This window comes from Microtus oregoni, unplaced genomic scaffold (genome assembly GCF_018167655.1).
Source record: "Microtus oregoni isolate MIOR12 unplaced genomic scaffold, Mior012 000003F_ref0000135, whole genome shotgun sequence".
NCBI classification, from domain to species: domain Eukaryota; kingdom Metazoa; phylum Chordata; class Mammalia; order Rodentia; family Cricetidae; genus Microtus; species Microtus oregoni.
In genome coordinates this window covers 49,473,826-50,020,924 of record NW_024543062.1, presented here as the reverse complement: position 1 = coordinate 50,020,924, position 547,099 = coordinate 49,473,826, and the positions used below count along the sequence as shown (strand labels likewise).

General features: G+C 43.1%; 5 protein-coding genes, 1 non-coding gene and 3 pseudogenes across 15 annotated transcripts; 5 read left to right on the top strand and 4 right to left on the bottom strand.

Moving 5' to 3' along the window:
* Positions 1 to 80,872: 80,872 nt before the first annotated feature.
* On the top strand, positions 80,873 to 267,721 carry Ptpn4 (protein tyrosine phosphatase non-receptor type 4). 6 transcript variants are annotated; one of them, XM_041649234.1, is made up of 27 exons: positions 80,873 to 81,467; positions 119,800 to 119,954; positions 148,093 to 148,200; positions 161,601 to 161,643; positions 161,741 to 161,819; positions 165,974 to 166,018; positions 166,592 to 166,644; positions 166,966 to 167,086; positions 172,277 to 172,364; positions 176,295 to 176,383; positions 187,081 to 187,144; positions 192,671 to 192,843; positions 202,163 to 202,231; positions 208,094 to 208,219; positions 209,970 to 210,128; positions 216,453 to 216,612; positions 218,104 to 218,187; positions 218,273 to 218,329; positions 222,788 to 222,944; positions 225,696 to 225,862; positions 227,163 to 227,253; positions 227,439 to 227,500; positions 232,481 to 232,627; positions 234,191 to 234,319; positions 234,858 to 235,006; positions 241,864 to 241,999; positions 259,785 to 267,721. In XM_041649234.1, the coding sequence occupies exons 2-27, from the start codon at positions 119,817 to 119,819 to the stop codon at positions 259,869 to 259,871; spliced, it is 2,781 nt and encodes a 926-aa protein (XP_041505168.1). In that variant the 5' UTR covers positions 80,873 to 81,467; positions 119,800 to 119,816; the 3' UTR covers positions 259,872 to 267,721. The 6 variants fall into 6 exon arrangements, with proteins under 6 accessions (XP_041505168.1, XP_041505170.1, XP_041505169.1 ...); XM_041649236.1 differs by lacking the exon at positions 148,093 to 148,200; XM_041649235.1 differs by lacking the exon at positions 148,093 to 148,200 and having other exon boundaries at positions 161,720 to 161,819.
* On the bottom strand, positions 98,847 to 99,801 carry LOC121446198 (annotated as a pseudogene).
* On the bottom strand, positions 136,166 to 138,163 carry LOC121445867 (annotated as a pseudogene).
* Positions 267,722 to 272,517: 4,796 nt separating the features above from the next.
* On the top strand, positions 272,518 to 386,849 carry Epb41l5 (erythrocyte membrane protein band 4.1 like 5). 4 transcript variants are annotated; one of them, XM_041648397.1, is made up of 25 exons: positions 272,518 to 272,708; positions 279,652 to 279,839; positions 287,209 to 287,313; positions 294,582 to 294,624; positions 296,213 to 296,291; positions 297,786 to 297,830; positions 298,245 to 298,297; positions 302,774 to 302,894; positions 303,028 to 303,115; positions 304,001 to 304,089; positions 304,920 to 304,989; positions 308,839 to 309,008; positions 310,423 to 310,529; positions 311,891 to 311,918; positions 319,995 to 320,034; positions 320,406 to 320,521; positions 348,705 to 348,865; positions 356,896 to 356,993; positions 359,509 to 359,637; positions 362,069 to 362,130; positions 374,405 to 374,489; positions 376,840 to 376,914; positions 381,263 to 381,304; positions 381,850 to 381,977; positions 382,575 to 386,849. In XM_041648397.1, the coding sequence occupies exons 2-25, from the start codon at positions 279,660 to 279,662 to the stop codon at positions 382,636 to 382,638; spliced, it is 2,178 nt and encodes a 725-aa protein (XP_041504331.1). In that variant the 5' UTR covers positions 272,518 to 272,708; positions 279,652 to 279,659; the 3' UTR covers positions 382,639 to 386,849. The 4 variants fall into 4 exon arrangements, with proteins under 4 accessions (XP_041504331.1, XP_041504333.1, XP_041504334.1 ...); XM_041648398.1 differs by lacking the exon at positions 272,518 to 272,708 and adding an exon at positions 272,838 to 273,068; XM_041648399.1 differs by lacking the exon at positions 381,263 to 381,304.
* LOC121445866 lies at positions 293,603 to 293,843 on the top strand (annotated as a pseudogene).
* Positions 295,143 to 295,271, bottom strand: LOC121446680. The gene has a single exon (XR_005974111.1). It is a non-coding gene; the product is annotated as a small nucleolar RNA SNORA51 (small nucleolar RNA).
* Positions 386,850 to 409,760: 22,911 nt separating the features above from the next.
* Positions 409,761 to 411,866, bottom strand: Tmem185b (transmembrane protein 185B). The gene has a single exon (XM_041649021.1). The coding sequence runs from the start codon at positions 411,479 to 411,481 to the stop codon at positions 410,429 to 410,431; it is 1,053 nt and encodes a 350-aa protein (XP_041504955.1). The 5' UTR covers positions 411,482 to 411,866; the 3' UTR covers positions 409,761 to 410,428.
* Positions 411,867 to 440,976: 29,110 nt separating this feature from the next.
* Positions 440,977 to 482,873, top strand: Ralb (RAS like proto-oncogene B). 2 transcript variants are annotated; one of them, XM_041649271.1, is made up of 5 exons: positions 440,977 to 441,168; positions 467,593 to 467,754; positions 474,268 to 474,476; positions 476,973 to 477,150; positions 481,314 to 482,873. In XM_041649271.1, the coding sequence occupies exons 2-5, from the start codon at positions 467,641 to 467,643 to the stop codon at positions 481,431 to 481,433; spliced, it is 621 nt and encodes a 206-aa protein (XP_041505205.1). In that variant the 5' UTR covers positions 440,977 to 441,168; positions 467,593 to 467,640; the 3' UTR covers positions 481,434 to 482,873. The 2 variants fall into 2 exon arrangements, with proteins under 2 accessions (XP_041505205.1, XP_041505207.1); XM_041649273.1 differs by lacking the exon at positions 440,977 to 441,168 and adding an exon at positions 441,478 to 441,560.
* Positions 482,874 to 529,943: 47,070 nt separating this feature from the next.
* Inhbb (inhibin subunit beta B) lies at positions 529,944 to 536,317 on the top strand. The gene is made up of 2 exons (XM_041648515.1): positions 529,944 to 531,224; positions 533,717 to 536,317. Exons 1-2 carry the CDS (start codon positions 530,765 to 530,767, stop codon positions 534,490 to 534,492), a joined length of 1,236 nt encoding a protein of 411 aa, XP_041504449.1. The 5' UTR covers positions 529,944 to 530,764; the 3' UTR covers positions 534,493 to 536,317.
* Positions 536,318 to 547,099: the final 10,782 nt, after the last annotated feature.

Sequence of the window (547,099 nt, the reverse complement as noted above, 5' to 3'; positions counted from 1 at the left end):
ACTGGCCAACCACCCCAGCCTATTCATTGATTTCCAGGTTAATTGAAAGACAGTTTCTCAAAAAGCAAGATTAAAGACAAAGACAGAATAAGGCACTTGCCACCAAATCTGACCACCTGACACACATGGAGTCTCATTCACAGCATCTCCTAAACCAGGCATGATGCTGGATGCCTACAATCTCAGCACTCAAGAGGTGGATGCAGAAAGATCTCAAGTTCAAAGTCACCCTCAGCTACATAACAAGTATGAGGCTAACCTGAGCTATGTGGAACTCACTTGGAAGAAATCAAACCGCTTATAAAAGCACACAAATAGCGGCTGTAAGACGCAGGCTGTGCCTACCAGCAGTGCAGCCACTCTTCTTTGAAGAAGATATGCCCATGAGTCACTGGTGCTGAGATGTTACTGACTGTGATGCCAGCAGAACTTGCTGGAAGTTTGCACTCTGGGTTGACAAAGAAGCCATCTACAGTAAGAGCTCAGAACACCATACAAAGCCAGCCAAGAGCCAGCTATGATGGCTCATACTTGTGATCCTGGCACTCGGGAGGCTAAGGCCTGAGCTCAAAGCCAGCCTGGACTATATGCTGAGGCAGCTGTTCACAGGACAGGGAGGGGGCTCATCAAAGCTCACTGCTGAAAAGCCTCAACAGGACAGGAAGAAGCCAGGGCAGGACCCTGGACAACTGGCTCTTCATGGGTAGTTCACAGTTTGCCTGGCCAAGTGGTGGACACTGTCTACTCACGAACTTGACTTTCCAAGATACCTAGTGACTCTCGGTGAATTTTCCCTGTGTGCATCTGTGTGTCTGTATATGTATGCATGTACATGTATGTGTAAGATGTGAATGTACACATGTTCATAGGCCAGAAGACAACCTCACTGTTCTTCCTCATGGCTTTTTTGTTTTGTTGTTTTTAAGACATAGTCTGTCATTGGTCTGGCGCTCACCAAGTGAGCAAGGCTGGCAGGCCAGTGTTTGCTGAGGACCCTCCTATCCCCACCTCTCCAACCCCAGAATTGCACCATATGCCACCTTGTTCAGCTACTTCTTTTCTTAAACATGGGTTCCAAACGTTGTCTGCACAGGAAATGGTCAAGGTCCTTGCTCTCTTCCATAGCAGTAAGGGCTCCTTGTCTCTTTGTGCCCTGAGCTAAGCTCCTGAGCTGGTGCAGAGCAGGGGACACCGCCGATGATTCTGTCGCTTGTGAGAACCCTACAGGTCCAAACATTCATGTCTTTGTCAAATTGTTAAGGTAGAAAAGAATTGGAGCCAGGGTCCTGGCATGCCCTAAAGGAAAGATCTACAGGTACCTCTCTGGGCAGCCTGGCCTTGAAGCCAGACAGCCTGAGTTAAGATACAGGTTCTGGGGTCAGACAGATGACTCAGAAGTGAAGAATGCTTGCGGCTCTCCCACAGGATCTGAACTCAGTTCCCAGCATCCACACAAGGTGACTCACACTGCCTGTGATTCTCGCTATGGGAGATCTGACAATACCTTCTTCTGGCCTCCTTGGCTACCCCGACACATGTGACATGTGCACACATACATGTGCATGCACACACAGGGGTTGAGGAGAGCTTATGGCTCTAGGCAGATGGTTCTGTGGGTAACAGTACTGTAGGATCCCCAGAACCCATGTTAAAAAACAAATGTGGCTGCACCTGTAATAACCCCAGCAATGGGAAGGATGAAAGCAGGATGGTCACTGGGACTTGCTGGCCTGTAAGCTTCAGGTTCAGTGAGAAACTATATCTCAAGGGAACAAGGCAGGGAATGATAGAGCAAGACATTCAACATCATCCTCTGTCCTCCACGTGTGTGCATGGACAATTTTAACACACACACACACCACACCACACATACACACTAGCAAAAACATCTGCCTCTGCAACTTGATATTCTGGGCATGCTAACCTTTCCGTGCCTCAGTTTCCCCATATGAAAGGAGGAGGAAATGGTGGCAATGCCCACTTCCTTCCTATCACAAGCTTTAATTTGTAAAGCACCTTCAACTGTGCCCAGAGTTGAAGTCTGGGGCTGAGCATCATTTTTGTTCCTGTCATTGCTGAAGGCACAACTGTCAGGAAGTCACTGAATCAGAGCCAGCCTGATGTGGCACTTACATAGAATCATTACAGGTGGCTGTGATAATGCGTGTAGTGGCAGCCATGCCCAGCTACATTAGAGCATCTCGTTTATGTATGTGTGTGTCTGTGTGGTGTGTGTGTGCATGTAGTGTATTGTGGTACATTTGTTAGTATTGGTACATGCATATGAACATGTGGTATATGTGGACATGTGTACGGATGCGTGTGGAAGCCAGACATCAGTGTCAGTTGTCTTTCCCTAGTCTCTTCATCTTTATTTTTGAAACAGAACCTCTTACCGAACCTGAAAATTATCAGTTTTCAGCTAGGCTGGCTGGACAATGAGCTCCAGCGATTTGCCTAGGTCCATGGGCTTGCCATGCCAAGCCCACCGCCATGTTCAGCATTTTAAAACAAGTACATATACTTATTGTATATGAATATTTGTATACATGTATGTATGTTCACTATGTACATGTCTGGTACCTGTGGAGGCCAGAATAAGATGCTGGATCCCCTGGAACTAGAGTTATGGATGGCTATGAGCTGCCATGTGGGTGCTAGAGACTGGGCCAGAGTCAGCATTTGGGGCATCTTGATTCAGGCTCTCATGCATAGCAGGCACTTTCCTGACTGACCCATCTCCCTAATCCATTTGTGTATTTGGCTCCACCCTGGCCTGGTACCCTTGTAAAAGCAGCAGTGGGCACCAGTCAGTGGTGGTGCACATCTTTAATCCCAGCACTCGGGAGGCAGACACAGGCAGATCTTTGTGAATTTGAAGTCAGACTGGTCTATAGAGTGAGTTCCAAGCAAGGATTACACAGAGAAACCCTGTCTCCAAAAATAAAAAAAAAAAAGGGAAGGAAGGAAGGAAGGAAGGAAGGGGAAGGGAAGGGAAGGGAAGGGAAAGAAAAGAAAAGAAAAGAAAAGAAGCAATGGAAATCACTGACCTCCTATTTCTGGCCCCTGACATTCAGTGTTCAGGAAGATTTTGCTGAATGAATTGAAGTGAGATGACTGATGGATAGAAGTGACATAAGGAAGGAAGATTTATTGGGTGGTAGAGAACCTTGGTCCATGGCTCCAGCAGTGTCTGTGAAAGCTGTTCACTTCACTGTGTATGCGCTCGTTAGTTCTAACGATCCTAGAGTCACCTAGGATGAGGGTTTCAGCTGAGGAATTGTCTAGATCAGGTTGTCCTGAAAGCATGTCTGGAGGGCGGGTCTTGATTGCTAATTGCTATAGAAAGACCCAGCCTGCTGTGGCAGCACCTTTCCCTAGGCAGGTGGTCCTGAACCGTGTGTTAAGAAGGCTGGCTGAGAGCATGCAAGGAAACATTAGTTTCTCCCTGCTCTTGACTTGTGGCTGTGCTGTAACCAGATGTTTGGTGAATGAGATGATCCCCATATTCTCAGGCATTTGAATACTTGGTCCCTAGTTGGTGACACTGTTTGTGTAGATTTAGGAGGTGCAGCCTCACTGGAGGGAGGGAGTTGCTGGGGTGAGTGTTTAGTCAGAGTTCTCTAGAAGTTATAGAATGAGTCTCTGTATACTTCTATACAGCGAGGAAGGGATTTATTAGAATGACTTACAGGCTGCTGTCCCAATAACCCAACAATGGCTGGCTGTGAACAGTAAGGCCAAGAATCCAGCAGTTTCTCAGTCTAAGAAGCTGAATGTCTCGGCTTGTCTTCAGTAGACCCAGAATCCCAAGGAAGTAGTGATGGAATGGACTTGCTAGCAAGACAAGACCACGCAGGCAATGAGCAAACGATTCCTCCTTCCATATCCTTCTGTGCCACATTTCTCTTTTGGGACACCAACCAGCTCCCAAACCATGACACAGACACTTGACACTTGTTACTAGTTTTGAATGCTCGGCCTAGCTTATGCACGTTTCTGGCTAGCTCTTTTTAACTTAAATTTACCTCTTTCTTTTTATTTACCTTTTGACTCAGGGCTTATTACCTTCCTTCCTTCTGTATATCTTACTTTCAATGCTTCTTTTTGTCTGGCTGTCTGGCATCTGCCTGGCTCCTTGCCCCAGATATGTCCCTCGTTCTTTCTCTCATTCTTCCCTTTGAGCCTAGATTTCTCCTCCTATTTATTCTCTCTGCCTAACAGCCCCACCTGTCCCTCTCTTTGCCTAGCTATTGGCTGTTCAGCTCTTTATTAGGCCAATCAGGTGCCTTAGGCAGGCAAGGTGAAACAAATGCAGCATGAACAAGTGTAACACACTTTCACAGTTAAAGGGATATCCTGGAGCATAAACAATTGTAACACATCTTTGCCTAGTTAAAATAATTTTCTACAATATCCTTATGTAGACTCCAGCAGAAGGTGTGGCGCAGGTTCGAGCTGGATTAAAGGTACATCTTCCCACTTCAAGAGCTGGATCAAAGTCATGTCTTTTCCCAGCTCAAAAGGTCTGGATTAAAGTTGTGTCTTCCTACCTCAAAGATCTGGATTAGAAGTGACTCTTCCCGCTTCAAATTGGCCAAAAGAAAAAGAAAAAAAAAAAAACAAGGAAACAAAAAAAAAAAAACCTCCTCACAAGTGAGCCTTCCATTGTTGGGGTTTAGTTCTGAGTAGTCGTCCAATGGGCTTTTTGGGAGTTTAAAGGCCACATGCCATTTCCAGTTATCCTCTGCTTTGTGTTCGGGTTCACGATGTGAGCCCTCAGCTTCTGCTCCAGCTGGTGTACTTGTCCACCTGCTGCCATGTTTCCTTGCCGTGGGGGGATGGACTCTTAACCCTTGGGAACTGTAAGTCCATAGAACTCAGAGAACTTTCTTCTATCCTCTGCTTTGGTCATGGTGTTTGGTGTTTTATCAGAGTGACAGGAACGTCACTAATCCAAGCTGTCCCGGGTCCTCCTTCTGTGACTTCCCTGTGATGACAGACTGTAGCCCGGGACTCTAAGCCAAATAACCCCCCCCCCCAAGTTGCTTCTGGTCAGGACATTTTTTTACAGCAACAGAAATGAAACTGGAGCTGTGAGCCGGGAAATGGAGCCTAACAGGAAGCAGAGGCTAGGTGTCACCTTCTCAGCCCACTCTGAGTGACCAACTCCTGCCAGCTGGGCCTCAATGCCCAAGGCTGCTGTCACCCAAAATAGCCCCACCGGATAGGGGCAGCTAAGACACGGTTCCAGACCCAAGCCACAGCAGTCATCTGTGCATACCTTCCCAACGGGCCACACAGCTGGACATCTCAACCTCAGCCTTTCCCCCTGGTAATGCAATTCAAAGGGGAAGCACCATCTCCTGACCCTGCTACTAACTCCCATTAGAGTCCTCTCTCAACCGTTGTTCCTCAAGTCCAGGCCTACCTGGTTGGTGTCTGGCACACTGACTGACTGACTGTCCTGTCTGGTCCTTGAGGGAACGTGTCTCAGTAATGTCCTATAGGGGACATGTGTGCAAATGTCCTCAGGCAGCTCACAGGCTGAGAGAGTTCCCAGGAGTGGACCCAAACTACCTCACCCCACCTTTGGTGGCCACTCCTGCTCCACCTCCCAACCCCTGTTCAACCCTTTTGAAGGGCCCTTGAGGCTCTCTGCCAAGCACATGAATGTCAGCTGCCATTATTGCCTAAGCCTGTGACAGCTGTGGAGAACATGTTTGCATACATACTAGATGATTCTGGTTGGCCTCGTGATGAGGCCTTAGATGAGCAGGGGAAGGGTTTGCTAAGTTAGTCAGGTGTCACATTAACCTGAGGAAGGCAGAACTGACAACACAGAGCAAGCAGAGGAAGTTAGAGGTGGGGGAGGGGTGGATCTGAGACAACCAACAAGATCCAGTAAATTTGGCCTTGGATGGAAGCTTTGGCTGCAGCCTCGGACTTGCGTGCCTATGAGAAGAGGACAGGCCCATCTCTCTCTGAGAAGGCCAAAGGTGAGGTGGCCCTCAGCAGAGTTGGCTCTTGACATTCCATGAAGGTGACTTTACCTCACCTTATTCTGCCCAGCTCAACATTGGAACTTATTCCTGAGAGGACCAAGCAGACGCCATAACAGGCTACTTGGTCTTCTCTCAGAGGTCAGGCCTCAGTTTTGGTTTCCTGAGACTGAACAGGCAGTTTCTGAAAGAGCCACGAACAAAGGTCAATCCCCAACACCCCAACAACAAGGAGGAGCCCTGGTACGTGCAGTACCAGGTTAGGCCTGAGCCACAGTCAGCAGCTCAAGGACAGGGACTGGGACTTGTCCAGGCCTGCCCCAAAATAGAAAACTGTAGTCCTGACCAGACCCTGACTAGCCCTGGTCAATTAGAATGCAATAATATGATTGCCACTTGCTTAAGCCAATCATATCTAATATGACCTAACTAGTCTAGGAACGCCCCCTTTACTGTGCTTAAAAGGAGCCCTCTCATCCCTCTCGGGTCTTTCGTCATCTTGTTTTGGTGCATGGCGACACCCCAGAATGCTGGGATAATAAAAACGCTCTTGTTGATTGCATATGTGGATGGTGATCTTTTGTGGGGCTTCTTCAGGACCCTAATAATTCCAGGGAAGAGTACTCTCTACCAAACAGGGTCCAGGCTATTTCCTCGTCTAATTGCCCCAAAACTCAAGGAAAGGCAGACACCTGGACTGGGCAGTGACTCAGTGACTAAAGTAGGTGCTGTTCAAGTCTGAGGACCTGGGTTCGATTCTCAGCACCCACAGGGAAAAGTCAGGTGTGGTAGGCGGAGAGAAGTCATCTCTGGGGGCTTACTGTCGGGGAAGCTACCTAGCTGCGTGGAGGAGCACCAGGTCAGTGAGAGACAATACCTCAAGAACACAATATGCTAGGGCTGGAGGTGGCTCAGGGGTTAAGAGCTTGGCTGCTCTTCCAGAGGATCCAGGTTCAATTCCCAGCACCCATGTGGCAGCTCACAACTGTCTGTAACTTTATTTTCAGGGGATCTAATACTCTCAGACAGAGTATATACAGGCAAAACATCAAAGTACAATAAATAAATAAATCTTAGAGAAGAAAAAGATCAGAGGGGATGGAGAGATGGCTCAGTGGTCAAGAGCACTGGCTGCTCTTTCAGTCTTGAATTCAGTTCCTAACAACCACATGGTGGCTCAAAACCATCTCTAGTGGGATCTGATGCCCTCTTCCGGCATAAAGGTGTACATGCAGACAGAGCACTCATGTACATAAAATATATAAATAGATCTTTAAAAAATCAGACTCAAGATGTAACTTAAGCCAGGTGGTCATGGCACATGCCTTTAATCCCAGCACTCGAGGCGCATTGGCAGGTGGATCTCTGTGAGTTCGAGGCCAGCCTGGTCTACAATTCAAGTTCCAGGACAGTTTAGAGCTACACAGGGAAACCCTGTCTCAAAATAACAAAACAAAAAAACAGACAAAAAAACAATATAGAAGCTACTGAGGAACAACACCAGAAGTTGCCCTCTTTCCTCCACGTGCACACACATACATGTAAACGCATAGCTACACACATGAGCATGCACACACAAAAGAATGCAGGGTGTTTTCCCTTGGATGCAGTGGGAGGCAGCAGCTCAGAAAGGTAAAGTCACTCACCCATGTCACATTGCTGAGGGATGGCCAGGACAAGGACCCGTGAGCAGCATCATGCTGCCTCCCACGGAGGGATCCTGGCAGCACACTTTCACAGGCTGCAACTGCTCCTGGAGCCCGGGACTGCTCAGGACTTGAGGAGTAGCTAGGAAGTAGTAGCATGGGTGGGGGTTCCCAGGGGTCTTGAGGGAATTTCAGTCACCTTTTCGTCCCTAGGTCCAGTGTCTCAATCCTGAAATCCATCTGTGCAGAGGACAGTGGGGAGCAGGATTAGGTCAACTTTAGAGGAGGCTCTGACCCACCTGGGACCTGAGCCCAGACACCTAGGTCAGCCTGAGGATGTCCCGAGACCCAGGGCGCTGCTGTCCTCCCAGCTTCTCCCCGGGCGGGGCGGGGGGGGGTTGTGAGTACCCTGAAGTCTGAGAGAGCTGCTCTGAATAGTCCTGCATTGGGTTAACTGACTTGGGAAATAAACGAAGGGTCCCTTTGATGTGGAGACTCAAGAGCCATGCCTCTGACAGGACCCAGATACCGAATTCCCAAGCCAGAGTGATGGACACAGCCCACCATCTGAGGGACACATGGCAAGTGCCATGGCTGGAACTGTGGTCCCAAAGCACAGCATACTGGGGCACATGGTTCCTGTCAGCGGAGTGAGGTGGGGCCAAAGACAGCTCTGCACTGCCGACTTTGGAGAGCTTCTCAGAGGCAGCTTCTTGGTGAAACTGGGATTCTCGACTTCACCGAAGAAAGGATTTCGGGACAAGAAAGCGTGGAGCAAGCTGAAGTTCAGCAGGAAGAAAGTTGGGCACAGACGTAAGCACAAGGGTTAAAAGGAAGCGGCTGGGAAAAGGATGAGGTGAGATGACCAAGTGTAGGCGCGCAAGCTTCCCAAAGAAGACAAAGCTCAAAGAAGACGAGCTTAACCTTCTCGGCTCAACCTCAAACCGCTCTGGCAGCTCCACTTATATCTCGAAGGGTCGCAAAGAAACTTTTCCTCCTTTCACAGAGAACTATTTTGTTTGTTTGTTTGTTTGTTTGTTTGTGAATGTGTGGGCCCATGCATACCATGCCACATGCCTGCTGCACCATGTTAATGCCACAGTGTGTATGTGGAGGGCAGGGGATGTCTGTTGAGAGCCAGTTCTCTTCTTCCGCCATGTCTGTTCAGGGGCTTGAACTTGGGTAGCGGTGTGATGGCAAGTGCCTTTACCTGCTAGGCCATCTCGCAGCCCTTTCTCCTTCTGTTTTGATAAAGGGGGCCATAGGGTGGTTCCTGGGGTACCTTGTGAAGGACTGCAGTATGGTAAGGTCATAGGGTTGCACAAGAGGATTGTGACATGTCTTTTACTGTATTATTTCTGGTGAAATTCCTAGGAAAATGTAGGTTTACAGCTAGGGAAGGAGAAAAGTCTTAATAGCTAGGATGTAAGCATGGCTCCCTGCTGTTTTGGCAGCCTACTTGGAACCTCTCTATGAAGAAACGGCATTTCTGTCTCCATTACTCGTCTGTCAAGTGGTGGCGTGAGTCGGGGAGAGATGCCCTCCCTTACCACCACCACCCCGTCCCTTATTGCCTGCAACAGACAAGCAAGATGACCCTTGCCAGCTGCAGCATTCAGGAAAGCAGTCCCTGCTCCTTGCCTGGGCAGCACAGCAGAGGTGGCCTTGTTGTCCAAGGTATGAGTGGTCCAGCCCCATGTGAGCAAGGGAATGCTGTTCCCGTTACTTACCAGACATGTGGCATCATGGGTGGAGGAGAGATGCTCTCTTCCCCCACCCCTGCTCTGGAGGAGCGAGGTTCTCCTTCCCCACCCCTGCACTGGAGGAGAGATGTTCTTCTTCCCCACCCCTGCGCTGGAGGAGCGAGGTTCTCCTTCCCCACCCCTGCATGGAGGAGAAAGGTTCTCCTTCCCCACCCCTGCGCTGGAGGAGAAAGGTTCTCCTTCCCCACCCCTGAACTGGAGGAGTGAGGTTCTCCTTCCCCACCCCTGCACTGGAGGAGAGATGCTCTCCTTCCCCACCCCTGCACATCAACACCTGAGACAGGTGGAGGAGCTGGCCCTGGTCTCATAAGAGCAGGAGGGCTGTCCCTGCCCCTCACCAGCTGCAGCACTTGGGAGAGTGGCCTCTGTATCTCACCTGGGCAACACAATAGAACTGGCCCTGGTGGTGTAGGTGGGGGAGACCTGATCCTGAGGGCCTGAAAGCAGAACTACCCCAGGCCCCCATCATTGCTGCAAGGGTGAATTAGCGGGGGGGGGGGGGGGGGGCGCAATGCTGGAGAGCTCACCCTGGTGGCGAGGATGGGAGAGCTAACAAGCTGCCTAACCCAGCCACTGCCTACGCCCAGAACCAGGGTTACGAATCGCCTCGCCACAGCATCCGCCTCATTTGTGATCTGCTGGAGCCCATGAAGAGACCTGACTGACAGACCCAAAGCTGCAGGATCTCCACAGCACAAGGCAACAACAGGATATCCTGGAAGAGTCCCAGTGAGGGCCAAGCATCGATAGTAGAAACCAGAGGCCTCTAACCAGACCAATGACTCTCTGCAATCAACACTTGCAAGTAAAGATATATGGACAAAAGGGTTTACTGTGTGACTCACTATGTTAAACTACAGCTTCCTTTTCTTTCTCTCTTAAATTGTTTTATTGGGGGGGTGGGTTCTAGAAGCAGATGATGGATAAGAAGGGATGGGTAAATATGACTAAGATCAAGATGCATAATGTGAAAGACATATTGGATAAATAAAAAAGTGAAGGGATGAAGGAAAGAAGGATGGAAAGAAGGAAGGGAGGGAAGGAGGGAGAGAAGGAAGGAGGGGAGGAGGGAAGGAAGGAAGGAAGGAGAAAGGAGAAAAGAGCGTCTCTGTGTCACCAGCCTTCACGGCACAGGTTAGATGCACTAGAGATCTTGCCATCAGAGAGACTTTGACCAGACTCGAGAATGAGGCATTTCCCCCACTAACACATGGGGAAACTGAGGCATGGAGAGGGTAACATGCCCAGACTATCATGCTGCAGAACCAGATGTTTTGTTTGAGTTTATGTGCCTATACTTTCTCCTGTCCTTCTTTCCAGACTCATTACCAGCTCCATGTGCCTCCATGCGGCTCTGGGAAGGGCTGTGTTGGCAGCTCCTTAGAATTCTGCTCTGGGAGGGCAGCCTGCAGAGCCCTGGGCCTTCAGACCCTAGCGCTATCTGATGCCGTAGAGCCTTTCCAAACACCAAACATCAGGAACTCATCAGGAAGCACTGAGTTTCCTACCAAATATATACATATATATATATATATATATATATATACATACATGCATACATACATATCTCCTTGGGCTGGGGAGGTGGTTAAAGCACTTGACCCAAGTTCGAATTCTCCTTAACCTGGGTAAATTCTATGTGAACATAGAGGCTGCCTGTAGTTCTAACCTTGGAAGGAGGAGACAGAGATCACCAGAACAGGCTGCGTATTGAGACTAGTCAATCAGTGAGCTCTGGGTTTGTTCGAAAGACCCTGACTCCGTGATAATGTAGACGAGCGATGGAGGAAGAGAGCGATGGAGGAAGAGAGCGAGGGAGGAAGAGAGCGAGGGAGGAAGATTCCTGGCAGCAGCCTCAGGCCTCCACAGGCACACATATGCATTCAAATACACACGTGTCGTCATACACATGCAAATATGTACACAAGCACGCCATGCACACAGAAATGGAAAATGAATTTAAAACACCTCCTTTATGAGTATTCAAGAATGCCTTTGTAGCTTCCTGCACGGAATTTGGGCCTGGGGGGCTGGGAAAGCTTTTTCTGGCTCTCCCCCACCTTTCACACCCATGTCTTTGAGAAGCTGAAAGGCATGCGCAGATGTCAGGAGCTGCTCTCATCTGTGTGTTCATAGGCCCGCCCCTCGGTTCCCATGGCAGCCTGGCACATGCTGCCCACACTTTTTTTTCACTCTGCAGTCTGTCTGGCAACTTGTCTGGCTCTCCCAACTGTGCCGTGAATGGCTGGCGGGCTGGGCTGGGCCCTTTCTCCACACCTGGCTGGGCACCTGGCCCAACATAGGTGCTCAGAGACGGGTGAGTGGGTAGGCGCAGGTGGGGAAGATGGAGCGAGAGCAGAGAGATAGGAGAACACACTGTAAGGTGAGGACCATGGGCCAAGAGCATTTCTTAAGCACCTGCTGTATGCAAGCTGCAGAGCAGAGCTCTGAGGAGGGCAGCTTGTGATGTCGGTGCAGTTTCTAAACACTGAATGTATTGTTTTGTTTTTAAACTTCATGACTTATGGGTAAGGTAAGGTGCGTATAACTCTTGGGATAAAGAATGTGGGACTAGGGTAGCAAAAAGGGCAGTGGCCTTTGACATGAAGCTTGCTTTGAGCGTTGGCTCTACCCTGCCAGCTATGTGGCCCTGGTTTACACAGGAGAGTGGCTGTGCCCACACTTTGCAGCCCAGGACTGCTTCCTTTATTGAGTAAGAAGTATGTGGTACCCCCAGTCTACAGGTAGGCTCAGGCCCACAGATAAATTAGGCCCAGGAAAGGGACCAGAGGCTGTGACCACCTTATCTCAGTGTCCACAGAGTATCAAACAGGACTGGACCCTGGAGGCACATGTCAAAGAGAAGAATGGGCTACCTGCAGGAGGTCGGTGTCCAAAAAGCTCAGCTGGGAAATGCGGGGATGGCTTCACAGGTAAAAGCGGTTGCTGCACTAGGATGTAAACCTGGGGTCAAATCCTGAGCCCCCATGTAAAAATCTGGGAGTGACATCTGTAACTCCACTGCTGTGGAGGGTGGAGGCAGGAGCATTCCTCTGACTTGCTAGCTGCCAGTCTAGCTAATGGCTCAGTGAGACCCTGTCTCAGGGAATAAGGTGGATCGTGATAGAACAGGACATATGATGTCCTCTTCTGGGCACTGCATAGTACATGAGCACATACCCACAACATGGATATAACACACACACACACACACACACACACACACACACACACACACTCACACACGGTAAAAAATAAAGCAAGCCCGGCTGTGAAGGACATGTTGACAGGTCCTTGAGGATTACACATGAGTCACGGGTGTGGCTGGGTAGACAGCTGCTGGTCACTGTCCACGCACTGTGAGTTTTAAGAGGACTGGATCTGGGGAAAGAACCTCCCCTAATGTCGCTCTGTCCCTAAGTTCAGTGACCACAGAGCTCAGGCAGGGAGTGACACTTGGCACAACACTGCTGCATCAGTGACTTTTCTCACTCTGGGACTAAACGCCCCACAAGAGCCCACCTCCAGGAAGAACAGTGTCCCTGGGCCTGTAGTCTGAAGGGAAGGCTGGCATCAGGAGCACCAGACAACTGGTCACACTGCTTATGAAATCAGGAACTAGAGGGGGAACAGACCACAAAGCCACAAGGCCCGCTGCTATGACCCACTCCCTCCAGGGGGTCCCCAACCCACAGAGGTCCACAGCCTTCCCAAACAGCACCGCCAGATGGGGACCAATGAGCCCAGGTGGGACCATTTTACATTCAAATCGCAGTCCCTGCCGTGTCTCCTCTGCCAACACTGCACAGTGAGTGTCCAAGTTCGATCTCCGGAATCTAGGTGGTGGAAGGAGACATCCTCTGACTCCCACACACATGTATGGCATGCAGATTTGGAGTGGTCCTTGTATTAGCTACTTTTCCTGTGATTGTGGGAGGGGTGCATGAGGGGTGCGTGTATATATGGAGGCCAGAGGTGTCTTCCTTCTCCACCTGCCCCCCCCCCCCCCCCCCGCACAGGATCGCTCCCTGAGCTTTGGAGTTCACTGATTGACTGTACTGACTGACCAATGAGCTCAAGGGAGCTATCTGTCTCCTAAGATGTGGGCTGTAAAAGAGTTACTTTCTTTCTCTCTCCCCACCCCCCTTTCCCCTAGAACCTCATTCCACGGAAAGGCTGAGGAGAACCTGAAGTCATTGTAAGCAAGTTGCCACAACTTCTTGATAAAGTTGGTGCTCCAAATAAAAATGTAAAATTTAGAGCAAAATGAAACTACTTTTCTTTTCATTAGGGTCAGAGATGAAACAAAAACAGTACCATAGGGCTGGGGAAAGGGCCTGGGGGTATGGTGGTGGAGGCTTCCTGAAGCAGGAGATGCTGAACCAACAGGTTCTTGGTTCAGGGAAGGAGAGGTGGCCCAATCAGCAAAGTGTTTGCTGGACAAGCATAAAGAACCCCTCCCGAACACCCACTTATAAAGCCAGACACGGTGGCACTCACCTGTAGTCATAGCTTTGGGGGTGGGGAAGTGAGACAGAAGGGTCCCTGATGCTGGCTGGTCAGCCAGTCTAACCGTGTTGGTGATCTCTAGGTTCAGTGAAAGACCCTGTCTGTAAAAAAATAAGACAAAGGGACTGGGGAGATGGTTCAGAGGGTAAGAACACTTGTAAAACATGAGGGCCTGGGTTTGGAGCCCCCGCACTAATGTAAAAAGCAAGGCATGTGCCTGTAACCCCAGCACTGGGGGTGGGGACAGACAGATCTCAGGAGCACAAATCCACACACACGTGCATGTACACACATGCATGTACACACATGCACATACATGTGCCAGCAGCATGGGTCAAGATTTGTTGTCGGCCAATTAACACGCCAGAGTGCCAGCTGCCGTTACACCCCTGTTCCGTGCTGCAGGGAGCTAAATCCAAAGGTTCTCGGAGGCCAATGAGGACTTGGTGACAATTAGGGACTTCTCAAACCCCGAGTGTCCAGAATCCTGCCAATCAATCCCTGGAAGACAACTGGGCACAACTTAGTGCAGAGGCCCCTTTGGCCAGCAGGGAGTGCAAGCTCCCTGTGGCCAGGGGCCTGGCATGCTCCCAGGAGTCTGAGGATGGAGGACAGCAGGAAGCCCAGGCGACCGAGAGCTTCCAGCATTTATTAATAGCCCTGAAGAAGAGTGCACCTGTGATCACGGATATGCTTGCCCCACCCCCCACCACCAAGGTTTCCATCATCCCTTCCCTTAACCCTAGACCCAGCCCTGCAACTCCCTTCAGAGTCTTCCCTGTGCTACCCTGGCCTCCTCCTGATCTGTAACCAGGCAAAGTCAGGCAGGGTTTGATGGTCCTCGTGGTTTCTAGGGGCCTTTGGGATGGCCTGAGGAGAACTGGACCTCTGGTGTTACTTGGGTTCTCTAAGGCTGTAAGCTATGAAGAGATCTCAGTCAAGTAGGGCACAGGAAATGATAGATGTTGAGAAATAATTATGATCAGAGAGACCAATCCAAATGTCTTCTGATTTTACTAATCAAAATATAATAAACTGTAGACCCACTGTATTATACACTGCTCTTTAACTGGTAAGGGCTCTGCCCCGGGGTTGGGGATGCAGCGCAGTCTGCAGAGTGCTCGTATTAACATACATGAAGCTCGGGAGCCATCTCCAGCAACACAGCAACACCACGGTGTAGTTGTAGAATCCAGGGGGTAGAGACAGGAGGATCGGGTGTTCGAGGTCACGCTTGGCTTCTTCAGGAATTCAAGGCCAGCCTGGGCTACACGAAACCCCGTCTCGAAAGAGGACCTTGTCATCAAAGGCTATAATGTTCACAGGTAGTGTGCTGGTTTTCCTCATCTGATCTTCTGGAATCTGCTCTGCTCTGCACCCTGGAAGGCTGGACAGCCCCCAGCCACCACAATCACAATCTGCAGCTCCTTTGCTTCCTGCATGCTAGTTGGTTTCAGATCGTGGAAGACGCCAGTAGATGATGGAAAGGTGAGAGGAGAAGAAGGCAGAGACGTGTTCTCCCTGCCTCCTGCCTCAGGACCACATTCTGCACTGCACAAGCTCCTCTGGGCTCCGTCAGCGTGACTTCCCCCTTTCCCCTTCATCTGCTAATGCAGGTGCCTGGGTGCCTGCGCATCTCCTGATCTCCTGTTACTACTCCCCTTAACGTCAGCCCTCAGGAAGTCACCCCTCAGTGAACGAACCGCTCTGCATCTGAACTGCCTCCGGCCAGGTGTCCAACCTCTTCCCAGAACAGAGAGATGACAGGAATTTGCATAGGGAAGAACAGCCTGGGACTTCCTGGGCCTGCGCTGTCACGGCCACGTTGTGGGATGCAGCTATGAGAGAGAGGAGCATCAACGCCAGGTTCAAATTTAGAATATGCTTTGAAGGAATAGCCTGAGAACGCTTGCCTGGGGTGGGGAGTCTTCTGACCAAAGAAGACCAAGGAGGCACTGGACCCTTGCCCCACTACAAATCACCGTGCAGCAGAATGTGTTTACGATTCATAATACCATAAATCGGATGAGAATGTGTATCTTATAGGAAGAGGAGGTGGTGGAGGGCGGGAGAATGAGGACAGGCAGGAGAGGAAGGCAGCGAGATAAAGTAGGCCACATGAGCTCGGATGGCCTGGTTTTTCCTCAGCCAGGCTCTCACCCAGTTTAGAACAGAAGGAGATAGCATTTCTTAGAATCTGTGCTCGCTGCCTGGATTCCTCAGTTTATCTACCCATGGAGTGGGCTGATGGGCATATCCATTGTGCTCATTGTGATAACAGGTCGAGGTGTGTGTGTGTGTGTGTGTGTGTGTGTGTATGTGTGTGTGTGTGTGTGTGAAGTGACTGGCCCTGTGCTCAGGCCATTAAAGGGACTTCTCTTCTGGTCCCTTCAAGTCACATCACGGTGGAGAAGCGGCTGCTGTAGCTGAGTGCTAAGGAAGGAATGAAGGCTTTGAGACAAAAGCCTCTTATTGTGCCTGGTTTGCTCGTGAGCAGCTACCAAGCAGTGAATGGTCACGTAAATGTTCTACTCAGATCTGCCTTCCATGGGTCAGGGCCAGGGAGCCCCTTCCCATCGTCCTGTCTGTCACCAGGTGTGTCCAACCTGCAGCCCAGGGTCACATGTGGCGTGTTAGAGCTATGAGCACCACTCAACATAAAATCGCACTTAACAAAACACGGCGAGTGTTTGGGACCCCCCTCAGGAAGTGCACTCTGGGTCTCCTGCTCGCACCTCCCTGGCCACAGAGTGCCTCTCGCTCTACTCTAGTTGCCAGAGCTGGGCACATGTGCACGTCAGTGTGTGCATGTATATATGGCCTAACCTGATGTGGGGAGTGAGAGTTGGCCATCCCCATTGTCGTGTTCTAGGAGCAAGTACCAGTGTTACTCAGATAGCAGAGGTACAAGTTACCCTGGGTGTGATTCACCATGAGTCCCACTGGGGTGTGTCCCCTGGACCAGTCCCCCTCAGAGTCCCACTATTGGGTGATGAACAAACTCACCTGTGTTTCTCTTCCATGTTAGCCATTCCCATTTTTACCACGGCGCTCAGTGAGTAGTTGGTCTTTTTTTTAAATTAAGACTTATTGCATTCCATTTATTTATTTACTTAAGGATAAGCTTTTACTCTGTAGCTCTAACTGGAGTCTTGCTATGTAGACCAGGCTGGGCTCGAACTCACAGAGACGCACCTACTTTTGCCTCCCAAGTGCTGGGATTAAAGCCAGCCACTCCTAGCACATGCTTGCATGTGTATGTTGGGGCGACAGGCATATGCATGTGGGTGCATATACCTGTGAAGGCCAGCAGGGGGCGTCAAAACCCCAGAAGCTGGAGTTACAGGCAATTGTGAGCTGCCCATGAATTCAGAGAAGTAAGCTTGGGTTCTCTCCACTAGGAGAGAAAGCTCTTAACTACTGAGTCATCTCTTCAGCCCCAGAAAGTGGGTTTGTTTAGTGTTTGCTTGTTTGTTTTGTTTTTAACTGTAGGTCACTGTGATGACCCCAGGAAGCCTGTTAATATTTGTTGCTGGTTTCTTTAGGGACACAGAAAGGCTGTCTTAGAGCATCCCTCACACTCCTCCATGGTCTCTGCTCAGGCCACTCGCCAGGCCACATCCATTCTCTATGCATCTCTTCCCTCTGCTGCACCACAGAACGCACGCTGGGTCTGAGCTGCCAGCTTACTTATTTCTACCCTCTCTGCTTTTGTTGAGCAAAAACTCGACTGCATTTTTGTCTGGCCAGTTGTTTTGTTTGCTTGGAGCAACAATTTCGTACCCAGCTGAATGCAACCCATCCTGGGCTGGACTCTGGCCATAGTACCGTGGCTACAGAGGTACACCACCAAGCATGGCTGGCTTGTCTTTCTGTTCTAGAAGGATCACCTTGCCCAAGGACTTCCACCTTTCTCATAGGCCTAAGCTTGATGATAGGGTCACTGGTAACTTCAAGAGAACCCAGGAAGAAAGCCTTTTTTAGCTGCCGGTACAGGGTCAGCTTGAACAAAGTCTCGGTTTTATTCATAGGAAGACAGAAGAAACAATTTGGGGTAGGTCACCAGCAGGACCACTGTGGGAAAGGAGGCCAAATCTCCCCAGGTTCCCAGGGCTGATGGCTCTGGGCAACAGCAGTTGACTCACTTCGGGTCCTCACTGACAGGGCCATGTTGACACAGGACAGCCCTGGCTTTATTTGCCAGAGGGGACTTATCTGAAGGTGCTGTCAAACACTGCTGACCACAATGCCGCTGACCAAAAGCTGCACTGTCCAGGGCTCTCTGAAGGCCTCAAGGAGTCTCCATGGTGACCTCAGGCAGTGGGGTGCCATGGGTATAGCACTTTAGGGGTGAGGGCTTTAAGAGGCATGCGCAGGGCTGGTATGAGGTTTAGTTTGTGGAGAGCCTATGTAACATGCACAGAACCCTGGGTTTGATTCCCAGCACCACACAAATCGGGTATGCTCTCCACTGCGGACTAGACCTGATAGTTTTGCCGGTAGCTAGGGGGACCACCAGCAAGAATCAAGAGAATTGGGAGTGGAAGGAAGACAGACACCACAGGCAGTGTCCTCTTTGTCACTGAGGTGCTGCACATGACTGCAAAGCCTCCTGGGATTTCCACTTGGTCATATGACCCCTGGCTCCAGGGGTAGCATCTCCTGGTTCTGTCCCTCAGTCCCAGGTTGTCAGTGACTATCCCAACTCCAAGTTCGTTGTTTGCTTTCTGGTCTCCTCTACCGCATAACCAAATTCCGGCTTGGAGGCTCTATGCTTTAAATATCTGCCGGCGGTTTCTCCTCCTGGGTAGATCCTGACTCATCCCGACAGCACAGTGAACTCCCAGCACCCATCACTTAGATGCAGCAATGATTGCCACTCTCACTTGGTCTATTTTTATTTTTGTGGGGAAAAAATCCCAGCCACCCTGGCCCTGCTGAATGGTTTCAGCATGTGGCTCCAACACAAGGCTGCCTCCTTCCTTACATAACCCGCGTGTCAAGTCCCTCACACCTGTGCTCAAACTTAATTGGAGCTCCTTATGGGCGTCCGATGCCCAGTCACAGTCTCCCAAATGTTCCGAAGATGCCTACCCTGCTGTCAGTTGGTTGGAATCTCAGTTTAAACAAGATCCACCCAGTTTGGTGGGTGTGTCTTTTCTCCAGGCCAGGGAGGAACTCAGAGCTCTGTGAACACTAGTCTTCAGTGTCTTTAATCTTACATCCTCCACCAGCAGATGTTAAACATCATCTCATACAAGCCAATTCATATCCATAACCACACACACACACACACACACGCATACACACATGTCACATTCATATCCATAACCACACACACATATACATACACACATATACATACACACCACATTCATATCCATAACCACACACACATATACATACACACATATACATACACGCCACATTCATATCCATAACCACACACACATATACATACACACATATACATACATGCCACATTCATATCCATAACCACATACACACATACACACATATCCATACACACATATACCCATATGCCATACTCATATCCATAACCACACCACACCACACACACACAAATATATACACATGCCACATTCATTTCCATAACCACACACACATACACACATATATACACACATACACACATATCCTTAAACACACCACACACACATACATGCCACTTTCATGTCCATAACCACACCAAACATACACACATATACAAACAAACAAACAAATGAATAAACAAACAAATAAGATTTTAAAAACCACATCTGTAGACTTTGCTCTCTAAATGTCTGTGTGACAAGGGCCATCTAGAGATTGTCACTATTAGCTGATGACTGGTGGTTTCCAGCTAAAGCTCCCACCCTACACCCCAATCCCTATGAATTTTCAGGGACAGTTTGATCACTACAAGTACCAGAAGCCTCTGAGGATGACTGACAGGGACACCCAGATAACCTTAGGCGATGTCACTATGCACCACACTCATAATCCATCAAGACAGAAAGCAAATTGGTGCTCACTAGAGGTTGGAGGAGCAGGGAATGGGGAGCCTCTAATGGACGCAGAGGGTAGGGCGATGGAGTGATGAAAAGGCCTGGAATGAGACAGGGGAAGGGTTGTACCACACTGTTCTGTCCCAAATGCCACCAAATCGTTTGCTTTCAAGTGGTAAATTTCACATCACACAGATTTCATCCAGCAAAGATAAATACGTTCTACTTAAACAGTTTAAATGTTCCCAATTCAGCTCTGCTAGAATGAGCCACACCCTGGCCTTGCCTTGCCCCTTTTCAGACCACATGAGCAGAAGACACAGTTCCTGGGGGAGTTCACCAGAGCTGGGGATCTCAATACTGAGGAGTGTTTGGTGCTCTTCTCCTCAATTCAGGGGGCACTATGGGAGACTCACCCTCCCTGATGCATACCCATCAGAAGAAGCCTGGTCCTCTGCTGCCCACAGGAAGGAGCCTGCAAGCGAGCTATTCACATGCCAACATATATCTATAATTTTATCTCTTTTGCATTCCCCCACTATCAGCAGGACCAGAGGAAAGACAGAGGAAGGACCCCTGAAGCATTGTCCTCCAGAGATGGTGTTTGGATATCTGCCATCATAGAACAGAGGATACCTGCATAGAGGGACCCATAAAACCCATGGGAGAAGAGGCTTCAAGTGTTCCCAGAAGAGATTCACATCCTCCCTCCACCTCTCCTCCAAGTCCCCAAGTACAGGAAAAGAAGGGAGTCCAAAGAGTAGAGAGTGCGGGGGAGTGGGCTCAGCCAGTAAAGGGCTTGCCTGTGTTTGGTCCTGCAGAACCCACACAAAAAGTTGGGTGTGGTGGTGTGGGTGAATGGTCTGTATTTTGTCAATTAAATTTTAAATAAACGCTGATTGGCCAGTAGCCAGGCAGGAAGTATAAGTGTGACAACCAGACAGGAAGTAGAGGCGGGTCAATGAGAACAGAAGAATTCTGGGAAGAAGATGGAGTCCCAGCCCAGACACAGAAGAAGCAAGATGTGACTGCCTTGTTGAAAAAGGTACCAAGCCATTGGCTAACATATACTAGAATAACAGGCTAATGTAAGTTATAAGAGTTAATAAGAAGCTTGAGCTAATGGGCCAATCAGTTTATAGTTAATGTAGACCTCTGTGGGACTTAACAATTGTGGAAGCCGGGCAGGACAGAAAACTCAGTCAACAATGTGGTGGTGCAAATCCTTGTCCTAGACCTGGAGTAGCAGAAACAGGAGAACCCCTGGTGCTCACTGGCTGATAGTCTAGGCATGTCAGCAAGCTCCAGCCCAAATGAGAGACCCTGTCTCAAAAACACAAGATGAGGCTGACGAGATGTTCAGTGGGAGGTGGCTCTTGCCAGAAGCATAATATGAATTTGACCCCTGGAACTTACCAAGTGGGAGAAGAGAACCAAATCTATCGAGTTGTCCTCTGACCTCCACTCGTGGGCTGTGACACTCCTCCTTTCCCACACAATAAGCAAATAAATGAAACTTAGGGAAAAAATTAAAGTAACCACATAATAAACAAGTAAATGTAATTTAAGAAAAAAAGTAAAACAAGCTGGACAGCACCTGAGGAACAACATTTGAGGTAGATAACTGGTCTTCAGATATGACTGTGTGCGCATGCGTGCACACACACACGCACACATGCACACACACGCAGGCACATACACACACGCAGGCACATACAGGCATGCACGCACAGACGAAGAAAGACTGACAAGCAGCTCCATGCTCCTCCTCCCAAGCTCTTAGATAAAGGAAGGCTGGTGCTGAGCAGGCCATGGTGTTAGATGCCATCCAAGCTGCCAGCTCTGGACCATACTGCAGGAGATTTTTCGAATCTGAAAATGACCAGAGGCATCCACCAAAGACGTTGCTAAAGACTGTGAACAGGAGATGTGATATCAATCCTAAAAAAGATATGGAGACTTAGGGATCTGTTGAAGTGAGACGCAAGCGCTCCTGACAACACCAATCTATTCCTGAGAGAATGTTGAACACTGAAGACACTCCACTCAGAGTTTGTTTTCTTCTTGGCACAATTGGCCTTTGGGGAAGAAACTGCCCATGCCTCAATTACTGACAAAGTACATGGTGTCCAAACTGGATAAGCAGGACACAAGAAAAAAGACTGCCAAACCTCGCCAAGACAGGGTAAGACGGTTCTAAAAATTTTCCTGCCTCTGAAAATGGTCTATCAGTTACTCTAGGCCTTAGCGGAAGTTGGTTGCTTCAACGTTGCAAATGAGACTTCGGGTGATTGCTCAGGTAGCCAGTTGTCTCTGTCATATACTGCTTGCTTTGGAAGCTGCTTGATTGCACTTCCCACCTACTCAAGTAATATTATCTCCCTTCACAGGCCTTTGATGGGGTTGAAGATTAAATAGTTGTAGTTACCTTCCTCTTATGATTTAGCCAAGCCATTTCCAATGCATGGCTTAGACACCTTAGGATAAATGTTTATTAAAACATTTAGCATATGTTCCTTGCTTAATACTGTTTATGGTGGTTGTAATCCTAATCTTATACTTAATATCTATTCCTAGTGTATATAGTTTTATATTGGTTTTGGAACTCTCTTATTTAGACAAAAGCAGGAGGTGATGAGGAACCTCCTTCAGCCAATAACCTTTAAGAGGCTGGACCAGGTTAGAGCATGACCTTTTGGGTACCCAGAGAAAAAACACCGGCCTAGCCAGGGTTCGTTCTCTCTCTCTGGTTCCTGCATTACACACCTGAGGTTGGACTTGTAGCTCCTGTTCTGTGAGTTTGCCCTTTATAATAAAGAATTAGAACTGGAATCTTTTGGAGTTAGCTTGAGTTATTTGACTTGCGTCCTCACCCCCTTCTCCAGTAACAGCCCCGTTCATTTTTGTATGACTTAAATATCTTATTTTAGAATAAGTAGTAAAGGAGTCAGGGTTCCTCCCACACAGGCAGATCCACCACTAGACTCACCTTTTTTCAAACCTTTTTTTATTTTACATACCAATCCAAGTTCCCCCTCCCTCCCCTCCTCCTGCTCCCCCACCTTCTCCCTATCCCACCCCCATCCACTCCTCAGAGAGGGTAAGGTCTCCCATAGGGAGTCAACAAAATCTTGTTTCCTTCCTTTCTCCTTTTTTTCTTTCCTCCTCTTCTAGAAAGAGTCTCATGTAATCAGTCTTGCCTCCAACTCTCTAGTAATTGAAAATGATCTTCAATTTCTTTGTGTGTGTGAATATAGGCACGTGTAAGCCAAGTGTGTGGGGGTCAGAGTGCAACACAGGAGTAGGGTTTAGCCTTCTCCTTTGTTTGAGACAGGGTCTCCTTGCCTCTGTGTATGCCAAGCTAGCTGGCGAAGGAGCTTGCAAAGGCTTTCCTGTCTCTGCCTCCCATCTCGCTAGGGAGGGGGTTACAGACATGCCCTACTGCACCCAGCCTTTACACGGGTTCTGGGGACTTACACTCGGGTCCCCAAGTGTATGCTTTACCCACGGAGCCATCTTCCCAGTTAGCCTTGAACCAATCCTCCTGCCTCCATTTCTCCAGTTCAGAGATTATAGGAGGGCATCACTACGTCCAGTGCTGGGAGGGGAACTTCATCTGTACTACACAAGGAGTCCACCACCCGAGCTGCAGCGCCCGTCCATGGCTAATGTTAAGCAATATCGGAGAGTTCACGATATTGGAGCCCACGTGTGGTAAGGGACAAGGCCAGGAATGCGGCCAAGCAGGTGAGCAATGACAGAATGATGGCAACTTTGGGTACCATATTGGAGAACTCAGGCCTTGTGGAAAGAGAGGAGCAACCAGGCCAGAACAAAAGCTTGGCTATAAACAGACCAGGAGGCATTGCAAACACACAAGTGACAATGAGGGTGGGCTCTGCAGCTGCAGGAGAGAGCTACAGAGAAGATCTCATCAGGAGAAACAGGGGCAAGTCCAGCCTGGAGGGCTGTCAGTTGCAAAATGACATCCGATCCAGCCGGAGGTGGAACTGTCCTGGGTAAAAATGGAAGCAGCCAGCGACTGCTATTTATAAAAATAACTACAAAGGCTTGACAACCCAGAGAGAATGCTGAAAAAGTAAATTGAGGGCTGTTAGGGAAATGTTCAGTGATTCTCATCTTCAAAGCATTTCTGAGACATGAGCTCATGACTCCTCCTTCCAGAGAAGCACAGGGAAAAAGGACAGTAGAGGGAGGAGAGGCACAGCATGGGTAACCTCCCGACAGGAGCAGACTCCCCCAGAGATGCTGGTACCGGTGACTCCCAAATGGCCTTTTGTTCTTCACACCTTTCTGGTGAGGGGCTTGGATGTGTAATGACAATGCCAGCACCAGGAAATGTGCCAGGTCACCACCAGCCCCAGGACCTAAGATGCAGGTGACAGAGACCAGAAAACACAGACTAACTGGGCTGCTGATCAGGGTCACTCGGAAGAAAGGGACTTGGCATACTGAAAGAGTCCCCCTTCTCAGTGGATTCTGGAGTACAAACTCAGGTCCTCAAATGTGCCACTTACTCCTCAGTCCAACTTCTCACTTCTGATCCTCCTGCCTCCACTTCCCAAGGGCTGGAACCATCAGTGTATGTCATTATGACTGGTTCATGCAGAACTGGGGATGAAACTGAGGCCTCTGTGTTAGTCAGGCGCCAGGTCTATAACACAATCAGTCCTCTGGAGTGCTGGGGTGCAACCTGGGGCTTTGGGCATGCTGGGAAATATCACACCGACTGAGCTTCGCTCTCAGCTATGGCTTCATCTTTTAGGTGAGGGAGTAGCAGACAGCTCCCCAGGAGGAGGGCCTGTCCTCAGACAAGGTGACAGGGAAGGGATGGAGGACACCAGAGGGATCAGAAATATATACCACCCCGACAGTTGGAAAGAGCTAAGAACTGTCCATGTTCCCATGCTGTAAGTCCCACATGACTAAAGCCTAAAGCACAGAGTCAGTCTTTCACAGAGGAAGAAACCTCACTGTTGTAGAAGCCATCTCATATGTGAGCAATGATGAGATCGGAACCAAGCCCACATCGCTTTGATGCCCTTACCCCTGCTCCAACTCATCCCTCAAGTTTTAGTCCAAGTTCCTCTCCTCTTTAGGACTAGTTTAGTCCAAGTGCTCATGACTGTACCCATAAGGATGGAGCGTTTAGCTCTTCCTTGTCCCCAGCAACCCTGACCTGGCTTCATCAAGACCATCCATCACACTGAATTGTAGGTAATCCCAGTCCCTTCCCATCCTCTCAGCCAACACAGGAGCCAGCTCCACCCCCCACCCCCGCCCCTCAGAGAACACAAGAGCCAGCTCCTCACCCTCCAACCCCCTACCCGCCCTTCAGCCAACACAGGTGCCAGCTCCCCACCCCTGGCCCTTCAGCTAACACAGGAGCCAGCTTTCCTAACCCCAGCCCCTCAGAGAACACAGGAGCCAGCTCCCCTACCCCCAGCTCCTCGCCCCCCACCGTGTCCTTATAGTTTGTGCTCCCCAGCACCCAGGCCTCCTGCAAGGCAACCTCTAATTGGCCCTGGTCTTAGGTCAGCCTCCCAAGAGGACTAGAGAGGCAGAAAAGTAGGGGGTTAGATGGAGGATTAGGATGATGCTGCAAATTGAATGTGGCGGGTCCTCCATAGGGCACCTATGTCTGAACACTTGCTCCTCAGTTGGTGGTGCTGTTTGAGAAAGTTATAGAATTTTTGGGAGGAGCCCCTTGCTGGAGGAAGTGGGTCAATGGGGGCGGGCCTTCAGGCATGCAGACCACGCCCACTTCCTCTTCATTCTCGCTTTCTGTCTGTGAATACAGAGTGACCAGCCAGCCTTCTGCTCCTGCTATTATACATCCCCAGGAACACATCCTGTTGAACTGTAAACCAATATAAACCCTTCCTTCCTTCCTTAAATTGCTGCTGCCAGATATTTTTGTCACAGTAAGGAGATCACTATGTGTGGCCTAACCTGCAGGTATGTAGTAATAAGGGCGGCGGGGCTGCATCCCCAGCACCCCAGCCGCCCGCACGGCTAGCTTATGCCCGAAATAACAACACACAAACTGTATTCATTTAAACACTGCGTGGCCCATTCTCTTCTAGGCTAATTCTCACATATTAATTTAGCCCATTTCTAATCATCTGTGTATGGCACCCCAAGGTGCGCTTACCAGGAAGATTCTAGCCTATGTCCATCCTGGGTCGGAGCTTCATCCCGGGAGCGGGGCATGGCGTCTCTCTTAGGCGTCTGCTCCCGAGAGGAGAGCTGTCGAGACTGAGCTCACTTCCTCTTCCTCCCAGCGATCTGTTCTGTTTACTCTTCCCACCTATCCTCTAACCAATAAAATGGGCCAAGGCAGTTCTTCCATCACAGGTACAGTGACCAACGGGTCCAAGAGGATACTTCTAGGTGCTGGGGATCCATCCGTGGACAAAAAAGGCCATGGAGCTTACATTCCTATGAGAGAAGGATCGCACATACACAAATCAATCAGGTAACCCCAGCAAGGGAGGTAACTCCGTGACAGATAATCTGCCTAGCCTATGTAAGACCGTGGGTTCAATCCCCAACAAATGACTGTGTGCTCTTGCATACACACACATATTTACACACACGCATGCACGCAGGCACACATACATGCACAGACATCATACAAATGACATAATATGGAGAAGGGTCTGTGCTGTAAGAAAGGTAGGACCCTGTGGATCTTGAAACTTTCTAGAGTTTCCTGAGTCTGCTAAGGTCCTCTTTCTGTACTTTCTATATCTCATTTACTTTTTTTGTTTGTTTGTTCATTTGTTGGCTTTTTTTTGGAGACAGGTTCTCTCTATGTATTTAGGGTTTCATGGGATGAGACACCATGACCAAAGCAACTGGGGGAGGGGGGGTATTTGGCTTTCCCTTTCTTATCACTGTTCATCACTGAAGGAAGTCAGGTCAGGAACTCAAGCAGGGTAAGAACCTGGAGGCAGGAGCTGATGCAGAGGCCATGGACAGGTGCTGCTTCCTGGCTTACTCAGCCTGCTTTCTTATGGAATCCAGGCCCACCTGCCCAGGGATGGCACCACCCACAGTAGGCTGGGCCCTCTTCATCAATCACTAGTTAAGAAAATGCCCAACAGGCTTGCTACAGCTGGCTCTTAATGAGTCAGTCCTTTCAGACGACTCCAGATTATGTCACGTTGACATAAAACTAATCCGCACACCCTGGCTGTCCTGGAACTCTCTATAGACCAGGCTGATCCACCTGCCCCTGACTTCCCAGTGCTGGGATTAATGGTGTGTTCCTCCAGGCCGGGCTTCTTTTATGTCTATGTCTTCAGGAGGGACTATTTCAACCTGATTTGAGCTGAGGCTTAACAGTAACATCTTAACCATGGTGGACAAGCCTTTCCCAGAACACTGGACACTAAGTGTCCTGAGGCCATACAAATCTGTTGAATATTCAAATCCCACACTTGAAAGCCAGGTGACTTAGGTCACCAAGGTCTCTGTGCATAAAAACTGTGCTTACCCAAAGCCCAGCTTTGACTTCCTGGTCTCCTCCAGGCTCTGTGAAGGATTATTTCACTGCACTCAACAGAAGGCGTATTTGTATGTGTACATATGCTTGAGGGAAATTTACTGAAAAGATGTGGGTATGGGACCAGCTGGCAGCTCTTTCCATGCCAGGATTTTTCTCTTAGCAGTCTGCCCGAGGATGCTAGCTTGTAATGCTTGCCTCCCAGCCAGGGAGGAATGAGTATAAGGGAGGCACAGAGGCAAACTGGTGCTTAACACCCCCCAGCTCCTTCTCCAGGGGAAGGGAAGGACCAGTAGGGAAGGGATGCAAAGGCAAGGAAGTTCAAGGGCACGTGGTCTGGTCACAGCATGAGGGCTGCGTGGGTAAACTGGAGAGGGAAATACAACTAGATGCCATTTGAAGTCTTTTTTAGTCTCCTTCTAAAAGGTCTTTTCCTAGGGCTACAATTGTTCCTAACCTGCTCAAAGGGTAGAGTTACTAGTACTTTTTCATGAATAATTTGCTTTTTTGTTTTGAGACAGGATCACGTGTATCCTAGGCTGTATTCCAGAGTGCAGAACAGCTCACCAAAGCGGCACCTCAGGGTTCCTGCATGACTCCCAGGCAGCCCCACCCCTTCTCTCCTCAGATAACTTCGGGGAGGGGTGTTTGACCCACAGCTTTGAGGAGCTTCCCAAGTCTCTTTCCAGAAGGGAAGGTTTCAACCTGAAGGAACTAACAGCAGAGAACCCAGTCGCGCTGCCAGCAGTGACACACACCTACTAGTTCATATCCAGCAAGAAAGGGAAAGACCTTCCCACACGTGGGCCAGATGTTCTTCCTGGCTTGTCTCTGCAATCCCGGGGACTGGACTGGTGCCCCAGGTATACTAGGCAAACATTTGCAAAGGAGCACCATAGCCCTAGCCTAGCTGTACCTGAGGAGAACGTCACATGCTCTTTAGCCCTGGCCTGGCTGTACCTGAGGAGAATGTCACATGCTCTTTAGCCCTGGCCTAGCTGTACCTGAGGAGAATGTCACATGCTCTTTAGTTTTGATTCCAAAAGCTGGAAATCGGTCACTGCCCCTTGACTCTGCTACTTTAAGATAACAAAGCGGAGGACTGAGATGACTCAGTGGTTAAGAGCTCTGATCGCTCTTCCAGAGAACCTGGGTCTGGTTCCCAGCACACACACGGGGTAGCACACCACAGCCTGAAACTCCAGCTCCAGGGACTCTGATGGCCTCTGAGCACCTGAACACAGGTAGCATAGACATACACATAAATAAAAACAAAAACAAGTCGTGTAGTGGTGGCGCACACATTTAAATCCCAGCACTTGGGGACAGAGGCAGGTGGAGCTCTGTGAGTTCAAGGCCAGCCTGGTCTACAAGAGCTAGTTCCAGGACAGGCTCCAAAGGTACAGAGAAACCATGTCTCAAAAAACAAAAACAAAACAAAACAAAAAACAAAAACACCACCAATAACAAAAAACAAGAATAACAACAAAACAAAAAGATGAAATAGTTCTGACATTCTGTTAGCAAGGCAAGAGGGTCTTGATTGTGGAAACCAGGGCAGCTATCAATGGTATGGCACTACTTGAAACCTGATGACTTTGACTTGGACCCCAACTTCAGCTGAAGTCTACTTTTTTCTATTGGAGATAATAATGTCCATTTGACAGAAGTGTTTCTGAAAGTTAAAGAAAAAGTCATCATACCTCTCATATGGCAGGTATGCAATTAAACACCCAGTGTCTGACACATAGTAGGTGCAAAATTAAAAGCATGGGTGGTGAAAGATATTCGGCGGCGTGACCTTGGCAGGTTCCCCGGAGAGTGGGAGACCAGGTCAGGTGGGAGACAGACACAGAAGCCATGCAGAAAGAGCTTGGGTATAGAGTGTATTTAATGGGTATTGGGAACAGTATAAGAGTAGAGGGTTATGGAAGGGAGGGGAGAAGGGGAGAGAGAGAGAAGATTCCTTGGACAGAGAAAGTAGAAAGAGAGAGGGGAATGAAAAGAAAGAAGGGGGAAGGGGAGAAGGGTGAGAACAAACTCTGACAGGCTGTTCTCTGACCTACACACACACACACACACACACACACACATATGCACACGCATGCACACACCATGGCACAATAAATAAATAATCAAATAAACAAACACATAAATAATATGTGGTAAAATTTTAGATGAAACCTTTCAAAAGCTGGATTTCTTTGTGTGTGTGTGTGTTTGCTGCATGAGCTTATGTGTGCCACCTGCTTGCAGGTGCTAAAGGAGCCCAGAGGGTGTGAGACCCCTGCAAGTGGAGTTACAAGCTGCCTGGTGTGGGTGCTGGGAGCACACCTTGGCTCTTCTATAAGAGCAGCAAGCACTCTTGACTACTAAGTCACCACTCCAGGCCCTTAATTTTTTTTTAAAGATTAAAAATAAAAAGGGAGTTGGCACCTGAGGAACAACTGAGGTTGTCCTTTGGTGACCCTGTGCAGGTACATCTGCATTCATGCAAACATGCACATACATGCATATAAACATACACAAACACATGCATACAGAAGCACAGTGTCTGACATAACAGATGCACAGTTGAGGGTATATAGTATGTGCATACAATAGGCACATATTTAAATGCTCAGTGTTTACCACACAGTAGGCATGCAAGTATACTTCCTTCCCGCAGGCTCCCAGGCTCCCAGGCTCCCAGGCTCCCAGGCTCCCAGGCTCCCAGCTGAGCTTCAGTGGGTTGCGTGCAGCCTCTTCGTCTCTGATAGGCCTTAGCATGTGGTGAGCATTTAATAGATACTTACTGAATACATGGCCAGATGTGTACTTCTCTGGGTAATCAGACCCTTTTCTCCCTGATCTCCGTAATACTGAAAAGCATTTGAGGAATAGCGTAGCCGTTCTTGCTTTGACACTAGGAATGTTTTCGGTGGCTAACTTTGAATTTCAACTATCACAACCGTTTGGCCTTCATTGTCCACACAGCTGTGGTCCTCTTTGATCTGATCCTGATTTTCTCTTCTTATTTTCCTTGGGCCTGGTTCTCCTTTATCTCTTTTTGGTTTTGTTTTCTCAGTGTCCTGGTGGTAAGTGTCCACGGTCTAAGCTCCTCTTGTAGAGAGAGATGGAGGGAAAACAGACAGGGAGTCAAATCAGATCTCAGCTTAACTAAGACCCTGAGGACATGCTGAAGCCTTTCCCCTATTAGTGAAAGAGTTTCTTCCCATGCTGGTACAGTTAGTACCAGACTTCCCAGCAGGCTTTGTTCCAAGGGGCCATGAATGCCAATGGGGTTCTGCAGTCCACAAAAAAAGAAGGGCCTCTTTTAGAAGGCAGCCCACATTGCACAGTTGGCAAAAGCTAAGCCCAATGCTCCCCCAGTTTCCAGAGGGAAATGAAAGACACTTTCCCCACAGCTTCTCGTCCAAGCTCTTACAGCTGGAAGGGCAGGGGAGCCAAGTTCCGCCCTTTTCAATGTGGGTTGTCACTAGCATGCCAGGATTTTCTGATAGATTAGCCAAACACCCAACAAGGAAAAGGCCTATCCGTGCATCTTTATGCTTATCCATCATTAAATGCTTCATTTCACCCAAAAGAACCTGACTTTCCCTTTTTGCCTCCTGCCCTTGCTCAAACGTACTGATTTCTTATAAAGCTTACAGAGGGAAGTGGAAGAAAGTAGTAGGGTTTCCAAGCAGACCTCTCATTTGCAATTCTGCACCTGAGGAGCCCTGTAGTTCCTAGACAGGAGAGCTGAAGGAGAATACCAGAGTTTTCCAGAATCGTTCCTGTATCTTTCAGTTTGAGAAGCAGATGCCCAGAGGATTAAAGTGACCATCTAAGGTCATAAACCTGGCTGAGGGGAAGACTAAGGCTAGACCTGGCTTTTGCGTGTGAGTGTGTGTGTGTGTGTGTGTGTGTGGTGTACTGTGTGTGTGTGTGAGTATGTGCACATGTGAGAGAAAGAGCATGTAGAGCCAGAGGGAGGGAGGGGGCGAGTGGACCTCTGGCTCCTTCCTGTATCTTTCTCAGATGGTCTCCATCTTATTTTGTGAGACAGGGTGTTAGCATTGAGGCACACTGGGAACCTGGCACCGTGTGTCACACCCCGTGCCTGTGCCATGCCTGCGTGCATGGCAGATAGTAAGTACCCTGTCCCTTTAAGAGACAAGCTCTGCCCACTCCCACTTTCTTCCCCACTGCTCTTTCAAAGAGGAAAGCAAGTCTCCCCCCCTCCCCCGTCTCTGTCTCCTCTGTCTCTCTCTCTCCCTTCCTCCCTCCCTCCCTCCCTCTCTCTGTCTCTTTCCTCCCCTTTACCCTTTTCTCAGTAAACTCTGCATTCAAGCTCTGTCTGTATGGTGTATTTGTCTCCCACCCGCGGTCCTCACCCACCCTGGGACCCTCCAAGGTCTTACCACCATATTCATAACACAGGGTCTCTCACTAAATAATCACCAGTTGATTAGACTGGCTAACCAGTGAAATCCAGGGATCACCTGTCGCTGCCCCGAGTACTGGAGTGACTGATGTGTGCTGTGTCTGTTATGATATGGCATTAGAGGGGCCTCGGTGGACCGTGCAGATGGAGCTTATGTGGGAGGTTTTACCGAGAGAAAGGGAATGGAAGGGGGGCGGGCTCTGGGGACAGAAGCAGTGGAAGAGGAGAGAGACAGACAGACAAACACACAGAGAGATACAGAGAGAGAAAGAAGAGGAGGAAGAAGAGATGGAAATAGGCAGAGTTTTGCCTTTGAAGGGACGGGGTACTGCCTGTCCTACATGCAGGTGTGACAGGGGTGATAAACTCTGTCGGGTCCTCAAGGGGTGGGGCCAGGTGTACCTGGATGCTAACAGTGCCCACTTTTACATGGATGTTGGGGATCTGAATTTAGATATTTGTGCTTTTGCAAGCTGGTACTCTGTTGGTAAAACTGAGCCATTTCCCCAGGGCCAGACCATGCTCTTTATTATTTATTTTGCCATAGTGTACATATACTGGCTAGTTCTTTTGTCAACTTGACACAGCTGGTAAGGAAGCACCCCCATCAGATTGTTCTGCGGGTAAATCTACGATGCATCTGATGTTTGATGTGAGAGGACCAAACTCACTGTGGCGGTGAGTCCTCTGTGGCCTGTATATTGGTTCCTGCTTCCAGGTTCCCGCCTGAGTTCCTGCCCTGACTTTCCCGGATGATGGACTGCAATCTGTAAGATGAAATAAACCTTTTTCTTCCCACGTTGCTTATGGTCACGGTGTTCTCTGACCGCAGTAGAAACCCCAGCTGTGACAGCACACTAATTCACAGACTCCCTTGAGATACTTTTGTGTTTTGCTTGTTTTGGAGGCAGGGTATCATTAGCCCAGGGTGGCCTGAAAGCTCACTGTGGACCTGAAGGATGAGGTGCCATAATTCGAACCCAGGGCCTCAAACACGCAAGGCCTGTGGTCTACCTACTGGACTGCATCCCTAGGCCTCCTATGAGTTAATGCTTCCAAAGCTGATGCCTTCTCAAATGGACAAAGGGCAGCACAGCTTCACTTCGGTCATATTTTAAACAGACACCCCAAATAGCATAACAAAAGAGCCCAGTTTGTTTTTCCTTGTCATGCAAAATAAAACAGTTTACAGCAGACATTCCCGAGCCCACAAATAAGCCTGCATCCTAACAGTGTGTTTAGAATTTTGTTATTTAGAATTCAGGATGTGTTTTTTCTTCCCAGGAAATCGCGTGATTAAGTGTGGGTAGAACCCCAGGCAAGGTTATGAAGGTCAATTTAACTAAAAAGTAACCACACTGAACCCCAAGCAATTCTTTATCATATTATTTCTGTGAAGAGAACACACACATTCCCCCCTCCCCATGCCTATACACACATACTCCTACAAAGGCATAAAACATTGTAGTTATGGCCTGGGTAGAGTGGAAACAGGTACTCCAGTGTGAAGATGCCCAGTTACCAGGGGAACTGGCAGCTGGCCACATCAATTCAGGAAACTGGGTGAGGGACTGTTGAGTCTCCATCCCTTTCTGAGGAACTCAGGGCAGTTAATGGTGGCTGGGGAAGAATGAGCCATTTTCTTCAGTGGTGTAGCCACTGGCAAGTTGCCCATGCTACCATAAACAACCCCGACCCATGCCCATGTGAGCAACCCTAACTAACCTCAGTGGGTCATGCATACACAAAAAGGACATAAAAGTAGTAGGGAACTTGTTGGGAAGAAGAGAGGGTGTGTGGGAAGCAAGAGAAATTAATGTGGGGGCACATGATGGAAATACATTATATACACGTATGGAATTGTCGTTGAAGCTGGGGCTTGGGTATAGCTCAGGGAGAGGATGTGTTTAATGTAGACAAAGCCCTGCGGGGTGACAGTAACTGCTACAGATAAAGCTGGTTTCAAGTCATTCTTATTGTTTAAAAGCTAGACAAATTCTTTCTCCTCTCTGAGCCTCTGAAGCTTGAGGATGACACCTCATGGGTGACTTATAAGGACCAATGAAGATATGTATATAAAGGGCCTAACAGCATATTGCAGAGGCAGGCAAGCTATGGGCTTATATGGCTGCTTCATGAAGAGGCCTTGTTGTGCCAGTCAAGGGATATGGACTGTTGCCTTAGAGGAGGAGAGAGGCAAGAGGCAGCAAAAGGATCTTGAGGTTCTGAGCACCTAACCTTCCTCCTTAGCAAAGCAAGGCAGCTGGAGTTGTGGTCTTGCCTTGGATGAAAAAAGGGAAAGAGGCCTGGGTGGGACACACAGTGCTGCCCCATGTAACTGCCACAGGAAGGGCTACCTCAGCAGTGGACAGTCACCAGCAGCCTCAGGCTGCACACTGCCCTGTGCCAGCATTCCTTTCTGTCCCCCAGGGACTCTCTGGTGGCTCCCACGGTGCTTCTATGTCCTTTTAAGTCTCTTTGTAGTGACTTAAAATGTCCATGCTGGTATACAAGCAAACTGTAGCTGATAGAACATGAAACACACCAAGCTTTAGCCTCCCACAAGCTAAGCCCACTTCATGCCTTGACACTCCTGAGAGGGACTGCGTCTGACTGGCTAGCTTCTCTGACCATGCCCCAGCCCAGCCTTCATCCTCTCTAGCTGGGTTTTGGATCATCTTAGGTCAGGTCCGGATGGAGAAAGCAGTGGGAAAGGAGGGCACAGTAGTATGGCTGGCATGGGATCTCTGGGGGGTTTGGGACCCAGTGTTTAATGTTTTCTGGGGCCTATGACTTAAAAGTGAATGTTTGAGCCCTCCCCTAGCCACACACAAACACACACACACTGTCTTGGAGACAGCAGAAAACAGTAGAACCTTCTTTCAACATGAGCTGCTAGTCCTGAAGCTATGACAGTCCTCGGAAATCAGGAAAGTTGGTGGCCCAACCTAACGGGTATGATAGAGAACTTTTGTATTATGTGTGTGCATGCCTGCATGCCTCTGTGTGTGTGTGTGTGTGTGTGTGTGTGTGTGTGTGTGTGTGTGTCTAGGAACATGCATGAAACCGACGTCATGTGTCGGTCCTCACCTTCCGTCTTGTTTGAGGTTGGGCTTTAGTCATTTGGCTGCTGCACAGATCGCCACGTTGGCCTGCAAGCTTCCAGGTAGCCTCGTCTCCACCTCTGTTGCTGTAGGAACGCTGAGATTAAGGTTTCCTGCTCCTGTGTCCAGCTCTTACATGTGAGCTCTGCGGGTCTAATTCAGGTCCTCACATTGGTACAGCAAGGGCTTTTGCTCACTAAGTCACCTTGTCAGCCCCAGGTGGTGCAGGCTAGAGCTGAAAGGAATTCTATCCCCCCAGCAGACCTCCATCAGTGATGGAGTCCCTACAGGGTAGGATTCCTTGTGTCTATGAACATGTATGTCTGTGCTGTGTGTGGGTGAGCGTAGGTAGTGGGGGAGGAGCATAGGCATGTGGACAGGGCAGGATTCCTTATGTCTATGGACATGTATGTCTGTGCTGTGTGTGGGTGAGCACAGGTGGTGGGGGAGGAGCACAGGCCCGTGGAGGCCCGTGGACAATCCCAGCTGTGTGCTGTTTATCAAGTGCTGTCCACTTTTGTTGTTCTTACTGTGTTTTTGTTTGGGGGCAGTGCTGTTTGCTTGTTTGTTTGTTTGTTTGTTTGAGATGGGGTCTCTCACTGGCATGAATCTTAAGCTGTCTGGCCAGCAAGCCCTATAGACCTGCTAATCTCTACCCCGTCCAGGCTGGTATTACAGGTGCACACCATTACACCAGGCTTTTGTTGGTTTTGTTTTAAGACATGGTATTTTAGTTGGGGTTTCTATTGCTGTGATAAAACACCATGACCAAAGCAGCTTAGGGTTTATTTCATCTTAGAACTCTCCGCTCATATTTCATCACCGAGGAATTCAAGGGCAGGAGCCTGGAAGCAAGAACTAAAGCAGAGGCCACGGAGAAACACTGCCCTTCAACAGTGTCCAGCTCCTGAGCCTCTTTCAGTCTGCTTTCTTATATATACCAAGACCACCTACCCAGGCCCTGTCCACCACCATGGTCCACCCACATTAACCACGGAAACTGAGATTTGCCCCCCAAATGAACTAGAATAACTTTGGGCATGTGGTGGCTGGAACTCACCAATTTGACTAGAGTGATTGGAGCCAGTGGTCCCCAAGCAGTCCCTTCTCTCTACCTCCCAAGTGCTGGGATACAAGGGCATGTCTGACTTTATTACTCGGGTTCTTGGTGTTGAACTCAGGCCCTGTTGCCTATGAGAGGAACATTTTATCCCTTAAGCTATCTCCTCAGCTCAGTAATACAGATAGTCTGTTTGTTCCGTTCTTCTCTCTAGAGAGGAATATCTAACACAGGGGCCACCATGAATCTTAATCTGAATGGTCTCACTGAGTACATAACAACCTTCACAAAGACCCTCACAAAAGCAACTGTATCGTTTGAAGTAGGCTGTAGCCTGGGTGAGTAAAATCTACTGTGTCCCCCATTGTCTTAGACTCTGTTAGCTTTGTTGGTTCAGTCATTGTGTGGCTACAGTGGAATACCTAAGTCTGGATATTTTGTAAAGAAATGAGGTTTTTCTGTCTTATGGCTCTGAAGATTCAAAGAGGTGGGCATTCTTCATTGGCCTGACTTTGGAGATGACCTCCTGGTGGATATCATCACAGTGGTGGAAGGCCGTATGAGATGGAACGACCACATGGTGAGACAGGAAGCCAGAGAGAGAGTGGGCTCCTGTGAAAACGGCTTTACATTGTGGCCTCCTACCAGGCTCTCTCACTTAGGAGCAGGCTTTGGAAGGCACACTCCGATCACAGCTTCTTTTAGCATTTCTGTGCCTCACTTTCCTCAAATGTGATATGCATGGATAACAATACCTACCTTATGGGATTACCTGGGAGGTTAAAGGAATTGACTCCTGTCGAATGTTACCTGGGACATGGTGACTGCTTCAGGAATGTCACCTGGGACATGGTGACTGCATCATGAATGTCACCTTCCTTCAGCATCAAGCAAGCTAGGATTGCATAACAAAACATTTTAAAGTTCACCACCTGCTCTGGGCATATGTTCACGAGTGAGTTTCTTAATTCTGAAGCAAGTGGGTGAGCTCTGCTGTCCCAAGCCCTGGAGAAAGAGCACGTACTTCCATGTTGCTGAGGAGAGGGCAGCTTGATAGTCTCCTGGGAAGATCGTTTAGCAATAAATTTCAAAAGCTCTAAAATGCTTTTGAGCAACCAGTTTCACTTCTAGGAATTTGTCCTGAGGAAATAAGGGAAGAACTAATATTAACAAGAAAATTACTCTTTGAAGTATACTAGGAGTGGTAAATGACCAGAAGACATTTGAATATCTTCTTTTGGGGTTTTGTTGTTGTTGTTGTTTTTTTTGTTTTTGGAGACAGGGTTTCTCTGTGTAACAGCTCTGGCTGTCCTGGAACTCACTCTGTAGATCATAGGATATCAGTTACATTTGTTGTTCATATAAACCATGAGATATCATTCTAACAAGGACGTAATAGGGCTGGGAAGACAGCCCAGTGAGTAAAAATGCTTGCTACACAAGCATGAGGACCTGAGTTCCAATCCCCAGCATGCATGTAAAAAGTTGGGCAGGGGTACATCCATGTCTGTAAGCACAGTGCTGTGAGAGGCAGAGACAGAGGACGGATGAGGTTTACTCAGTACCAGCCTAGATCAGGGCTAGTAACAGATACTGTTACAATAAGGAAGAGAGTGATACAGCAGGGCCTGAAGCCTTCCTCTGACTTCACGTGTGCACAGATGCACACATATTAAACAACACAGAGAGAGGGACAGACAGACAGACAGAGACTTAGAAAGACAGACAATCAAATACTAACTCTATCCCATTGACATGAAGGGTAGTCATGACATATAGTATGTGTAGAAAATTAGCTTCTATTATATTTATTTGTATGGAGGTGGGAGGTGTGTCTGTCATGGCATGTGTGCAAGTCAGAATCAGTTCTCTTTTTTCCAACTTTGTATGTGTTGTGGTGCTGGAAACTGCCTCCAAGGCCTGGAGCATGCTGGGCCAACACTACCAGCCACGCCTCTAGCCTTAGACCCTCCCTTTTAAAATAGTCTATATTCTAAGATTTTCCAGAATGCTGAGATTTATTATAGTCTGAAATCAAAAATGCCTGTGCAATTTCATCTGTTGCTTTTGTTTTACTTAACACTGTGCAGGAGACGCTTTTAGTTTTCACATTTATGTGTTTGAGAATTTTGCCTGAGTGCAGAGGCCAGAAGAGGGCACCAGATCCCTTGGAACTAGAGTTACAGTTGGTTATGAGCCACCATGTGGATGCTGGGAATCCAACCCTGGTCCTTTAGAATAGCAGCCAACGTTCTTACCTGATGAATTACCTTTCAAGCCCTATGCAGGAATTATTTTGCCTAACAAACTTCCCACAAGTTTCAATGGCAATGATAACTATCAAAGTGTTGACTGATCTGGTCTCTTCCTGGTGCTGTAAGAAAATGCTCTGACAAAGGTAATTTGAGAGAGATAGGGTTTGTTCTGGCTTCAGTTCAATGTACAGTCTTTATGGGGGGGGGGGTGGCAGGGTGACAGTAGCTTGAAGCAGTTGGTCACATGACATCCATAGTCAAGAGCAGAGAAGGAGGAATGAATGCCATCCTGGGCTGTGTCCCTCCCTTACTCCACTGACAGTCTAGGATCTCAGGCCAGGGAGTGGTGTCATCCACAGTGGATGGGTCTTCCCACCTGAATTAATGCCAAGATAACCTCCCACAGGCCTGCCCAGCCGTCCATCTCCAGGTGGTGCTAGAGTCTGTCAAGTGGACAGCACTAACCATCGTGATAGTTTATTGTTAGAGAAACTTATTAGAAATATTTTATGGCTGGTCATGGTGACACATGCCTTTAATCCCAGCACCAGGAAGGCAGAGACAGTTGTATCTCCCAGTTCAAGGCCAGCCAAGGACAACATAGTGAGACCCTCTCCCAAAAGTATTGTGACATTTATTTCTTTTGTGGGGAGAACAGGACAATCTTCAGGAGTTGGTTTTTTCTTCCATCTTGTAAGCCCTCGGGATCAAATTCAGATGATCAGCCTTGGCAGCTTGCGCCTTTTCCCTCTGACACATCTTCCAGCCCTCCAAAAACATTTTTCAAATGACTATGTTGTTAATATCTTTCACATACTTTCTGGGCTTGTGTGTGCAGGTACAGGTTTATTGGCGCTGTCTCCATCTATCTTTTTGTTGTTGTTGTTTTTATTTTCCAAGACAGGGTTTCTCTGTGTAGTCTCGGCTATCCTGAAACTTGCCCTGTAGACCAGGCTGGCCTTGAACTCACAGAGATCTACCTGTCTCTGCCCCCCCAGGGATGGGATTAAAGTCCTGTGCTCCCACCTCCCCATTTGTCTCCATGTACCTTGAAGGGATTACAGCACCTGGCCTTTATGAATGTGATGGGGATCTAACTCAGGTCCACATTTATGCATTTCAAACACATCACCTGCCGAGCTATCTCCACAGCCCCCAAGACAACTTGTTTTGACCTTCTCCGTGCTCTTCTCTGCTCCTCCTTTTAGACAAGATCTCACTATGTAGCTCCAACTGGACTAGAGCACATGTTAAAGGGGAGCAACACCATGCCTGACTCCGCTTCTGCTTGGCAGCTTTGTTGGTGAAGATTCAGTTCCCCTTGGGGTAGATGTCATGAGGAAGGCTCTATCAGGCAGTGCCTTAACAAAGGATGGCGTATAGGTTCTCCTGGTCCCCAACAGTTGAAAGCAACATCGATGCTCAGAGATATGGGGGAAGAATGTTGCATATAGGCTTTGTGTCAACAGGTGGGAAGCCTAAAGTAATAGCATCTCTTAGTGTGTCTCTTCATTTGTCTCTCTGGCTTTTTGGCAGGGCAGAACGGAAGACTAAACACATCCTCCCAACAGGTCCTCATTACATCCCGTTATAGTGTGCAAAAATCAGTGATACTTGCCTTTTGATTTTCCCCAAGGGAAGAAACTGGGGCCAAAGAACTAAAAGCAACTTGCGGAAGTTTCTTCAGCTCAGCTGTGAGGCTTATGCTGACCCCGAAGCCCAGCATCCTTCCCACCACTCAGTCCTCTTTCCTTTCTTGGTACCTCCATTATTAGACCACCTGGATATTCTTAGCTAACAATGGACGACATAAATAAACGCACGGTCATTTCCCCACATTTCCGCACAGGTCCCCTGCAGATGGCCAAGCCCTTTCTCTGAACACAGCTTGAAAAAGCACGTTGCAGAATGGGAAGAGAGGATTGGCATTAATCAACCCAGAACAGCTAAAACCAGCTTTGCAGGGGAGACAGGGACTGCAGGCAGGATTGGCAGCTGGGGGCCTGCAATCACCGGGGGCCTGCAATCAGGAGACTCCTGGGTAGAGGTTCTGCTGGGTCAAGGAGCAGGTGTTTGGACTCAGTTCCCAAGGGTGAACACTGTCTGCTATTCTCCCCTGCAGACACAAGGCTGGAGTTTCAAGTTTATCAGTCCCAAGGCCAAAGTCCGGAAGATGGCAGGGGGAGGGGCTACCCTATAAGGCTGCTTGGGATTGTCCGTGTGTTTACTGAACCAAGGAAGAACCAAAATAAATCTTGTACTATAGTGTGAGCTTTGAATGTCCCATAAAGCTCATATGTCAAAAACTTGGCCACAAACATATGGAATTATTGAGAATTTGGGCCTAGTTATTGAAGGCATTGATAGACATATTGGGAGTCTAATCATTCTTTCTCTCACCCGCCTCCTTCCTGGTCACTGTGGGACAAACAGTATCCCTCTACCACACTGTCCTACCACGTTTTACTGTGTTGTTACAAAGAAACAGGGCCAAGTAACCATGCACCAAACTTCTGAAACCAAAATGCCTGAGATAATAACTTTTTTTTTTTTTTTTGGTTTTTTGGTTTTTTCGAGACAGGGTTTCTCTGTGGTTTTTTTGGAGCCTGTCCTAGAACTAGCTCTTGTAGACCAGGCTGGTCTTGAACTCACAGAGATCCGCCTGCCTCTGCCTCCCAAGTGCTGGGATTAAAGGCGTGCACCACCACCGCCCAGCCTGAGATAATAATTATTAAGAAAGAAAGAAAGAAAGAAAGAAAGAAAGAAAGAAAGAAAGAAAAGCTTGTTTTGCCCACATTTTGCCTAGTTTCAGATTCTAGGATAGCTGCAGTAGAGATGTCTCCCTTAGCTTTTCCTCCACAAGATGTGGGGACTGAGAGGGCTCAGTCAGTAAAGTACTTGCCACAGTAGCGTGAGGACCTGCCTTCAACCCCTACAGGCCGACTAAAGGGCCGCGGGCAGCGGTGCATGCTTGTGATCCCGGAGATGCAGAGACTGAGGTAGAGAGAGGTGGATACCTAGAAGTTTGGTGACCCCACTTAGTTGGTGGGGTTTCAGGTCAATGAGAGGCCTTGTCTCAAACAAAGGGTAGAAGGCTCCCAAGGAACACCTGAGATTGTTCTTATTGAGGGCTGCAGAACCCTGGCCCCTTGACTTTCTTTGCCTGCTGGAATGAACTGAGCAAAACAACTTGTTTTCCTGTGTTTGCAGCTGCTCTGAGCCCTGCTCACGAGTTCCTGATGGCAAGGGAGTGAGTTCTAGTGGGTTTTACGCTGGAAATCCCAAGAGCTGGTGTGTGGCTATCAGTTAAGGATCCCAATATAAACTTCCCTGGAGCACAATAAAGTTGGCATTCTTGTTTCAAGCATGATCCATTTCCCCGTGTCTCTGTCTGTGTGCTTGTGCTTTTAAATTCCAAGCCTAGTTCCCGGCTTGCATACTGTCCCGGAGTGCAGGTGCTATAGTCCTTGCCCGTACATTCCCCATAATCACATACACATAAAATCAAGATAAACAAGTTTAAAATAAAAGGGGGGTGCTGGAGAGGCGACTCAGTGGTTAAGAGCAGATGCTACTCTTGCAGAAGACCAGAATTCTGTTCTTGTCAGCCACTAACAGCCCTGTAACTCCAGCTCTAAGAGGGTGTAATGCCTCTGGCTTCTCCGTACACCTGCACTCATCTGTGCTCTCTCTTTCTCTCTCTCTCTCTCTCTCTCTCTCTCTCTCTCTTCTCTCTCTCTCTCTCTCTCTCTCTCTCACACACACACACACACACACACACACACATTCAAAGAAAGAGAGAATTTAAAAATAAAGTAAATATTAAAAAAAAAATTGGAATGTCTTTTTACATAAAACTGCAAAGTCCCAGGAGCCACCCCGGAGCCTGGGAGAAAGGACAGGACAAAGCACAGCAGGATCATTCCAGACAACCTGCAGCAACCTGTAGGGCAGACTGGGGCGGTTTGCAGAGTGGATTTCCCATTCGCTTCTCAGGCACACAGGCAGACCATTGTTCTCAGAAAATGGCAACAACTTTTGGCCAGTATTCAGGTCTGGGCGTGAAAACTTTGGGAAGCTGGTTTTCCACGGGAGGCACGAGGCCTTCTCTGAAAAGAACAGGGGAAGTTGTTCTGAGCAGCGTGTTTGCTTTCCAATGTTCCCCACAACTGAACACTACAGACTCGATGACTTCTCACAGCACAGTTTATTATTGCAGTTTTGTAGGCCAGTGGCCTCCTGGCCCAGCAGAGATGCAGGGACATAGCCACTTTCTTGTCAGCAAGCGGACGTCAGTGCAATGAGGCTGTGGCTCTTGGCCTGGGGACTGTCAGCAGCTGGGGAGGCTTGTTAGCTCCATCCTAGAGATACCTCTCGGGTCCTTCTGCTTCACAGAACCAGCATCAGGCCCCGTCTCATGCTGCTAAATCTGTACCTTCTGCCTCCTCTCTCCCCATGACTAGCTATGGTCCTTTAGCTCTCATTGGCTCTATTTGTGCGTGTGCACATGTGTGCGCACGGGGGTGGCCAGAGCTGTTGTCAGATGCCTTCCTAAGTTGTCCTCCACTTTTTTTAATTTTTGTGTTGTTTGTTTACGACTAAACTTGTTTTGCATTGCATTGCAGAAGCTTGGGAGAGCCCATTATTCAATTAAAATGCATGAAATTTAATGCCAGAGAAATGTATATAAACAAAATGAAGCTGACATATTGCTATAACATTATCAGACATCATTGCTTTCTGGCGAAAACCGCTTACTAGCCTTTGATAGGACAGGAAAAGGATTCATGTTTCACTCTACCTTATTTTTTTACACACACACACATATATTTTTCATGTATGTACATTGTGTGTGTGTCTGCACACTCAAGTTCACGCACATGCGGAGGTCAGAAGTCAACTCACAAGCATTATTTCCTGCCTTCTCTACCAAGTGGATTCTGGAAATCATACTCAGGTCACGGATCCTTCATGTTGCCTTATTTTTTGAGACAGGGTTTTTCATCGATCCCAGAGCTCAATGATCCAGCTAGACTGGCTGGCCACCGAGTCCAGCACTAGGATTATAGGCACATGCCATCATACTCAGTATTTTTTTGGGGGGGGGGTGTTGTGTGTGTTCATGTGCATACATGAGCATGTGTGTGGAGGCCATGTTAGGTATCTTCCTCCATCACTCTCCACCTTGTTTCACTGATCCAGTATCTCACCAGTTCGGCAAGACCAGCTGGCCAGCAAGCCTGCTGTCTCTCCAGCACTGGGGTTATAGGCACATACCACCTTGCCAAGGTTTTTATATGAGCGCTGGGATCAGACTCAGGTCCTCCTGTTGGCACAGAAAGCATTTTACCCACTGAGCTTCCTCCCCTGCCCCTGACTCTCTACTTTCAGGACCTGTGTGATTCAGTGGAACCAACATAGATAATCTCCTTGTGTAAAAACCCTTAATTTGATCACATCCACAAAGTCCCTTTTGCGGATTACAAATTCATATTACACAACATATTCTTTTTTGTTTTTATTTGTTTGCTGTTTTGTTCTTTTGACACAGGGTTTCTCTGTGTAGCTCTGGCTGCCCTGGCACTCTCTCTGTAGACCAAGCTGGCCTCGAACTCACAGAGATCCGCCTGCCTCTGCCTCCTGATTGCTGAGATTAAAGGCATGTGCCACCAGTGCCCAATTTTTAGTAACATAGTCTTAGGTTCTGGGGATTAGAAAACGGATATCCTTAGGGCCTTACTACTCTGTCTCTTTTAGTCAGACTAGGCTCTGAGATTTGCTCAGTTTTCACCAGATGTTAAAGTGAAGCAGTAAACTTTGATCAGACAATTATAGCATCAGTCTTATAATTTGCATGGCATTCTTTCCTTCCTCTTCCTTCCTTCTCTTCTTTCTAAAAGTGCTGGTTCAATATCCAGCACCCGCATAAAAGAACGGGGTTTGGCAGCACACACTTATAACCTCAGTGCTAAGGAAGCAAGACTGCCAGATTCCTGGAGCTTGCTGGGCAGCCAGTCTAGCCAACTGGTAAGAAGAGGAGGAGATGGAGGAGAGAAACTGAAAAGGAGAAAAAAGAAAGGAGGAAGAGGAGGTCTCTGTAAAGAGAGTAAATGTCAAGTCAGGCTCACATGGCCAGCCCTGGAGGCCCTACAAGTCCCTAGAGCCTGCCTTGTTGGCTCCATGTCCTTGGTCTCCCCACCACCAACCTAGGACTTGTAACCACAAGCAATTAAGATACTTGTTTTATTTGGAAGTTTCCAAATTACATTTAAAAATAATCATAGGTTTTGGGCTCAGTGTTAAGAGCAGTGACTACTCTTTCATAGGACCCAGGTTCAATTCCCAGCACCCTTGTGACAGCTCATGACAACCTGTAATTCCAGTTCCAGAGGACTCCCACCCATGGCAAAATACCAATGCACATAAATAAAAATAAATAAACTTAAAAAAAATCCTGGATTTCTTTACAAAGGCAGGCTGGAGAGGAGCATCTAGAATAAAAGAGAAAGAACCCTCCAGAGAGGTTTCTCAGGAGTGCCGGGAAAGGCATGGATGGAGGAAGGAGGGGGCAAAACAAACTTCTAAGTCATCTACGAGGGGGAGAAACCCACAGCATGGGTGGTTCAGAGTACTTTGTTTCCACATTCTGGAAAGAAAGAAGCTTCATTTCAGTAATTTTGGGTCTTTCTCAAAGCAGTAATTCTTATGTGTGCTTCTAAATTATACACTAGAGTTAAGTGAGGAACAGCATACGAAATTGGTACCTAAGCTTCCCCCTTTGCCAGCCAGGTTTGGAGTGTGCCTGTAGTACCTGCTGAAGTGACATCGTGGAGCCCAGAAACTCAAGAGCTGCCCAAGCAACAAAATAAGGTCCTTTCTCAAAAATACACAAAAAAGCCAGGCATGTTGGCACCCTCCTGTGACCTTAGCACTCAGAGGTGGAGTCAGGAGAAGTCCAAGGCCACCTGCAGCTGCAGAGCAAGTTCAAGACCTGGGTGCTACAAGGGACCCTGTCGTAAAGAAACAAGAAAGGTCCAGTTTTCTCCAATGGGGTGTCGCTGGGCACGTCAGCCACACCCCAGGACAGGCCCCATGCCCAGGAGCAGTTGAGCAACGCAAAATGTACTTTGTTTTTTAATGGACGTTTTTGTTTTATTTTGATATTTTTATGTATATTTAGTTTGCTTTGATTTTCACTTTTGTTTTGTTTGAGAGAGAGAGAGAGAGAGAGAGAGAGAGAGAGAAGGAACTTGAAGTTGAGTAGGTGGGGAGGATCCAGAAGATCTGGGAAGGCAGGGACAGAATACTGTCAAAATGTATCATATTGAAATTTTTTTCTTTGTATTTATTATTCTCTGATAAAAAATGAAAGAAATACACAAACAGGCTGGAGATGGTTCAGTCATTAAAGGCGAGGCTAACAACAACAAAAAAAATGTGAAATATATAAAAAATATATTATTCAATGATTTAATTATCTTTTTATCATCAATATGAATTCAAATAAAAATGTTTGACCATTTAAAAATGTATTCCTCTTTTCTACAAGAACTAACTAGACATCCTGGTCCTACTTTAAACTCATTAAATAACCAAGGATGACCTTGAATTTTGATTCTGCTTCCTGGGTACAGAATTTATAGGCAAATAACCCAGTTCATACCAGGGCTTCATGCTCACCAGACAAGTATATTATCAAGTATATTACAGCCGCTGCCCCACAATGCATTTCTGACAGACATGTTTCTCAGCAGTAGCTCTGGGGGCTGCTTGCTCAGAGTCTTGAATTTAAAGCACTAACATTTGCAAGAACTCTTTTCAAAGGGCTGAGGAAGCTCCCAGTGCAGCCACACAGTTCTCAGTGCGCACCGTTTATCTCAGGAAACCTATCTCCTGTGCCCACTAGCTGTGACAGAGGCATTTCTGAACACCCACCTGGTCCCGGGCTCCTCTCTTCACAGAGCAAGGGAGAAAAGCAAGAGAAACATCATAAAGTACTTAAAGGAACAGGACATTAATAAACGTTAGGGACCATACTGTTAAAAGTTAAACTGGTAAATAGCTTCTCCAGTAAAGGAATTCAGTGCTGAAATAAAGAGTCAAAGTTGGACTGGGAAGCTTTGGTAAAACATTTTCCCCACAAGCACATGGGCCTGAGTTTAATCCCTAGAACCTAAAGGTCCACTGTGATGACTCACGCTGGTGGGATTGGAGATGGGCCAGCTAAGTTCACCCTGTTTCAAACAAAAGATGGAAAGCACCTGAGGTCTGACACCATGAAATTGTTCCCTTACCTCCATAGGAGCATGGGCACACACACGCGCGCGCGCGCACACACACACACACACACACACACACACACAATTACAACATAAATCAGTTTTAAACCCATCTCCCAAGGTTCTAAGTAGATATAAAGCTCCTAGGATCCCTGCACACATCTCTGCACATTCCAAGTAATGGTTAATTTAATATTGGCTGTTATTATATTGATCCTCTAGACAGGATCTAGAACCACCTAGAGATAAGCCTCTAGGGCAGTGGTTCTCAACCTTCCTAGTGCTGTGACCCTTTAATACAGTTCCTTATGTTGTGGTCATTCCAACCATAAAATTATTTTTGTTTCTACTTCATAACTGTAATCTTGCTACATATCATATGTAGATATCTGATATGCAGGGTATCTGATATGTGACCCCTATGAAAGGGTCATTTAACCCCAAACACCACCCACAGTTTACAAACCACTATTCTAGGGCCTTTATTTTAGATTTAAAAATAAGTCTAGGCTCATTTGTGGGTGTTATCTGGCTTAGGTTAGACTCTGGGCATGCCCATGAGGGAGTTTCTAAATTGGGTTGAGTGGGGAAGACACACTAAATGTGGGTGGCACCATACCATGGGGCAGTGTCATGGGCTGGGTAAAATGGAGAAAGCCTCCTGAGCACGGGCACTCCACTCTCTACGTCCTGGTTACCCGGCATTCCACTCTCTACCTCCTGGTTATCCAGCACTCCACTCTCTACCTCCTGGTTACCCGGCATTCCACTCTCTACCTCCTGGTTATCCGGCACTCCACTCTCTACCTCCTGGTTATCCGGCACTCCACTCTCTGCCTCCTGGTTATCCAGCACTCCACTCTCTACCTTCTAGTTATGGATACACTACAAGCATTTGCCTCAGTCCCTGCTGCCTGCACTTCCCCACGATCATGGACTGTACTTTAAAAATGACAGAGAACTTACTTGGTTGGCTCCTAGAGCTACTCCTCAGGGTCCTCCATGGTCACTGAGGGTCATATTTGCCTTTTGCTGTTTAGCACAGGGCCTGCAAGGCTCCAGAAGATCTTGTGGGCTAAGAAATCTGTAGGAAGACAAGCCTACCTTGACCTGAGCAGCTAGGCTGTGGATTCCAGCGATTCTGTCCATGTCTGGAGATCTTCAGTTTAGATGAAAGGCAGTTTTGTCCAGTGGTCAGTGCTTGGCAGTTGAAGCAAATTGTGGATGAATGTTGTTCTGTGCCTATTAAGTTGGGAGCATAGACCCCAGCCCCTTGCATCCATCCCAGCCCCCAGGCCTGAGAGTTGTATTGGTCGGGACTCCAAATCCCACCCCCCCCAGGGACAGGTCAGGACCACTCCCACAGGGTATTTAAGTGAGTTCCCAAGAGAGAAACACGTTGGGAAGGGGGAGGAAGTGGGTGGGGCTTATCTCTTAAAGGGACAGAACAGACCATTATAACAGGGCTCTCTCATTTGCTGGATTGCCCTCCCTAGGGAAGATGAATTCCAAAACCTTCAGTGGATATCTGAAACCACACAGTACTCAACCCTGGGTTTATTGGCTTTTTCAGATGCCAATATATATGATAAAGTTTAGTTGATAAATTAGGGGAAGGGGACATTGCCATACAAATACGACTGGAGTTCCATCCCAAGAATACACATAAAAGAAACAAGGTGTGGCGGCATGTTCTTTCAATACCAGCACTGGGGAGGCAGAGCGGCATATCCCTGGGAATCAGTGACCCGCCAGCCTAGCCTATTGGTGATTCCAGGTTCCAGTGAGAGACGTCCTCTCAGAAGAAATCAGTGGACAGTGCCTAAAGACAAAACCTGAAGTTGAATTCTGGCCTCCACGTGCACACGCATGTGCACATGATCCCACACACAAAGACACGCCCTACATATACACTTGCATACAAATAAAAATAAAGAAGGCCCAGTATGAAATTAGTAACTAATAATAAAGTAGAACAACTATAACAATATATTATAATAACGGTCATGTGAATTGGTCTCTTTCTCAAAACATTGTATTATATGATCACCTTTCTCTTTTAAAAAAAAAATTTATGGTTTATTTAACTTTATTTTATGTGCATTGGTGTGAAGGTGTCAGATCCCCTGGAACCGGATCTTCAGACAGTTGTGAGCTGCCATGTGGGTGCTGGGAATTGAACCCGGATCCTCAGAAAGAGCAGTCAGTGCTCTTAACCGCTGAGCTATCTCTCCAGCCCCCAATCACCTTTTTCTTTAAAGAAGTCTGGTGAGGATTCTCTTTCACATATCTGCAGTGCCAATATCACTCCCTCTTATGTTTTGAGGCCATTATTAAGGACTATAAAGGTTAATTTAACGTCTGCACCATGATACAGTGTAACATGAGGGGGAGCAGGCTGCTTGTTTATTGTTGGGGTTTTTGTCCTCCCACCAGGTACCCCACAACTGTTTAGCCCCAAAGAAAATCACACATAGGTCTCCATAAATTATAAGCTGATTGGCCCATTAGCTCTAGCCCCTCACTGGCTAACTCTCACATCTTGATTAACCCATTTTTCTGATCTATGTTAGCCATATGGCTCAGTACCTTTTTTCAGTGGGGACAGATCACATCCTGCTGCTTCGGTGGTCTGGGCAGGAGTGGGAGGAATCAACTTCCTCCTTCCCAGAATTCTCCTGTTCTCATTACATCATTTCTACTTCCTGTCTGGTTTTCCCGCCCACATTTCCTGCCTGGCCAATCAGTGTTTATTTGAAACATGATTGACAGAATACAAACAATTCTCTGGCACCAATACAGCAACAGTCACTGTGATAACTGAGATGATTACTAAATGACTCACAGACAGGTAGCATACATAGCGTGGATACTCTGTCAAAGAGACTGTCTTAGGGTCTCCCAGGCTGGCTTTGAGCTCATGACATTTTTGCCTCCTTCTTCAGCAAATTCTGTCTCAAAAAAACCAAAAAAAAAAAAAAAAAAAAAAAAAAAGATGACCAAGCCAGGCAGTGGTAGATCACGCTGCCTTAAATCCCAGCATGCAGGAGGCAGAGGCAGGTGAATCTCTGTGAGCTTAAGATCTGCTGGGTCTACAGAATGAGTGCCGGGACAGCCAGGGCTACACAGAGAAATATTGTCTTGAAAAACCAAAAAGTAAAACAAAACAAAACAAAGCAAATACATCATGACCAAAAGTGACTTGTGGAGGAAAGAGTCTATTTCATCTTACTCCTCAAGTAACAGTGAAGTAAGTCAGGGCAGGATACTGGAAGCAGGAGCTGATGCAGAGACCATGGAGGGATGCTGCTGACTGGCTTGCTCCCCATGACTTGCTAAGTTTGCTTTCTTATAGAACTCTAGGATCACTGGCCCAGGAGCAGTGCTGCTCTCTGTGGGCTGGACCCACCTACATCAATCATTAACCAAGAAAACGATCTACAGACTTACCTATAGGCAATCCAGATGGAGTCTTTTTCTCAGTTGAGGTTCCTCTTCTCAGATAACTCTAGCTTTGTCAAGTAAAACAAAACAAAACAAAAAACCAAGGACAGAGACAATTCACATTTTAGGTGGGATGGCTCAAGATGGTACTTGATTATGCTACTCAGTATGGAATAGAACTTAAAGCTTATGAACCACAAGTTGGCTCAGTGGTTAAGAATGTCTGCTGTCAAGCCCAATGAGCTGAGTTTGATCCCCAGGACCCACATGGAGGACAGAGAGAATAGATCTCCAAGAGAGGAGATCTGACTGCAATACAAATGCCCTGCTCACACACATAGGCACACACATATACATGCATGCACATGTACACAAACATAAATACAAATAATTAAACGTAATAATAAACATTCTGAAAACATGAATTAGGGCTGGGATATGGCTCAGTCGGTAGAGTGTTTGCTTAGCATGCATGAGGCCCTTGGTTCCACCCCCAGCACTGTATAAACCTTGTGTGTCCTTCTTGCAATCCCAGCACTCAGGAAGTAGAAGAAGCAAGAGTATCAGAATTCAAGGTCATCTTTAGCTACATAATAAATTCAAGGCTAACTGGGTTATGAGATCCTGCCTCAAAAATAAACTCCCAAACGTATCTTCAGACCATGATGAGGAACTGAAATCACAGAAAGCAAACCAGAGAGAACATAAAGTTGGCTGTGGGAAGAACATTGTCACCTTTCTCCACACAACGTTCTTATGACCAGAGCTACAGTTTTTCTTGGTTCTCTTTTATGTCACCATTTATATGCAGACCCAAACACACAACTTGCTGGGCTATTACAAGGGTCTGGGACTGGCTGTGTAAGGGCCAAAGTTACCCTGTGAACCCCCTTGTCTAAGAAGAGATAACTTTCCGTAATGCTGGAGGCTGTTGTTTATGGGAGATAGCCAGATGTTTTTGCTCCCCTAAACAAATTTGTTTGACTCAACTACACTGGCTGTGCTCAATCACATGTAGATGGGAGGAATGCAGGCTGGTAGTCCCTTAGGATATATGCTTGCCCCTGCTTGGACTGGTGGGAAGAGGCCTTATGGTCTGACCTTTTTACACCTCTGCAAAATACAGCTATTGGGAACTAAGGTCCTGGCTAGACTTGGTCATCCTGGTCAGTGTCTAATCACAGTTTGCTTCAAATTTGGCTTAAAAATTGTGGAACTGGTCTTTCTCTCACTATTTTCAGGTTTAACAGCTCTTCTCCGCCATTGTTTCCCCAGCCACCCCCTCACCTGTAGTCCACCATAATCACAGTGGCACTTATAAAATAAGCAGATAATTGTGCTCCACCCCCCACGCCCCCAGGTCTCAAACCTGGGACAACTGGTTCCCTGAGGTGTCCATTAACATATCAAAGTGGAAGCTGGCCTCCAGGTTCTCCCAGCTTTCCTCAGTCTCTTTCTGCTACTGGGTCCTCCTGGCTGGCAATACCCAGCCCCCACCCTGAACTCTCCAGCCCAGGTATTGGTCTGGGCTTCTCTCCCCTAGTTCCTCTGGCCCCTATATTACTCAGCCATTTTGGCTATGCCATCTCTTGGTCCAGGCCACCCCTGTTGGTCAGCAGCTTCTCTTGCTTTCCTTCCCCTTCCCTCCTCACGTGGTCCAGCTCAGTCTGGCCATGTTCACGCTGGACTCTCCCAGTGTCTCTGCCTCTGCTTATGCTTTCCGTTTAATTTACAGTAAACATTCTCCTCCACCACACCTAGGCTCAGTCATATCTTTCCTTTTTTATTTCTTCTTTTCATTCACCCGCCTCCGATTCCCCGCCCCCACCACACTTTCTGAAAAACCTCTCATGGCTCTTCTCTGTGGCCAGCCTCATTCCCAGGCTTTCCCCTGCTGGTTTATGCTTTCTTCACCGTGACTGGAAACAGCACGACAGAGCCTCACGTTGTTAACTCTGATAACTGTTTACATCTGTACACCATTCTATGATTATTTCTTGTTGCAGTTAGACTGTGAAATGTCCCCCCACATTCCTGAATTTGAACCCTTGATGCCCAGTTAGAGACACTGCTACAAAAGATTTCGGAATCTTTAGGAAGTAGAGCCTCCTAGGGAGGAAGGGAATCACTGGGGGTGGGTCTTGAGGGTTGACAGTCCAGACCAACTTCCTGTCCATTCTCCACTTCCTGTCTGCAGACACAAAGAGATCAGCAGCCTCAGGCATCTTCCACCATGAGCTGTATGTATTATTTTTTAAACTGTGAACCAAAATAATCCCTTCCCCCTTAAATTACTTCTGGAAGGCATTTGGACACACAATCAAGAAAAGATATTTTTGTTTGCTTGCTTGTTTCTTTGCCGAGCTAGAGTAGTGTAGTAAGCTTTCTTGTCAGACTATCTTTGGACCACCAGCCCGCAAATAATGAGGGTGTTGGATCTGCTGAACCCTGAGAAAGCACTTTTTTTGGTATTTTGAGACAGAGTTTCTCTGTATAGTTTTGGAGCCTGTCCTGGCACTCACTTATACACCAGGCTGGCCTCAAAATCCACCTGCGTCTGCTCCCAAGTGTAACAACTGAAGGTGTGTGCCACGGCTGCCCAGCAAGATCACCCTCTTAAAATAAGTGACACTTAGTGGAGTTGATCCACCAGCCCATAATTTGTTTATTTGAACTTTTTTTTTAAACCTGCACTTGGATTACGGACATACGTGTAGCAGCTTCCAAGTTCCCCATCTGATACCTTTAGCATCTATCATTTTTCTTTTTCCACATGTATGCGTGTGTGATATACATGCAAATATTATCCATATTCATATGTTCGTGGGTATGTGCATGTATGTGGAGACCAGGGGTGTGCCAAGTGTCTTCCTCAGTCACTCTCCTCTTTATTTACAGAGGCGGGACCTCTTGATGAAGGTGGAAAACTAATCCCAGGTATTCTAGCTACCCAGGTTGTCCTGGGAATCTCCTGCCTCTGCCTCCCAAGTGTCGGGGATAGAGGCAGCTGCCACACCTACCCATTGTCTGTGAGAGTTCTAGAGTTCTGGACTGTTACCCTCTCTCCCTACTGAGTTATCTTCTCAGCGCCTTTGGCAAGGTCTCTTGTAGCTCAGACTGGCCCCTCAAAGTCTCAAGGTCAAGGGCATATCTTGAACTCCTAATCCTCCTGCTTCTACTACCTTAGTTCTGGGATTACAGGAGTGCACCACCATACCTGGCTTATGTAGTTCTGTCTGCTAGGCCAACACTCCACCAACTGAGTTATGCCCTCTGGCCTTCGACATCCAATGTCTTAAGGAAAAATGATGTGCTGACCTCCCACCCTGGCTTCTCTTAATGCTAATAACTCAGATCATATTCATTCCCATGTTTTATCACGCACAGGATTTCGACACATCTGTGGTGGAGACTTTGCTTACAGTAGAACAAGTCAGCAAGTCTTTCACATTTGGCTCACTGCCTTGTGGCTCTTTTCCCAACAGGTCTGTGAAACAGTCCAGTCTATAAAGCAAACCCAAGTTGTTGTATGATTTGTTCCCAGTGATGTGTGGCTTTGGAAACGGCCCACTGGGACAGGCCTCAGCTGACCTATTGAGGATGTGTGTGTGTGTGTGTGTGTGTGTGTGTGTGTATAGTACGTGTGTGCATGAGTGTGTAGGTATGTATGCCTGTGGGCGCACATACAGAGGCCAGAGTAGGACATTAGGTGTTTCCCTCTATTATTTCCAGAGTTATTTCCTTGAGACAAGATCTCTCACTGAACCAGAAGCTCACAGTTTTGACTAGACTGGCAAGCTAGCAAGCTCCCAGGATTCCCTTGTTTCCTCTCAATGCTGGGGCTATCAGCTTGTGAGCCATGCCTGGTTTTTTACCTGTGAGATGGAGATCCAAACTTGGGTTCTTATGTTTGTGTGGCAAACACTTTCCCAACAGAATAGTCTTTTCAGCCCTCATGAAACTGTATTCCTACTCACTGTGGGATGACTGGGCATCATTTGAATTTATGGATTTATTTATGTGCACCAGAAAATAGATGTGGAATTCCTAATAATTTTGTTACAAATTACTTGCTGGGAAGACATGCAATCTAAGGAATAGTTATAGAATTACCATGGTATATGTCTTTTCCAGTTGGAATGAAGCCAACAGGGTGTTCTCCAGTACAGAAGCCAAATTCTCCTCCTATGAAGGTGCTTTCCTCCACTGAATTGATCCAGTGCTTTAAGACACCAATAAATATAACGAATACCAAAGCTAAAATCCATCGTTCTGTAAGGAAGGAGCTTGGATATCACTTTAATGAGACTGACATTTTTGCTCTTACTCTGATTGCTCCACCTTCATTAACCACATTGTCTTAATTATTGCTGTGAAGAAACACTATGACCATGGCAACTCTCATAAAGGAAACATTTAATTGTGGTGTCTCATTTACACTTCAGTTAATCCATTATTATCATGGCAGGACATTGCGTCATGCAGGCAGACATAGTACTGGAGAAGGAGCTGAGAATTCTACATCTTGAAGGCAACAGGAAGTGAACTGAGACACTGGGTGGGGCTTGAGCATATATGAAACCTCAAAGCCCACCCCCACAGTGACATGCTTCCTCCAATAAGGCCACACCTACTCCACAAGGCATCACCTCCTAATAGTGCCACTTCCTATAAGCTTACTGGGGGGGGGCCAATTACATTCAAACTACCACACACACTTAAGTTTCAAAGGACAGAGATGTACACGTGCTTATAGGTTTTAGGTTTCCTGTGCAATGCAGAGAGGATCATCTCACTTCCCTGAACTCCCCCAATGCTAAGGATCCAACCCAGGGCCCACATGTGCTACATAGGAGCTATACAACTGAGTCACACCCAGCACCCCCCCCATAGCCTTTTCCATTGTGTTTCACTGCCTATGCATTGAGTCTCCTAGGAGCCCGACAACTCCTGGTCCGAGAAGATGGCAGAAGTTTGTCACTGAAGCTCAACTGTCACCTCTTGAGAGCCTCTGAGGACTTCTCTGGTCTGTTATTTATTAGTTGCTGCTTTTTAATGCTGGGTAAGCCATCCGAGCTCTGTTTTTATTGAACTTTAGAGGCTTATGGGTATAATAAAATAAAAACCTTGAAGAAAATATTAGGTTCTTTGGATCAAGTTGGGTTTTCAGACAGCCAATGTTCCCTTGTGAGTAATTCCAGGTAATTTTGCTAGTGATTGGTGGTTTTCCAGCAGTCATGCTGAACATTACAGTTAATCTCAGTGCCTGCTAACTGGGACAGGATGGCTGCAGGAATATGACAAGGACTCTGCAGCGAGACAGGGCTCTCCCAGCGAGACAAGGCTTTCCCAGTGAGACAGGGCTTTCCCAGTGAGACAGGGCTTTCCCAGCGAGACAGGGCTTTCCCAGCGAGACAAGGCTTTCCCAGCGAGACAAGGCTTTCCCAGCGAGACAGGGCTTTCCCAGCGAGACAGGGCTTTCCCAGTGAGACAAGGCTTTCCCAGTGAGACAGGGCTTTCCCAGTGAGACAGGGCTTTCCCAGTGAGACAGGGCTTTCCCAGTGAGACAGGGCTTTGTAGTAATAGGAGCGGCAGGGCTGCATCCCCAGCACCCCGGCCGCCTGGCTAGCTTATGCCCGAAGTAATTACACAGACACTGTATTCTTTTAAACACTGCTTGGCCCATTTCTATCTAGCCTCTTCTAGGCTAACTCTCGCACCTGGACTAGCCCATTTCTAATAATCTGCTGTAGCCCACGAGGTGGCTTACCAGGGAGATTCTAGCCTACGTCCATCCTGGGTCGGAGCTTCATCGTGTGTGTCTGCCTGGGAGCAGGGCATGGTGTCTGCTCCAGTGAGCAGAGCTGTCGAGTCTGAGCTCACTTCCTCTTCCTCCCAGCATTCTATTCTGTTTACTCCACCCACCTATGTTTTAACCTATAAGGGCCAAGCAGTTTCTTTATTGCTTAACCAATGAAATCAACAGATTGATATATGGCACTCCCACATCAGGGCTTTCCCAGTGAGACAGGGCTTTCCCAGCAAGACAGGGTTTTCCCAGTGAGACAGGGCTTTCCCAGCGAGACAGGCTTTCCCAGTGAAATGGAGCTTTTCTAGTGAGACAAGGCTTTCCTAGTGAGATAAGGCTTTCCCAGCAAGACAGGGCTTTCCCAGCGAGACAGGATTTTCCCAGCGAGGCAGGGCTTTCCCAGTGAGACAGGGCTTTCCCAGCTCTCTCTGGCTAAGTTCTACTTAGTGATGGAGATGAGTACATGATAGGGATCAGAGCTGGAGAACTGGCAGGCACATTCCCATTACAGTGGATAGGGAACCAAAGCACAAAAGTGATCAGATTTTCTAAGCAATAAGTAAAGTGAGAACAATTTGATTCGAGGTTGCATCCAGTTAAACAGCTTCTCACAGCAAAGGAAAGCATATCCAGAGTGAAGAGGTGTCAGGGTGGAGAGCCTCTTTGCTAGCTATTCTAACAGAGGATGGTCACTCAAGCTACAGAAGGCCCTCAAGAACCTTCACGGCAAAGGAAGAAATAACCCAATCGAAGTGGGCCAAATAATCCTCTCAGAAGGGCAAAGCCAGACCATTTACCTTATAGTTGTGCAGATCCAAATAGCATCATTTTGGCACACACCACATTCCCACTGCTGGCAATATGAGAGGTGGACATAGGTAAAGCCCTGGAAACTCTCTTGTCAGCTGGCCTGGCCTACATGGCAAAGTTCCAGGTCGATGAGAGCTGTCTAAGGTGAAGGACTCCTGGGGACCCATGCATGAAGATATCCTTGGGCCTCCATACACACACATGTTTATACTCATACAAAAATGCACATATATACACATATATACACAACAGGAGAAATCATCCAAATAATTATGAAATTTTCAAAGAATATATAAGCATATTATATTAAAAAAAGGAAAATTTAAGAGAAAGCACTCAAAATTTTTATGTAACCTCTCTTCCCACCCTTCTAGCCCTCAGCTTCCTGTTATTAACATCAACCACTGGTTTAGTTCATTTTTAATAACTGAGCTGATAATTGATTAATTAAGTCATGTCCACCTTAGGTCTCACTTTTGGTAGGGTATATTTTATGGATTTTGATCAAGATACAATGTGTCCGCACTCACAGAATCATACAGCCTGCTTCACCTCTCTCATGCCTGCCCTGCACCGCCTGCTCAATCTCCCTCTATATGTCATCATTTCTAAGCAAAACTAATTCTGCATATACTAATTTTCTGTGCTATTTTTTTCTGAGTGAGTATAATAAGTATCTTTGCATATCAGCAAAATGTATTTTCAGTCTCATTTTATTTGTGTGCATGTGGTGTATGTGAGGGGGTGTGTGCGTATTCATGTGTGTGTGCATATGTGTGTGTACAAGTGATACGTGTTTCTGTCTGTGGTGGCTAGATGTCAGTCTTAGAGGTTCATTCACTGGGACCTGTGGCTCAATGATTATATGCTATTCTGACTAGCCAAGGAGCTCCAGCAAACTGCCTGTCTTTGTTATCCTAGCACTGGGATTACAAGTGAATGCCATTCTCTGTCTCGCTGGCAAGTTCATCTCCTCTGCTACTGCAGCATTTCTTCAACTATATTAGAACCACCTTCTTTCGGCTTCCAATGAAGACTGAAGACCAGCAGCTCTCCAGGAATCCTCCAGGCCTTCAGAGCAAGATTGGAACTGCTGAGGCAGCCAGCCTCATGGACTGAGCAACGACTAGATCCTCAGCCTCTTCAGAGCGAGACAGCCATTGTTGGCCTGCACAGACCACAGCCAGAAAGTCAATCTACTAAATCCCCTTTAAAATATTATCTCATGTGAGTTCGAGGCCAGCCTGGTCTACAAGAGCTAGTTCCAGGACAGGTTCCAAAACCACAGAGAAACCCTGTCTCGAAAAAACAAAAAAACAAAAAACAAAAACAAAAACAAAAAAGCAAAATATTATCTCAGTCCTGTTCCCTTAGAGAACACTGACAAATACAATGTCTTTCTCAATATCTATTCACATTATTTTTTGAGACAGGGTTTCTCATTGAACTTGGAGCTCTCCAGTTTGCCTATACCAACAGTCCATGGAGCCTTAGTGAAATCCCTCTGTCTCTGCCTCCTCAGTACTGGGATCATGGGCAGATGTCACCAGGCCCAGCTTTTATGTGTGTTCTGGGGACTGAACTCAAGCCCTTAAACTTGCATGATAAACACTTTCCTGACTGCACTCCTCTTCCACCCCGATTTTTGTTATAATGTGTTCCCAGTGTTTGGACTGAAGAAAAGAAAGGCTTGTATAATTTATCAAATGTCTGAAGGTAGTTCAGATGGTATGGAATAGTTTTCCAATGAGTGTGATGGGGCAACAGTAACCTTCTATGTCAGTCTGTTGAATATTCAGTAAAGAACACAACAATATAATGAATAGGGAGCTAGTAGCCTCAGTAAGAATGAAAATAAACATTACCTAGGTGACTAGCAGTGTGCTTTGGTAATTGTTGTAATCCATTCGAAGCTTTCGTTACCTCCAGCAAAAGTTCAGAGATAAAGGTGGAGCCATATTTTAAGCTGGTGACATATGTCATGATAACACACCAGGTTTCCAGTATCTCACATCTAGGTGATTGCAACAGACTTCTGGATCTCCTTTCTCTGCACCTCAGGCCTAGAGAAGACTTTCCACCACTGATCCTGTGGCATGGGGAGGGTGTGGGTGATGATGCATCACAGTGGGTGGAGAAGGGAGGCTGAGAGGCAGGACTGAGATTCTAAGACACCCGCAGGTGAAGAGCCTGTTACTGCTGTAACTGGTCTACCAGGGTGAATCTCAGTGCAAATCTAATCTCTCCTTCCTCTACGTCATGAAAATTATTTTTCTTAAACATTGGCTTCACGGTCATTCTCCCTGTTTACACCCATTCACTTCTTCCCAGTTAACGCTCATACACTCCTGCTTAACTTTCAAGAAACCTTACAAAAATTAGCCCAGCTGCTAATGGCTTATAACAGATGGTTCCGGTGCCACACCGGTCTTTCATAGACTGGAAGCTAGCTATGTCTCTAGCTATGGCATCAGTCTTTGGAAACAGAGTTAGAGAATCATTTTATTTGGGGCTGATGAGATGGTTCAACGTGTAAAGACTCTTGCCACCAAGCTTGACAAGCGGAACTCCATCTCTGGGGCTCATCTGGCGGAAGGGGGTGAGCCAGTTCCCAGTCAAGACAAGTCAGTCCTCTTGTCTGCACGTGCGTGCCACACCGGCACACACACACTAGCACAAGGCAGATAAGTAAGTGTGAGACAAATCAGTTGATTTCGCTCTCTTTCCTTTCAGCTGTACTATGTGAGGGTCTGAGGAACCAACGATTATTCCGAGAAGCTTAAGAGCCAACTGGTCTATTGTGTTCTCCAGCTATGTGTTTGACTGAAGCAGAGCTGAGACTTGGGGATGGGGATCATGCAGAAGCCAAGGTGAGAGCTGGAATCTTAAAGAGGAACAGGAGTTTGGCAAAGGAAGGGAGTGTGGGTGTCATAGTTTAAAGGGCAAGACAGCACGTCTTGGTGAGTTGGCTCTGCAGGGAAAGAGGCACTTGTCCCCAAACCTGACAACCTGCGTTTGCCTGGCACACATATGGTAGAATTAATTTCTAAAAGTTGTCCACTGATCTCTATGCTTATACTATGCACACGAACACCCCCACACATAAATACACAGGCACATAAATAAATAAATACTTTTTTTTGAAAATAAATGATATATAATGAAGATGAGAAATCATATAGTTAGGATGATCGAGTTTATTTGTGGACCAAATCTGTGTGAGTATAATTGACAGATACATTGCAAATGAAAACTTTGAAGTTCACTTGCTAGTCAAGGTAACTTGAGATACTCTGTTTTTGTTTTGTTTTGTTTTGTTTGTCCCCCCTCCCCCAGACAGGGTTTCTCTGTAGCTTTGGGGCCTGTCCTGGAACTAGCTCTTGTAGACCAGGCTGGACTTGAACTCACAGAGATCTGCCTGCCTCTGCCTCCCGAGTGCTGGGATTAAAGGCGTGCGCCACCACCACCGCTGCCACCACTCTTGGTTTTTAAAGTCAGAGAAAAGGGGGTAGGAGATAGTTCAGTTGGTAAAGTGCTTAAGCAGGAGGGCCTGAACTAAATCTGACATTGATCTCCCACAATGCCTGGAGGGAAAATGCTGGGTATGCGGGTATGAACTGGAACCTCAGTGCTGGCCAGTCAGCCTGGCCCTCTTACCAATCTGTCAACCAGTAAATAAACGGTGGATGATACCTGAGAAAAGACACCTGAAGTTCTCCTTGATCCTTCACAGCCGTATTCACCCCCCACCAATAAAATAAAATAAACTTTGGGCCTGTTCAGTAAGTAGGAACCACTTGTAGCCAAGCATGAGAATCTGAGTTCAGTCTCCAGGTGGAAGGAGCAAAGGGATTCTTCCAGCTGCCCTCTGGTCTCCACACACAGATGGGAGCTACCTGATGTCTGACTAGAAACTGATCTCTAGTCCTCTGTAAGAGTATGTGCTCTTAACCAACTGGATCTGGGGATATAGTTCTGTTGATATATGCTTCACAGCAAGGAGAAGGCGCCGGCACGGGCCCTCAACAGCATATAAACCAGATGCGGTGGTATATGCCTGTAATCCCAGCAAAGGGAAGGTGGAGGTAGGGGATCAAGATTTCAAGATTAGCCTCAGTTCTATAGGAAGTTCCTGGCCATCCTGGGCTATGGGAGACTGTCTTCCAAAACAAAACAAAACAAAAAACAATCTTCAAAAGTTCAGAACATGGACAGATCTGAGTCTGTTCTGTTCAGTGTGGGTGTTGTTCTGATAAGATCAAGCTTTGGGCTCTTTAAACTTGGGCACTGTAACCCTTTAGCGGATGGGGATGCCCAGGTGAGGACTCAGCAGGCCTGACCCTCAGCGATGATTACTTTTAATTATGTACATTCATTGTATGTACATACAAATGCGGTTGCCCAGGGAAGCCAGAGGTGTTGGATCCCCTGGAGATGAAATTTGAAATTAGAGATGGTGCTGGAAACTCAATTCCAGTTCTCTCCCAGAACAGTCCCTGCTCTCCACTGAGCCGTCTCTCTAGCCCTAGACTTGCTCCTTAAAGGCAGCGAGAACCACCTTGTGTCCTACTAGCCTCATTATTTGTGTTTTACATCTCTCTGTCTCCTCCTTGGCCCATTTCCATAAAGAAAGTAACCCAGGGAAATCTGACTCAAAGTACAGAGCTGTAAAGGGCTGTCAGCAGTCCACAGATCTCTCCTTCTCTTCTCTTCTCTTCTCTTCTCTCTCTCTCTCTCTCTCTCTCTCTCTCTCTCTCTCTCTCTCTCTGTCTCTATGGGGAGGAAAGGGAGCGAGAGAGGAAGAATTGAGAATAAGTGGTACCTTTTAGAAGTTGTCAGTAATTAATTTCTGTTGAATCTAATAAAAAAAAAGGAGGATTGTATTTTACTAGATGTCATTGCCTTTTGAATTGATGGTAAGGTAATTTGTGGTTCGTTGGGGACATAGCTGCAGCTTGGCTGATGGAGTACTTGCCTCACCAGGTTTAGTCTCCAGCACATGAACTGATGTGGTGATGCACATCTGTAACTCAGCAAGTGGGAAGAAAGATGCTCCAGGGTGAGAGGTTCAAGGTCATGCTTTGCTCAACAGCAAGGTCTAGGTCAGCCTGGGCTAATAAGAGCCTAATCAATCCATCAAACAAAAACTATTGGTTCGTAAATGACTGGTCTAGGTAGTTTTAAAGGGACAATAGAGGGCAGTGATGCATTTTCCAGTGATGCTGTATGGCTTTATGCCTGTCCAAATGGAGACTCTGCTGCACAGTAGAAACCCATGAGAGCTAGGGGAAAATCTACATTGATATCTAGAGAAAGAAACTGAAAAGGTATGGTTAGCTAGCTCAGCAGTGAAGAATGCACACTGCTCTTTCAGTTCAATTCCCAGCACCCATGTTGAGCTGCTTACAGGTGCCTGTAACTCCAGCTCCAGGAAATCCAACACCCTCTCCTGGCCTCCAAGAGCACCGTACCTATGTACCATCCACATCCACACACACCTAAAAAATAAAAAATCTTTTTTAAAAAGTTAAAAAAAGAAACCTCATTAGTCCCACTTTGATCAATTAAAGGAGAGTGGGGTTGGTTGTTGTGGAGTGTCTAAGTTATTAAGAACCCCCTAGGTGTTGCTAACACGCAGTCAGGGGTAGGAATCTTCAGTGTGGGTGATACCCAACCCATGCCCATAAGCCGAATGTGCAACTAAAGCAGGCCAGACAGCCCTCAGCAAGTGCTTAGTATGATCTAGAAGCAAACCTGACAGTGCCACATAGATGCTGAGCCACATGCTACAAACATGGGTGGAGACTTTCCAACACATAAGGATCCCAGACTGTGAACCTCTGGTGTCGACTTACAAATAAAGTGGCTTTACATACTGTGGAGGGGAGGGGCTTGCCTTTCCTCACCTCTCTTCCAAAGAAACAGTATAACGACAAAACTTCGCCTAATAGGAAGGAGATTTCTCAAGCTGTTATCTTCTAAGTGGTTAAAGGATCCATGGATCACTCAAGGTCCCTAAGGTTACCTCTTCAAGGATCTAACCAACATTTTTTTTTTTGAGACAGGACCTCGTGCATCCCAGTCTGTAGTGGCATAAACGAATGCAGACAGATTGTAAAAATATATATAGTTTTAATGTAGAAATGGACTTACAGAACCACCGTTCCCGTGGAGACCAGGAAAGCAGAAGAGACAGCTCGGAGCACACTCGCCAAATTTATAGGCAGACATTAGCCCGAGGCGAACACGCCCCTTAAGGGGCGGGACTTATCCCTACATCTCCCCTTTTTGTCTAAATAAGACAGAACTAAACCAAATACAACTACATACAATAACAACAAATAATAAATATAACAAACAATATTGAGAACAAAAGCTTTGCTAAACATTCTATCTCAAGGAGTCCAAATAATGTAAAGAGTAACTACAATTATATAATCTTCAACTCAGTCAAAGATCTGAGAAGGGAATAAACACTACTCAACAAACGAGATATATCCAAAATGTGCAACAATTGACAGAGACAACTGACTACCTGGGGGCAATCACCCAAAGTCTCGTTTGCAATGTTGAGTCAACCAATTTTGGCTAAGGCCTAACATAACTGACATACCATTATTTTTTTTTTTTAGATTTATTTTTTTTTATTATGTATACAACATTCCTTCTGTGTATGCTTGCATGCCAGAAGAGGGCACCAGATCTCATTATAGATGGCTGTGAGCCACCATGTGGTTACTGGGAATTGAACTCAGGACCTCTGGAAGAACAGTCAGTGCTCTTAACCTCTGAGCCATCTCTCCAGCCCCCTGACATACCATTATTAAAGGCAAGGAACTTTTCAAAACTATCTTACCCTGTCTTGGCAGGATATGACAGTCCTGTTTTATCCATTGATGCATGCTCTGTATCTGTGTCAGTGGTTGCGGTATGGGCATTTCTTTGCCCAAAGGCCAGTTCTGCCAAGTAGAAAGGCTCCAGGTGGAGTGTCTTTGGTGCTCAACATTCTCTCGGGAATAGAGCGGTGTTGCCAGGAGCAATTGTGTCTCACTATCACGAAACTCTGAGTTAGATTAAAGGCCATTTTCTACAGCTCTTTGAAGAGGTTGAAGATTATCTATCTATACTGAGCATAATCTCTATATATCTAAAGAACCTGATTAGTCTGATTATAAATGACAAACTTAGATGACTATTTATCTATATAATTCTCAATATCTATCTAACTTAAAGACTAAGACAATAAACAACTGTTAACAATTGAGGATAATGACCTCCAAATATAAACACTGTACAAATATACATTGCAATATGGCAAATATATATCAATAAACAAACATTATATAAGTATCTTAATCAGAGGTAGAAATGTACATTGCAATATGGTAAATATATACAATATATATATATCAATACAATATATGTCAATACATAAAAATGTTTTAAACAGACATAGAAACATGCATGCATACAATAGTCAATATAATTTAACTTTGTATCAATATACAAGAATCTATACCAATATATTTGTCTAAAAGCAGTAACTCACAATTATAAATCTATTATCCCATCATTCCCTCTTTTTTTTTCTTTTTTTTTTTTTTCAAAATGATCCCGGAGCTTATAAAATTCCTCCCCCAACCTCCCAACCCCTAAATGATGTCCCTAAACCCAGGGGTAAATTTTACTGGGAGAGGGGACGTCGTCCTCTAGAATTACTTCCAGCTGTCATGGGGGCGACGTTCTTTCTGGGGGATCCTGTGAAAGTAAAATGATGGTTAAATTTCAAGATCAATGTCTTTTAAAATTGCAAATAGTCTCTGAGTATTTTGTGGAGGTCTGGCCAGAATGTTGTACAAGATGTGCACCATTTCAGCTAACCAAGTTGGGATCGTCTTGTGCAGCTGGTATCCAAAACAGGTCTTGTAGTAGCGCTATCAGTATCATGACGTCATATCAACCAGGTAGAGTTGTTGTTGTGGGGCCCCATCTTCTTCCTGGAAACTTCAAATGTCACTTCAGGAAAAACTCATTGTTCATTGTGAAAAACTTAAACATTAATCATATAGACATACATATATATATTCAATGAAAGGCATGATAGATATATTCAATGAAAAGTATGATAGATATGGAGAAAGCAAAGATGTTTTCTAAACTCATATTTCTTTCTGTCCCATATCATGGCTCTTGACATGAGACAGAAACTCCAGAAACTCTGGGTTTTTCTCTTACTAACAGGCTTGGAATTGGAGAGGGACTGAGCCAGAGTCCAACTTCAAAACCAGCTCTATATATTTATAAAGAAATGTTTAATAAGACATATATATAAAAATTAATACTTACAAAATATGTCCATCCATCAGTAATTAAATATTCAGGGTCCCTCAATTTCTTTGAAGATGAGTATTTTCCTGTGGAGATAAGAAAAGAACCCTGCCTCCAACCTATCTGTATTTCTTACCATCAGTATGTTCGCCATCCTTATGAAAGAATTGTTATTTATCTTTTCCAAGTGGCTTCTGTTCTTCAAACCGAACCTTTATTAATTTTGATGGTATCCACAATTTTTCCTCACCTGTGGAGATAAGAGCAAAACCCCTTCCCCAACGTAGCACATATCCTGGCTTCCATTGTGAGGTCAGCACATCCTTGAAATAAACTGGTTGATTTAGTTCAGTAGACTTTTCCATTATCCAATGTCTTTCTGCAGCCGTTGTTCCCTTCTCATTAGCGTTGAGAAAACTCAAGGTTAACAAAGCATTATGGAGCCTATTTGTGGGGGTGTTTTCCACCCCTTTCTGTTTGTTCAACATATCCTTTATAGTTCAATTTGATCTTTCTATGACTGCTTGACCTGTAGGATTGTATGGTATACCTGTAACATGCTTGATATTGTAATAATCAAAAAACCGTTTCATTTTCCTAGAAACATAAGCAGGACCATTGTCCGTTTTTATTTGTGTAGGTATACCCATGATAGCCATGACTTCTAATAAATGAGTGATTACTGAATCAGCTTTTTCTGAACTTAAAGCAGTTGCCCACTGAAAGCCTGAATAAGTGTCAATGGTGTGATGAACATATTTTAATTTGCCAAATTCTGCAAAGTGGAACACATCCATCTGCCAGATTTCATTCCTTTGGGTGCCCTTTGGATTAGCCCCTGCAGGCAGTGGCGTTTGGTTATAGAAAGAGCAAGTAGGGCATTTCTTTACAATCTCCTTAGCTTGTTGCCATGTAATTGAAAACTCTTTCTTCAAACCTTTGCTATTAACATGATGTTTTTTATGAAATTCAGATGCTTGTAGCACACTACCAATCAATAATTGATCAATTTCTGCATTACCTTGTGCTAGAGGACCTGGCAGACCCGTATGGGATCGGATGTGTGTTATGTACATAGGGCAAAGCCTGCTCCTGATCAAATCTTGAACCTGGAGGAACAATGAGGTTAGTTCAGTATTATCAGGTATAAATTTAGCAGTTTCAATATGTAAAATAACTCTGCGTATTGTGAATCTGTAACTATATTAATAGGTTCTTTAAAATCCCTTAGCACCATAAGAATGGCATATAATTCCACCTTCTGGACAGAATTATACGGACTTTGTTCCACCTTATCCAAGTCTTCTGATTTGTAACCTGCCTTCCCTGATTTATTGGCATCAGTATAGAATGTACGGGCTCCAGTTATTGGAGCACCACGGACGATTCGAGGAAGAATCCAAGAAGTTCTCTTTATGAAGTTAAGCCGCTTGCTTTTTGGATAGTTGTTATTAATGTCTCCCAAAAAATTAGCACAAGCTCTTTGCCATGGTTCATTATCTTCCCATAATTTCTTTAGTTCATCAGCAGTGAAAGGCACTATAATTTCTGCTGGGTCTATGCCTGCTAGTTGACGAAGTCTCAGCTTGCCTTTTATAATTAACTCAGAGACTTTTTCCACATAAGCTTTCGGTTTCTTACTTGGTTTATGTGGTAAAAAGATCCATTCCAAAATAATATCATCTCTCTGCATTAAAATTCCTGTAGGAGAAATTTTTGATGGTAGTATGACGAGAATACAATCATGCTCTGGATTCACCCTGTCCACATGTGCCTGTTGTAATTTTTCCTCAATCATTGTCAGTTCCTTTTCTGCTTCAGCTGTTAATTCTCTGGGACTGTTTAAATCTTTATCACCATCCAAGGTTTTGTTCAAATGAATTATTAGATCAGGTGTTATTCCAATAGCTGGTCGTAGACTGGAAATGTCTCCTAATAGTCTTTGAAAGTCATTAAGAGTCCGTAGGCGATCTCTCCTAATTTGTGCTTTTTGTGTCTTAATTTTTTGCAAACCTATTTTAAACCTAAATAATTAACAGAATCTCCCTTCTGAATCTTTTCAGGAGCGATTTGCAATCCCCATTTAGGTAAAAGTATCTTTATTTCTTCAAACAGTCTGTTCAAGGTATCCATGTTTGAATCGGATAACAAGATGTCGTCCATGTAATGGTATACTATAGATTTGGGAAATTTCTTGCGTATTATTTGCAGTGGTTGGTTCACAAAATATTGGCACAGGGAGGGGCTATTTAACATACCCTGGGGGAGAACGGTCCAGTGGTACCTCCTTGAAGGTTGAGAATTGTTATAAGTAGGCACTATGAAAGCAAATTTTTCTCTATCTTCTTTTTGCAAAGGTATAGTGAAAAAACAATCCTTTAAATCAATAACTATGAGAGGCCATACTTTTGGTAATAAAGAGGGCAAAGGAATTCCAGATTGCAGAGGGCCCATAGGTTGAATAATCTTGTTGATGGCCCTGAGATCTGTCACCATTCTCCATTTATCTGATTTTTTCTTAACCACAAATACAGGAGAATTCCAAGGGCTGGTAGATTCTTTTATATGTCCAGCATCTACTTGTTCTTGTACCAGCTGTTCTAAAGCCTGTAACTTTTCCTCAGCTAAAGGCCATTGCTTTGTCCATATTGGTTTCTCAGTCAACCATTTTAGAGGCAAGGCTGTTGGTATCTCTGAAGGGACATCAATTGCTTGTTCTTGTACAGCCCGAATGGCCGGTTTTCTAATATCTTTTTTTTTTTTTTTTGGAGACAGGGTTTCTCTGTGGCTTTGGAGCCTGTCCTGCAACTAGCTCTGTAGACCAGGCTGGTCTCGAACTCACAGAGATCCACCTGCCTCTGCCTCCCGAGTGCTGGGATTAAAGGCGTGCGCCACCACCGCCCGGCCTGTAATATCTTTTAATATTATTCTCAGAAATATAGGCTCTAGAAGTAGCAGGAATGTTAATTTCGGTATTCCATTGTTGTAATAGGTCACGACCCCATAAATTCATTGCGATATTGGCTACATATGGCTTTAATTTTCCTATTTGTCCCTCTGGCCCTATACATTCAACCCATCTCGTGCTCTGCCTTACTCGAGATAGGGTTCCAATTCCCAGGAGCTGAACATTTACATTCTGAAGAGGCCAATACGGATGCCAAGATTCTGGGGTAATGATACTTACATCAGCACCTGTGTCCAGCAGGCCAGTAATTAAAAATGCCATTTACACACACTCTCAGTTTAGGTCTTTGATCATTTATAGAAGTTTGCCAAAACACACGTAACTTATCTTTCTGATCATTATTGCTTGTAACAGTAGGCATGGGGCTTCCTAATTGTCCTGATGAGGCACGTTGTCTGCAGAAACTGGAAATGACTGAACCATGTTTGCCATGGGGGCCTGTGAGGCCCCCCTCTCACGTTTCCCGACTGTATCAGGTTGCCTTATCTATCTCTTGTAGACCTGCATTCATTCGTCCAATGTCTGCCTTTTCCACATCTTCTACATAAACCTGAAGGCTGAGTCCTCCTATTTCTGTTATTTCTAGAAGATGCATTATTATTATTATTTCTGAAAGATGCATTATTATTATTATTATTTCTGAAAATCCGTTGTCTACAATTCCTTTTCATATGACCCATTTTGCCACAATTAAAACATTTGGTATTCTGGTGTCTCCTTTTACCATTGGAAATTGCTTCTTCTACCCATGCTTCAGTATCAACATTGAGTGTATGCAATACCCATTCTTCCAAGGGTGCTGATCTGAGCTTTAAAGTCCCCAAAATCCTTTTGCATTCCACATTTGCATTTTCATAAGCCAAAGACTCAATCATTATACGTCTTGCTTCTGGGTCAGATATCCCTATTTGTACAGCCTTAGTTAGTCTTTGTAAAAAGTCACTAAAGGGTTCTCTCTGACCCTGTTTAACTCTGACAAATGATTCCATTCTCTGTCCTGGGTCTTGTACCCTGTCCCAAGCCCTTAAGGCTGCTGTAGTACACATGGAGAGTGTGTTTTCATCCAAATTAGCTTGTTCCTGAGGGTCGGAAAAGAGCCCTTCACCTAGAATTTTATCTAAGGAAATGTCAATTCCCTTCGCTTTTTCCTGCTGTTCTAAAAGTCTAGCCTCTTGCCTGAATAAGCATTTCCATTTCAATTGCGGTCCACTCTCAAGTACTGCAGAGCTCAGCTGGAGCCAGTCCGAGGGGGTTGCTCTGCTTGTCGTGGCCCAAGATTTTAGCATCTCTTTAACAAAAGAGGCGTGCATCCCAAAAGTCATGACAGCCTGTTTAATTCCTTTGAGATCATTCATACGGACAGGCTCCCATGTATCTTCCTCAAGTACTGCTTTCTCAAGTACCACAGGCGCCAATTCCTCAATCTTTTCAATTCTATTCACCATTGCCTTCTGTAATGTCTGAATCTCCTGTCCAGAATTATGTTCCAAAGCCTTCATTGAGGATTCTAAAGTATGAAGTTTGTCCATTAGAGATAACATCTCATCTTTGGACATAATTTTTATGGCATAAACCGTGCCTTCTTGTATTGACAATCTTTCTGTCAATCTGTCATAAGCTTTAGACAAAATCCGATTGTCACGTTCAGCAGTTTTGATTCTCTCAGTTAATGTTTCATTTCCTACAGAAAGGGACTGAATCTTATGGTCCAGATCAGCTGTTCCCTCTTCCATAGTAATGAATTTCTCCTTAATATCAGCCACTAATGTTTCAGTTCCTACAGAAAGGGACTGAAGCTTACAATCCAGATCAGCTGTTCCCTCTTCCATAGTAATGAATTTCTCCTTAACATCAGCCTGGAGAACTTCAAACTGATTCTTGAGAAGATTGTTATGAGTCTGGAGAACTTCAAACTGATTCTTGAGAAGATTGTTATCATTCTCAATTGTTTTTAAGCGTTCAATCTCTGCCTTAAGAATCCTGGATTCGTCTTGTAAAGACTTTATCATATTTCTATTATCAAACCATTTGGTACCAATGAAAACTACGAATCCCAAAAGGATCCATAGATGTGGGGTGATAGACACCTCTTGTAAAATCTCCCACATGGTACAATTAAAAAAACTGTTAAATTCTTGAACAGTAATGTGTTCAGACATTTTATTTATAAAAGAAAAATTTTTTACCTGCAATGATCGGTTCCTGCCAGTGGTGGTTTCTGTGTTTTTGGAGCCTGTCCTAGAACTAGCTCTTGTAGACCAGGCTGGCCTCGAACTCAGAGATCCGCCTGTCTCTGCCTCCCAAGTGCTGGGATTAAAGGCGTGCACTACCACGGCCTGGCAGGCCTCAAACTCACAGAGATCCGCCTGCCTCTGCTTCCCAAGTGCTGGGATTAAAGGCGTGCGCTACCACTGCCTGGCCGGCCTCAAACTCACAGAGATCCGCCTGCCTTTGCCTCCCAAGTGCTGGTATCAAAAGCGTGCACCACCACTGCCCGCCCAAGTCACTTTGTATCAGACCAAATCTGACGCTGTGGCTGCTTTTGTTGCAAAACCGCAGGTACTTGAGCTTCTGCTAATTCAGGCAGTGGGGTTCCGCTGCAAAACTTAGCCAAGGCAGGCAGAATGGGCCTGTGTGGCCGAGTATTTCTCGGACTCGGCACTGGGGCTGGAGTCACGAACTGAAAAACAGCACCCGGGAGGGTGCTGTGTTAGCTAGCGGGCTACCCGCTTGAGTCGGGGGCAAAATAGCCCGACGTTGGACGCCAAAATGTAGCGGCGTAAACGAATGCAGACAGATTGTAAAAATATATATAGTTTTAATGTAGAAATGGACTTACAGAACCACCGTTCGCGAGGAGACCAGGAAAGCAGAAGAGACAGCTCGGAGCACACTCGCCAAATTTATAGGCAGACATTAGCCCGAGGCGAACACGCCCCTTAAGGGGCGGGACTTATCCCTACACCAGTCTGTCCTTGAATTCACTTTGTAGCCAAAATGACTGTGAACTCATGACCATCATGATTCTATTTCTTGCACCACCATGGCTGGTTTATATGGTGCTGTGGATTCAACCCAGGGCTTCTTGCATGTTATACAAGCATTGTATCGATTGAGTTATGTCTCCAGACTCTCCAGCATGCATTTATATATAACATTTTTCTCCCTGAAATGTGTGTTTACAATCATTGACTACCCGTGGAAGCTATGCAAAGCAAAGGAACACTGGTTAGGGATACAACTAAGTAGTGAGGTAATTGACTCGTGTGTGAGACCCTGGGCACCATTCCCACCTCTGAAAACCAAATCAACAAATAAACAAATAATGCAGAATTCTATTAGTCATTTGCTCTCATCCTACTGCCTTCCCTACGCCCACCCCGTTCTTGAAAACAATTGAACGTGAATTTTTCTCTCCGACGTTGGTTTAGGGTGTGATGAACTAATGGCTTGTGAAATACCATGCCTTCAAGAAGTTTACAGAGAGCCGGGCGGTGGTGGCGCACGCCTGTAATCCCAGCACTCGGGAGGCAGAGACAGGCGGATCTCTGGGAGTTCGAGACCAGCCTGGTCTACAAGAGCTAGTTCCAGGACAGGCTCCAAAACCACAGAGAAACCCTGTCTCGAAAAACCAAAAAAAAAAAAAAAAGATTAATTTAAAAAAAAAAAGAAGTTTACAGAGTCATTTGTGAACAAACTTCTTACTCTAATTTGGGTTATGTGTCTGTGGGGGGTATATATGTGTGTACGTGTATGCATGTGTTTGTGCCCATATGGGCATGTGTGGAGGTCAGAGGTTGATTTTGGGATGTGTTCCTCTATTGTTCTCTACCTTATTGTTTGAAACTGGGTCTCTTACTGAATCTGAGCATTGCCATTTTAGCTAGCTGGCTGACTGGACAGCAAGGCCACAGGATCTTTCTGTCTCTACCCACTAGCACCAGGATTACCATGTCCAGCTTTTTATGTGGGTATTAAGGAACCAAACTCAGCTCCTCAGGCATATGTGTTGATTGCTTCACCTACTGTGCCATTTCCAAACCTCTGTCTATTTATTAATACTCCTTTCAAGGGAACATTCTCACATTCTTGACTGTCACACCCAAAGCAAGTAAGAAAGAAAGGAACAACAAAAGAAAGAAATTTTACATTGCAACCTACAAAGACAATGCTTATCATCTGTGTAATACACTCTAAGATGTTTTCAACTATTCTAGTTCATTTTGTTTTTTTTTTCTCCAAAATGCAGGTCATAATTCTCCAAATTGATTGCACTACCTACTAATAAGTCACAATCTTAAAAATGCAAAATATGCTGAGCCTGGTGACACACGCCTTTAATCCCAGCACTTGTGAGCAGAGGCAGGTCAACCTCTGTGAGTTTGAGGTTAGCCTGGTCTATATAGTGATTTCTAGGACAGCCAGAGATATACAGTGAGACCCTGTCTCACAAAACAAAAAACAAACAAGCCAAAAAGGAAAAGACTTGTGGGGATGAATAGGAATGACCCCCAAAGACTCACATATTTAAATATATGGTCATTCAGGAGTGGTACTACTTTAGAGGGATTATGAGGTGTGGCCTTGTTAGAGTAGGTGTTGCCTTGTTGGAGGAATTCTATCACTGGGGGTTGGCTTTGGAGTTTCAAAAAACGTAAGCCAGGCTCATATTTCTCTCTTGCTGCAGTCCAAGGCTCCAGTTGTAGAACTCTGCGACTTCTCCAGCATTATGTCTGTCTGCATGCTTCCATGATTCCCATATTATTAATAACAATGGCTAAATTTGTGAAACTGTAAGCAAGCCCCAATTAAAGGCTTTCCTGCATGGCCCTGAGTCATTTAATGAGGAAATATGAGGAACCTCAGCTAGCAGCTACTCAGTGCCACTGCGCAGGAATTCTATACCCAAGTGAATGGCAGCGTGGAGCCTCACTGTGGCTTTCCAGAGCCACCAGAAACTCTAGCCCCACACTGGATGCCAACTGTAGAAATTAGCTCAATTCAGGAAATAACCAGGCTATCTAAAGAATAAAACAATTATATTTTTATTTATTATAAGGGAAAAACTCACGGAACAGGAATAAGAAGTCCAAGCTCAGCTGTGCCCCATGGGAATCACAGAGAGAGAGAGAGCACCTGTGCCATGCACTCATTTTACTCCCGGTCCCAGAAAGCCACACTTTAACTTGGATCCACCTCTTAAAGATAATTGGCGAACAAGGTTTCCCTGTCAACAATGGCCCCAAACTGACTGATAGTAAAGACCCTGGCACACAAATTAATGGGACCAGGGTGCTTAGTCATCAGAACCTGTGATGCAGAAGAGCTATGCAGATGTAATTAAGTTGAATAATTAAGTAATTATTAATAATTACTTAATTATTCAGCTTATGGAATGGTGCCACATATTCTTAGGGTGGGTTTTAACAAGGTAGTTAATCCTGTATAGAAGCTTCCTCTCAAATAGGTGAGATGGCGCACGCCTTTAATCTCACCACTTGAGAGGCTGAGGCAGGTGGATCTCTGAGTCTGAGGTCAGCCTGATCTACAAAGCAAGTTCCAGGACAACCAAGGCTAGCCATGAAGAGAAATTCTGTCTCAACAAACAAACAAAAACAAAAGAAAGGGGGGGGGGAGAGAAAGACCTTTACAGATGTGGTTAAAGGATTCTCTTAGGTGTCACAGGGTCTTCCAATTGGACATGATGTTGGCTTATTTGGGCTAGTCTAGTTTGCCAGCTTGCTGAGATCCTGCCTCTGCTTTCCAGAGATGGAATTACAGAATTTACGTGGATGTTGGAAATCCAAAGTCTGGTTTTCATGCTGGCCTGGCAAGTGATTTATCTACTGAACTATCTCCTCATCCCTCCCACACATAGAAAGAAATGAAATACAACATATGCAGTATGACCCTTGTATTTGCAGGAAAGAGAAATATAATGTTTACCTTCCAGCAGCACAGACATTCTGGAAACGTGCACAAGAACTATTAATAATGCTTATTTTTAAGGAGTGGGCTGAGAGAGTGTACGAAAGGTATATATATGTATAATTCTATACAAAAAGTTAAACATATATATATATGTTTTTGTATAGAATTTTTTCCTGAACACAATATACAGACCAGAGTGGCCTTAGTATGCAGCAAAGGCTGGCTTTGAATTTTCTATCCTTCTACCTTGAGGTGCCCAGTGCTAAGATTCTAGGCATGCACCACCATACCTAGCTTTCTATACACTTCTTGATCTCAGGATTCCTAACTTGGGGCTTTTGTTGATCTTTAGAGAAAACCGGATAACATGCAAAGAGAGACCCTGCAGACAGAGTGACATATCTGGACCAGTGTATATCATCTGAGTTTAAAAAGCAGTTTCTTAAAAACAAATCACCCTTGATATAGTTCTGTAATCACAGGAAGACCAAGGTATATAATTCTGCATTTATTGAGGAAATGACGTGTGTGTGTGTGTGTGTGTGTGTGTGTGTGCATAGAAAGAGAGAGCGTTCACATGCATGTGTAGAATACGTGTGTAGAGTCCAGAGGCCAGCCTTTGGCTGTTTTTCTTACAGCAGCTGACAACTTCATTTGTGTGACAGGATCTCTCACTGGGACTTGAGGCTTGCCAAGTAGGCCAGGTTGGCCTGTCAGTGAGTCCAGAGATCCTGCTGTCTCCAGATCCCCAGAGCTGGGATTATAAGCACATACCACCAGCTTTTTATGTGGGTGCTGGGCATAGAACTCAGGTCCTCATGCTTGCACGACTTCACCAATCATTTCCCCAGTACCACCTGCCTCTTTTTATTTTTGGTTGTTTTTGAGACAGGGTCTCCCTCTGTAACCGACTGGCCTGGAACTCTCTATATAGACCAGACTGTGCTCAAACTCATAAAAACCTTCTTGCCTCTGTTTCCTAAGTGTTGAGATACCTGGACATCTGCTTCTTTTTTGGAACAAGGACATATGTATTCCAGACAGGCCTCAAATTCACTATAGAGCTGACTATGACCTTGACCATCTCATCCCCCTACGTCTGTCTCTCAAGTCTGGGGTTATAGGGACGCACATACCATGAGAATTTTATGCAGTGCTGCATATTGAACCTAGGGCTTTGTGGATGCTACGAAACCTTCTCTATCAACAACACTACACTTGGTTCAACCTCATTGTCAATCCAGCCTAACAATACCTTTTTAAAGCCTTAAGTTCTTTAAGTTTGCTTGGTTTGTTTTGCTTGAATTTAAATTAGGCATGAAGATTCCAGATAGGTAAAGAGTTCATCCCCCGCAGGGCAGTGGTGGCTTACACCTTTAATCCCAACACTTGGGAGGCAGAGGCAGGCAGAACTCTGTGAATTCAAGGCCAGCCTGGTCTACAGAGTGAGTGCCAGGACAGGTTCCAAAGTCTTGAACCCCGCCATCCCCCCACAAAGAGTTCATCCCCTTCATCCACAGTTACATGGCTAAGGCAGATGGACACCCAACTGAAGTTCCTTGCCATAGACTTGTGTGTGCTCATCATCATTTGAAAGTCTTTTATTTGTATTTTCATAAATAAAGCTTGCCTGAAGATCAGAACACCAAAACAGCCACACTAGTCAGCCATACAGGCCAGGCAGTGGTGGCACACACTTTCTAATCCCAGCAGCCATGCCAGTTAGCTAGAGGGGCTGGGCGGTGGTGGTGCATATGCCTTTAATTCCAGCACCAAAGAGGAATATAAGGCAGGATGAGACAGGAACTCGCTCTCTTTCGGTCTGAAGATTTCATAGAGGCAAGAGCTCTCTAGTGGCTTGGGTACTTTGCTTTTCTCGTCATCAGTATCTGTTTCTGGGTTTTTATTATTTGTGCTACAAAAGTCTGTTTGCTTTTTTTTTTTGGCATGGGGTGTGTGTGTGAGCATGTGTATGCACACACACACACACACACACACACACACACACGGGTACAGACGTGCATGCATGCACGTGACAACCTTCGATGCCATACTCAAGAAGGCCATGTGCCATAGTGTCGTTCAGTGGACTAAAATTTACCAATTATGCTAGGCTGGCTGGCCAGCAAACCTTAGGGACGCACCTGTCAATGCTAGCATTATAAACATAGGCCACTATACCTGGCATTTTTGTGTGGGTTCTGGAGATCAAACTCAGGCCTTCCCATTTGAGAGGCAATCACTTTACTGAGTGAGATAGCCTTCAAGCCCTGGAAACTCATGCCTTGCATGCTTCACCTCAGGAATTTAGGCAAAAATTAGGTCATTTTAGTTTTTTAATTTTTTAAATTTTTTAATTTTTATCTTTAAAAATATTTATTTATTTATTTATTTATTATGTATACAATATTCTGCCTCCATGTATGATGACATATGCCAGAAGAAGGCACAAGACCTCATTACAGATGGTTGTGAGTCACCATGTGGTTGCTGGGAATTGAACTCAGGACCTTTGAAAGCCATCTCTCCAGCCCAAATTAGGTCATTTTAGCACAAATATGTTTCAAAGTTAAAACTCAAACCACTTCGAGCTGCCCCTAGCAAATGGAGTCAAACTTTCCTTGAGGGTCAATCCTTGGATATCCACATTGACCCCAAGGTCTCTGTCTGTCTGCCTCTCTTGGTGCTGGAAATCAAATCTAGGACTTCGTTCATGCTAAGCAAACCCTTCATCACTGAGCTTTGTAAGTGCTTTTATTACATCTATTTTGTGTGGGGTGTAACTTTGTGCCACAGCATGGATGTCAAGGTAAGGGGGACAGGTTGTGGGTGTATGTTTTCTCCTTCTATCATGTGGGTTCTAGGATAGATCTAGCATCATCAGGCCTGTTGGCAAGCACTTTTACCCACAAAACCATATCAGCCCTCTTTTTTGTTTGTTTGTTTGTTATTTTGTTTTAATTCTGAGATATGGTTTCACTAAGTTTCTCAACCTGGCCATGGATTTACTTGAATCTGTAATCCAGAGTCAGGTTGCTCATTTATTTCAAGGGAGTCCTTCCCAGTCACTCACGGTAGGGGAGCTTATGAGTCAGCTGTAATCGGTCAAAGCCTCTCCTGCTTTCTATAGCATGGAGTCAAGGCCAAGGCCCAGGTGGTTGGGCTGGACTGTGCGGGATAGAGCAAATGCCTGTTCCCTAGCTACCAGGGTTAGAAGTCCTGCCATCAGCACCAAGTGTAAAAAGCCCAGTCATTCTTGCCTGCCAACCACCTTCAAGGGTGGACAGAGCCCTTGCTCTTAACCTCTCAAAGCACAGCCAAGGACAGACTGCAGACACAGGAAAATGTCACAGTCAGGAGCAGTGGCTGCCAATATCCAGGAATGTTTGCCAGTTCTGAGTTGAAAAGGAGAAGTCTGTTAACCCCCAACTGTTAACTTATTTAAGTTTCTTAGGTGTATTAGATTAGGTATAAAACTTTATTCACAAGGTTCCAACATCTGTAAATTGTAAGCAATATACAAATTGAAACAAAAATGTAAAAATCGATTAGTATTATGTATGTAACACGATAGATAATGTTTTCCTGAAATTATATTTTCTCATGGGATGAGAGTGTGAAGCTCACTGCCATGGTTATACCTAGGGTCAGATGTAAAGGCAAGTGCGGTGTTTGGTTGCAAGGTTAGCAGTAGATGGCTCAGAATAGGCATTGAAATATATTGTTTAAAGAATACGATTTAAATAAATTGTTTTAAAGGATATGACTTAAAGAAGAGCAAAATGTATTTTTTTTTGTTTTAAGAATTTGCAAGTATAGGAGCATTTTATCTGCCAAGTTCATAATACAGGACCCTGTAGTTTTTGATCCCACCCTGAAAACAGTGAATTAAAGCCTGCTTTTTACAAAGAATTTTTGTATTTTAGAATGTGTTGTGTGTGCATGTTTGTGCACATGTGCTGTGATTGGTCTGTGGATGTCAGGTGACAACATACAGGAGTCAGTTCTTTCCTTTCACCATGAGGGTTCCTGGGACTGGACTCAGGTCATTAAGTTTGGTAGCAAGTGTCTTTATCTGTTGAGGCATCTTGCCAGCCTAGAATATGCATTTTTAAGAAGATGTCCAAGTGATGGACATACAGATTAAAATTTGAGAAACATGAACTTATTTCCCAACTTATTCTTCATTGATTAAATATGAAGATGGAGGTATAGTTTAAAGATTTTTTTCTTTTTCTTTTTTTAATTTGAACAGGGTCTTGTGTATCCCTAGCCTCAAACACATTATGTAGCTGAGAATCACCTTGAGTTTCTGATCCTCCTGCTTCCATCTCTTGACTGTTGGAATTTCACACACGGATTGTTATGTGGGTTTTTCTTTGTTTGTTTGTTTGTTTTGGGCTCAAATCCAGAGTTTCACGAATGTAAGGCAAGCATTGCTGAGCTACACGGCCTGTAAAGACACTTTATCCTTCTCTTCTTTTACATCTCTTTGACAATCACTTGCTCCCTCTTTTTCAGGGATGCAGGAAGGTAGGTTTAAGATGAACTCGGAGTTCTCTAGGAATGATAGTAAGTATTGATAACTTCAAAGGGCCCATCTTGGTGACTTCCACTAGGGAGGCTCCATTCGGGAAGTTCCTCTGTTTATGGGAAATATCCAGAATAGGCAAGCATATCGAGACAGAGACTAGATTACAGCCCGGTAAAAGTTTGTGGAGGAGAAACTAGAGAATGAGCAGGAGGCGTGGGATATCTTGTGGGGGTTAGTGATAATTAGTAGTGATAGTTTTGAGGAAGAGTCAGTGGTGATGGTAGCACACCTGGGAATGGCTAACAAGCCTGCCTGTTTATGTGTGCTCTGGGGAATCGGAACGCAGGTCCTTCTGCTTCCACGGCAAGCATTTTACTCCCTGAATTATCTTTCCAGTCCCTATTTCAGGCATTTTCTTGAAACCCTGCCCACTAGTGATTCAAACCTTTTGTTTTTCGCACTGACTTTTATTTTTCCTGCCAGGTAGTGTCCTCAGGCATTCTGAGAGCTACAGAGATGACTAAGAGGCTTTTGCCTTGGGTGGTAGCCGTGAGCAGATCACTGAGGATCAGTGATACCCACACAGGGCTAAGGATTGTGCAGTAAAATGATCATTGTGAAAAGCGCCAAAGGGATGATTAACCTAGAGCTATCTGTGTCACAGAAGGAGAAATGATTTCTTCCAGTTAAATCTGTTGAGCTGTCTTTGATCTTCTGTAGAAGGCTGAATGGATTTCAAAACGGAGAGCCAGAGGAAAGAATATATACTTAGGGAAGAATGAACAAGCAAAGGCTGGGACTGATACATCTCTCTGTCCAACCTGAATTCTCAGACAAGGTCTTATATAACCCAGGCTGTCCCGGGACTTTCTGGGTAGCTAAGGATGCTCTTGAACTCCTGATCCTCTTGCCTCAGCCTCCCAAGTGTCCAAGTGTTCATCACCAGCTAGACAAGAAAAAGTTGGAGTGGATGAGAAGAAGTGATAGACATTGCTGGTTTTTGAAGTTTTGCATACATTTTCCTGAGTAGTAAAGTAATTTTGTTGGCATTGGAGAAAAGAAATTTTACAGCATGTGGATGTTGGGTACTGGGGATGGAACCCAGGACCTGTGACCTGTGTACATCCTGGGCAAGTGCTCTTCCCTCAACTCCCTAAAGAAACAACTTCTTCTTCTTCTTCTCCTCCTTCTCCTTCTTCCTCCTCCTCCTCTTCTTCCTCCTCTTCTTCTTCTTCATTATTATTATTATTTTATTTTGTTATTATTTTTCAAGATAGTCCTTCAGTGTGTAGCCTTGGCTGTCCTGGAACTTGCCTTGTAGATCAGGCTGGCCTCGAACTCACAGAGATCTGTCTGCCTCTGGCTTCCCAGTGTTGGGTTTAAGGCATGTACCACCACCGCCCAGAGGAACTTTTTTTTTTTTTAAATAAAGATACTTTCTGGTGGGGTACAAAGGTTAAAATCAAGAACTAACAAGAAGCCTGCTCACAGAAAAGGGCATTGACACCCCTCCCCTTCAAAAGAGGCAAGGTCCTTAGAGATGGGTCAAAGGGTAAAGGAAAGGAATTTGCTGCCAAGTCTGAAGTCTTGGGTTCAATCCCTGGGACCCACATGGGATTACCAACTCTCAAACCTTGTCCTCTGACCTACACACATAGACACATGCACATGTTTTAGGAATATACAAAATAAAGAAATGGAAGAAAGTTAAATAGAGGCAGAGGAAATACGGGGGTACTCCCAAACTCTCTTCTCCATCATTTCAGTTGAGGTCACCCAGGCCATAGGAATGTCCTATCTATCACCAGCAAATTTGTATTACCCAGAAAACACTAGAGTAACCCTGCTCAAAGCTCTGGCACGATAATACAAACTCTCATTCTTAAAACAAATGACAGGATTTGATTTTAAAAAGCAGTGTTCCTGGCACACAGAAAGCACCCATCCTTTGTTTCACCCGTGAACGCCTTTTGCTTAGGCATTGTTTTCGAGAGGAGGAAAAAATGATTGAAAACTGCACTTCAAAACCTGTACCCTCCGTTAGCACTAAGCTGGGACAACCTGGAGCCAAGAGATCGAGTTTCCCCACTTCGCGCTATCCCCGTCTTTTGTGTCCCTAGAGTTCGTTGGTACTCCCGGGAAGAGGGAGGGGCAGGGATGACAGTCAAGGAACCAATCCCGGCCGGGCTATGGGGTGTGGACACGGAGCCACGCCCTCCTCTCCCTGCCCGCTAAGTCCCGCCTCCCTCGCACCTGCGAGTGCCTACGCTCCTAGGCTCCTAGGCAGGCGCCCGCCCCTCGGAGCCGGGTGGAAGGCGGGAAGGGGGCGGAGCAGGGGCGTGGCTTCACCTCTCGCGAGACCGCCTCCTGTTGCTGAGGCCGCCGTTCCGGCACTCTGACTGGCCGGCGGCCGCGCAGCCGCCATGTTCGGTTGCTATGCTGCGGCCTAGGAGACGGGGTGTGCTTGGGGGAGGAGGAGGAGGAGGAGACGGAGGAGGCGGTGGCGGCGTGGGAGGAGGAGGAAGGAGAGGAGGAGAAGAGGGAGGAGGGTGACCGAGCTTCTCCTTTGCACTCTCACACAGAGCCGCCTCCCTGGAGTCACCCGCCGCCTCACGCCGCGCGCTTTCCTGCTCCGCGGACGTGACATTGTTCTTTAGGACTCCTGGGACCTGTCAGAAATCGGGGATCCGGGACTTGAAAGCGACGTGACTTCGGCCCGCGGGCCGCGTGTTGGGGGGACCGCGGCACTTTGGGGGCGCGTGCGAAGGGATTAGCTCATCTCCCCGCGAGGTGCGAGCGCGCGCCTCCCCGCGCACGCCGGCCCCGCCGCAGCCCCGCAGGATGACGGGGTGCTGGCGGCCCGCGGCCGTGGCGCGGCCGCTGTGGCGGCGTCTGTTCGCGGGGCGCTGAGGGGTGAGCACCCCGACGCCGACCACGCGCCTCTTTCCCCCGGCTGTGCGTCCGGGGCCTCCTGGCTTTTTGTCTGTGCGTTTTCTTTCTTTCTTTCTTTTTTTTTTCTTTTTCTCCAGCCGAGAAGACGCGGCTGTGATAACGAAGGTAAGAGGGGCGCGTGGGGACGTTCTTCGTTTGGCCTTCTTGGGTCCCCTTTGCAGGTCGTGGGCGCGCACCTGAAGCTTGCGGAATCAGGTAGCCGGAGCTACCCGATCGACTCCCCCTTACTGGGTCCGGGTACTCGGATCTTTCTGGGGCTTATAGTTGAAATCTCTGCTAGGGATGAGTGCAAGGTATAAGGGATGGGATAGATGCGAGATGGAACGTTGCAGTGTTCCTGTACTCAAGGTAAGGCTGGTTTAGAATCTTCAGTATTCCATTTGTAGTATCCTTCTTTTTTCTAATTATTATTGTTACGTTAATTGACTCATATAAGCATTTTTCTTTCTTTTTCTTTTCTTCCTTTCTTTTCTTCCTTTCTTTCTTTTCTTTTCTTTCTTTCTTTTTTTTTTTTTTTGCGTGCTGCATGAGCACAAGATCCCTCCCATTGAACTTGGAAGTCTCTTGTGACTCTGCTTGTACCTACTTGTTTTTAGGAATCTGTAGTTGGGCCCCCAAAAGTTGAGATGTAGAACAGATCTGAACTTAGATTTTCATGATGTTTTGGAATCTTCGCTGCCTTCATAACGCTCAGATTCAAAGCGAGTCTGTAGTAAAGGACAGTCCACTGTTTATGGCTTTTTGTAAACGTAAGCGCAGTGATCTTTGGCTTTCTGACTTTAAAATTGGTGCTTATGTGGCAATGTTTGTTAATAGTTACTTACAGAAAAATGGAGCGTATGGATTGTTTTTTATGGACGGGAACGATTCTTACGAAACCTTAGTTACGTGAATTGTCCCAAGACAGAGACAATTCAGAGATTAAAGAGAAGCTGGATTTTTAGAAATTATTATTTTTTTTTAAAGAAAGTTGAGATGTAGTTAAATGCACGTCTGGATGCATTTGCTGTGGTTTCTTCAAAAATGAACAGTTTACAGTTTCACTGATAATGCATGTGGATGTTTCCCTGAAACTTAGACTAGAGACTATGTTTGGCCTTGCATCACAGAGTGACATCAGTGTGTACAAGGACGATGTGTGGGGTTTAAAAACTGCTTGTTCCAGGAGGACCTGTCATATCTGCTAGCTACTTTTGGAATGAGCAATTCAAGAAATATTGAGTGTGTGACCAGATCTTGGGTCCAGATGAAATAACACAGTTCATTGGTCACATGTAAAACATGGCTGTGGAGGAAAAACAAAAACAAAAAGCCAATGTGTCTGACTTTTAAAGATAGTTGGGCTAGAAAGGAGACTGGGGCATTAATGCCACAACTTTTTGAAAATCCTGGGTTTGTGAATATCATTGTGTCAGAGGGAAAGCATGTTTTCCGAAAGGGGAGGGGGTTGCCTTAAACAGTTATTCAGTGTGCTTAAGACTAAACTAGACTTCTTATTTAAGTCTCAAATTTGAGGATCACAAATTCAGTGTTCTTTTAAGGAAAAAAGTTAATTTGAGAAGAAAAGCTTATGAGTTAATTTAGAACCATTTTTATTCCCACTCATAATCTGAGATTGATCATCTTGTGGACACCATCCTTTTTTTTTTTTTTTTTTGCTGTTGTTGTCAGAATACATTTCTGCTCCAATTACCACAAAAGCTACTTTTGTGTCTCTTCAAATTTTCTATGGTATTTTTATCTTTGTTCTTATTTTGTGTTGACACCATTGTGCATGGATGTCCCCATAATAATGTGATCTTGTCTGATTTTTAAGATCAACATAGTCTGTGTGTATGTGTGTGTGTGTGTGTGTATATGATAGTATTTTTTATTTACCTAATCTGCTTTAAACATATGCTAAAAAGACTTAAACACAAGGAAACATCACTGTTTTACAGTTTTTCTTAATATTGACTTGGTTAAAGTTTGTTAAGATAGAAAAATCACAGATTCCTCAAAAGTAGTAAGAGATGTGACTTATTTCAGCTTTCTGATATCTAACTTCTAGGTTATGGGGAAATTATGTTCTCTTGTTCTCTCCTCCTCCACTGTGTCCTAATTGAGTATCTTTAAAATATCCCTAGTAACATTGTTGCTTTAAATTTATGACACTAATTTCTAATTTAGGCTAGGCATAACACCAGCATCTATTGAACACATTTGCTAAAAATACTTTCTGGGTTGGATGTACTTAGAATGCAGCCTCAGGAAAATTCTCTTGAACTGTTCTACTGTGACCAGTATAGATGTTATTATTTTTTTAATAAGAACTTTAATAAAAATTACAGAATCCTACAAATTAGTTTTTATCAGTTTAGGCTTAGGTGCCACCTTTTGATGTATAAAGTGAAACAGTAGTAAAATATGTGATAGCAATAGAAACTTCAGTTTTTTTTTTTTTTTTTTTTTTTTTTTTTTTTGGTTTTTTCGAGACAGGGTTTCTCTGTAGCTTTGGAGCCTGTCCTAGAACTAGCTCTGTAGACCAGGCTGGTCTCGAACTCAGAGATCCGCCTGCCTCTGCCTCCCGAGTGCTGGGATTAGAAACTTCAGTTTTTAAGAAAACTTAATGTGAACTCTATTGACTCTATTGGTTTGTATACTTTGAAATGTTTTAATTTAATCCTTTGTACATAGAGTTGTAAATGATATACAGTTTGTATTGTTATTAACTAAGTACTTGTGGCTTTTTCTCGACTCTGAAAGGAAGATCCATTGCTACCTTTTTGAGTAAATTCTGTTTAAGGAACAAAATAGGAAATTGGGAATTTAAAGGTGACTCTTATTGAGAGTACTTCTTTCCTTCCCTGAGAGTTAGGTTGTTTAAAAAGTAAGAAATTCCTTTTGTTGTTTTGTTTTTTAAGACAGGGTTTTACTGTTGAAACAGCTCTGGCTGTCCTGGAACTCTCTTTTTAGACCAGACAGACCTCAAACTCAGATCTGCCTCTGCCTCCCAAGTGCTGGGACTAAAGGTGTGCACCAGCACTGCCTGGCAAAGAGCAAGAAATCTTAAAGAAAAAAATGTAGGAGTCTTGTTTGGTAGATGTTAAGGGCAAATGGTTTAAAGGTCTGTTTGAATTCTTCATATTAGGAATGTAAAATTGGTGAACTTGTTAGGAATGCAAGTTTATGTGACTTAATGTAGCTAAATATAAATTCTTGCTCATAAATGAAATTTGCTTATTGATAGAAATGTACTGGTTCACAACTGAGTTGAGTTTTGTTATTTTTCTGGGTTATTACATGTTACAAAGTTTTAAAATGATACAGTTCAGAGATGTTAAATTTGCTGGCTCAGTAGAAGTATTATGAAGCCTTAAAGATTGATTTAGCTTCCGGAAGTTGGGTTTTTGGGGGGTGGAGAGGGCAGTAAAATACTGCAGAGGAATATATTGTTGTATTTTCATAGAATGTTCAATCAGTGCAGATAGTGCAAAGAAGAAGTATATAACTATTCTTTCCCGGCATAGAACAGTTGTCTAGACATTACGATTTATTTTATATTCTTTTTTTTAAATATTTATTTATTATGTATACAATATTCTGTCTGTGTGTATGTCTGTAGGCCAGAAGAAGGCACCAGACCTCATTCCAGATGGTTGTGAGCCACCATGTGGTTGCCGGGAATTGAACTCAGGACCTTTGGAAGAGCAGGCAATGCTCTTAACCGCTGAGCCATCTCTCCAGCCCCCTATTTTATATTCTTTGAATGAGAACTCAGTATAGTCATATAAGATACAAGGGACACTTAATTATGTTCACAGTCATCTTTTATTTCATTATTCCCAAGTAGAAACATTGGAAGAGAGGTTACAAGTTTTTGAAGAAATTGGTATGAACAGAATGGGCAGTCTTCAGAGGAAGGCATTCATTAGGGAGGCACACTTACTTGTGTCTTCTAATAGGGTGTTCTGTAGAGTAGTAGAAAGAGGAGGATCCTCAGGGAAGAATGTTAATATTTATTACCTGTTAAGTTCCAAGCAGTGTACATATAAAGAAGCTATTTTACTCGATCATCAAGTATATTTTGTGAGGTGTATATAAGGTCAGTCTTGTGTCATCTGCTCCCCTCCACGTGGAATTCAAACCATACCTGGCTCTAAGCTTATTCTTTAGAGCAATGCAGTCCAATTACATTTTCTGTAGTGGTGGAAATACTTTCCCCTCTTTCACAGATTTATTGAAGTATAATTGACAAATATGAGGGAACTATTTTTTTCCCTACCCTGTTAGATATGGTAGCCATTAACTATGTATCGGTTATAGAGCACTTGTAAGTATGACTCTGGTATATGTGAGAAACTGAGTTTGAACTTGGATTTAGTTTTAATTATTTTAAATTTCTTGCCAAATGTGGTTGCTGGTTATGTACTCTTGAGTAGCACAGTTTTTAGATCTTGCTTCCTAGAAAATCCAAGGTCTGGCATTTAGTCTTCCCAGGTTTAGTCATGACATCAAGGCTGCTTACTTAGTTCTTGAGCTTCAGCTTAGCCTGTCGAGAAATGAAGGGATTACCACTGAAAGATTGTTTTCAAGACCCCACCTTGCTTTAAAGTTCAGTTACTTCTTATAATGTACAATGGCACTTAATATTCACAAACATTTCTGAAGGGGTTCTCCCTCTCCAGTTTGTTCATCGTTCATAAAGGAATTTATTTTTGAGAAGAATATAAAGTACACAGAGGATAAGGGGTTATTTTCTGCGCATACTCCCATACAAAGTTGTTTGGTGAGAGCATTGTGTGACCCAAAGCAGTACTTTATTTTTTTTATTTATTCCAGTGCAGATCCAAGACAACGCTAGGTAAGTTCTCTGCCACTGAACATTACATGTTGGAATAAAAAATGAATCTTTAAAGATCCAATTAATTTTTTTTAAGATTAGCAATTTTAAAAAATAGGTTGGCACTGGACTTATGAAGCCACAGGGAAGAAACAATCCTTGCCACCTTACCATGTAAGATATATAACTGTTCCTGGTACTTATCAAAGTAATTCTTAACCTGTTTGCTGGTCTTGAAGACTTTTCTCTCAATTTGATCTTGCTGACCCTGTTCCTTACTTAGTCTTGCTTAAAGTAACATTGTGTTTCCCTTCACCCTTATCACCTCAGTTTGTATGTTCTTGATTCTTCAGTTTATATGCCTGCTCTTAAGTCTTCTCAGAACTCATCTTCTTGTTAGAAGACTACTAGTCATAATGACCTAGATTTCAGATCTGGCAGTAAGTACCTATAGGCTTATATATGATTGTTTGGATAAAGCTTTGTATTAATTAAGAATAAAAAAGTTTGTATATGTGTGTGTTCACAGCTGTGTGCTGATCCATGCAGGCTCAGTTTTAGAGGCCAGAAGTCAACACTAGGATGTCTTCTTCAGTCCTTCCCCCCTTACTTTTACTTACTTTTTTAAAGACTGGGTTTCACTGGATCTGAATAGGAGTTTAGCAGTCTAAGCTGGCTACCCAGTTAGCTTATTTTCACTGCTTAGTACTTGGGTTACTAGTGCATGCCACCATTTTTAGCCTTAGCTGTTGGGAATTCAAATTCAGCACCTTACCCACTGAGCCATCGCCCCAGACCCACTTCTTACTTTTTTTTTTTTTTTTTGGTAAGCTTTTATCTAATGAGAACATTTAAAACAAGGGTTGTTTCTTTTGTATTGCTTCATGAGTTCATGCTAAGCCCTGTTTAGCAACTTGTTTTTTTTTTAAAGAAAGTTTTAATTTAAAAAATTATTAACATTTACCCCAGTCACTATCTGAATTGATAATTTTTGTTTCTTTCCAGGAAAGAACCCTCTCCACCATATGTGTCTGTTTAGTAAAGTTTTGTGATCAAGATACAATTTTGAAAAGAATATATTGGAAACATTGTATAGCGGAGGCCTTTCAATATAAGAAAAAGATTACAGACTTTGGAGTCAGACAATGAGTTTAAAATCTGATGTTATAATTTGCCAAGCTGCATTCTACAATATAATTGGCAAATTATATGACCTTTAAGCCAGTTGATTTTTTTTTTGTTTGTTTTTGAGACAAGGCCTCATAGTGTAACTCAGACCTGAAACTTTTTATGTAGTCCAGGCTAGCCTTGAGCAAAAGCAATCTTTTTGTCTCTGGCTCCTGAGTGGTAGTGTGGCCTTGAATTGTAGTTGAGTACTAAGAATGAATATATGTATATACATTTGAAGCATCTAGGACTATGCTTTAAGTGGCAGTTGGCATAGCAAGTTTTTGTTTTATATTTTCATGTTTGTGAACATAACTCAAATGATAAACATTCAGATGGCTTACTGTAACTAAATCATTTGCCTAATGTTAAACATTTTATTTATGTCCTCAGTCTAAAACTAGAGGGCTAGGATAATGGTTCAGGGTTATCTCACATATCTCTGTAAATGTAGACTGTAGATGTTCTTATTTTGGAAAAATAATTGTACCTTCTTTTAATTATTGCAGTTTTGAAAATTTGTCTTGTTGGGGAACGATGAAGCAAATGTTCCTTTATGTGTTGATCAAACATATGAACCTCTAATATAATGGGAGTGATGTTATGTATAAATGTAAATGCAGTTTGATACTTTTCTTTGAGCTCCAGTTCTAGGCTGATCATACCTGTCCACATACACAATTCAGAGTGACAGTGTGTTAAGATCTGGGGGAAATAGGATTGGCATTTGGATAAGGATGAAGTGGAACTGATGAGGGTAGAACAGCATGTATGAAAGTCAGAAATGTGAAAGGGTATGTAGTGTGTTTAAGGAAACACAAGTGTATGCCCATCTCTGAGTGGGCGTAGTTTTTCTTCCTATGTGGGCTCGTTCTGGTAGGAGAGGAAGCAAGGTCACATCACTTTCTTGTGCTTGGGCAAGTCAGTCATATCTGCCTGTAGAATGCAGCTTCCTGGTGACCATATTACAACCTTTAGGATGGTTTCTTTCGACTTTATATCATCTCCTCCTTGCGTGGTGGGGTGGGGGGGAAAATCATCTCATTGGTTTATCCCAGTGTGGTAAATGATTGCTTTATTTATTGATGTCAGACTGGGAAAAGTAAAGTTTTGAAAGTTCTAAATATTGAAACTTTTACTCACTTCTCCTTGGCATCCCTGACATGTCATAAAAAAAATAAAATAAACATGAGGCTCTAAAGTCAGTATAAATTAAAAGTCAAGTCAAAATCTTTTTTTCTTTTTGAGGCAGGTTCTCACTGTTTAGCTCAGTCTGATCTCAAACTCTTGGTAGTCCCCCTCCTGAGCCTTATGGAGTGCCAAGGTTATAGGTTTGAGCTGCTGTGCCTCGCTCAAAAATCTCCTACTCCCCCTTCTCCATTCTCAGTCCCCTTGGTACTTACTTTAGTCATTGTTTTCTTTGTGTGTGAATGTATAAATGTGGTGAAATATCTTTTCATCTTCCTGCCTTGTAAATTGACATTAGCAATAGGTGGCTGTTACAGATATTTGGATAAGCAAATAAAATTAAGTATAAGTTTTTAAAAAAGTATAGGTTCCTGATTTTAGAGTTAATGGTACAAAACTTTAGAAGGGTGTCAGGGAGACAAGACTGCTGTTACAGTGGTGCAGGTGAGGTATTATGATAGGAGCTAGAGATGGGGAAATAAAGAATGAGAATACAGTTAGACATGGAGGAAGTCAGTGCTAAGATTTATCCTTTGGCAACTCTCCTTTGGGAAGGGAGGGCCAAATACTTTTGAGTATATTTAGTGAACCAGCTATTTTGCTGGCACCATGATTATCATGAGTTCACAATGAACTTTTGAAAATTAACACTTAGAAGTAATTTCACACCTAATTAAAATTCTTAGGGTATATATAAAGAACTGAAAGCCCTTCATTCTAAAATCACATTTTAACATTGAACTAGCTATATACTATCTGTGTATACAATATTAGCTGGACATCTTGTTAGTCTTGACTTAATAAAGTGGACTTAGTGATTGATGTCCTTTCAGCTGTCCAGAGGCATTGGAATTGATACTTTTTCTCTTCTGCTGCATCTGTTTTGTTGTTTTTAGAGACAGGGTTTCATGTAGCTCAGGCTGATTTGAGCTCTCTCTGTATAGCCAAGGACAAACTTATGTCTGTACTTCCCAAATGTTGGGAGTGCAGCATGTGCCACCATGCCAGATTTATGTGATGCTATGGATGGATTGTAGGGCTTTGTGTATGCTAGGTAAACACTCTACTGATCTAGTCATGTCTTCATATCAGTCCTCGTACACTGCACCTAATTGGATTCTGAAGTTTTGGTGAAGCTACCAAACTCTTAGCTGACGCATTCTTATCATTAGTTCCACATTCTAATGAGTGCACCATTTGTAACCTAATCAGACTTTCTGAACTACTTGACAGCAAGTTGTGAACAAAATGCCTAAATATTCTAACTATAGTTACCAAAACATGAACAGTCTCCTACAAAACTGCCTGATCAGGAAATGAGCCTTCGAACAACACTAACTTCAGATCCATAAATGCCAGTCACATTTTCCCAATAATCCTAATGGTATTTCTATTTCCTTTCTAGTCCAGGAGCCTATTTAGGATCATACATTGCATTTAATTGTCATGTCTCTTCACTCTCTTGCTTAAACATTTTTTTGGCCTTTATTTTGTATTTAGTATGTACTAGGACAATTATAAGTAAGAGTGAAGACAACTTTTGGAAGTTGATCCTCTCTACCATGTGGGTTCTAAAGATTGTTAGGCTTGGTGGCAGGCATTTTTACCTACTAAGTGGTCTTGCTAGTCCCTCTTTACCCTTCTTGAGTTTAGAACAATCCTTCAGTCTTTAATCACCTTGACAGTTTCAAATAGTACAGTCCTTTTATTCTGTAACATGTCTCATTAGTCAAATGCTCCCAATGCCTGCTCACATGTACACTGAAGACATTGTTGGCAGGAGTGCCTACCACAGAAAGATGTGCTATTCTTAGTACACCAACCACCCAGAGACACGGTAGTGGCCCATCACTGGTAATGTTTGACCTTGAACACTGTAAGCTCATGCTTGCCTAGTGTCTCTACTATATACATCATGTAAAGTCATCATTTTCACCTTTTATTTTGTCTTTTTTTCCTCCCGGTTCTCATATGTTTGAGTTTTGACACAAAACTCAAAGTCTTGTGCTTCCTAGGCAGATGATTTATCATTGAGCTAAATCTCTAACCCCTCTTTTCTTTTGTGATGCTGAGGATCAAGCCTAGAGCCTTTATACACACTAAGCCCCACTGCTCTTAGGTAGAAAGACACCCCAGATTATACCGATACTTCTCATCAGAGCGTAAATGTTATCACTTAGGTTTACCCTATCAGGGTAGGTATTTTCTCATTCATTGCTACAGATACATACTCATGGTTCTGTTCCTGTTTGGTGGTTTTTATTAGTTACTGTAATTTGAAATTTTATTTTACTGCTCAAACTGTCCCAGATTTTGTAGTGGAACCCTTTGAAGTTGACTTCTTTGTCTTCTGGATATGTCCCCATCATTGGTGTACTTCTTAGTAAATTCTAAATTCATATATTTTTCTTTCTTTTTTTTTTAAAAAAAGATTTATTTATTTATTATGTATACAATGTTCTGCCTGCATGTATGCCTGCAGGCCAGAAGAGGGCACCAGATCTCATTATAGATGGTTGTGATTCACCATGTGATTGCTGGGGATTGAATCAGGAACTCTGGAAGAGCAGCCAGTCTTCTTAACCTCAGACCCATCTCTCCAGCTCTCATCTTTTATTTTTCTGTTCCAGCTGTGGGATTGTTCCTTTCTCCAAGAAATCCTGATTTCTTTCAATAGAGGAGGTGTTTAAAAAACAAAACAGATACTTGATGTGTTTGTTTAAACCAGTAAACCAGTAGTTTAGCACTCCAGAATTCTCTCCAGCCTTTTCCCTTTCCATGTTTATGTTATATTTTGTTAGTATGGGGGGAGGGGACATTAAACCCAAGGACTTAGGCATGTTAGGTAAGAACCACTGACCCATCTCCCATTCTGTATTTATGACTCTCTTCTCCAGGAGTAAAAAATTGGTTCTTACTGTGTTTTGGTGTAACTACTTATTTGCTCAGTCATCTTGTGTGTGCCACTCTTTCAACCCCAGACTAGTGTCTTTCCTGCTAGTTTCCCTTTCCTGCTACTTCTGAGGCTCATAGTTCATCAGGACATACTGTCAAAGTAGGGTAAAAACTTTCTATTTAATTATTTTTCTTTAATCATAACAAAAATTTGTAGAGAAGTGTTATACCCAGTTGTCAAGGAGAATGATAGTAAAATTCAGAAAAACATGTTGTTGACAGAGGTTTCTGTCCCACCTGGTCCTGCAGTCATTCAGTCCCAAAGAAATGTACAAAGGTTTACATTAATTATAAATTGGTTGGCCTAGTAGCTTAGGCTTCTTATTAACTCTTTCTTACATCTTACATTAACCCATAATTCTTGTCTGTGTTAGCCATGTGGCTTGGTACTTTTATCAGTGGGGCATTCTCATCTTGCTTCCTCTGTGGCTGGGTGACAACTATAAAGGGTGGACAGCTCTGAAAAATAACACCCAAAACTGACCTCTGACCTCTACATTAATGTGCGTACATCTGCACATCCTCTTGTGTACCAGGACACACACACTCCTCCCTAACAGACACATAAACAAACATATAAATTAATACATTTTAAAGACATATGCCTTTTGGTTTATAAGTATAAATAGCAAGACAGAATTTTCAGATTCATATTTGTTGCTACTGAAGCATCTTTGTACTCCTATGCTGCAATACCCTGGCTATCTACCTAAGTGTGATTTGGAAGCTAATGGAGTTAAAGTTGCTTAGGCTTTATAGCTCATTGATGAAAATTTTTGTCCATTTATTCATAAAGAAGGTGATCCTTGTGGTTCTAATCATGATCATTCACAGATTAAGTGTCCTTAGATGGGAAGAAGAGAACTGAATGAATATAAGAATATCTGTTTATAAGGTAAAAGGTAAAGTAGAGAATTTTGGGAAAGTATCAAATGCTGCTAAGTTAAAGATTAAGCAGGAAGTGCTGTGATTTTGACTATTGGAAAGTTATTGGTGACCTTAACTAATTGGTTTTCAGGTGTATTTTGGCAAGCCAACTGTTTGAAATATAGATTATTAAGTTCTTTGGGTTTCATCTCAGACTTTATAGATTTTTCAAAATAGGTGGGAATGTGGAGGTTGTACCATAGCAGAGGAAATCTTTTGAGATGCTGCTAAAGTTATTCTGCTTTATCCTTATTTGAGACCTCTATTGCTCTAGCAGAAGAGTCATAGAGCAGGGCTTTGTTAAGAAACACAATTGAGGAAAGTAGGCATCATAAATATAAATCAGACAGTCTTCAAGAATTTTGAGAACGACTGTTTGGATCAGAAGATTAAGAGATAGCACCAAGAAAAGAATCAGTTTTTAAGGTTGTAGATGTCTTAATATTTGTTAGTCTCAAGGGAAAGAAGGCAGGTGCAGAACCATACAACAATATCTACTACCTGAAACTGCTCTTGGGTTAATTTGGGTAGATAGGTCTCTGGTATTGTGGGAATTTTGATCTTACTGTGACACTCTGAAACTGTTAAATAAAGTTTACTGTAAATCAGGGAGCAGAGCCTAGCGACTAGCTGACCTTGCTTTTGACTGAAGACCTAGTAAGAAATGGTCCCTTCACTTGTTCCCAAACCAAAAAGTGCTAAACTCAAGTCCCCATCCTTTCCTTTCTGTGCCTCTTCTCTATCCAAAATGCTGGCTTCTCTATGGCCTATTTGGAGGTCTAGTCTCTAGCCCCGCCCCCTGATTCAAGGTAAACTTTATTTAAAAGTTTCAGGTATCACAGGATGATCAAATTTCCTGCAACAATCTGGGATGGCTCCCTGCTCCCATTTCAGATGATTGTCATCTTAGTGAGTCTTTAGAGTAATACAAACATAATTTGTTAACTTCCCTTTTCTTCTTCTCTTATTTTTGTATTTTGGGACAGCACTCTCCTGGAACTTGCTCTGTATACAGGCTGGCCTTAAGCTCAGAGTTCTGCCTGCCTCTGCCTCCTGAGCTCTGGAATTAAAGGTGTGTGCCACCATGCTTGGCACTTTTCATTCCTGTTCATTCTTAAGAAGCTTATATTGTCTTTCTTTAGATAAATTTGAAATCAGTTGTACAACTATAAGTGATATAGACCAGCTATTGTTAGTTATATGCAAATAGTATAGTCAAAATATGTAGTTAAGTCACAGTTTCTAACTATCAATATATATCATTTGAACCCTCTGACTTCTCAGTTTATTTTATTCATTATTTTCAGACAGATGTTTTATTTCTCAGGCTGGCCTGGAATTTTCTATATAGTCTAGCCTAACCCATGACTGCAATTGTCCTGCCTCATCTCCCTGCAACTAAGTTCTGGGATTATAGGCATGCCTTGCTTGATTATTTTCAGAATCTTGTTTCCTTTATTGAATCAGTAATGTGACTACTTGGTTCAGATTTCAAAATAATATAAAAAGGTCTATGTAGAGAAGTTTGAACACCTTTGCTGCCTTCTGTACTCTTTATAGGTAGCCTCCTTTCCTTTTTGAACAGTATTAATACAATTTACAAAAAGGATAGGTTATTGTTTATTTGTTTGTGCATGTAGAAACTAGCTTACCATTCTGATGATGTTTTGTATTATATTTTTTTTCTGCACAAAATACACCTTGAAGATTATGACTTTAATGTAGGAAGGAGGCTGCTAGTTTGTTCCCAGCTATTTAGTCCCGAAATAATCACACAGAAACTGTATTAATTAAATCACTGCTTGGCCCATTAGCTCTAGCTTCTTATTGGCTAACTCTTACATATTAATTTAACCCATTTCTATTAATCTGTGTATTGCCACGTGGCTGTGACTTATTGGCTAAAGTTCCTAGTGTCTGTCTCCAGCAGCTCCATGGCTTTTCTCTGACTCTGCCCTTCTTTCTCCCAGCATTCACTTTAGTTTTTCTTCCTAGTTCTGTTCTGCCCTTGCCGTAGGCTCAAAGCGGTTCTTTATTCATTAACCACTAAAAGCAACACACAGACACAAGGACTTCCCACACCACTTTAATGTGTAGAGACTTCCTTTCTCTGTCCTTTCCAACAGAGTGGCATTCTTTATTGTGTAAATATAAAATGAAGGTAACTAATTCTGATTAGTAAAACTTTTTAGGATTTTGGTTCTTTAACTTGAGTAACTGATTATTTTTATCCCCCTTTCTATATGAACTAGTGTTCCCATAAACATTCTGCACTAATGATTTAACTATATCTTTCTATACCTCAAATCCTCTAATGCTCACTTAAACTAGCCTTTCAGACTTTGTGGCCCAGCCAAAGGCTTCTTCCACATTTCCATAGCCACAGTGAAAATTGGGTGTGCATGTAGAGGTCAGAGGACAACCTGGTGTTGAGTTGATTCCCTTCTTCACAATGTGGATCCTGGGGGTTGAATTTAGGTGCTCAAGCTTTTTGGTAAGTGCCTCTATCTACTCAGCTATCTCATCAGCCCAGCTTGTAAGTGCATCTTTTGTTTATTTGTTTGTTTTCAATATATATAACACATTTCTCCTTACACTTTTTTGAGTTTTCATCAGTATATTTTGTCCAAGTTATGTAGTCATGAGTTGAGCATAGTGTGGTGACAGACTGTGATAGGTGAGGCAAGTCTGATTACCTATTTTTTTTATTAACTGTGTGAATTGTAAGAAAGAAGGCTTTAATAAGTTTTTAAACACCCCCCCCCCCTTTCCTTTGGAGATGGGATTTCTCTGTGTAGCCCAGCTGTCCTGGAACTATCTCTGTAGACTAGGCTTCTTCTGCCTCTTGAGTGCTGGGATTAAAAGTGTGCACCACCATCATCTGGCAAAATAACTTTAACTTCTAAATTTTCTTTGTTTTGTTGCAGCACTGGGGATTGAACTCAGGACGTTGCCTTTGCTAGGCAGGTGTTCTAGAGCTAAACTACTTCCTTAGCCTCTTTAATTCTTGAAAAAAATCAAAAGAGGAATAATATTTGATGACTTGTGAAAATTATATGAATTTCAAACTTAAATATCAGTAAAATTTTATGGAACACAACCAAGCTGATTTGTTTTTGTTATTTGTAGCTGATTTTATGTTATAATGTTGTTCCAATAGAGATCACCTTACCTTTAAAACCTCAGTTTTTAAAAATTTAAGATCATTTTTAAAATGATCTTAACCACTGAGCCATCTCTCCAGCCCCTTCCTTGCAGGAATGTTTTATCAGTTCTGGTCAGGAATATGCTTAACAGTTACTAGGATTGTTTTATCCCCTTTGCTGTGGTCGTATTACCAATTATGTGGTTAGATTTATTTACTTAGTCAATTTTAGATAGGTTAGAATTTTAAACAATTAGGAGTTAGAAATTATTTAATTTTAGAACTAGAAGGCTATGCAGAGATCTTGTAGTCTTGCAGTTAGTTCTTGTAGTCCTGTACTGTCCAGTGGATAAACATTAACCAGAAGTGACAACTTTAATTTAAAAAACATTTGAAGCTGAAGGTAATTGTTTCAGTGCTGGAGCCCTTCCTCAGTAATCATTAAAGCTAATTCTTAAGCCATATGAGCCACATTTTTAAGTGTTTAGTCATATATGGCATGGTTACATAGAGGACAATAAGATTACAGATCACAAAACATTCTATTCCTTTAACAGAGGAGGAAATCATAGTTCAGAAAAATGGGAATGGCTGCCTCTAGGAAGCTGTGGGTGTTAAAATTTAGGGTATTATCTCAGTGACTTTCCAAGCAGTCCAAGTGTTGGTGTTGTTACTAAAAAGTAGTGACCTTTACCTTTGCTTTGAAAACCTCTTCTTACATAGTAACTTCAGAATATTCATTTCCAGAGTTAATAATTAATGTAATGAAAACCCTGTTTTTGTTGCCTTGCTCATTCATTTGCATCTATTCATTTTTGTATCAAAAAACATTTTTCTGTTGTACAGTGACTTAGGAAGTCAATTTAGAAATTTTTTGTTCTTTTTATTGTTGTTTTTCTTTTGAGAGATCAAGTGGGGGAAAAGCTAAGTTATATAAAACAGCAAAACTCTATTCCTCTTCCTCTCCCCAACACATAGAAACAGTGAGTTCTTATCCTGGATCTTAGGGTTTTTTTGTTTTGTTTTTGTTTTTGTTTTTTTTTAAGACAGGTTCTCACTGTGAAGCCCTGGCTGAGCTACAGCACTCTAGGCTAGCCTTGAACTCAGAAGTCTACCTGCTTCTGCGCTCCAAGTGCTAGAATTAAAGTTGTGTGCTACCACGTTTAGACTAACTTCTTAATATGTGACTTCATTCTATTTTTAGTTTTCTAATATTGTTAAGGTAGATTATATAATGGATCAAACTGAAGTTTTGGAAACCAGTGCTGTCTCTTTTTCAATTGATTGATACTCTTCCATGGTGACAGAAAAACATAATAAGAATTATTTTAGTTTGAAGAAGAGAAGTCTTTAAGATATGGTGGAAAAGGTGTCTTTGTGATTAAGTAGCTCTGTTTTCAAGTGCTTTCTCCTAATTTTGCTTGTATAATCTTGGGCTAGTCACCTAATCTTTCTAGCCATCATGCAAAGTATATGCTTGAGAGCTGTGCACAAGTTAACACACACATTCGCTCTCACACACAGGCAAAACAACAATAACAACAGAAAAAAAACCCTCAGTGTTTTAACTAAGTTTATAGTTTTTGTTTTGTTTTTCACATTTGTGTGTGCAATTACTTTTTAAAAGAGCTCTCAGGAGAGCCGTGGTCTGGAGCAAACCGCTGCAGCCAAGGGGATGTTCTTTCTGAGACTTGCTGCCAGCCTAATGAACGCTAGCAAGAATAACACTTTAGACCACTGTGAGGTCCATAGTGGGTTGCAGGCCTTGGTAGCATAGTATGCATAGGGATTCCTAAGTAACCCTCAGGCCACATGAACCTACAGATCCATATGCTATCTGGATGATGTCTGTACCTTCATTCATAGCTACACTTGGACAGGTGTGTCTGTGGGCCGCAAGTTAGACATCTTTGCATCTTCAAACAGATTGAAACAGTGGACTATCACTGTTTTAAGAATGAAGTTATGGGAGGGGAGAGGCAGGGAAGGGAGCAGAGAAAAATGTAGAGCTCAATAAAAATCAATAAAAAATTGATAAATTAAAACAAACAAACAAAAAGAATGAAGTGATTGACATGAACTATTCTAGTTTTTATTGGTACCTAATAAGCTTTGCCAACACTTAGTGACATGAAGCAATCACCATTTTATTATTTATAGGTTCTATGTGTGAGAAATTCTAATGTAATAGGGCCTAGGAGTGATTTCTGTTTTCTACAATACAATATATGCTTACTGGGCTGGGAATGTCTGAGAGTCAGAATGTTTGAGGGCTGGAGAATCCTTTTCCAGACATTCTTCCTTTCTCATATGTCGAATGACTCAAGCATAGGCTCAGCCAAGGCTGTAGATTGGAGCCCTTATTTATAAACACCCCGTTGTGACTGAGGAGGGGGGGACATTCCAGCTGAGTTTCAAGAGAAGTGTTCTGAGAGTGAGTATTCTAAGAAAATCAGATAGAAGATAAAATTGCTGATTGTCCTAAAATTCATAAGGCATTTTTTTCAATATTAGCAATTAAATATCCTTCTACATACTAGGCAAGCTTTATCCTTAACCCCTCCAAATTGTTTTCTAAAGTACTTCCTACTGCCTTAGTTAATATATGAGCTATAGTAGATGCCATGCTTTGAATAATTCCTGGACCACAGAATGCTTAATTGATTAAACAAATTAATCTTTTGGGTCTGATAGATTGATTTCAGCCTCAAATGTCTAGCATGTTAGATTTTATATTTTCTAGCAATGTAACATTGCCAGAGTTATGCCTCCTCTGTTACCCTCTTTCTTCATCTTTAGAAATAAAGTTAATATCTCTATATGTACCATTTATAAAAATAGGTTGCCAGTATATGCATATCCATGATATTGTATATTTTCCACCTCTGGTTTTAAAGCTCAGTAGATGTAAGTAGAAGAAACTACTTGTGTTAAAGACTCGTATTTGATCTTAATTTAAATGTTTATTTATTTATTCGAGACAGTCTGTCATGTAGCTCAGGCTGGCCTTCAGCTGGCTTTGTAGTTCTAGATGACCCAGCATTTCTGATTCTCCTTCCTCTACCTCCAAACTATCATGCCCAGCTCATAGTTTAGGTGCTGAAGTTTTAAAGGTAGCATGCTGCCCCCTAGGGACAGTGTACTATTCAGTCAATTTCTGTTCTTTTGCCTGCAGCATAAACTTGTATTTGGAATTAGTGTGAGATGTTAAGCAACATTACATTTTATTTTGCTTGCTTTGATTTTCTTTCCCTCACTTTCTTTTTAAAGAGAAGTAAAACTATATGTTTCCATGTTTCTTAAATTGAGCTGGCCAAGTTGGTTGCTCTGAGCAGATTAGTTGGAGACCAAATCCTATATCTTCATCTAATTCCTCTGACTCTTGGCTTCAGCCTTGTCTGGTACTGCAGCAACAGCAGCAGCAGTAGTGGTAGTGGCAGGCAGCCACAGGAACAGCAGCTGTAAATGCAGATGGATCATCCAAGAAGGGCTTGACCTTTTCAGCAACTGGGAAGATGTATTCAGTCTTGACAGACAAAGTCAGGACCTGCTAGCACCCATTGATAATGGAGTGTGGCACTGAGGACACAGTCAGGTAACCTATCTGCAGACAAGTACTGGCAACATTTTGGACATCTTCTAGAAAGCAAGAGTGCAGAGTTTGTTTTCTGATGTCAAGCACTTCAGGGTATAAATGTTGCCATTGCCAAACACCGGTTGGATGATCAGCCCAAAGGAAAAGGGGGAGATCTGTTCAACTTGTTCAGGAGTATGACTTCACTGGCTCCTACTTTGTCTCCAGTGTTTTTCAGCTGTACATCATGCAGAATTTCAGTAGTGATTTTAGTGGTACCTAAAGCCTGGAAGGGAAGAAAGAGGTGTTCTCAGGTCCCAGACTAGTGTTCTGGGTTGGTACAGTTCCCTTACACAGTTAATGGCACCAGCATAGGTGGCAACCCTTCACCTTATTGGCCAGCAGCATATCCCTAATCTCAGTGACGTCCTCAAAGCCCACATTCTCCTATATATGAGGCAACAGTTTCTTCAGAGCTGGATTGTTTTCCAAATGCCCCTGAATGGCCTTGTGAATCATGGTGTTCTTGCTCATTAGCACCACAGCCTTCCCTCACAGAGACATGTGGATCTGCTGCCCAAATGAAGCATTTTAGGTAATCACCCAAAAGTTGAATGATTTTAAAAGTGGATTTCCAGTCTACCATCTCTTCTCTGGGCATCACAGTGGTGCATCAGGGATTGCCACATAGGGATGTCACCTTAAAGAGGACACCTGTTGAGTGTCCTCCCTCCCTTTTTAAAATTACTCTTCTACTGGAATGTTCTTGAGTAAATCTAGAGTTCCCTGCTCTCCAAATTAACTTTGTGGGTTTATATTTTTATTAACGTTCTTTTTGAAATTTTGCCAGTTTGGAAATTTCTTTTTTTTAAAAGAGTAAGAACTCCAACTAAGTATTCATTTAGAATAAAAGATTAGGTCATAAATAATGATAGCTAAATTCTATTAAAAATATTGTAACACTTTTAACTACAAAAACTTAGATCATTTCTTCATATTGTTGACATTTAAAAAGTTATTCTTCATTGTGCCAAAATACTGTCTAAATCATTTTTAAGGGCACAGTTTTGTGATAGCATGTGCTTGTTTTGTTGTGGAATCATCACTACCTCCCATCTCATTTTTTTATTTTTAAAGACGTAGCAGGTAATTTCTATTCCTCTTTTTGTTTTTGATTGTAGTACTTTATATAAATCAGTTCTCAACATGTGGTCATGACCCCTTTGGGAATCACGTATCAGATATCCTGCATATCAGATATTTACAGTTCATAACAGCAGCAAAATTACAGTTATGAAGTAGCAACAAAATTATTTTATGATTGGGGGTCACCACAACATGAGGAACTGTATTAAAGGGTTGAAGCTTCAGGAAGGTTGAGAACACTGATGGAAGTGGAAATGTACAATATTTATCATTTTTGGTGGGTGTGTTTTACTCAGTATAACGTTTCAAGGTTACTCTAAATTGTAGCTTGTGGCAGCATTTCCTTTCATTATGTAGATAGATACCATGTTTTACTTACCCTTTTAGTAAACCCTTAGGTTGCTTCTTTTACCTTCTACCTTGATTGTTGTATAGTGCTGCTATGAACATTGCTGTCTAAATATCTCTTTAAGAGATTTCAATTCTGTTAATATGTTTATTTTTCATTGTTTTTTTTGTTTGTTTGTTTGTTTGGTGTTAGTTGTTTTTCAATGTCGAAGCTCAATATTTGGGTATTTACTCTTGATAGGTAGGTAGTCTACCACTGAGCTACATACCTAGACCCCTGCCTCCTTTTTAAGTAGTAGCTTTCTGAATATGAATGAAGGAAGATCTTGTCATGATTGCAATTTGCATCTACCCAATGATTAGTCATAGTCATAAGGAACGTATTTTTAATGTGCTTATTGTCTACCTGTATACCTTTGAGAAATGTCCATTTGAATGTAGTATATTTTAAATTAGACTTTTGCTTGTTTTTTGATGTGTCAGGGTTTGAAACCAGGACCTCCTGCATGCTAAATATATTATCAGTGAACTACCCTTCCAGCCCTTCCTCCTTTAGTAGACATTCTTTATATGTTCTGCACATCAGACCTATAGGAGATACGATTTACTAATATTTTCTTAAAGTATGCTTTTTTAAAAATGATTTTCTCGATATTGTTATTTGATATACAAAAGGTTTGAATTTTGGTGAAATTCATTTTTTCTATTTTTTATTGTCTGTCATTTTGGTGCCATATCTAAGAAATTATTTCTCAGTCCATTGCCATGAAGCTTTCCCTATGTTTTCATTTCTTTTTTTTCTTAAAGATTTAATTTTATTTTATGTACATTGGTGTTTTGTCTGCCTTCATGTCTGTTTGAGGCTGTTAGATCCCCTGGAACTGTAGTTACAGACAGTTGTGAACTGCCATGCGGGTACTGGGAATTCCCAGGTCCTCTGGAAGAGCTGCCATTGCTCTTAACCACCGAGCCATCTCTCCAGCCCACTGTGTTTTCTTTTAAGAGTTTTATAGTTTTAGGTCTCATATTTAGGTCTGTTTAATTTTTGTTTGTGGTTTAGGGATGAATCTTTTTAAACAAGTGAATATTCAGGTTTTTCAGAACCATTTGTTGGAAAGATATATTTTCTTTTCTTTCTATTTTTTCAAAGCAAGGTTTCTCTGTGGCTTTGGAGCCTGTCCTGGAGCTAGCTCTTGTAGACCAGGCTGGCCTCAAACTCAACAGAGATCTACCTGCCTACGCCTCCCAAGTGCTGGGATTAAAGGTATGCACCACCACCTTTAATATATTTTCTTTATACCTTGTCACCTGCATAGTTTTGTTTCTGCTAAGGTCATGTGCTAGAAGCTTAGTCCTCTATGTATTGTTGGGAGGTATTTGGACCTTGAAGAGGTAAAGTCTGGTGGGAAGTAATTAGTCCATTGGGGCATCATGTTCATGAATGGACTAATGTCTTTTTGGGTTAGTTCTCTCAAGACTTAGGTCTTCAAGGAGTGAGTTAGACTTTTCAAGACTGAATTAGTTAAAATAAGAGAGGGTTACTCTAAAGTAGGCCAGGCTTCCTTCTGTATCTCTTTCGAATGAATGTTTTCTCTTTGCTACCTCTTCCACGTCACCATATGGTGACATAATATGAGGCCCAACAGAAAATAAATATATGCTGACACATGCTCTAGAACTTCAGAATTGTGAGCCAAAGTATTATAGAGCACTATCCCCTGAGCCTAATAGCTGTCATTGTTATCAGAGCAGCTGTGACTGCTTAGAAGGGACCACTGAGACTGGGTGTGCTGACTGTTAACATGTCCTCATAGAACAGTGGTGAGGAGAGTCTTTGAATCCTCACTTGATGCCAGCCTTCTGCCCAGTGGTGTGAAATTCTGCCCTAGTTGATGGCCTTGTGGTCTCAGAAGGGGTAGAGTATGTAGAGGATAGAAGGTTAGCTAAAAGGAGAAACTTGACCTATGCAGCTGGGGGGAAGTTGCCATCCATGCCAGGGTGAGACATTTCAGTGGTGCCACTGCTTTGGAGTCACTCACACTCCTGTAGGTAATTTGCCACCCACACTTTGTAAATAAGTGTAAACTCATTGGTTCTCCGAGTTGGGCTTTGGTAGAATTGTCATTTGGTTTGTCTTAGGAGGTCTATAGAGAAAAGGAAGAAGTTTATGTCTTCTGCAAAGCCAAGTAAACTGCTTGACAAAGTATCCAAACATAAGCAGGGCAGTAGTGGTGCATACCTTTAATCCAAGTACTCAGGAGGCAGAAGCAGGTAGATTTCTGTGAGTTTGAGCCCAGCCTGGTCTCAAAAACTAATAAACAAACAAACAAACAAAAAAGTATCCAAGTGTAATTTAGCAACACAAATAGACTGATACCTTTTCCTTATAGATAATGTGGGATTTATTTTGACCTTTATTCCTAAATCTTCATCCATGTACTGTTTAGGCTGTGATAGTCTTATAATAACTTTTGAAGTAAGAAAGTATACTTATTTTGTTCTTTTTCAAAATTTCTTAGTTCTTCAGAGTACCTTGAAGATTCTGTATAAATTTGGGATGGAAATTATTTTGTTTTTGTAAAATTTGTCATTGGGACCTCAATTGTGAAGGTTATATCAAGTCATCCATAGATCATTTTGGGTGGGTTTTTGAGTGCTGCTATGAACAGTTGTTAAAATTAATGTTAACAGTTCAGTACTCTTTTCTAATTCATCTGTGCCTTCATTTCTTATTTCTTAGTATTTTGTACTTTTCATGTATAGTTTTGCAGTTTTCTTCTTGGTTAAATTTATTCCTGTATACTCTTTTTGACACTTTTATAAACTGAATTGTTAATTTCCTTTTGGCATCATACATTGTTAATGCTTAACAACCCAGCTGATTTTATTGAGTTAAGTTTGTATCCTGCACCTTGCTAAATTTGTCTTTTTTGTGTGTGGATTGTTAGGCTTTTCTCTACGTAAGCTCATATTTTCTGCAAATGGAGATAGTTTTACCTCTTCCTCTCATATTTTTCTTGTATCTATGACTTTATACCTATGTGAAACTACCATCAATATGATGCTAATGGTGAGATTTTCATTTATGCCATTGTTTATATTGAATATAGAATATAATATATCATTTTATTCTTAATCTGCTGAGATGAACAAAGTTCTGCACCTGCTGTCATCTTTCTGCATTTCCGGGAGTATGTGGGTAGCTTTTCAATTTTTTATGGGGTATCTTCTCCTCCAGTTTACACTGTTTTTGTTTTGGTCATCTTCTTTTCCACCCTACTGGTTACTGATACTTCTGGATGCTATGTTATTAAGTAATTACTACTGGTAATTTTTCAAAAAGTGCTTTGGAAAAAAAATCTGTTTGTACCAGTCAGGTTCTCAGATAAAATAAACATGCTATGCAAGTAGGAATTTTTAGGTATCTATTAGAATGATTATAATATGTAATATATGTAATTGTAATATAATAATGGTTTCTCCAGAAAAAAGGACTTTGAGGGAGCTTCTAGACTTTACTTTTCTGACCCAGTGCTTGCAAGAATGTGAATGTACTTTTCATAGCTGATGCATGTTGGCCTGCCTGCCTCTGTTCCTCTGTTCTTCCCTCCTTCCTTTCCCATTTCCATTTTATCTCTTTGGTTGAAAATATTTTTTCCCTTACATAATATAACCTGATTACAGTTTCCCCTCTCTTTACTCTTCCAAGTTTCTCCCCACCTCCCCTGCTGTAGCCACTCCTTTTCTGTCTCTTATTAGAAAGCAAACTTTCTAAGGGATAAGACTAAAATAAGATAAAAACTAACACATTGGAGTTAGACAAGACAAACAAACAGAAGTAAAAGAGCCCAAGAGAAGGCACAGAAGTCAGAGATCCATTTGTTAGAACACTCAGGAATTCCATTTATTAAAAAAAAAAAAACAACAGAACTGGAATCCATAAGGCATATCCAGAGGGCATAGCACAGATCTGTGCAGTCCTTGTGCTGCCTTAGTCTCTGTGAGTTCATGTGAACCTTGACCACATTGATGTCCTCTGTTCCCCTGGCACTTAAACTCCACCTCCTCTTCTGTGGTATTCCCAGAGCCACGAAGGAAGAAATTTGATAGAGACATCCCATTTAGGGCTGAGTGTTCCAAAATCTCTTAACTTTGCATAATGTCTGTGTGTGAGTCTTTGTATTTGTTCCCATCTGCTGCAGGAGGAAGTTTTTCTGAAGATGCCTGAGCAAGGCAATGATCTATGAATATTGCAGAATGTCATCAGGAGTCATCTTATTGCTATGGATTTTTGTTTGTTTTACAACAGTAGTGTTTGGTTTTACCCTAGGTCTTGGGGCTATCTAGTCTCTAGTTCTTGATCACCCAAGCCATGTCAGGTATGGATCCCCCTTACAGAGCAGGTGTTAAGTCAAATAAGATATTGGTTGGTTTCCCACAAGCTTTGTGTCACTATTGCCCTGGCATGTCTTGCAGAGAGGACAGCATTGTAGATCACGGGGGTTGTGACTGGCTTGGTGTTTGTGTTTCTCTTTTGGTAGCATATTGGGTGCCTTCCTGTCCCAGAGACACTAGAATGTAGGGGTGAAGGCTCTATGTAGGCACCAGTTCGATTTCTCTATGTTTAAGAGTTGTAAGTGTTGTCTTCAGTAATGTCTTGTCAGTTTGTGGAGAGTAACCTTTAGTCTTGGCAAGAGCATGGATTGTATGGGTATTTCCATGGGACCAACCCCTTTGGGCAACACTTCAATTAGATGTAATCTAGCCCTGGTACTAGTAGCTTCATTTGGTGATAAGAGATGGTCAATTGGGACTCTGTCTTCCCCATTATTTGGTAGTTTCATTTTGATCACCTTCATATGTATATATATTTTAGGAAACTTCTACTGTGTTAGGTTTCTGTACTACCCCTCAGTGGCCCTTAATTTTAGCTGTCTTTCCCTGTGTTCCTTCCCCCAGCTTCTTATTCCCTTCCCCTCCCCTTTACCTCTTGATCCTCGCATTCCAGATCCCCCGTCCATCCATAATTATCTATTATTCTATTTCCCTTTTCTTTGTGTATTCCCTAGTCCATTACTCTCTATGTAAACTGTGTACTTCTGTGGATTGTAGCTTGCTTGTCATTGACTTAACAGCTAATATCCACATATAAGCAAATACATACTGTATTTATCTTTTAGGGTCTGGGATACCTCACTCAGGATGCTGTTTTTCAATTCCATCCATTACCTGCAAATTTCATGATTTTATTTTTCAATGTCCAAGTAATATGCTATTGTATAAATGTGTCACATTTTCTTTATCCATTCTTCTGTTGAGAAACTTCTAGATTGTTTCTAATTTCTGGCTATTATGAATAGAGCAGCAATAAACATGGTTGAGTAAAAAATGTCTGGGGTAGGATAAAGCATCTTTTGATTATGTGCCTAAGAGTGGTATAGCTGGATCTTGGGGTTGATTCCCATCTTTCTGAGGAACAGCCACACTGATTTTTGTAATGGCTGTACAAGTTTGCACTCCTACTAGTAGTGGATGAGTGTTCACCTTTTAGATCCTCGTCAGCATGAGATGTCATTTGTTTTATTGATTTTAGCCATTCTGATGGATATAAGATGAAATCTCAAAGTAGTTTTGATATGCATTTCCTAGATGACTAAGGATGTTGAACTTTTTTGTTTCTCAGATACTTGAGTTTCCTCTTTTGAGAATTTTCTGTTTATATCTCTACCCCATTTTTAAATTGGGTTATTTTCTTGATATCTAGTTTTTGAGTTCTTTATATATTTGGATATTAGCCCTTATCAGATGTGTAACTGGTAAGTCTTTTCCCATTCTGTAGGCTGCTGCTTTGTCTGAATGATGGTCTTTTGCCTTCCAGACACTTCTCAGTTTCATGAGGTCTTATGTATTAATTGTTTATCTTAGTTCCTGTGCTAATGGTGTTCTGTTGAGAAAGTCTTTTCCTGAGTTCGAGGCTATTCCCCAGTTCTCTTCTATCAGGTTTAGGTTTATGTTGAGGTCTTTGATAGATTTGGAGTTGAGTTTTGTGCAGGGTTATGAGTATGGATCTATTTGAATTCTTCTACATGCAAACATCAGTTTGACCAGCACCATTTGAAAATGCTTTCTGTTTTCCAGTGTGTGATTCTGGCTTCTTTATATTAAAAAATAAATCAGGTATTCATAGGCTTGTGGACTTATGTCTGGGTCTTCAGTTCGATTCCCATTGATCGGCATGTCTGTTTTTGTGCTTTGTAGTACTATTTGAAATCAGGGACAGTGATACCTCCTGCAGTTCTTTTATTATTCATGTTTGTTTTAGCTGTCCTGGGTTTATTGTGTTTCTATATGAATTTAAAATTGTCCTTTCAAAATCTGTGAAGTATTGTGTTGGGATTTTAATAGTACATTGAACTTGTAGATTGCTTTTGGTAGGATGGCCATTTTTATTAATCACACTGATCCATGAATGTGGGGGATTTTTCCATCTTCTGATATTTTCAGTTTCTTTCTTCAATGTCTTGAAGTTTTTATTCCAGATCTTTCACTTGCTTGCTTAGTTACCCCAACTTATATTATATATAATAATATTTGAGGCTATTGTGAAAGATGTTTCCCTGATTACTTTCTCAGACTGTTACTTATATACAGGTGGGCTATAATTTTTGTGAATTAATTCGTATCCAGCTACTTTGCTAAAAAATGTTCACTTTTCTAGTGGAACTTTTTGGGTCACTTATGTATACTGTTATATCAACTGGAAATAAAGATACTTAGATTTTTTTTCCTTTCCAATTTATATCCCTGTGATCTCCTTCAGTTATCTTATTGCTCTAGCTAAGACTTCAGAAAATACTATAATCAATAGTTATGGAGAGAGTGGACAGCCTTACCCTGTTCCTGATTTTAGTAAAATTACTTTAAATTTCTCTCCATTTCAATTGGTGCTGGCTATGGGCTTGCTGTAAACTGCCTTCATTATGTTGAAGCATGTCCCTTGTATCCCTAATCTTTCCAGGACTTTTATCATAAAGGGATGTTAGATTTAGTCAAAAGGCCTTTTCATCTTCTAATGAGATGATCATGTGTTTTTTTTGTCTTTCAGTTTGTTTCTGTAGTGGAGTATATTTATCAATTTATGTATGTTGAACAATCCCTGAATCTCTAGGATGAGGATCATGGTGGATGATCTTTTTGATGTGCTTTTGGATTTGCTTTGCAAGTATTTTATTGAGTATTTTTGCATCTATACTCATAGGAACATTGTTCTGTAATTCTTTTTGTTGGGTCTTTATGTGGTTTTGTTATCAGGGTAACTATGGTCTCATAAAATGAACTGGGCAATGTTTGTTCTGTTTCTATTTTGTGGAATAATTTGAGGAGTATTGGTATTAATGCTTCTTTGAAAGTCTGGTAGAATCCATGTTAAAACCATCTGTCTCTGGTTTTTTGTGTGTGTGTGGGGGGGGTCGTTTGTTTTGTTTTTGGTTGGGAAACTGTTAATAGCTGCTTCTATATCATTAGAGGTTATATGTTTACTTGCTTATGTGATCTTGTTTAATTAGTGCATGGTATATGAAAATTATCCCTTTCTTTTAGATTTTCTAGTTTGATGGAGTACAGGTTTAAAGTATGTCCTTATAATTCTCAGGATATCCTTTGTGTCTGTTGTTATGTCCTCCATTCTATTTCTAATGTTGTGAATTTGGATCTTCTCTATCTGCCTTTGTTTAATTTAGATAAAGGTTTGTCAACCTTACTGATTTTCTTAAAGTACCTATTCTTTGTTTCATTGATTCTTTCTAATTTTTTTTAGTTGTTGTGTTTTCATTTATTCAGTCTTCAGTTTATTTCCTTCCATCTTTTCTTTGGGTTGTGATTTCTTCTTTTTGTTCTAGTATTTTCAGGTATATTGTTAAGTATGAGATTTTGCCAGTTTTTTTTTTTAATGTAGGCACTTAGTGCTGTGAATTTGCCCCTTGTGTCCCATAAGTTTGAGTATACTGTGTATTCATAGTCATTAAATTCTATAAAGTTTTTATTTTAGTAATTTCTCTCTTGACTCATTTTTCATTCAGTAATGATTTTTTTTTTCAGTTTCCTTGAGTTTGTAAGCTTTCTGTTGTTTCTGTTGCTATCCAGCTTTAATCTGTGGTGGTCTGATGGGATTCAGGGGGTCATTTCAGTTTCCTTAAGTGTTTTCAGACTTGCTTTGTATCCAAGCATGTGGTCAGTTTTGGAGGAAGTACCCTGAGGTTCTGAGAAGAAGGTATAGTTTTTTGAGTGTGGGTGAAATGGTCTGTAAATATCTCTTAGGCTTATTTGGTTTATATGTCAGCTCCAGCATTTCTCTGTGTAGTTTTTGTCTGGGTGACTGGTCTATTGGTGAGAGTTGGGTATTGAAATTTCCCATTAGCACTGTGTAAGAATCAATACCTTATTTAAGCTGTACTAGATTTTTTTTTTTACTCACCACTATACAAACGAGGAGATTTTTTTTTTTTTATGTTTGACCTTATGTTTGACACCTAAATCTTAAGAATTTCAAGTCCTCTTAAAGTTTTTTCCCCTTTGAGTATGTAATGCTCTTCCCTATCTTTTCTGATTAGTTTGATTTGTAATCTGATTTGTCAGATATTAAAATGGCTACACCAGCTTGATTCTTAGGTTCCTTTGCTTGGAATACCTTTTTCTATCTTTTTATCCTGAGGTGATGTCTATCCTTGATTTCTTAATGTGTTTCTTGGGTACAGCAGAAGAATGGATCCTGTTTTTGCATTTCTTCTGTTAGTTTGTATCTTTTTTAAAATAGTGTTCTGCCTACACATGTATGTCTGTAGGCCAGAAGAGGGCATGCAGATAGTTGTTGCTGGGGCTTGAACTCAGGACCTTTGGAAGGGCAGGTAGTACTCTTAACCACTGAGCCATCTCTACAGCTCCCTAGTCTGTGTCTTTTTATTGGAGAGTTGTGACCATTGATGCTGAGAATTTCAATGAACAGTGTTTGTTGATTCTTGTTATTTTGGTATGGGTGTGCATGTGTGTATGTGTGTGTTTTGTGTGTTCGTGCTTTTGATTTGCTGCATGGAATTATTCCCTGTGTTTTCTTGAGTGTAGTTAATCTCTTTAGAGTTTCCTATCTAGTACCTTTTGTAGGGCTAGATTTATAGATAGATATCACTTAAATTTGGTTTTATCATGGCATGTCTTATTTTCTCCATCTACTGTAATTGAAAGTTTTGCTAGGTATTATAATCTGGGCTGGCATCTGTGGTTTCTTAGAGACTGTAGCAATCTGTGCAGTCCTTCTAGCCTTTTGAGTCTCTTTTGAGAAGTTAGGTGTAGATCTTATAGGGGAGTGAGAGAGGTTAGGAGGGGAAGATCTGAGTGATCCACAGGGGCGTGGGGGACTATAGCAGGTATTCTGCAGTGTTTCTGTTGAGATTAGGGAACTGGATTTGGAGGACGGGAGGGAGAGGTGAAGCTCTGCAGTCAGACTATTTGCTTCTCTGGCCAGAGTCGCTTTTCACTCAAAAGGACCTACATTATTAGGACAAGGAAATTGGGTAGAAATCCCATTAAAATGCTACAGTGTTTCTTCTTAGTGAGATTCAGTTGTTTATTTTAAAATAAAGCTCTTCAGGGTGTAACAGGCAACCTTTTTGTCAATTTCTATACCTTTGAAAATGTTTATTTTGATATTTTACCATGCTCTTTTACTTTAGTGGAGAACTGGATTTTCAGCAGACTTCCTCCATCTTTTCTTATTCTTTGTATATAAAGTTGGATGCACTAAACATGAGAGTTGCCTTTCAGATTACTACTTTTTGTATTTAAAATTTGGAAATTTTAAAGATTAGATTTCAACAAATGGTAGCTTAATTACTTTCAAGTTTTTTCCCTGTTCTAGTTATACTTATGCAGTAACAGTTATTCTTATCATTTTTTGCCCTTATTTATACTAGGATATTTAATTGTGTATGTGGAAAAAGTCCGTGGTGTCTCAAGTTCTTTATATAAGATAATGTAATATTTGCATAAAACCTGCCCATGTCTCTTTGTATACTTTTTTAAGTCTTCTGTATATTATTTATACCTAATACAATGTAAATGTTTTTAAAGATTTATTTTTAAATTATATCTACTTGTGTCTCTGTGTGAGTTTTGCAGTTTAGATTTTACATTTAAATCTGATTCAATCAGTACATTTGAATATAAAACAAAAATAATGATATTATTGGGTGTTGGATAGTTTAGTAGGTGAAAGTGCATGCTGCAAAGTTTGATCACTCACCAGATTCCACATGGTGGAAGGAGAGCATCTGGTGCTGCAGATTGTTCTCTGACACACACACACACACACACACACACACACACACACACACTCGATCCCCAAACAAATTGAAGAGGGGGCATTTCAACAATAATAGAGAGTGTGTATATGTATATATATATATGTACACACACACAAATGAGCCTCAGTCCACATTACCTCTTATTTTATATTCAAAAGAACTCTGAACCAAATTTAAACATAGAACCCAAACTGTGGAATTTTTTAGAAGAAAACGTTTAGTATTTAAGTTTGAGGAACTAGTCTTAGATGTGATACCAAATACATAGTTCATTAATGTTTCTGTGTGTATTGTGGGGAAAAGTGTGATGGTGCACACCTTCAGTACCAGAGCTCTATGGACAGAGGCAGACAGATCTCTGAGATTAATGCTGTCTTGGTCTACATAGAGAGTTCTAGGCCAACTAGGATTACAACAGTGAGAACCTGTCTCACAAGAAGGAAAAGAAAAAAAAAACAAACCAAATTCCTGGCATGTTACTTTCTGACATTCCAGGACAATAAATCAATATTCCCAGGTATTCCAAGAATTTTCAAAATTACATTTTAAACATACTTCCAACAATCTTCAGACTATATGATTTAAATGACTAAAATTCTTGTTTGAAGAGTAAAATACACTAAATTCAAGAGTACTTACAAGTACCTGCAGAAATATTCAATGGAAAACATAATTTAAGATTCATGTCTTCCAGTAATGCCATAATCCTTCAAATTGGCATGCTTCGTAGGACATCTCACCTCACTGAACTTGCCTTTTGTAGTTTTTTAGCATAATCTGTATATGTTTTGTTATATTTGTACATTTTATTTTTTTGTTTAGCTTTTATACATGGGGTTATATTTGAAACTTCATGTATTCTATGTGTACATCACATAATCTGCAGATATGGCTAGTTTTATTTCTTTCTTTATACACCCCACCATTCACCACTCACTCTTTCACTGAATTAATTGCTTTGTTCCTGATTTTTGGGTGAAAATGTTTAGACTGTAACTATTAAATTAATTAGGATGGGTATCCATATAGACTGCGTTTCTAGGTACCCTTAATCATGTTGAGGAAGTACCCTTTACTTTGTTTTTTTATTTTGTTTTGAGAATTTTTATCATAAAAATGTAGTACATTTCAATTAGTGCTTTTCTGCATTGTTTGAAAAGCTTATGTGATTTTTTCTTCCTTACTCATCTAATATGGTAATATGACTTTGATCAGTTGTTACTATAAGCCTGTCTGCACTTTAGGAATGAAACGCTTCTTCTACAGTTCTTTCAAGAATTGATGAATTCTTCTGTATGCCTTTCGTGTTTTGAGTAGAATGTTCATAAAATATGTGTTGCCCTCTGTGCTTCCTGTGAGATTGTGTAGAGACGGTGCTAGTTGTCCCTTAAATAGTAGCCCCTTAAAAAGGCCATAGGGCACAGTCTCATTCTGAGATTCTTGGAAGCAGGATCATCATTTCGTACTGAGGTAGAGGTTGGTGTCTGCATTCTGGATGTTAACATTTTCCAAAGCTGAGCTCTGAGTAATATTTTCCTCAGGGTATTAAAAGACAACAACAGAGATTCTCTATGACCAGGACAGCTGTAGTGATTTGTACAGTTGCTTTAAGAACAGTTCAGAATGGACTGAAGGAGTGAAATCAGTTCTAGTTTCCCACAGTCATCCGCCTGACCTCTGCTGGACCCAACAGGCATGGAAGGTCCACAGCACATTTGACCTCTGCCAGAGCCAACAGGCAAGGAAGACATCCCTCCAACCCCACCTCACCCCTGCCCAATCTCTGCGGGAGCCAGCACGAGCAGACCTGACTTCCCAGGTCACCAGGTGTGACCTGAACTCTGAACCCGAATTCACTATGAGGAGCAACCATCTGAGACTTGGATCCACTCGCATCTGGAGGAGTAACCACTGGAGACACAGACCCAACTACACCAATTGTAGGAAAAGATGTGTAGACAACAAGGTAAAAACACATTCAACCATACAAAGAGTACCACCAAAAACTAGTGGCTCTACAATAGCAAGTCTTCAACACCCCAACACAGGTGAAGCAGAAGAAAATGACCTAAAAAATAACTTTAGGAAAATGTTTGAGGCCCTTAAAGAGGAAATGAAAAATTCCCTAATAGAAGTGGAGGAAAAAAACAAAAACCAAGAAAAAGCAATCAGACAGGTGAAAGAAACGATTCAAGACTTGAAACCCGAAAGAGACAACAAAGAAAATAGAATAAAGAAAAAAAAATAGAGGAACTTCTGGAATGAAAATAAGAGTAAATGATCAGGAGCCACAAATACAATCATAAACAACAGAATACAAGAAATGGAAGTCTCAGGCATTGAAGATACGATAGAGGAAATAGATTTATCTGTCAAAGAAAATGTTAAGTCTAATAAAAGCTTAACAGAAACTATCCACAAATATGGAACACCATAAAAAAGACCTAAGAATAATAGGAATAGAAGAAGTCCAGTTCAGAGGCACAGAAAATATATTCAACAAAATCATAGAAGAAAACTTTCCCGACCTAAAGAAGGATATGCCTATAAAGGTACAAGAAGCTTACAGAACACCAAATAGACTGGACCAAAAAGAGTCCCCTTGCCACATAATAATCAAAACACTAAACATACAGAGTATAGAAATAATATTAAGAGCTACAAAGGAAAAAAGGCCAAGTAACAAATAAAGGCAGACCTATTAGAATTACACTCTACTTCTCAATGAAAGCCAGAAGATCCAGGTCAAGCATTATGCAGAAATTAAGAGACCATGGATGCCAGCCCAGACAACTATACCCAGCAAAATGTTTCAATCACCGTAGACAGAGAAAACAATATGTTCCATGATAGAACCAGATTTAACCAATACCTAGTCACAAATCCAGCCCTACATTACAAGGAAAGTACTAGAAGGAAAGCTCCAACCTAATGAAACCAACTACATCCATAAAAACTCAGATGATACATGATCTCACAGCAGCAAATTCCAAAGAAGGGAAAAGCACACATAATAACATCACCACCAACCAAAACTAAAGTGACATGAACTAGCAGTTACTGGTCATTAATATCCCCTAATATAAATGGACTCAACTCACCTATAAAAAGACACAGGCTAACAGATTGGATACAAAAACAGAATCCTTTTGCTGCATACAAGAAACACACCTCAACCTCAAAGACAGACATCACCTCAGAGAAAGGGTTGGAAAAATTTTTTTTTTCAACCAAATGGACCCAAGAAACAGCACCCTATGGAACCTTCTCAAAAATTGACCACATACTCGGTAACAGAGCAAACCTCAACAGATATAAAACAAATTGGAATAACCCTATGAATCTTATCGGATCACCATGGCTTAAAGTTAGAGTTCAACACCAACACTAATTTCAGAAAGCTCACAAACTCATGGAAATTGAACACTGCTCACCTAAACCACCAGAGGGTCAACGAAGAAATAAAGACTTCTGAAAATTCAACTGCAGTGACTACACAATATACCCAAATTTATGGGATACAATGAAAGCAGTGTTAACAGGAAAGTTCATAGCTCTAAAAATGCCTACATAAAGAAGCTGGAAAAACATCCCACACTAGCAAGTTAACAAAACACTTGAAAGCTCTAGAATTAAAAGAAGCTAACTCACCCAGGAGGACTAGACGACATGAAATAATCAAATTGAGAGCTGAAATCAACAGCATAGAAACAAAGCAATACAAGGAATCAATCAGACAAAGAGTTGGTTCTTCAAGAAAATCAACAAAATAGATAAACCATTATCCAAACTAACCAAAAGGCAAGGAGAGAATATTCAAATTAACAAAATCAGAAATGAAAAAGCAGATATAACAACAGACATGGAGGAAATCCAGAGAATCATTAGGTCATATTATGAAAGCCTGTACTCCACAGAATTGGAAAACTTAAAGGAAATGGTCAATTTTCTGGATAATAACCATTTACCAAAATTAAATCAAGACCAGATAGGCAAATTAAATAGACTTATAAACCGCTAAGGAAGTAGAAGCAATCATCAAAAGTTTCTCAACCAAAAATAAGTAAATAAAAAACAAAAAACAAGCAACAACAACCAGATGGTTTTAGTAAAGAATTCTAAAAGATTTTAAAAGAAAAACTAATACGAATAATCCTTAAATTGTTTCACACAATAGAAACAAAAGGAATATTGTCAAACTCCTTCTATGAGGCTACAGTTACCCTGATATCCAGACAACACAAAGACACTACTAAGAAAGACCAATTTCACTCATAAACATTGATGCAGAAATATTCAATAAAATACTGGCAAACCAATTTCAGGAACACATCAAAAAAATCATCCACCATGACTAAGTAGGCTTCATCCCTGAGATGCAGGGATGGTTCAGCATAGGAAAATCAGTCAAAGTAATCCACCATGTAAACAAACTGGAAAAAAAAACCACATGATCGTTTCATTAGATGCTGAAAAAGCCTTTGACAAAATACAACATCCCTTCATGATAAAGGTCTTGGAGAGAGTAGGAATACAAGGAACATACCTAAACATAATAAAGGCGATATACAGCAAGCCAACAGTCAACATCAAACTAAATGGAGAGAAACTCAAAGTGATCCCACTGAAATCAGGAACAAGACAAAGTTGTCCACTCTCTCCGTATCTATTCACTATAATTCTTGAGGTTCTATCTAGAGCAATAAGACAACAAAAGGATACCAAGAAAATACAAACTGGAAAAGAAGAAGTCAAACTCTCATTATTTGCTGATGATATGATAGTATATATAAATGACTACAAAATTTCTGCCATGGAACTTGTACAACTCATAAACACCTTCAGTAATGTGGCAGGATACAAGATTAACTCAAAAAGATCAGTAGCCCTCATTTATACAGCTGATAAATGGGCTGAGAACGAAATCAGATAATATAAAATATTATATTCACAAGAGCCACAGATAATTTATATCTTGGAAGTAACTCTAATCAAACAAATAAAAGACCTGTATAACAAGAACCTTAAATCTTTGAAGAATGAAATTGAAGAAGACACCAGAAAATGGAAAGATTTCCCATGCTCTTGGGTAGGTAGAATTAGCTTAGTGAGTTTGAGGCCAACCTGGTCTACATAAGCTAGTTCCAGGAAAGACTCCAAAGCTACAGAGAAACCCTGTCTCGAAAAACCAAAAAAGGGGGGTCAATTTTACCAAAAGCAATCTACATATTCATTGCAGTGCCCATCAAAATTCTTCACAGACCTCAAAAAAAAAATACTCAACTTCATATAAAAAAAAAAAATCCCAGGATAACCTAAACAATAAAGGAACTTCTGAAGGCATCACAATCCTTGACTTCAAACTCTAGTATGGAACTACAGTAATGAAAACAGCCTGGTATTGGCATAAAAACAGACAGGAGGACCAATGGAACCGAATTAAAGACCCTGATATCAATCCACACACCTATGTACATCTGATTTTTGACAAAGAGGCAAAAAATATAAAATGGAAAAAAGAAAGGGTATTCAACAAATTGTGCTGACTTAACTGGATATCAAATGTAGAAGAATGAAAATAGATCCATATTTATCGCTAGGTATAAAACTCAAGTCTGAATGAATCAATGACCTCAGCATCAAACCGACCACACTGAACCTCAAAGAATATAAAGTGGGAAGTACACTTGAATGTATTTGCACAGGAGACCACTTCCTAAATATAACCCCAGTAACATTTGACACTGAGAACAACAATTAATAAACGGGACCTCCTGAAACTGAGAAGCTCCTGTAAAGCAAAGACCACGGTCAACAAGAGAAAACGGTAGCCTACAGAATGGGAAAAGTCCTTCACCAACCCCATATCAGATACAGGACTGATCTCCAAAATATACAAAGAACTCAAGAAACTTGACATCAAAAGAACAAATAATCCAATAAAAAAAATGGGGTACAGACTTAAACAGAGAACTTTCAACAAATGGATGAAAGACACTTAAGGAAATGCTCAATGTCCTTAGCCATCAGAGAAATGCAAATCAAAACAACTCTGAGATTCCATCTTACATCAGCCAGAATGGCTAAGATCAAAACTACTGACGATAGCTTATGCTGAAGAGGATGTGGGATAAATACAACGTTTTTCCATTACTGGTGGGAGTCCAAGCTGGTGCAGCCACTTTGTAAGTCAGTATGGCAATTTCTCAGAAAATTAGAAAACAACCTTCCTCAAGACCCAGCCATACCACTGTTGGGTATATAGCCAAAGGATGCTCAATCATACCGTAACAAGGACATGTGCTCAACTATGTTCATAGCAGCCTTGTTCATCATAGCCAGAACCTGGAAACAACCTAAATGCCCCTTACCTGAAGAATGGATCAAAAAAATAATATGGTACATTTACACAATGGAATACTACAGAGATGGGGGGAGGGATGACATCTTGGAATTTGCATGCAAATAGATGGATCTAGGAAAAACTATATTGAGTAAGGTAACCCACACCCAAACGACAAATATAACATATACTCACTCATAAGTACCTTCTACACATAAAGCAAAGAAAAAAAAAACAACCTACTGTCCACAACACCAGACAACCTATATAACTAAGAGAACACTAAGAGAGACATACATGGATCTACAAAGAAAAGAGAAAAAAGCCAAGATCTCCTGAGTAAATTGGGAGTGTGGGGGTCACTGGAGAGGGTAGATAGGAATGGGGAGGGTGGGGAGCCGAGAAAAACAAAATAAAAAAAGACTAGAGGGCATCTTTGAATAAAAATTTAAAAATAGCTGCAGCGCGCCGGGCGGCGGTGGCGCACGCCTTTAATCCCAGCACTCGGGAGGCAGAGAAAAAAAACAATAGCTGCAGCGCTATTTCAATGGTCCCTTATTGATTAATTAAACTCTGATATTTTATACCTTTTGAAGACTAGAACCACTATATATGTCAAATTATTGCACTTATGTGTAAATTGTTTTCAGTATTATTTTGATGTCTACAAGGTTCAGGTTGGTGGCCTCCATTTTATTTCTCTCTCTCTCTCTCTTTGTTTTTTTTTTTTTTTTTTTTTTGTTAATCTTGGTTCATTGATCTTTTCAAAGAATCTACTTTGGGTCCTGTTGATTTTATTTTGGATGGCTGTATAGGAGTCTTTAAAAATTGTTCTCTTTCATTTTATTCCCCTGTTTGCTGTGGTTTCCTTAGGCTTTTCTCTGTCCAAGTTCTTAAGGAGATTAGATTATTGATTTAAGGCATGTCTAATTTTTTTGTTATATACATACAGTTTTATAAATTTCCCTTATTAGTGGTGCTATATTTGTAACCCACAAATTTTGATCTATTGTAGTTTCTGTTCTGCTTATTTCTCTGTATCTTTTGGGTTCCCTTAATATTTCTTTGTTAGTCCATGTGTACTTAGAAGTATGCTATTTACTTTCTTTGTGTTTGGAGATTTTTTTTTTTTGATTTTTTTTGAGACAGGATTTCTCTGTAGCTTTTGGTTCCTGTCCTGGAACTAGCTCTTGTAGACCAGGCTGGCCTCTGCCTCCCGAGTGCTGGGATTAAAGGCGTGCGCCACCACCGCCCGGTTTGGAGATTTTTCTATTGTTAATTTGTAGTTTAGGTCTCCTGTTTTCAGAGAACATATTTTGTATAATTTCAGATCATTAAGTATATTTTGTTTTGTGTTTCAAAGAGGCAGATAGATATCTGATTGTAAGGCCAGCCTGGTCTACAGAGAGAGTTCCAGAATAGCCATGACTGTATAGAGAAATCTCCATAATAATAACAACAATAACGACAACAGTACTATCATTCCAAATGTCTGTTTTTCCTTGCTCAATTTCCTATATTGGAATGTCTTTAAGGTGGAAATCGTATGGATTTTGAATCTTTTGAGTCATGGAATGCTTTGTTTTTGTTTTTTTTTTTTCTGTCTAATATGAATGTTAGTTTTTTTGCGCATAGAACCCAGTGTTCTGAATAAATTTCAGAACTTTGAAAGTACAATTTTATTGTCTTTTAATAGCTGTTATTGACAACAATATGGCGCTTGTTCTTTTATAGGGGATATATTTTTTTTACTCTACCTATGTAAAAATTGAAAAATCCCAGAGAGTAGGCACGTCTCACATGCCTGCAATTCCAGCAGTTTGTAATGTGGAGGCTGGAGTTCCAGGCCAACCTGGGTATATAGTAAGACCCTGACATCTCCCTTTCCCATTAAAAAAAAAAAAGTTGGAGTCATTGGTTGAAATTGAAATAGAACAACCTTCACTATTGTTATTCTATAGTTTTTTTTTAAATAAAAGAAAAAAATAATGACTGGAATGAAACAATCTTCTCCCTTGTTGTCCTTCTATAATATTTTTAGAAAGCACATTAGCTAGTAACATCCCACTGTTGAGCTCATATTTCTCTACCCTTTAAGTGTATATATTTTGGATTGGAATATGACTTTCTGAAATTTTTACCTATGAAATCTATATATATGTGTGTGTGTGTGTGTGTGTGTGTCCTAATTTTCTTAATCTTGATTAAGAAAACAATTTCTAAACTTGTAATTGTTTGCTGTCAGTGTTTTAATTTAAAATCCATATTAACTTTATTTTAAAGCTATACCATATCTTTCACTATTCCTTTTATTTAGTGTTTATTGTCTTTTAAACCTATATCTTGTATGGACAACTTATAATTGTTTTCTGTGAATGTCTTAAAATGTATATTAACTTTATTTTTTAAGCTATACTGTATCTCCCACAATTTGTTTTATTTATTGATTTTTGTTTTTTAAACCTAGATCTTGTGTGGACAGTAATGACCGCACGTTTCCGATTGCCTTCTGGCAGAACCTACAATGTCCGAGCATCAGAGTTGGCCCGAGACAGACAGCATACAGAGGTGGTTTGCAACATTCTTCTTCTGGATAACACTGTGCAGGCTTTCAGAGTTAACGTGAGTATTTATTTTACTTTATTTTCTCCTCCTTCTTGCCTTAGTGTCATCATCATCACCACCACTAGCTCTGGATATTAGTCTGAATTTAGATTTATTTGAAAACTAAAACCATTAAGTTATAGTAAGTTTGAACATTTTTATTTAAGAAAGTCTTATACAAGTTTTTGTCTGGTACACCTGCTCATTCAGACTAGATCTTTCAAAAAGTTCTGCACACTGATTGTTCAAAAACAGCATAGCATCCTAGTTCATGAACAAATCAGTAGTATGTGGGTGATTTTATAATGTGCACGAGGGTATCTGAATATAATTTCTTAAATACCTTCCTAATATGTTTCACTAAAATCTTGTTTGTACTGTCTATGAATACAACTTTTGTTAAACAAGTATAACTAATAAGACCGATATTACATAAGTATTGTTTGAAAAGCATTTGTCCAACAAGTATTTCTTCTTGTTATTAATATCTAGCTTCAGTTGTTCATTGTTACTTGAGTTTCACCTATGTGGTATGTTCGTATTAGTTTATTAATTTTCATTGTTGCTTGAGAGTCTTTGTATGAGCATACCATAGTGTATTCATTTTCCTATTTCTGTTTAGTTCTTCTATTTTTTTTCTTTGTGTTCGGATTATTTCCACTATGGGCTCTTAAGTTCTAATTCATGTCTTAGTAATATGTCCAAGGATACATATACCTTTTTTTTTATTTTAAAAGCTTCAAATCTGTAGTTGGAATGGAATGGAAGAAGAGCGTACTGAATACATAGCTCCCTTTGTCCAGACTGAACTGATGTTAACATTTACTTTCTCTTTTCTTTTTTAACTCCCTGAAAAGTGGTAGACACACCAATAAGTATTTACATCTTGAGAGTCTTCTAAATTTATACAATCCTATTGTGTAATTTAGTGTTCTATATATGATATTATTTAACAAATAGTCCTTGTTCCTAGCAAAGTCTTGGCAATGACAAGGGATCTGTTTTCTGATGTATTGTACCTCTCTATACTTTGAAATCTGTGATTTAAAATATTTATATTTACCAAATAAAAACAACCTTTATTTTACTTGTGTTCATGTATAATGTGTATGGGGGTTAAGGGGAACATATCTGCCACAGTATGAATGTGGAGGTCAGATTGTTATGATCTGGCCTAGTTTGTCACTTGGGTACACTGTCCCTTTAAGAGAACAGCCCCGCCCTCTTCCAACCCCTCCCCTTCTGCCTAGAGAAGTGCTTATCTTGCCTCCCCCAGCCTGTGATCTCTGTCTTTCCATCCCTCTCTGGAAGAGGTAACTTCTGCTGTCTCTTCCTCTCACCCCCTCCTCTTCTCTCTGTTTCTTTCCCCCTCCCTCTGCCCCTTTTAACTGAAGAAACTATATCCAAGCTCACTCTGAATGGCATGCCTATCTGTCTCTGTTTCTTACCTGCAGCAGCTCCTCCTGGGACCCAGCTGCCCCCTGGGGAATGGTGCCATTTTATCTCAACAGAATACAGAAGACAGTTTTTTTTTTCTATCACTTTAGCATGGGTTTTTGGGGTCAAACCCAGATTATTAGGCTTGCAAGGCAAGTGCCTTTGTCCACTGTATCATCTTTTCAGTCCTGTTTACTAGTTTTTTAAGCTTAAATTTTCCGTGTATTACTTAGTATTTAGCAGGATCACTAATTTGCCTTTCAAAAAATCCTAAATTCCATTTCACATTTGAAAACAAGTTGCAAAACAGCAAAAATCTCATTACTTATGAGATTATTTAACCTCATGCTTTCTCAAATTTTAAATTTTAAGTTTCTTGTTTTCTACTATTAATAGATGAAGAGTAGGTTTCAAAGCAGAAATAAAAAGTAAAGAGAATTTCCCTTCATAAAAAATTTTTGATTAATATAAATTATGTATCAGACAATTGACAAAAAATTTTTTGCCTGTTATGGACTCATGAAGATTATTTTGGAGGTATAAATTTAATAAGTTATTTTAAGTTAATATAAGAATTTTTTTAAATTACAGGGACTATTTACTTAGAACTATACTACAATCGTATTTTCATATTTGTTTATTTATGTTTTGTTGTGGATTGAACATGCAGTTCAAACATTCTGCCAATGGACTCTGTTCTCAGACTGTTTCTATTCTTCATTTGGGGTACACTTTCACAAAGTTGTGCTGGGTTGGCCTTGAACTTGCTTGCTCTGTAGTTCACCCAAGCCTTGAACTTGTCAGCCTTCCTGCCTCTACTTCCTGAGTTGGTAGTTGTCTTAAGATTTTTATTGCTGTGAAGAGACATGACAACTCTTACAAAGAAAAAACATTTAATTTGGGTGGCTGGCTTACAGTTCAGAGGTTTCGTCCATTATCATCCTGCGAGGACATGGTGATGTGCAGGCTGACTTGGTGCTGCTGAAGGAGCTGAGAGTCCTACATCTTGATCTCTAAGCAACAGGAAGTGAACTGTTTGTCAAACTGATCATAGCTTAAACAAATAATACATCAAAGCCCACCCCCACAGTGACACTTCCTCCAACAAGGCCACAACTACACTGACAAAGTCATACCTCCTCTTAGTGTTACTCCCTACGAGCTTATAAGGGCCAATTATATTCAGACTACTACAATGGTTTTACAGGTCTCTATCACCAGCCTGGTTAGCCATATTTTTTAAAGAGAAACTTGGGAATTTCTTTCTATTAGGTTATTTACAGAGACAAAATTCTCCCCCCCGCACCCTGTGTGCATTTTTTACAACACTTAATTTATTAAATATTAAATAGAATTTATTAAGTGATAACTCTTGCTCTTCTCAACTTACTACATGAATTCCCTTAAAAAGTTTTTTTTGTGTGTGTGAGCATGCAGGAGATCTCAGAAGGCTTTTAGCCTAAAATGGAGTCAGGCTGGTTCATCAGCTTATTTAAGAAAACATTTTTGTTTAGTCTCTCTCAAATTGATTTTTGACTGTGAGTGTCTTCCTTGAGAAATTTATTGAATACAAAACTTTTAAAAGTTTAAAATCAAGGTGGGTGTGGTGGTGAATGCCTTTAATCCCAGTTCTTGTGAGGCAGAGGCAAGGTGAATCTCTGTAAGTTCAAGGTCAGCCTGGTGTACAGAGCAAGTTCCAGGACAGCCAAACCCCATCTCAGCCCTCCCCCACAAAAATGTAAAATCAGGCGTTAAAATAGAAATGGTCATTTTACACAGACATTAAGGGCATCATTGAATAAATGGGACCTCCTGAGACTGAGAAGCTTCTGTAAAGCAAAGGACACTGTCACTAAGACAGAAAGGCAACCCACTGACTGGGAGAAGATCTTCACCAACCCCGCAACTGACAAAGGTCTGATCTCCAAAATATATAAAGAACTCAAGAAACTAGACTCTAAAAGGCTAATCAGCCCAATTATAAAATGGGGCACTGAGCTGAACAGAAAATTCTCAACAGAAGAAGTTCAAATGGCCAAAAGACACTTAAGGTCATGCTCAACTTCCTTAGCGATCAGGGAAATGCAAATCAAGACAACTTTAAGATACCATCTCACACCTGTCAGAATGGCTAAAATAAAAAACACCAAGGATAGCCTTTGCTGGAGAGGTTGTGGAGAAAGGGGTACACTCATCCATTGCTGGTGGGAATGCAAACTTGTGCAACCACTTTGGAAAGCAGTGTGGCTGTTTCTCAGGAAATTCAGGATCAACCTACTCCTGGACCCAGCAATATCACTCTTGGGAATATACCCAAGAGATGCCCTATCATACAACAAAAGTATATGCTCAACTATGTTCATAGCAGCATTGTTTGTAATAGCCAGAACCTGGAAACAACCTAGATGCCCTTCGGTGGAAGAATGGATGAAGAAAGTATGGAAAATATACATATTAGAGTACTACTCATCAGTAAAAAACAATGACTTCTTGAATTTTGCATACAAATGGACGGAAATAGAAAACACTATCCTGAGTGAGGTAAGCCAGACCCAAAAAGAGGAACATGGGATGTACTCACTCATATTTGGTTTCTAGCCATAAATAAAGGACATTGAGCCTATAATTCGTGATCCCAGAGAAGCTAAATAAGAAGGAGAACCCAAAGAAAGACATATAGTCATCCTCCTGGATATTAACCTTCATCAGGCGATGAAAGGAGACAGAGACAGAGTCCCACATTGGAGCACTGGACTACAACCCCAAGGTCCAATTCAGGAACAGAAGGAGAGAGAGCACGAGCAAGGAACTCAGGACTGCGAGGGGTGCATCCACACACTGAGACAATGGGGATGTTCTTTCGGGAACTCACCAAGGCCAGCTGGACTGGGTCTGAAAAAGCATGGGATAAAACCGGACTCGCTGAACATAGAGCAGACAATGAGGACTGCTGAGAAGTCAAGAACAATGGCACTGGGTTTTGATCCTACTGCACGTACTGGCTTTATAGGAGCCTAGGCAGTTTGGATGCTCACCTTACTAGACCTGGAAGGAGGTGGGAGGTCCTTGGACTTCCCACAAGGCAGGGAACCCGGTCTGCTCTTCAGGCTGATGAGAGAGGGGGAGTTGATTGGGGGAGGGGGAGGCATATGGGAGGCAGTGGCAGGAAAGAGACAGAAATCTTTAATAAATAAATAAAATAAATAAATAAATAAAAAGAAATGGTGATTTTAGTGTAAAAACACGTGATAAATGGGTGAATTTTGGAATTGACATGATATAACTTAGAGTTACATGATATATTGGTGAGTTTTTGAATATATGAGAAATTGAACTTTTTTTCCTTTTATTTTTTTCTTTTTCCCCTCCCTCCCTCCCTCCCTCCCTCCCTCCCTTTCTCCCTCCCTCCCTCCTTCCCTCCCTTGCTCCTTCCCTCCCTTTCTCCGTCCTTCCGTCCTTTCTCTCTCTCTCTCTTTTCTCTCTTCCCTTCCCTTCCCGTTCCTCTCCCCTTTCTCCTTCCCCTTCCCTTCCCTTCTTTTTCTTCTCCTTTTTCAGACAGTCATGTTATGTAGTGCTAGTTGGTTTGGTACTGACTATATAGCTCAGAATGGTCTTGAAGTAATTATAGTCCTTCCTCCTTCAAGACTCCTTTATGCTGTGAATATAGGAGTACACCATAACTTGTATTTGTGTGTGTGTGTGTGTGTGTGTGTGTGTGTGTGTTTGTGTGAGAGAGAGAGTGTGTGTGTGTGATGGGGGCTGTATGGGTGATTGTGCTTGCCTATGCATGTGCATATAGAGGCCAGTGTTCAACTTTGTATATTTTTTATCTGTAGTTCTCTATTATATTTTATTTACTTTTGAAATAAAGTCTTTCACTGGATTAGAACTTGGTATTTCAGTCTAACCTGGCTGACAGCAAGCCTCTGGGATCTGCTTACCTCCTTTCCCTACTCCAGTATGAGGATTACAGGGGCATGCCATAATACCAATCCTTGATGTGGTTGCTAGGGATTCAGACTCAGGTTCTTATGCTTGTGTAGCAAGTACTTTACTCTCTGATCATCTTCCCGGCTCCATCTGTCTGTCTGTCTATCTATCTATCTATCTATCTATCTATCTATCTATCTATCTTTTATTTATTTTTATGTGATAATGTAAGCTTCTTTGAGACTACACCACAATCCTCAGTCATGCCCATCTACTTTCTTTGGGTCTATTCCAACTTTATTCTTACTCTGAGCATAGGCTGTTTGGGTTCTCAACTTGTGCCTCAGATTTACATCAAAATCTCTTGCCTCTGATTGAATCTGTAGTCCTCTGTCTTCTGAGAATCGTGCAGCTTCCAACTCTCTTCTTCTAGAACACAGATGAGGACACTGCAGAATTGTTAAGTAGATATTTGTGGCTTTTTCTTCTTTGACTCTTTCTTGTCTAATAACCTACACAATTCAACTACTTTAATAGCCCCAATTATACTTTTCATATTATCATCCTAGCCAAGAGTGCTTGTTACTCTCTTTTTGGTCAGTATTTTCTTATACCATTGTTTAGAAAATACCCATGAGAACAAAGTCAATGTAGAACTTGGTTCATCTGTTTCTTTTTTCTCCAAGGATCATAGGTTGTCTGTTGTGTCTTTAAAAAAAAATAAACCACAAACACACAGAGACATATTACAGACCCCAAACATATATCTAGCTTTTGTAGGTATTTGTGGCAGGACAATATTTCAATACCAGCTATTCTGTCTAGCCAAAAATCAAAGTCTTGATCGTTTTAAAATATAAGATTATGTCACTTTATGATAATGAATTTTTACTTGAAACATTTAATTTATTCATGTGTTCACAGATACCGTCTTCATTTGATCAAGATAGATAATTGAGTGAAGTAACTTCTGTCTCACTGATATATACACATATCTTGTAAAATCAAAATGGTCTGAAATACACTGATCAAGGGAGTGAAATGATACTTGATTTTCAAAGATGGAACCCTGAGCATCTGGACCATTGATGAATTCGGTATTTTTGATTTCGACTTAAAGCAGTCATTTACAGGATTTCAGATACAACTTAACCTTAGTTGATCTAGGTTTAGCTTTTGTTAGAAAAACATCTTTCCGTGGCAGATAAGTTGTTAACACTGAATTAGTTAACATTTTTTGTGTTGTTTTGTTTATGAAGCCACCATCTTAAAACATTTCATAAGTATTTTATCCTATATTCTTTGTTTCTCTACTATAGTCACATTTTGTTTGAAAAACTTCATTGTTTAAGTGCAGTACCTTGTGACTTACTCTGTAGTCTTTGTGTCTATGAGTGGGTATGCATATATATGCATGTGTGTGTACATTTGTGTATATATGCATGTGGAGGCAAGAGATCATTCTTCAGTCCACCATGTTTAATACAGAATCTGTCACCGGGACCTGGTTATAGCTCTGAACTTTGAGTGTCAGCGGTGCTCATTTCTTAGGATTCACAGCTCTGATCTCTTAGGTAATGGCAGCTCTCAGCAGGTAGTGTTAAACAGCTTTCACAGCTTCTTTTGGCAAATCTTGCAGCTTTTCTAGCAACTCTTTGCTCTGGGCAGCTCAATGCAGCACTTCAGCTGCCCTCTGGCTGCTAGGCATTTTCTGTAATAGCAGCCCTGGTGTTAGCTGCCCATTTTTTTTTATTTATTTAAACTTTTTTTTTTATTGATTTTTATTGAACTTTACATTTTTCTCTGCTTTCCTCCCTGCCTCTCCTCTCCCCCCTTCAATCCTCTCCCAAGGTCCCCATGCTCCCAATTTACTCAGGAGATCTTGTCTTTTTCTACTTTCTATGTAGATTAGATCTATGTAAGTCTTAGTGTCCTCATTGTTGTTTAAGTTCTCTGTGATTATGGTTTGTAGGCTGGTTGTCTTTGCTTTATGTTTAAAAACCACCTATGGGTGAGTACATGTGATAATTGTCTTTCTGGGTTTTGGTTACCTCACTCAAAATAATGTTTTCTAGCTCCATCTATTTTCCTGCAAAATTCAAGATGCCATTATTTTTTTCTGCTTTGTAGTAAGTACTCCATTGTGTAAATGTACCACATTTTCCTTATCCATCCTTCAGTTGAGGGGCATTTAGGTTGTTTACAGGTTCTGGTTATGACAAACAATGCTGCTATGAACATAGTTGAGCACTTGTCCTTGTGGCCCGATTGAGCATCCTTTGGATATATACCAAAAAGTGGTATTACTGGGTCTTGAGGAAGGTTATTTCCTAATTTTCTGAGAAATCGCCACACTGATGTACCAGCTTGCATTCCCACCAGCAATGCAGAAGTGTTCCATCTTCCCCACAACCTCTCCAGCATAAGTTGTCATCAATGTTTTTGATTTTGACCATTCTTACAAGTGTAAGATGGAATCTCAGAGCTGTTTTGATTTGTATTTCTCTGATGACTAAGGATGTTGAGCATTTCCTTAAATGTCTTTCAGCCATTTTAAATTCCTCTGTTGAGAGTTCTCTGTTTAGGTCTATACTTTTTTTTTTTTATTGGATTATGTGTTCTTTGGGTGACCAATTTCTTGAGTTCTTTGTATATTTTGGAGATCAGTCCTCTGTCTGATGTGGGGTTAGCGAAGATCTTTTCCCATTCTGTAGGCTGTCGTTTTGTCTTGTTGACTGTGTCCTTTGCTTTACAGAAGCTTCTCATTTTCAGGAGGTCCCATTTATTGTTTCAGTGTCTGTGCTGCTGGGGTTATATTTAGGAAGTGGTTCCCTGTGCCAATGCATTCAACTGTATTTCCCACTTTCTGTTCTATAAGGTTCAGTGTGGTTGGCTTTATGTTGTGGTCTTTGATCCATTTGGACTTGTGTTTGTGCATGGTGATAGGTATGGGTCTATTTTCATTCTTCTACATGTTGAAATCCTGCTGTGCCAGCACCACTTGTTAAATATGCTTTCTTTTTTCCATTTGATATATTTTGCTTCTTTGTCAAAAATCAGGTGTTCGAAGATTGATATCTGGGTCTTCTGTTCAGTTCCATTGGTCCTCCTGTCTGTTCTTATGCCAATATTAGGCTGTTTTCAGTACTGCAGCTCTGTAGTAGAATTTGAAGTCAGGGATTGTGATGTCTCCGGAAGTTCTTTTATTGTACAGGATTGTTTTGGCTGTCCTGGGTTTTTTGCTTTTCCATATGAAGTTGAGTATTGTTCTTTTGAGGTCAATGAAGAATTTTGCTGGGATTTTGATGGGCATTGCATTGAATCTGTGTTAGTTGCTCTTACTGCAGCCAATTTAGTGTTTTCTGCCTGCAGTAGAAAACATGATAAGTATAAATTCATCTGAGTGAGGCTTTATCAGGGCCTATGCTAAAGTGCAGTTGGCAATGCTAGGATGGAGGTCTCCATATGACCCAATGAGAATAAGAGGTAGGCTGCATATATAGGAAAGGGGGGAACAGGCCCACAATTTTGCATTCCTCTTTCTGCTGTCTGCAGTTTCTACACTGTCATGCAGCTTGCAGGTATACTGTTGCTAGTTGCCATGGGTTGGAGAGATTCTCCTTCTGACCAGAGTGGGTATATCTGAAGTGGTGACTTCATGGCCCAGCCAAATCTTTTCTATACTGTTGGCAACTAGATTATGCAGCAGATAAAGAGAAGTCCTCTGGGATGGTTGTGGGACATTCAAAACTGTGGTAACAGATGTGAAGTCTCCTGGAGTTGTCATTGGGTATATCGTTTAGCAGGAGCTGTCAACAGCTTGGCCAAACCATTTAAAGTAATGACAGCTCCTTTGATTTCTGTGGAAGCTGTAGACTGAAATTATAACAGCTTACTTTCATGAGATTTCAGAAGTTGTGGCAGTGACTGTCATAGCCCCGCTTGGGTGGAGCTCCTAGGAGATGTAAGGAATGGCTATCAACTTACCCTATTTTTTTATACTACCTGCAGCAGTTGTATCCCAGGGTAGGATGTACTGGCTGTTTTTTTTGTGTCAGCTTGACACAGGGTAGAGTCATCAGAGAGGAAGGAGCCTCAGTTGAGGAAATGCCTTCATGAGATCCAGCTGTAAGGCATTTTCTCAATTAGTGATGAGTGGGGAAGGGCCCAGCCCATTGTAAGTGTTGCTGTCCCTGGGCTGGTGGTTCTGGGTTTGTAAGAAAGCAGGCTGAGAAAGCCAGGGGAAGCAAGCCAGTAAGCAACTCCCTTCCATCAGCTCCTGACTCCGGGATCCTGCCTTGAGTTCCTGTCCTGATTTCTTTCAGTGATGAACAGCAGTGCAAACAAACAAACCCTTTCCTCTCCAACTTGCCTTTTGGTTATGGTGTTTTGTTGCAGCAATAGAAACCCTAAGACAAGTTGGTACTTGCACAGAGGGGGTATTGCTGTGACAGACTTGACCAAGTTTTGGGGAGGTTTTTAGAAGGACTTTGGAAGTTTGGACTAGAAGAGTGTTAAGAGCTCTGTGGCATGTTCTGTGGGAACTTGGAGGATAAGAATGTTGAGGGCAGTGTAGAGGATAGATGCCTGGCTTGTGAAATTTCAGAGGGAAGTTTAAAGTTTAAAGACTCTATCAGGGCCATTTGCTATTTTGATTTAAGATCCTGTGGTTCTGGTTAGCTGGGGCTGAAGATTAACAAGATATCAGAACTACAGAAGTGAAACCTCTGTATTATGGGACAATTGATGCTGGCTGGCTGGAGCTAAGAAATTAGCAGTGATTAAGAAGAAACTGACTTAACTGAGGTGAAATCTGCCAAGTGTTTCCTGAGAGCACAGAGAAGCTATGTTCCACAGGTGGCCAAAGTTGTAGTTCATGCTGGCAATGTTTAAGAGTTAACCCAGGTGGTACTGGTTTTGAAGGTGTGAAGGGGTCATGGAGAGCAGATGAGATTTGGCTTTGTGAGAAAAATCTCACAAAGGAGGGTCCATTAGTGAAGGCAGTTGAAGGCCCAGGACTGAAGGGGTCATGCAAAAAAGTTGAGGCCTAACACCATGAAGAGAGCCTATGAAAGGCTATTTGTTAAAGTGCAGCCCAGTTGTGTAACGGCGTAAATGAATGCAGACAGATTGTAAAACTATATAGACAGCTTTAATGGCGAAATAGACTTACAGAACCACCATTCCCGAGGAGACCAGGAAAAGCAGAAGAAGGGACGGCTGGGAGCACGCTTGCCAAATTTATAGGCCAACATTAGCCCGAGGCGAACACGCCCCCTAAGGGGCGGGACTTATCCCTACACAGTTGCAGCAGAAGACCACAGTTTTGGAGTTGCCAGTACCATGGCATGACCACCAACCAACAGCAGCAGCAGTGGAGTGGAGCCAACTGGAGCTTAGAAGACAAACTGTGTGCAGAGGGCAGAACTGGAGAAGTGACCGAAGACCTTTGCAGGAGTTCAGAAGATTGTGAGTGAATCTCAGATTATTGGACATTGAGTTATTTATAATGTTGGCATTTGGTTTTGCTTGGTTCAGATTGTGACAGTGCCCTGGTTCTTCACTCTTGAAGAAAGTATGTAATTTAATATTGATTTTTAAAGGAACCCACAGATGAAAGACTTGAACTTCTTTTAAAAGAGATTGGATATTTTAAAGACTGAAATTTTGGTGTGTTTGAATTTGTAAAGACTGTGGGACTTTGAAAAGTATGACTTCTTTAATTTGAGATATTGGGGATGAACAAGAAAAGAAAGGCTGTGGCTTAGTAGTGATGTGTTTGTATGGGGGTAGCAGCCCAGTGGCCAAGTGTAAAGGAAGGACTCTATTCTTGTTAGCGGATGCCACTCTCCTCCCTCCTGCCAACCCCAATATAGCTTCAGCTTTTTAAATGAAGATAAGAACATTCTAAAAATAACAATGCAAAGAATTTACTTGAATGCAAAGAATTCTTTTGTATCACCCACAGAAAACAAAAACTGATTAGAGGACCAAGACTCAGTATTCTAAAGTTAGCTTTTCTTTCTAGTAAATGTAATTCGTCCAACATATATTCTCTAGCTAATCCCCCTATAAATGAAAAGTGCCTTATTGGGGAAGATCAGCTGCTCTTGATATAGTTCACTTCCAAATGTTGAAACAATGCTGGAATTTGTTTTGTATATTTATATGCGTTGTACGTACATATATTACTTTAAAAATATTTGTTCTCTCACACACAAATACACACACACACAAACAAATATATCCATGCAGAGTTCTTACCTTGTAACTCTTTTTTTCCTCCTCATTGGCAATTTGTTATAGTATTATACTGTCCTTTTAAATATTGTTCTTTGTACTGTTTTCTTACTTTGTTTTTCATTATTCTTTTGAAGTCTACATATAATTCAAAATTTTATTTTATGTGAGTGTTTTTATCTGCGTTTATATTTCTGTACCATATGCAAATCTGGTGCCTTTTGAGGCTAAAAGAGGGCATTGGATCCTCTAAGACCATATGGTTATGAGCTGCAGTGTGGGTACTGGGAACCAATGCAAGTCCTCTAGAAGAGCAGTCAGTGCTCTTAACTGTAGAGCTATCTTTCCCATCCCCTAAATTTTAACATATTAATTTACTTAATTTTCATAAAATAAGGCAACAGCTGCTATACATGAAGCGTTAGTAATAGTATTATGACATTTTTTCTCAGTGTGCAAGCATTTCCTTTTTATTTATGATAAACATCAGCTGATAACTTTTGACTGCTTCTTTTTGCAACTTAAAAAAATTCCCATATGTAAATAGAGATCTAGAAGTAGATAGACACTTTACATTGAATAACTTAATTTTAGAACCACATAAGCTTATATCTTAGATTCATTATGATTTTTCTTTTTATAGTACCAGGTATCAAACTGTTTCATTTATGCTAAGCAAGAATTATGTCACTAAGCAGTACCACCACCATACTATTACGTATTTTATATGTCACCTAAAACTGTTTTTAGATTTTTAAATTTTATTTCATGTATATGAGTATTTTGTTATGTATGTATATTTTCCAAACTTATGCGTGTTGCCTGTGGAGTTCAGAAGTGTTCATTGAATACCCTGTAAGTAGAGTTAGGGATGGTTGTTAGTCACCATGTGAATGCTAGGAACTGAGCCCAGATCCTCTGTAAGAGTAACAACTGTTCTTAATCACTAAGCTACTTTCTAGTTCCAATGTCACTTATTTTTATTATTGTATAATTTTTTTGTTTATTTCATTTTCTTTTGAGACACGGTCTTAGAGTATAGCCTTGACTCTCATGGAACTCACTTTATACCAGACTGGCATTGAATTTGTGGTGATCTGTGATGGTTACTTTTAACTTTGAACTTAATACAATCTAGGATCATCTGAAGATGGTTTTGAGATTGTCTAGATTAAGTTGATTTGTAGTTATGTTTGTGATGGGCTTTCTTAATTGAGTTAATTGAAGTGGGAAAACTTGTCTAGAATGTGAGTGACACTATTTCAGGACCTAGGCCCTGGACTGAACAAGAAGGGGGTTGGGGAGAGAGAGAGAGAGAGAGAGAGAGAGAGAGAGAGAGAGAGAGAGAGACTGACTGACTCATGATTGTGGGTATAATATGACTAGATGCTTCAAGTTCTTGCTGTCTTGCCTTCCCCACAAGGATGGACTATAACCAGGAATTGTAAGCTAAAATAAGTCCTTTCTCCCTTAAGTTGCTTTGGTCAGGGTGTTTTATTGTGGCCAAAAGAAAGACAACTAGGATACAGTCTTGCCTCTGCCTCTTGAGTGATAGGAGTACTGGCATCACCACCATGCCTAGATTATAATATTACTTGTAGTAATTGTGAGACAACTTAGGTTTTTCTTAATCAGTTATACTTTGTGTGAAAAGTCTACTTAGTTGCGCAAAAATTCTAGGATACTTACTTAGATCTGGTCTTGTGTTATTTGATATCTAGATATCAGACAATAGTTAAACATATACTGATGTCAAAATTTAAAGTTTTAGGTATTCTGAACAGTTGCTACAATAAGCAGTGTAGAGAGACAACATAGTGTGATAAAAATTTGGGGCTAAGAACATAGTCAGTAGAACATAGTGATAGAGTCAGTGCTTGAGGTTGTAGTTTTGTTCCCCAGCACTGGAAAAACATTCCTTTTTTTAATTTAATTTAATTTTATTTTATTGTCTGATGTGTTGGTATATACTCATTGTAATCCAGCACTTAGAGGCTAAAGAAGGGTTTTCAGTTCAAGTACTGCAAGGACTGTACAGAGTTCCTGTATAGCCTTGACTACTGTCTTAGTTAGGGTTTCTATTGCTGTAAAAGACACCATTGTAGCTGAGTGTTGTTTTAACTCTTTACTTTCTGGGGGCTCTCTACCCAGCTCCCAAATAAATTAAGTGGAGACTTATTCTTGCTTATGAATGCCCATCCTTAATTTGCTTGTTTCTAGCCAGCTTTTCTTAAATTATTCCACCTACCTTTTATCTCTGGGCATATCTTTCTCTATTCTGTATACCTTTCTTTACTTCTTACTCCTTAGCTAGCTGGGTGGCTGACCCCAGGCCTCCACCTCTCTTCCTCCTTTTGTTGCTCCACCCTATTCTCTCTTCTATTTATTCTCTCTACCTGGAGCCCTGCCTATCCCTCTCTTCTGCCTTCCTATTGGCTGTCCATCTCTTTATTAGACCAAGCAAAAGTTTTAGGCAGGCACAGTAACACAGCTTTACAGAGTTAAATTAAAAATAAATGCAACAGCCGGGCGGTGGTGGCGCACGCCTTTAATCCCAGCACTCGGGAGGCAGAGGCAGGCGGATCTCTGTGAGTTCGAGGCCAGCCTGGTCTACAAGAGCTAGTTCCAGGACAGGAACCAAAAAAGCTACGGAGAAACCCTGTCTCGAAAAATCAAAAAAAAAAAAAAATAAATGCAACATAAAAGAATTCAACACATTTTTGCATCATAAAAAATATTCCACAGCATAAATGAATGTAATACATCTTAAATTAATATTCCAACCACACACCATGACCACAGCAAATGTTTTCCAATGTAGGTAAACATTTAATTGGGTAACTTACAGTTTAGAGAATCAGTTCATTATCATCATGGTGGAACATGGTGGGACATGGTGGCATGCAGGCAGGCATGCTGTAAAGGTAGATGAAAGTTCTACATCTTTTACAAGCAACAGGGAATGAACTGTGGCACTGATTGTGGCATGAGCATATAAGAGTCTTCAGAGCCTACCTCCTCAGTGACATACTTCTTCCAACAAGGGCAGTTACATTCAAACTATACCAGCTACCCGAACAAACGAACCAGAACATAGGCTCTGCGATATGAAAGACTTGATTTATATCTTGATCTACTACAGCTTCATCTGTGTCATTGTTCCCAATACTTTTGGCCTTAATTTGCTTGCTGATGAAGTGGGAATAATATCATCTAATATGTTAGGGCTTTCAGAATTAAATGAATATATATTAAGTTTTTAATGAAGATTCTTTTATGTGTTCTAGATAGAGAACTTCTATTATTTTGTCCTTTTTCTTTTTAACCTCTTTCCTCTTTGATTACCAGATACATAGATTAGACAGAAATGACCACCCAACCACCCTCAACTTCTGACAGTTTCAGATTTAGGAGTTTCCTAAATTCACACTGAATTTTGATTATTTCACAGACTTAGTGAATGCCATTTTACTCAGTTTTATTACAATGGAAAGATACAGGGAAGAGTTGATTCCAGATTATAGGATAATAATTCTTCCCTATTTTGAGTCACTAGTTTAAAAGATGAGGCTACATATTTTTTCTTTCTAGTTTAAAAGACATTTATTTATTTATTGATTGATTGATTGATTGTGTGTGTGTGTGTGTGTAGATAGGTAGCTGTGGGAGGTGAAAATATGAGCACCCTCATGTAACGCGTAAATACAGAAACAGAGGACAAGCTTCAGGAATTGCTTCTTTGTCTCCAGCAAGTGTGTTCCAAAGATTGGACTAAGGTTGTCAGACTTCCTGACAAGTGCTAACTTTACCCTCTGAGCCATCTTGCCTTCCTTTCCATTTTTTTTAAAGATTCATTTTATTATTTATTATTATATGTGTATGGGTGTTTTACATTTGTGTTTGCCTGGGCACCACATGCATGGAGTCACAACTGAGGCCAAAAGAGGGCCTCTGATCTCCTGGAACTAGAGTCATAGATGGCTGTTAGCTGCTATGTGGGTGCTGGGAATCAAGCCTGGGTCCTTCACAAGAACAGTCAGCTCTCTTAGCCATTGAGCCCTCTTTCCAGTCCCCTTTTCAGTTTTGCTTTTGTTTTTCAAGACAGGGTTTCTCTGTGTATCTTAGGCTGTCCTGGAACTCACTCTGTAGACCAGGCCGGCCTCGAGTTCACAGAGATCTACATGCCTTTGGCTCCTGAGTGCTGGGAGCCCTCTCAGGTTTTACGTGGAGTTAGTTGACCATGTTGAAGGCGGCAAGTGTTGGGGGGGGGGCTTTATTTGTCCCAGCCACCCAGCTAGTTTATACCCGAAATAACCACACAGAAACTGTATTCATTAAAACACCACTTGACCCATTAGCTCTAGTTTCTTATTGGCTAATTCTTACATCCCAATTTAACCCATTTCTATTAATCTGTATATCGCCACGGGACTGTGGCTTACCGGCAAGATTCTATTCAGCATCCGTCTCTGGCAGAAGATCCATGGCATCTCTCACTCTGCCCTTCTTCCCAGCATTCAGTTCTGCCTTCTCCGCCTACCTAAGTACGGCCCTATTAGGCCTAAAGCAGTTTCTTTATTCATTAGCTAATGAAAGCAACACATGAACAGAAGAAGAACCTCCTACACCACATATACTGAAGTTAGAAGCATCCTAGGATGATAAAAAGTACATAAGCAAGTCACTGATGCCTCTGAAACCTTTCTTCTTCCTTTGTTAGGTATCTCCTTCAGCTTTTTAATAGGTCATCAAATGAGTGGTACCTCCCATCAAAGCACTGATGTTGCTGAGGTGTGTGAGGAAATGAAGCTGTGAACTCATAATGCTTGCTTTTGCTGTCCTTTTTCTCTTGCTTGCTAGCATTTAAATACACCTTTATGCTCTATCTTCACAGTTAATCCTTTGATGATCCTCTTAGCTCTGACAAGTAACATGAGGGTGCCAAGCATTTCTTCTGGGGTATCTGAGCACTGCTCCTTAAGCCCACAAATTACAGAGCTGCTCAATACCCATCTCCTGGCTTGTTCCAGATGCTTTTACTCCCACTCACCTCAAGTGTGGTGAGACATATTTAAACACACCTTTTACTGATTTCTTCTCTGAAGCCTCAGACAGAGCCTCCTTTGCTTCGTCTCTCTCTTCATCCTCATAGCTCAACCTACTTAGCATATTTCTGGAATAGGGTTTAAAAAGAAGTGGGTCACTCTCACTGAGGCTACCTGTCTCTGTGGTCTTGACTAGTTTGTCAATTAAAATACTTCAGTTTTTGGTTCAAGGGACAAAGTTTTTGTAAAGTTGTATAAAGCTCCTTGAGCATCAAAACTGCAGGATGTCCCTTCTGAGGCTTTGTGAGGATAAGGTAGCTCAAATCCATAAAGTACATGAAAAACAGCTTGTTTTTTACTTCTATTAACTGTAGACTCTTCTCTGTAGAATATGTCCGCTGTAGCCATTTTGTCAGTGTTTGTACTTACTCAGTTACAGTGCTCCTGAACTTGTTTTGAGAAAGGGTTTCTCTGTAGCTTTGGAGCCTGTCTTGGAACTCGCTCTGTAGTCCAGGCTGACCTGGAACTCACAGAGATCAGCCTGTCTCTGCTTTCCAAGTGCTGTGATTAAAGGGGTGTGCCACCACTGCCCAGCTTCCTGGAGAGTTTTCAAAAGTGTTACTAAATTTGACACATTGGACTCCAGCAAAGCCCCCCCTTTTCCTTTTTTTTTTTTTTTTAAAAAAAAAATTACGTTTATTTAGTTGTTTTGTAGTGGGAGCACACATATCTGTAGGTCAGAATATTAATGTCTACTTTAACCATGTGGGTCCTGGTGATTGAATTTAGACCATCAGGCTTGATAGTAACTGCCTTTTTTTTTTTTTTGCTTATTCATTGAGCCAGCCCCAATCTATTTCATTTCAAAATGTCCAGTAGCTTTCTTTGACTGTTTCCTGTCCTTTAACTTTTAATTATTTAATGAGTCTATTGCTGCTCTGTGTATGTTTGGAAAAATGCCTACTCACATAGCTTGCTCATTTTAACATCTTTTCTATTGTTAAATAGTAAGAATATACATAGTTTGGATGTGAGCCACTAGTTACTAGGTTAGGTATGTGATTTACAAATATCCTCCATTCTTTGTTTTTTGGGTTATCTTTTCATGGTTTTGGAGATATCTTTTAATAGAAAATTTTAACCTTTGGATTCCAGTTTATTATATCCTTTTTTTTTTTGTGATATTAGGTAGGGATCCACTTTATTGTTTTGTACGTGGATATCCATTTATCCTAGCATCATCTATTGAAAGGACAGTTCATTACTGTCTGGATGTTCTTGGCTCTTATAATAGCAAATGTAATAGTTGATTTCTGGACTCTGTGTTCTTTTCTACTTGAATGTCTGTTGTTATGAGAGTATCACATCATCTTGATATCTGTAGATTCATAGAACATTTCAAAATTGGGAAATGTGAGTTCTCCAGCATTTTTCTTTCCTGTTTTTTCTATATGTGTACATTTAAGATTGCTGACTTGGGACTGAGGAGATGGTTCAAGAGATTAAGAACATACTGTTCTTGCAGAGAACATCCATGTTGAGGGGCTTAAAGCCATCTGTAACTCTTTCCTCCATGATCACCTGCACTTAAATGCACACAAACACACCACACATGCAGTTCGAGATTGCTGATTGTTGGTGAGTTGGCCACTTTTGTTATTTATATTACCTCTTTTTTCTTAAAATCTATTGCTCTGGAGGTACAAGTGAGCCAGAGATCTCAATGGGTGTATTGATATCTGGGTCTTCTATTCAGTTCCATTGGTTCTCCTGTCTGCCTTATATGAAATAAGAAAAACTGAAGGGCTGACAGTACTTGCAGAGGGACTAAAAAACCACACATAAGCTTTAGAATTGTTTCGGTATACTATGTTCTCATTCACTGACTCATCTAATCAAATATTAATTAACTGGCTTTTTAAAGCAGCCTTCTGAGAATTGTTAGTTTATGGTGTGTTTCTCCTTCAGGTATTATCTTTTTATTCTCATCTGGGCAATTTCATCTGCTCTGTTTATCACCCTTTCAGTGGTAGCCTATAAGGAATATGACTTCTGCACATTGCCTGGCCTTTGAAATGCAGGCAAAAAAAACCTTTGTGACCTTGAAACTCTTATCTGTGTGCCAGCAAAAATATTATATGGATGTAGCCAAAGTTTTGCTGCTAGCCTGAATAGTAATTGGACTCTTTTGGACATGGTTGAAGTAGCCGTCTTGTACATGACACTACTGGGTTCAGGGAAAATGCTTCCCTAGGTGGTCTTGTGCAATCAAGGTGTCAGGTAGCACTCGACTTAATAGGAAATCTTCTCCAATGAGTGTATACTTTTATATTCTTGGCCTTGGTATGAGTGGTAGGTAATCTCACTGATATCTATAGGATCATCAAGGAATCTCCTATTTTTCTGGTACAAAACTTTGGTTTTCTTTAATGACTCCAGTGTTTTTTTGTTTGTTTGTTTGTTTGTTTTTTCCAACCACAACCTTATTGTTAGAAAGTTTAAGTGCCAGACCACATGATTTTCTGGCCAAACCACATAGTTTTCTAATCTTACTATTTTGTTCTTTGCTTCAAACTACAACAGCCTGACAGTGTCTCATGCCTTTAATCCCAGCACTCGGGAGGCAGAGGCAGGCGGATCTCTGTGAGTTCATAGCCAGCCTGGTCTACAAGCGTTAGTTCCAGAACAGGCCCGAAACTACAGAGAAACTATGTCTTGAAAAACCAAACCAAACAAAAAACAAATAACTAAACAGCTAGCAATGACTGTACCATAGCCTGAGTGCTGAATTTCCTACATCAGATTAATTAATGCATTGTCTTTAAATTCTAGTTTTCTGAAAATCTCAGTGCACAGACAAAATGCATGTTCTTTATCACCCTGTAACATGAATGGCCTTTAGTCCTTTTTCTTATAGAACTTTATTTTCACCTGAAACCTCATAAAGCTGATATTCTGTCTGTATTCCTGTTAGCCTTCTCACACCTTTAAGTACTCCTTGCTTTGACTTCTTCAGCTCTTATCACCAAATTTTCCCACATTTCTCCCTTAAATGAGTCCCACTTGCTTTAGAACTCTATGGTTAGTAATTTCCACATCTACTGCACTTTTCTGCTTCCAATTTTCTGTGTTAGCTTTTCACAGCTATTAACCCCCCCCCCCCAAAATAGAAAAAGGACTTATTTTGGTTCCATCATCTCTTGGCTGTTGTTAGGCAGAATATCATAATTGGATCTGTATTAGAACAAAGTTGTTTTCTTCATGGAAATCGCGAAGCAGAAAGTCAGGAAGGATTTAGGGCAAGATTCAGCTCCTAGTGACCTTATTTGTTTCACCTCCTAAAGTTTCCAGAACCTTCCCTGTAAGCAGAGACTGCTTGTTTGTTTTCTGGTCACCCAGATCTGAATAATCACAAAGAAACTATATTAATTACAACACTGTTTAGCCAGTAGCTTAGGTGTATTCCTTGATAGCGCTTACATCTTAAATTAGTCCATTTCTTTTTCTTTTTTTTTTTTTTTTGGTTTTTCGAGACAGGGTTTCTCTGTGGTTTTGGAGCCTGTCCTGGAATTAGCTCTTGTAGACCAGGCTGGTCTTGAACTCCCAGAGATCCGCCTGCCTCTGCTTCCCGAGTGCTGGGATTAAAGGCGTGTGCCACCACCGCCCGGCAAATTAGTCCATTTCTATTAATCTATGTATCACCACGAGTCTGTGGCCTGTTGGTAAGGTTCTGGCATCTTTCTCCTTTAGCAACTACATGGCATCTCCTGAATTCTGCTTTTATTCCCCCTGCGTTTAGTTTTCCCTCCTAGCTTTATTCTGCTCTGCCATAGGCCAAAGCTGCTTCTTTATTAACCAATGGTAATAAACATATTTACAGCTTACAGAAGGGAATCCCACATCACTCCCCAAATAGTACCCGCAGGCGAGGACCACCTCTTCAACATATGCGCCTCAGGATGGTGTTTCATATCTGAACCATAAAAATTACATATGTGATACCTACATGACCTCTACACACTACCTTCAAGAATGTTGTCATCATATGTGGTCCCTTTACTTAATACTTTCAGAACCATAAGTCAAAATAAAGGTCTTTTTGGTTAATCTTACCTGATCTGTTTTATTGTGGTGTTGACAACAGAAAGTTAATGAAACAAGGAATGAGCAGATTGTTTCTTTTTTTATTTGTTTTTATTTATTTATTAAAGATTTCTGTCTCCTTCCTGCCACCGCCTCCCATTTCTCTCCCCCTCCCCCAACCAACTCCCCCTCCTTCATCAGCCCCAAGAGCAGTCAGGGTTCCCTGCCCTGTGGGGAGTCCAAGGACCTCCCACTTCCTTCCAGGTCTAGTAAGGTGAACATCCAAACAGTCTAGGCTCCCACAAAGCCAGTACGTGCAGTAGGATCAAAACCCAGTGCCATTGTTCTTGACTTCTCAGCAGTCCTCATTGTACGCTATGTTCAGCGAGTCCGGTTTTATCCCATGCTTTTTCAGACCCAGTCCAGCTGGCCTTGAAATAAAGAACCCTCTTTTTTTTTTTTCCCAATATGGTCACATTACTAAGAGGGACAAAGAGATCCAGTGGAAACTGCGCCCCAGTCCAGGGTTCTCTTTCAAAGATTATTTTTATTTAATGTGTTTGACTGTTTGGTCTATATGTATTTATGTGCAACATTTACATTAGTATCCATGAAGGCCAGAATAGAGCATCAAATCCCCTAGAACGGGAGTTAGGAGGTGGTTGTTAACCATCATGTGGGTGTGGGGGACCGAATATAGGTCCTTTGCAAGAGCAGCCTGTGAGTGTTCTTAACTGCCGACTCATCTTACTAGCCCTAAGTTGTATTTGTTAGGTCTTCCTTCTATTCTTTCAAAGCTTATTTTTTGTGAAACTGAATTCTCTTATGGACTGCAGTGTTTTGTTGTTTCTTTTAAATCAGGAAATGGAAGTACCAGAAATCCGTTGGCTAATCAAGACACAAGCACTATAATTTTTTTTGAACTTCAGGTGAATTTTTAATTAAATCACAGTGCCATACATGTATACAGTTACTAAGGTTTTGGAAATTATTACAGTACATATATATATATATATGTATATATATACATACATCCACACAGATACATATAGAAACAACAGTCTTGGTGTGTCTTTTTTTTTTTTCTCATCCATAGCCAGTTATTGAAGGTGTTAAGTCACAAACAATCCCACACCAGTTTGGAATTATGATTAATAGAATGGTTATTTATTTAAAGGGGAAAAACTTACAGATCACCATCCCAGACAACAGCCCTCTGCACAAATCAGGAAGGGAGCCTAGTCGCTAGAAGCAGAGCCTGAAGCCAGAGAGCGAGCAGAGGGAAGTGGCCGCTTTTTTTTTTTATTAAAGATTTCTGCCTCCTCCCCTTCACGCCTCCCATATCCCTCCCCCTCCCCGAATCAAGTCCCCCTCCCTCATCAGCCCAAAGAGCAGTCCAGGTTCCCTGCCTTGTGGGAAGTCCAAGGACCTCCCACTTCCTTCCAGGTCTAGTAAGGTGAGCATCCAAACTGCCTAGGCTCCTACAAAGCCAGTACTTGCAGTAGGATCAAAAACCCATTGCCATTGTTCTTGAGTTCTAAGTAGTCTTCATTGTCCGCTATGTTCAGCGAGTCCGGTTTTATCCCAGGCTTTTTCATACCCAGTCCAGCTGGCCTTGGTGAGTTCCCGATAGATCATCCCCAATATCTCAGTATGTGGGCGCACCCCTCGCGGTCCTGAGTTCCTTGCTCGTGCTCTCTCTCCTTCTGTTCCTGAATTGGACCTTGGGGTTGTAGTCCAGTGCTCCAATGTGGGACTCTGTCTCTGTCTCCTTTCATCGCCTGATGAAGGTTAATATCCAGGAGGATGACTATATGTCTTTCTTTGGGTTCACCATCTTATTTAGCTTCTCTGGGATCACGAATTATAGGCTCAATGTCCTTTATTTATGGCTAGAAACCAAATATGAGTGAGTACATCCCATGTTCCTCTTTTTGGGTCTGGCTTACCTCACTCAGGATAGTGTTTTCTATTTCCGTCCATTTGTATGCAAAATTCAAGAAGTCATTGTTTTTTACTGCTGAGTAGTACTCTAATATGTATATATTCCATACTTTCTTCATCCATTCTTCCACCGAAGGGCATCTAGGTTGTTTCCAGGTTCTGGCTATTACAAACAATGCTGCTATGAACATAGTTGAGCATATACTTTTGTTGTATGATAGGGCATCTCTTGGGTATATTCCCAAGAGTGATATTGCTGGGTCCAGGAGTAGGTTGATCCTGAATTTCCTGAGAAACAGCCACACTGCTTTCCAAAGTGGTTGCACAAGTTTGCATTCCCACCAGCAATGGATGAGTGTACCCCTTTCTCCACAACCTCTCCAGCAAAGGCTATCCTTGGTGTTTTTTATTTTAGCCATTCTGACAGGTGTGAGATGGTATCTTAAAGTTGTCTTGATTTGCATTTCCCTGATCGCTAAGGAAGTTGAGCATGACCTTAAGTGTCTTTTGGCCATTTGAACTTCTTCTGTTGAGAATTTTCTGTTCAGCTCAGTGCCCCATTTTATAATTGGGTTGATTAGTTTTTTAAAGTCTAGTTTCTTGAGTTCTTTATATATTTTGGAAATCAGACCTTTGTCAGTTGCAGGGTTGAAGATCTTCTCCCAGTCAGTGGGTTGCCTTTTTGTCTTAGTGACAGTGTCCTTTGCTTTACAGAAGCTTCTCAGTTTCAGTAGGTCCCATTTATTCAATGTTGCCCTTAATGCCTGTGCTGCTGGGGTTATATGTAGGAAGCGATCTCCTGTGCCCATGTGTTGTAGAGTACTTCCCACTTTCTCTTCTATCTGGTTCAGTGTGCTCGGACTGATATTGAGGCCTTTAATTCATTTGGACTTGAGTTTTGTGCATGGTGATAAATATGGATCTATTTTCATTCTCATACAGATTGACATCCAGTTATGCCAGCACACTTTGTTGAAGATGCTCTCTTTTTTCCATTGTATATTTTTAGCTTCTTTATCGAAAATCAGGTGTTCATAGGTTTGTGGGTTAAAGTCAGGGTCTTCTATTCGATTTCATTGGTCGACTTCTCTGTTTTTATGCCAATATCAAGTTGTTTTCAGTACTGTAGCTCTTTAATAGATTTTGAAGTCAGGGATGGTAATGCCTCCAGACAATCCTTTATTGTACAGGATTGTTTTAGCTATCCTGGGTTTTTTGTTTTTCCATATGAGGTTGATTATTGTCTTCTCCAGGTCTGTGAAGAATTTTGATGGGATTTTGATGGGGATTGCATTGAATCTATAGATTGCTTTTGGTAGAATTGCCATTTTTACTATGTTGATCCTCCCAATCCAAGAGCAAGGGAGATCCTTCCATTTTCTGGTGTCGTCTTCAATTTCTTTCTTCAAAGACTTAAAGTTCTTGTCAAATAGATCTTTCGCTTCCTTGGTCAGAGTTACCCCAAGATATTTTATGCTATTTGTGGCTATCGTGAAAGGTGATGCTTCTCTGATTTGCCTCTCTGCTTCCTTGTCCTTAGTGTAAAGGAAGGCAACTGATTTTTTGGAGTTGATCTTAAGTGGCTGCTTTTTTAAAGGGAGAGAGGCCACACCCCAATGGGCTGGTTTCTCAGCGGCTATTAGCTGAAGGAGCGGAAGGAGTTCCTGCAACAAGTCATATTTGTATTGCATTGTTTTTACTCTTTTGGCTTTTTACTCTTTGGTCTTTGATCTTTTGGGGGAACCAGCACCTGATTCCCAGATAAATCACACATGGAGGCTTATTCTTAGTTAGGAATGTCCAGCCTTAGCTTGGCCTGTTCCTGCCAGCTTTTCTTAAATTATCCCCTCTTTATTGCCTCTGGGCCTTTATCTTTCCTAGTTTCTATATACCTTTTTTTACTACTTTTTCAGTGGCTTGTTGTGTAGCTGGGTGCTGGCTCCTGATGTCTTCCTCTCCTTCTTCTATCTTGCTCCCTCCTTTCCTCATTTTTCCCTCTTTTTATATTCTCTGACTGCCAGTCCTGCCTGTCCTTCTTCGTGCCTCGCTATTAGCCATTAAGCAATTAAACCATCAGGTGTTTTAGATGGTTTAAAGGCAAAGAATCACAGCTTCACAGAGTTAAATAAATGCAGAATAAACAAAAGCAACACATTTTACATCATTAAACATTTGTTCCATAGCATAAACAAAAGTAACACACCTTAAAATAATATTCCCGAACAACCTTTTTGCAAATGTGTTGTTTTGGAATAGGTCATTTCTCTTTGTCATCTTACATGCTCTAGTTTAGGTCATGTATTACTATTACTACAGTCATCTCCTAGTTGAACTTGTTGTCTTTATTCTTTATATTTTTAGATTTATTATTTACTTTTTGTTTTATATGTATTTGTTTTGCTGCATGTTCGTCTGTGTAGCATGTGTACACCTGGTGCCCATAGAGAGCAGAAGAGGGTTTCAGATTCCCTGGATCTAGATTTATGGATGGGTATGAGCTACCTACCATGTGAGTGTTAGAAACTGAACTCAGGTCCCCTACAAAAGCAACAAGTGCACTAAGCCATCTTTCCAGTCCCTTTTTGTTTTTATTCTTAGCATCTCCATTTCATTGCACAAAGCCTTATGATAGCTTTTGTTTCAAAATTTAAAAATTTTATGTTTTAATTAGTTCATTATTTACATTTCAGCTGGAGGTATAGCAAAGAAATGACACTACTTCATCTTGTTCAGAAGAGAAGAGTGTGTTAGATTCTCTGTAGTAGCTTTAAAAAGTAATGCTTAGTCTTTTCCCTAGACCAGCTAATCAGAATGGGAAGAGGGGAATGGATATTGCAGCAGTATTTTGTTGAAGGAGCTGCGGGTCTGCGTTCTGCCGCCCAGCTCCCGCACAGCTAGCTTATGCCCCTAATAATTACATGGAAACTGTATTCTTTTAAACACTGCCTGGCCCATTAGTTCCAGCCTCTTATTGGCTAGCTCTTACATATTGATCTAACCCATTTCTAATAATCTGTGTAGCCCACGAGGTGTGGCTTACCAGGGAAGATATTAACCTGTCTGTGTTGGGTGGGAGAATCATGGCGACTCCCTGACTCGGCTTCTTTCTCCCAGCATTCTGTTCTGTTTACACCGCCTATCTAAATTCTACCCTATCAGAGGGCCATGCAGTTTCTTTATTAATTAACCAATGAAAGCAACAGATAAGATACAAGACCCACCTCCATCAGTATTTAATTTTGTTTTAATACAAGTAACTAAATGGGCACCAATATTGAGTAGTGCCATTTGAAACACATACTTTCTTCCATTGGTTGTCAATATTGATGCAGTTTTGACCAGTAAAACATGATGTATAGTCTTTTTGTGCAGTAACTTTAGAAATACGTTTGTTATCTTGAATGCTGTCATGTATGGGTATGGATCTTGGAGTTGCTGATAAAGTTGTTAAAAAGCCCACGAATATAGCCAGCCCTGGAATGCAGGTGAGGCAAAAGGGAGGGAACTCAGTTCTTGATTGCCTCTCATTGGCTGATTTATTTAGCTCTGGAATCTGTTCTACCTTTATTCTTTATGTTATGAAAAAAAAAGTCCTTTCTGCTCTGTGATTGCTTCTAACTTTATTTAGAATCTTTCTGACTACTATAGCCAATGAGAAGAAATAATAGTAAAATATACCATGCTATGTTTTCTAGTGAACACACTGATGTGTTTAAGCTATTTCTTTCAATATTAGATTTTGTTTAGCTGTTCCGGTATACCTGAAATAGTTGATACAGTTACTGTTTTTACTTAATACTTAGAAATTTATCCTGGGGAGATGGCTCTTGGAAGTAAAGTGTGCATGTATGGAAAGTATGCAAGAGCCTGAAATTAGATCCTCAGTACTCAGATTAAAAGCTAGCATAACCTCACCTGTCTGTAACTCCATGCTGGGGTATGGAGACTGGAGGATCCTAGGGATCTAGGATTGTGGCCATCCAGGCCTGTCCTAAATAATGAACTCTGGGTTCTGTGATGGATTCTGACTCAAAAATTAGAGCGGGGCAAGCGAGATGGCTCAGCAGGTACAGGTTGACAGTTTTGACCACTTGAGTTTAGTCACTGCAACTCACATGGTGAAAGGAGAGAACTAACTCCTGAAATTTCAATTCTTACCCCCACATGTGTGCTTCTGCATGTACATGTGCACTTGTGTAGACACACATAGATAAGTGTAAAAATAATGTAAAATTATTAAAAAGATATTGAATACAACGGGAGATAGCTGACATCAACCTCTGATTTTCCATATGCACACACCCAGATGTATGATTCCATACACACACACCCAGATGGTTACTTCTGTATGCTCTCACACAAAAGGATGCTCCCACATGCGCGTGCACACACATACAGGTGGGTGATTCTGCATGCATACAACCAAATAGGTCCATCCACATGCACACGCGCGCGCGCACACACACACACACACACACACACAGATTGTTATTTCTGTATGCATACATGGATGTTTCCACATACACACTCAGATGGGTGCTTCCACATGCACACACAATTTTCTAATTTTTTCCCTACAAATTGTATCATTTCGTAGTTCTATAGGTAAATAAGTATTTTTATCTTATTCACTTTATTTTTTGTTATCTACTCATGGCATGTCATTGTGACTTCTCATTTTAATTTCTATTATTATTGATAAACTTGTTAATTTCTGTTTTTATCTATTTTTGCTTATTACTTAGTATAAATTATTCAATCATTTCTTCTGTACCATATTTAGTAGCTTTGCAACATGGGAATAATAATGTCTACATTACTGATTTGCTAAGGTTAAAGTTAGATATTTTCTAAAATTCTGTATGTAATTGTAATGTTTTGTTCTGTCAAATCAAAGGCCTTTCTCAAATTTCCTTCAAAGTTTTTCCATCTGCTGCTTTTGTGACTTCTATACAAAGCTGTATTTTAAACTGTAGTCACTTTTCTACTCATATAGTATAAAAATAAAAGGCATAGAGAGATAGCATAGACTTGTATGCATGTACACACACACACACACACATATATATATATACACACACACACATACATAAGTTATTGTAGTAGCTATATAATAGCAAAAATACCATGATAATAGCCTACAGGAGACATTTTCAATCAAAAGTTTCTTATCTTCATATTTATTATTTTCCTCTATAACCGGTTTTCCTTAAAAACTATTCACATGTCAAACTTTATTCTCCACAAAGTCATTAGTGAAAAAAAAATGGCCATTGTAGTAAAAAAAGGACAAAAAGTTATGCAAGGTTAAAAACATACAGTGCACACCTTTAATCCTAGTTCTTGGGAGGCAGAGGCAGGTGAATCTTTGTGAATTCAAGGCCAGCCAGGGCTACTTAGTGAGACTTGTCTCGAAAAGGGAGAAAAAAAAAGCATAAACACACTATAAAGATGGTTTTGTATTATTTTTCTTCCAGAAACATGATCAGGGGCAAGTTCTGTTGGATATAGTCTTCAAGCATCTTGATTTGACTGAGCGAGACTATTTTGGTTTACAGTTGGCTGATGATTCCACAGATAACCCAGTAAGTCAAGCAGTTGCCTTTTATTTCCTTGTAGTTTTTCTCTGTGTTCCTTATATAAAGCCCTTTCTGATTTAATGAGTTTAACATTTTTAATTGAAAAATTAGACTTAATTCCTTTTCCTATTTTGCTTTTCTTGTTGTTTAAAGGTATCTGAGTCTATTCCTTTTAGATATTTATAGTTATAAGTCAACGTGTAAAGTGTAGTACTGGTTTTAATGTGTCTCAGGCCTCTTGATCTAAAGCGAAAAATCTTTGAGATCAGCAGTTGTCAACCTGTGGGTCACAGCTCCTTTAACAAACCTCCAAAAGTATTTACATTAAGATTCATAACAATGGCAAAGTTACCGTTATGTAGTAGCAATGAAAATATTATAGTTGGGTTTCACTACATCATGTGGAACTGTATTAAAGGTTGCAACATTGGAAAGGTTGAGAACTACTACTTTAGGTGTATGTAAGTTTACTAAGATGTAATTGGGGTTGTTTTGTGATATTCATGGATATTCTAACAAAAGTCTTAGTTTGTTAGTGGAAAATTTTCAAAGTAAGAATATTTTATGAAGACCCTTCTTACATGAGATATTCCATTTCAGAACTGTGTAAATCCTCAGTCTTAAGCTCCTTAGGTTCTTACCTACTTTTTCTTTCTCCCAGTCCTGGTTCTTCTAGTTAGAAACATCAGGTCAGAGAAATACAGGATAAGATCTGGTGACTCATAGAGATGCTTACTTTGACAATTAAGTATTATAAACTGCACTAAAGAAATAAACGTATTATGGGCCTAGCTGCATTCTTTGTAATTTTATGTGACTAGACTATGAAAGACTTAACAAAAATATGCTGTTTTTTTTTTTTTTATCAATGTAATGGAGTTCTGGGTCTTTGTTTTGTTTTGTTTTGTTGGTTTGTTGTTTTTTCTTTCTCTGTTCAACGTGAAGCATTGGTTATGTAGCCCATGCTGGGCTTATACTCAAGTCCTCATCCTCCCAGTATTGAGATACAGGTGTATGCTATCATTTCTGGTCAAGAGAAATGTATTTTGAAAGAAATACTTTTACTATTTAGAAAATTTGTAGTTTGAAGACAGAGTTTTCTGAATAAGTGTTTTACTATTTTATTTATGGTTTCTGGAGAGATGACTCTGATAGCTTACGTCTCTTGTAGAGTGATGTGCGATTCCCCTCTGTATGCTATGAATACCATTTTTAATAAAGAAACTGCTTTGTGCATATAGCAGATCAGGGCAGAAGAGAGCTAGGTGGGGAAAAGTAAACTGAATGTTGGCAGAAAGAAGGTGGAGTCAGTGAGAAGACATGTAGCCCCTCCAGAGATAGACGCTGGAATTTTACCCTGTAAGCCACAGCCTTGGGGCGATACACGGATTAATGGAGATGGGTTAAATTAAGATATGAGTTAGCCAGGAATATGCTTAAGCTATTGGCCCAACAGTATTGCAAATGATATGGTTTCTGTATGATTATTTTGTGGCTGAGCAGCTGGGAACAAACTAGTGGCCTCCTACAACAAATTGGTGCACTAATGTGACCAACTAAAACCCACTTAAAATCTGAGAGAGTTTGGGAAGGAATTCTAGGTGCATGCACGCACACACACACACACACACACACACACACACACACACGCAGATTTAAGCACAGCTTAACACCGTGGCTCCTTCCTACAGATAGACAATTATCACATGTAGTCACTCATAGATAGTTTTTAAACATAAAGCAAAGAAAATCAGCCTACAAACCACAATCCCAGAGAACTTAGGTAACAATGAGAACACTAAGAGAGACTCACATAGATCTAATCTACATGAGAAATAGAAAGTAGAAAAAGACAGGATCTCCTGACAAATTGAAAAAAGGAGGGAAAAATAAAACATGTCAGTACTCAAAAAAAAAAAAAGGAGGTTTTCCTGATTCAGTGGTAGCAGAAAAAAAGCTTCATGGTTTTGAAACAGCGGCTTCCTTGCTGCTGTCAACATAACTCTGGCTCTTTTGAGAGGTATGGCTATGGAGCATTTAAATGGTGGGGGTGAGCAGACTGCTCCAACTTGCTTAATGGCAACATAGACCTGCTGTGTGCCTGAAAACTGGGGCTGTGAGCACTGCTCATGCTAAACAGACCTTGGCCCTGCCATATTGGACTGGGTGGCACCAAAAGGAAAAGCAGCCTTAGTCTTATTCAAGACACTTAGCATTTTAAGAAGCACTTTTAGTCAGAATATAATTACAGATATGCAATAAAGACAAATCCAGATGGGAAATACTTCTAAATGGGTCACGATGTTGGATAAATGTACGTAGGCTTGGGAGTGAGAAGTAAAAGAATACAGAGAGTTATAAAAAGTTATAAAAAGAAATAAATGGTTTTTAAAAAATAATGTGTTTATATACAGAGTTAACTTGTAGAAAAAGTAATAGGAATAAAGAAAAATAAGCCATGTAAAGATAGAATATACACTGAGAATCTGGATTATGTATATTATTGTGTTTTCTTTGAATTTTTTGATTGTAAATGAGCTAAGTAGAGAGACATTTCATTAGCTTATGGGCTGCTAAGGTAAACCAACATATATGGTCTAAAGGTTCCTTGACTTCCAAATTCGCGTCTAAGGATATGTTGCTTTGGAAAACAAGTTCTTTTATTTCCACAAAGGATGAGAACCTATGGAATCCTTCCAGACTAATGTGGTTTGATGGACCAAGACCCCTTGTAAGGTCATTGTAAACACCCCAAAAAATTACTTCGCCCAACAAAAAGCAGGAAGGAGTTTGGAGAGAACTATGCTTGTATTCCCATATATTGTTTATAAATGTTTGTTTACATTTAAAGGGGGATATTCTTTTTTTTTTTTTTTGACTTTTGAGACAGAGTTTCTCCATAGCTTTTTGGTTCCTGTCCTGGAACTAGCTCTTGTAGACCAGGCTGGCCTCGAACTTACAGAGATCCGCCTGCCTCTGCCTTCCGAGTGCTGGGATTAAAGGCGTGCGCCACCACTGCCTGGCTAAAGGGGGATATTCTATAGAGATGAATAATATGCATTGATGTGGATCTTGGTTTATTGATAGAAATTTAAGGTCAGTTGTGTTATATATGTATTTCTGCTCTTGATTAAAGCATTGTGTTTCTGCAACTCATTTAAATATGTAATGTGTAATTAAGAAATATAGGTTAATAGATAATCTTCTATATTAGTCAATCATGTTAGTTAGGTTTTCTAGATACATAGAAATATATTTCCGTCAGATAGTCTTCAAACCTTTCAGAGACTTTCAGAATATGACATTTAAAATGTTTTAAGAACTTAGGACTTTTCATGACAGTGAGACACATCTGCTCCTGGCAGTACCAGTTATATCAAGAGGAAGATGGGCATTGGTTTACTAGCCATTTGGGCAAGAAACTGCTCTTGCCTGGGCTGCTTTATGTTCTGCTGTATAAACTGGACATTCAAGGCCCACAGAGAAATAATTGCTGAACTTGCTTAAAGGTGAGACATTACTTCAGGGTTCTTGCTCTCTGAAAAAGACTGCCAGACATTCTGCAAGACACAGAAGAAAGTGACTGACAATCTGCCAATATAGGTACAACCGTCTTTGAAATGTCCTGCTTCATGGGAAAGTCTGTTGGATACTGTGGCCCTGTAGGCTGAAGATGGATGCCCCAATGATGCAGAAGAACTTTGGGTAACTGTCCTGGCAGCAAGATGTCTCTGTCAATTCTAGAGTTTTGGAAGCTGTTATCATGCATTTCCTGTTACTTAGGTAATATTATATCATTCTGGAGTCTTTAATGGAGTTGAAGAATATGTAGTTATAGTTTTCCTTAGCTATGATAAAAGATAAAGTAGATATAAATATTGTAAACATAATTCTTACTTGATACCTGCTTTGTTATATGTAATTTTACTATGTTAAGACCTTCCTTTTTATTTAAACAGAAAGGGAAGGTAATGTGGGATTCCTCTCTGTATGCTGTGAATACCTTTGGTTAATAAAGAAACTCCTTTGAGCCTATAGCAGAGCAGGGCAGAACAGAGTTAGGCGGGGGAAACTAAACTGAATACTGGCAGAAAGAAGGTGGAGTCAGTGAGAACACATGTAACCCCACCAAAGACAGAAGCTGGAATTTTACCCTTGTAAACCACAGCCTTGTAGTATACATGGATTAATGGAGATGGGTTAAATTAAGATGAGTTAGCCAGAGATTCACTTAAGCTATTGGTCAAACAGTATTCCAGTTAATATGGTTTCTGTTTGATTATTTTGCTGCTGAGCAGTTGGGAACAAACTAGTAGCCTCCTACAACAGCAAAGGGCCTGGATTTGGTTTCCAGGACCCATAGGACAGCTCCATAATCCCCTGTACCTCTAGTTCTAGGGGATCTGATACCCTTTTCTGGCCTCTATGGTTTCTTACATACATAGTACACAAACTCATGTGGGCAAACACAGAAATACATAAATTAAATAAATTCCAAATTCCATTATAAGGCTGTTTAAATAGAATGGTCATAGAATTTTAAATCTTAAAAGAGGCTTTGGAAACTAGGTGTTGGTGGCATATGCCTTTAATCCCAGCACTTGGGAGACAGAGGCAGGTAGATCTCTGCAAGTTTGAGGCCAGCCTGGACTACAAGAGCTTGTTCCAGCAGAGGCTCCAAAGCCACAGAGAAACCCTGTCTCTAAAAACCCAAAAAGAAAAGAAAAAGAAAAGATAAGAAGAGAGAGAGAGAGAGAGAGAGAGAGAGAGAGAGAGAGGGGGGGGGGGAGGGGCAGGCTTTGGAAAATTTCCAGGGCAGCACTCATATTTTTCAAAGCCACTACTTGAATCCACAGAGTTAAATCCTGAGCTACTTCTTACATTAATAAAACCAATGACTTGATTCTCCTAATTCCCTGTGCTCATTTTTCTTTTTTACACAGAACTGTTATTTCTACCACTGAGCTTTATATTTTAATATTCAGAAAGAGCTATCTGATTCCAGAATATTTCCAAGGCAGAGACTTAAGAGTTCAGTTCTTATTATTGGCCCACTATTAATTGGTGTGTGTGTGTGTGTGTGTGTGTGTGTGTGTGTGTTTGTTTGTTTGTGTTGCATGCTTATGTGTGGGTGTGCAGGACAGAACAGGAGATTTGTGATGTCTTTCTCTCTCATTCTCTGTGTTGTTTTAAGATAGGATCTCTCACTGAACTGGAATCTTTCTGTTTAGGCTAGGTTGGCTTACCAACAAGCTTTCAGGATCTACCTGTCTCCATGCTCTAATGCCTGGGGTTACAGGCAGAAACTGCTATGTCTAACTTTATGTGGGTGCTAAGAGTTTAAATTCAGGTATTCGTGCTTGCACAGTAAACATTTTTATCTACTGAGCCATCTCCCCAGCTCTACTAATTATCAATGTGAAGTCATCCTAAGGCTTTGAGGATAACTAATATATTAAAAAGATTCCATTCTTTAAAGAAAACAGAATAAGGAATAATATTTATGTAATATCTGTTGTAGTTAAGAAGCTGTCTTACATATATCTAATTTAGTTCTTACTATGATTATAAGCACCATTATATTTTTAAGTGAAAAATAATGCTTACAAGCCGGGCCTTGGTGGCACACACCTCTAATCCCAGGACTTGGGAGGCAGGCACAGGTGGGTCTCTGTGAGTTCAAGGCTACCCTGGTCTTCAGAGATAGCTCCAAGACAACCAGGGCTACAGAGAGAAACTCTGTCCCCAAAACTAAAATAAATAAATAAACATAAAACTGCCTTATTCTTTTGTATAAACCCCAGAGTACCCAATTAATTTTGTCATAATCTTGTATCTTTATAAATACCTAGTCTATTTATTATTTCATTATTCTTAGTATGCACTGGTAAATTATTACATCATATAGACACTTTTATTTTTTTCTGTTTACTCTTTATTCTTTTGTTTGTCCCTCATTATTTTTTGTTCATTATTACATGGCAAGGGATCACTAGGACAGTACTGAATAGCAGTGATAGGGAGGTAGCCTTGTCTTTTTCCCCATCGGAAGAAAGTGATCCCTAGGTGTTTCTTTAAAAATATTTATTTATTATGCATACAATATTCTGTCTTTGTGTATGCCTGGAGGCCAGAAGAGGGCACTAGAGACCCCATTACAGATGGTTGTGAGCCACCACGTGGTTGCTGGGAATTGAACTCAGGACCTTTGGAAGTACAGGCAATGCCCTTAACCTCTGAGCCATCTCTCCAGCCCCACCCTAGGTGGTTTTTAAACTAAATATGCAAAATTGAAATATCCTTTATATAGGATAAAATTTAATATCTATTCCTTTCACTATGAAAATAGTATTTGCTAAACACTGACTGATATGCATTAGGAAACTAAAAAGTTAGTATATATCCACCAGGATCACTTAATTAAGTTTTCCTAGTCAGCCTGTGGGCACAGATAAGAATTTCAAGGTGGTACACTCAGCTTTTTGAGAAACTAAGTTAGATAATAGCTTCAGGGACCTACAAGGATACTGAAAGAGTTCAAGGCAAGCCTTAATGAGACCCTACCTATTTCAAAAGTAAAAGTATAGAAAGGCTTGAGAATATATAGTTCAGTGATAATGTACTTGTCTATCACATATAAAGTCTTTGGTTTAGTCCCCATATCCCCATCAAAGACAGAGTGATTGTTATCAACTATTGGTAGTAGTATAGTACAAAAGATAATTTCTTTAAACAGAGGCTTACTTTTGTGGTTTTAGCATATAAGATCACAAGGAAGAAGAATTGTGAATACTTTTTTGTGTATATGTATGTGGGTACAAGTATGTCACAGCATACTGGTGGTGTTCTGTGCACAACATAGTATTAGTTCTCTCTTCCCAATATTTGGGTCCCAAGGATCTAACTTGGGTGGTGCCTTTATTACCGAGCCATTTTTCCTGTGCTGTACTCATTTTTTAAAGTTTCCAGCTGTTTGGTGGTGGTGGGGTACTCGTGGGTCTTTCTATACATATGTATTTCTTTTTTTTTTTTCATCTTTCAGCATGAATTGGGATGGCTTGTATGTCTGTGTTTTTGGGGACCTTAGTTTTTCCACTGATTTCTCCTGTCAGAACTCAACTTCATTTATCTAAGGTTCTGTCTTCTTAACTGTCTTCTGACATCTCAAGCATGTTGCTTATCTCATAAACAATCAGAGCTTGCCCTTGGGCTAAAAACTGGAAAACTATGAATCTTACACACTGTGGTTTTTCTCTTTTTCACCTTTTGTTTTTAACCCTATGATTGGTAGTATTTATCTTTACAGATTGCTCTTCCCAATATAAAATATGTTTTATGCACTTGGGTAAATCTATTTCATAGTGTCAACTTCCCTCAAATGTTTTCTGTTTTTCAACTGCTTTTTTCATTTTGGGTTACTTTTAACATCACATGGTACTCCTGTGCTGGTATATGCATACCACTATCTAAATTTTAAGGATTCCCTAGAAAATGGAATCTATGAAGACTTAGTAGAAAAATCAAACCTGAGGAATACCTCTAAAAAGTGGGGAGAAGGAAGGGGGTGAAGATATTATTGGAAGAAGTTAATAGCCAAAAGCTTCCAAATTTGAAGAAACATCTGAGTAATTAAAAACTATTGTCAAACAAAAAGAATCTTGAAAGAAGTGAGAGAAAACTGTCTCAACAGGTACAGAGGATCCTCAACATTGTAATGGATTCATTAAAAATGCTGCAGGACCCCGAGCGACAGCAGTGGGCCCTGTGGCAGCAGGCAGCAAACAGCAGTTCTCAAGTGTAATGACTGTTCTGTCTCTTTAAGAGACAAGCCACACCCACTCCCATTCCCATCTGTTGAGACAGGCTGATCTTCAGCTTCCAACCTGAGTTCCTTCTTTTTTCTGTCTCCCTCTCAGAGAGGCAGCTTCTGTCTCTCCCTTCTCTCCTTTCTCTCCTCTCTGTCTCTCTCATTCTCTCTCTGTCTCTCTGTTTCTTCCCTTCTTTGTTCCTCTCCCCTTTTCTTCTCCCTTCCATAACCAATAAATAAATAGCCAACCTCACTCTGCATAGAGTGCCTATCCATGTCTCTGTCTCTTGCCTGCTGCCACATGTCTCCCTGCCTTGAACCAGCCACTGCTCCGGGACCTGCAGTGGTCCCTGTCTGGGACTGGCTACTCTCAGGGCCTGCCGCCTGCCAGGGATCCTGCAGCATATTTTTAATAATCCATTTTCCTGAGAGCAGCCATTCCCAGGCAGGGAAGGCGCAGTTCCCTGAGTGGCTGCAGCAGGCCACAAGGAGAGACATACAGATGGGCACTCCACAAGACCACACTGCAGGTCTCTGAAGGCAGCTGGCCCCAGGCAGGAAACCACGTGGCAGGTGAGAGACAGAGACGTGGATAGGTACGCCATGCAGAGTGAGGTTAGATATTTATTTAGTGGGATATGAAGGGGAAAGGGAGAAGGGGAGAAAAGCAGAGAGGCAGACAGAGAGACAGAATTGGGGGATGGGGAAGTGGAAAGAGGCAGAAGCTGCCTCTTCAAAAGGGAGACAGAAAAGGAAGGAGCTCAGGCTGGAAGTTGAAGATCAGCCTGCCTCAGTGGATGGGGAGGGAGTGGGCGTGGCTTGTCTCTTAAAAAGACAGACCGTTACAAACATAGTAGGAGATTTCTTAATAGAAAACTTACAATCCAGAGGCAATGGAACAAATATAGTTAAAATACTGGAAAAAAACGGTAGTGATCTGACAGATTCTCTATCCAGCAAAATTACTTCAAATGTGAGGAAGTTCAAGTATGGCACTTGTCGTCTTTTTTTTTCTTTTTTTCATTTTTTTTTTTTTTGGCACTTGTCGTCTTAACACTGGAAGACTGAAACAGGAACACTGGGAGGTAAAGCCAGGCTGGCTACTTAGTGAGTATGATGGTTTGAATAGGAATGGCCCCCATAGACTCATGTTTAAATACTTGAGTGTTTACACTCATGTCCACAGGGAGTGACACTATTAGTTTGGCCTTATTGGAATAGGTGTGGCTTTGTGGGAGGAAGTTTGTCACTAGGGGGTGGGCTTTGAGGTCTTAGAAATTCAAACCAGTTGTCTGCCTTCTGCCAGCTGATCAAGGTATAGAACTCTTAACTCCTTCTCCATCACCATGTCTTATCTGCACACTGCCATACTTTCTGCCATGATGATAATGGACTAAACCTATAAGCTATAAGTGAGCCCCAATTAAATGTTTTCCTTTATAAGAGTTACCATGGCCATGGTGTCTCTTCACAACAATAAAACCCTAAGTCAGTGAGATTCAATCTCACAAAACAGAATAAGTTGCCAGAGGTAGAGGTTAAGTTATTACATTACCATTAGATGTATCTTAAATGTTTAAGGCAAATTCTTCAAGTTTAAATGGAAAGGTACTAGACAGTACAACATAGCTGTACTAAAAGTTTCCCCACTGATTACTTTTGTATTGCTGTGACAAATACCTAGTAGAAACACAGTTTACGAGGTGCTAGTTTATCATGACATGGAGGAGCTAGTGGAGCAGAGCAGTTCACATCATGGTGAACCAGAGACTAGATAAACATGGACACTAGCTGTTACAACCTACTAGCAGCTTATGAATCCCTCGCCAACTATTCAGAGTCAAACTATAAATTTTGTCTTTTCTCTGAAGATAGAAAGTATTTACAAATAATAAGTATTTAACAAGTAAACACCAGTATTTGAGGGAAGTCAACACTATAAAATAGATTTACCCAAGTGAATAAACCATAACTTATATTGGGAAGAGAAATCTGTAAGATACACAAATAGTACCAGTCTGGGGTTAAGGAGATGAATTGAATTTTTACCATTGCATTGCATACCGCAGGGCTTGTCACATTAGTATGTATACAATCAGTATTGAAATAAAACATCTTTTGGGCTGGAAGACTGTTTGAGTTGGCAAAATGCCTGCTGTGCATAATTAGGACTAGGTTTGATGTTACAGAAACCATATAAAAAACTAAGCACAACAGTACATTATAATTCCATCATCAAGGAAGCAGAAACAGGAAGAGCCCTTATGACTTACTGGCCTTGTTTCAAAAAATAAACTGGAGGATCTGCAAGATGGTTCAGTGGGTAAAGTCTCTTACTGTTGGACCTAATAACCCAAGTTTGATCCCTGGGTCCCATATGGTCCTGAAAGTAGTCCTTTGACCTCAATGTGCACACATGGTATATTTATGTGCCCCCAATAAAATATATTTTTAAAATAAGGTGTTGTGATTGAGGAAGACTTCCAACATTAATTTTTGCCCTCCATATGCAACCACATACAGATGCCAGTGTGGTGATTAGAGAAGTTATACCATTTATACAAGAAAAACAATGAAAAATGTTGGAAATTACACTTGCCATAGTTAAAAAAAAAGTAGCACTCACTAGCTAAGATACAGTAGGAATGCTGTGTGAAGCTAATCCTTTCAAAATATCAACAATAATATCAAGTATAATCAAACAATCACATAATCTAATTTCTACTGGAAGTTCTTCCAGAAAATGAGCAAATACTGGCCAAATTGGAGCACTCTACATCCCTGATTTCATGCCTCCTGAGGAACACCACCCAAGATTATTCTCTAGCCTTCACATGCATACATGCTTATGTGCACAGGTATACTCACATACACGTGAGCATGTTTATACGTTTGCATACACAGGTATGCACACAAAGTTGTCTGAGGTTTCTGTCCTGCCCAGTTCCCACAGTCATTAAGTCCCAAAGAACTCACACAGAGGTCTACATTAACTATAAACTGATTGGCCCATTAGCTCAGGCTTCTTATTAACTCTTATAACTTACATTAGCCCATTATTCTTGTCTGTGTTAGCTACATGGCTCGGTACCTTTTTTCAGCGAGACAGTCACATCTTGCTTCTTCTGTGTCTGGGCCGGGACTTCAGAGGAATGGGCTTCCTCCTTCCCAGAATTTTCCTGTTCTCCTTCACCCAACTATACTTCCTGCCTGCCTACTGGCCAATCAACGTTTATTTAAAATATAATTGACAGAATACAGACCATTCTCCCACACCACAAAGTAAAATAAAATTTATAATACTTGTTTTAAAAATCTATTCAAGATTTGAAAACATTTCTATATACACACAAAAACAATTATGCTTAGATGTTCATAGCACTATTATTCAAAGAGCAGAATAACCTAGCCATCCACAGTGACACATCTGTGGACTGGAGTAGTAATAGGCCGACAATAAAAGTAGTTTGTATTGGTTAGTTTTAGTTGTCAATGTGATAGAATCTAGAATTACCTTTGAAAGATTCCTAATAAGGAACTGTGTAAATTGCCCATGGGTATGTCTGTGTGAGATTTTCTTGAGTATGTTAGTTGATAGGGGAAGGAAGAGCCTAAAATTGGTGGAATCATTCCCTTGGTTTGGGTCCTGGACTGTACTAAAAGGAGAAAGTGAGCAAAGTGTCAGCATGTGTGCATTGTTTTATTACTCTTTGCTCCCGACCGTGGATATGATGTAGCTAGCTGCTTTTAGCTCCTGCAGCTGTGGCCTCCTTTCTAGAGTGAACTTCTGGAGTGGACCAGGTACTGTGAGCTAAAACAAACCCTTTCACCTTTAAGTAGCTTTTGTCAGGGTATTTTATCACAACAATTAGAAATGAAACAAAGACTTAATGACATACCAGTGTCGTTCATTAGAGTGACACTCATTTTAAAAAGCTTATGTTGTTGTGTATAGAGGTGTGGTGGCACATGTCTGTACTTGCACTGTGGAGGCTCTGGAGGGGTTTATAAGTTCAAAGCAACATTAGTTCTAATTACTGAAACCCTGTCTCAAAATCAGAGCCCAGCATAGCATTTATTTTGAATTTCTTTAATTGTGATCAAGATTGGCTATCTTTATATATTTAAATGCATTTTATTCCTTAGTTGTGAACTTACTGTTCATTGCCTATTTTTTTCTATTAATATTGGTCTTTCTTCTTTTTCTTTCTCCTCCTCCCCCCACAGGGTTTTGAACTCACTGGCCTTGAACTCACAGAGATCTGCATGCCTCTGACTCTCAGTGCCGGGATTAAAGGCACGTGCCACCACCACCTGGCTCACTTTTTTCTTCTTGATGTATAAGATTTCTTTGTGGGTTGACTTGTTTGTTGAATTTTTTGTCTTTTTGTTTTTTACATTTACTTATTGTGTGTATGTATGCGGTAGTATGCAACTCTGTGTGCCACAGAACATGTGTGGAGGCCAGAGTGCAAATTTTGAAAATCAAGTCCACCATCCTTAGGGGCTTAAATTTGGGTCATCAGGCTTAGCTGCAAATGCCAGTCTATGTAAGTGAGCCATCTCGCCAGCCCAAACCTAGTTTTTGTTTGTTTTCTTGATTAAATAATTCTTTAAAATGGATTCTGTCATTTAACAGCCCAATACTACATGTTATCAGTTTCCACCTTCACAGTTTTTTTAAGGATTTATTTATTATGTGTACAGTATTTACTGTAAGCTAGAAGAGGGCACCAGATCTCATTACAGATGTTTGTGAGCCCTAAATGGTTTCGAGCCAACATGTGGCTGCTGGGAATTGAACTCAGGACCTCTGAAAGAGCAGCCGGTCCTCTTAACCTCTGAGCTGTCTCTCCAGCCTCACCTTTACAGTTTTAATCAAAAACCTAAATCCTGTCTTACTGATGTCATTCATGTACATTGTTAAGTTTCTCAATGCTTATTATAATATTATTTCTAAGCTATGTCATCTTCACACATTTAATTAAATATTTGTGTTTCTTTTCTTTTTTTAAAGTTTCTTGAGACACGTTTTCTCTGTATAACCACCATTGCTATCCTGGAAGTCACTTTGTAGATCAGGCTAGCTTCAAACTCATGGAGATCTGCTTGCCTCTGCCTCCCAAGGGCTGGGATTAAAGGCGTGTGCCATCACACCCAGTGTATTTGTGTTTTTTATACCAGAGTATTTTAGTTTGAAGAAAAACTGATCAAGGAGATCCAGCTTTGGGTAGATTAATCTCACATTTAGATAATCATTAAGGTAAATGTAGTTTATGACTGTGCTAATTTGCTGTGATACAGCACTAAGCAAAAGTAACTTGGGGACAAAGGGTTTTATTTATTTATTTTGTCTTACTCAAGGGACATCAAGGCTGAAGGATCTTTGCTAACTTGCTCCCAGGCTCCTGCTGGACTCCCTTTCTAATGCAGTACAGGCTCACCTGCCATCACTAGCAATCATGAAGCAATATTGCTTCTAATTTGATTTTGTTTCTATCTAATCATTTTCCAAAATGAGGTCTTTAATTGGAACAGATATACAATAACCGATATGTTAGTTTCTCAAGGAAAAAAGAAATCTCTCTTTATTTTTCAGAGGTGGCTGGATCCAAACAAACCAATAAGGAAGCAGCTAAAAAGTGAGCATACTATTTACTTGATGTTTTGCAAATATGCCTTATAAAGATAATAGCCTAACATAATCTGATTAATTAGAGCTGTTTTTGTTAATTTTAGGAGGATCTCCTTACAGTTTGAACTTCAGAGTCAAATTCTTTGTAAGTGATCCCAACAAGTTACAAGAAGAATACACAAGGTGGGTTTATGGAACAGTTTCTTTTGAAAACATTGGCAAAGATCTAATATGAAAAAATGCAAATAAGTAGGCAAAAATAAATGTCCATGCTGAAAACTTAAACTTATAATTTATGCTGAAGAGTTTATAAATTGTCCTACGGTAACCCTTTCCTCCCTATCTAGATGACTGGGAGAGCTTTCAGGTGTTGAACACCCATAGCCACCTCTTCCAGCCACAAGCAGCACTGCTGAAACTGAATGAGTACATGAGATGGCACTGGCTTATATCCAAGGCATGCTGCATATTGAGAGTTTCTGGTATACATGGTTTTTTTTTTTTTTATCAAACACATATTACAGGTTTTTTCTTTCCTTTTGTTGAGGAGAGCATAAGATTTCATATATATATTAATACCATGTGAAGGATGCGTTTTTAACTTTTAATTCCAAAGAAAATGTTACAGGGATAAAGCACATTTGGGCCTCTCCATGCCCACCTGACTGCCCATTCTAAGTCTCAGCGTGTCACTTCTACTTGAGAATGATCTAAAGCAGCATTTCAGCAGTGTCCTTGAGAACTAGGTAAAATGTTTGGGGTAGAAATAAGAGAGGTAATGACAGTTATTGTTAAAGTAAGCTGAATAATAACCTTTTGTGTTTGGCAAAATGCAGAATTAGTAATTTAAATGAAAAGAATTAGAATCCTATACTTTCTGTACACTTCTCAGATTTAAGAATTTCGGTGAGTGCCTATCAGAATTACTTTACTGATGTGATAGAATAGAGCAGCAAAATAATAAATCTGTTGAATTAGTCCTTAGATTTCTGTGGAGTTCTCAATACTTATCCAAGCTTTAAAAAAAAAAAGTCATAGTTCTTGAGAGTCTTTTCTGTTTGCTGATGTTGCTTTTTTGATAATGAGAAGACACTAGAGTACAAGTGCCACATTAGACAGCTGGAACATTTGCAATAGTAATAGAATCTAGGCTAATTTGTCTTGAAACACAAAGTCGTGTTTAATTTACCATTATAGCTCTGTTTTTGTTGTTGCTTTTCCTTCCTTAAAACCATATTTTATGTATCACAATACAGTTTACATACTAAATTTAGCAAATATGTTGTTGATGTTAAGTGTTTAAAATAATCCTATCATTATAAATAATTCTCAGGATACTAAAAGTTTACCTAATTTTGCCTGAATTCCAAGTTATATTGTATTAGTTATTTTTCTTATTGCTATGATTAAATACGTGTCAAGAAGCAACTTAAGCTGGACGGTGGTGGCGCACGCCTTTAATCCCAGCACTTGTTGGGAGGCAGAGGCAGGCGGATCTATGGGAGTTCGAGACCAGCCTGGTCTACAAGAGCTAGTTCCAGGACAGGCTCCAAAACCACAGAGAAACCCTGTCTCGAAAACCAAAAAAAAAAAAAAAAAAAGAAGAAGCAACTTAAGGGAAGGGCTCATTTTGACTTGGAGTTTAGCATTCATTGGTTATAGCTCATCATGACAGGGTAGGTATGTCAGCAGGAGCATGAAGCAACTGGTGTTATTACATATATAACCCGAAAGCATAGAGAGGAACAGGAAGGAAACTGAGTTATCAAACCTCAAGGCCTGCTCCCAGTGACTAACTTCCTCTGGCAAGGCTCTTCCTCCTTAAGGCTCCACAACCTTCCACAACAGCACCACCAGCTAAGTGTTCAAACTCGAGCCTATGGGAACATTTCACATTCATCTAATAGCTGGGTTCAATATCTAATTCACACAGAAAACTGAATTTCCTATTAGAACCTATATGTGTGTTAATAGTATATAATGGAAACAATGAGGGTGCATTTCACTGTTAATTGAGTCAGAACCTGAAGAAGGGTAAAATTGTGTAAGCAGTTGGGAACTTGTGCTCAAGCTATCAGTGTAGAAGATTCTCTGTTTTTATTAGAAATAATGTTTAATTTCAGTGCTCTTTAATCTGTATAAGTATTGCTGTTGGTAAATTGTAGTACATGACTACATTTTATTTAATCATCATAACTATACAAAAGTGATTCTCTACCCTGATTAGTAATTTATAATTATTTGGGAGCACTTTAAACCACAGTAATTGTCTATACCCCTAGATATTCTGGTGTAATGTGACTCAGATAGCCCCTGAGTAAAGACATGTATAGTTCCTCAGGTAATTCTAGTATTATAACTAGGGAGCCAGGGCTAAGCAATACTTTAGTGTGGGGCTGATGGAGATGGCTCAGTGTTAAGAGCACATACTGTTCTTGCATAATACCCTACTTTGGTTCCCAGCACCATGTCAGGTGCCTCACAGCTTGCCTGTAACTCTACTTCCAGGGGATTAAGGGTACTATTCTGGCCTCTGTGGGAGCATGTATTCATGTACACATTCCCACACACTGATAACAGATACATATAGACAAAGGTTTTCAATTTTGTTTTTATTGATTTTCTGTGTGTAATGTGCTTGCCTCTGTGTCAGTATGTTTCTTACGCTTTTTTTTGGGAGGGGTCTGTTTGTTTGTCTGTTTTGTCCTATTCTGTTTTGTGTGTTTGTTTTATATTGATTATTATTGTTGCTATTTAGATGCCTATTTTATAATGAGAGAGAGAAAGGGTGTGTACTTGGGTTGGTGGGGAAGTGTAGAGGATCTTGGAGGATTTGGGGGAGGGAAATCATAATCAGAATAAATTATATGAAAACATCTATTTAAAAAAAAAAGAAAGAAAAAGAAATACTTTGCTGTGATGATCCTGATTAGTATCAAGTGTCCGTTGGCCACAGCTGCTCACTCTTTGGGAGTAGTTTAGGTCTCACAAAAAAGGGCGTTTCCTAGATCTCCTTGCTTGAGATAGCATTTTGAATTAGTGGGAAGAAAACCAATGGCATCGATGTCTTGCATCATGGTAAAATATACTTCATTTTTGGCAATTACCAGCATCATTAGAATTGATTTTTTTTTAAACTCCCAAAACTCCTGGCAAGTGATCTTATTTCCCTTACAAATGTAGAAATTAAGGTTTGTCCAAATTTTAGTAATTTGCCTGAAGTAATAGGCTGCTTTAGAACTTGAATTCTAGTTTTTATTGAGAATTCCTTTTTTGTTAAATAAATATATAAGTGATCTTTGATAAGTATAAGTATTATTTGTGAAGGATTTTAAAATTATATCAAGTGCATATATTACCTTTAAATCACAACTATAAAACTGTTTTTGTACCAAAGACCTTTTAATTTTTTCTTCTTTTTAGTGATATTAGGCCGTGTACATGCTAAGCATGTACTCTGCCATTGCCTTATACCACCAATCCCATCTTTAGCTTTTGATTATGAAACTAAGAATATCTGAGAAAATTGTACTGTATTGAATTAAGTAAATAATATCCAGTTTGTGTTTTGACTTTTTAAAAGTTGAATGAAGCCTATAAACTTCCTGTTTAATGTTTGAAATTATGAATTTTTTTTATACCGATTCAGCACAGGTGATTTTGTCCAGGTATTGACTAGCTTACCCACTGTCAGGGACAGAAGGACAGTGCCACTTTGTAGGCAACCTCAGCAGCGTGTCACAGTATACTATTGTTTGTGTTAAAAGAAGCTGATCGTGTAACCACTCCAATACTAGAGCAATAGCAGGAGAAGGAATTCAATTAATTTTCTGATGAAAGAGCTTTCTTAACTCCAGTGGAAGTAGGCAGTTGTTCTTCTACATTAATCATAATAACAAACTGATCTGCATATAGGCTTGTCCTTGTAATGGCTTCCTGTTTACACAGAAAGGATTGCTTCCTTTCACTGTTTCTGTGTGTGTTGTCTATTTCTATGTCATTGATGCTTAAGTTATCTATGCTTCCAGTTCTTCTTGCATGGACCAATCCTTAGTCTGTTGCTCCCAAGTCTCCTTCCTGGTAGCAGAAATCTTAGAAGTCTTGAGTAGTTTTATAATTGAAACAAGATATTCAAAATGAAAAATTTTATATATTAATGAATTTTAAAGACTTGAAGTCAAGCCTACTTCTGGTATTTTTTGCTAATGTGTGCATATGCTGAATTTATTTGCTAATGTGTAGACTACAAAAGGAAATATTTAGATATTTAGTTTCATTAATATAAGTGTATAATATATAAGAACTCAAATTGATTCTAATATCTTTTTTTAAAAAAGGTATCAGTATTTTTTGCAAATTAAGCAAGACATTCTTACTGGAAGGTGAGCTATTTTTAATTTTTATTTTTACAGTATAAAAATACTTTAAATTAGCCGGGCAGTTGTGGTACATGCATTTAATCCCAGCACTTGGGAGGCAGAGGCAGGTGGATCTCTGTGAGTTCGAAGCCAATCTGGTCTACAGAGAGAGTTCCCAGCCAAGTTCCAAAGCTACCCAGAGAAACCCTGTCTCAAAAAAACCAAAAAGAAAAAGAAAAACAATAAAAAACAAAAACAAAAACAACCTTTAAATTATGTATTAAGTAACTTATGATTGATTGCTGTAACACGTTTTAAAAATGGGTTTTTGTAGTATTAGTTCCTTTTATCAGACTTTTTTGGGAATTCTTTTGAGACATTATCTTATTATGTAGCCTAGGTTGGCCTCAGACTGGCAGTCATCTCAAATTCATAAGTGTTGAGATCGTAGATGTATGCCACAAATCCCAGCTTAACTAATTGTGGTTAAAATTAGTGCATATGGAAACTTCCAGAATCAGTAGTATAATGTAAACTACAGTGCATTTGAAATTGTATTCATCCTTGGGTTATGTATTTTCTTTTTTGTCTTACTAGATTGTCCTGTCCTTATAATACTGCTGCCCTTTTAGCTTCATTTGCTGTTCAGTGTAAGTATCAGCTTACTTTTAAGTCAAGTAGCATGTGGTTTTGTAGTCTCTATTGATAATACAACACCTTTAAATGTAGGAATGCAGTAGAGACTGCTGAGGGAATGCAGTGAAATGTCCAGCTGATTAGCAAGCAATACTTTGATTCTTGAAACATTTTCTATATTGAGACCCAGAAGAATACATGATTTATTGCAACTTATTTAATGTTATTATACTAGAAACATGCATTCCTTTCATAAATACATATATTAATGACATTGTTGATTTGAGTACAATTAAAATATTTATGAAAGAATGATGTTTTCTTTTTCTTATTAGCTGAACTTGGAGACTACAATCAGTCAGAAAATTTGCCAGGCTACCTCTCAGATTATTCTTTCATTCCCAATCAACCTCAAGATTTTGAAAAAGAAATTGCAAAGTTACATCAGCAGCATATGTAAGCATTTATTTAATATTCTGCTTATTTGGTAGAATTTATGGGTAATCTTTCTAGAAAGAGAATTGTTTCACATCATTCTTAATTTTATTGCTGTGTTTATATAGTATAGAAATTTATATTATATATTATAAAGAAATATATATATAATTTACACTAAAAGCATTTCATTGCTCATTTCACAAAATATATGAGCCTTGCTTTCATTTCTTTAACAGCTATAAATTATATATAAATTGTGTCTATCTGGTTTTATATAACATTGTCAGTTCTTTAAGAAAGAATTTTAGGTGGCTGGAGAAATAGCTCAATGGCTAAGAGTGCTTGTTGCCCTTACAAAGGTCCCAAGTTTAGTTCTGAGCACCCAGATCAGGTGACTCACAGCAGTGTGTTAACTCCTGCTCAAGGGATGTTAATGCCCTTTCTGGCCTCTACGGACATTCATACTCACATGCACATACCCAGCCATAAGTACACATACATGTAATTTAAAATAAAATAAAGCTTTAACTTTAAAAAATAAAATTTTAGAGTAATGCATTTATAATATGCAAAGCGATGGACTTGGTAATTTTCTTAGTTTTTAGATATTGGAAAGATTTTGACTCTGTTTGGTAATGACTGAGGCGATAAGTACCAACCCAGTGCAGTTCTTTTAATGCTCATTTAAAGGCAGTTGACTTGTTTCACTCACAGTAGTGTTCAACTTTGATTTTATTTTAGTCTAATCTTTTGTGACATTTGAAAAAGGGTTATTTATTTATGTGTATGAGTATTCTGCCTGCGTGTATGTCTATGGATCACGCACGTGCCTTCCTGGTACCCAAGGAGGTCAGAAGGGAGTGTCAGAACCTCTGGGACTGGCTGTGATGTATAGAATTGATTCTGGCTATTCTTTAAGAGCAACAAATACTCTTCTGAGCTCAAATGCTGAGCCAACTCTTCAGCTCCTTGTGACATTTTTTCAAGAAGGCATTTGTTTTGTTTTCAACACAGCGTCTTTGCAGTACCAGACTGTCCTGGAATTCACCGTGTATACCAGGCTGTCGTCAAACTCACAAAGAGATTGACCTGCCTCTGTCCCCTAAGTGTTGGGATTAAAGTTGTGTGCCACAACTACCTAGCCTTACGAATTGGTTTTGGGAGGAGGTGGTACATGCCTTTAATCCCAGCCCTTAGGAGGCAGGCAGAGACAGCCTGGATCTCTGTGAATTTGAGGCCAGCCTGGGCTACAGAGTGAGTTCCTAGACAGCTATGGTGACACAGAGAAACTAGGTCTCTAAAAACAAAAACAACAAACAAGCAAACAAAATGTTTGGTTTTTTTTGTTGTTGTTGACTCAAGTTTTGCTTTAACCTATGGTTCACAGTAGTGACAGAACAAAGATAGTGTAGCATATTGGCTAAAAGTCAAGAGTTAGACTCAGCCGGGCGGTGGTGGCACACGCCTTTAATCCCAGCACTCGGGAGGCAGAGGCAGGCGGATCTCTGGGAGTTCGAGACCAGCCTGGTCTACAAGAGCTAGTTCCAGGACAGGCTCCAAAACCACAGAGAAACCCTGTCTCGAAAAACCAAAAAAAAAAAAAAAAAAACAAAAAAAAAAACAAAAAAAACAAAAAGAGAGAGAGTTAGACTCATTAGCTTGAACTTCTAGTCAGATCACTCACTGTTTTATAACTTTGATCATAGTTGTTGCTCTGTTTTGTAGCGCAGTTTCTAATTGGTCTTAATAATAAAAATCTGGAGTCAGATATAGGGTGTGAAAGCTGAAAGATTAGAGAAGCAGAGAAGCCAGCCACTAGTTCTTAACTCTACAAAATCCTCAGAACCAAGGGGAGCAAAATCCTGTCTCTATAAATCCTCAGACTGAATGCTGAGCTCCTCTCTCCTCCCCTGTTATATTTCTCTCTCAACCCAGCCATATCCCTTCCTGTCTCCACTTTACTAGTGCTGGGATTAAAGGCATGTGACTCCCAAGTACTGGGATTAAAGATCAATTTCACCACCTGGCTCTGTTTCTCTTTGAGACTGGATCAATTTCAGGTAGCCCCTGGTGGCCTTGAACTCACAGAGATTTGTCTGCTTCTGCCTCCTGAGTGCTGGGATTAAAGGTGTCTGCCACCATTGCCTGATGGCTATGGCTAACTAGTGGCTTAACTCAGAACTCTGATCTTTAGGCAAGCTTTGTAGTGGCATTTCATTTTGTATTTTAATAAATAAAGCTTGCCTGAAGATCAGAATTAAAACAGCCACACTGGCCAGCCTTAAAAACCAGGCAGCAATGGCACACACCTTTAATCCCTGTAGCCACACTAGCTGGCCATAGAAAGCAGGTGGTAGTGGTGCACACCTTTAATCCCAGAACTAAAGAGGATTATAAAATGGGAGGAGACAGCTATCGGGCACAGTCTCATTCTGAGATTCTGGAGGCAGGATTGCCATTTCAGACTGAGGTAGTGGTAAGAGCCAGTGGCTGTTTTGCTTTTCTAACCTTCAGGCGGAACTCCAATTTCTGTCTGAGTTTTTTTTAATTGTGGTTCAAAGCTTTATTTCTCAAATTGTTTGAGATAATTAAAGTATCTTGAGGTAGAAATTTTGAGTCTTCTTGTTTGTTTGTTTGTTTGAGAAAGGATTTCTCTAAAGTGTATCCCTGGCTAGCCTGGAACTCAGAGATCTGCCTGGCTCTGCCTCCCAGTGTCGTGATTGTAGCCCACTCCTACTGGCCAGAATTTCTGAGTCTTAAGTGAGATTATATGTACAAAGTTCTCAAGATGGTACCTAGTACATCGTAGACACTAAAGAAATATTAACTCTCATTGCCATTTGGTAATAATTCAAGTGTCTCAAACTAGTAAGAAAACAACTGTTCAGTATCTAATTTTGAACAGCCAGTGGGCTAAGCATGACAAATACATGAGTTTTTTTTAAATGTAACACAATGTATATTTGTTTGTGTTGTAAATGTAATATATGTAAATATGTCACAGAATATTTGGAACAAACCTAGACCTTGCTTATGTTAGTATTCTACCATTGCTCAGTCTATTATTTTAAATTATTTTAAATGCTTGCGGGAGGAAAATATTTTATAGGACGAAAAGTTTCTGAAATCCATTGCTCATAAATGAGCACTCATGTGAACAGACATCGTCATCTTTTTCTGTGTTGGATGTGGCTTGTTACAAAGACAGTTTATCTAGAAGGCTTAAAAATACTATTTAATCCTTTCTAGTAAAACGATTTTTGACCTTGGATCTGCTCTAGACTATAATCACTTGAGAATTTAAACTGAGTGGTTTAATGTGGTGAGTGTGCTGCTTTCCTGTAAAAACCATCCCTTTATAGTGAAGGCTTTTCATATAGCCTATCTGAGTAAGTTGGAATTTTAAAATTTTTCTATTAAAAGTTCCTTAAATAAGGACAAGGCTTGTACTTTCCACAAGCTAATTTGAAAAGCTGATTTTTCAGCTCTGTAAACAAAAACAGTTAAGTTTAATTGAAAGGACTATTGTTGTTAAGGGGTCATTCATTTTGATCATGCATTGACCTTTTCAGTATCAGTGATGCAAAGGTTGATATCTTAGCTTTATTATTCTCTTCCATATTGCCTGCTAACACCATATAACTAAGTTCATTAGAACTAGATATTAAATAGAGTAGACCTTTTAAAAAGACTATATTTTAGAGTAATCCTGAAATTTTTGTTTTAAGAATCAGTAGAAATATTTTTAAAATATGAAACTTGGACCTCAGCCTCCCTGTGGAATTGAACTTCTAAGCATCTCAGATAAAAGACTTTTTCTTCAGTCATTATTATACTATCTATTATATATTTTGAAATATATAGTAAAAAGAAATGAATAGTTGAAAGGTTAAAGTAGAGAAATTGAAGACTACAGAAATTTAAAGACTACAGAAATTCAAGGCTACAAGGTTGCTCTAAAAACCTCTTGATACTTGTGTTTGTGTATCTGTGACAGTGTTGCATGTTGAAGTGCCCTGTAGGTTTTTCGTGTGGCTATGGTGATAAACTGTGTTGTGAGAAAGATTTGAGAATTATATCTGGAAGTTAAGTGACTTTGTTAACAGCTATAAGATCAGTCAGAAGTTTTAAGACTTGCCTATTGTTTTTCTTTTTTCTCTTCTGGCCTGTAATACTTTCCAATAGTTTCTTTCTAATTGCCACTGTCTCTAGAAATTATTTTTAATTAAAATATTTTATCACTTTCCTCCTTCCCTTTCCTCCCTCTATTCCCTTCATTGCTCCTCTGACTCACTCTCAAACTGATACCTTTTCTCTTTATTATAGTTATGTATATATAATACATAAATTTATTATACACACACATATATACATATGTACGCATAAATGTATGAGTACAACTTGCTTAGTGTGGCCTGTGTGTATGTGATCTCAGGACTGACAAACTATTTGGTATTCAATAACTAATTGGACGGTTCTTCCCTGGAAAAGACTAATTTTTCCCCTCTTAGCAGGCATTAATTGTTTTTTGTGGATAGGACCTCATGAAATTTCCCCTTTCTCTATTAGTATGTCTTTTGATATCACCATTGTTCAGGTCTTGTTTAAGCAGCCATATTCTTGAAGTATCATGGGCGAAGCTTTTCTATTATTTCTAGAAAACAGAATCTCACAGGAGACTTCCTGGTTTGCTGGCTCTTGTAGTCCTTTACCTCCTCTTCCTCAGTGTGCTCCAAGCCTTAGGTTCAGGAGTTGTGTTGTAGATGTATTTAGTGGGGCTAGCTCCCCTATGACCCATTGTTTTTTCTGTATTATGACCTGTTACAGGTTTTTCTGTAATGGGCTTTGTTTACTGTAAAGAGAAGTTTCTTTGATGAAAGAATGAGAATTATATTTAACTACAATAAAGAAAAAATTAAGGATGTAGTGAGGAATTACAGTAGTCTAGTGAAAGGATGGTAGTAGGTTCTCTATTAAGGTCGTGACCTCATAAACCCCAGAACTTACAGTATTCTTGTAGTTCTGGAAAATAAAGAAGTTAATATGATAAAAGTATGCTAGTGGAGTCAGTCAGATCTTACTACAGAAAACTAAAAGGAGTACTCCTACTTGGTGCTTAGTTAGATTCTCCATTTCTTCACATAATCATTTTGTCATTTGACAATTTTTACTGTGGATCTAGTTTTTGACCTGATGTTTTCTTTACAGTGGCTTATCTCCTGCAGAAGCAGAATTTAATTACCTAAACACAGCACGTACCTTAGAACTCTATGGAGTTGAATTCCACTATGCAAGGGTAAGTAAAGAAAAATTACTTAGATGTTGAGTTGGGCTTCATTTTTTAGTCTCAAAGATTTTAAAATCTTTTTATCTGTGTACAGGGCTGGGGTGATTGAACCAGGGCCTTATGTGTGTTGAGCAGGTACTCTTATTCTTAGCCATACAAACTCAACTCCTCAAAATTTTAATTCCCTGAGAGAACTAAGTAACAGGATAATTTGTGTTTGCTGTTGACGTAGTTGCAATAAAAATTTCTTCTCAATATAAATATTTTCACAGTAGCATAAGTGCAAAGTTGGTGGACATAGACTGTTCTTATTTTTTCCAGGTGGTTGTTTATGTTGTAGAAAGAATGTTTATAGACTGAAAGGGGACAGTAGTTTTAGAATATGTGTTTTATAAACATAAGGTTGCTTTAGGAAAGTACTTTTGTATAAATATTTGATAATCGTGATCATGCAAGATGCTGTCATATCACTGAAACTTTCATTCTTGTTCTTAAGGTTTCCAACACTGAACTGGTTATTTTTTACTTGTAAAGCCCCAAATAAAGAATATCAATGTGTCATGTTTGTATTTGTCTGACTCTCTTTATTAAAGTGGAATTTATAATTACTGGCTTTCCCAGTGTAATGTTTATCTTGTGTGAAACATTTTTCCTTTCAGAAGTTGTTACCCTCTTCCTGGTGTCTGTGAATGACTGTAGCTATATTCCTTTTTGTGACTTATCAAGATTTAAATTCCTTTCAAGTACCTAAAGTATAACCATTTTTCAGTAGAATTATAGTCATCAGTTGAGTCAACAGTGGAGTTTTTATTCTTGAGCCTAATTAGGCTAGTATTAGGTGGAATGAGGAGGAAAGGGAAAAGCCTTGATTTTCCTTAGATACATTATTGAATTTATCTTGATAAACAGGCACAGGGAGGTACAGAGTCCACTGCAGAAGTCCTTACTCATAGTTCTGTCCTCTAGTACTTTGTCCTTCAGGGCCTCCCCTGATCGGGTTTGGAGCAGTGAACTCTACTTCTTATGTTTCACAGATCGTATGTCTGTCTCACTTTTTAAAAGACCTGATGGTTTGATTTCCTCAAATGATTGATATCTTGTAATTCTTTAAGTGTCTCTTGAACTTCTTGCTGTTTTTAAAAAATAATCCTTCATTTTCCTTGGGGCTTATTATTTTAGAGATTAGGTTTATTACATACTCTCATTGTGTTTGTACAGCTAGGTTTTGCTTTTTATTACATGAAAGTTTACAACTGATGTAACTACATTTTTTTGGACTAGTTTATGCTTTAAACTGGTCAGAAAAGGGAGTTCTACTCATTTGCAGTTTTCTAAGTGATTTTTATTCTGTAGAGATTCTTGGCCATTAAATACAAAAATATTAAACCTTAAAAATTTAAATGCAAGGTTACTAAATCTCATATAACTGTGTTGTTATGTTGATTTAATTTGCAGTTTTCTCTTGTTTAAACCGTTAGATTGTAAAAAGTGTCTTAGACAGTCCTAAATATAGAGGGTCAGGTTAAAGGTATTTAAATTTTAAGTGGTTAGCTTTTTAGGAACATGTTTTGTCCAAACCAAACAAAAACTGTCCCACTTATCATATGTGCACTGTGAACTTGAGGTAAGATTCTTCATCCAGGCCAACATAAATATATAGTAATATGATGTTTTCAAAATATTTTTTTGTTTGTTTGTTTGCTTGCTTTTTCAAGACATGGTTTCTTTGTGAAACAGTCCTGACTGTCCTGGAACTGGCTTTGTAGACCAGGCTGGCCCCAGACTTACAGAGATCTGCCTGCCTCTACCTTCCAAGTGCTAGGACTCAAGGTGCACCACCACTGCCAGGCTCCAAAATATTTTTTAAAGGCCAAAGAAGGCATTATGTCTTAGATGTGCATACTAAGACCTCAAAAGATCATTTAGTAAATATAAAGGGAATTTTCCAAAAAGAGGAACACAGAAAGAAAACTTAAGTTTTAATTGGATATCAGGCAAAAGTGTATTTAAAATAACATATCTTTCAAAGACTGCAGAATATGGCATTTTAAATGTTTTAATAACTTAGGGCTTTTCATGACAATGAGACACGTCTGCTCCTGGCAGCATGAGCTACTTCAAGAGGACGATGGGCATCAAAGAGGCTACTTATGGAGTTTGATAGCCAATTAGGCAAGAAACTGCTCTTGCCTGGACTGTTGTATAAACTGGACACAGAGAACCCGCAGAGAAAGGACTGTTGAACTTGCCTAAAGGTGAGATGGTCTTTCAGGGTTCCTGATTCATGAAAGAGTCTGCAAGACATTCTGCAGGATACAGCAGAAAGTGAGTGACTGAACTGTCTTTGAAATTTCCTGCTTCTTGGAAAAGTCTGCTGGATACTATGGGCCTGAAGGCTGAAGATGGATGCCCCAATGGTACAAAAGAACTTTGGGTGACTGTCCAGGCAGCAAGATGTCTCTGTCATTTCTAGAGTTTTGGAAGTTGCTTACTTCTTGTTTACTTAGGTAATATTATATCCTTCTGGAGTCTTTGATGGAGTTGAAGAATGGTTAGTTTTAGTTTTCCTTTGTTATTATAAATGATAAAATAGATCTAAATATTGTTTTTTTTTCTGTCTTAAAACTCAAGGCAGTTTTTATTTCCTCCGTTGAATCCTGACAATGGTTACTTTTGTAACAAAAGTGATTGTAGGCAACAGACCCTCAAGATTCAGAATCTGAGATTGGATAATTGTAGATCTAAATATTGTAACTGTAATTCTTGATAACTGTTTTGTTATATGTAATTTTACTATGTAAAAGTTAAAGCCTTCTTTTTTGTTTAAACAGAAAAGGGGGCAATTATGTGGGAGTGTCATCTATCTGTTGCTTTCATCGGTTAATTAATAAAGAACTGCTTGGCCTTTGATAGGCCAGCCCTTAGGTGGGTGGAGTAGACAGAACAGGATTCTGGGAGAAAGAAAGCCGAGTCAGGCAGTCGCCATAGCTCTCCTCTCCGAGATGGATGCAGGTTAAGAATATTCCCGGTAAGACACCACCTCGTGGTGCTACACTCATTAGAAATGGGTTAATCAAGATGTGAGAGTTAGCCAGTAAGAGGCTAGAGCTAATGGGCCAAGCAGTGTTTAAAAGGGTATAGTTTCCATGTAATTATTTCGGGTAAAGCTAGCCGGGTGGCGGGACACAGTCCCGCCGCCCCTCACTACATAGGACAATGATTTTTTTCCTTTCCTCCCCTCTCCTTCCCTCCCCTCCCCTTCTCTATCTTTATCTCTCTCCTTTTTTCTTTCTTCTTTCTCTCTCCTCCTCTCTCTCTCTTTCTCTTCTTCCTCCTTTTTCTTTCTTCTTTTTCTTGTCTCCTCCCTCTCTCCTCTCTCTCTCTCTCTCTCTCTCTCTCTCTCTCTCTCTCCGGAGTCTCTTCTCTCTTCTCTCTTCTCTCTTTCTCTGTATGTGGTATACAGATCCTTACATATGTGTGGTGTACCTGAACATGTGTACATGTGCATATAGAGACTGAGTTTGAGGACAAGAATCATTCTTGATGGCTGTTCTTATTCAGTTAGGTAGAATTAAACCCAGAGTTCGCTGATATCGCTAGTCTTGCTAGACAGTTTATTCAGAGGATCACTTTTCTCCTCATTCCAAGACTGGAATTACAGATGGGCTGCCAAGGTCACATGGCATTCTAAGGATCAAACTCTGGTTCTCGTGCTTGTGCAGCAAGTACTTAACTGCTAAAGCATCTCTCCAGCTTCTAAATTAGTGAATTTTAATACTGCCACATTTAACCTTTTTGAAATTTGCCTTTTATGAGACAACAACAAACTGTTTGGGTTTGGGTTTAGTATAATTCAGTTTTGTTTAAAACACGATGTGTGTTTTAAAAAAATCTAGTCCTCTTTTAATTATTTTAGATTGTCATGTGTTTATTTTGAAGGATCAAAGTAACAATGAAATCATGATTGGAGTGATGTCAGGAGGAATTCTGATTTACAAGAACAGGATGCGGATGAATACTTTTCCATGGTAAGGATTTCTACAAATACTTTTGCTTTTATCATAATATTACCAAATATACTAATTCATACTAAATAACCTTTAACTGTTATAATCTAGTCAGCTTTCATGTGTGGTTCAATTTATACTTTATTTTGATCACTGAAAATGAATCAAAAGATACCAAGATAATTTGTTTCAATATTGCTTCTTAAAAGTATTATTATATTTTCTTCTTAGAGAATATACAAATATTATCATAAGAATTCTCACTTGGGGCTGATATAAGATTTGCACTTGCTGTTTTTATTTAAATGCATTCATTGAAATGCCAGTTTATAAGCTGGAAGATGCATGGCTACTGAACCAACGATCCAGTACTGTGGTTGTTTAAATTAGTACAAGCAAAGCATGTGGGTTCCACAAAGGTTTTACACTCATTCTTCCTTTGTCTTATCCTTCTGCCATCTTCTGTTTGTTGTCCTTGCTCTCATTGTTCAAGATGGGCTACCACTATGATTTATGATTTCTGTATCTCAAAGCAAGGAAAAAGAGAAAACATGTTTCTTTTTAAGGTGATAAATTAAGGTTTATAAAAATAACTTTGATCATTAATAACCTTAATGTACTCAAGGTTATTCAAAGGTTTAGCTCTTTTAAATAAAGTGAATTTAGGGGAAGAAGCAAATTCAAAATCAATACATTGTATCAGTAGGTTTCTTTTGTATATCTCCTAAAAGATTTGATCTTGTTTTTCCCCCAGTATTTATTATTTTTAATAAGCTTCCATAATTAGTTACTTTAATAATACATTGATAGAATAAAAATAGAAATATGATAGCTAATAGAAATAAATGTCTTTGGAAGCTCTCATAACTGTCTTTTCTTTTAAAAGCTCTAATCCCAGGATTTTTGTAATGTATCACCTTTGAAACATTGTATTACTGATGGAAATGCAATAAGATACACTAACTTTGCCAGGCGGTGGTGGCACACGCCTTTAATCCCAGCACTCGGGAGGCAGAGGCAGCCGGATCTCTGTGAGTTCTAGACCAGCCTGGTCTACAAGAGCTAGTTCCAGGACAGGCTCCAAAACCACAGAGAAACCCTGTCTCGAAAAACCGAAAAAAAAAAAAAGATACACTAACTTTGGAAACTGGCATTTTCTTTAAAATTAAAATCTATTAAGCAGTGCTCTGGAGGAACAAAGAAGAGGGTGGAAGGGAGGAGGGAGGAAGAAGAGAGAAAGAAATAATTTATTAGGTTATCTTACATGGTAGTCCTTACAGTGGTCATCTGTTTGTTGGAGTGGTTGGGAAGCCTAGAGTTCAGCCTGAGAAGTTCAGCTGTCTCAATCCAGTACTGAAAGCCTGGAAATTCCCTGGAAAGTTGTTGCTAATGAGTCAGTATCAGAAGACTGAAGTTCTAGAATGTAATGTCAAGAAAGAGTTAAGTAGCATCCGTAGATGAACTCGTTCAGAAAGAAGCAGCAGAGGCAGGAGTATATCCTAAACCTCTTTATATCTGGTTGCTGGGGATGGGTTTCAGCTAATCCTCTCCTGGAAACCCCTCACAGACACTCCTAAAGGTATGTCTCCTCTGTGACTCCAAAGCCAATTGTGATAATTAATCTTGTCAAGTTAATGGGAATAGAATTACTATGGAAACAAGCCTTTAGCCTGTACCACCATGCCTTCTCTGCCATGATGAACTGTAATTTCAAGCTGTGAGCCAAAATAATCCTTTCTTTTCTTAAGTTACTTTTGTCATAACAAAAAGAAAAATACTTAATACAGACAATTGTTGCCAGCAGTAAGGTTGTTGCTGTTTTGCTGTTTTAATACTTTGTGGTTCTTAAGCCTGTGGAACTAGTTTGTATGGGAAAGTGTAGAAGAATTTAGAGTTTTGGATTATAAAAACCCCAGAATTCTGTAAGCAGAACTTTATGAGTCATTGTGGAAGGCCAGGATTTAGAGAATACTGGATAGTGGAGGCCTGGCTTATGAGGTGTCCCCCCACCTTTTTCCCCAAGACAGGGTTTCTCTGTAGCTTTGGAGCCTGCCTTAGAACTAGCTCTTGTAGATCAGACTGGCCTCGAACTCACAGAGATCCACCTGCCTCTGCCTCATGAGTGCTGGGAGCAAAGGCATCAAAGGCATGTGCCACCACCGCCGGGGTTTTTTGGTTTTCTCCTTCCTTCCTTCCTTCCTTCCTTCCTTCCTTCCTTCCTTCCTTTATGCTCCTGAGGTCTTAAAGGGGAACAAGTCCTTTATGGGGATCTGGGCTTGAGGCCATTCATGTTACATTCTGGCAAGAAAAAAAGAAAATAAAGAAATCTAACTTTATTTGGCTCATGTCCTGAGAACTTAAATTGGACAAATTGAAAAGGAATGGGCTAATTTATTTGGTAGAGGAATTTCAAGGCAGTATTGTGTTGTTTGCTGTTTACAGCCTTCTCCAGCTTACAGTAACCAAGAGTAAAAAGTAGAGCAGAGAGATGAAAAGTGGAGGTCTGTGAAGAAGAGTATGAGCAAGTATGAAACTACGGAAAAGACAGGCTCAAAGAGCTGTGATCATTAGAGATTAGGCCCAGTGAAGAAAATCCTTCACACTGTTTTCATAGGAATGGTATCCCAAGAATACTGAAGGCTCCATCTTGTGAAAAATGGAAATTTATTTCAAAAGAGAAAACCTAAACTGAGAATATTGCTCAAGGGGTTCCTTGTTCAAAAGCAACTGTGGCTGGGTAGTGGTGGTGCACGCCTTTAATCCCAGCACTCTGGAGGCAGAGACAGCCAGATCTCTTGAGTTCGAGGCCAGCCTAGTCTACAGAGCTAGTTCCAGGGAAGCTAGTTCAGTTACACAGAAAAACCCTGTCTTGAAAAACCTAAACCAAACCAAAACAAAACTTGTTTCCCAGGGTCACCAAATAGGCTGCAACTGAGCTCCATTCTGAGTTGGCAACAGAAATTAGCACTTTTGTGCATCTGATACTGACATTGTAGACATTAAGATATAAGATTTAGGAGGCCCTGCAGTCTTGTGTAATGGTTTTAGAGATCTGCTCAAGTCAGTTAATATGTGGGAGGGTTAGAGTCCCATTAAAAAGAAGTGGCCAAGAGGCTACTGCATGAAGTTGTGAAAGTGAAGTCCCAGTTTCAATGGAGATTCTAAGATTTTGTTGATGGACCAAGGGATGTCCACTGTAGGAATGCTACAGGAGGAAATGGAATGGAACTGGTTTGAGTCTATGTATATATTGCAGGTATTGGAACTGGAGGGGTCTTACTGCCCAACCCTTTGAGCCCACATGATTCCATCATCTTACCCAAAAGCCTCACATTGAGCTACAGAAGTTCACATTTTCCTTGCAGGGTTTATTATCTTGCCTTAGTTTGATATTTTGGAATGAAACTATTGACTGTATCATTGAATGTATGTAACTCGCTTTACTCATTGTTCAAGGCTCATAGTTAAGGAACTGAGGCTTGAGAAAGTCTTTTGAGCAGTGTTGGAACTAGTAAAGACTATGATAACAGAAATAAATATCTGAAAAGTAGTTTCTACACTGGACTAATAAACAGTGGTTCTTAGCCTGTGGGTTGTGACCCCTTTGACAAACCTCAGTCTCCAAAAATATTTATATTATGATTCATAACAGTAGCAAAATTTCAGTTATAAAGTAGCACTGAAAATAGTTTTATGATTTGGGGGAGGGTGTCACGAAAGCATGAGAAATTGTATTAAAGGCCGGAGCATTAGGAAGGTTGAGAACCACTGGACTAATGAACTGGAAAGACCACCCTAAGTGTGGGCAGCATAATTTCATAACCTGGAATCTTGAACCAAATGAAAAACAGAACGCTGAATTCTAGCATTTGTTTTTCTCACTGCTTCTTGACTACGGACACAGCTACCTTTTGCTGTTGCTGTCATGTCTTCCCTTCCATAATGGACTGTGCCCTCAAAGTGTGAGTCAGAATAAACTCTCTTCCTTGTGTTATCTTTGTCAGGCGTTTTGTCACAGTAATAAGAGAAGTAACTAATAAATACATTGGTCAGATATCAATAGACCAAACATGGAGCCATGTAATCCTAGCATGAGAAACTTAGATCATATATGTAAAAATAAGATTTGTTCATAAAATTCATAGCTAAAGTGTTCATAACATAAAATGAAAATCAAAATGTGTATTAACTGAAAGAATAAACAAATTATGGTATAGTAACATGGTATAATTCTGCTTAGCATTAAAAAGAGATAGACTGTTGATACACTAAAAACATTATACCCAAAAGAATGTACTTTTCTCTATATGAAACCTTAATATATATATATATATATATATATATATATATATATATATATATATATGGGACAAGGCTATTAACTGTAAATGGGCACCAAGGAGACTTTGTTTTTTATTTGTTTGTTCGTTTTCGAGACAGGGTTTCTCTGTAGCTTTAGACCCTGTCCTGGAACTAGCTCTTGTAGACCAGGCTGGCCTCAAACTCACAGAGATCTGCCTGCCTCAGCCTCCCGAGTGCTGGGATTGCATGTGTCACCACTGCCTGGCACCAAGGAGACTTTGTAAGATGGCAGAAGTATTACATGATTGCTCTGTGGTGGTTATGCAGTTGAACAGATTTATTAAAATTCTTGAATTGCTCACTTAAAGTTGGTAAATTGTATTATAAATGCAAAAATACCTGGTGAAACTAAAGATTGTTTAGTGTTTCATCTTCTACCTTTGAAATATTTTCTGTGTAATTGTGGTATGTTCAAGGGCAAAATCAAATGAACAATAACAAAATTCTTGGTTGTAAGTATAGATAGGATGCACAAAAATTAATTTTTATACTATATGTAAATGTCAGAATCATAATTTATTTTCAGGAGATCGTAGTTAAAATGCAAATGATAATTAAACTGTATTTTCAAAGCTCTGTATTATATAATCTTTGTTTTTGTTTTATTTTACTGTTTCATTATTATAAAATGAGGACTCTGGCAAACTACTGATATTTTTGTGTGAACAGAAAAGAATATACTATGTAGAATATTTTATTGAATTTGAGGTGGCTTTTTAGGATGCAAAAAAGGGTTCTCAGTTGGAAGGAAACAGTGAATTTTGAGAAATCAGCTTATGTCAGATATTTGTGATGAAGACTTGATGCATCATTTAAATATTTGAAGCTGGCTTAAAATTGGGAAATAATACTCATATGCCCAAAGCCTTATGCAGGTTGGGTTTAAGAAAAATCAAACAATGCATGTTAACATTGAATTATTAATTAGAAAATATTTCTATGTGATATTTTATTTATGTTTTATAAATAAAGCTTGCCTGAAGACCAGAACGTAAAACTAAGCCACTAGAGAGCCCAGGCAGTGGTAGAACATACGTTTAATTCCAGGATTTGGGAGACAGAGGCAGATGGATCTCTGTAAATTCAAGGCTACCCTAGACTACACAAGATCAATGTAGAAACAGATCCAGGTGATGGTGGCTCCTACCTTTAATTTCAGTACTAGGGAGGAACACACACCTTTAATTCCAGCACTAGAGAGGAATATAAGGTAGGATGCCCAGGAACTCGTTCTTTTTCAGTCTACAGGTAAGAGCTCTCTAGTGGCTTGGCTGCTTTGCTTTTCTGATCTTCAGGTTGAACCCCAGTATCTGTCTCGGGGTTTTTATTATTTGTGCTACATATTTCATGATATGAATCTTAAATATTGCTTTCAATAATTAAATATATGGGATTTAAAGCTGCTAGAACTATCAAGCCCATATCACCATGGGCTATAATGGATAATTTCCAGCTATTCTCTACAATACACAGTACAAGAAAACAAAGACATTAGGATAATAAAAGAAGAACAGAGAGTTTATCTCCTCGATCTGTCATGTAAGGTGTTCACTGTCCTGCTGCCACAACAAAGAAAACCCAAAAGAAACTGAAAATTGACAACTTTCTTTAAGTTCTTCTCAGAGTAAACTCCTGCCTTGAGAGTTGGAGCCAAGTGACTAAAAGGGAATGGATGATTGGGAGTGCTTAAAAGGTGGCGGTGACTCGTTGCCAGGTGGCAGATGTAGAATGGATTAAAAAAAAAACTTAAGGTGTCCCGTCTTCTGAGAGTCTTCAAACTTTGTGAGTTCATGAACCACGTGCCTTTTCCTGTTTTCATGGTGAGAGCTAAGGGGATGGACTTCTTCGATGCCACTTAAATTTAATCATCGGATTAAACCGGATTCCCCACTCACATATTACAGGCTGTATCAACAAAGGTCCTGTCTAATAACTGGGGATTACAGGTAAAAAATTGCAAGAAAAGCAATTGAAAGAGACTAGTAGGAAACCAGGGACAGTGAGAGTGGCAGAATAAGGGCACTTGCGGAAGCTAAACCTGCACTTCAGGCTGCTCACAGTGCAGTAACCACAGCCTTCGTCCTGTCAGATGAACATGAAGTTTCGGCTGAGGAATGTTTACCTGATTCCTTTTAGTCGGTAAATCATATCTGGATTCAACTGCAAATTTCAAGACAATGAAAACACCAAAAACATCATTTTGCAGAGAAATAAGGGCAAGAATTACATGACACTTGTCTTTGGAGAGCCCACGAATGATGGAGTGAAATATTCACAAGTGTTAAAAGATGAAACTCATCAACTCAGTCTATAGTTGCAGAAGCAAGAGAATTAAAGAAATCCTGTCATGTGAGAAACATTAAACTAAGTTCTTCAGGAAAAATAGCACCCACCATTTCAGATTGAAAGAGGCAGATTATCAAAATTGATTTTTAAACTTTATAATTTATATACTTTATGTATTCCACTGGAAAATATACAGTGCTTGTAGTATATTTAAAGAACACAGCATCACCTAATATAATTGTGAACCATTTTCATTGTCCCGAAAAGATCATTTGTCATAAATCATTTTGTACCCCTTGTCTTGCCTCTTACTTCCAGCCCTAAGTATATTTCTATTTTGTTCTAAAATGAGATATTATACCATGTGTTTGAGTGACTCAGTTAGCATGTTCTTAACATTCATCTATCTTAGAGCATATATCAATCAGTGCCCCCTTTAAGGCTGAATAATGCCCTATCACTTACTTACATCACGTTTTGTTTCACAGTTCATCAGTTTATTTTTGGACTTTATTTATTTTTTTTGAAGGGTGCAATGAACTTCATTGATGGTATTCAAGAAAGTAGGGCTCCCTAAGCCCCCTCCTGCTATTCTGGGGGTCTGGGATGGAAACTGTGAGGGAGATGCTCAGTGTCAAGGGTTAGTTAGGACAGGGACTGCTCAGCAGCCGAGGGCCTCTCTCTTGCTGTGTCCTTGCTGGGATGGGTGGTCCAGGGCGGGCTTCTTACTCCTTGGAGGCCATGTAGGCCGTGAGGTCCACCACTCTGTTGCTGTAGCCGAATTCATTGTCGTATAGGAAATGAGCTTTACAAAGTTGTCATTGAGAGCAATGCCAGCCCCAGCATCGAAGGTGGAAGAGTGGGAGTCACTGTTAAAGTCATAGGAGACAACCTGGTCCTCAGTATAGCCCAGGATGCTCTTTAGTGGGCCCTCGGATGCCTGCTTCACCACCTTCTTGATGTCGTCATACTTGGCAGCTTTCTCCAGGCGGCATGTCAGATCGACAAGGGACACATTGGGGGTTGGAATGTGGAAGGCCATGCCCGTGAGCTTCCCGTTCAGCTCTGGGAGGACTTTGCCCACAACCTTGGCAGTGCCAGTGGATGCAGGGATTATGTTCTAGGCAGCGCCACGGCCATCTCGCCACAGCTTCCCAGAGAGGACCATCCACAGTCTTCTGAGTGGCCGTGATGGCATGGACTGTGGTCATGAGTCCTACCACGATGCCAAAGTTGTCATGGATGACCTTGGCCAAGGGGGCTAAGCAGTTGGTGGTGCAGAAAGCGTTGCTGACAATCTTGAGGGAATTGTCATACTTGTCATGGTTCACACCCATCACAAACATGGGGGCATCGGCAGAAGGGGCAGAGATGATGACCTTCTTGGCCCCACCCTTCAAGTGGACCCCAGCCTTCTCCATGGTTGTGAAGACACTGGTCTACTCCACAACATACTCAGCGCCGGCATCCTCCCCATTTGATGTTGGCGGGATCTCGCTCCTGAAAGATGGTGATGGCCTTCCCGTTGATGACAAGCTTCCCATTCTCAGCCTTAACTGTGCCTTTGAACTTGCCGGGGGTTGAGTCATACTGGAACATGTAGACCATGTAGTTGAGGTCGATGAAAGGGTCATTGATGGCAACAATGTCCACTTTGCCAGAAGTGAAAGCAGCCCTGGTAACCAGGCGTCCAATATGGCCAAATCTGTTCGCTCCGACCTTCGCTGTTGTGTCTCTGGAACGAGGCTGGCACTGCACGAAAAGAAGCGGCTGTCTCTAGAACAGGGAGGAACAGAGAGCCGTTTCTTTGGACTTTAAAGACTGGTGCTCCACTGCGTATTTGTATAAGTGTTGGTAGGGGGCATATACAAAGGATTAGAATTTCTAAGTTCACCAGGCTTTTTTCTCAAACTGTGGTATCTATCACCTTTCATCCCCAATGGGATATGTGCTAGGTTAATTTCACCATAGTCTCCCTACCATTTATTGTTAGTCTTTTGACTTAAAGGCATCCTGCTGGGTACTAAATGATATCTCATTTTAATTTTACTCTGTATTCTTTTATAGCTAATAATGTTGACCATCTTTTTATGTGCTATTGATGTTTCATCTATCCTCTTTGAAATACTCAGAAGGGATTGAAAGTTTTACGTATATTCTATTTACGAGAGGTATATACAAAACATAAAGAGACAGATTGGTAGAATTCACTATAGAAGATATATTAAGAACACGTAAATCAAAAGCCGGGCGGTGGTGGCTCACACCTTTAATCCCAGCACTTGGGAGGCAGAGGCAGGCGGATCTCTGTGAGTTTGAGACCAGCCTGGTCTACAAGAGCTAGTTCCAGGACAGGCTCCAAAACCACAGAGAAACCCTGTCTCGAAAAACCAAAAAAAAAAAAAAAAAAGAACACGTAAATCAAAGGAAGAAGTATTATATTATAGCTATATTATTATTATATAAAACAAGTGTTATTCATTGTTTGATAGAATATGTTTGTAAGAAACACAAGTCATACAAGTAGACTTTTGTTAAAGACCATCATCCAGTGTAAAATTTTGTATTGTTTGATGTTTTCTGGTGTTTTTTTCAAAATGAAGATGATTAGAATTAGATTGTATTTTCTCTCTCGTCCATTTAGAAATGAATAACATTTTTATTTGTTGCTTGCATGATGATTCTTAATATTAATGTATAAATTTAAAAGTATATGTAGTTCTGTATAGGTTTTTAAATTACTTTCTTTCCACAAATACAGGCTATTTTATACAGTCTTTTTACTTTCTGGAAATAATACCCTCTGTTATATGAGAAAATAATATATCCATGTTGTTATTTATTTATGAAGTAAGAGCACAAGATATAATAGAAAAATAATAAATTTCAACCCTGGGTCTGGGAATTTAGCACAGTATTATAGCACTTGACTGACATGTGTAAAGTCCTGGGTTTAGTCCCCCAGCAACACAAAGTTCAGACCTAAACTTGTATTTCCCCACTCTAAAAGGATCTGCCTAAGTATGACTGGTACATTTGTCTTCTCAAGTGACTGAGATTGGAGAACTTTATTCTTTGAGAGCTTCTTAATAGATACAGGTATGAGTCATGAAGATCAAAACTTAGAACCTCTGTCAAATCTTAGAAATACTAGAAAATTGGGTCCCAAATCACATTTTACTAAGATCCAGTCTCTTTGGCCTCATAGCCTTTAAGTGTTACAGCCAACAAAGATCTGAGTATTATGATTTTTATATGGTTATTATAAGAAGCCAAACCAGCTTGAGTCAAGAATTGTACTAATGGAACATTGAGAAATTAGTGTTATATGAATTGCATATATTTGGGCTGGGTGTTGTGGCCACAGTGAAGTCAGAGGCAAACCAGACTGGTTTCCAACAGTGAATTCCAGGCCAACCAAGGCTATGTAGTGAGAGACTGTCTCAAATAACAAACAAAAATAAGTTACATATATTTTAAAAGGTAATGTATACGTTTTTTAATGGTTTTTAAGATAAAGTTTTATAAAACCCCCAAATTTTATACTTTCGTTCATGCATGCTTTGTAATATTAAAAATTTTAAATGTTATTTATATTTGTTGAGATTTTAATTTTGGTGAATATTTCTGAAAATAGAAAATTGGGAAATATGTAATTCATAGAAGATAGAATTTGGTTAAAAATTTTCTCAGTTGAGCACCTAGATTTTTTTTTGTTTTCTAAGAAGCTCCATAAACTTTACATTATTGATATATGTATTAGAGATTATATGACAAAATGTGAAAATATTGGCACACATTAAACTTAAGATCATGGCCACTTACCTGTGTGCACATGGGCAGCAGTAGTTGAACTTGGGGTTATTAGTAACAAAAACAAAAATTAAAAAGAGGCTATGAAGCTAGGAAGGAGAAAGTGTAGTAGTATCAGAAAGAGTTGGAGGTATAAATGTATAAAACTTTCAAAAACCATAAAATATGAAAAAAAATCATACCTATAAATTTCCAAATCTTTTAATATTTTCATATTTAGCCAGTAATTTTGAACACTCTAATTCTCTTTTATGCAGGTTGAAGATTGTAAAAATTTCTTTTAAATGCAAACAATTTTTTATTCAACTTAGAAAAGAGTTGGTGAGTATTGATCTAATAATTATTGATACAAATGAAGTCTTTTAAGATTGCCTAGCCATAGGTGGGGAAAATGGCTCAATTTGTATAGGGTTTATACAAGTGCAAGAACAGCAGTTGGATGCCTTGAACCCAAATAAAAAAGCTGCATTTATAATCTATCTGTTTAATCTGAGAACTCAGAAGCATGCTGATCCATCCAGCTCCCTGACCTGCCAGTCTAGCTTAATGAGAGAGCTCCCAGCCTTTGAGAGACTGTCTCCAATATTCTGAGAAATACTCCCTGAGATTATCCTCTGGCATCCTAATTCATGTGCGCATGTGCACCTACATGCCTATCAACACACAGTGATAAAATAATTAAAACTTTCTGTCATTGTAGAAAAAAGTGCATACATGTAAATACTTGTAATTTTCTACCATATTAAATCCATAGGAGTTCCTTTGATAGGAAAGCTTATTTCATTTTGAGAATGCTGAATATTTGTTTCTAGTTCATGGACTTACATTTTGTATCAAAGTGATAGTATAGTGTTAAAACAACTTCATCTTAAAATTATTTTACCTGTTTTATCAAATTAACTAGCTTTGTGTGGTATGGTGACATAAACCTATAATCACAAGCATGCAGGAGGACTATCTATTTGAAGCTATCCTGAGTTATAAGGCAAGACTCTGGCACAAAACACGTACATATTTACAAATATTAATGTGCAAACAACCTAACCTGTTCTTGGTTTGTATTTTTTATAAATCTTTGCAAATTAATACATTATGGCCCTACGTTGGTTTCCAATTTGTTTTAGGAGGCTGTTTGTTCATTTCTCAGCCACCCAGACTCCTGAAATACTCTCATAGAAATCATATTATTTACATCACTGCTTCGCCCATTATCTCTAGCTTCTTATTGGCTTACTTTTACATCTTAATTTAACCCATCTCCATCTGTGTATTGCCCCAAGGCTGTGGCTTACCAGATAAAGTTCCGTTGTCTGTCTCTGGCAGAGCTACATGGTGTCTCACTCACTCTTCCTTCTTCCTCCCAGCATTCAGTTTAGTTTTCTCCACCTACCTATATTCTGCCCTGTGCAGGCCTAAGATAGTTTCTTTTTTAACCAGTGATATTCACAGCATTCAGACGAGAATCTCATATCAATGTTTTAAGATATGTATGTGTAAAATTTCCTTAAAATCTTAACACTGTATTTGAATTAGCTATAATATTCATCTGCTAGAAGAAAGTGTTCTATTTTGTGATTATGGTTTATCATTTATGTTTACCAAATATGGGAGAATATTAAAAATAGAATTTTTATCAAAATGAAATTTAGTATGGGAAAGTACTTAGACCTTAAGTATATACTTGATAAACTCATATTAATATATAGAACATGACCTAGTTCTGTGCTAATGGAGGAGATGTCCACTTCCAGCTATTAACTTTACCAACAGATAAGCAGCATTATTCTCATTAGTACTGTCATAAATTAGTTTACACTCATAGCTCAGAATGAAGCTATATAGCATGTTTATTTGTGTTTGCCTTCTTTCCCTTCACTATGTGCAATTCATATTGTTGTACTGACATCCATGATGTTGCATGGTTTGCTCCTTATTGTGTGATATTCCACTAAGTGCATATGCCATAAACTATCAGTTCATTCTCCTGTTAGTGGGGAATATTATGACTAATCCTGGTACAGAACAGTCACACTGTGTGTGTGTGAGTGTGTGTGTGTGTGTGTGTGTGTGTGTGTAAGTAAATATCCAGAGAAGAAAGTGTAATGAATCTTGTTATCCAGACACTAGAGAACAGATATTTTTTTATACATCTTTTTTTATTGAGAAAATGAGAAGAAAAAAAAACCAAGTTTCCACCTCCTCCCAGCCTCCCATTTCCCTCCCCCTCCTCCCATCCTTCTCCCCCTCCTCCCACCCTTCTCCCCCTCCCCCCACTCCTTTCCCCCTCCCTCTCCAGTCCAAAGAGCAGTCAGGGTTCCCTGCCCTGTGGTAAGTCCTAGGTCCTCCCCCCTCCGTCCATATCTAGGAAGGTGAATATCCAAACTGGCTATGCTCCCACAAAGCCAGCACATTACGTAGGATCAAAACCCCTTGCCATTGTCCTTGGCGTCTCATCAGCTCTCATTGTTTGCCATGTTCAGAGAGTCCAGTTTTATCCCATGCTTTTTCAGTCACAGTCCAGCTGGCCTTGGTGAGCTCCCAATAGATCAGCTCCACTGTCTCCGTGGGTGAGTGCACCCCTCGTGGTCCTGACTTCTTTGCTCATGTTCTCCCTCCTGCTCCTCATTAGGACCTTGGGAGCTCAATCCAGTGCTCCAGTGTGGGTCTCTGTCTCTATCTCCATCCATCACCAGATGAAGGTTCTATGATGATATGCAAGATATTCGTCAGTATTGCTATAGGATAGGGTCATTTCAGGTTCCCTATCCCCAGCTGCCCAAGGAATTAACTGGGGACCTCGGCTTGGGCACCTGGGAGCCACTCTAGGTTCAAGTCTCTTGCCAACCCTAAGGTGGCTCCCTTAACTAAGAATTGTGCTTCCGTGCTCCCCTATCCAACCTTCCTTTATCCCAATCCTCCTTTTTCCCCAAGTTCCCCCCTTCCTCCCCTTCTCCCGTTTCTCTCCCCATCTCCCCTTACCCCCATCCCACCCCACCCCCAAGCTCTCAATTTTCTCCCCGGCAACTTTGTCTACTTCCCGTAGCCAAGAGGATAACTATATGTTTTTCCTTTGGTTATGCTGCGGTAAAAAAAAAAAATGACTTCTCGAATTTTGCATGCAAATGGATGGAAATAGAAAACACTATCCTGAGTGAGGTAACCCAGACCCAAAAAGATGAATATGGGATGTACTCACTCATAATTGGTTTCTAGCCATAAATAAGGGACACGGAGCCTACAATTGGTGATCCTAGAGAACAGATATTTTACTTGGAGTAACTAGAGAGAATATTGTAGAAGGAACTTTTCTAGTTTACCTCATTGTGGTGAATGTGTTACCAGTAATAAGAATAATAATGATAACAATTGTGAAGTGTAACATTTATTGAAAACAATATGTGCCTGGTAATATATGAACCATTCTTACTATTTAGTTCTCATACTTGTTCTCTCAGAGATTATATCAGTTAGCATCAAAAGCCAAATAGGGAGTGACTAAAGACCACACACAGGAATACTCTGCAGGTCATGTTGCCAATGTTTCTCTGTAAAACCTTTGTTTGTAACTATCCAAACTTATAGTCAGGTGTAGTGATGCACACCTGCAATCTTTGTGCTCTGGAGGCAGACATTGTGGGGTAGCTGCTTGTTCAAGGCTAGCCCTGGTTTACATAGCAAGTTTCAGACATGTAGAGCTACAAAGCAAGACTTTGTGCCTAAACCACAGCAGCAAATCCAAACTTTAATTTGTTGCACTTACTCTTTTTTTTTTAATTAAATCACAGCTTGGCCTGTTGCACTTATTCTTAAGACACTTTATGTCCATTGTTTCATTGGAAAAAATTGTTATTGCACTTCAAATACAGTTAGTGTCCAAATTATATACAGACTGTTTGAAGCAACTGTTTAAAAGGGAGGCAATATATCTAAATTTTAGTGCACACACACTAAGAATGTTACTGTATTATGTTCTCCGTGAGACATTCTGTCATTTTTCATAATGTTCATTGTATAGTATATAACATGTAAACTGATAGTGCATGTACAAACAATTGTTAATGGTACATTTAATTTTCTAGTGATCAACAAGTTATGCTTAATCATTTTACTTTCTAATATGAAAATACATTCTTATATATGAACATTTTATTATGGTTTAATTATGGAAAATATTTGCATGATGAAAATTTTTCTTGGAGAAAGCATAGGAGTTCTTAACTTTAAAGATAATTAATTGATCTTTTGGACTGTTTCAAAACTGGTAACTTTTCATCAAGAAGTCTCATTAAGAGTGTAAAGTAGCACTGACTATATATGTAGTACACATGCCTGTACAAGTCCTTGCATATATATATATATGTATATATATATATCCTATCTAACAGAAAATATGCGAGTGACTTAAATACCAACTTCAGGAAAGACAGTATCCACATGGTAGCCAGATACTTAACAAGGTTAAAACAAGAAAGTTGTGAGTTCAAAATCAACCTTGGCTACATAATGTGAGAGCCTGCCTTAAAAACTAATACAAGGTAAACATGGCAACCCAAAGCTATAATCCCAGCATTTGAGAAACTAAGAGGGTTATTGCCACAAGTTCAAACCTGGCCTGGTCTACAGAAGAGGCCATGCTTTACCCAACCTTCCCCCCGCCCTCCGAAAATCCACATGGCCATTAACATGAAAGGATGTTGAATTTTATTAGTCATCTAGAATAGGTGTAGGTCACAACCAAAATGTTCCACTTCTGCCTGTCTATCAAGACAGTGAAGTAAGAAAGACTGAAATTAGGTGGTGTGGTACATGATTATAATGCAATACCCAAAAGATAAGGTAGGAGAACTGTCATAAGTTCTAGTCCAGCCTGAACCACATAGTGAGTTCCAGGCCAGCCTAAGTTACAGTGTGAAATGCTGTCTCAGTAAACAAATACAAAACCAAAACAGAAATTTGCAGAACTGGGTAGGATATAGATAGAACATACTCTGTTGTTGGAAGTATTAACCACTCAAGCTAAACATATATGTTATGATCCAGGAACAGAAATATATACATGTATATACAGATGATAGGAATATATATATACATATATATCTATGTGTGTGTATATATACACACATACATACACATACAACATTACTCTTCTATCCCAAATGGGAAATATCATATGTCTATGCACATTAGATAAACTGTTGTGGCTATATTACAATAGAATACCAAGAAAAATGAAAACAAGTTGACTAATTTATGATCATGACAAAAAAGTAATTATCATTAGAAGATAATCTAATGTAAGAAGGAGTGGAGAGTATTACCAGGGGGCATAGAACGATCTGTCATAGTCTGCATTGACTGGTCGCATTGTCTGGAGTCAGAACTCAGGAGATATGTGCTTTGCTGTAGTGTGGTTTATGCAAAAAAGAAAAACTAAAGTTATTCAGTTTTAGCGCTAGTCAGTTTATAATGCAATTTTGTAATAGTGCTTGGAGGTGCTGAAGATTCTTATTTTTCATCAAGGTGCAATGCAATTTGTGCGCCTATTTTAAATTTAATTTATGGTCCATGATTATATTTTGAAGCAGACTCATAGCTAATAAGATTTGAAAATGGTAAAAAATTTAAACTTTTTTCTAACTATGATAGAGAATAGAAGTCCCTCAAGGTTGTAAAATTACTAAAATGCATTTTACTTATCTTTTCACTTAGTTCACTGAGTCGTTGTTGAATAAACAAAACCATAAAGGAGGAGATTAATGTTTATAGGGCTTGCTTAATTTATCTGTCAAAAGTATTATCAGATCCTGATATTTTCCCATATTCTCTGAATTTTGTCCTTTAATACAGCATGAATCTAGAGAAACATTGCTGGGATTTAATATGGTGAATTACAGAGCATGTAAAAATTTGTGGAAAGCATGTGTAGAACATCATACATTCTTCCGCCTGGATAGACCACTTCCACCTCAAAAGAATTTTTTTGCACATTATTTTACCCTGGGTTCCAAATTCCGGTACTGGTAAGTACTACTTTTATACTAACACTTTATTTGGGGAGATTTTGTTTCCCCTTACCTTTAGATTAAAGGTCTAAGGCTAGAGAAAGGGCTCATAGATTTAGAGCACTAGCTTCTCTTCCAGAAGGACACAGGTTTAATTCCCAGCACCCACATGGCAGCTCACAGTATTTGAAACCCCAGTTTCAGGGCAGACATCATCCTCTTTTGGCCCCCACGAGCACCAGGCATGCATGGTACACAAATATATGACAGACAAACCACCCATATCATAAAATAGATTTTAAAAATAAATGAATTCATTAAAGATCTAAATACAAAGCAATAGAATCATTGTTAGTCACATAACCTACAGAGTCAAAATCCTTTCTATACGTCTGTATCAGTACATCATATGATGTTTTGTGATGCATGCTAAGCTTGAAGACCTGTGCTTGTGATTGTGCTGTAGATAATTATTTTATTTAGTAATTAGCTATATTTGTATAGTTACAATCTCAACAGATTTTATAGTTCCCAGTTTACTTATTATATATATGGAAACTTTTCTATAAGATATGTTCATTTCATTTGTAAAAGCTAATATATAGTCTACAGTTTAGCAGTTCTTGGAGTTATCCAGCCTGAAAGAATTCAAAACAACCATTAAGCAAGCAGACAAAAAAGATCCCCAGATCCTGACATTTTCCTGTATTCTTTGTCTATAATTCAGCATAAATTCAGAGAAATAACTTTTCCTAAAATTATGTCTTAAAATTTTTTCCTTTATTTTCATTTTCTGTGTATGGGTGTTTTGTCTGCATATATATCTATGCACCATATTTGAACAATGCCCAGAGAAGGTAGAAGAGAGTCCCTGATTTGGAATTATAGACAGGCGTGAGCTACTGTTCAGGTGCTAGTAATCAAACCTGACTTTTCTAGAAGAGCAATCAGTGCTCCTAACTACTGAGCCGTTTCTCCAGTCCCCCTAAATATATTTTACTTATTCTCTTTAAAGTAATTTTTTGATGGATTCATAATGAGGTGTAGTGTGGCCATTGCTGTGTATGCAGCATTTAATCACCAGCTATATCTACAGCCTCAGATGTGCATCATGCCCTTGTGTTGAAATATTCTAAACTCTGTCTTCTACCTAGTTTGAAATTTACAATTAATGCCAATCATAATGAATTTTCTGTGCTATATGAGAAGTAATTTTCCTATTCAACTGTGACTTTGGCATTTAATAACTTTTTAAAATTTTTTTTTTGGGAGAAAAAAAATTCTCCCAAAGGCAACAAAAAATAACTTTGAAGAAGCCCTGATTAGTCTTATCTGTAGAAGTCTAAAATAACACATAAAAGCTAGTTTTGAAGTGGAATCTAGTACGACTCATGCAGAAAAAGTTACTGGTGATTTAATAAAATAAATCATATTCATTTTTATCTATTTTTATTTTTGACTTTCAATCTCTAATATTTTATGATGGAAGAAATTGTTCTATGATAAAAAATGTTTAGATATACTTCCAAAAGATTACTAACATAAACCCGAATATCTATAAATGCTCAACGTGTAATATCAGTAAATATAATAACAACATTTGTGCATGATATATCACTTAAAATATATGCCTGTCACCCATGGAAAGAAATTTAAGTATAGGAATTCAGTATCAGCCATGAAGTAGAATTTTATTTTATCTTTTTTACCAAAAAAAAAAAAAAAAAAAAACAGAGCAGATTCTTAAGTAGCTTGACAACATGTTTTAGCAAAGCCTTTTTTTTTTTTTTTAACTTTTCTAAAAGCAGTATTCGGAAAGATACTATGCAGTACTTGCCATTTTAATGGTTAAGTATACTGAGGAAGAGAATGTCAGGTCAATGATGACAATCAAGAAAACACAGGTACTTGCTGATAGCTTCAGCAGGGACAGGAATGTCCCGTGCACTCTCTGAAAGGGAGAACATTGATAACCTTTAAAGATATTCCTAAAATGAGTTTAATTCCTAAGTGACCACCAGTGTCATTATGCAAGGATATACACACACGGTTTCATTTAGACTACAAAAAAATGAGTAGAGTGCAGGAACTAACTTCCAGTTCATTTCAAACAGGTCTTAGATAAAATAAGAAAAAAAAAGTCAAGTAGGTTACTCAGACCATACAACATCCAATAGAAAAGCTAGTCATGATGAATCCAAATTAGAAAAGACAATTGAAGAACTAGTTTGGGGGAAAACACACACACACACACTGAAATAGAAGGAACTCTCTAATATAGACAATTATTTAAAAACCAAGCTCAACAACTATCTATGTCTAGAAAGAGAAAGAAACTAAAACTGCAAGCTGGAGAGCTCAGTGGTTAAGAGCGAGTGCTGCTCTTCTAGAGTTCAATTATCAACACCCATGTCACCATTCACAGGTGCCTGTAACTTGAGCTCCAGTGGGATCAAGTGCCTCTTGTATGTAGATATGCATATATACGTGATTAAAAATCAATATAAATCTCTTTTTAAAGGAAAAGAAACTAAAATTGGCTAAGAGAATAGCAATAACCATTCAGGCAGTTACTCCCTTTGGTAACTGATGGGGAACTCAGCCAATCACATTCCATTTAGGGTGTGTCCCCCTGGGGCCACAGAAAAACAGATAAACCATCCAGGTGTGCTTGCCTCCTTCCTTTTGTTCCCTGTGCTCCTGGATCGCTGGAACCCTGGGTTTGTAAGTTCTTTTTCTTCTGTTTATTAAATGCTGAATCTATTATATTAAACTGGTCTGGTTAATTCTAAATACCGATCGACCACGCCCCATCAGGTAACAATGGCCTAGTATTAGCACATTTCATATATTTTTTAACAAAACTAAGATTATGAATGTTTTGAAATTGAATGTTTTAAAATAACTTTATTGAAGCATTCACATATAGTAAATAACTATATTCAAGTTTTACAGTTATTGAGTTAAATCTTCTTGAGTGACGATTCAGTCAAGGTAGCACACATGCTCATTATTCTCAAAAGACCCTTCATGTCTCTCTGTAACTCCTTTTGCCAATCATTTGTCATTAGGAAGTTGCTGGTCTGTTGTCTCTTTAAGCTGGTTTTCATTTTCTAGTTCCTCATATAAATTGCATTTTTATTATAATGTGACCACTTTTACTTAGCATAATTATGTTGTTTCATCCATGTTACTTATATTGCTAATTCTCTTATTGCAGAGTTCTACTCTAATGTACAAATATGGTTTGTTTACCATTCACTTAATAATGGATATCCATTTTCCAGATTTGGGCTATTATAAATAAAGCTTCTGTGAACATACATACATACATATACACACACATATATGCATATCTAAGGTTTTATGTGCACGTTTACTTTGTTTTCTTGGGTAAACAACTATGAATAGAATGGCGAGGTTATATGGCTGAAGGATGTTTAACCTAGTAAGGCACCTCCAAATATATCTTCAAAGTAATTAGGCCATTTATATACAATTCTGCAATGTGGAGGAGTTCTAGCTCAGGGCTGGTTGTGTAGCCTAATGGCAGAGAACTTGCTTAACATGTGACAGGCCCTGGGTTCAATCCTCAGCACTGCCCCCAAACAGTATGGAGTTCCAGTTTCTCCCATGGATTCATCAGTGTTTGCTATTTTCATTGTTTACTTGGGTCTTTTGAACAGCATGGGTCTTATTTTGTTGAAGTTCTCTTACCAGTTAGTCCTTTTATGAATCTTAGCTTTTTGTCATATCTGTGAAAACGTTGTCTAGTCCACCGTACTATAACCTATTTCTTTAGTTTCTTGTATAAGTTTCACAATTTTAGCTCTTACATGTAGGTCCGTGGATTATTTGGTATAAAATATACATTGAAATTTATTTCTTATCTGTGATGTTTAGTTGTTCCTTTTCACTTTTGTTGTTCATAAGTATTGTCTTGTTCATTTACTTTATTACTAAAATGTAGAAGTTTCACTCTTCCAATTTTGTTTTTTAAAAAGGTATTTTAGGTGTTCTAGGTTTTTTTTGTATTTTCATTTGAATTTGAGAATTATTAATAGTATCTCTATTCCTAGGTTTTAAAAAAAGCTTTCAGCTAGATTGTGACTGTATTGATAATAATAAATTTTGGAAGACTGATATCTTAAAAATACTGGTTCTTTCCTCTCATGAAGCTCAGTGTGTCGTTAAGTTTTAATTTGTATCTCCCAGCAATGTTTGTAGTTTTGGGCACCCATGTCTTTCAAGTCTCTATTAACCTTAATTATTTTTATACTTTTATTCTAAATTATATTTTAAAATTTCAATATTGGTTACTCCTGCCATTAAATAAAATAATTAAATTGTTAAATAGAATAAATTAAATCTCATCAGAGTGAATTATTTTTAAGCAATCTATGTGCCAACTAAATTTTTTCTTCAGACTTATGTAGCTCATTTCTAAAATGAAGTAGAGATAGAATTGCCTGAAAATGGTAAGCTCAGCCAGATTGCCATTCAAGAAGGTTTAAATACAACATAGTAGACATTATTCAATATGTAAAATCCCAGGCACCGTAAGATCTGTGAATCAGGAGCTGAGAGATGACACAGTGCTTAGGAACACTTGCTGCTCTTACAGAGTAACTAGGTTTGGTTCCCATCATCCACATGTTAGCCCAGAACTGTCTATTACTCCAATTCCAGAGGTTCTGATGTTGTAGAATTAATACTCTTCCATGGAGAATTCACTCTGTACATTTAGAGATTAATAAAAGAAAAAGCTCTTTAATTTAGTGCACATCTGGCTCTGGGTAATGCCCACAAAGAAGCTGACCTTGATTAGAATATCTTGCTAACTCATATAGTCATAGGTTAAGCATTTCCTATATGCTGTCATCCTTTACATTTCTTTTAGGCTCCAACCGCAGGCGGGTTACACTTTGAACAATTTAAGCAGAGACAGGAGACAAGAAGTCTCCTAAGGCACTTACTTAGGCAGATGAAAGATTTACACAGCAAAAATATTGCATATTGCCCAAATTATTTTAAGTACACCCGTGCATTCTTTTTCAAATAGATGTTATCCAAGGTCATCTTGCCCATCTAGTAGAATTATGCTTTTCCCAAGAATAGAACTTGGGACTTTATTATAACCCAGGACTTTTAATGTTGGTTGTGACTCTGCACTGCCCCCTCATTGACTGTTGGAGGCATGCTCTTTCATAGAGAAATGGGCATAACGGCTGGCTAGAAGTCAGGGTTATCTCCTTTGTTATTGGATTGGAACCCCATAGCTAGTCAGTCTTTCTGAACAACATTTATATCCTAGCATCCTAAATTTTGCTTATCTCTAACTAGCCTTCTTAACAGACTTCTTATTTGGGGGTATTTTGGAGGCAGTAGCTCCCTTTGTTAAAATCTACTTTGTGTAGCTTATTGTGTCCTAAGAAAATCTATTAGTAAGTCTTTTACAATATCAGTTCTACTCTTTTTCTTTATTATTTAAAACAATTTAAAATTTAAATGTATTTTGATGATATTCTTTCCCCCTCCAAGTCCTTCCAGATCCTCTCTCCCTCCCTACGTATACACCTTTAAGTTCTTTCTCAAAAAAAAAAAAAACCCCAATCCAAGAGCAAATACCCCCAGAATCAAGAAAACAAAATAACTCTTTCCCCACAAAAAACTCACCCAACTGTGTACACACACACACACACACACACACACACACACACACACACAATGTGGACTCCATTATGTTGCTCAACTACTCCTGAACATGAGGCCTGTCCAAGACTATGGTACACCTAATGTTACTCTATTGGAGAAAACTGATTTTCCTCATTTCAGCGGTTGTGACAGTTCATTTGTTATCTTTATCTAGTGGCTAAGTTTTCCTTCATTCATTCATCCATAAATCCATAACTATTCTATTTCCCTTTCCTTTTGAGAGCTATCTGGTCCCTCTAGACAAATGGTTATCAATGTGTGGGTCCTGACCCCTTTGGGGGTCGAATGACCCTTTCACAGGAGTCACATATCAGATATTCTATATATCAGATATTTATATTATGCTTCATATTATGTTAAGAAGTATCAACAAAAATAATTTTTTGGTTGGGGTCACCATAACATGAAGAACTCTGTTAAAGGCTTGTAGCATTAAGAAAGTTAAGGACCCTTACACTATACACTCTGGTTCTATGAATTGTAGCTTGGTTATCATTGACTTAACAGCTAATATAAGTGACATATACCATATCCATCTTTCTGCATCTGGAATACCTCATTCAGGATTTTTTCTAGTTCCATCTTTTTGCCTGCAAATTTCATGATAGCATTTTTAAATGACTGTATAAAACTATTGTATTAATATACCATATTTTACTTATTTATTCTCCTGTTGAGGAATATATAGGTTGTTTACAAATTCTGGCTATTATGAAACTTCAAGTTTCTTCTATGTCATTCATACCCTTTTCTGGCCTCTAAAGGCACTGCACATGCATGGTACACATACATATGTGTCAACAAAGCCCTCTTACACATAAAATAAAAATGAAAATATAACTTTGAGGTTTGTTTCTTCCTGCCTCCCTTCCTCCTTCTCTCCCTCCCTCCCTCTCTTTCTCCCTTCCTTCCTTTCTTTTAAAATAGTAAAATTAGGCCAGTTAAGTAACTCAAGAAAGTAACTCAAGAAAAGTCCTGGTCCAATAGCGTTAATCCTTAGCAACTGTCAGAATGATGAGAGAAAGGAGTTGAAATGATAAAAGCTTTTTAAAATTAAAAAGATAATTTTTAAAAAGAAAGATAGGTGAGAGGAAGTATTTGTGTCCATGGACAAAAATTAAAACATGTCATATTGTAAATGTGCATATCAACTTTGTAAGGTTTTTCTAAGCCTTCCCCACTTCCTTCCAACCAACAGCAATTCTTCCCTGAGCACATGCCTTGTAATCCCAGCATAAGACTATGTCTATATTTCTAGCCTTTCTAAGTCAGTATATACGAAGTTCCAGAATGGTTTTTTGTTTGTTCGTTTGGTTTTTGTTTGTTTTTCAAGACAGGGTTTTTCTGTAGCTTTGGAGCCTGTCCTGGAACTCGCTCTTGTAGACCAGGCTGGCCTCGAACTCTGCCTCCCGAGTGCTGGGATTAAAGGCATGCACCAACACTGCCCTTCCCCCAGAATGTTTTTTTATCTTTTTGTAATGATTATTTCAAACTGAAGACTAACTTATATTTTAGTTGTTCTTTTCATTATATATTTTATTACTCAAGTTTCTGTAATAAGCTTATGTATATGTATGTAACAGTTGGTAGTTCCTCATTCTTTAAATTCGTACTGTCACAATTTGGTATTCTAATATTGCTACAGGTTTTTATTTTATTCTAACTCTTTTAAAGAGTGTGTTATGGAAAATATGCAATATAAATCCCTTTGAACAATCAACTATTCCCGCTTGCCATGAACTTTGACTTGTTATTCCATCCTTTTGAGCAATAGAGTTGTATTTAAATCTACTTTACTGCTAACTCAGGATTGAGTTAGAGAAACTCAGATTTCTTTTTGATATTTTGTGTAAAAGAAAATCAATCCTTAGACTTGGTTACATAGACTTTTAAAAACAAAAAGCAAACAAAAATGGGAAAGTACGTTAAGGAAGGGTGATTTTTGAGAACCACGTATGCAAGAGGAGTAATACGCAAGGGTCACTTTTGGTTTGGATTCCCTGAGTCTACACCTGCTACTACATTTCAGATACTATCATGGCCAGTCCAGTTAGTCCTGAACCTGTCACAGAAGTAGTACTGCCTCAAGGTGTGTTGTGCTTCTCTGCCCTTTGTTCCCAGGTCTTCTGAAGCAGCTCCCAGCACTTGTAAGCACTACTTTGCATTTTTCCTACTCTTCTGATCTTCCTTCTTCTACACATTATGAAAGCAGAACCTAGCAGAACTTTAAGTGGGAAAGGAATCAAGAAAGTGGGAAAGTACAGCCCCATGATAAATGTAGCAAAGCACAGGGATACAGAATATTCGTGTTTAGACACAGGTCATATATATTTATAGTTTCAAAAGTTAAGTTCCGTGTTTGTAGTTCTTAACTTTAAAATGTATCTGAAGCACTTTTAAATTATTAAGTGTGAATTGTCTTGCAAGCGAAGTAGTAAAGTCAGCATGACCTGTATAGCTGCATACAATTCTTTCTTTAATAGACATGCCCAAAATAGACATTGATTAACCCCCTCCCCTCATGGTAAGCAATGACAAGGAATACTGATGCTATTGTTATATTTAAGATGTTGAAATATTATTGAAAATAGAAAGTGGAGCTGGAAAGATTAAGAAGGTTTATTGCTTTCTTAACCACTTCTGTTTACATATGTGTTTATTCCAATTCTATATATCCAAGGGATTAAATGCATTAAACTAGTAAACGTGAATATATGGTGGTCTTAGAGGCAATATAATTTTCTATGAAACATTAACCAACATTTTTTATAAAAGTTCCCCATTTTTACATTAAAATCAATCATGCCATGTAGTTCACAGCTATTTAAATTTGCCCTAGGAATGTAATCTGAAATTTGCTTGTGTGGCTTTGAGAATATATATTTGGCTACTTTTAAATACATTAAATATCTATAGTTATAAATGGTTCTACTTTCTGTACTAGAAATTTATGTTCATTCACAACTCAGTAACAGATTATCTTCATCAATTCTCTGAGAACTACTCTTTCAATACCATAGTTAACTGAACACAGTGATGTACCACAGAGAATGACCAGATAAGTATCTCCTCTGTGTACACAGTGTGCTTTCTAGGCAAATCAACTTCAAGGCAAACATGGTGCCCAGAAGCCCCAATATTTCTGATCTCATTTCTTTCCTACATTCAAAATCTGAAATTTTCTGTATTGGGACATGGAGGGAATTGATAGGATGTCTTCATATATGTAATAATTGGTAGCAGAAAAGGAAAGAAAAGTTATCCAAGATACCACAAAGTTTAGCTCATCAGTTAGACGCAATGGAGACATTAGCTAACTCAACCTGTAGGGTAAGTCAGGGCTGTGGAGCTTGTTTGATACAAGGCATCTCTAACTCTAGAGAGGTTCCTGTTATTAAATTCGTGTCTATTGGACACATCTTGTAAACTGCTAAATTAGCTTTGCCTATCCCAGTGGAACTGGAAAGTAATCCAGTCTTTCCTTCTTATTCTGCTGCTTTTATTGTTCTTCTTGTCATCATAAATGTCTTGTCTCTTATAAAATTGTAATATAATCATGCTGTATGTTGTCATTTTATCCTGTAGTCCCCTTTAAGATATTATGCATATTTATGTATTTCAGTGGGAGAACTGAAGTCCAGTCAGTTCAATATGGCAAAGAAAAGGCAAATAAAGACAGGGTATTTGCAAGGTAAGTCAATTCTGTTTTAGTTATCTGAGGGTTTTTGTTTGTTTGTTTGTTTGTTTGTTACATTTTATAATTTATTTTCTGATATATTACATACATACACATGCATGTGTGTGTGCAAAGATCAGAGGACAAACTTTGGGAATTGGTTCTCTCCTTCCATTATGTGGGTCCTGAGGTTGAACCCACATTGTCGGCTGGGCAACAAGCACTTTTATTTACCTACTAATCTGTCTCACCAGCCCAACAAATCTATGAGTTTTTAAAAGAATAAACATTATTAGAAATGGGGACTGGAGAGGTGGCTCAGTAGTTAGACGTACTAACTGCTCTTATAAAAGTTCCAGTTCATTTCTAACTGCTCTTATAAAAGTTCCAGTTCATTTCTTAGCACCACATAGTAGCTTAGAACTGCTTGCAACTCCAGGTCCAGGAATCTGATGCCCTCTTCTGGACCATGAACTCTTACATGCATGTAGTGCGTATGCATATACTCAGGTGCACACACATACACATAAATAAAAAAATTTTTAAATTATTAGCAATGTTTTCTAAATGATCTATTAAACAACATACTGTGTTTATGAAATGGAACTAGTTTATCTAATGTCCTGGTTTATTTTGTTACATATTTATGAATGTTAATCATACATTGAGTACAATAGGTTTGAATAGCTACATCAAGTATCACTAATACAACCTTTTGTTCCAAAGTCACTCTCCTGTTACATATTTTTGAGAAATGTACAGAGTCCTATTATCCAGCTTATTTTTATATTTATTTAAGTCATGCTATTAAAAGTTAAGATACCTTTGATTTACCTTTTGGATTTTTTTTTTGGTTTTTTTCGAGACAGGGTTTCTCTGTGGTTTTGGAGCCTGTCCTGGAACTAGCTCTTGTAGACCAGGCTGGTCTCGAACTCCCAGAGATCCGCCTGCCTCTGCCTCCCGAGTGCTGGGATTAAAGGCATGCGCCACCACCGCCCCGCTTGATTTACCTTTTTGAAAAATTTATCATCTTCCCTTCATTAAAATTTGTTAGGGCCAGTTTGCTTTTTAGTGACAGAAATGATACAATCAAATTTACATTTCAGAAAAGTGTGTTTGTAAAGTAGAGATTGGATACCTAGTGACTAATTAGGAGATAGTTACAGTTATACAAGTAAGAATAATAAAGAGCTTTACTAAACACTAGTGGAGGAAAGGGAACAAATTTGATGGAACTAGCATCAGCTTCTGACCAATGACAACAGGCATAGTGAAACAGGAGTTTGTTCCTAGTGGAAACTACTTCAAAAGTTTCAAACCCTGAAGAACTAGTTGTATGTCTGGCATCTACTGCTGTTAGAGACTTGAACGCTTTCATAAAGATAACAGAAGAATTTTACTTGGTCAAAATTTTATTCTAAACAGCTATTGAAATCCTTCCAGCTTTATGTTTCTGTAAGATATAGTTTCATGTTTGGTTTTGCCATTTCTCTTTTAGTTCCTTCCAAAGTAAAAATTGCTCCTTGTTTCTAACAATGAGTGACAATTCATTATATTCTAAAATCCAAACAGTATCAAATGACTTGAAAAATAAATCATCCAAGACGGCCCTACAAAGTTTGTGGTGTTACTCAAGCTGCTTCCTTGCATAAACTCAAGAGAGTGTATGTGTCTGTGTGTGGATGTTGTGTCTATCTTGATCCAGTGCTCCAATCAGAAAGTTGTATGGACCTGGAAAAAGAGATTTTGCTTAGAAAATTAAAGTGTTTTCTGTACAACTCTTCAAAAGAAAATATTTTACTTCTTATCAACATAATTCTAAGTTAGAAAGAATTTGTTGTGGCTTTTTGTACTGTCTCTTATTTGCAGTCTTCCCATATTTCTAAAAATCAAATTATTGTGTTGTTTTAATTGTTTTTATTAGATTTTAGAAATACGCAGATATTTATGCATCTTCATTGTTTTGTATATTCATTATTAAAATGCTATTAAGTTTGTATAGTACTGTCTTTGTTCGCTGGGGTGTAGGTGTTTCTTTTTTAAGGTACTAGGTTCCCAAGTTTAGGGCCTTACACATGCTAGGCAAATGTTCTGTTCTGGAGCTGTGTTCTTGTCCATGGGAGCAGTTTTAATATTGCTGGGGCATCTTAATGATTGCTCTGTCCCTGAAAGTTAAACTTCCTTGAGAGTATTTTATGTAAGACATTTACTTCATACATAGCTACTAAAATTCTCTAATGGTTTTATAAAGTGATAAGTCATTTGCAGATTTCTTGTCTCTCTGAATTTTAGGTGGCCATATAAATAGAAAGTTAACAAAGATCTTCAATTTTAATATGTAAAATTTTATCAATAATCCTTTTCTCCCTTATATATCAACTCTTTGAATTGCTTTCACACTTTTTATGATATCTTATAATAATATTCCAAGAAGAGAGGAGAACCAAGTTCTCATCAACAGAAAAATAAGGTGTCCTGGTCAGAAAATAAACTCACCACATTGTTAACAGTGTGGTATTTTTTTCTCTGAAATTTCCGCACAGAACAGGAAACATAGACAACAAACTTGAGTGGGTGGGTCTCTGAGGTTAAAACTGTTAATAAAGTAAAATGCCTGAAATTTAGTTTTAAACTCAAGACATTTACAAACATGTTTAGTTCGTTACCAAGAATAAAGTATTCAGACAGTTTGTACTAGGTAAGTATGCTGGATTTCCAATTGATCACTTTCCTTCTCTTCTAATTGATCTTGTTAGCTCTTGCAGCTTAGTTTAGTCTAACTTATAAGGAAAGAATAGTTTGTGACTATTAAAGATTAACACTAAAAGAACTAGAAATGGTAAATTATGGTAAGTTTAAGATTTTATTATTTTAATTGAAGACATATATTGTCATTTGTGTAACTAATTCAAATATGTGCCCTCCACTATGAGTAACTGAATCTATTGGTGTCCTGAGTTCAAGTCAAGAAGTCCTGTGATTTAAACTCAAAATGATAGGAAGAAGTATTTGTGGTTAAATTCCTTTGCCTTTTCATTTGGAAATGAAATTTGAGTCCATTTTTTGTTTATTTGTTTGCTTGCTTGCTTGTTGGTTTGTATTACCAGTAGCACCGCATCTCTTTTAGAAGATGCCCGTTGGTTTTATAGTAAAAGAGAGTAGACCAAATCAAGAGTGTTTGACTCTAAAATACCAAAATGATAGGACACTTGTATGATTTAGGTTTTAAGTATTTATTATTCATAACCTAACCTTTTAAGAGGCTAAAACGTTGCATTAAAAACTATAGTGTTTATGACTGTGAAGTCATAAAATTGAAGTGGTAAGGAAGGACAATGTAACACCCCTATTGCACTGGTGAATTTAGATATTGAGTATAGAAACTTAAATAATTTTTCTAGTATAGGCTAGAATTAGCATTCAGTGCCCCTAGTAGGCATGGTTATTTTAATGTTTCCTTCTGTGAACACAAAGCACTATGAAATACCATTCTCTCAAGCCATTCTGTTTGTGTAGTTAATATGTCACAAAGCAAATTGTAGGCTGCAACTGCAAACTTTGAAATTTGGCTACATACTGATTTTACTGTTTGAACATATCTGGATTACTTAAATTTACATTTATTTTGTGCCTTGACTGGTATTTTTCTTAATTTATGTAAAAGTATGTACATAATACATGATAAAAAGGGAAACTCATGACCAATTTTTAAGGTAATATTCTAAATCCAATAACCTTAAAACTATATATAGAAGTAAATAAATATTTTTATTGGAAAGTCTGAAAATAAAATTCATAGAATGAAGAATTTTTTGGTATTATGGTCCAACACTGAAAAGTTTGTTGCCTTTTAATATACGTTTTAAAAGTTCTTTTTAAATTTTGTATAATTTATTTTGATCATATTCACCTTCTCTCACCCAGCTCTTTCTATTCCATGCCTTACTTCTTTTTCCCTCCATCTTTGTGCTTGTCATGGTTTTTGTTTTGTTTTTTCCATCAAGACCAATTTGTGCTGCCTCAAACATTCTTTACTATGTAGCCTTTCACTAGAATACGGTAGACTTATCAGTGGGTACAGTGTTAGAGAAAATTGACCTTTCCTCTCTTGGCAGCTAAGAACTGTCAGTAGCTCCTCAGCTAGGGTGGGACTTGGTCTGGCTTGGACTTACACAGCTTTTGTGTATGCTGTCACAATCACTTTGAGTTCATATGTGTTGCTGCTCGGCTGTGTTATTTTATACAAATAAGTGTTTCTATTTAAATTTTTTATGATCTGGCTTTTTACATTAATATGACAGTATCTATTTGCTTTATTGTGGTGTAACAGAAAATAACATACATGATTTTTGTGAGTCTTGAGGAATTTATTACTGAGATTAAATGCCACATTGGGTGTTTTACTTTATGTTTATTTAAGTTACTTAATTCATTGAATTAACTTCCAGAATAATTCTAGATATCAAAGAAGTACACATTTATGTAGAAGAGTTTTGGGTAGTACTTGAACTTGCATATTAAAAACTTTGCTTATTAATATTCATTCCTAAAACTATAAGGGTTTATATCTCTGAATATAGTTAATACCATTTGCTCTGTGGAGATTAGCATTTTGTGGGGGGATCACTTAATTCTGTTTTTCTCCTATGATAGCTGATAATAGGTAATAAAACATATCCTTTTGTTCTGGGGAGGTTACTCAGTGGATGGGAGCCATTGTTACTAAAATTACTGGGCGCGAGTGAGAAGGAAACAGGGAACATACAACAACGTACTTAGGAGTTTATTAGAGGGGGATGTGTACAGGCCTGGGGAAGTTAGTGTGCAGACGGGGGGGGGGAGGGTTGGGGAGAAGAGAGAGGGCTTTTAAAAGCTGCTTAGTGCATGCGCACTGGGGTTTGTCGTGGCTACATCATATGCAGGCAGATGACGGGGCTCATGCATGCGTGCAAGGGCTTAACTGAATCATATGTAGATGATGTAATCCATGCTGCACATGGGTCATGTGGGGGCCCTTTAACATCCATTAAAGGGGCCAGTAGGCACTTCTGCCTGAGGACTGTTTGTACCCGCATGACTCCTAGAACCTGGAAGTATCAGACTTATGTTGCTAAAATCATTACAATGGTTACTTTGGCAGAGGACTTAAGTTCATTTCCCAGAATTCTTATCACTCAGCTTAACAGCAGTCTGTTATTCCAGCCCCAAGAGATCTGAAGCTTTCTTGCCTCTGCAGGCACCTACACTTACATACATACACACAAACACACACAAGAACCCATACATATAATTAAAAATAGAATAAGTCTTTAAAAAATATCCTTTTGTTACCCGCCACAAGATATTGTAGTTTTTAAAAAGTTTTTACAAAAAGAAGGGAAAAGAAACTTCACTGACCATACTCTATATAAAGGAGAAGTTATAGATGTAGTATGTACGATTATCTTTTTTGGTCTTCTCCTCATTGCAGTGAAGGTTCAGAATTAAAAGTCATTGAAAAGATAATGTAGTGAGTATTGTTCAGTACATCTCGTGATAAATACCACCCCGAGTACTCCAGAATAGACGTAAGCAAAGATCTGTAGCTTTGTAATTTGAGAAAATGTTTGGTAGCTAATTACTACCTTGCTTCTCTTTATTTCCTTTTTTAATTTCCTGTTTCCTATCTTATTCTTCATAGCCCCATCTTTCTTTTTTTTGTCATATAAAGCAAATATAGCTTTTTTGAAATTATTTGATAAATACTGTCAAAACAACTCATTTTTTATAAGCAAACTCATTGAATATAATCTATTAAAATGAATTTTAAGATTTGATTCATAGTTATCTGTTATATAAAAACATCACTTTTCAATGTATTATTCAAATTTTCTACAGATCTCCAAGTAAGCCGTTGGCTCGAAAATTAATGGATTGGGAAGTAGTCAGCAGAAATTCGTTGTCTGATGACAGGTTAGAAACACAAAGCCTCCCATCCCGGTCTCCACCTGGAACTCCCAATCAGTAAGTGGCAAGCCAGCATCGAGCTTGCGTTTTGCTACTTTCTAAGTTATTGGCTACGTATTTTATCGCCTAAACATCATAATACATAAAAATTTAAATCCTTTGATCAGATTTTCAAAAAATACTTTGATTTTATTTTACTTTTGTGTGTGTATGTTTGTTTATATGTGAGGGCATATGCATGTATGTAGTAGTTGGCATATGGAGATTAGAAGACAACTTGGGGGAATCAGTTCTTCCACTGTGTCAGTCCCCAGGATTGAAATCAGGTATTCAGATGCCTTTAATCGATTAGCTACCTTACCAGACCCAAACATGATTTTCGTTACTTCAAGCATTATTGCCCCTTTTTTGCTCCTCACTGTTAAAAAATTGCTGTAGGGAATGAATGAGAAGATTGAAGGACAACCTTCATTTTCCTCAGCAGTTGACTTTCACAAGAAGGGTAATTAAGTATCTAGTCACGACTTCAAAATTCCATAGAGCTGTTGCTTATATATATTTCCATGTAGATTTCCACCTCGATTTTTGTTTTGTTTTGTTTTTTTGAGACGGGTTTCTCTGTGTTAACTGCCCTTGGCTGTCCTGGAACTTTCTATGTCCTTGAACTCACAGAGATCCACCTTCTTCTGCCTCCCAAATGCTGGAATTAAAGGTGTCCCACCACCTCCTGGCAATTCCAGGATTTCTAAGAGGGTGTAAATTGTTGGAAAATGCTTTGTTTGAATAATTGTTATTCAGTGTGATCTAGCACTTCCTCTGGCCTAAAAAATGCTTTCTAACAGCAGTCCCATAAGCTCAGGTAGAGTTGAACCAAGAGCTGTGTGCTACAGCTCTAACCCTGTCTGAGCTGCAAAGGGAAGACTTCCTCAGATTTCCCACACTAGAAGGGAAGGCAAGGAAAGAGAAGTAAAGCTAGGAAAGGGGAGGAGAGGGAGAGGGGGGCAGGATGAGGTGAGGGGAAGGAAGGGAAGGTAGGAGTGTAACTGAGATGATCTAAATAACATTAGCTCTGATTAAGTTTTCTAGGAAATGAAATAATTTTAAGGATGATTTGGGGGAAAAGTACAGTATAGCAGTGGCCCTAGAGTCAATGTTTAAATCTTGAAGTTAATTTCCATCCTATTTACTCATCTGCTAAATCCTATTTGTAGATAGACACAATGGCACATGCCTTTATTCTCAGCATCCTTGTCATAGTAAGTGTCCTACAGTTTTAATGTGGTATTAAAATATATAACAAATAAAAAATAATTAGAAAAATGCCCCGTACATAGCAAGTGCTCAGTTATTAACTATTGCAATTATAATCATAAAGATGATAATTATGTAAATGCTGGTTAGGAATAGTGGGATTCTTCCTCATCATATAATCTTAGGAATTCAAATTGCACAAAATTAAAAACATTAAGAAGAAAACATAATTGAGACTAGACTCTATTTCTGAACATTTATTCTAGTCAGTTTCATAAATTTGAATAAGGCATAAGATTAGTAATGAGTGAAACCTAGTAATACTAGGTAGAGCAGAATGGGTAAAGTCCTTATGGTAGACGTAGATGGCAGTCATGTATTGACTTGCTATGTTGTGTTCTTTCTGTTTATATCACTGTTAGAGATTCTGCCTAGTCAGCGTAGTCTTTAAAACACACACAAACATATATACCCACTTTAAGATGAAACCAGATAATCAAAAAGCATGGAAAATTCAAAGTATACTTTTCTTCAGCCTTTGTTTCTCTTCATTTAGTCGGAGTTCTGCATTCACACAAGAGGGGACCCGGGTCCGGCCATCTTCTGTTGGTCATTTGGTAGACCATGTGGTTCACACATCCCCCAGTGATGGTTTTGTAAATCAGAGATCTCCATCATCAACGCAAGCTAATAGCATAGTTCTGGAATCATCACCGTAAGACCCCCTTTCCAATGTTTTCTTAATTCTTTAGTTTAAAGTAAATTTAATTTCTTCACTTGAAATAATCTTAGATATTAGAATACTTGAAACAAGGTGGTACTTAAGTAATTTTAAGAATATATTTGTAAATGTATTTATTTGTCCTTGAAATGTCTTGTTTTATTTGGTGGGTTTTTTGTTTGTTTGTTTGTTTTTGGTGTTGTTTTGTTTTTTGAGACAGGGTTTCTCTGTAGCTTTGGAGCCTGTCCTGAAATTGCTCTTGTAGACCAAGCTGACCTCAAACTCACAGAAATTCACCTGCCTCTACCTCCCGAGTGCTGGAATTAAAGAGTGTGCCACCACTGCCCGGTGAAATGTCTTATTGCCTCTTTTCTCTTTACCACTATGGTTACTGGCTATTCTTTGATTTTTAGTGTATGCTCTCAAGTGTTAGTTCAGGTAATATGATAGTGTAGTCAGGGAGTAGGAGAATGTAAGACAGCCTTCTTAAATTTTTTTAAAGGAAAGAAATCATAAACATAAACATAATATGTTATGAAAAGTATCAGGGGAAAAGTAATTGAGATGGTTATCACCCTCAGTTATAGAAAGCATGTCTATATCTTTCTTTTCTTTTTTCTTATTTCATGTATTGAGACAAGGTCTCCCTATGTAGTCCTGGCTATCCTTGATCTCAGTGATCTGGCTGTCTCTGCCCTCCAGGTATGTGATACCACTCCTGGCTATTCATATCATTTCTAAAGTATGTTCCTACTATAATTTTTTATTCTGATTGACAGATTCAGTTTCTTATTTCAGTACTGATAGTCATCAGTCTAATGCATATCTCACATTAATATGTAACATCTTGATTGATTAGCTTATTCAGTGGAAATACCTCATATGCTTTTGACATACCTACACAATAATAGATGAGTTAGAAATAAGGAGTATATGATACAGTGTATAAAGAATGTGATCAGTCTTTAAGAAAGAGTAACTCTTAGAGTAAGGGATAAAAGAGAGATGAAGAGGTCGGCAAAGTGGTATAGCTATTCTGGGAAAGCGTGACCACTTGTCCTTAGACCAAACAACACCATGCTGCCAAGACTTTTAAAAGTCTAGCCTTGGTAACTTATGTCTGCATTATAAGGAATGAAAGAATATAGCAGATATATCATGCACAATGAAACCTATAAAAACTGAGTTGACGAGATAGAATTGATGTTGATGAAAAACTTTAATATTTTATTACTTAAAAAATTTTAACTAACTCTGTTGGGTTTTAACAGTCATATTTTCTGACTTTGAAGCTTTAGAAGTATGAAGTAAATCTTAAGACCTAGCCAAACAGTTCTATTTTTGTATATTAATTGTATTCTTGAAAGGTTGCATGTGTTCTCTAAACTGCTTGTTTAACTTACTTTGAGCACCAGTTATTTTTGTGTATAACTGACCAAATATTTGAGAGAACCACTTGGAGGGGAGATAGATGTGTTTTAGTTCACAGTTTTATAGATTTCAATCTATAGTCCTTGGCTGTTGATTTTGGGCTCGTGGTAAAGGAGAAGATTATGGCAGCAAGGGTGTGCAACAGAGACTACTCATTCATAGTGGTCTGGAAAAGCAGAAGGGACCAGGGACTAGGTACTCGCCAAAGATATACTCCCTGTAACTACTTTGTGCAGGTACGTCCTATCTGCTTAAGTTTCCACAACTTCCCAATATAACTATCTCAAGGTAGGAACCAAATATTTAATACTTGAGCCTGCAAGGAGTACTTCAATGTCCAAACTATAAGTCATCTACCCAATACATTGCTTATTTTAAAAGTCCTCTTATCATCAGTATAAATGAGCCAAAGACAAGAAGCCTAAGTTTTAAGCCAAAATTATGTATTTTATTTGGACAGGATTTCTCTGTGTAACAGCCCTGACTATTTTCTAGAACTAGCTCTTATAGACCAGACTGACCTCAAACTCACAGAGATCCGCCTGCCTCTGCCTCCCAAGTGCTGGGATTAAAGGTGTGCGCCACCACAACCAAGCCAGGGCGATGATTTCAAATCAGAAGTATACTGTGTGGAGAGAGTACTATGGCTTTTTAACAATGTATATTTAAGCTGTTTTAGTTCATTGAAATGTTTATTTAGCAGTTTTTGCAAAATATCTCGTAACCACACTATCCTTCTCACATAGCTGAACACTGCTACTATTATGCCCATACCCATCAGCTTTAGCCAGTCAGATACTCCACAGCAGACCATGGTTCAGTTGATTCTGCTATGTATTTTGGCCAGAACAAGAATAAGAGAATTTTCTCTGACTCCATTGCCATCTAATTTTAGCCTCACATGCCCTTTTCTCCCAAGCCTTTGGTTTTGCGGCTAAATCCTTTCTCAGTAAACAGCTGAATTACAAGGCCAGAAAAATCTTAGATTTGGGGCCTTTTAATGCCCACTTTTTAGACATCCCTGAGGTCCTACCAAAGGACGTCTGTTTTAATTTGCCTTCGTACCATGCAGGCTCTGGTGCAGGCCTGTATTCAGGATCATAGAAATACTTCCCTGGACTAGCAGTGCTTTTGAATACTTTACCCTTAGAGGCTTGTCTTCTTGTCAGTTGAAAGGAACAGAATAGAAACAGAAAACAAAACAAAGGAACCTGTGATCCCTGACCATGGAGGCAGATCTTGAGGAAGCTTTTATTGAAGAGGAAAGGTAAATAAATACTCTGATGTAGTAATTAGTAGATCTACCAGAATTTAGAACATTTCTGGGTTACCAAAGAAAAATGGAGAAGAATGGTGGAGGGGTGTCTCTGGGACAAGGGTTGGGGAGTTAGGATGGAGATGAGCAAGTATGGATATGTATGAATGTATAAACTTGTCATAATCTGTAAAGGACATTCTTTTAAAAAATTTTTAGAATGTCTGATCTCTGAATTCTTTTACACAGGTACCTAGGTGGGCATTATTGTGGACTTACTTAACTTAGTTATATTTATGCCAGATTACAAAAATTTCATGCCTGTTTTCTTAGCAGAAACTTCTCTGGGTAGTCATTAAGTCACACTGTCCAGTTTTAATCCCCCACCTACCCACCCACACACAACTGCCAGGTTTCTAGCAGCCAACTTCTAAAGAGGTTCATGCTGCTACTGCCAAAGGGAGATAATATATCCAAGGTTGTTACTGCCATGGCCTTTCAGTTATCTTGAGGCAAATTGTTCCATAGCAATTGAGCCTCACTTCCGTAAAAGAAATGTTTGTTGCTGTCATTGTTATAAGTTTATTATTCATCAGTTGTAGCTCCGTACAACTTTGTACTCAGACTCTGAGTGACAAGTTTTTGTTTGGAATATGGCTAATCTCATGGCATGGAAGACTCTTTAAGAAGAAGAGTCATCACGAATCATGAAGTATTTCTTAAAGCTTCCTTTCGGAGACGACACAATCCATATTTTCACCACCAAAGCAAGTCATGGACAAGCCTGAGGTCATCCCTGCAGCAGGGTAAAGGGCAGTCTTTAAAATGATAACATCATTTAGGCATCTATTCTCAGTCCTACAAAGTGAGTAATGCGTGGTCAGTTCTATCCTTGAGTATATCAAGGACCATTTTCAGTGCTAGAGAGTTGATTCACTAAAGAGCAGTTGCTATTTTTGCGCAGGACCCAGATTCGGTTCCCAGTACTCACATGACAGCTCATAACTGTTTGTAACTCAGGTGCCAAGGAGTCCAGTGCCCTCTTCTGGCACTAGGAGTGCATTTGATATACGTACATATATGTAGATAAAATATTCATACGCATAATAAATTTAAGAAAGGATCAATTTTAATTAGATATAGTAGCATGCACCTTTAATCTCAGCACTCAAGAGATAGAAGCTACATATGATACATCTTTAGTAATCCTGGGAATCAGCATTATCATATACTAACGATAACTTCTTTCCTATGTTCACTGCGGGTATTCACAGTAGCTAAATTATGGCAACAGCCAGCGTGCCCATCAGAAGAATGGATGAATAAAATGTAAAATATAGATACAATGAAGTATTAATTATTCAGCCATAGAAAAAAATGAAATGTTTGTTGGGATTTAAGTAGAACTAGAAATCATCATGTTAAAGAAGCCAGACCCACAAAGAGAAATAAGTTTTCTGTCATAGAGTCTGAATTTAAACGGGGACTGTTGAAAAATACCAAAGGCCAGGAAGATAGTGGAGAACAAATGTGATAAAGATATATAATATACATTGTATATATAAAATATCATAATAAAGCTTTTGGTCTATTAAAATTTTTACAATTAATATATGCTTACTTTTAAGAGGAAAAAAGATTCCTATTTCTATTCTCTTTTTCCAACCTCACTTTCATGGATGCCATCTTTAATAGGATAGAAGTTGAACCATTGCTTCTTCCTTTTGGCCCTTGTGAAAAATCACAAGTAATATTCTATAGACTGTTTATTCTTAAAAGTTATAGTTTCTGCCAGGTGGTGGTGGCACATGCCTTTAATCGCAGCACTTGGAAGATAGAGGCAAATGGATCTCTGTGAGTTTCAAGGCCGGCCTTGCCTACAGAGTGGACAGGCTCCAAAGCTACTGAAAAACCCTGTCTCGAAAAATCAAAAAAAGAAAAAGATTTACAATTTCTACCTGAAATATCTCCTGAATATCTAGCCATCAGTTCCTACTTCCACAAATGAGAAAGTTATATATTGTTTTCTCACCTGACAAGATTCCATGCATTTTTGTCTCTTCTATGACGACCTTAAATACTCTGATCTCTGTCACATCGTTGCCTTTATTAACCTCATGAGCCATGGTAAAGGAGGACAACCATTTAAGATCATTAGACTATACCTACCAGGAGGTTTTTTCTATTCAACACCCAATTCTCAGGGTTTTTTTTTTTTTATTTTGAGGTTATAAGTCCATCTCTTCTCCTTCAAACCCTTCCCCCTTAAGCCCCCTTTTCTGTCTTTCAAATTCGTGACCTCTTTCACTAATTGTTACATACATGCTAGTGTTCATTCATATAATAAATTATATATGTAGTTTTATATATACTTATATATGCATATATATATAGTTATATGTAACATAAAACCTACACTGTCTGTTATTGGTCTGTATGTTTTCAGGACTGACTGACTGGTATCAGATAAATAATTGGTGTGTTCGTTCCGGGAAGAGTATTTCTCCTACTCTCAGCATTCCTTAGTTATCTATAGTTCTTTGTGTAGAGTTCAGGCCTTGTGAGTTTTCCCCGGCCCCTTTGGATGATCTGTTGTCATTGTCCTTGCTTAGTTCTTGTATAGGCAGCCATGTTCGTTTCACTTTTTGGGTGTGGCTTCTGATATTACCATGAAATACAGTCTCACAGAACCCCCAAATCCTCTGGCCATTCCCACCCCTTTTTCTGCAATGTTCTCAGAACCTTAGATGCAGAAGTTATGTAGATGTACCCATTGCAACTGGACTCCATGACTTTACATTTTGATTGGTTAGTTTTTCTCTAATGGTTTCCATCTGTTGCAAAGAGTTCCTTGATGAGAGGTGAGAACTATACCTATTTGTGTATATAAGGACAAATATTTAGAGTGTAGTTTGTGGTTATGCTAGTTTAGTAAAGCAGTGGCTATAAGTTCTTGTCCAAGATCTGTGAGCCTACTATCCCTGGGAAACTGGCTAGCTTTTCAGTACCAAGCACGATATCTCTCTTGTTGAGTAGATCTTAAGTCCAATTAGAAAGCTGTTGGTTACTACTAAGGTTTGTATGCCTGTATACCCTTAGGGTTATTGTACCTTGCTAATGACTGTGGTTCATAGGTGCTATCGTGGAGCCTTTTTGTACCATGAACGCTAGCCTTCAGTGAGGAGGCATGCTAGTCAGTCCCAGCTCAGGGAGCCTCTGGGCCATGTGTGTGAAGTACATGGTGTCCACGGCAATAAGACTTACTTTCCGCAGTTCTATTTTAACTTCTCATTGCTACAGTGCTCTCTGGCTACCCATGCCTCCATTAAAAAAAAAAATTAAAAATTAAGAAAAAATGTTTGGAAAGGTATGAATATTATTACAGCAAATTAATATATTATCTTCATGGGAATGAATACCTTTAATTTTGTGTTTATTGGTTTGATTAAAAACAGATTTACTAATTTAAAAATAATTTTTTTAATTAAAAGATAGCATTTCCATGGAAATATATTCAAAACCTCTCTACACTAGATATGGTTGGTATCTGGATTGTTTGATCTAATTTAGAATAAAATATTTCCATCAGATGATTACGAAAACTACTCATTTCTGGCCCTTTTCTTCTCTAGATCACAAGAAACTCCTGAAGATGGGCAGCCTCCAGCTTTACCACCCAAACAATCTAAGAAAAACAGTTGGAACCAAATTCATTTTTCTCACTCTCAGCAAGATCTACTCAACCATACTAATGAAACCTTTGATGTGCCCTGTTCTCCTGAAAAGTCCACTGTAGGTAGCCTCACTTTGTTTTGATCTTTTAAAATCTTGAATGCAGTTTATTTTGAGCCATACCGTGTTTTAGTTGTAAATGATAATACTTTGTCTTTTTTTTTTTTTTTGGTTCTTTGATCCTGATTTATACAATTATGGTGTTATCTTTTTCTCCATTTGAAAAGTGCCCATTGCTTTGAGTTACTGACTTAACAACTTAGTGGTAATTTCAGTGTGCAGCAGTGTATGTGCACTGTATATTTTAAAACAATTTATAAAGTCGGGCGTTGGTAGTACATGCATTTAATCCCAGCACTTGGAAGGCAGAGGCTGGTGAATCTTTGTGAGTTCAAGGCCAGCCTGGTCTACAAGAGCTAGTTCCACGACAGGCTCAGAAAACTACAGAGAAACCCTGTCTCAAAAAAAAAAAAAAATTAAAAAAAGAAATTTATAACTTTTGCTTCTCTAGAATATGCTTTTGTACAATAAAATGACGACCTGTTAGAATCCTAATGGTTTATTAATTTTATTACTTTCTCAAGAAGATTTAAATAAGCCATAAGTGATGTTACCAGTTTAAGAATATCATATGTATATATGTTTCAGGAAATTTAAAGAGATATTAGGAAGCTAAATAAGATACAAACTTGCGTTTTGATGATAGTGGGAATGCAATGACAATTAATACATGGTAGTTGTTATTTTATAACTTGCACTCTAGTTTGTTTTTCTCAAAAGTATTTAGAACAACTGAAAGATAGCTTAGTGGTTGAAGGATGGCTACACAGACACTCAGAATGTATAGACACTTGGATCTTTGGTGGCTTATTGATCAGCCAGCCAAGTCCCACATTGTAAGTCCCTGGTACTAGTGAGAGATAGTTTCAAATATTAAGAGGAATAGCATCTGAGGTCTGCTACCTAAGATTGCCCTCCAGCCTCCACCATTAGGCTCACACACCTATGCACATACTTGCAAATGCATGTGAACCTATACAAACAACTATGCACACACACACACATACATGAATAGAGAATCATCAAGAAATGTATGTAGTTATCTAAATAAAGGCTCTAGAAACTGAGCCTTCAGTCCACCAAGTCCTAAGAATAAGGAAGATGAAGGGGCACTGAGAATATGCAGGCAGAAAGGTAGAAAGAAAAGTAGGCAATAGGATGTAATAAAATTAAGACATAACAGTGGATTTAGCAATGGGAAAATATTTGTTGCCCTTAATTTAGTTATGGAATAATGAAGGTGAAAACCTGTATTACATAGATTTAAAGAATGGGAGATGGCTGATTCTTCCAATTTGCCGGCATTTCTTGCTAGTAAAATGGAAGGAAGAATGAGAGAATGTATTTTCAATTTATTAGGCAAAGAAATTTATTTTCTTCAACTAACATTTTTCTTAGAATTATAATTATTTACATACTATAGATAATACAAACAGATATAATATATACTTTATTTGTAATCTGAAAATTCTTTATTTTTGTCTTTTCAAGCCTAATGGTGGCATTCCACATGATAATCTTGTTCTAATCAAAATGAAACCTGATGAAAATGGAAGGTTTGGATTCAATGTAAAGGTAACCTGGAATTTGTCCATATTTAGTTTTTATATTAAGATGTTCTTAGTTTGGTAGTATTTAACTTTTTTTGTGTGTTTTCCAGGGAGGATTTGATCAGAAGATGCCTGTAATTGTGTCCCGAGTAGCACCAGGAACACCTGTAAGTTATCCAAAATTTTATGTAAATACTGCTTTTAAGAGCGCCTACCCACTGAGACAGTGGGGCTGATCTATTGGGAGCTCACCAAGGTCAGCTAGACTGTGACTGAAAAAGCATGGGATAAAACCGGACTCTCTGAACATGGCGAACAATGAGGGCTGATGAGAAGCCAAGGACAATGGCACGGGGTTTTGATCCTACTCAACGTTCTGGCTTTGTGGGAGCCTAGCCAGTTTGGATGTTCACCTTCCTAGATATGGACGGAGGGGGGAGGACCTTGGACTTTCCACAGGGCAGGGAACCCTGACTGCTCTTTGGACTGGAGAGGGAGGGGGAGAGGAGTAGGGGGAGGGGGAGAGGAGTGGGGGGAGTGGGAGGAGGGGGAGGGAAACGGGAGGCTGGGAGGAGGCAGAAACTTTTTGTTTCCTTTTCTCAATTAAAAAAAAAAAAAAGAATAGTATATACAGCCCGGCGCACGCCTTTAATCCCAGCACTCGGGAGGCAGAGGCCAGCCTAGTCTACAAGAGCTAGTTCCAGGACAGGAACCAAAAAGGCTACAGAGAAACCCTGTCTCGAAAATCCAAAAAAAAAAAAAAAAAAAAAAAAGAATAGTATATACTTTGGGGCCAGGGGTGATGGCACATACTTTAATCCTAGCACTCAGGAGGCTGAGGCAGGTGAATCTCTGTGAGTTTGAAACCACGAGACCAGCTTGGTTCATAGAGGGAGTTCCCAGAACAGCCAGGGCAACAAAGAGAAAGAAACCTTGTCTCGAATAACAACCACCAAAAAAGAATATATACTTGGGGCCAGATATGATCAGCACTCAGGAGGCAGAAGCAGGCAGATCTCTACTGAGTTTAAGCCTAGTGCAGAGTTCCAGACTAACCAGAGCTACAAACAAAAAAACAAACGTACTTTCTAAAATGTTTTTATGTGTATGAGTAATATGCTTGAATGTATGTTTGTGCACCTTTTGTGCATGTGGTGCCCTCAGAGATCAGAATGCAGTGTAGCATCCCCATGGAACTGGAGTTATGGCCAGTTGTAAGCTACAATATGAGTCTTAGGAATGGGTCCTCTACAAGAACAGCAAGTGCTCTTACCTGCTAAGCCATCTTTCCATCCCCATTGGTACTTTTAAAAAAGTTAGCTTTAGCATATGTGAGTGAGTGTTTTCCGTGTCTGTATGTATCTGTATCACATGCATGCCTGCTGCCTGTGGAGACCAAAAGAGGACATTGGATCTCTTAGAACTGGAGGAAGATCAGCAAGTGCTTTCATCCCCAGAATATGTACTTTAAAAAAAAAATCATTGGGATGGATTGGCTGTTAAGAACACTGGCTGCTCTTCCAGAGGACCCAGGCTCAAGTCCCTGAACCCACATGGTAGCTCACAGCTGCCTGTAACTCCAGTTCAACGTGATCCAGTGTTCTCCACAGCAATCAGATGTGGAGCACAGGCATACATGCGACTAAAACACCCATACACATTAAATAAAAATAAACCATTTATTTGCTTAAATAATAAGGAAGAAAGTTAATTATTACTTTTCGGGTGCCAAATGTTAAATCTAAAGACCATATTGTAAGTTGCAGGGAAGATAGGTTTTTCTTGACTCTGTGTCTTAGAAAGAAGCTATCACTGAGTGATGCTACAGTGCTAAAGGGTTCTGTCCAAACAGCCTCCTTATTCAACACATGCAGATGAAGGTGGAGTTTATTGCATTTTTGTTGTTGCTGTTTGCTTTTTTCTTTTCTGTTGCTGTTTGCTTTTTTCTTTTCATTTACCATAGTACATTATTTGCCTACTTTTTGTTTTAAAAATATTTTAAGTGGATCATTTTTAAGTCCTAATATGTACATTCTAAAAAGCATTGAATCTGAAACAGTAAGTCCCCTATTACTCAGCATTAAGCTTCCACAGTCATGAATTTTCTGTTCATCATTGAATAATTCTTATTGGTGTGTTATCTGGAAACATGCTAAAATATTAGCAGTGTTTCTCCTGGAAAATGGAATTACTGGTATTTTTCACTTTTTTTTGTCTTCCTATTTACTTATCTGAATCATGACCCCAAATGTGCTTTGCTCTTATGAGGTGTATGTATTGCTGGTGACTTACTCCCTTCTGCTGTGCAGAAAGACTGTGCTTTAGAAATTTTGGTTGAATTTAGAACATTTTGAAGCAATAGAACTTTATAATTTTTAAATTATTTCATTAATTTAGATACCACCACAGTCTTCCAATGTTGTGAACTTTAAAAAAAAAAAGTTTAAAGGAAACAGTTTCAAGTTGTTTTTTGTTTGTTTGTTTTGTTTTGTCAGGGCTTCTCTTTGTAACCCTGGTTGTCCTGGAACTCATTCTGTAGACCAGGCTGACCTTGAGCTCAGAAATCTGTCAGCCTCTACCACCAAGTGGTGAGATTAAAGGCATGTGCCACCACCACCCAACCTTATTTCAAGAATTGTAATATCAGTTTTGTTTTTTTTTAAAAAAAAATAGTGTATTCGGTACCTCAGAAATGAATAATTCACATTAATTGTTTTCTTCCTGTATGGAAACCTTTTTTTTTTTTTTTCTTTTCCGTTTTCCGAGACAGGGCTTCTCTGTAGCTTTGGTGCCTGCCTGTCCTGGAACTAGCTCTTGTAGTTCAGTCTGGCCTCTGCCTCCCGAGTGTTGGGATTAAAGAAGTGCACCATCACCGCCCGATGGAAATTTTATAATCAATGTCTGTTCCTCTTACAAAATGTATCTAATATGCAAGTGTCACTTTTCAGATCAGAAAAAAATGCAAATAAAAATAACAAAGGTGTGTTAAATAAGAGAAAATTCCCACCAGTGATAAATGGGTATAATAAAAGACTCATAGAAGACTTATGTCCTCTAATCCATAGACCACTTCCTCTTTTCTGCCAGAATATTACCCACACAGTAATGTGATAGGACAGCTTCTTCTGCTGAAGTAGCATTTCTCCCAGTACAATAGCAACCATTCTGCTTCATTTTGGGTATCCTAAACATACTTTTATAACAGCACATAATCAAACTGGTACATAGATGCATTTCCCTACATAAAGGAACATATAAATATGCATTTATTTCATTGAACAAATAACCACCAAAAGAAAACCTCACAAACAATAAAGGCTGACATTTTAATATTTGAGATTTTAAAACGTTTGATTGAGTTAGCCTCATTTTTATCTTCACAATGCTAGAACATAAATCAAGGTAAGTATCTTCTTGTTGCATTTTTCTGAGTGCTGGCCTCTAAGATCAGACATCTCCACAAGCAGTGGATAAGTTTAACCTTTGTAGTAGTATTCTTTCCAGTAGTCACACTATCTTACTGAGTGTTATGACATTGTCTGTAGGAAATTGAGTAGATTGGTCCATTTCTCCTTTCCTTTGTCACAGCATTTCTTCCACTGCCTAGCCAGTCATCTTTATGCTTGGTCTCATGTTTTTATAGAACATGTTATTCATATTTCTTTTTCTTTTATTTTCTTTATCTTTTTAATCATTTTTTTTATTTTATGTGCATTGGTATTTTGCCCTTACATAAGTCTGTGTGATGGTGTTAGATCCTGAAGTTACAGATTTAAGCTGCCATGTAGTGCTGGGAATTGAACCCAGTCCTCTAGAAAAGCAGTCACTGTTCTAGAACACTTAGCTATCTATCTCCCCTGCCCCAGTGCTTGGTTTTGAGATGATTTTTGGACCGAAGCACTAACAGCAAATGTATACTTTATGCAATAATTCTCAGTGTATCCTGAAACCTAAAATTTGAAGGATATCATTCAGGAATTACTGTTATTTAAGCTATGGGAACTAAAGCTGAATATATTTTAAATAGTACACAATTAAGGCTGCTTGTATATATGCACTTTGATATCTTTTCCGAATCTTTATGAACATGATATGCCATGAAGAATGAATTTGTTTAGTGAACCTGTGAAACAAAATAGAATATTTCTGCTTTTTAAATAGATGAAAGGGTGTGTGTGTGTGTGTGTGTGTGTGTGTGTGTGTACACACTAGACATTGTCATCTTTCTCAGTCACTTTCTACTTTGTTACATTAGTTTTTGAGATGATGTCTCTCTGGACCTGCAGCTCCTTGATTGGCTATGTTGACTAACCAGCAAGGTTCAGGGATTCTGTTCTGCCTTCCCATACTGGGATTACAGGTTCAGGTTCACACTATAGCATTTGATGTTCATGTGCTTTCTGGGGATTGGAAGTCAGGCCCTTATGGTTACTTAGCAAATACTTTATTGACTTAGCCATCTTCCTGGCCTTGCGTGGATGCTTTTCTGTATGCAGTTTTGGTTTTCCTGTGGATGCTTTTCTATATATAGTTTTGGTTCTCCTTTTATAGTCTATAAAAAGTAAATTTCTATATTTTCAGGATACCATAAACATATCTGAACACTTATCCGCATTATATTATAGGCTGACCTCTGTGTCCCTCGATTGAATGAAGGGGACCAAGTGGTACTGATTAATGGTCGGGACATTGCAGAACATACCCATGATCAAGTAGTCTTGTTTATTAAAGCCAGCTGTGAGAGACATTCTGGGGAACTCGTGCTTCTAGTTCGACCTAATGGTAAGTACTCTATTTAGCACTGAGTAGTTATAATTTGTTATGGTTTATTACTGGACTTGAGAGTAAGTAGACTTCTTTAAACACATCAACCTAGTTCTTACTCAAATGACAGTGACATCTGTCATTTTTGGAAACAAAAATCCCAAATCTTGGTTCTCTTATCTCCCATTCATCTCTGTTGATACAGTGGCTTTCCTACTGTTTCCCAAAAGCCCCAGCCTGTTACACTTTAGGGCCTGTGTACTTGTTATTTCCTCTGCTCAGCAAATAATTCTTGGTATTTATTCTACTGTACATACCTAAAGTGGCTCTCCTCTTCAACCACTTCAGTAGAAGTGTTATGTAGTCAGTGAGTGAGTGTTTAATGAATAAGTAAATCTCACCAGGTGGTGGTAACACACGCGTTTAATCCTAGCACACAGGAGGCAGAGGCAGGTAAATTTCTTGTGTGTTCAAGGTTTCAGGACAGCCAGGGCTATATAGAGAAACCCTGTCTTTCCTGTCTTGGGACGAGGGATGGGAGGTGGAGGAGAGGAAATTTCTGTTCTACTTCTAGAAAACTTCAGTAACAAGCCATAGTTAACAACAACAACAAAACCAATTTTAACTATATTTTCTTTAGGTGATGCCCTTTTGACTAATCATGTCAAATCTTCATCTGGACATACTAGCATTGTCTGCATTTATATTCATTGTAGCACTAGCACAATAGCCAAGTTATGCAGGAAGCTGTGTCCACCAGCAGAGACTTAATCAGCACTAGCCATATGTCCTTGTGCACAGACTTGTATTTTAAAAGGTGTGCATGTAGAAAAGCGTCTTCATTACAGCAGGGATACAGGAGGAGAGTGGTGATGTGATTGAAACTCATTGTATTCATGTGTGAGAATGTCACAGTGAGATAATTTTAAAGAAAAGAAAACTTCCCTTTTTATCTTTGGATAAAGCAGGCATCTTCTTTTGTCTTCTGTATTTTGTGTTCTTCTCCATGGCATTCACAGACTATTCATTTTGGTTCTGAGGAACTTGTTTAAGCTTCATACTATGTTTCCAAGCTCAATTTCTGAACAACAACAACAACAATCTCTCAGTTTTGCCCTTTTGTTCTCAATAACTCCTGTAGCACTCAATGACAACGGTTAGTAGCTATTGAGTTTTCTTTCCATCGAGGGTGTTATATATGTTCTCGCTTAATTCTCAGAGCCACCAAACATGATAGATCAATTACTATCAGAGTTGAAAATATTTTTAAACATTTTATTACCTACTTATAGGTTCATGATGGGTACAGAGCCAGAATATAAACAAAAGTCTCTGTGATGACAAATGCCTTATTACAATTTGGATTGTTTGTTTTATACTCCACATTCCAAGAGGAACGCAGCTAAAGCCTTGTAAAGGAGTCTAGACTGAAACCTCTGCTCATTTTCAGTGTGGATTTATCATCTTTTTTTCCTCCCAAGTATGTTACATGATGTTTCCTAATTGAACAAGATGGCTAAGAAGCAGTCATGTGCAGAGAATATTTATATACAGGTGAACCCTTTATGAGTATGTTAATAGATCCCATTTTAAAGAATGGAGTTAAAGATCTGGAGATGGCTCAACAGTTATGAGCATTTGCTGCTTTTACAAAGGACCAGCATTTAGTTTCCAGCATCCACATGGTGGCTCACCATGGCCTTTAACTCCAGTTCCAGGGGATCTGATGCCTTCTTCTGGCATCCATAGGCACCAGACATACACTCAGTAAGCATATACACATTCAAGCAAAACATCCATACATGTTAAAAAAAATAATAATAATAATAAACAATTTTCTTTAAAATGGAGCTGACAGGGAGAAGTGAGGATAAGCTGTAGGCCTGGCATTTACAGGCCCAACATCTGGGATTTGAACTTTTCTTATACTAACAGAGCATGAAGTATATTTATTGACTAATTCAAGAAGAAAGGGTCAAGCCAGGTGGTCACTAATCCCAGCACTCTGGAGGCAGAGTTCCAGGACAGGTTCCAAAGCTACAGAGAAACCTTTTCTCAGAAAAAGAAATAAATAAAGGAAGGAAGGAAGGAAGGAAGGAAGGAAGGAAGGAGAAAGAACAGAAACAAAAAAAATGAAGAAAGGGTCAAGCAGGCTTGTTTAGCTTTACATTCATTTTACATGCAGCTTATATGATAAAAGCCAACATATCCATACATATAATGGTGTACAGGCTTTTGTCTGTGCTATTGACTCATGTCCTAGAAATTAAGGGCAGGTCTATCAGATCTTCAACTCAATACTGCCTCATTTTCTTCATTTTTGTAAAGGTGTGTGTGTGTGTGTGTGTGTCTGTGTGTCTGTGTGTGTGTGTGTGGTGTGCACCACATGGGCACAGGATCCCAAGAATGTTCAAAAAGGATATCTGTTTCTCAGAATTTACTGATAGGAGGTTATAAGCTGCCATGTGGATACTGGGAACTAGACCCAGATCCTCTACAAGATCATCAAGTGCTCTTGACCACTGAACCACCTCTCTAATTCTGCCTCATTTTCTTAATGAGTCTTCAAATTTTAAGCATATGGCTAAAGAATCCTTTTCTCCAAAGGAATATGTAAAGCCTTTCAAACCCACCACCATTCTTGATTCTTATACAATGGCATCAGTTAAATCTAGTGAAATTATTAATATCTGAATCTGTAGAAAGTATCTGATAATTTCTTACTGAATTCTCCTAAGATTCTTATGTATGTTTTTTGTTTTATTTTAGCTGTATATGATGTAGTGGAAGAAAAATTAGAAAGTGAGCCAGACTTCCAGTATATTCCTGAGAAAGCCCCACTAGATAGTGTCCATCAAGATGACCATTCCCTGCGGGAGTCAATGATACAGCTAGCCGAGGGGCTTATTACTGGAACAGTACTGGCACAGTTTGATGTAAGTGAAATCATTATATTAAAACAGTATTTGCTAGTTAGTTTGAGAGTGGTAAGAACCTAGCCTTCTGTGCATTATGATTTATAAGGTATAATGATAGTCTTAGAACTGGTTGACATCAAGAGTTCTAAAATTTAGTTTTTAAATTTATTCCCATAGTACTTGTTATGACTATATAAATAAGTGTCATTTTGAAAAAAGGGTAAGAGCCAAGCAGAGTAGCTTATACCTATAATCTCATCACTTGCAAAACTGAGGCAGGAATATGTTCATAAGTTTAAGGTTACTCCAGAATAGTGAGTTCCAAGCCACCCTAAGCTGTAGAGTGAGGCCCCTCTCAAAATTTAAAAAAGTAGTAAAGATACCTTAAATGGTTTTTCCTGTAGTTACTACCTCTTTTTATGACAGGTAGAAGATGAGAATAGTGTATTGTAGACTTCAAGTTGTGCAGAACCGAATGTGACGGCACACCCCTTTGCTGTTCTCACTTCCATGGCAGTGCGATTTTCTGTGAACTTGAGGCCATCCCAGGCTACATAGAACAAAGACCTCATCTCAAAAAATAAGATAAAGATAAACAAAATGTCCAAGTTAAAGAAAATAACTTTGGTATTTCAAGTTCATATTTTGTCATAATTAGTCTTTCTTTAGTTTTGTCTCTACAGTTTTAAAATCCCTCAGATCATTATCACCAAAGAACAAGAATGTTCTTCATTGCTAATTTTTATTTTGATTAGTGAGTATATAATGAATTTTGAAAGTCTATATTTAAACCAGACATGTTCAGCCCATGGATCATATACATGCAGGATAGTTATTTTCCAAATCCAGTTCAACACATTTGTAGATGACTTAATTTGTTTACCTTTATTCAAACTGAGGATTTTCCCATGTGTTTAAACAGAAAAGGCCTTCAGTATTTGTTGTTTGTTGTATATAAAAGCTTGTAATAAAACATACAAGATATGCATCTTTTTTCTTTTAAAAAGCATCTTAGTTTTTATATTGTTAGTACTTCTAAACTAAAATAAAGTAAGGTGTTCTCTGTAGGTTTTCTATTAAATATTAGGTTCTTTGATAAACAAAATAGTTTTCAGATTTTTCAGAATATTACAAATACATAATGCATGTCAAAAGCTACAGAACTGACACAGTGCTGGGTCAGCACTCTACTCTTCTGGAGAGTATCATAGTGTGGGGGGTATGGGGTTGATGTTTCCTGTTAGAATAAAAACTAGTCTGCAACACAAAGCAGAATCATTTGTGATTTATTGGGCTGTTTGCTTGTTTGTTTTTAAAGCAATTGTATCGGAAAAAACCCGGAATGACAATGTCTTGCGCCAAATTACCTCAGAACATTTCCAAAAATAGATACAGAGATATTTCGCCTTGTAAGTATCTATTAAATCTTGCCACCATAAGCTTAATCTTTTAAATAAAACTTTATTAGAGATTTTTGTGACCAGAGTATGGATCAGTGGTAGAACATTGTGCTTAGCATGTGCCAGGCTTTAGTGATTTAATCTGAAATATCAAAACAAAAAAGAAATCCATTGTTTCTTTTAAAATTTTTTAGATGATGCTACACGGGTCCTTTTAAAAGGTAATGAAGACTACATCAATGCAAACTATATAAATGTAAGTTTTTTTTGTTATTCTTTTGTTATTTGAAATAACTGAAACTATTGAAAATTTTAAGGTTAATTCCTTTTTATTGAGGGTCTAACTTTAATTGAATATTATTTTATCAAATTAATGTTTTAAAGAATAACCAAGCGACTGTTGGTGGTGGCACATGCTTTTAATTCCGCCACTCAGGAGACAGAGATAGGCAGATCTCTATGAGTTCAATGTCAGCCTGGTCTACAGAGTGAGTTCCCAGACAACTATTGCTACATAGAGAGAAAAAGAAGAAGAAGAAGAAAATTAAGTCAGGCCAGGCAGTTGTGGTGCACGCTTTGGGAGGCAGAGGCAGGCAGATCTCTATGAGTTCTAGGATAGCCTGGTTTACAAAGCTACAGAGAAACCCTGTCTCGAAAAACCAAAAAAAAAAAAAAAAAAAGGTGGTGGCACACGCCTTTAATTCCAGCACTCAGGAGGCAGAGGCAGGCTGATTTCTGATTTTTGTGAGTTCGAGGCCAGCCTGTTCTACAAGAGCTAGTTCCAGGACAGACTCCAAAGCTACAGAGAAACCCTGTCTCAAAAGACAAAGACAAGAAAGGGAGGGGAGGGGAGAGGAGAGGAGAGGAGAGGAAGGAAAATTAAGCCAGTTTTGGTGGCACATACCTATAATCCCAGCATTCAGGAGACAGGCCTAGAGAATTTCTATGAGTTCAGGGCCAGCCAGGGCCTCATGGTGCGTCCTTGTCCACCCCACTCCAAAAGCTTTAATAATTTGGTGCTAGTATATTAATATGTAATTAGAAGAGTACAATAGAGTAATTCACTCCAGAAATAGCCTAAGTTATTATTACTAGAATACTAGAATAGGCTCAGGTTATGGCAGTGGCAGCCTTTTAAATCACTAGAGATAAGCATAACCTATCTAGTGAATTATTTGTGTCATGTGTTCAAAATGTATCATTGTGAGGAGGATTATTTCCCCACAACTAATGAAGGAAAAGATCACTTTTTCCTTAATTTTATAATATAGAAATTTTTAAATGTATAGGATTAGAGCAAAATGTGAAATAAAGGGACTGGAGAGATGGTGAGCAGTGAAGAGTATTGGCTACTTCTACAGAGGATTAGCATCCAGTTCCTAGCACCCACCCACACTGGGCCACTCACAACCATTTGTAACTCTAGCACCAAGAAATCTGGAGCCCTCTTCTAACCTCCATAGGCACGCACATGGGCTCTCTTTCTCTTTCTCTCTCTGTCTCCATCCGTGTCTGTCTGTCTGCTTCTCTCACACACAAATAAAAATGTATTTTTTTAACTGTAAAATCAGCTTTCACATATACATCACTTAGCTTTGGCCATTGTGGACTCATGGGCAATGTTATTTCCCTGTGTTCCCACATCCAAATTGTTATATAGGATAATTGTATACCACTTTCTCAATCTACAAGTACTTCACCTATTCAACTTTGATGCTGACATCTGTGAAAAATACATCAGTGTATAAATTTGAAAAATGGAATCATGAAAGAAATATGTGAGAATTATTAAATATTTCAGGTAGGAGAATTTTGTTAAGCTAGATGGATGGCTGCCTAAGCTACAAATAAATAGATCATTGGTGAATGTCTCTGCGTTTGGGAGACTGAGGATCCCTTGTTCAAGATTTCAAAATTAACCTGGGCAGCACAGCAAGACCTCATCTTAAAAGGGCAACCAAAGAGTCACATTTTGTCACATTTTATCTGCTAATCAATGTGTAACTTCACTCAAAACTTTAAAATAAGGATAATAATGGAAAATCTTTATATTTTGGTACACTAAGATCAAATGACAGTCTGAATTTTTAAAATGCTGTAAAGTCTTACATGTAGGCTGGCACTATTAGCACACACTTAAAACCAACACTTGAGAGTCTAGGGTAGAAGACTGCCAAGTTCATGACTACCAGGACTACAAAGGAAGACACTCTGTCTCAGTTGAAACAAAATGGATGTAAGGCAGGAAATGAAATGTAAGCAACATTGAACATCGTAAACTACATGGCTATTTTCAAATGCCTATAAAAGAGACAATAGTATGAAGCGGTTTCCAGCTTTAAAGTCTGCCAACAAGTGGCCATATTATTTCAGTGATACCCTGTAGATTATTTTTAAGTCAAAATATATCACTTTATATGTATGTACAGTTAATTCTCACTATTTGAGGTAGTCATAGATCCCTTTGTACAAATGACAAACTAGGGAATAGTGAGTCATCATTTCTAGGGTAAATAGAGAATTAACGATTTATAAGTGTATAGTCATACTTTCATCAGCTAATCAATACATAACTTCATTTAAAGATTTATTTAGTAGTAACATTGTTGATTTGTTAACTTTGAATGCATAGCCAACAGCATTGAAGTATAATTCATACTTGAAGAAAGCTAATCTATATCATATTCTTGCACCTCAGAACACTAGACAGCACTTCATCACTGTGATTGTAAATGATACAGTTACCCACAATAAACACAAATGTGAAGTACATGGCACTGCACAGTACTGGCGGCTGCTTGTGGGCAGTATAAGAGGGGAACAAAACAGTTTTATTTGGTATCAGCTGGACACATGCTTCTCCAGTGACTCATATTGTTTATTGGCCCCTAGTATGCCTACAAATGGCCAACAAATCTCTCCTGTTTTGAAGTTACATAGGAACTTTACATTATGGAGCCAGAGAGTCGGTAGAACAGTTAAACTTGTTGTCCAGTCTTGAAGACCCAGAGTTAAGAGTCTAACACCAACCCACATAACAAGATGTATGTAACCCTGCTTCTGAGGTGTCAGATTTAGAGGATCGTTGGGGCTTACTGGCTTTCATCAAAATTCGAGACTCAAGTTTCAGTTGAAAGGAGAGACCCTTCCACAAAGGAACAAGAAGAGAATGATACAAGATGACACACAGTTCCTCCTTCTGGCCTTAGATCATTACTTGTGAGATTTTTTTTTTGAAAGGAAAAGCAAAACTGGAACTGGAAAGATGGCCTTTTGGTTAAGAGCACCGACTGCTCTTCGAGAGGATTTGGGTTCTATTCCGAGTATCCACAAAGAGGCTACAACTGTCTGCAACAGTTCCAGGGAATCAGACACCCTCACACAGATAGACAGACAGACAGACATGCATGCAGGGAAAACACCAATGCACATTAAAATAATAAAATAACCAGCCTGGTGGTGGTGGCACACGCCTTTAATCCCAGCACTTGGGTGACAGAGGCAGGCGGATCTCTGTGAGCTTGAGGCAAGCCTGGTCTATAAGAGCTAGTTCCAGGCTACAAAGCTACACAGAAAAACCCTGTCTGGAAAAACAAAAACAAACAAACAAAAAAAAAAACAAGAAAGAAAGAAAGACCCTCGTAACTATTAATACTTAGAAAAATAATAACAACACAGTTAAATGAAAGTATAGTCAACTTTAAAACAAAGTACAAGTTTAAACTACATAGAAGTACTATTATTTACCTATTAAAGTGAAAGACCACAAATTTGATGATAATATATGCAAGTCCAGTTCTTTATCTGAAGCCTTAGGGTCAAATATGTTTTGGGATTCAAAATTTTTAGATTTTGTTTTTTTTTAAGTATATTTAGGCTATATACCAATGCTGTAGGAAGTAATGTCCCTAGCAGGTTATGGGATAAGGTCCCGTTAATTGTTTTATTGATAGTATATAAATATTCTGAGTCCGACTAATAAAGTATAAATACTTTTAGGTCAGTCCAAAGTCAAATTTTGCTGTCAAATGATTTTAAATGAAGTCATGTTTAAAATGCCTTCAAGTCAAGGACAAGTCTTAAAACACCAGAAGCAGTTTTGCATTTCATACAATTGGTATTTTCAGAACTATAGATAAGGGATTATAGATACATTAGCAATTATCATTGAAAATACAATCCTGTGTGTTGTTGGCTGAAGTGTAGGGTAAAACTTCTCTAGAGGAAGTATCATATTTTCAGAATTTAAAGTATGCATATGTACACTTTGATCCAACATTCTCATTTCTTCCTGTTGCTCTTATTTTCATCTTTGCTAAAAATGTCAAGTTTATAGAAGTTTTCAGTTTAACCTTGCTATTGCTAACAAACATATTAACAGTGCCATAAAGTAAATTACAGTTTTTTTTCTGAAGGGATATTAAAAAGAAAGAAATTTAGGTATTAATTTTGGCATTATCTTTCAAACAATAGGATCATATATTGTGTGCTATCATTTTAAAAACAGTTTTACAGAAAAATGGGAAAATAGTTGGGTACAGACTGTCTATGTGAAAGAGATACTAGAAACTAGATAACTGAAATTTGGTTTGAGAGGGAGATATCAAGGATACATCATTTGGTATACTCTGCATTGCTATGGGTAGATATCACCTTGTTAAAATCAACCTCAAATGTAGTTTAATTGTATTCCCCAATATTTTTCTTATTTCATTCTATACACAAGTTTAAACATCATCGTAATAGCTCTTCATGTTCTTTTATGAGATATTTCATATGAGAATTTTTTCCTCAGGAAATTTACTAATAAACTATTTATAGATACTTTTAAAATATTTTCTAGCAAATTCTCTGCCTCTAAAACAAGTTTCTCTGTAAAGCTGTCCTTTAAGTCATAGTCATGCCAGATATGGTCATATATATTCTTATAATGTTTGGGAGGCTGGACTACATAGTGAGACCTTGTCTCCAAGAAATAATGAAAAAGAAAAAAAAGTGTGGTATTTTGGAAAATATTTGTTTTTAAGTTCCTCTCTCCACAATTGAATGATAAATATGTTTGACTGGAAATTTGCCAGGAAATTTCCTTTACAGATGAAATTATTAATGAAGATTATTGTACTAATCAGTTTACTGAGATTAGTTGTGTTTAGTTTAATATTAATGGATGATTTTCATCTTCCCAATCATAGTAAAAAGTCAAAATGCAAAAAATGTAATGTCTTTTTCTTTTTAGATGGAAATTCCTTCTTCAAGTATTATAAATCAGTACATTGCTTGTCAAGGGCCATTACCACACACTTGCAAAGATTTTTGGCAAATGACTTGGGAACAAGGCTCCTCCATGGTTGTAATGTTGACCACACAAGTTGAACGTGGCAGAGTAAGCTGTAGTTGAATATTACCCATTACTTGGGCTCTTTTCAAATTACATTGTATTTATGTAATCAGAATATTCTTTTTGTAGCCTGTAATCTTTTCTTGTGGTTTCATGATTTGATATTATAACTAAATACTTCAACCCATACTTGTGTTAAAAAATGTTATCATTCTTATCTTTCTTTAAAATCATGTTTATCTAAGAGGCCTGTGTATGGAATATGTAAAGATTTCTTACAAGCTAAATGTTAAATGGCAAGATGATTTAAAAATTTGGCATATGGTCTAAATAGACAATTACCTATGATGGTACACCGTCCATTAAGCACATAAGAAGATATTGGATTTCCAAAAGTAAATGTAAATCAAAATCACAGTGAGACACTACTATGTATACAGTAGCCTGAGTAGAATAAAAGGTAGGCAAAGTGTTGATCATAGAGTGGAGAAAGTGCAGCACTGCACTGGAAAAGTGTGGCAGTTCTCAAAAGTTAAACATGGTATTTCTATAGGGCGTTAGTTTCAGTACTGTATATACTCAAGGAATTGAAGAGACGTCCATGCCTTCACAGAATTAGCCATGAAATGGAAATTCACATTTACCAAATAAAATGTAATATGTTTAAATTACTGAAGAATATTTCATAATAATAATAACTGAAGTACTGATACTAGAATTTGAATGAGCCTGGAGAACATTGTACTAAGTGAAATGTTCTTACAACAAAAATTATTGTATGATTCTACTTTTATGAAACATCCAGGATTGACTATTCCATAAGTATAAAATAGATTAATAGATGCCTAAGTTGAGAAAGAGAATGGAATGGAATAGAATGCACAGCAAATACTATTGAATATAGGGTTTTAGGGTATGGTGAAAATGTCCTGAGAGTATTTAGGGTGGTGGTTGTACAGTTCTATGAGCTATACTAGCAGCAATTGCACTTTAAATGAGCCAGCTATATGATAATAGGACTAGGATTAAATAGTACATATCACACATGTACATACACACCTGTGGTAAAACTAATTAGGATATAGGCAAACAGATTGCTTACTATTACAAAGGGTTGTAATGTGCATAATTACTGGGCGAGATAGCTAAGTCTGTAAAGTGCCTGCCATGCAAGCATGGGAACCTGAACTCAGGTCCCCAGCACCCATGTAAGAGGTATGGTAGCATATATCTATAGCCCTAAAACTGGAGGGCCAGGACAGGTGGATCCCTGAGCTCATTGTCCAACTAGCTTGCCTAGCCAAATTGGATGAGCTCCAAGTACAATGACGGACCCTATCTCAAGAAAAGTTAGTGATGGAAGACACCCAATATTGGCACACACATGTGTTACATGCACACTCATATATGTGCATATACGCATTCATACAATACATACATACACACATAAAAACATTATTAGTTGGAAGATTTAAGTGAAGGGTATATGAGAATTAATTATTTTCTGCAAAACTGAAAGTTCTTAAAAATTAAAGTACTTGAAAGTCAGAATTTAAATTCCTACACCTAAGTGTATAATTTTGTGTAATTGATCCTGTTGGTAATCAGGTTAAATGTCACCAGTATTGGCCAGAACCCCCAGGAAGTTCATCCTATGGATGCTATCAAGTCACCTGCCACTCTGAAGAAGGAAACTCTGCCTATATCTTCAGGAAGATGACACTATTCAACCAAGAGGTAAGGTGTCAAGAGTGTCTGTAAAGACTTTGAAAGCTAAAATTATTTTTAATATGAGTTAGTGTGAAATAAAAATTACTCGACTGTTAATTAGAAAGATGGTTTAGTAGTTAAGAAAACGTGCTGCACAGTCTTCAGCACTAGAGTTCAGATTCCAGCACTGATATAACAAGCCAGTCACAACTGCAAGTCCTATAAACCCAACTCTGAATATCAGAGACAGAATGATCCTTGGGGCTTTCTGGGTCCACCATAACTACGAGCAATGGCTGGGTTCAGAGAGAGACCCTGTTCTAAAGGAAAGACTCTTCATACATTCACATAGAAAATCAAAAAGTATAAGTAGCCCTTAAAAGGTCGCAACTATTTCTGTGAAATCCTTTCCTTCTGTTGAAATACTGGATTTTAGTGCATTTTTACAGTATGGCAAGAAGAAAAGGGAAGGTGCTTATGTTCTTGTAAAAGTAAAATGACATGAATGTTTACACTTTACAGGTAATTCCTATGTCAAAATGTGTAACTTTTCATTTTCATTTAGAAAAATGAGAGTCGTCAACTCACTCAAATTCAGTACACAGCCTGGCCTGACCATGGAGTACCTGATGATTCAAGTGACTTTCTGGATTTTGTTTGTCATGTACGAAACAAGAGGGCTGGAAAAGAAGAGCCAATTGTTGTTCATTGCAGGTATTTTATTTCCTGCCCTTAATAAATGAATAATTGGCTGCTAGGGGAATACATACTGTATTTTGGCCTTTTATTGTGATTAATACTGTGATATTTAGAGTGAAAGCTGTGCTCTAAGGGTGGAAGACAAAGGAAATATTCTAATATAACAGTGTCATAAACTATGGAAAGGGAAAAATAGCTATTTTTCTAGTTCTTTTCCTATTTTAATATCTCTGAAATTAGAATGTGTCTTACAACTGGTAACTTAGATCTGATGTAATACTACCTTTATCTTCATGTGTTTGTGTTGATATAACAAGATATTCAGAACGGTGTAATTTATAACAGCAGGAATGTAATTTTCAGTTTTAGAGTGCAAAACTAAGTGTGACCAGCAGAGGCCACTAGAACACAGACATGGGGATTTAATAAAGTGAAGCTAGCCCTGTGGGCCTCTGAAATTTAGCCAGTAAGGAAAGCTGAATCAGATCCAAATTGTTCCTTTGTTTGTTTGTTTCTTGTTTTTGTTGTTGTTGGGTTTTTTTTTTTGTTTTTTTTTTTGTTTTGCCCTTGTGTTTCCTCTGGATTTTTTGCCCTACTATACTTTTGTTGGTATTTTAACTTTATCTTACTGATTTTTTTTATTGCTTTAATATTTTTGAAATGAGGTCTAATATAACCTATACTGGTCTTATACCGTTTTTGTAATTTGAACAACCCTGAACTGCTGATCCTTGGTCCTCCACCTTCCCAATTCTACGGTTACATGTGTGTACTGCCATTCCTGTCTTAAAAAAATAAAACTTTTATGTCTTTATCTTTTCAATTCCCTTTTTATGTTTATCTGTGTTTTTCATTATTCAGCAAGCTTTCTTTTTCTCGTTTTAATCTCCTGTTTTTTCTCTTCCCTTTTATAACTTGTCTTTACTCTTCTTTTTCCTTTTATTTAACGTTTTTTTTGCATCTGTTTTCTCTCCTTTACTGATTTCTTCTTTTATTTTATTCATTACTATTTCCACATTTTCTCTAAATGATTGTCAACTTCACAGTTTACTTTCCATTACTTTTGCCACTTTCTCTTCTTTGGTCATTGATGGTATATTATGGGCTTTGATCTATTTGTTTATTTGTTTTTATTTTTCAAGACAAGGTTTCTCTGTGTATCTCTTGCTGTCCTGGAACTTGCTGTGTAGACCAGATTGGCCTTGAACTCAGAAATCTGCCTGCCTCTGTCTCTTAAGTACTGAAATAACGGTGTGATCTACTACTGCCCGGCTGGGCTTCGGCCAGTTTTAACTGCATGTCACGTTCAATATGGTGTTACTGTTGATGAGCCAATTTGTTTTCATCTCCCTTAGTGGTATTGTAGGAAGGCTTAGCCTGCAAGTGTCGGCTGCTCACTAAGCAGATCCCCAAAGAAAATCTGAATGGAAATCCACTCCAACAGAAGCACAAATTAGGACACAGACATAATCCTCAGTTACTAAATTCAAAGATACTAAGACAGATAAAATGTTGGGTAAATTCAAACATTTTCCTGTAAAAATTATCAATAACTTCAAGGAAGATACAAACAAACAGATGAGTGAACTAACATTGGGACTTGGAATTAATCAAAGAAATTGGGGTTAATAAAAACAAATAGAAATGTTGAAAATGAAAATCTCAGTAGAGCAAATTTTTTAATAAAATATAGAATGTAAAAAGCAGCACCAATAGGCTAGAGCAAACACAACAACAGTAAAAGAACATCAGGATTGTGGACCAGTCTGAAGAGTGCTATCCACACTTGAAGGCTTGAAAGCAAACAAACAGAGGCACAACCAGAGCTTTCAAAACTTGTAGGCCACAATCAAGAGACAGAACCTCAGAATCTGGGGTAGAAGGAGTCAACATGAAAGCTAATGGCCAGAAAATCCAGTCAATGAAATTAGAGCAGTTTTCCAAATATAGGGAAGAAATAAACATCTAAGCCCAAGAATTATTTAGAACCCAAAATTACATGACCAGGGGAAAACCTCTCCATGATACAATGTACTCAAAATGCCAAAAATATAAAACAAAAATCAGTATTAAAAGCTGTAAGAGAAGCCAGGCGGTGGTGGCGCATGCCTTTAATCCCAGCACTCGGGAGGCAGAGGCAGGCGGATCTCTGAGTTCGAGACCAGCCTGGTCTACAAGAGCTAGTTCCAGGACAGGCTCCAAAGCCACAGAGAAACCCTGTCTCGAAAGCCCCCCCCCCCAAAAAAAAAGCTGTAAGAGAGCCAGAGCCAGGCATAGTGGAACATACCTTGATACAAAGGCAGGAGGATCGTTGTGAGTTTAAGGCTATAGTGAGCCCCTTTCTGAAAAAAAAAAAAAATGTAGGTAAAAAAATAGCAACTCAGTTATAAAGCCATTGGCATAGGGACTTGAGAGATGGCTCAGCAGTTAAGAACACTGGCTGCTCTTGTGGAAGGCCTGGGTTTGATTCCCAGCACCCACAGAATGGCTCATAATTATCTATAAACCTAGTTCCAAAGGATTTGATACTTTCTTCTGACTTCTTGTGTCAGGAATGTATGTGATGTGCATACATAAATACGTATGTGTATATATCTCAAAATAAATAAATAATTCTGATAAACAAGGTTGAGATAGTAAATTGTTTGGCGAGGGGGCGAGCACATCAGAAATTGCAGTGCCAGAAAAGCGTGGAATAGTATATTTCAAGCCCTGACCGTGAATAACCAATACATCTGCTGTATCTAACAAAGCGACCTCTTATGCGAACAGAAATAAGGACATTTCAACACTAAAACAGTTCCTGGTCACCAAGTCTGCATTGCAAAAATATTTAAAGGGATCCTAAAAAAAAGAGTAGAAAAGATAGATTCAATCAAGAGAGCACAGGAGAGATTAAATTTCATGAGAGGACTAAATGAACAAAGGATACACATAGTAAGACAGTGCAATTGCTAATGCAGATAGTGAAAGTGAGAAGAACAGACTATTAGTCTAACCAACCACAACAACAACCTGTAAGATTATAGGAAGGAAGGAGGAGGGAATGAAAAGGAAAAACAGAAGAACCGTGCCTCTAACATAATAAAGACGAACTTCAACAAACCTGTAGCCAACTTTATTCTAAATGCAGGAAAAACTGAACACATTTCTTCAATAGTCAGGAACAATACAATTTGCATATTTAATATAGTGCAATATAATATACTTTATTCAGTATAATCTCAAATCTTAGCTAGAATAATGAGATAAGAGAATGAGATGATATAAGTCATAACGGAAAAAGTTAAATTAGCTCTAATTTCTAGGCTTGTGGTCCAAATTTGAAAGATCTTAAGGATTCCATGAAAAAACTTAGCTTTGAAAAACACTTTTAGCAAAATAATAGGATTAAAAAAAGAGAAAAAAAATACAAAATAGGTATCTTTCATATTTACAAGTAACAAATTTATCAACAAAGAATTCAGTTTATAATAGCTTTAATGAATAAAATACCTAAGACTAAACATAATGAAGGACATTAAAGACCTCTACAATAAAAAGTTTTAAATACTGAAAAAGTGATTGACTACACTGAAAGTCGAACAGACCTCCCATACTCTGGATTTCCAGAATAATTGTAAAAATATCTGTGTTACTAAAAGTAACTTACAGACTGAATATAAGCCTTGTCAAAATTCTAGTGACATTCTCTACAGAACTGGAACAGACAATCCTAAAACTCACATGAAAGCACAAAAGACCCCAAATAGTGCTCTGCCCATCATAAGCACTGAGTATCACAGTACCTGATCTCAAACTATACTACATCGCTATAGTGAGAAAACTACTGGCATCAAATGGACGTGGAGACCAGTGAACTAGAATAATGGGCCCAGAAGTAAATGCATACAGTTACTTCTACCATTTTACACGTGTTTAAAACATACTTTTTCTTTGGTAGCATTGGTCTCTTGTTAATAAAAAAAAAATATTCTTCAGCTCCAGCAGACAAGAAACAGTCTATTCCTAATTCAAAATATCATATGAACAGCTTTGGTAGACTATTTTGAGGGACTCTAACTTCCCTCTGAAACTTCACAAGTCAGGCCTCCATCATCTTCGTTGCTTTCAACATTTTTTTCTAAAAACTCATTGAGCTTCAAACACTTAATGACTTTTTCAGCTCAAAGCTTCAAATTCTCCACCTTTCTCCCATAAGGCATAAAAGCCACATAGTCAGGTCCACCACAGCAAGGCCTCACTCTTAGTACCAGCTTCTGCTCTAGTTTGGTTTTTCTCTTGCTATGATCAAAACACTACCCAAAGCAACTTGGGAAGGAAAGGATTTACTTTACCTTAGTAGCTTATTTTTAATCATGGAGGGAAGTCAGGGCAAGACTCACAGCAGGAACCTAGTTGCAGAAACTGAAGAATGACCACAGTGGTTACTCCTTTAGGGCTGTTGACTTGCTCACCTCCTTTTCTTATATAGCCTAGGTGCACCTGCCAAGGGCACTCCCACAGTAGTCTGGACCCTCCCATATCAATCAGCAATTAAGACAATGTGCCCACCAACACATCCCTACAGGCTCTCGGTGGAGGGTGTTCCTCAATTGGTTTCTTCTTAGGAGACTCTAGTTCATGTTGCGTTGATAAAAAGTGACCAACCATACATATATTGGAGAAAAGACAACCTACTCAATATATGGTGCTGGACAACCTGGATAGCCACTTTTAAAAGAATGAAACTAGATTCATATTTCTCACACTGCATAAATATCAGTTTAAAATGGATCAGAAACCTTAATATAAGACTTGAAAATCTGAAACTCCTAGAGTAAAACATGGGTCAAACACTCATAGCACAAGCAGAAACTTTCTTTTTTTTTTTAATTAACTTTATTTTATGTGCATTGATGCGAAGGTGTCATATAGGATACCCTGAAACTGGAGTTACAAGAAACTTTCTAAAAAAGAGTACTAGCAATACTAATTATAAAATAATGGCAAGAATCAACAAATGGAACTGAATCAAAGTTAAAGCTCCTGCATGACAAAGGAAATAACCAGTGGTGTGAAGAGACACTGTTTGCCAACTGGAGATCTGATCTATCAGGAATAATACCTAGAAAGAACAATAACAAAATATCCACTCAGTAAACTAATAGTTCTCAAAAGAAGAAATACAAATAGAGCTGGAGAGATGGCTCAGAGGTTAAGAGCACTGACTGATCTTTTGGAGGTCCTAAGTTCTTCTGGAGGTCCCGAGTTCAATTCCCAGCAACCACAAGGTGGCTCACAACCATCTGTAATAAAATCTGGTGCCCTCTTCTGGCCTGTAGGCATAAAAGGAGGCTGAATACTGTGTACACGATAAATGAATGAATAAATAAATAAATACAAATAGCCAATGAATGTGTGAAAAAATGTTCAACATCCTTTAGTTACCAGAGAGATGAAAATTAAAATTAGATGACATTCCATCTCATTCCACTCAGAATGGCCATCATCAAGAATATAAATGATGGTGAGCATGGGGAGGAAGATGAACCCTTATTCACTGCTACTGAGAGTATAAATTGCTCCAGCCTCTGTTGAAATCAGTATGTAGGTTCCCTGAATATGGAACTATCATATATATCACTGTTCAGTATATACTTGAAGCACTGATGCCAGGTCTACATACATCACAGAGATGCTTAAATGTTTGTACTTATTGCTACACTAATGACAATAGCCAAGGTATGGAACCAGCCTAGATGCCCAACAACAGGTGAATGAATGAGGAAATGTGCATATGGACAATGAATTCGGTGTAAAGAAGAATGAAAATGTCATTTATAACAAAGTTGATGGAACTACAGATTATTATATTAAAGTAAGCCAAGTGCAGAAAGACAAATTTTGAGTATTTTTGCTGATATTTACTGAAAAAAAAAGCATATGACAGGCAAGTAAGAAGAAGAAGACTACAAGATTTAAAGAAAAGAAGGGAAGTGGGAGAGTTCATGGGAAAGCTAGAATGTTCTATTTTTTGTCATAGAGTATCTAGATTTAAATATACACATGTACTTAAATGTATACATATGAGCTGAACGCAAAGAAGACTGATGGTGGAGGGAGAGATCTTTGTGGCGGGGAAAGGGGGGTAGTAGGAGGAAGTTAAATATGAGCAAAGTATCATATCATACATGAAAAATGTCATGAAATCCATCATTTTTTATTCTACCTAATAAAAAAATTTTAAGAGGCCAGTATCAGGGCTGGAGAGATGATGGCTCAGTGGTTAAAAGTACTTGTTTCCACAGAGGACCAGGGTTCGGTAACCAGCACTCACATGGTGACTGACAACCATCTGTAACTCCCATTGATGAGGATGTTACCTTCTTCTGACCTGCAGGCAACAGGCACATGCACATGGTGCACTTACATATATGTAGCCAAAACATTTACATTCATAAAAATAAAATATTTCTTTAAAAAACAAATGAGATTCAGTGTCAGAAATGGTGAGATATTTGTGGTTTCTTTATAGTAGAGAAATCTTCAATAGCTACTATAGTTATGCTTATAGATTATGTATCCAGGAGGGTTTTTTTAAATATCTCAGTGGTAAGTTCGATATAAATTAACTTTGTTTAAAATATTGACTTATATGTGATATAAAACATAATTGTCATTTATGTAATCGTTAATGTATTATTTTAGATCTACTTTGCATTTTAAAATGGTTTTAAAATATTTAACAGTTGACTTTCTTCCATGAAGTAAAACCTTAAAATGAAATTGTTTTTCTTTATTGTGATTTGGTACTTTGATATTTCTGCAGAAAAACTACAAGTTTAACAATTGTACCACTAAAACGTTGCACATCTCTCTCTCTTTTTTAGTGCTGGAATTGGAAGGACTGGGGTTCTTATTACTATGGAAACTGCCATGTGTCTCATTGAATGTAATCAGCCAATTTATCCTCTAGATATTGTAAGAACAATGAGAGATCAAAGAGCCATGATGATCCAGACACCTGTAAGCACTATATTTTATGTGTACATGTATCTCCTACACATGCTTGACCTACTTACCAATCTTCATTCTATATCTTTTCTTCTTACACACAGACAAACACACATATTTATGACAGAGTCCTACTATGTAACTCAGACCAACCTAAAACTCACTCTGTACCCAGGCTGGGCTCCAACTTCTAATCCTCCTGACAAGTATGTGCCTTAAAGCCTACCTCTAAATTATACTTTCATATTTTTAATTCTTACTCAGAAATTATTATTCCATATTTTAATGGTCACAATCACTTGGTACTGTAAATAAAAATGCAGTGGAAAGCTGCCATATCCATCCTGTCATATATTAGGATAGCAATGCCTGCTTGCTTCCTGGTTCCATTTAATTGAAATACTTTTTTTTTTTAACCTTTTACTTAAAGATGGTTGTCTTTAAAACTAAAGTGAGTTTTTTGTGGACAGTAAGGGATAGATTTTTGTGTCTTGATTGGAGAATTGTGGCCATAAAGCTGTTTTTGAAAGGTGTGTATTGATTGTAGTCATTGTATTTTATTTATTGATTTAGTTGTTTGTATTGTTAGTTGTACCAATAATTATAGCATCATAAGCTATACTTATTCCTTTCTTCAGAACTAAATATTGTTTCCAGTATTCTCTACAGGGCTAGTTTGTTGGACACAATTTTTTTTAAATATTTGTATCATGGAAAGTTTTTGTTTCTCTTTTAACTATATCTGATAGTTTTGCTGGGCACTTTAGTCTGAGCTAGCATTCATGGTCTTTTAGAACTTGAGTATATTGTTGTAGCTTCTTGTAGCATGAATAATAAAAATCCAGAGAAAGAAATTGGGGTTCAAGCTGAAGATCAGAAAAGCAAAGCAGCCAATCACTAGAGAGACCTTTTACCTTTACCAAATCTTCGAACGAAAGGGCAAGATCCTATCTCCACAGATCTTCAGACTCTACACTTCACTGAGTTCCTGTCTCTTCCCCTTTATATTCCTCTCTCTAGCCAGGCATATTGCTCCTGTCTCTACCTCCCTAGTGCTGGGATTAAAGGTGTGAACCACCACTACCAGGATCAGTCTTGTGTATCCCAGGATAGCCTTGAACTCAGAGAGATCTGCCTACCTCTGTCTGTTTGGGAATTAAAGGTGTGTGCCACCACTCTCTAGCCTGTATGGCTAGCTATTGTGGCTATCTTGAACTCTGATCTTTAGGCAAGCTTTATTTATTAAAACACAAAAAAGATACCGCTTTATTTCCCATCTTTTGTCTAAAATAAAGACGGTTATAACTAATATAAGAAAAACTGTATGCAATAACTATATACAATACAATATATAATAACAATAAAAATATATAATGTATACAGGCAATAACAGTATATAATGTATACAATAACAATATATAATGTATACAGGTAATAAATGCATCAGTGATGTCTAGTCCATTTACATTTGACAAAATCAGAGAAAATACTCCATTAGCTATCCTATCTTGGTGAATTCAAAGTCTTCTACCTAATTTATTTTCCATCATAAAACTTGCTTTCTGCATCTGGTAATCAAGGAAAACTATAACTATCTAGTCATCAACTCCCTCAGTGATTCAAAAAGGAAATAATATTAATTGAGTAAGCAGGAAGTGCAAGGAACAACTTCCAATAAATGTAAGAAATATAACAGAAACAACTGGCTGCCTGGACATTCACCCAAAGTTCCTATGCAATATTGGTGCATCCATCCTCAGACTACAGGCCTTGAATATTCAACAGACTATTCTGTGAAGCAGGATATTCTGAAGGGCTGTTTCACTTTGTCTTGACAATGTCTGGCAGTCACTCTTTTTTTGTCCTGCTTGTCCAATTAGGACAAATTACTGTTAGCAGTCAAGCCAAGGGCATTTTCTTGCCCACTGGCTTAGATTTGCCACAAAGAAAGTAAACTCCATGTGGAGTTTCTTCTATGTCCATTATCTTCTCTGAAGTAGATTGGTTCTGCCAGGAACAGACGTGGGTCATTGTCTTTAAAAAAAAAATAAACAAACAAAAAGAGCATATGTTATTAAAATTTCTTAAATGCCATATTCGGTAGATCTCTGAGATGTTTGAAGTTGACCTGTCTATCTAAAGTATATCTTTGTATGACCTTGAAAACATACCTAATCTGACTACAAAATCAGTTGTAATGGGTAATTATCTACTAACTTGTATTTCCTTATTATCCTAAACAGTTGGTAATAATAATTTTCAAGGAATAGAAATTTGTATTACATTGTTAAATGACTTGTGTAGGTATAATACCTTGAACAAGAAGTATATGTCAGTGCATTCTACCAAATTAATCTCAAATTTGTATCAATATACAAAATTTGTATACAACACACATAAGTCCACTCCAATGTAAAATATTTAAAAATTGTGGTTGCTTTTTAAAAGTAGACTCAATAGTCTATCTTTTTATCTTATTTCTTTTCAGAGTAGATTCAATAACCTACCCTTTTATCCTATTATATCTATATACCCCTTTTTCCTTTTCCAAACAAGAACCTTGAATGTAATTTTCTTTGTTTTTTTTTTAACCATTACAGATAACAACTTGTGACCAATCCCCCAAATAGTAACAAATATCCGTAACAAAATGAAAGAACAAAAGCCACCCACCCCACATCTTGGGAATATGGTTTTTGTCTTCTTAAATTTACTTTCTGCTGTCTGGGGAAGAAGGCTTCTTTAGGGGATCCTGAAAAGAAAAATTTGGGTTGTCAAGTCTTGGGAGAGGTAACTATACCATTCATTTGTTGTCCAGTCTCTGTGCACCTGGAAAGTGCAGGGTTACTCTCAAGTCCTGGCTAGAGTAATCTGTTAGGCTGGATCATCTCAGTTAGATACCTCGAAATTGTTCTAAGCAGTTTGTAGTCCAAAGCTGATCTTTACACGGTGTTTTTCAGCTTAGTGGTGTTATCATAGTCCTGGAGGAATCGTTGTGGTGGGGCCCCCATCCTCCTTTTGGAGACTTCAAAAGTCACTGTTAGACCTGCTCATGATTCATTGTAGAAAACTGATAGAGACTCAAACCCAAAATCATGTACAGGAAAGTAGATGAAACCTTTTTCTAGAATTAGTTAGTACTGTATATGACCATTAATATCATGACAAAAGTTTAAAATATATATTAATCTTATGAAATGTAAACCTTATAAAATGTATACCTTAAGAAAAACTGCTATAGAGTCATTATAAAACCAAAGAATTATGAGCTTAGTATCAATAAAGTTGTCCTTAAATATTTGTTTTTCTTCTGTCCCATATTATTTATGGCTCTACTGACATGACATGGAGATTTTGGATTTTACTTTAATAAACTTGCTTGGGTTTAGAGAAGGAGAGAGCCCACTTGAACTCCAAAGCCAGCTTCAATTATAATTAGACGGAGACCACAAAAAGACATATTTGCATTATATGTCTGTAGAGATCAGCAGAAACGCCAGGCAGTGGTAGCACACGCCTTTAATCCCAGCACTCGGGAGGCAGAGACAAGAGGATCTCTGTGAGTTCGGGGCCAGTCTGGTCTACAAGAGCTAGTTCCAGGACAGGCACCAAAGCTACAGAGAAGCCCTGTCTTGAAAAACAAGAAACAAACAAACACAAAAAAGAGAATAGCAGAAACAAACATTTAGGAAGATTTATAACGTTTTATCCTGTTGGAAATGGGATATCCCAATAGGCCAATTTACTCTTTTCTTTGACACATTTTTTTTTTCTGGATGATTTGTCTTTTTCCTTAGATGTCTCATTTGTCCAGTGGTCTTCAGATTCCTTAGCTGAATACCTTTATTCTCTTGAAAAGACAGAAACAAAACCCTTCCCCAACCCTAATTTTAAGGAGATTGTCTTTGGGCAAGTTATAGTGATCAAATGAAAAGCATTTGTTAGTTTTATATGTTAGTTTAGTTTAAATGGCCATGCTATTCAATGATCTATCAGCTCTCCTAATTGAGAGATGTCTCTTGTTCAAATTGAATTTTTATCAATTTTGATGGTATCCCTAACTTTTCTTCTCCTGTGGAAACAAAAGCAAAACTCCTTCCCCATGTTTTGTTTTCCATTCTGAAGTCAGTACATCTTTAAAATATATCAGCTGATTTAATTCTTTTGTTTTTTTCTATTATCCAGTGTTTCTCCACAGTTGTTGTTTCTTTCTCATTAACATTTAGAAAATTAATAAAGCATTATAAAATCTGTTTCTGGGGGTATACATCATCCCTTTCTGTTTATTTAACATAGCCTTTAGAGTTCAATTCGATTATTCTACAACTGCCTGTATGATTATGTGATATACCTGTAATATGTTTTATTTTATAAGCAAAAAACTGATTCATTTTCTTAGAGACATATGCTGGAGCATTGTCTGTTTTTATTTGTACAGATATACCCATGATGACCATAACTTCTAGCAAAAGTGTGATTACTGAATCAGCCTTTTCCGAGCTGAAAGCAGTTGCCCATTGAAAACCTAAATAGGTATCAGTGGTGTGCTATACATATTTTAGTTTTCCACATTCTACAAAATGGAACACATCCATCTGCCCAATTCCATTCCTTTGAGTACCCTTTGGGTTACTTTCTCAGGTAGTAGTGTTTGATTATATCAAAAACAAGTAGGATATTTTCTTATGATTTTCTTACCTTGGTACCATGTTCATGGAAAAGTCTTTTTTTTTTTAAACTTTTACTATTGACATGACATTCCTTATAAAATTCTCAGGCTATCAACATGTTTCCAATCTATCATTGTTATCTTATTGGTGTAGCCAGAACTTCAAGAACTATGTTGAATAGATTTGGAGAGAGAGGACAGCCTTGTCTTGTTCCTGATTTTAGTGGAATCGCTTTGAATTTATCTCCATTCAATTTGATGGTGACTGTCAGCATGCTGTATATTGCTTTTATTATGTTTATATATGATCCTTGTATCCCTGATCTCTCCAAGACCTTTATCATGAAAGGGGTGTTGGATTCTGTTAAATGCTTTTTCAGCATCTAATGAGGTTATCATAATTTTTCCAGTTTATTTATATGGTGGATTACATTGATAGATTTTCTTTTTTGTTTTGTTTTTCGAGACAGGGTTCTCTGTAGCTTTGGAGCCTGTCCTGGCACTAGCTCTTCTAGACCAGGCTGACCTAGAACTCACAGAGATCCTCTTGTCTCTGCCTCCCAAGTGCTGGGATTAAAGGGGTGCGCCACCACCGCCCGGCTACATTGATAGATTTTCATATGTTGAACCATCCTTACATCTTTGGGAGGGAGCTGACTTAATCATGGTGAATGTTTTGTTTTTGTTTTGTTTTGTTTTTTTTTGATGTGTTCTTGGATTTGGTTTGCCATTGTTTTATTGAATATTTTTGCATCCATGTCCATAAGGGAGATTGGTCTGTAATTCTCTTTCTTGGTTGAGTCTTTGTGTGGTTTAGTTATCAGGGTAACTCTAGCCTCATAAAAAGAGTTTGGCAATGTTCCTTCTCTTTCTATTATGTGGACTACTTTGAGGAGTAGTTGTTAGCACATTACCTCTTCTTTGAAGTTCTGGTAGATTTCTGCACTGAAACCATCCAGCCCGGTTTTTGTTTTTGTTTGTTTGTTTGTTTTGTTTTGTTTTAAATTTCCTTACAGGTTATAGGTCAATTTAAATTGTTCAGTGGCCTTGATTTAATTTTGGTATGTGGTACCTATCCAGAAAATTGTCCATTTCTTTTACTTTTTCCAATTTTGTGGAGTATAGATTTTTGTACTAATGACCTAATGATGCCCTGGATTTCCTTGGTGTCTGTTATGTCCCCCTTTTCATTTCTGATTTTGTTAGTTTTTGATGTTCTCTCTCTGCCTTTTGATTAGTTTGAATAAGGTTTTGTCTATCTTGTTGATTTTCTTAAAGAAACAGCTCTTTGTTTCATTGATTCTTTGTATTGTTTTCTTTGTTTCTTTTTATTGATTTCAGCCCTCAATTTGATTATTCCCTGTCATCTACTCCTGCATAGTGAGTCTGCTTCTTTTTCTAGAGCTTTCAGGTGTGCTGTTAAGTTGCTTGTGTGAGATTTCTCTACTTTCTTTATGTAGGCTCTTCATGCTATGAACTTTCTTCTAAGCACCGCTTTCATAGTGTCCCTTAGGTTTGGGTACATTGTGCTCTTCATTTTCATTGAATTCTAGGAAGTCTTTAATTTCTTTCTTTATTTCTCCCTTGACCCAGGAGTGGTTCAATTGAGCACTGTTCAATATCCATGAATATGTAGGCTTTCTGCAATTAGTGTTGTTAAATTCTAACTTTAAACCACAGTGATCCGATAAGAAGCAGGGGCTTATTCCAATTTTTTTTTTATATCTGTAGAGATTTGCTTTCTTACTAAGTATATGGTCAATTTTAGAGAAGGTTCCATGAAGTGTTGAGAAGAGCATATATTCTTTTGTGTTTGGGTGAAATGTTCTGAAGATGTCTGTTAAGTCCATTTGAGTCATTACATCTGTAAGTTCTCTTATTTCTCTGTTAAGTTTCTGTCTGGTTGACCTGTCCATTGGAAAGAATGGAGTGTTGAAGTCTCCTGCTATTAGTGTGAGGAGTTTGATGTGTGATTTAATCTTTAGTAATGTTCCCTTTACATATGTTGGTGCTCTTCTATTTGGGGCTTAGATGTTCAGGATTGAGACTTCATCTTGATGGCTTGTTCCTGTGGTGAGTATATTTTGATTGAATTAATTTGAAGTCTATTTTGTTAGATATTAGGATAGCTACACTTGCTTGTTTTTTAGGTCCATTTGATTGGACCTATTTTATAACCTACATAATTAATAGAATCTCATTTTTTCAGGAGCAATTTATAATCCCCAACAAGGCAAAATTTACTTCTTCAAACATTCTTTTTGAAGTATCTACATTTGAATCAGATAGTAAAATGTTGTCCTTGTAATAGTAAACTGTAGATTGAGGAAATTTCCTATATATCATTTCCAACAACTGCCTTATAAAATATTGACACAAGGTGGGGTTATTTAACATTCCCTGTCTCAGAGCCTTCCATTGATAACTCTTATCAAACTGAGAATTTTTTTAAGTAGGCACTGTGATGGCAAATTTTATAACGATAAGAGGCCATCCTTTATGCAGTAGAGAAAGAAAGAGAATGCCAGATGGTAGAGGGCCCACTGGCTGAATCACCTTATTAACAGCTCTTCGATCTGTTACCATTCTTCACTTTCCAGATTTTGTTTTGTTTTTCGAGACAGGGTTTCTCTGTAGGTTTGGAGCCTGTCCTGGAACTAGCTCTTGTAGTCGAGGCTGGCCTCGAACTCATAAAGATCCCCCTGCCTCTGCCTTCCAAGTGCTGGGATTAAAGGCGTGCGCCACCACCGCCCTTCCCCCAGGTTTCTTTTAAGAACAAATACAGTAGGATTCCAAGGGCTGATTGATTCTTCAACATGCTGAGCTCTTAGTTGCTCTTTTACCAACTGTTCTAAACCCTGAAGTTTCTCTGTTATAAAGGCCATTGTGCAACCATACATTTTTGCCTTTCAACTATTTTATTTTATTTTATTTTATTTTATTTTATTTTAGTCAGGGTTTCTTTATAGCTTTGGAGCCTGTCCTCGATCTAGCTCTTGTAGACCAGGCTGACCTCGAACTCAGAGAGATCCGCCTGCCTCTGCCTCCTGAGTGCTGGGATTATAGGCATATGTCACCACTGCCCGGCATAAACATGAATTTTTTGTTTGTTTTTTTGTTTTGGTTTTTCGATACAGGGTTTCACTGTAGTTTTACATCCTGTCCTGGAACTAGCTCTTGTAGACAAGGCTGGCCTCAAACTCACAGAGATTTGCCTGCTTCTGTGTCCCAAGTGCTGGGATTAAAGGTATGTACCACTGCCGCCCAGCTTTCAACCATTTTAAAGGTAGGGCTGTTAGTGTTTTTGAAATATATCAACAGCTGCTCTGCCTTGTTCTTGTTCAACTGAGTGGTCAGTGACTGTTCTTTATAATACCTTGTAATATTTTTCCCAGAAACATGTGTCAATTTATGGTTTATTTCTAAGATTGGGGGAATATTAATCTTAGTATTTCATTGCTGTAACAAATCACATCCCCACAAATTCATTGTTATGTTAGTCACATATGGTTTTAATATTCTTCTCTGTCCTTTTGGCCCTATACATTCAACCCATCTCATATTATGCTTTACCTATGATAAAGTTTCAATCTCTAAAAACTGAACATTTACATCCTGTAGGGGCCAATTTGGGTGCCAAGAATGAAATTATTGTTATATCCCTACCTGTGTCTACCAGACCTTTAGTGATGTCATTTATTTGTATTTTTAATTTTTGTCTTTGTTCATTTATAGAAGTTTGCCAAGATAATCACTTTATGGTTTCCCCTGAATTTTTTTGTTCTCTCTTCTATAACTATTCTCTTATCAAGAGCATTAGGTTCTTTAATTTCTTTGGAAAGGAGTTTCTTTTAAGATGGCAGGAAGCAACTGAACCATATTTGGCATAGGGGCCTCAAGGAGTTTCCCTAATGGTAAAGGATTTCCTTGAATATGCCTTGTTGACCTACATCCATTAGTCCAATGCCTTCCTTTGCCACACTTTCTGCATAATCCAGAAGGGAGGGACTTTTTGAATGGATTATGCTTAGAGAAAACACTGTTTCTAGGAACACCCTGTTTACAGTCCATTTTAAGATGACCTTGTTTGCTACAATTGAAACACTTGATATTTCAATTTTTCTTCAAATTGCTGGAAATCACCTCTCTTATCCAAGTACCATCATGGTCATGAGATTCAATATTAATTGTATATTGGATCCATTCCTCCAAAGGTGCTGACCTTGCCCTTGATGGCCTAATTATTCTTTTATATTGAGAATTAGCATTTTTCAAAAACCAGAGATTCCATTATTATTTCTTTAGTTTCTGAATTTGGTATCATTGTATCTGATATATATCATCTATCTGATGTCAGTCTTTGTAAGAAATCCGTGAAGATTTCTTTTGGCTTCTGTATTACTTTAGTAAATGATTCAATCTTCTTTCCTACTTCTTCAATTCTGTTGCAAGCATTCAAAGCTACTGCATGGTGTAAAGACAGGATGCAACAATCACATCCTTTCCACAATAGCATAATCTTCTTCTCCAGGAACTTGATCTGGGAGATTTTCATACCTTTAGCTTTATCCCCTTGTTCAGTAGTGTTTCCCTCTTCTCTGATCTAGGTACTCCATTGCAATTTTAGACCAGGCTCTAAAACAGCTTTAACCAACTCTATCCAGTCTTTAGGGATAATTCTATTACAAACTGACGACAAGTTTAACATTTGCTTCACAAAAGGTAAATATATGCTGTATGAGTCTATTGCTTCCTTGAATCTTCTTAAATCTAACATTGGCTCAGGAATTCATTCAGTTCTTACAGAGCCTCTAGCATTTGGAAATTCATGTAAGGTTACTGGATGCATTAAGATTGTTTGTTTTAAAACATTAGGTTGGGGGCTGAAGAGATTACTCAGTGGTTAAGAGCACTGGTTGCTCTTCCAGAGGACCCAGGTTCAATTCCCAGCACCCACATGACAGCTCACAACTGACTATAACTCCAGTTCCAGGGGATTTGACATCCTTACTCAGGCATACATCCAAGCAAAACACCAACACACATGAAATAAAAATAAATAATTTAAAAAAAGAAAACTTGAGGCTATTTTTCTCTATTCTTAATAATGCAGCATTGAAACTGATTCTCCATTAAATTCCTCTGTCTGGATTTGAATATCTCTATTAATCTATTTGATTAAGTTTTTCTAAAACTTATATCTTAGCACTCAGATTAACCACCTTTTTTAGTAATAAAAATGATAATGCTAATAATGTTTACAATTGATATTACATAGATCCCATCTAGATTAGTTATCCTCTCATTTAATCATTCCAGTTTTTTTTTTCTTTCTTTTTTTTCCCCCCTGAGACAAGGTTTCTCTTTGGTGCCTGTCCCGGAACTAGCTCTTGTAAACCAGGCTGGCCTCGAACTCACAGAGATCCACCTGCCTCTGCCTCCCGAGTGCTGGGATTAAAGGTGTGCGCCACCACCTCCCAACCTAATCATTTCATTTTCAAACTGTCCAACATATTATTATACAGAGACCCAAATCTATGTTAAGTAATTCCTCCTTTTTCGAAGTCATAATTTTGTTACCAAATCTGCTGATGATGTTGATGAAGATGTGAGGCTGAATGCTGCTGCATTGAGCAGTAAAAGCCTGACTGGATTTTAAGGCAGCTACCTAGTTTGGCAGCAGCCCTAATAGGAGATTCAGGGAGATCCTGCCAGGAGACAAAAAAGAAGAACCTAGCCTATGGTAGGGCAGTGACTCCAGCCACATTTAACTCCAGCCTACACAGTGGCTGTTTATTGAATGCGTACCTCAAATGTTGGGCATTAAAAGCATGAATAATAAAAATCCAGAGACAGAAATTGGTGTTCAAGCTGAAGATCAGAAAAGCAAAGCTACTAGAGAGACCTTTTGCTTCTACCAAGTCTTCAAACAGAAGGCACAAAATCCTTTCTCCATGAATCCTCAAACTCCACACCCCACTGAGTTCCTGTCTCTTCTTTATATTCTTCTCTCCACCCAGCCATATCACTCCTGTCTCCACCTCCCTTGTGCTGGGATTAAAAGACTATGATTTCCAAACATTGATATTAAAGGTGTGAACCACCACCACCTGAATGTGTTTCTGAATCAATCTTCTGTAGCCCAGGGTAATATTGAACCCACAGAGGTTGTCTGCCTCCATCTCCTGAGTCCGGGGATTAAAGGTGTGTGCTACCACTCTCTGGCCTGTAAGGCTAACTAGTATGTCTCCCTTGACCTCTGATCGTTAGGCAAGACTTATTTATTAAAACACAAATAATATACCACTGTAGGTTCTTCTGACTTTCAGAGTTTCCACTGAAAAATCAGCTACTATTCTGATGGATTTTTTCTTTATATGTGGCTTGTATTTTTTTTTCCTTGAAATTCTCTGTGCTTTTTCTTTATGCTTTCCATCCAGTCTATTTGTAAGATCTTCTGACTTTTTTAATTGGGTTACTAAGTTTTCCAATTCTGTCTTCATTCCAGTTTGAGTTTTCTTTAATATTTCCCTTTATTGAACCTTAGTTTTCAACCCTATATTCTCTTCAGTTCATTCATCCTTATTTGCATTTTTTGGGGCAGCACTCAGGAATTTATTCTCTTTAATCTTATTCTCTTTAAGTTTATTCTTTCCAAGTTCACTTGAGCTATTTCACCATATCATCTTTAAACTAGAATTTTTTTTTATGAAGTTTGTGATTGTTCATTTTTTGTTTTGGGGAGTTTTTTGGTTTTTGTTTTTTGAGATGGGATTTCTCTGTGTAGTCCCAGATCTTCTGGAACTCTCTTTATAGACTAGGCTGGACTCAAACTCAGAGATCCACCTCCTGCTTCCTCCCAAGTGTTGGGACTAAAGGCATGTGTCTTGGGGTTCATTTATGTGATTCTCATTATACATCATACAACTAATGTATAGAACTGATAGATTTTGACAGGAGCTGATGGGTTTTATCTTGGGTTTTCATTTTGCTTTCAACTTTTTGATAAGGCCTGCACACATGGAATTTCTGTTCATTCAATTCTAATATATGGGCACAGCAGACTGGGCCCAGACCATGGGATAGGTAGGTCAGACTGGGCCTCGAGTTAAATATGGTGAGGATGGGATGAAGTCAGATGGATATAGGGTGGACTGACATACAGGAGGCTGGAGAGTGGGGACATGGTAGTAGGGGCTCACCAGATTAGACAGCAGATGTAGGATCTGGGACTGGAAAGGGTACTGATGAGGTAGGACCTGGCTCATTGGATTGGTCTGGGCCTGGAGGTTGGGTGTGGCTCATGTTTGGTACAGTCAGGTGCACAAGGTTTTGTTTTTCCCCTTTTTAAATGTGATAAAATACACATAACAAAATTTAACATTTTAACCTTTTTATGTATTATTTCAGTAGTATTGAGTATTTAATAAAAATTATTCATATAAAAAATTATTCATACCCATTCTCCCAAGCCTCCAATAACCATGATTCTATTTCATATTTCTGAGTTTGATGTATTTTATAAGTAAGTAGTCATACTGTAGTGCTCCTCTATTTCTGACTGTCTAGGTTCAGATAGTTAATATTTTCCTTTCTCTTTCTTTCTCTTTCTTTCTTTTAGATTTTCTAAAACAGGGTTTCTCTGGAGCTTTGGAGCCTGTCCTGGAACTAGCTCTTATAAACCAGATTGGCCTCGAATTCACAGAGATCCACCTGCCTCTGCCTTCTGAGTGCTGGGATTAAAGGTGTGAGCCACCACCACCCGGTTAAATAGATAGTTAATATTTTCATAGTTCATTTTGTAGCCACGTCAGAATTTCCTTTCTTTTCAAGGCCGAACCATATCCCCTTGTTTCATATACTACATTTTGTTCAATCATTTCTCCATCGGTGGACTTGTGGCTTGTTTATAGCTTTTGACTATTATAAATAAAGCTGCCATGATGGAGGATATATAGAATATTTCTTTGAGACTACAGTTTGTTTTCTTTCAGATCTATACCCAGAAGTGAAGTTGCTGGGTTTTAACAATCACAATGGTTGTTTTTATAGTTTATTTGAAACTGGTGTTTAAATAATGGCCTTGTCTTAGCTAGGGTTTCCATTGCTGTGAAGAGACAACTTGATGACAACAACACTTATGAACAAACACATTTAATTTAGGTGAGATCTTGCATTTCAGAGGTTTAGTCCATTATCATCATGGTGGGGAGCATGGTAGCATGCATGCAGACATGCTGATGATTCTACATCTTGATCTGAAGGCATATATTATAGGATATGACTTGAACTTATGTAACATATATGGGACCTTAAAACTCACCTCCACAGTGACATACTTCCTCCAACAAGACCACACCTACCCCAGCAACCCACACTTCCTAATAGTGCCACTCCCTTTGGGGGCCGTTTTCTTTCAAACAACCACAAGCCTGCATGCTTGAATTAGCTTTTATGTTTTCTAAATCCTAAATTTCCTTTAATCAAAAACTTTCTTCTGTACCTCCTGTCTTTTTTGTTTTTTCATTTAATGAACAAACCAAGTTCCTTGGTCTATTATCATTCCCAGAGTCTCTATTGGTTTGGTTTATATTTCCTCAGATCAGTCCGTAGGCTCAAGCAGTTCAGGTTGGTAATTCTTTCCTTAGGAAGCACATGGTATTTGATCATCTTTCTTCTTGTAATATTAGCATCATTGGAAGAGCTATGCCTCTATCTGTTTTATTGGATTTTAAAGCAATGACATTCTATTTGTTTGCTTGGTATTGCTGGGTTGCTCCCAAATTCATATTCAACAACTATTGCTATTTAGACCAGGCCTAACTGCCTAGGAATAACATCATCCTCAGTGAAGTGGCTAGACCATTTCATCGGTTAACTAGAATGGTTTTCTAAAAAGATTTATTTATTTTTATTTTCTGTGTATAAGTATTTCACCTGCATATATGTATGTGTATTATGTGTATGCCTGGTACCCTTGGAGACCAGAAGGGAAAATAGATTCCCTGGAACTGACGTTAGAGATGGCTATGAGCCACTCATTGTGTGGGTGCTGGCGATTGCACCCAGGACCTCTGGAAAAGTAGATGGTGCTCTTAACTTCTCAGTCATTTCTCCAGCTCCTAGAATGATTCTTTTCCTTGATTTACAAGTGCTATTTTATTTTTTATTGTGTTTTACAGTGCTGGCGTGGAATCCAGTGCCTCACACATGCTGCACAAGTGCCCAAATTTTCAGTTTCCATTTACTAATCAGTGCCAGCAACTGACTTTTGCTTGTTTTGATACAATTTAAAAATTGTGAATCTGCTGTATGTAGTGATGTATGCCTTTAATCTCAGGACTCTGGAGGCAGAGGCAGGTAGATCTCTGTGAGTTCAAGGCCTGCCTGGTCTACAAAGTGAGCTCTAGGACAGCCAGGGCTGTTACACAGAGAAACCCTGCCTCATGGGGGGCGGTGGGTTACTCTTCTGTTTTATCTCACATTGCATGTTACAGTTACAAAATGACAGCCCCGAAATCACATACACAGAATGGTTATAACTGCTCTTGGTTTCCCACAGTTCTCTTTGAACTTGAATGTAACTACAAAACATAGTCAATTACTGTCTTCAAAGCCCTCTAAATAACTGATAAGTGTGTTATATCATCAGCTTGGTATGGACATGTTACCAATTTTATATTTTAAATCTATAAAAATAGAAAGGTAGGGACTAGAGAGTTAGCTCAGTGGTTAAGAGCACTGACTGCCCTTCCATAGGACCCAGGTTCAATTCCTAACACACACGGCACCTCAATTGTCTACAATTCTAGTTCCCAGGGGTCCAGTACCCTCATCCACATAGATACAAGAATGCACAGAAAAAAATAAATCATTAAAAACAAAAAAGGTTTATTTTATGGAGTCTGATCTCTGTTCCTCTCCTCCCTTTTTCCTCTATCCTTTCTTGAAAATATTTTAAGGATTTATTGAGTTATTCCTTTTAAAAAAGTTAAACTAACAGTGAAGTTTTAAATATATATTTATATTTCTCTTTTTTGTTTTTGTTTGTTTTTTTTTTTTTTAAGACAGGCTTTCTCTGTATAACAGTCTGGCTATCGTGGAACTTGCTTTATAGACCAGGCTTGCCTTGAATTCACAGAGATCCACCGACTTCTCCTTTTTCTAAATAATGTCCCTTGCCTTTTAATATTTCTTTATGTCACACACACACACACACACACACACACACAAACACGAGAGAGAGAGAGAGAGAGAGAGAGAGAGAGAGAGAGGAAGGGAGGGGGAGGGAGGGAGGGAGAGGGGGAGGGAGGGAGGGAGGGGGTGGGGGAGGGAGGGAGGGAAACAATGCAAGTCTGTGTGTGGAGGTCAGAGGAGGATATTAGGTATCCTTTGTCACTCTCTACTTGATTCTCATGAGTAAGGGTCTCACTGTCCTTGGAGCTCAACCGGCAGCCAGCAAATCTTAATGTTCTCCTATGTCTGCCCTGGCATCCGCATAAATGTCCAGCTTTTATCACGGGTGTTGGAGATAGGAATTCAAGTTCTCATACTTGTTCACATATTCTTACCTGCTGAGTCATCTCCCCAATCCCTCTTTGCCTTTTGCTGTTGTTTTGCTTTTTGTTTTTTGCCCTTCTTAAACAGGCCAGTGTGGTGTTCATTATGTATCCCATACTGGCCTAGAACTTATGGAACTCTTGGGTCAGTCTTCCAAAAATTAGTGTATGTGTAAGCCTCTTTGCCTGAACTATCTTGCTTGTTTTCACTTAAGAAGATATCCTGATACATAGCATAGTGCAAATGCCTTTAATCTCAGCACTCAGGGACAGAAGGATCTCTGTGAATTTAAGGTCAGCCTTCTCTACACAGCAAATTGATGGCGACTTAAATGGTTTCTATTTGTTTTAATTTTTTTATTTATTTATTAAAGATTTCTGTCTCTTCCCTGCCACAGCCTCCCATTTCCCTCCCCTTCCCCCAATCAAGTCCCCCTCCCTCATCAGCCCAAAGAGCAATCAGGGTTCCCTGCCCTGTGGGAAGTCCAAGGACCACCCACCTCTATCCAGGTCTAGTAAGGTGAGCATCCAAACTACCTAGGCTCCCACAAAGCCAGTACGTGCAGTAGGATCAAAAACCCATTGCCATTGTTCTTGAGTTCTCAGTAGTCCTCATTGTCCGCTTATGTTCAGCGAGTCCGGTTCTATCCCAGGCTTTTCAGACCCAGTCCAGCTGGCCTTGGTGAGTTCCTGATAGAACATCCCCAATGTCTCAGTGTGTGGGTGCACCCCTTGCGGTCCTGAGTTCCTTGCTCGTGCTCTCTCTCCTTCTGCTCCTGATTTGGACCTTGAGATTTCTGTCCGGTGCTCCAATGTGGGTCTCTGTCTCTGTCTCCTTTCATCGCCTGATGAAGGTTAATATTCAGGAGGATGCCTATATATTTTTATTTGGGTTCTCCTTCTTATTTAGCTTCTCTAGGATAACTAATTATAGGCTCAATGTCCTTTATTTATGGCTAGAAACCAAATATGAGTAAGTACATTCCATGTTCCTCTTTTTGGGTCTGGCTTACCTCTCTCAGGATAGTGTTTTCTATTTCCATCCATTTGCATGAAAAATTCAAGAAGTCATTGTTTTTTACTGCTGAGTAGTACTCTAATATGTATATATTCCATACTTTCTTCATCCATTCTTCCACTGAAGGGTATCTAGGTTGTTTCCATGTTCTGGCTATTACAAACAATGCTGCTATGAACATAGTAGAGCGTATACTTTTGTTGTATGATAGGGCCTCTCTTGGGTATATTCCCAAAAGTGGTATTGCTGGATCCAAGAGTAGGTTGATCTCGAATTTCCTGAGAAACAGCCACACTGCTTTCCAAAGTGGTTGCACAAGTTTGCATTCCCACCAGCAATGGATGAGTGTACCCCTTTCTCCACAACCTCTCCAGCAAAGGCTATCATTGGTGTTTTTTATTTTAGCCATTCTGACAGGTGTAAGATGGTATCTTAAAGTTGTCTTGATTTGCATTTCCCTGATCGCTAAGGAAGTTGAGCATGACGTTAAGTGTCTTTTGGCCATTTGAACTTCTTCTGTTGAGAATTCTCTGTTCAGCTCAGTGCCCCATTTTATGATTGGGTTGATTAGCCTTTTACAGTCTAGTTTCTTGAGTTCTTTATATATTTTGGAGATCAGACCTTTGTCAGTTGCGGGATTGCTGAAGATCTTCTCCCAGTCAGTGGGTTGCCTTTTTGTCTTAGTGACAGTGTCCTTTGCTTTACAGAAGCTTCTCAGTCTCAGGAGGTCCCATTTATTCAATGAGGCCCTTAATGTCTGTGCTGCTGGGGTTATACGTAGGAAGTGGCCTCCTGTGCCCATGTGTTGTAAAGTACTTCCCACTTTCTCTTCTATCAGGTTCAGTGTGTTCGGACTGATATTGAGGTCTTTAATCCATTTGGACTTGAGTTTTGTGGGTGGTGATAGATATGGGTCTATTTTCATTCTTCTACAGATTGACATCCAGTTTTGCCAGCACAATTTGATGAAGATGCTCTCTTTTTTCCATTGTATACTTTTAGCTCTTTTATCGAAAATCAGGTGCTCATAGGTTTAATCTCAGCACTCAGGGACAGAAGAATCTCTGTGAATTTAAGGTTAGCCTTCTCTACACAGCAAATTGATGGCAACTTAAATGGTGTCTATTTTTTTTATCTTCACAGAGTGGATATATATTTTTAGACACTTTTCTAGTTTTTTTTTTATTTTCTAAAAGTGGGAGTGCTTGATCCCAAATAAAATAATACCATCTTATTTGATGCTTTCAAATTTCTGTTTATAGTTTCAGTGTTTTAACATTCCTATCAGCAGTGTCTTGAGTTTTGTCAACAAAGTATAATATGAGGTGTTTTTTGTTTGTTTTGTTGTTGTTGTTGTTTTGGGTTTTTTTTTGTTTTTGCCCACCTTTGGTAAAAAATTGTGTCTCTGTACTTTTTGGCCTGCCCGCCCTCCCTTCCTTCTTTCCTTCCTTCCTTCCTTCCTTCCTTCCTTCCTTCCTTCATAAGAAATACAAGTGAGGTTTTAGGTTTTGGTTTTCTAATAATTCTGTTTTTTCTATTTATATTTTTCAGAGTCAATACAGATTTGTCTGTGAAGCTATTTTGAAAGTGTATGAAGAAGGCTTTGTTAAACCCTTAACAACATCATCAAATAAATAAGAAAACGAAAAGGTTGGGATAAGTATTGGGAAACTGATTTTTGTTACATTCACTGTGCCATAATACTGATTGCAGGAAATGGCATCTCTCACAAAAAAATGAAGAACTCAAACAAACTTTGAAAACTTCAGCACTATTGCACTTTATGTTTAAAAAAGTCACTCAAAACCTATAACTTCACATCTTTGACTATTTTGTGCTTTGCTCTGAACAAATAGTGGAAACTGAATATGTTCAGGGTAATTTGTGGAATTTTGAGGCGGTGCCATGCAGTCCCCTCTGGTAGAATTGCCCCAGCAAGGCTCAGAACTCATCTCTGTTACACACCTGTACCTTGTAAGCAAAAAGAAGTAAACATCAGGAGTCTGCTCTGGTCTTTCCAGTGGTTCATGTACTTACTCTACTGATTGCCAGATTTTATTTTTCAAACGTTAGCAATACCATTCTCAACATTAGCCAGTACACTGCCTGTGGATGCAGCACATCTTCCCTGACATCCCAGTAGGGACCTGCTGTTGAGAAGAAAAGTGGAACTTGGTTCCCAGGAAATGCTGCACAGTGTCCATTTACCAGCATCTTATAGAAATTATAACTATGAATCTATGGAATTTCTTGGATTTAATGATGTAACTTATATTTATCATAAGGTTGGCTTATTCCAAATCATGTGACTTCACACTTTTGATGTAAAGGAATGCATGCATCGTGTCTTAACCCCTTAAGTGCCTTGAGATATCTTTGTTTAATGAAAAGGCACTCATTTGACCCATAGGAGGTATGTATACTGTACATTACTATAGTTTTATGAATTTTTAATAGGTTCACAGTGTAAAAAAAAACAGCTTATGTTGAGAGTTATACAAGAAGTGTAAGGTGATTGTTTTTACTCAGTGCTTGCTTGTACTTTGCTGTAAAAGCCAGAATATCTGTGTTCTGCTGATAGTGCATTCTGCTGCTGTGGAATTGTTCACAATCTGTACATTCCTTTACTGAAGAACAGGGCTTAAAGTTCAGCAACTTGTCCTACAAAAAGGGTTTATTTTTCAAATTTCATATTTGCTTTATCCCTAACTTAAAAAGTGATCTTTAACATGTATATTAAAGATAAATATATTAACACTCTAAGCTACAATTAGAAAGTTAGTTAGTTGGGTTTGTTCCTGTCTATACCGAAGTGTTACCCTCCAGTACTCATTCCAGTTCATATCAGGCTGTCTTCACACTGGTCTTTCTTTTTATTTTTAGTTTTTGTTGGTTTTTGTGTTGTTATTTGGTTTGGTTTGGTCTTGATTTTTCAAAACAGCGTTTCTCTGTATAACAGTCCTAGAACTTGCTGTATAAAACCAGGTTGACCTTGAACTCACAGAGATCTGTCTCCCTCTGCCTCCTGAGTGCTGGGATTAAAGGTGTGCATCACCACCACCTGGCCACACTGGTCTTTTCATTGGAATTCTCCAGACAAAGAGTTAAATACTATTGACTTCTTCTAAATGTGACCCCCCCCAAAAAAAACAGTAAAATGCAGGTTTTCTTGTCATTTTTGTATACAGTTATATTACCTAGTTTATATTTATAGATGCTTATTAAATTATAAGCATGTTTAGTGAGGTGTTTGATTGTTCATCTTGACTGAAGATCCAGCTCCCATTACAGATGTGTATATTTTCCTTGTCAGCTTCATTTGTTTTTAAATCTATGGAAATAGATCTTTAAAATTGCCCAATTTAATATGAGAATTTGCTCACCTATTTGAATGTTATTTTATATGGATATAGTTAAAGTAGGCACATTTGCTAGTGGTTTCAGAATATTTCTGTAGTCTTGATAAAACATAGGTTCCAATAAATATTTTGGACTGCTATTTAGTTTGGAGGGGTAACATACTTTTAAGAATCTTTAATAAAATCTAAATTATCATATCTCATATTCAGAATTCATAATAGTAAAATTCAGAAAGAAGTTAAGCTCCTAAACAGTAATGGCCAGGGTACCATTGTCATTTACAAATACTATTTGTCTTATTTTTTTAAAGAGGCATAAACATAATCTTATGTCAAACAGAAGTCCACCTATTTTGATTTTATATGCAAGACAATATGAGCTAGTCAGTGAAAGATAGTTACACTCAAACATTCCATTCTCTACCAGAGGCAAATGTAATTTAGGCTAGTAGGATATCATTACAAGTTAAAAAGGGAAATCAAGTTGGAGATCTATACACTATAGAGCTACTTTATTTCATTGATAGATTTTAGTCTAAATTTTAAATGTCTGTCCTTGCCATATGGGTAGACTGTGAGAACCATAGGCAAAAAGAGAAAACTTGTGTAGAAGATAGAAGGCAATGGCATGATTCACTCGCTCTTTAATGGAAAGCTTTGTTCATACCTCTGCAGTTAACGCTGATGTTGGCAATGAGCATTGCTGCCATTTAAATCATTGATGCTTGTCGTTCAGTGACAAGTGCAGAATTAAATTTATATTTCTCATAAGGACTGTCCTCTATCATTATTTTACATGTAAAAACACCCCTTTTAGAACATTTGTTAGGATCTTAAGCTAAAATAACCCTTCACAAATTGTTAATATGGATATGCTAATTCAGCTTCCTTAGTTATCTAGCATAGAACACTGTCCTTTATACCTAAGCATTTAATCAGTTTACCAATCAAAATAGATTTCTAGAAATAATGCTAGTTTTCATACGTAAGTAGTGCTAGACTTCATACATACTGATGTAATATTGTGTGACAAAAAAAAAATCCTGAATTAAACTACTTTCCCTTTTCACTACCCACCCTTAAGACACACACACAGTGACAAAATCAAGAAAGAATGCATTTATTCTGACAAGTGGAAATCAATAATGATGGGTCAGGGGCTTCTGTACATGCTAAAAAGTAAATGTAAAACTTTTCCCTCTCTGAGTTCAGGTGATTTTTCTGTGCTTATTTAAAGTGTTTTATTGAATGTCTGGTTTTCGTCTGCACTGCCTAGATACCCTGTAATAATAATTTGGAGGAGACTAGCATTTGCAAAAAGAATAGGTTGTACTTGTTAAACTAATCTATCCATCCAAAAATGAGGCAGAATACAGCCCAAGAAAAACTTTTGTGTAGCCTTCTGGGTTAAGTAGTTGGGAAAGGGCAATGATTAGCCATTTTGACCTAAGAATAAGGGTAACATTGTATCAAAACTGACTAAAATGCACAAAGTTATGCTGAGCCATTAAGACAGTTACTTGAAGGTTTTAGGTACTACTGTACATGCCTTCATAGAAAAACACCAGTGCATTGGTTTGCATGTGTATTTCACAAAGACGTGTACACAGACGGAATGGACTTTTAACCATGGGGTTGTTTATATCGCTTGGCGGGTCTGATCAAGTCTACTTTGTTATTTGAGCAAAAAATCTCTTGTATCACTAGAAGTGGTACTACAACTTGAAAGCTATAAGAAGTTGAAAGACTTGTGTCTAGTCTCTACTTCCTTATGATAGGAAGAACTAGAGGCTCAGCAATTTATTTAACAGAATCTGGTCAACTTCAAGTTTTCTTTCTTTTTTTTTTTTTTTCGAGACAGGGTTTCACTATGGCTTTGAAGCCTGTCCTGGAACTAGCTCTGTAGACCAGGCTGGTCTCGAACTCACAGAGATCCACCTGCCTCTGCCTCCCGAGTGCTGGGATTAAAGGCGTGCGCCACCATCGCCCGGCCTAACTTCAAGTTTTCTAATTCTCAATCTAGTGTTTCTGTATTAGACTAGAAGTTCAATAAATTGCTTGTAAATTTTAGCTTTTTCTACCCGGGAAGCACGGTCAGTGTTGTCCCTTTGAATCTTTGACACCTTAGAAGTTTGATATTACGCTTCAAAAGTGATGCCAATTAGGGATTGGGCAGAATTTGCTAGGTGTGCGTCCCTAAGAGATGAATTTAAGCTGTTGTGAACTAGTGAGCTGACCTGCAAGTAGGAAGTCAGTCTTAAAGCATTTAGCACATAGAACTGAGATTTAGAACTTATATCTACTTACGAAATAATTTATATTCATAATGTGAACATGTGATAAAATTGAAGTATGGCTTATCAGGAAAAGAGAAGGAAACATGAATTTATAGCAGTATGCTATCTAGTGTCTGTGTTTTGAATATTAAAAATATTCTGATGGTAAAGTTGCCAAAGTAGTTTTGAATTCATGTAAGTTGTTTATACTACAACATTGTGGGATATGTTTACAGGCTCTTCATAGTACTTATTTTGTAGTTCTGATGAATTTGTATTTAAGTCATTAATAGTAAATATATGATGATAAATATTTGCTGGAATAAACATCTCAGTAATGTAGCAAATCATAAGTAATAGACCCCACAGTCTGCTTTCATACAAGGTGCTGCATCCACAAAGCGAGTACTTTGTGTTCACATTGCTCACCTCCCACATCTGCATCAACCCTCCACTGCCATTCCTGGAGCCATCTGTGGTGCTTCCTCCAAGTAAAACAGCTGTGTCATTACAATTCAGTGGATTGAATTTATTAAATATTAGAATTACTCATAAGTTGACAGATATTCACTTGTGTCTCAGTGTGATCACAAACTAGTGACTTTTATGAAATTCTTAGAGAATTATTATACACATAAAAGAAATTTGCATAATAAATCTTTTTGAGGGCTAATTGCTTATAGATAATTTCATCAACTTTAAGAGTATAAGAAATCAGTTCCAAAATTGTTTTGGGTTCTGCTTTTTACCATAATTCTTATTTTTCATGGATTTCATTTTCTCTTAGTAGCAGTAATTATAATAAACTTCTCTATGTTAACAGAAACAATAAACCATGTGTTCCAGCCCATACTGCTTTATTTTCATACCCTAAGTAAATTTGTTTTGAGTAGATACCATAAAGTTACTTTCTATTTTCATATATAAATGTGTTGCTGCTTACTTTCTGTTTTTGTGCTTCAATATACTGTTGATTTCTAAAGTCATTGTTTGGTTTTTAGTCCTTCAAAGCTAAGTGTGCAGTCATTACTCATAGCTGCTTGACAGCAATTTATCTATATGAACTAGGTATGGTTCAGTACATAATCAAGTAAGCCAGTAGTACTTTTTCTTTGCAGAAGGTTATTAGCAATATTGCAAGGTGAAAACTACACTGTTAAGGAAGAGTTCAAAAGTTTAGCTTCCTGGAGCCTTGCAAAATTTCCAGTATAAGGATGAAAAAGAAAACCTTGTTAAGGTCATAAAAGTTTCAAGTAAACATTGTAGAGTTTTCCTATTATTATGTAAATGATATACAGAAAATATTTTTCTATGAACAGAAGGTTAAAACTGTTAACTCTAATTTCATTGTTTAAAAGGGATAAAACGATGTTTGTATGTCTTTCATGCTGTAAAGAAAATGAATGTATCTTTCAAACATTAGCGTTATTACTTGGTTCTAAGTATATGTGTTTGTTTAAAAAGAGTGAGTGAGAAATCTGCAAAGGAGTAAGAATCGTGTCATAAGTCATTATGTAAAACGCAGTGTTGGAAGAAATGGAATTTCGTTGCGAATGGTCACTGTCAAAGCATATTTCACACGTAGTGTACGTTCATTCCACATTAATTTGTTTTTGGCTCTGCAAGTTTTCCTTAAAAATTGTATACACTATTTTGAGTGTAAAGTATTTTAGTTCTCCACTGGTGGGGTGTGGAAGAATGTGTGTTAGGCTCAGTGTGCTGCTGCATGTGTCTACCATGGAGGAAAGTTCCCAAGTTTGTCAATGTCGCAGCCACCAGTGGGGGCATCATATTAAGAATGTGAAGCTAGAAACCCATGCCTAAGAGCACTTCAGAAATTATGTGCAGAGGCCTCTGACCCTGATGATGAGTTTCCCTTTTTCTCTTCATTTACATGGATAGTAAGACCACGGGGCCCAACCCTTGTGACTTCTAACCGTGGTGGCTTATACAGCTTACAAGTTTATTCAGCTAAGTGAAAACTCTTCACTTTAAACCAGTGCCTGTAGGCATAATTAATTCGTTAAATAGCTCTTTTAAAATCTAGTAATTATCAATTATTAAACTTTATGAAATTGGGAATTCCTTGTTTTAATGTTTTCTAAACCTCCATAATGATTTTAACTCATCATGATGTACCCTGAACAATCTAAAAGTAATCCAAGGTTAGTGTCAGATTTCCTCAACCCCAGAGTTATAAAATTTGGCACTATTAATTCTGGTAACTTATAAGTTACATTGTTAAGTAAAGTTGCTATCAGGGATCATCAAGGAAATAGCTTTCTTCAAATAGTTGCTGCTTTGTGGTGTCCCTAGATTATATGTCATAGCATCCACGATTGTCATAACTGGGCCTGTTTTACCTTTTTTAAGTATTTGTTTTCTGTTCTTAAATTATAGTATTCCGTTTTTTTGCCTTCCTGGGCAAGGATGTTTCAACCCAGCTCTGTGATTTCCTAGATTCATCTTTCCCAATCTTTCAGTGAGTTAGCAAGACTCCTCATTCCTGAATCCTGTAGAGTAGGTAATATGTAAGTGCTAAAATTGATTTCAAATAGCACTTTATTTTATGCTTACTACTGACTTAATTTATACAGTAAAAATATCTATCCTAGGAGTTTTGTAAATACAGAAAAAATTGGTTAGTATTAGAGTTTATTAGATTGACCCCAAGTTTAAATGCTTTATAATGATCTCTTTATAGCTTCTTTGATATTTAAGAGGTAACATATGTGACTTTAGCTCTGTGATTTTTTTTTTCCTGCAATTTGTATAATACAATAGATGCTGCCTAGCTGACTGTGTTGCTGGACTCAGTTCTCTCAGCTAGCTTCAGCCAAGCTTGGTTTACTAAAATGGTTTCTGCTCTGCATTTTGTGAACATCACATGACTACTTGGAAATTCTTTGTTCTCAATGTAGTACCTAGATGTTAAGTAGACACTGCACTACAAGTATGTAGTTTACATAGAAGACAAAGGGCAGAATGTGTGATACTGTACAGTTTATATTAAGCTGTTTTCATATTCTGTCAAAACAGTATATCTGCTGTAAAAAAATAAAAGTTGTCTACCCCAGTGTTCTTCAGCATCAGAACATACCACTTATGAACTATGCTGTAATCTTTTCAGATAAGAAAGCTAGTCCTTGTTTTCTACAGTGTAGGTTTAACTTTAGGACTGATAGTTCATACTTATCAGTACTATTTCTAAACTGTAGTTTTAAAATTATTTCTATGTAGAGGGAATTTTGATTTGGGAACTTTCTTTTCTTGTTATAGGTGCTATATGTAAATATGGAGTGAGAAGTTTGCTTGGTTAAAAGTCTACTTTATTTCCTTATTAAAATATTTTTATTTGTTTCCATTTGTTTTGTGCTGAATGAATAGCAGAATGGAATTAGTCCCTTAATGTTGTCAAGTACCTTTTCTCCCAGTTGTACAAGAATATCTCCGTATGGTGTGGTCTCATTATCAAGAAGCAAAGAAGCTAAGAATCAAAACTTAAATGAATTTGATCAACACTGGGTTATTTGAAATGATCACTGTGCATTTGTTACTGCGGTTTACCATGTGTTTGAAAGGCCTTGTGTGTTTGTCTTAATTTCAGTGAAAATTAGAATCCTTTATGTTTTTAAACAATCTACACAAGCCAACAGTGAACAGGATAAAAATGCTGTTTTGCATTGAAACTGTTTTAGTCCTAACATCAATTTATGTTATGTGAAATGCTATTACACATATTTTGTTGGGCATATTTCATTTTGATTGAGTAGTTGTTCAGATACAAATGTGAAAAGGGGAAAACACCTCTAGCTGTTAATGTTCAATTGAAAAATAAAGGTGTGCTTTAGTAATCTAATGACTTGGTTTCAAGTTTATTGAATTGGAATTTATTGTTGGACTCCATTATCGATGATGTAGTCACTAATGAATGATCAGTTAGAAGGGATGTTTGAATGCTAAACATGATTTTGTTTCCAGAATTAGTAACACACATAGTGGCTCTTCTTGAGGGAACGGGGAATGGTATATATGTGTGGTGTGTGGGCATGTACATATGCTGAAACAGCCACCTATGCTCAGACTTTCAGAAGCCAGGGGAGGGCATCTGGTGGTGTCCTCTATCAGTCTTTACCTTATTCTCTCACGGAACCTAGAACTTAATGTCAGCTAGACTGGCTGGCCAGCAAGCTGTGCTTCCTGTCTCTAGCAACCACAGCATGGGGTTGCAAGCATACATACCTGTACTCAGATTTTTACATGGGTTCTGGGAATCCTAGCTCAGGTCCTCATACCGGAGCAGTAAGCATGTTTTTTGTTTTGTTTTGTTTTGTTTTGTTTTGTTTTGTTTTTCAGACAAGGTTTCTCTGTGTGACAGTCCTGGCTGTCCTGGAACTCACTTTTGTAGACCCGGCTGGCTTTGAACTCACAGAGATTCGCCTCCTGAGCACTGGGATTAAAGGGATGAGCCACTACTGCCCAACTGAGCAGTAAACATTCTTACCCATTGAGCCATCTCCCTACCTGCCCAAAGAATAAAAGTATCTGCAGTCTCCTTCATTGGGGCCACACCTCCTCCACTAACCCCAAGGCAGGACCTTGCCACTCAAAAGAATTGTCTTGAAATCAACCTAAATTATCATCTTCCCAGGTGCAGTCTGGTGTGCCATTTTGCATATTAGAGGAAGGTTAGGAGTAAAGCTTCAGTTTCGGTTTGGTTTTGATTGGGAGGGTTATTTGAGTGTTTTGTTTTTATAGGTAGCCTTGGCTTGCCTTGAACTTGATCAATTGCCTGCATCTGCCCTTAAAGTGCTGGTATCAAAGTGTTGTACCACCACTCTACAACCAATAACTGTTTCAGGTACCTATGTGTGTGATAAAGGACTCATTATGGCAAAAGCAGGTACAATGACATAGTGACTTGTGCCTGTAGTCCCAGCTACTTTTACGGCTGAAGTAGAGGATCACTTTAGGACAGCAGTTCAGGGCTAGCCTGAACTATAGAGACCCTGTGTCTCAAATAAGAGAAAAAAATTATGAGATACATTTTGAGGAAGACTGAAGATGATTTATGGCAATCTCATACCAACTCCCCATCTCTGAGAAAAGCCCCCTCAAATCTGGTGAAAAGTGCAGGCATGGAATCCTAGTACTCAGAAATTGAGGCAGGTGGATTCAAATTGTGTGCTCTCTAAGAATCAAAGTCAACAAGGTCCAGGTAATTCCTGGAATATTGGGAGTTATAGTTCTTGGAGAAATAAAATGGGAAATACAGTGGCCTTATGGTTTTGTCTTTAAAACACCCTACAACATTTGTCTCATAGCCACTCCCCAGGAACCAGATGTGGATCTGACCAGAGTCCCATCTTTCTGGTTGTAGTAAGAGGAGCAGTGGGCTAGCTTATACTCCGAAATAACAACACACAAATTGTATTCATTTAAACACTGCCTGGCCCATTAGTTCTAGCCTCTTATTGGCTAACTCTCACATCTTGATTCAACCCACTTCTAATAATCTGTTGGCCACTTGACTGTGGCTTACCTGGATGAGTCTAACCAGTGTCTGTCTAGGGCAGGAGAAGCATGGCATCTGCCACACTTCCATTCTTCCCAGTATTCTGTTCTGTCTACTCTGCCCACCTAAGGGCTGCCCTGTCAAAAGGCCAAGGCAGTTTTCTTTATTCAACCAATGAAAGCAACACATAGAAAGAAGACCCTCCTACACCATCTGGTCAATACTTAAAGCTGGCTTCAAATTTGGTTCAAAATTGTGTAACTGGTTTTCCTCACACAAGTTTCAGATTACCAGCAACTCTGAGCTATATGAACCCTTGTGGCAGTGGAAGCCCCATCATACCAATGATGACCTCTGTTCAATTATATTTTCTTCTGGGGAAAACATGTATTTGTTTATACATAAATATTTATGCTTGCAGTATTATATGATATAGCTTGCAACTTTTCATTTTTCATTGTGGAGTATTTCCATGTTAGCATATTCACATCTATCTCATTCTTTAAAACATTATTTATTTGGGGGGTGAGGGTCATGAGTGACCATGTATGTACTTGTACAGCACTCATATAGTGGTCAGAAGAAAACTTGCAGGAGTCAGTTCTCTCCAATGTGAGTCCTGAGGCTCATGTTTGGTGGTGCCTCTCTTGCAGAGCCATCTCACCAGCCCCATCTCATTCATTTTATTCTGTTGTCATGTGGATGTTGCATAATTATATTTTACAATTAGTATATTTCTGTGTGTATCTACTAGGTAAGCTAGATCCCTGACCTGCTCCCCCGTTTTGAGACTAATCTTACTTCAAACACTTATACCAGGTAGCAGAAATGACACTGATTTCTTGGTATTGTCCCTAATCAGTCGGGAACTTCAATTTTCACTCTTTCCACCCCAAAGCCCCTATCCCCCCTTGCTGTGGGTAGAGCTATGTGTAGTAACCAGCTGTTGCTCCATTGGCCCCAGCTAAGGTGCCTCACAGGTGACTGGCAATATCCTGGCAACACGTCTGGTGCAGAGAGAGCTGTTCTGCCAGGCTTAACCTGGTGCAGGTGTGGTCAGTGCCAAATCCCTGTAAATGGTGTCTTCTGGGTCCTCCCTCTACACACACTAATGTTCTGGCAAGATCCCATGAGACCCTCATTCCACACCCTTTCCCTTCACACACACCCCTTCTGCTCTTGTTCCTTTCCTTTCAGTTCAGCCCTTGAGCACATCCCCACAGGCCTTTTGCTCTTGCTGTTTCTTTGGCTCATCCAGGAGGTCTACTGGCTATCTCCTCACCTACTTTAGGTCTGAACTCAATGTCACTGTCTTTAAGAGGCCTGCCTCCTTGCTGAATTTGCAGCTCTTCATTTCCTGTCCCTACTCCCTGCTATTAATTTTCTCTTTAGTGTTTACTAACAGCTAACGAACCATGTGTATTGAATCCAGAACACTTCATGTACTCTAGTAATGGAGCTATATGCAGCTCTTTCTTCTTCTTCTTCTTCTTCTTCTTCTTCTTCTTCTTCTTCTTCTTCTTCTCCTTCTCCTTCTCTTCTCTTCTTTCTTCTTCCTTCTACTCTTTCTCCTCCTCTTTCTTCTCCTCCTCCTCCTTCCTTCTCCTTCTTCAGATGGTGTTAGGTATATTGGTCTCAAATTTCTGGGCTCAAGTGATCCTCCTGCCTCAACCTTAAGAGTACCAAGGACTACAGGTACACTCTGCTACCACACAGGCTTGATCATAAAATAAACTTGTTTAATTATGACAGAACCTCAAAATGTAATCTAAAGTGCCCTTGATCTCACTATTGAGCCTCCCACAGGACTAGAGTTTTTTGTCACCTTTGGTTGCCTTGAGGGACTTTTGTCTTTCTTCTTTATCTGTCCTATCTCCAGGGCCTACAGCACAGCAGGCCTTTTGATTATCTGAAGAATGAAGGAATGGAATGTTGCCTTTCCACTCAGGACCTCCCTGACCAAGGTACCTTAATCTTCAGCCTGTTATTTCTCTTTCCTAGCTTTGTTTTTCTCCAGGACACTTATCACCACTTGACACATTTATTTACTCTCTTTCTCCATTATAGACTGAAAGTTGCTTTAACAGTAAAGGCTTAAATCCACTTTAATCCCTAGGAATTGGGGGTAGGGAAGCAAGAAAACATTCAAATAAGTACTTACAAATGGATGAACAACTGGATAAGAGAGAAAAATATATACCAGACTACATTAAAAATAGAAACATCTTATTTATTTTTGCTGTGCTGGGGATTGGATCCAGGATTTTGTACTAGTCTAATATCCTACCACGGAACTGTATCCCAAACTCAACATTTGATTTTAAATTATATAATCAAGGAAGTGAACATTTGCTGGGTGGTGGTGATACCCACCTTTAATCCCAGCATTCAGGAGGGAGGGGCAATCGGATTGCTGAGTTGGAGGTCAGCCCAGTCTACAGAGTGACTTCCAGGATGGCTCTGAGGGCGCTGGGATGGGACAAAAAACAAAAACAGAATACGAGTGGGGGAGGAGAGAGAGAGAGAATGAATATGGGAATGAATATGGGAATTCGAAACATAAAACCAGAAGCTCAGTGGGTAAAAGTGCTTACACCCAAATGGGTCAGTTTGAGTTCATTCCCAGTACTCAAGTGATAGGAAAGAACTAACTTTTTATCCTCAGACCTCCCCACACTTGAACTGTGGCATACATACACCCTTCCTTACTCACTGCACACATAGACAATGTAATTTAAGACAAGCTTTTACTATGTAGTCCTGACTGTCTTAGAACTCACCAGGCTGCCCTTGACCTCATCAAAGATTCTCCTGCCTCTGCCTCCCAAATTCTGGGATTAAAGGTGTGCATCAACATGCCAGGTATTTTCCCCTCTTTGTTGTTTTATTTTTTGATTAGTGAACCAGTGTAGCAGCCAGGTTTCCAAACGCCTAATAGGGCCCTCTGAATAAGCCTAAGTTTTGTGTGCAAGTGCAACAGGTGACTCCTAAACTGTAGTTTCCTATTTCTCTTGGCTCCACCTGGCGTCGCCTGCTTAAATTCCTTCTCCGGAGGCTGATTTCCGGGGCGGCGCCATCGCCCCTTTAAGAGCCAAGCACCCTGTCCTTCGGGGCGGGGCTTGGGTAGGGCTTTAAGGGGCGTGCCCGCGGGCGGCCGGGGTCCTCCGGGGATTAGCTCAGGGTGGGCTCGCCCCTCGCGCCGCCATTTCTCTGCATTTTCGGAGACCCGTCCTCCCGTCGGGCTGGCTGGGCGTCTGTCCCCAAGGGTCGCGCGCGCCTGTCGTCGTGGTCTCGGTCGCTACACGGTCTTCACCCCCCAGGAAAGGTAAGTGTGGCCCCGGGTGTCCAGTTCGCTCCGCTCACGGAGCGTAGCCTGCGCCGCGCGGGGTACGCGGCCCGGCTCCCCGGGCGACGCCGCGGGCTGGGAGGGGAGTGGCGGCGGCGGCCAATGGGGCTGGGCGCTGAGTTTCGGGCGATACCGAGCGGCGGCCGCCGGGGGCCCTGCGCGTAGCTGGGGTCTTGGGCGTCGCGGGAGGAACTCTGTGCCCCCCTGACCTCCATGTACCCGTGCGGTTAGGCGAAGGTCTCCTCAAGTGTCAGCTCGTCAGGATCGTGGGTAGACGCACACCCGAGGGGACGTGCAAGCTTGCTCGACCGACTGAAACTCGGGAATCGCGTGAGGCAGGTGCGTTCCCGGGAACCGCCAAGGCCGAAGGCGCTTCCCGCCCCCACGCGTAGCGCGCGTCGGGTAATGATGGGTCCTCGGGTGGGTAGCAGATAATTGTGTCTGTGTCTGTGTGGTTACTGCAGTCTCTCGGGTTCTGCTTTAACAGCGAGAAGACCCCAGTCTCCGAAGTTGTTTGGCAATAGTTTAAAATTACTAGTAGTGTTTTCTTCGTAAGAGTTAGAGATTAGCCCACCAATAAATCCTTAACGTAACTCACAGCTACGCTAACCCCAGTTGCAGCATAAACTGAGGCTGAGCCTCACTTACTGCAGTGGGTTACTTGTATGTGTCTCCCTGGTCGCTTCAGAATCTTTTTAACACCCCCCCCCCCCTCCGCCGCCGCCTGTTCTTTCTTTTCTTTTCATACTGGGAACCTAATTCGCATTTTGGAGCTCACTAGGCTGACCTAAATCCTTAAACATGTTTTTTGTTTTGGGACTTTAACTTGTTTGGGAAAATCGATGTGCGGAATTTTCCTGAGTTTAGTTTCTCGGTTACGTTTTCTATTGCGGGAGATAACTGGGATGAAAGATACTGGTGCCTTTAGGACATTTTCTGTATGTTGGCAATATTACTGTGGAAAAAAAAAATCAGTGGCTCGCCCCAAGATACATGTGCTTTACCGCTCAGGAATGTCCTGTTGGATACCCACAGTTCGATCCCTAGCACTGCAAAAAGAAGAACCAAAAGGGGCGGAGGTGCAGTTGGCCTTCAGTGCTGTATGGTGTACGCAGACATGACAAACTTGAGGAGGAGGGTGGGTAATGCAGTGCTTGGTTAAGTAGGAAATTGATTGTTTCAGTTTTCGTTCTGTGATTGAAAAGGAAATTTATTTACTAGAAACTCCTGGCCCCAGATTTTCATTTTGTTGTATTTTACAGACAGTGTCTCTCTATGCAGCCCAGGCTCACTTGGACTGGGATTATTTTGTTAGTCACTTTTATTATCCTCTTTTAGGATTTGCTCTTCAAATAGTACCATGTTCTAATGTATTTTTACCCTATAACATTGGTTTTTTTTATTGATTGTCTAACATGTATATCATGGCAAACAGTTTGATCATCCCTTACAATAAACAAGTCAGCCGAGGTCCCTTCCCTTGTGCAGGGAGGGAGACTAGCCAGTAACAAAAGTCAATTAAATATTTAATTACAGTTTCTTTCCATGTTTTTTAGAAAAGCCCGTGTACTAACAGGGCCATCAATTCCAGCCTAGGGATCAGAGGGTGCTTTTCTGGGTGTAAATACAGAGTTAATTATCTAAAGAGGGGAAAGAATGGGAGATGAGTGGACAAAGATTATCCCAGAAAGATGAAGCCGCTAATGAAGAAAGTTCTGGAATTAGAAATACGCACTAGAGCAGCTACAGCAAATAGCTAGAAGGGCGCCTAGGTCCAGAAGGAGGAGCCAGAGCTGTCAAAGATTTCAAAGGGAATCCGATTTGTGGTGGTTGATAATCCACCCATCCACCAACTGGAGCACTGAAGACCTGGGGAGGGCAGGTGGGATGAGGAAACAGAAATGGGGGGGGTACTTTTTTTTTTCTTAACTCTCAATTTTTTTTTTTTTTTAAGATTTAGAAACTTAAGTCACACATCCCATATATTCTTATGACCTCTGGATTAACTCTCTACAGAGAACACCTTCCTTAAATCATCTGCATTTTGTAGTTTCTATGTATGTGTCTGAGGATGTATGTGGATTATATCTCAAAGTATTATAATATCCTTTTCAGTTTGCACTTAATTTGATTCTTCACTTATAAATTTAGTCTAAGACATGTTGACAGAGGTTTCTGTCCTTCCCTATCCCACAGCCATTCAGTCCCAAAGAAACACACAGAGGTCTACATTAATCATAAATATGTTGGCCTATTAGCTCAGACTTCTTATTAACTCTTACATCCTACATTAATCCATAATTCTTGTCGGTCAGCCATGTGGCTTGGTAGCTTTTATCAGTGAGGCAGTCGATTCCTCTGTGTCTGGGTGTAGACTGAGTCTTTCCTCTTCCCAGAATTCTCCTGTTCTTGTCTTCCCACCTCTACTTCTTACCTGGTCACCCCGCCTATACTTCCTGCCTGGCTGCTGGCCAATCAGCGCTTTATGAAAACAGTACAAGACCGTTGTCCCACAGCAAAGACAGGTTTGGTTTGTATCACTATGTCACCTTGACTGGCCTGGAAGTCTATGTAGATCAGTTTATACCATCACTCACTGAACTCTTTGCATTATGATAAATGTATGAATTTCTTAAGTCAGTTAGGCTAAGAGTAATTTTGTTCCTGTGACTTAGAAATAGAATTGCTGCATATAGCCTATACAATTTAAAAACTTGTTCAAATAGGATAGTGTGTGAAGATGTATAGAAGCATTCTGCCTCCTCTTCCCTGCTGCATGGACATCCCACCAGGGACCTCGCCTCCACTGATGTGTGTTAGTCCATACGTGTGAGTATGTCAGAGACAAGCCGTAGGAACTCTTCCACCATTCTGTACTAGGTGTACAGGGACAGACGTCTTTTTCTGGACTTTGCTTGTGCAGTGCTGGACATGTCAGGGGCAACCCACTCTACTTTTTTTTATTTATTTTTTATTTTTTGGTTTTTTGAGACAGGGTTTCTCTGTATCTTTGGAGCCTGTCCTGGAACTCCCTTTGTAGACCAGGCTGGCCTCAAACTCACAGAGATCCTCCTGCCTCTGCCTTCTGAGTGTACTTTTTTTTAAAAAATTCTTTTTATTGATCTATGTATTTTTCTCCACTCCCCTCTCTCCCTCTCCCCTCCCCTTCAACCCTCTCCCATGATCCCCATGCTCCCAATTTACTCAGGAGATCTTATCTTTTTCTACTTTCCATGTAGATTAGATCTATGTAAGTCTCTCTTAGGGTCCTCATTATTGTTTAGGTTCTCTGGGATTGTGAATTGTAGGTTGGTTTTTCTTTGCTTTGTTTCTAAAAGTCACTTATGAGTGAGTACATATGATATTTGTCTTTCTGAGTCTGGGTTACCTCACTCAATATGGTGTTTTCTAGATCCATCCATTTGCCCACAAATTTCAAGATGTTATTTTTTTTCTGCTATGTAGTGCTCCATTGTGTAGATAAACCACATTTTCTTTATCCATTCTTCAGTCGAGGGGCATTTAGGTTGTTTCCAGGTTCTGGCTATGACAAACAAAGCTGCTATGAACATAGTTGATTGAGCACATATCCTTGTGGCATGATTGAGCATCCTTTGGATATATACCCAAAAGTGGTATTACTGGATCTTGAGGAAGGTAGTTTGTAGTGATATGAGCGGTGGGTCTGCGTCCCCGGCACCCGGCCGCCCGCATGGCTGGCTTATGCCCCGAAATAATTACACGGAAATTGTATTCTTTTAAACACTGCTTGGCCCATTATATCTAGCCTCTTCTCGGCTAACTCTCGCAGCTGGACTAGCCCATTTCTAATAATGTGTGTAGCACCCCATGGTGCGCTTACTGGGAAAGATTCAGCATGTCTGACCTGGTGGCTTGCTTCATTGCATCTGGCTGGGAGAGGGGAGCATGGCCTCTGTCTGAGGTGTCTTACCTCACTTCCTCTTCCTCCCAGCATTCTGTTCTGTTTATTCCTCCCACCTATGTTTTAACCTATGAGGCCAAGCAGTTTCTTTATTACTTAACCAATGACCTTCCTCCATCAGTAGTTTCCTAATTTTCTGAGAAATCGCTACACTGACATCCGGAGGGGTTGTACCAGCTTGTATTCCCACCAGCAATGCAGAAGTGTTCCCTTTTCCCCACAACCTCTCCAGTATAAGTTGTCATCAGTGTTTTTGATCTTGGCCATTCTTACAGGTGTAAGATGGAATCTCAGAGCCGTGATTTGCATTTCTCTGATGGCTAAGGGTGTTGAGCATTTCCTTAAGTCTTTCAGCCATTTGAGATTCCTCTGTTGAGAGTTCTCTGTTTAGGTCTGTACCCCATTTTTTTTATTGGATTATTTGTCCTTTTGGTGACCAATTTCTTGAGTTCTTTGTTATTTTGGAGATCAGCCCTCTGTCCAATGTGCGGCTTTTACTTGTTTATTTTTTATTTGAGACAGAGTCCATGCTGCCTAGGTTGGCCTAGAACTTGCTATTGGCCAGGGATAATCTTGCCCCTTCTGCCTGCCCAGTACTGGGAATACAGGGTGTGCCACCGTGCCTGGCTTCTATCTGATTGTTTAGTCTCGATCTTTTACTATGTAGTGATGGGGGGTGGGCACACTTCATGCCAGTTGCAGATTTGGATCTCTCCTTCCAACTTACGTGGGTTCTGGGGATCCAGTTCAGAAGTCAGGGTTTGTGTCCAGGATCTTTACTAACTGAGCCATCTTACAAGCTGTCTTTTTTTTCTTCTTCAGTTTTTGTTTTTTTGGTACAGGACTTCCATATGTAGCTCAAGCTAGCCTGGAATTGGCATGTATATAGGCCATGTTAGCCTAAAACCCAGAACTTTCCTGTTTTAGCCTTCCAAGTGCTAGAATTATTTGAGGCTTTCTTATTCTCATTTGAGATGTCCTTTTTTATGTTACCCATTTTCTTCTATTGGGTTGTTTATCTAGTTAATTTGTTTGTTTTTGCTCTCTGGACTTCTAATCTAGGGCCTCGTATATGAAAGGTAAGCACCTGATCACCAAGCTGTATCTCTATAGAGATGATTTGTAATAAGGGATAAACTATACAATAATCCTTCGAAATACCTTTTTTCAGAAATTGTTTAAAAGTCCTTTATTATTCTATTTCTTCCTAGAACTTTCTCCTTTTTTGCTTGAAACGTATGTTATTTCACGCTGTCACACTTCTATGAAAGGAACTTGCTATTCTTCACAGTATTGGATTTATTGTTGAATGAAACAGCAATCGAAAAGAAAGGTGTTTTTCTTTAACTCGATAGACTGCAGGAGCAGTTGTTTGTCAGTGCCAGAAAGAAGGTGAGCGTTAGAAAGGCAGTTTATAGTTTCTTAGGAGATGCATTTATAATGCATTTGGAATCTTTTTCTTTTAAAAGTCTTCTGTGATAAAAAAAAATTAGGTATATAAATATCAAAAGAAAAATAATGATTATGCTCTCAAGTTTTTTTGCAATAAAGGGTAAAAGAATAGTTACCTGATTATAATAAAAGGTTCAGGAGAAGTGTGATTATAATGACTAACATAACTATCAGGGTGTTTTTCTGTGGGTATGAAGGAGCTGGGTTAAAGGAAGTAGTAAGGGTTCATTAAACAGAGCTTTAGAAGTCTAAGGCCCACAGGGAAAGGAGACTGGGGACCTATTAAAAACCACAGAGCGGGTAGATATAGCTGGTCAGCTCTTCCAAATTTTAGTTCTCTCCTTGGGTTAAAATCTAAAATACATGTAAAACATTATCATAAAATATATTTTTGGTAATCTTTAGTTCGTGGGTATTTAAATTTGAATGTAGTAGTATGGTTTTAAAGTTACCCTTTTAAAAACCAGATCAGTAGCCACATCTTTTCATTTGGAGGCTTTAAGGCTTTAATAAAGTAGCTCTGTCTGGAATTCTGCACCTCCTCTCCCCTCTCTGAGCTGTTAGGTGAGCTGAGAACAGCTCCCTCCATACTCACCCTCTCCTCTGGCAGCTCTTCCTCTGGTGGTAGTTACTGTAGAGTTATGGTAGAATGAGTGTCCCACAACATGGTGCTGTTTGCTGTGGATCCCTGTGTATGCTGAGGCTCTTTTTCCTTTCCTATAATTTTTTCCTGGAATTAGTAATTGTACATAGTTAACCTTTACTTTTTCAGAGTCTCTTAGATGTAAACTAAAGATACTAGGTTTACAGAGGAACTTAAAGGGTTTGCATTGTATGTGTTTCCATATGTGTATTTAATGTTTTCAGTTATAATGTGCAATCTTTTAAATATCTAGTAGCTAGTTTAACTATTTGTTTAATGTTCTTAGTAGAACATTAAGCATAATATTTGACAAAACAGGGGTTTAACTTTATTTGTACTTTGCTGAAATAGATAATTACTTGTGTTTTGAATGTACAGTTAAAAACAGCCACCGAGAGTCTGCCTCAGCAGTGTCTGGCACTGCTGTATAATGTCTGTGGGGCTATTATCTACCTTAGGTACCACTTACTGGCCCAAAACATTTGTTGAACGTCACGAATGATTGCTTTCTCCTGCTAGATCAGCTCCTTATAAAAACTAGACAGAAAGTTTCAAAAGTTGCAAGCATTGCTCTATCTTAATATTTCTTTCTTTCTTTTTTTTTGGGGGGGGGGTGTTCGAGACAGGGTTTCTTCGTAGCTTTTTTGGTTCCTGTCCTGGAACTAGCTCTTGTAGACCAGGCTGGCTTCGAACTCACTTTTATTTTAAAGTCTAGCTTTAAAAATTATTTTGACATGAAAATTGAATGTGTTATATGCAATACACTTTGAACTATGTATAAGAAGGTGATGTGTTTTAACTTTTTCCAGAGGGCTTTTTCTAAGTACCACCATTAAGTTGACTACAAGTCTCCCTCACTATCAATTTCACTGCTGGTTTTGTAGTGGCAGAAATGCTGAGCTTCCTGAGAAGAACGCTTGGCCGCCGGTCTATGCGTAAACATGCTGAGAGGGAGCGACTCCGAGAGGCACAGCGTGCTGCCACGCACATTCCTGCAGCTGGAGATGCCAAGTCCATCATCACGTGCAGGGTGTCCCTTCTGGATGGTACAGATGTTAGTGTGGACTTGCCGGTAAGTAGGGCTTTGTTAGCTGCCAGCTGTGTGTGAGATCACTGCTGTCCATGCTTCCTGGGGGTTAGGCAAGATAGGCTGAGTGGATCAGGCTCTGAGCTACTCAGGTACACCGACCTGTGGGCAAGAGGACCTGGGATTAGTGGCAGCTGCGAGAGACATTGAACGATAGGGCAGTTTGGGACTGTGCATGTACACACACTTGTGTGTTTATAGGCAGGATCTCACTGTGTAGCTCAGGTTGGCCTTGTCTCAGCCGCCAGGTGTGGCACAACAGGTACGTGCCATCAGGCTTGAGATTCAGAACTATTTACAGGTACCAAATCTCTTACATCTTTGTTCTGTTTCAAAGACTTCACAAAACACTATAAACTATGTGATTTTTGACACAAGCTTCATTGAATGTTTCTTGATGTCTGCCATCCTATAGACTCTTTCCTAAAATTCAGTTTGAAAAGTCTGTTTAGTAAACTGATAGCTCAGTGTGGCTGCGGTGCGAAATTGAATAAATTCTGAAAGACCTTAAATTCAGATGTTTAAACTGAAGCTTCAGGTTCAGACTTTCTTAGTTTTCATTGGTGGTAATGGTTTGTCTTGTTTGTTTGTCTTGTTTGTTTGTTTGAGGCAAGGTCTCAGTATGCATCCCAGGCCTTCATGAAACTTGGGGTCCTCCTGCCTCAGCCTTCTGAGTCCTGGATTGCAGGTGTGCTCGCCATGCCCAGCTCTCTAGAGGTGTCTGCAGGTCATCATCATGGTGTGGCTTTGTTATCTAATGTATGTTAGACGGCATGCTCTTAGAGTTCGTGATTCTGTACACTTTAAGGTATCTGAATTTTCTTCCTGGAAGGGCTGGTTGAGGGTTTTTGAGCTATTCCAGCATGAGATGCTTAGGAAGGATAGTTTTACTGTTTATTTTTTATTTGTTAAGAATCTTGAAGAGTTTGTGAGTCCATTTATTAGATACTTTGTGGAAAGCATGAGATTGCTATGTGAGCGCCCGGGAACAATTCATTACCTAATGTTTGAAGTATGAAGTCTTAGGGCTGTTGATGGGTAGGCTGATGCTAAGAATTTCTAGGAAAGAATTTGTAAAGGGCGGTGTGGTGCTCTTGAAGAGCAGCAAGCACTCTTAGCCCCTGGGCTGCCTTTACAGCCCCAGATTTGTTTATTTTTATATGTATGAGTGTTTTGCCTACATTTGTGGCCAGTTGAATCTTGATAAGGGTACCAAGACTATTCAGCAGAATATTTTTCCCCAACAAATGATATCTACGTGTAAAAGAATAAAGTTGAACTCTTTCCTCATACTGCATATAAAAATTAAGATAGCTCAAAAGATATAAACATAATAGACCTTTTGTTTGTTTGTTTTTGTTTTTCGAGACGGGGGTTTCTCTGTGCAGCCCTAGCTCTGCAGTCCAGGCTGACCTCAAACTCACAGACCTGCCTGGCTCTGCCTCCTGGGTGCTGGGGTTAAAGGCATGCATCACTACCAAGAGTCTAAGTAGACACTGTTTTGTTAGGATAGTCGGGTAGGTTATGATTTAGTGGCCAAGCGTGTGCTTACATGCGTGAGGCCCAGGCTTTAAACCTGAGCACCAAAAACCACAGTAAAAAACTACTTACACTCAAGTAAGAGGGCTCAAATGGCAGATAATAACAAGTACTGGAGAAACTGGAGAGATCAGAATCTTCTCCATTGAGACTGAGAGATGTAAAGCAGATGCTTTAGGAAACAGCCCACGGCTGTTCGAATGCTAGAACACTGCTCCCTTGTAACTAGGTGTTCCCACTTTCCAAGATACCCAGGAGAATTAAAGACATGCTTGCATGAAAATGTGTATTGTTTGTAATAGCAAAAAGGACATCAGGATGGATAGGTAACTTCAGATCGCTAGCCATAAAAGAAATGAAACTGATATTCTGTAACAACCTTGATGACTCTTGAAAATGCTGTGCTAGTGAAAGAATCAGCCACAAGAACCACACACTGTGATTCTGTTTTAGAACACGGAGAACTGTAGAAATGAAAAGGCAGATTAGTGGTTGCTTGGGAACTGGCAGACAAGTGTTGGAAACTAATAGCTATAGGATATGGAATATCTCTTAGGAGTAATGAGAATATCCTGAAGTCAGTTGTGATGCTTATACACACCTGCTGTGTGTACTAAAATCCGTTGAATTACTTATTTGGGTTGTTTTTGAGGCCATGTCTCTCTATATAGAACTAGCTGGCCTGAAACTCACTGTATAGAACAGCCTACCCTCATTCTCACAGACATTGCCTGGTCTGCCTCAAATGCTGAGCGTAAAGCTCTGTACCACCACAGCTAGCCGAAATCACATACTTAAATCATGGGTGAATAATAAACAAAAGGTCTACTATTTCAATTAAGCTTTTGTGTTTTTAACTTCTACCCATCACAAAATAGAGCATTTTTTGTGAATATATCTGTTTTACTGCATATTAGTTTTGGGTTGTTGTGTTTTTGTAGCCAGGGAATATATTTAAAGTAACATTTAGTTGTAATTATGATGATAGACTTGATTTGGAACAGGGAGAAGCTAGAAACCACTAAAGCAGTGTAGGTACAAGGGATTGTGAGATTGCAGAAAGGGGAATGTTTAGCACACGAGCCCGGTGAGGGAAGGAGCAAGGATGAGTAGTGAGCACACTGTCACTGGGTCGTGTTCATAGTGTGGACAGTTATGAGAGTGGTCACCTGTCACAGGGAGGGTGGAGAAAAGCCCTGCACAAGGCATGTGTTAGTAACTGGGTTTTAGAAACTAAAAGGAATTCTCAGTGGTAGTTCAGTTCTGAATTTTCTATAGTCCTTTGAACATAGCAACTGCTCTTAACGTTTTAGTTGTTTAACAAGTACATGAAGAAGAAGAAGGGAAGAAAAGCACAGCAGCTAGAAAATGGTTGAGCAGGGAAACCCTCAAAAGAGGTAGTGGGTGACTCCTAACAGGATCTTCAAGACACAGCAGGACTGATGTGGGATGCACTGAGAGGAGGAAGTGGAGTGAAGCCCCACTCCTAACCAAGACAGCTAACAAAGAGAACCTCATTTTTGTCAATGGATTATTATTGGACATATTAACTATACTCCAGAAGAAGCCCTGTGTCAAGGATAGTGGGCCAACACAAAACAAACTCCATTGTTTTCTTGTTTTTGTTTTGCTTTGTTTTTTGTTTTTACATTTTGGCATATTTTGTCTCACTTTTTTTGTTTTGTTTTGTTTTGCTTTCATTTTTGTAGTGTTTTTTGTTGTTGTTTGAGATAGATAACAAAACTGGGTGGGGAAGGTCTGGGAAGGAGTTGAAGGAGGGGAAACATGATCAAAATATAGTATATGAAAGTTAAAAATTATAAAATATAATTAAGAGATCTAAAAGAAAAGAAAGCCCTGCAGATTTGCACACAGGAGGCATTTTCTCTTCTCAAATGTCTAGGTTTGTATCAAGTTGATAAAAACCAACAACTAACACGAATGCATTGAACCAGAGTTGATGAGATTCAAACAAGACATTGTGGGAGAAAGTGTTCTCTCTGTGGCTCGGAGGATGACACCCGGGCCAAGTATAGCCGGCTCTGACAGACACAGTGGGAGAGTGAACAAGCTATGCTTCGGAGGATACTTTGTTCCAGTCTGTACTTTAATCTGTAAATAGTGACTAATAAGGGATTGTGAAGAACAGGATAATTCTATTTAATAATTCTACATCCCATGGGTAGTTTGTACCACTTGATCTTCTGACTCTTGCTTGTCTCCAGTCTTTTCTTTCCCCCATGCCACCAAAGACTGTCATGACCTCCCTCCTATCTTTATTTTGCTTTTACATAGGCTGACAGAGCTTCAAGTTTTCTTTTAGACTGAGGTTGAAACCTAAATCCTCTGAACCTATTGGTACTTTCAGGCAGAACTAACAAGATGCAGTCTTTCTTGTACCTCATTTGTCACATTTAAATTGGGGTTCTTAGCAAAGATGATTGCAGTTATTCTGACATAACTATTATGAGCCAGTTTGTTTTCTTGCAGACTGGATTTTGAATGAAAGTTTTTAGACTATCCATGCTATTCCAGCAGCCAGATTATTTAAAGAAATTCTTTTTTAGACCAGGCTGTGGTGGTACACGCCTTTAATCCCAGCTCTCAGGGGGCAGAGGCAGGCAGATCTGCATGAGTTCAAGGCAAGTCTGGTCTATAGAGCAAGTTCCAGGACAGCCATAGCGGTTACATAGAGAAACTGGAGAGAGAGGGAGGGAGGGAGGGGAAGAAGAGGAGAAGTTCTCTTTTAGAATTTTTTTTTTTAGATTGGGCATCACTAATTTGAGGAATTTGAAAATGCCATGTGTTCACTATTGGATGGCTTAGATCAACTTTCTATTAAAGAAGGTGGAATACATAACCTTGAAAAAAGGCTGTTGCTCTTTCTACCTTGTAGAAGCCCATTCTCTCCCTTAGAACACAAGTACTATATTTCACAAAGTTGGGACGATGCTTGGACAGAAGGAGGTGGAATGTCTTTTTAAAGGCCATATTCATTTGGTTTTGAAACAAATATGGAATGTTGATGGAATGTGAAATTAAATATAGAAGTATATCTTAGAATTAATGTTATAGAAGTTGGATACTTTGGTGCATTCGAAGGTAGGGAGGGGATCCGGAGTTCAAAAATGTTTTGTATTCCATTTTTGATGATGGTACTTAGCAAAATGATCATAATTGTTACTTTTTAAATTTGTTAACAGTGGGGCCAGAGAGAGATGGTGCATGGTTAAGAATGTGTACCGTTGTTGTAGAGGACCCAAGTTCAGTTCTCAGCACCCACATCAGAGCGCTCACAACAGCCTGTAAACTCCAGCACCAGAGAGACCCAATTTCTCCACACACACCTGCACCTACATGCACATACCTACCCCACAGTCAACTGAAAAATAGATGGGAAAACTTTTTCAAGTGTTATCTGTTCTGTTTTCTTTTTGTTGTGCCCAGTAACAACTGTTCCCTTCCTTCCCACCACCTCTGTCTGTAGACTATATTCAGATGGCCAGCTTAGTTTTTTTATTTGCCTCTGTACTTTAGGTTTTCATGATTTAAGAATCTGACACTTAAATACCGTTCTTCCTCTTGTTCCCTCTGCTCTTTATCAGTCCTGGATTTCTTCCTGATATTAAACCCCTTTCTCCACTGTAGAACTTTGCATTTCTGTAGATAATTGCTTTACTCATATTTTATTGAAATTTTCCTTGCTTTAAAGAATCTTCCTATTTGAATACTGTTTCCCATTTATTCTTCATCTTGTTATGCCCTTTAATACTATTACAACTATTTTCTTGTTAGAATATAAGCCTCTTGAAGACAAGTACCTTCTTTTGTTTTCTTTTGTAGTTGGCTAGAGCAGCACCTAGCATATTGTAAAGGCTCTATTAATATTTGTTAAATAAATCAAAGAAATTATGAACAATATTTGAAATGAATCTTTAATATAGACTAGATTTATACCTTGATGAAGTTAAAGTCATTCTCAACCCCAAATTCTTTAATGAGATTTTCAGGTCTTTGGGACAAGAAAGGCATTTCTGATTTCCTGCCTTAAGACTAGCCCATGAAACCTAGGAAATAAATGGAAAAATTAGCAAGAGTTCTGGTTCATACCCACATCTCTTCCTCCTCTTTTCTCTCTCCTTTATCTTTTCCCTCTCCCCTTGTGTCTTTTCCCCCCCTCACTCCCCCCCCCCCCGCCCCCGTAATGGATGTGGGGTTATCCTGGCTGCAGATTGAGGTGTAAATGGAATGAAGATAACTGAATACATGTCTTGTTTTCACCCCAGTGGTATAGCAACAGTAACTCTGACATTGGGTGTAAGTGTCTGTAAAAACCCTAGTTCCACTCCCTAAAATATACTGTCAGTTCCAAAAGAAACTTGGGACAAATGGCTGTCTGTGGTTCCTATTAACATACCAAAAGGCACGCTGGCCTCCAGGTTCCCTCTGTATCACCAGTACCTGTTACAGAGTATGTGCGGGCACCCTGGCCTTTCTCACCCCACCCCCTACCCTAAATTTCTCCAGCTCTTATAGGCTTCCCTTCCCCCAGCTTCTCATTCTTTTGTAACCTGCTATTTCAGCTGTAGGCTCTTTTGGCTTCTTTGCCTGCACTCTCTGTGTTTGTCCGCCCCCTTACACACACCTCTCTCATGGCCAAGTCCAGTCTGTGGGCCGTGTTCAGCCCATGCCCTCTCTGCTCCATGCTCTCACTCTGGCTTCACCCTCCCTTAGATGTTCTACATAGCCATACCTTGGAGCAGTCATATCATCAGCTTCATAATCTCTGTCTCCAAAATTCCCACTCCAAGAATCCCTTTACCTAGATAGAGTTCCTTCCCTCCTGAGCTGCAGTGGGTTATAGTTAAAGGGGTAACTCTTCTAGAAGTGGGCCTGAATTGCTTAGGAATTGTCTTTTTTGTTGTTGTGGGTTTTTTTTTTTTTTTTTTTTTTTTTGGTTTTGGTTTTTCGAGACAGGGTTTCTCTGTGGCTTTGGTTCCTGTCCTGGAACTAGCTCTTGTAGACCAGGCTGGTCTCGAACTCACAGAGATCTGCCTGCCTCTGCCTCCCGAGTGCTGGGATTAAAAGCGTGCGCCACCATCATCTGGCTAGGAATTATTTGTTGACAGTAAAGTCATTGACTGTGGCTTTGTGACTCTTGGGGCTCTCTTCTCAGGGTTCTCCCCACACCCATTGGAACTAAATTGGAATAGTCATAGACTTTAAGGTTAGATTGTTTTTTCTTGTTATATTTAATATGGAGAGGGTACGTTGCACAAATACACAGAAGTATCTTGGAAGTCAAAAACAGTAAAAAAAAATTACAGAGAATACTTAGGCAAACACAGATGAAATAAAAAAAGCCTTAATAAGTTTTCTAAGAGATCTTTAAAGGTTAACAATGTGAGATAAAGGTTGCTTGAAAAGGGTCCAGTGGAATCCCAGGTGGGAAAGTACAATTAAATAAAAAATACAGTTGGTGAAATTGGGATCAAGTAACATAAAAAAGAAATTGGTTTGGGGCATGGTGGTGTAATTCCAGCACTCCAGAGGCAGAGGCAGGCAGACCTCTGAGTTCTTGTGGTCTGCAGAGTGAATTCCAGGACAGCCAAGGCTACCTATTTCGGGGAAGAGGGGAAAGAAAAGAAAAAGAAGTTGGTGAGGTCATATTTGGGGATCTTCCCTTTGAGGAAAAGAAGCATTAAAAATTAAGAAATAAGTGGAAGACTAAAGAAGTACCTTTTTCTCCCTAAGATCAGAAATAGGGCAGTGACCCTGCTTAAGCCACTTGCTAATCATCTTCTTGCTGTTTCAGAAAAAAGCCAAAGGACAGGAGTTGTTCGATCAAATTATGTATCACCTGGACTTGATTGAAAGTGACTATTTTGGCCTGAGATTCATGGATTCGGCTCAAGTAGCTGTGAGTATCTTTTGGAGGTTCTGTCGTGACTACAGAAATGGCAGTTTTCAGATCTGCCACTTTAGCTTGTGTAATTTGCTTTTAGAATATTCAGAGTTATGCAGCTATCATTATTTCAGAACACAGTGTCACCCTTGAAAGCAGCCCTGGGTATTATTACCTCTCCATCCTTGTTAGCCTTCTCCAACACTGTACTACTTCTATTCATTTTCATTTGCCGATTTTGAAAATTTGATGTAAATGATCATCTAGTTACAACCTTTCTTGTCCAAATGTTTCCAAAGTTAATATTTGTTGTATGTAAATTTTTCAGTATTTGATTCCTTCCTGTGGCTGAATAATTTGTATCACATTTTGTTTATCCAGTAATTGATGGGCATTTTGTTTGGTTCTATTTGACTGTTACGGATGCTGCTCTGCACATCTTTGTTCTTCGGGGCATATTTCAGTTTTCAGGGTTATGCACCTAGGAAGGGATCGGAGTTATCTGATGAAATTTTGGAGTGCATGAGATTGCAGTGTTCCGTAGTGGCTACACTAGTTCACATTCCCACGGCAAAGTAGAAGGGTTTCTTTCTCTCCGCCCCACATCTTCCTCAGTATTTGTTACTTTTTGTTTCTTGATAGCCATTCTATCTAGGGTGAGACAGGATCTTGATAGTAGCTTTGATTCGTCTTTTTCTAATGTGCCTAAAGAGGTTGGATTTTCAGTTATTTATTGGCTAACTGTACTTCTTCATTTGAAAAGCGTGCGTTCAATTCATTTGCTCATTTATTGTGTATTCTGTATTTTCTTAGGTGTTCAGTTTTTTATGTTCTAGATATTGATCTTCTTTGAGATAGATTCCCTACCATTCTTCAAACTCTCTCTTGACTCCGGTGATTGTTTCTTTCACTTTATAGGACTTTTAGTTTTATGTATTTAGAGTGAGTGACTGTGTGTGTGTGTGTGTGTGTGTGTGTGTGTGAACTCCATACATGTATACGTTTATACTGGCATACACATGACATGGAGTATGTATGGAATTCAGAGGATAATTTGGGAGTTGGTTCTCAAATTCCACTTTGTTGAGGTGGCATTTCTTTTGTTTCTGCCACTACATGGCAGACATACTTTGAGCTAGTTGGCTTCTGAGTTTCCAGCCCATTTTCTTGTCTCTACCTCCCATTTTCCCATAGAAGTGCTAGTATTACAGGTATAGACCCCTGCAATGGGTTTTTAAATCTGGGTTCCAGGGTTCAGACTCGGGTCCTCAGGTTTGTAGAGCAAGCACTTTTATCCCCCGAGCCAGCTCCCTAGTTCCATGCATGCTTCCAAGTACTGAGAAGTTTGCATCCATGCTCGTTAAAGAGATTCTTCCTTTTTGTTTCCTCCTCCTCCTCCTCCTCCTCCTTCTCCTCCTTCTCCTCCTTCTACTTCTTCTTTTTTCTTCTTTTTTCTGTTGAGTCTTTACCTGGTTTTATTATCATGGTACTACTGGCTTTATAGCAGAGAGGTATAAGGCATTCCTTCCCTTTCTATTTTATGCAATACTTTAAAGAACGTTGCTGTTGCTATCTTTAGAGGTAGATCTGTGTCTGTGGCCGGGCAATGGTGGCACATGCCTTTAATCCCAGTACTCAGAGGTGGAGACAGCTGGATCTCTGTGAGTTTGAGACTAACCTGCTCTACAGAGGGAGTTCCAGGACAGAGTATGTCTGGACCTGGATTTTTCTCGTCAAGAATTTCTTTACTGTGCCTTCAATATTGTTTTTAAGATGTATTTTTATTTGATGTGTATGGGTGTTTTGCCTGAATGTAGGTCTGTGCACTGTGTTTACATTGCCTACAGTGGCCAAGGCATCAGATCCCCTGTAACTAGTTATAGATAGATGTTAGTCACCATGGGAGTGCTGGCAATTGAACCCCAGTCCTCTGGAAGAGCAGTTAGTGCTCTTAACCTTTGAGCCATCCCTCCAGCCGCTCAATATTATTCTTGTTTAGTCTCTTGGTTTAATTTTGGTAGATCATGTGTCTAGGAGTTATTTTGGGTTTTATTTTTTTTCCAACTTACAAGTTTTCAAATGATCCCTCATAATCATCTGGACATCAGTAGTATTGTAATTTCTTTGTCTCTAGTTTTATAAATATAAGTTTTATTGTTATTATTATTATTGCCTGTGGATCACCAATATTATTTATCCTTCCAAAGAGTTGTCTCTGTTATGTTGATATTTTATATATTTTTTGATTACTGTTTGATTAATTTTAACTCTATCTGTATTATGTATTTCTTCTGCGTTTAGTTTTGGACTTTTTGTACTTGCGTTTTTAAGACCTTGAGTTGTTCTATTAGTTCATTGATTTCTCTAATTTCTTAATATGAACACTGTTTTAAAGATTTATTTATCTTCATTTTATGTTGTGAGTGCCTGCATTTATGCACATGCACTGCATGTACGCCTGGGTCCAGAAGAGGATCCAGCTCCGTTGGAACTGGAGTTACCTTTATGGGTGCTGGGAACTGAAGCATAGTTGTCTGGCCGAGTAGGAGCTGATGTGGCAGCTGAACAGTCTCTCTGCTCCAGCACATGCGCACTCTATTATCAGTTCCTTGCCTGTTGCTGTGATAAAATACCTTAGGAGAGCACCTTACGGAAGCTCTGCCCTCTCTGCCCTCTGCAGTGCCAGGCATGCCCGTGCTGCACATACACATATACAAGACAGAAGTGCAGAGAGTAAGTTTGTAACTTAAGAGCTATTCACATGCTGAAGTCACTTACATTCAGTCATGATTTTAGCATTTTAAAAATTTTTAACAAAGGTACCTTGGAAAATATTTTGTGATGTCTGGTTTGGGTCTTCTTTTGCTATGACTTATGACAGACTGTTCACTCTAAGGAAAGCAGTCGCTCAGGAAGGGCTAGTCAGCGTCTAGACTAAACAGAAGTGATTTTTTTCAGTTACAAATCTGCTTTTCTTAGCATTTATGTTTTTAACTTTTCTAAAATAGTTTAAAATGTTAAAAATGCCTCTGCTGACATGTTTCATGTGGAGACTGTTCTGAGAGATGGTTAACATTTTTATGCTTCAGGCTCTTTGCCCTTTGAGCAGTAGTGGTGTGTTTCTTCAGTGAGCCTGGGACGAGGGTGTGTGTGTGTGTGTGTGTGTGTGTGTGTGTGTGTGTCTGTCTGTCTGTCGGGCCTAGGATGAGGATATGTTGGGGGGGGGGGTCTGGGACAAGGGTGTGTGTGTGTGTGTGTGTGTGTGTGTGTGTGTGTGTGGCTGGAGGACCTGGGATGACGGTGTGTATGTGTCTTGATGTTTCAGAAGCTTCCTTGCTGACTCTTTGGTTTAGTTATGTCTGGTATGTATGTGATTATATTATTGCCTTTTAAGATACATGAATTAATTGTTCTTCTATAGCCACCTGCTGAGGGTGAAATACAGCTTTCTGCATTTTTTTAATATCTTAAGTTTCGCAACTAAACTTTTTAAGGTGTGAACTATTTCAATTTTACATTAAGCACCCAAGCGTCTGCATCTGCATGCCTTCCATCTTTATCTTCTTAGCAGTTTGAACATGACTCTCAGAGACTCTGATTCTAGGAAGTGCATCAGCGCCTGTCTCTGAGCTCTGAATTTTCCAGTCACTGCTCTTGGAATGTGGAGGAGATGAAAGAAAACAGACTTGAGAATCCACAAACATGAACAAGAGCAGTGACTCAGGACTCCCCCAGCTCCTACATCGCACTTTAGAATATGTTTGTTTGCTTCTCTTACTGGCGTAAGACACTAGAATCGGTAGAGAAGACTGGGATTACTGCTTGCTGCAGCACCTTCTCTGCTGGGATAACTTTGTGTTTAATGGTAGGACATGGGTAAGAGTGGGAAAGTATATTCATGAAAATTGTCTTTGGGGTTTTGTTTGTTTTTACCCTTTATTATTTTTGTTCATGCGTGTGCCTACATGTGATATGCATGTGGAATTCAAGGACAACTTGGGGGAGTTTCTTCTCTCTTCCACTGTGGTCCCAGAGGTCTAAGTCATCAGATTTTGTGGCAAGTTCTCTTTCCTGCTGAGCCATCTTAATGGTCCTGAATAGATCCAACTAGGAAAAGATTTCTGAACAACTGGGAATGATTTTATTAAGTCCTCCTTTTCCTTCTTATTTTTCCTGAAAATTTATAATTAATTGACAAGAGTGATGGAGCACACCATTAATCCCAGCACTCAGGAGACAGTGGCAAGAGGCTCTCTATAAGATGTAGGCCAGCCTGGTCTACACAGCAAGTTCCAGACCAGCCAGGGCTGCATAGTGAGATCCTGTCACAAAGCAGGAGACCAGGATAATTATAATTAGCCTGTTGATTTTTCAGTGTATTTTTAACTGTCCTTCAAATACAAGAACATGAAAGAGGAATTATTCTAGTTTGAAGGAAGCTGAGACAGAATCAAGAGCAACGGTTCGTATCTTGAGGGAATGTGTACCGTTTATAGGGGATAGATCTTGGGGGTGGAGACTGATGCCTTTATAATTTTTTTTCATGTATTTGTGGGGTAGAATGCAGGTACCCTTGGAGGCCAGAAGAGGGCACTGGATCCCCTGGGGGCTGTTGGTAACAGGTGAGCTGCCTGGCATGGGTGCTGGGAACTGAACTCGGGTTCTCTGAAAAAGAAGCATGTGCTTATAACCTGGCATATCATTACTCTAGCCTCTGTTGTTTCACTGTTACTCCCCGAGTCCATATGATTATCTATATCAAATGTTACAATAAAGGAGCTATTATTCTTAGCAATGAATTGTGTTCATAACACATAATCTTTTAAATATCTTTTGCAGTTTTATTTATTTTTTTCTTTTCTGTATATGAGTGTTTGGGCTGCATGGATGTCTGTGTACCACATGTTACAGTACCCACAAAGACCAGAAGTCATCCTATCCTCTGAAACTGATGTGCCATATGGTTGTGAGCTGCCTTGTGGGTGCTGGGAATTGAACCCAGGTCCTCTGGAAGAGTAGCTGCCAGTGCTTTTAACCACTGAGCATCTCTCCAGCCCCTCACCAGTCATGTCAGTTACTATCTTATTATTGTTACCTCAGTCTAAAAGAATATACATTGTGTGTGTGTACCTATTTGTACATTTTGATGAAACAATTTATAATACTTCACAGTGAATCCTTTAACATATAGCAGTATTGCCAGACATGGTGGCACCTGTCTTTAATTTCAGCACTCAGAAGGAAGAGGCAGAAATTCAAGACCATCCTGGTCTACAGAGTTCCAGGATAGCTGGGGCTATAGAGAGGGGCCCTATCTCAACCACCCCCCACATTCCCCCAAAATAGCAGAATCCATTTCAGATCTTTAAGTGTTTGCTTTCATTTTTTAATTGCTTCATTGTGCTTTTGTCACTTTCAAATGTTTCAGCCAGTTCATCATTGGATGGTTGTCTTATGCTTAAGGAATTGCTTGTAGGAGTGTCATAACATTAGGCCACTTCATATTTGAATAGTGGTTTCTGGGCCAAGATGAAAGCATTATTTGTTGCCCCATGTTGAAGTCATCCTAATAAATCTGTTTTCTGCCTACTAGTAGGATTTGTACAACTGAGCATTTGCCTTCTGAAATATATTTAAAAGGGGCTGGCCCACAATGTATTAAATGAATTAGCCACGTAGCCTACCCAGCTTGGAATCCAGAGGAAACATACATAGGACTGGGATGTGACTCAGCTGCAGGACCCTTGCAGGACTCTTGTCTAGCATACTTGAGGCCCTGGGTTCAGTCTCCCCCACAGCCAGACTAAGAAAACTTTGCAGTCGCTGTCTGATGTGTTTACAGAACATCTTATTCAAGGGTAGAGGGCACCCTGCTGGCAGAGTAAGAGCTCTGTAAGTTTCACTTGAGGGCTCTGAAGAAGAAGAAAGGAAAGAAGAGGCTCAGCAAATAATAGGTGAGGAGAGCAAACAGCTCCAGTGCAGTGCAGCCTTAGCATTCTTGCCTAGCAGGGTGGTTGAAACTGAGTCCATGGCTCTGTGGACTAACACAGGAGCACCCCCTTCTTTTGGTGTTTGGAGTTGAAAGTGTGCTGAAGTGAGCTCACCTATGTGAATCGTAGCTGGACCAATGCCGCCTGTCGTTGTGAGGGCCTGAGATAAGGGGTTTGTAATGAGCTGGAGCTGCTTTGTCACTGGAAACATCAGGAGTCGTTTCAGGTTTGTTTGTGTTAGGAGCATTTCCCAGTGAAGAGGCTATAGAAATTAAAAGGCTGTTTATTACTGGCTCAGAACTGTCCTGAGGACCATGCCAGGTTCTTCTAGCATCGCCACCATGAAGAAGGTAGTTCAGCAACTGGGGCTCAACCATGTGAAGGTTTCCCAGGCAGCTGCAGACTTGAAACAGTCCAAGTTTCAGAGTGATCAGCATGACCCCACTGCTCACTGGAGTATCTTCAAGTACAAATTCTTTCAGACCCCAGAAAGTCTGCCCTTTTTTGAACTTATATATCTTGAGGATTCTCAAACCACTTTTTGTGAACCAGTGAATATTTTCAAGAGAACTAAAAAGTCTGTACAAAAGCTTCTATATAACACGTGCCGTAATATATAATCCTCTGCTTGTCAGCCCTGAACATCTGCCTCTCTGAATTTTCATGGATTTCTGTTTCACAAGATTCAACTAGTTCGTATATACTGACTGTAGCATACAATGAAACAGAATTTTTTTAAAAAGACTGTTACTGTTGAAAACAGAACTGCTTGTCAAGTGTAAACATTTTTATTTGTAAATCGGAAGGACAGTGACTACTTGTTGATAGACATTGTCATGATTTTGGAAAAAAAATCTTGCTTTTTAAAACCTTCAGGCCCTTTAATGAGTACTAAATAGTCATTGTTTTGCAAAATTCTAGTAACATTTTCTCTTCTCTGTGTTAGGGTCTGCCACTGAATCTTATAAAGGAATGGAATTTTTCTCCCAAAATGTTGTCTATGTACTATTTATAATGGTACTGTCGCGCACGCAGTAGCCATCTCTAGCTGCAGCCCTCTTCTCTCTAACTGAACAGTTTCAAGAGAGCCATTTATTTGGGAACTGGGGGAATTAAGTTTATAATTTAAGCCGTGAGAGCCACCTTGAAATAGAGAATTCAGCCTGTCCCTTTGGTTTTCCCTTTGTGAAATACTGCGTAGTGTTGTCCATGAAGCTGTAGTAAGCAGTAACTTGTTAAACATTAAAGATCTACCATTTGCATAAGTACTCAATTTTATTTTTCCATTTGCAGCATTGGTTGGATGGTACAAAAAGCATCAAAAAGCAAGTAAAAAGTAAGTATTGAGAAATTATTTGTGAAATTGTGCAAATAAAATATATCAGAAACACCTTTTTAATAGTAAGAACATTAGAAAATCATGTTTTCTATGAGTCTCTTTATCATCTGCCTTTGCAGGGTGGGCTGTAGTCAGATTGGTCTCAAGCGCAGAAGCCTTCCCGGCCTCCTCGGTGCTAGGAATATTGGTGTGTTTTAATGTGCCTGGCTAGCATGGCGGCCTTCTAAACTTCATGTCATTGTAATATACCAATTCAGTGCCCAGTAGTGTGGGTTGAATATTAATCTAGACTCTCAAGAGTCTTGTAACTTGAGCTTATAGGAGAAATATTTGCAGCTCACAAACTGACTTGAATTCTTACGAAATATTTAACTTCTCTTTAGGTAATTACTTGTGTTGCTATTTTGTTGGGCTTCCCCCCTCTGTTTTTGTGTGTCTGTTTTTGTTTTGGGAAGCTCTACCTGCCCCTAAGAAACGTTTTGAGACCTTAAAGCTGTAATAGTTTTTTTTTTCCTTTGTCTTTCCAGAAATTCATGATACAGGCTATGCACAGTGGCCTAGGCTGAGAAATACATGGTAGATTTACTCTGTCCCCTTTGTCTGTGCAGTCAGCTGACATAGCCGGTCACACGCACATGTAAACCGTGTGTCTAGTGCCATCATAGGTCAGAAAAGGGCACAGAATCCCCCGGAACTGGAATTGCAAGCAATTGTGAACCACATGGGTGCTGGGAATCAAAGTCAGGTCTTTTTCAAGAGCAACAACTGCTCTTGAGTGAGCCGTCTCTCCAGCTCTTCCTTACCTCTGTTCTTTTAGAAGAGTGATGGTTCAGTGCAAGAGAGGTGGCTCAGATCGGGAGCACATGCTGGTCTTGCAGGGGACCCACCTTCAGTTCCCAGCACCTGTATTGGTGGCTCACAACTGCTTGGAGCTCCAACTCCAGGGAATCTGACACTTTCTTCTGGACTCTGTGGGCACCTGCATTCACACATGCACATAACACCCCCATACACATAATTAAAAGTAAGACTTAAGACAATGAAGTGAAGCCATTCACATGAAATAGATTATTATTGACTTGGGGAAATACCAGTGTTCGGTCCCCGCGGCCTGCTTGTCCCTGTAGTGTCAGATTTCAGGGCAGCTTAACTTTTGTCTTTATAAAGTACTGGGAAAGGACTGATGAGAATTCAGCAGTCAGTGTGTGCACTGGACTGAGTTTGAAGTGCGGGATGCTTGGCCTTGCAGTTACTTACGTTGGCATTCCTCAGCCTTCACTAAAAGTGTAGCTCAGCAGGTTTTCCGGGCTGTTTGATTGTACCATTAAGATTATGCACTTGGCCCTGAGCTATTGGAGTTAATGTAGGGCTGGCTGTCCTGGGCTGACAGGTGGATGTGGTAATGCCGTGCTCTGGTTGGCACACTTTAAAACGCCTGTGTCAGGTTCCTGCCTGGCTCTGCTGTGGAATAACGCTACAAGGATCTGTTCTTTTCCATTATACGGTGGTAACTGTCAGCCAGTTCACCGGTGAAAATTGTTAGTAAGTCAATAACACTTAAAGCTCTTTTCTTTTTTAATGGCAGTTGGATCACCCTATTGTCTTCATCTTCGGGTTAAGTTTTATTCCTCGGAACCAAACAATCTTCGTGAGGAGCTAACCCGGTAAGGCCACTACTAAGGGTTATGTCAGGGGCATTCCTAGGATTTCTCAGCTTAGCAATAAGGTCTCAGGTGAGTTTTTATATTCGAACAAGATGTTTAAAATGTCGGATTCTAGTCAAGTCAAGTAAAATAGCTCAACCCTAAAATCTCAGCACTCAAGAAACCAAGGCAGGATTACTGAATTCAAGACCAGCCTGGGCTCCATAGTGACTTTCAAGCTAGCCTAAGCTACAATGTGAGACCTTGACTTAAAATATTAAAATAAAAGTATATGATTCTTATTTGTTGTTCAAAACAAAGAGAGTTGGCTTTCATGCACCCAGCAGAGGTGACTGGTGAGTCAGTTCATGGGTTTTTTTGTTTTGTTTTGTTTTTGTTTTTATTTTGGTTTTTTTTTTAATTATGGTTTATTTAACTTTATTTTTATGTGTGAAGGTGTCAGATAACCTGCAACTGGATCTTCAGACAGTTGTGAGCTACCATGTGGGTGCTGGGAATTGAACCCAGGTCCTCTGGAAGAGCAGTCAGTGCTCTTAACCACTGAGCCATATCTCCAGCCCCTTATTTTGTTTTTTTTTTTTTGTTTTTTGTTTTTTGTTTTTTTTTTTTTTGGTTTTTCGAGACAGGGTTTCTCTGTGGTTTTGGAGCCTGTCCTGGAACTAGCTCTTGTAGACCAGGCTGGCCTCGAACTCACAGCATTCCTCCTGCCTCTGCCTTACAAGTGCTAGGATTAAAGGCGTGCTCCACCATCTCCCGGCTTGGTTCATGGATTTTAAACAGAACTGACAATGTTTTGATAAATTACAATCTTATTGACATTCACTGTGATCTGACTTTTGTTACCACCTTCACATAGGTTGGTTCCTGACTTCTTTACTTAATAAATAATACCATCAGTTAACAACAATATTAGATGCCAATTTGAGTAATTCTGGATAAAGCTTCAGGTTGTATCCATTTCTTTCTTTTATCCTGCCTTCTTACTGCAAACTCATTGCTTCTCTACACAGTCCTTGCTAAGTAACAAGGGTGAGTTGTTAGAGTATTGGGAGGATTGCTGCTGTTATCCTTACACCTCTCGTGTAGGTGAGTGTGTTGTCAGAGTTAAGGCTGGTCATAGGGATCATTTAATAAATATCTGATATTTTCTCTGCAGTGCCTCTGCTCCTCTTCTCTTACCTTCAGGTGTGCACCTTCAGGTGCACTTTCTTCCTCCTCTCAGCGCCCTTTTTCATTCATTGTTTTTCCCTTACAATTATCTTGTGGTAAAATTCTATAATTAAAAAGTTCTCTCAGGGTATGGTTGTGCATGCCTTTAATCCCAGCACTTGGCAGGCGGAGGCATGTGGATCTCTGAGTTCTGGCCATCTAGGCTGCATGGGTGAAATCCTGTCTCAAAAAAAGGGGGGGGGGTGTTCTCAAGTTAAAATGATTGTATTTTTTTTCCATAGTAGATTTGTTCTATTTGGTTATTGTGTCTTTTATTTTCCTTAGGTATCTATTTGTTCTGCAGTTAAAACAAGATATTCTCAGTGGGAAGTGAGTATTAAATTATTTAGTACATAACTACAAAATTCCTGAGTAGTAGAAACCTAAGTTAGAAAATAAGTTCAGCCCAGAGCTGGCGAGATGATGGCTCAGCAAGTAAAGGACCTGAATTTGCGCCCCCAGCACCCATGTAAAACCCAGGGGCACTGTGGCATCTTAACCCCAGTGCTGGGGCTCACTGCCCAGTCACTGTAGCCAAAAAAGTAACGAGGAAAGGAACAGAGGAAGAGTCTTGACATGGCCCTCAGGCCTTCTCATGTGCACACGTAGGCAAGTGCACTTACACATGTGCACACAAATAAGTTCAGGGCTGTGTAAAGCAAATGCTCAAAATGTAATATATATTAATGTTGTTTATCTTAAAGATTATGAAATTGACTTAGCCAATTTGTCTTTTGATCTCAGATTAGAGTGTCCCTTTGATACAGCCGTTCAGTTGGCCGCTTATAATCTGCAAGGTAAGTGGTTCTTGTGCTGGATAAGACGGGAGCATAATTCTTTTGTGTGATGCATGTCTGAGGATAAAGAATAACTTCAGAGATGGCTCGGTGGTTAAGAGCACTAATTGCTCTTCCAGAGGACCAGGGTTCGACTCCTAGCACCCACATGGCAGCTCACAACTGTCTGTAACTCCAAGATCTGACTCCCTCACACAAACACATATAGGGGAAACAACAATGCACGTAAAATAAAAATAAATAAGTTATATTTAAAAAAATTTAAGCTGAGCAGTGGTGGCACACACCTTTAATCCCAGCAGAGGCAGGTAGATCTCTGTGAGTTCGAGGCCAGCCTGGTGTACAAGAGCTAGTTTCATGATAGGCTCCAAAGCTACAGAGAAACCCGGTCTCAGGAAACCAAAATTAATTAATTAATTAACTAATTAATTAAATTTAAAAAATTGTACCCATGTTCAATTCTTGACTTCTGCTTTGATTTGTTTTAAAATACTTTTTTTATTTTTATCTTTGGACAAGATAAAAATTTTTATTTACAAATATTCTGTTTCTCTAAATGTACACAGAGGGAAATATTTGGATTAAAATAGGTTAAAAATGCAAAAAATAGAGACATTCTGATTAAAAAAAAAATCAAGGGCACTTGTAGAAGCTGTTCAAAAGCTCAAAAGTAATATGAGTTAGCTACAGGACACCAGGACATGGGGAACAGCCTCAGGACACCAGGACATAGGAAACAGCCTCAGGACACCAGGACATAGGAAATAGCCTCAGGACACCAGGACATGGGAATAGCCACAGGACACCAGGACAAGGGGAACAGCCTCAGGACACCAGGACATGGGGAACAACCTCAGGAGACCAGGACATGGGGAACAGCCTCAGGAGACCAGGACATGGGGAACAGCCTCAGGAGACCAGGGCATGGGGAACAGCCTCAGGAGACCAGGACATGGGAACAGCCACAGAAGGGGCTAGAACACATGGGGAGCAGTACATCAAACTTACTGGGTCGTCCGCTAAAATACTTTTCATTTTTAAAAAGTTTGCCAGGCAGAGGTGGCGCATGCCTTTAATCCCGGCACTTGGGAGGCAGAGGCAGGTGAATCTCAGTGAGTTTGAGGCCAACTTGGTCTACAGAGTGATTCCAAGACTGTTACACAGAGAAAATCAAAAGAAAAATAATTATTATTTTTCATTGGCTTTTCCTCTCAATTCTTTGCTCTTTTAATTTTCTTTTTTTAAATGTTTAAAATTTTATATTTATCTTATATGCATTTTATTTTATATGCATTCATGTCTGTGTGGGAGTATCTGATCCCCTGGAACTAGAGTCACACACAGTTGCCTTGTGGGTGCTGGAATCAAACCCACATCCTTTGGAAGAGCAGTCAGTGCTCTTAACCACGAAGCCATCTCTCTTGCCCAGCCCATTCTTTTTTTTTTTTTTTTAAATTTACTTTAAGTATCTAGGTATTTTGTCTGTTGTTATGTCTGTGCACCGTGTGTGTGTGCCTGGTGCCCATGAGGGCAGAAGTAGACATTGATTCCCTGAAACTAGAGTTATAGTCAGTTGTAAACTGCCAAGTGGATGCTGGGAATCAAACCCAGGCCCCCTGGGAGAGCAGCTGGTGCTCCCAACTAATGAGCTCCTGCTCTCTTTCCATCTGTAGAACTTTGAGACAATTTGCAGCCCACCTGCTAACTGAATAAATGTTGAGACTGGACCCTAAGCTGATTCTTTTCCATAAAGAGAACACAGTGACATAAGAGTAAATTACCGTGGTTGTTCATGGCTGGCTTTCTTCATGCCTGAAAAATGATTTTGTGAGGAACCCAAACATAACGTAAACAAGATCAGTCCAGTGTACATTGAAAAGTGCCTGCTGGTCACGTTGAAGTATTTTTTAATAAATGAGATAAGTGGGAAACTTACCCAAATACTTCTGTTTAAGTATTTTCCCCAAAAGTGAACATTTTAAAGGAAATCTGTAATTTGAGTCTCCCTGTTCACCCATTAAAAGAAAACATTTTTCTGGAATATCTCACTGTATACTATAATTAGAGTTATATTTAATGATGCTCAGGACTTTAGATTTTTGCCCTCTTAGTGGTTGTACATCTATTCTAAGATCAGCCATCTTTGTCACTGTGTAGATAATAAAACAATATGCACATTTTGCAGTAAACCTAATAATTTTCCTTATTTTACTTATTCATTATTAAAAAAGCATATTTTTCTGGTGATAGGAATTTTTACCTGCTTGATTTTTTTTTTTCACTGTTGTGGTCTGTCTCCGGATTAAAACTTGTTTTCTGTCTATCTGCATAATGAAGGGGAGACATTAGTTTGGAAATGCTCTCTGTATTCTGTTTGTCCCTCGTGACAGCCAATGTGCTTAAAAGTGGGGTATGTATGGGACTGGGGATTTCGCCTGCTAGGTGAGAGTTCCTGATCTGCAGATAGAGAGATACTAATCCCTGGCACCCATATGGAGATCTGGCAATTTTGTAGCTAACACAGGCAGATCCAAGAACTTGATGGCCATCTAAAACGGTGAGACACCTGGACTTAAGACAGTAAGTCAGAAAACCATCAGGGGAGACACCTGCCATCCTCTTCTGACCTCTACATGCGCAGGCTTAGGTGTGTGTCCTCGGACACTCCAGTACATACCCGCCCCCCAAACATACACACACACACACAGGATTTATACTTGTTTTTATTTAGCACATTTGGCTTACTAGTGCTCGAAGCATTAGTCTAGAGGACATAGAAACTCCAAATGAGTGGTTACCATTGGTATACATTATGCTAAAAAAAATTTCTTCACGTATCTTTAAAAGTTTTTTTAGTATTAATACTTTTGCAGCCAGGTAATGGTGGCAAACACCTTTAATCCCAGCTCTCAAGAGGCAGAGACAGGTGGATCTCTGTGGGTTCGAGGCCAGCCTAGTCTACAAGCGCTATTCCAGGACAGGCTCCAAATCTACACAGAGAAACCCTGTCTCGAAGAAAAAAAAATACTTTTACATTCCAGACAAATACTGTATCTTACACTACGATGCTATATACTGTGCATCTTGAATAGTTTTTTTTATAGCTAACAGCTAAAACTGTCTTAAGAATTACAATGTCAAAGATGTTTTTTTCTCTGTGGAAATACAGAAATATATTTCCAAAAGCTAAGCATTAGTATATGAATAAATTAGGAGAAAGGTATAATTAAAAATAGACCACCAACAATTGTGATTTATGTTGTCTTCTCTATTATCATGACAGAATATCATTACCAAGGCAATTTATAAAGGAAGCATTTAATTTGGCACTCAGAGTTACAGAAGGTTAGAGTCCTTGACTGTCATGGCAGGGAGCATGGGAACAGGCAGGCAGACATGGTGCTGGAGCAGTAGCTGTGAGCCTGCATCTGATCCACAAGTATGACGCAGAGAGGATGACTGGAAATGGCATGAGAATTTTAGACCTCAAAGCCCAACCTTACTAACACACCTCTGAAAAGGCCACTACCTAATCCTTCCCTAAAACTTCAACTCACTTTGAACCAAGCATTTAGCTGTAAGTGTATGGGAGCCATTCTCAGTGAAACCACAACGTTTGTGTGTAGCTCAAATCCTAGATGGAAACTGGATTCTTGGGGGGAGTGGTCTAATCTTTATGAGTGGCTGGCTGGTAGCTTAAACAATTTTACTAATCCTCTTATTCTTTGTTTACAAAATGTGTTTTTGCCAGGCGGTGGTGGTGCACACCTTTAATCCCAGCACTTGGGAGGCAGAGGCAGGCGGATCTTTGTGAGTTCGAGACCAGCCTGATCTACAAGTGCTAGTTCCAGGACAGGCTCCAAAACCACAGAGAAACCCTGTCTCCAAAAACAAAAACAAAATGTGTTTTTTAAAAAGGATTTTCATACAGGTTTTTTCTATGTAGCTCTGGCTGTCCTGGAACTTGCTGTGTAGACCAGCTAGCCTTGAACTCACAGAGATCCATCTGCCTCTGTCTCCAGTTGTTGCGCCTGCACTACGGGACGGTACGTGAGCCAGGAGCTATGCTGGAGATTTAAAAACATACACACAGACAGAGACACGGGGACACAGGTCATCATTGGAACAAGAATGCCAACTTTATTGTGCTCCAGGGAAGTTTATATTGGGATCCTTAACTGATAGCCACATCCCAGCTCTTGGGATTTCCAGTGTAAAACCCATCAGAATTCACTCCCCTGCCATCAGGAACTCATGAGGGTCTAGGGCTCAGAGCAGTTGCAAACACAGGAAAACAAGTTGTTTTGCTCAGTTCACTCCAGCAGGCAAAGGGTCTGAGGCAGGCAAAGAAAGTCAAGGGGCCAAGGGTCTGCACCCCCATCATGCAGTGCTGGAATTAAAGGTGTGTTCCACCACTAGGATTTTCCCAGTATTTAGAATATTAACACAGCATAACTTTGTTAACTATATTTGTAGCTGAGCTTGGCGACTATGATCTCGCTGAACATAGTCCTGAACTTGTCTCCGAGTTCAGATTTGTGCCCATTCAGACCGAAGAGATGGAGCTGGCTATTTTTGAGAAATGGAAGGAATACAGGTAACTCATAATTTGATCATACTTTTTAAACATCACCACTGTCACTATTTTGTATTTATTTTCTTTTGTTTCTGTTTTTCACTAAAATCATTTTATGCTTATTGTGTTATAATTACTATATTTTAAATTTCAGAGGTCAGACACCAGCACAAGCTGAAACCAATTATCTGAATAAAGCCAAATGGCTAGAAATGTATGGAGTTGATATGCATGTGGTCAAGGTAAACTCTATTTTTCTTCCTGGGGCTGGAAGGATGGCTCCAGTTATGAGCGTGTGGTGTTCCTGTAGAGGTTCTGCTCTGGGTCCCAGCACCGTGTGGAGCAACACACAAATACCTGAGACTCCAGCTCCACAGGATCTGATGCCCCCTGCTTGACCCTGTGTGTCCATATACATGATTTTAAAATAATAAAGTAAATCCTTTTTTAAACATTAATTCCTTTGCAGTTTTAAATATAACTGTGAATTTTGTAGTGTGAGGGAAGGCATGAGTTTGTATAAAACACCTCTGAGAATTTTTTGATAAGTGGTAGGTAGGGAAAATATGGCTGAAATAAGATATTAAAAGACTAGAATCAGCTGAGAGTGGTGGTGTACAACTTTGATCTCAGCACTGGGAAGCAGAGGCAGGGGGATCTCTGTGAGTCTGAGGCCAGCCTTGTCTACAGAGTGAGTTCCAGGACAGCCAGGAATATGTAGAGAGACCCTGTCTCCAAACACAAAAACAAAAGACTAAAATCTATAGAAAGATACATTATAAAAGAAGAGAAAACTAAAATTCTAGAAATGTATATGGATGCTTGTAAGATGTTGATTTTTAAGTTGAGAAAATCTTTACTAGCTTTTAAGGTCATCATTATTATTTGATGCTGTTTTATATCGCTTAAGCTCACTATTGAGTAGACTTTGCTAAAATAAAATAGTTCAGTAAGCAAGGTTGATACTTTGTAGCTTGAAGAGGATTATTTTTTTACTGAAAACATCTTGAATATAAATATTAGCCTGTATATAATCTTTAATGAGAAAAATCACCAGTTGTGTGAAAACTTGAAACCTGTTTCTTGTGTACAAACAGAATACATTTTATATTCTCTCCTTAAATTAGGCTAGAGATGGGAATGACTATAGCTTGGGACTAACTCCAACAGGAGTCCTTGTTTTTGAAGGAGAAACCAAAATCGGCTTGTTTTTCTGGTAAGCAGTGTGGATATCAGAAGTCCTCTTGTTTTTAATGGGTCAGAACACTTATATCGTTAATAAAAACTGTGGCAATGGAATCCTCAGCAGTTTGCAGTGAAGTTGTGTTTGCTGTTCTGCTTACTTGTCTGCAGTCTCCCCAGAGCAGATCTCAGTTCTCTAGCTCTGTGCCCCAGTAGTGTCAGGGGGTCAGTGTGTGTCCTTATGAAGCGTTCTTCCCACGGTGGCTCTCCCCACGGTGGCTCTCACTGTTAGTGTTCTCCCCATTCCTGCTGTCAGGCTGGACTCCTGCTTCCTGGCCTGTTTCTGTACTCTGAGATGGCACGCAGATTTCACAGCCCTAGAGCACTGAACTGGGAAAGTGTCTGCGTTGTTGCTTTTTTGTCACAACTAATGCAGCATTTGGCATGTGATACAGACACAGCTAAAGGTGGCCCATGTTGCTGATTTTGTAACATGCCAAGGCTGTTGGCTTGAAGCCTTCTTACCCATATCAAATTCAAATCCAGTTTACTGGTAAAATACAGTAGAAGACCCTAAACATGTATTTTCTTAAGTTTTTACTTAGGGTTACAGAATTCATTGTGTCACATTAGGGGTGTACAAAATACATATATTTCTTATTTCCTTCATATTTTTAATGTTATATGGGCAACGTCAGTTTATTAGTTGGTTGCTTTTGAAGTATGTGTTTGCCTCCCTTTAAAGACTTTGATGGGCAGTGCTGGCTGCCTTAACCTTCTTATCAGTGTTCGGACATAAGGAGACATGTCTGATATAGAAAAGGATTGTCCCCTAATCTGGCTATTGCTCTTATATTATTACAGGCCCAAGATAACCAGATTAGATTTTAAGAAGAATAAATTAACTCTGGTGGTTGTGGAAGATGACGATCAGGTAGGAACTGTGCTGTGTTACTTACTTAACAGCATTTGTACGTTAACAAATGGGGATGGACCTCAGAACAGTAACTTACCATTGCTTATACTTTGAAGTAAATTTCTTATTCAGGTCAGACCATCCTAAAAATGTCCCTTTGTGCCATTACTCTTAAAGATTATGTAAAAGCTTATCATTTATTATTTCTTTGTTGGTAATGTATCTAAGTGTGCAAAGGTTACATTAGGTGACTCTCTTCCTTACTTCTTAATAAAAGAGCTAAAAGAACAAGCCAGCTGCCTTTTATTGGAACACTTTGGAGGCAGGGACAGATGGATCTCTAAGTTCAAAACCACCCTGGTCTATATAGTGCTGGCAGTGAGGCCTTGTCTCAAAGACACAAATAAAATAAAAAATCCACCTGGTGATATTTTTTACAATAAAATATGATTTGATATTTTTTGTTAATTTTATTTTTTATTTAATTTCAATGTCCCATTTAAAATGACTTTTATGTATTTCTCTTAGCTTTTTTATCATATTCGGGCATATTTTCATGTTCCCATTCCCCTTATAATTGACTTTTTGGTTGTGCTTATATAAAATGTGATAAGCAGCAGGCAGCAGTCAAGTTCTATCATCTTTTCTGGAGTTTTGCAGGTATTTTATAAGCTCTTCCTGTTTTAAGTTTGACTTCTTTTAGTTGTTGGAGGACAGGTAAGTAGTGTGCTGCATTGTGATAGTAACCTCCTTCCACTCCTCTGTAGTTCTTGAGGATATGGAGACCTGATTGAATATAGTGGCTAGCCAGAAGAGTGGACTGTAGCTTAAGGCGAGGCCCTTAGGTGGCTGCACTGTTTTTTCTTCAGTTTTTTAATATGAGCATTAGATAGGTCACTTTTATAAAACCATCTCTGAGTTTCCTGGTGTTAGATAAATGAAATGATACGTTACCAGAAAATGGGTTTATGGGAAGCACTGCTATTCAGTCAGTACACTTTGATATTCTTTTCTTGTTACAAGTAAACCTGTACATTTATTAAACAGAAAAGGAATTTTTGTTGCTGATATAGTATGTTGCTTTTTACTTCCCAGAATGAATAAGAAACATATTCTCAGGGGAATTCACGTGCAGTTGATTGTCCCATGGAGAAGTTATTTTAATAGTGTAGTGATTAGTGGGAATGTGGAAATATATGATCTTGGCCAGTCTGCAAACAGATAGACAGTTATGCTCGTGACATCGTTTTCATAATTAAAATGATGCATAACCAAGAAAAATGGAATTGATGTGAAAGAACTTAATAATACAGTAAGTGGGTGTTATGGTACTGGTTTTGAATTTTCAAAAAGAAATTTGTATTTGAGAATTTCTTATCTTCATATAAAGTGCTTCCACCAGCTTTACCCTCATTGCCTCCTCACTAGTTCCTCCCACCCCCCTTTTTCATTTGTTTTGACAGTATTTCATTCAAACTACTGTGTCTGTTGTGTGCGGTGGCTTTAATTTTGGAAGATTTTGATTTTTTTCTCCCTTGTTTATGTTTCCTGAGATGTATTTTATAAAACAAAAGTCCAGAAGATACAAAGGTTCCGAGTTCTAGTTTGTTTTGTTTTCAATGATATTTTAGATTTCTATTTTGCTTAGTTCCTAGGAATTTACCTACCTTTGTATCTTGCTGAAGTTTGATGATTTTCAAACTTTCTGACCAAAAATCCTACATTTTGGGCCAGTGAGATGGCTCAGTGGTTAAAGGCCTTGTTTGCAGACCTAATGACCTGAGTTTGATCTTTGGGACCCTTGTGATGGAAGGCAAAACTAACTCAAGTTATCCTCTGACCTCCATGTGTGTGCCATGGCACACAGGCTGGTACACACACACACACACACACACACACACACACACACAAGTTCAAGTTATCCTCTGACCTCCATGTGTGTGCCATGGCACATAGGCTGGTACACACACAAGTTTGTTTGTTGGGTTTTTGTTTGTTTGGTTGGTTGGTTGGTTGGTTTTGTTTTTTGTTTGGTTGTTTGTTTTTTTGCCCTGGAGCTCATTCTGAGACCAGGCTGGCCTCAAACTCAGAGATCCTCCTGCCTCTGCCTCCCAAGTGGAGGTTTAAAGACGTTCACCGCCATCACCCTTGCTAAGCTTTTTCCTCCCTTTTACATCACATGGAGTTTATACCTCTAATGTCAGACCTTTAGAAGTAGAGGTAAAAGGAACAGGAGTTCAATGACTGCTTCAACTACAATGAGACTCAGTTTCAGAAAACAAATGCAAACAAGAAAACAAGTTCTCTACTCTCTAAACTGGAGGTGGAAAGCAACAAGGTGGTGATAGTTACTTGGTTTTGAGGCCAGGCTTTAAGATCACATTCATCCCCCTTTCCTCATTTCCTCCCAGGTTGACCCCCTCCCTTTTTTCATAAGAAACTATCTCTCTGTTCAAATGTTCTGATCCTCTGGCTCTTACAGTACCTCCCCCTCCTGCAATGTTCCCTAAGCTCTAAACTGTAGGGGTTATAGTGTAAATATATTAATTGGGGACTAACAGCCCATGGCCAATTTGGTCTCTCTCTGCCTTTTGACCAGATGTGTTTTTCTGTAATGGTATCTGTCTGCCTCTGAAAGCAGCTTCTTTGATGAGGGGTGAGCATCACATTTAATTGTGGATCTAAAGAAATGTATTTAGGATACAGTTTGAAAGTACACTGGTTTAGGAGTGTGGCTATAATAGGTTCTCTAGATTCCATGGCCTCACCAGCCACAGGTAGTTGGCTGAGTTTACAATGCCAGATTCCTTTTAGTAAGCAGACCTCAAGTTCATCAGTTAAGTGACCATTGGTTGCTGCCCAGATCTGAGTGCCACTCATCATTGCACCTTTAGTAATGAATGTCTTGCTGTGACTTGTAGGCATTAGAGTCAGGGCTGCTACTCACTGCTTTTCTTCCTTAGCAAGCTTTTATGGCTCCTTCCAACACTATGAGAGTAGTTTGGTTGGGTTTTCTTTTGGGGGGGGAGTTGTTTGTTTTTACTTTTGATTTTCGAGACAGGGTTCCTTTGTGCAGCAGCTCTGGCTAATCCTGGAACTTGCTGTGTAGACCAGGCTGGCCTCAAACTCAGAGATTTGTCTGCCTCCTAAGTGCTGGGACTAAAGGTGTGCACTACCATACCCATCGTAGCACTTTTTTTTTTAATGGCCTCTGGACTTTTCATGAGTGTTGTATGTGACTGTCTATATGGAAGTGTACATGGAGGTGCACATGTGTGTACATGTTTATGGGACCAGATATTAGGTGTTGATTACTTTCCACCCTGTTTTGCAACAGGGTCTCTACTAAACCTGAAGCTCACCTATTTGACAAGACTGGTTGGCCAGCACCATAGTCGCCCATCCCCCAAAAGTTTCCGAGAACAAACTAGATGCTTTTTTATTTTTTTAAGGTTTATTTTATTTTTAATTATATGTAGTGGGTGGGTGGGTGGTTAGTGCAGATGAACTTGGAGACGTGAGCTCGCCTTGAGCTAGATTTAGAGACTGCTGTGAGCTGCCTGATGTAGGTGCTGGGAATCAAACAGATGTCCTGAAAAAGCAGTGCTCTTAACCACTGAACCATGTCTCCTGAAACTTTACTATTTACCTTTCTGCGTTGATTTATTTTGACACAAGGTCTCTTGTCTAGCTGGCCTGGCGCTTACTGTGTATGTAATGCTGGCCCTGACCTAGTGGCATTTTACCTGGTTACTAGGATTACGGGCATTCGCCACATGCTTAGCTGCCTTTTGGTATTGGTACAGTTGTATTTGTATTGCAGAAATAGGAGATGTGACTTAATAAACACCACTTTGTCTTTTTTAGGGTAAAGAACAAGAGCACACCTTTGTCTTTAGACTGGATCATCCAAAGGCCTGCAAACACTTATGGAAATGTGCAGTGGAGCACCACGCCTTCTTCCGTCTCCGAGGACCTGTCCAAAAGAGTTCTCATCGATCGGGATTCATTCGACTAGGATCACGATTTAGATATAGGTTAATTCCCCTAAGTTTTCACATTACCCTCTCTTGCATACAGACCAGAAAAGTTAAAACAACACTGATTTTACTGAGACAGAAACAAAGACAGAGAAATAAAGTATGTTGCCAAAGATACTTATTGGCTAAAATTTTTAAAGAAGTAATGTTACGGTTAATAATTTCTTGACTAGACAGGAAATCAATTATTGATTTTATATATACTATTCATGCCACAATTTACATTTATTTAACAAGGTGGATTCTCCATCTGACAGGTTGTGTTCATACAGAAAATTGTATGGGGAATTAATACGAATAATACTGTTCGTAGTGATGAGGCAAGCAGGCCTGCTTTTCATCCCACCTGGCTTCTGCACGGCTAGCTTTCCACCCGAAATGACAACACACAAAATGTATTCTTTTAAACACTGCTTGGCCCATTAGTTCCAGCCTCTTATTGGCTAATTCTCACATCTTGCTTTAACCCTTATTTAGTAATCTGTGTAACACCACAAGGTGGTGGCTTACCTAACCTGTGTCCATCTCAGGTCGGAGAATCATGGTATCTGCCTCACTTCCCTTCTTCCCAGCATTCTGTTCTGTCTACTCCACCCACCTATGCTCTGACCTATCAGGCCAAGCAGTTTCTTTATTAATTAACCAATGAAAGCAACACATAGAAAGAAGGCCCACCTACATCGACTGTAGGTCTCTAGAAACCCAAAAATCAATTGCTTTCACTGACTCCTTTGCCATGAATTTGAAACGCTTCAGTTCTTGTTACGTTCAAGTAGCTGCTCAGGTTGAGTCTTGAGTGTGCCATTGGAATCAACTAAAGAAGGGATGGCCAAGCCAGTAAGGTAGCAAGTCATGCACAGATTCTTAATATAATTTCTCTTCTACCATGTCAGAAATGCTTACGCATTTTCTTCTTAGCTGGAAACCAAAGAAGTACAAGAGTAGTTTTTAAAAGCATTTCTGGAAAAAAAATTTTTGTGGAAATAATAGAAAAAGTAACTGGAGCTAGGGCTGAGGACATAGCCCATTGGTAGAGTGCTTGAAAGCATGTATAAGCCTGTAGTTCAATCCGTAGGACCACAGAAGGAGAATTAACTGGAAATCTTGTTCTGGATTACACATTTACATTGATACATGTGGATAGGAAATTAGAGAATGCATGGACATTCTCTCCTGATTTAATATGTTTGTAGGTGATATACATGCTTAGGGAGAAATCCTGTATTATTACTGTTACATAATTTACCAAAACCTGGATGATTAAAAAAAATTTTGCTAAAGAGGAAAAGTCACAACTATTGGTAGTGGTTCCCTTTTGAATGCTTTACAGGATAATCTGAGTGCAAACATCTTACTCTTCTGCCTGATTGCCTTAGATTGTCTTACTGTTGACTTGCCTCATTTATTTTAGTGGGAAAACTGAATATCAGACCACAAAAACTAACAAAGCAAGAAGATCGACCTCCTTTGAAAGAAGGCCCAGCAAGCGATACTCCCGGCGGACCCTACAGATGAAAGGTAAGTCCAGTCCTGTTCAAATCTTGTCCTTCTTTTCCAGTCTTCATGTGCTAGCACTCCTTGTGTGCTGGAGAGGACGCTGCGTGAGTCTTCTTAAGTCTTTTTAATTATTAAAACTGTTCTGTATGAGCTTCATATGCTACATTATAATGACTTCTGTAATTAACTGAGACTAATTTTAATAGTAAGCACAGTTCAGTAGATGTTCTCAGCGGTATTTTTGTTTGCTTTAGAGCAGTATTTTCTCTCTTGTCTTTCAAATCTCATGATGAAATGCCACTCCAACCCCTTGAATTTTTTTTTTTAATTTTAGCATGTAAAGAATACATTAAATTTTTTATTTGGGGGCTTGTCCATGCATGTGTGCATGCATGCTGTTTTATGAACCATGTCAGTGCCCTGGAACTGGAGTTGCAGGCAGTTGTGAGCTGTCATGTAGATGCTGAGACTTGAACCAGGTCCTTTGGCAGAGCAGCAAGTACTCTTAACTTCTGAGTCATCTCTCTAGACTGGTGAGATAAAGGCACTTTATAAATGGTTTAGTGGATAAAGGAGCTTGCCGTCAAATCTGATTAACCTGTTTAGTCCCCAAGACCTACATAATGGGGAAAAAAAACAGACTCCACAAAGTTATCTGCTGACCTACACACACACACACACATACACACATTCTGCACAGAGACACACAGTAAAACAATATAAAAATGAGTGGATGATACTGTAATTACTGTTAAATTATCAATGTCTGTCATACATAGATATTTACAAATTCATAAATATCATTTGCCACTTAAGATACTTCAACTCTGTAATGTAGCGTAAATTCTAATTGGTCTTAATAAATAAGACCCAGGGTCAGATATTAGGGGGTGAAAGCTGAGAGATCAGAGAAGCAGTGCAGCCAGCCAATAGAGAGACCTTTTACCTCTACAGACTCCTCGGACTCAAAGGGCGATCCTGTCCTCAGACTGCATCCTAGAGAGGTGGCTCAACAGTTAGGAGAGTGTGCCTCTCTTGCAAAGGACCCAAATTTGGCTCCAGCACCCACATCAAGTGGCTCAAATGTACCCGTTACTTCAACGCAAAGGGTTCTGATGCTGTCTTCTGAGGACAGGGGACCTGTGCTCTTGTGCGCATAGCCAGCATAGCCACACTCTAGTCCACATAACAAAAGTGAAATCCTGGAGAAGAAAACATGTGCAGTGTTTTATTGAAAAATACAAGAGGCTGCTGCTGGCGATGCTGGTCTGCCCTGCAGCATGGCCTCTGTGTTTTCACAGTTAGTCATGGTTTTACTGTGAATAGTACAGCAATTTGTCACGCAGGGTGAACTAATAAGATGTTATCTTTTCTCTTGTCAGCAAGCACAACAAAACCTGAAGATCTTGGGTGAGTAATTCCTTGCAATGTAGGAACTGAGACAATTTACATATTTAGATAATTTATATAGTTGCTATCATTAATTAAACATATTTGTTGGAGACCTTGCCAATTAATCAGTTTCATAGGTATCGGGAGGATAATAGGGAACAAAGAAACATTAGAAAAAATTGACATTCAGAAAAATTTAGCTGCATATAGAAGTAGAATGTTGTTCATATTGATAACATCAAAGAAGAAAGGTGGGTTTGCAGGGAAGCAATATTATTCTAGATGGGATTGCACTTGATCATGGTATACAGTTCATGCTACCATGTTACTGGATCTGGCTTCCTAGTATTTGTTGATCTGTGTGTCTGTATTCATCAGAGGTATTGGTCTGTGCTTTACTTAGACTATCCAGTTTTGGTATGAGAGCAATTCATGACCTCACAGAATAAGTTGGTAAATAATCCTTCCTCTCCTATTTTTTGAGATTTTTGTAAGGAATTGATATGAATTTCTTAACACTGATAGTATTTATTAAAACCATCTAACTTGGATTTTCTCTAGGCCACTTTTTAAATTCTTAATTCAATCACCTTTTGTAGACATATTTTTTAACCTATCTTAATTCCTAGGAATGTAGTTTGTAGTTTTCCAGTCTTGTTTCTGTAACACAATTATGCTCTACCTGATTCTAACTGATTTCTCGCTTTTTTCTTGGTCAGTCCAGCTGAGTATTTGTTAGTTTGTTAGCCTTTCGTTAATTCTTGCTCTATTATTTGTTCCTTCTTACTTAAGATTTAGTTTGCTCTGGCTACTTCTTCCTCTTCTTCTTGCTTTCCTTCTTGTTTTTTGTTACCCAGGACCTTGTGGGTGCTAGCTCCACAAAGTGCTCTACGACAGAGCTACATCCCCAAATGCTTCTTGGTTTTCTTGTTTCCTGTTTGTTTTTGAGACAGAGTCTCATTTTACAGCCCTGGCTGACCTGGAACTCACTGCTTGCCTACCAGGCCTAGCCTGTTTCTTAGTTGTTTGAAACAAGCTCTTTAGATGCCCCACACTAGCCTTAAACTTGTGGTCTTTCTGCCTGACCTTCTAAGCCCAGGCCTTCAGAAGGCTGTACCACCACACCCAACTTCTTGTTCTCTCTGTATTATCTGAAGGTGTGGCTTGGTCATTTGAGACCTTTGTTTATTTTTCAAGTTTTGAGACAAGGTCTCATTAGATGCCAAGCTTGCTGTGTACCCTGACTAAATGTGAACCTCTGATCCCGGGGCTTCAGCCTTTCTATACTGCCTGATTGGCTTGAACTAACCTCGGCTGGCAGAAGCGTCCAACTGTCAACTTCCCCTTGAGCACTATTTAATTGCATTCTGTATCTCTTGGTATGTTTCGTTTGCACTGTTTTGCTTCATCCCACATTGGGGTTTTTGTTTTTTTTTTTTTTTTTTTTTTTTTTTTTGGTTTTGGTTTTTGTTTTTTCGAGACAGGGTTTCTCTGTGGCTTTGGAGCCTGTCCTGGAACTAGCTCTGTAGACCAGGCTGGTCTCAAACTCACAGAGATTCACCTGCCTCTGCCTCCCGAGTGCTGGGATTAAAGGCGTGCGCCACCACCGCCCTCCCAGCGCCCCACATTGTTTTCTAACCCATGATTTCTCCTTAGAACTATTACTTATTTAGGAAAATATTGTTTAATTTCCCCATATGTGTGAATATTGTAAATCTGTTTTTTGTTAGAAAGTGTATTGATGGGGGCTGGAGAGATGGCTCAGTGGTTAAGAGCATTGCCTGCTCTTCCAAAGGTCCTGAGTTCAATTCCCGACAACCACATGGTGGCTCACAACCACCTGTAATGAGGTCTGGTGCCCTCTTCTGGCCTGCAGACATATACACAGACAGAATATTGTATACATAACAAATAAATAAATATTTTAAAAAAAGAAAGTGTATTGATTATTATTTCAGTCACTTTAAATGTCCCTTTAAAAGACATAATTATAATGGCTCCATTAATTTCAGTAGTATGTGTTAAAATGTTTTTCAAAAACAACTTCGGGCGGTGGTGGCACATGCCTTTAATCCCAGCACTCGGGAGGCAGAGGCAGGTGGATCTCTGAGTTCGAGGCCAGCCTGGTCTACAAGAGCTGGTTCCAGGACAGGAACCAAAGCTACAGAGAAACCCTGTCTCCAGAAAAAAAAAAAAAAGCAACTGTATATTGATGTCTTCCAGAATGCTTATTAAGCAGTCAAATTCAAAGCATACACAGCTTTAATCCCAGCACTTGGGAGGCAGAGTCCTGGATCTGGATGAGTCTGAGGCTAGCTTGGTCTACTCTTGCAAGACCTTGTCTCAAAAAAGACACAAAATAATAATAACTATTATTTTCACTTTATAATTTATAAATAAATTGTAATTCTATGTGCTATAAGTTTTCATATATTATACAAATATAATAATTATTTTAATAAAACCAGCAAACAACCTTTCTGTGGGTTGTGGGTGGGTGTCAAATCTGTCTGAATTTGAAATTCTTCAAAGAGGCTTCTTATTTTCAGATACTGAGTAGTCAACCATACCTTAAAAGAAATTTCTATTACATTTATTTATCTGTTTATTTAGTGTGTTTAAGTTTGTAGCAATGCATGTTTAGTGTGTAGTTGTGCATTAACACAGTACCATGTGGAGGTGAGAGCTACACCGTGAGGGCTCTAGGGGTGGCACTCCTGCTGACCTCTGAGTTTTCCTCTACAGTTTTCTTCACTTAGAACTGTTGGAGCCAGGTTATGATTAGTGATCCATTACAGAAACACTTTGCTGTTGTGAACAGGGACTCTTGATGCTGTTAAGACTAAAATGAATATGGAGTTATGGGGAGCCATGGGTTTCTCTTGTAAAGCTTCAGATTAAAAAGGAAGTTTTATGCCTCTCTGGGCTATCTGCTTTGGGTTGTTTGTTTTTCTTTTGAATTATTTAGAAGCTGTACTTGCAAAGAAATTGGGAAGGAATATTAGCTCTTTGTGTTTTTTAATAGTGTTGTTGTCATTGATCATATCTTGCTTTCTTGAAACAGACTAGGACATGACATTTCACCCTAAAGGTATATCATGAAAGTAGTAGAAACAGAAAGAAAATATTTAAGCAGAGACATGATGGGGAACAATTAAGTTTTTATTTGTAAAGTTAAAGTCCCTTCTCTAAGGTGTTTTGAAATTCAGATTTTTAATCAGAACATAGTGAGTATAATAAACATGGTCTCTTTTCTAGAATTGGAGTTAATTTCACTTTAATGGATATATGTCACTGTCTCTTCATTAGTGATGCTTTTCACTTTAGAAGACCACAGAAATAGGCTACTTAAGAAATGATGGCCCCTTCAGGATCCATTGCTGATGCATGAGCTGGCTTTTTGTACCCCATTCCCTGTTGTGGGATGCTTTGCTCAGCCTTGATGCAGAGGGAGGGACTTGGTCTTGCCTCAACTTAATGTGCTAGACTCTGTTGACTCCCCATGGGAGGCCTTACCTTTTCAGAGGAGTGGTTGGGGGGTGGGTTGGGGGAGGTAGGGGAACAAGGAGGAGGAGAGGGAGGGGGAACTGTGGTTGTTATATAAAATGAATAAAAAAATTATTAAAAGAAAAGAAAGAAATGATGACCCTTTGGAGGGAGGAAAGAGAAGGGAGAAGTGATTATAATTATAATCCCAAAAGTTATAAAAGGCTCACAGCTCCAAATAATCTGAGTTAGCCTGCAAAGATATATACACTTAAATGTATTACTTACACACAGACACCTACACATAAATAAATCTTAATCTTAAAGTGTGTGTATGAATACATATATAGTAGTCTTTCAGAAGTTAAATGAAGAGACAGCTTGTTCCCACTGAAGGTTGTTAATAGCTAATCATCTATAATAGTCAAGTTTGTAGTCATGTTAGTTAGATTTTCTAGATGTGCATGGATATATTTTAGATAGGCATTCTTCATATCTTTCAAAGACTACGGAATATGCTATTTGATGTTTTAATAACTTAGGGTTTTTCATGACAATGAGACATGTCTGCTCCTGGAAACACCAATCTACTTCAAGAAGAAGATGGGCATCGAAGAGGATCCTTATGGAGTTTGATAGCCATTTGGGCAAGAAACTGCTCTTGCCTGGACTATTGCATAAAATGGACACAGAGAACCCACAGAGAGAGGACTACTGAATTTGCCTAAAGGTGAGATGATCTTTCGGGGTTCCCGATTCATGAAGGAGTCTGCAAGACATTCTGCAGGACACAACAGATAGTGACTGAACTGACTTTGAATTTTCCTGCTTCATGGAAATGTCTGCTGGATACCACGGGCCTGAAGGCTGAAGATGGATGCCCCAACGGTACAGAGGAACTTTGGGTGACTGTCCAGGCAGTGAGATGTCTCTGTCATTTCTAGAGTTTGAAAGTTGCTTATTTCTTGTTTGCTTAGGTAATATTGTATCTTTCTGGAGTCTTTGATGGAGTTGAAGAATAGTTAGTTATAGTTACAGTTTTCCTTAGTCATGATAAAAGATAAAATAGATATTAATATTGTAACTGTAATTCTTACTTGATAACTGTTTTGTTATATGTAATTTTACTATGTTAAAGTGAAAGCCTTTCCTTTTTAAACAGAAAAAGGGGAAATGATGTAGGAAGGTCATATTTCTATCTGTTGCTTTCATTGGTCAATTAAAGAAAACTGCTTGGCCCTGATAGGTAGAAAATTAGGTAGGCGGAGTAAACAGAACAGAATGCTGGGAGGAAGAGGAAGTAAGCTCAGAGGCCATGCTCCCCTCTCCCGGGCAGACGCGATGGCTCCGACCCAGGATGGACGTAGGCTAGAATCTTCCCGGTAAGCGCACCTTGGGGTGTTACACACATTATTAGAAATGGGCTAGTCCAGGTGTGAGAGTTAGCCGAGAAGAGGCTAGATATAATGGGCCAAGCAATGTTTAAAAGAATACAGTTTGTATGTTGTTATTTTGGGTAAAGCTAGCCGGTGGCGGGAGCTGGGTGGCGGAACACAGCCCGCAGCTCCTATTACAACAACTAGGCACCTTTCTTTCATACAGTCTCAGGACACCTGACTTTGGACTGGCATGCATGCCCTTCACTCTTGACCTTGCCGTTCTGTTTCATGAATTGTTTTGCTCCAGTGAGCCATGGAGAACAGTGCCTTTTTTATAGTCTAACTATTTGACCTGAAACATTTCTCGACCTTTCGCTTTGCTGCTTCATAAAATGTACCAGTTTGAATAGCATGTTTGTAAATTGCTGGTGTCGGTCTCTCCTGGTGAGTTTGTACTAAAAGTACAAACTTAGTACCCTTAAGAAAGGGTAGTATTTTCAAGGATAGTTGATGTTCATGGTTACTAATACTGTGTTCTTTTTCTAAATGAAGAGGCCTTGGTATGCTGCACAAGCTAGCCCCATGATCTGAACTCAAGAGACTCTCCTTGAGCTTCCTTCTCACTGAGCAGTGGGACTGTGGGCAGGTGCTGTTGTACCTGGATGGAGGGCGAAAGCGAGCTATATATGAGCAAAGGGGGCAGTTACTGCTTGTGGTCCTTTACAAAGCCCTTCTCTAAGATGCTCTGAATATATATTTCTGATCAAATTCACAAACCAGGTGAAATGAAGTCTAGCCAGCCAGAACATGGCAAACATGGCCTTGCCCTTCTCCCCAATTCCGTCTGCCTTGCTAAAAACCTTCTAGATCAATTCTTGAAGCTAGCCATAAGGTCTGTCCCCTATTTGGTGCCTTCCTCTTTCTTAGACTGACTACCAAGGTCCAGCTAAAAAAGTATTAAAATCCAGCAATCAGATGTCCCCTTTGGCTACACTAATTAACATGCCCAATTAAAACTGAACACATCATTCTATCACAGAGTTCCCCTTCTGGTTTATAAGCCACCATTTTCCTATGTGCCACGTCTGTCTCCCTGTATCTAGAGGCAGTCCTATGTCATTGTCGTTGTCCTTGTCATGTCTCCCCCTACCTGGGACAGATATCCCTTCCTCCTCTCCCTTGTTCCTTTTCCCTTTTCTGTCTCCTGTCTTTGTCTCTTATTCCCTGTCCTTTGTCCCTCTGGGGGTGGGAAGTGGGGCAAATAGGTCTCTTTAGTGCTGAGAACTTGGTCTTGGGATATCTTGTGCTGACATAGTTCCCTTCATCAAGTGTCTTGAATTAACCTCAGTTGTCTCTTCATTGATGATGCTTTGTTTCTGTTTTTGGTACTAAACATCAAACTCAGGACCTCCTGGGTGCTAGATAAGCTTTCTACCAGTGAACTACATCCCAATCCCTACTTTTTAATTATTAAGAAATTCTAAGAAAAATAATGGTTTTTACATTTCATATGATCTAAATAGGAAGTTTTGATTGACTTAATACGGTAGTTATGAGAGATGCTTTTCTCAAGTGTAAATTGTTTTTGTTGTTACTGAAGTTATTCCTAGCTGAAAGAAATGTTTGAAAGTAACAAAAGAATCATAGACTTATTGAGGCTAACTTATGCTCCAGGTAGGCTTGAAGGGATTTAATGTGTAGACCAGGAAGTCATTTTCACCAGGATCCTACAGTCTGGGAAGAGCAAACATGACTCCTTAGAAAAAAGGGAAGAGGGAGCTGGGAATCAAATCTGGGTCTCTTGGAAATCCAGGACCCTTAATAGTCAATAATAAAGTAAAGTAATAATTGAGATTCAGTGGTTAAGACTGCTTGGCTGTTTTTCAGAGGACCCAATTTTGATTCTCAGTTCTCACATTGAGCAGCCCACAACTGCCTATAACCTCAGCCCCATGGGATCCAAGCCTTCTTTTGGCATCTTCGGGTACCCTATCCAGGTGTACACATGGATACACATACATAAATAAAAATAGAATGAATTGTTTTCTTTGTTTTTAAATGGGAGAGGTAGAGATAAAGGCATCTGCCCCAGAGCCTGATGTCCTGGGTACAGTTCTCAGGACCCGTATGGTGAAAGGAGATAACCTCTGGCCGGTTTTCCTGACCTCCGAACATGTACAAAGTAAAGGTTTAAAAAAAGAAAAAACTTTTAAAATTCTTGTTATTTTAAATAAAGGGTGTTTTGCAAATGTGTAATGTTTCTGATGAAGCTTAAATCCCATTACCATATTATCCATACTAACTAGAACAATTCTGTGTAAATTATATAAAACTGAATACTTTGAGTACAGGTTGTAAGTGAAAAGAGAATATAGAATTATTAATTTGAAAAATTAAAAAAGCACATGCCTTTAATCCCAATACTTGGGAAGCAGAAGTAGGCAGATCTCTGTGAGTTCTAGGCCAGCCTGGTCTACAGACCAAGTTTCAGATCAGCCAGGACTATGTAATGAGACCTTGTCTCAAAAAAAAAAAAAAGGAAAGGAAAAAAATTGGAAAGAAATAATAACCTAGAATTATAGTTATACATATATACATTAAAAAATAAAAGAATGTAAAATTACAGGTAAACTTTATGTATGTGTGTATACCTATGTCAGACTTACCAAATGACTCCACAATTCTGCTCTTGGATTTCATTGTCTCAATCAAAGCATGGATTAATACCTTGAAGACATCTAAGATATGTATTTACATGGGTGGACTTATAAACACAAGATGTCACTGATGTAGGTTCCATGGAAAGATTTCAAACTATGCAAACTATTTCAAGCTTTAACATGCAAGTTAGATATGTATGACTTTGTTGAACTTATTTTACATACTTTTTAAATTTTTATTTTATGTGCATTGGTGTGATTGTGTTAGATCCACTGGTACTGGAGTTACAGGCTGTGAGCTGTCACGTGGGTACTGGGAATTGAACCCATGTCCTCTGGAAGAACAACCAGTGTTCCCAACCACTGAGTCATCTCTCCAGCCCCTTGACATACTTTTTAAGGAAACAGTTTTAATCAGTTCTGTTCTATTTGGGTCTTTATGTTTGTTTGTTTGTTTGGTTAGGTTTTTTAATTTATATTGCTTTAATTTTAATTACATTGCTCTCTCCCTTTCTTCCCTCAGTCCTTTTATACAGGGTTTTTAATAGGTTTTTTTTCTTTCATTATAGTGTTCATGATACTTCAACCCAGAATAATGACTCCCAACAGGTAAGACAGTAGTAAGTTTCTAAAACACCAGAGCACATATTAATTGGATATTTGTAGTGTGTGATATTTTACAACGTTTATGCGTTTCTCACCTCCAACACTTGTCCTTGTTTTACTAAGATACTGCGAGTAAAACAGATGATTTGTAAACATTTTCTGTCTATAAATATGGGGTATCAGTACATTGTGAATGTTCATTTGTTACCTAAAATTAGTGTATTAAAATTAAACATTTGATTATATTACATTTATGTACTATATAGATGGCACTCCATTTTAATGTTGTATTTCTTGGTGTTAATATTTCTATTTGTTAGATTTTGACCATACATATAGGCAAAACAAATGCATTTTATTATTTTTCCACCAAGGCTTGGGGTGTGAGGTCTCCTGTTCCTGTGATCCCTTCCTCAACCTCTGGTCCTGTGCTGGTGGAGATAGAGAATCTTCCGCAGAATTCTGCAGCAAACCAACGCGACAGGAAATGGTTTGTTAACTTCCTAAACCAAATATTGCTTGCACAATTGTATTCTAAACTTTTAAGCTATAATCTTGAAGCACTTTAAATATGATTGAAAACAAATTATTCATATTTGTGAGCTGAAAAGGAACAGACTGAGCAGTCAGAGGGCTGGTGAGCGTTAGGTCTTGGATGAAGAAGGGGGGATGGCTGTCTTAAAGGCAGAACATAAGACTGCTGACTTTGGCTGATGTGATCTGGGAATGGCTGGTTAAAGTCTAAAAAAGAAGAAAGAAAAATATACCAGTTTGGGGAGCTCGAGAAATAATTCAGTGAAGGTAAAGCTATTTTTATAAAATGTAAACACACAGATATGAATACTTTGTGGCTTGTTGGATTTTACCAGGTGGGTTTGTGCTTTCCTAGAAAGCTGTGGCTTGGGGAGGGCTCTCTGGAAATCATTTGGGCTGAGTGGTACTATGGATATATCGTCTGTTCAAGCTTTGTGCCTATTTATTGAATGCACTAGATGATTCATGAGATTTTTCTCTTTTTCTCTTGCTCTTAGTTTGTTAATACCTGAAACCTAATGAGTTTCTGTGGTGATCTCAAGGTTTGGGTCGGCTTTCTGTGCAGCCAGCTCTTCCTTCATGGTGGTGGGTCAGCAGTGGTTGGTAGCTCTCTCTGTCTGTGCTATGTACTCTTTCCGCTGGTATCGTTGGCTTAACTAACCACAGGACGCTTTGCCTGTGATGGTTGGATATGTTTTATTTCAGTTCCAGATAATTTGCAGTTAAAATTAAGGAGGATATATTCTCCCTTGTTTTGTCCATATATGTAGGGTATGATATAGGGAATATGATATAGGGTATTTAGGTATGTATTCATATGTGCATACCAAAAGAGTAACAAATGAGGGCTACATATGAACAATTTTATTCTTTAAGATATAAGTTTTGGGGGGCTGGAGAGATGGCTCAGTGGTTAAGAGCACTGACTGCTCTTCCAAAGGACCTGGGTTCAATTCCCAGCACCCACATTGCAGCTCACAACTGTCTGAAGATCCAGTTGCAGGGGATCTGACACCTTCACACCAATGCACATAAAATAAACTATAAAAAAAATTAACAAAAAAAAGATATAAGTTTTGGGTTCTTGCTAAAGATAGCAGCCCAGCAGGCAGTTAAAATACATCTCTTTAATGTGCCACTGAGGCCGATGTCACACACAGTGAGTAACCAGACTTCAACTGTCTTAATATATGCATGTCTTTCTTTAATACCAAGCAAAAATCTGATTAGTTTTCTTCCTGTGCTATGACGCTAGGTCTTTATTGAATTCCATTTTAATGAGTACATATTTAAGTCTGCTTAATTTGATTTGTTAGACATTACCAGTTCCTTTGGTGTAGCCTTTAGAGAGAATATTGGATTTCAGTTTCAAGAAAAATGAAAAAAATTGGAGCCATGTGCCCTCTTCCTTTCTCTGGTTGTGCTGACAGCTCCTTTGCTGAAATGGAGATGACCCTGAAAACCTGATGAGCTTCAGAGTACGTCAGCAGGGCCCGGAACTGACACCCACTGGCGTGTCTTATAGCTAGTGACTCTCCAGGCTTCTGTAAAGTGCGTCCTGCCTCCCATTCTTTGTGTCTGCATGCTTAGATTTCAGAGGCCATAAAGCAGTCCTCCTTTAGAAAGTGGTCACAAAGTCTGGAAACTGACTGGGTGCCAGGACAGCCTGTGGAACATCTTACTTCTAGCAGATGGTTCGGGGCCAGTTTAAGCCTATTTCCTGTTCAGGTCTTCAAATTTTTCCCCCTTGTATCTTAAATGAAACCATTAACTAGGTGAATGATTTAATGTCAGTAACTTAGGATTTGTTAAGATATTTCATATCACTTGAATACATGAATTGTTTATTAACAAAAAGCCCGATGACACTGCTTGCAAGGCTGAGACTAGAGAGAGGCTTTGTTGAGTCCTGGGATTTGAGTCCATCCTAGCAGCAAAGTAACCTTATCTCAAAACAAATAAAGCATGCCCATAATCCCGGTGTTTGAGAAGAGGGTGCAGGTACATCATGATTCCAGGCCAGCCTGGGCAGTGTGATAACCCAACCCTATGAAAAAACAAAAATGTATAGAACTTAGGAAATCTGGTGTCTGTAAACCAGAACACAAGTCAAATTTAATTTCTATATCAAGGGGTCATGAAGTTTGCTTATGAAGTCTGATGAGCAAGTTGAATTTCAGTGAAGGAAATAAAATGATACTAATAGTTAAAAGTACACCTTCCATGTTTATTTTGAAAATTTCCTTTTTAGTTTTCCCAAGGAAAAATATTAAAAATTAAGTTAATATTTTATAGAATTTGAAAAATAATACTACTTTTTAAAAAAAATCTAGATTTTAGTTGCCTTTTGTATTTGAAACACTCATTTTCTGGTGTTGGTCATGTGAAGGATGTGCTCCCGTTGCACATCTCAAGAGTGTGGCAGGTGTTTTCTCTCTACTGGAGGACTGACTCGTGTGACTCCCTAGGCTGCACACGCCCATGCCTGTGAACTTCTGCATCTAAATCCCTGTGCTTGTGGCACTTCTGCGCTCTATCTGTGCCTGCTGCTTTCAGCTTGTGCTCCTATGAACTTTGATTACAGAAAGGACAATCATTATTGTTAATTTGGAGCACTGATATAAACTTGGTCAATGCCTAAGGGAAGGGCTTTTATTTTTAATGCTCCTGAATTTTATTTCCTGGATTATACTTTTTTAAAATCATGTAAATTTGGAGATCATTTTTATAATTGCCCTTTCCATATATGTCCTTGCCTTTCTGTAGAATTCTTTCTAATATTTGAATAAAGCTCACTTAGAATTTTTGTGCCACAAGAATTCCAAACATTTCTATGTTGGGAGTGTCCCAGCAACAGCAGGGACAGATAACAGAATGTTTTGCCCTCTTTGACTTTCCTTTACTAATTAATTCACTTAACTGATTCTAGTTATGTGTCTTTTCGTATTGGTGCTTTCCGTTACATGATCCATGTAACTGTGTGGATTTCCCCTTCTGCTATTCTTGAATATTAGCGTTGCATGGTAACTTCTCACCTTAGTGGTGCATGCTGGTCACATGGCCTTTCTCCATTACACATCCGTGTTCTCTGTTCCTGTTGACTAACTGTACTCCCACTCCTCAACCATCTAGGCTCTCTGCTACCAGTGACTGCTGTCAGCGTGGTGGAAACCAGTGGAGCACAAGGGCCTTGCCCCCACCCCAGACTGCACATAGAAACTACACTGACTTTGTTCATGAGCACAATGTGAAGAATGCAGGAGCCCACCATGATGCTCATTTTTCTGGCCGTGCAGCCATGACCGAGATATGAGCTGTTACACCTTTTAGGCCATGGGACTCTGCCATCCAGGTTGATAATGTGTTTTGTGATGTTTATAGAGGATTGATTCCATTGGGAGCATTAGAGAGAATTTATTTCATACCGAGTCACTAGTTATACAGTGCTGTAATTGACTTCTGTGGAAGGGTAGGGGATCGGAAAGAGCTGTAAGCTGTCACTGGTGATGGCAGGCATTACTACTGTGTTGAAAGGGGATGCGTACCACTGTGGCCTTGGAAAGGGTGTTCAGAATTTTAACATTTAACGCGTCACTCAGAGAATCTCTTAGGATGTTGTGTTTATGGTAAACTGTCGGTTATCATCCTCCCACATGTCATCTGAGTAGACAGAATTTAGAAAATAAGACGCAAGAAAGCACACCCAAAAGGAGCCATGATCAGTCATAGTGTCCCAGCCTTTTGTGGTGCCATAGTAATACCGTTCTCACATACTGCATTCTAAAGTGACCCATGCCTTAGTTTCCCTAAGGACCTGTGGTTGTAATAAAAATTTACTATACTTTATTTTTAATAAACATATTTTGTTACCACAGGCCTAGAAACTGCAAAAACAATATGATTCACGTAGAGATAGGACTGAATGGTTACATTACTAGCTAGTGGTTATACCAAATACAAACGGAAAGCTTTCTTTGCCTGTAACTTTTTTCTTTCTCATTGAAAATCCTTGACAAATCACCCAGGTATGTAACACCTTCCTAATCTGGCCTTATATAGCCTTAAAATAAAGTTCTGAAGTCAAAAGGGTACCATTTTGAGAGGAGTTGCATATATTTCATACTTTTAGTCTTTTTTTGAACCTTGCAATGTAGTTAATTCAAGCTTTTTGGTTTAATTCATTGGAGGCAAACCAGGTGGTAGAGTACATTTCTGATGATGGAGACACTACTGTAAAGAAGCAGTATTTCTTCTTACAGATATTTTAAATTTTGGAAAAGTTTCTGAAGTTTATGTAAGGAGAAATTTGAAAGTTTATTTTGAGAACTGTTGATACTTTTGAACTAAAAAGCTTTTTAATAAACAACCTATTGTTTACTGATCCTGCTTACCTCAGAGGTTGGCTTCGTCCTACTGGTTCTCCCTGCTGGGCAAGGAAGACAACTTCAGTAGGATTTGATAGTAGGTTCCTGATACAGATATAATGGGGCTTGTTGGTAGAAGACAAATGTGTAAACCAAAACATTTAGAGCATGAAATCTGGGCAAGTCTTGATCTGCTTTATCATCATATAAGGGGATCATTGCCTAAATTTGTTATAAATAGATATGGGATGGATGTTCAAAATATTAACAATCCTGAGTAAGAGTTAGATAGCCCAACTTTTAAGACAATCATTACAGAGGGTGCTTTAAATAGGCACTAATTGTATGACCCTTTGAGGTTTCTTTTGCTTTGTTTTGTTTGTTTGTTTCTTTTTTGCTTAGGTTATAGTTACTAAATATTCTCTATGGTGTTTGTTTTTTCTTTTTCTTTTTAAGACTTGTTTATTCTTGTTTATTTTCTGTGAATGGGTGTTTCACCTGCATGTATGTCTGTGTATCTCTGTACAACATTAGTGTGGTGCCTCTGGAGGTCAGAGGAAGTATTGGTTTGTAACGGCGTAAACGAATGCAGACAGATTGTAAAAAATGTATATATATATAGCTTTAATGTAGAAATAGACTTACAGAACCACCGTTCCTGCGGAGACCAGGAAAGCAGAAGCAGCGGCTAGGAGCACGCTCGCCAAATTTATAGGCAAACATTAGCCCGAGGCGAACACGCCCCCTTAGGGGCGGGACTTATCCCTACATCTCCCCTTTTCGTCTAAATAAGACAGAACTAAACCAAATACAACTATATACAATAATAACAATAAATATAACAAACAATATTGAGAACAAAAGTTTTGCTAAACATTCTATCTCAAGGAGTCTAAATAATGAAGAGAGTAACTACAATTATATAATCTTCAACTCCGTCAAAGATCTGAGAAGGGAAAATATTACTTAACAAACGAGATATATCCAAAATGTGCAACAATTGACAGAGACAACTGACTACCTGGGCAATCACCCAAAGTCTCGTTTGCAACGTTGAGTCAAGTCGTGTCTCCTAAGGGTCCCATGTGCGTTCAGCTCTCATATCAATAAGCTGATCATCTCTGCTCTAAAATCCTAAGTCCCCAGATAACTGATATGGTAACAGTTTCCTGCCTGTCATAGGTTACAGTTTAAAGGCAGCAGCAGCAAGCAGAGCAAAAGTATTCCATCTGTTAACTGTCAGGCCACGTCTGTGAAACATAGATGACTCAGGTGTGTGTGCGTGCGTGCGTGTACATGTTCGTGTGTGCACATGCAAATATTTGAAAATCTAAACTGAACTGGAAAACATTTCTGGTTCCAAGAATTTTGGATATGGGCTATTGAACCTGCACTGTAAATACCTGCTCTCGACTGATGGCCTCAAGATGGCCATACACGTTTCTGTGGCAGCGAGGTTTACCAGTGGTTCAACCTGGATAAATAAATGTCTGTACCATATTTCTACTCTCATTGTACTATCTGTTCAGTGACCAGAGTCTTAGACTTGAAGTGGAGAGTGAGTGATTCAGAAGGTAAGGCCACGTGTCCTTAACTCTGATGCCCTGCATTTGACCCTGGAGCCCACGTGTAGAAGGAGACAAGGGGCTACTCCAAGTTGCTCTTTGACAACTATGTGTGCACACATACAAATAAAAGTAACTATGAAAAATCAGATTTTGAAGCTAACCTGCACATATAATTCCATCTGTTTTGAAGACTGAAGTAGAAGGTTCCTTCACGCCTGGGAGTTTGAAACAAACCTGAGCAACATAGTGAGACCACTATCTCAATGTCACAAAATAAATAGTCTAGACTAGAGAACCCTTCCAGAAGCACATGCTATGGTGTTGTCCTTCTGATGAAAGGGAATCGTCAGCACAGAGCCCTGTGTTTGTGTATGGAGCAGTGTTTGGCTGGTTCTAGTGAATATAGCTGACATTTCTGTGGTGTTTTTATAGATGGTGTAGTTGAAAAAGAAAAGCTAGTGATCTTCATAAATGAGCTGGTGATCATTCTTTTATGGTTAAAACTATTCTGCTGGGTATGGTAGTTCATCCATGAAAGAGGGTGAGGCAGGAGGATTGCCATGAGTATTAGACCCTCAAGAAAAATCAAAATTCTTAGGTTTTTAACCTGTCTATAAGTATGATCTCATTTTTCCAATCTTGAAATGCTAATCACATAGACATTTTAAATGAAGTTACAGAAGTCTTTGTCTGTGCCTGTTTTTTTATTTTTTTAATTTGAAGATTGTAAAAAAAATTATTTATTGTACAAGAAATTCAAGAACAACCAGTTAAATTCTTATCTGCATGCTACCCATTGCAGCCAGATGTTGTAAAAGGGGCTGCGTTCCCTGCGCCCAGCCTCCTGGTTAGTTTACACCCGAAATAATTACACAGAAACTGTATTCATTTAAACACTGCCGAGCCCATTAGTTCTAGCCTCTTCTTGGCTAACTCTCACATATTAGTTTAACCCATCTCTATTATTGTGTATTGCCACTTGACTGTGGTTGACCAGCATGAGTCTAACCAGCGTCCATCTCAGAGAGGAGAGCCATGGCGTCTGCCTGACTCTGCTTTCTTTCTCCCAGCATTCTGTTCAGTCTACTCCACCTATCTAAATTCTGCACTATCAAAAAGCCAAGGCAGTTTCTTTATTTGACCAATGAAAGCAACATGTAGAAAGAAGACCCTCCTACACCAGCCAGAAAGCATTAACCGCTTATGTCCTGAAGAAGGCCGCTAGAAAGAGCGCACTAAGAGGAAGGGTTCTCCGGTCTCCTATAGTCAGCACAAAGGGCTCAATAAGATCCAAGTGTTGTCAGTCACCAGGGCTGTTAGACGTTGAGGATAAACTAATACACCTGGTATTTAAAGCAGCTAATATACAAACATTTTAATATTGTACCAGCTTAATTCAAATAATAAATTGAGAGTCCTAGCACATGCCTGTAATCCCAGTACTTAGTGAGGAACAGGAGTTCAAGGTCAGCTCAGTTACGTAGCAAGTTCCAGGCCAGACAAAATACACAAAAGTAAAAACATCTTTTTTACGGAGAAGTGACCTACAAACATGCACCCCAGTGTGCACACTTACAGACAAGTGTTAGGTCAGCTGTAAAAGGTTAAACTCTTGAGTGGAAATTATTAATTGCTAACATTACCTGACATGTAAAAGTTACTATGTAAATATATCAGGATATAAAAACATATATAGAACATATATATGACTTAAAAATTTTACTAAGTGTACTTTGAGCGATGCCATCTGTTTAAAGATGATGAAAATTATACTGAGTGTTTGTAGTATTTAAACAGTGAGGCAGCTTGTTTTTAGGGTAATACAGTTAATTTGCATGCCCTCCTCCCAGTGCTGGGGATTGAAGCCAGGGCCTTGCACATGGTAAGTGTTCCATCCACAGCTTATTATTTCTCTGCTTTACTACAGAGGTATTTACTAGAAATTTGATTGATGTAATGATTTTGATTTGTTAACATTGCTAGGTGACTTTTATATGGTCCTGTGACAATTTTGTCTTTCCATTTTGCCAAATCAGTAGCTAGGGGAGGTTGCTAGGACAGTCCTGAGTCTTGATTTTCAAGAGAAATAAGGGTACTTCTGTGCAGGGACCTGGCTTCACTCCTGCCCGTTTGTAGTCACAAACATGAACCACAGCGGCTGGGAAATGATTGTTCTGATGGTGGAAGCGTGGATAGGCTCAAACATTGGTGCTCTAGCCTTTCTGTCAACAAGCTCTTCTTTCCTAACCTAGATTTCCAATTCCTCTGATTTTAAGTTTGTTAGGCATTAGATTTGAAAATAATACCACATTGCATACATTTATTTTATTCTTAATATTAGCGCTTATACAGATTTATAAAAATAAAGCATTGGTGCCAGTAATACTTAATGTTTCTCTTAGGTTTTAGTTTTATTTTTCATTGTTACTGTGTGTACATTCCATGGTACATGTGCAGGTCAGAGAACAACTTTGTGGAGTCACTTCCTCCCACCTCATATGGTTCCTAGAACCTGAGCTCAGCTTACCAGGCTTGCAAGGCGAGTTCTTCTACCTGCTGAGCTGTCTTGCCAATCCTTCTTTTATTTTAACATAAATTATACCACAACATTAATTATGTCTTTCTTTCAGAATTGTTATGAGCACTCACATGTAAAATGCTTTGACATAAAGGCTTGACTTTGGAATATAATCTTGGTGGTATAGAAATTATGATGTCATAATTTAACCAAAAAGACAGGTTAAAGGTTCTTGCCACCAACCTAGTGACCTAAGTTTGATCCCTGGGACTAATTATTACAGGTTATCCTCTGATCTCCACATGGTGGCATGGAACACACACATGTACACAAATTAATTTTAAGAAAAATGAACACGCACATGAATCACACCACTTCCCACATACAATATGTTAAATATCATTTCATTGATTCCTGCCTGTAGCTGGTTAGTACTTGTACTTTGAGCAGTGCATCTGTTTAAAGATGTTGAAAAGCAGTCTGTGACCTTGTTACTGGTTGAGAACACATTCTTGTTCTCACGATTTTTTTTCACTAATTAATTGGCTAAGGTTGTGTTCCCAAGAAGCAGCTAGCTGTGGCCTCAGTTGGAGGTGGCAGAACTTGAGTGAGCTTTTTACAATGTGTTCCTGACAGCTGGCAAGCATTGTGTTTATACTGGCAGGAAAAAGATAACCTGACCTGGAGAGCAACATTCTCTGAGGATTGGGACTGAAGACTTCTTGAGTATCATAATCTTCCACCTCCTTTTTAAAAATAGATTCAACAGCAGTAATTTTATTTGTTGCTGTTGTTGGGCAAAAAAGTTTTGGTTTAGCTAATTTTAATAAAGAAGAATGTAGGTGCCTTCAGTTTGTGGCTAGGATTTGCAACAAATTGAATATTTAGTAAATACCTTGCTACAGGTGCTAGTCATTGCTTCTAAACTAAGGGCTAATAGTGGGAAGGCGGTTGCTAGCTTGCCTGTCTGTAGAGCTAGTGTAGCTGCGCTGAGAGGGTATGCGGAGCACCTCAGAGTGGGCCATTTCACATAGCATAGGTTTGCCTGTAGTCCAGCCATGGAGCTTTAGTCTCTAGGAGTTTGAAAAGCTAGATTTAATAAATTACATTAATTCTTCCTTGGGGAGAATTAGCATTAGCAATACCTTGGGGAGTGTTTGGAAAGAAGGGAAGATTTGGATAATTATGTGTATCCAGGTTATCAGTCAGATTTCACAATCCTCTTTAAGCAGTAATGTGGTGAATTGGAAATATGGTGATCTAGCACCTGGGAGATGGAAACAGAAAGATCCAGAATTTCGGGTTATCCTGTGCTACATAGTGAGTTAGTTTAGAGCTAGTCTGAGCTGCATGAGACTTGCCTCAAAAGACAAGCAAATAAACAAAAGTATTTGATGAATTGGAAAGGTGGTGACTATTGATCCCCCCCCCAAAAAAATGAATTGATTGACTAAGGAGGTCTTGGGAATTCATTTTTAAGTTTTTAAGTGAAAAGTATTTAAAAATCATAATCTTTTTTTTTTTAGGTGGGGGTCTCTGTATGTAGTCCTGGCTTTCCTGGAGCATAATGTAGAGCAGTGGTTCTCAACCTGTGGACTATGACTCCTTTGGGCATCAAACCTTTTCACCAGGGTCACACATAAGATGTCCTGCATATCAGATATTTACATTATAATTCATAACAGTAGCAGAATTACAGTTATGAAGTAGCAGTGAAGTAATATTATGGCTGGGGTCATCACAAGATGAGGAATTGTTGTGAAGGTCGAGAACCGCTGGTATGGAGCAAGCTGGCCTCGATCTCAGAAACCCACCTGCCTCTGCCTCCCCAAGCACTGGGATACATTTTAATAAACATTCTTGTCTGCAAGTTTAGGAATGCCTTCCATCACACACATGTGGAGGTCAGAGGACAGCTTTTGGGAGTTAGCCTTGGAAACTCGGGCCATCAGGCTTGCAGGACAAGTGCTTTCCCTGAGGCGAGCCCTCTCTGTCCTTACTTAACTGTCAATCAAAATCCCTCTTTGATTATCCCTTCTATATATATACTCACTGTTTTTGTATGTCCTAAAGTTTCTTGGCCTTTCTCTGTTCACTTTTGGTTAAATCTAGCTGCGCCTCTAAATGGTGAATATGAAATACACATGACATTTTTATTGGAGTCACATAAGTGTGGCCACAGAGTTCACTGCTCTCTGTTACCCTAATCACATTCCCTAAAGTGATTCTTCACTCTACTGGGGCAGTATTTCTCCTCCTTCAAGCTATAATGGCCTCCTCATTTTAAAGTCTGAATTCTGTTCTGTTCTGTTCTGTTCTGTTCTGTTCTGTTCTGTTCTGTGAGAAACTAAGCAGTCAGCTCTTCTGTGCACTCACTCTGATCAGTGGATGTGTCTGTCTGAGCATCTCTCCTGTCAGTGCCCCGGTGAGTCCTCTGTTCTGTATTCTACCTTCTCTTCTGTGCTAGCAGATTTTTCCCAACTGGCATATTCTTATCAGCACAAAAATACCCTGTTAGAGTATTTAAAAAGAAAGTTCCCTTAATTCTTGTCTATTGCCTCATTTCTTTGTTCTACTGGTAATGAGAAACCTTTGCCTCCAGAGAGTTGTCTGCTCAGTACATTCTCTTGTCTTTTAAGCCAAGTTGGACTTGTCTTGAACACAAAAGGACTTAATAGGATCATGCAGGGTGCATACTGCACAAAGAGTACAACACTGCAGAAGAAATTCACATATGTTAACAGTGGCTTTCCAGTAAACAGTGCTGTCTCGATCACTGTATTGTATGTTTTATAAGAGATAGGAACTTAGGAGCTGGAGAGATGGCTCAGTGGTTAAGAGCATTGCCTGCTCTTCCAAAGGTCCTGAGTTCAATTCCCAGCAACCACATGGTGGCTCAAAACCATCTATAAAGAGGTCTGGCGCCCTCTTCTGGCCTTCAGGCATATACACAGACAGAATATTGTATTCATAATAAATAAATAAATGTTTAAAAAAAAGAGATAGGAACTTAGTTTTAGGAAGTGCATATTAATACCTCTGCCGAATTGCTTTGCTTGGTTCACAGGTGACCTCTACATTTCTCTACCCATAATCAATTTACAGTGAAATTTATTAGCGTTCATACCAATTGCTTTCTTCCCCCATGAAATACCTTCTTCACTTAAGAACATCACTCTCTTGTCTCCTAACCTCCCTAATATTTGTAGTTTTCTTTGCCAGTCCTCCTCTGCCTAGCCCTATAAACTGTTTAGGACCCTTTTTGTATGGATTCACTGTAGGTAATTTCATCCAGTGTTATCATATTAAAGGCTATCTGTGGGGCTAAGGAAATGGTTCGGCAGGTAAAGTGCTGATGTCCAAACAAGAGAACCTGAGTTTGGATCCTCAGCATCCACATAAAATCAGGACACAGTGGTATATATCTAAAACCCAGTGCTAGAGAAATGGAGGAAGAGACAGGAGGGCCCCAGGACTTGCTGAGATAACCTAGTCAGGGTTAGTGAGAAACCTTGTTGCAGAGGCTATAAGTGAACAGTGACTGAGGAAAACACCCGATGTTTTCCTCTGGTTTCCACATGTGCACACACGGTACATGCATACACCACACAAAAAAACTGAAAAGGTTATGTATATACTTATAGTTTCTCACTTGCCTCATGAGTCTGCTTCTTTATTTCCAGATATACATATTATACTGCCTGTTTGACATTTTTATTTACATATTATAGGTATCTCATTTTTAAGAAAGTATTTGAAAATAATGTTGGGCTTACTGAGAGTTGCAAAGATGCTGATGAGAACTCCCACACAGCCCTCATTTTTTCTTTTTCCTAATGGGTTGGGGGAATCAGTTGGTAGTGTTTCATGCATTAGATCAGTTCCAAGAAGCCATGTTTTTAAAAATCCAGGTGTAGTGGTTTTCAGTTGTAATCTCAGTGCTGGAGAAGTGAAGTCAAGAAGATTGCTGGTGCCCATCACCAGCTAGTTGAGGTTGTTCATTGACCTCTACACAAGCATGTGTGCACACGTAACAGAAAACCCCTAAAGTTACCATTGCTGCTTTCTAAGATGGAGAAGTTCCAGGATCTAATGCAAGGTCCCATGTTGCATCAAGTCACCTTTAATCAGAATGCCCTCAGATTGGATTTGTGTGTTTTTTGCATATGATTAGATTGAAGCCATGGATTTAGGGGGAAATTGTGGTACTGTGGCATCCCAGATTTAAGAGTTCCAAATTAAGCAACTGGTCTTTTGACCTCATTAGCTTTTCCATCTCTACAGATTTTCCTAACTTGACCGATCACGGTTCTTACTCTCCTATTGTCAGTATGCCTTAGTTCTGGCTAGAGCTTTTGAATCAGAACCCTTGGAGTGCAGAGGGCTCTGCAGATTCCATGCATACTAAACATCACCTTTGCTCCTGTTTGTCTCACACCTATCAACTGGGAAATCCTATGAGTTAACAAAATGTGTCCAGAATCCAACACTGGCTGCCATCTCTACTCCGCTACCCCTTTCAGTTTTCTGTCCTGGTATCTACCTCTTACCTGACTCCAGCCCTTATTCTTTGATTATTTGATTTTTCCCTTCAGTAGCCATTGCAGCCATAACTTAGATCATACTACCCTCTGCTCAACCCTTCTACTATTTCCCTCAACAGCTAAAACAAATCCTCACATTGGTAAACATTCTCCCACTTCTGATTTCCTGCCAGTCTTGATCTCGCTCATTTGGCTCCAGTGACTCACCTCTATCCCTTGCTGTTTGTATCGCACTGCTAGATGCCACTCTGACCTAAAAGTTCATATAATTCATTTCAACATTTTCAGGGTTTTTTTTAATACAATTTTTATTCTTTGAAATTTTCTTACATATAATGTCTTTTTATTCCACTCCATTTATCTCCCACTCCTGGAATCCCTCTTCCCAATGAGTTTCTCTTTTTTAAAATAATAACCTGCTGTGTTTAATTAGGTTTGCTTACATGGGTGTGTGTGGTTATTTACTGAATGACAAGAAAATTAGCCAGAATCTACGTCCCTGAAGAACGGTGACTCCTCCTCCAGTAGCCACTTACTACCAGTAGCTCCACAGATAGAGACTATTCATGGTGGAATGCTTATGAGTAGCCGTAGCTCCAGCGAGTTCCCGAGTTCAACAGCTGCGTGGTGTCTGGAAAAGAGCATTTTACAGCACTCTTCTCCATCCTCTGGTTCCCTGGATTCATATAGATGTTTTGTTACAGTCACTTAATCTTAGCATTTTGATCAATTATCTCTATTTTAACCACCACCCACTGCAAAAATAAGTCACACTGACCAAAGTTGAAAGCAGCACTAATCTATGGGTAGACTTGAACACAAATATTTAGAAGGCAGTTTGGCAATATGTCCATCTAACAAGCTAACGGTAAGTTGGTTCTCCGGGTCTGTGATATGGCAGCTATTGTATTGGCTTCTCAGTAGGTTTGCAGTAGCAGTCATGGAATTCTTCTGTGGAGCAGCCCTCAAATTGAATCAGAAAGAGGTTGGTTACCCCCAAAACATTCATATCACTAATGCACTAGTGGTCATAAATTGTGTAGTGGGTCAATATTATAGCATACAGGGTCTACTGCTGGGTAAAACTGTAGGTGACTTTTCTCCCCTCGTGTCCTACATAGCACTTCTGGCACTATACAAGCTAGCCAGCAGACAGCAGAAGATCCCAGGTCATTGCCAGCTTGATTTCTCAAGACACTGCCACCTGAGTGTATGGTGTCTACAGCAATGGGATCTTACCATCTGGTTCTGCTGAGTGACAGTCTCAGCATTTCTATTGCTGTGAAGGGACACCGTGTCCACAGCAACTCTTAAAAAGGAAAATACTTAATTGGGGGTGACTTACAGCTTCAGAAGTTTAGTCCATTATCATCATGGCAGCATGCAGGCAGACCTGGTGCAGGAGAAGGAACTGAGGGTTCTATGTCTTGACCCTCAGGCAACAGGAAGTGAGCTATGACACTTACCTTAATCATAGGAAACCTCAAATCCCACTCACACAGTGACACACTTCCTCCAAGAAGGCCACACCTCATAATAGTGCTACTTCTTTTGGGGGCCATTTTTTTCAAGCTATCCTTTTCCACTCCCCAGCCCCCAAAGGCTTATAGACATATCATGATGCAGAAATGCATTCAGCCCAACTTCAAAATTCCCCATAGTATATAACAGTCTTAAACTTGTTTCAAAGTCCAAAGTTTCTTCACTGTAATCCCCCTGTAAGGTCAAAATCAAATAGCAGATCGTATACTTCCAACATAGAGATGGGACCATTCCAAAACATAGGAAAGGGGGCATAGTAAGGACTGAAAACCAGCTGGGCAAACTCCAGCTTGAATCTCCATGTCTGACGTTAAAATATTCTTCAGATTGCCAGCTCCATTCAACTTTGTTAGCTGAAGCACACTTCTTTCTTCTGGGCTGGTTCCACCCCCTCAGCAGCTCTCCCCAGCAGATAGCCCACAGCTCTATCTCCAGCATCCGGGGTCTCCAAGGCAATCCAGGCTGCAGATTCACAGCTCCACACAGTGGCCTCTCTGGGCCTCCTTGTGGGGACACTGCTGACACATGCCTGGCCTCAGCGGCTTTCCTTAGTCACGGAGGGAAATTCCATAATGCCTTTCTCCTTGACTCTCCTATCCTTGACTCTAAAGCCATAACTATGTGGCTGAAGCTGCCAAGTTCTGCTGCTTGCTGGGGCTGGAACATGGCTCCCTTGTTCAGTTTCATCTTCACCAGCTTTCTGGTTTCCATGGTTTCCTTCACTGCCTAAACTTGCCTATTCTGGAACTTGCTCTGTAGACCAGGCTGACCTCAAACTCAGAGATCCACCAGCCTCTGCCTTCTGAGTGCTGGGATTAAAGGCCCACACCATCACAGCTGGCTCTAAGCTTTTTATTTCCTTTCACAAATTGAGAAGTTAGCTGGGTGGGATCTTGCTCTGAGGTCACCACTCCCTTTATTCTATTTCTTAATCTGTTTATCACCTTGAGCGCAGGGTTTAGCTTCATTCCAGTTCCTGGTGTTCCTTTTTCTCAAATTGTACATTTTTTTTTATTTTTCCTTGCTCAGATTGCTCCTCTTTATTATAAATCTTCATTAGAGTTAACATTAGTAACCACACAACAGAGTCTACACTTGGCTGTTTTGAGATTTCCTTTGCCAACGGAATTAATCCACAGCTCATCACTTTAGCCTCAGGCAAGACTTCAGAAAGAAACAAAAAGTATCCACATTCTTCACCAAAATATCACAAGGAGAATTGCTAAGTAATGTACTAAAATTCTCTGAAACTCTTGAGCCAGGCCCCCAGGTCCCCACAGTTCATCAGGTCACACTCAGCACCACAGTCTCCCGTGCTCCTACTGGAATGATCCTTTAAACGGCACTTCAGTGTTGAGTTGCTTTTCTGATCCACAATCTCTGTCTGTATTCCTTCAAACAAAACGTGGTCCAGCCTAACAGCAATACCCCAGGCCCTGGTACCGGCTTCTGTCTTACTTAGGGTTTCTGTTGCTGTGAAGAGACACCATGACCATGGCAACTCTTAAAAAGAAAACATTTTAATTGGGTTGGCTTACAGTTTCAGAGGTTTAGTCCATTATCATGATGAGGACATGGTGGTGTGCAGGTAAGCATAGGGCTAGGGAAGCACTGAGAGCTCTACACATGACCTGCCAGCAACCAGAAGTGAACTGTGACACTGGGCTTAGTTTGAGCACAGGAAACCTCAAAACCCACCCCACAGCAACACAATTCCAGCAAGGCCACACCTATTAGTAGTGCCACTCCCTTTGGGAACCACTTCGTTTCAAATCACCACAGTGGCCAAGAGCAAGAGCAAATGCCTTTGTTGTCTGGGGGAGTCTCTGGGGCCTACCTGACTAATAACTCAGTCAGGAGGTAGCCCACACCAAGAACAAGTCATGTCATCTTTAAGTTTCTTATCTGTAGTGTATCCTAACGACTCTGAAATAGTTGTGTGTACCCTTAATCATAACGTTCTCTAGTCATGGCACCTTTATTTTTTTCTCCTCACTTCATCTTTTATAGTACTGATTATGGATTTGTTATCTGTATTCAGTAGCTTGACAGTTCCATTAAAGGAAAACATTTGCTTATCATGAGAACATAAACTTTGTACATATTATTTGAATAAGTGAATGCCATGTGAAATACACTCGAACCATTGTCCTTTATTTCAAGAAATTGGCAAGCTGGGAACAGGCAGTTTTCCAAATGCCAGATATGGGCATGCCATTCGGAAATCTAAGCCTTCGGAAAGGGAGCTTGAGGTGAAGAAGCTCTGGGTAATTACAGACTGAGGTCCATAGCAGCAGAAGTAGCTTCTTACAACTGGACTTCCCTGGCAAAAGAAATTTTAAAGTAGCAAAATACATGGTGTATGTAATTGAGGAATGTCTAATCACAGTTGAGTAAAGTCTAAGTCTAAATGGTGATGATGCTTCTGGGCCTGGCATTATTCTAGAAGGACAGCACAAATATTTACTCCAAACATTTCCTTCTTAGAGCGCTGTAAGGTACTTAGGTAGGTGAAGAAATACATATGTCATTCATCCAAAAGACAACTTTGAGAGTTCTAATTTGGGTAGTCTGAGAACCTAGACAGGTAGGTAGGTAGGTAGGTAGGTAGAGAGAGAGAGAGACAGAGACAGAGACAGAGAGAGACAGAGACAGAGAGAGCATGCACACGCCAGCCTTGGCAGGGCCTAGGGTAAAAAGGTGGAAGGAATGCACTAGCCATTCTGCTTTGAAGATGGCCCTGGAAAGACCGATGGTAATATATGCTGCATCCGGGCCGGGCGGTGGTGGCGCACGCCTGTAATCCCAGCACTTGGGAGGCAGAGACAGGCGGATCTCTGTGAGTTCGAGGCCAGCCTGGTCTACCAAGGGAGTTCCAGGACAGGCCCCAAAGCTACAGAGAAACCCTGTCTCGAAAAACCAAAAAAAAAAATATATATATATGCTGCATCCATGTTGTATGTGGCAAGTAAAACAAGTACAAAGTGGAGGAGATGGCTCCATCATACAGGTGCCAGTACACAAGCCTGACAGCCTGAGCTCTGTTCCTGGAACCCCACGCAAAGCCAGCAGTAATCTCAGCACCTTCACTGTGAGATGGGAGGCAGACATAGGAGAATCCTAGTACAGCAGCAGAAGCAAGGGACACTCTCACTCCCTCCCACCTCTCCCCCCGCTCTCCCACTCTCTCTAACACACACTGCTCTGAACCATTTAGAAGCCAAATTTGTTGGCTTATGCTTGCAATCCCAGAATTTGGGAGAATGAGGCAGGAAGAAGTTGTATCTGAGATATGGGCCTAGCTTTTCAAAAAGGTAATCAAGCCATGTATATTTTGTACACATATTCCTTAAAAATAAAATTGTCACTAACCTAGAACCTGCCAGGTAGACTAGGCTAAACAATGAGCCCCTGGATTGTCAGTTCCTGAAGATGGTGAAATGTCACCCACATCCTGTATACCAATAACCAAGACAATAGAATGTAGTGGCATTTCAATTGTATTTTAGTAAATAAAGACTGCCTGAAGATCTAAGAATAAAACAGTCCTACTGGTCAGCCTTACAGACCAGGTTATGATAGCATGCACCTTTAATCCCAGTAGCCATACTAATTGCCATAGAAATGGGGTAGTGCATGCCTTAATCCCTGCCCTAGAGAGGATTATAAAACTGTCAGGGGGTAGGGGGGAGCTCTCAGAGACAGTCTCATTCTGAGATTCCTGGAGGCAGGATTACCATTTCAGACTGAGGTTGAGGTAAGAGCCAGTGGTTGGCTGTTTTGCTTTTTGGATCTTCAGGTTGAACCCCAATTTCTGACCATGAGTTTTTATTAATCATGCTTTGTTGCAAGAAGAGGGCCTGCTTGTTCATCCTGGCCGCCCAGCTGGCTTAACCCCGAAATAACCACACAGAAATTTTATTAATTAAATCACTGTTTGGCCCATTAACCCTAGTTTCTTATTGGCTAAGTCTTACATCTTAATTTAACCCATTTTTATTAATCTGTGTATCGTCATGTGGCAGTAACTTACCGGATAAAATTCCCAATGTCTGTCTACAGTGGATCCAGGCGAATCCATGGCGTCTCTCTCTCTGACTCTACCTTTCTTCCTCTCAGCATTCAGTTCTGTCTTCTCCACCTACCTAAGTTCTGCCCTATCATGTAACAGGGGGGCTTGTTGTTGGGGTTTCTGTCCTGCCCGGTTCCTGAAGCCATTTAGTCCCAAAGAAAATCACACAGAGAGTCTACATTAGTTATAAACTGATTGGCCCATTAGCTCAGGCTTCTTATTAACTTTTATAACTTATATTAGCCCATTATTCTTATCTGTGTTAGCCACATGACTCAGTACCTTTTTCAGCAGGGCAGGTCACATCTTCCTTCTTCAGTGTCTGGACAGGACTGGGGAGGAAAAGGCTTCTCCTTCCCAGAATTCTCCTGTTCTCATTGACCCAGCGTCTACTTCCTGTCTGGTTGTCCTGCCTATACTTCCTGCCTGGCTACTGGCCAATCAGCATTTATTTAAAACATAATTGACAGAATGTAGACAATTGTTCTGCACCACTATCAGTCCAAAGTAGTTTCTTTATTCATTAACCAATACAAGCAACACATAGAAGGACCTCCTACACTAATGCTTCAATAGAAAACATATTTATACATATAAAAGCCTGTTATTGAAGTGTCATAGCAGCATTCTACGTCAGGAGTGGTACCTCAAGCCATAGTCCCAGAATTTTTCCTCTTCCCCAACACTAAGCCTTAAGTGTACCATCTCCAGTAGGCCTGAGACGAGCGTTTGAGATCTCACAAGGGTTTTTCTTACGCCTAAGTGGTATTTCCACTTAATTATATGTCAAAATTAGTAGCTCATAACTGAATCTGGTGGCTTGATCTTTTATTCTGAGCTGTTTGGGAGGCTGAGACAGGAGGATGTAAATTCATGGCCTGCTGAGTAAAATCCTGTCTTAAAAAGTAAAAAGAGGACTAGGAATATAGCTTAATGGTAGAGTATTTTGCCTAGCATGCATGGAATATAGGGGGATACAGTGGCTTCTTAAGTACATTTTTTGTATGTGTACCGTCCTAGACTCTTAGACTAGAGCAGTGACTTGACAGTTCCTCCCATAATGAATGGCACACGCTTGCGGAAGGCTGCCAGTGTACACGCAGACAAATATGCAGTGATTGTAAGTAAAAGTATGAGAGGTAGAATTGGAAAAGATGATCCAGTTGAGATAAGGAATGAGCCACAGAAAATAGGTTTCCACTAGTTCAGAGGCATCGGGAGAAAGGAACATGGTGAAGGATAGAATAAAAACTGGCAGGAAGAGCTTCTTCAAGGAAGAGTTCTGAAGGAGCTAAACAAGGAACCCTGCACCCGAGGCACAGGAGAAGAGTCTGCTTTGTTCGGAGCCTATAGTAAATTTTATAGAAGAGAATAACATGCCAATTCCTCCTTTAAAAGATGTCCTTTTTCAGGGGCAAAAGTGGATTTCCCTCCCTGAATTCATTGACAGTAATTTGCAGATAATGAGTTTTAACCTTCAGATTCTTCAGTGCGTATATTTTAGGAGAAAAACACAATAATTTTTTCCATATCTATGAGGCAGTTACTGCATAGATTCAGAAAATGAAGGAGCTAAAGAGATGGCTCAGTGGTTAAAAGTGAGTACCAGTCCTGCAGAGGGCATGAGCTTGGTCCCAAGCACCCAGATCAGGTGAGTCACAATTGCTTGTGTCTCTGCTCTAGCCTCAGAGGGCACCTACCTGCACATATCCACACACAGAAATAATATACAGAATTTAAATCAAAAAATTATGATAAAAAGAGAAAAAAACCACTGTTATAGTTCCTTCCACATTCCAACCTCTCGTTTTCCCTAATGCTTTCATTTGTATCAATATCTTTGACCCATGCCAGATTATATTTAGTAGTTTATTGTGTTTCTTGGGTCTATTAATCTACTAATGCTTCTATTAACTTAGTAATGCTTCCTTAGCCATGCCTATTTTTTTTAAATTTGTGTTCTTTTTTTTTTTTTTTTTTTTGGTTTTTCGAGACAGGGTTTCTCTGTGTGGTTTTGGAGCCTGTCCTGGAACTAGCTCTTGTAGACCAGGCTGGTCTCGAACTCACAGAGATCCGCCTGCCTCTGCCTCCCAAGTGCTGGGATTAAAGGCGTGCGCCACCACCGCCCGGCTAAAATTTGTGTTCTTAAATAGTATGTTTCAGACAGTTTAGATTAACCTGAATGTTCCTCATGGTTGAGTCCAGGTTATACGTTATTGACAAGGACTATGATATGTTTATAATTCATCAGACAAGAGAACACTTGATGTCTGTTTGTCCCATTACCAGTATTTGGTTATTTGATTGTAATACTTAAAAGTAATATATATCAAATTTTTAAAAATATATTTGGCATTCTTTTTTAAGATTTTATATGTATGAGTGTTCTGTTTGCATGTATGTATGTATAAATTGTACCATGTGCATGCCCGGTCCCTAAAGACTCAAAAGAGAGCCTCACAGTCTGCCCCTGGAACTAGAGTTACTGATGGTCATGAGCCACCATGCACTTGCTGGGAATTGAACCCAGATCCTTTGCAAGAGCAACAAGTGCTCTTAACCACTGAGCCATCTCTCCAGCCCATATATCTATCAAGTTTTATGTTCTCAAGCTACTTATGTTTATAATTATTTTACTCTCCCTCAAAAACATAACCCAGGGCCAGGGAGATCACGCAGGCAAGGCACGTGCTGCCAAGGTCAACCACATGGGTTCAGTCCCCAGGACCCAAATGGTGGAAGAAGGGAACTGATTCCCACACAAGTTCTCTGACCTCCACATCTGCTCTGTGGCATACACAATAAATAAATTAAAATGTAATTTTTAAAAGATAACATTTTTTATGTAACCTGATTGTAAAAATTAGGTATCATTTGTGATGGTTGCCAAATATCATTCTGATCTGGTAAGTTGGTATTCTGCAGTAAGAGCCTGCAGCTCTGTCTGCTTGCACATGACTTCATAAACTCTTGTATTCAGCCTGCAGCTCTGTCTGCTTGCACGTGACTTCATAAACTTGTATTCTGCAGTAAGAGCCTGCAGCTCTGTCTGCTTGCACATGACTTCATAAACTCTTGTATTCTGCAGTAAGAGCCTGCAGCTCTGTCTGCTTGCACGTGACTTCATAAACTCTTGTATTCTGCAGTAAGAGCCTGCAGCTCTGTCTGCTTGCACATGACTTCATAAACTCTTGTATTCAGCCTGCAGCTCTGTCTGCTTGCACATGACTTCATAAACTTGTATTCTGCAGTAAGAGCCTGCAGCTCTGTCTGCTTGCACATGACTTCATAAACTCTTGTTTTCTGCAGTAAGAGCCTGCAGCTCTGTCTGCTTGCACATGACTTCATAAACTCTTGTATTCAGCCTGCAGCTCTGTCTGCTTGCACGTGACTTCATAAACTTGTATTCTGCAGTAAGAGCCTGCAGTTCTGTCTGCTTGCACGTGACTTCATAAACTCTTGTATTCTGCAGTAAGAGCCTGCAGCTCTGTCTGCTTGCACATGACTTCATAAACTCTTGTATTCAGCCTGCAACTCTGTCTGCTTGCACGTGACTTCATAAACTCTTGTATTCTGCAGTAAGAGCCTGCAGCACATGACTTCATAAACTCTTGTATTCAGCCTGCTTGCTGGTCCACTGATGCTCCAGGTTTAGCTTGTGGGACCCTATCACACTGCACCTGGACACTCTCACCTGCCCCCTTCTTACCAGAGCTTCTGCACTTAGCTGTGACATCAGCTATTCTTTTTTTATTTGTTTTGTTTTGTTTTGTTTTTGTGTTTTCAAGACAAGGGTTTCTATGGGTAGCCCTGACTGTACTGGAACTAATTCTGTAGACCAGGCTGGCCTTGAACTCACAAAGATCCTCCTGCCTCTGCTTCCCAAGTGCTGGGATTAAAGGCTTGCTCACCACCTCCGGTGACATCAGCCATTCTTTAAGGCACCAATTTTGGTGTAGTCTTTAAACTCACAGTCTGACCAGTGGGTCTCTTCCTACTGCTGCAGACAGCACTGCGTCTGGACTCAGTCAACAGGCTGATAAAGCTGGAGCCGGTACTTGTGCTTCTTGGCTTTCTTGGATTTCTTCTTCCAGGTTTCCTTCAGTCCTAGCTCCCAAAGTCTTGGGGTTTCCAGATTTCCCCACGTGGACAGTATATATTAGTTTCAGAATTGCACCCGCATACCACTTTGCACAGCACAGCCCCATTCAGGTTCCATCCAGTACTCCTTTTGTAGGCAGACAATAACCAAACACTGTGTTTCATTTATCCTTCCGTTGTCTCTGGGTTTTTCTAACTGTGAGTATACTATTGCATTTTAATTAGTCTAGATCAAAGGTATCCAACTTTTCAGCTGAATGAACTCAGCCATTATATCAGCCGTGAAATTACCACCGCAGTGAAGATGCGGGGTGGGTGTCTTCAGTGTAGTTTATGTTTACGTTTCCTTCACGAGCCACCTGCGTTTCCCTCTAAACTGCCCTTTCTTATTTATAATTTTATCCCTTTTTAAAAACCAGCCTGCTAGCCTTTTTAAGTGGTTTATTTTTTCTGTATATGATATAATTTACTAATATAATTTTGGTTCATTTCACTATTTTACTTTGGTTGTGTTTTTTTTCTAATACAAAATTTTTATTTTCATATTAAGATGCTGACTTGCCTTTTTCTTTAATAATTTCTGCTCCTTTAGTTCTTTTGTTACTGTTGTTTAATTGTGGAAGGACACGCACCTCTGACTGGCACCAGTTCCCAGTCCTTCTGTCCCCAACTCTCAATCGCTAGGATTACAGGCGTGCACCATCAGTCTGCTTGTGACAGTCTCTCTGTATGTAGCCTGAGCTGGCCTCTCACCATAGTGATCGTCCAGCCTTGGCCTCCTGAGTACTCGGATTGCAGGTGTATGTCGTCACTCTCACGTGACTTCCCATGGAACTCATGGTGTTGAGTCAGCCAGGCATCCACATAGACTGAATTGGGGCTGGGGGCTGGCTCAGTGAGTAAAGAGTCTGTGAGGTCAGTCCTCGGAACTCGGGAAAGCTGAGTGTGTTGGTGGGCATCTGCTCCCTGAGCGCTGGGGTGGGTGAGTACAGGCCTGTGAGGGGCTGTGCCGGAGGAACTGGTGCATCCTTCTTAGAGCTAGCCAGACTCGCCAGGTTGGTGAGGTCCTGGTTTAGTGAGAGACCGTGTCTCAGAAAACTAGGTAAAAAGATGAATATTAACCTCCAGCCTCAAGCCAGGTGGTGGTGGTGCACGTCTTTAATCCCAGCACTCAGGAGGCAGAGGCAGGTGGATCAGAGTTCAAGGCCAGCTTAGTCTACAGTACAAGTGCCAGGACAGGTTCTAAAGCTACACAGAGAAGTCCTGATTTGAAAAACCAAATAAATAAAAACAAACAAACTGGGGGAAAAAACAATCTGGCCTCTACACAAACATGTGTTTACATTTATGCCTATACACATAGTGAAATTAGACTGTTCTTTTAAATAATATCAAAAATTAGTTCCAAATTAATAACAGACCTAAGTTTAATATAACTAGAAAATAGATACAATATTTGTGACCGTGGATGGAGAAAAGATCTATCTGTTAGACACAACATTTAAAAGGGCATGTGATAGAAGATGGGTAAGTGGAAGAGTTGGTCCGCTCGGCTCTGTGTTTCAGTGGGGACCCTGAGCAGTGAAAAGGCCAAGTACCAGTGATCTTGTGCAGAAAGATCAATGACTGTGAGACCAGTCTGGCCTCTGATTGTTTCGTATTGTTTTTGAGATGGAGCGCTCACTTTGTAGCCCTGACTAGTTTCAGATATACAGGGTAGACCAAGCTGGTCTCAAACTCAGAGACCTGCCTGCCTCTGCCTCATGAGTGCTGGAACTAAAAGTGTGGGCTACCATACCCAGCTAGATTTTAGAATTGTGTAGTCTTTCTAGTCAGTAGTCCCTTAGTTAGTAGTTACCTGTTTCACACTTTCAAACGTTTTATGATTTTCTCCTTTTGTTCCTTGTATGTTGTGATTTTGTGTGGCGCCTGCACCGCCTGGAACCATGGTTGGGCAAGGGTCTGGAGAGAAAGAACACATAGAGACCGTGGGCCACTCTTGAAGCAAAAATGCCAATTTTATTGTGTTCCAGGGCAGCTTATATAGTGGCCACGCCCTAGCTCTCAGGATTTTCCACTGCAAGCCCACCGGAAACCACTTCCTTGTTATCAGGAACTCATGAGGGTTTTGTGCTCAGAGCAGCTGCAAGCATAGGAAAACAAGTTGTTTACTCCGGCAGGCAAGAGGTCATAGAAAGTTCAGGGTCTGAGGGTCTGCAGTCCCTCACAGCTCCCCTTTTCTATATAATTAGACCAGGCCTGTCTTAGACTGCAGAAGCACAAATTCACATCTTACCTGTCATCAAGACACGCAAGATCTTAGGTTGATTGTGACAGGCTCCTGTCTTACCTGTCTCTGGCTCACTGGCCATGTGACCCATACTGCGCTTGGAGGAAGCCCGCTTACTTGGGCAAGCATTAGCTGCTTAGCAACAATATTAAAGCACTTACTGTTGTTGCTGCTGGTGCCTGTTGTAAAGGCAGAGCAATAAAAACTCTCCCGCTATTAGAGTTCCTAGAGTGACGACAGTCCCAGACCAGCTTTTCAGCAAGCCTAGGCCATAAAGAATGCCCTTAGTTAGAGAATCTATGGAAATAGGAAGAACACTAGTCTCATTAACCTCAAGGAATGCAGTAAAAGGAAGAAATTGCATGTTTCATGGTCCCTTATGAATTCAAAGGGCTGACAGTAGCACTAAGGTTCTTGACTGGCCCCTGCGTGCCACAACTATGATTTAAGGAAGGGGAGCAACTAACCATATGCAAATCCCTTAGAAATCTAACTGCCCTTGTAAAGGGGCAGTCTGTAGGTTAAGTTGGAAAATGCCTTGGCGAATATGCTCATTAAGGGAATTTTGGGTCTCTAAAGCAGTGGCAATCTGTCTGGCTAGGGAATCAACAGTGCTAGCCACAGCCACCGTGTAGCTGATGGCAATTCTGGCTGCTGCAGTGAAGGCCACAGCAGTGACAATAGCGACCATTATAGCTGTGGTATCTCAGCGAGGATGGCTCAGGACCAGCTGATTCACTGGGTTAGGTACCAAGCCTGGAACCCGGACCACAGCGGCAGTCATCTCATTCACCCAACAGCTGCTTCAATGATATGAAACTTGTGAACAATAAAGGGCAGAATCATTCGAGGTATGGTTAGTTAAAAGAAAGAAAAATGGCCTGATATACAGACAGCTACACAAAAAGTCTTATTTTGGCTCTGGTCTCCGTGACTCTTCTACTTCCCTCCCACTAACAGGAGGGGCAGTTGCTCTGTAAAAGGGTTCTTTCTCCTGGGGCGGGGCAAAAGAATAGACATTTTCGAGATGACTCAGAATCACTACGATCTAAGATCCGAGCCTCCTCAGGCTCCGCCAGCTCCCTGGATCTCCCCTGCATGATGCCAAGGACTCTCTGTCCCGAACATCCTCCAGCATCCCAAAGGCTTCCCCAAGCTGCCCCCCGACCCCACAACCTTCAATAAGCATAGACTAGCCTCCATATGGAAAACGTAGCGATTGGAACAATCGTTTAGGGAATTTGGGCATAGTTCTCTCCAAATGCTTACTGCATTTTTTGGGTCAAAGTAATTTTGGGAGGTGCTCATGGTGACCTTTCTGGGGGTCTTGGTCCATCAAACCACATTAGTCTGGAAGAAATCCTTATGTTCTCATCTTCTGTGGAAACAAAAGCAGAACCTCTTTTCTAAAGCAACAAATCCTTCAAGATACCTTTAAAGTAAATATGCTGGTCCAGCTTAGCAGTTCATACAATGAAATGTCTCTCTGTACTTAGCTCCTTCACAGCCAAAAGATTCAAATAAAGAGTCCAGATTCTCTATATGCCATCTTTACGTGGCTTATTTTTCTTTATTCCTCTTACTTTTTCTACAAGTTTACTCTGTCTCTTTAAAGACTTCATTTTAAGAATCCGCCTCCATCCTTACAATTCACCTTCTCTTTGTTACTCACCTGCTGAGACTTCTCAAGCACTGGTCCCTTTTCTCATTCAAATCGAGTTTCTCAAGGCAAACTTAACTTTCGTCCCCAGCTTCAACTCTAACCAAAGGGACAACAAAGACCATGAAATGAAGTCAGAGGATGCTGAGGTGATGGAATACCAAGTTTTTAAGTGTGGCTTACCTGGTAGTAGTTTGAGCCTTTCAGATCTCATTTCTATGATTCGCTAGGTGAGTCTGTCACACAGAGTGCTTCTGTTGGCTAGTGTTCTTCACTACAAAAGCATGTGCTCTGAATACTGAGTACTCTGTGAATTCTGTTTTCACTGTGTCAGTAGAAAGTGTGAGTACCACAACTTCCCTTCAAGTAGTTCTTTCCCAGGCCTTGCAGGAGGTTTCTAGTAAATGCCAGCAGGATTAGCATTTATGCATCTGCTCATCTCCAGGACCCTGTCCTGTTTGCTCCCCTGGCACTCGCCCTTTGACCTTGTATCAGCTACTTTTCCCTTTTTGTGACAGAAGCAAATTAAGGGGAAGGGATTTGTTTAGACTTCCAGTTCAGAGGAATGCAGTTCATCCTCTCAGGAAAATATGATGACAGGAGCAGCTTGGGCCATGGTGCTAACCAGGAAACATAAGGTGCTCACCAGTGCTCGGCTGGCTGTCTCCTTCTTCCCTTTTATGTGATATGTTTTAATCTGTCTGTACATTTGTATATGAGTGTGGTCAAAGGACAACTTCTGATGCTGGTCCTTCCCATGCTGTTGGTTAGAGTCTTTTGTCCATCATTGAGATGTTTCTGTCTCTGTTTTGCATCTCCTTGTAGAAGCATTGGGATACAGATTTTTTTGCCTGTTGCATCTTTCCTCCCGTGGGTTCTGGAGCTCTAAACTCATGCCCTTATGCCTGCAAGGGAAATGCTTTCTCTGCTAAACCATCTCTCCAAACCCCCTTTTTCCTTCCTTGTTCAGTCTGGGCCCCCAGCCCATAATCTGGTGCTGCTCACATTCCAGGTGCCCCTCTTCTGTTAAATTGGCCTGCAAACACCCTCAAGGACACAACCGGTGGTGTCCTCATTAGTAGCCCAGGTGTTTGTTCCCAGATCTCATCCTATTCTGTCACCTAAGGTAGTCCCCTGCTCCCCCGTCCCTGCCTCTGCACTGTGGCCTAAACGTGTTCTCCGTGCTCTTCAGGCTCTCAGGGCGTTCATCTCCTGTTTCTTGGCTCTCAGAATGATTCTCTTTTGTTACCCCTTGTTGTCGTCGGAGAATAGTTTATTTTCTGCCTTCAGGTTATTTCAGTCAGGAAGCCAATTCATTCCCTTTTGCTCCATCTTGACTGGAAAAAAATATATCCAAAGATTGTAAAAAGTAAATAAAGCCAGTTCAATAAATCTTGTCAATTAATTTTTCCAACATTTTTTTGTTTGTATTTTAATGATAAATTTACTGATTTAAGTAAATTTTCTGTTACTTTTACAGCTTGCCTCTGAATGTCGAATTGCTAAATAGCCCAGACTTACTAGAAACAACCATTGGTGATGTAACAAGGACATCAAATACAAGGACATCCCTAGCACCAGATGACATTAATGTAGCCACCAGGTCAAATGAATTAGAGGAGCCCAAAGTGGAATCTGAGAGTAAGTACCTGTTCTGTAACGTCTCAGGGACATTTACAACATTTTTGTTTCACGTATTTATTTGGTGGGGTATACCATGTTGTGCACGTGAAGATTGGAGGCCACTTTGCAGGTTGCATCTCTCCTTCTACCATGAGAGTTCCAGCGATCAAATGTAGGTCCACATCCTCAGGTGTCGAATCAAGCACCTTTACCTGATGAGCTGTCTCCAATCCCAACACCTTTTGATTACATCCTTTTTTTGCTGTTTAATTTTTATCCTGACTAGTTTTCCCTCCCTCCTCTCCTCCCAGCCCCTCCCTCATCTCCGCTCTGCCCTGCCCCAATCCACTCCTCTGTTTCTGTTAAGAAAAAGACAGCCCTCCCCTGAATATCAACAAAACATGGCATATCAAATTGCAGTAAGACTAAGCACCTCCCCTTGTATTAAGTAAGGCTGGGCAAGGTGGCCCAGTGTAAGGACTAGAGTCCCAAAAGCCTGTAGAAGAGTCGGAGATAACCCTGTTCCTGCTGTCAGGATTCCCACAAGAGGACCAAGCTACACAACTGTCGCATATATGCCACATATATATAGTCTCCCTGGTTGTCAGTTCAATCTCTATAAGCTCCTGTGAGCCCAGGTTAGTTGACTCTGTGGGTTTTCTTGTAATGTCCTTGATCCCTATGGTTCCTACAATCCTTTCCCTTTCTTTAGCAGGATTCCCCAAGCTCAGCCTACTGTTTGGCTGTGGGCCTCTGCATCTGTTTCCATCAGCTGCTAGGTGAAGCTGCTCTGGTAATTTAACTAAGGCACCAATCTTTGAATGTAGCAGACTATCATTAGGCATCATTACATTGACATTTTTCTTTCCCTCCAGTCATGTCTGGTTCTATCCTAGGTCTCTGGGTCTTCCAGCCTGTGGGTCCTGGCGCTCCAGGCAGTGTCAGGGGTGGGCTCCCTCTCATGGCATGGGCCTGAGACTGGACCAGTTGGTTGGCCACTCCCACAATGCCTGTGCCTCCCTTACCCCAGCAGATCCATAGGCAGAGGCAGACTGTAGGTTGAAGGTTATATAAATGAGTTGGTGTTCCATTCCCTCTACTGGAAGTCTTATCTGGTCACTGGAGATGGCCAGGCAACTCTTCTGGCTGTGAGTCTTAGCTGTGGTCATCCTCGTAGATTCCTGGGAGTTTCCCTTTCACTGGGTTTCGATCTCACCCTAAAATACCCCCACTTTCCAATCATCTTTTTTAGTACTTCCCCCACACACACACACACACCTCCCCACCTGCCCCCAGTCGGTCCATGAAATCTTTTCTATTTCTCCTCCCCATGGGGATCGGACCGTCCCCCTTGAGTCCTCCTTGATAGCTAGCCTCTTGGGTCTGTGGATTGTAGCATGGTTATCCTTTACATTACAGCTAATATCCGTATATAAAGGGAGTACCTGCCGTGTTTGTCTTTCTCGGTCTGGGTTACCTCACTCAGCATGATTCATTTTCTAGTTCCATTCATTTGCCTGCAGATTTCATGTTGTCATTGTTTTTCTAAAGACAATAAGTCATTAGACATTCTTCACAAAGTTGGAGAGAGATGGCTCAGAAGTGACAGATGCTCTTGCAGAGGACCTGAGTGTGGTTCCCAGCACCCACATTGCATGGCTCACAGTAACCTGTAACTCCAGCTCTAGGGGCCTACTCAACACATATACACCTACCCACACACAAATACTCCTATACATGTAATTAAAAATAAACCTTAAAAAAAATTTCCATCCGGGCGGTGGTGGCACACGCCTTTAATCCCAGCACTCGGGAGGCAGAGGCAGGCGGATCTCTGTGAGTTCGAGACCAGCCTGGTCTACAAGAGCTAGTTCCAGGACAGGAACCAAAAGCTACGGAGAAACCCTGTCTTGAAAATCAAAAAAAAAAAAAAAAAAAAAATTCTCCATTTTTGTTTTAATATCTGTCAGATATTAGTGTTTCCTTTGTCATAATTTCTTTTAGATAGTTAAATTCTTGCCCTGGGCTCTACCTTCTTTAGAAATGGTTGCTCTTCCTCAAAGTGAGAAAAATAAACGATAATAAACCAAAGCCTTCACATCTGGATCCTGCCAGAGGCAAAACTACCTTAAAGCAAAGTACTTCTAGGATCAGAATTAAAATAGCCTGCTGTTAGGAGAATTCCTTCTTGGGGGAGATGTGAACAGAATCTGAATCCTCCTCATAAGGTCCCCAGGACAAACCAAAGTCTGATTCCACCAGAGGCAACAGTGAGTTGATTGTGCTTACTTCCAGAGTGTGAGTGAGAAGTTAGAGGTGAGTGTTGGTGTCCCTAAAGCAGCTACACTGGAAAGTCTGCACCCAGCAAGGCTGAGAGCTCCCCAATAGCTGTGTAAATGGATCCCTGTTAGTCCGTCTTCCCCAGCCTGTATACTCTAGCCCCTCCCAGACACTTTCTCTTCAGCTATGTGCAGCTAGGATGGAATTGTATCCACATGGCTAGGGGGAGTGCTAGTCACTCAGGTGAGGGTCCAGTGACCCAACTCCCCTTCCATCAGGGAATGTCAACAGTCTCCAGACCAAGCATGGTGGACTCACACAAGTGCATTTGATCTCATGAGTATGATGGCTGCCTGTGTTCTACATCTTATTTATGGAGATGGAAATATTGATTTTATTTACATTCTGTTTGATATCATATAAATTTTAAAAGTTTAGTTGTTCCTTCAGTGCCATAATAACTTGTATTACCAAAGAATTATGAAGTATATAGTTGTTAGCTAATTGAAGTAGGTGAGGATGACATGGTATAATGGAGTAGGGTTCCCCATAAATTATCGAGTGAGAGTCTAGAAAGATGGCTCAGCCAGGACGGTGCTTGTTGCACAAGTCTGATGATAGAAGTTTGATCTACACATAAAGGTAGAAGAAGGAAATGACTCAACACAGTTGTCCCCTGACCTCCACACACCCACGGTGGCATGCACATCCTCCCTCCTACACACTCATCATGTACATACAGTAATAAAAATATGTAAATTTTTAAGAGATCAAGATAATTTTCTGTATCCTTTGAAGTCATTTGTGAAATTATTTATAGTGATTTACTGGTGAGTCTTAGGAGCAGTTTACAAGTGTAGCAAAGCAAATTTTGTATCCATATAAGGAAAATATTTTAAGTTCCTTCTGCTATACCCTAGATATAGACATCTAAGGGTATGTTTTCATTATAGAAGGTATTCAAGAAAGGCTTGAATGCTATTGAAGTAGTGACGGAAGAAATTCTTCCCAAGAAGGGTATCTTGTTAATGGAACTGAGTTCATAGTTATACCATTTCCCTAAAGCCAATCAATGAGACTAGTTAGAGCATTCTTATAATATATTCTTATATAATACTCTTATATAATATATTATATGTATTCTTATATTAATAAAGAGCAGAAGTTCTGCAGTTAGGGAGATGGCTCCACTGGTAAAGTGGTTGCCACAAAATCATAAGAACCTAAAGTTCAGGGCTGGAGAAATGGCTCAGTGGTTAAGAGCACTGCCTGCTGTTCCAAAGGTCCTGAGTTCAATTTCCAGCAACCACATGGTGGCTCACAACCATCTGTAAGGAGATCTGGTGCCCTCTTCTGGCCTGCAGGCACACATGCAAACAGAATACTGACAATACTGTATACATAATAAATAAATAAAGCTTTAAAAAAAAGAAAGAACCTAAAGTTCAGATCCTCGGCACCCACGTAAAATCCAGGCATGGCAGCACCTGTCTATGACCACAGCAGGGCAGGGAGGAAGGGCAGAGACAATAGGATTTCTTCGCTACCCATCACCCAGCTCACCCTAGCTAAATTGATGAGCTCCAGGTTCACAGAGAAACCCTGCCTTAAAAAAAAAAAAAAAAGTGTTAGTAGAAGAAGACTTCTGGTCTCTGTGCTACACATATTTTCTCACACAGACACACACATGCACATACAACATTCAAAATTGTTTAGAGAGTGAAAGTCTATTTGGTCTTGTTTTGTTTTGGCACAAGGTCTCAGTATGTAGCCCAGGCTCACCTACAACATGCTGTGTAGTTTAGGCTGGCCTTGGGATCACTTGCAGTGATTCACTTGCCCCAGCCTTCAAAGCCTTGGGAATGCAAGCATATATTCTCATGCCCAACTTCATCTTCTCTGTCTTCCTGTCCAATGTACTCTGTATTTTATAATGGTTACAGTGTGAAAATGAAAAACGATGTTAAGTAATTTGAAAAAGAATACACCTGGCATCACACATAGAGGCACATGAACAAGGCGAAAGTAGCTCAGCCACAGGGCTTTTGCACAGGGTGCACAAGCAAGCAGATCAAGCAAGCCAGCGCTCCAGGGTGGGAAGGTCTCTAGTTTTGATCCTGTCACAGTGTAGTCCCTGTGTCACCCCATTGGTGAAAGCTCACCTTTATAGACTGATGTGATTGGCTAATTCTTAAATGCCATTAAAGGAAGAGTTGCGGTAGAGTCGAGTCTCAGGAATGTTTGGCATCCAGGGCTCTGTAAACAGGCCTGTATGCAAGAGTTTCACAAGGTGGAGGAGGTTTGCAAAATACTGGCTCTGGGTGGTTACCTATCTTTGAAAGAAAAGACTTTGCAACACACACCCTATGGTCCATTTTTTTTTTTTCAAACTCAGCCAGCATACACTGACCTTCTGAAATCTCTAGTAACAAATTATTGTTAAAAGTTGCTAGGAAATGTTGGCTGAGAGTGGTTTGATGGACACCAAGACAAGGCCCCTAAGGGATTTGTTAGCACGGCTTAAGGTGAGCCACCTTCAAGGAGTGGCCCTTGGACGTGAATCTGACCAGAACCAGCTTTAATGTTAGGTCTTTTAGTGAGCCTTTACATTTTCCTCTTGGAAGAGGTAACCCTGACTTATTTAGAAGCAGGTCAGAAGCCAGACGTCTCTGGAAAGCATGAAGCTACCATGAGAGACAAGAATATTTCTGGCTTTCAGCCAAGAAACCGGTTCCTTCCAGGGAGGGAGCATATTCTTACCCTAAACTGTCCGGCCAGTTTGTGCCCCTGTCCTCATCACTCATCACCTCCAGACAGAACCCTGGCTGCCACTGTAGAATCGGGGCAGTGGCAAGTGGCATTGGGAAGTTTTAGTGGGCAAACATTTTGATCTATTTCATGTGGTTGCAGTATCCAAGATGGTAGTAAAGTCACATGACCTTCCTAGTCTTAAGGATGTCACATTCCTTCCATCTTGATGGTGATAAATCCACATGCTTCCTTTCTACTGTGGTGAGTTCAGTCTGTGATAAAATGAGCCCACCTCACATTGGGATCAGTCTCTTCCTGAGCAGTGAGATTCTTGTTGCCAACATGTTCGGTTAGGAGTTAGTAGACCAGACCCAGTTCTCATGGAATCCTTGAATTTGGTCCAGAAGACCAAAGGCTTACAGGTGGTCCTTGGGTCCACATGGAACAACAGTTCTTTATCATCTGTGGGTTTGGTTTTATTTTTTGTTTTTAGTTTTCTCGTTACCCTTCTAGTTGTTAAGCACAAGTCCCAATGAACTATCAGAGAAAGTTTATTCTTACTTTCATTTTTTCTAGAGCTTTGTTTATTTTTGCGATTTCCTATCCTGACTTCCAAATCTGAGTTCCTTAGAAACTGAATCCCCACTTCCCTGGACTAGAGGCTTCTTTTACTCCTAGACAGCTACTTTGCCACGTCTTGTCAGGTTGATACAAATCCCTTAACTGGATCTGAGAAACGCTCTGTGCAGTCACCTGAGCACCGGTGGAATTGTGGACTGAGCTCCACATTCCCTTCATGCTCAGAGCACATCTCATCACTTGAGCGCAGTATTCAGGGCATCCCAGAGCCACGTGAATCTCATCACTTGAGCACAGTATCCAGGGCATCCCAGAGCCACGTGAATCTCATCACTTGAGCGCAGTATTCAGGGCATCCCAGAGCCACGTGAATCTCATCACTTGAGCGCAGTATTTAGGGCATCCCAGAGCCACGTGAATCTCATCACTTGAGCGCAGTATTCAGGGCATCCCAGAGCCACGTGAATCTCATCACTTGAGCGCAGTATTCAGGGCATCCCAGAGCCACGTGAATCTCATCACTTGAGCGCAGTATTTAGGGCATCCCAGAGCCACGTGAATCTCATCACTTGAGCGCAGTATTCAGGGCATCCCAGAGCCACGTGAATCTCATCACTTGAGCGCAGTATTCAGGGCATCCCAGAGCCACGTGAATCTCATCACTTGAGCGTAGTATCCAGGGTATCCCAATGTCAAGTGAATCTCATCACTTGAGCGCAGTATCCAAGGCATCCCAGTGCCAAGCACATACTTTGCCACTCATCATCAATCTTCTTCCTTGTTCTGTGCATGGAGTTTCCCCAGAACTGCGGAGCTCTACTGGGCCCTTACCCGTATTGCTGAGGAATTTTACATTCTGGGATGGGACTGATCCAAGGAACGTCACTCACTGGGAACCTGGGGACCATTACAACAAAGCTGTGGAACATGATCTCCCCAAGGGAGGGGGATCTGACTACTCCAGATAGATTTGAAATCCAGGATATCCCCAAATTGTAAAGGAATATTCCTGCAGTCACACAAAGAGAAGCACAGAAGTAACTCAGCAAGGCAGTTACAAAAGGGTGCTTACCCCCAAACCAAGCAAGCACACAAGGTGGGAAGTTTACTGTGTCACCTGATGGTGGGAGCTCTGCCTTACAGTCTAACATGATGGGCTAATCCCTACTTGGTGCAAAGGGAAGGGGTGTGATAGTCAAGTCTTGGGTCTGGCATCCAGAGATTGTCTGAACAGGAATGGACCCAGAGTTTCACGACAGAATGCTGGCCCTTGGTGGACTACTCACCTCAGAAAGAAAAGTTCTTCTCATGGTAAGAGTGGATGCAAAAAAGTAGCTGGATTTTTGCATGGTGTTGGTTTTGCTCATTTGTTCTGTATCCCAGAAGGTTTGTCAGCCAAGCAGTTTTAGTTCAAAACAAGAAAATATTAATTTATCAGTGCAAGCTAAAACATTTGTGGTGTCAGCATTCATGCTAAGTTTGGTCAATAATTTAAAACTTAACACAGCCAGAAATAGGAATTAAGTAAATGGATAAGAAGGATTTAGTAAAGACCAGCACTGAGTTGGTGACTTTTAGCTCTGAGCATAAGATCCCTGGAGAGTTTAAGAAATGTGCAGTATCTAGAACAGAGGTTCTCAGCCTGTGGGTCATGACCCCTTTGGGGATCAAATGACCCTTTTGTATATCCTACATATCATATTTATATTACCGTTCATAACAGTAGCAAAATTACAGTTAGGAAGTAGCAGCAAAAAGAATTTTATGGCTGAGGATCACCACAGCATGAGGAGCTGTGTTAAAGGGTCAGCCCAACTCTGGGAAGGTTGAGAACCACTGCTCTAGAGAGTCTGTTAAATTATTCTTGACCAGTGCGATGGTTCAGTGGGTAAAAGTGCTTGCTAAGTAAGCCTGGCGGCCTGAGTTCATCTGCAGACCCCGTGGTGGCAAGAAAGAATGAAAAGGATGCAAACAGCCTCTCAGCTGTCCTCCCACCTACAAATGCACACACATTCCAGAACAGAGATTTTAAAGATTACTAGGACAAGTCTGGGAATTGGGAATTCCTTGAAGGCCCTAGATATGGTTCTAATGTGCAGCCACAAGAAGCCCCTGGATTTATTGACAGGCATTTTCAGAAGGTCCCTTCAACGCAACAACCCTCTTTCCTCTAATTTTTTTTTTGGGGGGGGGGGTGGGTGAAGGGACAAGGTTTCTCTCTAGCCTTGGCTGTCCCAGAACTCACATTTTAGTGGCTGGCCTTGAGCTCAGACCTGCCTGCCTCTGCCTCCCAAGCGCTGGAGTTAAAGGTGTGCACCACCACCACCCAGCTTATTCCACTCTTAATGAAGAAAGCACAGAACTTCAGTGCGCACCCTCCTGTAACTGTCAGAGCCAGGCAGACTAATGAAACAGATTGTTGTTTTTTTTTCTTCTAGCATTAAAAGATGACACAGAGAAGCTTAAAGAGCTCGAAATGGAGCAGAATATCTTGCCATCTCCTCGACCTCCCATTGACATTAATGTCAACAGCCAGGTACTGGGATCTTTTCTGTGTCTCCTTGTTATACAGCATCATCATACTTCCCAGAAAGACATTTGCAGCTGGAGAGGGGTGGGTTGGTTTCATCTTACAGCTTACTGTCCTCCATGAAGGGAAGTGAGAGCAGGAACCTAGGGCAGGAAGTAAAGCAAAAGCCATAGCGGGTGCTGCTCACTGGCTTACTCTCCATGACTTGCTTAGTGTGCTGTCTTCTACAACCCATGACCACCTACCCACAGTGGGCTCCGCCACATCAGTCATTAACCAGCTGCTCACAGTTTGCCAGCACGCCAGTCTGATGGGAGCGGTTTCTCAGGTGAGATCTCCTGTTGTGGTGGGAAGTCTGTCTGTTGAGCTCTCATAGACCTGTGTTCCCATTTTAAAAGGTGAAATGTGTGACTGTGTAGATGGGGAGGAGGAAAGTTGCATGACAACATTAAGAATTTTAATGAGAAGCTGGGCGGTGGTGGCACATGTCTTTAATCCCAGCACTCGGACAGCAGAGGCGGGCAGATCTTTAAGTTCGAGGCCAACCTGGTCTACAAGAGCTAGTTCCAGGACAAGCTCCAAAGCTGCAGAGAAACCCTGTCTCAAAAAACTAAATAAATAAATAAATAAATAAACAAACAAACAAATAAATCTTGCTGCACAAAGAAACACTTTCTCAAAACACACACACTCGTGAATTAAAAATAAATGCAGAAAAAATAATTTTAAGATCAGAAGCAGGCATAGCTCAGTGAGTTCAACACTATCATAAAAATAAATAAAATTTAAGGTTTTTCATGATGGATGTTTGTTTGTTTTTGAGACAGGATTTCTCTGTTCAGTCCTGATTGTCGTGTAATTCATTCTGCAGCCCAGTCTAGCCTCAAACTCAGATCTGCCTGCCTCACCTCCTAAGTCTCGGGACTGCCGAACTCATGGTGGTTTTTTAAAAGACACACTGAGGGGCTAGAGAGATAGTCAGTGGTTTAGAGCACTGGGTTTGATTCCCAGCACCACATGGAGGCTCACCCATATATTAGCTCACAGTCCTGTCACTGAAGTCTCAGGGTATGTGATGCCCTCTTCTGACCGCTATGGGCACTGCACTTACCATGCACATACAGTCACATTCGTGCACATAGTTTAAAAACTACATAAGCACAGTGAAAAAGCACTATTGGGCAGACTGAAAGTTATAGGTTAAGTAGTTTGTATATTTTTTATCTTAATGCCTGTGTTTTGAGGTTTGAAGTGAGAATGGTTGTAATGTGCCAATGATTAAGAAGTACTCAACTCTGCAACATCTTCGGAAAGTGGGAAATGTCAGGACATTTGAGTGAGCCCTGATTGTAAAAGGACATAGAGGATTACTGTGAGCTGAGCTTGGTCCCAGAAGGTTGGGAAGCTAAAGCAGAAAAATCGTAAATCCAAGATCTACCAAGGGTATGGTCATTTCAGCATCAACCTGAACAGCTCAGTGAGAGCCTGTCTCTGAATTCACCAAGAGAAAGGGGTGCATGAGGTCTGTTCAGCCCACAGTAACAGAGAGACAGAGGTGGGGGGACAGGGAGAGGGAGAGACTTTGCTAATAGGAGCTAGGGGTTTGCAGGCAAGATCAAATCTTAAAAAGTGGTTCTCAGACTTTTTTTCTATCAGAATTATATATGAAAGCTTGTTAAAAATTCAAATTTAGAGGCAGGCCCGCTGGTCTTTGGGATGCTGAGCCAAAGGATTACTAGCTCAAGGCCAGTCTGAGCTATATAAGGAGAATCTCTCAAAAAACAAAATTTTTAAATTCAGATTTTTGGGTGCTTCCTAGAGGCTGAAATAAACTCCATTGAGAAACATCAAAATTGGAATAAGTACATCAAATTTGTTCAGACCTGGAAAGTGGTATCTAAGCTAGGCAGTCCTAGGCCCGGCAGCTATTCTGTCATAAATTACTGTTTAAGTTAAGCAAAATATTAAATATAATACGGATTGTTTATATTTCTTTTAAATGTATTAGTATACCTCCATTTATTTCTGCTAGCTAATTTGTCACTATTAAGTGGGTCTATTATTTGTGGTTTTCATCAGTATGTTTGAGAATGTTTACATATTTTAATGTTTTCAATATATTAATTGTTACATATACTTTGTTACAAAATGTCAACTCCTTCCATGGTGACAACTCCAGAGTTATAAACATGAAATATGAATGCTCAGGACCTTTTTATATCATAGGACCTAATTCCTATCTTTAAGCAGCTAAGGTACTGAAATGATTGAATTAAGACATTCATGGAGGATATGACTCTTGCTGACGTTTACCCCAGGAAGACTCTAGATTGGACCCCCTAGGGGCAGGTTCTTTGGTTCTGGAGCTCCTTCTCTGCAGTAGATGGCTGCAGGAGTGAGTAGCTCGAACAGGAGATGCCTGAAGTGTATTATTTCCTGGTTGTCTGAATACAAACGTTCAACATTCCTGTTTCCACATAACTATGGCCTCTCAAGAGTGATTTTATTTTTTAATATTCAGGAAGAAGTGGTAAAGTTGACTGAGAAATGTCTTAATAATGCCATTGAGAGCCCAGGATTGAATGCAGTAAGGGTTCCTCCTGACTTCAAGAGCAATATTTTGAAGGCTCAAGTAGAAGCAGTGCATAAGGTAAGCTTTCTCCAGTAGCTATGGTCCTGATGTGTGCTGGCCAGTTTTATGTCATCTTGACACAGTTATAGTAATGAGAGAGCAGAAACTGAGAAAAGGCCTCTAAAGGTTGGGTTGCAGGTAGGCCTGCTGGGCATTTTCTTAATTAGAGATTGGTGGGGTGGACCCAGCTCATTGTGGGTGCTGTCACCTCTGAGCTGGTAGTCCTTTGTCCTATAAGAAGGCAGACTGAGCAGCCATGAAGGACAAGCCAGGAAGCAGCACTCCTCCATGGCCCCTGCATCAGCTCCTGCCTCTGGATTTCTGCCCTGCTTGAGTTCCTCTCGTGAATTCCTTCGGTCTTGAGCATCCCTGTGGAAGTGTAAGCCAAATAAACCCTTTCCTTCTCAAGTTGCTTTGGTCATGGTGTTTCATCGCAGCAATAGTGACTCTTAGCTAGGACATGATACCAGACAAACACTAAAGCATACATAACAGTTTAGATGATAAATGTAAGATATGAAAGTCTAGGCTTTAGAATCTCATTTCTAGTCTGTACCCTTCCAACTTTGTGTTTTGGGGCAAATTAGTTTATTTTTCACACTTTGTTTTCTCTTTTAAATAAGATAATGATAATGCCTTCCTTAAGATGCTTTGTAAGAATGAAATAAAGTAATAAATGCAAAGTAGAAACATAACAAACACTAAAAAGTATGGCCCAGTTGAGCATGGTAGATACACAGTACTCAGGAAGCAAAGACAGGTATATCTCTTGAGTCCCAGGCCAGCCAGGGTTATAGTGATACCATGTCTAAAATAAAATAAAATAAAAGGCCCTGATAGTAACAGTCATTGTAACAGCTGATGTGATTAACATATAATCTGAATTTCTTTAATGTTCTTAGGAAAGGGCCAAGGAACTGGTTTGTCCCCTGAGACTGGTTTCTTGACCTTGGACTTCCCAGCCTCTAGCAGAGTGGTGTGAATGCTTATTTGTATGCTCTCTGGCTCACGGCTTCTTACAGCAGACTAAATGGACAAAGACAACCTGATCTTACATTTCAGTTGTTCGTTTCTGATTGAATAAAATGAGAAATAATTTTAATACCTTTAAATTACAAGGACCTTATTTTATAGTGACAACCACTTTATAAAGAAAATTCTAGGAGCAGATGCCTTCATGGTAAATATCTACCCAATTTTTTATTTTTTATTTATATATTTTGAGAAATGATCTCTCGATTGTGTAGCTCTGGCTGTCCTGGAACTCACTGTGTAGACAAGGCTGGCCTTAAACTCAGAGTTCTGTCTGCCTCCCAAATGCTGTGGTTAAAGATATGCACCACCATACCTGGCTTTATACTATATTTTTAAAAGAAGCAATAACAATAATATACAGATTCTTTCAGGACAGAAAGAAGAGTTTCCTGATTTACACTGTAAGTGTCTTTCTCATACCAAAACATACAGTTATACTTTATGATCAACAAGGTGTGTGTCAGCCGGGCGGTGGTGGCGCGTGCCTTTAATCCCAGCACTCGGAAGGCAGAGGCAGGCGGATCTCTGTGAGTTCGAGACCAGCCTGGTCTACAAGAGCTAGTTCCAGGACAGGCTCCAAAGCTGTAGAGAAACCCTGTCTTGAAAAACCAAAAAACAAAAACAAAAAAACAAAACAAGGTGTGTGTCGGGAGAAAATTTGGTTTATCATTCAAAACCCATACAATTTACATATTTACAAATATGTACAGTTAGGCCAGGGGTGGTGACACAAGCCTTTAATCCCAGCTCTTGGGAGGCAGAAGCATGTGGATCTCTGATTTTATAGGGGCTACCCCATGACCTTTAAATCCAGTACAAACTTAAACATTACCTAGTTTGGCTGCCAGCATAGGAAACAGCCTTAGCCCACTCTGAACCACAGTTCTGTGTGTTCTAACCCTGAAGAAATACTTCTCAGAAGATTTAACCTCAGCGATGCTGGTCTCTTCTTAATCACGGTGGATTTTTCAGTCTCAGTAATGTTGGGTAAAACTGAGCTCTTCAGAAAAACTTCTGGATTTCTTACTTAAAATATTCCTCACATTTGAGAAACCAAATATATAGCTATACATATTCTTTTTATCATGTAAATTTGAAAAAATGCTGGTGTTGAATCTTTGTGAATTTTGTTTGCATTGGGTAAAAAAATCTGTAATGTCTTGAGTAGTTAATGACTGTGTGGTAAGAAAATGTGCCAAGCATATTCAACATTCTGAACTTTATTATTATTATTATTGTCTACTGACCTGGTTGTTGGATAGAATTATATTAGGTATGGTACTGGTAAGATATAATTACCTCTTATTTGAACTGAAGCAAGTTAATTTTTCTGCTTTTACAGGAAAGAAAGATAAATTTGTTACTTGAGTATTTTTTCAACGATTCAGTGTTTATTATTATTTTATTTTCTTAGGCTTCAAGAGAAGATAGTTTAACTCAAAAAAATGCCAGCATTCAGGATGCTGCCACAAACAGGTACAATCCTGGCGAAAGTGAATTAAGTTGATTTTCTTATTTGTTTTTCCTGCTGCCTCTTCTTTGTCTATCATATTTATTTGAAGGACAGCTTGAATTCACTCTTCACTGTCCAGCAGAGAGCCAGCTAGTGTCTAGTTTAGATTATCTGAAGATATATATATATATATATTGTTGTTTTTTGTTTTTCGAGACAGGGTTTCTCTGTAGCTTTGGGGCCTGTCCTGGAACTAGCTCTTGTAGACCAGGCTGGCCTCGAACTCACAGAGATCCGCCTGCCTCCGCCTCCCAAGTGCTGGGATTAAAGGCGTGCGCTACCGTTCTTCCCTCTTTGATTTTTTGTTCATCCCTGTATCCTATGAGCTGGTCTTTTGCTGCTGTCTGTTTTCTTTATCAGTTTCAAGTTAATGGGTAGTGAACCTACTCCCCTTAGCCTTTCTATTGGACACAGTTACTTTTTTAACAGACCCACTCAGCCCTTGTTTGTCTGAGAGTATCTTCATTTCTCCCTCGTTCTTGAAGGATGTAGGATGAGATGATATTTCTTCCTTTCCTAGTAACACTTCTAAATATGTCACACAATGCTGTCTCATCTTGGATTTTTCCATTTGTGCTATTTTGTTTTGGGTGTGTTGTTGATGATGATTTGGCAATTTTATTTTTAATTGAAAAAGAGTTGTTTCATACCCTATCTTCTGATCGTGCTTTTTCCCTCCCACAACTCATCCCAGATCCTCCCTACTTTGCTACTCCACAACCTTTCTTTCTCTTTAAAAAACAAAATCCGGGCTGGAGAGATGGCTCAGTGGTTAAGAGCATTGCCTGTTCTTCCAAAGGTCCTGAGTTCAATTCCCAGCAACCACATGGTGGCTCACAACCATCTGTAAAGAGGTCTGGTGCCCTCTTCTGGCCTGCAGACATGCACACAGACAGAATATTGTCTACATAATAAATAAATAAATAAATAAATAAATAAATAAATAAATAAATAAATATTTAAAAAAAAATCCCCAAACCAAATGGAAAAAAGTAATCTTTCTCTCTCTTGCATGCACACACACACACCACAGACACACAAAGTCAGAAACAAAATATATAAGCAAAATCTAATAACACAAAAAGATGCCCAAACAAAGCAATTTGAAACAAAAAGATGGCACAAATAATGTCCATTTTACGCTGGCCATCTCCTGCTGAGACCTCCCCTGAAGTATGGCTTATATACTTAGTGAGATTCTCGTGGAGAAGACTAAATTTCATTTGCAAGAAGGTGTCAGCTGCAGATAGCTTCTTAACTAGAGATGGGAGCCTGTGCCGTGGCCACTTCCCCCTTTCAATAATGAGACCCTGTCTGGCTTAGACCTGTATAGGCCCTGTGTTTGTTGCCAAAGTCTCTGAATTCATATGCCATCAGTCCTGTTGTGTCTGGGGTCATCTCACTGTTTGATGGAAGTCATCCATACTCTCTGGCTCTTACAATCTCTTCCTGCTTTTTCAACATAGCTATCTGAGCCCTAAGAAGAGGGTTTGAAGACATCCAATTTAGGATAGAGTGCTCCAAAATCTCTGACTCTGTACATTGCACAGTTGTAGGCCTCTGTGTTAATTCCCATCCACTGCAAGAAGCTTCTCTGAGGATGGCTGAGCAGAATGTCACGAGGAGTCATTTTATAGCAGGACTATAGTGTTTGGTCTTCTCCTAGGCACATGGCCCATCCAGGCTTAGGTTCCTGGCCACCCGAGCAGTCAGGTATGGGTTCTAGCTCCTGGAGTGGGCCTTAAGTCCAATCAGAGGCTTATCCCCACAACATCTGTGCTACTATTGCACCAGCATATTTTGCAGGCAAGATCACAGGACTGACCTGATGGTTACCTTCTCCTCTAGTAGTATGCAGAGCACCTTCCAGTACCATGGACGCCAGCTGGAGGAGTAAAGCCTCTATCACAGAGCAGCTTGACTTCTCCATGATTAATGAGATTGTGTCAGTGTTGTCTTCAGCGATCGGTTGTGAAGACCAACAATGACCTAGGCCTGAGGTGTTTGGGGTTTTCTTAGTGCTCCTTTGATTAGATATAACACATTCCTGCATTGAAGGTTGGTTTCATTTGGCAAAAGATGTCTAGGTCTAGATGTCCTCCCTTGTTGACTCCATTTGGATTTCTTTCATGTATGTATATGTTTTAGGAAGCTTCTTGTCGGAAACCAGCTTCATAAGAGAACCACTTACCACGGTAGGGACATGGGGATTAGAAAAATTAGTAAAGAAAATGAAGACATGAGTGAAAATAGCAAACAGAAACATAGGGTAGTATCGGGAGGGAGTTCCAGAGAAAATTGAGAATTCACCCACCTTTAATTTCCGTTTGCTTAAATACCCCGACCCCAAAAGGTAGATTTAAAACAAAACAAAACAAAAAACTGCATTAACAGACTAATTGAAAGGTTACGGACTACATTCTTAGTTAAATATTCTGTTGCTAAAACAAAACAAGTAATGCTCACACCCTAGACCAAAACATTCTGTAGGCAAACCACTCTCTGGGTGGAATCCATTGTTATCTCGCTAAGGGAATAGGAACCTAGTTGGATCTTTAGACTTTTGTTTGGGGTAGAAACATCTACTTCTTAATACCTGAAATATCAGGTCTGGTTATTAGCCACACCTGTTGTCTGAACTGTTGACAACTTTGAGAGAACAGAAGTTCCAGCTCTCTGACCATTAGTCAAGGTAGAATGGACCCATACCTATGGACCCTGTCGGCTTCTACAGTAGTAGGTTTCTTAGTTGTCCTTCCCCATATCCTACCTTATCCTTCTTTTCCATCCTTCTCCCCATTTAATATCCCTCACACACCAAGGTCCCCCCCGCCATGTCTTCATAACAATGTATTCTATTTACCTTTCCTTAGGAGGTGCTCTCCTCCCCTGTCCCCCAGTCCCTTCCTAGGTACCTAGCCTCTATGTTTATACAGATCATAGCATACATATCAGAGGCTTAAAAACCAGCATTCATGAAACTGGAAAGGAGGCTCAGTGGTTAGGAGCAGTGACTGCTCTTCCAGAGGACCATGTTCAATTTTTAACACCCACATGGCAGCTCACAACTGTCTGTAACTCCTTTACACAGACATGTGTGCAAGCAAAACACCAATGCACATAAAATAAAAATAAATAAATCATTAAAAAAAACCAACATCCCCATATGTAAGAGAAAACATACAATGTTTGTATAATTCATTTAGGGTGGTTTTTTTCCTAACTCCATCCATTTACCTATGAAATTCATAATTTTGTAACAGATAAATAATACTCCATTGTATAAATGTACCACATTTTCATTATCTGCTCATCAGTTGATAAACTTAGACTGTTTACAATTTCTGGCTATTATGAATAGAGCAGCAATGAATGTGGTTGAGCAAGTGTCTCTGTAGTAGGTTTAGTGTCCTTTGGGTATATACCCAAGAGTGATATGGGTAAAGGTTGAGGTAGATTTATTCCAAGCTTCCTGAGGAACCAACACACTGGTTTCCGTAGTGACTATATGAATTTGTACTCCCACCAGTAATGAACAAGGGCTGTCCTTCCTCCACATCCTCATCATCATCAGCTATCATTTGTTTTATTGACCTTGGCCATTCTGACCAGTGTAAGATGAAATCTCAAAGTAGTTTTTATTTGCATTCCCTGTTGACTAAGGATGATGAACATTCTGTTAAGTGTTTCTCAACCACTTGCGTTTTATCTTTTTGAAAACTCTGCTTAGTTCTATCTCATTTTTTAATTGGGTCATTTGTTTTTTTGATGTCCAGTTGTGTGTGTGTGTGTTTTTAGTTCTTTATGTATTTTAGACAGTAACCCTCTAACAGATGTATAATTGGTAGAAATCTTTTCCCATTGTGTGGCCTGCCACTTTGTCCAAATGGCAATGTCTCCATTGCCATGGGGAGGCTTTCAGGTTGTTGGTCTTAGGCCTGGGTTACTGGTGTCCTGTTCAGAAAGTCTTTTTCTGTGTCTGAGCTCAAGACTATTCCCCCACGTGCTCTTCGCTCAGATTCGGGCATCTTTCGTTGAGGTCCTTGATCCCCTCGGAAGTGAGTTGTGTGCAGGGTGATGAATGTGCATCTATTCGCGTTCTTTCATGCAGCCATCCAGTTAGGTCAGCGCCGTTTGTTGAAGATGTTGTCTTTTTTCCAGTGTGTATTTCTGGCTTCTTTATCAAAAAGCAGGTACCCATAGGTGTGTGGACTTAGTCTGGGTCTTCATTTTGATTTCATTGATCGATGTGTTTGTTTTTAAGCCAATATCATGCTGTTTTTATTACTATAGCTCTGCAGTCCATCTTAAAATCTAGGATGATGATACCTTCATCAGCTCTTTCATTATTCAGGATTGTTTTAGCTTTTTTAGAGTATTTCCATATGAAGTTGAAAATTAGGTTTGGAAAGTTCTGTGGAGAATTGTGTTGGAATTTTAATGGGAATTGCATTGAGTCTATAGATTGCTTTTGATAGGATGACCATTTTCACTATATGAATCCTACCAATTCATGAGCATGGGAGATCTTACATCTTCTAATGTCCTCTTCAATTTTCTCAGTATCTTGAAGTTTTGTTTTGTTTTGTTTTTGAATACAGTGTTCTGTCTGCATACATGTCTGCATTCCAGAAGAGGGCATCAGATCTCATTATAGATGGTTGTAAGCCTCCATGTGATTGCTGAGAATTGAACTCAGGACCTCTGGAAGAAACAGTCAGTGCTCTCATATTTGGAGCCATCCCTCCAGCCCTTAAAGTTTTTAGTATACAAGTCTTTCACTTGCCTTTTTGGTTTTGTGTGTGTGTGTGTGTGTGTGTGTGTGTGTTGTCTTACTGCTCTAGCTAAGAATTCAAGTACTATATTGAATAGGTATGGAGAAAGTGAACAACCTTTTCTTATTCTTCTTGATTTTAGTAGAAATGCTTTGAGTTTCTCTCCATTTATGTTGGCTATGGGCTTGCTGTAAATTGCCTTTATTATATTTAAATATGTTCCTTGTATCCCTAGTCTCCTAGTTTCCTTGGTGTCTGTTGTAATGTCCCCTTTCATCTCTAATTTTATTAATTTGGATCTTTTCTGTGTATCTTTGGTTTATTGGGCTAACGGTTGGTTAAGTCTCTCTGATTTTGTCAAAGAACCAACTCATTTCATTATTCTTTGTAAATTTTTTGGCTGTTTGTTTTCTATTTCACTGATTTCGGCCCTGGGTTTGATTATTTCTTGCCCACTGTGTCTACTCTTTGGGGGTGTTATTTGTTCTTTTTGTTCTAGAACTTTCAGGTATGCCATTAAGTTATTATGTAAGATCTCACCAGTTTTTGTATGTAGGCACTTAATGCTGTGAACATGCCTTAAAACTCCCTTTATTGTATCCGATCGGTTTGGGTATGTTATGTTTTCATTTTCAGTCCATTCTATAAGTTGATTTCTGTCTTAACCTGTTTTTCATTCAATCGTGAGTTCAGTTTCCATGAGTTTACACACTTCCTGTTTTCTGTTGTTGATACCCAACTGTAATCTGTGGTTGTAAGATAGGAAGCAAAGGGTTTCAGTTTTCTTCTGCTTGTTAAGACTTGCTTTTTGTCCAAGTATGTGGTCAGTTCTGGAGAAAGGTCCATGAGCTGTTGAGAAGAAGGTGTATTCTTTTGTTTGTGTGAAATGTTCTGTAAATATCTGCAAGGTCCATTTGAATTCCGTTGTTATTTAACTCCAGCATTTCTCTGTTTAGTCATATATGTATATATTTATACATTTTATTTATTATGTATACAATATTTTGTCTACATGTATTCCTGCAGGCCAAAAGAGGGCACCAGACCCCATTACAGATGGTTGTGAGCCACCATGTGGTTGCTGGGAATTGAACTCAGGACCTTTGGAAGAACAGGCAATGCTCTTAACTGCTGAGCCATCTCTCCAGCCCCCTCTGTTTAGTCTTTTGTCTGTTTGACCTGTCTATTGATAAGAATGGGGGATTGAAGTCACCCACTGTCACTGTATGGGTGTCAGTGTGTAGTAGTGTTTCTTTTATGAACTTGGGTGTCGCTCTGTTTGGTATACCAGTGTTTAGAGCAGCAATATCCTCTTTCTTGGTGAATTTTTCCTTTGATGGCTATGTAGTGTCCTTCTCTATCTCTTCTGGTTGGTTTTGGTATGAAGTCTATTTTGTCAGATACTAAAATGACTACACCTACTTACTTCTTAGGCCATTTTCTTGGAATGCCTTTTTTCATCCTTTTACCTTCAGGTGCTATCTATACTTGATGGTATGTGTATTTCTTTGATCCTATTTTCTAGTCCAATCTGTTAGTGTCATTTTACTTGGGAATTGAGACTATTAATATTGAGAGTTATAAGCCGGGCGATGGTAGTGCACACCTTTAATCCCAGCACTCGGGAGGCAGAGGCAGGTGGATCTCTGTGAGTTCGAGACCAGCCTGGTCTACAGAGCTAGTTCTAGGACAGGCTCCAAAGCCACAGAGAAACCCTGTCTCGAAAAACAAAGAAAAAAAAATTGAGAGTTATAAATGAGCAATGTTTATTAATTCCTGTTATTTTGTTCATGGTGTAGATTTCCCACTTATTTTGATGTATTATTCTGGGATTATTTATTCCTTGTGTCTTCTTGGGTGAGGTTAACCTCTTCAGACTGAATGTTTCCTTCTAGTGCCTTCCATAGAGCTTGATTTTTAGCTAAATATTGCTTAAATTTGCTTTTATTGTGGAATGTTTTTCTTTCCCAGTCACTCGCAATTGATAGTTTTGCTGGATATAATAGTCTGAAATGGCATGTGTGGTCTCTTAGAGTTTGTAGAATGTTCATCTAGGCCCTCTGGCTTTCAAATTCTCCATTGAGAAGTCACGTGTTATTCTAATGGGTCTGGCTTTATATGTTACTTGATCTTTTTCCCTGCAGCTTTTTATATACTTTCTTTGTTCTATGTGTTTAATATTCTGGCAAATTTGTACCATTGGAATTTCCTTCCTGGCCTTGTTTATTTGGTGTTCTTTATGTCTCATATACCTTGATAGGCACTGTCTTCCTTAGGTTGGGGACATTTTCTTCTATGATTTTGTTGGAAATGTTCACTGTGACTTGGACCTGGGTTTCTTCTCCCCGCCCCCCCCGCCTACCCCTATCCCTCTTATTTGTAGATTTTCATACTGTCTCAGTTTTCCTGGATGTTTTGTGCCTGGGTTTTGTTTTTGTTTTTAACTTTTTCTTTTATTAAGTTATTCATTTCTTCTACCTTGCCTTCAACACCTGAGATTCTCCTTTCCATGTCTTATACTTCGTTAGTAAGGCTTGTCTCTGAAGTTTTTGTTTGCCATCCTAAATTTTTCATTTCCAACTCTTTTTCAGTTTGGTTTTTCTTTAGTGATTCTGTTTCTACTTTCATGTCTTGAACTGTTTTCTTCATTTTGTTACTCTGTTTCTTTGTGTTTTCATGGACTTAATAGATTTATTCACATTTTCTTTAAGGTCCTTGAACATAGTCATACTTGCTATTATGAAGTCCTTGTCTGTGCTTCAGCTATATTGCATTTTTCAGGGGGTACTTAGTAAAGTCACTAGGTTTTTGGGGAGGCTTATTGTCTTGGCTGTTCATGTTTTTTTTGCATTGAGGTCTAGGCATCTGAATTATGACGATTGTGATGTTCATAGTTTTGATATCTGGTCTTGTCTTTGGGTAGGTGATCCATTCTTTGTTTGCTGTTGCCCTCTGTGGTACCTCTGAGTTCCCTGGTAGAAAGTTCTGCCTGTCAGTGATTGGTGGAGAGAAATAGAGATTAGCTAGGAGAAATGGCTGAGAGGGGCTGTGGGAGGTAGGGGTGTCGCTGGACCCTAATGTCTTCCTGGGGGGAGGGGGTGAGAAGGCACACTGTTAATGTCTCAAACATCAGGAGGCAGGTAGAAGGCATAGAGTAGAGTCATTTATTTAACAATGGGGAAAAACTTGTATATATTCTCCCTGCTCCCAGGCACTCTAATCCATTGACTTCATGTAGTTGCCCCTCATTGGTTAGGCACAATCAGGACCTCTGAGAGCTCCAGGTTGGCCCCTCTCAGCCCGGTAGGCCTTAACTTCCTACATTTCCACCCTTTTATTTGTTACATGGGTGTTCAGTGGGAGCCAGAGTTCTTTGCTCAGGCCTTGTTGACCCCACCTGAGGAGGGCTCAGCAACTGGACTGTGCCTGTCTTAGGTGGGCCTGCTGACCAAGTTCTTACCTGTCATTGACTGCCAACCCTCAAAGAGCATTCATTCCTGGAGACCTGCCAGGGTGGGGGGACTAGGCAGTAGCTTTTTGAATTACAGATAACCTGGCATTTATAACCTCCTGCAGAGGACTACAAAAAGGATGCCCAAGAGCCATTAACACCTGAAGAGTCACCTTAGTTGCTGTCCGCTGATGTCGGATCTGCTACAGGAGATATTTAAAGAGAATAAGGATTAACAATACCACCCTGTTAGTTAATGCATATGTGAACATCCAGCAGGGATCAAATAGCCTTTTTATATTATGCTAAACCTTTTCAAAAAATGAATAGTCAAAGGCTATAACTTCTTCCCTAAATAAATCATCTTGTTGGGGGGGGGCAATGAGAGCAAGAATGGGGAGTATATACATTACCCATCCTGGGTTATTCTCTGTGATGGAAGCAGGCTGATCCATGGTCAGGTGCACATCTCTTACCAGAACCCATATTGGCGTCATGGCAATCTGAGGAAAAATACAAGCCTATTCTCTCCCAAGGGTTAGCAGGAGGGCTGGTGGCTGCTGTTGGAGGGACATAGGATCTCTCCATCTCACCAGGGGCAAGAGTGTGTTCCTTCGCAGAGATGTCAAATGCTTGTAAGCTGGGCTGAGCCCTTTGTCATCAAAACTGAGAAAGTTCATGTAGAAAAGGACCTCTGTAAGGCCAGATGAGGATCTCTCCTAGCCTCTGGCGAGATAGTCCTGGCCGACAGCTCCTTAAGATCTCTTTAAACTCACTGATTCTTCTGCGAACCTTACTACATCTGCTGTTGAAATCCTGTGGCAGATTTTTCGTTAAAAAGTCCTACTTTCTAGCTGTAAATCATCCATAGAGCCCTTCCTCTGCCTGTTGTTGGTGTCCTAATCTCCTGTAGTTCTTGCTTTCTGAGGGATTTGACCCAGTTGCACCCTTTGCCCAGTAAGTGCAGTTGTCTCTGCTTTCTGGGGGAAGCGTCTGCTCCTGTCTTCCTTGTGGATGAGCCACACTCTGGTGAATTTGGAACGTGGACATTTTGATCTTGATGATGTAATTCTCGGCAGCAGAGTCTTCTCTCCCTTAGGCTTTCTTGGTTGTTTTTGCTGTGTGATTATATGATAGCTGGAGCCTGTTCAAAGTGACATTTGGAGACTCCTTTATGAGCTGCAGCCTCTGATGCCTGCTGCCCTAGTATAGAACTCAGTAGTGATTTGACAGAGATGTCATATGACCAGAACCAAAAACTGTACTTTCAAGAGACCCAGCACTCTCTTCTGGCCTGTGTGAGCATCAGACACATATATGATGTTTGTACATAGATACAGGCAAAATACTAATACACATAAAATAAAAATTAGTAAATCTTTAGGGGCCAGGGAGATGACACAGTGGGCAGAAGGCTCTTGTTGCCAAGCCTGACAACCTGAGTTTAATCTCTGGGCCCATGTGGTAGGAGGAGAGAGCTGACTCCCACACGTTGTCCTCTACCACAGTGCCTACACAGATATATAGGTTCAAAATGTAAACTAATAGAATAAAATGTTTCAGGGTTTGTTTTGTTTCTTTGTTTTTCAAGACAGGGTTTCTCTGTGTGACAGCCCTGGCTGTCCTGGAACTAACTCTTGTAGACCAGGCTGGCCTTGAACTCACAGAGATCCACCTATCTTTTCCTCCCAAGTGCTGGGATTAAAGACGCGTACCACCAACACCTGGCAATAATAAAATTTTTTAATAGAGGAAAATGCTCTCGAAAAGTCTTTCTGCTTGGCAGTGTGTTAGGATGGTTTGCAGAGTGTAGATGACTGCAGGCCAGGCTTGGTGGTGCTGCTGCCTCACCTGCTCAGGACCCGAGTTCCAGTCTGCTCTTAGCAGGAGACCCATGTCCTCCCTTGGCGCATGCATCGTTTTCTAAATGCCTCCATTTCGTGTGGGCTCCCAACGGTTTGGGGGGTTTTTTCCATCCCAGAATTTCTTGCTCTGTGACTTTGTCTCTCAACCCTTGTGTTTCCATTGTACTGGTTTTGTTGATGTTTGGGTGGTGGCTTATTTGTTTGTTTGTTTGTTTTTGTTAGTTTTTTGGTTGTTTTGTTGGGTTTTTATTTGTTTGTTTGCCCTGAACAGCAGGTGGCTTACAGCATTTCCTAGGGACATCTTTTTGTTCAACTCAGTGTTCTGTGAGTTCTGAGTTAGACAAAGTGCACTTGTTCCTTGCATCATTTTCTAGGAATTCATGGGCAGACTAAAGCAGAATGAGAGCAAGCCTGTAATTCCGCCTGCAAGAGGCTGTGGTGCAGTGTCCTGCTCTAGCACTTTCTGCTCCCTGGGAGACAGGATGTCAGAGTCTGGTGCTGTACTAACACCATCAAACCCAAGTGATCCTCCTGTCTCTGCCACCTACAGTGTTAGAGGTACGTACAGGAACTTGTATGACCACACCCATCACTTTACATGGGTTCTGTAGTACCTCTATTATGTACAGGTTATTACCAACCGTATATTGGTGTGCATGGTTTTTAGGCTTTGCACCAGTAAGATAAAATACATGTGTCATCCAGTTTTGTGTTTCTCTATTTCTGAACTTTTGTTTCTTCACTTACTGCCATCCTGCAAGTCTACCATGGCTGTCCATTCTTACTTTGCATTGGTCTTCCCCACACAGCAGTTATAAGGACTGCTTAGCTGGAGGGCTAGGCTGGCGCATGTGCTGGTGGCTGGGAGACCTCTCCTCTGCTTCCCAGTGGGCAGCACTGCGAGCTCCGCAGGTTGCCTTCCTGGAGAGTCTGAGAAGCACTGCTTCTCTGATCTCTCAGTTTTCACCCACTGATATCTGAGAGATCAGAGAAGCAGTGCAGCCAGCCACTAGGATGACCCTTTAGACCAAAAGGGCGATCTGTCCTCAGTGCACTTCAGCCTGCATCCCCAGACTGTGTCCTCCGGCTGCACTGAGCTCCTGCTTTCTCCTACTTTATATCACCCATCTCCCCCTCCCTAGTGCTGGGACAAAGGCGCGTCATCCCACGTGTTGGGATCACCTTTGTGTGAGCTGTTTCTCTTTTAGACTGGATCAATTTTGCTTAGCCCAGGGTGGCCTTGAAGTAACGAGATCTGTCTGCCTCTTTTTTTCCAAGTTCCGATTAAAGGTGTGTGCCACCACTGCCTGGCCTCTAGTAGCTCTGCGCTCTAATCTTCAGGCAAGCTATATTTGCTAAAACACAAACAAAATATCACCACTGCTAGGTCTGCAGAGTATAGATATTCCACATCCTCTCGTCTGTTAGAGTATCTGGAGCATCCTGGATGTTGCTTCTCCCTTATGCGACAGCTCTCCAGCCTGTACCCTCACCATGGTTCCCCTGGTTCCTCACTCTGCTCCTCTGTCTTGGCTATGTATCAGATTTGGGATCAACTTAGCTTTTTCATTCATGTATTTTACATCTTTAGTCCCAGCACTTGGGAGGCAAAAACTGTTAGTTCAACGCTAGCTGGTCTTCATAGTGAGTTCCAGACAGCCAGAGAAAGTGATGAGACCCTGTCTGAAAAAAGATAACAGAAAAAGAAGGGGAATAAAGTCAGTCTGTAGAACTTCCTCACTTCCCATTTTTTTACATAGTTTCTCTGGATTTGAAGCTATAACTATCCTTTTCTAAAGTGTATCATTCTGAATTTTCTGAAGGTTTTAAACTACACTGACAACCCTTAGTAGTTTGAGATACTATGAATTGGTGTGCGTGTGTGTGCACGCATGCGTGCCGTGCGTGCGTGTTTGTGTACTAAAGACAAATGTTTCCTCATTTAGTGTGGTTTGGGGAAGGAAGCAAGCTAGTGAGCTGTTTAGATCTAGCAGCAAAGGACTCTGACTCAGATAACAAATCTGAAGGTTTTCCTCCGACTGCCCTGTCTTACTCCTCTCCATGGCCTTATTAACCCTCCCGAAGGGTTCTCCAGCAGTGCCAGCTGTGTGCACGTCCTCCCTGATCTGATTCTGTTTCCTCCCAGCACTATAAATGAGGATGTGCCCCCGAGCAGAGACTCTCCCACTCCAGCGCACGCCACAGCTGCAGACAGTGGGTCTGCACTCAAGGTAAGAAGATTGCTTTTCATTTTCAAGAGACAGTAGTGAGTTTAACCTCTCATGTGACCAGGGACATCTGGCCATTTCTCAGTGGCCCTTGGGCTTGAGGTGGGAGGAGCAGCTGAGCTTTCTCCCTAGGGAAGACCCTAGGGCTGCCCTGCCTGCCTATTCCCGAAGAGTTACTAGACGCTTCTCTCCAGTGTGCTGCTGGGGGCTTTATTTTGAGACAGTCTTGGGTGCTGGCCTTGCCTTCACTTTTTTCGTCTCCAAGACACACTGTTCTCTTCAAGTGGACACGTTAGATGCTGTCCAGCACACCTGTGATTTTGCTGAAATTCACTGTATGATTTTCCTAGGAAAACATAAGCTGTGTGAGTGGGCTGATTCCTGTTTTGTTTTGTTGAATCACAACCTTGCTGTGTAGGCCAGGTTGGCCTTGGTGCTCAGTCCTCTGCTTCCCTTTGCCCAGGCTAGGATCATAGCAGTGCACCAACATTCCTGGGTAACCTGTTCTGTTCATTGCTGTATTCCTAATGTCTCAAACAGCAGATGGCAAGTAATAGGAACTTTTATGATTTTAAAATATCCTGGCGTGCCTCCGGCGGACTCGCAGAGCACCCGCTAGCTCCGGCAGATCCCCAGCAGGGCGGGCGGGTGCCGGGCCTTGGCTCCAGAGCCCAGCAGCCAAGTGGCGGCGAGTTCCAACGGCGGCGAGCAGGCACGTGGGTAGGGGCATATGACAGACACATAGTATGAATCAGAACTGAACCTTTATTGCTTAGAGGAGAGTGGGAGAAGGAGAGAGAGAGACGGACAGACACGTGTGAGCATGCCAAAAGGGGAGGGAGGGAGGGAGGGAGGGAGGGAGGGAGGGAGGGGAGGGGAGGAGAGGAGAGGAGAGGAGAGGAGAGGAGAAGGGGGGCAGGGGGCAGAGGTTGCTGGGAGTGGGCGTGACTTGTCCCTTAAAGGAACCAGAGACCAAAAGAATAACAGGAACTGATTATAAAATGTGGCTAACAACAGGCGCGTCTCACTGGTTGTATTACAGGACCACCAGCTCAGTCCAGTTCCACTCTTATGTGTCTGCACCCTAACCAGTGCAGAACTCACAGAAACCCAGACTTTCTAATTTAACACAAGCAATTTCGCCATTTTTGTTGCATAATGTATATTAGTTGTAGAAATTTACCAGATACTTCACAAAAGGGAAAACTATAAATCACCCTTAATCCTAGTATGCAAAGATAGTACATAGTTAATATTTATGTATAGTATATTTCAGTTAGGGCTTATTTTAGTCTGGGTTTATATTGCTGTGATAAAACAGTATGATCAAAAGCACCTTGGGGAGGATTTAGCTTACATTTCCACATCATAATCCATCACTGAGGGCAGTTGGGGCAGGAACTGATGCAGAAGCCATGGAGGAGTGCTGCTTTCTACAGAACCCAGGACCACCAGCCAGGGTTGGCACCACCCACAGTGAGCTGGGCCTTCCAGTTTGGCCATATCTGTTAAGATTTTTTAATATGCCGGGCGGTGGTGGCACACGCCTTTAATCCCAGCACTCGGGAGGCAGAGGCAGGCGGATCTCTGTGAGTTCGAGACCAGCCTGGTCTACAGAGCTAGTTCCAGGACAGGCTCCAAAAACCACAGAGAAACCCTGTCTCGAAAAACAACAACAAAAAAATTTTTTTTAATCTTTTTTAAACCAAAACCAAATACATATATTTATACTTTTTATCAACTTAAAAAATAATTGTTTCATTTATGCAAAGATTGTGCAATTATAGCCAATAGCTTCATCTAGAATTGAACAAATAGCACTTTGGTGTAAACACCAGTTTGTTTAGTAGATGCCCCAAACCATACCAAAAATATAGCTTCCCTTGAGCTCTCTCTTGCCAACCAGTCCTGCCGTTGGAACACTTAACCTTCCTTCATGATCACATTCTTCTACTGCCTGGGCATTGGCTCTCTGCCCTTCCATATTGAACACCGCCACCACTCGAATGTTCTTTCCCTTCTCATCGTCGAAGAATTCAGCTGGGACACCATGACTGTCCTATCCAAACCTGTTAGCCAGCCACAAACCAGTCGCTGACTTAACTCTTTCAGGTTTTTCTATGTAAATGGAGTAGCTACGTGAGTATTTACAGAGCACTTCTTTTCCTGGGTCTGATTATAGTATAGATTCTCCTCCTCAAAGTGGAATCGTTGGTAGCTCATTTCCAAATGTCCTTTTCTGTTTAGAAGGTCCACACTAGCTGGGCCCAAGTCACTGTTAGAAATTCAGAGACTGTGGGAAAGTGCGGTGCAATGCCAGATTGTTCATGGATTCTTGCCTTGTCTTCTGCAGGATGCAACAGATGAATTGGATGCCTTACTTCTTTCTCTAACTGAGAATTTGATGGACCACACAGTCACACCTCAGGTAAATATGCCTCAAAACAGCAAGGCAGACTTGTTTTGAAAATGTTCCTGTAGGTTCCATTTCTTTTCTAATTTAATAATTTAGTAAAACTTTTCATTTAATAAGAGTTATGGGACTGAGAAAATGGCTCACTGGGTAAGACACTTGCTGCATAATCATGAGGACCTCAATTGGGATCCCCAATACTCAGATAAAGCTGGACACAGTAGTGCATATGAAACAAGGCAGAAATAGAATTTCCAGAAACTCTCAGACCTGGTAGCCAGATGTTCACAGCAAAGCACAGGAAACCCTCAGACAGACAGACTAGCACCTAAGACCAGCACGTGTGCAGTGGGGTGTGTGCACACCCATACAAGCACAAAGAGCTTGGATTTGCCCCTTTAGCTTTGCCTTGCTTTCCTCAGGTTCTGCTTTGAATAGCATTTCACCCTGTGGAAAGCACATGTCACCATGAGCCCATTCATAATTCAATGCCTCATTAAATAACATGAGAGAAAACCTGGGTCCTGCACCAGCTTGCAGAGTTAAGACAAGGAGCTCTGTGGTCGAGAGCTCTTACTGCTCTTGCAGAGGACCTGGGTTCTGTTCCTAGCACCCATGGAGTGGCTCACAACACCAGTTAACTCAGGTTCCCGAGGATCCATTGCCCTTTTCTGATCTCAGCATTCACTAAACACTTGTAATGCCCTCATATGCATATAGGCAAAGCACTCAGACACATAAAATAAAAATAAAAAAAAATTCAAGAGTGAAGATAATAATCTGGGCTTGGTGGTTTATGCTTATAACCCCAGCATTGAGGAAAGTTGCTGCAAACCCAAGGCCAGCTGATCCACAGAGCAAGTTCCAGGCTAGCCAGGGCTATAGCAAAAGCCTGTCTAAAACATATGTTAAAACTATAAGGACATGTTTATTTATTTTATTTTATATTTTTACAAAAAAGTAGGGGCACAATTAATGAGTAGTATTGAAAATCTCAGCCCTGTCTACCTGGAAGGCAGCGTCCTCAGTACCATTGCCATGAGCAGATAAGACACAGTTCATTTCCTCAGCTGGACTGAAGTGTAAAGACACACAGAACTATTTCAGTGCTAGTTACTGTAAGCAAGAGCTGCTTGTGGGGATCAGATGCCTCTCAGGAGTCAGGGGGCACAGATGGCACTTTCTGTTGGTTGTGTAAATCATTAGTGGACAAACTTGAGTGTGTGTGTGTCAGAATTAGCCAGAAGGTGTACTGAACAGATTGTTGGGCCTCATTTCAATTTCAAATTATATATAGATATATCTTGGGAAGACCCCAGAATTTGCATTTCTAAACATGCTCCCATGTGATATTTGGTGACATAGACTACCAGCTTATATCAATAAATAAGACGTTACCAAAGGAGAAGAAATAATCCCAAATCTGATCTTGAACCATAATAAATCTTGAAAGAGACAAGACATAGCCTCCAAAATTAATGTCAAAAATAACCTGAAGCCCAGAGAGACATAATTCCTTAGAGCATAATTGACAACACTTACAGTATGTTTGTTCTTTGTCTAGTGGGTAGGTGAGCTACCCAAAACCACAACCGTAGTGTGACAGAGTGGCCCACACAGAGGCAGGAGGATCTACTACTTCCTCCTAGACTCCAGGCTTCTGCACACATGAATACAAAAAGTCACTGGGACACGCACATAAATAAATTAATTAAACAGACCAAAATAGATGCTGACTAAGTCAGCAATACACTCAAGCTTGCCTTGAGAGTAAGGTTCTTATTTGACGTTTTGTCTAGATTACAGCTCCTGCTCTTAGGCCTTTCCAGGGATCAGGATAGAGTCGATGCAGTGTTTGCCCTGGGTTCAATCCCTGTAGCCTAGGCTGACCTAGGAGTAACCTAGGAACTAGAAAGTTCCTGCTTTCACCTCCTAGTGTTGCGATTACAGGTGTGAGTCTCCACCACGCCTGAATTGTCTGACTTTGACATTTTTGGCACTTGTTTATGTATCGTGTGTTCGTGTGCTGTGGGTGCACGTGCAGCACCACTGTGAGGTGAGGTCAGAGAACAACTTGTTGGAGTTATCATGTGTGTCCCAGGTAGGTATCTACCGCAGGTGGTCAGGCCCATGCCAGAGTGCCTTTATGCCGTGAGCTATCTCACTTACCCTTGTCTGACTTTCTAATTTTGTCTAATGAGTTTGTCTCAGTTTCAATTAGATGAGTTAAATTGGCTATCACCCCCAATATTGTGATACCATTTAGGGTTCCTCTTGTGTAAAGAACCTCTAGTAGTGTTTTGTAGAGATGAGCGGCGGGCTCCGTTCCTGCCGCCCGGCTCCCGGCCGCCTGGCTAGCTTATGCCCCGAAATAGTAACATAGAAACTGTATTCTTTTGAACACTGCTTGGCCCATTAGCTCTAGCCTCTTACTGGCTAACTCTCACATGTTGATTAACCCATTTCTATTAATGTGTGTAGCACTACAAGGTGGTGGCTTACCGGGAAAGATTCAGCATATCTGACCTGGCGGCTGATTCCATGGCATCTGACCTCACTTCCCTTCTTCCCAGCATTCTGTTCTGTCTACTCCACCCACCTAATTTTCTGCCCTATCAAAAACCAAGGCAGTTTCTTTATTAACCAAATAGACAAAAGACCCATCTACATCAGTGTTTTCCCGTTTTAGCTGGTTCTCTTCCATACTCATTTCAAGTGCTGTAGTTTAGACATCAGTTTGAATTTGTCCACCCCACTGGGTAGACTATTCATTCTACACAGAGGAGAAATAGCCTCCATGCTTCTAAGCAAAGCCAGTCTAGCAAGGCCCTTGCTCCTGTCTTTCCGTAATTTACAGACCAGTTTACTATTTTACTCTCAGATCTTCAGGCAGTCTTTATTTATTAAAATACAATTGAAATGCCACTTCCTCCTCCCAAAGCCCGTAACCTTTGAGGACCAGAACCTCAACTGACCTTAACAGGTTTGTTTGTTTGTTTGTTTAAAAAACATAGTGATTAGATTTGGTCACTGCATGGTCTTAAGCACCAGTGTGAAAATATAACCAAAATTAAAATATTGATAATATAAAACAAACAAACAATGGGCTCACTCTCCATATGAATGACTGACATGCTAAGTGGAGCAGTCACAGCTGTTCCAAATGTAATCAAACTTAAAGGATTGTCATCCTCTCCCTGCTGCTCTTTGTATATTCCTGATTATTCTACTCCTGTCTCCACTTACAAAGTCAGTAAAATCAGACTAAGCCCACAGCAAAAATCACCATCCCCTTGGTGAACATTTGTGCACCTAGATCTCTGGACCTGGGTAAGCGTAGGTTAGAACTGTTAGGGTCTTGATAGTGATGCTACTAATCTCTGGACCTTGTGCCTCCAGCACTGTTTTGTTTGTTTCCCGGCCACCCAGACCTGAAATAACCACTTAGAAACTATATTAATTACAACACTGCTTGGCCTATTAGCTTTGGCTTCTTATTGGCTAGCTCTTACACCTTAAATTAACCCATTTCCATTATTTTATATTTTACCATGAGGCTCATCACCTACAGGCAAGGTTCTGGCTGGCAGCTCCTGTCTTTCTCCTCTGGTGGCTACATGGTGTCTCTCTGATTCTGCCTTCTTTCTCCCAGCATATTCAGTTTAGTTTTCCTGCCTAGCTCTATTCTGCCCTATCATAGGCCAAAGCAGCTTCTTTATTCATTAACCAATAAAAGCAACACATATACAGAAGGACTTCCCACACCACAACTCCGTCTTAATCCTCCACTCATTTACACTTGAGCCATGTTCAGGTGCTCCTGTGCTAACTTAACTCCAGTACCTGGAAGTCAGCAAGAGTGGAGACCATACATCCTTCTAATGCCCCCGTGTCTGCTGGCAGCTACTATTCTATGTGTGTGTGTTTGTGTTTATGTGTGCACACTCTCACACACACACAAATAAATAAATATAATTTAAAAGATTTTTAAGAATAATAAATGAGCCAGGTTAGTGGCAGTGCACACCTTTAATCCCAGCACTCAGGAGGCAGAGACAGGCGGATCTCTGAGTTCAGTGCCAGCCTGGTCTACAGAGCCCATTCCAAGACAACTAAGACTACACAAAGAAACCCTGTCTTTTAAAAAAAAAATGTGATAAATGAATTAACAGTAGCAGTAGTGTTCTTAACTTATAATCTTTCCTATTATGGAGATTCTCAAAGATTCTCAAAGTCCTAAGCCTGGCGCTAAAAGTTATGTCAGCTCAGGAGTCTCCATGGAAACTGCGCCCTGCGGTCATTTCACATTAGGAAATACAAGTCAGTCTTCCCTAAAAGTAAGTGGCTATGAAATTTGTTTTAGGTGTCTTCGTCATCCATGATCACACCCCGGTGGATTATTCCAGTAAGTCCATACTATTCAGTTCTTTTGGTTACAGTCTCAGAAGCTTAAAGGAATCTCACTTTCTTGTTTTTCCTACAAATGTTGGGGTCATTATCAAAGCTCTGTTAATTTAACAGCTTCAGATTTGTGGCTCAACTTTTCTGTAAATGCTAAATGATTCAGACAGATAAATAAAAATCTGAGGTGAAAGGGGCTGGAGAGATGACTCAGTGGTTAAGAGTGCTTACTTTTTTTGCAGAGGGCCTAGGTTCGGTTCCCAGCACCCTGATGGCAGCTAGCTCATAACTATCTGTAACTCCAGTTCCAGGGGATCTGACTCCACAGACACCAGGCACATGTGTGGTACACAGACATGCATGCAAGTAAAGCATCCGTACACATATTAAAATAAATAAGCAGCTTGGGGGCTGGCAAGATGACTCAGTGGGTAAACAGCCGGGAGCATCAGGCCCTCCTCTTTGCTGCCCGGTCAGTGAGGCTAATGGGAGGCTGCTGGGGAGTGAGTGCTGTTGCCTCAGTGCTGACCCGTGCGTCTCCTACTGCAGAGTGCTGCCGTCTCCAACAGGCTCACAGGGTGTGGACCGTCTGTGGCTGGGACCGAAGGGTGTGGTACTAAAGACGGATTCTCACTCATCTCCCCCCCAGCACCGTTCTTGGTAGATGCTGTGACCAGGTGAGGAAATTACTACTCATCTGCAGCTTTTTCTGATAGGAGAGAAATAAGAAATGTTGATTATATTTAAAATAACAATGTTAGTTTTTGTAAGGTCCTAATTGAATTTGATTGAAAGTATATAGGTCTTTGAATATTGTTTAACATAGTATTTTTTCTTGCATATTGATAATTTTCAAAAAAAATTTACTGGGATTTCTTTGTGAAGAAAATGTTAGTAGACTTGAGATCTCTGTTTTAAAAAACAGGTTGTTCTTTATCCTTTCTTCTTTACTCTTACGACTGTGGCCTGCTCTCCTTACTACATATGACACAGTGCAGTATGAAGTAGGGGTAGGGCGTCCCCAAGGTGAGAACCCTCACAGCTTTTACTAGACAAGCATGTGAACATGGGTCCCGGGGGCTAAGGAACGTCCCCTCTCTGCAGAGGATAAGCTAAGCCAAGTTCAGACAGAAGCAAAATGTGCTGCTCTTGTGCTCAGCACAGCACTGTTCGTACTATCCATGATAAGCTTGGCCGGTGAAGAAAGGGTTAAATATATTTTAGCCTGTAGTCAGGAGCCAGGAGTCTTCACTATGTCTCTCCCTTCCTTGCAGCTCGGCTCCTCTGGCTGAAGACCCAGCCTTGAAGCAGAAGTGCTTGCTGACCACTGAGCTCTGAGGGCTGCTGCTCCCGCTGGATCTGGAATGCCCCCACGCTACCCCGTCAGCCCTGGATCCAGCCCAGTGAGTCCTTTACTTGGAGAAAACCTTCTACCTGGATTTGACTTCAGCTCCATGAAGAAAGTAGCTACATTTTCCGTCCGACTGGAAGTCTACCCCACATAACTGAAGATAACCTCCTCTTCCAATCCCCCATCATCGAAATTCATTAGTTCCCGCCAAACTCGTGGCTCCACCTAGCGGTCCCAACTGTTTATAGCAGCCTTTGGCAAGGCTTGCTGTCCAGAGCCCTTTCACTGCCATTTCCTGTGATGTCAGGGTGAGCACACCTGACCCGAAAGCCTGCTGGAGAAACGAGTGGCGTTTCCCTGCACCGTCCCTGAAGTGGGAACTTAGGAAGAGATGGAAACACTGTAGGTGGATCCCAGGCCAGCTCTCACAGTCGCAGGACTCTAGGGACGCTGAGAGATGGAGGTTTTATGTCAGCCACACTCTGTGGCCTGAGCAGTTACTGTCTTACTGCTCTTAGGAACTATGGAGTGATCGTCTCCAGCCTTGTGCTCCCCAGACCCCTTTCCTAGAGGAAGGATCCGCATCACTCCTGTCTGTAACTTTGCAGCGGGGCAGGGAGCAGGTGTCTGGTCAGAGACCTGAGTCCTCTGCCTGCTGCCTGTGCTGTCCATGCTGAGCCAGTGGGAATGCAACCCTAATTGGCTTACAGCTGTGAAGGTCCGCGCAGCAGCGCTCCAAACCAGGACCTGTTTAGACGCAGCCTCCGGTTCCTTCCCGCGACCGGGCAGACATGGGGAATGGTGGCGAGAGGGACCTGGTTCTTGAAGAATCCACTAGGAAGCTGTGAACAGTGTGGTGAATGAAGGCAGCCCACATTAGGGTTTTGTATCTGCTTTAAAGTTCTCTCGAATTCCATACTCTCTGTACCCAAAGAAGTTCTGGTGTTGAAGTGGTACGTGCTCACCGTGGAAAAGTGTATGGATATGGACCTGAGCCAGCACAGAAAATGACACTAAAGTAGCTCAGATGTGTGGGCTGGAAGATGAGCACCTCAGCTGCCATGGGGACTGGGGAAGCCACTGGTGTTGCCCTCTCACCAAGCACCGATGTTATCTGGTTTCTGCCTGTCATGTGACGTGTGTATGGTTGAGCACTCATTCTTCTCAGCTAAGAGAACATCCAGCTCTGTGGTTCAGATGCTGTGATCTGGACTACCCTGGCTTCCCCATTGCATATTGTGTGTTCAGGGAGCTTGGGGATTCGGCCTTACAGTTTTGAGGGGAGCTGGGCAGTTAGAAAGCACTTTTGCGAAAGGAGACAGAACTGCCCTTCTTGCTGGCTGGCTCCCCTTAGCCAGTAGGCGGCTCGTGCATTTCCCTGGCAGTGTTTTGCCAGTCCTCAGTATTAAGACATTCTTCACAGTGTGGGACCTAGAACCCGGGGCTTGCTCCAGGACACTGGGCTGGGTCCTGGGCGGCCTACATAGTCTGCTGTGCTGCTAACCACACAATGGCTAAGGCATGGTGGCTTAGAAGTCCTACGTGTCTCATCCTGTGTGGGATCAAGCACTGTCCTTTCAAGACAGAGTAGCTGAAAGTACCCCGTAACATCTGTGTCTCCAGGTACCTGAATTCTTGCAGAGTATTGCTAGGGACTTTGTTAGGGGTCACTTGGATCTCCAGTGAAAAGAAATCCTCTGTCCTAGTGTCGAGTCTTAAGTTAGAACTAACGCTTGAGTGATGCATTTGCCCTGACGTCAGACGCACGTCAGACTTTTCAGAGGGTGTTCTGCCCCTCTGAAAGGGCAGCGGTCTATCGTGACAGACCCGGGGGCACCTGGAAGTGGTAGGTGGGAGTATGTGAAGCTGTCAAGAATGGGTAGAGTGAGGCGGAGGTGACAGCTGGGTAGGAAGGGGCAGTTGCCAGTGCTGTACCTTTATGTCACACTGGAGCTAGTGCCCAGAGTTGCCCTTCCGTGCCCAGGGAGCAGCCAGACAAAGTGCCTGGGGTCAGTAAGATGTGAAATTAGAGTTAGCAGTCCTAGACTCCACCTCAGCTCTGGAAAGGAGTCTGTCTGTCCATGTGAATATGTAAATGATCTGGAGACCAGCAGCCCTCTCCACACGGGCGGCACTCCCGGCTGTCTCTCCTGATCCTCAGGAGGCTGCTGGACAGAGCCAGGAGCAGACTCCTTAGCATCTTACATTGCTTTGAGAAAAATTCTTGTGGAAACATTCTTTCTGTGTCCTGCTGTGGTGGGTACTTCCTTTGCACAGGCTCAGGCGCCCTGGGTGTGTCTGCGGATGAGACCTCTGAGCTGTTTCTAGGATCTACTTACTGCTTGCTCTTCCTCCCATTTCTGGCTAAAACTTGGACCTCTCTTCTCTTAACTGAGTCCCAGGAAGTCTTGTCGTTTGCAAGATTGTATAGTCGCTCAACTGGTGAAAAACTTGGAGTTTTTTGTTTGTTTTATGCTTTGGGTGTTTTTTGTTTTATTTTTTTTTTTCAGACAGGGTTTCTCTGTGTAGCTCTGGCTGTCTGAACCCCCTCCATAGACCAGGCTTGTCTGGAACTCAGAGATCTGCCTGCCTCAGCCTCCCAAATGCTGGGATTAAGGGCAAGCTCCACTGCCACCCAGCAACTTGGCTGTTTTCTAAGCAAGGGTTTTAAGGAACAAAATCCTTGTCTTCTCATTTAGCAAGTATCATTTACTCATTTGTTGTTTTACTTTGTTCTGCTGTTTTGAGACAGAGTCTCGGTGTGTAGCCCAGGGTGGTCTTGAACTCACAGGAGTTCTCCTGTCTCACTTTCCAAGTACAGGAATTTCAGTCATGAACCGCCAGACCTAGCGTATGTTGTACTGACAAGGTTTTGGTTGGTTGGTTTTGGGTTTTGAGTTGCTAGGGACCAAAACCAGGACCTTGGACTGAGAGTGGCAGCACCTGCCTATAACCCCAGCACTCAGCAGGCAGAGGCGGGTGGATCTCTGTGAGCTGCAGGCAGACCAAGGCCTGAGGCCCTTGTCTCACTCCGCCCCTGATCCAGAGCTGGAGACCACAAACCGTTCACCACTGTGCTGCTGCTGCTGCTGCTGCTGCTGCCCAGCACCACCAGGGCCAGTGCCCGGGAGCATAGCTGTGCCCACTAAAGCTTGTTTATAACCAAGCTCCAAGCCAGTGCTTCTCAACCTGTGGGTCACCACCCCTTTGGGGGCCACATATCCGATATCCTACATATCAGATACTGACATTGTGATTCATAACAGTAGCAAACTTACAGTTATGAAGTAGCAACTAAATAATTTTGTAGCTGGGGTCACTGTAACAGGAAGGGTCACAGCATTAGGAAGGTTGGGAACCGCCGCAAGTGCTGCTCCCCGGCTCTGAGAGCAGTGGAGTACTGCTTGTCCGTGAAGCTGCAAGGTGAGACCAGGTCTCAGCCGCGAGAGTCTCGGTGCGTTCCTGTTAATCCATCTCTTGGCCATGGAGTTGACTGAACTCGGATACACGTGTGTAATAAAGAATGCATGTTTATAGATCATTTGTACCTTTTACTGGAAAAAAATACCTGAGTTTGTGGGCAGTCAGGATGGACTCTTTGGAAACACCCCTGTGCTGCCAGGATGGGGGAGCTCGGTTTGCGCTGGGGGAACTTGTCCTGAGCTGAGTTCTGCTGTGGTTCAGAGTTCTTGCTGGAGACTTGCTGGTGGGGCTGCAGTCCTTCCTCTCATTGCATTGTGGGGGGTGATACCCGCTAATTCTCAGGATTTCTTCTTATCAGAGGAGTGTGTGTGTGAGAGAGAGTCTGTGTTATGTTGTGAGTGTGTATGTATGTGTGTATGTGTTTGAGAGAGAGAGTCTGTGTTGTTTGTGTGTGAGAGTCTGTGTGTGAGAGAGTGTATGCGTGTGTATGCGTGTGTGTATGTGTGTGTGTGTGTCTTTTCATGGAGCCCTTTGCTCTCCTGGTTTTCACATCTGGATACAGTAGATGGTTATGAGAACTCTCACCAACTATTTTGTGTTTACTTTTCTACATGGTAAGCTCTGCAGTAGCTTTGAAACTGTAATTTATTTTTGTATGAGGTACACTATATTCAGTGAATCCCCATTGTATATGGCTTGTGTTAGAAGCACTACCCTGAACTGTGAGTAGTCTGTACACTGAACACGATCTATAGACATGACCCATTCAAATAAAACGATGAGAACATTCATGTTTTATGAGCTGTTTTTTGAGCATGCATGGTCCTGGCTGGATCGTTGAGTCAGAGTCACTGTTAATAGTAACCAGATGGAGTGAATCGGAGCACTGGTACTGTTTTGGGGATTTGTGTCAGTGTGGGTGCGGGAGGTTGGGAGTGGAGATGTTGCTAAAGCCCAGACTCCCGCTGGTGGCTGGGAGGTAGCTCCGTGGGCAGTGCCTCCCAAGCATGGGCAGAGCCCACAAAACCAGCCATGGGCACACGTCTGTGATCCCAGCACTCATGCAGTATCTCCTGAGGCTCACAGCCCCACCCACCTGGCATGTCTCGAGGTGGGTGGCCAGGATCTACATGTGAGGTTGTCCTCTGACCTGCACGTGTGCTCCTGCACTCCTACACATGAGTGCAGAGAGACAACGCACGAAGCTTTCTTAAAAGGTATTGGTCGTAATGGGACATCCCTGTAACCCCAGCCTCAGTGTTCAAAGCCATCACAGGCTGTAGAGCAACACTGTCTCTAAATAAAAATAATAAAGCCCTCATTGGTTCTACCTAGTCCTCCCTGGAAGGCCACAGTGTCACTCCAGGGATTTTATAACATCTTGGGACTTGAATCTCCACTGCTTACTGCCCACAGGCATAGGGTCAATCATCCCGACAGAGTCCAGTACTGTCGTCTGAAAGGCCACATGCGTGCCTCAGCCTCCTGCTGACAGTAGGCCTCATCCTGCTGTCCCCAGCCCTCTTAGGTGCGGTGTTCTGCGAACAGCGTGGCTGTCCAGATCATTTGGCAGGCTTCTGCTGGGCCAAGACACCACACCACATGTCGCGGCCACCCTCGTCCCGCAAGGATGACGCGACCACCAGAGCTCTTCTCACTGCAGTTTATTTCAGGACCTTTATTCACTTTCTCACTTTTCCTCTCTCTCTAACCTCTCTCTCCTCCTCGACCTCTCTCCTCGGGCAAACCTCTCCCAGCCCTTAAGTAGGCATGGGCTGCCAACCCCAAACTGCCAGGTGGGCACTGCCCATAGGTTCACGCATATGCAAGCAGCTGGTGATCATTGCATGATCATAGCATAGGTCAGGCCTTTAGCCATAGGAGATGATTATACATCTCCATCAGGTGTGACACCACGCAGCTCGCTACAACCATACAAGGTAGCAAGGCTTCTGGGAAAGTGGGGACATTTTCCAGCTCCCTCACTCCTTTGCCTAGAGAAAGGACCTTTTCTAGGCCCTTCAGTTGTGCCTGGAGGGCAGAACATGGGCTCACCCACCTGTGCTGGACACTAAAGAAAACGCCAGACATAAGCGACAAAAGCAAGACAAGCCACGGGAAAAGTGAATGCCTTCCACATCCACAGGAGGCTAGGTCATGGACAGAACAAAGGGGGTGTTGGTGTGGACAGGTACCCAGCAGCTGTTCCGCCCAGGCTGCGCTACCCTGAAAAAGGGGGCAGATGCTGAGCTATGAAACACCCAGATAAACCCAGGCAGAACAGATCCTGAGTCAGTTATGGTCAGGGGCCCTGATGGGTCCTGACTTCCTAGCTCAGTGTGGTCCATTCAGCGAGTATTCATCTCCCTAAACTGAGGTTCCACAACTCCATGCTGAGGTTGAGCAGAGAGGGAAGGAGGGCATCTCACCCAGGGAGGACATATGTCCTAGGCCAGGTTGACAGCTGTCTGACTCAGGCTCCCAGGATAGCAAGATGTTAGGGAGAAACACTGTGAGGACCAGCTGCCCTGGCTCCTCAAGGCTGGGCATCAAGTGAGTGCTACCACAAAGCCCAGGATCCCACCCCCAGCACCACATAAACCCAGGCATGGTGGTCAGGTACCTTCAATCCAGCACATGGGAGGTGCGGCAGAAAGATCAGGAGTTCAGGTCATCCTTTGCTACATAAGGCCAGCCTGGGCTACAGGAGAGCCCCCACACACACACACACAAAAGAAAACAGATGACCTGGCCTGGACCCTCACTGTACAGAGAGGAACCAGCTTGTCCCAAGCTTCCGGCTCAGCTCACGACACTCCAGGGCATCGACTCTGCTCTCTGCTTGTTGCCCTGAAGCAGAGCTGCCTGCAGCAGAGTCGAAGCCCCACAGGAGCTTATCTGTGAGAGCAGACACTTCCCAGAGCAAGGGACGCGTCCACACACAGACCTGGGGGCTGTGTTTGTGTGCCTCCACGCTTCCTCTCCCTGGAGTGCAGCCTGCACTCCCACCGTTCCTGTCATCTGCTCCCAAACCCCCATGTACTGGTTTGTAGGAGCCCTGGGTAGTCAGGCCTGGGCAGCCTCCTTTCATTCCAGCAGACAGAGGCAAGTGGGTCTCTGAGTTGGAGCCCAGCCTGGTCTACATAGCAAGTACCAGGACAGTCAGGACTACATAGAGACACCCTGTGCTGAAAAACCAAGAGTGTGTGTGTTAGTTCTGGGCACCATACAGCTTACTAGAAAAGGCCACCCTCTCCTTAGAACTCTTCCTTGAGTTGAGTCTGGCTATTTTGTTCTGTTTGTTTTGGACATGGGGGTCTCATGTTCAGTGCCAGCCAGGAACTCACTGTGTAGCTTGTGAGTTGCTCACTGTGATGATCCTGAATTCCTGCTTGTTCTGTCTCCATCCCTCAGATACTGGGATTACAGGCACCCACCACCTCATCCAGTTTTTGCAGTGTCGGGGATCTAACCCTCATGCATTCTAGGCAAGCAGTCTGCCAAGTGAGCTGCATCCCCAGCTGCCCCTGGCTGAGACTTGTTTCAGGTTACAGACCTACGGAGCTGGACACTCAGGAATCTACACTGGTCTCAGGTTGGCAGCTGATTGCTGGGCTGAACTGTGTGTCAGGCAGGCTCGAGGAGCAGCTGACAGAGGGGTCTGTTCAGGGAATCCGGTATAAAAGAACTGGTCTCCACTGGTAGGAAGCGCTGAGAGGCTGAAGAAAAGCAGATAGATCCAGGATAGCAGGGTGTGATTTTATCTGGACTTGTGGAAGCCTGGTCCAGAGCAGCAGCTGGGCCAGTGGATCTTTTAGGGGGATCCTCAAGTCAGTGGGTGAAGCTGGAATGTACCTCATTTTTCTCAAGCTGCTATCAAGGGTGCCAGGCACATTCCTGATGCCCACGGACTAGAGTCTGATTATGAAGTTCCACACCACTTTAGAGGTTTGCCACAGTAGTATGCTGGGTGACTTCGAGGGAGGGGGACCACCAGGGTTACTAGAAGCCAGATTGACAACTCAGCGTGGCTGCAGGTCACGTTTGGATCCCCACGCCATCTTCGGAGTAAAAGTTCATGGCCTAGGATATGAAGTCCTGTGACACTGGCAATCTGCCCATGTAGAGCAGTACAGAATTTCAGAACACAAATGGACCTTGTTGTAACCTTGTTCACCAAACTTCTGCCTGGGCCTTGTAAAATGGGAGTGCTTTAAATGCTACTTTGTTGTAGGAGATCGCTTGCTCATCTTCCAGCCGCCCAGACTCCCGAAATAATCATACAGAAACCATTATTTGAATCATTGCTAGCTAGCTCTTCTTCTAGAATTAACCCATTTCCAGTATTTTATATTTTACCACGAGGCTCATGGCCTACCAGCAAGGTTACAGCACATCTATCTCTGGTGGTGGCTCCATGGCTTCTCTTGACTCCATCGTCTTCCTCCCAGCATTCAGTTTGGTTTTCTCTTTTTTTGGTTTTTCGAGACAGGGTTTCTCTGTGGTTTTGGAGCCTGTCCTGGAACTAGCTCTTGTAGACCAGGCTGGTCTCGAACTCACAGAGATCCGCCTGCCTCTGCCTCCCGAGTGCTGGGATTAAAGGCGTGCGCCACCACCGGTTTTCTCCACCTAGTTCTACTCTGCCCTATCAACAGGCCAAGCCAGTTTCTTTATTAACCAGCAGTATTCACAGCATACAGAGGGGCATCCCACATCATTACCTTGTACTGTGGTGAGGATTAAGAAAGCACAGGCCGCACACAAAGCGGGGAGGTGGCTCAGTGGGAAAAGTGCTTGCTGCCCAAATCACCAGCAACCACTCGGCTGGGTGTAGTGGTGTAGGCATGTGACCCCAACACTGGGGAGGGATAAATAAGGAGATCCCTAAGGCTTGCTGCCCCGCCAGTCTAGCTGAGTGGCAAACTGTGGATCAGGGACAGACCCTCTGTCAACAGATAAGGAATGAGGACTCTGACCTCCACACACACAGCAAGTGGATACACATGACAGTGCACTGTGGTGGCTTGAATGGTATGGCTCCATAGTCTCAAGCATTTAGTAAATACTTGGTCCCCGCTGGAGGCATTGTTTAGGAGATGTGGCCTCATTGGAACAGGCATGCTACTAGGGGCAGGTTTTGAGGATTTAAAGACTTGGTGATTTTGAGTTTCTCCACTTGCTGATTGGGATTTGAGATGTGAACCTTCAGCTGTTCCTGTCACCGTGCTGCCAGATTCCTGCTACGATGGAATCTTAACCCTCTGGAACTGTAGGCCAAATACCCCCTTCCTTCTGGAAGTCACCTTGGTCCTGGTGTCTTATCACAGCCTGGGACAAGAGCGTGAGAATGAGCTATTGCTGTGACAGACCCGACCATGCTGGGGTTGGCTTGTTTGTCTGTTTGATAAATGTGGAAGGCTTTGGCCCTTGGAACTGAAAAGTGGCTGAACCTTGTAGGTGGTGCTCAATGGGCCATCCTGATAGCTGTTTGGAAGACAGTGCGCGGGCAGCATGAACTCTGGAAGCCCAGCTCAAGGAGCAAACTGGGCTTGTCATAGCTCGGGTTTCTAGCACTGGGATAGAAGACCACGACCAAGGGCAGCTTGAGGAAGGCTTAGAAGGTGTGGTCTCGCAGGAGGGAGGTACGTACCTGGGCGGGGCTTTGGGAGGAGGTACGTTACTGGGCGGGGCTTTGAGAATTGGCAGTCTTTTACGCTTTCCGGGGTGCTTTCTGTTTCTGGCCTGTCTGAAGACGTGAACTGTCCATTGTTCCTGCTGCCGTGCCTGCCAGCTGCTGCCAGGATTCCGTCACAGTGGACTCTTAACTTTCTGGAACCATAAACTAAAATAACCCCTTCCTTCTGTAAGTGCTGGGATTAAAGGGGCGCCACCACTGCCCGGCGTTAGTTACATTCTTTATAGGAGGTGGAGGCCTGTCCCATGGTATTCGTATGTCAGCTCTCTCCATCCATCCCGTGTATCCCAGAGCTCAAACTCAGGTGGGGCATGGTGGCCAGTTCCTTTGCCTGCTGAGCCATCTCTGCCCTGAATGCTGATGGTGATGGTGGTGTGTTCCGAGCCTGCCCTCATCGCCCCACTGCGTTCCCACCCACGGGTGACTCCCACAGTACTGAGTGGACCCAGCCACTGTTTATGGGGCCTGACCTCACCTGCAGAGAGCTGCCTGAGACACTGCACCTTCATTTCTGACTCTCCCCTCGGGGTTTGCTGAGCGCCTCAGGAGTGTTCTCGGCAGTCCTTCCTTGATCCATACCCGCCTTTCCTTCCTGTTGAAACGGAAGTGAGTTCCAACCGGCCCGTCCCACAATCCTCCCCTCCTGGATTTCTCTCGGTACTGCTTCACTTTGGCACGGAAAGCTTCCCGCCTATTTCTGATGTGACACGAGCAGGCCAAGCTCTCCCTGTCACACCTCCTAGCTTTTCCTCAGACACAGCTCCTGAGGGAATTGCTCTCTGTGTCCTGACCCCAGGAGCCCCGCCCAGCCTTGCCTGGCCTCGTGGTGGCCTTTGCTGATCTCAGCAATGCTTGGGCTTGTCCCATTTCTGCCTGAAAGCGACACTCGTCCCTGTTGTTGGGCAGGACAAACGACAAAGGTATGCCTGTGCTCGGAGAGGTGGGGCGAGGGGAGAGCACCAGCTGACTGCACGGTGTACCTCACGGGCCTCGCCGCATTCTCCTGCCCGCCTGATGCTGTGTGGCTTCCTTTGTTAGCGCTGTCCTCCTAATCCCCAAGCTTGGCAGGCAGCCCGCATGACTCCAAAGCCTCTCTCTACCTCTGGGTGTTCAGTCTGCATCACCCCCCCTCACCCCTCCTCTGGTGCCCCGTTTGGGTTTTACGTGAACAGCTCAGTGTGGAGAGGAGCAGTTTTTGTGTTGAAGGCTGTCAGCCAGACAAGGGCCCATGTTCCCTGAACCTCCCTAGTCCCCTTTGTGCAGATTACCAGTCGCATTAGATTGGGACATCGGTTTCCCACCCATGAGGTGAGACCCGGTCACCACCTACATAGGAATAAATGAAAGAAGCCATTTGGTGAGTGTATTTTCAAGATGATTCTTCCACCAGTGTCTAAAGCAAATCCCCATGATTGTAGGAGTTGGCCGGCCTACCTAAGCTTAAATCGCCTGGCCCAAACCAGCCTGCATGAGCATGCATGGCAGGTACTTCCTCCCTGAGCCTAAGGCCTGCCGCTACACCCAGAGGCTGCTGATGCAGAGGCACCTGACCAGAGATGCCCATGAGAGAAGGAAAACAGCAGAGTCCATGCCTGAGCCAATGGGGCTTCGGGAGGGGGTGTACAGGCAAGCCTGATTTCCACAATAAATGGAATAGTACTCTTTCGATTCCCAGTTGTTGACTCCCCGCCTTCTCGTCCCCTCCTCCAAGGGGTGTCTCTGCAGGTTCCCCCAACACATAATGACCCCAAAACATTCTCACTTCTGTGAATAAATGTCCCCCAGAAGGAGCCACGGCTTCCACTGGCCCTTCCGAAGGGCTGTCAGCGTCCTTCATGGCGGAAGGTTTGCAGTGATGTGCACCTGGAAACCAAAGACAATGGATCTGGGCTATATTTTAATCACCTAAATAGCCGTTCCTGCCTCATCTCTTTTTAGGATCTAAAGTCTTGTAAGAGATTGAAAACCTTTGGCCTGGGCATGGTGGTGGCATGAGCCTCTGGAAAGGCTCTGTGGAGGCAGAGGCAAGGGGATTTCTGTCAACATCAGCTTCCCCTCCACTACAAACTCCAGGCTGGCTAGGGCCACACTGAGACGCTGTTTCAAAAAAAAAAAAAAAAGGAAGTGGGTGGGGGTGGGGAGGATTTAGTTCAGGATAGAGTGGAAAGGGGGAAACAAAACAAAATCTCCAAAACGTATTAACAAAACCATAATTTTCACTAACCAAAAGATGAAGTCGTCAAATGCCATCTGGGCCGAGAGCTGAGGCTTCTCCGCTGCCCACTTAATGCTCCCACCAGCGTATTTGAAAAGTGCCTTCATATACGACTGTCTTTGTTCTGTTGCTTAAAAAAAAGCTTTATAATCTGATTCTACACTAGAACATGGAATTTGGGCTGACCTTAATCTGTATTCCTGGTCAGGGTCACTCATATTTGACTCTAGAATTAACTGTCCCTTTGCGGTAAGAGCTCCGGTTTATAGCAATGCTTCAAAGAGAAGGACGTATGCTATTGTGAAATGTGAGAGACTGTGGCTGTGAGCAGTCATGAAAACCCACATGCCATCTTCCAGGGGGGTGATGTAAGGAGATTTCATAGTAACAGAACAAAGAAAGGTACACAAGGCATTTTTGAAAGTCATTTCCACCAGGTACACAGGTCACAGCGAAGCAGAGAGACCCCTGCTCTGGCCTCATCAGGTGACTTCTTAACCGTGGGTTGACGAAAGCGAGGAGTCTGTGTGTGCATTCCAAAGACCTTACCTAACAGTCACAAGGATGTTAGATCACACACAGAGGTCGACAGTGAATGGCTATGGGGCTGATGCTAACACCACAGAATGACTCCCAGCCTGGTACAGCCCAGCTCTCTGCAAACAACCATTCAGCCGTGCGGAACATCAGACACAGGTGTGCCCTTTTCCCTGGAACTCGATCTCACACTCCAACTCAGCAACACTGCTGCCTCTTGGAGACCCAGACATTGTTGATTTGATTTTATTGTGTGGTATTTGTTAGGAATATTTTCCTAACATGAGCTTTCCACTGACGCAAAATCCCAATCAAACCAAATCAAAACAAGCCAAATTAAGAGATATCCAGGTTTAATGGGGGTCCCCTGAAGGGCCACAAACACAACCACTGGGAGGAAGGAAAAGAGACCATGTGTTCCTCTTTTAGGAGTTCTTTTAAATACTCTTGGGACATAGTCCTGAAGGCCCACCCCCCGGGAGGGTTCAGGACCTGGCCTGCTGGGATTTGGAGTCCAGAATGCTAACTCTCAGGGTCAGGGGGCTAGGATAGATGCAAGGGGCTGGGGCCCAAGCTCCCAACTTAACAGTATTCACCAGAGAAGACTGCTGGGTCATGGTTTAAGCCAATAGAAAATCTTTATTAGCCGACCAGCCATTACACTATGTATTCAGGAGCCCAGTGTAGCCCTGAGCCTTTCTCGGGATGAACTTTTAAGCTCAAAGAACATTTCCTAGAACAGTTAGCTAGAAGAGGAACAACAGAAGCCCGAAAGCAAGGCTAGGACATATAGAGACTTTCCCAGGCTTTGATGGATTAGGCCTTTGTTTGAGTTTTGTCGGGTGCTGTCTACATGCTGAGGTTTACAGCCTGAGTAGCGCTTTTATTATGGAGTCAGTTGCGTTAAGGTCTAGGGCCTGTTACACATCCATCATAGTTCCCTCCTCTCCTCTGCTGAGCAGTCGGCAGTGCCTGCTGCACCTCTCCAGGTCTTTTCAGTTATTAGTATGCCACGTTCACATGTGTGGTGGTTGAGGTGCATGCCCCAGCACACATGAAGGTCAGAGGACAACTCACTGGAGGTGTGTGGGTCATCTGGCTTAGTGGCAGGTGCCTTTGTCCTCTGAGCCATCTCGTTAGCCCTCTGAAGTCCACTTTACTGCAGACGGGCACCAATGACAGACTGAAATACGGCTTTTACCCATCTGCCTCGATGAGACCAGTGAGGACATTGGACTTGCTCCCTGAGCACGGTGACACAAGAATTAGCTCCATCATCACAATCCCACCTCACTCCAGGTGTGCCTCATTGTGGAAGCGTTCTTTTTCTGTGCTCACATTTTCTTTTATTTGAGGATTTCATGCATGAGTGCACTGCATAATTTCACCACATGGAATGAAATATTTGTTTAATTATTCTTTATCAATAAACACTCAGGAGTCAGCTATCAGAGTAAGAACCTGAATGATCGGAGAAGTGGAGAAGCCACCATTGACCTCCTCTCTCCTCCCTTGGTCCATAAAAGGGGCAAGAATCTTTCTCAGCCCCTCCCTACTACTTCCCGTGTCTCTCTATATGTCCTCGGTCCTCCAAAATCTTTATGGCTAATTTTGGTCAGCTAGTAGCTAGTTCCACCCACTGATTAAAAGTAAACTTTATTGACAGTCTCGGGAGTGTAGAGTATGATCAAAATAACCCAAAACATTTCCCCCTTATTGTCTAAATAAAAAGGAAGGTTTTGATTGTAACACATTAAAACTATATACAATAAGAACAATTATCAGGTAATTGCATCCACAATGTCCAGTCCATTTGTATTTGGCAGTTCTGGAGAAAGCACTGTAATTATCTTCCTGTCTTAGTTCAAAGTGTTGTACCTAATTTACTTTCTATCCCAACTTGTATTACCAACCCAAAACTATCTTTTTAGACCTCAAACATTTTCTTAGATAAACAATTTAAGCTTTTAAGTCTCTCAAACTTACATACTTTATTCCTCTTTTGTGAGTTTCTTCTATGAATTTGGTAACAAGGAAGACTGTAACTATCACTCTCTCATCTTCAACTCCACCAGAGACCTGAGAAGGACAGAATATGACCTGAGTAAACAGGGAGTGCAGGGCAAACAACTTCCACAACTATAGAAACAGCTGCTGCCTGGACAGTCATCCATGGTTCCTCTGCAACACTGGGGCATCCATCTTGGCCTATAATATCTGACAGACTTTCCTATTAAGCATGAATTTTGAAGAGCTGTCCTACCTTGTCTTAGTTGCTTTCTTCTATGTCCTGCCTGTCCAATTTGGACAGCATAGTGTCAAAGGTTGAGGCAAGGGCAGTTTCTTGCCCAGTGACTAACTTTGCCACATTGAAAGCAAACTCCGTATGTAGGTTTTTTGATGCCCATCATCCTTTTTTTAAGTAAATTGGTGCTACCAGGAGCAGATGTGTCTCACTGTCATGAAAAGCTTTATGTTATTAAAACATCTTAAGTGCCATATTCTGTAGGTCCCTGAAATGTCTGGAGACCATCTGTTTAGAACACAAATTGATTGTTATACATGACTATTAGTATAACACAAATTCTACCTTTAAGGACTAGAACTTTACATTACATTTTGAAACGAACTGCATAGGTACAATACCTTAAACAAGAGAAGAAATACATACACAATATAACAAAAAAAACCCTTACATTTGTATCAATGTGCAAAAATCCATACCAACATAAAATAGTTAAGACTAGTAGTTAGTAGTTGCTTTTTTAGTTTAAAGGTAGATCCAGTAATCTACCCTTTTATTCTATCATTCCTATAGCCCCCTTTTCTTTTCTGACTAAGATCCCTGCATCTAATCTCCTTCACTGACTATGACCAATAATAAATTGCAACAACCCCCCCCCATGATGATAAATGTTCATAATCCATAGAATGACTGAAAACTGCCCACCCCACCTCTTAGGAATGTGGCTTTTGTATTCTTAAAATTAGTTCCTGTTGTCTGAGGGTGACGGCATCTTTAGAGGACCCTGAGAAAATTGAGATAATGACCAAGTCCTGGGAGAGCTGTTGATCCGGTCTCAGTGTGCTGGGGAACTGCAGGGCTTATCTGAAGTCCTGACCGGAGCAGTCTGTGAGGCTGGGCCGTCTCCGCTAATCACCGTGAAATTATCCCGAGCAGTTTGTAGTCCAAAGCTGGTATTTGGATGGTGTTTGTCAGTTTAGGGGCATTACCACAATCAAGGTGGAATCACCATTGTGGGTCCCTGTCATCCTTTTGGAGACTTCAAAGGCTATTGTTAGGAATGGTCACGGTTCACTGCAGAAAACTTAAACATTCCAAATGTCATACGCAGCAGGTCTCAGAGAGATTAAATACACCTGGGGTTTACAAGCTTACTTCCTAGTTACCTGCTTCAGACTCAATCTGGAAATCACATACAGGAAGTTAAATGGACCTATTTCCAGAATTAGTTAGTACACTATATTACTATTAATATCATGACAGAAAATTTAAATATATACATTAATCTTATAAATTTTGAGATATATTTACACCTTGAGAAAAATTTTAAAGATTCAAAATAAAACAGAAGAATTATGTGATTAGTGCCAATAGAATAGTTCCTTAAGTGGTTTTGTTTCTGTCCCATACCTTGTGGCTTGTCTACCATGAGACAGAGATTATGGTTTTTTCTTTAACAACTATGTTTGGGTTTAGAGAAGGAGAGAGCCACACTCCAACTCCAAAGCCATCTGTAATCTGAGAACTACAAAAGACCATTTGCATTATATGTCTGTAAAAAAAAAAAAGCAGAAACAAATATTTGGGAAGTTTTATGAAATTTCATCCTGTTGGCAATTACTCTTTTTCTCTGGATGATTCGTCCTTTTTCTTCAGGTGTCTCATTTGCCCAGTGGTCTTCAGATTCCTTAGTTGGATACTTGTATTCTCCTGGAAAGATAAATGCAAAACCCTGTCCCAACCCTAACTTTGGGGAGTTTCCCTCTTTGGAAAGATATATCTGGTCAAATGAAAGGCATGTGTTAGTCTTACAAGTTAGCTTAGATTGAATGGCCACGTCATCTCATCAGCTATCTATTGCCTCTCCTCATAAAGAGGTCTCTCTTGTTTGAATCTCATCTTTATCAGTGTTGATGATATCCACAGCTTTTCTTCTCCTGTGGAACCAAAATCAAAACCTCTTCCCCAACATAACACATATCCTGCTTTCCATTCTGAGGTTAACAAATCTTTAAAGTGTACAGGCTGATTTAATTCAGCAGTTTCTTTTCTATTATCCTATGTCTCTCTGCAGCTGTTGTTCCTTTATTGTTAGAGTTTAAAAATTTAAAGTTAATAGAGAATTGTGTAATCTATCTCTGAGGGTCTTTATTACCCCTTTCTGTTTATTAAACATATCTTCTAAAGTGTGATTAGATCTTTTTTAACTGCTTGTAGGATTGTGTTGTATAGCTGCAATATGCTTTATATTGTAATATGCAAAAAAACTTTCATTTTACTAGAGATACATGCTGACATGCTGAATCATTACCAGTCTTAATTTGTACAGGTTTTTTATAATGGCCATAACATCTAACAAATGTGTAATTATAGAATTTGCCTTTTCAGAACTTGAAGCAGTTGTCCACTGAAATCCTGAATATGTATCTATGGTATTGTGCATATATTTTAATTTTCCAAACTCTACAAAATGAAACACATCTATTTGCCAATTTTCATTTCCTTGAGTACCCTTTGGATTACTTCCTGCAGGTAGTGGAGTTTGGTTATATAAAGAACTATAGTACATTTCCTTATAATTTTCTTGGCTTGATGCCAAGTGATAGAAAAACCTTTCTTCAAACTTTTGCTATTAACATGGTGTTTCTTATGAAGTTCTGAGACTTTGACACATTTTCTACAATAGCTGATCAATTTCATCATCACCTTGTACTAGAGGGTCTGGTAGATTCGCAAGGGATCTGATATGTGTTATATACAAGGAATGATTTCTAATTCTGATTATTTCTTGTCATCAAATAAGTAAAAAAGTTAATTCTGAGTCATCTGGAATAAATTCAGCAGTTTCAATAAAACAACTCTTTCTGCATATTGAAAGTCAGTAACTATATTAAGAAATTTGGGAAAATCTAGTAAAACCATGAGAATAGCATATAATTCTGACTTTTGAACAGAATAATAAGGGCTTTGAGCCATTTTAACTAAATTTCCTGATTTATAACCTGCCTTCCCTGATTTGGTTACATCAGTATATGATGTAGAGGCTCCAGAAATTGGTGTTCCTTGTACAGTGTGAGGAAGAATTAAATTAGTTCTTTTTATAAACTTGAGTCTCTTGCTTTTGGGATATGTGTTGTTAATCTCTCCTAGTAATTTCCCAAAAAAATTGAAAGCTCTTTGTCATTGTTCATTTTCTGCCCACAATGAGCCAATTTAAACATTAGTCTAAAAGTATCACAATTTCTGTTGGGTCTATTTCTGATAATTGACAAAGTCTCAATTTTTCTTTCAGAATCAATACTTTCTAATCTGCTTGTGTAGTAAAAATCTCCATTCTAGGATAGTATCTTCTCTCTGCCTGAAAATTCCTATAGGAGAATGCATAGAAGGTAAAATAACCAGATTACAATGAAGCTCCCGATCCAACTGATCCACATGCGCATCCTACCAACGCCAATTCTCTTTCAGCCTCAACTGCTAACTTTCTTGGACTATTTAAGTCTTTATCGCCTTGTAAGGTTTGAAATAAATTGCTTAGTTCTTGAGTTGTCAGTATTAACTGTAGCCAGTTAATATCCCCTGCAATGTTTGAAAATCATTAAGAGTTCATAATTGATCTCTCATGTTTTGTACTTTCTGTTGTTGAATTTTGTAAACTTATCTTATATCCTAAGTAATTAATAGAATCTCCTCTTAATAGAATCTTCTCTTTGTATTTTTTTCAGGAGCAATTTGTAATCCTTAAAAGGCAAAATTTTCTTTACTTCAAATGTTTTTCCTAGGGTATGTGCATCTGAGTCAGCTAGTGAGATATCATACATAGAAAGGTAAATTATAGACTGAGGAAACAATTTACAGTTCATTTCCAGTGCTGTTGTATAAAACACTGATAAAGGTTGGAGCTGTCTAACACCCTTGTGGAATAATTTTCCACTGACATCTTTTATCAGTCTGGGAATGATTATAAGTAGACACTGTGACGCCACATTTTTCTCTATCCTGTTCTTATAAAGGTATAATTTTTAAAAGCAGTCTTTTAATCAATAACTATAATTGGTCATCCTTTAAATAATAAAGAAGACTAGGGAATTGAGTCAATATAGAGCCCATTGACTGAATCATCTTATTAATAGATCAAGTAGCAGGAATAGACCCAGCCCATCAGAAATTGTAGTACCTTCTAGTAATGATGAAATTGATACATTATGGGCAGAAAGTGAACCCAGGCAAAAAGGTTGCAGAAATTTTGGGGAGAGATTAACAACTATCTAAAAGCAAGAGAATTCAACTTATAAGGAGAACTAACTGGATCCTTCCTCACATTGTATGGGAAATACCAATATCTGGAGCCCTAAATTCTATACTGATGCAAATAAATCAGGAAAGGCAGGTTACAAATCAGAAAATTTAAGTAAAGTGGATCAAAGTACTTATGATTCTGTCCAAAAGTCAGAATTACATGCTATTCTCATGGTACTAATGGAGTTTATGGAATTTCCCAACATAGTTACTGATTTGAAATATGTGGAAAGAGTTGTTTTGCATATTGAAACTGGTGATTTTATACCAGATGATACAGAATTGACTTTTACTATTTATTCAGTTACAAGAAATAATCAGGAATAGGAATTATCACATTTACAATATAACACACATCTGATCCCATACGGGTCTTCCAGATCCTCTAGCATGAGATAATGAAGAAAATGATCATCTATTGATTGGAAATGCACTGGAAGCCTCATAATTTTATTAAAAATATCATGACAATAGCAAAGGTTAAAAGAGAGACTTTTCCATCATATGACAACAAACCAAGGAAATTATAAGGAAATATCCTACTTGTTCTTTATAGAACAAAACACCACTACCTACAGGAAGTAATATAAAGGGTACTCAAAAGAATGAAGTATAGTAGGTGCATGTGTTCCATTTTGTAAAATTTGGAAAACTTAAATATGATGTGGGAAGCCCTTCTGTATATGTGTTGCTTTTATTGGTTAATGAATAAAGAAACTGCTTTGAACCTATAGGAGGGCAGAACAGAGCTACGTGGGGAAAACTAATCTGAATGCTGGGAAAAAGAAGGCGGAGTCAGAGAGACACCATGTAGCTCTGCCAGAGACAGACAACAGACAGAACCTTGCCAGTAAGCAACAGCCATATGGAGAAACACAGATTAATAGAAATGAATTAAATTAAGATGTAAGAGCTAAAAAAAAAATACTCAATTTAAAAAAAAAAGATGAAAGAGCTAGCCAGTAAGAAGCTAGAGGTAAAAGGCCAAGCCATGATTTAATTAACACAGTTTCTGTGTGGTTATTTTGGGAGTCTGCGCATCCAGAAACAAACAGGCAGCCTCCTACTACAAAAATACATACACCACACCATTGATATCGATTCAGGTTTTCAGTGGAAAATGCTTTGTGTTTGGAAAAGGCTGTTTTGGTAATCACACATTTGCTAGAAGTCATGGCCATCATGGGTATACCTGCACAAATAAAGACAGACAATGCTCCAGCACATGTCTCTATGAAAATGAAACAGTTTTTTACTTATTATAATAAAAGCATATTACAGGTATACCACACAATCCTACAGGCCAGGCAGTTATAGAAAGATCAAATTGAACTCTAAAGGATATGATAGATAAACAGAAAGGGATAATAAAGACCCCCATAAATAGATTGCATAATGCTTTATTAACCTGTGTTTTCTAAATGAGAAAAGAAGAACATCTATGGAGAGGCACTGGATAGTTGAAAAACTGGAATTAATTAAATCAGCAGGTATACTTTAAGGATGTGTTGATCTCAGAGTGGAAAACAGGACATGTGTTATGTTGGGGAAGGGGTTTTGCTTTTGTTTCTACAGGAGAAGAGAATCTATGTATACCATCAAAATTGATAAAGATTCAATTTGAACAAGAGGTACCTCTTAATTAGAAGAGATAAGAGTTCATCAAGCAGTGTGACTATTTAATCTGACAAAATTAATCTATAAAACTAATAAACTTATAGTCTCAGTCTAGTTGAAGATTAAAACTAGCTTTGGAGTTGGAGAGTGGCTCTCTCCTTCTCTAAACCCAAGCATGCCTATTAAAATAAAGTCCACAATCCATGTATCATGTCAGAAGGGCCACCTGGCATAACAGAAGAAATCTCATAATCCTTTGGTTTTCATTGACTCTTTAACAGCTTTTCTTAAGGTATAAATATTATCTCAAAATTCATACAATTATTATATTTTTTAACTTTTTGTCATGATAATGGTCATATAGAGTAATAACTAATTCTAGAAAAAAGGTTTCTTCTACCTTCCTGTTCATGATTTAAGGTTGGTCCTCTATCAGTTTTCTGCAGTGAACCATGACCATGCCTAACAGTGACCTTCTGAAGTCTCCAGAAGGAGGATGGGGGTCCCAAAATGATGATTCCTCCAGGACTATGATAACACCACTAAGCTGAAAAACACCACCTAAAAATCAGCTTTGAACTACAAACTGCTTAGAATAATTTTGAGATGGCTAGCCAGTGCTCTTAACAGCTGAGCCATCTCTCCAGCCTCCCCCTCCCCAACCCACAACCTTGCCATAATTTAAAGCTCTTACAACCAGCCAGCTAGTTGCGATGTTTGGAGGCGTGGACCAGGGTTTATATTTTGTTTGTTGTGCTTTGAAGCGGACTCTCATGAAGCCCAGGTTTACCTCAAACTCACTAAGAAGTAGAAGATGGTCCTCCTGTCTCCCCTCCCTAATTCTAGGATTGCAGGTGTGTGCCGCCACGCCTGGTTTAGGCAGTGCTGGGGATGGAAGGCAAGACTTTGAGCACACTAGGCAAGCACTCTGTCAATTGAGCTACATCCCAAGACTGGGTGTGGGACTTCTAACTCAGCTGGTATTTTCATTAAGCCTTATTTTATTCTGGGGCAGTGAGGATAGGAGACAAAAACAAAAGCCTGATGCCAGAGGTTAACTCCCCTGGAGAGAGACACACCATTGTCTAAGCTCAGCCAGATTGAGACAAGACACTCAAAGAGGGAGGAGTGATGCCGAGAAGATGGCAGAGGAAGCCTCAACATTCCTCACACACAGCAAGAAAAGCAAAGAGAGACTCGGTGGATTGTCTCAGCCTTTAGAGTGCTTGCCTCATGTGCACAAGGCCCTGGGTTCTAGCCCCAGCTCTCCATAAACTGAGTGTGCTGTGCACAGCTGTACTCCTAGCACTCTGGAGCTGGGTGCAAAAGGATCGGAAGTTCAAGGTTACCCTCAGCTACGTGGCCAGCCCAAGCCCAGCCTGGGCTATGTGAGGCCTCTTCTCAAAAGGGAGGGATGTAATGACCAAGGGACAGAAGGAAAGCCAGCAGAGGTGTCAGGCTAGGGCAGTGGTAGGTCCTGCTCCTGTGGCCATGACAAAATGTCTGAGAAGAAGCAACTTATGGGAGAAAGGGGTGGTTCCAGCTTACATTTCCATATCGGTCATCACAGGAAAGCCATGGGGGCAGGAGTGGGAAACGGTTGGAAACACACACCTCTGCTGTCAGGAGGGAGAGACACACGCGTGGGAGTGCTCAGCTGGCTCCTTTTCAGTCAGTCAGGGACTCCGGCCCAGGGAAGGGTGCTAGTCCTTCCCACGTCAGTAACCTAACCAAGGTGGTCCTTCTCAAGTGTGTCCCCTAGTTGTTCTAGGTCCTGCTAAGATCACATTAAGCTTCACGGGCTCTAAGTAATGACTTGTCCCACAGTGTGAACACGTGCTTTCCCCAGTGCGGTCACTCAGCCCTCACCTGGGACTGACATGCCCTCCCTGGAAGGGAAGGTGAATCCAGCTCAGGCCCTTTGGTCTCAGATAGCAGAGTGAGTCGGCCCTCAGGCCTTCCTGTTCACTAGGGCACACATTGTCTTTACTAAGTGCCCGTCGACTGCTCTCTGTGCCTTTGACCCGTGAGTCTCACCTGGGCATGTAACTACCCACCAAAGTGCGTATGTCCCTGAAGCACAGAGAGGAGGGGGAGGAGAAGGGAGGAGGAAGGGTAGGTGGGTGCGTGCCAGACAGCTCAGGATTGGGACATGTGGCACTGTCTGGTTATGTAGTGAGTCTGTTCCACTAGACTCTAGTGAGGAGAGGTAAGGAAGCCACATGACCTCGTTTCTCCAGCTCTAAAGGCTGCAGAGAGAACCTCCACCAAGGCCAGCCCAATCCTATCCTCCTCCTGCCTTCCTAGTAAGTAGTTGTGAGACAAACTTTTCCTGGGGAGACGCAACACTCATGTCTGCTCACCCCAGGTAGAGAGCCCACACTGACCAGAGTCCAGATACCACCAAAGTCCAACATGGAGAACCAATGTGTTTTACTTACAGGAGAATAGATGAGGGTTTACTTAGAGATGCAAAAAGGATTCCAAAACAGTTACATCACCAAGGTTCACCCCAGCATGGGTGAAGGTCACAAAGCTGGGAACCTGGAACACCCTGCACAGCCTACAGGCAGATCAACGTTGGAGAATCCTTTCCAGGTGACTCAGTTGGTCTGTTGGCCTAAACCTTTTCCAGACACGGGAGCTGGCTTCTGCTTCTTCCAGGAATCTGGTCTGGTCTGAGTCTTATTTGAAGCTAGGCTTTTCTGAGTCTTCTTGGCAACTCTGTTCCAATTGTCTGTTTACTCGGGTAGGGAGGGGCCTAGTGAATTCTGTGGGCTTCAGAGACTTCCTGAAGTTATTTTGAGTTGTTTACTTTCCAGCTTGAGGAGCTTCCCTGCAGGATGGAGTATTTCAGTCTCAGGAAGGCCGTCACACAGGATCAGGTGAGGTATTTCCATGGCAGCAGGAGTAGCCCTAGTGTCTGTTTGTGATCAGAATCATGTAGCCTATGGCAGTGGCTCCAGCGGCAGCCTCTCCAGCACAAGCTTCTCTGACTAGGTTTCCAACTGGGGCTTCCAGTGTCCCAGCATATACTTCCTGCTGCCTGCTTCCTGTGAGCTCCCTGTATCCCAAAAGCTTCCTGTCCTAACCCTGAGCCCTGGAGATTGTGGGGTGGTGACTGCTGACCAGGCCACCATCCTCTCTGGCTTCCACATTTCCCAATACCCTCTACCTGTATGGCTCCCCTATACCATCCTGTCCCTTCTAAAGTAACCCTCCATGGAAACCCCTGGAATTCAGCTTTTTGTTTGTCTATTTAATGAGTGTGTGCATGAATGTGTGCAATGGTGGGGGGGGGGAGGATGCTGTGTCATCCTCAAGAACACAGGCCACATCCTTTGAGACAGGGTTTTAAATTGCTTTGGAGTTTGCCAATTAGGCCAGGCTGTTAGCAGCAATCCCCAGGGACCACCTCCTTCCCTACTGCTGGAATTACTAGGATACTCCACGGTGCTCAGCGTTTTTACATGGTTTCTGGGCTAGATCTCAGATCCTCGTTAAAGGCTAGTGCATTACAATGGCACAACTCCAGCGCTTCTTCCGCCGTTTTTATTTTGATCTGCTTTCTCTTTCTGAGACAAGATCTCATTCCAGGCTGGCCTTACACTGAGCTTGTTCCCACCTGAGGAGCGCTGAAACGGGCACCTTCACAACACTGTCCTGCACAGCTGCTGTGGTCTTCCTGCTGTTCACAAACGGATCTGAACACAGCGCTTCCCATCTCACGCCAGAGCCCAGCAGGTTCCTTCCAACAGCAACAACTTTTGAAAACTACAGAACGTTTGTAAGGGAAGAACATCATTCATGATCACACATTTTGATTCCTTCAGAACCTTCCTGTAACACTATCAGTTCATGGAGTGACAGCTGCCCGTGTAGGTTGAGTTATTGTCCCTTGGATACATACTCCCTCACCTGACTTGACTATGGGCTTGACTATGGGCGTGGACCACTGCAGTTGAGTGCACTAAACACCTGTCACGTGTGAGCAGGAGCTGTCTATGCTTGCAGGCTTTGACTTGGCCTCCTTGCTTCGGCCATAAAGGGCAAAGTCCAAGATCGCTGCTCTTTCAACCTGGCATCCTAAGCAGGACACATCAAGACGGCCTGGACCAGACCCCAGACTTGAGTGTAACCCACAGTCAGCTTGCGGCTCCAGGGAGGGGTCTGTGGTAACAACTCACTGAGATTTTGTGTGTGCAAGTACATCTGTACAACAAATTACTACTGTTCGTGTGTGTACACGTGTGCATGCGTGCTACAGCAATCTGGTGGAAGGCAGAGGATTTTCAGGGCTCTACTCTCTCTTTCCAACACTGGGCGTCGGGCTTATGTAGCAAATACCCTTTCCTGCTGAGCCACCTTGCTAGGCCTTAAATTTTTTTTGACTTTAGGTTTGTGTTTTTTAAGAGTCTCTCATTGGCATAGAGTTCAACAATTTGGCTAGGCTAGCCTGCAAGCCTGGGGGATACAAGCTCACGCCACCACATCTGGTTTTTGTGGAGGTTCTGAGGACCAAAGTCGGGTCCTCACGATTAACAGCAGCGAGTTCACTGAGCCAGTTATCCAGCCCAGCCATTGAGGTCTGGAGTTACGGTGCTGTGTGGCCGTCACACCAAGGCACAGCCCTGTCATACACCTAACTGGAGTACGGTCACTGACCGACCTACCTGTCTTTGAGGTGAGTGGCCTGACTGGACAGCTGATCTGGCGGGATGTTTGCAGCGCTCTCCTGACACTGGCTGTCCAGCACTATACACATAGCTTGGAAGATGACAGGCTGTTGACATGGGTTTGTACTGAGTACCACAAACCTAATCATCCTTCAGACACCTGCTCGTCCATCACTACAAATTATTGATTTTGAAAATTATTTTATGTGTATAAGTATTTTGTCTGAAAATATGTCTTTGTACCGCATGTGCCTGGTGCCCGCAGAGCCCAAAACAGGAAGCCGGATCGGACCATCTAGAACCGGAGTTACCAACACCACCTGTGTGCTGAGAATTGAACCCAGGAACTCTGGAAGTGCAACCAGTGAGCTGGCTCTGCCCTGAGTCGCCTCTCCAGCCCCCAGCTTTATGCCTCACAGGGCCCAGGCTGGTGCTTTCCAGCTATTTTGGGGAATGGAGTAGAAAAAGGGTGGAAAGAATAGTGGGTGCCTGAAGCTCAGCGCAAGTTCACCCAGGAGCCAGCAGCATTCTTTCATGCTTTTGTATCTGACTTCTCAGCTTCCTTCCTGCCTCCCACAAGCATCTTGCTCCACAGGCACCTGCTATGTGCTTCCCATCAGTGTCACAAGGAGCCCTGAGGCTTTGTTCCAAAAGCGACTCAAGGATTCCGTGTAGGACGCGCTCAACCATTGCTGCTCCTAGCTGCCTCTCACATCTGCCGCTGGTTCAGACCAACTCTGAGGCAGATATGCAGAACCCCAGGTAGCTTTTCATGTGTTAGCTAACATGTATGCAGATGTTAACATGGTTTTGAATGGCGCTAAAACAGTGGATTCATCCTGTTTGTGTGCATGTGTAAACCCGAAGTGAACATCAGGTGTCTTCCTCTATTGCTCTTTATCTTTTAAAAATTTATTTTATGTGTACAGGTGTTTCTCTTGCACCTGTGTCTGTTGCCTGCACAGACCAGAAGAGGGCACTGGATCCTCTCAAACTGCAGCCATAGTTAGGAGCCGCTGTGTGAGTGCCGGGAATCAAGCTGTGGTCCGCGACCAGAACAGCCAGTGCCCCAGTGCTGGGCTCCTCCAGTGCCCCAGTGCTGAGCTCCTCCAGTGCCCCAGTGCTGAGCTCCTCCAGTGCCCCAGTGCTGAGCTCCTCCAGTGCCCCAGTGCTGAGCTCCTCCAGTGCCCCAGTGCTGAGCTCCTCCAGTGCCCCAGTGCTGAGCTCCTCCAGTGCCCCAGTGCTGAGCTCCTCCAGTGCCCCAGTGCTGAGCTCCTCCAGTGCCCCAGTGCTGAGCTCCTCCAGTGCCCCAGTGCTGAGCTCCTCCAGTGCCCCAGTGCTGAGCTCCTCCAGTGCCCCAGTGCTGAGCTCCTCCAGAGCCCCAGTGCTGAGCTCCTCCAGTGCCCCAGTGCTGAGCTCCTCCAGTGCCCCAGTGCTGAGCTCCTCCAGTGCCCCAGCCCCCCACTCCATCGTAAACTCTGTTTTATGTGAGTGACAGCCAGAGCAGAGTTGGTCTCTTTTCATCATGTGGATCCCGGAGATCAAACTTAGTGGCAAGCACCTTTACTTCCTGGGCCATCTCCTGGACACTCCACCAGGACCCGGAACTCAGTGTTTTAGAACAGCTAGCCAAAACGCTGCCGGGACCCACCCAGCTCCACTGCTCCCATGCTGACGTCACACACATCCTGAAGAGTTAGCCTGCAAAGCACTTTCCCTACCACACTGTCTCCCCAGTGCTAGATTCGCCTTTTTCTTCAAATGGGACATTTATGTAATGGATCCCGATTTAAGTAATTCTCAGTAAGCTACTAATAAAAAGACACACCTCCATTCTTCTCGGTGATATGAGCACTCCAGTTTAACTTCCAAGTATTTATTTCTTCCCTATGAGAACCTTATTCTGAGAAGGTCTGGCTTTTGTCCCGTTTTTAATTTCCTGGGGGTGACTCCAGCACCTCAAGAAACACTGTACTCATCTTTAACAACACCCTAAACATTTGTTCCTTTGTTACTGATAGACCAGAAAGACTGGACCTTACAGAAGACCGCCCCCTGCTGGCCACTCTCCCAGCACTCCAACAGTAATGCTTTACATTAGGACAGATCTCAGAATGGCCAAACCACAAGCTGCTTAACTTGGTAGCTCCTTAAGAGATGATGCCACCTGTGAGGAAAAGCCAAGGAGGAAAATGACTGTCATATGGCCTGGCACCACACTGGCGCATGCCATCTACTCTCAGGGGGCACCATGACAACTCTAAGGTAACTCTTGTTATCTACCACTGACTGCTGACACACCGGACCTTCATTCCCGGTACCGACAGCATCCCACGTCAGGAACAACCTCTCATGCAGTCTTTAAGGACAGTCGCAATAAACATGTATCTTCACACAGAAGCTTTAAAAAAATACTTTTAACACAATACAATGGTATTGCCAAGAGCTACAATTCAACAGAGAACACTGCTAAAACATTCATATAAATACTAACATGTGCAGATTCACTCATTAGAAAATTCACCTATTAGAATACTAAAGACCTGTGCCAGCAAAGTCCAAAGAAAACAACTATCTGAACAGGAGGAACACTAGAAATACCAATTATGAGGGCTACGGAACAGTGGGGGTGAGGATTTGGGACATGTGCCATTATGTCACAATGGACACAGTCTAGAGTACAATTTTAGACTAGCAGTGTATAAAAATACTTCTTAAACAATACTTTTGGTAGGCATAAGTAGCGCTTAAAAACAAACAGCTATGTAGTTTTCAGGTCTTCTGAAGGCCTAGAAACAATTTACCGCCTTTGGCTAGCTCTTAAGACACGGACCTGGACAGCAAGCTCTCTCGCACATATACGTACACACACACTGAGACTAACACAGCCTCCTTCCTTGTCTACGGTACACACTGACAACGGCAAGAGGCTTCCATCTTACGAAGGGTGTAAAATGAGGAGGGCCCATCCCCAATTCCAGGGCTGGATGATCACAGAAAAAAAAAAAAAACCAAAGTGGAGCTCATGGGCACATGGTTTGTCTTTCCCCTAAAGGCCCAGCCTGTGAGTTTAGTCTGGCATATCAATGTTTAGCTTGGGAGGTGGCGGAATGTACTTCCCAGGACTCTGCGTTATAACTACCCTGGCCTTCTTTCCGAACATTGGTGCAATTTTCGGAGCTTCTGGAACCGATGCGTCTTCTGCATCTTCACTGTCTTCATGATGGAGATCGTAAGAGATATTCCCATATTCTCTTAAGAACGGGAAGACTTCAAGTAGAAACTGGCAGAAATCCCTGCGAATACCAAACCACCAATGATTGCCCCCTTTCCGCCTAAACGTCGTGGCCATCAAAGTCAGTAATGAGAGCCAAAGGGGGATGAATATGGAAATGTACGAGAACGTATTGTGATCATCCAGTCTGTGAACTAGCAGGACCTCAAAGGTGAGCAGGGGTACAACAATCGTGATCCAGCTGATGGCCATGGTCACATGTGTTCTTCGCTGCTCAGCAACCACATCCAGGGACCGCAGAAACAGGAGGGACCACACGATGTAATAGAGAACCACCAGGCAGAGAAACGACATGAGGATCCACAGGGGCACGAACACCACCAGCCAAGGCCAGTGGATAATCCTGTCCAGCCTCAGGGCGATGAAGATGAACTGCAGGATATTGACAGAGCACAGGATCTCCAGCTCCAAGGACCTGTCATGGCGGAAGCCCCAGACGCAGGCAGCCACGGACACCGGGGAAACGAAGAACAGGGGCATGAAGACCAGCAGCCAGAAGTGCGTGCCCCTCTCCACCCTGTCGCAGACTAGGATCTCAAACATCAGGAGCAGCAGGTGGATGCCCACGGCAATCAGCATGGCTTTGAACTCCACGCAGGCTTCCCCCTCCGTACGGTAACGAGGGTTGCGGGCCCACACGCCCGCACCCACCGAGGCGCCCACGATGACAAGGAGCTTCCACAGCCAGATGGGCGCGAAGACCGCCCAGTAGCTCCACTGGATGATGCCGTCCAGGCGCAGGGGCAGCAGCACGGAGAAGAGCAGCAAACAGGCATAGATGAGGAACTTACTGGGATTGAAGTCCTGGAACAGGCCCCTGGGGTTCATGGCGAAGGTTGCACCGCCTCTAGATGGACATCCGCCCGCTGAGCGGAGGGAGGGGGCTGCAGACCGCCGCTCCGAGAGGCCGGAACACGTGCGCGCAGTCACGTGGCCCGGCCGGAAGCGAGCCGAGGACACAGCGTGAGCTGGCGGGGAACGGTGCGGTGCCTACGCCGGAGGCGCTACCCGGGCCCGGGAACCCAGGCTTGGGTGGGTGCCCACGCCGCCCGCCTTCATTCCGCACCTACGTGGCCGACGCCTCGCTGCGTGCGATGTCAGGTGGGACCTGGCGCACCACGGACTCCGCGACCCCCGGGTCGCTGACTGTGAGCGGCCGAAACCTCCGGAAGACGCTTCCTGGAGGAGGCCGGAACACGGAGGAGGGAATGAGCTCACATCCTCCCGGCAGGCTTGGGGGCGGGGCCCAGAGCGGGGCGGGGTCGGGAACCGAGGGGGCGGGGCTGGGCGCAGGGCAAGGCGGGGCTGTCACCGCAGGGCCGGGGCGCGGGGTTTGGGGGACCTCCCTCCCGACCCCCGGGGGGGCGCGCGGCAGGCGCTGGGACTCCTGCGGCGCGAGTGTGCGGACGCCTGGGTGTGCAAAGCAAAGGCGGGTGGCTGGCGGGCGTGGGAGTCAGAGCGCTAGCAACTGTGCAACTGCCCAGCACGGATGGACTTGCGCGCGTGGAGCAGAGGCTTTGCCCCTGGGCCCCGTGCGAAGGTCCGGTGTGCAGGCAGTACACCGATTAGGGTAGTGCCCGGGGCTGAACTCCACTTTGGCAGAGCGATTATCGATTCTCAGGCTGCCCCCAAAAGGTTGTGCGGAGTCACCAGAGAAGTGGAGGGGTGGGTACCCGGGAGGATATCAGACACCACCAGGCCGGGAGCAGGTGAAGAAACTGGACACGGAGAAGGCTTGGTTAGCCGCAGAATTAGGACTTGGATTCAGTACTCCCAACCTTGAGTTCCGTTTTCTTTTATTTGGCCCTGTTGAGTCTGATTATTTTAGAACTATGTTAGGAAAGGACCAAGGCTCAAGAAATTTAGTTTGTAAAGCGGGGCCTGCCACCCACCGGCTGAGAACGGAAGCAAATCCAACCCTCTCTGTCTGATTAGCTGCGGTGGCTCTGTGGTTTGGAGCACCATTTTCTCTGACCTGCTGGGCAGAACTAGACGATTCCCCCCTCCCTTCTCCCCCCGCTCCTGCTTAGCGGAGTCCTGGTTGTTCGTCCTTTTTGCTTTTCAGCCCTGGGCTTAGCCTTCAGGTTCCCTGACACGAAAGTCGTAGGTGGTTAGAGGAAAACGGGGGGTGTAGTGGGGTGGGGTAGGGGTTGCTGTTCTCTGTGGAGGAAGGGCTGCCCAGGGAGAAGCAGAGACCTCTACTGCCCCTGCTCCCAGCCCTCCCAGAGAAGAGTGGGAACCACCATTTAGTCCCAGGCTTTCCTCAAGCTTGGTGAGCATCAAGAAGTTGCATACGGGCTGGAGGAGGCCAGTGCCAGGCAGCAGAGAGGGCTCCCCAGCTCAGGAGCCACCACCAGTGCCCAGGGCCAACTCTGAACAGACAGAAATGTCTGCAAGGCCCCATAGCAGTGATAACCTGTGCTTGGGGGTGGATGTTACAGTCTGTTTTCCAGTGCTGGCCTGTGCTTGGGGGTGTTACAGTCTGTTTTCCTTAGCGGGCTCTTTAGTACTCCCACATTTCAGAAAGAATGTTACCATAGGAAACCGGTTTTTCTAAGTGTGTGGTGTGCGTGTGTTTGCACATTCAAATACGCTTGCGAGTTGGGAGTGGGGTGGGGAGGTACATGTGGGGGCCTGAAATTCACATCGGGTGTCAACCTTGATAGCCCACTGTATTCATTGAGGCAGAATCTCTTGCTGAACCCAGATCTTCTCCCAGATTCTAGCCCAGAGGACCCCTTGTCCCTGCTTCCCAAGGACTGGATTGTAGGGCACTGTCACCCAACTTTCTGTCTGTTCCACCAATGCAGGGCAAGTACTTTATCCACAGGCACAGCTACCCTGAGGCGCACACAAACTGAAGCTTAAAATGACCCATTTCCCGGAGTGTGTGGGGTGCATTGCTCTAGACCACCAACATGGGCCTATGTTTTCTGAGGGTGCATGACTTTGGGGAGACTGAGAGCCCAGAGGACAGGAACCAGTGTATTCTAAAGGGTGGGAAGGCCCTGAAATGTGCCCCCCCCCCCTGTGTCTCTCCTGAACTCACCAGGTCACCTGCTGACACCTGTGTGGGGGAGAGGATGTGTATGTGCAGAGGACAGTGATGTCTGTTTGTCATTCTTCACCTTATTCCCTCGACACAAGATCTCTCTTTGAACCTGGGGGTAGGTTGGCCAACAAGGCCCAGCATTCCTGTCTCCCCAGCCTCTGAGCTCCAGTGCTGGAGTTAGAGACCTAGGAAGCCACGCCCAGCTTCTTTCTTACAGACCTCTTGAGATTTGCCCTCAGGTAAGTACAAAGCGCTCTTCCCAGCCCCCACCCCCTAGGTGACACCTGGCCGAGTTTTCTGTCAGCCCCTGTCCCCAAACAGAACACGTTTCCACCAATGCCTACAATAGCAGGGCCAGCTCCCTGTACCTCCTCTTCACGTTGTGGAGGTGGAGGAGGCCCATGCTGTGGCAGGCTACCAAGCCTCCCCCTGCCCTATCTGTGACAGAAAGATAAGCTCCCCAAAGTGAGGACAAAGGAAACAGTGTATGAAATCATGCTGTCAGGTTCCCAGCACTGGTGGCTGTTGTCGCTTGCTGTCTCTGCATTAAATCAGATGTCCCCTCTCCCAAGGACAGGAGCCACATCCTCGAGCTTCCATAGCAGTCCTGCTGCGTGACCTTGCCATCCAGTCCTCGTGCCCACACAGGCCTGTGTGAGGAAAGTACTGTGGGGCTGGGATGGCTGACCACACACACACACGCACATACACACAGACTGACCAGCAGAGCGTGACTACAGACACACACACACACTGTTGGGGCTGAGGTGGCTGACCACACACACACACACACACACACACACACACACACACTGTTGGGGCTGAGGTGGCTGACCACACATACGCACACACACACGCACACTGTTGGGGCTGAGTGGCTGATCACACATACGCACACACACGCACGCACACACTCACACTGTTGGGGCTGAGTGGCTGATCACACATACGCACACACACGCACACACACGCACGCACACACGTACACACACACGCACACTGTTGGGGCTGAGGTGGCTGACCACACACACGCGCGCGCACGTGCACACACACACACACCCAGGCTGACCAGCAGATTATGATGTCACCTGGAGCCGATTTACAAGGTTCTGCTCCACCCAGGGCCTGGACCTTCCGCAGCTCCTTGCTGGTGTTCTCCTAGCATCTGAGTCCTGTCCCCAGGCACAGACTCATTACTTCCCCAAGGGAGCCAAGGTTCACTGGGACCTTTGAAACTTGGTCTTGGGACCCTAGTAGCTTTTCCTGTATGCAGCATTCATTCCTTAGCTTGTATATTAACTAGACAATCACAATCCAAGCATCTGCCCTGTGACCTGCCCTGTCCTAGGCACAGGTGCATCATCGAGCTTCTCCCATGACTCTGTGCTGGCCCCTTCCCAGTTCTAGTGTGTGCCGCCTCCTCCAAGAAGCCCTCCATGACCACGCCACCTAAATTGTCACCTCCCTGCATACCGCACCCTGATTGTTCTTCCTGTTTCTTCTGTGCATGTGTGTGAATGCCACAGCATGTGTGTGGAGGTCAGGGGATGACGTCAGTGTCTGTCCTCACCCTCCACCTTGTTTGAGGCGAGGTCTCTTGATGGCGGCAGCATACACCAGGGTAGGCAGCGCTAGAGCTTCTGGGGTCTCCTATCTCCGCCTTCTCTCACTTGAGGGAGAACTGGGATTCCAAATGGTGCTATTGTCCAACTCGGCCTGGGTTCTGAGGATCCACACTCAGGTCACCAGGCTTACATTGTTAAGTCCTGTACACTGAGATATTTCTCCAGTTCTCTTTCTCCTTTTTTTTTTTAATCTTTTTTATCTGATCTCATTTTACATACCTATCCAGTCCTACCCCCTCCCCTCCTCCCACTCTCACCCTCCTCCACCCACTCTGTCACCTCCGCTCTTCCAGGTGAAGCGGCAGACTTTGTTGACTCCGCATGGGAAGCCTTGCCCTCTCCATTTCTTATATGCTCACTAATTGATAATCACTTCAGAAAACTGTGGGGTGTACTGAGTGCTGGAAGAAGGACGTGAAGGTTTCCAGCCTTGCCACTTACAGAAACCACTGGGTATTGATGGTGCTGTTCCTTCCATTTGTCCTAAACAGGGAGGCTACTATCCGTTTGCCTCTCCTGTTGTCATAGTGTTAACAGGACAGCTCACTTGTTTTCTCTTTGGCATCTCAGTATCTTGTAACAGTGGAGGGAGAACAGGTATGTTTGCTTTGACTGTTGCCTAGGTACCATAGCAACTGAAGCTATTTTTTTTTTGTTATTGTTTGTTTGTTTGTGACAGGGTTTCTCTGGGTAGCCCTAGCTGCCCTGGAACTAGCTCTTGTAGACCAAGCTGGCCTCAAACTCACAGAGATCCTCCTGCCGCCACCTCCCAAGTGCTGGAATTAAAGGTGTGCACCACCACTGCCTGGCTGAAGCTAATTTTTTTTTTAAAGACAGGATCCCAGGTTGGCCTAGAACTAAGCGCAATAGCCCAGGATGACCTTGAACCTCAGACCCTCACGTCTCTGGGATTAGGTGTGCTCCACTCCACTCCACAGTTTATACAGAGCCTGGGGTAGAACCCAGGGTGTGTGCGCGCGCATGCGAGCACTAGGTCAGCAGTCTCCCACAGAGGTACAGCCAGCCCGCTTGAGGCAGCATTTAGTTAACTACCTGGCAGAGTTTGCTTGAGGTGTTTCCAGTAATTCTGACGTAGACGGAGACAAGCTGTGTGCACTGACTCAGGGCTACTGTCAGGCAATTGTGTCCTCACCCTGCAGAGCCATAGTCCAGACCGCATTTCCTGCCTTTCTGTCTCCTTGACGAGCCTGTGTACACTTCCCCGTACCCCAAAGATGCCGTCTTTGAACCCTGCTTCTCTTAGAGGCTGAAATGCTCCAGCCTGGGCATCCAGTCTCTCATTCACAGTATGTGACACAGTGGAATCCCCCACCCCCAGAAGCAAGAGCCACACCTGTTCAGGATCCCAAGAGGCCAAAGGCCTGGGTTTGCTGATTAGAAAGGTGAGAGCCAAGTGACCCGGGGCTAACTTCTGCTCTTTAAAGGCACTCATGGCATAGTCCAGTGTGTGACCTGACTTCCTGTGATTATCAACACTTTCTCAGTGTGTTCCTGGCAGGCCACTGGCTTCCACCAATCCAAAAGCTAAGACTGTCCCCAGAGAGCACCTAAAGTCTGCTGTCCCCACCCACCTGTGGTTCTGTAACTAATAGGGTCTCATGTGACCACCTCCGTGGTGGATCTCTGCTTTTGGAGCAGCCTGAGTCTATGTTGCAGGGCCACGGACATTCATTCGGCTCAGCAGTCAACTGTCTCCTTTTCCGCATCAGCATGGTGGTGAGGTCCTAGGAAAACCTACTTGGCCTCACAGACTCCATCTTAAGACATCTGGTGATCAGGGGTTGAACTCAGTTCCAGAAAAAAACCATGGAGTGTGCTGTGGCAGCAAAATTGGAGCAAACACCACAGTCAGAGCAAACACAGCCAATCAGAAGACAGGGCGATAAACGTTACAGTCCAGGTGTTCCTCAGACAGCCTGTCAGCAGTCTGTGGTTCACACCAATCGCCTGAGCGATGATTTTAAAGATCACCTTGTCCCATACCCCCTGACCCAATCCTGAAACGCCAAGACATGGAACTCCCTGCTTGCTGTTTCTCCTTTAAAAACTCCCGCTCCCCTGAAAGCCGCATTCCCTCCATTGGCTGTGTGGAAGTGTTGGACTCTGGACCAGCTCGAGCTTGTCAATAAAGGCCTTCATGTGCATCGGAAACTGGGTCCTCAGGGGTCTCACTGACTCTGTTCCCTCAGCTGTGGAATCCAGGGCTAGCCCACTGAGCTGTCCCTCTAAAATATCTTCATTTCCAACCATACTTTGTCCTGGGATTCTCCTCAGTGAAGACATGGATGCTAGTCTTACCTGACTGGAGGGCCCCAAGGGTAAGTGCACTGATGCAGGGATGTTCTGGAGCTGTGTCTCTGTCCCTCGCAGTGACAACAGGATCCCTAAGCTCTCTGCTTTTTTAAACTGTGGCCCTTGACCCCATGTGTGCTCACGTCACTGAATGCGGGGGTTGCTAAAATAATTTGGTAGTAGCAAGAGGGTTTTGAGCTTGAAATCAAACAGGTCCTCAGTCACAGCTGTTGCTGATAATGTTTCTCCCCCCTGTGTTGTGGCCTGTGACTTCACAGCCATCTCAACATGCAACACACGCACTTCCCACTGCGCATGCGTCAAGCCACTAGCACCAACTAGCGCTGCCCGAAACCCTGTACTCAGATTTGAGATCGCTGTATGTTATGAACTGTAGGGTTTTACTGTCTTGCATACAAAGTTTTCTGCTCTTCGAGAGCCGTGCTTGTTTAATGTGGAGAGCAGGCTGATTTCCCCACGCCAGCACATCGCCAAGCTGCGCTGTGTTAGCTGTTTGAGTTGCTGACCTAAGTTTCAGAAAGCATCCCTCTGTGAGTCTGGGCTTAGGGGGAGGACAGAATTTCTCAGTGTCTGAAATGGCCCTGCACATGCTGTTTCTCAACACTTAGGTTAAAAAATTTAAGTCGCTGTCAACTCTGAAAAATGATTTATGAGGGCTGGAGAGATGGCTCAGTGGTAAAGAGCATGGATTGCTCTTCCAGAGAACCTGGGTTCAATTCCCAGCACCTACATGGCAGCTCACAACTCTCTGGGATCTGACACTTCACACCAATGCACATAAAATAAAAGTTAAATAAACCATAAAAATATTTAAGAAAAAAGAAAAAAAAGATTTTTGAAGGCATTCTGCGTTATCAAGTATTCGGGCAGGATTTAGCCTGAATTCAGCCCTTTCTGGCGCACTGCTATGTAAATTTGCTTTCATCCTTAAATTGTGTTGCCAAAAAATTGTTTTAAAATAAATTTCTTTATGATTCATCAGTGAATGTTTGATTTGTGTGCCTATTGTATATGCCGGGAACCTGTAAAAGTACCCGGTGAGGTGGGATGGGAAGTGGGGAAGTTGTGAGGCCGGGACAGCGGTGTGGTGAAATGTTCCCCGAACCTCCTCTCAGGCTGCAGAGCTTGGAGCTGGGGTGCAGGCGCATCCCCGGGGTGTGTGGAGCACAGTGCAGACGTGGGAGGTTTGCCCGTGCTGTGGTTAGAGTGTGAAATGCCTCCCACAGGCTCGTGGGCTTGAAAACTTGGTATGGGAAGAGAGGCGCTGTTCCAGGGATCTTGTGGAACCAAGGGGTGGAGCATGGCTAGAGGAAGTGGGTCCTTGGGGTGGCCTCTGCTTCTCCATCTTACACAAACGAATCCCACCATACCGTCTCTGCCGCAATGCACTATAGCTCCTCAAACTTTGAGTCCAAATCAACCTCCCTTGAGGGTTCCCTGCCAGGCATTAGGTTGCATCAGTGAGAAAAGCGGCTGTAGTGGTTTGCCTGAGAAGGTCTCTAGTAGGGCTACTGTGTTTAACTGCTTGATCCCACAGGACTGGTTGGGAAGGGTTAGGAGGTGTGTGACCCTATTGGAGGAGGTGTGCCATATGGTGGGCTTTGAGGTTAGTGTGTACTTGTGCCCACCCCCCTTGGAGATCAGGCGCAAGGTCTCAGCTACTGATCCGGTGCCAGGACTGCCTGCCTGCTCCCACCATGGACTAGCCCTTTGGATCTGTGAGGCCCAAACACTTCTTTTTTAAGTTGTCTTGGTCCTGGTGTTTTGTCATAGCAATAAAAAAGTAACTAAGCCGGGCAGTGGTGGCGCACACCTTTAATCCCAGCACTCCGGAGGCAGAGGCAGGCAGATCTCTGTGAGTTTGAGGCCAGCCTGGTCTACAAGAGCTAGTTCCAGGACAGACTCCAAAGCTACACAGAAACCTGTCTCAGAAAAAAACAAAAACAAACAAACAAACAAAAAAGTAACTAAGACAGAAGTTGGTCCCAGGAGTAAAATATATATAAGAGGTTGCTACCAGGAGTGAAGGCTGCTGTGATAGACCTGAGCATGGTTTTGTTTTTTTTTTTTTTTTTGTTTGTTTTTTTTTTTTTTGAGGAATGTGGAAGACTTTGGGACTCTGGACTAGAAAAGCAATTGAATGCTGTCATAGTCGGGATACTATTGCTATGATGAAACACCACGGCCAGAATCAAGTTGGGGAAGAAAGGGTTTATGTGGCTTAACATTTTCATATTGTAGTCTGTCACTGAAGACAGTCAAGACAAGACAGGACTGGAATCTGGCTGGAAGCAGGAGCTGATGCAGAGGCCATGACGGGTGCTGCTTAGTGACTTACGTCCTAGGGCTTGCTCAGCCTGCTTTCTTATAGAACCCAGGACAACCTGCTTAGGGGTGGCACCACCCAAAATGGCCTGGGTCTTCCCCCATCAACCACTAACTAAGAAAATGCCCTACAGGCTTGCTACAACAGGGTCATACAGAGACATTTTCTCAGTAGAGGCTCCCTCCTCTCCCATAACTCATATGTGTCAGGCTGACATAAAACCAGCCAACATAAATGCTGTCAGTGGAATTTAATGGACAGTCCTACTAGGAACTGGAAAGATAATGGTGCTAAAAACCAATAAGGACTATGGAGGCCCAGCTCAAGAGATTTCAGAGGAAATACTATGAACTAAAGATCATTTTTATAATATTTTGGCAAGGAATATGGCTACTCTTGTCCTAAGACTCTATCCAAGGTTCCACGGAAGAGTTTGGGGCTCATTTCATCGACTGAGGAGATTTTAAACAAGCTGATATCGACTCTGTCCTGCGTTCTTAATGAGCACTCTTATGCATGTTGATCATAAGGAAGATCAAACAGGGCAAAAAGAAACACAAAACGTACAGTTTGTGGAGAGAAAGGGCACTGGGAAACTTAATGTTGGAACAGTCTTCTACTCCAAGAGAAAAGGCCTGTTGTGAACTAAAGAGTGGCATCCTCAGGGCAAGACCCCACCCACCTAAGCTTCCAACCTGTGAGAAGGACATGCCTGTGGGATCTACTGCTCTGCCAGCAAAGGAAAGCATCAGTAAATCAAACAGGTACAGATGTAATTCTGAGAGGGACCCAGGTTCCAGACCAAGCAGGCAGCAGAATGCCACAGCTGCAGCCACCTGGTTCTGGCCTCAGAGTCAAGGACACAGGAGTCGGGGGACTGTGGAGTCTTCCGCCAGCTCAGGTGTGAGGCCGGGGAGTTCCTGAATAGAGGCCGGGAGGCCCTTACATAAAGCTGTTAAAAACAGAAGCCTGGATTGCCTTGAAGACCCTAGGGGACTGGAGCTGCCAGTGCTGTGGGATGTCTGCCAGGGAGAGCTGCAGACAGGGAGTGGAGACAGCCCAAGAGAGAGAAGTGTGTTGCAGTCAGACAAGCTGGAAGGAAACAGACATGGCGATGGCTAACGTCATGCTTTACTACGGCTCCAGCACCATACCTGACTGCCCGCTGTCCTGCTCCCGCCATAACACTCATGGGCCAGCCCCTGGAACTGTGAGCCCCAAGTTAAATGTTATCTAAGTTGCCTTGGTCCTGGTGTTATGTCATAGCAACGGGAAAGTAGCTAAGACAATATCTAAAACATCCGTGTTAGAGCGGAGGAGCCGAGGAGCCTGGCTCAGGGTCCCAGGCAGCCTTCTGCCTCTCCATAGCAGTGTGTGTGTGTGGCGGGGGAGTAGGTGGGTGCTGACACTAACAAGTATGCCCTCAGGAGAAGAGCCTGGGGTCTTTGAAACTCTTGGCTAGCAGTTGTTTTTAAAGAATTATTGCCTAAGGAGATCCCAAAGCTCAAAGTGAAAAATGAAAGAAATTTTGCCTATGAGGGTCATTTCCCTCGAAAGCACTGCAATGCCTGAGGATATATGTGCATCGTGTGTGTGTGTGTGTGTGTGTGTGTGTGTGTGTGTACTATGTTTAGTTGGGGGGCTTCTCCCCAGCCCCCTGGCATCCATCTTAAAATGTTGGGCAAGAAAACTCCATTCCAAGTCCCCTGCCCTGGGAGTGGCAGTAGGCCAGACTCTGCCTCCAAGAAAGCCCACCAAACAGTGAGATCTTCCTGTGTGTGTGTGGGGGGGGGGGTGGTGTCAAGAAAGTCCTCCAAAGGGTGACCCCTCCCCAGGGAAGGTCAAGACCACTCCCACAGGCTATTTATACTACCCCCCCAGAGAATGAACACGTGGTCTCCCAGCTTTCCCTGGTCTCTCAGGTTCTCCTGGGGGCCACCCCAGAGCGCTGTAAACCTGGGCGTCTTCTAATTTGGTATGATTGGGATTACTTCATCAGCGGAGAGGTTTGTTGGCAAAAAAAAAAAAAATACTTAACATGCTGGAGCCCACGAAGATCAGAAGTCACCAGATTCCCTGGAAGTGGAGTTACCAGAGGCTATGGGACTGAACCTGGTCCTTTGCAAGAGCAGTAGGTGCTCTTAACCACTTAGCCACCTCTCTGCAGCCCCACCCTGATTTTTTTTTTTTTTTGGATTGAGATCAGAGCATTGAGATTAGCATTTCTGCTCCTGAAGTCGCTCCTCCACTCCTCCTGACAACGGGCTGTGCAGACTCCAGTGATCAGTTCTAATGTGTATTGCAGTCCAGAAGTCTGGGTGGACTCAGTTCTCTTCCTTCTACCAAACTTGGGGACTGAAGGAGATGCCTGAGTCAGGCCCAGGCCGGGTGAACTCCTGGCAGTGTTCCGATGTCTGACTCCAAACACCACAGCAGGTGGGCCTTACCCAGAGTAAACTCCTCAGGCAGGGCTTGCCATGGCTGCTTCTAGATGCTTCTTCCTCCTCATTCTGTTCTGCCATCTGTCCCCTGGCAGGGTTGTACCTTTGCTTCTTGCCCTCAAGGGTGTCTTCTTGCTTCCGTTTGGAGTGCAGAACCATGGTGTAAAGCTTGAACTTCTCCAGAACAGCCTGTTCCTCCCATCTCTGCCACTGCGTCACTTAGCTTATGGTGGACTCTGTGCGTCTTGGGTAAACATCCTGTCATTGTGCCTATTTGAGTCTGCGCCCAACACTCACACCAGAACACTCACACCAGAACGCTCACACTGAAACGCTCACACCAAAACGTTCACACCATAACACTCACACCAGAACACTCACACCAGAACGCTCGCTCACACTGAAACGCTCACACCAAAACGTTCACACCATAACACTCACACCAGAACGCTCACACTGAAACGCTCACACCAAAACGTTCACACCAGAACACTCACACCAGAACACTCACACTAGAACACTCACACCAGAACACTCATGTTGTAATAGGAGCGACAGGGCTGCATCCCCAGCACCCGGCCGCCCACATGGCTAGCTCTAGCTTATGCCCCGAAATAATTACACGGAAAACTGTATTCTTTTAAACACCGCTTGGCCCATTATATCTAGCCTTTTCTTGGCTAACTCTCGCACCTGGACTAGCCTATTTCTTATAATCTGTGTAGCCCATGAGCTGGCTTACCAGGAATGATCTTAACCTGTGTCTGCCTGGAGTGGGAGAATCATGGCGACTCCCTGACTCAGCTTCTTTCTCCCAGCCTTCTGTTCTGTTTACTCCTCCCACCTATGTTTTAACCTATGAGGGCCAAGCAGTTCCTTTATTGCTTAATCAATGAAATCAACAGATAGAAAGATGACCCTCCTCCATCATTTCCCCTTTTTCTGTTTAAACAAAAAAGAAAGGCTTTAACTTTAACATAGTAAAATTACATATAGCAAAACAGTTATTAAGGAAGAATCACAGTTACAATATTTATATCTATTTTATCTTTTATCATAACAGTGGAAAACTATAACTACCTATCCATTCTTCAACTCCATCAAAGACTCCAGAAGGATATAATATTACCTAAGTAAATAAGAAATCCAAAGCTCTAGAAATGACAGAGACATCTCGCTGCCTGTACAGTCACCCAAAGTTCCTCTGTACCGTTGGGGCATCCATCTTCAGCCTTCAGGCCCATAGTATCCAGCAGACATTTCCATGAAGCAGGAAATTTCAGAGACAGTTCAGTCACTATCTGCTGTGTCCTGCAGAATGTCTCGCAGACTCTTTCATGAGTCATGAACCCCAAGTGCAGCAGTCCTCTCTCTGCAGGTCCTCTGTGTCCATTTTATGCAACAGTCCAGGCAAGAGCAGTTTCTTGCCTAAATGGCTATCAAACTCCGTAAGGATCCTCTTTGATGCCCATCTTCCTCTCGAAGTAGATTGGTGCTCCCAGGAGCAGACATGTCTCATTGTCATGAAAAGTCCTAAGTTATTAAAATATTTTAAATGCCATATTCTGCAGCCTTTGAGAGATATGAAGAATGCCTATCTGAAATATATCTCTATATATCTAGAAAATCTAAGTAACATGACTACAAACATGACTATTATTTATGATTATCCATCAACAACCTATATTTCCTAATTATACATTACATTTTAAAAATGAACTACACAATCACAACACCTTATTCAAGATCAGAAATACATACACATACAACAAAATTGACCTTAAAATCCATACCAATGCAAATTATTCATACCTATATCATTTCCCCCTTTAAATGTAAAAGAACATTTATGAACAATATTTTGGGAACATGGGCGCAGTTTTTTCTCTCCAAACTGCTTCCTGCTGAATGGGGGCATCGTTAATTAGGTCTTTCATGGTATAACCTGTGTGCCAGGGTCATCTCAGTTGGCAGTTGAGTGAAGTAATTTGTTGAGGGTGTTCACATCAACCTTTCAGGAGGGCGTGGTCTATCATACCAAACTGGGATAGAAGAAATCCATAGAGTCTCATCCTCTGTGAAAACAAAAGAAGACTCTCTCCAAAGCATCATATCCTTAGACCCAAATTCTGAAGTCATACCCTCACGATATCCGTTCTGGTTACACTGGCAGTCCATATAATGAAATGTCTCTCTGTACTTAGCTCCTTCACAGTCAAAATTTTTTAAAAAAACACAATGTACATAATCCAGACTCTCTGTTAATTTTCCATTTTTACATGGCTTATTTTTCTTTATTTCTTTTAAGCTCTTAACTATCTGTACTCTGTCTCTTTAAAGACTTTACCTTTTTTTTTAACCATGAACTTTATCTCTATATTCTTTTTCTTCTCTCTCTCAAGCCTACATACTTTCATCCAACAGTGTGGTCTTTTATGTTTAAATCTGTTTTATTGTGAATCTGTAACATTTTTTCTATCCAGGAGCACTTTTGATTTGCGCCTTTAAATCACTAGGCGCTTAAGAATCTAAGCTGTGACATTCCTAGGTCAAAAACAGGTACTGCCTGCTGGCCCCGCCCAGTCCAACATGGCGGAGCCGCTCCTGCCTCTGATCCTTGCACATTGCACCACTAGCATGGCGGAGCTGCTTGTGCCTCTGAGCTGCGGCACGCAATGTCCCCCTTTTAGGCACACAGCAGTCTTGTTCCCATCAAACAAATCATAGCACTTTACTCCAAATGCTCCATTCAAAAGCTCTGTCTCCCGCAGGAGCCAGGCAGAGATTGCAATGGCGGCCAGCCCAGAAAGCCAGCATTTTAAAACAGCCAGTTTTTTCCTGCTGCTGAGTCAGGAAAATTTCAAAATGGAGGACGTACCATTTTGTGCTAGCTCTGGGGCCACCAGGTAGGAGCAGCACTCAGCACTTTAATTTTGAGACTGAGCATGCAGCACAGAAATTCTTTTCATCCAAGTTACAGCCAAATCTGACAGGCAGAGCACTGCACAGTCTGAAAACACCTATGGCGGCGGGAATCTGCCGTGCTCTTCCACCTGCCTAAGCCTGATTTGGGCGTCTGCCCAGGTGCAGGTGGGGAGTGCTGAGCCATCAGCACAGTCTCAGAGCACTCTCCTTCCGATCCCAAGCGGGAACACAAACATCCAGTTCCATAAAAGCTATTGAAATGCTTTAAAGCCAGAGTTCACGCTGGCAGCACAGCCCCAAGAAGCTGCGCTTTAAAATGATGCAGCGTTTTTTCTGCTGCTGATGCCGAATCAGGAAATCTCTCTACAGCACGCCACCAACAAACAGCAAAAATCTGTGTTAAACTCTCTCTCCCTTATTTTTAAGCCTTCTCAGGTTTTTTAAGTGGGGTTAGTCCATCACATCGGGCGCCACTCTGTAACAGACCCAGAAGCTAGACGAATACTTCTTGAATCTCTAGTTTTTGAGAATGCAAACATAGAATGTAAAAAGATAATTGGGCCTTTAAAGTCTAGACCAGCACCTATGGATGAATGGATTCAGCATACGATGAATGTTGAGACGTTTAGCTATAATGATGAATCTTGGGTAGGAGAAACGATTTCCAAAGCAATGAGGAGACATCAAACTGCCAGGTGTTTTAATTGTGGTAAATTAGGACATTTGCAAAGGGATTGCAGGCAAATAATTTCTAGGAATAATATCTCTTCTGGGAATGACAAAAATAGGAGACCTTGGCCTTCAGGTATATGTAGGAGATGCGGTAAAGGCCGGCATTGGTCCAACGAATGTAGGTCAACAACAGACAGACAGGGCAATCCGATATCATCGGGAAACTCTTTGGGGGGCCTCTCACAGGCCCCCAAGCCAACAGTGGCCCAGTCATTCCCAGTCACAGTGGAGAACGTGCCTCACCAAGAAAATTAAAAGCTCCAATTTCTGCTGTAAAAAGTAATACTGGTCTAAATGATGAATTACGTGTGGAGGATGAGTCAAAAAACCCAGTAGGACAGAGTAAACGTATGTTTTGGCAGACTTCTATTAATGATCAAAGACCAAAGCTAAGAGTCTGTATAAATGGCACTTTTATTGAAGGCTTATTAGACACAGGTGTGGATGTAAGTATCATTACCCCCGAATCTTGGCATCCGAATTGGCCTCTTCAAGAGGTAGATGTTCAGTTCCTGGGAATTGGAACCCTATCTCGTGTAAAACAAAGCACAAGATGGGTTGAATGCATAGGGCCTGAAGGGCAAATAGGAAGACTAAGGCCATATATAGCCAATATTGCCATAAATTTATGGGGCCGTGACCTGCTACAGCAATGGAATACCCAGATTAACATTCCTGTAGTTCCAGGAACTCATAATTCTGGGAAAGATATGATGAGGTATTATGGAAAAAGGTCACCAGCCATTCAGGCTGTACAAGAACATACAGCAAATACCAAACCTTTAGAGGTACCAACAGCCCTACCTTTAAAATGGCTAACTGAGAAGCCAATATGGATCAAACAGTGGCCTCTAGCTGAAGATAAATTACAGGCATTGGAACAGCTGGTGCAAGAACAACTAGATGCTCACCATATTGAAGAATCAACCAGCCCTTGGAAATCTCTTGTGTTTGTTGTAAAAAAGAAATCTGGTAAATGGAGAATGGTGACAGATCTAAGAGCTGTCAACAAAGTAATTCAACCTATGGGCCCACTACAATCTGGAATTCCTTTGCCTTCTCTGTTACCAAAAGGATGGCCTCTTATAGTTATTGATTTGAAAGATTGTTTTTTTTCACTATACCGTTACAAGAAAAGGATAGAGAAAAATTTGCCATCACAGTGCCTACTTATAATAATTCTCAGCCTAATAGGAGATATCAATGGACTATCCTCCCACAGGGTATGCTCAATAGTCCTACATTGTGCCAATATTTTGTAAGTAAGCCATTGGAAATAATTCGTAAACAATTCCCCAAGTCCATAATTTATCATTACATGGATGACATCTTGTTATCTGATTCAAATAAAGATACTTTAGAAAGGATCTTTGAAGAAGTAAAGAAAGTCTTGCCTAGGTGGGGATTACAATTGCCCCTGAAAAGATTCAAAGAGGAAATTCTATTAATTACCTAGGTTACAGAATAGGGTTAGAGAAAATTAAAACGCAAAAGGCACAAATTAGGAGAGACCGGTTAAAGACTCTCAATGACTTCCAAAGAGACATTTCCAGTCTACGACCAGCTGTTGGGATAACACCTGATCTAACAGTTCATTTAAACAAAACTTTAGATGGTGATAAAGATTTGAATAGTTCAAGAAAACTGACAGCTGAAGCAGAAAAGGAACTGACAATGATTGAGGAAAAATTACAGGAGGCACATGTGGATAGGGTGAACCCAAATCTTAGCTGCATCCTAGTCATATTGCATTCCAGAATTTCTCCTACAGGGATTCTAATGCAGAGGGAAGATATTATTTTAGAGTGGATATTTATACCTAATAAACCAAGTAAAAAATTAAAAACTTATGTGGAAAAAGTCTCTGAATTAATTATAAAAGGTAAGCTGAGACTTCGTCATCTAGCAGGTATAGACCCAGCAGAAATTATAGTGCCTTTTACTACTGAAGAAATAAAAAAGTTATGGGAAGACAATGAACCGTGGCAAAGAGTTTGTGCTAATTTTTTTGGGAGAAATTAATAGCAACTATCCCAAAAGTGGTAGATTAACCTCATAAAAAGAACTTCTTGGATTCTTCCTAGAATTGTACGTGATGCTCCAATAACTGGAGCCCGTACGTTCTATACTGATGCAAATAAATCAGGAAAAGCAGGTTACAAGTCAGATGAACTGAGTAAGGTGGAACAAAGCCCTTTTAATTCTGTCCAGAAGGCAGAATTATATGCCATTCTTATGGTGCTAAGGGATTTTAAAGAACCTCTTAAAATAGTTACAGATTCACAATATGCAGAAAGAGTTATCTTGCATATTGAAACCAATGAATTTATACCAGATGACACAGAGTTGACTTCATTGTTTATCCAGGTACAAGACATAATCAGGAACAGGCTTTGTCCGATGTACACAACACACATCCGGTCCCATACAGGTCTGCCTGGTCCTCTAGCCCAAGGCAACGCTGAGATTGATCAATTATTGATTGGAAGTGTGTTGCAGGCCTCAGAATTTTATAAGAAGCATCATGTCAATAGTAAAGGCCTAAAGAAAGAATTTTCCATTACTTGGCAACAAGCTAAGGACATTATAAAGAGATGTCCTACTTGTTCTTTCTATAATCAAACACCGTTGCCTGCAGGGAGTAACCCAAAGGATACTAAGAGAAATGAAATCTGGCAGATGGATATGTTCCACTTTATGAAATTTGGTAAATTATAATATGTACACCACACCATAGACACGTATTCAGGTTTTCAATGGGCTACTGCCCTGAGCTCAGAAAGGCTGATTCAGTAATCACACATTTGTTGGAAGTTATGGCCATCATGGGTATACCTGTACAAATAAAGACAGATAATGGTCCAGCATCTGTATCTAAGAAAATGAAACGCTTTTTTGATTATTATAATATAAAACACATTACAGGTATACCAAATAATTCTATAGGTCAGGCAGTTATAGAAAGATCAAATTGTACTATAAAGGATATGCTGAACAAACAGAAAGGGACCGAAAACACCCCCAGAAATAGATTACATAATACTTTATTAACCTTGAATTTTCTTAACGCTAATGAGAAAGGAACGACAGCAGCAGAAAGACATTGGATAATGGAAAAGTCTGCTGAACTTAATCAACCGATTTATTTAAAAGATGTGCTGACCTCTCAATGGAAGCCAGGAGATGTGCTACGTTGGGGAAGGGGTTTTGCTCTTGTTTCCACAGGAGAAGAAAAATTGTGGATACCATCAAAATTAATAAAGTTTCAATTTGAAGAGGAGAAACCTCTTGGAAAGGAGAAATGACAACTCATCCACAATGATGATATTCATACAGGTGGTAAGAAAAACATATAGAATGGGGGCAGGGTTCTGTTCTTATCTCCACAGGAAAACACTCATCTTTGAGAAATTCAAGGGACCCTGGTTGTTTGGATACTGACAGATGGAAAAATTCCTGCCCAATAGGAAATATCAAGAAAACTGAATAGGTTGTGTAAGTAATATTAAACCATATTTCTAAATTTATAAAGCTGGTTTTGAAGTTGGACTCTGGCTCAGTCCCTCTCCAATTCCAAGCCTGTTAGCAAGAGAAAAACCCGGAGTTTCTGGAGTTTCTGTCTCATGTCAAGAGCCATGATATGGGACAGAAAAAAATACGAGTTTAGAAAACATCTTTGCTTTTCTTCATATCTATCATACTTTTCATTGAATATATCTATCATGCCTTTCAGTGAATATATATATATATATATATATATATATATATATATATATATGTGTGTGTGTGTGTGTGTCTATATGATTAATGTTTAAGTTTTTCACAATGAACAATGAGTTTTTCCTGAAGTGACATTTGAAGTTTCCAGGAAGAAGATGGGGCCCCATAACAACAACTCCACCTGGTTGATATGACGTCATGATAGTGATAGCGCTACTACAAGACCTGCTTTGGGTACCAGCTGCACAAGACAGTTCCAACTTGGTTAGCTGAAATGGTGCACATCTTATACAACATTTTGGCCAGACCTACACAAAATACTCAGAGACTATTGGCAATTTTAAAAGACATTGATCTTGAAATTTAACCATCATTTTACTTTCACAGGATCCCCCAGAAAGAAAGTCACCCCCATGACAGCTGGAAGTAATTCTAGAGGACGACCTCCCCTCTCCCAGTAAAGTTTGCCCTTGGGTTTAGGGACATCATTTAGGGGTTGATTATAATTAGTATACGATTGAGGGTTGGGGGAAGAATTTTATAAGCTCAGGGATCATTTAAAAAAAAGGGACGATGGGATAATAGATTTGTAATTTTGAGTTACTGTTTTTAGACAAATATATTGGTATAGATTCTTGTATATTGATACAAAGTTAAATTATATTGACTATTGTATACATGCATGTTTCTACCTCTGTTTAAAACATTTTTTATGTATTGACATATATTGTATTGATATATATATTTACCTACTGCAATGTATATTTGTACATTGTTTATATTTGGAGGTCATTGTCCTCATTTGTTTCACAGTCATTTATTTTCTTAGTCTTTAAGTTAGATAGATATTGAGAATTATATAGATTAATAGTCATCTAAGTTTGTCATTTATAATTAGACTAATCAGGTTCTTTAGATATATAGAGATTATACTCAGTATAGATAGATAATCTTCAACTTCTTCAAAGAGCTGTAGAAAATGGCCTTCAATCTAACTCAGAGTTTTGTGGTAGTGAGACACAATTGCTCCTGGCAACACCACTCTATTCCCAAGAGAATGTTGAGCACCAAAGACACTCCATCTGGAGCCTTTCGAATTTTTTGGCAGAACTGGCCTTGGGGCAAAGAAATGCCCATACCTCAACCACTGACAAAGATACAGAGCGTGCATCAATGGATAAAACAGGACTGTCATATCCTGCCAAGACAGGGGAAGATAGTTTTGAAAAGTTGCTTGCCTTTGAAAATGGTATGTCAGTTATGTTAGGCCTTAGCCAAAGTTGGTTGCTTCAACGCTGCTAACGTGACTTTGGGTGATTGCCCAGATAGCTAGTTGTCTCTGTGATTTGTTGCATGTTTTGGAAGTTGTTTTACTGAACTTCCTAATTACCCAGGTAACATTATTTCCCTTCTCAGATCTTCGATGGGGTTGAAGACTATATAGATGTAGTTACTTTTCTCTCATGACTTGGCCAAGTTATTTATTATACAAACCTAAGCTAGTTAGAATAGGATATTTGTACTTATTGTATATAATTTCATAGTAGGTTTAGAACTCTCTTATTTAAACAAAAGGGGGAGGTGTTGTGGGAGGTCCTCCCACTCCTCCAGCCTATAGCCGCTGAGATACCAGCCCATTGGGGCGTGGTCTCTCTCCATTTAAAAAAGCGGCCACTTCCCTCTGCTCTCTCTCTTCACTTCCTGCTCCACCAGCGACTAGACTCCCTTCCTGCTTGCGCAGAGGGCTGTGATCTGTAAGTTTTTCCCCTTTAAATAAATACCACCCTATAAATCATAATTCCAAACTGGTGTGGCATTGTTTGTGACTTATGCCTTTACACTCACACCAGAACACTCACACTAGAACACTCACACCACAACACTCACACCAGAACACTCACACTAGAACGCTCACACCAGAACGCTCACACCAGAACACTCACACCAGAACGCTCACACCAGGTCAATTTGTGCAGTATTTCATGGGGAAACCCAGAAACCTGTGTCCCTAAACTGGATTTGATCTTTTTTTTGTCCCAATCCATCACTCACTTGATCAACACTGTTCTCTTAAGCTTTTTTTAAAAAATTAACAGAAGCAGGGCAGTGATGGTGCACGCCTTTAATCCCAGTACTTGGGAGGCAGAGGCTGGCGGATCTCTGTGAGTTCAAGGCCAGCCTGGTCTACAAGAGCTAGTTCCAGGACAGGCACCAAAGCTACAGAGAAACCCTGTCTCGGAAAACCACACACACACACACACACACACACACACACACACACAAACCAACAACAAAAAAACCCCCCAAAGGAACAGAATTATAGAATCACTGTTGTAGGAGAAACATGGCTCTAAAGCAGGGATGTGTAACTATACACACACATGTTACTACACACACAGGTCACCGCACACACGTCACTGTACATGCATGTCAATATACACACATAACTATACACATGCCGTTGTGCACACACGTCATTGCAGACACACATCACTTCATACACACGTCACTGCACACCCATGTCACTGTTCATACATGTCATTGCACACACACGTCACTGAATATACATGTCACTGACACACAGTCCCCTGGGTGGGATTCAGATGTCTAGGGTGGCCTCGAATTCACAGAGATCTGCTTGCCTCTGCCTCCCAAGTGCTGGGATTAAAGATGTGTACCATCAATGTCTGGCTCTATTTCTTTTTTTCTTTCTTTTTTTTTTTAAAGATTTATTTATTAATTATGTATACAGTATTCTCAGTATTCTGTCTGCATGTATGTCTGCAAGCCAGAAGAGGGCACCAGATCTTATTACAGATGGTTGTGAGCCACCATGTGGTTGCTGGGAATTGAACTCAGGACCTTTGGAAGAGCAAGCAGTGCTCTTAACCACTGAGCCACCTCTCCAGCCCATCTGGCTCTATTTCTAACCATGTGTTTCTGATATAATTCTTTGTCCTGGGACACAAGAACCCGGAAATCCCGGTGAGTCTCCTAGGACTCAGATCTGTACCTATGACAAGGTAAAGAGACAGGTAAGCCCCACCTTTAGTTTGCTGTGGCACACACACATACCATTGAGACACACACATACACACACATATCATTGAGACACACTCGCTCACTACACATACACACATATACACATGCACACACGGGCGCAGACACCTCTGAGACACACACACTCTGGTTGTGGAAAGTGAAAGCTGCAGGCAGCTGTGCAAGGGAACACTAAGCCCGGAGAGAAGAACTGAGCAGTGGGCTCTGTCTCAGAACTGCTCTGAACTCTGAGGTCACAGGACCTTGCCCTGCAGAGGAAACTGTCCCGAAGCTTCCTGTCTGCAAGGTAGGTGGGGAGGGGGATGTTTTCTGTTATTCCAGGGTTTCTGCTGGTGGTGTAGTTCTTAAAATCCGCCCTCTGCTCAGCCCCTCTGAGGCCAGCTGATGTGGCCCAGTCACCCTGGCTCCCTGACTGTGTGTGTCTCAGAACCCAGCCTTGGCCTGCCTTCCCCTGCTCCCTTCAGTTCTCAGACTCGAGTAGGTGAGCCTCATCCCCACTCTCCCAGAAGTCTCCTGCTGCCTGCTTATCACTTCCAGGAGGACCACATGCACCCAAGCCTGTGAAATCTCCTCTTCTGAATGTCATGGTGTGACTCAGCTCCTGTCAGGCACAGGAAGACAGTGGTTAGACAGTCTTCTTGGAGCAAGCAGGGCTGGGGGTTATGAGGGGATGCAGAGAGGCCTCTTGGAGAGTCCATTTCTGTTACTGGAGTTGTTTGGGTCAGAGCCTGGGCCTTGCAGCCCCACCCAAACCCCCAGCCTCCCGCCCTCCACACAGCCCAGGCCTGAATGGAGAGGCAGGAATGTGCATAGCCAAGCAGTCCTGGCCCAGGTGTGGGCCTGTCCATCACTGACTGACCCATCATTTCCTCGGTTCCACTCTTGCCTACAGGATGGGCTGACTGATTGTCACAACTGTGAAATCTCCTCCTCGGAGACAAGATCCCCTTGATTGGTGCCAGGTAGGGTCTTTTTTTCTCCCACCAGTAGACTCCTGTGGAAATTCCAGCTCCTTTGGGTCCATTGTTTCAATTCTCAGCCAAAGAGCGGCACGGGTGACCCTTCGTAATGTCTCCATTGCTGCCTGGACAGGAACTTTACCTGCACTAGGACAGGAATGACAGCCAGGAGCAACAGAAGGGGGTGGGCATAGGACAGGATGAGGAGCGGCCACAGTGGAGGGTATCAGTGGGTCCAGGGTCCAGCCATCATGTACTGAACCTTAGGATGAGGGACCAGGTGAGGCTAAGGGACTCGGTGTTATCAGGGACTGAGGGAGGCGCTGAGAAAGGGGTGGCACCCTGCACACTGGCTCCTTGGCAGGGCAGGGAGGGTAGAAGGGCTGGGAGATGTTAGCCCTGACTCAGAATGAGTCACTGTCTGTGTCCTGGCCCTGTCACTGCAGCCCTCCCTTCCTGGAATGTAAGGTGGGAAGTATGGGCTTGTTCTTGGGGTTGCCTTGTGTGTCTCCAGTTCTGGATCCCACAGTGGGAATCCAATTTCCTTGAGTCTCTCTCCCTCTGGTACTTGCTCTCGATAGAACTCTGGGCCCGAGGAGAGCAACACAGGCACCCTTCTGCTGAGCTCACCCCCACCCCCAGTCCAGTTCCCGCCCTCATCCCCAAATCCCCCATTCCCACCTTGGGTGCAGGTAAGTCTGGTGTGAGGAGCCTTTGAACTCAGCAAAGATGGAGGAGGGCCCTCAGGTAGTGAGCTCTTCCCATTCCCCTCCCGGGCTGCAGGAGGGTGGGTGTGACTCCCTGTCTGGGTTTATTGCCCAACAAGGCCAAGGAGAGAAAGACCTGCCTCCTAGATGCCCGTCAGGTGCCAGATCCTATCTCTAGGTGCCTCCACTTTCCCCTCTGGCTGAGGTCTTGAACTTCTGACCCTCCTGCCCACACCTCACAAGCATGGGCATTGTATGTGGGTTCCACATGCTCAGCTAATGCCATGCTGAGGGGAACCCAGCCTGGTCAAGGGGCCTCAATGCCAAAAGCATCCTTAACATGGGTGGCCATTGAGCCCTCCTCTGAATGACTGCTCTGGGTCTCCCTTACTCCTCCCGTGTCCCCAGGAGTCACGTGCTGACTCAGGGGAGGGAGGGCCTGTGGCCCAGGTGAACACAGGGGCAGTAGCTCTAAACTGTCTCTTTGTGTCAAAGCTTGGCAGCAGATAGGGGATTTCTGGAAGGTGGGTGGGGGAGCCAGGAAGGAAAGCACCATGGACCTGGTGTTTCCCTGGAAACTGGAAAACAAAGAAAGGATGGGGGGTGTTCTACCCACAGGCTTGTTTTTTCCCTTTAGAAGGAACCAGCCTGGATCCGAAAGGGGAGGCCAACGTCCTTCAACTTCAAGGGTTCCCCTCTAGTCCATAATCTGTGTGTGTGTCCCAATGTGGGGCCCAGTTCACCCTTTTTTGGGATCGATTCACCAGCCACGTGGCACACTGGGCACTGACTCTCCCTCCCATGGCCCTACAGCACGCTGCTGCTGAGTGCTTCCAGGCTCATGACCCACACGCTGCTGCCTGCAATCCCCACGGTGCACACAGTCTGCAACTCATACTGACAGAAAACTTTGGGTTTTCTCTTTTTCCTGGTCCCCGACTCTCAGAATTGTTTGATCGCCTTAATAACTGCTATTAGTTTGTTAAACAAAGCATATTTTTGTAGTACCTAAGTGCTGTTCACTGCTGCTAGCGTCTCTCGGCCATGTGGCTGCAACTGTGCCACCATTGCTTGGCTGCAGAACCAGGAGGGACAGAAACCTCTGTCAACAAATGGTGCCAACGCGGACAACTACATCCACATAAAACCTGAGAGAGCCTGGGAAGTAATTCTAGAAACAAAGGAACAGAGTTAAGCATGGCTTCTCGGTAGCAGCATTTTCTCAGGTGGGCTCTCTTTGCTAGAAGCAAGTGTGTCTCATTGAAGAGAGGCCTCCTAACTCAAAAACCTTGCAGCTCTTTTAAGAGCCCCCCCCCCCATAACACTTAAATGGTGTTGATGAATAACTGACAGCATACTTCTTGGTGGTGGCGGCATGGACCTTAAAACTCCATAGAATTGTGGCAATGAGCATGCCTCTGGCCAGTACCTTTGTCAGAAGCTAGAATCTCAGCAAGCTAAGGAATGGGGTGAATTCAGTCATCAAAGTCATGGCTTTAATCCTAGCCATATTGCTTAGCAAATTAAAGATTCATGTAGTCAGAAAAAGAAAGATACACAGTAAAGATAGATTCAGACCGAAAAAAAAACCTTTAAATGGTTTACAGTGTGTTTAAAAAAATATATGTAGGCTTGGGAGAGAAAAGAAAAAGGATAAAATCCTTTATAAAAAGTTGTGTGTGGTGGCACACATCTTTAAACCCAGCATTTGGGAGGCAGAGGCAGGCGGATCTCTGTGAGTTCCAGGACAGCCAAATATACATAGAGAAATCCTATTTCAAAAAGACAAAAAATAAAAATAAAATAAAATAGAGTTTAAAATAAAGCCACGTAATGATGAAAATACACAGAGAATCTAGATACTGTTTGTTATTGTCTTGTCTTTGAATTGTTTGATGGCTGAGGAAGGAACAACAGCTGCCAAAAGACATCTGATTACAAATGCTGCTGGATTAATCCAACACATATATTTTGAAAATGCCTTGACTTTAAAATATAAGCCAAAAGATATGTTACTTTGGAGAAAGGTTTTGCTTTTGTTTCCACAGGAAATGAGAGGCTAGAGATTCATTCTGGATTAAGAAAACTCAGGTTTGGTCAGGGACGACCACCTGAGAAATCTCCGATAGGAGTGGATGGCCCAGATGTCTGAGTTCTGCATCCAGAACAGCCTCAAGACTGCTGGCTGAGATATTCAAGCCTCATAGGATATCCCAGTCAGGACTTGATCATTATTCTAAATTTTCTTTAGGTCCTCATAAGATTATCAGTGCCCCCAATCAGCAGGAAGTAGCCTAGAAAACTACACCCACATTCCCAAAAATGGATTATAGATGTTTGTCTTTGTTTAGAATGTTGGTTACAAGTTGTTATGGATAATGGTCAAGAAAAAGGCTAAACAAAGGAGATTAGATTCAGAGTTCTTGTTTTGAAAAAAAAGGGGGGGGGAATGTTGTGGGACAATGGTCTTGTACCCTGTCACTTGTACTGTTTTAATAAAATGCTGATTGGCCAGTAGCCAGGCAGGAAGTATAAGCAGAGTGACCAGAACAGGAGAATTCTGGGAAGAGAAAAGGCTCAGTCTGCAGTCGTCACCCAGATACAGAGGGTACCTCACTGATGAGAACACCTCACTGATAAAAGGTACCAAGCCACGTGGCTAACACAGACAAGAATTATGGGCTAATGTAAGATATAAGAGTTAATAAGAAACTGGGCGGTGGTGGCGCACGCTTTTAATCCCAGCACTCGGGAGGCAGAGACAGGCGGATCTCTGGGAGTTCGAGGCCAGCCTGGTCTACAAGAGCTAGTTCCGGGATGGGCACCAAAGCTACAGAGAAACCCTGTCTTGAAAAACCAAAAAAAAAAAAAAAAAAAGAGTTAATAAGAAGCCCGAGCTAATAGGCCAACCAGTTAATAATTAATGTAGACCTCTGTGTGTTTCTTTGTGACTGAATGGCTGCGGGACAGAAACCTCTGCCAACAAATGTGTGTGTATTTCAATGTATATATGTGCACCATGTGTGCACAGGATCCTGAATAGTCAGAAGAGGACATCGGGTCCCCTAGAAGTGGAGTTACAGGCAGCTGTTAATCACCATGTGGGTGCTGGGAACGGAACCAGGTCCTCTGCAAGAGCAGAGTGTGCTCTTAACTGAGCCACCTCTCTCGCCCCAGTTCACCTTGGTGTTGAGGCACCAACACCTAGAACTTACCTACTACACTAGGATGATTGGGTAGGGAGCCCCGTGGATCTTCCTGTCTCTGTCCCCAGCACAGGAATCACAAATGTGTGCCACCACACCAAGCTTTAAAAACAAAACACAGTTTCAGAGGGTTGAACTTAGGTCCCCCTGCTTGTAAGGCAGAATGTCACTCTTCCCATCGCCACCAGGCCCGAGAGCTGCCACTGCAAACCAGGTCTGTGGGGCTCCAAAGTTACAGTAGGTAAACCACCCTTCAACAGGAGAAACAGCAGGCCTACCCAGTCTTGTTCTAGATCATTCCAAGCCCTCCTCCACCAGAATGTATTCTTGGTCCCTCAGTCACGCATTCCCTACTTGAACTGTTGAGTCGTGGGGAAGTTCGACTTCTAGGCACCACACTCAGGAGTGGGGACTTCAGAAAGGGCCCTTGCAAGCATTGCATGCAGCTACCTCCTCGGACTTTGGGCAAGGCAGAGAGCTGAGTTCCCAGGAAAGAGGGAAGCCTTGGTCAGAACCAGAACTGGAGGATCAACAGTGCCAGTACGCTTGGCTGGGAAGAAAGTGGTGGCCCAAAGGTCCTGTACCCATCACTACTACAGTCCTGTTAGAGAAGACACGTGTGTGTGTGTGTGTGTGTGTGTGTGTGTGTGTGAACTCTCTGACTACCATTTCCCAGCAGGGAATGCCCCAGGGATGGGATTGCCAGAGGGAAGAGCCCTTACCACTGGGTCAGTTCCCTTCCTCCCCCCTGGAGGGAGCTATTCCTGGTCCTGCCCTAGAGGTGGCGCTATACCAACTGACACACAGCTTTGGTTCTAGAAGTGACAGGTGTGCCATTTTTGCTCAGTATTCATGAGTCAGCCCCAGCCAACCACAGATGGCCAAGAAGTTCAGTGCTAGGTACTGTCCTGATGAGAGGAGAACATTTATCAAACAGCACAGACGATGCTCCCAGTGCGCAGGAAATGCATCTGGAGGAGGGAGTGTGCATAATCTTCTCACCATCAGTAGATCAGAGGGACAGTACAGGTCTGCCTGGGCGTCATGTATTCTTGCTGCTGCCAAGAGTCAGAGTTCCTGAAGAAGCGGCATGGAGGACAAAGGCCCACCTGAGACCCACGATGAGATACCACAGTACCCTTTCCGTAGCAGGGCACACGTCCTCTCTGAGAGCCCCTGCACCCGAGTTCTGCTTCTTCCTGCCTGTCACTCTGGGGTGGGGGTGGGGGCTTGCATGTCTAGACCTCGAACATGACTCTGCTGATGGGGTCCCACTGCGTTCTAGGCTGGGAGCATGAGTCAGCCTTTCACATAGCCCACGCATCCTGTTTGTAAGGGACGGGAACACACTCCAGGAAAGGTGGGTCAGGGCCTGTGAGGCTGCATGGGGGGGGGGGGTTGGGTGGGACACGGGACACAGCACAGGGGAATTCTGGCCTGTCCGTAACCCAGCTCCTGACTCTGTTTCCTGAACTACTTTCTCTTGTGGGTAGAATTGAGCTAGCGTCTGATCAAAGGGGCCTGCCAGGGAAGAATTCCATACATGCGGGGGGGGGGGGGGGGGCTCCGAGGTAGCTTTTGTTGCCCCTCACTGTTTAAGCCCACATTTGTGTTTGTGTTGCCAACTCCATGTGTAACCTTACTCAGCCCTGTGTACCTACGGCTCAGAGGTGCTGCTCCGATTGGCTAGCTGGGGAACAGATGCAGGGCCAGAGGTTTAGTGACTCTAATACAACGTCTGCTGGTTACATGGAGGCTTTCTCCTTTAGCCAACACTTCCTGCTGGAGAGCAGGCTTCAGTGTGACTCTCAGGCCATGATCTCTGCCTGCTGTTTTAAGATGCCTCGTGTCGGGTCTGGAGAGATGACTGGGGCTAGGAGCCCTTGGTGCTTTTGCTGATGACCCTAGGTTCCCTTCCCAGCACCCACGCGATGGCTCACAACCACCTGCAACTGCAGTCCAGAGGATCCATACCCTCTTCTGCCCTACGCAGGCACCAGGCACCCACATGGTATACATACATGCAATGCAGGTAAAACACCATGCACATGAAATAAATCTTTTTTAAAAAGCAGCTTCCTAGTTCCTCTCCCCTAGGGCACCAGCTGTTTTTTTTTGTATCTTTCTTTTAAAGCAATCTTTTAAATTTAAATCTATCTATCTATCTATCTATCTATCTATCTATCTGTACAAAAGAGACAGAGACACACAGAGACAGAAAAGGTCAGAGGGCATCTTGGAGTTCGTTTTCCCTTCCCATTATGTGGACCCCAGAGTTCCAACTTAGGTTGAGGGTAGCTGGCGTCTCTGCAGGTGTTTTATTCTCTTGGAGCCATCTGGCTTGCCCCAAGACTCCGCTTCTTCCCGTGCTGTTAGTGGGAGGACTGGGTCTGTTACTTGTTGGCATGGAACCATTTAAACAAAGCACAAAGCCTCAGATATAATATACATGTATCCTAATTTAGAATTATCAACAAGAGTAATTACATAGTGCGGGCTACTGTTATCACTGTTCCCCTCCTTAAAGATTAGAGACAAGCATTGAATTATTTATTAATTGCCATACAGTGAAATGCTCTGTGGAGTTTGTATGGGGCGGTGGGAGGTGGCTAGTGTTCAGCTAAGGAAAATCGACCCTAGTCGAAATCCTATTAGATAGAAAATTACAAGCTCCTGGGTTTAAGAGGGTGATAGCAGGGCAGCTTGTTTGTAGTCTTGCCGCAGGCTATGGCTTGGGTTAGGGCTCTGGCCCTTGCATGTGACCTAGGTCAAGTTAACAGCTTTAATTTCTTTACTACTGGCACGTCAGAGGCTAAACTAGAGGCGGCGCCACCAGGAGTTTCCAGCTTCAGGCCAAGGGTCTCCAAAACTGCTTGTCCGCTTCCACACCAGGGCGCAGGCCACACTTAGCCATCTCGTCCTCCCCACTGCCTTCTATCAGCTCTGTCCTTGTTTTTTTTTTTTTTTTTTCTACTACTCTGGCCTCACTTTGGCTTCCCCGGGAGTGCACCCGCCCACGCCCGGCGTCCCCAGACAAGTTCCCAAGCTCCGCCACTGCAGCAGCGGTCACGTGCGCCAGTCCCTCAGAGGAGGCGAAAGGAAGGAGGGGTGGGCGGGGCCGTCCCTCAGCGCCACGCCCTTACACTCAAGACGCTTCCTCATTGGCGAAAGTTTGGAGGTACCGCTTCGGATTGGTCGGTAGGCGTGGCCTCGGGGAGCGGAAGGGAGGGCCGGCTCTGGAGAGGCCAGGGTAGCCGGGTGGACGGCAGGAACGCGCTCCGGGGGGTGGGGACGCGGGCTCACGACTGCTCAATGACAAATCGGCTGGGTACAGCTGGGGTCCGGCCCCAGGACGGGGCGGAGCGCGCGTGAGAGCGGCGAGTCTGGTTGTGCGTGCGGCCGGAGCAGCGGTGGGACGGGTTCCCCAGGTAAGGATGCTGCGACCCGCAGGGGACCCTAGGCACGGAGTGCGCTCTGGGATAGGGAAGTGGATGCGCTCCCCGCGCAATCGCGGGCCTCCTTGTTCCACGTTGGGAGGGAGGGAGGGAGGGACATGTCCCCTGAAGAAAGACAACGACCCGGGCCGCGCCCCGCTTGGCTTGGGGAGGTGTCCCCTGGGAAAGCCGGAGGGCCTCCCAGCGAGATCTGGGGGTGCTGAGGGCATGGGGGAGGTGCCCCAGTTTCTCTTTCCTTTGCTGCTTGTCCTTCCCTTTTCCCACAAATGACCACTTCCTGCCTTTTCGGGCCTCCCGCCGGAGTTGGTCCACTTCCTCAGTTCCTTTCAGAGCGATAAAATATTGCCCAAACTTCTTTCTTAAAGGTAGGAACTTGTTCTTTGGGTGACCTGGGGCTTGGATTCTTGAAGTTTGGAAGGGACTTGGTTGGTTGTGAATTACTTTTTGATCCGGTCTTCCAAATGCCTTTCGGAGTGTGACTAGCATTAAAGGTGGCTTCTAGAAGCACGGTGGCTTGAAGGATTTTCCTGGCCTGGGCGTCTTGACTCCAGGTGCTTGGCTCCGATGTGGAGCCTCAGAGTGCGCCACACCCACAGCGGCGTCCTTCCTCCCACCGCGTTCATTTCCAAGTGAATACTAGAACCTTGGAACTTTGACGTTAAAAGGCTGTCCTTCTGGGGAGCGGGCCTGGAGTCTCCAGTGGACAGATTATTCTTTGATTTAACTTCAGCCCTTGTAGACAGAGAACCCCTTGCTCCGCCTTGATTTCCTAATCACTTTTCTTCAATTTGGGGGATAGTGAATGATCAAAGCTTATCATAGAGGAAGGACTTGGGTTAGCTGTGCCAATTGCTTTAAAAGAGCAATATTCTTGGATGTCAAGTCTGAGAACACATTAAAGTGGTGATGAAGTTGTAAGGATTAGGGAACCAGGAAAGGAGGTCCTGAATATTGGGAAGAACAGGGACTTGAGCCAAGGTTAGACGCAGGTGAGCTCCTCGTGTGTTAGACTTGGTCCTTTGTAGCCCAGGCTGACCTGGAACTTGATTGTAATGAGAATGACCTTGAACTTCTGATGTTCCTGCCTGGAGTCTGCGTGTTCTACCACGCAGTGCTGAGGATGAAACGGATGGAACCCGGGGCTTCTTGTATGCTCAAGAACTCTACAGTGGCTCAGGAACTTTCTTAGTGCTGTGGTCTAGAGGAGGTCCCTTCTCTGAACGCCAGCATCAATACAGCTGTGAAAAGGTTGGTCAACCACCCCCACGGTCAGGACTCTGTGAGTCTGAGTCCGGGAGGCAGCGTTTAAGATACTCTCTGTGGGAGGGGCGTGAATCTGGGATTTGATGGAATGCTGGCCAAGAGTCGCACGTGGTGAAACATTGATCAGCAGCCTGTGAAGATGCTGGGAGTTGGTGGGACTCTCTGGGTCCTCCCAGGGAGTGTGGAGATACTGTGTCTTCTTGACTTTCTTTCTCATCCACCAAGAGGTAAATAGCTTCTGCTATCAGGTGCTCCCTCCATGATGCACCGCTTTGCAACAACCCCCAAAGCAACAAGCCAATAAGCCACGGGTGAAGCTGTGATGTATGTGTGTGTATGTATGTATGTATGTGTGTTTCCATATGTGTGTGTATATATGTATTTTAGATTTTTATTTATATGTTGTGTGCATATGTTTATATGTGCATATATATGTATTTTAGATTTATTTTTACTTGTATGTTGTGTGTATATATGTATATTTATGCATTTTTTAGATTTATTTTTATTTGTGTGGTATGTGTGTGCATGTGTGCACATGAGCACCCATGTGTGCTTATATCTTTGGAAGTCAAAAGAGGACATGGATGGGATTGATCCCTGGAGCTAGGGTGACAAACGATTGTTCGCTGCTCCACATGGGGGCTGGGAACCAAACTTGGGTCCTCTGCAAGAGAGGCAAGTGCTCCTAACTGCTGAGCCATCTCTCCAGCCCCTGCCGCTTTGTTTATTATTATGTTTATTATTATTATTATTATTATTATTATTATTATTATTATTATTTTGGTTTTTTCGAGACAGGGTTTCTCTGGTTTTGGAGTCTGTCCTGGAACTAGCTCTTGTAGACCAGGCTGGTCTCGAACTCACAGAGATCTGCCTGCCTCTGCCTCCCGAGTGCTCGGATTAAAGGCATGCGCCACCACCGCCCGGCTCGCTTTGTTTATTATTGCGTGTATACAGCATACGTGTGGAGGTCAGGGGTCCACTTTGTGCAGTTTGTTCTTCCCTTCCACTTTTACTTGGGTTTTCAGGATCAAACGCAGGCTGTCAGGCTTGTGTGGCGAGCACCTTACTAAGGCATCTCGATGGCCCTGGAGGCTTCTTTTTAGAATTATGTATACAATATTCTGTCTGCGTGTATGCCTACAGGCCAGAAGAGGGCACCAGACCTCATTACAGATGGTTGTGAGCCACCATGTAGTTGCTGGGAATTGAACTCAGGACCTTTGGAAGATGAGGCAATGCTCTTAACCTCTGAGCCATCTCTCCAGCCCTTTAAGTGGAGTCTTAAGTCTGTGACATAAGTGGGAAGAAACTGAGGTATAGTCCCCTGTAGGTGCTCTCTTGATTCTGCCCACTCCAGAGCCTTTACTGTGTGTGTTAGGAGTTGGACGAGGGTCTTGTGCACGGCAAGGCACACATTCAGCCCGTGTGGCATCCCAGCTTCTCCTCTTCCTTTCCAGTTCCACCTGGGAACAGTGACTGCTCTTTTTGTTTGTTTGTCTTTGTTTTATGAGACAGGGTTTCTCCGAGTAGCCTTGGCTGTCCTCAAACTCACTCAGTAGACCAGGCTGTCCTTGAACACACAGAGATCCACCTGCCTCTGCCTCCCAAGTGCAGGGATTAAAGGCGTGCACCACCGCTGCCTGGCAAAAATAACTGCTCTTATCTGAGATTCAGCAAGGTTTTACTGTGCCTGAGACCGTGTTTTTCCAGGATTCTCTGTAGAAAAATTGTGGGTGTAAGTTACTATATAGCCTTTGGAAAATAGGACCTAGACACTAAAGATAGGAAAATGGGAATTGGAACCTTATATGGAATCTGGAAAGTTCTTGGTAGACGGTGGAAATAGAGATGTTGTCTGTTCTTTGTGTTTTGTCTGTTTGATTTGGTACTACGGGTGGAGCCTCAGAATTTTTAATTCCTAGGCTAGGATGATGGCTCATGGGTTGCCTTGCAGGGGTAAGGACTAGAGTTTGGGTCCCCAGAACCCAAATAAATGCCCAGTGGGCACAGCAGCCTGCCTGAAATTCCAGCATGGGAAGGAGACAGGATCCCTGGAGAAAGTGGGCCAACACGTGAGATTACCCGTATCAGCGAGCTCTAGGCTAGACTGGGTGATTTGTGACGTGAGCTTCAACCTCAACATGCATGTGCACATGTGTGCAAAGCACCTACAACACAAGCAGATAGTGCACACCTATGTATACACACACACACACACACACACACACACACGGAAGAAAAAAGATCTTTTTTTTTAATCCCCTAAGATAGGGTTTCTCTGTAGCTTAGGACCCCGTCCTGGAACTAGCTCTGTAGACCAGGCTGGCCTTGAGCTCAGTTGCCCGCCTGTCTCTGCCTCCCGTGTGCCGGGATTAAAGATGTGTACCACCACCACCTGGCAAGATCTTCACTCCATTCTTGCCTTGAAGTTCTTCAAGGTTCCTGCCTTGGGGATGATGGCTTAAGGCTCCGGGAGAAGTTTGAAGGCTGGGAGTTTGTGCTGTAGCATTCCGTCGTGGTGAGTCTCTCTGGACTCCCCCGCCCTGCTCATCTCATTTCTGAATGTGGGGGTCATCCTTGGAGACTTTGAATCCAGAGACACTGTCATAACAACCAGAGCTGTTAGCATGGAATTCTGTGAGCTGTCTGTCTGCAGGAAGACAGAATACTAGAACCCCACTCCCTGAGCTGCTGAGGACTGAACCCAGGACCTTGTGTATGCTAGGCAACTACTCTACCACTGAGCTAATCCCTACAGCACAGGAGAGAGGTGTGTGTGTGTGTATGCATATGTGCATGTATATGTATGTATACGTATGTATACGTATGTGTACGCATGCACACACGCATTTGGAGGTCACAGGACAGACCACAGGGTCTGTCATTCATCTGAACTTTGCCCTGTAGGTCAGGCTAACTGGTCTGTGACTTCCCAGAATCCTTTTAGCTCTGCATTCTGCTGAGACTGGGGTTTCAGGAATATACCAGGCCAGGCTTCCTACCATGGGATTGAACGCAAGTCCTTTCACTTGCAAGGCAAATACTTGACCTGCTGAGCCATCTCCTTAGCCCTGAGCCCCACTATTTTTTATTGATTTTATTTTTTCTTTCTTAATTTTTTAGTTCCCTATGCTAAGAATTGAATGCAGGACCTTGTATGTGAGGGGCATTTTCTCTCTCACCGAGCTAAATCTCCGTCCTGGCTCCAATTACTTCTGAGCAGCACCTGTTTAGAATGCTGTTAGATGAGCCAGAAAAGGTCAAAATGGGTCTTCAATCTTCAAGGGATCTGAGTCGCCATGTGGGTCCTGGGAACTGAAGCCAAGTCTTCTGGAAGAGCAACCCAGTTCTCCTAACCACTGAGTCCTCTCTCCAGTCCCAACTGTGAACTTCTGATCCTCCTGTCTCCACCTTCTCAGTGCTGAGCTAACAAAGGTGCACCTCATACATGGTCCACACAGTGCTAGGGATGGAGCCCAGAATGTTACGTATGCTGGGCTCACACTCCACAACTGAGTTGCCTCCAGACCGCCACTGGCCTTCTTGAAGACTCGCCTCTACATTTTTTTTTCTTTTGTTGTTTTCATTTTTGACACAGGCTCTCTCTTGTAGTCCTGGCTGTCCTGGGAACTCACTCTGTAGACCAGACTTGCTGAGTCTCAGAGAGCCCAGACTTGCTGAGTCTCAGAGAGCCCCCTGCCTCTGCCTCTCGAGTGCTGGAGCTAAGGCATGTGCTGCCACCGCCCGGCTTCTCTTTTGAAAAAGTTTTAGACTAGACACTATCGAGATGATTTTTGTTATGGTGCTTCTCAAAGCATGAGGACGCTGTAGGAGATAAAGATACCTCTTGGGTGCCTGCTGTTCTAGAAACTTCCATATCATACCCGAACCCTCAGGTTCTTTCTTCTGGTTCTTCATTGTCAGCTCCTAAAATTAATTGGTCAAATATGCAGTAGTTTTAGAAATTAGAAATTTAAAACTTGCGGGTCCCCAAACTAGATGGAATGCAGAGATTCTTTTAAATCAACTCCAAAACAAGTGGATGAAAAAAAATTGTTGACAAAGTGATCTCCTTGGCAAACAGCTTAAAGTGGTTATTGGTCTGTGTAGGGTTTTTGTAGACAGTTATTTTTGTGTGTAGAGGTTGGATTCTCTCTCTCCAACCCTGTGAATCCTAGAGAGAGAACTCAGGTCGTCAGACTTGGTGACAAGTGACCTTCATCTGCTGGACAGCTCACCAATTCATCTACTCACTACGTCCCCGCCTCTCTTCTTTTTGAGACAGTCTCACTGTGGAATTCTGGCTGGCCTGGAAGTCGTCATCTAGACCAGGATGGCCTGGAACTCACAGCTTCACCTGCCTCTGTCTCCCAGTGCTGGATTAAAGGCGTTCAGCTCTATGCCCAGCCACCTTCCTTTCTGAGATACGGTCTCTTGTTGAACCTGCAGCTTACCCATTTTGCTAGACTGGCCAGCCAGTGAGCCTCAAGGATCGTCTTGACTCTGCCTCCTGTTGGGATTACAGACCCGTCCCAGCAGGCATGGGTTCCAGGCATCTGAATGCAGACCCTCGTGCTTGCAGCCAGCGCTTTACCCACAGAGGCATTTCCCCAGCCCCATGCTCTGGTCTTTTGTCACACAGGCTGGTCCTCTCTCTACTGCAGGTCTGTCTCCTACTTCTGTTTTTTTGAGACAGGCTCTCAGGTAACTAAGACTGTCCTTGGACTCCCTGTGTAGCTGAAGAGAGCCTGAACCTCTTGTCTCCACCTGCCAAGAGCTGAGATTACAGAGGCACACCACGCACCAGCTTTGTGTGCTTCTGGAAATGGAACCCAGGGCTTCAAGCCCATGAATGAGCGCTCTGCTAACTTGAGCCAGTTCATTGTAGGAAGGAAGCTCTAAGTGTAGTGGTTGGAGAGGAGGAGCTGGTGGGGCAAGGTTTGTGGACCCTATTTAGAAGAGGGTTTAGATTTTACCAATCAATGGTGACCCTTTGGAGTGCTAAACACATTACTGTTCGCTGCTTTAGAAAATTCACATGGGCTAGGGAGTCAGTTGATTTGCTTAGGTGCTTGGCATGCAAGCACAGGGCCCTGAGCTTGATCCCCAGGACCCATGTTAAAACAAAACAAGGCTAGTAAGAGCTGGCATGGCAGCCTGAGTTTGTAATCCCAGTGGAAGTGGAAACAGGAACTTTCTGGGATGTGACCAGCTGGCCTGGCTTATTAGTGGACTCCGGGCCAATGCCGGACCCTGTCTCAGAAATCAGGTGTAGAGGTGGGGATGTGGCTCCGCTAGGAGAGTGCTGCCTGGAGTGAGGGAAGCCCTGGGTTCCATCCCAGCATCACATAGAAGCAGGTATGAAGACGCACACTCACTCCGAGCGCTGAAGTAGCATCAGGAGTTGACAGTTGTCCTTGACAGCACAGAGAGTTCCAGGATACCCAGTCTATAAAGGACAGGAACAGACTGAAGAATATACCTGATGTTGACCTCTGACCTCCTATGTGTACATGCGTGAGTGCACGCGCACACACACACACACACACGCACGCACACACACACACACATTTCAGGGGCCTGTGTGGACACGGTTTGAAGAGGGGCTGAGGTGGCACAAGGAGTCTGGCAGCTGTGGCCGGTTGCTGCAGCCTGGTAGGGGCAGAGAAGGTGGAAGAGTAGGGTGGGTGGGAAAGGTCCTGTGGAGCCCGAGTCAGGAGAGCTAGTGAATAGAACTGGGGAGAAACAAGGGGATGCAGAATGATTCCCAGGTCTGGCTTGACTGATGTCTGATGTCCCCGCTCCTAGGGGCTTGAGTTGTTGTGGGGGTGGGGTGGGTGGAGAGGGAGTGTGTGTGTCCTAGTGTGCGGAGGAGTGCGTGTGTCCTAGTGTGCGGAGAGGGGTGTGTGTGTCCTAGTGTGTGGAGAGGGAGTGCGTGTGTCCTAGTGTGTGGAGAGGGAGTGTGTGTGTCCTAGTGTGTGGAAGGGAGTGTGTGTGTCCTAGTGTGTGGAGAGGGAGTGTGTGTGTCCTAGTGTGTGGAGAGGGAGTGTGTGTGTCCTAGTGTGTGGAGAGGGAGTGCGTGTGTCCTAGTGTGTGGAGAGGGAGTGTGTGTGTCCTAGTGTGTGGAAGGGAGTGTGTGTGTCCTAGTGTGTGGAGAGGGAGTGTGTGTGTCCTAGTGTGTGGAGAGGGAGTGCGTGTGTCCTAGTGTGTGGAGGAGTGTGTGTGTCCTAGTGTGTAGAGAAGGGTGCTTGTGTCCTAGTGGGCGGAGGAGTCTCTATTCTAGTTTCCCTCCCTTGTGAGAATCACCCTGGCTGCAGGAGTTTAGGGAAGACAGGACTTATTTGGCTTACCTCACTGAGGGTTATCAGGGCAGGAACTCAGGAAGGAACCTGAAAGCAGGCCCGCTTGCTCGTCCATCTTTAAGCAAGGAATTTACTCACAGCTGAGGAAGTACAACAGAAACCATGGCGGATACTGCTTGGTGACTCGCAGGCTCATGATTGCCTTGTATCGTCCAGGTCCTCCTACATGGATTAACAATGTAACAGTCCTCTACAGAGTTCACAGGCCAGTCTCCTCTGAACAGTCAGTCTCTCAACTCAAACTCCCTTCTCCGGTGGATCTAGGCTGTGTTGGCAGTTAAAGCTGACTAGGACACTATTTATGTATTTGTTTATTTAATTCACGTGTGTTGGCGAGTACACACTTTTGCACACTCACAGGCCACCTTTCAGGAGTAAGTCCTCCCCTTCCATCATGTGGTTCCCAGGAATCGAACTCAAGTTGTCAGGCTTGGCAGCAGGCGCCTTTACCAAGATACCTTGCCAGCCTGCAGAGCAGATTTCAAGGGTGCGATTAGCCCAGGGGGAGTGTGGAGGGTGAGGCAAAGGTCAGTCTGAGCCTGAACCACAGGGAAAAATCTGGGGAAAAGCCTTGGAGCAAGGCTAAGCCCTGGGGAAAGGAAGTCTGATGTCTAGAAGGACGGGCACTGCCAAGCGGGCACAGGGGCAGCAGTAGAGCCTCAGTGGGGAGGGAGTGCCGTCCTGGATTGGGATTTAAAACCACATTCAATGTGAAGTTACATGAGGCTGGTGACGTGATTTTTTTTTTTTCTCTTGAATTCCTTCCCTGGCCAGCTTGCTAGTACAGGTACCAGGGGGAATGGTGATGGAGGTGAGAGCCAGGAGGACCTGATAAGGTGTCACCTAAGCCTGGGGCGGCAGTGGAACCCAGGAGGAATGTGCTGGGGTCAGCATTTGTAGGTGCTGAGATGGCAGGTGGAATTTGAGCTAGCGACTGGAAAGATTGCAGGTTTGGGGCTCTGGTGTTTGGATGTGATGTCCCCCAACAGAATTATTTGAACGCCTGGTCCCTAGCTGGTGGTGCTGTTTGGAGTGATTCGGGGGTGTAGTCTTGTTGGAGGAGCCTTTGAGAGCCTTTTGAGTTAAAGCCTCACAGTTTCCAGTTTGCTCTCCTAGCTTTGTGCTTGTAGTTCAAGGTGTGAGCGCTCGGTGGCTGCTCCAGTCACCATGCCTGCGGTTACTGCCTTGCTTATCCACTGCCGTGGACCCAAACATCCGGAACCAAAGCATAAGATGCCTTGGCTGTGCTGTTTGTCACAGCAGCAGAAACATAACTAATACAGGGCTCAGAGGGGACGCTGAGACAGAATGCCCCCCTTTTTAAAATAAGAGACTTACTAAAAGAGTTACTTAATGCTGTGGGTGGACAGACAGACAGCAGCATATTAGGGCGTCCGAGGTGAGATCAGGTTTACATGGCAGAGTGAGGGAAGGGGAAGGCTCTGTGCTCCGTGGTTGGTGGGCATAGTGCATGGTTGGTGGACATAATGCATGGTTGGTGGGCATAGTGTGAGGTTGGTGGGCATAGTGTGAGGTTGGTGGGCATAGTGCGAGGTTGGTGGGCATAATGCATAGTTGGTGGGCATCGTGCGAGGTTGGTGGGCATAGTGAGTGGTTGGTGGGCATAGTGAGTGGTTGGTGGGCATCGTGCGAGGTTGGTGGGTATAGTGCGAGGTTGGTGGGCATCATGTGAGGTTGGTGGGCATAGTGAGTGGATGGTGGGCATAGTGTGTGGATGGTGGGCATCGTGCATGCTTGCTGCCAGGCTGCCATGGATTCCTGCTAACCTGGGGCTTGAGTGCAGTCAGCTGTGAGAGTGGGAGGTGAGAGAGCAAGATTCCCGGAAGCGAGCCAGTGGGAGAGCTTCACAGCATGGTGTGGCCCCGGCTAACTTGAAGGATGGAGGTGGCGTGGAGGACCAGAGGAAAACCCAGATCAGTGAGGGTCATGGTAGGGTGATGTTGGGTTGAGTGAAGGAAAGGGATTCTGGAGAAGAGGCCTGGAACTTAGTACTTCTGAAGCCGTGAGAGTCAGAGCCTGGCTCAGCAGCCTGTGCGCGGTATGCCAACTAAACAGATGAGTTACAGTGAGAAACAGATAAAGGAGACTTAGTCAGCATGGCCACATTGGGAAGAACAAACAAAGTGACCCCCTATAAGTCCATCTTCAGGGTCCTGACATGAAGTTCAGGTTTAATCAGAGATCTAGAGGTGTGCAGAGCCAAAGCGGCCTGGTCCAGGTGTGGTTCTGCCCAGCGCTGACCCCTCATTGTCTGGGCTCCGGTCTCTGCAGCAAGGTGGGCTGACCGGCTGTCAGCACTGTGTGAAATGGACCCAACCCCCCACCCCAGCCTGGCACCAAGGCCCCGGGTCTACTTCTCTCAGCACGATATTCCTGGGGAAATGCCAATTTCATGGGGTCATTGTCCGGATATTCTCAGAGCCACATGTCCCTCTTGGAATATTCTGGTTCCTCCCTGCACCTGCATGAGCAGGCGGTTCCTGAGGACGATGCTCCCAGAAGCAGAATTAGGATTAGTGTCCTCCATCCCTGCGGAAAGTGTGCAGGAAGGAGGTCTGGCAGTGACTGGCATGGCTCGGGGCTTTATGGTGGGCGGCGAGACCTTAGCCATATGGGCATTTGGAGCAAGAGGGAGACTAAGGAGAGCGAACAGGAAGTGGTTGGGGGTGGGGGTGGGGATAAAGACATTAATCTGCTGGGCACCACGGAAGAATGTTCTTATGAGCCTCGCTGGTAGTGCCACGGTTAGTTTCCACCGTGGCAGCGGCCGGCCTCTGCCGTCCGTCATCACTGTCGCCAGGCGCCTTTCCACCGTCAGCCACGCCACTTGTGCGCCCCTTCAGTGTGCCCGCCAGGCACAGCTCACTCCTGCCTCCTGCTCCGTTGTTGCTTCTCTTCTTTCTCTTCTCTTCCATGTTTCTCTGTCTGTCTGTCTGTCTGTCTGCCTCTCTCACATCCTCACTCCGACACGGCCTTTTACTTCACTCTTTCACATACACACCCCCCAAAAAAAGCCTCTTGCACTAACTCTGTTGGGCATGGTGTGTTTGCTTGGTGGCATACCCATTCACCTTTTATAATCCTTTCACCAAGCGCTTGGGAACAGGTGGATGACGAGGTGAGGTGCGGGCCATCCTCATTCCCGTCCCAGAGCTGTGTTCAGGGTGTGCTGGCCCAGCAGAGTGAATCCCATTCTAGCACCACCCCTCCCCCAGCCGTGGCTGGGGAGGCAGCTGCCTCCTCCTGCTGTACAGGTCGCCTGGGCAGGAAGAGGAAAGACATTAACATTAGAGCAGCCAGAGCCGAGGGTGCAGCCAGGACAGACAACTGTTGTGGACATCAGTTGAAGATGTGTTACATTCGTTTATGCTGTGGAACATTTGTTTAAGGATGCAAAGGCGTGCTGCATTCTTTTGTGTTGTATTTGTTTAACTCTGTGAAGCTGTGTTACTCTGCCTGTCTAAACTCCTGATTGATCTAATAAAGAGTTCAACAGCCAAGAGCAAGGCCGTAGAGAGGGACAGGCCGGGGCTGTCAGCAGAGAGAATAATAAATAGGAGAAATCTAGGCTGGGGGAGTGAGAAAAGGAGAAGAGAAGACACCAGGGGTCAGCCACACAGCCACACAGCCACACAGTCACCCACACAGCCACACAGCCACACAGTCACCCACACAGCCACACAGTCACCCACACAGTCACACAGTCACCCACACAGTCACCCACACAGTCACCCACACAGTCACCCACACAGCCACACAGCCACACACACAGTCACACAGTCACCCACACAGTCACACAGTCACCCACACAGCCACACACACAGTCACACAGTCACCCACACAGTCACACAGTCACCCACACAGCCACAGTCACCCACACAGCCACACAGTCACCCACACAGTCACCCACACAGCCACACAGTCACCCACACAGCCACACAGTCACACAGTCACCCACACAGTCACACAGTCACCCACACAGCCACACAGTCACCCACACAGTCACACAGTCACCCACACAGTCACCCACACAGTCACCCACACAGCCACACAGTCACCCACACAGCCACACAGTCACCCACACAGCCACACAGCCACACACACAGTCACACAGTCACCCACACAGTCACACAGTCACCCACACAGCCACACACACAGTCACACAGTCACCCACACAGTCACACAGTCACCCACACAGCCACACAGTCACCCACACAGCCACACAGTCACCCACACAGTCACCCACACAGCCACACAGTCACCCACACAGCCACACAGTCACCCACACAGCCACACAGTCACCCACACAGTCACCCACACAGTCACCCACACAGCCACACAGTCACCCACACAGTCACACAGTCACCCACACAGCCACACAGTCACCCACACAGCCACACAGTCACCCACACAGCCACACAGTCACCCACACAGTCACCCACACAGTCTCCCACACAGCCACACAGTCACCCACACAGCCACACACACAGCCACACAGCCACACAGTCTCCCACACAGCCACACAGTCACACACACAGTCTCCCACACAGCCACACACACAGCCACACAGCCACACACACAGCCACACAGTCTCCCACACAGCCACACAGTCACCCACACAGTCTCCCACACAGCCACACACACAGCCACACAGTCACCCACACAGTCACACAGCCACCCACACAGTCACACACACAGCCACACACACAGCCACACACACAGCCACACACACAGCCACCCACACAGCCACACACACAGCCACACACACAGCCACACAGTCACCCACACAGCCACACAGTCACCCACACAGTCACACACACAGCCACACAGTCACCCACACAGCCACACAGTCACCCACACAGCCACACAGTCACCCACACAGTCACCCACACAGTCACCCACACAGCCACACAGTCACCCACACAGCCACACAGTCACCCACACAGCCACACAGTCACCCACACAGTCACCCACACAGTCACCCACACAGCCACACAGTCACCCACACAGTCACACAGTCACCCACACAGCCACACAGTCACCCACACAGCCACACAGTCACCCACACAGCCACACAGTCACCCACACAGTCACCCACACAGTCTCCCACACAGCCACACAGTCACCCACACAGCCACACACACAGCCACACAGCCACACAGTCTCCCACACAGCCACACAGTCACACACACAGTCTCCCACACAGCCACACACACAGCCACACAGCCACACACACAGCCACACAGTCTCCCACACAGCCACACAGTCACCCACACAGTCTCCCACACAGCCACACACACAGCCACACAGTCACCCACACAGTCACACAGCCACCCACACAGTCACACACACAGCCACACACACAGCCACACACACAGCCACACACACAGCCACCCACACAGCCACACACACAGCCACACACACAGCCACACAGTCACCCACACAGCCACACAGTCACCCACACAGCCACACAGTCACCCACACAGTCACACACACAGCCACACAGTCACCCACACAGTCACACACACAGCCACCCACACAGCCACACACACAGTCACACAGTCACCCACACAGCCACACAGTCACCCACACAGCCACACAGTCACCCACACAGCCACACAGTCACCCACACAGCCACACACACAGTCACCCACACAGCCACACAGCCAACCATGGAAAAAAGAGAAAGAAAAGAATAGAGAATAGAGAAAGGTAGAGGCCCAGAGGCGAAAGGTAGATGGGATAATTTAAGAAAAGCTGGCTAGAAATAAGCCAGGCTAAGCCTGGGCATTTATAAATAAGTCTCCACGTGTTTACTTGGGAGCTGAGTGGAGGGCCCCCAAAGAGTAAAAATAAACACGAAAACCAAAGAAACTAACCACAGACAACCCAAAACGCCCGTGGAGCTGTTTGGAAAGAAATATTCTCGGTATTAAAAAAGAAACACAAAATGAAAGTGACCCCGCAGGGAATTTCTTCCTTTTTTTCATTTTATTTATTTTATGTTTATGGTTGTTTTGCCTGCATGTATGGCTGTATACCACATGACTACAGTACCTGCAGAGGCTAGAAGAGGACATGGCTCCTCTGGGACCAGACTGACAGGCAGGCGTGAGCTACCTGTGGAATCAAACCTAGGTCCTCTGAAAGAGCAGTCAGTGCTCTTTATTTTATTTATTTTTGGTTTTTTGAGACAGGGTTTCTCAGTGGCTTTGGAGCCTGTCTGGAACTAGCTCTTGTAGACCAGGCTGGCCTCGAACTCACAGAGTTCTGCCTGTCTCTGCTTCCAGAGTGCTGGGACTAAAGATGTGTGTGCCCCCCACTGCCCGGCCGCAGACAGTGCTCTTCACCACAGAGCCTAAGGCGATTCCTTCTTTACTAAAAGTTGTGCCGCCACCACCCAAACCAGGATAGCAAGCAGCAGACGTGGCCATGACAGCCCCTGTCTTTTACCCCTATAGCAAAGGGAGGTTGTCTGTTCTCGTTGACTGTGGTTCAGCCTCACAGTCTGCTCCCAGGTGGCTGACATCGAAGGCAAGGGGCTCCGGGCCACCAACTTCTGGGAATGAAGAAGGCAGTGGGGCGGGTAGACAAAGTTTTACAAGGTAGGGGAGATGAAGAGATTCTAATTCCTCTACATAAAAGTTACAGGAGGTAGGGAAATTTATTTAATATTGATCCTTGGTAGCTAGCCACGTTTGATAGGAAAAATTAATCCCGTTTTCTCACAAGCTGGATGCAGAGGCGTTGGTACTCTGGGGACTAAGACAGGAGACTCTTGTAAGCCTAAGAAGTAGAAGCCAGCTTAGGCAATATGATGAGAATTTATCTCAAAAATAAATGCAGGAGGTGGCTGGAGAGATGGCTCAGAGGTTGAATGTTTACTGCCTCTACAGAAGGCCTGGGTTTCAGTCTCAGCACCCACATGGCAGCTCACACCCTCATGTAACTCTGGTTCCAAGGGATCTGATTCCCTCTTCTGGCCTCTGCAGGCACTGCATGCATTTGCTATACCGTAAGTACATTCAGGCATTTAACATCAAGAAATAAGGGTTGAGGGTATGGTTCATTCAGTGAATTGCTTTCTATGCAAACATGAGGGTCTGAATTTGATTCCCAGCACACATGTAAAGTAGTTAGGTGTTGTGGGGTTAGAAGTAGAGACAGATGGAGCCTTAGGACATACTTGCTGATATATCTTCTCTGTTGAGTTCTAGGCTAGTGAAAGACCTTGTTTAAAAATATAGGGCTGTCTCTGAGGAGCAACATCGGCTTTGTTCCCTCATGGGCACACATGCTTACACACACATACATGCACACATATACACATATACACACATACATACACGTGTATGCGTGCACATACCACATACACACACAAATATCACACATATGTACAGAGACACATATATGTGTGTACACACACACACACGCCAAACCATGAAGAGCCACTTACAGAGGCTTCTGAAGGCCAATGAGTTTATCTTTCCAGAAGGAAGGGCATGAGTGAACCCTGCTGATGGAGACACAAGTGTTCTTGGTTCTGTCCCAAGAATGCCCTTCTATTTCTCCAGGTGATGACTGAGCTTGGTGGAATGGGCTGCTTGACCACACAGCAGTGTAGGGAGTGCGGATGCCATGCTCAAGCAGACCACTGGCTTCTGGTGAGCTGCTGCACACAGGGCCAGCCTCGGAGGGAGAAATCCTCCTGCCCCGCTTCTTCCTTAAGAACCAGACCCTCATTTGTCTTCACACAGCCTTGGCCTGGAGGCTGGAGCCTTTCTCAGCACTTTATAAAACTCTAGTGACATTTGAACCTGTGTGTAAAAGATGTTAGTAATGTGGTGTTTGAGGGCTGGAGCCGTGGCTCAGCGGTTCAGAGCATGGACGCTGACAGAGGCCCTGCATTCAGTTCCCAGCACCCCATGGAGCTGTATCTACATCTAGGGCGCTCACGCTTGCTCCCTTCTGATCCTATGGGCACCTGCACTCCCCTGTTCACCCCTTCTCCACATATACACAGAGTTAACAGTAAAAATCTTTAAAAATGAATGTTTTGAAAACACTGAACAGTGCGTTTCCAGATTTTACAGACTGGCAGCTGTAGTTCACCAGTGATGCCAAGAGGCAAGTCCACACCTTGAGGGGAACACAGGCGGAGGCAAGGCCCTGGCTGCAGTTGCTGGAGAGGCAGTGTCCTTTCCTGCCTCCTGTGGGTGGTGCTCATTTATGTCCTGTGTCAATGGCCTGTGAGTGTTTCCTGTGAATTCCCCTGGGTGGCCCAAAACACATCCATTTTGTTTCCTTCCTTTAAAACAAAAAGGGTTATTTTTAGTTGTGTGTGTGTATGGGTATGTGGATGTGAGTACCATTGTCAGCAGAGTCCAAAGAATGGTTTTGGATCTTCTGGAGCTGGAGCTAAGGTGACCCGACATGCATACATGTGTTCCTGATGCCCCTCCTCACCGCTCGGCCACCCTGCTTTTCTTCACCCTCCCCTTCCCTTCTCTCCCTTCCCTCTCTCTCCCCCTTCCTTCTTGTCTTCCTTTCTGTGTGGGACACAGGACCTCATTATGTTTCCAAGGCTGGCCCGGATCTCCTGATCCTTTGCCACCTGAGTTTTTAAAATGCAGAGTTGTTTCCTCCGGGGTGATGAATGGAGTGCTTTTTAGCTATGAAGTTTTTCCATTGATTTCTTGTGTGCATGTTTATGGTTTATGTCTGTGGACGTGCATACCTGTGCATGTCCATGAGGGAGGCCAGAAGTCAAAGTCGGCTGCTTCCTGTCACTTTCCCTCTAAGTCAGGGTGTCCCAGTGAAACTAGAGCGCTCCAGTTTGGCTCTGTTGGCTCCGGTGGGGGGGCTGCCTGTCTGCACCCTCCTGTGCTGGGGTTACTGAAGTGTGTTTGTTGTTGGAGTGGAGTTGAATGACAAACACTTGACCAACAGACCCTTCTCCCCAGCCCTGAACTTGACCTTGAGTTATGCAGTCTTTACAGGCCGGGATCCAAGTGCTATTTCATTCATGCTGGAGTCGGCTGTTTGAGGAGAGGAGACCCATTCCAGTTGAGACGTTCATAATTTTGGTTGTGCAAGAAGTGGCCCAGAAATTGAAAAATGTCATAGTTTGAGTTACTGTTGCTGTGCTGAACCACCACCACCAGAAGCAGCCTGGGGAGGAAAGGATGGTATGCCCTGAGCCACCGTTCATTGAGGGAAGCTGCGGCAGGAGCTGACGCAGAGGCCATGAAGGGTCCTGCTTACTGGCTTGCTTCCCCTTGCTTGCTCAGACTGCTTTCTTACAGAACCCAGGACCGCCAGCCCCAGGATGGCATTGCCCACCTTGGGCCAGCCTCTCCCTTTTTGATCACTAATTTAGAAAATACCCTGTAGGCTTTCTCTACAGTCTGATCCCATGGAGACATTTTCTCAGTTGAGGCTCCCTCCTCTCAGATGACTCCAGCTTGTGTCGAGTTGACATAAAACCAGCCAGCACAAACGTGGAATTTGCCTTGGCGTTCACTTACCATTGGGTGGCTTCAAATTTAGTACTGTGTGTTTTGTGTGAACACAGCACCGTGTGGAAGAAATCAGAGGACAGCCATGGGTGCAGGCCCTCCCTCACCTTCCACATTTTTTTTTGAGGCAGGGTCTCCATTGCTTATTCCACTGCGTACTCAAGTTCGCTGTCCCTGGAGCTTTTGGGGATTTTTCTCTTTGTCCTCCATCTCTCCATAGTCAGCTAGGATTAGAGGCTCATGCTATACACCCAGCTTTCTATATGGCATCTGGGGATTCGAACTCAGGTCGTGCACACTTGTGCAAACTTTTCTGTGTGTGGGTGCACTTGTGTGTGCAAGAGCATAAGTGTGTGGAAGCCAGAGGACAATCTCTGGTGTTCCTCAGAAGCCACCCACCTTGTGTTTTGAGAGGTCTGTCATTGAGACCAAGGGCTTGCTGAGTAGGTAGACTGGGGCCAGGGAACATCAGAGTCCTTCTCTTGTACCCCACCCAGTGCTGGGATTACAGGTACACACCACCAAGCTCGATGTTTTCTCATAGGTGCTGGGAACCAGACTCAGGCCCTCATGTTTACATGCATGGTTCTCATTGTGTTGACAGAGTCATCTCTCCAGCCCCCACAGACAGACTTTTAAAAATAGGTTTATTTTTAATTTTGCATATGTGTGTGTGTGTCTAGGTGCCCAAGGAGGCCAGAAGAGAGACTGTGAGATTCCCCTGGAACTAGCGTTGTAAGTGGTTGTGAGCAGCCCCAGGTGGGTTCCGGGAACTGAACTCCAGTGAGCAAGAGCAGCAGCACTCTTAACTGCGGAGCTCTCTCTTCAGCCCCCAGCTTTGTTCAAACAAATAACATCACAGCTTCTATTTCCTACAGCTTGGTTCCTGCCCTCACTTCTCACTTCAGGGTACATCCTGCACATTTCCCAGGACAGTAGGTAGGGATGTTCCTTTCTCTGTAATAGTCGTGCATGCCAAACATGGGCTCTTCCGTAATTTATACAAGTATTTCCAGTTAGTGGATTTTTCCAGATTATTGCATTATATGTGAACAGCCCCCAAATCACTTTCTTGTACACTTACATTTCAGCACATGGGATTTATATCTTTGCCAGTAGTGTTCCTTTCCCCATATATGTGTGTGTGTGTGTGGGGGGTTTGCATGAATGCCAGCACACATTTGTATAGAGGTTTACATGCCTGCATGTGTGTTATCCCTGCATGCAGATGCCCTGGGTTCACTTCTGGTGTCTTCCTCAGTCATCTCCCACCCTATTCATTGAAACAAGGACTCTCAGTTGAACCAGGGCCCACTGATTGGGTTAATCTAGCTTGCTCTGGGGGACCCCCATCTCTGACTTTGATCACTAGGACTTCAGACAGGTTGCGTGACATATACATGGACTCTGGGGATCTGAACTCCTGCCCTCACATCTGTAAGGCAAATGTGATGTCCCCTGAGCCATCTCCCCAGCCCTTCCCACACTCTTGACAATCCTTTTAACTTTAGACAGGCTAATGTTTTGCTTGCATTTTCTTAAGTAACAGCTAAGGATGTGGCTTCGTGTATTTATTAATGATATTTGCCTTTCCCCCAGTGAGTTACTTCATATTCTTCCTATTTAAGAAAGTTAGGTGTGGTGCTGCACACCTGCAATCCTAGCACTTGGAGGTGGAGGCAGGAGGATCGGGAGTTCATTGCTCATAACCAACCTGAAGTATTGGAAATCCTGTCTCAAAAAACCTCAAATGAAAAAACAATAAGAAAATAAATAGAGTTAAGAATTGGGCTGTTGGCCTCCCGGGCAGGACTCTGCATATCGCTGATGTCGCTGGCAGAACGTTGCACTTTTTCAGTGTTAGCTTCTGTCTTCCCGCTTCCTCTCGCTCTGCGTTTGGCCTCCATCCACTCCTGCAGCTGGGGAATTTCTTGGCTCTTCCCATCTTTGCTTTCTGTTGGGAACTCTGGTCTGGATTAGTCTGGAAGTTAAGTGATCATCTCCCTCTCGGAGCTCCGGCTTTGTAGTGAGGCTGGGTTTTCCTCTCTGACCCTTCCCTCAATGGCCGAGTTCACAGTCTGCTATCGTTGTCATCCAAACTGCACACGCAAGGTGGTGCTGAACCAAGTAACTGGACGTTCATTTGTTCCTCCTCTCCCCTCCCTCTTCTTTCACTCCCCCACTCTGTGTGAGTGTGTGTGTGTGTGGTGGTATGGGAAGTCATTGACTCCTTGGGGGTCAGTTTCCACCTTCCACCTCGTTTGGGGCAGATCTTCTCTGATGCTGCATAGTCCAGGCTAGCTGGCCTGTGCGCTTCTGGGGACTCCCCCCTCTCTTTACCCCCGTCTCACCGTGGAGTACAGGGTGATAGATGTGGGCTGCTGTGTTGAGCTTTATGTGGGTTCCAGAGCTCTGAACTTAGATCCCCCAGCTTGTGCAGCAGGCACCTTGCTGGTTGAGCCACTAGCCACTAGCACTTGCTTTTAATGCTGTCTTTCCCATCCCGTGCTTTCGCGCCTGTCAACATGGCAAAGACGATCTGTGGGCCTGTGAGGAATGGCGTGCTCTCACGGAGAAACCTGCCACAGCCCTGGCTTCATGAGCTGTCCTCATGAGAGGATATTTCCTCTGCACTCATCTACCACTTGTCTCTGTCTGGTGCTTGCTGAGTGTCGTAGACAGAGCCGAGGGACGCACAGCAATGGTCCCAGCTGTGCCTTGGCATGGCTAAGAACGCTGAGATTGCAGGTGAGCTCCACACATGCGGACGATGCAGTACTTGCATCTTGTCAAGGGTGAGTCTAGGACCATGCTTTGCCTTCAGCTAAAAGCCTCTTCGGTTCACTTTAACTGGAACATTTTCAATTCTGTAGAACCAGCAACATTTCAGAAACATACATGTCCCTTCCTGCCTTAAGTAGAGCTTGTTTGGTGTGTCCTGGTGGTTAGCTGGATCCCTACACTGGTCATGCTCATTTTGATCTGTTAAAGCATTCTCGCCGGGCAGTGGTGGCGCACGCCTTTAATCCCAGCACTCAGGAGGCAGAGGCAGGCGGATCTTTGTGAGTTCGAGACCAGCCTGGTCTACAGAGCTAGTTCCAGGACAGGCTCCAAAACCACAGAGAAACCCTGTCTCGAAAAACCAAAAAAAAAAAAAAGCATTCTCCAACTTTGCCATCCCATGCTTCCTACCTTTATTCTCTATAATAAGGAAGTAGTGGGTGCCGGGCGGATTTTGAAAGATTTTTATTTATGTATACTTGTGTGTGAGTGTAGGACACCTGTGTGTGGGTCTCCTGAGGCCAGAGGAGGGCCCACAGCTGCCTGCCTGATGTGGGAACTGAACTCCTCTTACCGGGCACCCACTGGTCTTCCTTCTCCTCCTTCCAGACTCTGTGAGTTTAGCAACCAACAGTGTTGATTTTTTTCTGAACTGGTCTTTTCTTTCCCAGTTTCTTTATTACCGCTGTGTGTCTCATTTAGACACCTGGTCCCACATTCTCTAGTCATTTCGTGGCTCATTGGATGGTCAGACAGTTGTGTTTTGCTTTGAAGGCAATGGGTGATTCTACAAACACAAAAGCAAAGTCAGCCTCAGTAAATGGACTGTGTGTGGCTTAAACAGGGAGCAGTTTCTTTCTTTCTTTTTTTTTTTTTTTTGGTTTTTCGAGACAGGGTTTCTCTGTAGCTTTGGAGCCTGTCCTGGAACTCCCTTTGTAGACCAGGCTGGCCTCGAACTCACAGAGATCCTCCTACCTCTGCCTCCCAAGTGCTGGGATTAAGGGCGTGTGCCACCAATGCCCGGACCGGGGGCAGTTTCTTATCTTTCGAGCTAGGCCAGGATGTGGGCGTGTCAGGGGTAACTCCGCAACAACACTTGAGCTCCACCCACGTCTCTGGGCTTTCCTGGCTCTTAGCAAGACAGCTGCAGCTGTGACCTGGGTTGGAGATCTCATCTGTGGTTGCATGTTTCTGATTTGCACGTTTACAACAGCAACAAAAGCTAGGTCCGGTGCTTGGAGGAATGAAGGGAGGCTAGCAGCTTGTCTTCTCGGTGCCCACAGGGTGGCTCACAACTGCCTGTAAGTCCAGCTTGGGACCCGGTACTCTGGCTGCTGTGGGCACCAGCCTGTGCTGTACTCCCATGAAATTTAAAAGGGAGGGAGGGAGCCGGGTGATGGTGGCGCACGCCTTTAATCCCAGCACTCAGGAGGCAGAGGCAGGCGATCTCTGTGAGTTCGAGGCCAGCCTGTTCTACAAGAGCTAGTTCCAGGACAGCTAGGACTGTTATACAGAGGCAAAAAAAAAAAAAAAAGCGTAAACAAACAAAGAGACAAAGGGTGGGGAGGGAGAAAAGACTGGATATCATTCTGCCTCAGATTCCCTATGCAGCTGAAATAGACTTGAACTTCTGACCGTCCTGCTCCTGCCTCAGAGCACTGCGATTATTAGGTGTGTGCCTTCACACACGGTTTCTGTGGTGCAGGGGCCAAACCCAGGACACTAGTACTGTGTGTACTGAGCCACATACCCAGATCCCATTTTGGATGTGGAGCAGAGGTTTTGCTCTCCATGATTACAGAAAAGACTTCTGGTGATTATTCCCCACAGAGAAATTGACTTTATTTAAAACCAAACAAAACCAACCAACCAAAACCCCGGAGTAAACGGTGCTCGGGAAATTGCTCATTTGGGAAGTGTCTGTCATACAAGCGTGAGGGCCTGAGCTCAGATCTCCAGAACTCTTGGAGAAAGACAGGCACGCTGTGTGCAACTGGAATCGCAGCACTGAGGAATGCTGACACGGGGATCCTGAAACAGGCTTCACCAGGAAACCCTGCCTCAAAATAAAGGGGTACCGGTGGGATGGCTTCCTGTCCAGCTCATCTTCTAGAGTTGATTCTGGAGCCCACATGGTAGAAGGAGAGAATCAGCCCCTGCGGGTTGTCCTCTCACTTCCACACATGTGCACACACAGAGAGAAAGTAAATTAGTGTCATTTTAAAAAATTGACTACTTGCCTTCACATATAGATAGGCATGTGTATCCTGTATAGGCGTACCCACACTAAAAGTCCATACAGCACACACACACACACCACACATACATATTAAGTTCATATATGTAGTGCATGATTTGGTGTCTGCAGGTGTTTAAAAGGACCCTGCCCCCTCCAAGCCCAGCCCAACGTTGGTTCATTTCTACCGAGTTCACAGAAATGAGGTTGACTGAGAAGCTCTGGGACACTTAGGTGATGTGGGAGTTCCAGCCCCATTCGCCAGCCTCAGCGCTGAAAGAAACTGTTGGTGGCTGTAAACCAGGCCAAAGGTGTTTTCAAGTTCCCAAATCTCAGCCTTGTGGGGCGCCTGTACCCCTATTCCTTCTATTTCTATCCCCGCTCACATGTACTTAATTATCTAGTTAATTGCTTAGCTCACTCATTAAAAAGCACATAATTAGGAAGGGGGAGTGGGGCGATGCCTGGTGTGGGCAGGAACCTGGAGAAAAGCAAAGGAGTGGGGGGAAGTGAGAATGTGGCCTTGACTTTCACCAGCCCAAGGCCGTGCCTCAAGCCAACACCAACACGGAGGGACCCCAAATCATCTAGAAAACGATTAGTTATGTTTAGTCTGCCTGATTTCAAAGACAGATAAATACGTGAAAAATAGCATGCAAAACTAGGCTTGTGACCTTAAAGGTTTTCCTTGCAAGAGTGTGTAAATGGAGAGGAGGCCAGAAACGCACAGTTAACAGTGAATACCAGACCAAGTGTGGTGGCACATGCCTGTAATCCCCGCACTCAGGAGGCTGGGGGTGGGGGTGGGGTTCCTGAGTTCCAGGCCAGCCTCAGTGACACAGTGAAGCCCTGTCACAAAAGAAAACAAAACCCAACATCACTCCAACAAATGAAACAATACCCACAAAGAACAGCTTGGGAGTTGGCTCGGTGAGAATTAGAATCTGTGTGCAAGGGTGAATTGAAGACTGGCACCCCAGAACCTATGTGAAGAGCCAGGCATGACAGCCTACATCTCCGACTCTAGTGAGCTTTCTGGTCAGCCAGCTTAGTAGAAACAGCGAGCTCCTGGTTCAGTGAGAGACCCTGTCTAAAAGAATAAGGCGGTAGCCAGGTGTGGGGGCACAAGCCTTTAATCCAGCACTTGGGAGGCAGGGACAGGCAGATAGATATCTGTGAGTGCGAAGCAGCCTGGTCTACAGAGCGAGTTCCAGGACAGCCAGGGCTACACAGAGAAACCCTCTTTTGAAAAACAAACAAACAAAAGCCTGATGCCTTTTCTAGCTCACTGTCTCTGCTTTCTCTGTGGTTCAAGTAGTGAGCCCTTGCCTCCCGTCCCAGCCTCTGAGCCCTCGCCTCCTGTCCCAGCCTCTGCACACTGTCTGCTGTGCTCCCTGCCATAAAGGACTCTATGGAACTGAGCAAAACAAACCCTTCATTCTTTAAGTTGTCTTGGTCATTGTGTTTTATCACAGCAATAGTGACTAATGCAGGCGCAGAGGGAGGCAGATCTCTGTGAGTTCAAGGCCAGCCTGGTCAGCATAATGGTTCTATGCCAGTCAGGGCTACAGAGAAAGACCCTGTCTCAAAAATTTTAAAATAATTTTTCAAAAGTTTGAGGAACCAAGGAGATGGCTCAGCAGTAAGAACACTTGTTGCTCTTCCAGAGGACCCCCGTTCAGTTATCAGTACCCAGGTGGGGCAGCTTACAACTGCCTATAACTTCAGCTGTAGGGGATCAGATACCCTCCTCTGTCTCTGAGGACACACACTTATTTGATATACACAACATAGACACACACACATGCTCATAATTTAAAAAAATACAATGGAGAATATGACATCAAATACTTGATGTCAACCTCTGATCTCTACATACTACACACATACACTATATATACATACACACACTCTCACACACATATAAATATACATACATGTACAAACATACACATTAATTAACACATATACACTATACACATACTATATTCACACTATACATGCATATGCATACACTACACATACACGCATGCACATACTATGCACACACAAGTACAACTATACATACATATGCCCCACATACTATACATACACATACACAGCAACATACGCATACATGCCCAGGCACTCAAACACATACATGCACATGTACTCAAGCACATGCACAATGCATACTATACATGCATATTTGCATATACATGTACATATGCACATTATACACACATGTACACATACACTACACACACACACACACACACACACACACACAGTGTTTTAGGCATTCTGAGTGATTCTTTTTCAAGTTCCCCTGACTTTACTTTTTTTCTTAAGTTTGAGACTGGGGCTTATGTATCCCAAGCTGGCCTTGAAGGCTTGAAGATGGCCTTGAACTTACAGTCATTTTTCCTCTCTTCTCGGGTGTGCTGGGATTAAAGGCCATCACTGTCGCTTTGTCCATCAGGTCTTTTGACAACGTCATTTTTTCCCTCAGGGGTTGTTTTTGTCTCTGTTAGCGTTGATCAAGTCATTTTTATGACCCCAGTCTGAGAAGTCCAATGCTGCCTGTGTGTTGTCTTCTCTTCCATTCGTTCTCTAGTTTTGGGGGCTGGCATGGTGCGTGTGTGCTGCCTCCAGTGATGAGCTTTTGCCTACTCCCACAGTTGCCCCAATTCCAGCTCTTCGCGGCATGGTCATGCTGTCTATGTACTGCATGGTCATGCTGTGTATGTACTGCATGGTCATGCTGTGTATGTACTGCATGGTCATGCTGTGTATGTACTGCATGGTCATGGTGTGTATGTACTGCATGGTCATGGTGTGTATGTACTGCATGGTCATGCTGTTTATGTACTGCATGGTCATGGTGTGTATGTACGTCATGCTGTGTATGTACTGCATGGTCATGCTGTGTATGTACTGCATGGTCATGCTGTGTATGTACTGCATGGTCATGGTGTGTATGTACTGCATGGTCATGCTGTGTATGTACTGCATGGTCATGCTGTGTGTGTATGTACTGCATGGTCATGCTGTGTATGTACTGCATGGTCATGGTGTGCATACACATATGCATGTGGCATGTGCATGTATGTGTTAGTGGTGGTAGTAGGGAGTAGAGGCACATGGAGAAGAGAAGTGAGAATAAAGAACTGGAGATTGAAGTCCTCAAACTGTCCCCAGAGCACCTATTTGACTTGGGAGTCTTTGGGAATAGGAGCTTGAGCAGTTCACCTACTTCACCTCTGAAAGCTCCGTGGAAGCTGTTGTCATTTTAAAATTTGTGCTTGTGATGGGGAGATGGTGAGGTGGGAAGGTGGGAGGTGGGGAGGTGGGAGATGATGGGGAGATGGGGAGGGGGGAGATGGGGAGAGGGAGATGGGGAGGGAGATGATGGGGAGGGGGAGATGGGGAGGGGGGAGATGGAGAGGTAGGAGATGATGGGGAGATGGGAAGAGGGAGATGGGCAGGGGGAGATGGGGAGGGGGAGATGGGGAGGGAGATGATGGGGAGGGGGAGATGGGGAGGGGGAGATGGAGAGGTAGGAGATGATGGGGAGATGGGGAGATGGGAAGAGAGGGAGCTGGGCAGGGGGAGATGGGGAGGTGGGGAGGGGGAGATGGGGAGGTGGGTGTTGTGCACATGGAGGTCAGGAGACAGCCTTGAGTGTCTTTCTTCAGGTGCCTTCTCCTTGTGGGCAGTCTCTCATTGGCCTGGAATTCCACACAGTTGGCTAGACTACCAGGGCACTAAGCCCAGTTCCAGTGCCGAGACTGCAAGGGGCTCTGCGTGCTGAGTGCTGGGCGTAAAGGCAGGAGCCCAGGCCACCCCCCCAGGGGTGAAGGCTTGTGGTACCCTGCTGCACTTCTCCTTCTCACCATTGCCCTGTCCTGGCTCCCGGGGCAAGTGACTTCCGCGGCCCTCTTCTCCAGGCCCTTCTCTGTCGAAAATGGTTCAGTGTTTTTAAAGTGCTGGGGCAGGCTGGAGGAATGGCTTGGAGCTAAGAGGACTGACTTCTGCTCCCTAACAAGAGCCCCAGAGGACTGACACCCTCTTCTGGTCTCTGAGGGTACTGCAGTCCTGTGCAGCCCCCCCCCCCCCCATCATTTAAAATAAAAATAAAATATTTAAAGTGTAGGAATGGCAGATGTCATTTGATTTCAGCTGGGTAGAGTGCACACCATCTTTAAGTTCCTGTCTCTTTCACCTGTAGCTCTCATCTGGGCCATCTGTCCGTGTGACACTACCCTAGACCAGCAGGATGGCTGCCAACAAGGCCAAGAGCCAGGGCTCCCTGGTTCTTCACAAAGTCATCATGGTTGGCAGTGGAGGGGTCGGCAAGTCAGCCCTGACGCTTCAGTTCATGTACGACGAGGTAAGGGATGCCAGCACACCTTCCCCAAGTGGCTGTGCTGCTGTGTGCTCGTGTGTCCACTTCAGCTGTGTTCTGTGTCCTCCTCCTCACTTGTCCATGGAGGTTTCGAACAGCTTCAGGGAGAGGCAGTCTCAGCAGAAGATCCCGGTTGCTGGTGCGGTGGTGGTTTTAGCTGTAGTCCAAACAGAAGGCTGTATTGCCAGTGTTACATGGGCTTTCTTTGTGACAGGAGCTAGCGAAGAGAGAGATCTCTTTGTAGGTGCTATGGCTTGCATCTTTTATTCTTCTAATGTATGTGTGTGGGGGTGGGGGTGTAGAGGAGTGTGGTGGCCTTAAGAGGCCAGAAGAGGGTGTCAAATGTCCTGAAGTTATAGGTAGTTGCCCAGTGTGGGTTCTGGGAACTTGTTTGTTTGTTTGTTTTGGTTTTTTGAGATAGGTTTTCTCTGTGCAACCAGCCCTGGCTGTCCTGGAACTCATTTTGTAGACCAGGCTGGCCTTGAACTCACAAAGAGCCACCTGCCACTGCCTCCCGAATGCTGGGATTAAAGGTGTGCACTGCCACCCGGCTTTCTTTTCTTTTCTTTTCTTTCTCTTCTCTTCTGTCTCTCTTTCCTCCTCCTCCTCCTCCTCCTCCTTCTTCTTTTTTTTTTTTTTTTTTTTTGACAAAGTCTCCTGTATCCCAGGCTGCCTTGGAACTCACTGTGTAGCCAAGGATGGCTTTGAACTTCTGATCCTCCCGCCTCCCCCTGCTGTGCCACCACCCCTGGTTTCTGAGGCTTTGGGGATGCAGGGGCTTTGTGTGTGAGAGGTGAGCACTCCACCAACTGAGCTACTGCCCAGCGTCAAGTGCTGTGCTTTGAGTCTTGAATGTCTCCCACGGGAGGGGACCTGTGTTGAAGAACTGACTGTCAGCCTTCAGCACCTTAGGAAGTAGAGTTCAGCCAGAGGAAGTTAAACCATTGGAAGTGTTCTTAAAGAGATATTGTCACCCCAGCCGCTTCCTGTTTTTTCCCTCTACTTCCTGGTTTCTGCTGTGTGCTGCTGTGTGCTCTCACCACCGTCCTCTGACTCACCACAGGCCTTAAGAACTGTGAAGTGAAAACTGGGCTGGCTTGTCTCCATCTCCCAGCACCGAGACCACGAGATTGCATGGCCAGGCCCAGCTCCATATAGCAGGTCCAGGACCGAGCCCAGGACTTGTAAGGCACGCACTTTTACCAAATGAGCCGCCCGCCCCTCCCACCCTGGTCCTGGAGTTTAGGTGGAGATAAATCACCGCTGAGGCAGAGCTGTGGCTGCAGAGCAGGGAGATTCCTGTAGTTCTGGGCGGTTGAGGCATTGTGCCAAATCTGAGATCAAGTTCACGCAGAGCCCGCATCCTGTTTTCATCACAGCTGCAGACACGGGAGAGACTCAGAGCCTTGTCAGATGTTTTGTGCTTTTTAAAGAAAAGTGTATTGTGTATGTCTGTATGTTTGTGCAGACATGCATGACACAGCACACAGGAGGTCAGAGGACAGCATGAGGAGTTGATTCTCTCTCCACCACGTGGGTCCTAAGATTCAAAGTCAAGTTTTAGGGCTTGAAGACAAGTCACACTAAACCATCCTGCTGGTCCAAAGTTTACTCTTTCATCATGTACAGTCGAAACAGGTGTGGTGGCCTATGCCTGTAATTCCAGCCCTTGGCTGAGAAAGGAGGATTATGAGTTTGAGGCCTATGTGAAAAGACAAGAATCTAAACTAATGAATTGTTGTTCAGGATACGTTCCTGTTGTTGTGACAGTAAACCTGAACAAAGGCAACTTACAGGAAAAGGAGCTTATTTTGGCTCATACTGCTTGGGGTACCATGTTATGTTGGAGAAGGCATGGCAGCAGGAGCAGGTGACTGCCTGGTCACAGTGCACCCACACTCAGGAAGCAGAGTGAAGAGGAAATGGGGCAGGCTAGAAAACCCCAAGGCCCACCTCTAGTGACTGCTTCTCCCTGAAAGGCTCCATCCCCTAGCAGTTCCGCAATCTTCCCAACCTTCCCAAACAATGCCACCAGCTGGGACCAAGTGTTCAAACACAAATAACATCCCCACGGTCTGGCTTGCCCTTTCCATTTCTAATGTTGCCCTTTGGTTTGTCAAAGTTTTAAACTTTCAAAAATTTCATTGTTTTATGTGTCTTGATGTTTTGCCTGCATGGACACCTGTGCACCACACGTGTGTAGTACCCACAGAGGCCAGACAGAAGAGGGCGTCAGATTTCCTGGAGCTGGAGTTGTACACAGGAGATGCCTATGGATGCAGGGAATTGAAACCAGGGCTTCTGAGGAGCAGCCAGCGCTCTCAGCTGCTGAGCCATCTCTCCAGCCCTGGAAGTTTTAGGTTTTAGTGAAGTCCAGTTGTGTGCATGTGTGTGTGTGCGGGAGTGTGTGTTTGCCATGGTGAGGTGCATGTGTGGAGGTCAGAAGAGAGTTGGCAGGGCTCGGTTCTCTTCTTCCACTGTGCGGCCCCAGGGATGGAGTTCAGGTTGTTGGGCTTAGTGGCAAGCACCCTTATCCCTGGCCCCCAGTTTATTTCTTCTTTGTTACTTGTGCTTTGGGTATCAACCTTGAGAACCCATTGCCAGGTCCAGGCTCACGAAGGGTTGTGCCCATGTTTCCTTCTGAGTTCCTGTTTTAGTTCCTATCGAGACCATTGCTGTTTCGAGTCAGTCGTTGGGTTTCATGTGCATTGCATGCGAAGTCTGCTGTACCCACCCATTGTCTTTCCCGGCAGTTTTTCTTGTTTGCTTGGGTGTTGTTTTTGCGTGTTTGTGTTCGCGTGTGTGACATAAGTACTCATGCCGTTGGAAGTCGGAGAGACCTCAGCCACCTCGTGTGGGTGCTGGGAACCAAATCCGGCCTTCTAGAAGAACTCTGAGCAATCTTTACTGCTGGGCCATCTTCTTTCGTTCTTTGCAGAAATTCTTTTTGCTTTTTTTCCTTTTTTTGGGTAGGGTCGGGTGGTATGAGTTATTAAACCTAAGGCCTCACAAGTGACAGGGTAGCACTGTGACAGTGCCCAGACATTTTCAGATCTTCTTAGCTAATTAGATAATTTATTTACTTGGGGTGTGTGTGTGGAGAGATGACTCAGTAGTTATGAGCACTGACTGTTCTTCCAGACGACTTGGGTTCAATTCCCAGCACCTACATGGTGACACACAACTCCAGCTCAAGGGGATCTGAATCCCTCCTGGCCTCTGCAGTCACCATCGCTCGTGCACACGCACACACACATGCACACACATGCACAGACACATGCTTACAAGAAAAATAATAATTAAAATTAGTTTATCTATGTTTAATGTATTTTTATTTTATGTATGAGTGTTTTGCCTATGTGCCTGATAGCTACGGAGACCAGAAGAAGGCATCAGCTCCCTTGGAAGATCTGGAAGAACAGAAAGTAGTACTCTGAATCGCTGAGCCATCTCTCCAGCCCTCAGTTCAGTTTTTTGAAAAAAGCTCTCTGTGTGTTGCCTTAGCTGTCCTGGAACTTGCTGTGTAGACCAGGCTGGCCTCTCAGAGATCCATCTGCTTCTGCCTCCTGACTGCTGGGATTAAAGGTGTTTGACACCACTGGCCAGCTTCTATCCTTCATTTTTTGTTTTTTAAAAAATATTTCAAATTTATTCCTTGACGGTTTTATACATTCATATAATCTATTTAGGTCTTATTCATTCCCTATTACTGTCTCTTATTAGACATTATAGATTCCCATTACTGTCTCTTATTATACATTCCTTATTGTCTCTTATACATTGTATATTCATTATTGCTGTTTCTTATCCCACTTCCAGCTCTCACTTCTTAGTCCTAAAAAGTCTCCCATATAGTCATTGAGAAGAAGAAGAAAAAAAACAGTCCCCCATCAATTTTCATGTCTCTTGTGTGACCCACTGAGTTCAATTAGGGTGCTAGCATGAGCATCATGGGGGTTATATTTTGAAGCATAGTCTCACTAGATTGTTCGGGCTGGCCCCAAAGCTTGCAGTCCTTCTGCCTCTCCTGGGGAGTGCTAGGCCTGACTGGGACAGCTCAGTGGATAAGGCGATTGGTCACCATGCAGGTGTCCAGTAATCAATCACCGTGCAAGCTTGGGCAGTCACTAAGTGTTAGGAACCACTGTGCAGGCTTGGGGACCCGAGTTGAAGCCCTAGAGCCTGTGTGAAAGCTGTAACTCCAACACTTCTGTGGGAAGATCAGGGGTTTGGATAGGAGACTCTAGAAGCTCTTGGGCCGGCCAGCCTAGTATGTGCACATTGGTTAAGTAAAACGCAGAGAGACCCTGCTTCAAAACAAGGTGGGAGATGAAGGTTGATGCCCTCTGACCTCCACATATGTACCATAGTACATGCTCTCCCAAACACACACACACACACACACACACACACACACACACACACACACTTAATGTAATTTTAAAAAGTTCACAAAGGGGAGTTCATTTTATCAAAATATTTGGCTAAAGTGTCATTAACTAGTTAATTTTTTCTGTGTCTTCATTACAAAGTAAACCTTTAGGAAGGTTAATTTGCTTCTATTTTTCTTCTTAGCAGCTTCTGAATTTGTTTCGTCTTTTTGTGAGATGCATCCTTATATACATTTGTAATAATCTGTATTCCTCCCCCTTCCCCCCTCTTCTGCCCTCCCTCCCTTCTTCCCTCTCCCCTTCCCCTTCCTCTCCTCTCCCTCCCTCTTCCCTCTCTTTCTTTTTCCCTTCCTCCCCCTTCTTCCCCCTTCTCTCTCTTCTCCCCTCCCTCCCCTTTCTCTCCTCTCCCCTTCCCTCTTTCTTTCTTCTCCCCTCCCTTTTCTCCCCTCCCCTTACCATCCCCTTCCTTCCCCCTTCCCTCCCCTTGCTCCCCTTCCTCTCCCTCCCTCCCCCTCCTTCCTTCTTCCTCCCACCTCTCTTCTCCCCTCCCTCCTCCTTTCCTTCCCTCCCTCCCCCTCCCTCCCTCTCCCTCCTCTTCCCCTTCTCTCTTCTCCCCTCCCTTTTTCCCTCCTTCCCCTTTCCTCTCCCTTCCCCTCCCTCTCTCTTGTCCCCTTCCCTCCTTCCTTCTTCCCTCCCCTCCCTCTCCTCTCCCTCCCCTCCCTCTCTCTCCTCCCCTCCCTCCCCCTCATTTCCCCCCCCCCTTCCTTTTGCACTAGTGAGGACAGCATCTCTGTGCTCTCTGGTTCTGAGGTTCTCTGTTGGATGCCAGTGCCTCCCCACCCCGCACGACAGAGAGGAAAGCATGCTCTGTGCACAGAGTGCAGATCTTCTGTTTGGTGCCTGCCTTTGTGCTGTGCTCTCTTGGGCCTCTGTTGTCTTTCATTCTTGGGAATCTAATTTATCATATTTTTTTTTACATGGCTTCTGGACTTTGAGTCATAGTTAAAAAGGCCTTCTCTACTTCAAGGTAATAAGGTTCTCATGTCTGCTCGCAGTGCTTGACTGATTTGTTTATTTACTCACGTGTGTGCGCGTGTGCATGTATGCAGATGTGTGCATGTGCATGTATGCAGATGTGTGTGTATGTGCACATGCCTGCAAGTACACATGCTTTTGTGCCTGTGGAGGTCAGAGAACACTCGCAGTCATGGTTTGAGACAAGGTCTCATTGGCCTGGGGCTCGCTGAGGAGGCAGGACTTGGCTGGCCAGTGAGCTCCAGTGTCCGTCTTCACATCCCAGCGCTGGGATCATATACGTGGACTGCTCCCATGTAGGATTTATTTTTATTATTTTTAATTATGTGCCCCCGCGTGTGCAATTGTGTGTGTGTGAGTGCAAGTGCTCATGCAGGCTGGATGCATTGGATCCCTGGAGCTGGGGTTGCAGGCAGTTGTGAGCCACCCAAGGGTGCTAGGATCTTAACTTAGGTTCTCTAGGAGAGCAGTAAGTCCTCTTAACCGCTGAGCCATCTCTCCAGCCTCTGACCTTCTTTGCTGTTTTTTTAAATGTTTACTTGGGGCTCAACACCATCTCCTAACACCGCCCGCTCCCACCCCCACCATTGGTTTTATTCTAAGCTTCTGGTTCCCCTCGCCAGATTCCTTTGGGATGATTTTTATACTTCTGTCCATTATGAATCCAGGCCTCCATGTCTCGCCTTTTCCATTGTTTGTGTTATACTTTACACTGTATTGACGATAATGTTACCAAGAGTGCTGCTTGATGCTTGGCGTTCTCATCTGCAAATGGGGCTATCTGCGCCTATTAGAGTAGAGAAAGGAAAGGGTTTCCAAGTGTGGTGGGCATGTCTGTAATTCCAGCATTTGGAAGGCTAGGAGTTCAAGACCAGCCTGAGCTACATAGTGTGACCTTGTCTCAGAAGGATATATGGATTGCATCCTTCAGAAGGATGAATCGCATCCTTCGGTGTCTCCTTCAAGATGTAACAACTCCAGGCTCTCAGCCAGTATGAAGCTGATCTGGAATGTGGAGTCAGATATAGAATCAGGGTCCTGCTGTAGTCCTTACTTCTGACTGCTTCTCCAGTTTGTAGAAGACTATGAGCCCACCAAAGCTGACAGTTACAGGAAGAAGGTGGTCCTCGACGGAGAAGAGGTTCAGATAGACATTCTGGACACAGCCGGCCAGGAGGACTACGCGGCCATCCGAGACAATTACTTCCGCAGCGGAGAAGGCTTTCTGCTTGTGTTCTCCATCACCGAGCACGAGTCCTTCACGGCCACGGCCGAGTTCAGGTGCGTTGAAGGGAAGAGCTGCGTCCTTGATCCCCCAGCCACGGGACTGAGGCTTCCAGGGACCTGAGTTGAGCATTGGAGACAGCTGGGCCTGTGATGAGGAGGAACTCTGCCACAGGGTTTCTGAGTCTCGGTACCAACCATGCACCTTGGTGCATCCATGTCTTAGGATCCCTGGATGTATCTTTTTTAAAGATTTGTTTGTTTGTTTGTTTTGGTTTTTCAAGGCAGGGCCCCTGTGGAGCCCTGGCTGTCCTAGAACTCCCTCCGTAGATCTTGCTGGCCTTGAACTCAGAGATCAACTTACCGCTGCCTTTAGAGTCCTAGGATTAAAGGTGTGTGCCACCACACCTGACTTACTTTTATTTTTATTTATTTTCTGTGTATGGATGTTTTGTCTGCATGTATATCTGTGTACCACACACATGCTTGATGCCTGTGGAAGTCAGAAGAGGCATCAAATCCCTTCGGACTGGAGTTACAAAAGGTTGTGAGCTGGGAATTGAACTTGGGTCCTCTAGAAGAGCAGTTAGTGCTCTTGACCACTGAGCTAGCTCTCCAGCCACCGTGTGTCTGTGAGTGTAAGTGCGCATGCAGGCATGTGCTCACATGTATACGTGTACTTGTGCTACAGGGAATATGTGGAAGTCAGAGGAAGACTTGAAGTTGATTCTCTTCCACCGTGTGGGTTGGTTCCAGGACTTGAACTCAGGCAGTCAGGCTTGGTGCCAGGCCCTCTTCCTGGCTGAGTCAACTTAGCCTGACTGCAGGCTTCTGCAGGCTCTTTCTTGTCAGGAAGTCAGGTGACCCACCGAGGTAAAGGGAGACAGCTGACCATTTCTCAGGATTTGGAAGGCCGCTCTGCGAGCCAGGGAGGCGCCAAGGGCTGAACTCAGCCAATCTAGTAAAGAAGGCAGACAATATGATAGGACCTATGGTTGTGCTTGTGGCCCTGGTTTCCTGCAACTACTCTGTGTATATGAAGGATGGAGGGGTCTCAGCATGAGCAGCTGCCTCCCTTTGCAGGGGTTTTGATCTTATCTCAGGAAGTGTCTACAGGGATAGCACTCTTGTCACTCTTGTGGTCACAACTGTGTCCTCTTCACAGTCTGACTTTTGAGGTCATTGAGGGCACACACACACACACACACACACACACACACTCACACTCACACACTGCTTTTTTACTCCATTGTCCCTGTATTGGAATTATTAAACATTTTTGCAAGCTGTTGCTTTGACTTTGATGATGGGATTTTTGGTTTTTATTTATTTATTTTTGTTTGTTTATTTTATATTCCCCTCCCTCCTCTCTTCCTGTTCCCTCTCCCCACCTCCCTTCTGCACCCCCCCCCCCCCCCCCCGTTCACTCCTTCGCTGTCTCCATTCAGAAGGGGTAAGGCTTCCCATAGGAGTCAACAAAGCTGCATATCAAGCTGAGACAGGAACAAGCTCCTCCCCCTAGAATCAAGGTTGGGCAAGGTTTACCTTCCTAGGAAATGGGTTCCAAAGAGGCAGTTCTTGCGTCAGGGACAGGTCCTGGTCCCACTGTGATTTGCTTGCTGTGCAGCAGGAACCTGCAGAGCCCGCCAAGTCCAGAAGAGGGCATCAGATCCATGGAACTGGAGTTAAAGACAGTTATGAGCTGCCACGTGGGGGCTGGGAGTCAAATCAGGTTACTTTTAATCATTGAGCCAGCTCTCAGATCCTGGGTTTTTTTTGCTTTGTTCTGCCTTTTTTTTTTTTTAAGGTAGTGTCTCATACAGACCAGGTTAGCCTTAAACTTACTATGTAGCCGAGATGCCCCTGAAACTTCTGGTTCCACCGAGTCCTGGGGTTACAGGCATGCGCCCCCATGCCCCGCCTGTAGGGTACTGGAGACGGAACCTAGGTTGGGCTCTGTGCGTGCAAGGATAGCGTTTGCCTTGCCCCACACCCCAGCACCTTTCAGTTTGTTTTAATTCCTGAGAGTTCAGAGGGTTCCTTCCCTTCCTTCTCCCCTCCCTGTCTACCTCTTTCTTTTTCCCCATAAATCAGGAACCCTGTGGGGATGCAGGCTTCTCTATTGTAGGAGTGTGGGGTAGAGAGACCTCAGATGGAGAGAGACCAGATGATGGTGGGAAGCTAAGGGCCAGCCTGGGAAAGCCCAGGCCCGTGGAGACCCATTTGAAATACTCCCCAAATAGAGCAGTTTCTCCTGTTCCTTTCCAAGCTTGTCAGATGTGCTTGTAAGCACCCAGGCACACTGTCAGCTGCTTGTAAAGTTACTTCTTACGCTATGCTGGCTTTCAAACAAAACACCTTTGTGTGTCTGTGTGTGCACTGTCACACCCCAGTGCTTGCGTGGAGGTTGGGGACAATCGCAGGTGTCATTTTCAGCACTCACCTTGTGGATCACGAGTCATCAGGCTTGGAGGCGAGCGCCCTTATCTGCTGAACCATCTCACTGGCTGCTCTCTAGCTTTCTTCACCATGTTCTTGACGCCTCACCCACAGGGAACAGATCCTCCGAGTCAAGGCCGAGGAGGATAAAATACCCCTGTTGGTCGTGGGCAACAAGTCTGACCTGGAGGAGCGGAGGCAAGTGCCCGTAGACGAGGCCCGGGGCAAAGCCGAGGAGTGGGGTGTGCAGTATGTGGAGACATCAGCCAAGACCCGTGCCAATGTGGACAAGGTAGCGTGGCTTCTGGGGGGTTCTTGGAAGACCCAGCCATCTGTCTCATTTGCTTGATGTTTAGTTTTAAGTGTGCGTGTGCGCATGCGCACGTGTGCGTGCGTGCGTGTATGTGTGTGTGTGTATGTGGATATGCCTTGTGAGTGTAGGCACTCAGTGAGGTCAGAAGAGATCATTGAAAGCCCTGGAACTGAAGTTGCAGGTGGTTGTGAACTGTCTGCTGTGGGTCCTGGGAACTGGAAGCTGTTGTGACGTGGGTAGTGGCCCTCTGCAAGAGTTGTCATCTTCCTAACCACGGAGCCAGCTCTGCAGCTGCCCCAGCTGCCAGCGCCACTCCTCCTCCTCTGCCTGCTCCTCTCTTCTTTCTTTCTGACAGTGTCTCCTAATGACCTTGAAGTTTGATTGCTCTGCCCCCAGCTCCAAGTGTTGGCATTATGGGTTTGATCACCATGATGGTTTGTCATTTTCTGTTTTTCTTTTTTCTTCTGCTGTTCTCTGTCTTTTTCTCTCTTTTTGTGAGAGTCTCACACAGGCTAGCCTAGAGTTCCAGGTGTAGCTGAAGAGGACCTTGACTTCTGATCTTCCAGCCCCACCCCTACACTCCTTTGCTGCAATGGCAGGCGTGTACCACCACACCATTTATACAGTGCTGGCATGGGGGGAGCCCCCGTGTTCTCCTTTTACATCAGAGTTCAGGGTGTTACCACACACTTGAAGTAAGCACCTCACAGCTGAACTTCTCTCTGTTTTCACACGCTATAGAGTGGGCTCTTGCTTCATGTCCTGGACTTGTGAAATCAGTGCAGAGCCACGACAGGCGGAAAGGCCGTGTCTGCGCCAGATTGTGCATAGCTACAGATCCCTTCTCTGTCTCCTCTTCTCAGTTCGCACCATAGTTCACACACACAGGCTGGTGCTGTGGGATGCCATCTTCCTTTGCTTTCTGCCTTCCCAGGTTCACTCAGCTGGTTCTGGAGGAGAGCTGAGCACTCTCAATAGAACATTAGGAGATGTCCCATTGAGAGGAGGGCTTAGCATTTTTTTTTTCTAAGACAGGATTTCTCTGTGTCTTGGAACTCACTCTATAGACCAGGCTGACCTCGAGCTCTCAGAGATCTGCTTGCCTCTGCCTCCCCTCCCAAGTGCTGGGATTATACGCGTGTTCCACCACCGCCCAGCTGAGGGCTTGGCTTTGAGCAGGGGCCAGTGTTGACAGCACACCTCTGGGTAGCCTGGAGTATGGTGAATTGTGTTTCTTCATCAGCTGCTTTTTTGTTGTCTTAGGAATTGATTTGCTTTTAAAATTGCGTTTGTTTCTTGGTGTGTGTGGGGGGGGCATTTGTGCAACTGTGTACTTGCGTGCCACAGCACACATGTGGGAGTCAGAGGTCAATCTGTGGGTTCTCTCCTTCATCATGTGGGCCCCAGGGAATTGAACTCAAGTTGCCAGGCTTGGCAGCAAGTTCCTTATTCACTGAGCCATCTCCCTGACTCGCTCTGTCTGTCTGTCTCTCTCCCTATCTGCCTGTCTGTCTATCGACAGGCTCTCATATGACCCTCTGTGTAACAAGCACTAGAATTACTGGTGCGGAGCCCTGCACCTGATTCATGGTGTCAGCGTGGGACCCAGGACTCAGCATCTACTGGACAGTGCTCCACCAGCTGCCACACCCAGCAACTGCTTTTTTTTATATTCTGATCTGAACTCTCCCCCTGCTTCCTGCGATGCTCAGACTTCTGTTCTCCTCCCATCATCTCCTAGCTGAGGAAAGTACAGGGCATCCTCCATCTTCTCTGGAGGAGGAGGTGGGACACATTAGAGACATGGTCACCCAATGTAGTCCTGGCTGGTCTCTGCCTCCAATGCCTTTTATTTTTTACAACCCAAGAGGGCTGTCTGGTTATGGTGGCGTCAGCCTTGGATCCTAGTACTCACAAGACAGAAGCAGGTGGATCTCTGAATTCAAGACCAGCCTGGTCCATATAAGGAGACCTTGCCTAAAGAACAACAACAAAACAAAAAGAGAAAGACTTTCTCGGCATGAAAATGCTGATGTTGCTTTGAGGTGATGAGATTCGAGTCTCTGGGGTCTCTTGTGTATGGAGTGTTATACCTCGTCTCCCCCTCCTCTCCCTGGATGAGCTTTTACCTGCCAGGCGACCCAGCGGGGACTTCTAATAGAAAGGCTGTGGGTGAGTGCAGGTGGCATTTCAGCTGAATGCACCCACGCATCTCCCCTGCCTTTTAACTTAGGATGAAACAGACATCTGTCACTTTGACTGGTGGCTGTGGCTAGCTTAGGGGGTGTAGAGGTCAGTCTGAGACTCTTGGGGTTCCCTTCCTGTACCTGGCACTCGTGGTAAGCTCATATGGAGTGCCACTCCAGAAAAGCAATCTTGGTTTGCTTGGTTTTTGAAGCAGTAATTCGTGTAGCCCAGGCTGGTCTCAAATTTGTTCTGTAAAGGATGACCTTGGATTTTGAACCTTTCTAGATTGGTGGCATCATGCATGGCTTGTGTTTTTCTTTCTTTCTTGTTTGTTTTTTAAATTTTTTCTTTATTAAAAAAAAATGACAGGACCTCATCTATCCTAGGCTGGCCTCAAGCTCTTATGCAGCCGAGAAAGACTCTGATTTTCTTGCCCTCCCGAGTGCTAGGGTTACAGGTTGTACCACTAGGCCTGGTTTACGTCATGCTGGGGAATCATTCCTAGGGTCTTGTACATGCCAGGCAGGTACTCAGACAACCGAGCCACGTCCCTAGCCCTCAGCTTGCTGTTCACCTTGGTCTGTGTCTGAGAACCAGATCTTGGTGGAGATAAAAAAGCCTGTGTTCCTTGTCACGCTTCCAGTTTCTGTGGGAAATCTGCAGTGTGTCTTCGCAGCATGATATTTTGTCTGCTTGAGAGTAATCAGCCCTTTGGTGATTGTGGTAGCAGAGGGCAAAACCCAAACCTCATGGGCCAGTGATAAGGCCTGCTTGTCTTTCCTGATAAAATTCCTCTTGGCAGTGGGGTGAAGGGGCGGGGTGGGGGGGGGGACGTGTGGGGCTGGGTGTAGGGGAAGGTGAGGAGGAGTTCTGTGATGAGACTTATCTCTCCCTGTCCTCCCCAGCTCTCCAGTGCAGAAGCCTGCCTTCCTACTTCCCATCCCCTTGCTTTCTCAGATTTGTCCCTGGCCACTTTTAGAGTAGGGTTTGGGGAGGGGCTGTCACTTACAAAGGTATTCTAGCCCTTGTCATCAAATGTTCATTCGTGTGTGTGTGTGTGTGTGTGTGTGTGCGCGCGCGCGTGTGTGTGCGTGTGTGTGTGTGTGCGTGCGTGCGTGTGTGTGTGCGTGTGTGTGCCTATCCATGCTGCCGTATGCATGGAGTCAGAAGACAACTTGTAGTGTGCATGCGTGTGTGTGTGTGTGTGTGTGCCTATTCATGCTGCCGTATGCATGGAGTCAGAAGACAACTTGTAGTGTGTGCGTGTTTGTGTGTGTGTGTGTCTATCCATGCTGTCGTATACATGGAGTCAGAAGACAACTTGTGGGAACCAGAACCTTCTGTCACCATGTGTGTCTCAACTGCGGAATTCCATCTCGCATGCTCGGTAGCGTTTCTGGAAATGGGAGTAGACCCACAGGTGCCCGCTGCCCTCCAGACGTTTGTACCCAATGCCTCCATTCTAGATCTGTTCTCTGCAGAAGCATCTTTTACCCTTACAGTGTTCAGCTCTGAAGGGCGGTGACAGGCTCGTCCTGCCCCCACTGACAGCTGTGTGGAATGGAGAAGGGCTGTTTCACCAAAGCTGATTTTTATCACTGTAGCTGCTTCGTTTGTTTGTTTATTTATTGTTGATACTTTGTTTTAATGGAGCAGGCTCGTAAAAGTAAGCTTGGTAGCTGGGGGTGGACTCAGCTGGTAGAACTGTTGCCCTGGACCTCCCTTGCCAGTGCCATGTGACCACCCTGGGAGGCTCTGGAGCTCCTGGCCACGCAGTCAGTTGGAGGCCAGCCTGTGCTACAGGAGTCCCTGCCTCAGAGAACAAACGAATGAATGGCTGCATGTTTGGGCTTTGTGCCATAAAATCTCAGTGTGTTTCCTGCCAACTGAGCTGCTTTCCAGTGACTAAATGGCTCTCCCTCTTTATTCTGCCCTCCCTTCCTCCCCGCTGCCAGGTGTTCTTTGATCTGATGAGAGAAATCCGAGCAAAGAAGATGTCGGAGAACAAGGACAAGAACGGCAGGAGGAGCAGCAAGAGCAAGAAGAGTTTCAAAGAGCGATGCTGCTTGCTGTGAGCTGGGCGCCCGCGGCCGAGCGCAGAGTGGACCACGCTGCACGCCACAGGCTGTCCCCAGTCTGGCTTCCTCCAGTTTGGCTTCGCTCTCCACAGCCGCATTCACGGTCACTTCTTTAAATGGGACAGATATCTGTGCATCGGTGGCTGACAGAAGAAAGGCACCTTTGTGTGGTAGATCTGTTAACGTCAGCAGGAGCTCCGAGGACCTGCCCCCCCCCCCCCCCAACCATGACAGCCACCATCTCTAGGGACATCGTGCTGGAGATCCCAGACAGCTGAGTTGGGATGACGAGGAAGTATACTGTCACAGCATCTTCTTCTCCTGCTGTTTAGGACACAATCATCTTTTGTTTGAAAATTAAAATGCCTCATTTTGGATCCGCGTGGTGTACACGCCTGTAGTCCCAGCACTTTGGAGGGTAAGGCAGGGAGGGTATCCTGAGGTCAAGGCCAGCCTGGGCTACCCAGCAAGGCCCTGTCTCAAAAAGAAAAAAAAATTAATGTCTTATTTTCTTAGGTTTTAGAAAGGGGTCTCTGGTAAGACCCTTGTCAGTTCTTATCAGTTTAGAAGTACACAGAAAAATCTAAGCTCTGATAATACTAGGGGAAAAAAGGATTCTTTTCTTTCTTTTTAAAAATAAACTTCAGCAACTTGGAAGCAGAATTAGAAAGATGAACTTCACTTGGGCCAGACAGGCTGAGCCAAGCTCCCTGGCCTTCGAAGCGAAAGTAGGGTGCTGTTCTCTTCGTACTTAAATGCCAGCCAGGTGCTGGCTGCAGGCTCTCTCTCCTCAGCGCCCTATTTGGTGAGGGAACTTTCTTTGGGGGAAATGCAGGCCTGTACTCTGTAGTGGGCTTGCTTTTTCTGACCAGGTCATTTTCATATCTTCTGGTCGCCCACTGTGCCACCAGCCGTATCTCTGGGTCCCTCTCCACTCCACCAGCAGAGGCCGGGCAGTCCTATTCTTTTTCTTCTGAAAACTGTGACCAGTTCGAATTATGTCCCAGAACATAAAGCCAGTGCCAGCCCCAGCCCTTCCTGCTCCCTCTCCAGAGACACGGTAGCTCCCAATTTACAGGTAAAAGAGGGGAGGCCCAGAAGGACCAATGGCCTGTAGCTCCCCAGCAGGCGGTTCTGGTGGTGCTGGATGAGTCAGGTCCCACAGGCTCGAGGCTACTCTCGCATCATGGGGAAGGGGACACTGGGGCAGCAGCCTACCCTGAGCGCACACACTCCTCCCATTTTTCAGAAGTGAACATGTCATGTTTAGGTGCCGCATGTGAATCTGGGTGGGGAGAGCGGGAGCCCCTCACGTGGACAGTTTGACAGAGGTTGTGGGAACTAAGGTCTGATCCCTGGAAACTCATCTGTCACTTCCAAAGAACCACGGGCCTTTTTGAGTAAATAATAAAAAAAATAATAAAATAAAATACACTTTTCAGGATTTTACGCTTTTGCCTGCGTGCTGCCATGTGGAATGCTCGTGGAAAGGAATTAGCAGGTAGTTGTTATTTTTAGCAGCTGTGCCGCCTATCAGACACGCGTTACTTTAGTGAATCCCATGGGCTGGGAAACACAGCTATAAATATAAGCAATAATTGTACCTTCATCTCTCCTTTGGGAGACATCTCCATCCTCCTTAAAGTATAAAACCTTGACGGTGATTACACTTGTGCTAACAGGAAGATTTCGCTGACGTGAAAACCGGCACGTGAGGCTAGAGGGGGCTCAGTGAGTCAGAGCCGTGCTCAGGGGCTGGAGAGATGGCTCAGCAGTTAAGGACACTTGCTGTTCTGTCAGAGAATCCAGGTTCAATTCCCAGTGCCGATATGTCAGCTCATAACTGTCTGTAACTCCAGTTCCAGGGAATCTGATGCCTTCACACAGACATGCATACAGGCAGGCAAAACACCAGTTCACTTAAAATAAGAATAAATAAATCATTTTTAAAAAATTAAGGGCACATGCTATGAAAGCATGACCTGGGTTTGAAGCCCCACACAGGTATAAAAAGCTAGGTGTGGCCATCTGCAGGTCTGTAGCCATAGTGCCATGGAGTGGAGGCAGGAGGATCACTGGGGCTTGCTGGTGGTTGCTCTCCAGTCACGAGGTCCAGTGGATATCCTGTCTCGATGGAATGAGGAGAGGGATGATAAAGCAGGACCCCCTTCTTCTTTCTGTGGTCTCTGTCCTTGTAAACATAGCTGCACACATAAACCACATACCTGTACTACATGCACACACATATAAAACGTCCCAGATCATTCCACTGCCTAGTAAGAAATTCATCTCGATTTCATTGGCAGACATGCACTTACTAAACTAGATGAACTGTAGTATGTGAGCTTCCTTCATTTGTGTGTGTGTGCGTGTATATGACAGGCGTGTGTGGGCACAAGTGTCACCGTGCACACATGGAGGTTCTCTCCATCCCCTTTACGTGGGTTCTGGGCATCAAGCACTTGTACATCCCGAACCTTCTCATCAGCCAGAAACAAGTTTAATTCATACCAACAAGATGGCTCACTGTGCAAAGGAGAAGCTGAGTTCAGTCTCCTTGATCCACAGTCCTGAAGGACGTGTGTGTTCATGTTTGCCTGTGTGTGTGCATGCATGCTTGTGTGTGTGCATGCTTGCCTGTGTGTGTGTATGCATGCATGCTTGATTGTGTGTGTGAGTGCTTGCCTGTGTGTACATGCTTGGCTGTATGTGTGTGTACATGTATGCTTGCTTGTGTGTGTCTGTGCGTGCTTGCCTGTGTACAAAGCATTGTCTTTAGCTCTTTTTTTTTATGGTGATGCACTCTCTCCTTACTCTCCTGACCCTCGTCCCTCTCATCTCAGTCAACGCCCCCACTCCTCCCGACCTGTCCTTTGCTCGGATTCAGGATTTTGGCTTTGTGTCCCATTGTGACCATCTGTGTGAGCCCTGGACTGGAACTACCCACTGGAGCCTGGCAGGGTCACCAGTGGATACACAACGGAAAGCAAAGGTTCCCCTCTTCTGCACCTACCAGTAACAGAGAGTTGGGTGGTGAAGATGGCCCACCCACTTCAACCCCTCCTCCCCTACCTCTGCCTGACTACTACTACTTTTTCTCCTCCTCTTCCTTTCAGTTCCTTCTTCCTCCTCTTTCTTCCTCCCCTTCCTTTCTTCTTTGACAGGGTCTCAATCTGTAGCCCTAGCTGACCCAGAACTTACTATGTTCAGAAGTCACCTGCCTCTACCTCTGAGGTTCTGGGATTGAAGGCATGTGCCACCACAGCCTGACTCTTGACAGACTCATCCTTGTGCAGGTGGCAGCGGCTGGCAGTGGCGGCTGCCTTGACTTCCGGATTGCACCGGCTGTGTCTTAGCCAGAAGATGGCATCTCAGAGCCACGGCCCATAGCTTCCAGCTCTTGCATTGTCTGTACTTGCTTTACACACGCCCCAAAGTGTTAGAAGGGCATGATATGTGTGTGTGTGTATGTATATGTATACACGTGTGTATATGTGTGTATGTATATGTATACATGTGTGTGTAGATATGTGTGTATATGTATACACGTGTGTGTAGATATGTGTGTGAGTGTGTGTGTGTGTATGTATATAAACTTTAGGATTCAGCATGACTCTGCCATTTGTTCTCAAGTTTTCTTTTAAATGTTTTGTTGGAGACATAGTGGCGCTCAGTCTTGCCTTTTGTCTGGGTATCCTTTTTCCAGATACCGTTTCCTCTTGGCAGATTCAAGTGGAGGGACCCATGGACCGGCCCCCAGGCATGCTTCTTTTGACTATGGCAACCCTTTGCCATTGTCTTGCTATAAGCGTCAAGTGAGGATGTTTTGGACTCCCTGTGTTCATTTGTCCCTTCTTTCTGTCTTTGTCTGCAAGGCGATAAGTTGATCGCCTAGCTCAATATCTACTTGTGACCTCTTCTGAGATGGCATCTTATAGCCCTGGCTGGCCTCAAACTCAGAGGTCTGCCTGCCTCTGTCTCCTGAGTGTTGGGAGTAAAGGCGTGTGGCACCATGCCCAGCTGGTTTCAGATTCTGTAAGTAGTTGAAGATGACTTGAATTCCAGATCCCCCTGCCTCCACCACTCGAGTGTGATGAGTATGAGGGGCACCATTATGCTGGGGTACACAGTGCTGAGGCTGGAAGCCAGGGCTCCCTGCCTGCTAGGCAAGTGCTCCACCGCATCCCCGCCTTGCCAGTAATTCTTATGGATTTTCATTACTTACAGATAGAAATCATTTCCTAAAAGCTGATTTACCCAAATAATACAAACAAACAGAACATTATTCGTTAAAACTCATAGTATAAACATAAGAGACCACTACTTCTGCTCATTGATCAAACCTTAGTTTGGGTGGGAAGTTGGAGATGGGATGAAGCCTTGGCCCGTGGCACACCTTCCCTTCTGCATAAACACAAACACGAAAGAGTGACAGGTGCACACGGGAGATGCTGGGGCCTGGTTCACAGTGGAGTGTCTTCATGTCCCAGGATGGCAGTCAAAACTGCTGTGGAACTTGACTCCAGTGGTGTGGGCTACTTTTGTCCTTTGCTCAGATACCCGACAAAAGCAACTGAAGGGAAGGACTCACATTTGGAGGGTGCAGTCCATCACAGTGGGGATGGCGTGGCGGCAGGAACGGGCGGCAGCTGCTCACACTGTGTCCGCAGTCAGGCCACAGAGAGATGAATGCCTATGAGTTTTCTTAACTCAGTAACCTAGTCTAGATGATGCCCTACAGACAGCGCGGTCTGTTTTCATGGTGGTTCTAAATTCTATCAGGTTGACGATCAAGAGAAAATATGCCAGCAATCCCCCTGAATGTAACGGGCATCCTGTACTGTGCTGGTCAGTTCTGCTATTGGAAAAAATAAGGTGAGGGCTAGGCAGATGGCACAGCAGGTAAAGGGTTTGCTGTGCAAGCAGGAGGACCTGAGTTCAAATCCTGAGCACACACATAAAAAGCAGGGCATGGCTATGACTGTAGCTGCAGCATTGGGGGTGATGGAGGGGTGGAAATAGGAGGGGCCAAGAGCCTATGGGCCAGCCAGCCTAGCCAAGATGTTTCCCTCTGGTTTATCCAGAGACTGTGATGAGAAGGCAGGTAACAGTGGAGGGTGATGTCCAGTATCATTCTCTGGCCTCTGTGTGTGTGCACACAGCACAAAAACCTGTACACCTACATGCACACGGCACACACACACACTAATAGAACCAAGTTTTCATTTTATTTTTGTGTTTTGTGAGACAAGGTCTTACTCGCTCTGTAGACCAGGCTGGACTAGAACTCACAGAGATCCACCTGACTCTTCCTTCTGAGTGCTGGGATTAAAGGCATGTGCCACCATGATCAGCTTAAACTTTTTTTTTTTTAAGAAAGCAATCATATATGTGCTTTAAGTTTTTCCCCTTCCAGAGACACTTGAGTTGACAAAGAAAATAGGACCCCGTTGTCCTTTTTGTCTTCCGTGAGTAAACACAACTGCTTCCTTGGACATAGGAAGAGGGCCACATGTTCCAGAAACACTGTCAGAGCCCCTTTTAGTGTGAGCCCACCTCTGCCATTCGCCTTCAGCCCTCGCCCTGCGTGGGTGTGTGTGGTTGTGCGTGGGTGCATAAGCACACACATCTTCCTGCATGTGGAGGCCAGAGGCGAATGTTGCCTGTCTTCCTCCACCTTATTTTAATGTTTTAAAATTACATTGATTTATTTTCCAAGAAGAGGCATGTGCTATGGCATGCCTTTGGAGGTCAGAAGTCAACTTGCCAGAGCTGGTTTTTACCACATGGACTCCAAGGGTCCAACTCAGGTCGTCTGACTTGGTGGCAAACACCCTGAGCCATCTTTTCTCCTTTGTTCTGTTTTCCAAGAATGGTGTTTTGCCTGTAGGCAAATCTGTGCAACACCTGAGTGCAATGCCGGCAGTAGCCAGAAGAGGGCTTTGGATCCCCAGGAGTTAGAAGTATAGTTGTGAACCGACAAGTGGGTGCAGGGAATTAAACTGAGTCTTCAGGAAGAACAGCCAGTTCTCTCAGTTGCTGAGCCGTCTCTCCAGCCCCTGAGCCATCCTTCTGGGATGGGGTCCTTCCTTGGAAGGCACAGAACGTATAAACCAGTGACAGGACACTGCATGGTGTGCTTAGGGGAAGGTTATTGTAGATAGGAGATCAAACAGGTTATCAGGTTGGCTGCAAGTGTCTTTACAGGCTCTGAGCTATGTGATGGCCCATTCTCCCTCCCTCCCTCCCTCCCTCCCTCCCTCCCTCCCTCCCTCCCTCCATTTCCTGTTTTATGGAAGTTCTTTATTGTCCAGAGAGGCTAGTTTACTATGGCTGACAATTTTAAAAGGTGATATTTCTTTCCTTTTCATTTTTTTTTGGGGGGGGGGGTTCGAGACAGGGTTTCTCTGTGATTTTGGAGCCTGTCCTGGAACTAGCTCTTGTAGACCAGGCTGGTCTCGAACTCACAGAGATCCGCCTGCCTCTGCCTCCCGAGTACTGGGATTAAAGGCATGCGCCACCACCGCCCAGCTTTCCTTTTCTTTAAAGAAGTAGTGTGTGTGTGTGTGTGTGTGTGTGTGTGTGTGAATATGTGTGCTAGACTAAGAGGTGAATGTCCTACTGTCATTCTCTGTCTTGCTCTTTTGACAAGGTCTCTCACTAAACCTGGAGCTACACTGACAGCTGTCAAGCCCAGTCTTTCTCCTGTCCCCACCCTCGTTGCGCTGGCATCCAGCTCCTGCATGGCCCCACTGCGGGTGTTGCATGAGCACTAGGGGCTGGAGCTCAGCTGGAGAGGTCTAATCCTTGCCCAGAGAGTGCTTTCACCCAGTGGGCTGTCATCTCTCCAGCCCAAAGGGAAAAGTTCAAGTGCTGTCTTGAAATACATGGATGATGCACTTGTCTCATCACAAGAACAGGCCAGCAGAGGGCTGTGCGGGCAAGGTTTGTGCAGCAGAAGCAGCAGAGAGGCCACATGAGGTGTAGAAGGGATGCTTGTCTTCACTGAAAGCTGCTCGCCGTGAAAGCCTGGAGAAATCCCATGTCACCTCCAGCTGTGGCCTGGTGACCTGCTGGCGAGGTAGCTTCCTAAAGCCTTTGGAGGTACGGAACTTAGAGGGCGGGCTCCACTTGCAGCCTGTGACTGGAGAAGGATTGGAGCATCTTTTCAGGGCTCTGTGTTTGGTGGACTGGGATTCTAACTTGGTGCACCTGCAGTAGACAGTGGGGCCAGGCTGCACCAAGCAGGGAAGCTCCTGGAACACGAGTGCTCTGTGCTGTGTGTGTTTTCAGAGCCCTGGGTTATAGCATTAGCAGACAGCCACAAAAGTGGTGCTTGTGTCTGATGTTACCACGAAGGCAATGAAGAAGTAACTCTTCGGTAACGCAATGAGAAAGTGACTCTGGTAAATTTTCTATTTAGCAAATGGAATTACCCCACATCTCCCTTTTGAGACAAGGTCTCATGTAGCCCAGGTTGACCTAAGAGTCCCACATGTAGCCGAGGATGGCCTCAAACTCTTCTGCTCTTTTTACCTTTACCTCCTGAGTGCTGGGATTGCGGCTGTTGGCCGCCAAACCTGGTTTATTTGGTGCTGGGGTGGGACCCAGGGCTCGTGGGATGGGACCCATCCATGCTAGGCAAGCACTCCTCCAACAAAGCTACATCCCCAACCTCCTCTGTTTTTCCATTTCTATCTGAACCTCTCACAAATGAGTAGTCAACACAATACACAGAAGATACAGGCAGAGAAAGCTAGGCAGGCCGTCTAGGACTCCTGCCTAGGGGAGGCTTGCTGCTGTGCCCGTGTTCCTGCATGGTGTTTCTCAAACAGGAGTCTGGATTTATTAATTTTTTTTAAATCTCTTACTGTGAAGCAATGGTGTTTTTTCCCTGGTGGCAGAGTAGGAGGGTATATAGAAGTGATTTAAAGTTGCATTGATGTTGGGCCGTCGCATGGTTGAGCGCTGCGCTTACCAACAGACCTGACAACCTGAGATCATTCCCTGGCACCTGTAAGATGGAAAGAGAGAACTTACTCCTGAATCCTGTGCCCTGGCCTGCACACACGTGTTTGTGTATGATGTTGTGTGGGGTCACTCTTCTAGAGGTCAGAGAACGGCTTCAGGGATCTGTTCCTTCCATCATGTGGGTCCTGAGGACTGAGCTCAGGCCACTGGACTTGGCAGTAAGAGCATCTCCTCCTCTTCTTCTTCCTCCTCCTCCTCTCTTCTTCTTCTTCTTCTTCTTCTTCTTCTTCTTCTTCTTCTTCTTCTTCATCTTCCTCCTTCCTCTTTCTCCTCTTTTTATTTTTTCGAGACAGGGTTTCTCTGTGTAGTAGTCCTGGTTGTCCTAAGACTCATTTTGTAGAGCAGGTTGGCCTCAAACTCACGCCTGCCTCTGCTTCCTGAGTGCTGGGATTAAAGATGTGCGCCACCACCGCCCGGCTGGCAGTAAGAACCTTTAACAGCTGAGTCACCTCAATAATCTTTTGGATTAAAAAAAAATTCAAAAAGATCTCTAGTATCTCAGGGTGGTTTGAACTCACTACATAGTTGGAGATGACCTTGAACTTCTGATCTCCTGCCTCCTTACACTCCCTCACTTGCTGGGATTGCAGGGCCACTACACCCAGCGTATGCCGTGCTGGGGATGGAACCCAGGGCACTGTTTGCTGGACAAGCAGTGTACCAACCAAGCCATAGTCCCAGCCCTACACTTCTGTTAAATCGAGTTTCCAGGAGTGGCTCTCTCCTTCACAAGCACTTAGCATTCCGAGTTTCTAACCCAAAGCTTTGACACACAGTTAAAAATGGTTTGATAAACTGATAAATTGGGCGGTGGTGGAGCACGCCTTTAACCCCAGCACTCCAGAGAGGCAAGAGGATCTCTGTGAGTTCGAGGCCAGCCTGGTCTACAGAGTGAGTTCCAGGACAGCCAGGACTACACACACACACACACACACACACACACACACACACACACAAACATAGAATGGTTTGGTTAAAAAAATAATTTACTCTGTGTAGGAACATTGCCTTTCTAATTTGGAGGACAACCATGTGTTTGTGGGTGTGTGCATGTGTATGTGTGTGCATATGTGTGTGTTGCACTTGACAATATCATCCCTGGAGGAGGGGAGGAAGGAGACAGTAAGCCGTGCTCTCTGACTGACCTCCTTGGCTGCCCACCCTGGCCCATGAGGAGCAGAGAGGAGGGAAGTGGCCCCGGCATGGCCACGGTGGGATTCTGTTGCTGTGCTCCAGTATCTTTCAATTTTCACATTTTATTTCTTTCTTTCCTGGGGTGGACATCTGCCTGCCCTGGCACACATGCAGAGGTCAGAAGACAACTTGTGGGAGTTGGTTCTCTCCTTCTACCATGTGGGTCCTGGGCATCCAACTTGGGTTATCAGCCATCCATAATCCATAACCCCTTTTAGGTATCACGTCTTCTATAGGATGTGAAATATACTTGTTTTGTAAGCTTCTATTTCTGAATGACTTTTCAGAAGCTTGTTCTGTATAGGCTGGAACAAAGCTCAGTTAGTAGGGTATTCCCCTAACACGGGCTCCATTCCCAGCATGGAATAAACTGGCAAGGCAACACATGCCTGTAATCCAAGCACTGAAGAAGTGGAGGCAGGAAGTCAAGGCGAGGCCAGCTGAGGACAAATGAGACTGACAGGAGGGAGGGAGGGAGGGAGGGAGGGAGGGAGGGAGGAATGGAGGGAGGGAGGGAGGGATAGAGGGAAGGAGGAGGGAGGGAGAGAGGGAAGGAGAGAGGGAAGGAGAGAGGGAGGGAGGGAGGGAGGGAGGAATGGAGGGAGGGAGGGAGGGATAGAGGGAAGGAGGAGGGAGGGAGAGAGGGAAGGAGAGAGGGAAGGAGAGAGGGAGGGAGGGAGGGAGGGAGGGAGGAATGGAGGGAGGGAGGGAGGGAGGGAGGGATAGAGGGAAGGAGGAGGGAGGGAGAGAGGGAAGGAGAGAGGGAGGGAGGGAGGGACAAAAGGAGGGAAGGGAGAGGGAGGTCAATCAGTCAGCCTATTGTGTAGAAAGAGATTGCAGCACACTGATCAAGCCCTAAGCCTGGCTAGACTGCAGTTGTGGTTCTGTAACTAGATTTGAGCCTGTGAACTCCTGACTATACTCAGTGTGGAATTGGCAGTTTTTCCCATCTCTCTGTTGTGCTGATAATACCCTTGTTAAACAGTTTCAACTGAACTCTAGGGCTGTGGTGTAGACACTAGCTTAGCATGTAGAAGGCCCAGGTGCAACCTCTAGTGCCCAGGTGTGTCTGTGTTCCCGGTACTCAGGATGTAGAGGAAGGAGGATCACAAGCTCAAGACCAGCCTGGGTGACAAGAGATTCTTTCTAAACACACCCCCACACCCCCACACACTCAAACTCCCTGCAAATCTATCAGTGCCAGGAAATCAGTGGTGGCACCACCACCAGATTCCTGGCCAACACCAGCCTGAGTTGCATTCAGCTGGTACTCCATTGCTCTGGTACTGCGAACAGCGCTGGCTTCAGAAATGTCACTTGGATATTTTATTTATTTATTTACTTATTTGTTATTATTTTTATTTTAGTAAGGAAGACACATTCACAAAACACTGCAGGTTAGATTGTACCATCCAGAGCCTCAAAGTGCTTACAGGACAGCCTCGTTTTGCTGGCCTGTGGTGCACGGCTGTGCATGCTTTGCAAACACTCCACCACTGAGCTGCAGCTCCAGGCCAGAGCCCAGCATTCGTAATTCAATATTTTATGAGCTTATTTGAACAAAATATATTAATTTTTCTATACTAGAATAAAACATTTTTAACGTTCTCAGTGGGCCGAGTGCTGGCCTGGCAAGCCTACAGCTATGGGCTCCATCCCCTCATCACATAGACTGGTCACGGGCGTCATAGCAACCATACCATTCTCAGCCACATAGCCAGCCTGAGGTTATCCGGAGATACCTGAGAGCCTGGTTTGTGTTCTCTCTCTCTCTCCTCTCTCCCCTCCTCACACCTCTAATTCTTTACGTGAGTCAGCTCATGTGGCCTTTCTGTCTTAGGGTTTTATTGCCGTGAAGAGACACCCTGACCTCAGCAACTCTCATAAGGGGAAACATCTCATTGTGGCGGCTCACAGTCCAGAGGTTTAGTTCATTATCATCATGGTGGGGAGCATGGCGGCGTGAAGACAGACACGGTGCTGGAGAGGTAGCAGAGAGTTCTACATCCAGGTCCTTAGGCAGCAGGGAAAGACTGAGCCACTGGCCCTGGCTTCAGCTTCTGAGACCTCAAAGTCCACCCTGCAGTGAGTGATACATTCCTCCAACAAAGCCACACCCACTCCAACAAGGCCACACCTCCCAATAGTGCCTCTCTTCATGGGCCTATGAGGGTCAGGCCTATGAGGGTCATTTTTATCCAAACCACCACACATTCACTATGCAGTCTAGCCTGGTTAGTCAGTCCTCCTGCCTCAGACTCCCCAGTGCTAGGAGGGTGGATGTCAACTACCACGCCCAGTTCACTTATTCTTTATTGAAAATAAGATCTGGTGTACAACTCACAATATAGTCAAGGTTGACTTTGAACTCGGATCTTTCTGAGCTAGAGTTAAAGGCACTTGCTACCCCTCCTAGTTTATAAAAGAACTAGTTTATGTGGTGTTGGGGATAATCTCAGGACATCATAATACTAAGCGAGCGCTCTACCTTCATATTCCCAGTTCCCAGTGCCCCATTTATTTTTATTTGGGCAAGATGTTACACACACACACACACACACACACACACACACACACACACACACGTCTTTTAGCCACACCAGGCTTATTCTGCACTATCTGCAAACACCTGGCTCCACCTAGTGGCCGCAGGAGGGTTGGTTTTCCTGGGAGAGCCCTTCAGACTGGTCCTTGCTGCTGCCTAGTGAGGGTAGCAGCTTTGCTAACTCCCTGGAAGCGGATTCCTGAGCAGAGCGCTCGCCTGAATCACTCCCTTGACAAAGATCCAAATACAGTTGTCGGGTTTAATGACCTGCGTTATTATGGGCTTTGGATTTTGCGTGTGTGCCAAGCCAAAGCATGAACAATACACAAACTCTTAAGGAAAAACACTATGGCAGAGTTGGGCAGACAACATAAGCCCACTGTCTGTGAGGGCTGGTGGTTTCGCTCGCATTTTTATTGCATTAATCAATTTGTATTGCAGAACATAGGAGGACTGTTCCCACAGTGAGTTTTGTTTACTGAGAGAGATTGGGAAAGTAACAGGGGAGCCCTAATTCCTGCCTGCTACCCCAGCAGGCTCCTTCCACATGAATGTAAGTGGGCTGCAACCCAGCCACACACAGCAAGGCCTTGGAGAGCCACCCTAGTCACATACTGCGCTTCCCGCCCCCCCAGCACCCAGACCTTGGTTTTGAAGACACATTCCCTCGGGGGCATCAGTCCCTGTGGTAGCCGCTCTGTCATTTTGGCTGCCATCACACGAGATAGCCTTTGCGTCAAGGACTGCTCTCATTTAGCCCAAACAAGCTGACTTCAGAGGCCAGGAACAGCCAGTTCAGTGGGCTCACTGCTCCCATAGGCAGGCAGGCTGGGCTGAATGTTGACCATGACCACATGTACCGCGGGGCACTTTGAGCACATTCTACTTGGGTGGGTGGCAGGTCATGACAAACTATCTTGCCTCAGGCATGTCTTATTCTTTTGCAACACCCGAGCCCCATGTGTGTGGGTTAGCGCTGTGGTGACTGTCCCACAGTGGCTGGGGTTGGGGGAGGGTATAATTCTGGGAACCAGGCTCACCTGGAAGCCCTGCAACCCAGCCTTGCCTTCTGAGGTTCAGGGCATAGCTGGCAGGGGAAAGCGGCTTGCATGTGATGGGATTGTGACCATATGTTGCTTTCGGTTTCAAAGCAGACTTTTAATAGCAGTTTCGTGTTACCTAGCTAAAAGTAGCTGTGCGCTCCTTGCCGTGTGTTCACACCTCTTCTCCCTTGTCCTGGATCATTTGTTCTGTGCTCCCTAAATTACCCATCCTTCTTGAGTTTAAGCACTAAAAATCCATCTCCCGGCTTCTGCCGCTCACCAGCACAGGTGCTACGTCAGCGGATTGCTCCCTCCACCCGGTCCTCTCCAGTCCTCCATCTTTCCCCACCTGTAAGCAGCCAGCGGTTCCCTGGCTAGCCTCCAAAGCACTTTTTTTTTTATCCCTTGATTGGGGTTTTATTTTAAAGAAGAAAGCCAAGCACATTTTTAACAGCTACAGCCAGATGGGGCTGAGCTCTTCGGAGGCAACGCAGAGGCAATAAAACCCCGAGAGTTGGTGCGGCTAACCTAATGAGAGGTGCTGGGGCTTTCTGCCAGCTCCCAGCCCTGCAGAATACCTGTGCCATGGAGGAGGCACGTGACCTCCAGCAGTGTTTCTCTAGCTTTCTCTGTCCTCACTGCTGGTTTGTGCCTTCCTAGCCCCAGGCTTTTCCACCCCTGCGTTGGGCATTTTCACTCTGTGCTCCGAGGTGATTTGTAGCACTGGATGGCCCTTGCCCTTGCTGCTGCTGTCCTTTGTGGCTCCCATTCCGATCTTTTCGTTTTAATTGCATTGGATTTGTGTGCTTGTGTGTGCACTTGGACACATGGTAGAACACATGTGGAGGGCAGAGGACAGCTTCAGGAGTTAAGTCTCTCTTACTGTGTGGGTCCTGGAGATCACCCTGGATCGTTAGGCTTGGTGGCAAGTGTCCTTGCCAGTGTGCCATCTCGCAGACCCCTTCATGCTGTCTACTTCCCCCAGAGAATTGGCAAACCACACCCCCCCACACACACCCCATTCTGCCTTCTGTAATGAACTCTCATGGGCTGGTCTGAGGCTGTCCACCCATTGTTGGTGAGTCTAGCCCTCCAGAACAGATGCCTCAGGGTCTGCACTCTTCCCTTGGCCTGGCCCCTGGTGACTAGTCACCAACATGTGTCTTTCTTGTCATCTCTCAAGTCATCTCTCTGTGGCCCAACCTGGGCCTTTAGCTATAGAGACCCACAGTCATTGACTTACATGCAAGGAGATCAGGACTGCCAAGGGCTTAGGGAGCATGAGCCAGTAAGGTATGCTGGCCTGCCTCTGTTTGGGTTTCCCTGGGGAAAAGCAGGGGATGGTTGGATGGAGCACAATGTGGTGGGATGGGAAGGAACATAGTTTTAACCATAGGCACACATCACCCAACTGTGGGCTCTGTCCAGCCTGCATAAGATTACAGACACTGAGAGCGACACTCTGCGGCTGGCAACCTGGGGACCAGGGGGCGTCCCTCTGGAGAAGCAGCCAGGCATTTGACTGACCCAATACCCAGTTGATTCCAGGGGCTGACAGTGGTCACAGGGCTCTGCAACTCACTAGCCAGGTATTGGTACCTTCTCAGTTGATTTGCAGAGAGTATTATTGGCTGGCTCAGGGGATGGGGGAATGGCTCAACCAGCAACCAGTAAAGTGTTCACCTCGCAAGCACAGGGACCTGAGTTCAATCCAGAGAACTCGGACAAAAAGTCAGGCTTGGTGGCATGGGCTTATTCTCCTGATGCAGGGAGGCAAGACACAGCTGCTTGGGGCAGGATAGCTGAGAGAGAGACAGACAGACAGAGACAGACAGACAGAGACAGAGAGAGACACACAGAGAGAGACAGACAGAGACAGAGAGACACAGAGAGGGACAGACAGACAGAGACAGAGAGAGACACACAGAGAGAGACAGACAGAGACAGAGAGACACAGAGAGGGACAGACAGACAGAGACAGAGAGAGACACACAGAGAGAGACAGACAGAGACAGACACAGAGAGGGACAGACAGACAGAGACAGAGAGAGACACACAGAGAGAGACAGACAGAGACAGAGAGACACAGAGAGAGACAGAGAGGAGGTAAAGGTTCTGGATAAAGATAAAGCTCACCTAAGAGAGATCTCTTCTACCCTTGTTCTAGAATGATCCTCCACTTAGCATCCCAGCCGGACAACCCAACAGGTGACCACTGAGGGAAGCGTCAGTCCTTTCCCATCACTAAAACATCTTCCCCATGCACCCTAAGAAGGGAGACGATGTTTGTTCTGCTTCCTTTGTGGGGTTAAAACTGACCTATGATGGCCCTTGTCGGAGCAGAATGCATCCTGTCACAGAAAGGATCAGCGAGACCATCCACTAAGTACCCACTCGGTGCCCCGTCATGGGAGCAACACAGCCCATCTGTTTCTTGTGTTCTTTGTGTTAAAAGTCTATGAGAAATGCGAGCTCTGTGTTAAGTGGTTTGCTGAAGGAAGGGTAGAGCCCAGGCCCCCTTCTTGCGGATGCCTGCTGTGCCCTATCCTTGCAGTACATTTGTAATCAGCAGAAGCCAAGGGATTCCAAGGAGAGGTGTTTGCGTCCGTTCCCCAGGCTCTAAGACTATTGCAAAAGTGGACCCTGGGAAATTAGGGTTCCTCCAGAAGTCTCATGCTGGGAGAAGGAAAAGGCTGATGTCTGGCGCTGACCACAGGAGGCACTTAGCTCCCAGAAGATCTCACACAGTTCGGACAGCTCATCAGACCGTCTTGCTGGAGAGGCTGGCATCGGGATAGAAATGGAGCAGTGATAGGTGGGGCCTTACCTTGACCAGGACTGCTTAGCTGTGCATACCTCTAGTTACACTTCACTTCATGTCAGGACCTTGAAGACAGACTTGGGGGATCCCTCCTCTCCCACAGTGAACAAATCGACCTCTGCTTTTCACTATTGCTCCATTGGTCTCACTGAAGACGACGGCTGATCTTGACTTGTTAAGGCTGCAGACCCCAACAACTCCGGTAATATGTTTTGTCCGGGGGTGCCAACCACAGCTCTACTTGTCGGAAACAGAAAAGGGGGGCAGGTGTGGTTAGAGGTGGACACATTAGGATGTGTCAGAGGCAGGGTTAGGTGGTTCTGGAGGTCTGAAGAAGAGGCATGGGAACAGCCCAGGGTCACACAGGGAGCAGAAGGGGATCTGGGTTGAGGGGATCAGAAGACACAAGGCCTCTCTCCCTGCTGTTCCTCTAACTTCTCCAGTGACTGGCCAGCCTCAAAAGCCTTGGGCCTCATGCCAAGCCCTGTTCTTGGCACACGCCCTCCATCCACCCTAGCCTGGGGCTTCTTATTATTGTGCTTCAAAGCAGCTGAGAAGTCAGCGGAGATGGGAAACGGTTCTCAAACACATGGGAAGGGTGTGTGGAAACAGAACCCCGAAACAAAGGCCTATTGACGGGTCTGTGTGTGATGCAAGTTTGGGGGAGGGACTCTAGCAGGTACGGGGCGGAGGATGGGTGCCTGCTGAGAGCTTTTTGGTGTGTGCGTATTTGGATGGTATATACTTTACATGTGTGTGTGTGTATGGGAACTTGTGCCTGTGGCCAGATTGGAGGTCAGGGAGGATGTTGTATGTCCCGCTCTATCACAGGGTCTCTCACTGAATCTAGAACGAGGTTGGTGGATCCCCTATAATGCTGGGGTTACAGGTGTACACCTGCGAGGCTATGCATGACTTTTTATCTGGGTGCTAAAATTTGAACTCAGGTCTCTGTGTTTTTGAAGCGAGTGCTCCTACTCCCTAGCATTTCCCCAGCCTTAGTTGTTTAATGCAGAAAGAAGGTTCTCCAGGGGCCAGATTAAGGCTTACCCTCAGCTCTGGAGGACCCTTTCAAGCCAGCGCCCGCCTGCTGTTTTCCAGCCACTCACTCATGACGCTTTGTGGCTTGACATAGCTTCCTAGTCCTTTGGGGCCCCCCAGATAACTAGTGTCGTGCCTCAACTGTCCTCTGCTCCCTGGGCAGGTGTTGGAGGTGTCTGGAAGGCATGAGAGGGGAGCTTATAGTTTATAGGGCAGGAGGATCAGGCAGTTAGGGACCAGAGGCTTGGGGGCAGATGCCCTGTGGGTAAGGAGCTTGCTCTGCAAGCTTGAGGACCTCCCCAGCACCCATGTCAGTGGGGTATGTCAGGCAGCACCCAGTTGTAATCCCAGGACTGGGGGCTGGAGACAGGAAGCCCTCTGGGGTTTATCCAGCCCAGCTGAATTAATGTGAGTCCCAGGTTCCGGGAGAGATCCTGTCTCAAGAAAATGGGTGAGGGACAGGGGACGATAGCAGATGTCAGTCTTTGGCCTCTTCATGCAAGTACACACATGTGCACACACAGATAAACATGCACACACACCCCACCCCAACACACACAAAACAAACAAAAAACCCCAACTCACTAACTTGGACTTCTGCTATTCTGAGCAGGGCGCATCACCTGGTGCATGGATACAGGTGATCTTCATTTTATTCCTTAAATTTTTATTTTAGAATTAAGTGTATATATGTTTCTCTCTGTGTGTGAGTGTGTGTGTGTGTGTGTGTGTGTGTGTGTGTGTGTTCAGGTGCTTGGAGATGCCAGAAAAGGGCATTGGAGCCTCTGGAGTGAGAGTTACAGGCAATTGTGAGCCTCATAATGTGGGTGCTGGGAACTGAACTTGGGTCCTTTGGAAGAGCAGCAGTACTCTTAAACATGAGTCATTTTTTCAGCCTCTCCTTTATTTTTTAAAACTTTAAAAGTTACATTTTATTTATTTATGTGTGTGTGGTGAGTACATACCACAGTGTGTATGAGGAGGTCAGCGGACAACTTGTGAGAGTTGGTTCTCTCCCTCCACCGTGTGTGTGTGTTTTGGGAATCAAACTCAGATCTTCAAACTTGGCAGCAAGCACCTTTACCCCCTGAGCCACCTTGTCAGCCCGTGATGGTGCTTTTCCTGTGCTGTCTCCCCAGTAGAGCTCCAGAAATGCTCCCAGACCAGCCTGGCTCATAGTTTTAGATTTATGCATGAAGAAATAGCCACGGTGAGGTAAGTCACTCAGAACAGCCCCTATAAGGATTGAAGCGTGCTGGGGTCTGTCGTTGTCAGTGTTGAGTGTGTGACCACTTCCTGCACACTGGACTGTGTCCCTTCCCTTCTGTCCTCTCAGGATATTCAACAAACTTTGGCGATGCCAGAAGGGCTGGAAGGAAGCTCTCCCTGTAGGCGATTCTGAGCACGGTGAAGGAGTGAGAAGCCGAAGGAGACTCAGCCCTGTGGGATCGCTTCTGAGCAGGTCTGAGGAGTTCAAAGCCGTTTGTTTCCTGCACACCTCCGGCCTCCCATTTACAGCCTCATTAGCTCCCCTGGGTCTGCCAAAAGCCAGGCTGCCTGATTCCCAGCTCTCACCCAGCCTCCTCAAATCTCCCTCTGCCAGCTTTTGCGTGGGCTGCGGGAACTGGAATGGTGGGCGGTGGATGTTTTGGGGTGAACTTTACAGACCAGTATCACAGGTGATGGACATCTGGCTTGGTGTGTGTGGGGGAGTGGTATTGAGGTCTCATCTGCTCTATTCCGGGGCTCCCACACGTAAAGGGGCCTGGGATAGAACCCAGTGTACCTTGCCAAGCAGTAGCTGTTTGGTGAAGTAACCCAAGGAGCAGGGTTAGGCTTTGGGTTAAACAGAGAATGAATGAGTGTCTGTTCGCAAGCCTGACCACATGCGTTGGAGACAGGGGCCTCACTTCACGCCTGTAAATGCACCTGTGCAGGTAGACACTTGCCTGCCACTCTCACTGGCTTGGGAGAGATGCCCTCCTTCTGCCCTGGCATTGCCACAGCATTGCCGCTTAAGGCCACTTGTAACATTGAAGCAACTGCCTTTGCGCCTTCCAGCCGGGATGAAATGAGCCCTCCACAGGCCTGGCACAGCCCCTGGGAAGGCAAGTTACTGTTGAGCAACCCCAACAGTGTAGCGTTTATTTCCAGATGCCCCCAGGGCTGGATTGTTTTCTTCCTCTTGCCTGCCCCTCCCTCCCCACAGTTACAGATTTTGCAATATGTGCTTAGCCCATACGCTGATGGATCCATTTCTGCTAAGTCCTCCAGATCCATCAGTCCCTGTTGCTTTAGCACTCTCAGAGGGTGCTGTTTCTCAGCAGGTGCTCAGGACAAAACAGGGGAAGGGAGTGAGCAACGGGCCGACCAGACTTGGGAGTTCTCACCATGAGTTAGGAATGGGCAGGCGAGCATCTCCAGGAGGCATGAGAATCATGCTCTTCTTATTCACTTTTATTTTAATTTTTGAGGTAGGGTCTCAGGTAACTCAGGCTGGCCTCAAACTGTCCACGCACAAAGAAGATGACTGTCAACTCTGTGTGTGGGTGGAGAATGAGCAACTGTGTGGAGGTCAGAGGCTGACATCCTATGTTCTGTCTCTCCCCATCTCACTTTTAAATTTAATTTTATTTTTTTTTGGTTTTTCAAGACACGATTTCCCTGTGTAACCACGGCTGTCCTATAGATCAGGTTGGCCTCGAACTCAGAGGTCCACCTATCTCTGCCTCCAAGTGCTGGGATTAAAGGTGTGCACCACCATACCTCAGCTTTCTCTTACCTTATTTTTTTTTAATTTTATATTATGTGTATAGCTGTTTTGCCTTAACATATATATGTGTACTACATTCATGCCTGGTACTCAGGGAGGTCAGAAGAGGTTGTCAGATTCCATGGAACTGGAGTTACAGATGCTCGTGAGCCACTATGTAGATGTTGAGAATTGAACCCAGGCCCTTTGGAAGAGCAGTCAGTGCTCTTAACCGCTGAGCTATCTCTCCAGCCCCTCTTCACCTTATGACCCTGGAGCTCACTGAGTTGGCTAGAATGGCTGTGAACTCTGGGGACCCACCCATTTGCCCCTCACCATCAGTACCAGTGTTCCAGATGTGATGTGCCCATGCCTGGCTTTTCCGGGAGGATGCTGGGGATCCACACTGAGGCCCTGATAGGCATTTCCCCAGCCCCCGCAAAAGTGTCCGTGTGAGTGTGCAGCCTCAAATGCAGGTCAGAGGACAATTTTGGGAGTCAGTTCTCTCTTTCCTTCATGTGGCTTCCAGGGGTTGAATTCGGGTGACGAGGTTGGTAGCATGTGCTAAATCTTTTTACTGTCCCTTCCCATTTTGAGACACAGTCTCAAGCAGCTTTAGTTGGCCTTGAACTTGCTACCCTGAGCTCACAATCTTCACCCTTTCCTAGCCCTGGGAGTAAGGTTGTCCCACTTCACCTAGCTTCCTGTGGGCTGAGGATGGAACCCAGGGCCTTCTGCAATGCCGGGCAAGTACTCTACCTACTGAGCCACAGCCCAACCCCTGGAAATGCCCCCCTCCCCATCAAAATTCTTTTTTTCCTCCCAGGCACCCAACAAGACTACTATTGCTAGCTTCCCACTGGGTGTGGTTCTGAGACAGGCCTGGCATGTGGGTGGAAATACGTGCCTGCCCAGAGAGTGTCTACCATGGCCCCTGTTGTTCCCACCTCCCGGGAGATAGTGCAGCCATCACGGGAAAGGGGTTGGAGACCCTGGCTACTGTGTGGAAGGCTTGTACTCCCTACCAACACTGGCAGTGAGCTTTTGCGTTTTTCTTTTCTAGACAGGGTCTCTCTGTGTAGCCCTGACTGTCCCGGAACTCACTCTGTAGACCAGGCCGGACTCGAACTCCCAGAGATCCTCCTGCCTCTGCCTCCCAAGTGCAGGAACTAAAGGCGTGTGCCACCACTGCTTCGGCAGCATTGCCCTTTCAAAGAATAATAAAAAAAAAGTTGTCAAGGGTGTAGCTCAGCTGGTGGAGCACGTGTTTGGCATGGACCGGGCCCTGGGTTTGGTCTTCAGCATTGCATAAACCCTGTGTAGTGGTGACCTGAAATCCTAGCTCTAGGCAGAAAGATCAGAAGTTCAAGGTCGTCCTTAGTTAAATTCAAAGTTTAGGCTACCCAGTAAGCTGTTAATTTATTTAAAAAAATCTCTCAAGTCAGGTGCCTATAATCCTAGCACTCAGGAGGTCAAGGCAGGAGTATCTTGTACAAGTTCAAAGCCAGCCTGGGCTACATAATGAGTTTCAGGACCGCTTGGGTTACCTAGGAAGACCCTATTTCAAAAGGAAGAAAGAAAGGAAGAGGTGGGGTAAGAGAAAGAAGGAAGGAAGATTCTTAAGGTAAAGCCCCTGGGAGCCTGTTTGTTACAGCAGCAAATACTGGTTATCCTGACTAATACACACTGACCAGATAATCCCAGGCTGCTCCTTGCCTGAATTCCACCGAGCTCTGTCTCTTCTTTTCCAGGACTCTCAGAGGCCTCTGTATGGGTTTCTGGACGTTTCTTTCAGCATTTCTGTTTCAGCTCCCTCCTCTCATCCTCCCCTTCTGTTAGAGGATAAAGCATCTTTTCCTTTAGAACTAATGCTGCGGCCCTGTGCCGTAGGCCCTGACCCCACTCAAATTCACATGTCTCCATCTCTATCTCCGAAGTTAGTTGAAATCTTCAAGTTTCCCTGGCTCTTTCCCTGCTTGTTTACCCATATGTTCCAATTGCCCCTATATTTTTGTGTATATATGCATTTGTGTGCTTATGTATGTGAGTGTGCTTGCGCATGTGCACACGTGGAGGCCAGGAACAACTCCAGGTGTTCCTCAGGTGCCACCTACCCCTTTGAGACAACTCTCTCACTGGCCTGGGACTGGACAGGCACACTATGCTGCTGGCAGGTAAATCCTAGGGATCTAGTCTCTGCATTCCCTGTGACAGGATTATTTTAATTTTTTTAATTGATTTTATTGAGCTATGCATTTTTCTCTGCTCCCCTTCCTTCTGCTCCCCTCCCCTTCAACCCTCTCCCATGGTACTCATGCTCCTAATTTACTCAGGAGATCTTGTCTTTTTCTACATCCCATGTAGATTAGATCCATGTATATCTCTCTTAGGGTCCTCATTGTTGTCTAGGTTCTCTGGGATTGTGATTTATAGGCTGGTTTTCTTAGCTTTATGTTTACAAACCACTTATGAGTGGGTACATATGATAATTGACTTTCTGGGTCTGGGTTACGTCACTCAATAGGATGTTTTCTAGCTCCGTCCATTTGCCTGCAAATTTTAAGATGTCATTTTTTTTCCTTCCGTGTAGTACTCCATTGTGTAAATGTACCACATTTTCCTTGTGCATCCTTCGGTCGAGGGGCATTTACATACGAAAACCTGTGCCAGGATTATAAATGGGTGCAATCATGTCCAGCTTTTGTTTTTTGTTTTTAAATGGGTCTAGGGGTAGAACTCAGATCCTCATACTTTACCAACTGAGTTTTCAACCCAGCCCAACCATCTGTCTTAACAAACAAACCAACAAATGGCTGGAGACTCACAGGCTTAGAGGAGAGGAACACTTGCTGCTCTTGCAGGGGATGGAACTTGGTTCCCAGTACCTATGAGGATAGCTCATGACTGCCTGTCATTTGGACTTTAGGGGATCCAACACTCTCTTCTGACCTACCCGGACACCTGCTCACAAGTGGCACAGACACAGACATATGAACACAAATGCAAATAATTCTTTAAAAGAAAGAAACAAAAACCTCCCTAACATTGTTATATATATATATATATACATATGCGCACATGTATATCTACGTGTGTGTGTATGTTATATTTTTTTGAGACAGTCTAGCCTGGACTGACTTGAAATCCATTGTGTCGACCAGGTTGGCCTGGAACTCGTGGGCGCTCCTTCTCCCTCTGCTTCCCAAATGCTGGGATTATAGGCATGAGCTACCACACCCTTGAAGCTCGAAGCTTCCTAACCTTCCCCTCCTTCTGTCTCCTCCCTCCCTTAGAGATCGCAATCATCTTGCTTCCCACTGCCGTCGGTTCATGAACCCTACAGAAGCCACCTCAGTGGTTCCATTCAAGAGTGTCTTTCAGTTCCCACGCCTCAGCCTCCCTCTGGCAGCAGGCACCTTCTGCCTGGCCCTCCCTTGGATGGGGTTGGCCCTTCTCAGTGATTTCCTGGCTTTCTGGTGACTCTTGCCTCTCTCACCCTGCTGGCTCAGGGTTGGAAGGATTGGAAAGGTACCCTGCCTCCGGTCCCTTCTCCCAATTCACACTCTTTATTTTTCAGCGTCTGCTTTGGTGCAAAATAACAGCATTTCTCTGACCTGTGTCCCCTAGGTCTGTTCCTTCTCCTCCTGCCTCCCCCCATCTTGCTGCTTGGGGTGTTGGAATGACAAGGGTAACTTGGCAGCTGTTGGCCCTGTTGTCTTACCAGGTATGCCAAGTCCCTCCCATGTTTAGGGAGTCTCTCTGGAGCTTCAAGTACCCATTGTCTCTACTTTATTAGGCTTAAATGGGACCAATCCACCGCCTCCTTGTTCCTCACCACCCTGGTTCCATCCCACCTTCCTTTCCTGCCCTAACCCAGTGAGAGCTGGCTGACCGAGGCCAGGAGCGTGGGCAGGTGGACATGTCGCGTGCCTGGACGGAGCACCCAGCTGGGAAGAGCGTGGGCTGGGGCAGATCTGGATTTCTGTCCTGGCCCTGCCACCCAGGAACTGTTGACGTTGGCAACGATTTAATCTTTCTGAGGCTCAGGCTGTACATGTAAAATGTGATAACACCTACTTTAACAGGGCTGTGAGTACCGAGCGAAGGAGGTATGTGACTCCCCCGTAGAGCAGGGCAGGTCTCCAGGGGCCCAGGAATGGCTCTCACCCTTCTGGGCAAAGCCCAACATTTTTAGCTTCCCCTTATCCCTGTAACTGAGTATAGACTGCAGGTAGGAAGTGACCACAACCTTATGGTTTGTAAATTGACTTCTTTTTGAGGGTCTTGCTGCTCCCATATAGAACCCCAAATTAGTCTCTTTCCCCTCCTGTTTATTTCATTTTTATTATGTGTGTGTATCATGTCCATGTTTGTTTTGTGACATTTACACGAGCGCCTTCGGGGACTAGACAAGGGTGTCAGGTGCCCTGGAGCTGGAGTTGCAGGTGCCTGTGAGTGTAGCCACCCTACATGGGTGCTGAGAACTGAACCTGGATTCTCTGCAAGCGCAGCAGGTGCTAACCATTGGGCAGTCTCTCCAGCCTTCATCCCAGCCTCTTGAGGGAGGAGGTAAGAAAGGGTCAAGGAGAATCAGGCTGATGGTTTTAGAAGAACAGACAGTATCAGAGACAAAGTCACTTGGTATGACCTAAGGTTGTCCACACCTAGTTTAATAACAGACCTTAATAGCTTCTTGAAGCTCCGCGCCACTTGTGACCAAGGTCATGCCAGGCCACTGCCAGCCACTTTTCCCGCTAAGATTGAGGGGCATAACTTTGTGAACTGGCCAACCTTTTCAGGGAGGTGGCCTCTTAGCTCATTATCTATTCTCTTTAGGTTCTGGAACATTTATAGAAGCACCGAGGGGACAGACACTGCCAGTTTTTGCTTTAACATGAAATCTTTTGGAAAATGTTTTAAAGCTGGGAAATTATGGCAGTGGGTGTGGTTAGTATTCCATCGGGATGAGTCTGAACACAAGCCCCAGCAGGCCACCGCTCTCCAGCTTGCCTTTCATTTTCATGTGAGGAAGTAAGGTGGGTCAGGTTGGCGTAGTCATGGAAACTCCTGTAGCTTGCCTGCTGTGGGTTTCCTGAGGAGAACAGGTTTCTGTGTGGGGGACTTGGGAGCTGTATATAACAAGAACTTCCCACATGAGGGTGAACACACACTTTGTCACCGTATCCCAGGGTGCCTCTGGCCTTCAGGTCTGCAGCTGAATGCTCACTTTGTCCAGAACTGTGTTTCCTGAGGAGGATGTAGGGAAATAAATGGTAGTCAAGGAGATGTGATGGTTAGTTGTAACTGTCAACTTGATGTAACCTAGACTCATCTGGGAAGAGTGGCTCAATGAAGGGTTGTCTACTTAGGGCTGGCCTGTGGGCGTGTCTGGGGGATTGTCTTAATTGAGTTAATTAATGTGGGAAGTCCCAGCCCACTGTGGGCTTAGTTAGTCCATTCCTGTCTTAGTTAGGGTTTCTATTGCTATGATAAACACACCATGACCAAAAACAACTTGGGGAGGAAAGGGTTTATTTCAACTTATTGTTCTAGTCTGGGGTGAAGGGAAGTCAGGGTAGGGACTTGAGGCAGGAACCTGGAGGCAGGAACTGAAACAGAGGCCATGGAGGGACATGGCTTGTTCAGTTAGCTTTCTTATACACCCCCAGGACCTTTGCAAGGGTGGCACTGCCCACAGTGATCAGTTAAGAAAATGCACTATAGGCTTGCCCACAGGCCAGTCTGGTGGGAGAATCTTCCTCCTCCCAAACGATCCTAACTTGTGTTAAGTTACATAACAGTAGCCAACACAGTATTCTCGGCAGGGGTTCCTAAACTGTAATGAGAGTTAAGAAATGGCACTAAGCACCAGCAAGCATGCAAGTGAGCAGGTGTGTCTTTGTCTCTGCTCCTGACCGGGAGTGTGAGGAGTGGCGAGGTCCTGTCCTGACTTCTGCACCACGGTGGCTGCAACCTGGGGTGGTCAGCTTTTTCATCACAGCAACAGAACAAGGAAAGAAGGCGAATGAGGGTTCATGGTGGGTCCGTTCTAACACATATGGGAGGCAAAGTACATGGGGGTGGTGAGCAGGGGTCTGAACACTCTGCCTGGGCACCCCTCTATACTTTAGACGAAGTGGGGTGACCATGGGAAGAAGGCTTACAGCTGTGTTGTGCCTTCTTCCTAAGGCGGTCCTAGGTTCTCAAAGCACGTTCTGGCAGGAACCTCCAGCATAATGGTGTCAACTGGACTTTGCCCATGAGGACCCTCCAAGCTGGAGGGTGGGGTGATGCAGAAGCAAAGAAGAGTGGGTAGGGAAAAGAGAACCCATATTGGGGAGGGGGGTTCAGCCATTAAAGGGCTTTCCTTACAGGTATTGGAATCCGAGCTCCATTCCCAGAATGATCCCAGCACTGAGGAGGTAGAGACAAGTAGATCCCATGGCTGCCTAGTTAGCTAGCCCAGCCTGGGTGGTGAGTTGCAGACAAGGTCTGGAAAAAAAAAATGACACTCAAGGAAAAGCACCAGCCTGTGCGCGCATGTGCGCGCGCGCGCGCACACACACACACACACACACACACACACACACACCACCTTCCCCCTCCCACTCCACAAAAGGAGACCCTTTGCTGAAGATGTGATACTGAGCAGGACTAGGACAGGTGAGTAGAGATGCATCAGATGCAAGGGAAGGAGAGCCAGGCAGAGAGGTGAAAGGAAGGCCAAGGTCTGAGGGGTGTGGGCAACAGTGGGAGCTTTCAGTGAGGAGACGTGAGATGAGAGGCCAGGCAGGCAAAGCCGAGATGCTCTCTCTGGTGTGGTAGGAGTGGCAGCCTCCTGTGCAGGGCTGCGGCAGCCTCCTGTGCAGGGCTGCGGCAGCCCAGTGCAAGCCCTCTGGATTTGGGGTCACTGGGCTGTGATCTTACAGCTTTACTCTTCTCTCATCCCCTGTTCGTCAGAAGACACGGGGAGGCAAAACCCGATGCTAACATGTGCACAGCTCTTGGTTGGAGTCTAGAGCTCTTCCTAGGGCTTCTAGGAGCTGTAGGAGAGACCTCCCAGGCAGGCCTTCCCATCCTTGCATAAGGACCTTTCTGTGTGCCTCTGTGTGAAACACACACACCACGGCGGCCTCAAGCTCTGGCCACTGCCCCTTCCAAGTCCAGCAGTCTCTTGTATGCTTCTCGCTCTGTCAAATGGGAAATCCTTATAGGTGCCACACCTATTAGCAAGTCTATCAGGTGGTTAGCTCGGGGTAGTTTGCCCAGACTGGGCCACCCTGTTCGTGCTGGCTTCCGGCCACTAGGATCTCAGACAGTGTCACTCTCCAGATGTTGATGTCTGCCTGAAATCCCCAGGAAGGCAGAGGCCCAGGGAGGCCATCTAGTTCTCCTTCCTGCCTGGAGGCGAGACCACACCTCACCTCAGTCAGACTAAGGTCTCTCCTCCAGGTAACTTGTTCCAGTATTTAACGAGCCTGTCACAGGATGCAGCTATGATGAACCTGCCTCTGCCTCCTAAGTGATGGGCCTAAGGGCATGAACCACCATTCTGGATTGAACGTTTTATTACATTTATATGTGTCTGTGTGTGTGCACGCGTGTGCGCCACAGTAGCGGTGTGGAGTTCAGAGGACAGCCATGAATCCCAGATATTGCATGCCAGGCTTCGAGGCAAGCACCTTTACTCGATGAGCTGTCTAACCGGCCTGACTAAGGAGGTTTTAGTTACCTGCCGCTTGCAAAGCTGCTAGCATGTCTGAGAAATCACCTGGCTGCCATTTTCTAGGTGAGGGCAGAGAGTGTGAGGAGCATCCACCGTGGCGAGTTGGCTGGAGCTCCTACAGTTGGGCAGAGGAGTGCCTGTTTCAACAGATGCATGGCGAGTTTAGTCCAAAGCTCTACCTTTCCCTGGAGAAAACAAGGGTTAGCCAGATAGACTGCAGGGATGAGCGCCCACTCTTCTCATCCTGCAACCCCCCACCTCTGTTAAAGATCTGTCTCTCATTGTGTGTCTCTGTGTAGGTGTGAGGGTGTGAGTGTGAGTGCTGGTGCCCAGGAGACCAGAAGAAACCCAGCAGTTGGGAGCCACCTCACATGAGTGCGCGGAACTGAGCTCTGGTCCTTTGTAAGAGCAGCAAGTGCTCTAATCATTGAACCATCTTTCCAGCTTCCAAAAAGTTCTTGTCCTGTGATGAGATGAGACCAGTGTCTAGTTCCTTTGCCATTTCCCAGGTTGCAGGGCACAGGAAGGGCCTGTGAAGTCTGTGCCATTCAGGGACAGGATTGCATGTATAGTGGTCCTCCCTTCCATGGGAGATGCCTCTCTGAGACCCTCAATGGACGCCCTACGTTATGAATAGACTGACCTCATGAGACCATTCTTTCTTCTACACAGAACTATGATAAATTCCACTACTCAGAATGCAGCACAGTAAGAGAGTAACAGCTGGCCAGTGAGATGGTTCAGTGCTTGCCAAGTGCCACCGCCTGGACTGTGTCCTCAGGACTCCAGTGGTGGGTTCCAGCGTAACGCGCCTGCCGCCACTGCTGCAGCCCACCTTCTCCCAGAAGTTGTCGTCCTCTGACCTTCACGCCCATTCCATAGCATGTGCATGCCCCCAACTAAATTAATACACATAAATAAAATGTTTAAGTTATTAACACCTATAATCAATAGTATAAGAAACCAGTTATAACCCATACTATAATAGAAAGTTCTATGAGGGGCTGGGAAAGTAGCCCAGCTGGTGGAATGCTTACCAAGCATGCCTAGAGCTCTAGGATTGAACTCCAGCACTCAGGAGGCTCAGGCAGTAGGGTTAGAAGTTCAAGGTCATTCTCCTCTGCTACAGATCAAGTTGGAGACTAGCCTGGGCTAAAGACGTCTCAACAAACGAAGTTATGCCAATGTGATTTCTCTCTCCTCTCTTTTCCAGTGTATCCTACCATACCGTGCTCACTTTGTCATTGTTGGCTTTTGTTTATTTATTTGAGGAAGAGTTTTTCTGTGTAGCTCTGGCTGTTCTGGAACTGCTCTGTAGACCAGGCTAGCCTCAAACTTAGATATCTGTTGCCTCTGGCTCCTGGATGCTGAAATTAAAGACTTGTGCCACCCAGCTGTTGATGCCCACTTGGGTGAGGGTAATAAAAACCATGCAGAGAATGGTGAATTTGAAGAGGGCCACTGTAGTTCTGAAGCCTCTCTAGCATGCTCTTAGCTTGACGTTTCCAGAGAAGCTGACACATTGCTTGAAATATTGCTCCATTCTCTGCTGTCCCTTCCTGTCACTTCACACGGTAGAACCTGGGAACGTCTCAGACTTCCATGGAACAGTGTTTCTGAGAGTCGACTGTCCTTCATCCCCACTCTGATCAGAACGAGCTTCAGTAAGCCACTGGACACTTTACCTAACATCATCATTTTGACCACGCTAGCACCTCTGAGTTTTGTCCCCACAAATCCACATTCAAGTCCTAAGCCTGCTACACTAGAACCCGGCTGTGTTTGGAGATAACACCTTTAGGAAAATGCGCAAGGGCAGCTGGGTGGCACAGTCAGTAAAGGCAGCTGCCTCCAAGTCTGAGTTCAAACCCCAGGATTCACATGGTGGAGAGAGAGAAATGATTGTCTTTGAACTCCATGGCATGTGAACTTTGAGCTCTCAATACACACACACACACACACACACACACACACACACGAAAAGATATACAAATGGAAAAAGAAAGATGGGGCTGGAGAGATGACTCAGTGGTTAGGAGCACACACTGCTGCTGCAGAGGACGCAAGTTCAGCTCCCGGCACCTATGTCAGGGAGCTCACACTCCAGCTCCAGGGCTTCCAACACCTTCTACTGGAGTCTGAAAGCATCTGCCCACAGGCACACATCCCCCCTCTCCCAGACACACAATCACAAATAAAATCAATCTTTGAAGAAAGATGAGCAAAGGGAACTGGGGAGATGGCTTGGTGTAAGCACTTGTGGCACACACACGGGGATGGGTGTGCCAGATCCTGGCACTCACGTGAAAACCTAGTGGGTGTGGTGGTTCACCTGCAAACCCAGTGCTGGAGAGGCAGGCAGGATCCCTGGGGTGAGCTACGTAGCTCATACAACAGAATCAGTGAGCAGGAGGTTCACAGGAAGATACCTGAAACCAACCTCAGGCCTCCGCACACATGTGAGCACACACACAGCACACACTACACACAGAACACGATCAAGATAAGAGGAGATCATTTGGGTGGGCCATCTGTGGGTGATTGTTTTCCTGTGCTGCAGATGTGGTCGGTGCCTTCAGATTGTCTGTGGACTGGTGGGTCATGTCCTGAGGTTCCAGAGTCTTGGGAAGGCTAACTTTGAGTTCTATGCGTGTTTAACAGTTGATCATACGTAAAAAATCCAAAACCAAAAAACCATTTGTCTTCTCCCTAGAGCCTGGATTTAGAGGGCTCAGATTCCATTGGGCAGCATTTCCCATGACGTGCATGTGTGCCTGTGTATGTATGTGTGTGCACATGTGTGTGTGTGTGTGTGTTTACATGTGGAGGTCAGAGGCTGACACTGGCTGTTCTCCCTAGTGACTTCCCACCTTACTCTTGGAGAGAGTCTCTTGTTGAAGATGGGCTTTCTGTTTCAGCTAGGAGGACTACCAGGGAGTTGTGTGGATCGCTGTCTCCACTTCACCAGCTCTGGAACTGCAGACACATGCCACCACACTTGTCGGTTTTTATTGGTCGGTTCTGGAGGATTAAACTCAGGTAATCACACTTGCAAGACAAGCACTTTACTCACTGGGTCAGCTCCCCAGTGCTGTTCCTGGCTTTTCTTTCTTGGTCCTGACTTGGTGGGAAACAGAAGGTATGTCTTCCAGACACTGTCTCTGAACAGGTCCTGTTAGAGAGTCAAGGGTGCGAGCGTTCTCAGGGTCAGGGGTGGACCATGGGAGGCTTAGGGTTGTGTACTATCTAAGTAATGGGTTTGAAGAATGCCCAGGTGACCCCTCTCAGCTCAGGCTGGCTTCTGGAGTAGACATCTTGTCTGCACATCTTACCCCCAGGGGTGTCCAGGACACATGCCTAGGTGTTCCTGGGGTCAGATATGACTCCCAACTTGTACTTCAAAATCGTCCTCTGTAGTGAGGTAATCTCTGAGTCTTGTGACTTTGAGTTACTTTGCAGACAGTCATTAAAATCGGAAGTGTCATCCTGTGACGAGCTGAGTCTAGGAAGGATTTGGGGGCTGAAGGGGGCAGAGCCTGATCATTCTAGAACTCTTCTTTGGGTTGGCCTAGGGACCTATTCTGCATCCTTGAATTAGGCATAATATCTCTCTGAACATTTTCACACCACAGGGACTGCAATACCATTAATGAGCTTACACATACACACATGCACGTACACACACACTCACACGAACACACACACACAAACGCACACATACACACACCCAGCTTAACAATGATGGAAAATGCCAAATTCCTTTTGACAGGCAGCCAGCAGCCCAGCCTTTCCCCTGGCTGAACAGAGGGGCCCATTATGCAGGAATACAATTTTCTCATGGTTCGGAACCATTACATCAGCCTTGATGTAATAACATTGTTCAACTTCAGAGGTGTATTTATTTTGGTTGAGAGTTCAGATGGTTTAGCCGTTAGCCAGGAGATTGAGCAAAACCCGGACAAAGCCACTGAGGTTGGAAATGAGCCATTCTGCCTGTTTCCCTCCTGTCTTCCCAAGAACAAAATTACTTCCGACGGAGTTCATTCTATAGCAATAGGGTCACCTCTCATTGGTTGTGGTCTATTATGTGTGGGAGAGAGCGTCACATGCATGTGGGAACAGAGGTCAACCTTGGATGTCATGCTTTAGGAGACATAAACTTATTTTTTTAATATTTTTAATAACTGGTGTGTGTGTGTGTGTGTGTGTGTGTGTGTGTGTGTGTGTGTGATGCCATGGTGTATATGGGCAGTCAGGTGACAGTTTTTGGAAGTCAGTTCTCTTCTTCCATTTTTGCACAGGTTCCGGAGATTGAACTCAGGTCATCAGGCTTGTGTGGCATGAGCCACCTTGCCAACCTTACATAGTCTGGGACAGTTTCTCATTGGACTAGGGAGCTCTGGTGTACGTTGATTGTCTCTGCACTTCCCAGAGCTAGGATTACAATCGTGCATCAACTGTCACACTTGACATTTTAAACATTGGTTCTGGGGATTGAACCCTGGGTCTTCATATCCAGTTCTTACTCCCAGTAAAGAGATTTTTAGAAGCTATTTAGGTTTCTTTCTAAGGTGGTTGGTAATTCAGTACTGTCCTTCTGGGTGATGAATGAGTAAAGGAACCCTTCACCCAGTAAGGATATAAGAATTCACCAGAACCTTCTAGAAGACACACCAAACCTTCATAAGCCCTTTCTCTTAAGAAGTACATGCTGGGGACATGCCTACATCCATGTCAGCCAGGCACATGGGGACATGCCTACATCCATGACAGCCAGGTACAGGGGGACATGCCTGCATCCATGACAGCCAGGCACACGGGGACATGCCTGCATCCATGACAGCCAGGCACATGGGGACATGCCTGCATCCATGACAGCCAGGCACACGGGGACATGCCTGCATCCATGTCAGCCAGGCACACGGGGACATACCTGCATCCACGACAGCCAGGCACAGAAGGCTTACTCGTGCCCGAGGCCAGGACACAGATGTAGCCTGGAAGGCTTCACTGGAGTTCTCCATGACACAGCTCACACAGATGGGTGCTATGCCCTGATTGTGGAAGCTGGTGACTGGCGGATGGGTGTGTGTGATACGCTTTACTCTGCTGGCACATGGGGCTTTCCACTGGATGGTGACAATAAAGTAAACTCTTGGCTCTAATTGTCTTTGCATGGCCCCTTCATCCTCTAAGTGAGTAAAGAACCAAGCAGGAATGAAGCGGTCAGGAGCAGGGGAAGGGCAGGACACAGGGGTGGACTGGGAGGGGTACACATTCTCTGCCCGCTGACAGGAAGAGGGGTCACCTCTAGGTGAGAAAGAATAATTGGGAGAGCTTGGGTGAAGGCCCCTGCGTCTAACATGAGGGCCTGCTTGTTGGGGTTTCTGTCCTGCCGGAACCCCGAGGGAAATCACATAGAGGTCTTCATAAGTTATAAACTGATTGGCCCATTAGCTCAGGCTTCTTATTTACTCTTATAACTTACATTAGCCCATATTCTTATATATGTTAGCCACATGGCTTGGTACCTTTTTCAGTGGGGTAGGTCACATCTTCCTTCTTCAGCGTCTAGACAGGACTGGGGAGGAATGGGCTTCCTCCTTCCCAGAATTCTCCTTTTCTCTTTGACCCTCCTCTACTTCCTGTCTGGTTGTCCCACCTATACTTCCTGCCTGGCTACTGACTAATCAGTGTTTATTTAAAACATAATTGACAGAATACAGAATTGTCCCGCACCACCTGCGTAGAAGTAAGACTTTGGGCAGTTGTTCCTTAATGGAATGGCTTTGGTCCCCACGCATGAGGCAGGACCACACCCATACTTGGATGTTGACACTACTATGTACAGAAGTTCCCCTGCAGTGCTCCATAGCTCAGCTCTGTGGAAGTGAGCCTAAGCCTCCCTCTAGGCCAGGGGTTCCCAATCCCAGCACCCTCACCCGGGAGTGTAGATCCCCCCATACTCAATCATTTCCTCATTAGAACCTTTGGGAGTGGTACTTTTGGGGTACACAAAGTGTGCTGATGCCTCTGTGGTGAGCCAGGATGGAGGATCTGGCCTGGTTGCTGGTTTCAGCTGGAGTAGTGGCTCTCCAGAGAAGGGCTGGTTGTGTTGTGCTCCCGTGCACTGCATTGCCTGTGCTGAACCACCTCACACCGCTGCACCACCCTGCATTGCTGCTGAACTCCACTGTGCCATACCACACCATACCTATCCCTCTGTATTGCTTTGTGCCAGTATTAGGGGAACTCTTTCCCTGGGGAGTCACCAGCCAGTGCTTCCTCCTTAGAGGGTTCTAATGACAGACTGATGATGGAGGAAGGTCATTGGTTAATTAATAAAGAAACTGCTTGGCCCTGATAGGTTAGAACATAGGTGGGTGGAGTAAACAGAACAGAATGCTGGGAGGAAGAGGAAGTGAGCTCAGGCACCATGCTCCTCTCTCCTGGGCAGACATGATGAAGCTCTGACCCAGGATGGACGTAGGCTACAATCTTCCCGGTAAGCGCACCTTGGGGTGCTACACACATTAATAGAAATGGGCCAAGCAGTGCTTAAAAGAATACAGTTTGTGTGTTGTTATTTTGGGGCATAAGCTAGCCAGGCGGCCAGGAGCCAAGCTGTGGGAAGAGGCCCGCAGCTCCCTCAACAGACTGAAGTATGATTCCACCAAAGTCGAATCTGAGGAACTAAGTTGAATGGGCTGCCCCATAGAATAGCCTCACCTCACCCCCAGCATGGCTGGCAACTTCCCTATAGCTGCATAGGTGAAGTTCTTCCTCTTCTGTTTACCTTCCATCCTCTCTACTTAGCGCCTCTGGGACCAGGAGGCCATGTGTCATTAGGGCAGAATCACATCCAGCTGGCCAGGAGGCTCAGGAAGGAGTGGCTAGAATCTTTGGTGAGGGACCAAAGGCCGTCCCTACCCCTTCTTCTATGAGGGAACATCAGCTGCCAATGCCTGATCTCAAGGGTTGCAAACAGTCATGGTTGCTACAGTGGAGATGACAGCAGAGCGCTCTACAGCAACCAGCCAACCTGCAGGATGTCATGTGACCACGGAGACGTGCAGGTGTAGGGAAAGCACAGCTGGCTTTGTCTCCATGAAGCAAGACCAGTGCAGAAGAACTGGTCAGCCAGCAGCTGGAAGGCCCCATCCAGTTGTGTGGACACTCCTTCATGGGTGGGGCCCAAGAAGACAACACCAGTTTTTAAACTCATTTGCCAAGCCCAATGGACATGGCCACCTAGGGCACATACATACAGACATAAATATGGACATTAGCATCATTGAAACTTAAGTCTTACACAAGACTGTGTGCCCTTTAAATTATTTTCTATTCCATTATGTTTTACTGAATTAAAAAAAGTGAATATCCAGAGCCAAGAAATTCAAACTCAAAAGCAAGATTTTTTTAAGATTTATTTATTTTATGTGCATTGGTATTTCATCTGCAAGTATATCTTTGTGAGGGAGTCAGATAACCTGTAACTGGAGTCACAGACAGTTGTGGGCTGCCGTGTGGGTTCTGGGAAATGAACCCAAGTCCTCTGGAAGAGCAGCCAGTGTTCTTAACTGATGCTGAACCATCTCTCCAGCCCCACAAAAGCCAGTCATATCTGATAACCTGCAGGATGGGAAATCTTGCTGTGGACAGCTAGCAAAACCATCTCTAGGACACAGGCTTGCTCCACTGATCAAGCATTCACTAGGTCCTGGGTTCCAGCTACAGTACCACGTAAGTCAGTCCCAGTGGTACGTGCCCATAACCCCAGCACACAAGCAGAAGTAGGATGATCAAGGTTATGTTTGGCTATATAGATAATTTGGGGCCAGCCTGGTCTATGTGAGACCCTGTCTCAAAATCAACAGCAACAACAATACCAACAACAACAAAATAAAATGAACTGGGAAGCTGGCTCAGAGGTTAAGAGGTTGCTATGCAATTAAGAGGACCAGACTTTGATCCCAGGACCCACATAACAAACAGTGTGTCTCACCCTTGCCTGGAGCACCACAGGGAGCGGGGAGAGCAGAAACAGGAGTACTGGTGTAGTGATGAGGCGAGCGGGCTGCATCCCTGCTGCCTGGCTCCTGGACACCTGGCTAGCTTATGCCCTGAAATAACAACACACAAATTGTATTCTTTTAAACACTGCCTGGCCCATTAGCTCTAGCCTTTTACTGGCTAACTCTCACATCTTGCTTAACCCATTTCTAATAATCTGTGTAGCACCATGAGGTGGTGGCTTACCGAGGAGATTCAGCATGTTTGACCTGGAGGCTGGCTCCATAGTGTCTGACCTCACTTCCCTTCTTCCCTGCATTCTGTTCTGTCTACTCCACCCACCTAATTTTCTCCCCTATCAAAAGCCAAGGCAGTTTCTTTATTAACCAATGAAATTAACACATAGACAAAAGAACCACCTACATCATACTGGAGCTCACTGGCTTCCAGCCTACCTGAGAAAACTTGAACTCTAGGTTTAAGGAAAGACCCTGACTCAGAGGAATAGGTGGGGAACAGTAATGACAGAGGACACTGGTGCCCTCTTTTGGCCTCTGAGTGCACATACACTCTTTACACGAGTGCATATGCACACATACACATGCACATACATATACACGAAATAAGTAAGTATAAATAGTCCTCTTTGCAAAAATGACGCCTAGGAGCAAGTGACTGCACTCTTCCTGAGGGGCTCAGCATACTGTTCTCTCTACTCTTGACTGTGTTGAGGGATTACAACAAAGGACCTATGCCTCAATGATTCCAGCCTTTCCCCTTTTCCTCCTCTTATACCAAGGAATGGGACACCAGGTTCCCCAAGCAGTAGCATGTGACAAGACTCAGAGATGTGGGTACCCACCCACGAGTACCTACTCTGACACCATTCAGGAGTAAGAGTCAGAGCCCTCTGACACAGGGTCTGCTTCCTTCACCGTGGCAGGGAGCAGCACTGGCTGGCAACTGGGTGTTGCACTCATGTGTTTCTGGCACAGGGACTTCTTTCAGGAGGCACTTGGCTCTAAGGGGCTCCACAAGCCCAGAGAGCCACCGCTTAGAACCCGCAGAACCACCACCAAACAGCCATCTTCTCCTTACCAACTTGGGGAATCTTTCTAAGCAGGAGTGGAGCAGCTTTTGTGGGATGCCTGGGGTACTTGAGGTTGACAATGGGGGGACCTCCTTTGGACACACATCCTGCTTAGCTCTGACCCCGGCTGGGAGTCTCCTGGTGGAACCACATGTTCCCTCATAACACTTCCTTCCACATTCAGGGGAGACATCACCTCTGCTGCCCACGGAGGACAAGGCCTTGGCTTCTCCTGCAGTCCACTGTCCAGCCTTTGGCCCTGGCCCCGACTGCCTCTCAACACCCTGCTTTGGCTACTCTCCTTCCCTGTTGGCACTCCCACCTCTGTAGGCTCAAGTACCCAGGGCTCAGGCTTGGCCCTCATCTTCCCTCATCCACATCCTGCTGGTGAACTCATCTTGCCCCTGGCTTTTAAGACCATTCTAGATGCTGGCAGCTCCCACATTTGTTAGCCCTCTGTTCCGAACCACAAACTTCAACATCTGCTTCTTTGTTCTGCGGCCAGTATAGAGTCTAATGGGTTGCCAAATTCAGCCAATCTACTTGAACTTCCATTGTGCCCCCTGCCCCGCCCCAGCTTCCTCAGAGACATCACATCGGGCTGTGGTCTTAATATTCTCAGTCCTTTCTTTTCCTTTCCCTCTTAAAAACAAACAAACAACCCCCCCCCCAAAAAAACCTTTTAAAATTACATTTTGCCAGGTACAGTGGCACTCACCTTTAATCCCAGCCCTTGGGAAACAGAAGCTGGAAGAACTCTGTGAGTTCAAGCCAGCCAGGGATTATATAGTGAGACTCAGAAAAAATTACATTTAAGGAATTTATTTTGGCTGGATGGCGGTGGCGGCACACACCTTTAATCCCAGCACTAAGGAGGCAAAAGCAGGCAGATCTCAGTGAGTTTGAGGCCAGCCTGGTCTACAGAATGTGTTCAGGAAAACCAGAACTATTACACAGAGAAACCCTGTCTCAACAAAACAAAAAAGGAAAATGTGTGTGTGTATGTGTGTGTGTGAGAGAGTGCTGTAGTGTGCCTATGGAGGTCAGAGGACAGCTATGAGTCAGTTCTCTCCTCCCACTACGTGGGACCCACAGCTCACACTCAGACCGTCAGAGTCGGCAGCAAAGCCCCTTGCCCACTGGGCTGTCTCAGGTATTCTCCCCTCTTTTGAGGCTCGGTCTCTAGCCCAGGCTGGCCTTGAAATCTCTGCATAGCCGAGGGGTGACCTTGAATGTCCGCTCCTCCTGCCTTTACTTCCCTGAGTACTGGGATTACAGGTGTTGAGCACCACACACTTACGTGGGGCTGGGCATCTGGCACCCAGGACTTCCTGCCAGCCTTGCTATTGAGATGCGTGGTGTGTGTGCTGTGGCAGCACGCAGAGCTCAGAGGACAACTTTGTGAAGCTGGCCCTCTCTTTCGGCCTTCACGTGGGTTCTAGATTCACCCCCAGTCTCCAGGCTTGCTCGGCAAGCCCCTTTAGCCACTGAAGCTCCTTTCGTTTCTTCCTGCTTTTAGCCAGGGTCTCACGACATAGCTTATGCTGGCCTGGAACTTGAGGTTCTCGGCCTTGACCCTCCCAAATGCTGAGGGTACAGGTGTTCCACCATGCCCAGCGGATCCACCTGCTTTCTCTGAGTCCTTTATACCCACAACTAATCTAGCACCAAGTCCCAGCAGCACAGCCCCAAACAGGGGCCAAATCCAGTTCCTTCTCATCGGAGCTCTGGCCTAACCCCCTTGTCTCTCAGCGGATTGTTGCAACAGCCTCTAGCTCAGCGCCCTCTCTCCCCCCTTCCCCACCTCAGCCAGAGTGATCTAATTGGGCAAATCAAAGGTCTCAAACACCTTCCCATTACCCGCAGAAAGAAACTCGGGCTCTTTTCCATACTTTGTGCCCACTCTGCTTTTTTTTTTTAATTACAAACTTTTTGTTGTTTTTGTGTGGGGGTGAGGGTGAGCGAATGGCATGGCATGTGTTTGGAGGTCAGAAGGCAACTGTTTGGCAGTTGGACTCTTTTTCCATCCCGTGGTCCCAGGGCATTGAACTCAGGTTGTCCGGCTTGGTGGGAAGCACCTTTGCCCACTGAACCATCTCACAGGCCCTCGTTCAGTATGATTTTCCTTGTTTCCCTGGAAACAGCGTAGTCTCCAGCTAAGTGTCTCTGTGCATCCTGAGCCGGACTTCTAGGTTTGTCCTTTTCCGGGCTCTGTCTCAGCCAGGAGATTGAAAAGCTTCGCTCTGTCTTGTGTTCCCTGCTTCTGCTGCTTGAGACAGAGACGTGGTTGGCCTTGCCCCAGCAACTGTCTTGTGATTGCGAGACAACAGCCGTGGTAAAAAGGAAGAAGGGACATGGGTCTCAGATGGCAGTGTGAGCATTTTACTCACCTCACAGTTCCAGACCCTGACCTTCCACAGAGGGAGGCAGGCGTGTAATCCTGAGGTACAGAAATCTGCCAAGGGAGTTAGTATGCCACGTCTATCCCAAGCCTCCGCCAGCCCCATCAGAAGGGGATTAAAGATCCTCATTGCTCTTTGTGTGGGGCCCTGGGGTTCCTTCAGGCTTTCTGATGTGCTGCACTTGGGTGCTGGAGACCTTCTCCTGGGGCTCTCTGGTTATGTCCCCCGCCTTTCGTCATTTTCCATCTACCTTCCTGTCAAGGTCCCAATTCTCTGTCCCTCCTGCTCCCTAACAGGGTACATCCCCCCTTACCCTCCACTTGAGGTCTTCTTGAAGTGTTTAAAGCCAGACTTAGGCTGGCTAGAGCAGAAAATTCCAAATGGCAAGAGTAAGTACCCGAGGGAGTGGAGCCAGCAGCCCAGGCAGCCCCGAGAAGTCGCCATGACCCTACTCTGCCCTTTAGAAGTGTGCTGTCTGCGAGACCCGGCCAGACGTCCCTCCTGACCCTGACTGGCTGGGTTCTACCTCCTCCAGGGTCACTCCAACCCCTCAGTGTGCTCAGGAATCTCTTGCCACAGCCCAGTTCCTTCTCTTTCACCCTCTGTACACCCCACAGTACCAAGACCTCTCCCATGTCTGGACCTTCAGAGTGGCCCAGCGCTTGTTGCCTGCCTGGTGCCTGTGTTTGGGGCAGGACAGGACCACGGCCTCTCACTATTGTGTATGGCACTCAGCACCCAGGAGCCAGGCCCTTCCCAAAGTATATAATGAGCCTGAGAATATGGTTTGGAGCTGGGTTTGTTATCCCAGTGCCCAGGAAGCTGAGACAGGGGGATAGTGTGTTCAAGTCCAGTTTGGGCTATTTGAGGAAAGTCTGTGTCAAGCAAGCAAGCAAATAAACAAGGTTGGGGGCTGGGTATGTAGCTCAGGGAGCCAAACTCATGCCTGGCAAGCACAGAGACCCAAGCTTGATCCTCCAAATCTGTGTGAGAAAAGCTGGGCATTGCAGTAGAGCAAGGAGCCTTGGAGCTTACTGACCAGACAGCCCAGCCTACCAGGCAAGTTCCTGGCCACTAGGAGACACTGTCTCAAAAGCAAGTGGATGATACGTGACAAATGCCACCTGAGGTTGACATCTGGGCTTTATGCATCCATGCACACCTGTGCACACTAAACAAAGGCCGACCATGGGGAAGACAGATGGAGGGTCAGGATGAGCTGAGCCACGCTGAGGGCCCAGAAGCCAGACCACGTCCTCATGGAGGAGACAGTGAGCGATCGCCAGTACGTATGTCTGAGTAGATCCGGATTTAATCACCAAATGGCTCCTGAGCACCCATGGGAACAGGACTGGATGGTAACCCTAGGGCTGCCTTCTTTGTGTCATTGAAACAGTGTAGCTGAAGCAACTGAGGGCCTTGGATCTGATGAAAACCAATGCCTGGTGGGCCCTTGTGTTTATACTGAGGGCAATTCTTTACTTTCAAGCAGACAGAAGCTGTGTGAGAAGGCTTCAGCCAGCTAGGAGAGACAAGAGTAAAATCTGTGCTTAACATTCTGTATTTTTTTAAGACACGGTCTCATGTAGCCCAGGCTGGCCTCCAACTCACTGTATAGTCAAGGATAACCATGAACTCCTTACCTGCCCGCCTTTACCTCCCAAGTGCTGTGATTATAGGCATATACCGCCATGGCCACCTTGTTTTGTACTGAGGACCCCGTGCCTGTCGGACAAACGTTCTACCCCCTGAGCCACATCCTCAATCCACGACCTATTGTGTGTCTCACTCTTATCTCACTGTGCATCTAGTCCTTGCCTCCTCTTCTTCCCTCCCACCTCTCCATCTTCTAGACAGGTATATAAAGGCAAGACCTCAAATCCTGGGCATTTTGGGGGAACCTCTGGTCAGACAGGACTGCTAAGAGGGATCTGTTAGCCAGGGGCTCATTGAGGATGCCAGGAGCCTGAGCTCTGCCTACACTTTTTAAGTCAATTTATTAATTGATTTTGAAAAATGTATTTTATGTGTTTGGGTATTTTGCTCGCATGTATGTCTGTGCAGTGTGTGGGTGCCTGGTGCAGCCAAAGCCAGAAGAGGGCATTAGATTCCCCTGGAACTAGAGTTAGAGATGGTTGTGAGCTGCCATGTGGGTGCTGGGAACAGACGCCAGACTCTCTGAAGGAGCAGCCAGTGCTCTTACCCATCACACCATCTCTCCAGGATGATATTCAATTATTTAGTTTTGAGATACAATTTCACTCTGTAGGCCAGGCTGGCCTAGAACTCAGGGAGACCTGTCTGCCTCTGCCTCATAAGTGCTGGGAGGAAAAGAATGTACCACCACAGTTAAACTCAACACTTAAAAAGATTTAAAATGATGTCTATTCATTCATCGATTCATCCATATAGTTATGTGTGTGTGTGTCTGTGTGTGTGTGTCTGCAGAGAACCATTTGTGAAAGTCAGCTCTCTCCTTCCACTGTGTGGGTTCTAGGAGTTGAACTCAGGTCTCTAGACGCATCTTTACACGCTGAGCCTTCTCATCTGCCCTGGCCATACTTATTAGACTCTGAGAATCTTTTACCAGTGTAGACAGCTAGCACAAAATACACGTTCATCCTCAATAGCCCAGAACTGAAACACTTTATTCTCCTTGCCAAGGAAGAAATGTCTGAATAGATATAAATACATTTAATCATCAAGGAAAATCTGGTTCTTCAAGCTTCCATCTTTCCCCTTCTCTCTAAACCAGAATCTGATACGTGGAGAGGAAGAGGCACACAGAGAATTATATGCCCTAGCCTAGAGGAGTGTTTGGAGTTCCTTTTTTCTGGACTCTGAGCCTGAGGGTGAGGAAGAGGGTGGATGGGAGGAGATGCCTGCCTAGAGTAAAAGCCTCCAAGAGAGAGGAACTAAAATTAACACAGTTCTAGGTACCAATCAGGAGGCTGGGCTGGGGAAGATGAAGCTTGTGTCAACTATAATAGAATGACTGGATTGCAGGTGCACACACACACACACACACACACACCACCACCACCACCACCACCACACCATACACACCACACACACAATATATTTTTTTGTTTTGTTTTTTCGAGACAGGGTTTATCTGTGGTTTTGGAGCCTGTCCTGGAACTAGCTCTTGTAGACCAGCCTGGTCTCGAACTCACAGAGCTCTGCCTGCCTCTGCCTCCCGAGTGCTGGGATTAAAGATGTGTGCCACCACCACCCGGCTCACACACACAATCTTGGGGCTCATTTGCAAATATAATTGAGAACCAAGGACAGTTCTTGGCCACACAGCTCCCATAGGGTGTAGAACACAAGGTCCTTAGCTAGAAGGTGGGCTTGGCAGAGTTGGGCTCAGGGACCCGGATTTCACCTTCCAAGCGCTGGCAGAGAAGCCACTGCTATTATAAAGTGACACCAGCCCACACCATACTAGGACAGCTCTGGCTGTATGGAAGGAGCTGCGTGCTGGCCCAGGGCACAGGAGGTGGACAGTTTGGCCCTGGAGGTGGGAATGGAAGTATCAGGGATGACGAGTCACACAATGCTGGATTCTTAGCCACTGCTTATCTCATGCTCCCTCCCTCCTCCCTCCTTTGTGTGTGCACGTGTGTAAATGTACAAGTACGTATTCTCCTGTGCATGTAAACATAGATGTTGAAGCCTGACTTTTGTGTCTTCTTCTGTTGCTGTCTTTTGAGGCAGAGACTCTCACTGAAGCTAGAGCCTGCATTTTCAGCTAGACTGGCCGGCTAGCAAGCCTCCAGGAGTTTCCAGTCTTTACCCTCCTCCTCGCTCTAGAAATGAGGTTATAAGAGTGTGGCCACATTAAGCTTTTATGTCGGTGCTGGGATTTGAACTCAGGTCCTCATGCTTGTGCAGCAAGTGCTTGTGCCCACTGAGCCATCTCGGGCACCCCTTCCTTATTTGTTTGTTTATAGTGACAGGGTATCATGTCACTATAGGTTGGACACAAACTCCCTCTGTAGCTGAGGGTAGCCTTGAATGTCTAATCCTCCTGCCTCTACCGTTTGAGTGCTGTGGTTACAAGCATGTACGACCATACCTGGCCTGGCTAGTTCATTATATTTATTGAATGAACAGAAGTGAACTCAATGCTAGGAATACTTTGTGATTAGCAATTTGAAGTGGGCCACTAACCAACTGCTGAATTTAGCACCTCTTTTTTTTTTTTTTAAGAATTTTATTAACTTGGACAGCCATCCCCAGGGCCTGCTGTTGAAATATTTCCTGAGTGTTCAAATCATGTTAAATCCTATTTGCACCCAACCTAGTGCCGTTAGGGAAAGCCAAGTCAACTCCTTCCCAGTTCTGGCCTCTCCCAAGAACACTAGCACTGTGCTTCATAATAGCCAATGGTGGGGCCCTGGTTCAGGAGCAGAGAAGAAAGCTCAAAAGTGACATTACAGATGACAAGTGTTAAAAAGCCTGTCTAGTCAGGTGTGCTGGCAAACAGCTCAAGTCAGAGCACTCAGGAGACGGAGGCAGGCAGATCTCTGCGAGTTTGAGACCTGCCTGGTCTACTAGTTCCAGGCCAGCTCGCACTACATGTGAGACAGCGAGACTCTGTCTTGAAAATGCTGTCGAGGCAGAACGGTGGAAACAGCTCAGTAGAGTACTCCATGATCGTGCAGGAAGCCTTAGGTTTGGGCCCTAGCATCACACACACTGGGAATGGTGCTGCACTCCCATTTCACCAGCACTGGAGATAAGAAAGTAGAAAGATCAAAGGTTCAAAGTCATCTGCAGCTACTTTTTGAATTCAAGACCACCCTGGGCTATCTGACAAATCATTCCTACTGAGGCAGCAGAATGAGGTGACTGTGTGAAGTGCCTCCTACGCTTGTATGCTGAGGAGGGGCTGAAGCAGACCTGTGGCAGTCTTCTGAGGGGATGGAATCCCAGGGCATGCGTAGGAGAATGCTAACCAAGGGCACGTGGCCCCACAACCCTTAAGGTAAAATGAAGTATTGAGTAGGACAGGCTCTGAGTTGGGCACTGGGGAACTCTGAGCGGAGAGTGCAGAGGGTCCAGTTCCTTTGTGTGTGTCACCAGACCGGAAGAAGCAGGCCACCGGGACTTTGGAAAATGTGAGTTACCCATCTGCTCTAGTGAGAACATTGGTGGTAGCCTGGGGTGTCTGGGCTTAAAATTTTTTTAAAAAAAAAATTTTATTTTTTGAGATTATTTTAATTTGTGTGTGTGTATACGCTGTTGGGGGAGGGTACCCAAGGAGATCAGAAGAGGGCCTCAGCTCTCCTGAAGCTGGAGATACAGGCAGCAGTATCCTTTCCATTCCCAGCACCCTGGAACGGAAAGGAAGAGCCACCGCCATTAGCCACTGAGCCAGATCCCCCACCTCTTACAACGGCTGCTAAAGCAAGTCCCATGGCTCTTTTCCCTGAAGCTGGAGAGTACCGCAGTCGCTTGTATCTGGGGTTCACAGATTTTCCAGCGTGAGGACCTGAGTCTAGATATCCAGACCCCATAGGAAAGAGCAACAGAAAGGGCAGCATAGAGACAGGCAGAACCCTGGAAGCTTGGGGCCCAGTTAGTCTGGCTTACTTCGTGATGCTGCCGGCCAATCAGAGACCTTATCACAAACAAAAGGTAGAAAGTACCTAAGAAATGAATGACAGTCCAGGCTGTCTTCTGACTTACACACTGCCGTGTATGTCCGCTCTTACCAACCAGTACACACACACACACACACACACACACACACACACACACACACACGAGAGCCTTGGCTGCTTGCCCCTCGGTGGTCCTGCTACAGCTGTTCCAGGCCTGTGCCCTGGACCAGCATGCAGCCCCTTCTATGCAGCCAGAGCTGTCCTAAAGAAGCATGGTGCAGGATGATGTCGCCTAATAACAACAGGGGCTTCTCTGCCAGTGGTTGGAAAGTGAACGTCAGGCCCCTGAGCCCAGCTCTGCCAAACACACCCTCTAGCCAAGGGCCTTGTGTTTCCCCCCACACCCTGCAGGGGCTGTGTGGCCAAGCACTGCACCAGGGTTCTCAATAACATTTGCAAATGAGCCCTAAGGCTTAGTGTGTGTACATGCATATATGTGTGTGCGCGCGCGTGTGTGCATTTATGTATAAATCCAGAAGCCAGCGTTGGGTGTCTCCCTTGGGTACTCTCCTCCTCTTCCTGGACAGGGCAGCATCTCTCACTGGCCTGGAACTGGTTCAGTAGGCTAGGCTAGCTGGCCACTGTGCTCCAGGGATCCACCTATCTGCCTCCCCAGCTGGGCTTACAAGTTACCTTCTACCACACCCTGGTTTTTGTTTGTTTGTTTTGCTTGTTTTTGAGACTGGGTCTCACGTAGCCCCAGCTAGCCTCAAACTCCTTGCATCCGCTGAAGTGACCTTGAACTTCTGGTCCTCCTGCCTCTACCTCCCTGGGCTGGGATTACAGACTTGCACCACTATGCCCACTTGAAGCGTTGCTGAGGTGAAATCCAGGGCTTCCTACAGGCAGGCAAGTGCCCCACCCTCTGAGCGCTGCTTATCCCTAGCCTGTGATTAGCTCTTTGACATGGGTTCTGGCGATCAGAACTCTGGTCCTCATGCATGTACCACAGGCGTTTGCCCCAGCGCTAAGGCTTGCTTTTGTTTGCTTGTTTTTTTATGGTCCACCTTGTTTCTGGAAAGTTCTGTCAGCCCTAAATTGACACTCCGGAGGCATGGGTTATGAAAAATAACAACTGGCATGAGAGAAAATACTCTGAGCTCCCAGATGACAGTTCCTCTACCCTCAGTGTGCCCACATCCAGTGTCGCCATGGTGTTTTTTTTCTTGCTTTTGTCGTTGAGCCTGAGTTCCTTGATAGTGGCAAGAAGCCATAACCCTATGTGGGGGTGGCATGGCTGTGCAGCCCTCTTGCAGGGCGTTGGTTCCAGCACCGGTGGGCATTATTGTATTCAAAACTGACAGGCGCAGTCACATCCCTGGCCAAGACCGAAGGCTGAGGTCCCCTGCGGAAGACACTCCATGGCCAGTGCTAAGTGAGCAACAGGAACTCAGCCCTTTCCCTTCAGAGGGGCCGGGTCTCCCTCTCCGCCCCCTAAAGTACAAGGTGATCTGGGAGAACTCAATTTACACCCTCGGCTCCCGTGGGCTGGGGGATCAGCGGAGGGCAGGATAATCCCAGCTTCTCCAGCAGATGGTTTCTGCCTATGCTTGACCCAGTTCCCTCCCTGCAGTTGACCAGCAGCCCGGCTGGAAGCGTGGACCCTCCTCCCACCCGGAAGCACGGGATGGCTTTTGCCTCTTTGGTACCAGGTCAACTGGCAGATTGCTTCAAGGTCCTGAAGGCAAAGAGTTATTCCCCTCCTCTCCTTCCTTTCCCCCAGCCCTGTCCAGCCCAGCTGAGGCTGGCAAGAGGGGAGGCCAGGAGTGTCCTCCAGGCTGGGCGCTGGGGGAGGGGAGGGGGCATTAAACCTTTCATTGGCTTAATGACCTCTCTCCTTCATTCATCAGTCGGTCCTTCATAAGCCCTCCCTGATCATCTGTCAGGTCTGGCACTCGACAGGACCCACGAGGCCTAGCCTCTGTGCTGGAGTTAAGTCAGGCAATGAGGCAGCCAGGCAGGCACTGGGCACCTAATCAGATAAATCACTTCCTCGGGCCACTGAGGTCCAAGGAGGGCTTCACCCGGGAGGAAAGACTGGGCTAAATCTTCAAGGCTGAGAACGAATTTGCCAAATGGTGGGTGGTTCTGGTTACAGAGAGAGCCAGAGGGCCAGAGCGTGTGTGATGCTTGGTGAGAAGATGCTCACCAAAACTGAGATGGACCAGGTGGGCTCAGGACCATTTTTAAGGATGGCTGTCCCAGGTGCCTGGAATATCTCCTTCCTGTCCCCAGGGATCCCTGGGCCCCTGGTAGGGGAGCGGGAGGACCAGGATGGGATGAGAACAGTAACTAATGGGCCGGGTGAGGGCAGAAGGGCTGTTATCTTCAAAATTCTGCTGGACCCCTGCTTCAGACTCAAGAGCTGGCAGTCAGACCCGCCCTAGTTTTGCCCTGCAGACTTCTGGTCGGTTCCTTATACTGGTAGAGAGGGGGCGCTCTGCTCCCAGACTTTTGTGCTTCCGTGGAACTGCGGTTCTGGCTAAGGTCCACAGGGCGTAGGGCTGACTTGGGAAGTTCGCAAGGGGTGTTGGTGGAACGACTCCCCTCCCCAAGTCAGAGGTCTCTTTAGGCAGGGTCGTCCCGATTACGAGGAAAACAATTCATACACTTTTACGTCGCAGTCTTGCCTGTGGCTAGGTGAGCCTACTGTGGGTAAGGGTTCTGGAGAGCAAGGGGGCGGTGCGGGGGAGGGGCAGGCAGTGCGTTCTGGTCTCTGGGAACTGTGACCTGTGGGCATTGTTGTCTCAGAACCAGGTAGGGACGGGAGGAGGGACAGAAGAAGGGGCTACACTTGGGGTTCTCTGGTCAGGGCTGGGACTCTCATCCACCGCTGGCAGCCACAAAAGGCACCCCAGAGCCATCTCTTCATATGCTTCTGTGAGGTTGGCTTAGTATGTTTGGATTCCCAAAGAGGCAGTGTGATGCAGGTATCACAGTGCCCCTTTACAGATGAGAAAGCGTCTGGACGCGGAGGGCCATATTGAAAGCCCATAGTGCCTCCATCCCCTCACTAGAATCTGGGTTTGTCTGAAGCCAAGTGTGCCAAGATCGGGATAGGAGAGTGGGGACCCCATCAACCCTAGAACTCTAGATGCCTTGGGTCCTCAAAGATGGGACCACGCACAATGTAGGCAGACCCTCTCGCCGACTATGACAGAGCTAGCCCAGCCTCCAGCAGCTGCCGCCTCTCTGCTCTTTCTAGCCCAGGAAGCTAATTCATCGCCCATTGGGACAGCGGCCTGGGACGCTAGAAGAGGGCGCTGCAGCCTGGGAGTGGCATCCACCCGCGCCGCTTCTCTGCTGCATTAGAGCTTGTCCCTAACCCACCCCCAAGCTGGACAACGAAGGATCGCTTCTTGGAGGGTCTGGGGGCATGCGGCGAGTGAGGATGGCCTGTCCTGGTCGTGAAGGGCGACAGCTTGGGACAGGGGCAAAGCCAGCATGGCCCTGAATAGGGCGCGTCCAGACGCGCCCGGAGCCTACTTCTGGAGTGTGTCGGTGCCATTTATCTATCGTCCCATGGGGCGAGGGTCTGGGGCTCTCACGTGGTGGCAAAGTTTCGAGGTAGCAAAAGTGGCCTGGCATCGCTGGGCGGGGGGGGGGGGGGGAGAAGAGGCTCTCCTCGCCCCTCCTTGCCAAGGCAGAAAGAGAAAGAGCGGAGGGAAGAGGGGGTGGGAGGAGGATCAGGCAGCACCGACCTGCAGAATCCGCCTCCCCCTCCGCCCCCGGGAAGCCCAAGCAGGGAGGCGCGGACCGTCTCCTCCCGCACGGCCCGGACGACACTCCCCCTTTTTTTTTTCTTGCCAACGTCTATCTTAACGCGCGCGCACATACGGAGATTGTGCGGCTTTTTTACCCCTCGGGGAAAAAAGAACAGGGAGTGGAAAGGAAGAGAAGGCGAAGCGAAGAACTCCTCCTTGGGCGCGCTCTGCACTCTGAGCCACGGCTGGGCGCGGGGACGCTGCTGCCACAGCCACAGTCACCGCCGCCTCTCTGTCTCCCCGGCCTTGCGGCGTGTGCCTGTAGGAGCGCGAACCAGGGCACTCGATCCCGGGGACACAGAGAGACTTTTGGCCGCCAGTGCCGCGGCAGGCAGAAGAGACAGCAGCGAGAAGGGCCCCGCCACCGCCTTTCCCTCTCCGCCGCCCCGGCCGGCCCGCGCAGGCAGCCAGGCGCAGGAAAGCAAGGAGGAGCAGAGGCTCCGGGAAGCGCGCCGCGGCTCGCCCGCCGGTGGATGCAGCGCCCGGGGGAGCCTAGAGACAACTTTGCCGGGTGACGCGCCGGGAGGACTGCAGGGCCCGCGGCCCAGGAGGGCTCGGCGCCGCCTGTAAGAGGGGCCCGCGCGGCGGCGCTCCCCCGCACCGCGCTTGCTCCTCCCGCCGGCCCAGAGCAGGGGGGACAACCTGCCCATCATCGCCGCCGCCTCGGGCGGCCCTGTCCTCGCTCCGAGCAGCGACAGGGCGAGGCGCTCAGGTGCGGTCGCGGGGCCCCAGCCGCAGCGCCCTCCGCAGCGCCGCGCCCGGGGGCTCTGGCACCTACGCTTCGGTCTCCAGAGCGAGTTGCGTCCACTGGTTCTTCTCTCCACCTTTCCAGCCCAGGCGAGCCAAGCCACCGCGCCAACGCCACTGCCCCAGCTCACCGCTTTCGCTTCACCCGATTGGGGGGCTGCGGTGGCCCTCGACGCGGAGAGGATGGGCAGGCTGCAGATGCCTAGGTGCCCCGAGACGCCCGCGAGCCAGTGACCCGGTGGTCTCCCCCCCCACCAAAGCCCGCGCGCCCCTCTGGTCCCAGCGGCGCCCCTTCTCGGCCGCGCGGGAACCCCCGCGGCCCGGCCGGCCCCCTCCCCCTGCGAGCCGGCGGCGGCGCTCCCGGCAGGCGGGCGGGCGGAGGCCCGGGCGGGGGCGGGGCGGGGCGGTGCGCCCGGAGCCCGGAGCCCGGCCCTGAGCTCGCTTCGCCTCGCCTCGCGGCGGGCGCCCTCGTCGCCAGCGGCGCACCATGGACGGGCTGCCCGGTCGGGCGTTGGGGGCCGCCTGCCTTCTGCTCTTGGCGGCCAGCTGGTTGGGACCTGAGGCCTGGGGCTCCCCCACACCCCCGCCGTCGCCCGCCGCACCACCCCCGCCCCCGCCACCCGGAGCTCCGGGTGGCTCGCAGGACACCTGTACGTCGTGCGGCGGCGGCGGCGGCGGCTTCCGGCGACCGGAGGAGCTGGGCCGGGTGGACGGTGACTTCCTGGAGGCAGTGAAGAGACACATCTTGAGCCGCCTGCAGTTGCGGGGCCGGCCCAACATCACGCACGCTGTGCCCAAGGCCGCCATGGTCACGGCCTTGCGCAAGCTGCACGCGGGCAAGGTGCGCGAGGACGGCCGCGTGGAGATCCCGCACCTCGACGGCCACGCCAGCCCGGGCGCCGATGGCCAAGAGCGCGTCTCCGAGATCATCAGTTTTGCGGAGACAGGTGGGTTTGGCCTTGGGGAAGCCAGCGGCGGCCACGAACCCTCCCTTCTTTTCCCTCTTTTAGGAAGCTCCTTCTGCCTTCGCAGCCTCTGATGCCTGCACGCCCCGAGGGCATTTAGGCTCCGGGCTGGGCCGTTCTGCGGTGGCCTTGCACTTGTCTAAGGGTGGCGGACCCCTCCTACCGTCCGCGCCCAGACCCAGACCTCTTTGCTGCTTCTCTTTCCCCGAAACAACTGGAAAACACCCTGCCCTTCATCCCTGCTTAGGAATTGGGCGCCAGCGCCTCTGGGCGCGCGTCCCCCTCCCGGCAGATGCGCGCAGCCCTGGCTCTGCGGGCACTTGCTTGGTGATTGCTTAATGTTTTTGTTTCCCACGATCTGAGTGTAGGCTTAGCAGTGTAGATGGAGATGTGTGTGCTTGTTGATATACGTGGGCCGGAGAGGAGAGGAGAGGAGAGGGGGAGAGGGAGAGGGAGAGGGAGAGGGAGAGAGAGAGAGAGAGAGAGAGAGAGAGAGAACACGCCAGAGAGAGCGAGCCAGAGAGCCTGCATGAGAGGCCCCTGGGGCCGCTTCCATCGCCTGGCGGCATGGGCTTGCCAGGATTGCTGAAGCATCGGTGGGGAGAGCTAGGCAACCTCCCTTCCGATTGTGTGGGCACCAGAGTCGGCAGAAGGCATTTTCTCAACAGGTCCATCATTTACGCAAAGACACGGCTCAGGAACAGCCCCATGCCTTAAAGCTTGCCTGGCAGCCGGGGCAGCCCTCTCTAGTCCGGGAGAGAGTAGCAGAGTTTGTAGTTAACAAAGAGTGGGATTCCTTCCTGCAGTGTCCTCCTTGGCCCCGCGTTGCAAATCTCTGTCCACTATCTAAATATAAAAATCAGTGAAAGAGAGAGGGAAAGGAAAAAATATCTTCAAGAAATTTAAAAAGAAGGAAAATTGCCTGAGCAGAAACGGTGTAAGTGCTTTATACATCGCTGTCCTTTTCAGGACTTGAATGAGCCAGGCTGGCTGGCTTTTGTGCTGAAAGCTCAGCCCCATTTGTGCCGAGGGGACTCCAGAGAAGGTCTCAGAGGGGGAAGCCCGATGAAGTCAGGGTGGGGGACAAACAGGGAGCCTGGGAAGAGCAGGGGGGATCAGTTATGCCTCTGGCTGCAAATGCCCCCCTACTCTCCCAGGCATCAGGGAGACCCTGCCTGTGCCGCTGCCGGGGTGATAAAAAGGGATGAAAAGTTTTGCATGGCCGAGTGTGGAGAAAGGCGGAGACAATCAAGGCTGGTTTGTGCTTAGAAAGAAATACATTGCCGTTTTAGCTGTCCGCCAGAGTCAGGGGAAACTCGACATGCAATTAGAGGGCTTGGATTAAAAGGTGCTTTGGGGCCCAGAGGAGAAATGGGATTCTGGAAGGTCGAGAGGCCTTTTGGTCCCGGTGGCACAAAATGACAGCAGGGGCTGTTATATTTCTGGTCCGATTCACGGAGCCAGCTCTTTGACTTATAAATAACAGATTCAGGTCACAGGCAGCACGGCCAAGACCAGCTTTTAAGGCTGCAGTTTCCCCTATTTCAAAGTCAGACCTCAGTGTTATTAGAGGAGCCAGTGAGAACTGAGGAAGGGGCGGGGGGGGGGGGGTTAGTGGGAGGTTTGATAGGACCAGCCACGTCTGCAGAGACTGTAAGAGGGAAGGGCTGACGGAACAGACTGCAAGGGGACATCCTCTCTTGCCTGGCATAACTATTCTTCTGGTTGAGCTGCATTATTGAGACGAGAGCAGCCCCCACCCCCGCCGAGATCTCGCACTGCCAGGCTCTTCCAGCCAGGGTCTGGTCAAAGGATCGGACCTTGAGTTTTCAAGGCTGATCATCCTGTCCCTTGCAACTCCTTGGAAACAAGGACTACACTTTGCAGCTTAGCGGACACACACGTCTGTGTCAGAAACCCGAGCAGCTTGTGTGTTTCCAGTGGAGGTCCCACTGGGGGCTGGACCAGATCACGCTTAGGTAAACACTGGCGAGAGGCTGAAGGTGGCTCAGCTTGATTTTGCAATGCCCTTAGTTAACCAGAAAGAAGACCGGAGTGCGGGGCGGGGGGAGCCTTATTTAAAATAACCTACCCTCAATTCCTCTCTTCAATCTTGGTTTTGTTTTCAGAGACCCAGAACAACTTGTTAAGATCTTGGGCTCCTGACAAGTTCTGTTGAACTTTGAGGCCCAATAGTCCCATCTCCAGGGAAGCCTGGCTTGGGAGAGGTGAGGCAGGGTTTTTATAGGTCTGGACCCTCTGGCTCCACCCGGGTCCTATTTTCTGAATGGGAAGTGATTCTTCTGCCTCTGGCAGGTTATGGCAGAGGCCCGGGCCCCAGGAATGGTATTTCTGGTCAGTAACACTTTCCAGCTGTGGCGAGTGTTCCTTCCAACATCACACAGCGGAGTCCATTTCCCCATTGCCTTGTGTTCTCATGGAATTAACTTGGCCCGTTCTTCCCGTCTCCACAGATGGCCTCGCCTCCTCCCGGGTCCGCCTGTACTTCTTCGTCTCTAACGAAGGCAACCAGAACCTATTTGTGGTGCAGGCCAGCCTGTGGCTGTACCTGAAACTCCTCCCCTACGTCCTGGAGAAGGGAAGCCGGAGGAAGGTACGGGTCAAGGTGTACTTCCAGGAACAGGGTCATGGTGACAGGTGGAATGTTGTGGAGAAGAAGGTGGACCTAAAGCGAAGTGGCTGGCACACCTTCCCCATCACTGAGGCCATCCAGGCCTTATTTGAACGGGGTGAGAGACGCCTTAACCTGGATGTGCTGTGTGACAGCTGCCAGGAGCTGGCCGTGGTGCCTGTGTTTGTGGACCCTGGTGAGGAGTCACACAGGCCCTTCGTAGTGGTGCAGGCCCGCCTAGGTGACAGCAGACATCGCATCCGCAAGCGGGGCCTAGAGTGCGATGGGAGGACCAGCCTCTGTTGCAGGCAACAGTTCTACATCGACTTTCGGCTCATCGGCTGGAACGACTGGATCATTGCACCCACTGGTTACTACGGGAACTACTGTGAGGGCAGCTGCCCAGCCTACCTGGCTGGGGTCCCTGGCTCAGCCTCCTCCTTCCACACTGCTGTGGTGAACCAGTACCGCATGCGTGGCCTGAACCCAGGGCCCGTAAACTCTTGCTGCATCCCCACCAAGCTGAGCTCCATGTCCATGCTCTACTTCGATGACGAGTACAACATCGTCAAGCGGGACGTGCCCAACATGATCGTGGAGGAGTGTGGCTGCGCCTGACCAGGGCGATGGGTGTGGAGCGCAGGCCCGTGGGGGCTTGAGGGAGCAGGAGAGCTGAGGGTGGTTGTTCCAATGGGCTGCGGAGAGTGCCCGGGGTGAGGCCTGAAATAATAATGTTCTCCCGCTTCATAGAAAACCAGTCAGAACCAGAGGGAGAACCCTCCTGTGCCACGAGAGACTCCTAACCGCACACATAGATACGCATAGCTAGACTCATCCTGCCACCCACACAGCAGCCTCCAGGATACCAGCAAACGGATGCGGTGACAAATGGCAGCTTAGCTACCAATGCCTGTCAGTCGGAGAGAATGGGGTGAGCGGCTACCATTCCCACCAGCTGGCCGGGCACTCTCAATCGCGCCTTCTGAGCACACATAAAAGCACAAAGACAGAGGACACAGAGAGAGTGAGCCAGAGAGCCACCAGGAGGAAAAGCAGGCTGGGAGCACAGGCGGGTGGAGGGCCGTGTGCCCCTGGCTTGTCCCAGGCTCTTCGCCGCAGCGCCTGGCGCAGTCCTGCCTGCTCACTCTCCGCCTGGCATCCTTCATGCTTTGAGGCCAGCGGAACTGTGCCACCCTGTTCTTGGAGAGGGCAAATAGCCCAGGAGGGACTCGCCTGTCACAGAGACCATGGAGCAGGGACAGTGACCCTTTGACTGTCTGTCACTTGGAACCCTGGTGTGACTTGTGTGTATGTGTGTGTGTTTGTCTTCAGGGGTTGGGGGTGGGGAGAGGAGAAGGGTCTTAATTTCATGCTTTAAACTCGCCTCCAACAGCTGACAGGTCATTTGTGCCGGTTGTAGAATTGAAAAGAACCTATCAGCTATGACCTTTGAAGTGGATTCTAAATGAGAAGGGAAAAAAATGTTGCAATCAGTGCCCTTTGCTGGGGATATTCTCCTAGCGCTGTGGTGGGAGGGACAGGGATGACCGCTAGGCAAGGGAAGAGCCCAGAGGGGGCAGCGGTCGAGCAGAGGTGGCACAGGGAGTTGGCGAGACGGGAGAGCTTTTAGTTGCTTTGCAGAAGTTGTCCCTGCGGCTGGGCCCCGGCTCCAGGGGTTGTCGTGGACGTGGCTCCTGCCCACTTTACTCGCCCACCTGCCTGCCCCACAAAGCACTTGCGGTCCTGCATGAACGCACATGGCAATAGCACTTGCAGGTCTACGCGTGTCCAGAAGTGGCCCTGGGGCCAGAGCTGCCGTGGCGGTCCTCGTGGATGTCCAAGTGCCACGTGAACTATGCAATTTAAAGGGTTGACCCACACCAGGCGAAACTGAACTCGTCCGTCTCTTTTATATTTTTATACTTGAAATCCTTTGCTTCTTTTCTAAGCGAATGATTGCTTTCAATGTTTGCACTGATTTACTTGCATGGTTAGTCAGAAACTGCCATTTGAAAAAAAGTTATTTTTATAGCAGCAGAAAAATGAATACAGTTAAATGTATTATACATGATTTTGGAACCAAAGAGGCCAGCGGATCAGTTTTAATTTTTATTAGACGGCAAGGCCATCTTTTATGAGGTAAATGTTCTAAATGACCCCTTGAGTGGCCTGCCAGCGTTTCAGGGTATAAATGATTTTTTTTTATTGTTCAGTTGATGTGTCTCTTCTGTTCTTACACACCCAGAAGGTAGCGTAAAAGAAAAGGATGGTAGAATGCAGGTGTGTATCTGTAAGTCCTCATCTTTAGTTTATTTAATAAAGCCCTCCTTAGGTTCTGTTTCATAATAACTTAAAACCAAACAACTTCCCCCCACAGACTGGCTGTCTAAGTATTTTACGTTCATGTACAGTTTAAGAAAATAAAAGATGGAGTGCCATGGGCTTTCTGCCTTGTCTGGTGTCTGGGGCAGTGGGCAGCTGGGAGGAAGGGATTGGTCCAGGCGTCCAGTTCTGATGCCGGCAGTCCCCATGGCATGCTCCCTACAGTCTCAGAGCCCTTGCTGACACGTAAGTCTTGCAGAAACCAGAGAGATGGCAGGACACCAGCTAAGAGGCAAGGAACAAATTAACGAATCACCCGTTTGTTTACCAGTCTAGTCCCTAACTAGTTACACTCCACCAAAGCTAGATCTCTGCTTTCCGAAAGTGCTGTGTTACCTGATGCCAGCCCCAATGACCTGACTTCAAGCCCAGGGCCCACATCGTGGAAAGAGGGCCCTGGCTCTGTGAAGTGTCTTCTGGTCTCCACACACACGCTGCACATAGCACACACAAACGGAGTGGGAGAATAAATGAAAAACTGGAATGTGTCCTCTCAGGCTCTAGGTCACAGAGGGAGGGTGCACCCTGGAAAGTGAGTCCCTTCTCCAGCATCCCTGGTGTCTGTGCTCACCCCTAGCTTCTGATGCAGGTGATTGTGAGGGAACCGGGTTCAGATGCTGGCGTTGGAAGGTAGGCAGACTGTCAGTATGCTAATCCCCCTTTGCCATGGCAGTCAGAACTTTTGCCTTAGTGGTAGCCTTAGTAATTACAACAGCTCAGCCCCCACTGGGTGTGACTTAGGGACCTGTTCGGTACTGTCATCTCAGAGACCCTGTATCACACACCTTTGCTTCTCAAAGAGTAGGAGGTGAGCTGAGAGCCGGATCCACTGCACCCAAGATCACCCTGCCAAGACAGGGGCCCTGGCCACAGGTGACCCACTTGCTGGTTTGTGAGGATTGAAGGCTTATTAATTGCCTATATCAGAGCCTTTCAGACCCTAAGGGCCTTGATTGACTGACTGATTGATTTATTGATTAGGCTGGATTAGCTGGCCAACAAGTCCTGGAGAAGCCTCCTGTCTGCAGTTCCCCAGCACTGGGTTACAGGTACACGCCTGGCTTTACATAGATTCTGGGGAGCTACTCAGGTCCTCTTGCTTATGTGACAGGCACTTTACTGGGTTAACTTCCTAGCTCTGCTCTCAGATGGTTTTTGCAGGTGAAGGAATAAAAATGTCCAAAGGGAGAAGGCCGTGGGATGGACCTGGGGCTAGAGGGCCAATAGCCTCTGAGCAGCGCTGTCCCCCATCCTGCCGTGTGTCCCTGTGGGTCTGGGTGGCTTGGCTTTCATTTTTCTCTCTCCTGTATGTCAGGTTTGCTTCAAGCTTACTATGTAGCCCAGGATGGCCTGGAGCCCCTGGTTCTTCTGCTTCCACCTCCCCCAGTGCTGGGATTACAGGCATATGCCATCGTGCATAGTTCATGGGGTTCTGGAGATTGAACTGGGCATTTGTGCATGCCCCGTGAGCCCTTGACCAACAGCTACAGCTTTTGCCCATGATTTTGACTTCTTAGTCTTCATCTTTCTTCTGCACCCCGATTTTCTCCCAGAAGGTCCTGGCCCCAGGGACCCAGGTTTCCTGCAGATGGCCTTGGAGCATCACACTGCCAGGCCCAGAGGCTTTGCCCTTGAACCAGTGTGTCTGGCCGGAACCCCTGGCCTGTGAGAGCCTCCCCTTCCTTGCAGTCTCATGGCTTCTAGGCCCTTACCGCTTATATTCATCCAGCCCTATCTGGGACCAACGGGATGGACAGAATCCGGAGGCGACTATCCCTACCCTCCCACGTGTCCCCTTCTATCCTCTGAAATACCCACTATTCACCAGTGGAATTCATGCTCAACTGACCTTCAAATATGCCCTGGATCTTCAGTGACTCCAGGGAGCTCAAGGCCATGAGCTGGAGGACAGTGGGAGAGGGGAAGACAGGCCCAACCCTACCTCCCCTCTCCCACACATCCCAGGCAGACAGGGGAATATCAATGCTAGAGGCCCCCAGGTTGTCCTTGGTTTGTGTTTTCTTCAAGGCCCTCTGGGCTGGTTTAGAATGGGACAGCGAGGGGCCCTGCAGCCCAGCTCGTAGGCAGCATGAATCAGGGCTTTGCCCCTGTGACAGTGTGACACCATCACAAAGCTTCCTGCCACAACTCCAGGTGAAGTCCTGGAAGACGGACTTGGGCAGCTTTGGTATGCGGCAAGGCTCCTGGAGCTCAGGCTAGTCCAGGCCGTGCATCCCAGGCTCCGTACAGGTCTCTGGCAGGAACCCTGCTGGAGGTGTCCATAGACGTGCATGGGCCTTGGAGAGTTCTGCCAACCTGGCCATGCTCAAGGGCTGGAAACTGGATAGGGGGAAGGAGAGCGAGAGCGAGAAGAAGGGAGGGGGTGGGAGGTCACAGACCACCAATCAAGGATGCCGAAGACAGTTTTTCTGAGATAGGGCTTCATTTAGCCCAGGCTGCTCTCAAACTTGCGGCATAGCCGAGGATGACCTTGAACTTACTCCCCGTGACTACCATCCAACTGCTGGATTACGGCAGGCACCACGAGGCATGGGGATCAAACCCAGCATGTCACTCATGCTAAGCCCAGCACTTACTACTGACTGAGCCATTTCCCTTGTCTTTCTCATACGGGTGATGTTTCTGGCCTTGCATTTGGTGACTTGCCAGTCATTTTTTTAAAAAAAAGTTTGGGCCACTGATGGCAGTTGGGACCTCTACTCAGCCACCCTGCCGCAGCTAGGCAGGCTGGGCTGGGTGGACACACACCACTCTGTGGCCTAGATAGACATCCTTAATGTGGCATCTTAGCCCCTGCTGCTTTTCACTGGCCAGTTAGTGCCAAGGCATCATCTTGACCTCTCTGTAATCCAAAGACAGACTACTTCAGAGGTGGAGCTTTGACCTGGTTGTTTATCCACTTAGTAAACATTTACTGCATCCCAGCTTTATGTGACATCCATGTATCACCTCAGTTTAGTTCTCACAGTCTAGGTGTGGAAGACAGGAGGTTGTCCTTCACCCCCTTATACAGAGGGCAACACTGAGGCCAGAGCAAGGACACCCCTCATTCAAGGTTGCTTAGCTCAAATAGAAGAGCAAGAACTTGCATTTCCAAAGTCTCTTACAGACACAGGGCTACCCGATAGGGCCAAGGGAGTGGGCAGTTGTTCTGGGGCCCACCAGGGAGAGGCTGGGGTGCAGGGTCTTTGATAGTCCACTACGGCCTGGACCCTAGCCTAGATGGTAGCTTAAACCGCACACTGAGCTGTTTCTGTGTACAGCAGTGGGCACAGCCCTGCTCCTTTGCAGGCTAGCTGGGTGACAAGAGGCCGCCAGACCAAGGCCGGGCAGGGTGAAGCTGAGCAGGGCAGGACATCGCTGGCCTAGCTTCTGGCCCTGTGGTGGTGGTGGATGAACGTAGCCAGGACCACTCCAGCGGTAGCCACTGAGAGCTCTGACTAGGCATCCAGTAGGTTGGCCAGTTGACTCCGGAATGATCTACCTTTTAGAGTCCTCATCAATGAAATGGGTGCCAAGAGTGCCTATGTCAGGGGGCTGCCAGGACAGGGTTCTGTGCAGGCTGGCACCATGGTGCTGTTGGTTGTTTAGCTCAAGCATCATGTCAAAATCTGAGGTCAGCTTCCGGTTGGTTCTCTCTTTCACCACGTGATTCCTGGGGATCCAGTCGGGTTGGCAGCAACCTTCACCCTCTGGCCATCTCTGCCCCCCAGGGTTTCACGTAGCCTAGCCTGGCCTCAGATTCACTGGGTGGTGGAGGATGACCTTGAACTCCATATCCTGACGTGCCTCCATCTCCTGCAGGCTGGAATTACTGGGGTTTACCATAACATGAAGTTTATTTGGTACTGAAGTAGAACCCCTTATGTGTTAGGTGAGCCCTCTACCACCATCCCCAGCCTGTGTCTCCAAGTTTGATGATGGGTGTCAGGAAGGGTGCCCCACCTTCTCTTGAGGCAGTACCTCGACAGCGAACACCTCTTTGCAACTGTCCTGTAGTTGATGACTGTTAGCAGGGAGCCTGGATTGCAGAATTCCCTCCCAACCTGATTTCTCCTCCAAGGTGGCTATTCTCTCCGCAGGTTTGTCTTTACAAACCTGGTGAGCCGGAGGGTGGAGCCCATTTAACAGATGGGGAAGCTGAGGTTTAGGAGGTTGAACTATTGAGGAGCCAGGGGCCCTTTCTCATGCTGCCCCTCTTCCCAGGGGTCCTTGTGTTTTAGGAGCCTGACATTCTAGAGGCTTCTGTGCTTGTCCTGGAGGGGCTCCTCAGAAGCCCCCAGCTGCCCTCATTCCACCCGCTCCACTGGGGCATCTGAGAGTCTGTGTAGCCCCAGCCTGCCCACCTGCAGACCAACCTGAGGAGAAGGACCCAACGGTGAGCAGGAACAAGGTCTATCTTTGGCCATGGCAGGCCGGTTGAGGACTGTGGAGGCTCAGAGAGTGGACTCACCAAGGGCATTTCCAGCTGGAAATTTCCTTTCCTTTCCTTTCCTTTCTATTCCTCTCCTCCCCTCCCCCCCTTTTTTATTTTTGAAATGGGCAAGGATGACCCTGAACTACCTCCCAAATTCTGGGATTCCAGGCCCGTAATGACACCTGGTATACCTGTTTTATGCTATGCTATAGATGGAACACAGAGCTGTCTGCATGCCAGGCAAGCACACTAGGGACTGCGTGACATCCCCACCCCCCAACTGGGATTTCAAAGAAAGCTTCCAGACTCCTTGGGCAAAGTTCCCACAGGGTAGTGAGGCCAAAAAACAGAGGGGCCAGAGAGGGGTGGCAGGAACCTTCCCCCTCCTCTGTTCCCTGGGGGCAGGGATGCAGGGTGGCCTTAGGTCCATGCAGGGGATGTGGAATCAGGCAGCCCTGGGTCAGCTCACATAGCTCCTGCCAGACAGCGGGTGGCTCACCTCCCTGCAGGATGACTCCTGCCTGTCCTTTTGTCGCACGCTCATCCCCCACCACTATTTCTTGCCTTGCCAGCTTCTGCCAGGGACAGTGAGGGTAAGGGTGGGTCTCTAGGCCCAATCTAGCCCTTCTGTGGGATGAAGGATGACGGCTTCCCTCACTCTGTTTACTATAGGGCCTGTGGGTAGAGTAAAAATGGCCTCAGGAGAATCCAGTATCCCACAGGAACCTTCTGGCCACCACAGGTAGCTGTGTGTCACCCCAGGGGATAGCTCTATTACTCAGGGGCCCTGACCCTATGGAAAAAGCCCAGGGCCTCTCTGAGCCCTTGGAAACTGTTCTAAGGTTGTTAGCCGTTGTCCTGAGGCCTTCAATGTCACCCCCATTCCCTCAGAACCCCATAGTAGAGGAGGCTATTGAGAGAGCAACTCTGGGCCAGGCAATCCTAGCCACTACTCTATGGGGCTGTCCACTTTTCCAGTTGGGGGCAGGGCTTTCTGGCCTGTCCTTCATAGGGAGCCAGGCAACCCTGAGTGCAGACAAGCCCATTCAGGACTCACCTTGCTTGTTGCCGGCCTGAGGTCAGAAAAAGCTGTTCTTTGGGGTTGGGGTGGAGCTTCACTCTGAGATGTCACTCACTCATCGAAGAACCAATGAGGTGAGCCATGCCCTACAGGAAGCCCATGCCCCACCCCACTGTAGGCCTGACCATCACACACACCCTGGGACTTTCTAAGACTGGTTGGTTGGTCCTGAGACACTCAAGTGACCATAGCCTCCATGTTGACCTTCTGACTCCCTCCAGTCAGCAGACCCCTGCCTCGGCCTCTCACGCCCCGGCTCTCCCCACTTGCGTGGCCTACCTGATTACAGTTCACCCTAGAGAGCTTTGGACAGGAGCCAGATTCTTAGAGAACAGGAAACCCTCTCTTGGGCCTGCCTGCTTTCTTACTATCCTGAGAGGCCAAAGGCTTGATTTTAGGGGCTCACGGTGACCCCTCCTGCAGATGCAACATAACAGGTACTCAAAGCCCAATTCTGGGGTCTGGAGAGGAGCTCCGCTGATCACGTGTTCACCTAGTCTAGCATCCACAGAGTGTGAGTTTGATCCCCTGAAGAGCATAAACCAGGTACGTCAGGTACGTGACATATTCCTGTACACCACTGAGGGGTGATAGCAGAAAGATGAGAAGTTAAGGTCCTTGGCTACATAGCCAGTTTGGGGGCCAGCCTGGGCTACTCGAGACCATCTCAAGACACATCAAACCAAACCAAACCTCTCCTATTTCTTTTATGAGACAGGCTCTCAAATTTCTAGCCTAGGTTTGATGGCCTGAAACTCATTGTGTATCTTAGAAGGGTCTCAAGATCGCACCGCTCAGCCTCCAGAGTGCTGGGATTACACGACTGTACCACCATGCCCCAGCTCAGGACTCAGAGTGTGTGTGCTGTGTGTGTGCGCGCACACACATGCACGCACTGGAGCAACTGAGGCTAAGAAAACCAGTCAGATCTGGCTCAGACAGCAGCAATGCTCCTGGTCACACCTTTGTTATTTTACTTACTTTTAAGAGCACCCTGTGCCCCGCAGGTGATTCATATAGCAGCATTCTCAAAGCCTGCAATTTGCCCCAGTGCTCAGCTTCACATATGAGCTTCTGCCGCCGCAGGCGAGCGCCAGGCTCATCCGAGCAGGTGTCACCCGGGGCCAGGGCACCAATAAATAAAGATCTGCATGAGCTTCTTGGCTCGTCTCTGGCACCCAGGAGAAGGTACCTCTTCCTGCTCTTGTGCTTCACCCTGGGGAGAGTGTGGTTCGTCACCCGAGGGTGTGCTGTGCAGGCTCAGCTTTAATTAATCAATCACCAAGCGATGAATTGGTTAATGTGGGGCCCACTCCCCCGTGGATGACTGGCACGGTAATGAATGCCAATTATTTCAGCATTAATAATTAATCTCCAACCGTGCCTGGGAAGAAGTAGAAGGCACACAGGACTCAAATCAGCTCTGAGAGCCAGCCAGACACCCGGGCTGCTGCTCTCCTGTCTGAGGCTCTGAGCTCCCGGTCTGCTACGGAGGGTGAGAAAGGTATCGAGACCAGGGGAGCGAGGTGGGCCCCCAAATAGGGGCAAAGCTAAGTTGCACGAGGGCTGGGCTAGGCTTGCTCGCACTCTGCCTGAGTGCTGGGGACAGTCACACGCGGCAAGTGATTAATATTTGATGATTCTCATCCTGACCCCACCCAGCCCATCACCCGAGGGTTTCCTAACCTTAGATAACTTTCTATCCGTTTGAAAAATGGCTGATTTGTGCACTCATTCATTTGTATCACCATCTGTTGAGTATCCTTTAGTTTTAAAAAATTATGTGCCTGTGTATACAGGAGCGCAAGTGCCTTGGAGGCCAAGACTTTGGATCCTCCAGAGCGGAGTTCTAGGCGGTTGTGAGCTGCCTCGTGTGGGACCTGAGAACCAAACTCCAGTCTTCTGAAAGAACAGGAAGTCCTTTTATCTGCTGCAGCTCCAGACAGCGACTCTCCCGTGTCCGTGAGAGAAGGACAGGGGGCTTTAGAAGTCACCTTCAGGTTGTAGCTGGAGACCCAGGAGTGCATCCCTTGAGGGATCGGTCTGTGGCCTTGGTGGCCATTGGTGGTGACTCTAGGCACAGTGGAAGGACCGGACGCCTCGTTGGAGCCAGTCTGCAAGAGCCTTCACCCATGAAAGCCAATTGTTTGTGCACCACGGGAGAGGAGTGGCTGGTGTGTCTAGCTGGGTTATACTGCTTGTCAGTGGCTGCTCTGGGGGCATACAGTCACAGACAGAATCCAGGGTCTATGGGCGGCAGGCCTGTGAGATTTGGTGATTCGAGAGGCCAAGGAGAAGCCACTGCTGAAGTTTCGGGAGTGCCTGGAGATTCCGTGTCATTCTCCAGATGGGGAAACTGAGACTCATTGAGGGACTGGAACTTCCCAAGGCCTCACAGAAAATGGAACTTGGTGTGGTAGCCTAGATACTTCCCAGGTGCTTGTGGTGGGCCTGACTGCAGGGCCCCTTCTAAGCAGAGGCTGAACCCCCAAATGCCACTGTAACAGCGCATTTATGCAACATGGCTCTTCCGGGCAAGCGTAGACACAGAGGGGAAAGAGTGGTATGGGGAGGGCACTTCCTGGAGGAGGTGGTTTCGGATGCCAACCTGCCAGCTACATCCTGGTCCTAGCCTTCCTGCTCACGGCGTTTTCCAAGGGTGTAGGTAGGCCAATGCTAAGAGGATGAGTCCTTTGGGAGACTACAGCATGGCTTTCCAGAATGTGGCTACTCTGTCCTAGCTGTGTGTCCTGAAGCTGGTGCACAACCTTTCTGTGCCTAGATTCCCTCTTCAAATACTGGCACTAAACATGATGTTTATGTCCTGTGCTAGTCCTCATTCAAAGAGGTAATAGCAGAAAGCACTGTCTGGGTTCTCCTAACGTTCTATAGCCTTTGCATAGGTATCGTTAATTCAGAGACTGGGGCAACAGCTCAACCGGGACAGTGCTTGCCTCAAATGCACGAGGCCTGAGTTCCAACCCTAGGACCTCATAAACTGTGTAGAGTAGCATTTTCTGATCACAAAGATCAGAAGATCTAGATCCTCCTCAGGTGCACTGGAGGCTAGCCTGGGCTACATGAAATAGGTAAATTAAAATTAAAGAACACGGCTTTGCTGGTCCTTTGGCAATTTCAATACTCAAGGGTCTGAATTTCCTGGGCTGGCATAAATGTCTGGATAGGGCACTGGGGTGGGTGGTGCATGAGCCGAAAAGATGTCAGATTCAGAGAAACTCTGCTTGTATGTCTGTACCGGTGTGCAAGCCTATGTCGATAGGCGGGGAGCCAGGCAGTCACGACCAGGTTTTCCTGAGCATCTCAGATTCAAGACTCCCGGTGCAACAACCTCTGAGGGAACACAATGCCCAGCAGCAAGAGGGCCTGAACTGTATTTTCCAAGGCTCCTTCCCAGAGGGTCTATGTTCTGTCTCCAGCATGCATCAACAGGTTGCCCTTTCTAGTGCCTTCTAAAGACTTCGAGTGTAGGCTGGCCTTGTAACCATCCTGTGTCTGGACTACTCTTGCAATGTTCTAATCTTACTTTATCGAACTTTTCTGCTGGCTGCTGGTGAGGGAGGTCTAGACACTTTGCTGGGCTCCCTCAAGGTCACACAGCAGCTGGAAGACAAGAAGAGTCTTAGCAGATTCAAGGACAAGCTGGACCAGGGCCCTGGAGCCTCTCCTCCCTCTTTCCCTTCCTCCTGTGCTCTTTCCTTCCTTCCTGTCACTCAAGAAAAATGTATTTGAACACCATCCAAGGGCAGCTGTGCCCTCAGGAATTCCTAGGCTGTGAGAATGTGGCGTGTGTGTGTGGGGGGGTCGCCCTCAGGAGAGCGTGTGGGGAAATGGCTGTGATGAGCTAGTTCGAAGGTAGGAGGTGGAAAGTAGATCACAGAGCCCTGGGGAAGGGTTCTGCTTGGCACGAAAAATACCCGAGCCATCAGCAAGCAGGCAGGGAGCATGGGGGTGTCCTGTGGGTACTCTGGGGGCCGAGAAGCAGGAGCGGGGCTTGTCCAGGAAGCCTCGTTCTGTAGTGGATGCTCTCAGACAGACCCTGCAGAGAGCCCAAAGCACCTGCAGCCCGAAGGCTGAGTGCTCTAGGAATGGAGATCTGCCGGTCTCGTCTATCTGAATGTATGCCTTACTCATCTGGGTCCTGACTCAACTCCTGATAGAATGCTCTGCTTTTCCTGGAATACAGCTGGGCACCCTCCCTTGCTGGCCCTGAGTCATTGCTTCTTTGGACCCTCCTGCCTAAGAAACCTGGAGGCCCCGGAAGCCATCTTAGCGCCGTTCCTCCCTTGAGGGACCAGACAAGTGGAAGGAGGCCAGAGAGTAAGGCGAGCAGGGCACACACTGGCAGGCAACCTGGAGGAGGTGTCCCACGGGCAGGGGGCGGTGGGCTGGTAGAAAGGGTCCGTCTCTATAAAGACTGTATTTTGCTTCGCCACATCCACAACTCTGTTCTTTTGTTTTGTTTCTCAGCAAAGTCCTTCGTTGAGCCTCAGTTTTCTCCTCTGCGAATGGGGATAACAGTGCTATCATCAGTTTACAGCAAGACCCCAAACACTGTCTGCCTGGGAGTGGAGCTGGCTCAGCTGTTAGGGGGCTTGTTAGCATCGTAAAGGGAGCCCTGGTCTTCTTCTCCAGCACCACCTAAAACCAGACTCTGTAACTGTGACAAAAGCCCGTAATCCCTGCTTTCTGGAGGTGGAAGCAGGAAGGTCAGAAGTTCAGTTACAGAGGAGTTTTAAGCTAACTTGAGCTACAGGAGAACTGGTCTCAACGAGCAAGCAAATACCTACCCCGCCCCCCCACCCCATGAAACACTGCCTATAGGGTCAGCAAGATGGCCCAAAGAGTAAAGTACCTGTTGCTAAGACTGACATCTTAACATAAATCGCCATGACTCAGGAGAGGACCCACTCTCCCAAAAGCTGTCCTCACGCACCCTGTACTGTGAGAAAGTCCCCAAAATAAATGAATAAATATAATTGTAAAGAAAAATAAGGGCAAAACTTGCTGCTCCTCTAGAGGACCTGCCTGGGTTTGGTATGGCAGACAGCTGCTCATAACTCTAGTTCCTGGGGATGTAACCTCATCTTCTGGCCTCTGTGGGCACCAGGTATGCACTTGGTACATACATACATGCAGGCAAAACACTCATACGTATAAAACTGATTACATAAATGTAAAAGTGCCTATACAGGACTTGATACTTAGTAACTGTGCACCCAGTGTTCTCCACCACCGCCATCACAGGCTTTGCCATTGCGTAAGGAGGAACCATGAGCCAGAGCTCAGAAGAGACACCTGTCCCC

Bases quoted from the DNA above. Each gene is read 5' to 3' on its own strand.
- Ptpn4 (XM_041649234.1), top strand. From the start codon at position 119,817: ATGACCGCACGTTTCCGATTGCCTTCTGGCAGAACCTACAATGTCCGA. The intron at 161,644-161,740 runs GTGAGCATACTA...TGTTAATTTTAG, and splicing joins AATAAGGAAGCAGCTAAAAA to GAGGATCTCCTTACAGTTTG. The intron at 227,501-232,480 runs GTAAGTTTTTTT...TTTTCTTTTTAG, and splicing joins TCAATGCAAACTATATAAAT to ATGGAAATTCCTTCTTCAAG.
- Epb41l5 (XM_041648397.1), top strand. From the start codon at position 279,660: ATGCTGAGCTTCCTGAGAAGAACGCTTGGCCGCCGGTCTATGCGTAAA. The intron at 304,090-304,919 runs GTAAGCAGTGTG...ATATTATTACAG, and splicing joins AAAATCGGCTTGTTTTTCTG to GCCCAAGATAACCAGATTAG. The intron at 362,131-374,404 runs GTACAATCCTGG...GTTTCCTCCCAG, and splicing joins CAGGATGCTGCCACAAACAG to CACTATAAATGAGGATGTGC.
- Tmem185b (XM_041649021.1), bottom strand. From the start codon at position 411,481: ATGAACCCCAGGGGCCTGTTCCAGGACTTCAATCCCAGTAAGTTCCTC.
- Ralb (XM_041649271.1), top strand. From the start codon at position 467,641: ATGGCTGCCAACAAGGCCAAGAGCCAGGGCTCCCTGGTTCTTCACAAA. The intron at 467,755-474,267 runs GTAAGGGATGCC...CTGCTTCTCCAG, and splicing joins TTCAGTTCATGTACGACGAG to TTTGTAGAAGACTATGAGCC. The intron at 474,477-476,972 runs GTGCGTTGAAGG...CCTCACCCACAG, and splicing joins ACGGCCACGGCCGAGTTCAG to GGAACAGATCCTCCGAGTCA.
- Inhbb (XM_041648515.1), top strand. From the start codon at position 530,765: ATGGACGGGCTGCCCGGTCGGGCGTTGGGGGCCGCCTGCCTTCTGCTC. The intron at 531,225-533,716 runs GTGGGTTTGGCC...CCGTCTCCACAG, and splicing joins CATCAGTTTTGCGGAGACAG to ATGGCCTCGCCTCCTCCCGG.